Source organism: Mixophyes fleayi, chromosome 1, assembly GCF_038048845.1.
Source record: "Mixophyes fleayi isolate aMixFle1 chromosome 1, aMixFle1.hap1, whole genome shotgun sequence".
NCBI classification, from domain to species: domain Eukaryota; kingdom Metazoa; phylum Chordata; class Amphibia; order Anura; family Limnodynastidae; genus Mixophyes; species Mixophyes fleayi.
In genome coordinates this window covers 268,547,634-269,124,349 of record NC_134402.1, presented here as the reverse complement: position 1 = coordinate 269,124,349, position 576,716 = coordinate 268,547,634, and the positions used below count along the sequence as shown (strand labels likewise).

Here is a 576,716-nt window from a genome sequence, read left to right as displayed (position 1 = left end):
TAGTACTGAGAAAAAGTGAATATAATTGGTGCTTAAATATATGTGCGTAATAAAGTGGATGTAATGCAATTTGTACATCTGACTCTAAAAATATCCTGGCATCAAACATATAAAATGAAATTTAAAAAGTAATGCATTTACTAAATAGTCATATTAAAATCTATCCAATGGTCAAAACCAATAAGCCATAAATAATCATTTTTAAAGCATATTGCATAAATACAGTAGATGCCACTACTGGCTTTTAATATGGTGCCACAGATTATAGATAAAGGAATGAAAAAGTGCCTGGAATGATCTGCTGTTGCTGTTTCTGTATGCTGTTGTACTGAATGATATTACGCTGCTACCCCCCAGCCCCCCACCTCCACCCTTACCCACATACCTCTCTTCCCCATCCCCTTTTTCTATTTTGAATGCCCCTACTCTTCTACCCTTCATTGCAAAATCTTTCAATAATTTTTTTTTTTTTTTAAACTAAAAAAGTGCTGTAAGAATCCACGTGTAAAAAACAAACTGAGAAAGTGTAGATATGAATATAAAATCTGTGACATCCACACCAGAATAATGGGAGAATACATCAAGAGGCAGCACATAGTCTGCAAGTAAGAAACAGAACAATATATATTATAGCTATCTTAAAGTGGCGCTGTTCAATCAAACTGGTGTAAGTTAAACAAGCATAGCAAAATAGCAGAGCCTCATTCATTCCCTACTAAGAGGATATAGCTTAATCGTTATGAGGCTTTAATCAGTCAAGGGATATTTTTGGCTTATCATTAACAATTTATGACTGAAGGATATAAAACGATTGTTCTATTTGAATAATGCCGTAATTGTTTGTTCTTTTTCTAAATTTTTTTGTCTCTAATTTAAGAAGTTTCTAATTATTATTTACATAGCCCATAAAGAATGGCTTCTTGAGTCAAAGCTGTGGAACAGAGGAAGATAATAATTATTTTGCCTCTTTTCAACAAGAGATAGCGCTTCTGACTCTCATTTTTGCCTGAGAAGAGCTTTTTTTTCATTAATTGATCATTTTCACACGCCAATATCTAGGGTTAGGATCGCCTTTCTTGTAATGTCATATAGACTATAATTTGCTTATTGAGACCAGAGAAGGATCTGATGTCATGGTAGTGATGTCACTGAAATGGCAAGTTAAAATGTCAAATCTGCTACTTATAACTGAATTATCTAGACCAGCAGTACCCAAACTTTCTCAGTTCGAGGCACCCTTAGGGTCTCCATAATTTTTTCAAGGCACCCCTAAGCCAAAATAATTACCAAATACTCCCCCGCCTTGCTTACCACTAACCCTGGCCATGGCACCCCTGTGAGATCGCTGTGGCACCCCAAGGAGCCGAGGGGCACAGTTTGGGAGCCACTGATCTAGACTAATATGTAATCAAATAGGTGACTCAATGTTTAACTGATTAGAAATATAATAAATAAAATACAAGGAGTTGTTATTGAATATACTCTAAAATTGTAATTCTTCAACTTTAGAACCAATCCTGTCACAGTGCTGTACCATACTTCAATAACTGCTTAGGATTCATGAGGACATCTGGTGAAAGGAAGGTGTAATGACGTTATTACAGCTCAGTAATCATATACCAGTGCGGGTGTCAAACACAGCAAGTAGAACAGACGCTTCTAATATCAGATATTAATATAACAACAATGACCCAGATGGCTCTAGAACACTGATCACTGCCATTACTCTGGCAATTGAAAATATTAGATGCATTTATGTTTGCATACATTTAATGTATACCACAAAATGAGCTACAATATGTCATGTCCTGCTGAGATTTGCTTTTCTATCATTATGTATGTATTTTCATCACAATGACAGTACTTTTGCTATCATGGCAGGCGTTGTATAGAACACAGCAGTAAATACACTATGTAAATCATTGCCACAGATGTTTAAACATATGCTAATACCAGAGACGATTTTTCTGAATTTGCTCTAAGTATTTCTCAGCAATTATCAAAAAATAATTTGTATTTATTGAACTAGTATAGGTATAATAGCACTATTGACAATTAATATTATTATTTTTATTTGTAAAGCACCAACATATTTACTAGTAGAGGGTGGAGAGATAATACAAACATGCCTTGGTAGCAATACAGGAATTTGAGAAAGCTTTATAAAGGCTTGCAGGTAAGCAATGCTGGGTCTACCACCAGACAAACCTATTATAATTTTTTTTTTTATTATCATTATTATTACTTACATTTATTTATATAGCGCCAGCATATTCTGTAGCGCTTTACAATTGGAAACAAACACAGTAATAAATAAATACTAGGTATTAACAGAGGTAAGATGAACCTGGGCAGTTGCCTAGGTTACTGGATGCCTTAAACAGTGGATGAATGACATGATGCCACTCATTCAGTGTCTTGATTGTCATTGGGTTCTGTGTGAAGTGTGTATACCTCCTACTGTTAGATGTTTTGCCCTCTCATCAGTGTGGGTTGGGGCTTTCTTACACTTACTAGTCTAAGGGGTAAATGTATTAAGCTCCGGGTTCTTCAACAACCGCGAGTTCGGCGTCTTCGGCGTTTGAATTTAAAGCGGCGCTGCCTTGTAAAGGGAAGTTTCCCTTTACAAGGCAGCGCTGCTTTAAATTTAAACGCCGAAGACGCCGAACTCGCGGGTGTTGGAGAACCCGGAGCTTGATACATTTACCCGTAAGTCTTAAAGACTATTTGTATGCGGATTTTGACTCTGCACTGGCCAATGACACTAGGGTATTTTTCTGACATTTTCTAGAATTATACAAGCAGACTATACTATACACCTAGAAATGTTTACAATTACATTTAGAACATTTCTCCGATGCCTCAAGTTCAGCATGGTAAAGAATTTGTCAGCAAAAGTAAGCAAAACAGTATTAGTATTTTACAAAAATGAAGTCACTCCAGTAAGTTTGGACTATTAATCTAGTGAAGCTCATTTACCAAGAATACCCAAAGCACACTGCAAAACACATTGGTTTTATAACCGTGCTGCAGTCTCCATGTGCAAATGAGTCAAACATATCTTTAAGAGGTATACCCTGGAAAAGTGTACAATCCCATTCAATTTTTTTCATTTTTTCTCATATACTCCTCAGTTTAGTCTCAGCTATGGCTTAAATAAATTGAGAGAATGGGGGGACATCAGGATGATTTTTATTATTTTATAGTACGTTATAGTATGTGTTTTTTATTACATTGTTCATTGAAATGAAATTTCTCAGTGATGCCATGTCCCACCGCTGTTTGTCTCTGTAAAAGTAAGGATAAGACAAGACCTCTGATTAGCTATAAAATTCAAGGGCATTTGCAGAGGGGGAGTGGCCATGCATGGTAAGGAAAATGTGCCTTCTTCACCCCTTTTATCTCCAGAACTGCTCTATAAAATGAGGCGCACTGATGCACCTACTCTGCACTTTGCTAGGTATGCCTTTGCTCTTTCTAGCCCACCTATCTTATACTTACCAACTCTCCCGGAATGACCGGGGGACTCATGGATTCTGGGTGGGTCTCTTGGACTCCCGGGTGAGCATGGCAGCCTCCTGCATCTGCCCACTTCCAGAATTAGAGCCAAAACGCTGCAAATCCCTGAGAATCATGGTATTTGGCCCCTCGCTGTAAAATGACGCATTTGCATCATTACATCACGGGGCCGGGGCCAAAATGACACGATTTTCTGAGCCCCGCACACTTCTCCCCGGCAGCTCCCGGGCACCGACTGCCATAAGTTGGCAACTATGACCTATCTCCATCTGTGTGCAAGCTTCTACTCCTCCACAAATGCACCCATATTGCTCAACAAACCTATACCCCCCCAGCAGAAATATAGTTATACATGATACACAAATCAAGGCACACAGTAGGTCCAAAGTTGCATTTCCGCTTTGGATCTGCCATTTTGCACTTTGTAAATTAGTTTCAGTATATTTTTTAACTGTTAGTTAAAAAAAACTGCTCTCTCTCCTACAATTGCACATTTTCTGTAACTAACAGCAAGACTGAGTTTACCTGTCTAACTCCTCTCTTCTCAATAAATCCACTTAAAATGTCATTTTAATGGTAATGGACAACAATTGTGTGCTCTTATCCTGTTGATTTGATCTCTTGATGCTGGAGCCAATTATTTCAATAATTTCCTGACAGTTATATTTTAGTGAAAATAATATATACAGAACTCAACTTGTAGCCAATAGTGAAGCATTTAAAGCAAATACATCTCTTTTTTTGAGAGTTCCTCAATGGCTCTAATCTCTCGCTGGGATCTCTTTTGGGCACCCTTGCCATGGGACAACCGAACATAGTTACTATAGATAGCAGTTTTAACTGCAGCTGTGAAATATATATATGTCTGTAGACTGAAACAATCGTTGGGATTGGATGTTGTAACAAATTTACTATGTAACAAACACTGGCACCTCTTTTTACATTGAACCGCTGGTGCTGGCCTGTTCACTTCTACATGGACACTGGTATAGGCACACCCCTACCCACAGCTGGCATTTTCTGGCAAATGACGTTTCTGCAGCTTGAATGCCCTAAATGCGCTTATAGCTAGGAATTCTGATTGAAATGGGCACACAATTGTCTTCATGACTAAATCAGATATTCCGCGCTGATTTTGCCTTGCCAGAACACCAACTACCAGATGCTCCTGACTCTTTTCCACACTCTTTTGCTGCTACCTGTGTTAATGGAAACTTTTCCTCCTTCCCACTGTCCCTTTCCTCATCCCCTTGCCTACAACTAGCTATTGCCACAAACAAATGGGACACACAAAACACAGAGAGAAAAGAAGTTGGAGATTGACAAAACAAGCACTCACACCATACTCACACACAAATAACACAGACATCACACAAAAAATACAGAGAACAATAAAGATACTAACTTATATATAATTGACAAGACTGCAGAAATGCAGTAGACAACTTTCAGATAACAGGCTAAACTTACAGCACCAAAGCGCTCTCTTCTTCTCTAACCTCTCTGCTCCTATTCTTTTAGCTGCTCACACCTCTATCAACTTATATAAGGAAGTAGCCAGGCTTTTATAGTAATGGTCACTTCAAAATTATGCGTGTTGATGCCTTCCTTTTAAACTGCCCAATGGTTTTGGAGATTTGACATCAACATCAATTTGCACTTGGACCCTCCCTCCAAACTGCTGTATACATGAAAACTGGCAAAAAAAACTATATTATTGCAGGTTTAATCTCTTATTATACTTTTAGTATGTTGCAATACATATTTGCTCAATGCATCCATTCTTTATAGGGAAACCTTTTGGGTTTAGGACATTATCACCTTTTATGTTAAAAAACATTAAGGGCCAGAATCAGATCAGAATGCAACTTGAACACAAGTTGTTGTTTAAAAAAGAGTACTGAACTTGAGCATAGGTCTGACCATATTCAAATCTAAGCAGATCTCAAGAGACGTGTTGATTTGAATCTGGGTGCATGTGTGGTGGTCGAGTACGCTCTGCCTAAACTTAACTTGTCGTATAATAACAGACAGCAGTATACGTGTGCAATAAAAGGTCACATCAGAACACATACAAAAATAATTTAAATTATAAAATAAATGAACATCTCAGTATAATAATGATTGTTTTTTAAGAAAAAAGACATTTTTTAGAATTTTGCTTTTACAGTAAATACATAAATCAAGATGTTCCTAATTTGTACTGTACATACAATGCACTTTTCTGGCCTAGCTTAGTTGCATACCTATGTTAAATGCTAGATAGTGCCAGGCATACATGTACTTTCCCAAACAAAGCCTATTGGCACTTGTGCATGCCCTGTGGCTTGTGCAAATGTTAAGGCTGAAACAAGCATACTTAAGAGAAACCCAGTATTGAATGAGCAGACCCTCAGCACGCCCTTACTGTACATTGTCTATATCCGTCCGTCCCTTCCCATCCCTGTCTTTAAAGTCGTAGGCAGTTTTAAGTGTCATTTGTGTTCAAAATGCATCAATTGGCGTAAGTCTTTTTCTGGCGCAGAGCTATTTCACAATGGGTACAGCATGCAAACAGACTTATGTCCGAACATATATCAGCCCCTAAATGCCCATGGTTAGGGACCCACCTCTTATATAAAGGCATGGTATTATCAATGTGATATAGGTCTAGGACTAAGGTAGAGTCCCTACTGTATTCAGAAAGGCTAATTGTTTATGGAGGGAGTTGGAAATATTTGAGAGAAACTCATTGGATTTCCTAGTTACTTTAGATCAGTTTCAGGCTTCCGTAGTAAGCAACTTAGCTGGGTTTGTAGTACTCCTATACATGTATTATTATGGTTCTTTCTGTGGGTAACTAGATAATTGTATATCATGGGTTGTGCCCAGGTCTCTCAATAAGGATGTTCAGACCTAATTTGGACAATATGAAAATTGAAAAATTTAATTACATGTTGGGTTGCTTCCCAACATTTATGTCAACATGTGCACTATAGATTATATTGGATATAAAGGTGGTTATTTAAACTTGAAATAATATAGAGGAGCCACACATATTATTTTGACTTAATTTCGTCTTTCATGGCCTTCCTGCACAAACATTTCAATAAACATTTTGCTAATGTTATATCAGACTAAAATGTGCATGTGTGCAAAAGTAAAAAAAAACACTATGTAGGACTGCCTACTATGAAGAAAAGGTGCCCTATTGAATGTAATGACAGTCCATTTATAAACACCTCTTATATGACTTTTTTACACTCCTCCTTCAGACAGTCTTGCAGGCTTCATCTACAATGTGAACACAGGAGTATTTGCATTCAAATGCACAATTAGGAGCATTGTGTTCATCCATGTGTGTATCCGTTAAACAGGTAATAGAGATCAAAAACAAGGTCATGAAATCACAAAGCAACAAAAACATCTTTGCTTTACGTTGCCATATTTCATATATTCATGAGATCCCCACTGGAGGTCAATATGACATAAATATATCACTTGATCTATACCTTCCTCACTCTTTCTACTAAAGCTCTTACTTTATCTCCCTTTCCCAAACTTTTCTGTTCATCTTTCAGGAACAACTTTTTAAAAATGCAGAATTTTAAAAATTTAGTTTCTGTCCAAAAATATTAGAGAATTTGAATATAAAATATCTCATCCTTCTCAATTATGCGTTCATGGATAATGTAAAAGTTACCATTTACTGCATATTACAGTAAATACTATTTTAAAAGTCTTAGTGTTATAGTATAACATGTAGACTATTTGTCTTAACAAATATGTTTATTATAGATTATAGACACACGAGGTTTCCTGCATATATGCATTGCTACAGTGCTTTTCTTTTTAAGACAGAAATACATCTTTGCTCCATATCTGTAGATATAAAATAAAGATTGATCTGCTTCTTCTATCAGAGATGACCTAATGTACTCAAAGTAGCCAGCAAATTCTACTCTGGCCTATTCATCAGCTGCCATATGCAAATTTCCACATGGTGATGGCAAAGGCTTCTAGCAAGGTCATAGCAAAGACAAAACCCTATGGAGTTCTTACATATTTCTATAGGGAAAATCTGAAAGGCATTTAATACTTTGTGTTTTATAATCCCTGGAGAGAAATATGAAATTCGCAATGGCAGGGACAAATACCTGGGTACAGAGTATAAGGTACAGAGTAGAAGGCATCATTTAATGTTGAGGGCTAGCATTGTACAATGCTGCATTTTACAATTAACTAATTTCAGCTGCCAATGTTTTATCATGAAAAGGTTAGACAGCACGCTCTAAAAGGGACAGTCAGTTGTATTTACTATACTCTCCTTTCTTTCTAAAGATACCTGGCACTGCTGATATTAGAAGAGAAATGGGAACCAGGGCAGGTATCAAACTAGCACCTCCTAAGTGCAACACCATTGTACATGAAGATGAAAATAACTCAATAAGTTTATTGTTAAATGTATTGTCTCCCAGAGTATAGTATACACCAATCAGCCACAACAGTAAAACCACCTCCCTAATATTGTGTAGGCCCCCCTCGTGCTGCCAAAACAGTTCTGACCAGTCGAGACATCAACTCCGTAAGAGCTCCGAAGGTGTCCTGTGTGTGTCCTGTAACAGAAGGTCATTTAAGTCCTGTAATTTGTGAGGTGGGACCTCCATGGCTCTGACTTGTTTATCCAGCACATTCCACAGATGGTCGATCGGATTGAAATCTGGGAAATTTGGAGAATAAGTCAAGACCTTAAACACTTTGTCATGTTACTCAAACTATTCCTGAACAAGTTTTGCAATGTGGCAGAGTGCATTTTGTTGCTGAAAAATACCACTGCCATCAAGGAATACCATTGCCATAAAGTGGTGTACTTGTTTAGGTAAGTTGTACGTGTCAAAGTAACATGCATGTGAATGCCAGGACCCAAGGTTTCCCAGCAGAACATTGCCCAGAGCATCACAAAGCTTTCATGCCATAGTGCATCCTGGAGCCATCTCTTCTCCAGGTAAATGATGCACATGCACCCGGCCGTCTACATGAAGTAAAAGTAAACTTGATCAGACCAAGCCACCTTCCATTGCTCCATAGTTGCTCACATTCCCATTGTAGACATTTTCTCTCTAACCGGTCTGTGGCTACACAGCCCCCTGCGCAGCAAGCTGCAATGCACTGAGTGTTCTGACACCTTTCTATCGTATACAGAAGTGGAAGTTGCTCAATTTATTTATAGGCTCATAGCAGGTGTTTGAAAGGATGGGGTTATCCTAAAAAGAACAAACACACAGAAAATTGCCCCACCACACTGCTATAGCCAGCAAATGAGCTGCCATTTCTACTGTAGATAAAATGCAAAAGTCTTAATTGCGCACATTTGTAAATGTATGTTAAAGCCACCCGCCACTCCACGGCGCTTTTGCTAATAGGGTGGTCCTAACTCTAAACAGTGAGAGTCCCATATATTTGGGCCATACATATGTATTTTTAAATTGAGAGCTTACTTACCAAAGAGGTCCCCCAACAGCCTCCAAACAGCAATTCAGTGCCAGTACTCCCCCTTTCCATCATAGCCAGCATTAACTTTTCCAGCAATTTGTGCTGAAGTAGCTCTTCTGTGGGATTGGACAGATGGGCTAGTCTTCACTCTCCATGCTCATCAATGAGCTTTTGACACTCTTGACCCTGTTCACTGGTTGTCCTTCCTTGGACCCCTTTTAGCAGGTAATAACCACTGCATACCAGGAACACCCCATAAGACCTAACGCTTTGGCGAAGCTCTGACCCATTCGTCTAGCCATCACAATTTGGCCCTTGACAAAGTTGCTCAGATCTTTACGCTTGCCCATTTTTCCTGCTTCTAACACATCAACTTCAAGAACTGACTGTTCACTTGCTGCTTAATATATTCCACCCCTTGACAGGTGCCACTGTAACAAGATAATCAATGTTATTTACTTCACTTGTCAGTGGTTTTAATGTTGTGGCTGTTTGGTGTATATACCACTGATGCCCCCAGCACATTATACCAACATATCCCTTCTAGTTCCCCAGCATCAGTGCTAGTTCACAGAGCCCTAAACAGGAAACTACTCCATGGCATAATAGGTAGACTGTTGGACTATATTATGAATGTTTGCATAAAAACACGTACACGTTTTACAAGTGCTGTTTATGCACTTAGAACTGTGTACAGTTACCCAGTGAAAATCCAAGTTAATACCATCTTAAACCAACATAAAAATCCAGACTGTGATAAAGCTCTGCACCACTATTTAAATGAAGAAAACGCTTGTATGTGCCCAGTTAAATGTCTTCTTTTGCACTGAACAAGGAAAACTATTTACATTACATATAAGGACCACCCCGAGCCGTCCATTGTGCAGCCAAATACACAATTTTGAAGAGCAAAACCATGCAAATCTCAAAGCAAAGACAACATCACAAACAGGCTTTACACTGCACTGTGTTACATTCTGACATTGTAAATAACCCCTAATTTATTTTCTGCCCAGAATCCTCAAGGACTGGAGTTGTGAGTTGTTGCTCAATGGTTTATGATAACTGCTATTTTAATGGTAAAGTCTTTTCTATAAAATCTCTGTGAGACTTTGCAAATTCCCGTCTCCAGGGTCTGCTCAGCCTTGCATCCTTCCCAAGCAGACAAATCAATTATAATTTGTAATATCTTTTGTGATGTATCGATTATGTCTGTAAAGCAATGTGTGTGTGTTATCATTAACCTTTTCAGTGGCTTCTTTTTTTTTACTGAAACTTGTCACATAACTATGAATAAACTTGAGGGTACAGTATTTTTAGGCTTATTTTTATTCCATTTCAACAGGACCAGGCTGAGCCTGGGACTCAACAGTAACTTACAGATATTTTTCATAATAATAAGAATGCACATGCAAAAACACAAATATGCGCACACACACACACACACACACACACACACACTTACATACACACACACACACACACACACACACTATATACACACATACAGAGGCCCTGTCAGGAGCGGACTGGCCAGGGTGTCAGCTTGCCCGATGACAAATGGGCCCTGTGGGCCCCTGATGAAGTGGGCCCCCTTAAACATTAGACAATATGTTAAAAATGTTAATGGCCTTTTAGTTGCTTAAAAATATAAGTTCCAATATAGGATCCAGTGATCATCAAGCAGTATGGTTTAGAATAAAGACAGAAACCGACTCATACCACACAAAAACAAAGGTGTTAGATTTTAGGAAGGATGACTTTATGGACATGGGAAAATGTGTAAGTGACTCTTTGGCAGAGTGGAAGAATTTGAAAGGAGTGCAGGACAGGTGGGTAAAAATAAAAATTGCAATGCTTAAAATAACAGACCTTTGTATCAAAAGGGTTAAGAAAAGTACAAGAAAAAGGAAGCCAGTGTAGTTTGCAAAAGAAGTAGCAAGTATTGTGAGAGCAAAGAAGATGGCCTTTAGGAAATATAAGCAGACTCAGAATAATGAAAACAAAGAGGTGTATCTTGTTAGACGGACGGAGGCTAAGAAGGTAATCAGATGTGCAAAGGCACAAGCTGAATAAAAAATTGCCCGGTCAGTTGGTAAGGGGGCAAAACTTGTTTTATGTATCTAAGTGAAAGTAGAAAGACAAAAAGAGGAATAATAAGACTAGAGACAGGGGGGTAAATGTATCAAAGTGCGAGTTTGCCAGCGTGTTTAAATCGCGGCAAATCGCGGGTGTTTACCCGCGATTTTTTTTTAAAAAAATGGAAATGTATCAAGCTGCGATTTTGACACTCATGTTCAAAATCGCTGGTCATCTCTGGCGATTTTGAGCGATGTAAACACTCCCGAGTTTAGCTAACTCTCCTGTGTTTGGCAAACTCTCCTGTGTTGTAACAGTGAGATGTAAACACATCACTGTTACACTGACCTGTCATACAGCTGCCGGAGCTCCGGCAGCTGTTAAAATGTTAGAGAACAGATAAAAGTGGAAAAAAAAAAAGCGTGAGGTCCCCCCGCTATTTATGCTTAACCCTAGTGCTGCCTGACTAGTGCTGGTCCCGTGAAAATCGGGGAAAAATTTTGCGTGGGGTTCCCCCGATTTTCACTTTACCAGCACTAGGCAAACCAGCCAGGGTTGGCGGCACTATAGCAGGGAGACGCGCAGCAGGGGTCCCCCTGCCATAATGACTAACCAACCCTAGACTGTTCAGCGCTGGGCTGGATTCCCTAGGGAGTGGGGTCCGCTGAAAAAAACGAGCGGGCCCCCCCCTAGAAAGAACCAGCCCAGTGCTGATAGCACTAGGGCTCTTCCTACCACCCCTGGGCTGTGGGTAGTAGGGTAATACGGCGTAAAGTAGTTAAAAAAACAAACTGACACCAATTTTGTTTGTGGAACTACAAGTCCCAGCCAGCCAGGTTGCCAAAAACAGTGTGGCCATGCTGGTGCTTGTATAACTACAAGCACCAGCATACCCACGGCAGCCAGGGTATGTTGGCACTTGGAGAACCACAAGTGCCACAATGCCCTGACATCCCTGGCTTGCTGGGCCCTGTAGTTCCACAAAGAAAAAAGTTTACAAAGCCACAACACCCTCTTATAAACCACATACATTTAATAAAAATAATAAAACCCACAATAAAGACACTAACCACCCTCTTTTAAACCACAAGTATTTATTAAAATAATAAAACCCAAATACTTACCGATGATGCCTTCTTTCTTGCTCCAATGTCACTTATTATTTGTAAATCCATCTTGCCGGCTTGCCCCAGTCCCAGCCATTGATACCTCCATAAGGGAATCTGTGCCATCAGGAACTCTTCGCACAGAAGGGGCACATATTTGTACATCCCGAATCTTGAGTCTTGATTGGAGATAAAAATAAAAAAAAGCCAGGAGCCGCCGCAAACACCTCCTACCTAGTAGGAGGTCCGTCCCGCAATGCTCTTACGCTGTTTGCGTAAGAGCTAACTACTGTATTATGGTATTTTCCCACGCTAGTGGGGAAATCACATAATACTGTATCTAGCGCTTACGCAATTAACGTAGCGCATTGCGCATGCGCTACGCTACTTGCGTAACCTGTATTTACTGTATTACATGTTACGCAAGTAGCGTAGCGCATGCGCAATGCGCTACGTTAGTTGCGTAAGCGCTAGATACAGTATTATGTGATTTCCCCACTAGCGTGGGAAAATACCATAATACAGTAGTTAGCTCTTACGCAAACAGCGTAAGAGCATTGCGAAACGGACCTCCTACAAGGTAGGAGGTGTTTGCGGCGGCTCCTGGCTTTTTTTTATTTTTATCTTCAATCAAGACTCAAGATTCGGGATGTACAAATATGTGCCCCTTCTGGGCGAAGAGTTCCTGATGGCACAGATTCCCTTATGGAGGTATCAATGGCTGGGACTGGGGCAAGCCGGCAAGATGGATTTACAAATAATAAGTGACATTGGAGCAAGAAAGAAGGCATCATCGGTAAGTATTTGGGTTTTATTATTTTAATAAATACTTGTGGTTTAAAAGAGGGTGGTTAGTGTCTTTATTGTGGGTTTTATTATTTTTATTAAATGTATGTGATTTATAAGAGGGTGTTGTGGCTTTGTAAACTTTTTTCTTTGTGGAACTACAGGGCCCAGCAGGCCAGTGATGTCAGGGCATGTTGGCACTTGTGGTTCTCCAAGTGCCAACATGCCCTGGCTGCCGTGGGTATGCTGGTGCTTGTAGTTATACAAGCACCAGCATGGCCACACTGTTTTTGGCAACCTGGCTGGCTGGGACTTGTAGTTCCACAAACAAAATTGGTGTCAGTTTGTTTTTTTAACTACTTTACGCCGTATTACCCTACTACCCACAGCCCAGGGGTGGTAGGAAGAGCCCTAGTGCTATCAGCACTGGGCTGGTTCTTTCTAGGGGGGGGGCCCGCTCGTTTTTTTCAGCGGACCCCACTCCCTAGGGAATCCAGCCCAGCGCTGAACAGTCTAGGGTTGGTTAGTCATTATGGCAGGGGGACCCCTGCTGCGCGTCTCCCTGCTATAGTGCCGCCAACCCTGGCTGGTTTGCCTAGTGCTGGTAAAGTGAAAATCAGGGGAACCTCACGCAAAATTTTTCCCCGATTTTCACAGGACCAGCACTAGTCAGGCAGCACTAGGGTTAAGCATAAATAGCGGGGGGACCTCACGCTTTTTTTTTTTTCAACTTTTATCTGTTCTTTAACATTTTAACACTGCCAGGGCAGTGTAACAGTGATGTGTTTGTACAACACGCTGCTATCAAGCAGCGTGTTGTATCTGGCGTGTTTTGAAGCAAACTCTCCTGAGTTTGCTAACTTGCAGCTTCATACATTTAAGAGCTGTATAGCTGCAGTGGCAAACAGTCGGGAGTTTGATCACTGGCGATTTTGCAAACAGCGATTTTGACAGAAGCACAACTCTGGCGATTTTGCATGAAATCTCAGCTTCATACATCGGCTAGTTTCAACTCTCCTGAAAAAATCGCTGGAGTTGCAAACTCGCAGCTTGATACATTTACCCCAGAGAGTCTTGTTGAGAGAGATAAGGTAATAGCAGATCATCTTCATAATTTTTTTGCCCAGTGTTCACTACAGAAAGTGCAGGGAAGGGGCCACAGTTAAGATACAAGCATATTTATAAAATTAGGTAGACACAAGTACTTTTACAGAGGAGTTGGTCCTAACAGAACTCTCAAAACTGAAAGTGGATACATCAATGGGGCCAGATGGGATACATCCAAGGATACTAAAAGAGCTTAAAGGGATGCTGATAATGTGGAGGGCTTACCTGTCCGGGGCCGTCGTCGTTCCTCGGGCGGCGGTGGTTCCCTCGGTTCAGCCGGGACGGTGAGCCAATCAGGGGTCACCCCCCGGCCATTTGAAAAAGAAGAACGGCGGCGGGCCAATCCGGACCCGCCATGTCATCACGTGGCGTCGCGTCGACGCTACGTGACGACGTTAGCGCGGCGCCGACTATTTAAGTCGGCGCGCGCGCCGCCATGGGAGAGAGAGAGAAGAAGACATGTCGCGGAGAGCTGCGGGATCAAGACCAGAAGAGAAGAAGCCAGCGGAGACCAGCAGTGGCAGCAGAGAGATCCCTTGTTAGGGCTAAGAGCGCCTCTGCTGCCTGAAGACCGGCGTGATCAAGACAAGAAGCCGGCGGCAGAGCGTGGAAGCAGCGGCAGACGGGGAAGGAGTCCAGGAGAAGCTCCCCGAAGACAGCACCAGGTAAGGCCCTTGCCAGGCAACCCCTCTCCCGGGCCCACGCCCGCAGCACACCCCATAAAGTCGGGCACTAGGCCCGTGGCCACGGTCGGGCACAAGGCCCGTGGGGACAGTAAATTAGGGGCACAAGGCCCAGGGACGTGGGCACTAGGCCCTGATAAAGATAGTGGGCCAGTAGGCCACATTGTTGAAGGGTACAAGGCCCCATTAGTCAGTGAGGGGGACTCTGAGCCCCAAGTATAAAAGGGCACAAGGCCCTTAGTTAGTTAGTGGTCTAGAGGCCGCAGGAGAGGCCACAGGGCCTGATTAGGGGTGGATTGCCTATAGGCTTTTACGGGCACAAGGCCCTCAGTTAGTCAGGGAGGCCACAGGCCTCAGTAGGCAGCAGCTAGGACCCCTAAGTAGCAGGGCACAAGGCCCTAGTTAGTGGGCTCAGAGCCCTGAGGTAGAGAGGGGGCTGAGGCCCATTATTCAGAGCACAAGGCTCTGTGTGCAACTGGGCAAGAAGCCCATGGTGTGAAGGGCAGAAGGCCCTGGAGGTGGTGTGATAGAGGCGTGGGAGCCTCGTGAGTGTAGGCGCGGTCCTGTGTGAGGTGAACACACGTAGTTAGGAGGTACAGTAGAGCGGAGACTCCTGTGGTGCTGTAGCAACCGGCTGGTTGGCTAACAGCGGTGTGCTCTGGTAAGTAGCTTACAAAGTACTGTATATTGTATTCTGTCTGTGCGGCGGGTCTTGTTGAATTACAGTATTTTGGGTGTGCTACGTATTTGTGTCCAGGGGCAAGACGTCAGGCCCCCATTAAAGGTAGGCTCTTGTTCCTGTGTTGTTCTGTGCTAACCCGTGCTGTGGGGACAAGTGTAGTTACCAGCATACACATAGTCAGGGGAGAACACACGTAGTTTTCCTTTCCCTTAGGTCCCCGGGGTCACACTGGTTCCCAGAGGGGGTGGCTGAGTGAGTTGGTGGCAGTGCAGCACACCTTGAGGCAGTTCCAAGGGCGGCCGTGGTTCTGATTGAGGGTTCCCAAGGCTGGTTTCGTGCAGGTGGACCTGTGGTTCCGGACGTAGGGACACGTGTGAGATACCCGAGTACAGGCAGTCGGGCGGTTCAGTTTGATCGGCTGTTCCGTGCGGCAGTCGGCCCGCGGGTTAGTGTGCTGTTCCACTGAGCCTCAGCCGGGCTTGAAGCAGCCGGTCCTTAGAGTCCGTGGGTGACCCCATCGTAAGGAGACAGTCTCCTTGGTTAGACCTGGGTGAGGGGGTTAGGAACCGCCCTCTGGTGTTCCCCGTAGTGTGTAAGTGAGCAGTTCCGTTAGTGCACAACACCTAGTTAGTCATAGTGGTTTGACTTAGTTGCGTTGCCGACCATTAGAACGTTGTTAGGGTCGGGTCGCTGTTGTAGTCAGTCCAGTTTTGTGGGTGCCATCTTAGTCTCACTGAGAGCGTAGAGGGAGGCTGTGTGTTCTTGTCATCCGCAGGAGTCGGGAAGGTGCAGGGGAACCGGATCAGAAGTGGGAGTGTCCCGGTGAGTATCACGCTCGATTCCCCCTTCCGGTTAGGCCCTCACCGGCAGGTGAGTGAGGTACTTGAGGGATTAGTCCTCGGACTAATCTTGGTCTTAAGTGCCTGTAGTCCCCCGCGTCTTGGCAAGAGCAAAAGCGAGGAGGCGGCAAGTGGGCTTGGACTGAGAGTGTCCTTGTTCGTTGCCGTATTCTCGGACAGCCCTTACCTGGTAGGCTCGGTTTAACTGTGTTTTCCCTCTTAGGGGTTATCCGCGGGCGTCCGGAGAACTCCCCAATCTGGGACCGAGGTAGGATCCAGTCATCCACGCGGATCGTGGTAAATTCGGAGGTATTAGGAGTTAATCGCCCTGTGAGGCACATCTCCATTTAGGGACCTTACATTTTGGCGTAGTCGGCGGGATTCGCGTTTGCGATGACGGATTCACAACGAACCACGCCTCGCGCCGAGCGCAGCCAGCCTAATGTGATGGCTGTGGGTGCCGCGTTGTCCCACCTGCCGAAGTTCGATGGGAAGAATCTTGCTTTCGCTGACTGGCAGGAACGGTTACATGGCACTGCCCGGCTGTATCATATCACCGGTGCCATGAAGGTGGAGCTGGCTCTAAATGCCCTGAAAGGAGATGCCAGGAGGACGGTTCTTCTTCGACCCAAACCAAATAGGGACACCTTGGACGCCATCTTCAAAATCTTGGAAGAATTGTACGGCGACACCTCCTCTGTGGCAGTGCTGAGGAAGAGGTTCTTCGGGCGTATGCAGAGGGAGGACGAGAGTCTGACCCAGTTTGGCAACGCACTCCTAGAATTGGTGAGAGAACTCTGGAAGAGAGACCCACGGGGGTCGCGCACCATGGGAGACGCGGATGTGCTACTGCGAGACCAATTTGCCATGGGGCTCTGGAACGTGCCGCTCCAGCACATTCTACTGGACAAAGTGCGGGATAAACCTGGCCTGACGTTCCAGGAAATACAAGCGGAGGCTGTGTCCCGGAATAGAGATGATCACTACGGGCCTTATGCGGTAGCCCCACAGCAGGACTTTCTCACCAGTAGTCCGTCCAGAGCAGAGGCCCACCCGTTGGGGAGTTGTGTGAAAGATCGAAAGGAAGCTCTCTTAGCCATGAAGGAGGAAGTCGCACAATTGCGGCAGGAAGTCTGTCGGCCGCGGGATCGCCGAGGTGAAGGTGACCTACAGAAGAACGAAGAAGCGCCCCCAGGCCACAGCAAGGCCCAAGACCAGCCGTTCGCTGCTGGAGATGCCAACGCGTGGGACATTATGCCCGTAATTGTCCCGAACCTCCAAATCAGGAACCGTTAAACTAGAGTCCCTCGCGGTGAAGGGGCCACCCGCGGGGGAGATGGAGGCAAACCCTAGCTTCACCAACTCGGCTGACTTGGTGGGGGAGTGCCCTACAGTAGTAGCCACGTTAGGGGGTAAACCACAACAGTGCCTGCTAGACACGGGGTCTCAGGTGACCACTATGTCAGAGCGGTGTTTTCTGGAAAACTACGCTCACTTGCAGAAGAGCCGGGCCCAAACGTGGATTAAGCTGACCGCCGCCAACAATCTGCCCATCCCTTTGTGGGAGTAGTCTGGTTGGACATAGAAGTCTGCAGACAGACCTTGGGAAAAAAGGGCATTCTGGTGGTCGGTGGAAAGGAGCTCCGTCATGGCCCGGTGATTCTGGGAATGAACGCCCTACAGAATTTGGATCAGGCCTTATTCCACGCCAAAGGGCCTCGATACTGGAGGGAGTTGGACGTACCCCGGCCCGTGCAGCGGGTTTTCCAGAGGATGGTACGCCGGTGTGATGAAGAACCGACTGAGTCGGGACTGGAGCTCCTTGGCTACTTACGGACCAACTATCGACAGACGGTGGAAGTACCCCCTGGTCAGGAGGTGCTGCAATATATGGAGGTGAGGACAAACCGGAGATTGGAGGGAAGAGTGGTGCTGGTGGAACCGGTCAGTTCGGAAACTAATGGCGGAAGGACCACTTGTTGCCCGTGCGTTGGCCAGGGTACATCGAGGAAGGGTACCTGTGCAGTTATGCAATGTGCAGGACCATATCCAGACGATGGGTCCTGGTACGACTGTCGCTCGAGTTATCGTCGTTGAAGCAGAGCAGATTGGAGATGACCGGCAGATACTTCTCAAACCCGCGTCAGAACAACAAGGGGGCCCGGCGGTCCAGGTGGAATGTGACGATAGCCTGTCCCGCGAATGGAACGGCAGCACCTTTTTGGAACAAATGGATGTTTCCTTGGAAGGGATCGAGCCCCGGGATGTTACCCGGCTACAACAGATACTGTGGGCCAGACAGAAAGTTTTCTCCCGAAGTGTGGAGGATTTTGGGTACACGGAGGAACTGGAACATAATATCCATACCGGAGACAGTCTGCCCATATGGGAGAAATATCGGCCGATCCCGCCCAAGTTGTACCAAGAGGTCAAGCTAATGATTAGGCAGATGCTGGATAGCCACGTGATTACCGAAAGTAAGAGCCCGTGGACAGCTCCTATCGTCTTAGTACGGAAGAAAGATGGCGCCATCAGGTTCTGTGTGGACTATCGGTGGTTAAATAGCTGTACTGTCCGCGATGCGTATCCGTTGCCCAGGGTTGAGGAATCGCTAGCTGCTATAGGGAAGGCGAGATATTTCTCCACTCTGGATCTTGCCAGTGGATACTGGCAAGTACCAGTGGCTGCAGAGGACCGGCCGAAGACGGCCTTCATCACTCCAATGGGTCTGTTTGAGTTCTGTAGGATGCCTTTTGGTCTCGCTAATGCTCCCGCCACCTTCCAACGGTTAATGGAGAGATGTCTGGGAAACCTGAATTTCGGCGCTCTTCTGATCTACTTGGATGATATCATCATCTTCGCTCCCACGGTCAAAGAACATCTGGATCGACTCGACGTCGTCCTACAGCGCTTAGAGAAATTCGGCCTGAAGTTGAAGCCGCGAAAGTGTCATCTTCTGAAACCTCGGTTGGAATACCTGGGACATATCGTGTCCCGGGATGGAGTGAGCCCCACTCCGGATAAGGTGTCTGCAGTGTTGGACTGGAAGATCACTCGGACGGTGATGGAATTGAGAGCATTTCTGGGGTTAGTGGGCTACTATCGGAGATTCATCAAAGACTTTGCGAAGGTGGCTGGCCCGCTGAACGGCTTGTTGAGGGGAGTTGCCACTACGGCTAAGAATGAAGCCATAGCCTGGGGAAACGCTCAGGAAAAGGCGTTCACGCAGCTCAAAGAAGACCTGACGACGGCTCCGGTGTTGGCGTACGCTGACTTCGAAAAGCCCTTTGTTCTGTATACCGATGGAAGTCTCAAGGGCCTGGGGGCCGTGCTAGCACAAGTCCAAGACGGCAGAGAACGGGTCATTGCCTACGGAAGCCGGAGTCTGTGGGATTCAGAAAGAAACCCCGATAATTACAGTTCCTTTAAGCTGGAGTTGCTAGCAGTAGTTTGGGCAGTAACCGAGAAGTTCACGGAATACTTAACCAGCGCTGAGTTCGACATAGTGACCGACCACAATCCATTGGCTTATTTGGGCACGGCCAAGTTAGGGGCGCTGGAACAGCCCTGGATGGCTCGGTTGGCCAAGTTCGGATATAAGATCCTGTATCGACCGAAAGGCTAATGGAAATGCGGATGCGTTGTCCCGTTATCCCCTGCAAGGGCCAGAGGGGCCTAGTGATGAGGACAGAGAAGGGGAAGAGATCCCGGATCTGACCCAGTTGACATCTCCTGTCTGTGCTCTGAGTGTGCCCAAGACGACCGTAGATTGGGCCGAACGATAGGCTCAGGATGCTCCATTGCGGTGTGTCCGCCGATGGAAGCAACAGGGACATTGGCCCTCTAGTGACTATCTATAGCCGGACGAAGGCTATTGCACAGATGGGATCAACTGACGGTGAGGAAAGGGGTGCTAGTTTGTCGAACCTACCTGGAGCGGGAGCTCCGTCCTGTATGGCAGGTGGTGGTGCCTGAGTCCATGGCGCGGGATTTGGTACTGGAAGCTCATGAACAAGGCGCTCATCTCGGGGCGGCCAAGACCCATCAATGGCTACGCAGGCAGTACTGCGTACCTGGCGCCAAGGCGTTGGCGGAAGAGGTCTGCCAAGCCTGTCCACGATGTGGGGTAAGTAAGGCTGGTGAGCAGCATGCGCCCGTGCAAACCATCCAGATAGGGCGACCCTTGGAGCTGCTTATGATTGATTACGTCCTGGTTGGGGAATCAAGTAGTGGTCATAGCAACGCGTTGGTCATGACAGACCACTTTACTAAGTTCACCGTCGTCGTGCCCACACGAAACTAGACTGCGGAGGCGGCTACGCGCGCCATTGTGGAGCACTTCATTCGGAGATATGGGTGCCCGGAGCGGATTCACTCGGATCAGGGAGCCTGTTTCCAGGGACGCCTCATGGAAGGTCTGTGTGACACCTATGGGGTACAGAAGTCCCGGACCACTCCTTATCACCCTCAAGGTAATGGCGCCTGTGAAAGGTTCAATCGGACCTTGCTGCAAATGCTCAGGGCTCTGGAGGCTGGACAAAAAAAACGCTGGCCGGAGTTCGTGCAGGACTGGGTGTGGGTATACAATAACCGGGTACATAGTACCACCGGTTATACCCTATACTTTCTTCTGTTTGGGCGGCCTGGAAGAGAGTGGCGTGATTTGGAGTTGTCCGTCCTGGAGGAAGCGGACAGTTGGACTCCCAGCGGCTGGGTGACCGAGCAGAGGAGGAAGCTGAAGATTGCCGGGGATGTGGTTAGGGGGCAGCTACGGTCCAAAGTCCATCACGGACCAACCAACAGCACGGCTTCTTACTTCGTAGTGGGTCAGCGAGTACTGGTAAGAATAAAGAGGCCAGGAAATAAACTCAGCGATCGGTGGGAAGTGTTGCCACATGTAGTGCAACGGCGCATGGCTCCTGACCTTCCCTTGTATGAGGTGGTTCCTGCGGAAGGGACTGGAAGACCGCGGGTGCTGCATCGGAATATGTTACGTCCCTGTAGTTTTCTGGATTTGCCTTCCGACATCCCGGAGAGAAGTGAGCCAGATCTCATACCAGCCCCGACGGGGGTGGATTGGTGGGCACCAACGACCACAGAGGACGTTGATACTCCAGATTCCACTCCAGTGAACATGGACCTTCCAACACCGCCACTTCTACCTAGAAGATCGCAGCGACCGAACTTGGGCCAGCCTGGAGAACGTTATACTGACCCAAATTTCGTGTGGACCAGGGTTTTGTCGGCAGGGACTGCCGACATTAAAACGGGGGTAAATGTGGAGGGCTTACCTGTCCGGGGCCGTCGTCGTTTCTCGGGCGGCGGCGGTTCCCTCGGTTCAGCCGGGACGGTGAGCCAATCAGGGCTCACCCCCTGGCCATTTGAAAAAGAAGAACGGCGGCAGGCCAATCCGGACCCGCCATGTCATCACGTGGCGTCGCGCCGACGCTACGTGACGACGTTAGCGCGGCGCTGACTATTTAAGTCGGCGCGCGCGCAGCCATGGGAGAGAGAGAGAAGAAGATGTGTCGCGGAGAGCTGCGGGATCAAGACCAGAAGAGAAGAAGCCAGCGGAGACCAGCAGTGGCGGCAGAGAGCCCTTGTTAGGGCTAAGAGCGCCTCTGCTGCCTGAAGACCGGCGTGATCAAGACAAGAAGCCGGCGGCAGAGCGTGGAAGCAGCGGCAGACGGGGAAGGAGTCCAGGAGAAGCTCCCCGAAGACAGCACCAGGTAAGGCCCTTGCCAGGCAACCCCTCTCCCGGGCCCACGCCCGCAGCACACCCCATAAAGTCGGGCACAAGGCCCGTGGCCATGGTCGGGCACAAGGCCCATGGGGACAGTAAATTAGGTGCACAAGGCCCAGGGACGTGGGCACTAGGCCCTGATAAAGATAGTGGGCCAGTAGGCCACATTGTTGAAGGGCACAAGGCCCCGTTAGTCAGTGAGGGGGACTCTGAGCCCCAAGTATAAAAGGACACAAGGCCCTTAGTTAGTTAGTGGCCTATAGGCTGCAGGAGAGGCCACAGGGCCTGGTTAGGGGCGGATTGCCCATAGGCTTTTACGGGCACAAGGCCCTCAGTTAATCAGGGAGGCCACAGGCCTCAGTAGGCAGTGGCTAGGACCCCTAAGTAGCAGGGCACAAGGCCCTAGTTAGTGGGCTCAGAGCCCTGAGGTAGAGAGGGGGCTGAAGCCCATTAATCAGAGCACAAGGCTCTGTGTGCAACTGGGCAAGAAGCCCATGGTGTGAAGGGCAGAAGGCCCTGGAGGTGGTGTGATAGAGGCGTGGGAGCCTCGTGAGTGTAGGCGCGGTCCTGTGTGAGGTGAGCACACGTAGTTAGGAGGTACAGTAGAGCGGAGGCTCCTGTGGTGCTGTAGCAACCGGCTGGTTGGCTAGCAGCGGTGTGCTCTGGTAAGTTGCTTAGAAAGTACTGTATATTGTATTCTGTCTGTGCGGCGGGTATTGTTGAATTACAGTATTTTGGGTGTGCTACGTATTTGTGTCCAGGGGCAAGACGTCAGGCCCCCATTAAAGGTAGGCTCTTGTTCCTGTGTTCTGTGCTAACCCGTGCTGTGGGGACAAGTGTAGTTACCAGCATACACATAGTCAGGGGAGAACACACGTAGTTTTCCTTTCCCTTAGGTCCCCAGGGTCACACAGGTTCCCAGAGCGGGTGGCTGAGTGAGTTGGTGGCAGTGCAGCACACCTTGAGGCAGTTCCAGGGGCGGCCGTGGTTCCTATTGAGGGTTCCCAAGGCCGGTTCCGTGCAGGCGGACCTGTGGTTCCGGACGTAGGGACACGTGTGAGATACCCGAGTACAGGCAGTCGGGCGGTTCAGTTCGATCGGCTGTTCCGTGCGGCAGTCGGCCCACGGGTTAGTGTGCTGTTCCACTGAGCCTCAGCCGGGCTTGAAGCAGCCGGTCCTTAGGGTCCGTGGGTGACCCCATCGTAAGGAGACAGTCTCCTTGGTTAGACCTGGGTGAGGGGGTTAGGAACCGCCCTCCGGTTTAGTTCGTGAACACCGGCTGGTGTTCCCCGTAGTGTGTAAGTGAGCAGTTCCGTTAGTGCACCACACCTAGTTAGTCATAGTGGTTTGACTTAGTTGCGTTGCCGACCATTAGAATGTTGTTAGGGTCGGGTCGCTGTTGTAGTCAGTCCAGTTTTGTGGGTGCCATCTTAGTCTCACTGAGAGCGTAGAGGGAGGCTGTGTGTTCTTGTCATCCGCAGGAGTCGGGAAGGTGCAGGGGAACCGGATCGGAAGTGGGAGTGTCCCGGTGAGTATCACGCTCGATTCCCCCTTTCGGTTAGGCCCTCACCGGCAGGTATGTGAGGTACTTGAGGCGGGATTAGTCCTCGGACTAGTCTTGGTCTTAAGTGCCTGTAGTCCCCCGCGTCTTGGCAAGAGCAAAAGCGAGGAGGCTGCAAGTGGGCTTGGACTGAGAGTGTCCTTGTTCGTTGCCGTATTCTCGGACAGCCCTTACCTGGTAGGCTCGGTTTAACTGTGTTTTCCCTCTTAGGGGTTATCCGCGGGCGTCCGGAGAACTCCCCAATCTGGGACCGAGGTAGGATCCAGTCATCCACGCGGATCGTGGTAAATTCGGAGGTATTAGGAGTTAGTCGCCCTGTGAGGCACATCTCCATTTAGGGACCTTACAGTAACACCATTAACAGAATTATGTAATCAGTCACTAGCAGGAGTTATACCAGAGGATTGGAAAAGTGTGAATGTAGTCCCACTGCACAAAAGTGGAAGCAAGGAAGAGACAAGCAACTACAGACCAGTGAGCCTTACATCAGTAGTAGGGAAATTGATGGAAACACTTAAAAGTAAGAGTTGTAGAATATCTCAAATCCAGTAATTTACATAATCCCAAACATCATGGATTTACTGGGGGAGATCATGTCAAACAAATCTTACTGACTTTTTTGACTGGGTGACTAAAGTAATAGATCAAGGGGGATCATGAATGTAGCAGTCTGCGATGTGGGACTTGAAAGTTTGGGATTGGATTCTAAGATGGTTGAATGGATAAGATCTTGATTGCAGGATAGAAAACAGAGAGCTGTAGTAAATAGAGTGAATTCACAGAGGGAAAGGTTACCAGTGGAGTACCCCAAGGGTCTATACTTGGACCAGTGCTTTTTAATATCTTTATTGGTGACATTGCAAATGGCATTAAATGGAGAATATGCATTTTTGCGGATGACACAAAGATATGCAACAGGGTAGACATACCAGGAGGGGTAAAACAAATGATTGATGATCTAGGTAGACTAGAGAAATAGTCAAAAGAGTGGAAGCTACCGTTTCATACCAAAAGATGCAAAATCATTACCTTGAAGCTCAAAAACCTAAAGGCTAAATATAGTATTAATGGCACTATAATGGAAACCACTGAGGAGGAAAGGGATCTAAGAGTCACTATTTCAGGTGACTTAAAGGCAGGTAAGCAATGTAACAAAGCAATTGGGAAGGCAAGTCAGGTGCTTGGTTACATAGGGAGAGGAGTCAGTAGAAGAAAGATAAAAGTAATAATGCTACTGTATAGGTCATTGGTACAGCCTCATCTAGAATACTGTGCTCAGTTCTGGAAGCCATATCTCCAGAAGGATATAAATACATTAGAGACTGTGCAAAGATGGGTAACTAAAATGGTGCATGGCCTACAGCCCAAAACTTACCTGGAAAGACTAAAAGATTTTAATATGCATAGTTTGGAGCAGAGAAGGGAAAGGACGGGGGGACATGATAGAAACTTTCAAATATATCAAGGGTTTTAACAAGGTACAGGAGGGAAACATTCTTCAAAGGAAAATAAATATTAGAACACAAGACATGTACTGAGACTGGAGGGAAGTAGGTTCAAAGGAAATTTGAGAAAAAACTTCTTCACAGAAAGGGTAGTGGATAAGTGGAATAGCCTCCCATCAGAGGTGGTAGAGGCTAATACAGTAGAACAATTTAAACATGCTTGGAATTAGGGATGTGCACCGGCGACTTTTGAGGTCTCGTGTTTTGTGTTTTGGATCCGGATTTTCTCGATGTTTTGGGTTCGGATTTGTTTTGCAAAACGCCTGCCGAAACGTTTTGGTTCGGATTTAAGGTTTTGGATTCGGATTTTTTTTGGAAAAAAAACTAAGTGTAAAAATCAAATTTTTGGGCTTATTTTCACTCCTACGGTATTATTAACCTCAATAACATTTAATAACAATAATTTCCACTAATTTAAAGGCTATTCTGAACACCTAACACCTCACAATAATTTTTTTTTTAGTACAAAACGTTGCAACGAGGTACCTTTCTAGACTGCGTAGAGGAGTGTTCCCCACAATACAATTAAAAACCCATCAACTGGTCTGAATTACACTCAAAAATAGTATCTGGACTGCGTAGAGGACTGGCCACTGGCCATCACAATATAATATATAGAAAACCTTCAACAGGTCTGAATTACACCCAAAAATAATATCTGGACTGCGTAGAGTAGTGGGCACTGGGCACCACAATAAAAAATATATAGAAAACCTTCAACAGGTCTGAATTACACCCAAAAATAGTATCTGGACTGCGTAGAGGACTGGCCATTGGCCACCACAATATAATATATAGAAAACCTTCAACAGGTCAGAATTACACCCAAAAAAAGTATCTGGACTGCGTAGAGTAGTGGGCACTGGCCACCACAATATAATATATAGAAAACCTTCAACAGGTCAGAATTACACCCAAAAATAGTATCTGGACTGGGTAGAGGACTGGCCACTGGCCACCACAATATAATATATAGAAAACCTTCAACAGGTCAGAATTACAATCAAAAATAGTATCTGGACTGCGTAGAGTAGTGGGCACTGGGCACCATAATAAAATATATAGAAAACCTTCAACAGGTCTGAATTACACCCAAAAGTAGTATCTGGACTGCGTAGAGTAGTGGGCACTGCTATAAAAAATATATAGAAAAACTTCAACAGGTCTGAATTACACCCAAAAGTAGTATCTGGACTGCGTAGAGTAGTGGGCACTGGGCACCACAATAAAATATATAAAAAACCTTCAACAGGTCTGCATTACACTGCACATACGGCTGCTCCTCCATCCTCTCCATCATATACATGTTGGAGTTTCAGCGTGTGAAAACCTCTTGTTTTTGATAATGTCAGTGCATTTTGAATATTTTTCAATTTGCCCCACAACACTGAATGTACTTTATCTATGATACGCATCTATCTATCTTGACTGCGTAGTGTGGTGGCCCCGGTACACAATTTGGTACCGAGGCCACAATATAATTAAAAAACCCTCCACGGGTCAGAATTCCACCAAAAAAGGGTATGGACTGCGTAGTGTGGTGTGCCCGGAACACAATTTTTTACAGCGCCAACAATATAATTAAAAAATTGAGCATCAACTGTCACCGTTGTTTAATATCTGATACACCTAAATATGGACTGCACAGTGGAGTGGCCCCGGTAGTAAATTTGGTGCCGGGGCCACAATACCTCCTCCAACTTCCAAGTGTAGTGTTTATAAAGACAGACAGCGTCGCAGTGTTATTAGTTGACTTTCTTAACCCTAAAATTGTCCCTGTTGCAAATATTCGTGCAATGGACAGTTACTTTTTCATTGAAAGACTCAAGCTTTCAAGTGTAGTGTTTATAAAATATAAACAACAATACAAAAAAATTACTTTTGGTTTAATTTCTTGAATTTGTTTAAATTTGGTTTTACTTTTTGAACATGGCAAACGACTGTTGATTGGTCATATAATGCAAAAAAAAAAAGTTCCAAGATGGAATTGTCCTTGGGCCCTCACACCCACCCTTATGTTGTTGAAATAGGACATGCACACTTTAACAAACCAATCATTTCAGCGACAGGGCCTACCAAACAACTTTGGCTGAAATGATTGGTTTGTTTGGGCCCCCACACCAAAAAAGCTATTCATCTCTCCCTGTACAGACTAAACAGGCTCTACTGAGGCAAGATGTCGTCCTCATCCTCAACCTCTGATTCCTCTCCCCCTACAGTGTGTACTTCCTCCTCATCACACATTATCAATTCGTCCCCGCTGGACTCCACAACCACAGGTCCCTCTGTACTATCTGGAGGGCAGTGCTGTACTTCATTGAGGAATTGCTTATTCATTTTTATAAACATAATTTTTTCAACGTTATGAGGAAGCAACCTCCTTCGCTGCTCACTGACCAGGTTTCCCGCTGCACTAAAAACTCTTTCCGAGTACACACTGGAGGGGGGACAACTCAGGTAAAATAGAGCCAGTTTGTACAGGGGCTTCCAAACTGCCTTTTTTTTCCTGCCAGTAACAATATGGACTGTCTGACATGTCTACTTGGATGGTGTCAGCAAAGTAATCATCCACAATTTTTTGTATTGTGACAGCATCCAATGCAGCGAGAGTAGACATATCTGCAATGGTTGGCAGGTCCTTCAGTCCGGACCAGATGTTATCAGCATCCCCGCCAGCGCCTCTTTTGGGAAAACTGAGCTTTTTCCTCGCAACCATAGATGTGGAAGAAAATGAGGGTGGAGCTGTTGGCATGTCACAGTCCTCTTCAGAGGACAATCTCCTGACCAGCAGGTCTTTGCACCGCTGTAGACTTGTGTCCGCCGGAAACAGAGACACAACATACGCTTTAAACCGAGGATGGAGCACGGTGGCCAGAATGTATTCCTCTGACTTTAAAAGAGTGACCACCCTCGGATCCTGGCAAAGCGTACGAAGGGCTTCATCCACAAGAGCTACATGCTTGGTGGGATCGCAATGCTTTAGCAGCTCCTCCCTCACTTTCTCCAGCTGCTTCTACAACAGCCTGATCAGGGGAATCACCTGACTCAAGCTGGCAGTGTCGGAACTGACTTCTCGTGTGGCAAGTTCAAATGGCTGCAGAACCTTGCACAACACGGAAATCAGTCTCCACTGCGCTTGACTGAGGCGCATCCCCACTCCTTTGCCTATGTCGTAGGTGGCTGAGTAGGTCTGAATGGCCTTTTGCTGCTCCTCCATCCTCTGCAGCATATAGAGGATGGAGTTCCAGCGCGTCACAACCTCTTGTTTGAGGTGATGGCAGGGCAGGTTCATGCTTTTTTGATGTGCCTCTAGTCTGCGGTAGGCACTGGCTGAATGCCGAAAGTGTCCAGCAATTTTGCGCACCACCGCAAGCATCTCCTGCACACCCGTCACTCTTTGAGGTAATGCTGCACCACCAAATAAATGGTGTGGGCAAAACATGGGACGTGCTGGAAATTGCCCATATTTAATGCCCGCACAATGTTACTGGCATTGTCTGACACCACAAATCCCCATGAGAGTCTAAGTGGGGTAAGCCACTGGGAGATAATTTCCCTCAGTTTCTCTAATATGTTGTCAGCGTTGTGCCTCTTATTAAAGCCTGTAATACACAATGTTGCCTGCCTTTGCACAAGCAGCCATTTTGTAGATGCTGCTACTGATGCAGCTGTTGCTGTTGCTGCGGAAGGGGATGCATCTACCCAGTGGGCTGTCACAGTCATATAGTCCTTCGTTTGCCCAGAACCACTTGTCCACATGTCCATGGTTAAGTGGACAGTGGGTACAACCGCATTTTTTAGAGCACTAAGGACACTTGATCGTACTTCTCTGTACATTTTTGGTATCGTCTGCCTAATGAAGTGGAATCTCAACGGGATTTGGTACCGGGGACACAATACCTCCATCAACCCTCTAAATCCCACTCCACTGATGGCGGACACCGGGCGCACGTCTAACACCAACATTGCAGTTACAGCCGCAGTTATACGCTTTGCAATAGGGTGACTACTATCATATTTTGTGGTCATGGCAAACGACTGTTGGACGGTCAATTGTTTTCTGAAAGACTTAGCGATCTTACGACTTCCCCTCTGGGAAGATGACCGACTAACAGCAGCAACAGCAGCAGTGGCAGTAGTAGGCGTACCGCTGCAGGATTCCTCGGATGAATCCCGTATTGAGGAGGACTCAGTCTGGCTGCTGTCTTGGGCTGCAGGACTGAATCTGATGGAGATTGTGGAGGAAGTTGACGAGGAGGGTGTTGCTGGTGTGTATCCAACTGGACCACGGGATTTAGGTGTCCCTGTACCGATGAGGGTCCTAGCCCCAGTTCCTGAACTAACCACTGAACTATGAAGGTTATTCAGGTGACGTATAAGGGAGGATGTTCCTAGGTGGGCAAGATCCTTACCCCTGCTTATTTGAGCTTTACATAAGCTACATAGCTACATATGGCCATACATTGGTTGTCTGGATTTGGATAAGAATAACTCCAAACCGAAGAGGTGCATTTTTTGGTCTTCTGACCAGGCATGACAATGGGCTTTTTCATCCCATGGACATCAGCTGTTTCCCCCCCTGGTGCCTCATTTACAATAACCACATCACCATCCTCATCATCAAGTTCCTCCACAGCACCAGCTACATCATCAATAGGCTCCTCCCGAGCCACCTCTTCCCGTACAGTGATGGGAAGGTCAGGCTTGACAACCACCAACACCCTTGGACTCGCCTTGAGGATTTGTGATAATTTCTCTTTAGAAGGCAGAGTTGTTTGCTGTTTTGTTGCTGACAGCATAACTCTCTTCAATTTTTTGTAGGGGGGGAGAGGAGGAGGAGGGATAAGATCCTTGGGTGAAGCTCAACCACTAGTCATGAACACGGGCCAGGGCCTAAGCCGTTCCTTGCCACTCCGTGTCGTAAATGGCATATTGGCAACTTTACGTTTCTCCTCAGATGATTTTAAGTTTCTCTTTTTGCTACTTTTTCTTAACTTGGGCTTTTTGGATTTTACATGCCCGGTACTACGAGATTGGGCATCGGGCTTGGAAGACGACGTTGATCGCATTTCATCGTCTATGTCATGACTAGTGGCAGCAGCTTCAGCATTAGGAGGAAGTGGGTCTTGATCTTTCCCTACTTTATCCTCCAAATTTTTGGTCTCCATTATATGTAGCACAAGATACTGCAGAATGTGTGAACTTGGTAATATTGCAGTACCACTGGACTTTTACTGCTGAATGTGTGAACTTGGTAATATTGCAGTACCAATGGGCTTATACTGCTGGATTGGTTTTGCAAATTTGGTTATAATTATTTTTTTTAAAAAAAATTTATTTTTATTTTTTTTTATTTTTTAAAAACTTGGGAATAATGGGGAAATAACTATGCCTTTAGAAGCACAGAGCACAGGACACAGCACCACTGGACTGAACAGGACACAGCACAGGACCCAGCAGCACTACGGAACTCAGCAGGACAGAGCACAGGACACAGCACCACTGGACTGATACTGCAGAATGTGTGAACTTTGTAATATTGCAGTACCACTGGACTTTTACTGCTGAATGTGTGAACTTGGTAATATTGCAGTACCAATGGGCTTATACTGCAGGATTGGTTGTGCAAATTTTGTGGTAATTAAAAAAAAATTAAATTAGTTTTTGGTATTTTTTTAAATAACTTTTTTTTATTTTTTTAAACACAGGGGAATATTGGGGAAATAACTATGCCCTTAGAAGCACAGAGCACAGGACACAGCACCACTGGACTGAACAGGACACAGCACAGGACCCAGCAGCACCACTGACCTCAGAAGGACAGAGCACAGGACACAGCACCACTGGACTGAGCACAGCACAGCACAGCACTGAACTGAACAGCACGAGATATAGCAGGACAGAGGACCACCTAACACACCCTCCCTCTACCCTGATCAATGCCCGAGTGAAGATGGCGGCGACTAGCGGGGAATTTATAGGATCCGAGTATCGCAAGATCCGACAACGGGATTATGAGTCAGAGCCTCAGTTTCAGATTTGAATTTGGCGCCAATACCCGGATCTGTCTCGGATCCGACTCGGATCGGCAACGTTCGGGTGGGCTCGGATTTCATAAATCCGAGTGCGCTCATCTCTACTAACAACATGGAGACAAGTTTGCCTTTCACTGAGCTAGTTCTTGTTGGAGTTTAGAAGGGGATAAGGCATGGGAGAGCATGGCCCTAAAGTAGATCGCTCAGTCAGAAGAAGGGTTAGAGTGTCGGGGAGGTTAGTCCTGACCTGACAGACCCCAATAAATGTACCAAACTGGTTGATATTTAAGATTAAGTCAGTTCAGAGGTAGCAGTGCTGCAGCAGCATACTTCCACTACTTGCCACTAGAACTGTTTTATTCTTTAGTCCTGATTTTCTTTCAGTGGGCCGGAATATAATTTTCCAATTCTGGAAGCAAAATTGCAGCCTAAGAGTTTTACTTGTGCAGAGCTAGCACTGGCATTTCCAATGCCCCAACCCCCCCCCCCCCCCACCCGTCCCGTCCTCCCTGTTGACAATATGCATGTCACGTTAATTTAGGAAACTGGTTCTTGATTTTGGCTCTACTCAGCAGAGAGGTGCGGAGTCTAACGTGCCTCTAGTCTTCGAGTGAAGATGGCGGCGACTAGCGGGGAATTTATAGGATCCGAGTATCGCAAGATCCGACAACGGGATTATGAGTCAGAGCCTCAGTTTCAGATTTGAATTTGGCGCCAATACCCGGATCTGTCTCGGATCCGACTCGGATCGGCAACGTTCGGGTGGGCTCGGATTTCATAAATCCGAGTGCGCTCATCTCTACTTGGAATAGACATAAGGATATCCTTACAAAGAATAAAGGACCAAATAGAGTTTGAGGTTACAATAAGTAAATTGAAAAATGGGCAGACTAGATGGGCCAAGCGGTTCTTATCTTACCTACCTTTTTAGTCCAAAAGGTTGCACCGAGGTAGCTGGATGTCTAAGCAAAGCGACACAAGTGGGTGGCACAAACACGTAGCCCATCGTAGGTGGCTGTGTAGGCTTGAATGGCTTTTTTGCTGCTCCTCCATCCTCTGCAGCATATAGAGAGTGGAGTTCAAGCACGTCACTACCTCTTGTTTTAGTTGATGGCAGGGCAGGTTCATGCTTTTTTGATGTAGCAGGAACAGTGAACGTAGTTTAATATCTGATACTAATATTTCTGCACTGCAGGAACAGTGAACGTAGTTTAATATCTGATACTATTATGTCTGCACTGCAGGAACAGTGAACGTACTTTAATATCTGATACTAATATTTCTGCACTGCAGGAAAAGTGAACGTAGTTTAATATCTGATACTAATATTTCTGGACTGCCTATTGAAGTGTAATCTCGATGAGATTTGGTACCGGGGACACAATACCTCCATCAACCATCTAAATTCCACTGCACAGTAGGCGGACGCACGTCTAACACCAACATAGCTGTTACGGCCGCAGTTATCCGCATTGCAATAGGATGACTAAATAGGAGTGGCACTGCAGGGGCAGACAGGATGGCAGTTTGAAAAACTAGGCCCCAAAGAGCACATAATGCCAAAAAAAGAGTTGCAACATGGAATTGTCCTTGGGCCCTCCCACCCACCCTGATGTTGTTGAAATAGGACATGCGCACTTTAACAAACCAATCATTTCAGCGACAGGGCCTACAAAACTGTGTCTGAAATGATTGGTTTGTTTGGACCCCCACAAAACGAGCTGGCAAAGAAAAAAAAGAGGTGCAAGATGGAATTGTCCTTGGGCCTTCCCACCCACCCTTATGTTGTTGAAATAGGACATGCACACTTTAACAAACCAATCATTTCAGCGACAGGGCCTACTAAACTACTGTGGCTGAAATGATTGGTTTGTTTGGGCCGCCACACCAAAAAAGCTGTTCATCTTTCCCTGTACAAACTAAACTGGCTCTACTGAGGCAAGATGTCGTCCTCATCCTCATCCTCTGATTCCTCGGCCCCTTCAGTGTGTACTTCCTCATCCTCACACATTATCAATTCGTCCCTGCTGGACTCCACAACCACAGGCCCCTCTGTAGTCTCTGGAGGGCAGTGCTGTTCTTGATTAAGGAATTGATAATTCATTTTTATGAACATCATTTTTTCAACGTTTTGCGGAAGCAACCTCCTTCGCCGCTCACTGACCAGGTTCCCCGCTGCACTAAAAACTCTTTCCGAGTACACACTGGAGGGGGGACAACTCAGGTAAAATATAGCCAGTTTGTACAGGGGCTTCCAAACTGCCTTTTTATCCTGCCAGTAAGACTGTCTGACATGTCCACTTGGATGGTGTCAGCAAAGTAATCCTCCACCATTTTTTCAATTGTGACAGCATCCAAAGCAGCGACAGTAGACATGTCTGCAATGGTTGGCAGGTCCTTCAGTCCGGACAAGATGTTCTCAGCATCCCCGCCAGTGGGTCTTTTAGGAAAACTGAGCTTTTCCCTCGCAGCCACAGGTGTTGAAGAAAATGGAGGAGCTATTGGCATGTCACGGGCCTCTTCAGAGGAGAATCTCCTGACCAGCAGGTCTTTGCACCGCTGTAGACTTGTGTCCGCCGGAAACAGAGACACAACATACGCTTTAAACCGATGATCCAGCACGGTGGCCAGAATGTATTCCTCTGACTTTGAAAGAGTGACCACCCTCGGATCCTGGCAAAGCGTACGAAGGGCTTCATCCACAAGAGCTACATGCTTGGTGGGATCGCAATGCTTTAGCAGCTCCTCCCTCACTTTCTCCAGCTGCTTCTGCAACAGCCTGATCAGGGGAATCACCTGACTCAAGCTGGCAGTGTCGGAACTGACTTCTCGTGTGGCAAGTTCAAACGGCTGGAGAACCTTGCACAACACGGAAATCAGTCTCCAATGCACTTGACTAAGGCACATCCCCACTCCTTTTCCTATGTCGTACGTGGCTGTGTAGGCTTGAATGGCCTTTTGCTGCTCCTCCATCCTCTGCAGCATATAGAGGATGGAGTTCCAGCGCGTCACAACCTCTTGTTTGAGGTGATGGCAGGGCAGGTTCAGCCTTTTTTGATGTTGCTCGAGTCTGCAGTAGGCACTGGCAGAATGCCGAAAGTGTCCATCAATTTTGCGGGCCACCGCAAGCATCTCCTGCACACCCCTGTCACTCTTCAGGTAGTGCTGCACCACCAAATTAACGGTGTGGGCAAAACATGGGACGTGCTGGAAATTGCCCATATGTAATGCCCGCACAATGTTACTGGCGTTGTCTGACACCACAAATCCCCAGGAGAGTCTAAGTGGGGTAAGCCGCAGCGAGATTATTTCCCTCAGTTTCTCTAAGAGGTTGTCAGCGTTGTGCCTCTTATTAAAACCGGTGATACACAACGTTGCCTGCCTTGGAACGAGCAGCCGTTGTGGAGATGCTGCTACTGATGCAGCTGCTGCTGTTGCTGCGGAAGGCGATGCATCTACCCAGTGGGCTGTCACAGTCATGTAGTCCTTCGTTTGCCCTGAACCACTTCTCCACATGTCCGTGGTTAAGTGGACAGTGGGTACAACCGCATTTTTCAGAGCACTGAGGACACTTTTTCATACTTCTCTGTACATCCCGGGTATCGCCTGCCTAGTGAAGTGGAATCTCGACGGGATTTGGTACCAGGGACACAATACCTCCATCAACCGTCTAAATCCCCCTCCACTGATGGCGGACACCGGATGCACGTCTAACACTAACATAGCTGTTACAGCCCCAGTTATCCGCTTTGCAATAGGGTGACTACTGTCGTACTTTGTGCTCATGGCAAACGACTGTTGGACGGTCAACTGTTTGGTGAAAGACGTAGCATTCTTGCGACTTCCCCTCTTGGAAGATGACCGACTACCAGCAGCAACAGCAGCAGCGGCAGTAGTAGGCGTACCGCTGCAGGATTCCTCGGATGAATCCCGGATTGAAGAGGACTCAGTCTGGCTGGTGACATGGCCTGCAGGACTAAATCTGATGGAGATCGTGGAGGAAGTTGACGAGGAGGGTGTTGGTGGTGTGTATCCAACAGGACCAAGGGATTTAGGTGTCCCTGGACTGCTGACGGTCCTAGCCACAGTTCCTGAACTAAACACAGAATTATGAAGGTTCTTTAGGTGACGTATAAGGAAGGATGTCCCTAGGTGGCCAAGATCCTTACCACTGCTTATTTGAGCTTTACATAAGCTACATATGGCCATACATTTGTTGTCCGGATTGGGATAAAAATAACTCCAGACAGAAGAGGTGGATTTTTTGGTCTTCTGACCAGGCATGACGATGGGCTTTTTCATCCCATGGACAACAACTGTTTCCCCCCCTGGTGCCTCATTTAAGATAACCACATCAGCATCCTCCTCGTCAAGTTCCTCCTCAGCACCAGCAACATCAATATCCTCCACCCGGTGTACAACATTCACACCTTCATTAGCCAAATCTGTAACTGGACTGTGGGTGATCCTTCCAGCATATGCAGAGGGCGTGCTGCAAATGGTGGAAGGAGCCACCTCTTCCCGTACCACCAACACCCTTGGACTCGCCTTGAGGATTTGTGATGACATCTCTCTAGAAGGCAGAGTTGTTTGCTGTGTTGTTGATGACAGCGTAAGTGTCTTAAATTTTTTAGAGGGGTGGGGAGGAGGAGGGCTTAGATCCTTGGGTGAAGCTGAACCACTAGTCATGAACACGGGCCAGGGCCTAAGCCGTTCCTTGCCACTCCGTGTCGTAAATGGCATATTGGCAAGTTTACGTTTCTCCTCAGATGATTTGAATTTTCCATTTATACTAATTGTAGTGAACTTTGGCTTTTTGGATTTTACATGCCCTCTACTAGGAGATTGGGCATCGCCCTTGGCAGACGAAGTTGATGGCATTTTATCGTCTATGTCATGACTAGTGGCAGCAGCTTCAGCATTAGGAGGAAGTGGGTCTTGATCTTTCCCTACTTTATCCTCCAAATTTTTGTACTCCATTATATGCAGCACAAGAGAGCGTACCCCTAAACCACACACACTTTGGGACTGCAGAAACAGTGAACGTAGTAATATAGATTGCAGTTCCTATTTTTTGGACTGCTGAAACAGTGAACGTAGTAATATAGATTGCAGTTCCTATTTTTTGGACTGCTGAAACACTGAATGTAGTACGATAGATTGCAGTCCCTTTTTTTTGGACTGCTGAAACAGTGAACGTAGTAATATAGATTGCAGTTCCTATTTTTTGGACTGCAGAAACAGTGAACGTAGAAATATAGATTGCAGTTCCTATTTTTTTGGACTGCTGAAACAGTGAACATAGTAATATAGATTGCAGTCCCTATTTTTTGGACTGCAGAACCAGTGAACGTAGTAATATAGATTGCAGTTCCTATTTTTTTGGACTGCTGAAACAGTGAACGTAGTAATATAGATTGCAGTTCCTATTTTTTGGACTGCTTAAACAGTGAACGTAGTAATATAGATTGCAGTTCCTATTTTTTGGGACTGCAGAAACAGTGAACGTAGTAATATAGATTGCAGTTCCTATTTTTTTGGACTGCAGAAACAGTGAACGTAGTAATATTGATTGCAGTTCCTATTTTTTGGGACTGCAAGAATATATTGCTCTATAATATTTTTTATACTTTTTAAATTATTTTTTTATATTTTGTTAAAATTATTATTTTGGTATTTTTTGTTTATTTTTTTAAGATTTTTGGATAATTATCAAATTGGACTTAGCAGAAAAAAATACAGGACAAAAGCACCACTGGACTCAGCAGGACAGAGCACTGGACAAAGTACTACTGGACTCAGCAGGACAGAGCACCACTTGACTAAACTAATCAGCAGGACAGAGCACAGGATCTCAACAACCTCCCTCTTCTGTAACCACAGGGAGAATGAAGATGGCGGCCGCGAGTGGGGCATTTATGACATCCGAGTCTCGCGAGATCCGACGCGAGACTTGGATGTCATAGCCTCGTTTTGGATTCCTTTGGCGGCTGGAAGTACCCGAACAGTGCTCGGATCCCGTCGGATCCGCACTGTTCGGGTGGGCTCGGATTAGCGAAATCCGAGCCCGCTCATCTTTAGTTTGAAACAATATTGACAGCATTTAGTTACTTGTATATATTTGAAACTACAGCCCCGTGATCAAGTTATTTACAGACAAGTGGTTTAGATATGTTTATTGCATGGAGTTTAGTAGATTCAGCTACAACAAAGTTCAAGGAACAGACAAGAACATTTGATAACATACACAGCAAGACATTAGAATCTGTATATATATGTAATGACAAAACTTCACAGTTGAATATGGATGAAAATCAAACTATTGAAAATTGTCTCTTTGGAAACAACATTGCCAGTTAAGAGGGAGTGGAAAAAGAAAAGTATGGCAGATGAGCTTATAGATGAAGGAAACTCATTAGATTCTCTAGCTGATTTTTGAGTAAAGGGACCTGATTCATTAAGAAAAGTAAGGCAAAAAAATGAGTGTGTTTTCTCCTGGACAAAGCCATGTTGCAATGCTACAATGTTACAATGCAAGGGGTGCAAATAAGTGTATTATTTTGCACATCAGATAAACACTGGCTGTTTTTTCATGTAGCACACAAATACTTGATAGCTTTATTTGTACACTGAAATTTAAAGTTGATTTAGAACATGCCTTAGCCCAACTATAAATCTGCCATCACATTTAAAATTTGTCTATCCCTCCAAAACAACATGGTTTTGCCAAGATGCAAAGTTACTCCTTTTTTTGCTTTACTTTCCTTAATGAATCAGGGCCAATGTGTTAACCTTATAATGGACCGCATTGTCCAGTCATTAGATTCACGCTTTGTACAACACAAAGATTTATCCTGTTTGGACCCAGCACAGTTTAAAACTATTGCAGAGAAGGGCCTTGCAAATTAAGCATTGGAAGGTATTATTTAGCTGTCTCCACAAATCAGCAAAAATCAAGTCATATTGGAATTGTTCTCTTTTGCTTCACATTTAGATGTATTATAGTTATTGCTTTAATGATGGTGAATATATGGATTCCAGTTGCAACAAGTGTAAAATTTGTAGCACTCGCCCATTGTGTGTACTAAAAATTCTGGCATCCAACAGACTTCATGACAAGGCATATCATAACATCTGTAAGCTTTATAAAGTCATCTGAACACGATCAGTTACTAAAGTCCAATGTAATAAGACATTTTCAAAGCTATAGATCATAAAGACAAGGCTAAGAAATTCACTGTGAGGCGAACTTGGAATCATACAAGTTGCTATGTATTGAAAAGGAATCGCACAATCATATAGTTAATTCAAACTATTGCTCTTAATATAGTGGATTGCATGAAATATGCTTTTGAACTACCTGTGTAAAATGTTCAAGCAAACTATTTAAAAATATCCACCATTTATTTCAAATTAAATAAATTGGTTTAAAAATTAAATTATAACAATCTGTATTTATTTTTAGTATCTACTGTATACTGTCAGTAATATGTACAATATATGTACACTGTAATTACTAAAAAAATAAACAGTTATTGTGCAAAAATTTTAATTGTACCTTTTCTCCACTTATGTATTTTTTGGAAAATTGTATTTATTTTTTATAAAAATGTAATGATAAACTAATAGTTTTGTCTCCTGGCAACCAATATTTATAGACCCAATCCGCCATTGGGCCCTGTAACTATGCCCTCATGGTGTGGATGGTTCCTATTTGACCTACACATATTTTCAGATACATTACTCAGGCAGCATACTATTTTCCCGCCCATAAGCCAGATGCCTGTTTATGAGTTCATGATGATTTGCGTAGCTTTGCTCGAATGCATTTATGCTCAAGTTTACTGACATTCACATTTTTGTACATATGCAGAGGGGTTAGAACTTCAACTACAAATCATGCCTATAGTGTGTAGATGTATTTTTAAGTGCACATTTTTTAAAGTCCACAATACTAATATTTACATTATACAAGAGTTGAACAAAACAAGGAACATAAACTACAAAACAGATAAAGTTGAAGTTTTAAAGTACGGTACACTGCTAACACATCAATGGTTACAGACTAGGGGGTAGATTTACAAACAAATTGGTTTAGGCGGCAGTTTGAAATCACTGCATATTGCCACAAATTTCCAGTGGTTTAATGTTCTAAACTGAACTTGCACAATGACTGTCCTTAGCAATCCTCTGAAATATATGGTATTTGCATACACAAAAACAGAAAGAAATGATAGTGCAATCTGTCTGACACAGAACATCAAAAAAACATATAACTTAAATGTCCATATGTAATCCCATGTGCAATAATGTTACACAGCACCCTGCTTCTCACTCGTGACACCTCCCCTCGGGGTATGTGCTTACTCGAACACAGCTGTGATCTCGCTTTCAAACAATGAATTGATTTCCTCTCGTCATCAGATCCCACACTGGCGATCTTCCTCACTCAAAAATAAAAAAAGCAAATCTAGCATATTACCCTTTATTAAAACAATGAGGGTAAAACCATAGAAGTGAACCCGTACCAGAGAAAAGAGATAAGTTCGCGTACAATAAGGTAAGTATGTTACATCAGAATCCTCTCACCGCCGCGAATGCCGTCCGTCTCTCACGCTCTATCGGGTCCCGCTGTCATCCAATATTTAAAACCAACGCGTTTCGACTTGTAAGTAAAGTCTTTCTCAAGAGAAAGACTTTACTTACAAGTCGAAACGCGTTGGTTTTAAATATGACGAGAGGAAATTAATTCATTGTTTGAAAGCGAGATCACAGCTGTGTTCGAGTAAGCACATACCCCGAGGGGAGGTGTCACGAGTGAGAAGCAGGGTGCTGTGTAACATTATTGCACATGGGATTACATATGGACATTTAAGTTATATGTTTTTTTGATGTTCTGTGTCAGACAGATTGCACTATCATTTCTTTCTGTTTTTGTGTATGCAAATACCATATATTTCAGAGGATTGCTAAGGACAGTCATTCTGCAAGTTCGTTCATAACCATCTAGAAGTGTGCGTGAAGGTAGTGCTACACACAATCGTTTGAAAATTGTCGTTTCACATATCCATCCTCCAGCATAAACCTTTTTGTGCGTGAAGGCAGCGCCGTATGTAGGTATCCATCTGTTTATCATACGTTGAATTTTGAAGCACTAGTGGGTCTTCAGGGATACTTATTTGGGTGCACACCTAGTGAAGCGCCACATTGGCAGTTGTTTTTATTGATAATGTTCTAAACTGTTGCATTTACTGTAGGGCGGTTTGAGGTTTAAATGTCAAACTGCTGGTGATTTGGTAAAACCGCCAGATAAAAGATAACCTTTTTTTTAATACCTGCTTCTGATAGACTAGTTAGCTTTAACATATTGTTTGAGCTATCTTGTCATTCATAGCATAAGAGGAGGCACAATTGATGTATTTATTATTTTGGCAATCATTATTTAATGATTATGGGGACAAAATAAATTTTTGGCCAGCGCATGCTGGCAATTTTATTTTATTTTACTAAGGGAGCAATATTATTGAATTATATTAAGGGGGCAATAAATTATATTAAGGGCCAATCATATTTGAATGCTAATGGGAGCAATAACTATTTATGATGAAGACAACACTTATTATGGTGCACTTATATTCCACACATGTGGCACTAGAAGTGCCAGCACGCAAATGTGTTCAAGTAATAAGTGTTGTGCCATAATAAATAATTATATATATAACGTTGCAATCAATTTTTATTTTTCCCTTAATATAATTATATATTGATATTGTTCCCATAATAAAGTAACACAATAATATTGCCCCTTTAATATATTAAAATATAACAATTTCCCCCACAAGTTAATTATAAATTAATTTTGTCCCCATAATAATTATATAATGATTGCCACAATAATCCAAAAGTCAATGGTGTCTCCTGTTTTATGAGTGGCAAGATAGCTCAACCAGCATGCTGTTTGAACAAGCTTACCTATCACTACCAATCTCAGCGGTTTGTCAAACGGCTGCTTAGTAAATCTGATGGTTTGAATTTTTATTTTGTTAAAAATCGAGATGGCGATTTATAATGCCCTGCTTTGTTAAACTGTGGTTTTCAGTCAGTTTGGCTTTTATTAAATCCAGGGGTTTTAAAATCAATGAAAAAAAACTCTGAAAACCATCAGATTCATCAAACATCTGTTGCCCACAGATGGAATAAAGACTGCCAAAGAATTTAAAATATAATAAAAAGTTATATGTTATAGAGGGAGTGTGGGTAGTCACACTGTGTGACTAGTGAAATATAGTGAGTGATCATGTATGAGTTGAAAACATATAAAAGAAAAAACAGAAAAGAAAGATAAGGAAATGTGGAACAGATAAATACCAATATCTAGCTAAATATACATTATAAAATAGGCAGTGAATCAAATGATTAAGTAATGAATAAAATGGAAGAATGCAACTGCCAAGAAGTACAAGTTTATGAGTTGAATGAAACATTTTGTAGAAAGGAAGTCTATAAAATCATAAGGACATTAATTGGATATTTAAAACTTGTTAGTGGCATCTTGTCAATCAAATGTGTTTTTGCCACCAATTAGTTGGTATTGCATGCAGAGATTGATACAAAAAAATATAAGGAAAAAACAAGTTGTGTATAACCTTGGATACTTTTCTCACCAAAATCTCTTGTGCAGCCACTGGATTGTTAGGCGCATGTGGTGCAAGTAAATATAACCATATATATGGTATGTCCCAGGGTTGTTGGTGACGTTTTGACTGTGGCATTTCAGGGCAAATTTCACTGATATTCCTGTATTGGATGCATGTCCATCAGAACTTGATGTGCGCCCACATCCTGTGTATATTGGATGGATGTGCAGAAGGGATAGGTGTACATGTGTATTTTCTGCTATCGCATACATGCATAGCTGATGTCTGCATGCATCATAAGTAATGCTCCATTTACATAATGCATGGATGGTAAATGGTGGGGGGTATGGGAGGGAGGGTATAGGTGTGTGTTATATAAATAGTATTGGTTGTGGACCTACAGTGTACATGGATTAAATACGTTTTATTCACTCCGTATCTATTATGTTGTTTGATAATTGTGGGTATTTGATCCACTGCCTAGTATTTTTCACAAGTCTCTCCTCTTCCATCTATCTTGTAATGATCCACACGGACCACACCTCACACTATTCTATAACATACATTGTATTTTGTGATTCTACAGTTGCATTTACTTATCTATCTATATAAATGTATCCCCATTAATCTATACACCTCACTTCAACAACTGTGGGATGAGTTTTTTGACACACCACTCTGGACAACCAGATCAAGAAGATCCCAAACAATGTGAATCAGCAGACAGAATTCACTCGATGGAAACAGACAGTTAAGTATCACTTTTCCAAGCCAGCTAGGTGAAGGACTACGGTGTTTGTAGCACATACTGCACCTCACTCAGGGTTGGGTGTATGTCCATTTTTGTATTGTGAATATATGCATTTTCGTACTGTGTATGTATCCAAAAATGCTTCTGTATCTAGATTTATGCGTATATAAGACTTGGGGCCCCGTACGTCTGGAGAGGCGGAGCAGGGATGGTGAAATGTTAGGTGATTACAGTTAGGGCATGCTGACACAATTGTAGCACGTCCCCTGGCTAAGCAACATAATTAGACATTAACGCATCCCCGGATATATTGATCTTTTACAGATACTAGAAGGCTGGTGTAAAGATACACAATGATGATTATGACCATCAGCAGCCCTACTTTGCGGCTTCTGATTGGCTGCTTGCATATAGACAATGCTATTACTTAATTTATTTAGCATCGGATCTATATTATATCAAGCTGCTGCCGTATATACACATTGCTTATTTGTCATTTCCGTTTTGATTACTGCAGGGAAGAGGATTAACATTTAATTTTTAAAGTGGTTAACACCGTACATGGGTTGTTTGTATTTAATTGCTTTATTAATAACACTGTGAATACACTATCCTTCCAAGTGTGTATGATACTTCATTGCATTATTATATTGTGTGCAAATTGGTTAAGTCAACTTACTACTATGATTATCAAAATGCATCTTTAGGTTAGGAGCCTCCAACATGCCAATTGTTGCTATGAAGAAGGCTGTACTCCTCCTCTTGATATGCTCAGTTAATGTTACACTTAACCCTGGATATATAAAAGCAAGTCTTTCACAGTTTGAAGTCATGAAGTTTAAAGATATCAGGTTTTATGTAAAGGCTTTTAAAGAAACTCACTTGAATACAGATTTGGGCCACACTGAGCCTGATGTAAGTGTCATGTCTGAATTCTTGTTTTGGCCATTCATGCTAGTCAAATAGGTCAGTTTCCCCAACTATCTGTTATTTAAAGCTGATAGATCAAAGACATTCATAGGCATTGAACCAGAGGTTTAATGGCTATGAACGTCTATCCATAAAAATGTTAATATCTGCATCAATGGGCCTTCATGTCATAGAAAATCCAGCTCTTTACAACACAGCTTTTCTTATCTAGCACCTACTATTAGTATTGACAGAGTGAAAACTATAATATGGTAGGACTTTTATTACAGTAGCTCCTAAAGTACATCTCTTCCACTTAATTCCTTCTGTGACTCTCATGGGTTCACCCTACTTAAAGTTTTCTACATCTAAATAGTTTGAAACTGGTGATACGATGCACAGCTATACACCCAGAGCCTGATTAAGGCTAATACGGCTGCAGCGATTGGTTGCCTGTTGCTGACCACCAACGACTTTGATCGTCGCCACCTCCCCCCGCCGCCCGAACGACACCCCCACCCCTACCCCTACCCTGAAATAAAAAACAAAAAAGGTGAATGCAGAAAAAAATTAAATACTGGCAGCGCCGCGACATCCCCCCCCCCCCCTCCCCCTCCCGGGACCCAGTGCCCCAGGCTGCAGCCTGATCAGCCTAGTGGTTGATCAGGCCCTGTATACACCATATAATCTTTATGGTGCACCCAGTCAGGCAAACAATTGCAAATCTTGCTAATGCTTGTCATTGCCGATCTGCAATTTCTTCAGAGAATAGTAAAGATTCTTAAGGCCACAACTACAACACTTACCTGATCTGCAGAACTTGGATGATGTGGGACGTAGTCTTCTCTGTCTGCCTCTTGCATAGTCTAAGGGGGGGTTGGCTCACACAGATGGGCAGAAGGGGAGGAAAATTAAAGTGAGAAACAGGATGGGATGGAGCAGTAGGTGCTGGAAACAGTAGAGGGGAAAGTGAGAAGACAACCGGAGTAAAGCCAGCTGGAACAACAGGGAGGATGAGCGGGTCGGATTTGTACACAGGCCTCAGAGGGGCCGACAGGCAGTGATGTCCCTGGAGATTTCCCAGTACCTCGGTGGGCCCGGACAAGCCTATACTGGAATACTAATTTTGAGCTTGTTTTGATGTTTCTTCGCAATTCAAAGTCCTATATCATAATAATTAATGTACCCACACTAATTATATGAAGGAGTTTTGAGCCCTTTATAAATGTGTAATTTTGTTTACTTTTCAATGGTCAGTTAACTTCCTAGTTTCTAATGTCTTTATAATTCATAGTTGGACTCAGTTATTCCCATAGTAAACCTCTATTTGCAGTACATTGTATACAAACATTTATTCTAACACAGGGAAAAAGCACTTCCTAATAAAATAAAAAGTAATGAAGTGAAGTAAGTCGCTTATTGATGGTCAGCTATCCCTTAAGTGGAATGTAACTAGTGAATGATGTTTATACTGCAGTATTGTATAATGCAGTAGATATACTGCTATTACCAGGTGAATAGCACATTTATAAATCATTTCAAGTAAATCCTTTAATGCAGAGGTGTCTTCAGGTCAGAGTATGAAGATCTCAGTCATTGTGAGAGTATTGCTGACTTCCCATGAATAAGCCCTGAATTCATAACTATTTAATGAGCAAAGAGCTTCAAAAGCATCAGCCCATTCATATAATTTAACATATAGTTTTCATAAACGTTTCCCCTTCTGAAATGAGCCATTTTGGTCTGCATCCGCCCTTCTGATTCTTTCCAAAATGTTTCTGTGGTTCAGGGAGCCCTACAGACCCCAATGCTTCCCTATGTGACTGATGGCTCATCAATAACATTAAGCAGCATTATGGACCACATTGGTGTAGAACAGAATCAATACAACCAAGTAAAAAGTCTAATAGGTTGACATAGCCATACTCTAGAGAGCTCACATTACAAGAAATTAGGAATTTGTTTTTTTCTCTGAAGGAATGGGGACGTCAGGATTGCTTAGCTCCTCCATGCTGTGATTGCTTGACTAAGATTTATGGCCCTATGCTTTGTTGGCAGGGTCAGACCAACTTGTAAGATTAAAAAAAAAAGAAGATGTATATTTTAATTGTTAGCAAACTTCCAAAGACATTGCTGCAACACAGTAAGGATATACAGAAAAGCATTCATAAAACATTTTTTATTCCATATTACAGGTATGCATAATTCCAATGTATGATGTAACATTAGTAAAAGTGCAATACTGCAGGCCCACAGAGCATTTTCCATTTTGAGATATGCACAATGAATCTGAATGATTTTAGAGCCAAGATAAAGGCATATGCAGAGTTGCAAAATTTGCTATTTTCTAATGGGCGAAGCTGGGCACATCGGTGTATTTCTTAATGAGTGTAGGAATGTGCCCAGTTATGTACCCTCTTGGATCATTTACATTTTACTTTGCAGGAAAAGACTATTTAAATGGGATTCAAGAAGTGGAGAAGAGACATTGGGATCATTCTCTATTTAATGAAGTATCACATTTTATACACATCCTCAGAGGTAGTTTTTCACCGTGGTAAGTATTGCTGCCTCACAGCACTAGGATCATGGGTTCAATTTTGAACACTGTCCTATCGCTGTGGAGTTTGTATGTTCTCCCCATATTTGCGTGTATTTCATGCAAGTGCCCCGGCTTCTCCCCACACACTCAAGACACAGCACTAGGCTAATTAGCCTTAACAAAATGAATCCTATTGTGCCTATCTGTCCCACTATGGATCAGGGACGCACATGAATGATTAAATATATTTTGGAAAGCGCTGCATAATACGGAGGATATAGATGTTAATAAATAGGCTTATACTTTCAATGTGCACTTTATATGGGAAAATGCAGTTCAAGGTGCATGTCAATCAATGTTATCAAAACATTCTAAGTGAGTTATGTCATGAATGCAGTCCCAATGTTCCCTGCAGTGCCATAATTAAACATTTTAGTGCTTTGGGCAAAACAGAGCACTGGCACCCTCCCTTCCCCACACTTGCGGGAATGCACAGCCAGAGGGAACATTCCTAGCTGGTACTGCTGTCAATGACTTAAGCGCTGGTTCTGCTTGGACGGATCCTGGAATGTTGGGTTCCCTGTTTGGAAAAGAGATAGTTACTATGCACCTCCTGGAAAGTCAAGCATTCACTAAACACTAGGCCATCCAACCAGTCCGACATTAAATCATTAGCTTTTTTTTGTTCAATAAACAGGTCTCCTTGTATCCAATCAGCCCCAGAATTTAATTAATAGCATTCGCAATTAATGAATATTGCTTATTTTTCCCCCATATAGCCCCCACATTAAATGAAATAGCACCTGCATTTAATAATTAGTTCTCCTTCTCCCTAATCAGCCCTACATTAGTGTTTACGTTAAATAAATAAGATGCGTTTGGCATTTTTATGCAGGCAGTTCCAAAATCTGTAATTTAGGCATGCTCGTTGATATGCAGGAGGTGGACAATGAACACATTTATACAAATGGATTACAATCCCATATATTTTTCAGTTCGTAAATTATCTTTATTTTGTTGGAGCAGTAAGTGTATGATATACAGCCTTAAATCATAATAAGAATCTAAGAAATGGATCATAAACATCAGGGCCTGGTCAACCACTAGGGTGACCAGGCTGCAGCCTGGGGCGCTGGGTCCCGGGGGGCACGGAGCTGCGGATATTCATTATCTTTTCATTCATTTTTTTTTTTTTCTTTTATTTTTTTATTTTTCATGATTATTTTTTTCCGGGGTGGGGGAGGGTCGCCGCGGGTGGGGGTGGGGGTCGCTGTGGGGGGGGGGGGGTGTGGAGGTGGCGAAGATCAAAAGCATTGGTGGTCAGTGGTCAGCAACAGGCAGCCAGTCGCTAGGCTGCCTGTTGCTGTGCAGCAGACAGGAAGCAGTAAGTCTTCACTTCCTGTCTGCTGATCTGAGGAGCGAGGAGTGGCGCTGGCCAGCACAACTCAACTACAGGTAAGTGAAGGGGGTGGACTGCCATGCATATCTATAGGGAGGGAAAGGGGGGGACTGCCTTGCATATATATAGTGAGGGAGAGGGGGGGACTGCCATGCATATTTATAGGGTGGGAGAGGGGGGCTGCCATGAAAATCTATAGGGAGGGAGAGAGGTTTATATGTGTGAAGGAGGGCAGAGGAGGGGGACTGATATATGTGACTGGGGGAGTTTTGATGTGACAGGGGGGGATAGCTACAGGAAAATGGCTGCAGGGGTATTTAAAAAATAGAGAAGCTTTGGGGGGCATAATCTCATGATTGTGTGGCAGTTACATGGATGCTCTCTGTGGTCTCAGCAATCACTAGAATACTAAATATTAGTGAGATGGGGCTGGTAGAGTTTTGTATTTGATTGACCACAAATATTCAGATATTGCTTATATATGCCTGTACAATGGGGTACTTTTAGCTGGCCATAATGGAGTGGTTTTTTTTAACTAAAGGGCCAAATCATTCAGGGTTTGTTAACATTTTGCATTATAATAAATTTTTGCATTTTCAAAACAGGACACCAACTTTCCAGAAGCCAGTGAGAGGATAACAAAGTTGCAAGAGAGAAGAGCAAGGACAGGTAAGAGACAATGGCACAATCTGTCTAAATTTGAATGCTGGAGAATACACCTGAACATTCATATACAGGAGTGTTCCTATACACTTATATATTCAGGGAGGGGGGGGGGGGGCGCTGCGGCCGTATTAACCTAGGGTGGCCAGAACCCTTAATCAGGCCCTGATAAACATTGTTGGTAGATGAAATGCATGATTTACCCTTCCCAACCTACACAATCTACTACAAGTGGATGTGTCTTAAATGAAGCCTGGCAGCTTGACAACCACATTTGGCAATATATAGTGGTGGATCTATGGCCACTGCAAAGGATGCAGCCGCTAAGGTGCCAGAGGCAAGTAAGATCTGGTCCACCCTCCCCAAGCCCTTGCTCTGCTTTACTGAACATGCCTGTGGGCCAGCGCATTGACTAGGGTCCCCCATTTATTTAGAAGATCAGAGAGGGGCATCTTCTGAGTATTAATGGCGCAACGTAACAAACCGTGGACTGGCATGCTCTTTCCCCGCCAACATAAGTCCTGGCAAACTAGTGAACCATCACACCGATTGATTAGTTCTGTTCAAATGGAATTGGAATTGGAAGTTATTTATATTATATTGTTTAAGTGCATTTTCACATGAATTCATTTGAGTAAAGCACTGCACAACTCATCAAAAACTATTTTTTTTATTCATTTTTATTTTTTTTATTCATTTTTAGTGTAGTGAAAACACTAAATACATAGATTTGTACAAACCCTGCAGGACAAAGCACAGCTGGCTGCGTAAGAACTTGATATGTTTGTATAGAAAATAATTCTCTGTTTCTACACAAGTCACACATAGCAGGCTTGCAATGATAAAGCCAGGAACAGGAGTAAAAAGACAGAAAAGCAGGGGCAAACAACAAAACATAAAAGAGGCTGGGTATTTGTTCCATTTTGACTAGACAATAAAGTTAAAATTATAGAAATGAGTGAAAATTTCCCAAAATATTATCAACATAATCATCATTTATTTACATAGCGCCAGCAAATTCCGTAGTGCTTTACAATTACAATTTCTGCAAAAATATTAGCCTATTACTGCATTAGGCTGTTACATTTTGCACGTTTTGCCAGCAGAATTTGACTTAAGTGTTTCCAGTCCTACCCCAATTACCCTGCACAGATGAATGAACAGACCATCAGGGTCTCGGTACAGAGTGGAATACTGTGAAGTGGAATGGTGAAACTGGACGCTTTTGGTACTGGAACTTTATTCCTCACCAAAACAGCCGGTTCTGTTGCAAAACTCGATTTGTATAGGATTCAATTAGATCTTCGCTCATCTCTATTAAATGATTTCCTTTAAATACATTACCACATATTGAGGAATATAAAATAGCATGCTTATGTGCCCACTGAGGACAAACATAAGGTCATTAGCAAAGTCACCATAAAATCTGCATATTTACTTTAAGAAAAATCTTCATTTTTAAATACAGAATTCTTAAGAAAAGATAGGTGCATGGATTTTTCTTCATATAGAGATGTTTTTGACACTACAATCACTACAACAATTTGACATAAACTGCACATCACATCTGTGACATTACTATTTAGATATTCAGACAGACTGGATACATGTTGGCTTAGCCCCTCCCACTTTACATACCTGCAGAGTATATGCATGAGTAGGTTAAGCTAAAATACTCTGTGCTGTTGTTAACATTCTAGGGCCTGATTCATTAGTGATCTTATCTGCCGTTTTTTGCTTATCTTAAGCAAATCCACTCTGTGCATGCTCAGAAAAGGGAGATAAGAAGCCAAATCCACTGCGTAAGTGAAGAATTTCTTAAGTTAAGATGAAAATCCATGTTAACTTCACTCTTATCTCCCCGTTTCTTCTTAAAAATAAGCATCTTAACTTTTGCACAAGATAAGGGGCCTGATTCATTAAGGATCTTAAATGAGGAAGTATCTTATTTTAGTCTCCTGGACAAAACCATATTACAATGCAAACTAGTTTTTTGTTTTGCACATAAGTTAAATACTGGCTGTTTTTTCATGTAGCACACAAATACTTGATAGCTTATTTGTACACTGAAATTTAAAGTTGATATTTGTGTGCTACATGAAAAAACTGTCAGTATTTAACTTATGTGCAAAACAAAAAATCTAGTTTGCACCCCTTGCATTGTAACATGGTTTTGTCCAGGAGACTGAAATAAGATACCTCTTCATTTAAGATCCTTAATGAATCAGGCCCTAGTGTTTAGATTAGGTACAGGGCATTCTAGCCCCACCCATCTCATCCCCTGTTCCTTTGTGTTTCCTCAAAGAATAATTGCAAAAGCTGCTTTGACATTAGCCACATTCGCCTAAAAAGTATGTATTGTAACATAGATTGCAGTAGTCTGAGAAAGCATTATTTACTAAATACAAATGTAATATTTTATTATGTCATATATTTTAGTATAGATCTTTTGCTTCAAAAGACTTTATTCTTAATCGATAAGACTATGGCTTGAAAAATAAAATGACAATACTTAGGATTACTTGTTGCGGTAGAGCTGAATCATTGAGTAGTACTTTAAATAAATAACACAAGTAATTTTGGATCCTCGTTGCTGTTGCATTTTGTGCATTCCCTGCTTCTGAAACAACACACCATTGCACCCTCATTTTTATATAGCTGCTACAAACTCTATCCTCCTTCACTGCATCCTTATATGTGAGAAAGAGATTTCTTTGTGCACTAGACTGCTCACACACAAAGTTTCTCAAAGGGAGATATACCCAGCCCCAGTAGTGAATGTTACACTGGTACCTGTTAAACTTAGAGCATTATAAAAGCCATGTGGAGTGGAGATCAGGCTGCTTCAGTTCATCTCTATTTACAGCGTACCCTGACAAGAGCCTGGAGATAAAGCATTCTTCTTAATGATCTTGCTTCTGAGCTAGGAGAACTCAATGAAAATCCACAATAAAAATTGACAGATCTTAGTGCACAGCACTAGAAAGACATTACATTCCCCATCCAACTATAAATAAAACACTAAATTAAATAAATCCTGCACAATTATGGATTACAACATGTTTAGTTTCAACGATCTGGCACATGGGAGCTTCAGGTTAGGGAATTTCAAACCACTGTTACATTAGGTAGAGATACAAGATAAAGTGGCATTTTGGAGGTATATTTTCCTACACACATTTAAAGCAATTGAAAGTGCCCTATGTTCTATGTTTAGCTGAGTATATTCATTCATAATAAAAATATATTGGTGTTTGCAAAGTCTTTAGCCAGAAATGAGTCCCTAATGGTCATTTGCAAAAGAGTAAGTGACAACTTGTTACATGCTCCTAATTTTGCAGAATTGCATTGTACAGACACATGGTGGTGACTACGGGGATGTCAAATTTAGCCATTTCTGATTGGAGGACAGGGCCATCCTTGCTTAATGTGGGCTAGTGGCTGGTAAATTCCCTGCACCTACATACATAAATTTCATATTGTATTCAAGAATGGAAATTGTGCATGTAGGGAGGTATTGCTGCTTTAGTGGAAGGTAACAGACACGTTTTCTTTCTTTTATAAGTTTTTTCATATAAGCATTTCATTTTATTTTTGCGCATTATTTTTGTGCAGAAATACCAATGTCATAAAAATATTAAAATGTACATTTGAGACAAGCGTAATAAAGACAGTTATGATTTTCTCTTGCTCGCATGACTTACCTCAAGCTGCGTTACTAAGGAATAGCTACATTTTACTCATTTCCTTCCCCAGAGCACCTAGGCCAGCTTCATGCAGCCATTTTGCTTCATTTCTGTAATATAGAACTAGTAAAACTTTGAAGTTCACCACTTTTAAATGGTTACTAGAGGGAGGAAAGGTGAGAGAACCAGTTTACACTATTGCAGCTTCTAATTGGGCTTTCCAAATCACACACCCCCTCCACAACATCCTTCAGCCAGGCCAGTGAGATGAACTATGACGCCTCAGGTAAAACATCCCCATCCGGGGAGAGAGCAGGTGAGTAAAAATTAGCTATAAAACATAAACAAGGCTTCAATGGGAAAACAAATCTCTGCAGTTTTAACTCATGAAAAAACATCAAAATCTGGGTACTGGTACTGTGCTGCCACAGTCCCACATATCCTTATTGACTACACGTGTCCATATGTTCATACAATGCCACTCACTATCTAAGAACACTTACTATTATTTGCAGGCTGTTACACACACACACATTCATTCTGGATAGTCATTGCTCCAGTTTCTATCGATTCACTGAATTTCCCAGTGGACATTGACAGACATTGTGAGGTTTAAAATCTTAACTCACAGCTCTCCCTTGTGATCTTCATGCCCTCTCAGGCATGAAGTAAGATTACATGTCTCTCAGGTATCCTCAGGTCTCTAGTCACAAGGCAATCTTTCTAGAACAAAACATCCTTGTTTATGAAGTATTTGTATTCTCTTCATTCAGTCGCCGGCTGCAGGTTACTTTGCCAGAATAAGCCTGCAGTGCAGCAGCCATTTTGTTGAAGACAATACACATCTCTGGATAATACTACACACCAGGGAAAAGGAACATGCCACACAGAGAAATCCCACAATAGAATGGAACAGCAACTAATGCCTGCAATAGTTAGAGGTAATCATGGGCAGGGGGGCATCTGCCCCCAAGTCTGGTCCCATAGTGGGCGACCTTGGTCTGGGTCACTGGGCCACCTGCATTTATTTCCTTTAAAATGTTCCTAATAGGCTGCTGAGTCAAGTCCTGCCCCCCAGGCTAAAATTTGCCAGCCGACCCTGGAGATAATGATAGAGCAAGGTAACGTGTGTACTATAATAAACATGAAATCATTTTCTTATATTTTTTATATGTTCAATATAGCATTTTTTGCATCCGGCCTGGTTTAGACAAAATGGATCCTGAGCAGAAATCGTGGGGGGGTGAATGATACACCAGCAGCTACGTATAATTATGACAGCTATATCACAGCCACATTGAGCTCACCTCATTGTCAGAAACTATGCCACCTCCTCACTGTAGTTGAAATTAAGGTGAGTTCCTGCATTAAAAAAAGCATAGCTATCGCTGAAGATCATGTCCACATGCGTCTCTCAGTGTCCTAAAGCGCCTGCCTTGCTGTCTCTTTACTAAACCAGATCACACAATCAACAGAGCAGCTTCATGGTTCAGCAACAAATATGTCCAAAATCTAAGCACTCCAAATTTTAGGAGTCAACATATGCTGAGACATATATAATCCAGGGTATAATATGTGAAGTCATAGTTGAAGCTAAAACTATATTGTGTAGATGATACAAAGTGCTGAGCCATGCCTGGTGACAAGGATACAAAGCTGAGCCATGGCTGCAGACAAATATACCAAACTGAACCATACCTGCAGACATGTCTAATTTACCAATCCACACCAGATGCCAAGTCTAATATTCCATATTGACAGCCTAATATGCACAGCCATATCTGGTACCAAGTGTAATATGCAGCATTATATCTGGTGTGAAGTGTAATATGCAAAATAATCCCTAGTGTCATCTCTAATATGCCTAGTCATATAGATGCCAAGTCTAAAATCCATATCTGGTACTAAGTCTAAAATCTATATCTGGTGGCAAGTCTAAAATAGAGAGACATATCTGATACCCAGCCTAATATGCAGATCATTATCTGGTGGCAAGCATAATTAGCATACTTCAGTTTCCCTATGCATCTGAGGTGTGCTGCTTCCCCAGCATCCTGCCAAATCTGCTATTATTGGGGGGGTGCAAAGTTGGCTCAAACTGCACATGTACAGGGGGAAATATAGAGGAGGCAGTCAAACCCAAAAAAGCAATGAAGGAAATCTTGCTCTCTCCCCATCCTTGGCAGCACCTTCAAGTGAGTCAAGTGGTGGGGGGATGAAGCATACAGGGAGAATAACAAAACTGGAAAGTGGCTGGAGTGGAACATGTAGATTGGCTGCCTGGCATTTCCAAATGAGGAGGTTTTCTTGAAAATCACTTTCCTAAACTGTGGGACAATTGGTAATTTTTTTTTATTTACATTCAATTGTTAAAACAGTCCCCTAACTTCCTTGCTGATACAGTACTGTTTTTTTTAAATAAACAAAGTTGGATTAGAGACATTACGATTTACCATCTATGGTAATATTATTTTTCAAGGTCCACCTACTCAATTATATTTGCTATTGATAGATGTGATTTAAGCATAAACAATATTTTATTTTGGATCATACATTCTATATACAACATTGAGGGACAACAATGGGTTCTAGTGTGGCCACTGCACATGTTAACATTTACATGTACCATTAGGACCAAACTTACATTCTAACCAATCAAAATTTTCCCCAATTTACTTACTTTTATATAAAAATCATTATTGGCTAAGTACTGAATTTCTTACTATACCATTAGTGATGATTTGATATTGTTGTGAATAGGCTGAGCAGCATAACAAAGAAAATGCTATATTACTGTTGTGAGGAACTATCCGAAAGACTGGAGTTACTTTAAAATCGTTATCTTGATTATTTAATCAGAGCTGCCCTAGTGTTGCCGAACAGCAATAAACCATTATTATTGTGTATTGTGTATTATCATAAAAGCTTGATTAAAATTACTTTGGATAGAAACGACCATATTTGGATCACTGTAAGTTCTGTGTATATTGTTATGGGATACTTAATGGATTAAAGCAATACTTTCCATAATCCATGTTTAAGAAGACCTGTGTGACCAGGAAATTGTCAGATAACTTGTGTCAATGATATATACATGCCATCTAAGGAACTTATAGGGAAAATATATTCCTCTAAAGTACTCAATTTAATCTAATCATGTTAAAACAGATTAGCATACCAACACACCTTTTTCATTTTCAGTGATAACAAGAAGGGGGGTTTGAGCAAGAATGAAAATTTAAAAAACAATGCAATTATTTTAAAAATTGTTCATTTTTGGGGGGTTAACCTAGAATTTGTATAAATGTAAGCCTTCCTCCTAACAAGCAGATTACCTGAAACATATATGTATTTTTTCTGTTTCTATATTTTATTTATGTATGACAATTTGTTATCACAATAAACATTGTGACTTTTGCTTAATCTGTCTGTTATTTTGTTGCTTTTTGTCCATTATGCATTTTGTCCATCTGCTCGGACCCCCATTGTTCAGCACTGCAGACCTTGTGTGGCACCTTATAAATAATAATAATATTAATAATAATAATAATAATAATAATAATAATAATATTCTTAATAGTGGTGGCAATATTTAATGTTTAATAGTAATTTTGAGACATTTTATGGGGTGATTTTAGTCATTTTTTACAGACCAGGAGGTTTTGGTATGATTAATCTTTCCGCACCCATATGTAACACATACCCAGTTGGGTCTTGTTGTGACAGTCAGATTTTGAGGCAGTATGATAAGTAACATGTATACAGGACAAGGGAATCATTTGTTCAGTCAACTTCTTCAAAGAACATCTTGGGGTAAATGTATCAAGCTGAGAGTTTTTCGGCGGGTTTGAAAAACCAATCAGATTCTAGCTATCATTTATTTAATACATTCTACAAAATGATAGCTAGAATCTGATTGGTTGCTATAGGCAACATCTCCACTTTTCAAACTTGCAGGAAAACTCTCAGCTTGATACATTTACCCCCTAGTGTGCATTTGTGCCCCGATTGTGTGAAACAACTTCAGGCACTCTGACAAATTGTCTTATCAAAGAGTGCTTTAGTTCTTCCAAGGTAAAAGGACAGAGGAACTAGAGGGACTTTTGCAGACTATGTTTTAAATATTGTAAATGATATACTACATGACTGATATTGTATTCTGCTATCTACCTTCCTTCATTAACTACCATTAATCATCAAGAGAAGTACAGGAGAACGCTTTGTGAGAGGGCTGTGAATTCTGGAATGGGAAAGACCCCATCTAAAGAACCAGAGGAACAGATACTGTGCAGAAACCCTGGGGATTTTTTACCTTCATGCTCATATCTGTTTCTATCTGATCTTTTCTCATATTCATACTGAGAGATTACACCTGGGAGGAGTATTCAACATCATTAAAGAGGGAAGATAAAGATCCCAAGTATTCTGATACTACGCCTTTTGCAATTTTTCCTCTAGTAAGTGTTATCACTGAAGGGTCTTTGTGGTGAAGGACCAACCAACTTAACACACTGCAATTTATCTACTGAAGGCGATTTTAAATAGATTGTCTAGTAAGTGGAACCACATAGGAGTTATACTGTGTTGGAACATATTATATGGATTGAATCATATCAACAACTTTTATTGTTCTGGAATGTTTTCATATTTTTGCGGTATTATAGTTTAAACAATGTCACACTATGTTGTATTTTTAATTTTTTCACTTGCTATACATCACTTTGAACTAACACGGAGGGGAAGATCACCAAGCAGTGACACATGGATGTATTCCTCTGGGAGTAAAAGCCCTTTGTACCTAGGGTAATATATGGAAAAATCACAAGGAGGTTACTCCTGTAGAAAGTTCTGAGTTACTGTGTAGTATAAGGTAGAGTTGTCTACTGATTCAGGAAGGCCTTTTATTCTTATATTATTACAGAGTCCTCTATAATCCAGGTAATCTAGATTTGCCAGTGTGTGATGATTTGTGGTTGAGTAATAATAGTGTATGAGGCCTCAGTGTTGCCTACTTGTATCTCATCAACATCTGATGTTCTGTGGGCAAAATGTGAGGGATCTTCTTGAAAGCAGCTGTCTTGGATTTTATTGATTACTGAGCAATTTGATTTGCAAAGGTATTGAAATCTGCCTTTGAAAGCATGTGAGGATCATCCAGAGTGACACTGCAATCTAATTCTTCTTCATCAATCGACCACTATATCAACATTGCTGGCAGGCACTTCAGTTATTTTGGTTTTTCTCCTGGCCAGTAAACAACTGTGTTTATGAATCTTATCTATATTTTCACTGTTTATTTATTATAATGTAAATACATAAAACTCCATATAGGGCAGTATGGAAATGGACATTTCCAACAGTAAACAAATGAAGAAATCTCACTTCTCCTGGTGCCACCATTTGATTAAATAAATCATGCACGGTGGCTCAGTGGTTAGCACTTCTGCCTTACAACACTGGGGTCATGAGTTTGATTCTCGACCATATGTGTGGAGTTTGTATGTTCTCCCTGTGTTTGCGTGGGTTTCCTCTGGGTGCTCCAGTTTCCTCCCATACTCCAAACACATACTAGTAGGATAATTGGCTTCTATCAAATTGACCCTAGTCTCTCTGTCTGTGTGTGTATGTTATGGAATTTAGACTGTAAGCTCCAATGGGGCAGGGACTGATGGGAGTGAGTTCTATGTACAGCGCTGTGGAATTAGTGGTGCTATATAAATAGCTGGTGCTGATGATGATTAAACATTTAAAATCAAACATTTCCCTGATGAAGCTCCATGGAGCAAGACATGTTGTCACATTGGTGCTACAATACAGATCATATTTTTTGTCTCCATTGTCCTGCGTATTACACCTGGCACCATATATTACTCTGTATATTAGACTTGCTACTGGATATGTCTCTGTATGCCTCTCAGCAAATATGCTTCAATTTGCGTATTTAGCAACAGGAATGGCTCAGTGCAATACACTGGGAGCCAAATATGTTTTAACTTTCAATTTATTTTATACTGTACCTTGGCATGGGATATGGCTCAGCAGGCAACGGTTTCTAAATTTTGGAGTGACTGCTCATTATGTAAGTACATCTTCCCTGGTAGCTGTTTACTGAACCGGAGTTGAGACTAGGAAACTACTACACATGCAAGCATCCACAGTTAGCTCTGGTTAAAATGAGTGAAAATTGTATGCATGATTAGTTGTTGAAATAAAAATTAAATGTAGTAACACAAATCCAAAGGGGGATGCATAACAAAAAATCAATGGAAGTCTGTGCAATAAGGGGGTTTAAATAATAATGTAGCTGTGAATGTGTTATGTACTTTATGGCTGATAATAAGGCATGTGATAATGTATGTAGCCACTGGAGATTACACCATCATGGTTTCTGCCCAATCAATGTTTTTTCTAAAGCCAACCCTATTTATGGGTTTGTGTTGAGTTATAGGGGTTCAGTATGGCTGGAAGGACCAGGCTGCTTCCCAGTAGGAATGGGCAGTGCTCCCCTAGAGGTCCAATGGTAAACCTCTTAGCTGCCATCATATATTGAGGGATATAGTTAAATATCCATAATTATTCATGCATTTCCATATAGTTAAGCTAAATTAATAAATGTATCCACACATTTTCAGCCAGTAGAACACTAGCAAAGAAATAAGAAAATATAGGATTCAATCTCACACAAAGAAATATTCGAGCAAATTATTACATTTCACAGTTGTAAAAGCTTCATGTAGCCTAATGCAATTCATCACCACAGTCATTATACAATAAATATATTTAAGCATTTGGACTCCTAATCAGCTTATTTCACAGAAGTGTACAAAGTTGTCATTTGTGTTTCTATTTTAATAGAGGTCAATTTCTGTAAATAGTTACATACATTACACATTTCCAGACATTGTGTCAACAATAATTCAGTTACAGTGTGAATTTTTTTTCAGAAGCTGATCATGAACTCAGCGTATTTCCGTCCCCCTATTTGATTAGATTTCTAGACCCAGAAATCTCTGCACAATGGGATTTTGATCAGTTAGATGCTTGAAATCTAGTGGACTTTGATACATAGTTACCCTGAGGCTGATCATTCGTGTTCTCTAAATCTTTCACATACAGCTACACATTGATGAGATGAGTTTTATTAAATTAGTAGCACTTAATCCAGTGTCGTATTGTCAATTTAGAAGAGGGGAATAAGCAGGCGGCAAGCTTTTAAGTGTCTCAGTGGGTGTTTGGTTGGCCCTTGCCCAGGCAGTTTTCTCACTCTTTGCCAAAACTGTCTGTATGGGCGCCTGACTACATCCCTTTTCTGGTTCTGAAAATCTGTGTGTGAAAAAAATCTGTTTGAGGGAACTCATGCCAATTAGAGATGTGTTATGACACATGAAAAGATTATAATTATGCCTTGGCTTCCATGCAGAACGGCTCTGACACATCAATGATATAGAAGGGAAACTGCATAGAGAATGCTATTCTCAAAGTCACTTAAAGCTGTTCTTTTAACTTGTATTTCAGAATGCTTCTTTCCCAATTTTCATGTGTATCATCACTCTCTTATATTCATAAAAAGAACATATGTTTTAAAATACTGGACTGAACAGTTGATTTATTACAAATCAAATAACCAACAGCATTTTCTGAAAATTTATTTAGAAAGCATTATATATATTACTATATATGTATTATGGGGCAATTCTTGCATAATTGTTGCATAACACTTTTGCAGTTATGTTACACTAATTTAAATGCCCATGCTGAAAGCATGGGGGGGAGGGGGTAACTATTTATAAAGGCCAGCAGCTTTACATGTGACATTTCTTTCTTAAATTGCCTAGAAAAGATTTGCTTGCTGCGATAAGCAGTGATCGAAAATTTGCTTAACATAAGGGTCTTAATAAACAGACCCCAAAATACATTTATTAAAGACTCATGCAATGTTTCCATTATAGAAAATGCATTGATTCCGAATATGTTTAAATAATTATATAAATATATTATTGTTAAATCGTAATATCAATATAATGTTACTAGTGTTAGCATACTGTAGATTTATCATACCAAAACCTTTACAGTGTGAAATGTAACAAGGAACTGACCGCATTTACTAAAAACAAGGGAAGGCACTGTTATTTTTCTTAAGTTGAAGCAGTATCTTTATAAACATTGGTAGCCAAAAAGTATCAAGAATAAAATAGGTTAGCAGGTCTGCTGGAGTCCAAACCAGATTGTGACTGTTATAGTTCTTCCTCTGTTACCAATTCTAATAAAGATACTGTTTCAATTTAAGAAAACTAATAGTAGCCTACTTTGATCTCAGTGACTGTAGTTGCTTCCTTGTTCCATTTCACATAGTTTGTGGGTGGTGGAGAAGCCGCAGCAGCGTACTGCACCGCAAATCAGGGATTAGTGGCCAGGCGGAGCCGAGGATTAGCTCACCAGTACAGAGATAGAGAAATAGATATATCATTTACAGAGGACTAGTGCTTGCCTATATTCCAAAACCTTTACAGTGTCAAGATCCATGACAGTTAAATTAAGATGTTATTTATAGTCTAACGAACAAATCTTATTTTGTTTGTTTTCTAAGAAGTCAATGGTGGCCGCCCAGGGCTATATCATGCAGGTGGCGCTGACACTGTCACTGTGCCTAATTTTTTGCATGTTTAAAATAAATGAAAGCTAATTTACATAGATGCCAGTACTGCATTGTTAAGTTCTGCACTGGAGCCATATTTCCTGTCTGTGCCATTCTCTCTCCCCTCCCATTGTCTCCATCAGCTTCTTTCCCCTCCTCTTGACTGTGCCAGTCTCTCTCTCCTTCACCTGTTTGCACCAACCTCTATCCTTTTCACGTCTGTACCAGCCAGTTTATCCTTCCCTATCTGTGCCGACATCTGTGCTCATCCTGTTTTCACTAGCCTCACTTCCGTTTAACTGCCTATGTTAGTCTCTGAATCCATTTCATGCCTGTGCCAAGCTATCTGTCTTCCTCCTGTTTGTTCAAGCTTCTCTGTGCTACAAACAGTGGCTTCACTACAAGCCACTGCGGCTCACTTGTTGTTTGTGCCCCTCGTCTCGCCCATTGTCATGACGACCGGGATGTCACTTCCTCCTCAACCCGTTCCCAGTCTCCTCTGCGTCCCAGCATGTATACACAGCTGGGCGAGTGTATAATGAATGAAATAACGCCACGACCCAGCAAGGTGGTAGCTGGGCGCGTGCCCAGTTGGTTCTTTGTTTCAGCTGGGACACATTATCTTGTTTTTTGGAGCTTGCTCCTAATTGGCCACTGTCAGTATTTAGGGCAGGCAGCGCTTAGCCTCCCTACCATTAATAGTGTTCAGTTTCCTGACTGCTGACCTCTACTCTGTTCCTGTACTTCTGGATAGATCTTTCTGTGTATGACCTCTGGCTTATTTTTTGGACAGTGATTTATTGCTGGTGACCCTGACTTCTGCCTGTGACTCGGATATCCTGTCTTTCTGCCAAACCTGACCCTTTGCCTGGACCTTACCTCGCTGCCTGCTTTTGCCCTGTGACCTCTGCCTGTTCTTGGCTTCACGTATCTCCTGCCATCATCCCCTTGCCCGTGCTATGGTTATATCCATGAGCTTTTAATACGCTGATTTTAAGACCTGGGAGCATCTGAGTACCTGTGAGTACGACAAGCTCTATGGAAAAGGCGGCTGCTACAAGTTAAGACATCTACCACCTGTTCTACAAGCTTATGACAATAGCCGTTAGCCGTGACACTGTGCATGTCCTCTTTCTGTTTGCAGCCTCTCGGCATTTCTTCCATCTCTGCCAGCCTCTCTCCCCCTCCTCTCTCTGTGCCAGTCTCTCTTTCCATTTGTGCCAGTCTTTCTTCTCATCTTTGCCAGTCTCTCTCCCGTTCCGGTCTATGCCAGCGTCTCTTCACCTCATGTCTCTGTGCCAGTCTCTTCCCCTCTCCCATCTATGCCAATCTCTCTCCCTTCGCTCCCCCCTTTGTTTTTGTGTGCCTCTCGTTCTCCCCGCTGTGTGTGTCCATTCTCTTCTTTCGCCCTCTTTGTGTGTCTGATCTCTAATTCTGTATGTGCACCTTTGCCTCCTCATCTGTCTCTCTTTGCCACCCCCCATGTGTGTGGGGAGTGTCCTTCCTTTTTTCCCGTTTGAGTGTCTGTCTCTCTCTATCTACCCCCCATCAATTGCCCAAAACATGCACTTTCCCTTGTGACCTTTACAACTTTTTCCTCTTGTCCTGCACCTTCTCCCTCCTTCTTCCACTGCTCCTCTCTTCATCTCTTACCTTCGTCCTCCTCTTCTGCTCACATGTGTTAAATGGGTTTTGAGAATCTGCCGGTCAGAGATTGCTCATTCAACATTTCGCAGGGTCATCACTGGAGATGTGTTGCTTTCCCTGTAATACCTGTTCTGTTATCACCAGCTCACGACAGCAATAGCAGATTAAAATCATTAAAAAAAATGCTTTATTCTCTGGAGTGTTTAAACATGTTTACATGTCTTTTAAAAGATCTTATCTATTTTTAAGCTTTTTTTTTATGAACTGAAAGCCCAAATCTGGCAAACTGACTCATTACACAAAGGAGCTGTTTGTGATAAATAAGACCCTAAGGGATAGATTTATCAAATCTTCTAAGAAAGAAAAAAGGTAGTTTGTATGTTAGCAATGTAATCATTCCAAAATACTGTGCAAAGCATATATAAGAGTATTTGTTTAGATTAGAGTTCATTTAATTTTTTTCCCCTCAAGTTAACATTTTTTTATTTTTACTGTACTTCATGCAAAGTTCACTATGTTGCCATATTACATACCGTATATTTGTTTAACACAAAAAAATGACTGTTGTCAACTGTAAATTGCCTTGTGTGTGTTCTCTTTTTCCTTTATGTGAAGGGTGTTAGTTCAAACACAACCATTGAAAATACATTTTAGGTTATAAAAAGTTGTTTGTTGTTCAGCCACTCAGGTGTTAGCCCATGTTCCGTTATGTTCCTGTTCTCCTCTGTCATCAATAACTGCTACAGTAATGGCTAGTTGCCCTTTATCTTAAGGACATACTGATTGCACTGTGCTATCCCACACTTCTTCTTGTACGAGCAGCACTTCGGTTTATCATTTCATAATCACTGCTAATGGTGGTGGTATTATCAGATCACTAGGGGAATCCCAGGGAAATCCCAAGTACTTCCCCAAACTGAATGAGATTCTCTCTTACAAGCACCACTACCACAGCATTGATGATGAGACATTAAGCAGATGAGCTGCTCTTATAACTTGAATAATGTTTTTATGTCATTGTATGGATTAAGGACTACAATACATAATACATATCTGTCTCAGTTTTACACACCCAAAAAAGTTGTGCTCCACAAACGCCTTGCACCCTTGGCTGCAGCCTAGTCAGCCTTTTAGATAAGAAGGCCCTGATTGGATGTATTTTCTGGAGAGTGGTAGTAAATTAATAAAGCTACAGGGCATGTGCTTAGTCCTATTTGTGTGTCAACAATGGTATCAGCTCTGCAGCCTCTGACATTGTTTTTTATTATTTCCACTCCCCATGCTCAGAAGGGATTATAAACAGGCCCATATCTTATTAGTCAGACAGGACATTTCTTTCAAGAGTTAGACAAATGTTATTTTTACTTTCAACAGATTTTTTTTAAGCTCAGCATTTGTTTATTTATTTTATTTAACTTTTCTGTACTTTGCATTAAGCCTTTTCCATGCCATTTTGGTTACAAAACCCAGATAAAGTGAAATATATTTGAATATAACACTCAAATCATCATCATCATCATCATTTATTTATATAGCGCCAACATATTCCGTAGCGCTTTACAATTGGGGACAAACATAGTAAATTAATAAACAAACTGGGTAAAACAGACAAAGAGGTGAGAAGGCCCTGATCGCAAGCTTACAATCTATGGGACAATGGGAGTTTGATACATGAGGTTAAGTCTACATTTTGCATTTCGGCTCAGCCAGACTGCAAAGGTAAAAGTGACTCATAAGCTAAATGATCCTGTCACACAACAATGTTGATCAGGGGGTAGTTGTCTTGTGTGAAATTGTGTAACGGGTAATAGGGTAAGGTAGTGAGGTTAAGAGGGTGGTTGAGGAATATAATAATCTTGTCTGAAGAGGTTGGTTTTCAGAAAACGCTTGAAAGTTTGTAGACCAGAGGAGATTTTTATTGTGCGAGGGAGAGAATTCCATAGAGTGGGTGCAGCCCGAAAAAAGTCCTGTATCTGGGAATGGGAGGATGTAATGAGGGTGGATGAGAGATGCATATCTTGTGCAGAACGGATTTGCAGAGTTGGGAGATATTTTGAGACAAGAGAGGTAATGTATGTTGGTGCAGCTTTGTTGATGGCCTTGTAAGTTAGTAAAAGTATTTTATATTGGATTCGATAGAAAACAGGCAGCCAGTGTAGAGACATACAGAGTGATTCAACCGAGGAATAACGATTTGCAAGGAAAATCAATCTTGCAGAAGCGTGCAAAATAGATTATAGGGGTTTGAGTCTGTTTTGAGGAAGACGAGTAAGGAGGGAATTGCAATAGTCAATGCGGGAGATGATGGGTACATGAATTAAGGTTTTAGCAGTGTCTTGCGTGAGATATGTGTGAATTTTGGAAATGTTCTTTAGATGTATGTAACATGATTTGATATAGAGTAAATGTGGAGAACAAAGGATAGGTGAGAGTCAAGGATTACACTTAGCCAGCGAGCTTGTGGGGTGGAATTTATGGTCATGTTATCAACAGAGATAGAAATGTCAGGTATGCTCTTGTTGGCGGGTGGGAATATTATTAACTCTGTTTTAGAAAGATTAAGATTGAGTTGGCGAGAGGACATCCAGGATGATATGGCAGAAAGACAGTCAGTTACACGGGACAACACAGATATCGAGAGATCAGGAGAGGATAGATAAATTTGGATATCATCCGTATAGAGATGATACTAAAATCCAAAGGAACTTATTAGATTTCCAAGAGAAGCAGTATAGATAGAGAACAGCAGAGGACCTAGCACTGAGCCTTGCGGTACTCCAACTGAAAAAGGAAGCGGAGCAGAGGGGGCCCCAGAGAAATTAACAGTGAAAGAGCGATTAGAAAGGTAGGATGAGAACCAGGATAGAACAGTGTCTTGAAGACCTAGGGATTGCAGAGTTTGTATGAGAAGAGAGTGGTCAAGAGTGTCAAATGCAGCCGAGAGATCCAGGAGAATTAGGAGAGAGTAATAGCGTTTAGTTTTAGCAATGATCAGATCATTGACAACCTTAGTCAACGCAGTCTCTGTGGAGTGTTGAGAACGAAAGCCAGACTGAAGAGGATCCAACAGGTTGTTTGCGGAAAGGAAGCGTGTGAGGTGAGTGTAGGCAAGTCTCTCTAGAAGCTTGGAGGGGCATGGCAGCTGAGAGATGGGACTCAAATGAACACAGACCACCTGTAAGGGAATGGAATAGACTGTCATACTACTTTATCATGCCTTTATGGACAGGCATCTCCTTATTGGTCTTGTGTGCCTTACGCAATTCCCTTGCACTTATCATACCCTGTACTGTATTTAAATGAGAGTTCTGGCCTAATATATGCAGATTCAGCCGAACAGCAGGACACAAATCTGTGGCCAATTTAATATAATTGCGTAGATCACTTAGCAGTTGCATAAAATAACTGCATCTCCATAGGCCCAAAGCAACGTGGTAAGCCACATACATGCCAACTGGATTTGTCCGTGTGTGGGAGTATTTTTAATGTCAAGCAACTTTATACAATTTATATCAAGATGATTATTACACTGACTGTAACCAGGCCCCCCATCAGGGGGGTACAGGGAGTAAAACAATATGGGGCCCAAACAGATTTATTAGTGGAACTCACTGAATTAAGAGACATAGGTGGCTCCATTTCTAGTCAACAGTCGGGGATGTAAGGAGAAGGGCGGTGGGGAGGCCTCCGCACTGAATTACGGGATGCAGCAGTGGGTTCCCTTTTAGGCAACACATCCGCCTCCACTCACCACATGCTGCCATTGCCCCAGTCCCAGCCCCCCAGGTGCGCATCTCCTGACAGAGACGGGCGACAAGACAGAGAAGATCCCTGCAATGTCGCTGATGTCATCTGATTAATGACGTCACAACGCTGTCAATGGAGAGGAGACAGCAATAATAAGCAGATAAGCAGAGAGGTAAGTAAACTACTGCAGGGGTCAGAACCGGGAATGGAGGGTGTGTGGAGACAATGGGGGGAAAGCAAATGTTAGTTTAAGGATAAATTAAAACTGAGAATGGAGTGAGAGAAGGAAGGAGGGTTCCTGCCTGTTACATTTGTACTGGGCCCCACAGTTTCTGATGGCAGCCTTGACTGTAACTACATGGAGCACAAAGGTTTATTTCAACACAATTGTATTTGAGAAATGCTTAGGTATGTATATGGTGAATTTAACAGTATTATGACAGGTCCACTTTAAGTAATAGAATTAATGGGAAAAATAAATAACTATATTGTGGACTTGTTAATATGGTTAAACATATTGTATCTCGATATCGTTCCAACTATGCAACCAAGATCAGTTTTCCATATAATATACAGGCTAAATATTAGGTTAACAATGTGATGTCACTAATGGAAATAGCATGTCTAGTATTCATACAGTATTTATGTGTGCAGCTATGAATGCCATAATGGTTATATCAGTATGATGCTAAGCTTTCATTCCCCTGGAGCTGATATGTTTGTTTCACTGGTTCTGCGTACATCACAATGTATTCATGTTTCACATTTAAACAACATAAAACACACTATTACACAGGAAGTTTTAATTCAGCATGTTTTATGAGATACAACATTACCCTTTCACACAGAGTAAATCATACCAAATCTATATTATTACATATGGAATAAAGGACATTGTGAGCACTGTATTCCACCACTGTTGTGCATATAGAATATAGTAGATTTAAATGCAACCAACTACAAGATCACAATAATAATTATAGTCAAAATAAATGAATGCAGAAAAATATTCTGAGAAAGATGACATGGAAAACAAGTATGTGGTCTCCAATTTTCTATTATATTTTGGATATTAATAGCTGAGTTCCATTGGAGTCTATAGATTAGGCAGTTTTAGAAATAGGGGTCTCTGTTTTCAAAACCATACCTTGGTATAATTGCCAGCTTACCAGTGGTAGCAGCTTCCACATGGCCTGACAATAGAATGGGTCCACCAGGGTTAAATATGATCTTTAATCATTATTTTAATCTCACTTGCTCCCAGAAGCATAATGTAAATACTGTATTTTCAATATTTGTTTTGCTGCTGCTATCCCAGTTAGGCAGGATTTATTTTAATTTGTTGCCTACCCACTGATGATTTAATGACTGCTAGAAATGATTTAAATATGTAGACAAAACTACTATACTACTAAAGAAACATTCCAGAATTATTAACTTACTAATTATTGTTGCTCCAACAGTGGAGGTGCAGATGTAAGATATCTACTAACTAATATAAAAACACAAATTATTTTATAATGTTAAATACACTTAGAAAAATCACTTTTCTCTTACATTTATTGTTTTTATATTTGTTTTTCAAAAAATGTGTGCTTGGTAGTGCATTTTATACAGTGTACAAATGTGGTATGTAGCAGTCACAGTACTGCAGACAGACCTCAGTCTTGCCGATATATTTTCATTGGCACATTTGAGCAGGGGCGGATCTAGACAATAACTTTACCCCGGGCGATTTTAGGGGGGGTGCCCCCTTTCTGATGTCTAAGGCTGCCGTCTAAGTCTGCCGGCGGCTGTGTTTAAAACACAATCAGAGCAGCCGGGCAGCACACTGTCACTGCTGAACGGACCTGCACAGTGTGCAGCTGTCGGCAGCAAGCCCCGATCGCCCCCCCCCCTGGATCCGCCACTGCATTTGAGTGAACCAAAGACTGGTAAAGTTCAAAACACTTACTGTATTTCAGCTGGCGGTCTCTTTAGAATAGGATCCTCCACCATATGGGGACTACCTACCTATACATGAGAGATCCTCCCAAATTCACTCTAACAATGGAGGCAAGCTGGGATAAGAGTGTCAATGATCTTAATATAAAAAAAAATTAGTCGTCCCTACACAACATCCAGCAAAAACCTTCCTGCAATGAATACTCCTAGAGATCCAACCCCTTTTGATAAAATTTGTATTAAGACCCGACACCTAAAGGTATGATTTCTCCGATCTATAACCTACTTACTCACCTTGGATGATACTGCCCCTAGGGAGGCGGAGAAACGCGTCAGTGAATTGTGTGCAAGTTTGGCAAACATCTTCAGCTCATCATTTAACAGTGTTTACATCTGCTTGTGGAATTAACGTTTATGGATCCTTTAGCCTCATTGAGACCAAGTGAAACTTCTTTCTTGGAGTAAGGTACAGCAAATAATGAATTCTTTGACAGTAAAGAGACTTTGCTTATGGCTTCTATTTGTTACCTAAAACAGATTGAACCTGCTATTACCTGAGTGATCTGTCGGATTATTCCCCAAAGCTGTGAATGTTTAGAACTACCCATAGTAAAATACCAATTCATCTTCGTTGCATAAAGGAGGCTAACATTTGGATCGTGCAAAACACAAAAGTTTGGAATACTGAATTAATCTATTTGCAAGGATTGATATTCCCAAATGTGTGACCAATTACAATATGAACAAATTTTTAGCATGATTGCGCTAGATATCATCATCATCTATTTATTTATATAGCGCCACTAATTCCGCAGAGTTGTACAGAGAACTCATTCACATCAGTCCCTGCCCCATTGGAGCTTACAATCTAAATCCCCTAACATACACACACACAGGTCGGGAGACTAAGGGCTAAGGGCAGTTTAATAGCAGTCAATTAACCTACCAGTATGTTTTTTTTATGTGTTATATATATATATATATATATATATATATATATATATATATATGTATATATATATACACACACACACATACATATATATATATATATATATATATATATATATATATATATATATATATCTACGGTCTATATCATATCTATATCATCAGTGTGATGTGTGGTGCAAAGGTGCAAGTTAGCAAATGTTAATATTCAATATATAGATCACATTATGTCTGGTGGTACTGCAAGGAGTGTGAAGGGACACTGTTAATTAATGTCCCATCAAGCCCTGTAAAGTAATCAGACATGAGATGTGGGACGGGGGTGTTGTCGGTTGCTAGCATGTCAATCCTGTTGGCAGCTTTTGCATTACTAGGTAATAATAAAATGACATTAACGCATTAGAACGATCTGAGCTGAGAATGAACTCAAGGCGCTCACAGCTTGTCTAGTGCTATTATTTTCGTCATTCATAATTCAGTTGTCTATCTGGTGCGGGGAAAGACGCTTTACCATTTACAGAAGATAAAGTGTAATATCTGCAAATGGGTTAAATGGATACTGCTTCATACACAGTATCTTCATTTGTTAGGAAAAGCATTTAGCAATATAATGAGTCAGTGGATACGGAAAATGAAAGAGATTAAATTGTAGTTTTGTTCCATACACAGACTTGTATCGATTATTACACTGTGCCGTACACAAACATTGACATAATATATGGCTTTAAATGGTCATTTTTGAATTTTAGAATGGATGTTTTGGAATAGTGCCCTGATGACAGCCCTGCACATCTTCACTGAAAATCCCAACTTGAAAACGGATAGATATTAAGTGCCTTATTTAGAGCTGGATGTAAGTTCATTGTGGGGCATAGAAATATGCATTTCTGTACAGCTTATGCACTCCAAAATATGTTCATAACTCGATTTAAGTATATCTTAGACATGCATCCATTACAGCTGGAGAGAAGTTGAGTACAGTATGGGCATGTGCATATAAGTGTTGCAAATCTCTTAGAGATGCAACCTAATTACACTAGACACATCTCCCCATATGCTTCTTAGAAGGCGTATCTTTTGCAGGCCGTGGAGGCCTGCTGTAAATTTACATGAGGATGATGATGACAGCAGCAGCACTATCTAGATGCTTCTGATTGGCAGTTTAAGCATTGACCCCTCAAGTTGCTAGTACGTCTTTCAATAGCACTGCGGCTCCTATTATCTCAAGAAAAGAAGATTGCCATTGAATTGGAACAGTGGATAAAAAAAGATATGGGCCATGTTTGTATGTAATTACTGTCAGGATGAGAGTATAAATCTGATATGATAAAATAGAATATTAAATTTCAGGGCCCAAATAAAATCTTGCATTGATAAATAGAAGTAAACATGATTTTGCTCTCAGATAAATGTTTGTTTCCTTTTTAAAACATGTGGTCAATTAGCCCAGTAGGAGGTACATAGGTTGAGCAGACCCTTTGTGAGCAGACCAGCTTAAGATATGCAGATCCTAGACACCCATTGTTTTGATTATGTATTCCACTTTCTAATTGACTTCCTTTCAATAGGTATTGTAAACACAAAAGAACCACCAGTTGTAAATTAGAGAGAGCCATATGCCTAGGTGAGAATCTTGGAGACCGAGGTAAAACCTGAAGGCTCTTTATGCAGGTATATAGAAATATGAACTTTAAAGAAAATGCCTTCATATTTCATTTATTGGGAAATCCGTGTGCCACTCCATACTGCGTGGCAAAAACCAGACCCGAGTTGTGAATTATACTTACTAGTGGTACCAGGGAACAGCTATAATCACATGTCTTTGGAAAGGTATGTCAGATTGTTATAATTCCATCATGTTTGGTTTTTAAATGTGTGGGAGATTATGACTGGCCTATTGAAGGGGAAGTTATGTCTCCCGGATATATCTGTGAAGAGTTACCAAAGGTCAAAATGTTTGGAATATTTATGAGCAAATTAAAGTGACACCCAGGGGACATTCCTGCCCCACATTAGCATCAACAATGCCCCTGTGAAGGACAACCCATTTAATTTTGCTTAAAAAACCTGTGTTGTGAATGAGCAAATTGTCAGCTTCTTGGTGATCAATCTAATTGAAGGAATGTCTATATTTTCTGCCTACCCCCAGGCATACAGATTATTATATGTAAATTATGCTCTGTACTTTCATCCCATTTGTTTTTAGAACTGTTTGCGATTTTTTATTTGTATGTCAAATCTTTATCTAATTCTTTTTTATTATCTGTAAGCATTGTGCCATTTGTATATTAAATATAACAATTTAATAATTCTTTCTTTATTGCTCTAAACAAATTTGTGAAGATAGCAGGTTTTCTGGCCCAATTCTACCCACTTCATTCTGGCTGGCCATCCACGGGTACATTCCTAAGCCAGGGAAGCCTACCCAATACGCTCAGGCAAATTCAGTTAGAAAGTAAAGCAATAGATTTATTGTAATTAAAGCAATCACTAGATTATTATGTACACACAGTAAATAAATGCCAGGTAGGTTTGTCACATCTCTCCCTTACCCCACTAGCTTAAGGAGCTACAGTCACCTGGATATCCTGACTTAAAGATCCGTGGGGTTCTTCGCTTAGCCGCAGCTGTAGTCCATTGGTAGAGAATGAAAACTCAAAACAAGCTACACTGCACCTTCCATTAATCAAATCTCAGAATGAATATATCCCCTCCCCCCCTGGAGTGGCTCCTTATATCTAGGGTCAAATTTCCACAGTGCTTTCCCCTCCCTGGGCAAACCCCTGGCTCTCTATCTCTTTAAACATTGGTGGGTCCTGGATCAGGGGGTTGAAGGGGGGAGTGGAGATGAGCTGTGTTTCCACAGAAGTCCCCTGCTGGGATGCAGACAAAACTTCTGGACTAGTTCCATGAAGAACAATGGTTACTTATTGGCCTCCCCACCTCCAAAAATAGGATAGCAGTCAGCCCCTCCTAAAATTAACCCCTTATACTACTTTGTAAGTCACAGGGTCCCCAGCTGTTCCATGCTTCCTGTAGAAAAAAGAAGGTGGGGAATGAATGCAGCTCAAGCCCCCTCACCTGTATCCTGGACACCACCTGATCTTTACCCATAACCCACCTGGCTTCAATTTGAGAACATTGCATAACAGCATCGCTGAATTAACAGCCAACATGTTTTTACAATGGGTAACATGGAATGAATAAGTCTCTTATCTAGGCATGGCTACAATGTCCACTTATCCACATGTAATTAGACACTGCAGTTGTACTCTGTTCAGCTGGGGAACAAAAGCAAGGGCTTTAAAAAGTACATGCTATAATCCACATTTGGTGAGAAACGAGGGACAGGCTGGTTAGGGTGATAGTAATACCTCGCTTGACCACAGAATCCAATGCCTGTTTATAAGAGAGAGATTGCTTGGCTGGGGTTAACGCTTTAGAATCCAGAGTGTGAAGGGTTATCTGTTTAGCTACCAGAGCACTGAGTGTGCGTAACTGGATAATTGAGTCATAGGTTTGCTGCGGGCTTTAGACGTAGCTGGTGGCAGTTGGCACTGAGGTGTGGAAGCGGGTGTGTTGGGAAAGGGACCAGTAAATATGTAGCTTTATAGAAAGAGGTGAGTGTGAGATTTGGGCTGGAATCCTGTGTGTTCTCTTACAGTAGCTTCCAATTTACGAATGCGCAGAGGGCGGCTTGTGACAGATAAAGGGGTTCAAGAGTGGTTTCCTGACAAAATAGAGGTAATATATTGTATGACTGTTGGAATATATGATAAGTAGCCAGAGGGGGCTATCCCTGACAATTACATTTTACATTGAAAATGCGATTCTTGCATTTCTTATTAATACTACAGTATTAAGATTCTATTCTCTCATGTATATGACATTTTGTTACATTCTAAAATGTGCATTATAATATGTACATATTTACTTCCGTCTTGTTTGGAAGCAGACATGTCTCCCAGGAGCTCCGTGCTCTGGGTTCTGGTCCTCCATTGGTGGGGATTCGGTGTTTAGAGCCCGATCACAGTGTGGGACTGACTCCATCCTCCTCACAGGAAGCCTGATGCCTTTGCATGGCTTTTGAAATGGAGCCCAGTTCCTTTCTCCTCATGAGCAGGGGCAAATCTGTAAGCCTAATTGCAGCATCTGGTGGAACTTCACTAGCCTGAGGCTAGGTCGCAAAGCAGCACACATGACAATTCTACCATCCCCTCCCTGATAGTGAAAGGACAGTCTTGCCCCTGCCATGAGTCAGTCTGTGTGGTGAACCAGCTGTGGAATGAATAAGATCCTTATGTTCCAGGTGACCCTACTGCACCACACCAACAATGGCCTGCTGCAATCTTCATCTACATTTATCAAAGATCTAGGCAGCTAAAGCCATTGGCTGAGTGGATGGCTAAGATATAGATTTTTGCTCCATTCTGCACTTCTCAAGGTAGGAAGTATGTAAACCCCAGAATTCATTACTTAGGACCTGCAGCATCCAGGGTCCTGCAAAATTCAGACTCCTGCATAATCCAGGCTTTGTTACCATCCAGGCCTCACCATGATCCAGGCCTTGCCACTATCCAGATCTTATCACCATCCACAAATTGTCTCCATCCAGGCCTCTTCACCATTCAGGCCTTGCCACCATCCAGATTTCGTCACCATCCAGGAATTGCCTATATCCAGGCATCTCACCATCCAGGCCATAACCGCCATCCAGGTCTAGCCACCATCAAGGCCTTCCCACCATCCAGGCATCTCACCATCCACGCCTCCCCACCACGCAACCAAAATCATGTATCTTCGGAATGTAAAAATGCATTAAACTCTAAACCATGCCCTAAATGTATATACTGTATAAATAAACTTCAGCATTTCAGTTAAGTTCAATATTAAACTATCTTCATATAATTTTTTAAAATTATCTACACTATATGCATACATTACAGGAAGCAAATGTCTCCGGGAGAATAAGTAACCAGTAACACAACGTTTAAGAAGTTCTTCAGAAGAAAAAATGCTAAACCTGTTTTGACATGCTATACTATCAATGTTTGTATGCTGTCCAGTAATACTGTAATAACTTTTCATTTTATTTATTGATGTTCTGTAATATGAGCAGAAGTATTTTGGAATTTGGATGGACATTAGAGTATTATAAGTTAACAAAGAGGTATAGTACCTATAGAAAATCATCATACCCTGTCAAAACATCACCTTTTTGTCACATTACACCAGAGTTTCCCATGCCCTGTGCTCATGGCCTCCTAACAGTGCAGGTTTTCCAATTGACAAGTGAAATAATTAGAACCACCTGTGTATCTGTTACAATGTGTCAGTCAGTATTTAATACACTTGTGCACCAGTAAGGATATATGGAAAACCTGCACTGTTAGGGGGGGCATGAGTCTGGGTTTGGGAAACCCTGCATTGCACATTGGAGATTTAAATAAATTCATTCAAAATGTTTCCAGCTGTATATACACATTCTAACTCTCAACATCAAAGTAAAAATTACATTTACAAGAATTCTTAACAGTTAATATAAATGAATTACTAAAATACCTGGTTTGGATAGGTGATCATACCTTTAGAGAAACCATTATAAACTTGCTCAGGTACTACCAATAACCTTCCAGATCACACAATCGTCTAATTGGCCGCTACCTGACATCATTTCTAGTAGTTTTAATTAAAGATGAGCGGGGTCGGATTTCTCTAATCCGAGCCCACCCGAACTGTGCGGATCCGACGGGATCCGAGCACTGTTCGGGTACTTCCGGCCGCCAAAGCAATCCAAAACGAGGCTATGACATCCAAGTCTCGCGTCGGATCTTGCGAGACTCGGATGTCATAAATTCCCCGTTCGTGGCCGCCATCTTCATTCTCCCTGCGATCACTGAAGAGGGAGGTTGTTTGGGAGCCCCTGTCCTGGTTAGTTTTGTTCAGTTGTTATTTGAGTGATCCTGTGCTCTGTCCTGCTGATCAGTTTAGTCAAGTGGTGCTTTGTCCAGTGCTCTGTCCAGCTGAGTCCAGTGGTGCTGTGTCCTGTGCTCTGTCCTGCTGAGTCCAGTGGTGCTTTTGTCCTGTGCTTTGTTCTGCTAAGTCCATAGTAATTTTATAATTATTAAAAAATCATAAAAAAAAAAAAATATATACAAAAATATTTTTAAAAAATATAAAAAAATAATTTAAAAAGTATAAAAAAAATTCTAGTGCAATATATTCTTGCAGTCCAGAAATATTAGTACTGCAATACCTACGTTCACTGTTCTTGCAGTCCAGAAATATTAGTACTGCTATATTTACCTACATTCACTGTTCTTGCAGTCCAGAAATATTAGTACTGCAATATTTACCTACGTTCACTGTTCTTGCAGTCCAGAAATATTAGTACTGCAATATTTACCTACGTTCACTGTTCTTGCAGTCTAGAAATATTAGTACCAGAGATTAAACTATAATGGAGTACAAACATTTGGAGGATAAAGTAGGGAAAGATCAAGACCCACTTCCTCCTAATGCTGAAGCTGCTGTAACTAGTCAGGACATAGACGATGAAATGCCATCAACGTCGTCTGCCAAGGCCGATGCCCAATCTCCTAGTAGAGGGCATGTAAAATCCAAAAACCCAAAGTTCACTAAAATTAGCAAAAAAAGGAAATTAAAAACATCTGAGGAGAAACGTAAACTTGCCAATATGCCATTTACGACACGGAGTGGCAAGGAACGGCTTAGGCCCTGGCCCGTGTTCAGGACTAGTGGTTCAGCTTCACCCAAGGACAGTGCTGTAACTAGACATTTTAGTGCCCTGGGCGAGACAGGGCACCGGCGCCCCCCATCTAAGTGGGATTTCACAAGTGGGTGTGGCCAACCTAATGTGGGGGTGTGGCTAGCACTTTATTGAAAGAATTCTGTTACACATATTTGCAAATGCATGATGAGAGAGCGAGAGAGAACCTTCATTGTCTTTATTTTTTCACAGCCTCTATGGTGCTATAGATCCGGTCTCATTCTATATTCAAATGAGCTGTATTCTCTAACTTATAATAGTATAGAAAAAAAAGTTAGTTACTGATTAATTGAAGTGGTTCAGTGCCAAATTGCCATTACATGCACTGTTAGTAAATGAACCTTAATGACTCATTGTAGTACATTCACTACTTTTCCTCTTAAAGTGGTCACTCACTGTACCCGCTTACATTCTGCTGACACTCCCCATAGTGCACCCCCTCTACATAATGGAAGGGTAACTTGACACTGCTGTCCATTCCCCTTACCACCTGCAGCTTTCACTACCCAACCCTAACACCTCAATGCCTCCAGAGGAAGTCAGTCATGGAGATGTCACAAGAGTTCCCTCTCACCAGTGAGTCTCATGTAGGGGTTGCTCAGCCTGGAAGTCCTGCAGCCGGGCGCCGGTGCAATTCCTCTGCTCACAAGTGGCCACACCGATATACGGATTCCCGGTCCCCGTGGGAGGCAAGGGCCACCCAGGCCAGGAGCAATATTAGTAACGGGGCCATAACCGGAGAACCGGCACTTCCGCATTTAGTCCAGTTGTCAACATCGTCCCCTGGAAACAGAGCTTAGCTTAAAGGTGCCGGGCAACACTCAAATAATTATTTGCTGTGTTACAAATGCCGAACTTCCTGCGTTCCACTGACAGGAAGTTCGGCATTTGGAACGCAGATGCGTTCCAAATGCCGAACTTCCTGTCAGTGGAACGCACATGAGTTCCACTGCAGAACTTAAGGGATCAATGTACAGAGGGATGTAGCGGACGGCTGCTGCGCCCCCTTGGCCTTGCGCCCGGGGCGACGGCACCGCCCGCACCACCCTCGTTACGGCTCTGCCCAAGGATCTAAGATCTCCTCCTCCCCGCCCTCCAAAAAAATTAAGAGAGTTAAGCTGTCATCAACAACACAGCAAACAACTCTGCCTTCTAAAGAGATGACATCACAAATCCCCAAGGCGAGTCCAAGGGTGTTGGTGGTTGCGAAGCCTGACCTTCCCATCACTGTACGGGAAGAGGTGGCTCCTTCCACCATTTGCAGCACGCCCTCTGCATATGCTGGAAGGATCACCCACAGTCCAGTTACAGATTTGGCTAATGAAGGTGTGAATGTTGTACACCGGGAGGAGGATATTGATGTAGCTTGCGCTGAGGAGGAACTTGACGAGGAGGATGCTGATGTGGTTATCTTAAATGAGGCACCAGGGGGGGAAACAGTTGTTGTCCATGGGATGAAAAAGCCCATCGTCATGCCTGGGCAGAAGACCAAAAAATGCACCTCTTCGGTCTGGAGTTATTTCTATCCCAATCCAGACAACAAATGTATGGCCATATGTACCTTATGTAAAGCTCAAATAAGCAGGGGTAAGGATCTTGGCCACCTAGGGACAACCTCCCTTATACGTCACCTGAAGAACCTTCATAATTCAGTGTTTAGTTCAGGACCTGTGGCTAGGACCGTCAGCAGTCCAGGGACACCTAAATCCCTTGGTCCTGTTGTATCCACACCAGCAACACCCTCCTCGTCAATTTCCTCCACGATCTCGATCAGAGATAGTCCTGCAGTCCAGAAATATTAGTACCAGAGATTAAACTACGTTCACTGTTCCTGCAGTCCAGAAATATTAGTACCAGAGATTAAACTACGTTCACTGTTCCTGCAGTCCAGAAATATTAGTACCAGAGATTAAACTACGTTTACTGTTCCTGCAGTCCAGAAATATTAGTACCAGAGATTAAACTACGTTTACTGTTCCTGCAGTCCAGAAATATTAGTACCAGAGATTAAACTACGTTTACTGTTCCTGCAGTCCAGAAATATTAGTACCAGAGATTAAACTACATTCACTGTTCCTGATTGGTTTGTTAAAGTGCGAATGTCCTATTTCAACAACATCAGGGTGGGTGGGAGGGCCCAAGAACAATTCCATCTTGCACCTCTAGCAAACTCTTGCAAACTGCCATCCTGTCTGCCACTGCAGTGCCACTCCTAGATGGGCCACGTGTTTGTGCCGCCCACTTGTGTCGCTTAGCTTAGACATCCAGCTACCTCGGTGCAACCTTTTGGACTAAAAACAATATTGTGAGGTGTGAGGTGTTCAGAATAGACTGGAAATTAGTGAAAATGAATGTTATTGAGGTTAATAATAGTGTAGGAGTGAAAAAAAAAAAACCAAAAATATGGATTTTAGCACTTTTTATGCTTTTATAAAAAAAAAATCAGAACCCAAAACCCAAAATCAGAACCAAAACCTTTCGTGGGGTGTTTTGGCAAAACAAATCAGAACCCAAAACCTCAAGCTAATCAGAACCCAAAACCCAAAACCCCAAAAGTGGCCGGTGCACACCCCTAGTTTTAATTTCTTCAGAATAAAACCAGCTGTTCCTTGAGGATTCCATTACTAGTACTGCAGGGTAAGGCAAAGAATTCACCATGATTGGAAAGGTGCTTTCGAAAGGGCTCTGGGATAAAGTGGAAAGGCTACCAGGATTGGTCTATCTGTGCATGTGACAACTATTTCACAAGCTGACTTCTATGGCAGGTTGGCAAGAAAGCAGCCTCTTCTGAAAAAGTGCCACACTCTCATTTGCGCTTTGCAAAAAAAACACTTGGAAGATTCTGATGTCATATGGCAGATGAGACCAAGATAGAACTTTTTGGACTGAACTCCCAGTGCTGTTTGGCACAACCCAAACACTGCAAACCACACAAAACACACCATACCTACTGTGAAACATGGTGGTGGCAACAATATGTTGTGGGGGTGTTTCTCTTCAGCAGGGACAGAGCAATTGTTCAGGACTTTAGGGAAGATGGATGCTGCCATGTACACCCAAATTCTTGAGGAAAATCTGTGGACAGCTGATGATGGGCTGGTGGTTCACCTACCAGCATGAAAACGACACTAAATATACTGCCAAGTAAATAACACAGTGGCTTAAGTATAGGGAGTTTAATGTTCTTGACTGGTCAATCAGAGCCCTATCCTAAATCCAATAGAAAATATGTGGATGGACTTATAGAGAGCAGTCCATCACTTCTCATCGCAACATTGAACTGAGCTTGAACAATTCTGCAAGGAAGAATGCGCAAATGGCTGGTATTCCAAAGAGACTAATAGCTAAATTATAGCAAAAGTTGGCTCTACAAAGTATTAAATCAGGGCATTGATCACTTTTCCAACCGTTCTACTTTTTCATTTTTTATTAATTTTCAGTGTTGACTTTTTTTCATTAGGTGAATGCTGTAAGGCGAAATGCGTAAATAAAGCTGGAAAAAGTTTGATTTAATTTATTTGATTTTCCATGGTGTAATGTGACAAAAAGTAATGATTATGACAGAGTATAATGATTTTCTATGGGCACTCTATGCATTAGCAACAGTGGTATTATTGTGCCATTATTTGCGTGGGTTTATGCATTTTATGAACATCTAAACACCATGTGAAGTACTGTCAAATCAACATTTAGACTTGGCTAATAAGAGCATCATTGAAAAATAATTCTGTGGAAAATTCAGAAATTGTGGTATCATAATGTAGAGATGGTTGAGATTGGTCATGAAGCAGTTTTGAACTCATTACACCTACTAGAAAGAGGAAAAAATAGACAATAGACACTTAAATTGGGAGATGGGAAGACACACATGCTGCATAGTCACACAAAGCTAGAAGGTATTAGTACATTATTATTGCAATTAAACCAATCATCCACTGGAGCACTGGCCATAGGTCAGTTCAACCATCCTTTCCAGATGCACAACCCGTATTGAGATGTAACTGATGATTGTATTTTTTGCACACCAAACAGGAGTATGTGTGTACCCTCTCCCCTTTTAAAATTTAGTTTGTGAAGCAATCATTATTTTAAAGGTAGTATTAATTATACATCACATGGTTGTTAGTACAAACATATTGTACATACATATAATGTGAACTTAAATTTGGTAGATGGGTTTACCTTATGTATTTACAAGATGCTTATCCTGAGTTGTTCTAAACCCATGACCCTATTCGAAGTAGAGGTCAGTGAACTGTCTGGAAATCAGTCATGGCATGGGAAAATATACATTTGCCCATATGAGAAGGCATTGTCTGCCCACAGCTGGACAGGCTGTACCACATACTACATAGCAACAACATTCATTTTACGCTGCAGTTACCATAACAAAAAGTGCAATGACAAAACCCAGCTGTTCATTTCTTTTAATCACTCATGTGAACCTATTGACTTTTTATTGGCACTAAACATTAAAAAGCTTAAATGTTCTCACTACAAAAGGACATGCCCTCTCTATAAAATATCCCTTTCTCAAAGCATTCTGAGAAATGCCTTAAAGTTTGCAGCGGACAACTATCAGCTTTCCCAAGAAGAATATCTTTGCAGACAAACTCCCTCTCCTTAATTACTGGTAAGCAAACTAGAATTGTCAATGGTTAATTCACATACATTAACAATTTATTATTTATTAATATATTTATATGAGAACATATCAATATGACTAACATTGATTTAGACAAAACGAGCATAATCATAAAAGGTATCCATTTACATATCTCTTTTCCTCCTTTGGCGTTAGTACTTCATATAGAGCCTATTGACTACATCATACCACCTATAGGGAGAGTTCATATAAATAAGGTTGTTTGTCACCTTAACAGTCAATTTGGCTGGATTTTAGTAACAAAAAGAAATCTGGACAAAATTTCAATTACGCACGTAATTACCACCTTTGTTTAACGTATTATTGCTCCTCTTGCAATTCTGGAGCGCGGTCCTAAAAAAACTGTCTTAAATAAACAATACCAGATAGTATTTACATTTAAGGATTCTTTTTATATCATGTGTCTGTAAGTACATATTTCTGTCTGTTAATACAAAATACCAAATATTTTCTTCTGGATCTCTCCATTTTTCATTCAGCAAAATATATACCATAAATTACACATATCCTAACAATGCATGTAAATGGAAAAATACAAAAGAAATGCTCCTAATATTGCAAATGATATCTATATTTTTGCAAATTTGTGGAAATGAGAGAATAGCTTGCAAAATGTACAGGAAAACAATCATTTCAAATGAAAGAACTTTACCACTGCACTGACATTTGAAGGATTACTCCATAAAAATGCAAAATATAACTGTGTCTAGTGAGGCCAGAAGTCGAGGGCACTTAAAATCATGGGTTTATGACCGTCAGGCACTTACCCATTCAGTGTTAAAGTTTTCTGCAAAGCCAACCAATAGAATCCATGGGGTGGGTGATAGTTTATTCCATCCCAGGTAATGCTGGGCCTTTTCTTTCCTGCATTTTTGGATGAAGAAGGGTGGTCCAGGATTGCAGCTAAGATTTGTATCTGGTACTTGTCTGTTGTGTTATTTCCTTGCTTCTTTGTTGCATCTTTACTAACTTTCTCTTGCTTTGCCCTTTCTTTAAAATGCTTAACAGCTGATATCCCTTATGTCACTTAAGTTCTCAATACTTATTACTACTTTGAATGATTGACAAGAGACAAAAATGAGGCAAAATTAAAAGGAATTTATTTGCAAATATGGTGATGAAGAAAAAGAGCAGTACGACATCGAGCAGACAACCAGGATGTCCTAGCATTAACCATGAAACATGCACAAACAGGGGGACAACTAAATAAACATCTCCTGTAAACAAAGCCATGCCCATATTGCTGAAGTGAACTCCATCATGCCTATAAAAAAGGGGCTCTGGAATCTAATTTGTGAGTGCTCAATCTGCAAGCCACCTAAAGAGCGCGTGAACTGGGACACCACAGAAATAACTTTTTTCCAACCATGTCCACTATACACCCTTCAGGGAAGGAAAACCAGACCATCCTAGGCATCGGACCAGCAGGAGGAGAAGGGCCTGCCAGGAGGCATGGACCCAAGTTAGGTTGGATTGAATCAATAAAATCAGGTCCATGGATTTATGTGGCCCAAATCATTCCCTCCCAAATGTATCACCAATATATGGGGCACCCCACGTCTAGCTATCAGGAGCTCCCTATACCAGGCCCATGGTAAACCCCTACGACCTATCCAAGAGACCACTACTGACCCTGGGAAAGAAAAGGTGTACCCAGCTGCCCTATGCAACGCAGCCCTGTGGGCATATGACTGTCCCAGGACCCAAATCTGCAGCGGGGTCTGATGGTCTGTAAGGCAAGAAAGAAACCAACAAACATTAGCAGACATGAGCAGCGGCAAATTAAAAACTGGATAAAGAACCCCGAAAATAAAGTAGAAACAGAAAAAGAAAAGAATAGAGAGATGAGTAGAGAACCTCATACACCCAGCAGCTCACCATACCAGGTGTACACGCAGCTCCCCGTAAGCAACTGGTTCTGATAAAGGGGAAACAGCGCCCCCTAACTTGCCAATCCTGCTGTGCCCAGTCTGTTGGCGCCCCATTGCGCCCAGAGCAGCTGCCCAAACTTTCAACCATGTCTCCCCATCCCTATAACCAAGCATAAGGCTTATGTGGCCATCATATTTCATCTTGAACTCCTCATCATAAGCTAGCCACACCCCGGGGCGTAAGGGCATGTACATTTCATGCACCATGTTCTAGTATTTCAGTATGTCCATCCATTACTGGGGACAAGTCATCAGGTAGCAAATTGCAAGAAGGTACGCTGCTGTAAGCCAGTTTCTATAGGTTTTATAGTTAGTCTCACTGCCGGCCCCTAGTCCCAGCGCCCCAATCACTACCTTCTTGGACTTATCGGTAACAGCGAACATGTCTATATACATGCCTTTAGATATCCTATCATGAACTGAAACCCGAACCCCATGAAATATTGCTGTGTGTCAGGCGCCGTCTCCGCACTGACACTTCTCAGCAACCACGTCCTGTTGCCTAGCAGCGGGACGCTTTCTCTGCTCACCTGTCTGCAGCCAGCATGTCTTACCGCCAAAATCTCCCTAACCCAATCAGGAGGCACATTAGGGTATATAAAGCAGCCTCTGACACATGTCTAGTGCCAGAGTATTGGTTCACTCCAGCTCCAGCATTTCCTGAACTTCTGATCCAGTGTGTTATTCGGCTCTGATTTAGCTTCCTGTGACTACTCTCCTGTGTTTCGTTTTGGTACCTCGCTGCCCAGCTGGTTTGACTATTTGGCTTGACTTGACTTCTCTCTGGATCCTCCCTCTGTACTGCACCGCTCGGTTGGCTCTGACCTGGATTGCCTGACTACGCCTGTCTACTACTGTCGCTACACCAGTGACTGTCTTGGAGAACCGTGACCTGCGTACCCTCTGCAGCTAAGCCCAAACCTCCTTGCGGGGGTCCCTGGTGAATACCGGTGATACGTTAGACTCCGCGCCTCCCTGTTTAGTTGCGCTAATATCGGTTAGCGGCCATCTCTGCAATTCCGTGACACTGTGCTAGCACAGCACACCATTTCTGCCCCGATGAGATGGTAGCCCCTGTATTGCACTGCCCGACGCCTCCGCCTGCCAGCATCCTCACGTGTGGCATTTAAATTATCAGCACTAGGCCTACTGCCTTTAGAACTGCCAGTGGACATATGGCTGCGCTGGGGGTCATCCCAATTCCCCCACCTGAAATAGGGGACATCATCTCATAATGGCAATCACCTGTGGGGAGAGCCACCCCCACCACCTCATCAATCTCTATGGGGCACCCCTCTGTCCCTCAGCAAACCTGGCGTCACGGAACCTAGATCTTGACAAGTGCTGGGGGACACAACTACTCTCCCAGCGAAATATCGCTGCCTGAGCCTAAAAGTCCGAATCCTAGTAGGGGAGCCACCCGCACCAATTCATAACCATGCTAAGAGGCACTGCTAATCTACACAACATAACTGAGGCCGCATGACCTAGTGCCCCAAGGCCACCCCCACCCCCAGTCACCCTACTGTCCCCCATACTTGTGCGGCTCTGCTGTGGCCTAGCCGGCACACCGAGCCTGTGCACTGCTCAGGGATGCACCGACATAACGGCCGTCACTTACAGTCGGACGACCCGAGACCCAGGTCGGAAGAGTAATCTTCTGCCACAGGCTGCACTATGAGGTGGGACATTCGCCCGCTCTCGCTCCAGGAGTTTTAGCAGGGCACTCTCCAATAGAGCACAGGAGTACAGAACAGGGAGGGGTGGAGAGCACCGGTGTCAAACAAGACCGCGGAGGGAGACCCACAGGGGCTCTCCATCATCTGGCCATTTGTAGCTTAAAGCAGGGTGATGAAAGAGAGAACAAAAAGGGGAGAGGGAAAAGTATGCTGCTGGTGTGGAAAGAAGGGGGATGAGGGCTGGTGACAGGTCACAACTAAAGCTAAGGAGACACAGCTAAACCAAAGGACAGAGTAAAACACTGCAATTGAGGAGAAAACAAAACAGGGAGGAAAAGAGACAGAAATAAGAACACAAAGCAAAGGAACAGAAATTGAAAAATTTACAATTTATAGGAAAAAAACAAAAAAACAGGCAGGAGAGGCACCACTTCCTGAACTCAAGAAAATGATTTACTTCTCCGCCCTTCAATCTTATAGACTATCCTTAGTCCTCCCCTATGACAAAAGATGGGCGCACTCCTATTCAGTTAAACTTTTGACCTCAGAGGACTAGCTACAGTTTATAGATACAGCCTCTGCTTTCAATTTCTTTCATGCTTACTTCAACCCTCAGCGCCTGATTCATTAGGAAAAGTCAGATCAGATCTTATTCTTTTCTTTTCACTCCTTGTGGTATACTTACTATACTCTGTGTTTGAAAAAGTGGAGATGTTACCTATAGCAACCAATCAGATTGTAGCTGTCATTTTGTAGAGGGTACTAAATAAATGATCTTAGTAAATATTCCCCCTTGTCTCAGTTTCACTCACCTGCATTCCCCCACCACCACCTCTCTCCCCACGCTGTCCACATTGTAGCCTCTTCTCACTGTTCTCAGATTCCCCTCCCTCCCAAAGACACTATTTTTCTTTTGCAGGACTCCCCTTTAATTTTCTTTCACACCCCCTGCACTTGTTGCCTTTAAAATGTCACATCGCCACTGCACTGTTATTTCCCTAGGCCGCTTTAGAGACAGCTCCCATACAGTCCAAGTGAGCCCCCTGGCCTCTTCACCCTCGCAGCATAACGCTATGCCCAGCTCCTCTGCCTCCGTCACTTCAGCAGACGGCAGATGGAGAGTGGGTGAGAGTCTTCCGCAGGCACATTCTGTTGTCCTGGCGCCAGGCGCTGGGGGTTTGCCTATGACACGACCGCCGGTCAGACACGCAGATCCCAAGCTATGAGGCCCAATTCCGGAGTTGTTTTGCAATTGATAGGTGTCAGGATCTGCCTGCAAGCTTATGCATTACATGTTGCTTTGCCTGGCAGCTCCTGCCTTTGTCCTTATTATTGTATTGCAGCAGTACCTCTGATTACCAGAGGTGCTGCTATTGTCCTTTCTTGTTTGCTTTAGGGGTTAACTTGTTCACTAATTATTCCATGCACCTGGGTGTGTTCTCATTTCCCTTTATATACCTGTCACTCCCAGCACACATTGCTGGTTATTGATGTCATATCCTGTTGTTGCACCCTGTGGATTCTTCCTCCTGCCTTGCTCCTGTGATCATGCTGCATTGGGATCCCAACATACATTCTGCTGCTCTGTTTTCATCTATGAACCTGGTACTTTCCTGTGCATCTCCCTGTACTTGCTGCCTGAAATCTTTCCACACCTCCTGTTTACCTGCAACTGTGTATACCTGGTAATTTCTACAAGACCATTATTACATCATCTGTTCAGTCTCTCCAGCAATGAACATTGTTTGCTTTTTCAGCTATCTATGGTTCCTTAGCTGTATTTCTACATTGATCCGTGACAATAGGTAGGTCTGAGAGGCAGAGGAGTGGATCCCCTTCCCCTCCAGCTACCAGTAGTGCAAATACACAACTGGGGGTCGGCAGCTCATCAACCACACACAGCTCCCCCCCCCCCCCCCGCCTCACCTCGTATATATGAGTTCACAGGTGATAATAGCACACTAAATATTAATAAGCCCCTTACTGGGGATCAGTCCCTACTACATGTACTTATGACCAGAGCCACCGATGAATCTGAAGCAGGGGTGGCTGTTTCAACTCCTCCCAGTCCCAGGTGCCAACCCCCCTTCTCCCATCAGTGCCCTGACCGTTCGTCATACATTACCCCCCCCCCCCCCCCCTCCTCTCTCCCTCACATGGCTCAGTTTTTTCTTGGATGCTTCCCAGGCTGACTTCCTTGCACAAGGTTTTCATCATGGCTTCCGCCTTCTGGTAGTAGAAGAGGTTCGGTCGTCTGCAGGGTGGAACCTAAAGTCAGAATCCTTGCTTCCAGGACAAAGTTATGAAGGGAGTTAGCCTGGGATGCTTGGTTCCATTTTCTTTCCTCTAATTCCCGGTTTAGTCATCTCCCCGGGGCTGTCCCTAAAAAGATGGCAGAAAAGTATAATACAACATTTGTCACATCACCCTGGTTTCTCAGTTAATGAAGCTATAAACACGAGCCATAGCTCGTTGACTTACCAGTCCTTCGAGGAGATGCTGCAAGGGTCAAGACATTCAGTCAAGTGGCTCTGATGGCTAAGCTAGATGTAGATCCGCATTTAGGCTCCTTCCCCTACACTTGGAATCCTTCCAATTAATGGGTTTTAAACTAGAGGATGGTTTTTACATTGACTGCTGCCTTCCCATGTGCTGTTCAGTGTCATGTGTCTTTTTAGCTCCTTCCTCCATTGATACATACAAGCAGGAACGCTTCACACAGGACTCGCACACTATTTGTACAATTTCTTGTTTATAGGTCCACTCAATTTCCCGGTCTGCGCCGACACCCTCTTATCAGCGCAGGCATTTTTCGATTTAATGGGGGTGCTGATTGTGCCCGACAAAACTGAGGAGCCAACCACTTGTCTATCCTTCCTTTGTTAAACTTGAGGCAGCGGTGTCCGAAGCCCTTAGTTCCCCTACCAGCTCACTGCATCAGGTGGCAGTCCCTTCTTGGTTTATTTAACTTTGCATGCAGCGTGATACCCATGGACCGCATTTTCTGTAGAAATCTGCAACTAGCCACAGCTGACCTCCAGAAGCCACAGGCATGGCTGCGTTTAGTGGACAAGATCCATAGCGATTTGCAGTTCTGGGTACAAATCTTGTGGACTTTTAATGGGGTTACTATCTGATCCAAGACACAGGTCTCTAATTTAGCCGTAGAACTGCATACAGATGCTTCTGGGGCCATTGGTTTTGGGGCATTCTTTCAAGGCGGTAAGTGCGTGGCTTCTTGGCTGGCGGACTGGTGCCATAACAGGCTTGTGGCTATCTTACTAATCGTAGAGCTATTCCCAATAGTTTTTTCGCTGGAACTCTGGTCCCATCATTTATCAGGCCAGAATATAGTATTCTGGTGTGATAATCTAGGGGTGGTGCAAGTGTCCAATTGCCAGAGTGCAACATCATTACCCATGGTGAACCTTTTGCGCATGCTAATTTTGAGATGCTTGGAGAATTATATTGTTTTACAAGTTCAGCATGTGCCCTGCACGGAAAATTATGTGGCTGATACGCTCTTACGATTTCAGTGGCGCTGCTTCAGGACACTCGTTCCTTCAACTCAAATAGCCTGTATTCCCTGATCCTCTTCTGCTTGGCAGTTGGTCGAATCGGGATGATCCGGCTGGCAGAGGAATCCATTGCCCACTACACAAGACGGCATATCAGATGGCCTTGCGACAGTGAAGTTTTCTTAGGATCCAGGGCCACAAGTACTTCAGGTCAGGTGGACAAGATTTTATATTTTATGTGGATAGATACAGGAGCGGGATGACTAAGATGGACATGGCTGCACTATTAGTTGGCTCGCATACACAATAAAACAGATCCCACCAAAGGCTTCATGATCTCCAAGGCCATGAAAATCTGGGCTAAGCTGCGCCCCACTGGGGCTGATACTAGGAGACCCACTGCGGTTCTCATCTTGAAGCAGTTGGTCGGAAAGCTAGCAGCTATAACGTTTAACCTATATGAGATACTGTTGTTCAGCACAGCTTTTTTGTTTGCTTTTCACTGAGTTTTTAGGAAAAGCAAGCTGGTTGTAAAGTCCAGGGGCTCAGTAGGTTCAGTTTTGCTTGCTAAATATGCCATTGTGTCTGCCTTTTATGTTGCTTGTAAGCTATTGCACTCAAAGATCAAAAATCTCAACAAGGGGCTAACTTTGCCCACCCAGAGTGACATATCTATATGTCCAGTTGCCCTGTGTGGAGTTAATCCCCAAGAGGGAGATGCGTGGTTAGTGGACGCTGACAAATTTCTCTCCAAATTTCAGTTTAATTCACTCCTAAAGCGCGCGTTAGTCCAAATTGGTTTAGATCCTAAACTCTATGGGTCCCAGTCCTTTAGGATTGGAGCAGCTACTGCTGCGGCCGAAGGAGGCGCCTCTGCCTTGGCCATTCAATCCCTGCGCCATTGGAAATCAAATGCCTATAAGGCTTACATTCGGCCTCAACCATAGTTGTCAGGCCAATCTCCCCTCCCTCTCCAAATCAGTAACCCAGGGTTATATGCTTGTCACTTTTAGCGAGGGCATATTTTACTTATGGATACAGGCCTGATTAGTGGTGAGCCTCTGGGGCTTAATGGTTTTTTTTACCTTCATGGGTTATCGTTCCCCTCTCCCTGTTTCCCTATGGTAAACATTTTCAAGTTGGAGCCCCTCCTGTAAGGCAAACCCTGTGAGTGGGGGTTCGCTTGGTTCTCATCTCTGTCCGGCGGACGTCAGTTATTAAGGCGACCCTCTGTTTTTGCTGTGTGGAAGTTTGCAAAATGAGGTATTTGGTTAACTACAATTCATCAGTTTCTCAATCAGGTCTCTATCCATGACATGGTTTATTCTCTTCAAGCTGTTTGTGGAGGCATTGGTCCAACGAACTGTAGTTCTAACTATACCACACATTTCCACACAGCAAGTTGAAGGCATTTGTACTGGTGTTTGAAAGGATGCTAGAGGTGACCTATTATTTTACAATGTACTGTCCCCTTCATAGATAATTTGTATGTTTCTGTGGAAAAACCCTTTAACTGTCTTGCAGCAACAGTACCTGTAGTGTTGTGCATTACAAAACATTTTAGAAGTCAAAAGCTAATGGTGTTATGTTTTCTTATGCAGTGCATATCAATATTTTTAAGGAGTGCTTGGCTGGTAGTGTGTGAATCAACTTATCAGTTTTAGTCTTTTCCACCTGCTAGTTGGTGAGTATATTTATCTATTAGTCAGATTGGCTAATAAAACCTGACAAAATTTGTAAACATAGTTGCTAAAAAATTAGTTAATGAGACCTGTTAGTGCTTGCTGTCATCTTAGTCTGGACAAGATTGCACATAGAATAGCAGTGTCATAATGGAGGAGAATGAAGGGAAGCAGGAAGCCACAGGCTGAGAGTTAGATAGTGGAATAAGCAGGGTGCTCCTTTGCACAGTGTAGAGATATGAGTTTCCTGTCACACCAATAGACAATAATAGTGGTGTCAAACACATCTAAATGAAAGATTATTCATATAACCACATTTTGTTTTTCAAAATGCTTCAGCATTGAGAACATTGTAACATTCTTTGCAACTGCATTCTATATGCTTTATTAATAATTACAGTAAATTAGTCTATTACAGAGCAAGGTATTACTATTTTGAAAACTGAAGCAGAGAATTTATTACCTCAGTTGTTTCTTTGACAATAGAACAATTAGCAAAATGACTAGCCCCTGAATCTTACCTGTTTATAATGACTCAGGTGTTAAAACCTCATAATTTATAACTGGATCCAAAATATAGTTATAGTTATTATTATTATCCTTTATTTGTTAGGATATCCGCAGCGCTGTACATAGTACAAACAGTAGACCATACAGGGTGAAACAGTACAGAACAGTAAACATTAAGTACCAATGCTTCAGAAGCTCCGGGCAGACAAATGGAGTAAATATGGAGCAGAAGAATGGGTATGGAGACAGGAGAGGAGAGGGGCCCTGCTCATTCGAGCTTACATCCTAAGGGAGGGTGGACGAAACAGGCACTAAAGGGAGGCAGTGATGCAAGGGGTAGAGAAGAGGGGACCAGGGGAGAGAGGGGAGAACAAGCGGAGGAGATGAGGGGGTTAGGTGGATGGTTGGTAGGCTTTGAAGAACAGGTGAGTTTTGAGTGCTCGTTTGAAGGAGCACAGATTGGGAGCGAGACGGATGGAGTGAGGGAGGTCATTCCAGTGCAGGGGGGCAGCATGGGAGAAGTCTTGGATTCTGGAGTTGGAAGAAGTAATTAGAGTGGAGGAGAGGTGACGGTCATTTGCCGAGCGTAGGGAGCGGGCAGGAATGTGAATGGTGAGGAGGTTAGAGGTATAGGGGGAAGTAGACTGGGAGAGAGCTTTGTAGGTGGTGGTAAGGAGTTTAAAGTGGATTCTGTAGGGGAAAGGGAGCTAGTGTAAGGCATGGCAGAGAGGGGAGGCAGAGGAGGAGCGGCGTGAGAGAAATATGAGTCTAGCAGCCGCATTGAATACAGAGCGGAGGGTTGCAGTAGTCAAGGCGGGAGATGATGAGTGCATGGATGATGGTTTTGGTTACAAGCCTCAATCTTTCAAAAGGCAATGTAAGTAAATGGATATGTACAACATATTTCTGAAAATGTATCTGCAGATGTGAAGTATGGTTCAGAACTGCCGTCAGATGGTCAGTCCTGGCTTCTAAGAAGTATTTGTGCAGGAAATATTATACATTGTCCATGGTGTAGTTGTAGTCTAGTGTTCGCTAAATAATACATTATATCAGTAGTCTGAAACTATATTAATACAGTTATTTAGCAGCTGTGATTTTCTTCAGTAGATGAATGATGCGGTGGCAGTCATTGGTGCGACAACAGGAGTTCCGACAACAGATACATAGACAGTAAAATTTTGATTGCTGCAATTCCGACATCTACAAAATACAGACTTCAGGTAAAGTGACAGAGAAGAATTCCGGCAAGCCTGCTAAAAACCCCGACACAAGAACATGCCGGCACTGACATTCATGTCACTTAAAATGGTGACAGTTACATTGCTGCTATTAAGTGGGCAATGTGAAGACCCGACGGCTCTATAATGGTTTTACCAAGGGATGGACATTATACAGTCGCCGGGTCCGTGCATTGTCCCTTTAATAGCAGTAACGAACTATCGTCATTTTAAATTATGTGAATCTCAGTGTCAGCATGATTTCCTGTCGGTTTATAGCAGGCTTTATGGAATTCTTCTCTGTCACTTTTGCATAAAGTCTGCATTTCCTAGATGTTGAAATTACAGCAATTGACATTTAACTGTCGCTGTAACTGTTGTCGGAATTACCGTCCTCAGCAACTTGTACCCCATCAGAATGATTAGGTTCTATAAATGTTCATATGTAAGAAAATAATTAACTTTTTAATTTTATCCAGTATAATCAAAATGATGTTTGCCATATGATCTAGTATACCTGGGTCAGCGAAGGACTGCTCTTGTTCATTACTACAGTTAAGGCTAAAAGTTTTCAGAATGACACAAGTATTGGTTTTCACAAAGTTTGCTGCTACAGTGTTTTCATACCTTTTTGTCAAATGTTGCTATGGTATACTGAAGTAAAAGTACAAGCATTTCATAAGTTTATGCAAAGAGTCAATATTTGCAGTGTTGACCCTTCTTTTTGAAGACCTCTGCAATTCACTCTGACATGCTGTCCATCAACTTCTGGGCCACATACATACTGATGGGCATCCATTCTTACCTAATCGATGCTTGGAGAGAATCTGTAGGTTTTTGTTTGTCCACATGCATTTTGAGGATTGACCACAAGTTCTCAATGGGATTAAGGTCTGTGGAGTTTCCTGGCCATGGACCCAAAATTTCCATGTTTTGATCCCCAAGCCACTTAGTTATCACTTTTGCCTTATGGCAAGGTGCTCCACCATGCTGGAAAAGGCATTGCTCATCACCAAACTGATACACTCACACCTGCTTGCTGCCATTCCTGAGCAAACTCTGCACTGGTTGTGCCCCGATCCCGCAGCTGAATCAATTGTAGGAGACGGTCCTGGCGCTTGCTGGACATTCTTGGGCACCCTGAAGTCTTCTTCACAACTATTGAACCTCTCTCCTTGAAGTTCTTGATGATCTGATAAATGGTTGATTTAGGTGCAATCTTACTAGCAGCAATATCATTGCCTATGAAGCCCTTTATGTGCAAAGCAATGATGACTGCACGTGTTTCCTTGCTGGTAACCATGGTTAACAGAGGAAGAACAGTGATTTCAAGCACCACCCTCCTTTTAAATCTTCCAGTCTGTTATTCTAACTTAGTCAGCATGGTAGAGTGATCTTCAGCCTTGTTTTCGTGAACAATCTTACCTGTGTTAATGAGAGAATCACTGATCTGATGTCAGCTGGTCCTTTATGGTAGGGCTGAAATGGAGTGGAAATGAGGGACTTTGAAATTAATTGCAATTCATCTGATCACTCTTCATGCCATTCTGAAGTATATGCATTTGCCATCATAAGGCAGCAGACATTGTAAAAATAACTATTTGTGTCATTCTCAAAACTTTTGGCCATGACTGTACAGCTTTCATACACTAAGTGAAGTGAATACAGAAGCCAACTTGTCTGTGGGAATGGGAGAGTGTATTCTCCACATATGATATTGACTGAACTACTGCAATTATGCCCGCCTAGGCGGTGGAGTGGGCCTCCTCCTCTCCTCCACCTGTACTTTTCGTGTCATTCCCCCTGAACCCTCCCTCTCCTTCTCCTCCTTTGAAGCCCACTCCATCCGCCTCTTCTACCCCATCCACCTCCGCGTCACTGTCATCTACCGCCCCTCTGGCCCCACCTCCCTCTTCCTTGACAACTTTGCTAGCTGGCTTCCTCACCACCTCTCCTCCGATCTCGCCTCGATCATTCTCGGTGACTTTAACTTCCCCATCGACAACCCCACTGACCCTGCTTCCAGCAAACTGCTCACCCTCTCTTCCTCCCTTGGTCTCACCCAATGGACCTCCTCCTCTACCCACTGCCTTGGTCACTCCCTTGATCTTGTCTTTTCCTACCTATGTAGTCTCTCCGAATTCTCCATCTCTCAATTTCCTCTATCCGACCACCATCTCCTCTCCTTCTCTCTCTCCTCTTCTCCTGCTCCCCTCCCCCTGCCCAAACCTACTCTGTCCATACGCAACCTCGACGCTCTTGACCCTGCCTCTCTGTCCTCCTTTCTCGATACCCTCCTTTCTCCCCTTTCCTCCCAGGCCTGCCCCAACCAGGCGGTCTCCCTCTACAATCACACCTTCACCTCCGCTCTGGATGCGGTCGCCCCTGCCCACTCCGTCCACCCCCGCTGCTCCAAACCCCAACCCTGGCACTCCAAATTTACCCGCTTCCTCCAAAAATGCTCCCGTACCGCCGAACGTCACTGGAGAAAATCCCGCTCCCTGGCTGACTTCCTCCACTTTAAATTCATTCTTTCATCCTACAGCTCTGCCCTCTCACTCGCTAAACAATCTTTCTTTAAATCCCTCATCTCTTCCCAGTCCTCTAACCCCGCGCCGCCTCTTTGCCACCTTCAGCACTCTCCTGGCCCCCTCCCCCCCCCCTCCCTCACTGCTTCCAATTTCGCCTCCTTCTTCTCCTCTAAAATCGAGGCCATCCGACTTGAAATCTCCTCCTCCACTCTCTCTTCCACCCCTCCCACTCTTCCGTCCTCCCCCCCAACCACCTTCCCCTTCACTCCTTCCGCCCCACCACCGGCGAGGAAGTCCACTCTCTCATTTCATCCTCCCCCCCACTACCTGTCCCCTGGATCCCATCCCCTCCCACCTTCTTCGCTCCCTTTCCCCCACCACCTGCTCCCACCTCGCTCACCTCTTTAATCTCTCCCTCTCCACTGGCATCTTCCCCTCCTCCTTCAAACATGCTCTCATATCCCCCATTCTTAAGAAACCTAATCTCGACCCCACTTCTCTCTCGAACTATCGCCCCATATCTCTTCTCTCCTTTGCCTCCAAAATTCTCGAGAGGCTCGTCTGCAGCCGTCTCACCTCCTACCTTTCTGAACACTCCCTCCTTGATCCTCTCCAGTCTGGTTTCCGCCCCCTCCACTCCACTGAAACTGCCCTGGCTAAAGTCACCAATGACCTCCTCTCTGCTAAAGCCAGGGGCCATTTCTCCCTTCTCATCCTCCTTGACCTCTCTGCAGCCTTCAACACCGTTGACCACCCCCTCCTCCTTCACACCCTCCAGTCTTTCGGCCTCTCCGGCCCAGTCCTGTCCTGGTTCACCTCTTACCTTACTCACCGATCCTTCTCTGTCACCACCTCTGGGTCTCTCGCCCCCCGGCCACCCTTCCAGTCGGGGTCCCTCAGGGCTCTGTTCTGGGACCCTTACTCTTCTCTCTATACACCTCCTCCCTGGGTGAACTCATCAGCTCCTTCGGCTTCAGCTTCCTCTTTAAGCTCCTCACACTCACCTACAAGGCCCTCACCAACTCCACTGCGTCCTACATCTCCACCCTCCTCTCTATTCATGCTCCATCCCGCCCTCTCCGTTTTGCCTGACCGTCGCCTCTCTTCCCCCCTTATAACCTCCTCCCACGCGCGTATCCAAGACTTCGCCCACGCTGCCCCCCTCCACTGGAACAAGCTCCCTTCCTCCATCAGAACTTCCCCTAATCTGTCCAGTTTCAAACGGGCCCTTAAAACCCACCTTTTTCTTAAAGCCTTTCTGTCTCCCACTTAACTTCCTACCTTATCTTCTGCCTCTGTCCGCCTACTCTCCCTCTCTCCCCTGCGTCACTGTCTGTCCACCCCTCCCCTTAGATTGTACGCTCCTCTGAGCAGGGCCATCTCTCCTCCTGTTTCCACCACTTCTAACTCTGCTCTCCAGCTACTTAGCCCTCCTCCTCGAGGGTCCTCCACCCCACGTCCACTCTCACTCCCTCCTCCCCCCTGGGGGTCTCCATGTCTTCCGCGCCCTCCTTCTTGGGCCCCGTCGTTTGCGGATCCTCCCTCCCCCTTCCCCGCCATCTCTAGATCAAGCTTACTGAGTTACTGTGTTTACTGTACTGTGCTGTCTCCCATTGTATTGTAATTCGTTTGTCCCTGTACGGCTCTACGGATACCTTGTGGCGCCTTATAAATAAAAATTAATAATAATAATAATAATAATTATCAGCAAGGGCTGAAGTATATTTGTTGGCCTCCTACTTTCCATAAATTTGCTCAAATTAGTTTTTAGTTTCACTTACCGCTAGTGGTGGAAGTGGGCTAGTATACGGTAGTATGCCATACCGCCCCTTCTCCTATTGCTTTCATGATAAAATTAAATTCCATTAACTTACATTTTCCATACCACTTGAAAATTTCCACTTCGACCATTGTCTCTATTTCTGAGTTTGTCTGCCTTTCTGTGTCTATTTTTATTTGTCCTGTCTGTGAAAGTCACTTACATAGCACATTTGATGCACAATGTAAAATGCCTTGCTTTTGCAATGGTGTATCAGAATGGGCCGTCCAGCATGCTTCAAGGTGCATGCTGTAGCGAAAGCAGTATGGATGTATAGCCCATGGAAATAAAAGTTGTAACCTGCTGGACACACAGGAGCTAATGGGACATTGTAACCCAGTGTAAAAATGTGTATTGTGAACATTGTAATTGATTTCATTCTTAAATGGAGCCAGGTGGGTCAAGGGTAAACTAGGTAAACAAAAGGGGGGTGGGAGGTCTTTTTGAATTTTTTTGCTGAGGGAGTGCAATCCCATGCACCACCAGGGTACAGGATCTCCCAATCAGCTGGCAGCCTGTTTTCAAGGATAAATAATATAAGTGGTTAAACCAAAAGTATCCAGTCCTTATCCAGGTCCAGCCCACTAGTTAACTCAAGTAGGTTCCTATTGTATTAGACTGTGACCAGCTAAACAGCCTGGAGTCAAACGAGAAGGGTCCCAGGGGGTGTATTGGTATGAGAAAGAACAGTCCTTTCTGAAATATGACCACTCTGATTGTCCCAGTATCTTAGGCTAAACCTGTCCTATCCCCTGGGAAAACGACATGGTTTAAAGGAAGGGGCTCAGACCCAGGGCCGACAGGGTAGTGGTGTCGGGTGTTGGCATTTTTTTTCATCCACAGACCAGAAGTACTTGTGGGTCTTGTTACTTGATGGGCCTGTTGAAGCAGGAAGACCCACGCTTTGACCCCTACCACAGTGGTAGAAGAGAGATTATTAGGCCAAGTGGCAGGGATCAGCAAGTCAGGTGACTGTAACTGCTTAAGTTAGTGGGGTAAGGGACAGATAATGTGGTAAACCTGTCTGGCATTTATTTACTGTTAGGGTACAGTATTCTAGTGATTGTTTTTACTACAATAAATGTACTGTTGTATCTTTCTAACTGCATGTTCCTGAGTGACTGTAGAACCCCATAGAGGTACTGGATATCATTAGCCAGCACAATAACGTATCCTTGCAGTCCGGGTATCTAAGATGAGTATTGAAAAAGCTGCATAGAAGCCCAGTATCTTGACACACACACACACACACACACACACACATACCCTCCACTCTCAGAAGATGCTTCCACTACAAGTGTGCAGATAGAACACCAAGGGTGCACTATATAAAAGTGAAAACATCACATCAAAATCCAGATTCCTACCTCTATAGTGCCACCCGTTTCATTACATTAAACTTTCCCACCGTTACTGTTTGTTTTAACCTCAATTATGACTTAATGTAATTATGGGAGTAAAGGGACATCAGAACCATCTTATTACATGTGTTAATTTTGTGCCTAATAAGCTTTTTATTACATTGCTTGGATTGCACTCCACTGAAATACAAAATGAATGGTTTCTATAAGATGAGAGCTAATATCTGCCAGCACAGAGCTGAAACAAAATGAGACTGGTTGCACAATGCCCCTCTCTACCCATTTATCTAATTTCAGCAATCTCTCATAATTCCTCTCCAGAAAAGGGACTCTAATGTATGCACTACGCTGCAAAACAATGTGATCAATTTGCCTATTCCGAACATTGCTAGGAATGCCCTCACTCCTTCCCGCTTCTCCCACCCACCAGTGTAACTCATGCTGGATGCTTTCAACTTGGTAAATCATCTCCTGTGTGTCCTAGCTATTAGTTCTTGAGATGTTTATGTCATATCTGTTTCCAGACCACTTGAGTTTAAAAACTTACAGATTATCTAAGTGTAAAGGTTTTAGCTTCAGTACACATTTTGAAGAAATAGACATTCTGTAGTATGTAGAGTGTATTGCACTGCCTGGCACTATATAGTATATGCATTATGATTATGAATGCGGATTATATTTCACTGATGTGTATATAGACATATTGTAGATCTGTTTTTGGTTCACAGAGTATTTCTACATGAGATAGTGAGCCTCAGTTAGCTAGAGTATGGATCAAATCCAAGTAAAGGGTGCAAATTTACCCCTGGACAAATCATGTTGCAAATTCAATATTAATTTATTTTTATGAATACTAGGCCACAATTTTTCACTGTACTATGGATTATATTTCAAGTTGAACTAGACCCAAAAATCCAACTAAACTATGTTAGCTATCACTCACTGAAGTTTGAGAAGTTTAAGTTTGTTTGCCCTCCCATAAAATGATATCACTGTGCAGAGTGGATCTTTATAGGATGAAACTATTCTTTTTGGGCTTTTCTAAAACGATCTAAGTGCATGCTCTGACCAATCACATTATATCATCTTTGTTACTATAAGAAACTACTTAATTCCATTTTGAGAACATGCTGGTAAAACAAATTCAGAAACTGAAAATATTGTTGTTTAATTTAGGCTATCTTTTCAATTTCAGCTTTCAAGCATGTGCCGCGTCTACTTCCCAATTGTAAGATCTGCGGTGTTTACTAGCGCCATATTGGTGAAGGCTAATAATAATAGTAATAACATGCTACCACCACACAGCAGGCTATTCTATTGCTTTTTATGAAAAAGCTATTTCATCTTTACATCTAAACATATTAATTATGCATATGACATGAAATGTCATTGTGTTTTCTGGATTAGACTACATTTCCTTGTAGATCATTTTGGTTTCATATATTAATTATTGCTTTCTGACTGCACTCATATGCAAGTAAATACTGCATATGCGGGTTCATTTTTGTTTGATATGAGGTTATGACATCAGTTTTATACTAGGGTTTTAAATACCTGTCTGCAGCAGTTCGTTGTACTACCAAAAGCACCTGTCAGTTTAAAGGGAAAGAAATAAGAGCGATTTTATAATAAACTACTGCCTCATTCAACAATGCATAGGGTTAGGGAGAGTTTTCAGCTGTTTCCTAGTGATAATATACGAAAAAACAAATCTATGGCATGATATGTTACTTGTGAAAATTCCATTTACATGGATAGTGTTTGAGTCAAAACTTTATGTGCTGGGAAAATTGTCATTACCAGGATAAACTAGAGAAACATTCGACACATTTTCATAAAAATAAGACAAATATTTTTTTCAGTGTCATTTACCAGCCACATTCATTATCATTTTTTAAATGTTAATTGTGCTGAGGATTATTCATTAAGTAAATTAACTAACTTTTCTAAATGAAATCTAAAAATTAATAATTATTTTTTGTTCTCCATTTTTTTTACTTTTTTTTTGTGATGTCCTCCTCCTTTTCACTTTAGCCAGAGGTCTTAGTAGAGGCGAAGAGTTGGTGTGTTTAAATTCAGCATTTTTTGTTCTTTTATTATTAAATCATATTTTCATCACACAGTAAAAACTGTCTTAACTAAAATTGCTCACAAGCTCTTGAACCAGTGATGTTCCCCAGTTTTTGTAGATAAAAAGGCAGTACAAGAGCATTTTAGCATGGACACACATACAAACCGAGTAAGAAGAGTACACTTTACTTAATCCGGTTGCAATTTAACAAACACATACAGTATACATGAACGGTATAAAAACTAAGCTGAATACTATTCAGTTTAACCGAGAGTAGTACTTAAAACTCAGTGACATATTCCAAAAAATGGTCATCAAAAAATTCCTCAGCTTTTCTCAGTAAACATTAGTGTTGGACAAATGTAACTTTAAATTAAAAAAAAAAGTATTTTACTGGTTTCACAAGTATTTTCAGTCTTTAATCACCATGGACCCAGGAAGAAACATAATCGGTCATTCCTTTTGGGCATTTTCATACAGTTCTTTGATAACAAAATTTTCAGCAATCAGTGTAATTGTAAATACTGTCTTGTCTGCTAGAAATGTGTATGTTTGGAATCCATAACGAGTGCCATGTACAATAAGTCAACTTAAAAAAAAAAGACGCATATAACAAATTCCTTTGGCAAACATGAGACATTTGCTGCAAATATAAGAAACGAAGGCATGGATAATCATAGCTAACTGGTGCTGTAACTTAAAAACATGATACTCAGAGCATTAGAATACATACTTACAGAAAGAAACCGCAATGCACAAAAATCTCAGAGTTCATATTGTTAAAGGAGGTATTGATTGGAAAACAGAGAAAGGGAGTCTTTGATGCAGATAGAAATGTACAATTTTATGTAAATATACTTCTATTTGTACAGTCTCTAGCAAAGTAAGCTGCCTGTGTGGCACACTAGTTCAGGCAAGATGCGTAAACACTGGAAACACATAAAGGTTTCAAGAAAAAAGTGCCTTGCGCTTTTTTTTAATCATGTTTATAGGCGTTCTTCTCTGCAGAATTTACAGGAAAACAAGGAACATTTCTCTCTCTTTATCCTTTCTATTTTTTCATTGCAATATGAATGAGTTCTAGTTAAGGTTGAGCACGTGCTTCTTAGTTATTATACTGTAAGTGCTTCAACGTTTGGCCTAATGTGAGGAACTTGTTGTGATGGTGAAGTCACAAAGCCTTCCTGACCACCCAAATACTGAAAGAATTATTTGTTGGTTTCCAATGCATATATCTCAATTCCCAGGACAAAGCCAGGAGACGCAAGAACACTACTGCTCTTGCCTGTTTCGGGTTATATAACTATCAAGGGATTGACATTGGCTGGGTCTTATATCGAGGGAGGTTAGGGGAACCACCTGGATCTATTTATTATTTACAGGTCTAGGCTTGTAAATTTTGCTATTTAATATTAAAATCCTTTACTGCAGGGTGGCTTGTGACATTACCTCTGGAGAGATGAACATTTTAAATGTGCTAAATCACTTAAAGAGAACACCTTGATTTTTACAATAACTTTTGCTTACTGTGGTCATCTAAAACGGCCCATGACAATTTCTGGATAAAAGTTGAATGTCTTCCAAACATGAGTTTTAATAATGCCGCCTCCCCACAATTAGCACAATAGTGAGGATCTGACGTTTTGGGGACACTTACTGCTTGTGAGGTACAGCTCCTAATGTATGAGTTCTCCATGCCACATTGTAGATTTATAAATCAGGGTGAAAGCTGTTTTATTTAGACAGATTTCACGGTCACTAGGATTAACAAGATGTAATTCCCCAAACAATGTATCCTCGGAAAGGGAACCCACCGGTTTGATTATTTCTTGCAAATTAGGGGTTTAAGATTAAAAAGAAGAGAAGACTACCCCAACTTAGATGTGACTGCCCTATAACATTCAATAATAACAGACTAACAGATCATCATACTACAATACAAGCTGCTGCTAAGCCTCTTTTTATATTTTTAGAGTGAACACCACTGACTAATAATGATTTGCAGTATAAGATTTAACCATACAAAACGTACAGTATGTGTAAAAGCGCTGCTTTAAACAATATTAGGGTGTCTCCCCTCATTGTTTCAAAATTTGAAAGATGTGTAATTCCCTGTAATACTGCCACTTGTATACATCAAATTAAGACTTCATCGTTGAGTAGTGTGAAAACAAGCATATACAACACAGGGGTGTAACATATCTAGCACTATTAGAAATTGAAGATCCACTGTATATTATCAAATAATCTGAACAATATTGTGGTCCTTCCATATACATGTGCAACACTTATGCAGATGAACTCTGTGAGTCCAGGAACAAAAATATTGATTGTTCTATGTTATAATATATAGCCAAGCAACTTTTAATATTTCTTCTGAAATACATCACAACCATCATCCCCATCCAACATGAGGATGGGAATGGGAGGGTCAGGTTTCATTTATCGCTGGAGTGACAGCATATATGGCTTATGCCTTAGCTGAATGTTTTATGTATTTTAGTGATATGTGCAAAATTGGCATTTCTACTTGCAAAACTCCATTAATACTTTTTTTATTCGGCAACCATGCCATTTAACTGACCAGCCCTGTTAGGGCAAAACATCCCAATGTGATGAAGTTATTTTAGCCACTTCAGTAGACAGGGGGGGGGGGGTGGTTGTTGGTGGTATATTTTTGCCAGAATCTTATGTCTCTCAGCACAAAATAGGGATATCATTACACATATTGTAGTGTTTTAGTGGGGAAAGTGCATGACTGCTTTTATACAAATAGTACAAGACAAAAGGAAAAAAAACAATGAATAGATAGTGCTGTAAGCATGCAACACCAGGATAATACTACAACTAGCAGGTAGTTACAAAATGGTCATGTTTCGGTGTCTGTGTTGCAAAAATGTGCATTAAAGCTAAAATAAAGAAACAGAGCTAGACAGCAACCCATTTTCCTGCATACAGCTTGATGGAACTGCATCAAGGAACCAGGAGTACACAACCATCATTACAATATCGCCCACCCAAGGGGACTCCGTATTTACAGGTGAATCTGCCATGCTTAGTCTTCTCAAAAAATACCTAGGTGTGTTTTTGGAAATTAAAACAAAACAATTGTTCATAAGTTTTCAGTTGCAAGCAATAGTCACTGGAATATTAAGACACTATCTTTGGAGATAATCAAGTACTTCATTCCATAGAAAAAAAAACTGGTATAAGTGACTGTGTTTTTTGTTTGTTTGCTTCTTCTTAGTCTCTTGAGGGCAGCTTCACCTATAAGTGAAAATAAAAAAGCACCTAGTGTTTTGTAGTTTTCTTTTTCTCTTTTCGTTAAAAAAGAATATATATCTAGATTTATATATATATCTATATATATATAGATATATAACATACATATACATTTTTATATATGTACGTATATATAAATATTGAGCAGTTCAGTTGTGTCATCTGTGAAATCTGGAGTTTACAGTGTCCATTTGGAAGCTATTCCACAGAAGAGAAAGGAATGTTTTTATGGAGATTAGGATTTTGACTGTGCCGGTTTCGGCTGCGTACTGAGGAGAACATCATGTTACATCCAAGAACTTTGCATTTATGCATCTCCCGCAAGTGCACTGTCTTATAATGAACCCGCAGGGTCCCTTTGTTGCTGTACATTTTGTGACAAATGTTGCACATTATTCCACCATTGCTCATGGCAAAGCTGTTGTATATGGAAGATTCTGTCACATCATTGCCTGGTCCCATGAGAGGGGCAGAAGCCTCAGCTTTTTGAGAAGACTCCTCGCCGTCACTGGCAACATCAATGTCATCCAGCAGGATACCCTCATCACTGCCCACATCAGACTCCATAGAAGAGTGGACACTGCTGCTAGACTGTACGCTGGAGGTCGTGCTCAAATCTAAGACCATATAGTCTTCTGCCAGGCTTCGTCCATATCCATTAATGTGGGAATCTTCTGTACCAACTGGCGACATGGTGTCCTCTCTACCATCAAAGCCCAAGGAATGTTGACCACCATATATCTTTGCCAAGAACTCATCTCGGAGATTGGGCTGAGAGGAGTCCAGCCCCATCTCATCCAGCTCTTTGGTCAACAGTTTGCGGTGGAGGTTAATATTGGCACTGTGTCTGAAAATAAGGAGAATATTGAGAAATAAATAAGACAGAACAACATACATAACTCCATTTGTTTGCTTGAGAAACATAACATACTCCAGATTATACTCTGTTCAATATAATCAGGTTATAGTCCTTCATTTTAATTTTATTGTAATGTATTAAAAATAATAATTGTAAAACAACTGATTATATTATGCTTTCCACAATTTACGCAGTAACATGCAAAAACGCACGTGCAATAAAAACATGCAACAAATGAAAACAAAATAATGGATTTCCTACAATAGGTGTACTTAATAAGTATCATATATTGCTCTACACCTAACAAACAAAAGAATGTAAAGACTAGTCACTTTAATCATTTCTGTGTGTGCTAATATAGTCAGGGAGAAAAAATTGATGCAAAACAATTACAATATTAAATGTTATGCTCAGTTAGATACCCAGTCATGTTATAACTATACATTTTTCTAATGGAGTTAAAATTGGCTATTATGGCTTTTCTTGTAATCAACAGTTTTCAAGTGCCCCAATAATCCCCCACATTCCAGTTGTGGAATATATCAAATCTATCCCTGATATGCTTGCTCTCATTCCCTATAAAGAGGTTCAGTAAAATGGATAATTGCTGTATAAATGCATTTAATCTCTTCCTTGAATCTTAATCTTACAATATATCTATCAATATATGTTAAATGCTACAGGCTTTCTCACTTTGGCAATAATATATAAATACAATACTATTATTTATGGCAAAGGTAATAGCTGAAATAATAAAATGATATATATTTTTATTTAGACACATTAAAAAGCTAAAACATGGGTTTATATGAAAGATTAAATAGCATATGAATAGTGAAATAATAATATTAATAATAACACAGACAGGTATTCTCTCTCCTACTACTCCTTAACATCTGCTAATAAAAGTCCCTCAGCTGAGAAAGGAACTCTGTAAATCAGTGTAGAGACCCAGGAATATATCAACACTTGTGCAAAAGACAGCACAAAAATCCCAGATGGATTCCAAAGACCAGTGAGAATGCACAATGTTTGATTGCTGGAAAGGGATATCTAATTTTTATTCTTGCTTCCTAGCAGTGAGATAAAAAAAAAAACTAGACAAAACCTGTAATCTAACTATAATGCATAGACGCTTTAAATTCCTATCAGGTCAAACTGAATGCAGAAACACACAAGCAAGATCTGTACAGGAGTGTCCCTTTCCTACTGTCAGCACTAACACTGAGTCTGTTAATATAATTACATTGACTTTTATTCAATTAAGTGTCATCTCTTGCTTAAAGGGCAGGATAAGAAGAAGAAAAAAAAAAGACTGTGTCAATTGATTCAGGTGTAACACAATAATAAAGATGAACTCATGGCAGTGCATTAGCTGTGCACTTCATAACTTCGTAACAGGAGTTCATTCATAGAAGTCGATTTCCATTATGCCACCTCAGTTGAAAAAGAATTGATTCCAGCAGCTCTTGTCACTCTTTAATCTATTGTACTTTTGTTTAATAACCTACAGCAACAACATATTTGCAAGATGACGGGTAAAGCTTGCAACAAACTAGTTTTACATCCCTTATCTACCCATACAGAATGCAATTCATGTCCCGTAGAATATAGATTTAATTCTGTTCATACTGGACATGCTTATTGTTGTTATTGTATGTTATAACTGAGCCAGGCTATTACCTATGTCCTAGTTAGTACTAAGAACCCAAAAGTAGGAAGGGAGACGAGTACTAACAGCTTATAAAATAGTTGCCCAAAGACATTACAATCAAAATGGGAGTTGAACAAATATTATGATTCCCAAAAGATAATACTAAATATTACGTTTTTATAAACATATATAATAATCATTTTTAAAGGAAATATCCATAATGATTTCTAAACTGAAAACCTCCCACCCCTCAATTAGAAGCAATGTGAGGTTTCCATAATCAAAGTAATCAAGCACTAGCACCTGAAATCCATGTTTTATTCACTATAATCCAGGCATATTATCACAGAGATATATATTCACTAGTGAAATTGGAATGTTATGGGATAGAAAGATGAAACATATTTACATTGGTTAACAATGAGCATTGCCAGAATATTGGTGCTTAAGTGTAGAAACTCTGCGCCAGCCTTAAATCTGAATACATTGGATGGCATTGTGTGTCTCTCTACTCTTTGAGCATGCAGAGGTCTGAACCATTTGAGCATGTGCGGTCACTGCCTATCGATACAAATTACCAATCCCCCCAGCCCCCAGAAACTACCATTACCTTACTATGCTAATTATACTACTTTTTTCACTGTGAGCCTGCAATGAATAACTTGTGTAAGTAAAGAGATAAAGTCGCTTTGTTCAAGAGATATATGTATGTTTAGGCTGTTAAAATATTTTTCTATGTGCATAGGTTTTGGTAACTAGCAATGAGATAACATGGTGTAAAAGAAATTTCACAAAGAAAAACTGACTCCAAACCAAGCATTGCAAAAAGCTGGGCCAGTCAGAAAAAATGATCCCGTTTGGCTAGCTGTAAGCTCCGTGAATGTGTGCACCGCCAAATAACACATGATTCCCCAATCAATGAGCTCATGCTCACATCCAAGGGGCCATTGTAAACCACATTCACAAATGCAATGAAGACACAAATGGGTAAGCGCAGCATATGCAAATGAGGAAATCACCTTTCATGTCAATTAATGAAATCATTACAAGTTGCTATAGTTGAAAAAGGGTAGGAAAAAAGGAACAGAGCCTTGTACCACGTACCTGGTGAAAGCTAATGTTGGAGGGCATGTTATAATTGACATGAATCTGTTCCAGTAGTTAACATTTCATAAGGGGTCTGTTACAAACTATGATAAACTATGATAATAACTATTATAATAATACTAATAATAAATATAATTAATTTCCTAAACCACTGTAACAGTTAAAATTCCACTAGTGAATTAACATATTGGCAAAATAAAGTGTTTTAAGTCATGGAGTAAAAAAAACCAATGATTTCCTATGCATGGTATAAAGGCAAGTAATTAATAGCTAGCCTCAGCAATATATATATAGCTTTTATGTAATAACCCCACTGACTAGATCCTTCACTCTTGTCTTCTAATGACCATTAGCCAAGCATAATGACAACAGCAGTCCCATTGTTATATGCTCACCTAATGAAGCATTAACTGCTGATTAATACAATGCTTCTATTATTAATTTTGTTATTGTCACATAACCAATACCTATCAGTTAAAAACAATTTAAAACAGACTGTGAGTCAAACAAGCAATCTGGAACCAATTGTATGGCTATTTGCCTCAAAAATGATTCATAGTGTAAATATAAATCTGAGATTTACCTTTTCACTTCTTCTGCAGACTTGTAAAGTCAGTTTGTGATATTTCAATTGGTCATTGGAACCAGTCAATAATTATCACACAAATGAGTTTTATTAGAGATGTCATTGTATTGTAAGAAGCAAGGAGACTACCATCCCCAAAATGGATAAAATGTTAAGTAACATTTTGTCCATTTTTTCCACCTCTTGCATGTGCTTCCCGTGGGCAGTTAAGACTTTCCTGGCTGCTGTGGTTGCTTTTTAGCAAACTGCATACAATAAGAACATGGCTTGGACTTAGGGGTGTGCCTATAGTCTGGCAACCTGAGGAAGCTGTCTCAAGCAATAGGTTACGGGGGCAGCAAAATGAAAGAGATTCATGGTAAAAAAAATTGGAAATTTTCTTGATGAGATGATTTAGGAAATTGACATTGTTTGTAGATCTGATAATGTTTAAAAAGGACAATATTTGTGTATAAATTGCACACTATTCATAACAATGCTTATGGTCTATAAGGGATGAGAAGGGCACCTCAAGCAGCAGAAGGGCTAGGCATATGTATGTATGTTGATATATAGACAATTTCAATAATCTTACTTCTATTCACTATGGGGTCAATTCAATTAGTGGCGAGGTTCCATAGTAGCCATGTGGGCTGTGTTTATGCGCAGAAAACCAGCAATAATGGGATGCTCATTCTTGCTTGCACCTCTATGAGATGCAAGTACAACATGAGCAGAGATCATTTTACAAAACATCATGCAGAAGCACAACTCATGATGCTACTACGTCACCTCGCGACTAATTGAATCCTCTGAGGTTTCCCTATTAAGCAGCAGTATTGAGGGCAGACAAGACAGATGCCGACTCATATCAGTGATTTGTTCTTCATAATATCAGGAGTGTATTATTTGATATCATTGCTCTATAAAGGCAAGAGGGAAATACATTTATTGAATGCAGTTAATGTTCAATAGTTTAGGAACTACCAATAATATAGCCTGTGTTTATGACATGACCACTGAGTAGCAGCAATTATTTTTTCCTTTCTAGCTTTCAGCACTTTCTGGAGAATCAGGTTCTGGTAAATGATCCCATGCATTGTCTTCTTGCTCAAAAACATGTTTTAATTTTAACATAGTAACACGCTTGATGAGGTTGAAAAAAGACACCAGTGCATCAAGTTCAACCTATTTTGAACCTCCTCCTTCTCTTATATCTGAAATTGATCCAAATGAAGCAACCGCCAATCTGATTCAATCGGGAAAAAAATCACTCCTGACCCAATATTCCAGTCCTATTTCTCCCTGGACCCGCTACTGTCCTTCATTTTAATTAATGGTCGTAGTACCGGATACTCTTTCAGCTAAAATTTGTCTAACCCTTTCTTGAACATATCAATTAAATCTGCATTCACAACCTTCCTTGGCAGTGAATTCCATATCTTGACTGCCCTTACTGTAAAGAACCCCTTCCTTTGCTGGTTGAGAAACATCCTCTCCTCTAACCCTGGGGGGTGACCGCGTGTCCTGCGTACAGTCCTTTGGGTTAAAAGTTCCCATGAAAGTTCTCTGTATTGGCTCTTATTTTATTTGTACATAGTAATCATAGCCCCTCTTAGATGCATCTTTTCTAAAGTAAACATGCCTAAATTGGCTAACTTTTGCATCATTGTATTCAGTTCTCCTAGTAACAATGTTTTTTCTCCATTGTATAGGTATCCTATATGTCCTAATATTCCAACAACAAATGACCAAAATTTGCACTAAGATTAGTAAAGTAAGTGGGAATTGACATCTGAAAGCATTATGTGGATGTAATGAACGGAGCAAACTTATGGCTAAGAGTGCAGTGTAATGTTGCATAAGAAAAGAATGAGTCCTAATATGGTACAAATAGCAAAAACAAATAATATAATGTCACAAAAACAGAAAATAGAAGCATAATAAAAATAATGAAGAAATGCTTTGCACAATCAACTTAACAATTAGTCTTATAAAAAATAATATTTACCCAGTTACATTTCTAATTTTCCCATTGCCCCAATTGCTCCTTCATCCTCTGGGTGCAATCCGGATGGTCTGCATTAAAAACAAACAGAAACAAACCACACCCATAACTCTGGAAACATATCCTTAGCTTCTTAAAAGTACTGACAGTAGGGGCAGATTTAAGGCCTAATTGTATTGAAGGGTACAGAAGTTTGTATGCTTTCAACAGATAATTGTGGTTTAATCGGGAATAGAATGTTTTTGTTTGATAGAAACAAAGTAGTTACTGTACAGAGGAAGTGCACTAACAGTGCAAGTGATAGGGTGCTATGATTGCCAAACCTTACACACTTCGATACAAGTAGGCTGAAATTATACTGAATGACATAAAATAGCATGGCACAGTGACCTTGTACTTTATTTCTACATATCAATGCTGTGTGACTCGTATAAAATAAATAAATCTGCCCCATTATTATACATTTAAATTGATCATTATGTTCATTCTCTGTCAATAGACATATAGGGCGCAATTCATTAAGAATACTAATATAAAATCTGAATTATTCAAGAATATTTCTAAGGGCAGGGACACAGAGTGGTTAAGGGTTTGGCCCACCACCTACATTAAAAAGCCCTTAGCAGTATTTAACACAATCAGGCAGGAGCCATTTCTCAGATTTAAAACAGCAAGGCATTCCAGGCCCTAAGGGCAAGAAAGGAGCCAATGTGTGAAACATTTCTTGCTCACATCCAATCAGAAGCTGACTTGTTTAACGGATCACACTGCTGTTTAAGGTTGTTGTAAGTATTCTTTCAGCCGATTCTGTTAAGTACAACAATTGACTTCTAAGTGCATGGTGTGGTACCACCCCTTTTAGAAGGATGCATCTTAATATGAATACATGTACAAATGTAATATCAATAGTACAAAATTACCCCTTCTTTTGTCATCATGTTCCTTTTATATATAATATCAATTTTCCACAATAGGATGGAGAATGGAGTTGAGGAAAAGGTCCTAGTGCAATAGACTGTTTTCCTTTGTTCTATAATTGATAACTGGAAAATAACTTTTTGCAGGAACTGCACACAAAGGGGCTGATGCAGATTTGGCCGCAAACTGGGTGCAATTTACGTTTAAAAGATCTGTAATTTTATTCCCATATGCTGAGCCATACGCAACCCTAAGATCCATGGAGCTCGTCACCAGCAAAATATGCGTACGGTTTATACTAGGCCCACATCACAGACACTTACATCCCACTTGCACCAATGTTTTTATCCATCTGTTTTACGTGCAACAACTACACTTGCTATTAGGCATCATTAATACTTAAAAAACTCTATAATACAGCAGAAAACACTTTTCTTGTGTAAAACAAAAAACTAATTTGCTTACACAAGCACAAAAAGCATAATACATGCAAGAGCGGTGAAGACAGCACCAATCAGCTTCAGCGGTGCATTCGCAAGCAGCCAATTACAACTAGTTGCAGACTCCGTCCCGCCACTCTTGGCACAGGCTGGTGTAAGTGGCAGACTCACATAAATCAGAATAGGCCAATATATGTGCACCTATGAAGCTAAGTTACGCTACACAAACTGGTTTATACCCCACTCTGCATCAGCCCCCAAATGAATAGACTGCAAAGAAAAGACACATTTTACGATACATACCCTCAATTTTAATTTATAAAACTGAAATTGTTAGAGCTGAACATATAAGAATATTTGCTAAACATTTTGGATGCCTGAGGGGTCCCCAAAGCATTTCAATGCAATGAATTGGGAATAACAGCCATTAGACTGTAAGGGGCATATATTTAATTAGGTTTCCGGTCTGCAGTAATGCGTTGGAACGGGCCGTGAAGGCAATCCATGGTACCACAATAACGTGGATTTTTGTTCGCACCCCATAGGGTTGCAAAGGAAAATCCACGTTATTGCTGTACCCTATTACCGTCAATACTGCACATTTTTCACGGTAAAGCGCGTTACTGCGGACCAGAAACCTAATTGAATATGCCCCTAAGCTACAAACAGGGCTCTATCACCTTAAACAAATGCAGTTTGATTTGTGTTGTCATCTTAACAATATAAATGCTTTAAAGAACAATAACCATGTAGTAAAATCACACAAAAAAGGTTATGAGAATGCTTGAAGACAGTCACTTAAATGTCTTATAATATGAAACAAATCACTCAGTCTAGTCACGGAGGCAGCTCCCTCATCACTCAAATTATACACTTGAAGATAAGCTCCCACCAAACCCTATTGGGGTTTGACTAATTTACTGCACAGATAGGGCATGTCTGTTGTAATAACAGGTAGGATGCATTGGGGTCGGCCATTTATCTGGATTAGACTTCTTTGCTCAATTCACAATGAATTATGCTGCCTACTCTGCTAGTCTTTTTTTCATGAGCCCTTTTATCCCTCAAGGGAACCTCTAATGTGGCAGGCAAACAAAATTAACCGTCTTGTCTAGTCAACAAGGGGGGATTCTCAGAAGAAGGCATTTAACTTTGCAGAGGAAGGAATGTATTAATGTGTCTACCCCAGGAATGTTAATTTGAACCCCATGCTGTCAGCTGAGCAGAATAAGGCCCAAAATTTGATTTCCTACACTTATCTTTAAAGTGGTAACATATATGTACTTAGAGATGACTACCTTGTGGTTTACAGAAATCAAATGGGGGCATGAACAAGTACAACATACTACACAGCTTCTATACATAATGTAATGGGGTTTCACTGTCTCCCATTTAACTGGTAAAGGAGCATTTTCCCTGGAAAGCTATTCAAATGTAGATATTAAAAGTATAAATATTAAATGAGGAATATGGTAACTGATTGCACAAAATGTTATAACAACTAAAGTATTTTATATCACCTTTCAAAACAGAACACATTTGATAGACAGTATCCACTCACTGTCTCTTTACTGAATATTAAGGCCTCAACTGTGACTAATGGCTTATTTAAATCATACTTACCAACTTTCTGTTGGTGAAATCCGGGAGCCTGCAGAGGAGGTGGGCGTAACAGGGGGGCGGGGCTCCAAGTGGCGTCATTTTAGACCTGCCCCCATGACGTGATGACGCAAAATGCGTCATTTGACAGCGGGGGGCGGGGCCAAACGCCGCGATTCAACGGGAATCGCGGCGTTTGGGACTTAATTCTGCCCACTTCACTAGGAAGTGGGCAGAATTATCCAGATGCGGGGGATTGCCACACTCGCCCGGGAGCCCGGGAGACTCTCGCAAAATGCGGGAGTCTCCCGGATATTTCGGGAGAGTTGGCAAGTCTGATTTAAATAATGTTTGAAAAACAATATTTATGTAGGGTCTTGCAGTTTAATTATTACAATATATAAAAGGATACATATTAAAGCAAAAAAAAAGTATTATAAAAAAAATTCCTTCAAGAAAAAAGGTATTGAAATATATATATACAATTCCCCATGTTCAGCCTACTTTTACTGTACTGGCTCACAGAGCTTGGTGTCAAAAGTCTATTAGAGGACAGACCAAGTGAATAACTGCAGAAATCCCAAGATACCTGTAGGTAACAAAAACTCAGTTGTCCCTTCCCACACCAATAACCAGCTCAGAGAGGTAAACCAAGTGTTGACAATGGGAGCTGACTTTCCAAGAGTGTTTTTAAAATAAATGTAATAGTAAAAATGTTTTAAATTCTACAGATGATCTTCTATTTTATTTTAAGTTTCATGATAAGGTTTCCATTAAAGGAAAGCTATAATTGAAATAAAGTTTGATTTAGTATAGCATTTATATGTATGCAGAAGTTGCAAAATAATGTATTAACATTTTTAATATCTGGGACATATTCAATTAGGTCCCGGGATCGCAGGAAATGCGCTGTAACGGGGCACGAAAGTAATCCGTGGCATCGCAATAACGTATAATATACCATATTACCTTCGGCAATGAGGTCTCCGCACGTTACCGCGATCTGGGACCTAAATGAATATGCCCCCTGGTGTTTAATGCAGGTTGATGTGCAGAAGGTTTACTCTAACCCCAAACCACTGAACACAAAAACTGTGTGTTCCGTTCCTCTTAGAAAATGTAAGTGGCACCAACCTATTCAGATGCCACTGGCATGTCAACTCTGCCCTGTTCTACGGATACCAATGCCTGCAGAATCTGCTGTGGGCAGGTGGGAGAGAGGGATGTATATCAGTAATAATTGGTGCCCTTTGACAGGAACACCAACTGATAACTTACATTATTTAAAGGCAGAGGAGATTTCGTAAACCCATCAGAGCTGGACAATCTCATTAATAGGTTGATTTGTTAACAAAAAGCAATAGAGCAGTACGTAGTTGTGATTGCAAGGTGCAGACTGGACATACCTAGGTTGCAGCCCTAAGCCTTTCACTTCAACAACACCCCCAACCTTTTAAAACGTTCTATATCACCATTCCTAATGTTACAGCATTATACATTATTTAGCAGCTAGGATGCTAGTGCTTTCCAGTGGTTTCATTTAAAACTTCAAATGTATCATATTGTACTAATTTAAATTATTAATGTAATAACTGAAAATATACATGTGATGAAATAAAGAATAAACCAATGTATGATTTCTTCCTGTAAGGTGTGCCCTACCCACCATTAAAGGAGATGTCCACTCCAAATTTATATTCCCCGATTGATAATAAAATGATCTGCTACCATTTTTATGCATTCTTCTTCTGCTTAATTGTTAAAGGGCCCGTTCACACATATGAAAACTAATGTTTGCTATAGATGCTGTATATTGATGCTCTTTTATTGTGTTTTCTATGCATATCACATACGTTGCATTTTTACAACCTATTGTAGTGGCAGTGTGTGTTAGCACATGAGAAATACAGTGAATCCGGAAAGTATTCACAGCACTTCACTTTTTCCACATTTTGTTATGTTACAGCCTCATTCCAAAATGGAATAAATTCTTTTTTCCCCTCAAAATTCTACACACAATACCCCATAATGACAACATGAAAAAAGTTTTTGGGAGACTTTTGCAAATTTATTAAAAATAAAAAACTAAAAAATCATATGTTCATAAGTATTCACAGCCTTTGCTCAATACTTTGTTGATGCACCTTTGGCAGCAATTACAGCCTCAAGTCTTTTTGAATATGATGCCACAAGCTTGGCACACCTATCTTTTGGGCAGTTTCACCCATTCCTCTTTGCAGCACCTCTCAAGCTCCATCAGGTTGGATGGGAAGCATTGGTGCACATCCATTTTCAGATCTCTCCAGAGATGTTCAATCGGATACAAGTTTGGGCTCTGGCTGGGCCACTCATGGACATTCACAGAGTTGTCCAGAAGCTACTCCTTTGATATCTTGGCTGTGTGCTTAGGGTCGTTGTCCTGCTGAAAGATGAACCGTCGCCCCAGTCTGATGTCAAGAGCATTTTGGAGTAGGTTTTCCTCCAGGATGTCTCTGTACATTGCTGCATTCACCTTTCCCTCTATCCTGACTTGTCTCCCAGTTTCTGCCGCTGAAAAACATCCCCACAGCATGATGCTGACACCACCATGCTTCACTGTAGGGATGTTATTGGCCTGGTGATGAGCAGTGCCTGGTTTCCTCCAATCATGACGCCTGGCATTCACGCCAAAGAGTTCAATCTTTGTCTCATCAGACCAGAGAATTTTTTGTTTCTAATGGTCTGAGAGTTCTTCAGGTGCATTTTGGCAAACTTCAGGCGGCCTGCCATGTGCTTTTTACTAAGGAGTGGCTTCCGTCTGGCCACTCTACCATACAGGCCTGATTGGTGGATTGCTGCAGAGATGGTTGTCCTTCTGGAAGGCTCTCCTCTATCCACAGAGGAATGCTGTAGCTCTGACAGAGTGACTATCGGGTTCTTGGTCACCGACCTGACTAGGTCCCTTTTTCCCCGACCACCAGCTCTAGAAAGAGTCCTGGTGGTTCTGAACTTCTTCCATTCACGAATGATGGAGGCCACTGTGCTCACTGGGACCTTCAAAGAAGCAGATGTTTTTCTGTACCCTTCCCCAGATTTGTACCTCGAGACAATCCTGTCTTGGAGGTTTACAGACAATTCCTTTGACTTCATGCTTGGTTTGTGCTCTGACATGCACTGTCAAGTTTGTGACCTTATATAGACAGGCGTGTGCCTTTGCAAATCATGTCCAATCAACTGAATTTACCACAGGTGGACTCCAATTAAGCTGTAGGAACATCTTAAGGATGATCAGTGGAAACAGGATGCACCTGAGCTCAAGTTTAAGCTTCATGGCAAAGCCTGTGAATACTTATGTACATGTGATTTCTTAGTTATTTATTTTTAATCAATTTGCAAAAATCTCCCAAAAACTTTTTTCCTTTTGTCATTATGGGGTATTGTGTGTAGAATTTTGAGGGGAAAAAAAGAATTTATTCCATTGTGGAATAAGGCTGTAACATAACAAAATGTGGAAAAAGTGAAGCGCTGTGAATACTTTTCGGATGCACTGTAGGTCATCCTGTCTTCATAAAATTTTAAATACTGCAAATCTTAGAATGCAATGGTGGTATCAAGGCCAAAAGAAACCATCCCCATTTTTTGTAGCACTAAGGTGGGGACTTCAATTCCCTATGTTGTTCTAAAGAACAAGGCGGGGTGCGCACAATTACTGTTAGTACGTTATTACTGTTACTATGGTAATTTCAACACCGATTTTTGCTCGCAGCTCCCTGAGCAGAAATCCACGTAGAAATTACTGTACTAACAGTAATAATGCGTAACCACTTGTTTTTTAGAACAACGCGGGGAATTGAATTCCCCCTAAGGACTAATTGTTTTGCAGAGTGCAGCAACATTGTTGCAACATAGACAAAAACTAACACTAATGTGGCACCCTGCCAAGCTTGGTTGTATTGAACAGGGAATGGGGGAATATGTGAGAGCTAAATATACAATTCTTTCAAACGTAATACCTGTACGTTGAAATCGATAGCATAGCACAGGAAAAGTGAAATAATTTTATCATCAATTGGGCATATGACTTTTTATTAAGCATTTTGTGTGGAATTCCTTTCTAAGTTTTAAATGTCGGGTGCAGACTCTCAAGGAGAAAGGAATGTGCTGCCATGCATTGTTACTGATTAAAATACAAAGCATTGTTGGATTTAAAACAACCATAATAATAGCTCTACTTGAAAACTGGGCACAAATGTCCAATGCTCAAAGCTTTGAAGCCTCAATTTTCCATCCGCAATAGTTAAGCTGCTTCACTATAAAACCAATACGGAACAGTTAAAAAAAACAAGCATCAATATGTCAGAAGGTCTTGACAACCCAAAATGTATTTGGATATCGTTTGCTAGTTTGCATTTAGTTCTATACACTAGTTCCTCTATGACTCAATGGGGCAGGGACTGATGTGAGTGAGTTCTCTGTACAGCGCTGCGGAATTAGTGGCGCTATATAAATAGATGATGATGATTGTTCCTATACTGTAGAGCATGTACAAGACATGGCATTTTTTCTAAGGCAATGGTTGGCAACCTTTGGCTGGCAGGGCACAATGGGTTTCCAGACAAGCTGGAAAGTAACATGCTGCATTTACATTCTCTAATAAATGTTTTTCATCATTATATTCTAGTTTCCTGCCCACTACTTCCACCATATTTAGAGAAATCAATTGCATCGAACACAAAACTGATCATATTTCAATCAAGATAAATACTTTTTGCACATTAAAGGCCACATGTTTTAGGAAAAGTAGAGTATTAAACTTTTTCCATAGAGAGATTGAGCTAATTGCTCAAATTTAATTGGCCATCAGGTCTCCAACTCACTATCAATATGTGATCTGTGATTCATGGTGAGACAAGGGTACAATAGTCTACTAGGGAATTTATAATGGTCAAGAAGAGGCTGGCTAAGGGCAACTTTGGTCAAATATAGATGTAGTCGGACCTTAAATTTGCAGAATTATGATTAATGGCACTAATAATGTGGATGATTACTGATACGTGCATCTCCTGTAGTTTATCATATTGCACTGCCTGCCTACGTCCACAATAAACATGCTATCATTTACCTCTTTATTGAAGGCACTGTTCCTCCGAAAGGAACGCTTTCTAATTACTTGGTAATGTTTTATGTCTTAAACATTTTGCAGCTCTGGACCTTGCCAACTGCTCAGTGTCTTTCTGTTGATTAATGGCATTGTGTTTAATCAAAATTTAGAACCAAGCTCCAGCGTCTCTCGTGTGGAGACTGCAAACTGCCAAAGCACTTAGTGAAAGAAACGTGGTTGCAAACAATTGCAATTGCATATCTGATTCCAAAGCCACGGGGTGCTATTAACCCTTATTTTGGCTGCAGTACAGTGAAAATAAAAATAAGATTAATTATGTTTATACAGCTAGAGTAATACTTATTTATATCTACATTAGATGCATCAAAATTTTAACGGTTTTGCCCCTGAAATAAATTCTAAAGGTTTTTTTGTTTAAAGCTAAAATGTACATTGTTTAAAAATTTGTTTTATTGTCACATTATTTTCTTATATATGTTTATTAAAACAGAAATCTGGTATTATGTACATTATTCCTCTTTATGGTGGTCATGTAGAGTTGGACGCAAATTGTGTTTTCGGTGTAAAATATGCATTTTTGCTTCAGAGCTTATGCACAGAGCTAGTTTCGGCACAAGTGCAGAAGAACACGCACTGTACGCCAAAAACATGATTTGCGTCAAACGCTACATAATTCCCTACATCTGCATCTATCAGTACAAGTGGGAGCTGCCATGTTGTTGCTCTGACAATATAAAATTAAGTTCAGTTCCTCCAGTGGCCATATTATGATGCAGGTTAGTGAAGTATTTACAAGACTTTTATCAAATTGCAATCTTTCAACAAAGTGAATATAAGGCTTTGAAATACCCCATATTTTTAAAGAATAGATTTCTCAAATTGGTGCTTCATGCTTCACAAAGGAAAAAGTTTCAACTTGTTTAGCACATAAAGGTGTTTTCCACCTTCAAGTAACTTCAATTTACTGGTTTGAACATATGGTCCTTCAATGTTTACTAGCCACATTTAATTATCTTACTAGCCTCATTCATTGGTTTTCAGCCATTGTCTTTATATATTTAGCCACATTGTAATGTTTACTTGGCACATTATTTCAGATTTCTAGCTTCCTTCTGTGGTTGTACGCCATGTTTTTATATTTAGCCATTGGTAATGTTTACTAGCCACATTGGTTTATCTTTCTAGCTTCCTTCTGTGGTTTTCAGCCATGTTTTTCTATTTAGCCACATTATACACATTGTATCTTCTTTATAGCTTCCTTCTGTGGTTTTCAGCAATGTGTTTATATCTAGCCACAATGTAATGTTTATTAGCTGCATTGCTTTATGTTTCTAGCTTCCATCTGTGGTTTTCAGCCATGTGTTTAAATCTAGCCACATTGTATTGTTTACTAGCCACATTGTTTCATTTTTCTAGCTTCCTTCCTAGTATTCAGATATGTTTTATATCTAAACATTTTAATGTTTACCATCCACATTGTTTTATGTTTCTAGATTCCTTCCGTGGTTTTTAGCCATGATTTTATATTCTCTGACATATTTGTTTGTTTTCATTACCTCAGGATACAACAGACACCTGCTTTGTGGATTATACTGTATTCAATACAGAGAGTACAGCAAGGCTGAGTTGTATCCCAGGTGAATTTGGAGAAAAACAATGATGTTAAAAAGACATGGCTCAAAGGCACAGTAGTGAGAATGAAATATAGAGTAATGTAAAAGTTGCAGGATGGCATGAACCAGCTAACACATTAAAGATATCTGGGAGTAAATGTATCAAGCTGAGAGTTTTTCGGCAGGTTTGAAATCCAATCAGATTCTAGCTATCATTTATTTAGTACATTCTACAAAATGAGAGCTAGAATCTGATTGGTTGCTATAGGCAACATCTCCACTTTTCAAACCCGCTGGAAAACTCACAGCTTGATACAATTACCCCCTGAAGTCAATTAAATCCTATAATGTAGTGATGGGCTCTAAAGTGTTGTAATAGTTGATCTAAAATATGGTTTTTATTGCTGACATTTAAATAGGAGATTTCAGTGAAAAAATAGCTCGTTATTAAATGTCGCTTTTTTTTCATGTTTGTTGGCTTGGAAGTGTATTTAGTATGTGAAAATGTCTTTCTATTTGGGCATTTTATGTCCAATCACTCATCCCATTTAGTAGGTTTTTAAAAAGAAAAAAAATAAATAATTATTTGCCAGGACAAATACATACATTTTTTTAATGTAGATTTTTATGACCCTGTCATACAACCATTCACCGTTGAAGTTAAGTGTTTTTTTAATACCATTACTGAACTGCTGAAATGGATGCTAATATAGCTAATGTCAAGTCCTTGCAATAAAAAAGACAGATTGTGAAATGAAATAATACCAAGTAAAAAATTAGGAAAAGCAAGCAGGGTCCATGCTTCCTTTGCTGAGTTTTTTCTTCTCTGGACAACTTTGCAGGGGTTTTTGGGGACATACTATGCTACATAAAATGACTCAAATCGCTGTTATTGATAGACTGACAGGAGACTTGATAGGTATAATTCAAGCATACTTGATAAGTACTAAACAATATTGATTGCTATATCAGTAGCAAGTTTGTTGTATTCGGTGATGCTTTTTGACTGTGCAAACTAAGAGAATTGATAGATGAATAAATATTGTATATTACCTTTTAGATAATAAAGTACACCCCAAAGGATAACAGTGATATCTTATGGGACTTTGTAAGGTTTTAGTAAGTGGAGCAGAATGTATCTGGGATGTGGAACAGAATGTATCTGGGACGTGGAGCAGAATGTATCTGGGACGTGGAGCAGAATGTATCTGGGACGTGGAGCAGAATGTATCTGGAACGTAGAGCAGAATGTATCTGGGACGTGGAGCAGAATGTATCTGGGACGTGGAGCAGAATGTATCTGGGTCGTGGAGGAGAATGTATCTGGGATGTGGAGGAGAATGTATCTGGGACGTGGAGCAGAATGTATCTGGGACGTGGAGCAGAATGTATCTGGGACGTGGAGCAGAATGTATCTGGGACGTGGAACAGAATGTATCTGGGACGTGGAGCAGAATGTATCTGGGACGTGGAGCAGAATGTATCTGGGACGTGGAGCAAAATGTAGCTGGGACGTGGAGCAAAATGTAGCTGGGACATGGAACAAAATATATCTGGGACATTGAGGAGAATGTATCTGGGATGTGGAACAGAATGTATCCAGATGTGGAGCAGAATGTATCTGGGACGTGGAGCAAAATGTATCTGGGACGTGGAGTAGAATGTATCTGAGACGTGGAGGAGAATATTTCTGGGATGTGGAGCAGAATGTATCTGGGACATGGAGCAAAATGTATCTGGGACATGGAGGAGAATGTATCTGGGATGTGGGGCAGAATGTATTTGGGACATGAAGGAGAATGTCACATGGCTGTTTGGGGCAAAGGAGGGTGAATACACAACAGGGATGCATCTTATCTGTGTGGAGTTTTAATGTTCTCCCCATGTTTGCGTGGGTTTCCTCTCACACTCCAAAAACATACTGGAAGGTTAATTGGCTGCTATCAAATTGACCTTAGTGTCTCTCAATGTGTGTGTGTGTGTTAGGGAATTTACACCGTAAGCTCCAATGGGGCAGGGACTGATGTGAGTGAGTTCTCTCTACAGTGCTGCGGAATTAGTGGCGCTATATATATATAAATAAATAGATGACGATCTTGTGCAATTTCTCTATGTTCTGTCCTGCATTTTCCCTGTGAGTGGTGCTTATGTTCAACATTTGAGTTCTGCTCCCTTCAAAGTTAATTGAACAGAATGCAGCGCAGGCAGAGAGGCAACAAGGGCTGAACACCCATGTACATGCATGCAAAAGAATATATACTTGAGACACAAGGTTGAAGAGTTCTCCAAATTCAAAAATGGAATAACCCTTAAACCTATTTACTATGGCTTAGTGTCATAATCAAAATTATATTAAGTTTGCATGGCTAGGAAGTGATCGCTGGCAGGAGCAATAACAGACATTTGACTCATCATTAAACTGAACTTTATAGGATGAATCATTTCTACTTTGTATGACATACAACTTCACTTGGTTCTGAACTCCAAGGGGGACTGTTTAATCATTAAGTAACTTAAATAACCTCATGATAAATCACCTTTAATGCCATAAAACATGTGTAGCTAAGTTATCATAATTGGGAAAACAAAATGGTCAGAATCAGGCTTTTTTTGATTATAGTTGCTATAATAATTGAAAAGCCTATGTCACCAATATTTGTGACATTTATGAGTGGAGATAGATAAACTAGAACATTTTCTGAACCTATATGCAAATATTGAGTGCTTTGTTATAGCAGTATAATTCATGTGCGTTTTTTTTTGTCTGTATAGTATTATAGTAGAATACCTAGAGCCAAAAGTCTCCAGAATATTATTCTACACTTTACATTATTTGAAGCCAATGCCAAGCGGGATATTTGCAAATTTGAGTAATTCCTTAACAAAAGATAATGATGAAAAATTTACACAGAGAAGAAAAATCCTTATTCCTATCTAAGCGGTCAAATTATTGCTAGGGTTAATTCCCTGTGAAGTAGTTAAATTTGGGGTTATGGGTAACAATTATATTAATCACTGTTAAGCACTGTTTACCAGCATTTCGCAAATAACATTTTAAAACTACTGCCAGTGCAAGTTTGCTTTTATTTCCATATTCCCATATCTCTAACTTTCATTCTAAAGTCAGTTTGAAAACAAACCAATTAATTTTTAAACAAAATCTAAAAAATGTAGATAATTTCTACTAAATCATACAATAATATTTGATACATTTTAAAAGAATTGTGGAGAATGATGCACTTTATGAATACATTGTCTTTGATTACTAATTAAGAAAATGTTAACAAAGTTGTCTTACAAAGCAGGAGAGGCCAATAAGTGCTAACAAGAGGCAGGTAATGTTCTTTTCACACCATCACCTGTGCTGCTAATATTATGCAGTGGCTCATCCGAGATGTCATGCTAATTTATTCCAGCACACCTGTTGTATACAGCAGGCAGGTAGCCTGGCAGCAGAAGGGTGTTATGGATGCCACTAATGCACTCTAGAGACCCCAGGAGGTCTTCATAAAGCAGATGCAAATTTTAGGTGCAATCAAACTGTTTTCCTTCCCAGTCTATGTTGGTTGTGCTAACAATCTCAGGGCAGCAACTCACCTGGCATCCGCTATGGCCTCAAAATTAGTTATATGTCTTTCCAAGATAAATGTTTGTTTTGCTTGAGATGCCAAAACTAAGTCTACAACATAGCCATCAAACAATAGATGGACTTCATAAGGATGTATCGCTTGTAATAAATTAAGCCCATATGGATCTATCAATTACTTGTAATTGATTAACCCTATAAGGATCAATCTATGTAAAGTTATTTGGAGAGACCTAAACACTTGGCTAGTGTGGAAATGTGTGTACTATAACCTATATTATTAATCCTTCAGCAAATTAGTCTAGTAAAAAGGTATATGTAGCTGCTTGTTGCCATGGAGCGCTGGGTGGAGTTTATGTATGAAGCCATGTGACTTTGGATTTTCTCAGTTATTGATTCCAATTTGTTTGCAAGGTTTTTTGGGATGAAAGAGTGGGAAACAGTTTAATTAAAACTATTATACTGTTCCCATATCCACATACCTCCACAGAAAACAATGCGCTAAGTTTGTGCATCTATCTGTCTTCATATCTTCTGTATCAATATATTTATCAGAGCTACCTGACTCCTGATATTCATCCAGCCCTGTACTAATATTAACTATATACTCATTACATGCTGCCTATAGCACACAGTTTGTGGTCACTTTCTTTGAAACCAAAAACTCAGAAAAGTACAGTAAAGTTACTTTTAAAACTTCACTTGACAAAGTGTCAGCGTCTTTAATGCTAATAAAGATAATATAACAATAAAGATATACATGGCTACAAATGTAACAGACATTTTAAAAAATAATGTATGACAGAAATTAAAAGAAGACATTCAACCAACAGAAAAAAAAATCAATAAAAACACAAATTTAATGGAAGTTTAAATTATTATTAAACAAGTTTTATGTTGTATGCTTAGAACAGACATATATAAAACATTGCCTCAACTAGTGTAACACAGTCTGATTCAACCACTTATTCATATCAATATAGCTCTGAAATAGGCAATAATGATGTAGACCTTTTCAAAGATCTTTTACCCAGTGAGTGGTTTATGTTAGGCTTAGTTGATGGTAGTCAGTGCTGAGTTACCCTATTTGAGTAAGCTGTAATTAGTTCAAGTCTTTACATCAGTGGTAGCCCTACAGTATTGCCTGTATGGATGAATCTTTCTTATTGAAAAGCAGTGCTGTACTTAAGGGTCTGTCAAGTTACAAGTACAATTTTAGTTAAAACTCTTATTCCTCAACTAGCAGAATGGGGGGGATGGGGCAATGACTGAGTGTATTTCAGGAGAACTGATCCTCACGAGTCCTTTCCCTATGTCGATTTTAAATTAAAACTGCGTTGTGTTGCTTTCTAACACAGGTTCTGACTAGATGAAGCCATTACACTGTGCCATCAGCATACGTGTTACAAGATAAAAATCACATTATCACACAAAATGCATAACTTACTTTAAGCACATGCAACACAAAATGTTACTTTACTGAATGGCAGATTTATAAATATGTCCGTTTTAGGCGTATTTTAAGGCAATTTTAAAACCATCGGATTTATTAAAAGGCCAAACCACTTGAAACCCGCCTGAAATCTGCCATTTTACAAAGCGCCATATTACACATCGCCATCCATTACCATGATAAAATGCAAACCGTCACAATTAGTAAGCTGCAATTTCGCAAACCGTCTGAAAATTCAAGAAAAAGTAGTTGTAAGAGGCGAGACCGCTTAACCTCTAAACTGTTTGCGCTATCTTATTATTCAGAATATAAGCGGAGGCACCACTGTCTTATGATCTATTGGTGCAATCAGTATTTATTCATTAAGGGAGCAAAATAAACTAACTAATTTATGGGGGCATAATAAAAAATTTAATTTGTCCCCATATCTTAATTACAAATTTGATTAATTTAACAGCATGCATTCTAGTCTATCAGAGCAAGTCTAAAAAATGCCTTTTTTGATGGGTTTTTTTCTGGCAGCTTTGACTATGCCGCCGGCGGTTTAACATTTTAGCCTCAAACAATGCTATAGTAAATTCGGAAGATTGAAGCAATAAACACCTGGTGATATGCAGCATTTTAAAATACCTTTAGTAAATCTCAATATCACAAAATACATAAAATGTGGATGGGATTTTCTGCCATGTGAGATGGACTGTGGTCTCATTGCAAGTGTGCAACACATGGTCGAAGTCAAAACGCGCAAATTCATTTTGAACTAATGCTCTCCTGTCTTCCTACGGCCAAGTTCCTATTTTTGTAGCAATTTTAACTCTGTTGCCTTCACTTTGAAATTAAGTGCATTAGGGAGTAAAGTGATACCAGGGCTGAGTGTTATTAAATGATAACGCCTGTCAGCAATAATATCTAAGTTTCATTGCTTTCATATGTGCAAATCTGAGCGTTTATAGCTTCCCACTTAAAATATGCGTAAAACACCACCTTGATGGACTTTTAAAAAGATCATCGATTTAATAATTGGAGACTTCCAACTTTGCCACCAACACCTCCTCCAACTTCAGCATTTAAATATCCATCTGGTAAACCCACCATATAGTTTTTGTGATTTATTCTCAGAAAATACACCTACCTAATTATGCCTACAGACCATTCCTAGCTATCTACTGTGCTGATGAATTGTAAGTAGATAAAAAAGGCAAACATAATAATGATAATGAATGGTCATAAAGCACAAAAGCAGCTTCTGCACTCCTTGCTGAGTGTAAATGCCCGATTATGTATATTTCAATAAAAGCTGCATTGTAAGAGTCTGCATCAAATGTAAACTTACTTACTATACAAACTGAGCAAAAAACAGCTGGAGGCTTTACAACACAATGGCATTAAGTGAGGCTGAAAAGGAGAAAGAGCTATCAAAACACACACCAGTATTGGATTGTTAGTGAATTTCTATCTTTTCTCTTTAAACAGTGCTATCTCCAATATTATAAATGTATAGCCTTTCTCTGGATCAACACAGCAAGAACTTATAATAGGTTGAATATGACAGACATTTGTCTTTTTCCAACCTATCTATGTAAAATCTCTAACTATATGTCTGATTCAATGTATTTGGTCAAATTTGTAAAATTGCCATTACAGTAGGGCGTAGCTGATGCCGGGAACACATGTTAGTTACATGGGCCTTTAAATACAATTAATTGTTAATAATTCTTTGCACCAACAATTTTGTTAAGTTAAAGGGGACTAAGACTAAAAGAGCTTCCCTTAAAACTCACTCATTAATACATGATTTTATAGTATAAAAATAGATATTTATAACAGTTTGGTTATATGAACTGTTTCATACGTTGATGCATAATCTACCTACATCAATTAACAAGAATCTCACATTACTATTATGGAACTGTCAGTCTTTGGCTTACTACTTGCCTCTATTCCTGTCCTCACATGATGACACAACATACCTGAGTTCTCCAGGAGGCATCACTCTGCACATTATTGTATTTAGTGGGTGAAATATTTTTACACTTTGGGCTACTTAATTGGATGCAATTAATTGCCAGGATAACCTCACTTCCACAGTGACACGAATAGACAGGTCACTGCTTCCCACAGGATCAACATACTAATCTCCTGAAACTCTGTGTACCTGTGAACTTTCTGATAATCTGATTGGCTAATAAACTTTGACCATTCTGGACAAGCAGGGAATTAAATACAATAAAGTACTCAGACCATAGTCAAAGTCCACACCCAACCATTCCCCTGTTATCTAAAGCTAGAAGCCACGAGGAGCTGATCACACTGTGTGCTCGCAGTGCATGTTGAGGGAACTCTTTATTCTCCTCTCAAAGTGCTCAATACAATGCTTCAGACTCCCTCTCTCCACATTGCAGGCACAATTAGCTCAGGGCACCTTCTGGGTTAACACGAGTGGGATTCAAAGCGAGAAAGTTCTACAATAATGAACTTTTCCCATAAATTAGACATATTTTGCTAGTAAGCATTAATGTTGTATATGACAATAAAAACAGTTATCTTTGGGGAGAGGCAGTACTCAACGCCTAAGCCAGAATAGTTTTTCTTAGAATATTTATTAGGATACTTATCATTTGGAGCATTATTTCCACAGTAGAATGGGAGAAATCATGAGGGACTGGAAAAGCTTTGTTCATCGTTATAGGACACAGTCAAATACCATTGAAAGACATAGGACACTTGTGCAAATTGATTAACCAGGTTTGTTCTTTGGTTACTACATCATTAACATAGAGCTACAACAGAAAACAATGACAGGCAACCAGAGTTTTCAGTTACATGCTCTTGAATCTCCATGAATATACAGTATATTGAATTGGTTTCCAAGAACAAAAGTTATATAAAAGAGGAACAGTGTGAAATGTTTGCAAAAATATATCCAAAGCTATATAAACACAGTCTCAGCTATAGTCTTTGTTATTCTGAATAAAAGACTATTCTGTGGTTTGCATCACTGTATGCTGCTATATATTGCAAGAACTATTCTTTAAACTGCAAGACCTCATACACACTATACAAAATACTGTTAATTTTTTTTAGGCAGAACTATCCACATCTAAACTGAGAGTCCCTGTTCCATAGTGTGAACTTACATAACATGTAGTGTATGATTTAGGCTTTGCACTAGGATACAAAAAGAAAGCTATCAAACACAAGTTAAAGGTTGAAATATGGCTGTGCATATGCTAGCGGGGGGCTGTTGTATTAACATGGTACCATTGGCTAGGGGCACTCAGGTACATTGCTGTGCAGCTGTTATTTAATAAACATCAATTGCCCCCCCCCCACCACCACCAATCCCTCACTAAATACTTCCCAATAATAATTTTTCATTAAACTGCACAAATCTGTACTATATTATACTTATTTTTCATTGTGATTTCATTAGCAAATATACATGTTCACTACACTACTTTGTAAAGTTTTATTATTTCTTTTTGTGTTTTGATCTTAAAAGGCACATGGTGGAAGCCATTTTCAAGGTCTGTTTTGAGCAAAATATGGACTAGTGCAAGTGATTTAATCATATTATAGTTATGACATCATCATCTCTTAATAGTTTAGGAACTGCACTCATTAACATGCACTTTACTTTAGCTAGTAAATATAAATAGTAAGCCATCACAACAGCTGGCCAAATGACAGAAATTTCAGGTTTATTGTAAAAACTATGTAAACTAATATATGATACATTGTTCCATGTGTCAAATAAATGAATATAATTTGGCCTTTTATTATGTTTTGGAAACCAGTTCTTGATTAACTCATTCAATACAGTAGCTGACTTGAGCAAAGACAAGGGTATAGTGAATGTAGCACTGTACCTAAACAATAGATATAGGTTTATATTTAAATATATGTATATGTATACTAATGTGCTCAAACTGCCGATGTGGCTACCAGACTCAGACTTACTAAAAATGAGTTAGTTTACTCCAGTTAGTATGATATCCATTTTAGACACTATAATTTGTCAAAGTCAAATTTTCATAATTAAACTATATTTCTATATTAATACGTGATCATTGAAAGTGAGAACTGATGTGTGATGAGTGAGTATGAGAACTGACACATGATGAGAATGAGAAATTACATTTGATGATGTCATCATTTTGCTTTTAAAACAGTAATGCACAAACTAATAAAGGGTGGTCCTACAGTACAATACATTGATTTTAAAACTATGTTATAAGCGGCAGGTGTGCACTTTAGGGGATGTCGAGTTTCCCAGAAACTCCCCTTTGTGCATTACTCATCGACAAGCAGGTCCCACCCTTGGGATCAGCCACTTCACTGCCGCAGAAGCACAGCTCCATTTTGCACTCACTTCTCTACTATAAGTTGCATTCTCCTGGGGAGGGCAGCATGACAGCGTTCAGGACATAAAGAGAGGCAGACAGAAGAGTTTGCCTCTGAAATCTACACAGCCGGATGGTAGAAAGTAAGTGTAGGGGAGAAGGGCTCTTACTATACTATAATAGGGGTGGAGGTTGGGTATAAATTTAATGGTAAGGGTGGGTAATAATTATTTAATAGTGGGTGGGAGATATTAATTTATTTGTGATTGGGAATTTATTTGATGATGAGTACAGTTTCTTTCAATAGTGGGTTATAGAATGAGTATCAATTTAAGGTGGTGTAATGGCATTATTTAATTAATACTAGAGTGGTTTGTGGGGCTATTAATTTAATGTGAGGCTGAGTTTAGGGAGAAGTACAGCTATTTATTAATTGTGAATATCAATTATTTAATATTGGGGCAATTTTGGGGGAAATATGCTTAATTATTAAATGGGAATTACTAATTATTTAGTACTGGCTCTGTTTTGGGGGAAATAGGTGTATTTATTAAATGTGAGTACCATTCATTTAATGTCAGGACATGTTGGGGGTTTAGGTCTATCTATTAATTCTGAATGCTAATAATCTAATGTTGGGGATAATTGGAGGGAAGTAGGTCTATTTATTAAATGTGAATGCTTTAATTTAATGCTGGTTTTATGTAGTGAGGCCTAAATAATAAGCATAGGTGCTATTGATGTATTGTTGGGGCTGGTTGAGGGGAGTGAAGCCTAAATTGCTCACTCACTGCTAGACTTTCCATATCTTATGTACCCATCCTTTATTTCAAAACAGGGCCCCAACATTCCATGATCCAGACAAGCAGCAACTCAGCTGAAGACATGGTAGGTAGTGGAGGCCTCAAAAAGAGGTAGGAGAGATCAACACAGTCTGCCACCTGTCCTGATTCTAGTGGGGTAGTCCTAATTTTGTGTGACTCTCCCACTCAGTCAGGACTTTGTACCGACTGCAAGGATAGTTGGGAGGTATGTCTCACGTCACACTGTACTGCTCATTAGATGCAAGCGGCTCACTGTATTTGAAGGGGATGGGAAGAGTTGGAGAGCAGCCTAGCATATAGACACTTTGGTGGCATGGCATGGAAACTGCCCTATAGAAATCCTACGCTTGCACCTGATGTGGTGACATTTCTTAATTATATGACAAGTGAGATGAAGTTTCTTCACCATATCGTGTATCACTCATCATTTTGCTTTTTACAATGGTGCTGCTAAAGTGAAACAGACAATTTGCCACAAGATGGCACTGCTCTAATATAGCACATTGTACTGGGTGAAAGAGGAGTGTTCAAATAGCATTTTGCAAAATGATGACATTGTATTGTTCTGTGTTTGCATTGTATTGTAGTAGCACCCTCTACTAGCAGGTACATTGCTTTTTTTAAAAGCTAAATCATATGTTTTTCACATATAATGAATCCACTGTTTTGTGCATATACTCTGATGTTTCTTAAAAAATCTGGACGATTTAAAATGTTAAATACTGTTTTGCACGTTTTTGTATTTTGTATTTGTGTACATTTCAAAAGTTAAATCATGAGTAAAACATACTGTAATGAAATAGCTTAACACCATGTTTCACTCATCATTGTGCCTTTTCAGAACTAACCCATAAGCCAATAGATGACACATGATCACTGCTAATATATGCAGAATACTTTATCACTCTATGCAATGTAGTGTATTAAACCAACATTAATTATTGACATAAGATACAATCTGTTGAGTGAAACATGATAAGATGAATTAACAAAACATTATCAAAGTCAGATCACTAATACTCGCTTATCACACATAATTTCTCATACTAACTCATTACATGTCACTTGTCAGACTATCATCAGATGTCAATTCTTATGCTCAACCCTCGCGTATCATATTATCAAAATAATGTCTTATCCTGATGTTTGACTCTAATACAAGATGATGTTATAAAATAACAAGGTAGGTTAAGTAGTTAACAATGATTTGTATACTGTGGTGACTGGAACATCCATATATTGTCAGGACTGAGAAGTCTTGTGGTTCTTAATGGACATACCTACTATAAATTGTACTACAACACTAGGTAAAGTCTTTCTGAATAGAATATGTTGACAGAAAACTGTTGTTAGATTGGGAGCATACACAATTAAATGCAATTTACCTTCACCTTCTTCCCATATAATAATTATAAATTCTGTTGAACACTGTTGCTTTTAGGAAATGCTGAACAGTGGTATAGAAAACAAATTCAAAAACTGCCAATAGCCATGTCATAGGAAGTACTAACCTGTCTCTACTTCGTCGTGAAGGGAAAGCAGCATTACAACCGGCTACTGTGCAGACATGCATCTCTTTCAAATGAACGTTCCTGTAGTGCAGCTTCACGCTGTATGAGCTTTTGAAACTCTTTTTGCACACATAGCAAATTTTAGGATCTGGGCTTGAACATAAGTCACTCTCTGGAGAGAACTTTTGAGGGCTTCCATAGCTCAATGACGAAGCTAAGCTTTCATGAAGTGCTGCCATCCCGGCGCTACCCCCATTGTAAAGTCCATAGTGGCTCATGTAAAACATATCATATGTAGGGTCTGTAAACTCTTCCTTGACCTTTATGACAGCCTGTTGATGACAGTCAATATGATTTTCAAAGGATTTATTATTGTCTATCCTGACACTGCTTTCTTTGTGAAGTGAAAGATGGTCGTCTTCCATTGGTTCATCACAAAACTTTGGCTCAGAAGATTCTGATTCATTTTCAAAATCTCGCTCATGTTCCTGATCCTCAGAAGTTATACTATTTGCTCGGGTGTCTGTCCTCAGAATGCATCTGCTGCCACCTATTTTTGAATAACTATTTATGGACAACCCCGGGCTCACCTCACCTTGAGAATGACTATCATGGCCAACATCATTTGCCGAAAGGCCATGGTCAATGTTTTCTTCATCATCATCAAATTCATCAGCAGTATCTATGACTTCCTTCTCAATCTTAACAGGCATACTTGATTTACGTGGTTTTTTCTTAGGGGCAAGATCTGTATTAGAGTCTTGTGTAGTCATGTTAATCACAGATGCTGACATCTCTTGAGGCAGAGGAGGAAGAGGCTGTTCCACCCCTAGAGGTGCCGGCAATATTGGACTAGTAGGTAGTGATGTTGGAGGACTCACCATATCTCCTGAATGTAATAAACTTCTGTAGAAAGGAGGTACAGGCTGCACAGTTTTTAAAGCTGGAAATACTAGTTGGCTGGAAAGTGAATTTTGCAAAATAGGGTCCAACGGTGGTGTTGAAAAGCCCATTGGAGGACGGCCAGGGCTGGTTAATGAAAGGCTTGATTTTGTACTTGCTATGACAGGGGTAGCAGAACCAGATGTTGCACGGATCAGGTCTTTATCTCTATTGTTCCTTAACATAGGCATGTGAAGCCGGGGATTGGGATTTGCACTGTGCCGATTTCTACTTCTAAGAGAACTGAAAACCATGTTACAGCCTTCAATAGTACACCTGTGTTTTATTTTAAGATGTACAGCATTGTAGTGGATTTTTAGAGTTCCTTTATCATAAAAGGTTTTGCCACATGCATTGCAAAATACCCTCCCTTTCCGTGATGATGCTGCCATCCTCCTCATTCTGTGAATCTTAAAGGAACTTTTGATATGCTCAGATTTATTTATGTCACTGACAGGTGTAGTTGATTGAGTGGGTGAGGAATTGTTTGGCTCTGTTTTTGGCTCTACATTTGTGATGCTACTCAAGGCGTTTCTATTGGATGTTTGCTCATTCCTACTATAAGGCATAGGGGAGACCTCAGAATCACTGGTCTCTTCACATTCATTCTGATTAGAATTGCTAGGTTCATGCAACCTCAGTCCAGGGTGCTCTAACATTAGCCCATTAGGAGGTAATCCAAGCATAGGAGCAGAGACTGGGTTGATATACTGGAATGGAAGGAGGAATGCAAGGCTATTGGGCATGTTCTCAAAGTGGTGAATGCTGGAAGGGTTACTGTTTTCCAAGTGTGAGAGTACACTTGGGCTTCTGGTGCGGTTGTTGGTTTCAATAAAAGTCCTTATGTCTGAATCAGCCTTTGAGGAAGGCACAGCCACTGCCTGACCTTCTTTCTCTTGAATGGCCATGAGCTCCACAATGGATTTGGTCTCTCCAAACCTTAAAAACTGCTGTAGGGTGATGATTTCTTCTTCTCGAGACATAATGGCCCAACGGTCCAGGACTTTGCCAGCAGTATCCTAAAAATCACATGAAAACAAAAGAAACAAATACAAAAATCTTATTTTTATTGTGTACAAGAACAGAGTTTAGCTTTCCTTGTTTCAAGGATAGAAATTAGCAAGTTATGATGTTGTGTAGTCAGAGAAGAAACTTTTTCTGTCATGTAAATTTGGTAATTAGAGTCACAGGAAAACAGATTGAGTTAACTAATGTCAAAAACAAACAAAACAAACACAATGTAGACCACTGGAGATATGCAAACCAAACTGCTTCTAACCCTGCTATTTTAACAGTGTGATCTATCTACTGTGCAACTGTTTAGCATATATTAGTATAAGATGTGATCTCTTACTGTGCATGTAAGCAAAATTACTAAACAAAAAGGAACAATATAGCATGTGATGCTCAGGCTACGCAAATAAACATCTAGTAATACAAAGAGACAAGACCATGTAAACTATGTAAATGTAGCCTGTGAAGATACGTCAATCTATTTGCTTAAATGTATAAAGTTTTACAAATGTTAATAAAGCATTTTTAATAATAATAGAGTATTTTTATTAAGAAATTCAGGAGTGTATAAACAATTGTTTTGTGCATTTTTATAAAGATACATTTTTAAGTAAGATATGGATATGGATTTATAATTAAGAGACGATTCCAGGACAGTTGGAAGGTAATTTCCCTATCAGATGTACCTTCAATGCCAACTATGTGCGTGTGGCATTAGAGGGATGTTTTTAGGGAAGAGGAAGTGGATCATGGGCGGCTCAGCACTTTGGAAGTAGCTGGACACTCCCCCGAGTAATTGTGGCATGAACCAAAGTTTTCTGGACACAACCCTGTGTAGCTTGACCACGACTCTTCCCATGCATACATTGTCCAGATTTCCAAACTGAAAAAGTTGGTAATGATATAGTGACCTAGCAGCAATTGTGCTTCATACACAGGTTAAAAGATGTGGCGATTGGGCAAACTTGACGGTGTTTCTTACTTTGCACACTGGAGCACAAATGTGCATATTTATTATGTTACATTACCAAAACCAGCCAGTAAGCCACAGAGAGTGACATAATGAGAAAGGACACTCATAAGGTATGAAACGGGATAGTTTTCAAACAATACCAGTACACATTCACAATCAGCAATAAAAGGTTACTAAGCAACAACACAGTCTGGATAAGAAATTAAACATGAATAAAAAATGTAGTATTTTGGAAAGTAAGCCTGTGGTTATTGTAAAAATAAAGCATGTTTCCAGACAGGAATTCTGATTTAAAGTCTTCCAACATTTTGGTAGTCCTAAAAATATTTTTACAGCTTTTAATAATGCTTCTATGAGCATGTAAAGTATACGCCACACTTTATGAGATAGTAGCCTGCGCTCTTAACATTATAGTTAGGATTCAATCCTCCTCTATGTATACACAAATATTCTGTGCTAAAACTTGACTTAGTTTTTCAGTACTGATTTGGAAGGAAACAAAAATGGTGATGAGATAAAATATAAGACAATAAGCAAATATGCAGAGGGTATCTCACATCTTGTCTCAAGGTCCTCTTACATTTACAGCAATGCTTTGGTGGTTTATAAATAAGATGGTAATAATATTAATCAGAATTCTATCATTCTACACAATGAATTCTGATATTATATTTCCTACTTTCCATGAAGATAATTTTGTAATAATTGACATGGATCATATGGATCATAATAAGCCATTTGAGAACATGTACCATAATCAGTGCCGGATTAAGGGAATGGAGGCCCCTGGGCTAAGGGGGCCTCCATTCCCCCGTGAGGACCCCCCCCCGTGATCTGAGCTGCCCGCCCCCCCCCCCCCCCCCCCCCCTCGGCACTTACCTCCTTCTCCGGCGCGCTGTACGCTCTCTACTGAGGAGATCTCGTGAGAGTGAGACTCACAAGATCTCCTCAGTAAGGAGACCGCAGCTCGCCGGGGAAGGACCGCAGTGAAAGTGCTCAGCAGCACTGATCGCGCCAGGGGTGCCCCCGCCCCGACCGATCATTACTGCTGCTGAGCACTTTCAAGGGCCCCCTGGATGCCATAGGAGCCTGGGCTGTAGCCCAGTTAGCCCTATGGTTAATCCGGCCCTGACCATAATATGCATTAAGTATGAATAAAATAAAAATTAACAAAAAAAAGTGAAAACTCCAATACCCTCAGAATGAAAGGTAGCCATGTAAATGGTTGTGCTGCTTTCCTTCTGAAAAACTAGGAATGTACAAACATGTCTTAACATTTTATTCTGGAAAAGGAGAAATTCTACAGAGAATTCTCTTGAGTAATCACTAGATGGTCTGCTGTTAAATATACATTAAAAAGCATTTCACACTTTCATTTCTGTAAGTATAAAATTTGCCTCGAGGTAGGACTTAAGAATTCTGCACTGTAAGGTAAGGCAACAAAACCGCATCCCATATTGATAAATAAGAATTAGTGGATTATATAATGTCTGCATTTCTGAATAGGCAAGGATGTGGATCTCAACTCCAACCTAGGGGTAAATGTATGAACGTGCGGGTTCTTCAACACCCGCGTGTTCAGCGATTAAATTTCAAGTGGCGCTGCATTGTAAAGGGAAACTTCCCTTTACAATGCAGCACCACTTGAAATTTAATCGCCGAACACGCGGGTGTTGAAGAACCCGCACGTTCATACATTTAGCCCCTAGTGTGGCTTTCCAAAACCTGAAACGAACTGTACAGTACAGTATATTGCACATGACTACAGTCAGGGGCAAAAGTACACATTTGTGGGAATACAGCTGTATACTGCTTAATGGTGAAACATTTGGAAATATACACATGGGGCTTAGACAGGGAAAGTGCCTACCCCCTTCACCTTCAGCTGGTTCCTACAGGGGTGTAGGAACCAGGAGAGCAGAGGAGGCAGTTGCCCCCCCATGATTTCTGTTGGGTGGGTAAAGACTGTGCCCCCCCATGAAAGCACAAAAGCCTTCATGCTACTTTATGAAATCATGACATCTGTTCTAAACTTGTGAAACTTGTTTAAATTATGGATTGTCTTAGTATAACTACCAAATGTTCTTTAATATAGATTGCCTTTGTATAGATTTAATACAGATTGATTGATTTGTTTATTTAAAAAAAACTCTAAGGGCTAGATTTACTAAGCTGAGGGTTTGAAAAAGTGGGGATGTTGCCTATAGCAACCAATCAGATTATAGCTTTCATTTTGAAGAAGGTACTAAATAAATGAAAGCTAGAATCTGATTGGTTGCTATAGGCAACATCCCCACTTTTTCAAACCCGCAGCTTAGTAAATCTAGTCCTAAGAGTTCTGTTCATAAACATTTAATAAATAACCTGTATTGATGATGAACAACTATTCACTTTACTTTGACCCTGAATTTTGTGCGGTGAATCCAATAACAAACATGAGATATAGCAATTTAAATGTATAGCACATACCATAACCAATTAGGCAGTGAATATAGATTTGAAAATACTACCAATCAAATGAGATTAGGCTGTCAACGAAGTTTGAATAAAAACTAGATTAATGACTTTTAAAAATATACATTTTTAAGATGAATCATTTAATTTATCTATCTTTTTAACAGCTATTGTACTAATTGATAGTTAATATTAATAATAATTATTTAATAATGTATAAATAAATATTTAGCCAACCCCTGAAACACTAACAAAAATTAACATAGGACTGGAAGTCTTTATATAACTACAGTCACTGAGATACTAAATGCAAGACAAAAAGGGTCTCCAAACCCTATAGTATTCCTTGGCTTTTTGACCCCTAAATGAAAATTTTCGTTCCTACATCCCTGGCTGCACCCCCAGTTAAGCTGTTGACTACGGTGCTCTTCAATGTACACTTGAGTCATGCCAGCACATGCAATTAAATTGTCTTTTGTGGATTTATTATTCCTTTATTGCTGCACTCTCTTGTACATGGGGGTTCTCAGAGGGAAAAAAACTGTGTCCTAGTCTTTCCATTGTCTTACCATTTATGTTTTCATGATTCTGACACTTAATTGTCATTATGCATAAGCACCCCCTTAATCCACTTGTCACCCAGAGAAAAAAGATTGTTGTTTGCAAAAGATGTTATCAAGCCAGGAGCAACCACTGCACAAGCAGTCTCATTATGTCACAACAGAGTAAAAAGGGGTTTAGTGCTCATTAGTGTTGTGCCATCCAGTCATATATGAACCCCTGTAGACTGCAGCAAAAGGCAGTTAATTTAGTGTGTCAGTTGTTATGGTGGCAAATTAAGTCATAGGAATTCATTGATTACTATTATCTAAGACCTAAGGGACAGTTAGACTAGTCATAGCAGTCCAGAGGAGAGAATATGTTTATTAAACTTTTCTGCTCAAGTTACAGGAGGGCCTCAATCCAACACTAACTGTCTGGTGGTGAGTGAGGTGTGCCACTCTCCACAAATCAAATAGCACCCATTCAACATATCAGTAAACTACAAACAAAAAAGGCTAAAAGGTTTTTTATTAGCTTACATGATAACTGTCTACTAAAGCTGCACTACCACCTATTATATACATTTTACTAACTGTGATCCCCCTTGCAAGTGCCCCAGGGGCTGCTCTTTGCAGCCGTTCTTCCCCCACTACAGAACAGTTAAATCTATTTCATTCAACATTCGAAGATGTTGAATGAAACAGACAGATTGCAAAATGTATATAGTAGGTGCTAGTGCAGCTTTATGAAAACATTATGTACTATGAGTGGGCGCTGAGTTTATTAAGAGTTCTAGTCTACTTCACGGGACATACTTTGTATAGTTGTGAGTATTATGGATTTATATATATATATATATATATATATATATAAGCCTAGCGGCGTGTGTAAGTGTGTGTGTGGAAAAAACTATTTTCTCAGAAAGGGCTCATCCAATTGACCTGAAATTTGGTATACTGACATTATTTGACAAAAAAATTATAATAGTGAAGTCAGTTAACTTCCATCATCCCCCCTTCCCCCCGTGGGTGGGGTAGTAAAGGCTAAATTTACGAGTTGAGGGCTCAAACTCTTGACTCCTTCTGGGATGCCAAGGCACAGATTAAGATTGAAAGTTGGAAGCATTATTATGGTATTGAGAAATCTGAATGTTAAGAGAGGACTGTGCAATGGCACTCGATTAGTAGTGACAGCACTGAAAACGAATGTGATACAAGCAGAAGTTTTGACTGGCTCTGCTGAAGGAGAGAAGGTGATGATACCTCGGATTGACTTATGTCCATCCGAAACAGGACTGCCATTTAAGCTAAGACGGCGGCAGTTCCCTTTGAAGGCGGCATTTGCTATGACCATTAACAAGTCACAGGGTCAAACACTTGACCGTGTGGGTATTTATTTACCAGAGCCTGTCTTTGGTCATGGACAATTGTATGTCGCATTTTCACGAGTACGGAGAAGCAGTGATGTGAAAGTGCAGGTTATGAATACTGCCCTTCAAGGAAGACTGATTGAGCACAGCGATAAGGTGTTTAGCAGAAACATTGTGTATCGAGAGGTTTTAGAACAGTAAGACGATGGAGATTAAGGATGTGGCGATGAAGATGAAGGATGAGGTGATGGAGAAGAATGATGAGGTGGTGACATGTGGACAAAACCACGTTAAAAAAGGGCGCTTACATTGGGAAGTAACGCTCTTCCCCTGAGGAGGCCTGGGCTATGGCCCAAATGCATGACAAGAACCTTTTTAACACCTTAAGTAGCTTGATTTGACTAGAATGCATGAGTATCATGCACGGGTTAACTATATATATATATATATATATATATATATATATATATAACTAATAAAATATATCTGAGCAATAGTCAGCCGCCTCTGTGGGACTAAACTTACAGCTTCGCCAAGCCAGTACGGCTGCAATCCTTGTTTAATAGGCATTCTCATGAAACTATTGCTGAAGAAGGCGGACAAATCTTATAGATGGTGGAGGTTACCTGCGGCAGTAGAATTGCTATGCGTGTTAACCACTTGATAAGGGCTTTTAGCAGGGAGTGTAAGGACATTTAGCATGCAAACCATTAATCTATAAAAGTTTATTTTGGGGTTGTCTAACAGTTATGAAAATATCACATCATGTAAAATATAGTAATATCAGAACAAAAAACTACATTTGTGGATGTTGAGACACATCTTGGCATACCACCTTAATGTTTAGTAACCCTTTAATTATAAAGCAAGTTGGAAATATTATTTGGCATGGCTCACATTTCCCTTAATGAAAAAAAAAAGTTTGAGACATGTATTGTTATTAACTGGCTACATCATACCATTGTACCTTTTATTATTCATATACAGTATAGGTAAGTTTGGGCTTTGTCTAAGATGAAAATGTGCTTTGTAATGAAGTATAATTCAGTAGTTTTTCTAGTGGCATTTCAACCTCACCGTGTTACAAAATCTTAAAAGCATCTGTTAGATGACCTCTGGACCAGACCTACAATCTTGCACAGCACAAGAAAAACTTATTATGAAGACTATGCAGCATGCAGGCTTCTCCTCCCATGAACTGATGATATGATTGCAGCCGACCTGCAGGCTAGGATAAAATGTGTGAGGATGTGACCCAGACATAAGGACATATTTGTCCTGACATCTGACTCACGTCTAAAGCAAAAGATGAGTGCAAGATGATTAGCTTTGAAGATGCAAGCTGTCAGCTTAATATCTTGCACAAGGAGTCAAACACAGAGTTCACTGCAATAGTTATAAGGGTGAAAGGAAGTAGGACATATTAAAGGTACATTCTAGGTTATCCAGCACCTTGGAAAAAATGTCTGAATAAAAAAATATTAAACTGCCAAGTGGACAGGATGCATAAACTGCCTGTAACTTAGGAAGCTTGGACTTTACACACGGAATTTGTGATTGTTTGTTGGAGAGAAGAAGTTGAGATATGTGCTTTCACCATTCTCATCACAGTATTTATCATTGTTACAATGTCTTCTGTGGTACCTTTATAAGATAAATGAATAATTCCTACAGTCCATCACAAACATTAACTGTGTAATTTGTATATGTAGTGGAGTCTTTATATTTATAATACCCAAACTGTGCACATGCCTGTGATTTTCATTCAGTTTTACAAAAAAGATCTGCTCAAGAAATGATACCATCAAGATACAGTACATAGGTTTAATTGCTGGCACCCAAACTAACTGACACACTGGCATGATGGTGAATCTCTAATGGAACCTACACACACCCTAAAGGGAAGGAGCTTGGGCTTTCTTGTCCTTACACCATACCTCCCAATTCCGATTTAGGAGGAACATCTAAGACAGTGAAGGCACCAATTGCACAATATCACCAAACCCTCAGGCAACTACAGCCCTGTTTGCCTTCAGTGGCAGCACTAAAGTCATGTCAGTTGACATACTAGTGACATTTTTGAACCTATTCTGTGATGTTTTCTGCGTTGAAAGAATTCACTAAATTGATATATGATTTGATTTGAAATTTCTAGGCTGACAACATTTTATAATAATATCACTTTGTAGCTGAGACAAGCATAGTAATCCCTATCATGCTTTATTTACAAAACTAGATTCTAATATTTTTCCGCATGTTAAATATCCTCTTCATTAGATACTTGTAATGCCTAGAGAAAAATAAAAGATTGTAAGACTGACATCTAGCAAAGAGGAATTTTACTACGTAATTTATCATTGCTGAAAAATAGTGAAATTCCTAGACAGATATATAAAGCCTGGCACTATCACTGCAAATCAGGGACACTTGGTAACTATGAATACATTTGCACAAAATTATCAATGCGCACCGCAAAATGTCTTGGTCTTGCACCGATAAGCCTATATGGTGTTCTCAGCATATATCAAGTACTTAGCCTCACTCGACCTAACTGTGCATTTTAATCGAGGTGCACAGCTGGACCAAAGCTGATTTTGCGATGTGTCTCAGGTAATTTGCGCTTTATAAATGGCGTCCTCAGTCTAGAAAGATAAGGTGACCAGATCTGCCTTCTTAACTCAGGAGAATTTGAAAAAAGAACATAATTGATTCTTTGAGGAAAGCCATTTGTCTCACATAACCCTTATTTATGACTGATATTAAGACGAAAAGTGAAAAAAAGTTCTCTGCGTTTCTAATAGCTACGTTTTAAACTATCCTGCTATAGTAACCATGGCAATTTAGTATGATGTTATCAGTTATGGATCCTTACTTAAGCATGCATCATCATCACCATCATCACTAACTTTAAACACCTGAAGCAAATCCAGGGTGAATGCTCATCCATGATCAGGATATAGTACAAATGCTCAATAAATATAATAAAGTTAATATTGCAGTCCTGCAGTGAACAATGTACAGTACTAATAACTATGTCTGTACATATTAATACGCTTCTTGTCCCAGCAGTCCTGACTTTCCGAGCAGCCCACTTCTCCACATTAACAGCAGTCATTTGGAGAGAAGCAAACGTGCCATTAGAAGCACTTTTACAAGTGTATATTCATCCACCAATTAGCTTAATGTGGCCGCTTTCTGCATATTTTCAATACAGGCCTGCACAAATCTCATTAATATTTCCCCCTAGCGCTTTGACAGATTACCTTGTCATTATGCATCCTGGAGCCTTTGAAACAATATGGGTAAACTACTGTTTGTGAGGTTAATGACAATTATGCCATAATTACTGCATAAGTCACTCAGTCCACTTTATCTCATAGCAAGGTTCTGGTCTGGGTATCTGTGGCACTGTAAATGCATTTAAATTTATATCTGCTGCCTTGTCTTGTAAATTGCACTGACAGGAAAATGAGCAAATTAACATGTCATCACTTAAAACGGCTCCCAATATAACAGAACCATCACATATTATCATCTTAATAACATTATTGATAGATAAGATGAAAATGTAGTCAACAAGAAAGAAAAAACACAAAGGTTAACTAAGGGTATGTACTTATTGTTATACATCCACCCATGGTATGTTTCAATGGCCTATGAGTCAGCAGCCCTCAATATAATGATCTTGTTTCTTTGTTGAGGCACCAAACTCGAAGTGCAAGTGGGGCAATTCTTTTTTAATAATCTAAAGGGGCTCATCTTTGAGCCCCAACTGGATTAATTAATATGCAATGTGATGAATCATGAACACATGAAGCTTGTGTCACTGATCTCTACCACAGGCTTAGCGTTACAACAATGAGTCCTCATTAAACACTGAAATCACAAAACTTCAGAGCAGAATGGTAGGCAGAAGACGATGTCGTAGCTAAAGGCACCGAGCCCCAGTGCAAAATCTGAGCGAGGGCCCCTCAAGACACAAGAAAGCCCCAGCTAAATCTGTTTAGTAAATATTACTAACTTTTGTTTTCTTGATTCTGTGCCCTGACCACCCCAAGAGATAATGATCCTGTTGGGCACAAAAGTACAGAATAAAGTAAAGTATCTTGAAAAAAACTTAAAGGGCCAGAATTCTATCTTACTGTTTCTGACAAAATGACTTTCCCTGTGCACATGTAGAAGCTTATAAAACAACTTGCATAGGTAAATACACACCTGAAGCAGACCTATGCCAGGCAGCAGAAGATTATTGCAAGTCTGCAGCAAGAAAAAGTCACACAACAGGACACATATCACCTGTTGGCAGGAGCAAGTAAAGCAGCCCTAAAGGGGCATCCATGAAGAACAAGCAGATGGTTACAGAAACATATAAAGAAATCGGCAGAAAGGTGAAATCTGTCACAGGGATAGCCTAGTTCCTTACAAAGGAATGTGTAAGCTATGCCCCAAAAGATGGCTGCTGAGGATGATTTGGAGACATTCCTCACTATCTTTGAATGAGTCGCTGAACGTGAGAAATTCCAAGAAAACGAATGGACCAATGCTGTTGCTCCGTTCCTGACTGGAGAGCCACAGAAAGCTTACTTACAGGATGCTCAGTAATATCCAATTTGGGGGTGCAACAAATGCACACCCGGGGGTAAAGCTGAGAGTTTCCAGCAGGTCTGAAAAGTGGAGATGTTGCCTATAGCAAATAATCAAATTCTAGCTGTCATTTTGTAGAATGTACGTAATAAATAACTAGAATCTAATTGATTGCTTTAAGCAACATCTCCACTTTTCAAACCGGCCAGAAAGTCTCAGCTTGATAGATTTACTCCCTGGTGTGGGTTTTTTATACAGACAAGTCAGTAAGGTCATAGATGTATGACCTGATCAATTTTGCCAGGAAATAGCTAAAGCAAGAGGTCTCAATGCCAGCTCAGGTTTTGCAAAAAGGCAACAAATTTGTGGGAGTCCTGCCAATCCACATACAACAGGCCAATCAAATGTTAAACATGCAGATCAGCTGGTCTAACTAGTAAAGCAATACTTCACCATAAAGAACTTACTATGGGACTGGGCAAACCCAAGGAACCAGACAACATTAGTTGCTGGTAACAGTATTCCTACTTTTAAAGGAAATAAGTAAGCCCATACGAGGGACTGGAATTGAACTGTATGCAAGATCTATAAGGCCAACTAGCCATGAGGAGGTCTTTAGTATAAGGACTGATGACATATTGTGTGTTGATACGGCCACGGGCCTATAGGGCCACAACTAACTCCATTAATTCTAGGAACTCATTTAACCCTTGTGTATGCTAATCTGAATGATACTGGCAAACTACTAAATAACAGCGTGAGTTGGGTAAACACAGAGAAACCAAAGGCAACACCCTATTAAAATAATTTCTCCCCGATGGGCCAGAAACAGACCCCTATCAGAATACTTTGTCCTTCTCTGTGTTAAGACCAGAACATGAAGTGGAAGTTGTAAAGACTTTGATACACAATGTTATGGGGACTTTCCTCTGTCCTAAAATATGTGGGTAAAGGCACAAAAATCGTAAAAGTGTGTGATTTGCAGCAAATGTCTTCTCCAATTACACCAGAACCTCTTTGCTCCAATTGTAATATACAAACTGTAGGGCAGGACCACGGGGGACCTTTAAAAAATTAAACCCTTGAAATAGCTGTACTTATGATACTGAATAAAATGTTCCTTAAAGATGGCTCGTGATTTAGTTTAATGGAACAATTTTGGTACTGCACAACTGAGGGATACCACATTAACTAAGGCTGTGACAATGTCACTGTTTTAAATGAGGTGCAGCAAGAACCTAGAAGTGACAAAAATATTATTATATATAAAATTGCTGGCTCTTTGTCCCACTGCTTGAGACATATGTGCAGGGGCGGATTGGCCATAGGCCTTAGTGAGAAGTTTCCCGGTACGCCGGTGGTTTAATGAGGCTGTCCGTTGGCCTGCTGATGTAATGTTTTTTGTTTTGTTTGCACTACATTTTTTTTGTGTGTGTGTGTTTTTTTTTTTTTTAAATCTGCGGCACCGCTTTATCAGGGTCAGTCGTGACCAACTGTTACCTAATGTATTAAATATAATTAGTAGTAGTATATAACAGAAATGCCTTCTCCAATAACTACATAATTCGACCACAACAGTTCCTGTGAGAAGAATCATGTGATGTACAAGTTCCTCATTAATCTGCGGTGTGCCGAACTGCCAGCACTTATACGGATAACTGCATGTCAGCAGCGCCCTCCAGCACAGACGGAGAGGGGGGGTAGGGGGAACGTGCCCAGGGGTGTCTGCGAAAGATCAACTAGTGGCCGCAGATCTTCTCCTTCCCGCTATGCATGGCCTCATCCTATCCCAGATGTCACATGGGGCAGGTCCCGTCCCATGTGTGCACTGCAGGAAGCGTAGCTTCAATAAGGTAAGTGTGAAGGCGGGGGGGGGGGGGGGGTTAATTCAGTGTACAGTGTGTGTGTGAGTACAGGTGGCTTATATCAATGTAATGTATGTGTGTGTGTGTGTGTGTGTGAGGGCAGGGGGCTTATATCAATGTAATGAATGTGTGTGTGTGAGAGCAGGGGGCTTATATCCATGTAATGTATGTGTGTGTGTGTGAGGGCAGGGGGCTTATATCAATGTAATGTATGTGTGTGTGTGTGTGTGAGGGCAGGGGGCTTATATCAATGTAATGTATGTGTGTGTGTGTGTGTGTGTGTGAGGGCTGGGGGCTTATATCAATGTAATGTATGTGTGTATGTGAGGGCAGGGGGCTTATATCAATGTAATGTATGTGTGTGTGTGTGTGTGTGTGTGAGGGCTGGGGGCTTATATCAATGTAATGTATGTGTGTATGTGAGGGCAGGGGGCTTATATCAATGTAATGTATGTGTGTGTGTGTGTGTGAGGGCTGGGGGCTTATATCCATGTAATATATGTGTGTGTGTGTGTGAGGGCAGGGGGCTTATATCAATGTAATGTATGTGTGTGTGTGTGAGGGCAGGGGGCTTATATCAATGTAATGAATGTGTGTGTGTGTGTGTGTGTGAGGGCAGGGGGCTTATATCCATGTAATGTATGTGTGTGTGTGTGAGGGCAGGGGGCTTATACCAATGTAATGTATGTGTGTGTGTGTGAGGGCAGGGGGCTTATATCAATGTAATGTATGTGTGTGTGTGTGTGTGTGTGTGTGTGTGTGTGTGTGAGGGCTGGGGGCTTATATCAATGTAATGTATGTGTGTACGTGAGGGCAGGGGGCTTATATCAATGTAATGTATGTGTGTGTGTGTGTGAGGGCTGGGGGCTTATATCAATGTAATGTATGTGTGTATGTGAGGGCAGGGGGCTTATATCAATGTAATGTATGTGTGTGTGTGTGAGGGCTGGGGGCTTATATCAATGTAATGTATGTGTGTGTGTGTGTGTGTGTGTGTGTGTGTGAGGGCAGAGGGCTTATATCCATGTAATATATGTGTGTGTGTGTGTGTGTGAGGGCAGGGGGCTTATATCAATGTAATGTATGTGCGTATGTGAGGGCAGGGGGCTTATATCAATGTAATGTATGTGTGTGTGTGTGTGTGTGTGTGTGAGGGCTGGGGGCTTATATCAATGTAATGTATGTGTGTGTGTGTGTGTGTGTGTGTGTGTGAGGGCTGGGGGCTTATATCAATGTAATGTATGTGTGTATGTGAGGGCAGGGGGCTTATATCAATGTAATGTATGTGTGTGTGTGTGTGTGTGTGTGTGTGTGTGTGTGTGAGGGCTGGGGGCTTATATCAATGTAATGTATGTGTGTATGTGAGGGCAGGGGGCTTATATCAATGTAATGTATGTGTGTGTGTGTGAGGGCAGGGGGCTTATATCAATGTAATGAATGTGTGTGTGTGTGTGTGTGTGTGTGTGAGGGCAGGGGGCTTATATCAATGTAATGAATGTGTGTGTGTGTGTGTGTGTGTGTGTGAGAGCAGGGGGCTTATATCCATGTAATGTATGTGTGTGTGTGTGAGGGCAGGGGGCTTATACCAATGTAATGTATGTGTGTGTGTGTGAGGGCAGGGGGCTTATATCAATGTAATGTATGTGTGTGTGTGTGTGTGTGTGTGTGTGTGTGAGGGCTGGGGGCTTATATCAATGTAATGTATGTGTGTACGTGAGGGCAGGGGGCTTATATCAATGTAATGTATGTGTGTGGGTGTGAGGGCAGGGGGCTTATATCAATGTAATGAATGTGTGTGTGTGTGTGTGTGTGTGTGTGTGTGAGGGCAGGGGGCTTATATCCATGTAATGTATGTGTGTGTGTGTGAGGGCAGGGGGCTTATACCAATGTAATGTATGTGTGTGTGTGTGAGGGCAGGGGGCTTATATCAATGTAATGTATGTGTGTGTGTGTGTGTGTGTGTGTGTGTGTGTGTGTGTGAGGGCTGGGGGCTTATATCAATGTAATGTATGTGTGTACGTGAGGGCAGGGGGCTTATATCAATGTAATGTATGTGTGTGTGTGTGTGAGGGCTGGGGGCTTATATCAATGTAATGTATGTGTGTATGTGAGGGCAGGGGGCTTATATCAATGTAATGTATGTGTGTGTGTGTGAGGGCTGGGGGCTTATATCAATGTAATGTATGTGTGTGTGTGTGTGTGTGTGTGTGTGTGAGGGCAGAGGGCTTATATCCATGTAATATATGTGTGTGTGTGTGAGGGCAGGGGGCTTATATCAATGTAATGTATGTGCGTATGTGAGGGCAGGGGGCTTATATCAATGTAATGTATGTGTGTGTGTGTGTGTGTGTGTGAGGGCTGGGGGCTTATATCAATGTAATGTATGTGTGTGTGTGTGTGTGTGTGAGGGCTGGGGGCTTATATCAATGTAATGTATGTGTGTATGTGAGGGCAGGGGGCTTATATCAATGTAATGTATGTGTGTGTGTGTGTGTGTGTGTGTGTGTGTGTGTGTGTGTGTGTGAGGGCTGGGGGCTTATATCAATGTAATGTATGTGTGTATGTGAGGGCAGGGGGCTTATATCAATGTAATGTATGTGTGTGTGTGTGTGTGAGGGAAGGGGTCTTATATCAATGTATGTGTGTGAGGGCTGGGGGCTTATATCAATGTAATGAATGTGTGTGTGTGTGTGTGTGTGTGTGTGTGAGGGCAGGGGGCTTATATCCATGTAATGTATGTGTGTGTGTGTGAGGGCAGGGGGCTTATACCAATGTAATGTATGTGTGTGTGTGTGAGGGCAGGGGGCTTATATCAATGTAATGTATGTGTGTGTGTGTGTGTGTGTGTGTGTGTGTGTGAGGGCTGGGGGCTTATATCAATGTAATGTATGTGTGTACGTGAGGGCAGGGGGCTTATATCAATGTAATGTATGTGTGTGTGTGTGTGTGTGTGTGTGAGGGCTGGGGGCTTATATCAATGTAATGTATGTGTGTATGTGAGGGCAGGGGGCTTATATCAATGTAATGTATGTGTGTGTGTGTGTGTGTGTGTGTGTGTGTGAGGGCTGGGGGCTTATATCAATGTAATGTATGTGTGTATGTGAGGGCAGGGGGCTTATATCAATGTAATGTATGTGTGTGTGTGTGTGTGAGGGAAGGGGTCTTATATCAATGTATGTGTGTGAGGGCTGGGGGCTTATATCAATGTAATGAATGTGTGTGTGTGTGTGTGTGTGTGAGGGCAGGGGGCTTATATCCATGTAATGTATGTGTGTGTGTGTGAGGGCAGGGGGCTTATACCAATGTAATGTATGTGTGTGTGTGTGAGGGCAGGGGGCTTATATCAATGTAATGTATGTGTGTGTGTGTGTGTGTGTGTGTGTGTGTGTGAGGGCTGGGGGCTTATATCAATGTAATGTATGTGTGTACGTGAGGGCAGGGGGCTTATATCAATGTAATGTATGTGTGTGTGTGTGTGAGGGCTGGGGGCTTATATCAATGTAATGTATGTGTGTATGTGAGGGCAGGGGGCTTATATCAATGTAATGTATGTGTGTGTGTGTGAGGGCTGGGGGCTTATATCAATGTAATGTATGTGTGTGTGTGTGTGTGTGTGTGTGTGTGTGAGGGCAGAGGGCTTATATCCATGTAATATATGTGTGTGTGTGTGTGTGTGTGAGGGCAGGGGGCTTATATCAATGTAATGTATGTGCGTATGTGAGGGCAGGGGGCTTATATCAATGTAATGTATGTGTGTGTGTGTGTGTGAGGGCTGGGGGCTTATATCAATGTAATGTATGTGTGTATGTGAGGGCAGGGGGCTTATATCAATGTAATGTATGTGTGTGTGTGTGTGTGTGTGAGGGCTGGGGGCTTATATCAATGTAATGTATGTGTGTATGTGAGGGCAGGGGGCTTATATCAATGTAATGTATGTGTGTGTGTGTGTGTGAGGGAAGGGGTCTTATATCAATGTATGTGTGTGAGGGCTGGGGGCTTATATCAATGTAAGTCATGGAGTCATCGCAGGTGATAGCAAGCTACCACCGATGGTACTCTTCAGCAACAGCTTCTACGTACAAAGCATGGGGAAGCCTATTTAATAAGTATCGCTCAGCTGCCTCAACAACATTTTATTGATAAATTATGACAATAGATCATTTCCTGTTGCCGTGATAAGCAGCAATAGAAAATAAGCCCTATGGCAAGCTAGACCCATTAATGTTTTCAAATCTCTAAGACATATGCTTTGTGGCAGTACTGAAAGGATGTTTTCTTTATTGTGGCTACACTAAAGCTGGAAAAGAAGTCAAATGGCTGTATGTTGGGTGTGACAGAAACTAAGTAGGCTAGTCCATGATTTTGGCCTACCAAGACAATACATTGTCTGCGGCTATCACCCCTATAATGATTGAGGATGTCAGCAAACACTTTTCTCTCAGTCTGGGGAATAGAAGATATGCTGAACTAAGAGGGCAATAATGACAAAGCAACTGAGTATGTAAAAGGTGAGAAGTAGGTGGTTAAGTGGTTAGCACTTCTGCCTTACAGCACTGGGGTCATGATTTCAATTCCCGACCATGGCCTTATCTGTGAGGAGTTTTTATGTTCTCCCCGTGTTTGCGTGGGTTTCCTCCGGGTGCTCTGGTTTCCTTACACACTCCAAAAACATACTGGTAGGTTAATTGGCTGCTAACAAATTGACCCTAGTCTTTGTGTCTGTCTGTGTGTGTGTGTTAGGGAATTTAGACAGTAAGCCCCAATGGGGCAGGGACTGATGTGAGTGAGTTCTCTATACAGCGCTGCGGAATTAGTGGTGCTATATAAACAAATGGTAATAATAATAATAATAGGTGCATATGTTTGCAAATTTGGAGATGGACAGGAGACCCACTCAATCTTAGTAAAAGAGCCGTTTGCTTAGTAGGAGCCAGACAGACAAAAATGTTGTTCAATGCTTGGATTTGCTTAGCCCTTGTGTGGAATAATCTACATTAATTTATTTCCTACCATCGCCAATTGATAACATAAGCTGTTATCTAAACGTAACTGCTGTACTGTGCCTGCCTCCTGTGCCCCTTCAACCCCAGGTGTCTGCTATCTCATTGGATAAAAGTACATTATGCTGCTAGACCAGGCATGTCAAACTCAAAACCCCAAATGGGTCAAAGTCTAAAATTGTGTGGGCCACAAGAAAAAGAAAAAGGCTCATATGCAAATTTGTAAGGTATATTCTTAAGAAAACACAAAAATAAAGTGTAATGTTTTCTTGCTTGACACTGTGCTGCTTTTATTCCTCTTCACCTGTCTCCCGTTTCACACTGTGCCCTCCATGCTGCTTTGGTTCCCCTTCATCTGTCTCCCTGTTTCACACTGTGCCCTCCATGCTGCTTTGGTTCCCCTTCACCTGTCTCCCTGTTTCACACTGTGTCCTCCATGCTGCTTTGGTTCCCCTTCATCTGTCTCCCTGTTTCATACTGTGTCCTCCATGCTGCTTTTGCTCCTCTTCACCTGTCTCTCCCGTTTTACACTGTGCCATTCAAGCTGCTTTTGCTCTCCTTCATCTGTCTCCCCTATTTCACACTGTGCCCTCCATCATCCTGCTTTTGCTCCCTTTCATCTGTCTCCCGTTTCACACTGTGCCCTCCATCATACCTTTCTATTGTCTTATTGCTTTTCTCCCGTTTTCTTCTCTTCTTCTCGTGGCTCCTCTCTGTGCGCTCCTCACTGCAAATGTCTGGCATGATGACGTCACTCCCAGCATTCAGTGCGAAGGGAGGAGGAAGCGGTGGCCTCAGACATTTATTATTTTATTTTATTTTCATTTTTCTATCCTGGGCCCTGGCAGATCCGCAAAAACTATGCATTTGGGCCGCATGCGGCCAGCGAGTTTGACACCTCTGTGCTAGAGCATGTTTATAAAAGAGTCGGTAGAAGAGAAAACTATTCAGTGCATCTTTGCACTAAGTTCCTGCCTCTGTGTATAAATCGACTGACTTGCCATCTCTACAGAGCATATCTATTACTTACAAACCTGTTCCAAACCTGCAACTTCAAGAAACTGGGATTCACATTGAACAAATTTATTGAAGTAACCTCTACCGTTATTTAACATATATGATGGACTCAGTAATACACAAACATATAAATCCCCTACTGCTATAATTGCTTTTTTTAATACATTTTCAATTATTGTATCTATTGTTTCAAACATAACTGCCACTGTATTTAAAAAAAATATTTGCACTTAACTATGTTAGAGTGTTTATAATAAGTACTCCAGCATCAAAAAAAGAATAAAAAGAGATTTTTAAGTCTCTGATCCCCTCTCCATGTTTCTCTTACATCAGTAAGCGGCAGCAAGGAAGTTTGTCCCCAAAGCCACAGCAGGAGCAGCTTTGTCTGAAATGGAGATTCTAGTGACACTTTCCATTCACATGAGACTGCACGCTCTACTGAACCAACAAAGCTCCGAAAGTGCAACAGCCCTTGATGTCAGCTACATGCGTTTTGTGTACTGACTATGCCAGCGGCTCTGAGCCTCCCTGGGAATACACTGAGGTGCGAGACTGTAGGTGCTTTCAGGATATAACAATGTATTCATTCTGCAACACAGATACTGGAACACAACTGTCTCACATGAGAGATTATAAATATGTACACACACTGGTGTGCATAACTGTTCTGTTGCTTGAATAGACAAAAATTAGTTGCTTTGCAAGGCCTTTAAAGATCCTCTGTCAATCATGAGTTTAAGAAGAAAATGCACACACAATGTCACTTCACCTGACTATGAATACCATTGACATGATATCAGATTATAGGGGCATATTTAGCAAAAAGTGTTGCTAAAATAAATCTGTCATCATCGCAATTACTCAGCTGCCTTGGTGATACTGGCTCCGTGCGGTAAGGGTATACTTACCGCTTTGCCGGCCCAGCCTCTGCCGATATGTATATGTGTGAGCCATCTAGACTTTCAGTTCCACTTTGTAGAAAAAATTAATGGTAATAAAAAATATTTAAAAACAGATGACATATATTAAACTAAAAAAATGAAACAGAATGAAAAAACAAAAATGAAAAAGATAGAAAAAATGTTTTATTCAAATAATAAAGCATGTCTTCATTAATTTTATTCTGTTACCACTATACTGACAGATTGCTTATTTAACATCTAGAGGATTGAATACATAAATACATTACATATCAATGATATTATATATGAAATGTAGCTACATACGCAATTCTTTTTCAAAACATCCCATTCACACACGGAGAGTGCACGCTGGCTCTTGTAATGCCACAAATGTGCACTATAAATGGTGCTCCCATCATAAATAAAGTTGCATTGCCCCCATAGTCAAATAATATGTTTACATCAGCTTCTTATCAAAATATTAAATTAATATTGGCTGCTTTATAAATAACTGATGATTGCCCCCCCATAATTAATCAATGCTGACTCTCTGCTAAATACTTATTCTTTTTCTCTGTTCTAACAGACCAGATAGCTCAACCTCATGCTTTCTTGCCAGCCAGAACCATATCTAAAAAAAACAACCCAGTCTTTTTCTGGTGGTTTGGCCAAATATGTATGCGGTTTGCTCTAAACTGCAGGCGGTGTGCGACTTTGCAAACCACCACACATTGCATACGGTTTGAGTTGTCAGTCTCCAAACTGCAGGTTAGTAAATTCTCACGTTTTGTCTCTGAAAACTGCAAACGATGTGTGGTGCTTTGTAAAACCGCTGCTTAGTAAATCAGACGCAAAGAAAATATGATAAAAGTGTCTTTATTTTACTCAAATACCACCTTATAACCTGGCATTTGGTTTGCATTTAAAAAAGGAGGTTTAAATGCAAATGAAACCGCATGTCAAATGTGCATGGAATAAAGTAATAAGTATAAGATTTTCGATATTTATTATTTTATTTTTGGCTAAACAGTGGTCCTGTAGCTGGATACAGCAAATGAAAAAAAAAAAATAGTATTTTGCTACTTTTTTTATTGTTTTAGCATCTGGATGGTCATAGAATGAAAGAGCTCAGAATGTTGGTAATTGCATAAAATGACTATGAAATCTGTTCAAAGCAGTATTACAAGTAGATAATTGGTGTGATAGATGTTCACAATTGGCACTAGCTTAAATACATTGAATTAAAGTTATAAAATGAAGGACAAGTTAAAAGTGCCCATAGACAAGTACGCATGCTAGAAGAGTTCTCTTCCAGAACTGATTTGTTGGATAACAACTTTTTCCCCTTTCAAATCTTAGACATTTGTCGGCAAATTGTAGTAACATAACACAGTTGCATGACTGCAACATTTTCAGTATTAGGGCCACATAACACACACGTGTTTTATAGGTGTGAATTGCCAGACTAATAGAATCTTGCAGCATTTTTAGAAATGTGTCTCGTGGTGTGACATTTTTATTGTTATCACTGTATTGGGAAAAACTGCACCTTTGATTGTTTCTTTTATAAATGTCCATTTATGTTTTTTATTTTTTTATAGATACGTTGCTGCATTTGTGAGCAAAGAAAAACATAACATGTCATTAAATAAAAGTTGTTTTCAGGGTGTAGAATGTGTTGCTATGGTGCATGGTACTGAAGAGACTACACTAATGGACTCTACTTAATGTCATTAGAGCTATTATTGACATTATGCCAGGAAGACACAAAACCATTAGCATTACACTACAGCTCACTTTTGCATCTCCCCAGGATTACTATTTGACTCACAATTTTAATTTTATTCCCCTTCATTCGGGGCCACATTACACAAAATGTATAATTAAAAGCTTCTAAAGCTCTGTATACAGCTCAAATTAAAAAGAAAGGAAACATAGGCAGATCTAATCCACTGGAAAATAATAAATCAAAGGCAATTTTTTATTTGGTCTCTTTTATGTCTTTCATGATGAAGGTTTGGGAGTATTTGAATGGTAGAAATAAAGCAGGATATTTATGTAGTGTGGTTTTAGAGTATGAGGAATATTCGTTGCTCCTGGAATGATTGCCTTTGCCCTGAGATGAGGTCAAAACCATGTTTATTTTGTAATTACAATCTTAGTTTTAAGTGCCGGTAAAAAATTGTAAGTAATTCTAACAGTATTGCAATAAATGAATAGCCAATGGGATTTCTATACATAAAAAAGTATAAACAAAATATTTATCACTGAATTCACTGTAACAGATACACAGATATTGCAACTAATGAGCTTTCCACAAGTGGTACCATCTTGGTTAATCAATTTGTTCAATTTAACCAAACTTAATATATAGGTTCACCATGGCAGATCTAAACCTAATCCAGTGAGATCGGCTTTGAGCATGTATTGCGGAAAACAAAGCAAATCCTCGTAGTGTGAGAATGAAGTTTATAATTACAGACATTATACTGGAAAATCTGATATATTTGAATATATTTGACACACTGTTATGCAAATATTGGACAACTTAATGACTAAGGGCTTTATGTATTCAGCGCAATGAGGAGGGGAAGGAGCAGAGCAACAAGCTGCATGGTAATGATTGGTATCATTGCCATACGTGCGTGCCCTCCATCTGCCCCTACACCTCCTCCAGCTCCCGCCCCCAAGGGACAGACATGCAATATGTGGGAAAGTGCTGCCCTTTCCTCCATATAGTCCTTTATAGATGGACCCATATTTATAGCACATATATTTCAGGACAAACATTTTTAAATAATGGGATATTTTGTCTTTGTTTTTGTGCATTTGGTGCAAATGATTTGCCAAAGGTTTTCCACAGTATTGCCGTAACATATAATCTCCAGTGACAGTGATCTACTAAATTCTGCCAACCCAATTGTGAATAATTGGCAGCAGATATACATTTGCACCTCTCTTAGTACAAACACCTTAGCGCTTCATTTAGCTGAATAACCTAAATAACATAAACATTTACATGTTTATGTGCTTAAACATTTGAGACATTTTCAATTGTATTTCCTTAGAGCATGCGTGCCATGTTTCTCTATATGTAATATTCATACAAGTAAGTATGTTTTAAAATATCAACAATATGTTTACCGCTCTTTTACCACTCCCCTGTTATCTAGTTTGTGGTACAATTAAAGAAATGGAGAAAATTTACTGCATTAATTGGTTTGTCCTGGCACAAAATGTTTTTTTGCAAAAAAAAACCAAACAAACCCTAAAATATCCTAAACTATTTATAGCTAAACTAATCAGAGATCAATCACCAGTTAGCACAGATTCTCCACATAATCCTTAGCAATGGAGCACCATTCACTGCAATAAGCCCTGCAGGTGGCCCAGTGACCCAGCTCATGGTAACCCACTATGGGACCGGCCCAGTAGGCAGAAGCCCCCTACCCCCAGCCCAGCCTGCCCATGTTTAACAGTGTTTTTCCAGTGGTTCCACCAGGATAATAGATAGAGCAGTCACCCAGTAAAACAAATTGGCTAATAAAGAATGGATGAACATTATGATGCTGTTTGTATTTGGCTCTTCGCAGCATTTCATTTCGACTGTTCCATGTAACATTCTGCTGCTATTATAGGACAATTGACTGGAGACATTCACATAGCTTTATATTCAACAAAAGTTTAACATTTTCCAACATAGGGCAGTTTACTTACAAGACAGGTGGGAGCTGTGCCAAAGTAGGGTTCATCTCCCTGCTCACAAAAAAAAACTCTCAATTCTCAACAAGCTGTTATATGATGCAAGCCAGTAAAATATAACCATTGAACACAACGGGCCTGAGTCATTAAGGAGAACAAAGAATAAAAAAAGGAGTAACTTTGCACCTGGGCAAAACCATGTCGCATTGGAAGGGGAGGTAAATTTAAAATGTGGGGACAGATTTATAATTGGGACAGGTGATGTCCTAGATCAAGCAAATATTTGTGTGGTACATGAATAAACAGCCAGTATTTAACTTATGTGTAAAATAATAAATAAATTGCACTTTTTTTTGCTTTACATTCCTTAATGACTCAGGCCCAACATGTTATTGTGAAGGAGTGCAGTGAAGCGCTAGGCATACCCCTGTAAACAGGACATTGCAATGTGTCCACTCCCTTGCTTTGTGTGCACGCCTCTATTTTGCAGCGGTTCCCACTGGTATTCTGTTTTGCAGAAGGCATACGTTAAAAGGAATGTATACATTGACTGAAAAGAGATGTGTTCAAAACTGACAACACTTATAACTATTATTAGAGAAAAAATAGTATTTCCCAATTATTCATTGTTTAGCATCTGAAAGGAAAGCAGATATTAATCAAAGATTGGTTGAATAAAACACTCTACTTACAGCGTTTTTAAATGTGATTAAAATGAGTTTTTAACCTCTGTAAAACACATATAAACAGGTACAAATGGGTACACTAGAAACCTTTTTTTTATAGTGTATAGTAGTAATACCCATTGGCATTTTTACTTGTGTTGCATGCTGTTGCAGTAAAGTTTTTTTGAGCACTGCTTGTTCCATTTGCCATGTGTTTTTCCATCTTTGAACACAATTAAAGACTACAATGATTTTTAAAGAGCTCGAAAAAACACATATCAAAGTTTTTTGGTAGATATGAGATTTTACTAGTGTTTAAAAAAAAATGCAACTAAAACACCAGAGAGTACGTGGCCTTATTCTGTATTAGGATTAATATCTTCTGTCCTTCTGTGATAACAAACAATGACGACAATGCAACACATTTATTTCACAAAAATTGGGCTGTTATTCATTTATCTATTTTACGATAGCTGCTTAAATGTTAACTAAGCAGATTCTTATTGTCTATGCTTCTCCTGCAAGGGTGTTGAAAATATTTGTTCAGCTCACCCTAAAGTTGTTTCTGCTATTGTTGAGAAACAACAGATTATACATGTCACCAGAAACATGTACTTGTTTGTTTAATTTTTATAATAAAAAATACGTGTGACTAACTGCAAATAATTTTATGTCCTACATACCACCTGTCCAAAACTTCCCTTTATCGTTCTTTCCATTCACATGCTCTTCTACACACAAAAAGATTGACATGGGGCCTGGCAGCACCACATTAAAATTTTAGACCCGGCACTCTCAGGATAAGCTCGTATGCTCCTGTGAGCCAGGAAACACAAATAGAGTGATGGAGTCACTGAAGCACAGTGCTGGTTTCTAAGTGAAAAGTCATGCACAGGTACAGAGGCCCTCGGGTCTCTGGTGTAGCAGGTACATCTCTGCCTCGCCTATCAGCTCGTTCAAGTGGTATTAAAGTTCGTCTGAGTGGGCCACTTTGCTCCTTGCAGGTACAAATGGCCATTTGCTGTACATTATGCAATTACACTCTCGCTTCCTCTGCCCCCGTGCTAACAGCATGTAAAACAAAAAAGTGCCATTTTGTATACACAAAGGCACTTACTCTGGGCCCTAGGGCTCTGAATACAAAGCACTCTTAGCGGATTGATGGTGGTGTGGCTGGGACAGAGCAGGAAATGGACAATGCAGTGTTTCTTAGGTTAATGGCATAATGGTTCTGTTTTCCAAAGAAAAGTATTGCACAGCCTCCTTTTCAAAGAGCCACTCAGTGCAGAAGCAAGGTAATACCAAGTCAACATAAAAGTCTCTGTTTGCTTGTTTACCTTGCTTTTCTGCATATTACCGCAATTTTTTTTTTTACATATTTTATCTGTTTATTTGTGTCATAGTACAGTAACTTTTAAAGATTACTTAAAATATAAATTGATACATAAACACAACCTAAGCACAATAACAGTTATTTATATACGGTGCGGGCTTAAAGCTTGCTTGGATACGCAGAAAAGCATTAATTTGTGGGTCCAGTTCATACGAAGGGTCGCACCCACATTCCTCTTTTGGGAACTGCTCACAATGCTCTTACTTTTGCAAGATTGCAGGTGTATACAAGCACTTTCTGACCAGTCCCTTCATTCATTTTAAAAATGTATTTTTTTCTGCTATGATACTGCTTGCTCCAGCATCATTTATGCCTTAAATAAATCATTAAAATGAGGGGACATTGGTACTTTCTGTATTGCGTATGTCACATTTTTTTTTAAATGACTATTTGTGTGCATATTAATGCAAAAGCTGTCCCATTGAAAGAACTGAATAACGTCCAATTACTATCACTTCTTAAGCAGGGAAACAGAAGTTCTGTGGCCAGCTGCTAACCAAGGAACAATTCCATTAAATGCATCTGCTACAACAACTGAATGTCATTTCAGTATCTTGTCCAGCAAAATGAAACATTATTTTTGCATGTGGGAGAGTAAAAGGAAGATCGTCATCATCACCAGTTATTTATATAGCGCCACTAATTCCGCAGCGCTGTAAGATGAGTGTGCTTACCCCATATTCATCTAGAACAGGCCTGGCCAACCTGCGGCCCTCCAGATGTTGTGAAACTACAAGCCCCAGCATGCTTTGCCGGTACACAAGCATTTGATAGCTGGAAGGGCATGCTGGGACTTGTAGTTTCACAACATCTGGAGGGCCGCAGGTTGGACAGGCCTGTTCTAGAACATATCCGATCTGCCCACTTACTGCCATTAGCAGATGCAGTTTTCAGTTATTTGTTAATATCCTGTACACTGTATAAAGTAGGTTTTACTGAAGATGCTATAATGATTAAAGTAAGAGTATATGTCACTAATTTCTCAGTGTACTAATACAAATATTTATGTTATTTACTGTATCACCAGTCAGCAGAAGGGGTCCATCTATGACTGTTTGTGTTATTAAACAACAAAAAATATGTATGTGCTTGCACTTCACATAGATTGTTGCAGTTTAAAATAAAATAAAGGTGGACACATATGCCAAATTGGTTGATAATTTTCGACCAAACTGGTGACTCACTAACAATAATTTGTACAAAAAAATATACAATGAAATGAAATCTGACTGCACAGAACTGAAAAGCAGGTTGACAATGATCCCCTTTGGTGCAGGCATGGGAGATCTGGAAGTGCAGGTGTGCGTGAAAATCAGATCTGTGCAATGTGGTCCTCAAATTGCTCATTAGCCTACAGGGCTAATTAACATGATTGTTATGTGAGAGCCAGACCTACCCAAGTTAAGTGACAAACACCAGCCCTCCAGATGTCATTCCCACATTTTTTTTCATTTATCAATACACTTCAGTCTAAAAGGAAAACACTGGTACCCGGTGTAAACAATATAAAGTACAGTAGATGAAAATTGTTAAATAGAGATATATATATTGCCATATTTGGGACAAAAAAGTGGGACATGTAAACAACAGGTAACATGTTTTTATTATTTATATTTCTTAATTCATAACTACATTATTATATATTTGACAATGTAATAAATCAGGCAGGAAAATAATTCAAATGCCAAAGCAACAACATAGCAGAAAACTGCTCCATAGTGTAAAAGAAGAGAGATTTTGCCACTAAACAATATTACAGCTGGTGATTGACAGGGCCTTAGTACGCTCTTTTTGTTGAATATTTATTTTACTTTTCAGGCTTCATGGGCTATACAAATCTCCCTATATTACATGTTTTAGAAATAGTATGCTTTCCATACTTTTAAGAAACATAAAACTGTGATCAAAAATGTGTCTTGCCATTGGTAGAGGAAGAGGAAATAAAACATTCTGGTGTTTATTTTCACCTATTCGGTAGGCCTTGTGTTTTATACATGTATCTGAAGCTGTACAGGAATAATGTTTAAATATGCTCCTATTTAACTGGACATAGCAGGGGCAAGAGCAGGAGTTCAGGATGGGTGGTGGGGGTTACAAAAGTGAAAGATATATCAAGACCCCAACAAGAGTAACTCTAGTCCTTTTTAGAATATATATATATATATATATATATATATATATATATATATGTATAAAGTATATATATATATATATATATATATAAACAAAACTGTCACAAAAGCCCACTTAAGAGAGCAGATACATTTTACCACACTGCTGCTTTACCCCACATGTTGAAAAAAATATTGTTCTACATTTCCAAAGAGCCTAAATCAGGTCTCCTCTTATTTGGCATAATGAGCTATGTTAACGCATCATCCACCGCTGTGGTCTATGTGAAGCAAGGTCAAACCATTGGATGATATCAATTCATGGAATCGCAAAGGTGAGTTTTCTAAAGTTTTAAAGAACCACACGATGTGACGGGGGGACGGGACACAAAGAATCTTGTGAGTGTGTTAATAATGGAGTGGAGTGTGCTAATAATAGTATTAAGACTTACTTATGAGATAAAAAAAATGCAGGTTTACTAGAGGTGTGCCTGCGTCAGTGATTAGTCCCCAGAAACAATGTGTCACTTCGGGGCATGTAAAGCTTTACTTTATCTCTTGGCATCGCAGACATTGATTGGGCTACCAAGCTAGCGGCAGCATCACAGGTCATGTCATCCACGTGATTCTCCAGTGCTTCATAGACCAGTGACTACTGCAGGGTGAATAAATTAAAACCTCTGGTTACAATGGAGAGTTAAGTCTAGTATAATGATAGAACCCCAGGCAAATGAAAAATCTTATTAAACCGTCCTCCCACCACAAAGCATAACCATGGCTGTCTGATGTCTGGGAATGTCTTTTCTATCCATAAGAGAATTATGAGTTTTTCAGGTACTTCATCCTTGCGGTGAAGCAGGTAGACAATCGTGTATGGTCAATGACAATCAGTGAAAATGAGAAAATACTTCTTTCTTCCTAGGGTCTCAATGCTCACTGATATACACAAGGACATGTGTTACAAATCCAGAGGCTGTTCAGCTCTGCTACTGCTGTTTTTTTGGAAAAAATGTACTTGTCATTTTTCTACTGAAGCAACTAGTCCATTTCATCATCTGGCTGCAGTGATCAACCTGGGCACCGCTAGCGAGCTGCTGTAGAGGGGGTGCTTTATAATTTGGGGGTTTTATGTCCGATACATTGGTACCTTATATGGATGGAGTTAATTTGTTGGTCCCGTTTGGCGCTGTTAAATGCTTCTTTGCACTTCAGCTGGTACAATTCATTAGTGATTTTTCTTTCTGTAACAGGGTGAACCTCTTTTGAGACAATGCAGCACGGTGGCTTAGTGGTTAGCACTTCTACCTCACAGCACTGGGGTCATGAGTTCAATTCCCGACCATGGCCTTATCTGTGTGGAGTTTGTATGTTCTCCCCATGTTTGTGTGGGTTTCCTCTGGGTGCTCTGGCTTCCTCCCACACTCCAAAAACATACTGGTAGGTTAATTGGCTGCTATCAAATTGACCCTAGTCTCTCTCTGTCTGTCTGTGTTGGGAAAATTAGACTGTAAGCTCCAATGAGGCAGGGACTGATGTGAAGGACTTCTCTGTACAGCACTACAGGTAACTGGAGATATTACAATTCAGAGTGCTGGGGAACATTGTCCTGCCCTATTTATTAGTTTAGGATTTAAAAAAAGCTGTTTTTTATGGTTTGCTGTTTATTACATAAAATTTGGAATTTAATGTTTGAAGGATTGGTTTTATTGTTGTCTGAGGTATCACAACCAGCAAATGTACTAGGAAGCTATGACACCGTTTTGCATCTTTTATTTTAATTTAACCAGGTAAGGCAACATAACTATGTGGGAAATTGAAAGTGGAAACAAATGTGTAGACAATTTTAGTGATTGTCAATGTGGAACAAAAAAAAATAAGTTGATAAAATGACTTAGCTATTGGTTAAGTATTAAAAAGTGGCATCTTCTTTGGCTAGTCTCTATTACACTGCCAGGTAAATTGTATATTGTACTGGTGGTCAGCCTGGCTATTGAATGTTTCTCCAAACCGTTGTAATTACTGTTTAATTACCTTGTGAAGTATTGTTCTATTTTATGTGATTGGTGAAAATTTCTGGGGTATCACTATAAAGATCTGTTAAAAACCAGCACAAACACTGCAACAAGTTTAGTGTCTCAGGCTTGAAACTGCCCACTTAACTTTGCATACAACTACTAAAACCAACACATACTAGATGGGAAAATACTCAGATGTTTGAAATAAGGAATGTTACCATATATTAAAAACAACAACATATGCTTGCTTTTATGTAATTTCATATCGCATTGTAACTCTAACTAAATGCTTGATTCTCAGATTCTTTAAAAGATACGCTGATTACTTATTACTGGATGTGGGTTACACATATATACATTTACCATGCCTGTATAGTGAACATGATCCGTCTTGTCGCTGAGCTGTCAAAGCTGAATTTTTTACATTTCAGGGAAATTCACCATGATACAACTATTTAAGTGGCCCACAATGTGATTGGAACATCTCAGCCTCTTTGGGGCTGTCATCTGAGTTTTACTTTCAGGCAACAGGTGTCGGAAATTTAGCAACTTAAACTAGTTACTCTAAAAACTATACACGTTTCCAAATCTATTGTAAGATTGAGAACAAGTAGAAAACAACCACTGAGAATGGTATGCTGTTCTACGGTATTTACTATTCAACCTAAAAATACATGTCTTTCTTTTCTTGACCATTGTTAGAAGTGACCGGCGATAGCTACAAAACATTGTCTCTGTTCATATGAGAGGGTTGTCTAGCGTAGGTCTGTTGGCTCTTGCACTGAATACAGATTTCCAAAACATTGAGGAGCAAACGGCCTGATACCCAGTATTTCTTCTGGTAAGGATAAAATAATGTATGTGGCCATGTAGCTTTAGAAACATCACAATAGATATGGGGTAGGACTCTGTAAGGGAAAGTCACCATGCCCTGTGATGCATTGCTGCACTACAATATGGTTTCAAAGGGGTTAAGCTGCCAATGAGGATATAAACTGTAGGAATACACTAACGTGTTGCTTTTATGCTGTATTTCTCTGGAGTCATCTGATCATGCTGTGCTGGTACTTTGACTATTTCTCTGTGTTAAACATGAACAAGTCTCTGCTGCCTTTCGCCTTGGAGCAGAGAGGAGGCAAAGCAGCTTGTGCACAGATGTGACAGAATGTTTTTACTCTAACTGAAAAGCTCCCTGCTTTTGACACACTGGAAAATGTACAGCCTGAGAGTGCTCGAGGCAAAGATGCCACCCTAGCCTTACATCTGCCTTCTTTCATTTGTCTACAACTGTGCTTACAGATACAACAGGCCTCCAGATGTCACAGCAAGCAGTGTTCATATGCTGACTTCAGTCAGACACTATTGTTTGCTGCCAGCGTGACAGAGTTGTTATGAGTAAAATATTTAAACTCTGTGTTTCCCAACACAACTCTGGATGTCACATAGCATCTTATTTTTTCTCAGGATTACCTAACGTATGCTTCAGAGATATAATTTGTGTGATGAAAGAGCTGCTAAATCTATAAAAGCAGATCTTTAAATACACACAGCAAACTAAAGCCATACTCAGATCGGCACATTAATGCTTTAACACACTCTATTTATATAACTTTCACTTGTAAACACACTGGGCCTGATTCATTAAGGAAAGTAAAGCAAATAAAAAATGAGTAACTTTGAACCTTGGCAAAACCATGTTGTATTGGTGGGGGAGGTAAATTTAAAATGTGGGGACAGATTTATAATTGTGGTAGGACATGTCCTAGATCAGTGTTGGCTAACCTGTGACACTCCAGGGGCTAGATTTACTAAGCTGCGGGTTTGAAAAAGTGGGGATGTTACCTATAGCAACCAATCAGATTCTAGCTATCATTTTGTAGAAGGTACTAAATAAATGAAAGCTAGAATCTGATTGGTTGCTATAGGCAACATCCCCACTTTTTCAAACCCGCAGCTTAGTAAATCTGGACCCAGGTGTTGTGAAACTACAAGTCCCAGCATACCCTTCCAGCAATAAGCTGCTATATATTGGCAAAGGATGCTGGGACTTGTAGCTTCACAACACCTGGAGTGTCACAGGTTAGCCAACACTGTCCTAGATCAACTTTATATTTCATTGTAAAAAAAAAGCAATCAAGTATTTGTTTGCTACATAAAAAAGCAGCCAGTATTTAACTTAAGTGCAAAATAATAAACCGATTTGCACCCCTTGCATTGTAAACTGGTTTTGTCCTGGAGAAAAGGTACTCATTTTTTTGCCTTACTTCCCTTAATGAATCAGGCCCGTACATTTTTCATATGGTAAGTGATTATTTTATTGCTATTATTTTTGGGGTGTATTTATCCCCATAAATTCTGGGTGTCAAAAAGCCACATGTCAACAAGGCAAGCTATTGTTTACTGCATACTTGGTAACTTTTTAAATCTGTACTCCGGGAGATCGGAGTACAGATCATGTGACAGAGGGTAGGAGGGAACGTGGCAACATCATTATGTCACTATAGCCCCGCCCCTACCATAAAATACAAAAATTCACCGTATTGACTAGTGGGAGGAGGGACTTAATGACACAATTAAGCCCAGCACCCCACTATTCAATGCCGTGAATTTCGGCATTTTACAGGGTCCGGGAGGTTTGCCTATTCTTTCGGGAGACCAGGAAGGCTCCCCGAAATCCGGGAGCCTCCCGGAAAATCTGGTAGAGTAGGCAAGTATGGTTTACTGTTACCACAGGTACACCCTTACAGAACTGAGGTCTCAGTAGTGATGTGATAGTGTTAGGATTTTGATTTTATCTGTGTATTAATGTCTCTAACTGCAGTGGGACTTACTGAGTTGCCTCTCAGGGATTGAAGTCCTATGCCTGTGGTACAAGTTTATACCTAGTAGCTGAAGATGTGGAAGACCTCAAGTGTTAATCCCATGGAAGAATGTGTGACGTCACAGTAAACCCTCACACTGTAGGTCATTTTATGTCATGCCTGACTGTACCGAGACCAGTCAGATAATATTCAGAGGTACCATGGACTTCTGTGATCTGAATCCAGTCCATCACTAGGATTGAAGTAAAGACATTCAAAAAAACACTAAATCTACTGACACTAACTTGAAACCTAATCACCTAAATTGAGTCACCTACACTCAATCCATATGCCGAAATAAAATAACTCACAAACTCCTCCCCCTCTCTCCCACTGCCACAAGGTACATTTTGTCAACACCTGAGCAAAGTTAACAGGCTTTGAATATATTACATAAGTAGCTATAAATGTGCTGAAACAAATAAGTAACCCTAGTCATTGTGTTTGACACTCAGGGCCTATAAACACACTCTTTTGCAATATACTGCATTTGTAGGACAGGCAGGGGCAAGGTTTATCCTTGCTTATAGCTTCAGTTCAACACATGTAAATTGTGAAACATGATTATCCTAATGCAGTTAAGAAACAGGTCAATAATCAATGACATCAATTATCCTGAAAAGTTCTACTATGGGATATGTAAATGTGTCTATAAAGCACACCTAAATACATACTTACCTACTTTCTTCAGCTCCCTTCCGGGAGCCAGCCAGTGGAGGGGGGCGTGAAGGGGCGGGGTGGCCGAAATCGCGTCATTTCGGCCCCGCCCCCTGTGACGTCATGACGCAAATTGCGTCATTTGACAGCGGGGGCGGGGCCAAACGCCGCGATTCACCGGGAATCGCGGCGTTTGGGATCTAATTCTGCCCACTTCACTAGGAAGTGGGGCACTTCCTAGTGAAGTGGGCAGAATTCGGGAGATTGCCACACTCGCCCGGGAGTCCGGGAGACTCTCACAAAATGCGGGAGTCTCCCGGACATTCCGGGAGAGTTGGCAAGTATGCCTAAATATGAGAAGCATCCCATATAAAACAACCTGTTTTAAAAAGACTAGCTAGAAACTATTTTGCTTTCTCTTAATCTTACCCAAGAACAAATTTGCATTCACTCTTCAGACTCTTGAACTCTGGTACATCCACTTTAGGATTACATATGAAAATTCTTAAATAAATTCAACTGGAATTTCACTCTGAATAATCCAGTGCAAATCTAACAATGTAAAGTATGTGTACAATGTAGGGTTTTACTTTTGTCAGCTCCAACTTTGCTACCCTCACTCAACTGTCAATGGGTTTATATGTCGTTATACAGTAATGTTCTTTTATACATAAATATAGCTACCGTCTATCAGGTGCAAACACAGGTGTAGGCACCTCTGAATGATTCGATATACTCTATATTTTGCTTAATGTAGAGAATGCTGACAAAACAAAAAATGTTATCATAGTTTGTTGTTGCTATATATACTGAGGATCCTCTGTTCGCAAACCCATACTGTCCAACCATCAAAAAGGTAAAGAAGGGTACATGCAAAAACTAATGTGAAACGCTTTTTCTCTTGCTGCCTGAAGAATGCAGTCCTAGGTAATGCCTCCCTTATATTATAAGGACCACCCTGCTAATACTGCAGTGAATCAGAATAATTAAATTATAAATCGATTTTGCAGTAAATTCTTTTCAAATTGAATTGATCCGCTGAAAATCATAAATAAGCTTATTGGTGGTTTTATCATTTCTATCTGGGCTCACAACATAAAACAGTTTGTACAATACAGGTGCAGAGACAGTCCTCCGAATGAGAAGCAAGAAGAGGTATTTTAATTATTGCAAAGCTGCTTCAAGTGAATGCTTGTCAGAAAGTGTGTGCGTACTGGTCCATTTGCTTACATAATTGTTTGGACAATAAACGTTACAGTGTGTTTCCAGGCTTTAATAATGTGTGTTGAATGCCGGATTTTACTACCCGTGTGTACAAAGCCTAAGAGATACATTCATGTGAAGATATTTACAACAGATTTAGAAATTTGGCAACATCTCATTTTCTATAAACATCTTTACAACTCAGATCTTATCAAAACAACTTGGGAAGAGCCAATGCATTCTCTCTCTGCGGTCAAGAAAAGCTGTTGCGTTAGCAGTAAACGTCACATTGATTCACTTAGCAGTTGGAGATTAAATTTTGCCCCCCAATTTGGCATTATTACCCATTTTTTATAGCAGCTGACATAGAATTGGCATCCAGTATAATATAGGAGTTTTGTGACACAGCTACAAATCTGAAAGTATAAAACCCCCCACCATATCAATGTATATATTTGAATTCCACCTTTTGTACGCATTGGGGTATGGATAAATAAACCTTTTTTTGTTTAGCTAATAAATCACACAGACGAAACTTATTGTTTGTGCTGAAATGGGTCACATCACAAGAAAAAAACCAGCAGTGATGATGTATAAAAATAAACTGCTCACTTGTGTCATAGTGTACCACCCATGCTTGGACTTAGAATAACAATGTGCACAGCTGTATCTAAACACCTTTCCAAAAGTTTTTAAAACATTGCACTTAAAACCACTGCAGATTTAGAAACATAGAATTTGACAGCAGATAAGAACCGCTTGGCCCATCTAGTCTGCCCATTTTTTAACTTATGGTAACCTCAAACCCTGTTTGGTTTTTTATTCTTTGTAAGGATATCTTTATGCCTATCCCAAGCATGTTTAAATTGATCTGATATATTAGCCTCTACCACCTCTGATAGGAGGCTATTCCACTTATCCACTACCCTTTCTGTGAAGTAGTTTTTATTCTGCACCTACCTCCCTCCAGTCTCAGTGCATGTCCTTGTGTTCTAATATTTCTCTTCCTTTGAAGAATATTTCCCTCTTGTACCTTGTTAACACCCTTGATATATTTGAAAGTTTCTACCTCTTACCAAAAATCATTGTACACAAGTAATAATAAGAATAAGAAAAATACACTTTTAAGAGTAAAATCTTTGTTTTTACAAAATAGCAGCACAGGTAAGAGCCATGATAAATAAATGTATGGTGTATCTAAAGCACATTCCTCTTTCTATGATCACACTTTAAAAGTTTCATGGTCAGTCTCAGGCCTGATAGTCTAAATTGTTTCTTACAATGGCTAATCTTCTCAATTTGATAATGTTTGCAGATTTTGAGATTTTAAATATATTTACAGCATGTACAGTATATATAGATATGAAAACAAAAATGACCACTAAATTCCAACACTTACATTTTCAGACATGAACTATGAAGGTAAAATACATTGTTCAGTGGTAACCTAATATCTAAGTATTACCGCCCCCACTCCATTACAGACATATGAAGCCCCTCCCACATTTCTACGACTGTTCTGATGGAATCTGATTAATCTGTCAAAATGCTGAGACTGAGTTGCTATATGATCACTGGCCCTGCCCCTCTTTCTGAATCAACCAATCCACACAGGGTATTCCTGCAATGCAAGTCTGCCCAGCTGTCAGTCACTGTCTGCTTGTTTAGTTAGTGAAGCACCACGCTCCCAACATGGCCACGTGCTGTAGAGGACTGAAAGAGAACATGATATACTTATTTAGTTAACAATAAACAATCCAGTTTTTATAAAAATTGATATTTCTTTAAGTCAAATAGTGCCCTTACTTGCCCTGTAAAGAAAATGTCCGTCTATGCCTGAACGTGAATGCACTGTTACCACTTGCTTTATAAAAGTATCTGCAAGTCCAGCTAGTGCAGAAGTAAATCAAGATTCTCTTTTTGCCGTGATACTTCTCTACTGTCTCCAGGAATAATTGAATCTTTCCTGAAGCTAATCCAGCTACAAATAAATCATTCCCACAAGCACTCAGCATTTCCCCACAGACTTTGACAAGCTTCCTTCTCAGCGCATTTTCACTCTTACTGTAAAAGCTAACACGCTTTAGGGGCGCTTATTATATTTCCTGATGCAAATGAGAAGCTACATTAACTGCTGCACGGTTGGTACTATTAAGTGGTGGATAGCGTTACCAATGTCATCGTAGTCTCTCGTCTATTATTCTTCAGGCATGATCCTACTGTAATAGGAGAAGGTGGACTGCGAGCAAATGTGTTTTCTTTACTCTCCCTCATTAATAAAGGGTTATTAGTAAGTGCAGACCTGCATTGCTTCTTTATAAGCGCCTATCTTCGCCTATCTTTGCCAAACACTATCCAGGAGCATGCCCACTCTACAATCTTTGCAGCTGCCCCTGGAAAATCAATCGGCACCTAGCTTTGCAGGTTTGTGGATACACCTGACAATGCACATGGTGGAAGAGTGAAAAACTTTATATACTAAATATTATTACTTTAGGACTAGCCCGTTCAATCATTCAGCTGCTAAAATACTGCTTGGTTTTACTTTATGGCTTTAATGAATTATGAGAGTGAGGAGATATTGGGACTGTATGTTTGGAACTTTTCATTCCATTGGTCAAAGTGCAACTAGAAATGTTCTATTCAGCTGAAGTGCTACTGGAAAGGACAAGAGTGATGGAAAAATCAAGTCCCTTTTTGGAGAAAAAAAAAAGACTCCCACAAAGTAGGGGCCACCATTGTAACTGCCCTCTCCACTCCTTTTTTTATTTAAATAAACCAACCAAATAAACAAAATCTCATTAATGCATGATGGTATAAAAATAGGCACACTGACACTTGTTTTGATCCGCCCAAATCTTTTCATTGCCCATTGCAAACTATTACACCCTACAGATTCTGCCACCTTGGTATGCAAATCCATATGCTCACCCGATCTGGTGCAATCGCCCAAAAGTAGGCAGCTGGTGTCACAAAAGAGCATTTATGTTGCAGTTATTATTATTGCATTATTGTGGTGCATAAATGACCCCTTATAGTTTACATTTTATCATCCTGAAGTAAACAAAAACTGGCTGTTTACAACGAGAACAAAATAGTAATGGTACATACAATTTTGAATTAAAAGTTAACAAAAGTATTTAAACATGAAGTTGTTTATTTGTATGATTCAAGCTTCTCCTAATCATTTACTGTTTGCTAATTTCCTTGAGATCACCATGGCAACCACAGCCACGTGACATATACTGTCATGGGCATAAAGGCTTTAAAGTTTTCATAGAATAACCCCCCCCCCCCCCCCCCTTATCCCACTGGAATAATGTGATCACTTAAGAATTTGGTTCTAAATTGACTCAGACTAAGAAATCAGGCTGCACTCTCCTGGGAACGTGCAGAAACCAAATTTTTTCAGGAGACAGACATTTTCTCTTTTTTGCAATGACCACCATATGAATTTCTCTTTGCAAAGGCAACACTAAGAGAAATAATTTTCAGCTACAGTTTTATATTAAAAATTACGAAACTTTCTGTAAATAAAACGTCTGAAGGATTGCACCTTTAACAAATGAAATCACTAATGACATAAAACTTGTTTGTGCTTTACTGCAGGTGCAGAGAACCCGCAGCACTCAATGTAACTGATAGATCTTGCTGACAAATGTAAGTTAGCAGCTTACAATCCATTTACAATCCACATATTAGTAGGCAGTGACCGAAACTAATGTGAAGAGCCATAACTTGTCCATAACTTATTTTATGGTAACCAAAATAATGCATCTGGTAACACTGAGCTAGATCAACTCAATTTTGTCCTAGGCACCAGTGATGAACTTACAACAAAAGCTTGTCCAAGACATTTAATAAAATATAGATTATCTTCAATGGCCCATATAAATTTAGTTGGCTAAACTAGCCCAAAAGCCAACTGCATTTAAAATATGTACCAACCTTAAAGATCATTTCTAATGAAACTGACACGGGCAACACAATTAAATATGAATCAGCTGGGTACTGCTGGAAACTGTTAGTCCAATGAGCAAACACAAGTTAGAAGACTTTTGTATTACAACCAGTGGTTAAAGCGGGGGTGAATACCGTTGTATGCCAAACCGTCACTTCTCCTACTGCCTTCAATGTAAAACTATCACATTCCATTCACTTACATTCCCATTATATATTTCATACCACCACTTCTAAATTTCCATAGCGCCACTTTTATATTTCCACTTCGACCACTGACTACAACCCCATTTTTTTCAGGTAATAGCCCTTAGGAATAAATGAACTGGATTATCAACTTTATCATCCAGCAGGAAATTCATAGGTTATTACTATGTTCTTGATTAAAAGAATAGTAGTGAAATCTGCTATATGACTGTACTCCATAACTCGTTTTCAACATCTGTACTGTGGTAGGCAACTCAGAGGAGGGTGACAAAATGTCGTCCACACAGGGCCGGATTTACCACTAAGCAACCTAGGCAATTGCCTAGGGCCCAGCGGTCCCCAGAGGGCCCTCCCAGGGCCGGCGATGAGACCACCCTTTAAAAATGGGCCGCTACTTATGGGCCAGTGCTATATACTTGCCCCCCCCCCCATTCGCGATAAAGTCTGCCAGCCAGCCCCTGAATAGGGGTATATGTTATGCTAAAAAACTATGGTGCTATAGATTTTTTCAGGGAGGGGGGCCCAAACCAGTATCTTGCCTAGGGCCCCATGAGGTATAAATCCGTCTCTGTCCACACAAAACAATTTTCAGTCATGTAACATTCCTCTGCATCCCTCCCCTAGTGGGTTCATCCCTGGGGATTTCCCAAGGCTGACTGCAAGCATCGGCGAAACTACTTAATGTTGAGTTAATATAGAGGACACTCAGGAAATGATTACTGATGGATAGATTTTAAGCAAATAATATCATGGTTGTCATTGTTATTTAAGCATATTCTAGTTTGTATGGAGGCAGAGTTCCGACAAAATATTACCTCTATGATATATATATATATATATATATATATATATATATATATATATATATATATATATACATATACACATACACACACATATATACCTCTATATCATGCCTTGTACATATATTGCATGGGATAATGCCCACACCCCCCCCCCCCCCTCCAATAAATTGTATCCATAGTAATTTACAGCGGGTGTGTATGATTCCTTATAATACACAAATTATCATAGTGAACATAGTGAATGTATAAACAGGCGTTTATACATATATGAATTTCACTTGTGAATTAGAATAATAATTGTACTGCACAGTAGACTGCAGTATATGGAACCTGAAAAAGACAAACTGTTAGAAACGGTTGTCAATAAGTGTTTAGCTTCTGTGCAACATAAAGATGTGTTCTATCAGACTGTCCAATTGTTGATTTTGTAAGTACAGTATGTTCAGAGCCTCACGAAAAGAAACTGGAAGATATTTAAGATGACGGATACTTAACAAATGTAAGTGCTCTTAGGTAGACGACAAACATACACATTTCCTAGACCAATCTGACACTTTCATCTTGTACATGTGCACTGCTTACTGACATTGTTACAGGTAGCTTAGTTATGATGTCTCAGAGAACCCAATAAATGTGTGTGCTTTATCACAACCCAGCTTTTTAGCCTGTAAGAAAGATAATAATAGTAGTAGCTTTCTCATAATTTATGGCTCACGGAGCGCTAGTTGCTTATTGAATATATTAATTTACAATTCATGACATTAATTATGTGTAATATGTTAAACAAAACAATCTATGTTCTACCAATGAAATATACTCTATATATGAAAACCATGGTCTTTCTGGTATGTCTGAACAAAATATGCAAACCTTTTTTTTTTTTAATCAAGTTAGAGACTCTGACATATGTTTTATAAAAATGTATGAGGGACCTGAAAGCCAAAGAGAGCAGTAACTCAGGGCTGGCTCATTGGGTATCATTTTATGAGCAATTCACATGGAGCATCATTCTCTAAGCTGAAAGTGGGACATTAAATCTTTATTGTAATCCGCTTAAGCGGAATGGTATTAATAGTGTAATATTATTGTGTGTGACTGATAAAAAAATACCATTTTAAATAAGCACTAAATCTCAACCAAGTACAGCATGTGTTACAGAAATGAGAAATAACCCATGAAGTACAGAGTGAAAATGATAGCTTCTTTTTTGCACTGCTAATGAGAATGTGTATAATCTATATATATATAAATTGGACTTTCAATTACTGTATTTTTCACAATCCATTTAATGTAAAGATACTGTATGTCACTGACCAGCTTGATTTGCACTTTAACACAATGGTTAGCATTGCTGCCTCACAGTGTTGGGGTCATAGGTTCCATTCTAACCAGGGCCCTGTGTGATGTTAGTATGTTCTCCCCATGTAGGTTTCCTCTGGGTGCTCCGGTATCCTTCCGCAGTCTAAAACCATACTGGTAGGTTAGTGATTGTATGGTAGAGAATTTAGACTGTAAGCTCCGTTGGGATAGAGACAAATAGGAATGATTACACATTTTTCTGTAAAGTGCTGTGCAGTGTGTTAACACTATAGAACGTTAATAATAATTACTTGACCCTTGCTTTGTCAGAAATCTGTGGCTATGACTTATATCTTACATTTTACTTTTTTTTAAAACATGGTCCAATATTGCATGTGCTGTACCACCTTTCCATAATCAGAAGGTTTAATTGACTAATATTGCCTTTAGGTGCAAACATTTACTTAAACCATATCTACCAGTCAGACACTTGCTGTGGTTGTCTAACTTGCACTAGATAGATAAAAGCAAATAGGTTGCTGTGTTTCAGTGCAAATTTTGCTGATAAGAACATAAGAATGTTAGTAAATTACCATTTTTCTCCTATTACACAAATACCATGTACTTTACCAGAGCTGCCTGGGAGTATCATGGGGTGAGACATATTTAAATGTTTGATTGTGAAATACCATTATAGAGGTTATATTGGACAATAAAGACTATGGATTTTTTTTTTGAGAAACTAATTGTTACAGAACTGCATTGGGGAACCACATATACGTGGCAGGCTGATGGCTGACTGTCCTTTACCATATCATTCTTTATTTGCTTTTTAATACCATGATGTACCTTCATTAGTACCAGGTATACCAATATACATTGTCTTGTGCTCAATTTAATGGCGAGTGTTCCAGGGCTGTTACAACAATGGATTAAAAAACATCTTCTATTTAACTATGCGGTTATTATATGAATATACCGGTAAATATGGACACTGAAGTTGCATGCAACATTAGATTTACCATACATGCTGTTGTTAGGTTGTTATTGTGCTGTTCCCCTATAATTACTTTGATGCAGATAAATATCATTACAGCAATGCAAATACTATTGCAAATTGCTATTTAACATGTACAGTAATCCTAACTGTTAAAAAGGAAATATTTGTATGAGTTAAAAAAAATGACACACTGACTCTAGAAGTAGCAACATCATATTCGAGTTTAGGATTGCTATTTTTTAGATCAGTCTGAAATAATAAAGTACTTCTAATTATTTAAAATTTAGGGCATTTGATAACTGGCTGATTTTATAGTCTAGTTACTCTAGTATTTAGATGAATACAAACACACAATGGTTTTGTCCCTTTATAAAAAGATAACTTTTTCATATTTCATGAGTTTCCAGAGATATAAGTCACTGAAGTAGGATTTTTTTTCACGTAACAGTGCATTTAAGATAAATCGTAAATCTACATGACAATGCAAGTTCCAATACTCTGGTTCCTAAGAATGTTCTGCTTACACTGAATGTTTATGTTAATACAGAGTGTGTCAAAAAGAGGGACCCGATTTGAAATCGCTAGGTTCAATATTTTCTAAATGACAAACTGCCTCAACGTTGGAAAGGGCGCAAAGGACCCCAACACTTTGCGCTTCAGACATTACACCCTGCGATTTATTCTTGTAGGCATACGTCAAAAAACGTGTTTTTGTGCCACCAAAGGCGACTAGTCTGAATGACCTCAAGAACAAAATCACAGCAGCGGTGAATTCAGTGGAAGAAGACACTCTGAGAGCCGTTAGGGGTGAACTCAACTATCGTCTCTATCTTCTCAATGTTGTCCGTACAGCAGTTGGAGGGCACATAGTGCATTTATAAAATGGTTAGGAAAATTTGAGAACTCATTAAACCGCTTGTAACTTTTTGTGTCATTGTAACATGTTGCCATCGTGGAAAATATTGCTTGAAATTGGGTCCATCTTTTTGAAACACCTTGTATTTACATATTCTGTCAAACAGGCATAAACCTATACTTTATTTCTGTAGCTACATTAGTATTGGTATTATTGGGTTGAAAAATAAGATTCATAATCTTACAGTAAAGAATTATAATAACTAGAATATTAACATATGTTCATTTATTTCATAATACTTTTTCAATTTGTGCATTCTGCTGGAACTTTATATCCCACATATGTATAGGGCACGGTGGCGTAGTGGTTAGCACTTCTGCTTTACAGCACTGGGGTCATGAGTTTAATTCCCAACCATGGCCTTATCTGTGTGGAGTTTGTATGTTCTCCCCATTTTTGCGTAGGTTTCCTCCGGATGCTCCGGTTTTCTCCCACACTCCAAAAACATACTGGTAGGTTAATTGGCTGCTAACAAATTGACCCTAGTCTGTGTCTCTCTGTCTGAGTATGTATGTTATGGAATTGAAAGCTTTTTTTCTTTTTTTTTTTTTAAACGCACATTGCGTTGCTGAACGAATCAGGTCCAAAATGCTTAGAAACTACAAAGTAATGTGCACAGTTCAGAACAGCCTAGTTTGTGCAATTTTTACTTACTGAACAGAGGATTCATATTTATAGAAAGCTGATCCAAACATCTCCTTTTTACCACATTGGACCAGCTTACTGCTTTACAGGGCACCGTGTCTAAATTCAACATGTTTCTCTACTTATCTGAGTGCCACATGGACCACGTTGTTGAAATTTTCCCTCTAATCTTTTGTTTATTGCGAAAGTAAATTATCCAAACACAGCGTGTTCCAATAAGCAGTGCTGATGGCTACGTTATGAGTGAGAGCCTTGTACCAGCAGTAGAGCTGGCAGTCTATCAAGGAGAAACACATCACACGCAGAAACTGAGTTGCTCTCACTTTTGTGCAAATGGCTGCAAGCTGTAACCCTTTTTATGCTGCAAATCCACAAATGTGTTGTCTTTAATAACACTTAGCATACAAAGTACTTGTCTTATTTTGTACTCTGCTTCATTAAAGATGCTGAAGTCATAATCACCCCAGGAACACTGAGATGCTGTTTTCTCTCTACACAGTCTTGTATATCAATACTATGATTTTTTTGGAAGTCTGCTATATTCACATCTGGTAAAGTGACTTCTGTAGTATTTCAAAACTGTGCCTAGAAGTTGCTTCAGAAAACTCAGCCCTTAGTTTAATAAATGATTTCACAAACACAGGGAAGACGATGTGCATTGCTCCTGTCCATTGCATTATTGTTTACGGCCTCTGAAGTGCAGATTTTGAAACGTCTGGATTTTTATCTACAGTTTGCATGACCTAAAAAAATGGAAAACTAAACATTTACAAGAAGTAACTTACAAAAATGTTTCAGGGACAAAGTGGGAGATTGTGTACTTTTCCTAAATGTATGTAATTGAATATTTTAAACTTTAATAATCTGACAAAAACATGCACATTAATACAATGTTTGAACTCTATACAATAAGCTATTAAAAGTTATGGCTGAAGCAGTTTCCATGTTTCCATCTCCTCACCACATGCCACTAATAAACCAGGCTTTTTCATTTGAAACAGGTCCATACAAGGTGAATTTTTAATGGTCAAATAGGCACACTTACACCCAATTGGCCACAAATTGCATGTTCACATGTACGGGACAAAAAAGACTACCAATCCCAATCAACATCTTTTGGACAGCCGTCAAATGTCATTCTGGAAAATGTAAACTCAATCGACAAAGACTACATCTGAATGGTGCTTCATCAAATTGGGTCATTCGGCACTCGGACCACACATCATCATCATCATTTATTTATATAGCGCCACTAATTCCGCAGCGCTGTACAGACAACTCATTCACATCAGTCCCTGCCCCATTGGAGCTTACAGTCTAAATTTCCTAACACACACACACACACACACAGACAGAGAGACTAAGGTTAATTTAATAGCAGCCGATTAACCTACTAGTATGTTTTTGGAGTGTGGGAGGAAACCGGAGCACCCGGAGGAAACCCACGCAAACACGGGTAGAACATACAAACTCCACACAGATAAGGCTATGGTCGAGAATTGAACTCATGACCCCAGTGCTGTGAGGCAGAAGTGCTAACCACTTAGTCACCGTGCTGCCCCCACATACCGGAACACTGCCTGTGTTTCACAAGCCTTCAGGAACTTTTACATCATCGACATGTCGTCCACAACTGGATGCCACCAACAATTCCAGGAATAACCATGACTCTAACGTATTTTAGATGCTCCCACAATTGCTGACATCTTCATTATTGTTGTTGTTAACTTCAATGCTGGCAGATTGCAGCTATTTGCAGCACAGTAGCTGCTAGGGGTGAACAAAGAGATGACTTTCCATAGTAAATGAACCCCACGGCTCAGCACAGTTGTTGCAGTTTTATATTTGCATTGTCTATCTACCTAATAGAGCTATATATCAATGCCAGAGGTATCCAACTCTCCAGTGTCACTGAGCAGCATTAGCCATTACAAATTACAGAGCTTCTTGACTGTTTAGTGGCAGCCATTTATTGTGAAGGCAGAGGTCAATGTTTATAGTTAACTGTTGGATAGCAATTGGAAAATTGACCTCTCAGACTGGAGCTCACAGGAGGGATGTCATGGGATTGATGAGAAGTGACACCACTGTTTATGACTAATAACAGGAAGGAACAGGGTAAAAGATGGATGACCACCACTGTAATTAGTGAAGTTCCACATTTCACAGTCAAAAGAGAATTCTCTTTCCAGTCAATTGGACAAATAAATCAGAAACCTGTGCAATGCCGCAAAGCATCCATGTAATTCAATCAAGTCAAGTTAAGTAATTCCAGTCATTTCAGCAGGACAGATATATTTACATAGCTCTTCCATGCTAACAGGAGTTAGTCGCTATGTCTATAGACGCATTGATTTTGGAAATAAAATAATATGCTCAACCTGCATGGTTTACAGCTATCTAATGCTTGTATTAATGCCATGTTACACAATACTACAAACACATTAAGGCATGACACAAGATGACTGGGAATCACACAATACAAAGTGATAAAAGTACAGATTGTCACTCAATACACACAATGCTGAAACTAAAATTGCTGAATATCATTACCATAACATGATTGGTTCTGTATAGGAACCTACTTCAGTGTTGAAGTTATTTGATTTACTAACAAAAAACATGTTTTCATAACGCATGCATGTTGTAAATATTACAAATATTTCCTTGATACTTCACATATTAGGAAAAATTAGCTTAAACCCTTCACTCCTGCCCACTGCATACATACAGCAGGTAAGATAGAGCCTAAAGCCTTATGTAAATGGTTGTACAACATTGCAGCTGCAAGGTGCTGACAGGAATATAGTAAACATATAATATATATTATTTACTGAATTTAGGTAAGATCTATTGGAGTCTCCATTAACACTTTAAGGTTCATCATAAAAATAAAATAAACTATACCTATTTATAACTAAAAAAATACAGTGAATAAAGTATATACATTTAATATCTCTATACATGATAGAACGAGGGCACTAAATGTCAGAATAATTGTCAAGGGTTGAACTAAATGCTTAAAAAGTAACTACTGGCAGGCAAACTGTGTTTTTGCATGTTTTACCTTTTCTATTGCTCAAAAATATATTGTGATAGAGTAGCTCTAAACTGATGTGAAAGTCAGAAAGACGAAAAAAAGTAAATATTGATGCCTGGTTATAATGTCACGCACACAGACATAATCATGTATCATTTTCTCCTATCGTTACTATGAGGAGCACTGCCAAACAATTTAATGAGGAAAGGAATACCGGAGCAGTGTGGGGCAAGACAAAGGTATTGTTTTAACCTATTGTTATTTTATGCATGGTGCTTAATATTACATTAAAAAAAACCTTATTTGGAAACACCTGCATTCAGATAATAGATCTTGTACCTGTATTAAACCCAAGAAACAGAGGCAAATGGGCTGTGGAGTACAAAACCACAGCATAAAACAATGATGTCACAAAAGCACATCAGCACAAATGAACAAAAAAAATATGTCCAAGCTCACAAGGATAACCACTGAACTACTTTTGCTACATACCAACCAACAGTTCCACTTTTTGGGTACTCATTTGGCCTACAAGGAAAGAGCTGTGGTTAGGGAAATTGGGCTTGGCATGTGTTGTTCGGATGTGACATGAACAGATTGTGGGTATGGCCCAGTTTATGTATAAAATGAATTTCAGCTTCAGTGTTCTCTTTACTATTTACTTAATGGAAACTATCAACTGTAGAATCAACAACACAACTACAAAATGTTTGAGCATCCATCAGCAATAGCAATCTGTATTTCATATTTCTACTAGACCCAAAGCAATTGCCTTGGTTACTCGGTGTACAGTGCTTGCATAAAAACAATTTAGCATTCATTTTTAATACAACAGCAAAAAATAATAATAAAATTGTGCCTATGTTTACGCCGTGTAGTGTCCACCAGTGAAGCCGGTAGGTCAGCAAGACAAGCTAGTTATGGTCTTCACTTTAGCAGCCATATTTCCCTTAGAACTTAATGTGTTCACCGTTATCAGTTCACCTTAAGTCTTGTGTGTGCAACTATAATCAGTGACTAATATGGCTTCAGCCACTAGGCAACACAAAGGAAATAGTAAATAAACAAGCCAGATCAAATCCTGACAGTCAAAGCCATGCCAAATTAGGAGGCTGGGTTGGAGCTGGCATCTATAGTTAGGATCAGCAATGATATGTCTACACTAATAATAATTACAACATCAGAACAGAACCTAAATTGGGTGTCAAGCAATGGGCTTTTGTAGACTGTGTATGACAACTGAGGTGCACGTCAAGCCATGACGTGAAACCATGTATCTGGCCACCAGGCGTCAATGGTGCAGATGCCAGACATGCCGAAGATGATAAGCAGTTGTCAATTGTGCATGCATGTGCCTAAGAAAACACTGGCCATGTGTATGCATTACACACCCTTCTCTGTCTGGCCTGTTTATAAGCAGATATTGCTATTTTATCTTACAGTACAGTGGGTAGACATTTAAGTTAACGTTTCTCTAGACTAGTTATTGTATTTTTCTAAACAAATGCTATAAAGTCACGCTGTTTTTTCACCTTATTACATTATTAGACTAATCAATGCATTTTTGAAGAGTAAGTGACACTGATGCTAATTAAGGTAATTAAATTTTGTAATAGAAAGTAAACATCTGGACACCTGCTTTCTTTAGCTGGAAATTCAAAATGACAAGTGTGTGTTCGTTACATTTGTTTTTTTATTAGCATAATTATCTTCCCTTTACTGCCTACTGCTGTCTCTACATGACTGAAGAAGTCAAACGCAAAAACAGCTGAGGCAAAGAGTTTAAAGATGTTAATAAGGGTATCAATAATTACATGTCATTTATACATTAATACATGTAAACCGCTCCTTGTCTCATCGCTGTCATTTCCCTTGTATAATGTATGCATGTATATGTTTATTTACATAGCCCCAGCAGAGTATGCAGATGTTTACTGAACTGCAAGGATATACGCCTTGAGAGAAAAGTGTTCTAAGTGATTCAGAAAGGTATCTTCTGCAGAACAAGTTCCTTAGGCAAAGGTACGTTTGTTATTGGGATAATATACCCAAATAAATGTTTCCCTGAACAAAACAAGCAGGTAAATTCTAAAATAAATAATTCAATAAATAAACAAATATAGTGAAGTGCTAAATGAAAAATAAAGGAACTGAAAAAGACATCTACATTCTGGAACACTATCACATTTTACAGTTTTCTGAGAAATATTGAAGCTCCTGTTCATAGTACTCTAGAAAACACCACTCACCCAGTGTCACCAAGGTCTCCTTCTATGGCCATTTTATCCATTATTACAGTAAATATACCCTTTTTAGCAGCTCTCTTAACAATCCTAATTTACAGATCCTGAAACAAATTTCCACATACCCCAATCCTCCCATGCATGCTCTCATTTTGCCATGAGTATGCCACAAGTGCCAAAGGGCATGCCTCATTTGCCCATGTGAAACTAAGTCTGTGTTACAAAAACTGAGCACTGTGCTGCTATAATACAAATCACTTGCAATTCACTCACACTAGCCTTGGCAGCAAAACTATTAGAAATTAAATTTGCATATAACTACTTTTAATTTTGAGAGTTCAAGTGTCACATGTTCTGTGGTAAATATATCAGTGTCTACAGTACAGTAGGGTGCATACTTTCCCTCTAGTCTAGGTAGATGGCTCTTTGAAACGCACATAAGACTTTAAACTGGATATGGCTCTGCAAATAATGTTGGCACCAAATAGAACTCTGCATCTTAGACATATTTGATTACTTTCCTAAAATTTCCATGAGGCTCAAGAATTTCGGGAAGTCCCCCCAGACGAGTAGGCAATCTCCCAGGTACCAAAGGAGACAGGGTTTAATGATGCGATTTGTGTCATCTGGCCCCCCACACCTGCTATGTAATGCTGTCATCAGCATTTCATAGCATGAGCAGTGCCACGATGCCCCCTCCTGCCCTTGTCACCTGCTGGCAAGTATGATCTCAGACTTTGCAACAGCTACGATTATGTGTATTGAACTTGGCAACTTATATAGCGCTGTACATTGGACTTGTTACCAGATAAGACACATTTTTTGAGGCTTGCTCCTATTGTAAATGCCTCTGAAGCACCTGCCCTGCTTGCTTTTCACTGAATTTGTATTGAACCCAGAAAGTTGCTGTGCAGGCATGTGCTTTCAGCTCTGGTTCAGGGAATATATAACAATATACCGTAAATCAGACTTCAAGAGATACTTAAGAGAAACTTTTTATGACCTGCAGCCTTGGATTTTCATGAAGTAACACATCTCCTCTCCAACTGAATTGGAGGAGGGGGGCACAATTAAAAAAACAAGCAAAAACAATGCAGAGTTTGTCCACAGGTGTTTGCATAATATAGCTGCCAATGTAACTGCACAATATAAAATACAATATATGAAATTAATACCAGTGGATGTCTCAGTTTTATGTGTACTCAGTGACCCTCATTTATGCAGATAATTATATTATTAATCTACAAGTTATACTAGTAAAGTGTCACATGATTGCTATTTTAGTTATGATGTATGTTTCACAACAATTAACCAAACCAGAGGTAACAACAAAGCATTATATTAGAAGAAATATTAGGTGGTGACTCTTGGACACAACAACTGTGAAATCAAGGTGCATTTATTTATTTATTTATAATGTATTTATTGTAGGGCATGTTTTCGCCGGAGATAGGGATTTCCCCTAGACAACCGTTGGCAATAGCAGTACTATAGCTGACAGCAAGCGCTGCTGGTGATCAGATTCGCTAGGTCTCGCAGGCAATAACTGAAGCCTATTTTAAAAGTTTTGCGGTGGTACAAGTGCCGGCAAAATCCTTGTTTTTTTACCGCCATCGCCAGGATGGTGACAACAGAAGAAAATAAATAAAAAAAAAAAAATCTTGAATAAAGCATATTTTCCCATGAACAATATGTTTTACATATGCTTATCTATTTTTTGAACAATGTGTTTTATTTAATTATTTTTATTAGGAGAACTGAAGACCCAAGTCTGGGCTTTCAGTTCCACTGTACATGTGCAAATAAACTAGCTAGGTGACGACTGGGCTCAAGGATCTGTTTTAAGTTAACCATTACCAATTTGAGGTGAGAATTTATTCAGAAACTGCAGTGATAAAAAAAAAAATCATGGTGATCGCCACTTGTAAGTAAATAGGCCCCTCTGTTCTTGTTATATATCTAGGTTCAAGTGTTAAAAATTATATATTATCTGTTTGATTATCTGCTTGACACAGAAGCTAAAATGAAACAAAATATGGGATGTAAGGCACATCTTTCATTGGCATACTAAGCATAAGATGCAAAGGCTTCACAAAAATAATAATTATGAATGCTACTTTTACTATGTCAGACAGCACACATGCAAAAGTGTGTGTGGTCATGTCATGTGGGCTGCATGCCTAGCAGTTCTGAAGCCCTAGGTCATCCCCAAGCTTCCCCTGAAAAAACCTTTGAATTGCCACAAGCACCATGATGAATAGGGACATACCTCCCAACTTCCTGGCAGTCTGGACAAAGGTGGGCTATTGGGACTGTCTGGCCTAAATCAGGAAAGTATGAAGTGATAGATATATAGATAATATAGATACTAGATAATATAGATAGACAGAAAGATTCATTACATCATCATTATTAATGTACACCTTGTACTTATTTTGAATTTCTAGTTTTAAACGCCAGAACTGCACAAGCAACTATCAGATGTGGTATTGAAGGCAGCACTTACTGACATAGCAGTGGTAGGTTCTTGAACCACCCCAAGGTGCAGCTTCATAGCAATCTAACCTGTCACACAGCCTTACAGACTCAATTACTGGAAATTGTGGTTATAGATCAAAATGCAAGCTGTCGGATCAATGCCATCTGAGGCAAGTACTTCTATTACTGACTGGCATGCCTTGCTGCAGGAGCACAGTACATTAGAAATGGTGACTAATTACACGCAGCTTGAAAAGCACAGCAGCATTTTGTTTGTCAATAAATCACATTTTCGTTCAACAACCCGGTAAAGATAATATCGCCATGCTTGGGTGATAGCATTCTCCCAGACCTGTTATCTATTGAAAGAATTTCATGTCAACAAGACCTGAGAACAAGTGCTAATGTTTCCAGTCAAGCCACGTCCGAGGGGAATTCTATGTCGTTAGCAGGGAATCTGATAGCAAAGGGAATTTTTTTTTTTTTGCCCAGTTCTGTAGTATGGGGCTGTCAGCAGTGTCAAATGAAGCTGCTCAGGAGCTGAATGGCCTGTGACTAAAAAGCTGCACATCTTTGCACTTTGTGAGAGTGGATCAATGATAGCTTATGCTGGGCTCTCAGCTACTCCCTCCCCACTCTGCTAATGAAAGCTCTACTGAAACACATAAGACTACTAAGGCCTCTGGGCAGCCTGAAGCCCAGCATTAGGAGAGCTTGTGCTAAGCTTGTCTGGAGTGTTCCAACAGCTCCTTTCATTTCCAGTGACACTTTTAGAAGAGGTCAGAAAGAGCAACAGCCCTAGGCCTCATACACACAGGGTCTCGTTATGAATCATTATCTATTTTGTTACACAAACACTATTAACTAAGCATTTTGATGTCCAATACAAACTAAACAAGTTAATTACCAATAAAGCAAACTGTGAATATTTATAATGTGCACAGAAACCCATTCAATTTAATGAGTGATGGGCCATAAATCATAGCTCTGTGATTCTGAATCTGAAATTGTCCCTTCTGTCGTGCGAGAAAAATACGGTTATAAAACATTTTTAGAGTGATACTAACGTTGCATCATATAATCAGCGACAGAAGTAGGAGAAGAGTATAATTGTCACTGATAAGGAAATCTGAAGACAGTACAACACTAGCCAATAATTACATTTAAATATATATATATAAATTATTGTCAAATCCTCTACTGAACTATATAAATGTCACATAAATTATGTATATGTCCACACATGCAAATGTAATAGGATCCAGACCTCACTGAAGTCAATAAAATACATTGGTGTCACAGTTTACGTCACAGACACAAGTTATATACAAAAAACATTTTCAAATGTTAGTAACTTCCGAAACAATTTGGATTTGCAGTTTTGTCACAGTAGTGAACAGATTCAGTAAGAAGTAAACATGCCCATGTGTTATTTTATTTATGGATCACCAATCTAATATCTTACTAGAAGAGCGGCAATATACAGGGTGCTCCAAACTGGGCAATAAACTGCATTATATAATTGGTCCTATTGCTCCTCTCCTAGTTCTGTGTGTAAAGTAAGGATGCCATGGCTCTGAATAACGCACACCTCAGTGTTGCTCCGTATCACTTATAGCTCACTGGGGGGTTCAATCCCAAATACAAGTGTGCAATAATAGTTCAGTGACGTAATAGGCTAGAATAGACAACTGTAAACAATATTTTCCTGTGACAAGTAACTGAACAGTGGGAGACTATATTCCAACTTGACAATAATCATTTTGATCTTTTCATGCTTACGTTAATGAATCTTGCCCTGGAAATTTACCACACACAAATGGAGTCTACATCTAACTGCTTTATAATACACTCCCTAAGGGCATATTTGCCCTTAGGTAGTGTATTGAATGTCCGGGAGACTCCCGGGAGAGTATGACAGTCTCCCGCATCTGCACACTTCCAAGTGAAGCGGGCAGAATTAAATCCAAAATGCCGCGATTCACCGGGAAACACGGCAAATTAACGCGATTTTTGGAGCCCCGCCCCCTGCGCACCGACCTGCCCCCGGCAGCTCCCGGCTCATACTTGCCATCAGTTGGCAAGTATGCCTAAGGGGAGTGACATAACATACCTCCCAACATTTAGAATCCCGAAAAACCACCAGGTTTTCGGGACCAGTGTGCCCCTGCCCTAATGTGAAAGTTCTACAGTACATCTCAGGGAGTAACTATTAGATATACATCACTATTTTTAACGTGACAAAATATTAGGTGTGTTATATGTATGTTTGAACTTCCTCAAATAATAAATTATGATCTAGAGAGAAATTTCACGGGCAAGTCTATTTTTAAGCAACAAGTCTTGATCTGGCAAAAGTCATCAGCAAAAACTGTTTACAATAAGGAAACAAGTAAGGATTGTGTAAGTGGTGAGTATCTTTGTGGTATGTTAAACAAAGGATTGGGCTTTACAATACTTTTACTGCAAAAAATGTTGCAGTACCTAATAAACCCACTATGCAAGCTGACTTTGGGTCTTTCTTGTTGGAACCGTGCACCCCCTTAGGCTGTCTGCTTAGTGTCACTCCACAATGATGGATCCTGTTAAAGATCTGCATCTCTGAGAGGACTCTGAGGTGTCTGGAAAGCACTGACTCTAATCATAAACACCACAGCTGGCAGAGATGTGACCAGAAAAAAAATCACCTTGATCCAATGCACACACTCTTTGATGTGTCTGCAACAAACATCTTGGCCAAAGAAAAAGGTGCAGCTTTTTTTCCCAAAAAAAAAAAAATCAGTTCAGCCTGACAATTCCAAATTATAACCATATGGTTGAGCCCTTTCACATAAAAATAAAATAAAAAATAACACAACATTTTGTTCTGAGAAACTTGCAGAAGCATCTGACTATGATAACACAAAACAGGTTGACTGTTCATATAAGCGAAAACATATAAGTCGAATGCACGGAACAATAGGACAAAATGGCTCTTTGGGTATATTGCAGATTTACATCACACATATAAGGGGGAATTCAATTAATAATAAAATGCCATTGGGGCCCTGCGCGAAGAGGCTCTGCAATGCTGTCCGGCCTGCGATCTTCACAACATAGAGATGAGAGCAAAAATGAACAAAGACTTCAGTATCGTATTAACAGGTATTTAGCGCAGGAACACAACACGTACAGCTCCCGCGGGTCTTTATGATAAGTTGAATTCTTACCATAGAAGGGATCAACACAAATTATATGCAGGTGCTATATAATTATTTAGTATAACATATTTGCTTTTTTATGTCATATGCTTTCCTATTCACAATACCAAATACAACATATGGGGTTTATTTCTTTAAAAATTATCTGGTGGAAAGCAATTGTGCTTTTTACCAATTTTTATATTTCATTTTAGGGAATTTTTATGTAGCCTACTTGTTGGCTTAAATTGTACGATAACCATTGCATGTTAATTTAAAATTATTAACTAGTGGGCATTGTAAAGAGATTGATTACCTCTGGATGAAAAAATTAGAGCAACAGGGAAGAGTTTTAAGAGATTATGGCCATTTTAATTGTATTTTTTCTTTCCAGAAAAAGACGATTAAATGACTTATGAGCATAAAACAACACAATATGACTAGTATACAACACAGAGATCAAACTGATGATCAGTATACAAGACAAAGTCCCATTCTGGTGACAAGCAGATATTGTAGAGACCAATCTGTTGAAAGTATACAGTGCTCAGGCTGACGACCAGAATATAATACACATCCCTAGCTAATTACCAGTTTAAAATGCTTAACTGTATCTTGTGACCAGTATCCCATGCAATGCTCCGATTCTTATGATGGGTGTATAATGCAGAGTCCCATTTGATGGCCAGCATACAAAGCAGAGCTCTAATTTAATGTTCAGCATACAGAGCACTAATCTAATGATAAGCATGTAGGGCCTCATTTAGAGTCGGACGCAATGTGCGTCTAAGACGTGTAGGAGTGGGAGTGTGCCGCAGCTTGGCAGGGTATTATGAGTGGCATGCAACCCCAGTTGCATCCCACTTGTAATACCCTACTGAGCTGCGATCAGTTTGTGCAGCTAGCTAACTACTTGCGCCACCTAATTCCTGCCGCACATTTTTAGCCCTTTTTTGACATGTGTTGCGTCTGCGCCTTACTGCGTCCAGGATTTACTTACGGGGTCACACCTCCTGTGTCTATATTATACAAGTTCACGCCTTCACAATTACGCGTTCCGCCCTTTCCCTCATATTAAGCTGCAAGCTGTCGCAAGTGTATATGGCGTCTGAGATGCAGGCGGATATAGTGTTTGCTGCACATGCGTGATAGTGGTTTTGTGGTCGATGCGTCTAAAATGGACTTTGAGTCTGACTCTAAATGAGGCCCATAGTGTATAGTTCAATGTGACCTTTCAGTACTCACCACCAAACAGTTCTATTGCTGGTATCAACTTCTCACACACACATGCCACACATGCTAATTGCAAGCAGCTAGAACTGTCATTGGATGAACTGGTTACTTTTGCTGCTGTGCATTCCAGCAGTCAATTAGAGTTCACTGAAGTTCAGTAAACTGGCTGCTGGAGGTCACTGAAATGTAAACATTAATGAAAATGGGCAGGTTAAAGTAGACCCCATTTGTTTAAAAAAAAAAAAAAAATGTGGCTAGCTTATTATTCTTTTTACATAGGCATATTTATATTTAAATCATAAGAATCAAATGTAACTACAAACTAAAAAGTCTAGTTCAGTAGACATTCGCTTTACTATAGATCAAAATATATAAAATTCTCGCTTTCAAAATACAGCACAACCATCACCACTCATAAGCAAAATTATTTCCTACATATTAGGTTTTGAAATAAGTTGCTTGATTCATAGGAGATCATTTACCAACAAAGTTCAACTGTGCCAATAGCAATCTGCAAATGTTCTATAACCCACAACAACCAGAAATTTGCAATCTCTTAAACTAAGTTTCCAAAATTTCTATTCCCAAAATTTCCCAGTTATCAACCTACACTAGATGAGTCATGAAGACTACAAAAAGACATCAACAATGTTGAGGTTTCTAATTGATATCTAAAGCAAAGGATCACAAAGCATAAGATAACTATTGCCTGCGAAGCAGACGTCTGTGCTGTGCGCTGAATTCTATCTCCCTGTGAAGAACTCTTTACACAAGGTCAGGATAGGAATGCAGAGGCTGGGACCAGTCATTCTCCCTTGGTGCTGTTCTAGTCCTTGAATTAGGACACGCATTTCTAGATTAAGTCCAAGCATCATAATTATTCTCAGATTGTGCTAGACTGAAAGTTAAACAAAAAACAGGTTTGCAATTTTCAGGAAACCATGATTGTGTTCTAATAAAACAGAGTTTTTATATATATTCATAAAGATACGCTGACAATACTCTGCATTATGTTGCTGATAACTAATAATACACACAAACACGTGAAAGGTTTAATGCTACTAACTTATGGTTTAGCATATGTGGAATAAATTTATGGAGTTAGTTAGTAAACACTGATGGCATCTGATTTACTTGTTAATTTTAGAACTATATGCAGCCACACAAGCTGGCTAAATGAATGACACCAGCATTGTGCGCAGTACAAGCTACCTTATTCTGCAACAGTGGTGTATCCTCGAAGTACATTCAAGCTTCTCTCATACCCATAAGGCATCTATCTTTGTCTGCAGATGGCTCTATTGGTCAAATAGTTTGATCAACGTAGGAATAACTTTTCAAGAGTAGGAGGGTTCCAAGCTACAGATTCCCAGATATACAGCAGGCCGAATACTTTACACCCAAGGGAATGTAGCACATCGAGAACACAAACCTGCTGTTAAATTTAATAAACACTGCCTAATGTAAAACAAGTACAAACCAAATTAGTATTTAGTATGTCTCAAATGGTAACATACAAAATGACACTAATGTCTGATTTGAGTGATGTTGTCATATATTAATTTGCACGTACAAGCAAAGAAATCATATTGAGATTCATTCCTTGTTTAGCTAAATAAATCAGAGACACATTTGTGCAATAAAGACATGTTCACAGGCAACATATGTTTTAAAAATATAATGACTTTTAGGAATACTGGGGGACACATTTGGCCAGCTAGTGACCAGTGAGATTAAATTATAAATAACCTAAGATTGGTTATTGCCTTTACAGTAGCAAAGTTATTGGAAGTTCGGCTTATGAGTGGCTTGATATTGCTTAAGCTAGCTATAATAGTTAAGGGAAAATTTTTCTGAATCTCAGACAAAAATATGTTAAGAAAAATAAATGGTTGAAAGGGTGGAAGTGTGAAGGAGTTCAGTTTGCAATTTGAAACCAGAAAGAATATAATTGCAAAGGATTCTGGGTATAGTCAAGCTGCCAATATCTGCTTGAAGTGCTCAGTTAACCTTTATTATCTAAGTACAAAGGGAGAACAATGCAGAGCAGCATGATACGTTCAGACAGTGCTGACAGAGTTATAGTTCGTTTTATATTATTTGATACGTATACAGCACACCGGCTTAGATTTCACGTTCAAAGCATTGCTCCCTTGAACAAAACATGCTCAGGCACAGACATATGTTAGATATCTCATTTGGGAAAAAAAGGTACATCATATATTTTGAGTTAGTGTGGAACAATGCTCATCGCGCTCTGTTTCTCTCTTCCTTTCCTGATGTCTGGAAATCACAAGGGAAGAGAAAATACTTAATTTGTGTCTGAAGGACAATACCTCTTGGAAGATCGCTCTAGTCCAATAAAGTACTTAACGCACTCTTTTGCCAGGGGCCTACATAAATCAGGCAAGGAAGGAGAGTCAGACTTGAAGTGACTGGTAATGCCTAGCGAATTCCTCAGTGCAGCTCAGGATGATTTGGTGTGCATTGCACGCAGATGTCAGGTATTTTAATAAAGAGCTTCATTGTACAAGGGTCCATTCCTGCTCCGTAGGCCTTTTCAGAGAGGGTGGGAAGGGAAAGGAGGGGGGAGAGCACTGCTCCAGCTGGGCCTGGAAACTCTGTCTGAGTCAGGAAAACCGCAGCTCATAAGCAAAGAGGAAGCATAATGTTCTACAAGGACAAAACATTAGCAAAAATGTCACTCAGGCCTAGTTCCACATGTTGGCTGCTCTAGGCCTCTTCCTTCTAGCATGCCCGAGCGATATAAATTCCATCTGCTCGGCAGCCAAGTGACAGAGAAGAAATACCAGCATCTGGTCTCTATTGCTGTCGGCTTTTTTTTTCTTCTTCTTCTTTTCTATGTTCCATGTTAGTCCTTAGCTAGAAACATATGAGAAGATGAAGGTGCTGGCAAGCAAGCAAAAAAGCTACACTGGCACAAACAAGGCTTTCTGCTGCTTTTCACACTTCACTATAGTTTTTTTTTTACAGGGGGAGAGGCGGTGGGGAACTGATAAACTGGCGTTTCAGAGCCAATAGGCCTGAAGGTAATTTTTTGTTTCATACTTTCTCATCCGCAGACTACACAGTGAAGAAATATGTTTGTGTGAACACAAATGGAGAGCCAGATAAATAAAGAGAACAGACAACAGAAATGTATTGTTACATAAACACATATAATAAGATAAATAGACACATAGATCTTAACTCCCTGGACCTTCACTGGATGTCCAAAAGTTCTTGACACTAAAAGCATCTATGATCACTTCTACAGATACTATAGTATGAAATTTAACTATAATGTGGATGTAACCTACGATTGAATAGGCAGAAAAATTGCATCAAGTGGCACACACAGCTTTACTCATCATCGGAAAAACAAATAAATCATTGTAATGTACCACTAGCGGCTAGTTTGTCTTTGCTTATTTCCATTGAACATCCAAGTTTATAAAGTGTATAACGTAGCCTAGTTATTTGTTCTAAACGGGCAATATGAGTTAACGTTTAAAAATGTTTTGTATAATAATGTTTTGTATGATTTTGCATGTATGATTGTTCACTAGTAGTATTGTCTGCTTTAAGTTTCAAAGCTAAAGATAAATTCTTATTATTACATTTAATGGTCGTTTTGAGGTTTTTGCCTATTTATTAAAATGTATGTGCAGGTAGGCAGCAATCCATTGCTTACAAACATAGAGGAAGACACTGAAAGAAAACCAAGTCTGTCATTTTTTCCAGGTATCTCAGACAAAATGAAATTATTTCGCAGTTAATGCAGTGAGTGAATTGCTTAGGCTGTCTGCTTGAACTAGTTGCCCTGTGCACCAGTCGGCTGTGAATGACATGCGATGGGCCAGATCACTTGGGAGCACCGACTCTGAGTTATTAATGGTGACAGGTATACTACCTGGGAGACAGGTTGTGAGGGGAGGGGGGAGATTATTTATAAGCGAATGGTTAACAGCTGTACCTACTGCTAAGCATTACATGGATGCCACAAACTGTACAGCTCAGAGCGCAAGTTATTCAAGCACGAACGACCTGCCTGTCACTGGAACGAGCACTGCGCTTTGCAAATTGAAGTCAAGAGGGAGAGGGGATGAGGGGACTCTGGAACAATGCTTTGGTCTCAGGCAGCTCTGTCATCACAAAGTGAGGGACAGTGATGTGAAAGAGATAGCCCTGTCATGAAATATGATTCTCAAATTGCAGGAGCATCAATGATGAAGTTAAGAGATTTGTAGCATTTCCTTCAGCTTCTCCTCCCCCTTACACCCTACACTCTGTCTCCCCTCCCTGTCCTCCAGGCCTTTTAGCAGAACAGATGTAAAATGTGTCCAGCACAGATGCCAAGACACTGGGAAGAAAACACATTTTTATAAGGAATAGAATTTGTTATTTTATCTTGAAATGTAAGCTTTATTTTTGAGCACTGCTCTTTCCACAGTTATACAGACAACATGGAGCAATGTATTACTTCTATGCAAAAGGTCTAGTAAACGGGGCACCTTGTTTCATTGTACGTTACCATATTTGTTAGTCATTGTATGTTCAATGTTTTCTCCCTTCATTTTGAAGCACTAAATAAATATAGGAATAATAGTAATAATATAGAGAGAAACAATTAGTGGTTGTGTCCAGAGGTCTATGTGATTGCAAAGGACTACCAGGCAAGTCAATCCTTATATAGCTGAAATTATAACTGCTCTATGAATAAAGGGAAAACATTATAACTGCAGAGATAGTCTTAAAGATTGTTAGAGAGGGCGTTTTCCTTGTTTGGACACCTGAGGGTCTAGTTATTAACCTACGCATATTTTACAGAATATTTATAGAATATTATCGCAGCTCGTCACGTTTACTTTGCATAATTATATATCATTTTTTTCTAGACGGGACAAACTTATTTGCTAGATAGGTGGTGGATGAGGACAGCAATCAACCCTCCCCCCTTCCTCCTTTCTCAAGGCTGTAACTGTAAGTGTACTGGGCAAGTGTCTCCTTTGGTGCTTAGATGCTGTGTAGGAGGTCATAGCCTGGGAGAGGATTGTCAAGTGGTCGGGCACAGTCCGTAGGCTTAACACCCAGGGAAGTAGCAGATGAGTGAGAGGTTCCCTCTCCAGATTTAATGTAGGGTTCCTTGATTTATAGGTAAACTTTTTGCAGCTACATAAATTGTTTAATTTAGTCTTCCTCATAGAGATCAGGGGCAGGTGTATGTAGCGGATGATGTTGATGATGAAGAAACCCCAAACTAGCGAACTGCTTGTAATTAGAGGTTTGTGAATGATTCGCACATGCTTATTGAGACTTTAGTGGATTCAAAGAGCATTGTTGCTGTATTACCTAAGATATTCAAGTCTAAATGATGCGGACGTATCTGTTACTCCTTCAAACCCGAACGGATCTTCAACTCTGAATATGGCGTACATACTAATACACACTTGTGTTCCACTCTGAATCTAACCCAATAGCCATTAGGTAATCTTTATGAGAAAACTAAACCCAAAATATATATTTTTATTTATGAAGAAGATAAATTAAAGGTAAAATACTGCTGCTCTATAAAATAATTAATATATGACAACCAACTAAAATCACTTCACATAGGTATTAAGTAGTGAGCAAAAAGTTCATGATAGTGCAAAAAGCTCACATGATAAAGCAAAACACGCTGGTTAAGCTTATTCTGCAGATCAGGCAAAGCTACACATTACCTGTATAAACAATTCCGTTATTTCAAGTATATTACAGTTCTGAGTTTAATATAGATAGATAGATAGATAGATAGATAGATAGATAGATAGATAGATAGATAGACTGTGACAAAAGCCAGCTTCAGAAGTCAATTTGTGCCTGTTAAATATGGTCACACAGACTAGATAGGGACACTTGGCTTTGTTTAAACTCGTTTTACCCTAATATGGATACTAGAAAGTGCTGACTGCCTTTCGTTCTTGCGTAGACGTTGTTTCACAGAGCTGTCTGAGGGATTTGCAACATTACAGTAAACACAAGCCACAGGATAATTATAAAGCATATGGTGCATAACCACTAGTCTATTTATTTTATGGAAGTTAACATTATTTACAGTGTATTTGTGGTTAAAATTAATAGATGTGTGTTGTCCAAAAAAGAAACTTTCTTTCTGTTTTAAACTATTTACACAAATCCTTCCAGCCTGCATCTGCAGAGCAGCTCTCTCTGTAAAGACAAAGTTTTATGATTGTTTTTGCATGTTCTTAATGATGTCTGACAAAGATGTAATCCAAAAACAAAATGTTGCCAGCAACAATAATGAGTAATGTACAGTGTGAAAATAAGGCAGTTTTGCGCAGTGCCAAGCTCACAGCGTCATAGTAAAAAATCTACTTTTATTCTAGATCAAATATTTGTCAAGTTCCAGTCAATAAACTTGCATTCCTATTTGTCTAGGGATACAACATCCTTTCTGCATTAACTGCTCTACACAGTCTTTGTCATTATTAGTTCGATAGTCTCAGGCTTCTCAGATTGGCTGATCTACTTCAGCCAAAGGAGCCTTGAGACACCTACACAGGAACAATGGCGGCAAAAAACAAAGTGAGTGCATTGAATCCCCACTTCAAACACCAGAAACCTGGGTTTGCTGCAATAAGGGCGGTCTAACAAAAAATAATAAATTAAAGTTTAGTAAAGTGCAGAAAGTGAGCATCTAAATACTTAAAATATGTACTAGAAAATAAATATAATCCCGTGAGAACTTATCCACAATATACTTGCAGCAGTCACTACAACAAAAACATCTGAATTTTAATGTACCTTGCCATAATGGGTCCAAAAAGGACAGTCAAAAAGCCAGCAGATTGAAGTGAAGTAGTCAATATATGTATTAATGTATGCCTGTTTTTTCCTTATTTGATTTATTTAAATAGGTCATGTACAGGCAATGTATTTACATATATCCATAGATTTGTTGCGTTCTCAATGTGTTTGTAGTAATGACATTTGGACACAATGATCAATTAAAAACTTGGTAAGTGACCCATCTCTACTATACTAGAACCCATCCAATGAGGATAAACATTTGCCTCCACAATTGGTATTTGGCAATCAGAATTATAATGATCGTATATAACCTTTTACTTCTATTCTTACTTCAAGGTCAGTTCAAAAGTGATGACATTGCTCTCCTCTAGGCTAGGTTTAATGCGTATGAATCTATCACTGACAATCTATACTATAATGCAAGGCAAAACTCTCATTTGAACATTGCTGAGAAATAGTATCTTGGGTAACAAAGAGTTAATCTATATCCAATGTCCAATGTAAGCACTCTTCCTCTTTGTATGGATTAAACAATGCAGGTTGTGGTTTACCATACCTGGTGAGGTGGTCCTACCAGTTTATTAAAACATGACTATATTTAGAGTCAAGAAAAAGCACATAGGGACTACTAGATCTAGCTACATATCCAACAGCTGACTCAGAATTCATGTTTTGAATGCAGCAAATACATTGTAAAGATATACATAAAGACATATAATACTGGGGTGTCTATGCAACAATTTTAAGGGTTTAAAGTGAAACAATGTATTTGTGTGCTTTTGTACTGGGTTTACCAAATGCCTACTTAGGAATGTGGTCGGCCTTGAACCCCTGGCAACTTCTGAATATATTGCCTTTGTTTCCAATAAAAAAATGTTTCTCAGCTGAAAAGAGTATAGACATTTATATTACACATTCTTCGCATGAATCCCGAAAAGCATTTTCAGATGTTGGCTGTATGGCAGTGTGCTGTGTGAAATGTTGGCAAAAATACTCCTCTGTTTGACTGTAAAGTCCACAGCGAGAAAAAGTAACACACTTGTACGTAAAATGGGACACTTCTAACTCTATAACACCAGTTATTGATCCCCCAGAAAAAAAAACAGGTAGCGCATGTAACACCACGCTGACTCGGAAAATTAAAGTGTAAAAATGAAAGCATACTTTAATACTTTAGTAAAAGCTGATACAAACAAGCTAATGAACTGATGTAAGAATATGCATAGCTAAATATACTACAGTGGCGCACGCGCGGGGGGGGGGGGGGTTTCTGGGTTTCCAGAAACCCCTCCCCTCCACTAAAAAAGCGCCCTATATAGAGGCACTGTACTATACAGCAGCCGCGGCGCTGTCAAGGAAGCGTCCGCGGCGGTGCTGTATTGTATACAGCACCGCCACCGACGCTTCTTTGGCAGCACCGCGGCTGCTGTATAGTACAGTGCTGCCTAAACGCAGCTGCCGCGCATGCGCCTGCACAGCTCTCTCGTTTTTTTTTTGGTGGAGGGGAAACCGCCCCTTAAAAATGCTTTGTGCGCCCCTGTACTATTTAAAACAAAATGGCTATTTTCCCTTAAACATTGTATACGTATCTTTAGTATGTAATATATACACGTAAAATGGACTATATAATGAATGTGTCTTTATGGCTTACTTATATTTACAAATATACCCTTTTGTCTACCAAGCGATTTGAAATCTACTAGCAAAATAACATTAGCAGAAGTACTACCAAGTTCAGGAAGTGAGTTGTACAAGGAGAAACTGTTTCCCTGTCTTTGGAAATAGTACCGAAATAAAATGTTGCCATTAATGCAATTCTAGTTGGAAATTGGCTTCTGTTTTGGTGGATTTTATCTTGTATGTTTTTATTAGATTCTCTCACCTGAAGTATGTATCCACGTACATAATCCCGCAGTGTCCATCCCAGGCCGTGCAAGATGTGTAGTACCTCTTCTTGTTTGAGTACACTGAAGAGACGGTCTAGCAGGATCTTGAGCCGCACAGGCACTGCCTGCGTACCGTACAGCATGAGACTGCTGATGTCGAACACCACGTTGGACTGTACAATCTCCACTTGTGTCGGGTGGTACAGGTGCTGAGTGCTGAGCTTGTCCAAAGCTGCAGTGATAAAGAAGAACAAAAAGAAAACAGACATGTGCATTAAAAGATCAGTCGACAATGGTGAGGACTTGCAAGTGGATTTTTCAAGCAACAATGCATAAGTCACACTCAGCCTTGTTTTAACTCAATTAGAAATGTTCGGGCTGTAGGGATGGCGGCAGTGACGGCAAGAGGAATCTTATACCAAAGCTGCCAGAGCTTAGAGAATATGCCCCTTAAGGATAATGCATTGTCTAGCAAAGCACTGCATGCTTGCACATAATTAAGGGAACTGGTAAAATCTCCTAGCTTTATGGCCAGAATATGAAGTCATGAAAAACAGAAAGGTATAAACAGAGTTCACCGACAGTTGTTTGTTTTGAGAATTTTCTGTAATGAGAAAACTGAATACATGTGTATGGGATTGATTAGAACTTGAATAAAAAGCATATATAATTTATTATAATTAGAATGCCGTGTAATATTGCCAATTGGATCAATCTCTTTATCTCCACACATCCTAAAACAACAGCAACTGAATTAGCTCCCTTCATTTTCTATAAAGGTCTCCTAGACTAGTGAACTGTTACAAAAGTTTATTTTTACACAGTCCATAATGCATCACTGATGTCCCACAGAAGCGGTTGGTGTTTTCTGTAAATGGATCATCATCATCATTTATTTATATAGCGCCACTAACTCTGCAGCGCTGTACAGAGAACTCACATCAGTCCCTGCCTCATTGGAGCTTACAGTCTAAATTCCCTAATATAGACATACACACAGAGAGAGACTAGGGTCAATTTTGATAGCAGCCAATCAACCTACCAGTATGTTTTTGGAGTGTGGGAGGATACCGGAGCACCCGGAGGAAACCCACGCAAACACAGGGAGAACATACAAACTCCACACAGATAAGGCCATGGTCGGGAATCGAACTCATGACCCCAGTGCTGTGAGGCAGAAATGCTAACCACTAGACCACTGTGGATCAAGTGAAAGTGGGTCACTTATGGAAGACAATGATATTAAAGACACTTTAAAATTACAGTCGGATTCAATTTAGTATTCGGCAGAATCTTTCCTAAAATGATTCATTATATGGCCAGATACTAATATATTAATTCTGTGCACCCTTAGTTTAAGCTTTAGTTAGGTTTCCCTCTCACCTTGCAAAACCACAATTACCTGGATTCAGCAGCTGAATCAAAGAATTGGAAAGGAGAAAGCTCTCGGAAATAGCAAACAAATCCTGTTTTTGGGATTCACTCAATTAGGACAGGGGGTGTGAAATGAATGTGGGTTGTCTGCGGCACCTGTCATCAGGTGCAGTACTCGTTACATAGTACCAGTACCAGCAGCTTGAATCTCTAGCCCAGTCATTTAAAATGGAATGCTGGTGATTTTGCTTCAATGTTATTTCAACAGGCTTTTTGCTATGTTCTAATTTAAATATAATGACCAATCTGTACAACTCTGAAACCTAACTGTGTGGATGAATGCATTGTGAGATCCATGGTTGTGGTGAGATCCATGGTTGTGGTAAGGACCAGTATTTAAAGCTCAGCAAGGAAAATCAATTACTATGTTGCTGTAATAACACTTTGTATATATTGTAGTACACAGCATCATTAATGAGATCATTGTTTATGGTAGTATTTACTTAACCAATTAAGATCACATCCCAGATTTCTCCCTTCTTTCCACAAAACTAGGATGCTGGAAGCAAAATTTTGTTATGTTACCAGTGAAAGTGAATGTTTATCTGATAACAACTCCAACTGTGAGCATCACTTTTACTGGCCAAAGCTAAGTGAGTGCCCTGAGTTTGAATGTGTGCAGTCACTAAGAAAGGAGCAATTACATGTCGGGCGAGGGGGTTCTTAATGAATCCTAAAACCACATACTTTGCAGAGTAAAGAAGCTGACATTTTGGAGGAAATGGACTGAAAAGGGTCCTTGTGTTTCACAAGAATGACATACACAGCTGTGGCAAATTCTATATTTAAAGTGCTTATTTCGTAGTTTCTCAACTAGTGAGTTTGTAAGGTTTGTTTTGGTTGAACGTCAAGAACATATTGGCTTTCTAGTCAGGCTGTGAACCATTGGTATTTATGTACATGTCTGCTTCTGGTTATTCTCTACACAGACAGGTAGGGTTTCATTTATAAAAGAGTTGCTGGAGTTATAAAAGTATGTATAGGAAGGTGATAAGTAAATTTCTAATATAGTATTATGGTCTATCATATAATTTTTTTTGTCAAATAAGATAGTTATTTCTCTTTTACTATCACTCTAGCTGACGCTTGCTAGGAAAACAAGACAAAATGGCTGCTTCATAAAATTGTTTATTTGTTCACTGCTTAATATATATATATATAGATATATATATATATATATATATATATATATATATATCAAATGGGGAAAGACAATGTGGCCTTCCTCCCTTCTGTGAGAATAGTCCAGGACATGTACAGAAGGGTGAGGTGTGCTTAGTTCCGCTGCAGTAGGAGAATGAGAGAGGAAGTGAAGCAGTAGTACTACTACTACCACTATATCACTTAATACAGTCCATATCAGATCATGCATTACATACAGTAGTTTTAGTTGGAGAATCCTATTAATCAGAAAGTTCATTGGTGTCGGCTTACCCCAAATAATTTTTTACATGCAAAATGAATCATTTGTAATGTTTACAGAACAGCCATGATAATCCGCTGTTTTTACTTTTACCCCGTTTAAAGATATATTGCTTACTTGACCAGACTTGAGCAGACACCGCCCAGGATAAGCTAAAGCGTGACAGAAGTTTCAGCTGAAAAACACTTTGTAAGTGTTCAAAATACACTTTTTAATGTTTATTTTCTCTCAGACTGCCCAACTACAAAACGGAGTTTTCAAAGGACTTTATAGTTGGCCTGGTCTACAGAGCTGCCAATTTTTGTGGGAAAATAAACAGGTTAATTTTGCTAAAGTTATGTTTTTCATAGTTCAAGAACAAGCATACAAAATCAGTTAAAGAAAAAAAAAAGAGATTTAGAAAATGAAATTGAATATAAATGACTGGGTTTATATGAGCTAGTGCGCAGCTGAGCTGAGAACAGCAGGACTAAGTAAGGTTTGGTTAGAGGAGATGACAAGTGTTTCATTAGGGGCTCTTGTGATCTTGCTGCCTCAAGCATCGAGCAGAACTGAGGGGATTGTAGTTAACACAGCATTGCATTACTAGACATCTTTAAATCAAGCAAAAGTGTGTTGAACAGATGGTACAGAACACAGACATGTCACAGGTCTTGAGATCAGGTAGTATGAGAATGGAATATATTCGGAAAAAGCACTGCAGGGCTTTGTAGAGAAGAATTTAATGAAAACATCTATGCTTGGGCTCAGGACAAGATAACATTAACAGGGTTTCCATAGAGAATCAAGGCCGGATTTATAGGGCCGTTTGCCCTGGGCCTCAGCTTAATTCAGGTATGTCAAACACAAATGACAATGAGGGTTGCAGTGACCATGAAATTCAGTGAGGGCCACATTAGTTTTCTCTATTGAAAGAATGTTACAATAAAGTGTTTATAAGAGAATTCATTTCATAATTCAGAATAAAGCAACATTCTTCATGTATATTCGTCCAATATTACATGCACCAGCAGAAAACATCATACTAAGCTAAATGCTACGTAATATAATATTTCCCAAAAAACTTTGTTGTTGCTACTATAAGTATTCAGATTATTTAAAAAATATGAAACTATGTAGTTATAACAATCAAAACCTAAAGCAGATATCTGTGTTGTTTTATCAATTATTTATATTAATGTGCATTTTAATATGCAAATGACCCTTAATGTTAAGAAAACAACCTGACGCATTTTACAGACTAACAGCAAGCTATGTTTTCAGTACTGCTGACATGACCGTGATCAAATGTACATTGTATATAATATATTTTAATACTTAGCTAAGTTAACCAAAAGTTGTATTCATGTATATAAATCTTTGTGAACTACAGCCATCCCCCCTGTGCTACAAACAATACAAATTAAAAGTGAGATTTAAGAGGATTGACTTGTGGGTGCAAATAACAGAATGTTAGCAGCTGATTAGGTTACGTTGGTCCGTAGAATAGCTGAGGAGTCTCAATTCTTTACTCAACTGTAGGTATAGACGTTTGTGCAAAATTATCACGAAAAGCACGGTGTGAGTTTCCCAAAGATCTAATGGGCATATTTACTGTCATGCAAACTGTGGAATTTCTTTGTGGAATGAATGGGACACTAATTATTAAAACAGCCACAGGTCTGGTGGAAGCTTGTTGGAAGGATCTATGACAAGATGCACATTACTTGTATGTACCTTTATATGGAATGCTTTTCATATAAGATGCCATGAATGGACATTTCTGGCATCAAACAGGAGACTACTTGGGGGATCTAGCCATCACTAATATATGGGTTTGTCTCTATCTAGAACGGACCCTGCATTATCAAACGCAAAACACAACAGAATACGGTGCTGAATGTGCAAAATAGCACCTCAAACAACATTTTCATTTCCCTCTGCTCAAAAGCAACCAGTGACAAATAGATGGCAATGACGCTCATATAGTTCAGAGTACTGGAGTTTAATAGAAGTAACGTAATATAATAGAAGTCCACAAATACCTATAGGGCTTAGCGCTGTGATCACATTGACTAAAAAAAAAAAAAATCTATTTTGGGCCAAAAAAAAATTTCTACAGGTTTTCTAAAAGTCAGTAAAAAATCTTTTCAAAATGTATGTACATACAAATTAAATATAATTAAATTAAAGCGGAAAAAGTCTCAATGACATCTTTCATTATTATTTTTTAGCTCTGTGATCTGTTTCCAAGGAGTACATTTTAGACGACTACTCTGTTTATGTAGCCGACAGCAGAACCGCAGTTTGTTCACAGACGTGGCTGTCTGAATTTTTTTTTTTTCAAACAAAACTTTGAACCCTTTCCAGCTTTGACACACTGCCTCTTCAGTTAATAACGATCCCCCTTGTCTACTGTCTACTTTTCTTGAGGCAACTGCGCACTCAGCACCTCAAGATAGTAACGTAAAGCTGCAACATAAAAGCGACAGCATTAATATAATTGTCTGTTTTTCTCGCCTTCACCCTAATCTTTTTTTTTCCCTATCCAGTTTTGACGGCCTATGTGACACCTGTTTCTGTCTCCTGTGATCCTACGACAGCTTTTCGTGCTGTCAAGTTTTTTGTCTGACAAGGAATCTGCTGGAGACCAACACACTATACATAGAAACAAATGCTTGATTGACTTCCCTGCAGCGATCGCGCACCAAGTCTGAAGAATAAGGGTTAATCTCACCCAGCCTGGGGACTCCCTTCTCTTCTGAAGAAAAACTCCCTCTGTACGCATTAGGGATTTCTCACAACCTCAAGAGTCTCACAGGCGCTCAACTAATTAGTTTCTAGATTATTCAAAGCTGCTAAATGTTCAACATTGGGTTTTCTTCTAGAATGATGGGTCATTGATCTGTAGGTGAGGTGAAATGAGAAAGAAAGACATGGTCACGTGGAAATGTGAAAATAAACTAGTATGTGTTTATTCTCATACTCCTAACAGCAAGATTACTATTATTAATAAGTATGTACAGAGAGAGCACACTATATATCATAGTCACGGGCCGACAGTTGGACAGCCATGACTGGTACAGATTCACATTTTAAGAAAGGATATGATAGTATATGAAGCCTTCCTGGTAGCCTCTCACTTGACCATGACCTTCTTCTAATAAATATATACTATTTCCATGTATATATTTCATGGTGTCTGAAATCAGTTCTCTACGGTAGACTAAAAAAATAATTAATTCCCCATATTTGTTAACATACGGCAACCATGCACCCATTAGTATTAGCTGTTGCTGGCACAGAGAGACTTGGCACTTGTACGGTATATGCTTACCAAATGTATTTTAGAAAATGACAAGCACCGGGTATACTTTGAAAATGGGCGAACATTTGTTGGGATATGAGCAACTTTGTATGAATTGTCTATAAATATGCTCAAAAAGTGGTTGCATTTGAAAGGCAAAATGATGAGTTTGTGCTCAGGCTTATCAACATACTACAGTATTTGCAAGGATTTATTATACTTTAGCACCAAATATTAATGTGGTAGTGGTGTATCGTAAAAATATAGTATAATACAAATTTTAGAACTCCAGATTAACCTATTTTAGTTAATATGACAATTATATCATACCACAAACATTTCTACTAGGCCACCCCCAACCCCCCTGTTCTCTCCTGGAAGCACCCTTGAACTGCTGCGGAGTCTGTACATATCTCTTAGTTTAGCAGCAGTTGGGACAAATGTGCTGACTGTCAGGAAGGCGGGACAGTTCCCTTAAAGTGGGACTGTTCTAGCAAATTAAGTGCTTCCCCGGCATAGGGGCTTGCTACTAGTTAGTAGATATATACGAGGCCCCAGAAATTCTATTGATGCTAATTCACCCAAATTCAGACTCAAGTCTTGCCTAATGCACTTGATATCAACGTTAAATCAAGATTTGTATTTCTACCTAACTATAAACTTTGCTGTAGTATTGACTGATTTCTCATTTATACCCTAATTACCTAGTCCTATTGTCATAATCTGTTGGAGTGCAACAGATTTGTAGCTATGTTTTTATTATTTTATATAATGCTCCTATCTTCACATGCTTGATAAAACGTTGAATTATTTAAAAAATGGATTCTGACATTTTTATTTTTGTCATATTTCTGTTTCTTTTAGTTCAGTATATACTCTTGTATTGGTACTGGTGATTGATTGTCGTAGACTAAATAAATTATGACAGTGATTTGTGTCATTTTTTACATTGTGCTAAGTTTTCTAAACCACTTTTTTAAGTGTCAAAATAGACATACAAAGAACTGATTCATTAAAAAAAACCACGACAGGCCTCATTTATGAAGCCTCAAATACTCTTTGCTGGAGGATTTGCACAAGGGCATCTATGTGTCTAAAAAAGCACATAGGTCTACAGAGAAATATGGAAGAGTTTGTCAATCCCAGGAAAATGCAAGCCACATGTCATCTAAAAATGGGCATCATTGCAAAACAAAAATCATCAGTGTGGACTTGTAACATGGGTAAATTGCCAATGACCAAGTGCGTAATGTGTGCACTAAGGGTCAGCAGGGAGCAGAGCTTGGAATATCGGCCCTGATCTAACATAAGGAAAGACATCATAGTCCTCTTTAGAAGAAAATCGAGACTTCAGTTCTAACAATAAAAGTGTCCATGGTGCATCTAGCGTCTTCATACTTGTTGATGATGATGGGAATGGTGTAGATGTTGATCATTAAGGGAATGAATTTGTACCTGATGACAGTGCAACCTCCAAATCCTCAGTTAATTTTTGTAATAGTCTGCTTCAAAATTCAAAACTAGCTGCAAGATCAGGTCACAGGTTCCTCACCAACACTATACACTATAGTAGTCCCCATCCTCATCACCATTAGCCTCAACACTTTTGAATAAAGACAAAATGTTGCCATATCATCTTAAGTTTACTCAGTTTGGATCACACACACATTTACCAGGGCAAAACATCCTGGCTTGCATAAATCATGAAATTGAGTACCAAAAATTGGCAACATGACATCTGACAATGGCTCAGACATCACTGCTGATTTGCGGTCAGAGCAAATACGACACAGCCCCTGTTTTTCTCATATGCTTAACCAAATAGTATTAATAGAGATTCTTGCACATTTACCAAGAAAATTAAAGCATATCAGCAATGTCAAGGAAGATCAATACCCATTTTAACAGATCATATAGTGCAAGAAATGCTCATATAATGTTACAAAGACGTAACAATTTGCCACATTATCAGCTCATATGAGATCTTCCAACTTGATGGAATTCTTTGGTTATGATTGAGAAACTGAATTAGAAAAGAAAATCCATCAATGACTATGTCATGGTACATCCGAAATGTATGGGAAATGTCATTTTTCCTGCGAGGGTAATATTAACTAATGGAAAACGTTTGTAAAATGATGCACCCCTTTGATGAAGGAATCAACGAAGTTGTGACATTGGCAACATTTTACCTAATATTCTACTGTTGGAACAATTTTTAAGATAATGAGGGTGATTAGAGCAATGAGCTGCTGCCTTCTCCAACTCATATATGTTCAAACTCTACGTTTGTTATCAGATCATAGATAAGCAGTACACAGACAGAAGATTATGTTTTAGGTGATGCTGATTAGAATTAGTAGTCATAGCACGTAGTATACTGTTATGCATGCAAAATAAGACGCATAGTAAATATATCAAGAAAAGAGTAAACCTAATGAATGTCAACAAGAAAAAAATAAGAAAACAGTTATTTTAGGACAATACTGCTGGAACCATGATACAAGCGGAAAATAGGCAGATTTTTTTCATGTATCTGAAAGGGAGTCAATGCTTATGTTTTACTAAGAAACGCTGACACAAACTGTTCATACATTCATAAAGCAGTAAACGGAAATATATCAGAGGAAAAAATTGTGTTAATATGTTTTTGGCAAGGCCAATGCTACAATTAGGCAAAGATAGGTACCATGGATTAGAGGGCGTGTAAAACACTGAACACAGTCCCCATACCAAGTGTCGCATGCTGACATGGAGGAGCTGATGGTGTAGGCTGTGCGGAGCAGGGACTGAAGTGAATATTTAAAATTATCTGTAAAGCGCTGTGTAATATGTAGACACTTTATGAGTAACAGTTAATAACAATAATAATAATAATAATTTTGGTCATAGTCTCATTACATTATTGTATTCTAGTTCTATATAGTATTTGATGCCTCTCTGAGATAATACATTAATGTTAAGGGACAGTGCTTGTCTGCATCCACCACATACAGACACACAGAGTATAAAAGCTGCTGAATAACACAATAACAAAATGCTATATCGAGCCACATTAATTGTGATTTCAGTTCATATAAATAAATCAGTCTAGTATTCCATAGCACATACATTGTTCTTGTACATTTTTTTTAAACGTAACTTTTCATCTGTGAGGATACAGTGTAAATTAAATGATATAATGACAGCACTAGAAACAGTGTATTTATTGAAACAAGGAGTTGTCATTTGCATTCAAAAAACCATTTGAAATCTATCCTGTTGAATGAAAGGTGCAGAATAGTAATTTGATTCGATTGAGTGCATTTTAACATTCAGTTGCTATTGTTTTGTGATTTAATAAGCTGTGTGTGTTTTTTAACTTCTTTTTAAAAGTATTTAATAAAAAAGAAACGGAGGTCAGAGTCTCAGAGCAGGCATACGGAAGTCCTCAGGCACTCATTTAGAAGCCTATCAGTACTGCATGGCAGATGAAATGTTCCCTCGACCTGTCTCGCTGAGCCATCAAATGCAAGAATCTGACAGGTATCAGGATGCTGCTAGTGAGCTAGGTGTAGCAAGTCATTAGGAAAAGAGCATTTGTTTAGAAAATCTACATACAGGCGGTGTGCGTCCCATGTCTCTTTGAATGACTACTGGAATTTTTAAAATCTTTACATACTTCAGGCGTTTTAATTAGCAAGTGGCAGTAGCTATGTTTTCCAGAGCCATCTAACTGCATTGTTGCTATAAAAGGTGTTTTAAAGGGATCACATTTCTTTATCTACAGCTTGCTGTGGCATACTTTCTATTTTGCTTTAATTTTTTTCTTTCTATTTCTGCAAAACACAGGCTACATTTGGTATGAGTCTCTTGTTGTTTTTAATGCACATACTCATAAGCATCAGTGTAACAGTGTTGCCTGCTTTTGCCATTCATAAACTCTATGCACAAAACATTGCATTATTATACATTATCAGGGACACCTCCCTACAGTCACAAGTTTTGTGGTACAGTCTCTGTTTTCAAGGATGAAAATGGAATAGCCTCACCAGAAATAGGTAGATCTATAATAGGCTTTGTGTAACATTGCAAACGGCAGACTTGCCCCTGTCCTATTTAAATGAACCAAAAGGGTGGTGACAGGACAGTCTTATAGGCAAAAGTTTACTGTCCGCCACAAACTCCCATCTGAATGTCATCTCATTGATTGTAACATCTGATACAAATTATCATCTTAATACAGCTCATTATCCTGACTTTGAAGTTCACAAACTTATCATAACAAAGACAGTGGAATTTGGATCAATGTTTTTAATACAAAAACATGATTTAGTACATTCTAGTAGATTCTCTTTAGCAATTCATTTTAGGTGAAATTAATGCAAGTATGAAGATAGTTCTAAAAAGTTCATAATCTTTCTCCTGCCACTGTAAATTGATTCAAATATAACTACTTACAAACTATAGTTATGTTTATAAACATATGTTTAAAAACAAAGCCATGTCATGCAGTCACGTATTATGTTAATTTGTTTTTATGTATCATTTTTATGCTAGTATTATACATTTATGCTTTTCTTTTAATATTCTATTTTATTATACACTATGTTCTATTGTGCCTGTTTCTAAGAGAGGTGAATTATCATTTCTTACCATGTGCCACCCAGCCATGTTTACATTGGTCACAGGTTCTCAGGTTAATCTTTCCAGGCTGGAAACATTCGCATGTGCAATTTACAAGTGTACATCGGATGGCCTACAGGAGAAAGGAGAACAGAGAGATTAATCGATCAAGCTTTCCATTTCATAATTTATGTATCTACAATATGTATGAGTTTTTGTGGCTTATGGAAAACACAATGCAATCATCTATTAGTATTGTTTGTGGGGATGCAAAAAAGTGAAACATTTAATAAACAATTAGAAAAGACTGGGGTTACTTGAGAATATACTATTGCTCAGACTTGATCGTTTAACATTATTTACACAGAGTGTGTAATGAAAGTTTGAAAAATACCCATGTCTGTTTAAGCTTTTTATTTGTCAAAGTGCTGTGCAATAATTTTGAAGTGTGGCCAATTAGATGTGAATTAGATTAGATTTGTTAAAGAAGATTAATTTTGTAAAAAGCTTGACTTCAGAATACAGGTTATATAGAATTTCTGCACATCTTGGGAACGATTGGGATCCCACTCTTGGTAACACCACTGATCCTGAGATGTAGCCTACTATTTAGCGGTGAGAGGTAAGGACAATAATAGTTGAAAAATCCTTTTCATTTGCTTCTTGCAAGTTTTTATTGCAATCAGATATACAGCCTGGATTTAAGAAATGCATTTAAATGTACAAAAAGTAGGCCCAGTAACCAATCCTTTGTCCAAAGCTATCTTAGCAAGCTATATAATATGCTGATATCTGTATAATATAATAATGTCTATATCCCCAAAGGGATAAAGCACATAAGAGAGACTCAGTGGGACCTGTACATACCAGGACTAGACTATTAATAGAGTAGGTAACCAGATCACAATACTAATAAAGAGTAACAAACAAAATATGTTTTTTAGTTGGGCAACGGTGCAATAAAAGACAAAATGCAAAACTGACATGCCTACTTTCACAGAGCAAAACAAAGTGTCAAAATATGGTTGCATTTCCAAAGATAGAAACCGTAACGCACAATGTAATATCTTTAAAAAAAACATCCCACCAACAGCAAAAATGAGCAATCATCACTGAACCTAAATGGGACTGTAAACATATTATCGTAATACACATAATATACATTACGTTCCAAAGCAAAATGTGTAAAGAGAGAGATATTGACTGTGCATCATGAAAAACAAACAGTATATATTTGTCTCCTAATATGAAGCTTAGCGACAGCCATTCTTCTCAATTCACTTTTCACAAAAATTCTCAATTAGATTCTCAAAACTGGATGCTGCAAAACTGGATTAAAGCAAAAGTAAACAATTATTGTTGTAATACGCCAGACACCTTTATATTTTAAGGCTGTAGACATTGACATGGCTTTTTATGTGTCTGTGTTCAGCCCAAGCTGCTTCCAGCTGGATGGTTAACACAGCATTAATGTCATATGAACAGGGATCATTAATTCCTAAGGAGAAGTATAAACAGTGCTAACATGAAAGTGATGCCATCTGTTGTATTCTTTTGCATCATAGTCTGTTCCAGTGTTCAGTATGAATTCTATATGTATTTCTCCATAGGGATCAATGATCCCTATGATAAGGTGTGTTTCTATAAAAATGTAAAGTTGAAAGTAAAGGTAAATTATCTCCAAATTCTATAAAAACAAACTCTAGTCTTACCTCCAGTTTTTTTAAACTAAAATCTGTAGCAAACTGGCGGTATATACATGTGGAATTTATATAGAATAAGCTAATGTACCTCCATTTAAGAACTGTTTTCCTCACCTTCTTGTCTTTTAGAATTTTATACAATTATTCCTAAATAATGATGTTGATGCTACATTAACCATGTGACTCACTCTGCCCAGGTTAGAATGACAAGGGATTTATAAAAAGTAAGGGTGTATGACGTTTTAGATAACAATAGGGCTTGTTTATGTTCCATCAAAATAAACTTGTATGCTCTGTACCTAATTTGTTTTAGTATTTAGAATACTTCCTTATGCCAGGTGAATTTGCAAAAGTAATTTTAGTTACAGATGTAGAGAAGTTACTAACTAAGAGGTCTTCATTGCAATCAATAAAAGTGTGGCATGCTATCTTTGTCCCGTTCTGACAGTGAGTTACATCAGGGTATGGAGTTTGCTTAAAGAACATCAACAAAATACATGTCTGGTTATTGTTGACATTATCCAAGTCCAAAAGATACTGGGAATCAATTTAGATCATTTTAGGGCAATGCTTTTTAATACTTGATGGAGTGCATTAACTGGTTGGTAGCTAGACCTCATTTAACATTGTTTATTTACAGCATTTTGTAAAATATAGAACAGCAAAATAAAAAACAATACATAAGAAAACAAATCCATAACAAATTCATCTTACACAGATCTCAATAGGAAATTATTCTGAAAGTGCCTTCAGAATCATTATAGTAGAAGTTGCCAGACTAATCTAAGATTATTAAGGTAATATCAACATTATCCACATTTCAGGCTCAATCCATATGTATAGAAATTCCATCAAGCCTGCAGTACTGAATGTCTTTAGACTGAAAATAATAGTGGGATGGAGGTTGACAACGGCTGTGGCCCATCCCCTACATTTTGCAGGCACTGGTTTCATAGCAATGGTCTGCTATCCTTATCCAGTCACACACCGATTTCATGTTGATGCAGTAAGTCATTCTCATCCAGCACTGCTTAATAACTCATCTGCAACACCACTGTTTAATACCAGTCAGTTGCATGGAATAAATTACCCTGTCATACACAGTACTTACACCCCCCACCCCCTCCATCATGTAAACTGTTCGATCGCTCATTTTCCAAGCTATATAAGTATGTTTCCTGATTAACGGAAATAGTAATATGAAATATATTACCAACGACATCTGCTGATGAAGCAGGAATAATATATGTGTCTGTAGGTTAACAGTGAGAAAGAAAGGAGATCTTGCTGAAAGGTCCAGATTCATGTTCAATAGTTTATTGACTCAATGATATATCACGTCTGCACTTGTCAGTAATGGTGTCTTTCTTTAATATGTTCACTAATTAATGAACTCTGTAATTAATTGTGCTGCTGCGCCATCGAAAGTTACAAAGGGACAGTCTAATTTTAACCCTTTCTCAGACCATTCTATGCATTTTAAGGCAAACAGTTGTTTTGTGTGTTTAAACTGGTTATAATCAGCCACTGCACTTGCCTTCTCTGTCCCTGTTTTTAAGCCGCCCAACGACAGAACCAGACAGTTTGTATGACAGAACTTATTTTGGAAATGTAATTTGAGATTGAATATATAACAGTATCAGAAACATACCTCATATCATTGTCCTTCCATGACTTAATATGGCATACATTGTGATTAAAACACAAAGTCAATGTCTGAGAAAGTCTTGTTAAATGCATGTACTTTTCAAAGCAGTGATAATTTGAAAAACAGGTCCACAGTTTTGTCTGCTATGTTTAGGAAAGATCAGGACACCAAACACAATCTAGCACAAAATCCCCTGCTATGAAGACAGCCAGGCTGAAATCTGTCACAGTATAAAACAAACTATATTATTATTCTTATTATTATTTTTATTATAAGTAAATATATACTACATATACAAACTGTTATAAATTAAGAATATTTTTTCCATAGAAAGTGGTTGAATATATAGGTTGAATATAAGTACATTTGAAATTATAGACACAGTCTTCCTTTAAGGTCTGTTTACATGTCAGAGACGCAGGACGGTGTCCTAGGTAACAGCAGTGCTGGGTAAATACAGGCCTGTGCAGAGTCACTAAGCTAAGCACAGGATTCTGTAGATTCGAGAAAAGTAATTCAGTGTGTCTTCAAATGAAATATCCCATTGGGCAAAACTAAGTAAATATCCCCTTTATCCTTAAGCCTCGCCAAGTCATATTTTCTGCTAGTGAAAAGTCATGTGTATAAGGAGAAATATGTCAGATGGGGTCCTAGCAGGCTGGGATGCTCTCCAGTCCACACTTTTAAGGTTAATGATTTTGCTGTGCCTAGCTGTTATGAGAGTAGGGGGGGGGAGCATTAATTAAACTGGGTCTATAGAGACAATGCGAAAATGGTGTTGTAATCTACAGCGACCAATCAGGATTTATCTGTTTTGTTTTTTTACAAAATGTCTGGTTGCTGTAGGTTACAGCACATTTTCCTACACAACACTTTCAACAAATATTGCCTTTTATTGTCTACTTATATTCTGAATAAATAATTGCAACTCATTACGATTTTACCTGCTAGTCTGTCAATTCCATGTATTATTATTTATTGATTGTATAACAATTCAGACAAAGCAATTCACTGTATATTATTATTATTAATCATTTTAAAACACAAAAGTATGAGCTGAAAGAGCTAGCATGCAGCAAAATTGGTATACAATATGATAGTACTGCATGTAATGCCCTGCAGTCTATATAACATATGCATTGCAAAATAGCGCAGCTACATACATACACTATTAATTATTTACTTCACAAATACGTAGACTTCATACATATTCATTTGCAGAGGTTGAAGGCCCCGTACTGTGCACATAATAACATGTGAGGATGCAATGAGTCACAGAAGTTCAATATCACCAATATGTGAGCTACCACTAATAACAAGATCACACCTTCTGGATGGCTGGTGCTCCACTACAACAATGTCCCATTATATTGTATTAGCAGCGCATTTCAGGAATGCCATAGAGAAATATAAGTATATTAGCAGCCTTTCAAATTGTATTAGTGAAGATGAATCCAGATATGAGATACAGTGGTAATACAGTAGGGTATTTATAATGTATTGCAGTCAGTTCATTCAAGTGCACACACTTTTTGTTGGCATGTAAGGGATAGACTATAAAAGTCCTGTAAAACATTTACGGGAAATGGACTGTGAGTTTGGATTACTATATTGACTGATAACCCTTTTCCATATTTGCCCTGTCCATCATTTGTGCATCTTTAAAAAAATAAAATAAAAGATTCTAATTGGTCTCTACTTCTTAGAATTTATAAGCTCTAAGTCTAGCTATTGATAGTTAGCGCCATTCTCAAAATTACTGCATATATACATAGATAGATAGATAGATAAAGGGTGAAGCTGATTACAGCTGCAGTTCCTTGTTTTAGTCCTTCCCTCTAATGTTGCATACATGATTTATACACTATTTGAAGCAGAGACAATCTAAAAGGGAGGTGCAGAGAACAAACAGCAAACTGCAGAAGAGTATGATAACAGTATGAGAAGGATGATAAAGGCCTTTTCTGTGAGGCATGTACACTCTCTGGCTCTTTTGCTGGAGTAAAGACCAGCTGTTACTTTGCCTCTGTGAGGAACGTGTACAACAAAAAGCTAGTGACACATGGGGGCTGTTGAGTCTCACTGGAAGGACAAGGCTCTTATGAAGGTGAGCACATTCCAGCTCACAGGTAGAGTGACTGGTATCTATGGATAGATGGATGTAGCAGATCTACATTTAAAAACAGAAGAGACATGCTAGAAGAGGCCACAGACTACATTGTTCTATGTCTCTGAGATAATTCATGTAATCTTTCTCTCAAAGTAAATCCTATATCTGATGATATGTAACACTGTTTTACATTTGCATTGCTTCAAACAACTGCTACTGAAACGCATAACTGCTCTTTGCAGATAATAACTTCTCACATATTGTGATAAGAATATAAAAGAGATGAGATTTAAATTTTAGCACCAAGAGACATGAGTTTTGATTATTGAAGAGTTGAAAGATAGTTATAACATGTCCCTAAATAGTAAAAAAAAAAATATATTCATTATGTTCTCCAAAGAATTCTTCTTTTAAACATAGATTTATCCTATAATGCTGTCCCTGTTGGGCATACTGCCTAAGTTTAAACACAAACACTAGGGCAATGAAAAAACATTAACACATTTACTGTGAACAAAAACTCCCAGTTGTACAGTGAAATTTTAATACATTTCAAGTTATCTCTTTTACTAATGGGGAGAGTACAAACCCTGCAGGAATTCGTTCTGCAAACTGGTAATTACAGACGACTCACTTTTTTTTCTTTTTTTTTATACAATGCATATGTAAAGCCAGAGAGAAGAGCTGTTCCTCTGCCCTTTTGATGTTGGTTACAATATAAGTGTTAAGGAAAAATAAAGCTTCCTTTAATGCCAAAGCTTCCTTTAGCTATGTACACTGAGCGCCAACCATTTTTTTTTTCTGGACCATTCATAAGTCAAGTTTTATTAGAAGGTTCTTTCTTTTTCAAGTTCTTGGATCTGACCAGTTCTTGAACAAAACACATAAGCAATATTAAAACATAGCCATTTTGGTTAATGTTTTGTAAATCAACTAATTAATATTTTTTCAGATTTATTTTCCAAACTGAGCATGTGTTAGAAATCTTTATCAGTATCAGACAGTCTATTTAGTTTAGCATCTATCATCATCATTTATTTATTTATATAGCACCACTAATTCCGCAGCACTGTACAGAGAACTCACTAACATCAGTCAATGTCCCATTGGATCTTACAGTCTAAATTCCCTAACAAACCCAGACTAGGGTCAATTTGATCACAGCCAATTAACAGACTAGTATATTTTTGGAGTGTGGGAGGAAACCGGAGCACCCAGAGGAAACCCACGCAAACACGAGGACCACATACAAACTCCACACGGATAAGGCTATGGTCAGGAATTGAACTCATGACCCCAGTTCTGTGAGGCAGAAGTGCCAGCCACAAAGTCACTGTGCTGCTCAATCTATTTATTGATATAGGGAGAATCTCGCCCTATATATCAACGGGTCAGTGCTATCGCTGGTGGTAGCCCCCATTCGCAATAAGATTTGCCAGGACTTGCAGGCAATAGCTTCTCCAAAGCATGTGGAAGCCAGGAAGCCTATTTATCAAGAATCACAGTGGTATTAGTATAGATTTTATTTAAATTTACTTTACAAAGTAGAACTGAAAAACCAAGCCTGGCCAAGGAATATAAAGTTATTGGGTTCATCCTTAACAATACAGGTTTATGTAAATAAAAAATAGATATCACTAGAATAATGGGAAGTTAAAAGTGTCAAGGATATAAGTTACTACTTTAAAGCAATTTTTTGTTAGATGCCAAAAACCCAGCCTTTGGGAGTAATTCTTTATTTGTGTGCTGTTTGATCAGCGTGCTGTTTTAATTAATATCCACCAAGTGAAGTAGTAGAAATGTTCTCTGCAGGGCTCTGCTCCTTGTCGCTATCTGGAGGCTTATCATTTGCTAAACAGGTTGTAAAATATCCAAAAGAAAGAAGCTGTCAGGCTGATACTTCTATCTCACTTTACTTATTTTTAAACCCACACTTGTAATTATGGTATCCTGCTATTCATTCACCAAATGCTTGTAAGGAAAACACGTGTTGTTAACAGACTGAACTTTAGCAAGCTGTTAGCACACTCCACACGCTTGCAGAGAGATGATGAGAGCTAGTGTTTAATTATGAGGAAGGTTCGACTCATAGGACTGACGTATTACAATTAAAGGGAAATGATGGGAATAAAACACCCTTCTCTTACTTTCACTACCACAGTCATGAGGAAAATATCAGCTGTTATATGGCACCAATGTTATCCTGCCAGAGGGGTTGTACTTGGTTTGCAGCATGTATGTAAAATAGGAGGCTCTTAAAACGTGCACAGAGCACCCACTAATAAAGTTTCCCATGTTTTAAACAGGCTTCCATCTCTCCATCCTGCTGTCCTGACTGACCTGGTAAATGAGCAAAGACAAACATGAAGGAAATATGAGGCGATACCAAAATAAGGAAGGGGCGGAGGGTACAAACAAATGTGGTGAGTAGGGACTACTACAATGACCCACAATTTACCATTGTTTTTAATGTCACCTATTTTCCTGAAAATATTATAGCAATTTAACAATTATGCCTTAATGTTTAATTAGAAAATAATGACATATGACCAATTTCTAAATAAGTCAATGCATATTAGCTTTCCCTCATATGGTATAAAACATAAGGTAAGTCTGCTGTCCCGTTACACTACCTTAACATATTACAATATGTCCCAACATGAACAAAAGCGATTGCCATTTCACTTGCTAAGGAAACTAAGTTAGTAAAAAAATCATCTATTCTTGCTTTGAGCAGCTAAGATGAAAGGAGACACTTATTCATACTTAATTTAACATTCCCTTCTTGCAGAGAACTAAACAGTCAATGAATGAAACTATTTTGAATAATCACAGAACAGAGTCTCTTGTATTTACTATTTTACTCACAGATGGTATACTTTAGCACTGGATACAGATACAATGTTGTTCTTGGCTTCGCAGCACTCTGTGGCTGGTTTACTAACTTGTCTCTACTTTAGTTCTCATCTGCTGTGTTTAATACAGGGCTTCCATGAATGGTAGGCTGCAACTATTGTAAGAAGGTGCTACAGACCATTACCTGACCTTTTGACCCAGGTGAGTCTTTAGTGTTTCTCAAGGTACAACAGAACTGCTAATGAAAAACAGGCCCTGGTATCTTTCGTAGGACTGAAACACATTCCTCACTTCAGTAGAATTTTTGCATAATTCCTACAGCCGTCATTTAACTTTATTCTGTCTTTTATGGAAACATTTGCTTGCTACTATATTACCCCCCACACCCACCCATATTCCAAGATATAGGGATATAATAACCATTTCTAGAAAAATATAGAACACTGGTAGGATAAACTTCTGGTTTGGGGATTTTGTCGATGGTACTTACTCACAATGTTGTTGATTTCATAGTGATGACCAAACAATATAATGTATTTTAACATTTAATCCACAACCAGTGGATTAAATGCTATAGAGAACGGTAAGGTCTCTCATCCATAAATAGTAACCCACTAAATGAGCTCACCATGTTATAATAGTTGTGCAGTCGCAATTGATAACAATGGGCACTAAAAACCTATTATTTATTACAGATATCACATAAAGAGGAAGGCTGAAAAGTTTATTATATATACAGGTATGGGAATTCTAATCCAGAAACCAGTTTTCCAGAAGTTCTGAAAACCAGAAGGAGTAAATAATTGCTGTTTGGTGAGAATGTCATTCAAGCAGAAATGATCCCCAAGTGCATCCTTATGCAGTAACTGTGAAGAGATCTAGTAAACAACATAATGAGGAGGGGAATGTCAGGAGAAGTGCATGGAAAGACTTGGGATAATATATTTCAGGCACCGTGTTCCAAATTATGGAAAATCATTTGCCTGGGATTTCCCATACCCCAAGTATTCTCATCATATTTTCATATACTTGATTAATTAGGGTTGTATCAGTTTAACAAAGAAAACAGAAATACAGAATTAATTTCAGCTTCAAGAGCAAGAACTATTCTGTCCTACAAGACTGTCAAAATCGTTGCTCTTGTCTTTCAGGTATGTTTCTCAATCTCGAAACTCCTCAGGCACATTTAGATACATTACTGTGCATTATGTAGTTCAACAGAGGTGATCCATTAGAGAGCAGCACACCTTCCACACCAACACCAACTCCCAGCTGAAGACAATCATTTCTTATCTTCAACTTATTATAGACCGTACCAGGAAGTCATTCACTTTTGGACTATTGTGGACATTGTTTGGCTATACGTCACCCTCTCTCCACACTCCACATTTCCTTTGTCCTTTAGATTTTTAGCTGATATGGGAAGGGACCTGTATACCTCTTGAATCAGTGTTTATTTACTTTTTCTACTGTAATGTTAAAAATTTTGCAAAGCACCATGTTAATATAATTAATATATATATATATATATATATATATATATATATATATATATATATATATATATATATATATATCTGGCAAAATATGTAAGGCAGTAAAAAAGCAAAGTAAAGGATCCCTTTTAATGTATTAACCTGGCAATATTTTACTTTTTTTTTCTGAACCAATGTTCTAATGTAACACATAGGTAATGCTGCACTCTCACAGTTACTGTAATGCTGTAACCATACACTCATCTGTAAAGCTGGGTACACACTACAGGTGTTTCACCCGATTATTGTGCCAATCACACTATAAACGACTGTTTGGTCCAATATCGCATGTGTGTATGCTCCCACGAGCATGTTTTATCGTACCAAAGCACATTGTATTATTTAATTTGCTTTTATAACCAGTCTAAATATCTCTATAAACGATGGAACGATGTCAGGCAAATTCTGCAGTGTGTATGTACTCACAACCAGCAGCAGAGGCAGATCTCCATAGAGTTTACAGAGTCACAATTCTTTCAGCCGATGGTTATGACAGATGAAGACCACAGATCTGAAGGTAAATGTTGTAAAATCGTGTAAGTGTGTCTGCATGAATCAGCATGCTGATCGGGACTTTCAGTCGTATGTATGTCGATATTGGATCAGGAGAAATTTTCTGTATTGTGTACTTAAGTGTTGCTTAGAATTCCTCATCAAGCATAATATATCATGATTTAGCATTACATATCATCATTTATTCACAAATATTCTCAAATATTAAACTAACTTTATATGATGTATTAAACTAGCAATTGTCAAGAGCAACACAGCAGTAAGATCAACCAATTACCATTTCTGTCAGGTTTCTTTCCTTGAAGAAATAGTAATATGAAGTGATACTTACACCCAACCGTGTTTTGCCTTCACATTTTCAATTAATATCTCCATGATAAAACACATATTCAAATTAAGTGATGTCCTTAATGAGGCATATAATGCATACTTGCCAACTCTTCCAGAATGTCCGGGAGACTCCCGGTTTCCGGGTTCGTCTCCTGGACTCTCGGGAGAGTATGGCAGCCTCCTGCATCTGTTCGCTTCCTAGTGAAGTGGGCAAAATTTGATTCAAAATTACGCGATTTTTTGAGCCCCGCCCCCCGCACCTCCAGCTCCCCCCGGCAGCTCCCTGACGCCTGACTGCTATAAGTTAACAAGTATGATATAATGTTTATAACAAAAACAAAGGTGGAACAGGCAAGCACGACAGTTGGTTGCTGCCTATGGATAGACATACACAATAAAGACTCACTGTAGAAGCAAGCTGCAGGGTTTGACACCTGAACCATGTTGTGAGTCAGGCAACTTCGCCATCATTACACACACACGCGAACATTTAGTCCGATATAGAATGCCTGTAAAGCCTTGCCAGAGTATTAGAAGCATTGTATAGATAAAGTTTTGTGCCAAAGCTCTTTGGTTAGGCATGAGTTCATATCATCCCAAACTGAACTTTCCTGTCAGTTGCTGTACTGCTAAACATCAAATTAATCTCACACTCCTCCAGAGACCTCTGTGGCTGTTCCTGTACCAGTGTACGCCTGCCACAATTTTCTACTTCTGCTAAAAACATTTTCCATAACTTATTTCTCTTGATTAAACTGAGAGGTAACCACCTTGGGTAATCATGTTATTTATAAAATTGCCTCAGACTGTTGAGCAAGCAACAACAATTACCATTATGTTATTTAAAACAGAAATCACCTTTTTGACAAGATGTTTGATCAAACCATAAAAGCTAGCCCATGCTGCCTTCTAGATGTCAAATAGTGCCAAAATACTATATGAAAATTTTCACACTAATCGTGAAAAATATTATGAATCATGAGTTGAGTGAGAATTCCAGATAAAGCTTTCTAAAATGGGCATACAAATTGCTGGACTGAGGTGGAACATGGGAGTCCTATTCCAGTTGTAGTACAACATGTTGGGTTTGCTGTGTTACTATTAATGCAGTATATTTGTTAACGTACGCATTAATGTAAATAATAGGAAATTATAAGTCACCAATGAGTTCCATGACTATATAAAAGCATTAGGCCACAAGCAGAGTACTTTTATAGAGGTGACTTCTAAAACAAAGTTACCGCGACTTTGTGACTCTGTCCTCTGGGAGGACAGGTCACGTGATAGGGGTAGGAGGGGGCGTGGTGATGTCTTTGCATCACCATAGCCATGCCGTCTCTATAGAAGGACTAAATTCACGTCATTGAATAGCAGGGCTTAATGACGCGCTTAAGCCCCCGCAATATTCAGTGCTGTGAATTTCAGCATTTTTTGGGATCCGGGAAGGTTGCCTACTCTTCCGGATGTTCAGGAGCCTCCCGGAAATTCCGGGAGAGTAGGCAAGTATGTTGTAAAATCCATATTATTTTACAGTATGGGTGCGTTATTCCTTATGAAACCTGAAGTGATGATAACTCAACGCTTATTAGCAGTGATATCAAAGCTCATTATTTATATAGAAATTATCTACAGGAGTTTATACATACTGTAATATTAGTATCACTTTTATCTTATATGGCAAGTACTGTGCTGCCATTTACAACAAATAATCAGGCATTCACTGTAATCAATCCAGTGTAGATTAAACTAAGAAAGACAATATCTGATCACTATGGATTAAAGCACATCTGTGCTATACACAATCTGCTATAGTATAATAACAATATAAAAACAATAATTTATAAAGACACCATTCACTTTTAGATGCATTGATAACAATTAAACAGTTTTAATTGAAAGCATATACTGTATGATGTAAATAATGATGCACAGACACTTCTACAAATATACACAAGTCATATATCTAGAAATACTTTAGCAAAACAAACCCTAAGAATAATTGATTAATATCAGTTTCATCTCATTTGGGTTAGAGCAGCCAAATAAGTCTAAATGAAACACTTGTGGACGTGCTGTCTGCACTGCATCTGGAATCCCTGTGTACTATATCCTGCATAGCATTTATCAGAGTATCTTTAATTTAATACACATCATTCTGAGTTTAACACTAGTTTATAAGAGTGGTAGGCCACAGACGGCTGATTTTATCTTTATAGTCCACATGCTCATGCAGTCTGCCATACATATGTTACAGTGTATAATTCCACAAATGAGAATACATTTTAGATTTACAGTGACCTGGAAAAAAAAGAATTCCCCTGAGCCTAAGCCAAATCATAGGCAGACTTGAGGCAATTTAGTTAGCATTTTAAGATACTATTTTTATTGATGTTATCACAGAAAAACAACAACAAATGGAGCCATTATGTTGTAAAACAAAGAATCAAATATGTATAACAAATCAACAATAACATAAAAATAACAAACAGATAACAATGATATGTGTCAGTCTATAGCTTACAGATAAATTAAACAAACCCAAAAAAAAAATCAGATAAGAGGAGTCTGTGTTGTGCTTTAAGTTAAAAAAAAGAAAAAACTACTCCTAGGTAGGGAAACTACTTAAGTTCTTGGGCAGCACAGTGGCCTAGTGGTTAGCACATCTGCCTCACAGCACTGGGGTCATGAGTTCGATTCCCAACCATGGCCTTATCTGTGTGGAGTTTGTATGTTCTCCCTGTGTTTGCGTGGGTTTCCTCCGGGTGCTCCGGTTTCCTCCCACACTCCAAAAACATACTGGTACGTTAATTGGCTGCAATCAAAAATTGACCCTAGGCTCTCCCTCTTTGTCTGTCTGTCTCCCTCTCGGTCTGTCTGTGTGATTGTGTGTCTATAGTAGGGAATTTAGACTGTAAGCTCCAATGGGGCAGGGACTGATGTGAATGAGTTCTCTGTACAGCGCTGCGGAATTAGTGGCGCTATATAAATAGATGATGATGATGATGATGATGTATAAAGCAACGTAAGAATGTCTCCAGATCTCTCATTGGAGGAGTTTTGGCATGCAGAGCACAACATGATTGCTCAGATTGTGACATAAAGTACCAATCCTGTACCTTAGTGTCAAGAGAGGGCCTGGTCTAGCAGGCAGTGTGTCATTTCAGTGTGTAGGTTAGCTCAGGGAGCAATGTATATTTCATTCATTTCACCACTATAATAACTTCAGCAGGATTATTTCTATAGCATCACTATGTTATGCTGCACTTTACAGAAAATTATGAATCAGAGAATGAACAATCAGTCCCTGCCTATTGGAGCTCACAGTTTAAATTCTCTAATACACACAGGTAAAATAGGTTCCATGTTGTCATAAGCCAATTATTCTAGCAGTATGTATTTTGAATGTGAGAGTAAACTGGAGCTAACCCATACAACTCCCCTCAAATAGGGCCCTGGATGGAATCAAACCCATGTCCCCTGGGCTGTGAGGCAGCAATGCTAGCCCGTTTCAATGCAACTGAAAAGCCTTGAACACGAGCAGTGTACATTGCTAGAATTACCTGTCTTGCAGTTGTAGTGATTAAATGGCCCAGATGTGAAGGTGGCCTGGATGATGCCGGCCCATTCCCTCCTGAGGCTACTCTTCTCTATATTCCAACATAATCAGTCATATAGCCATATTACCAGTGTTGTGCTTTTGGTGGTACAAAACATTTCTGTCAGAGAAACTTCCTGCTAATCAAATGTTTGAAAATGTGGAGATGTTGCTATAACAACCAATCAGATTCTAGCTTTCATTTATTTGTGCATTCTACAAAATGACAGCAAGTCTGATTGGTTGCTATAGCAACATCTCCTCTTTTTCAAACCAACAGTTTAGTAAATATGACCCCAGATTTAAATCATAATTAATATGATGTTTTGAAGGCCTTTTACTAATATCTTAATATTGAATCACAGTTGTACTTTATAAAATTTTACTTGCATTGGTCTATATGTAAATATAAATGCGCTTCCATTTATAAAAAAGACAAGTAGGATTTAAAGAAGGATAAGAAAAAGGTGATTTATCTCAAATGTACCTTAAAAAGAAAAGGCATGTGCGTTGTGTCTCTAATTCTCTCTGAATTAGCAGTGATTGTAGCTTGCCCATCATGTAAACATTTCTGTGACATCTACATAAACAATGAAAAGTTAAGTTACTATATGGCCACATCTCCAAATACAGAATACAAATGACTATGCCTCTCTAATCACAAAATAATTAACTCCAAGATATAAGTGTTAACATTACTTTAATAGCAAATGGAAAAGAGAGGCAGTTTTCCATAAAACAAAAACAACACAACAGTCCACAAAATAATTACTAATTAAAGGTTTTGAGAATATAGGGTGTGCTTATTAAATACATATTGTGGCAGTGATGTAGAGAGAGAAGGGTTTTCTGTGTTAGACGACACTTTTGTCACTGCCTGCCCAGTCCCCTGTTACTGGTCTCGGATAGCCTCACAGAATGAATTCCTAATGATCTAATACGCCCATGACTCGGCCAGCAGATTAGCACATGATTCGCTCAAGTAAAAGGATTACTGCTGCCTGGGCTTGAAGATATTAACACTTTTTGTCATGTGGAACGTTCATGAAAAAAATGAAAGAAATCTTTGCATAAGAGGTCTAAGTAATGATGTACATACGATGGAGAGGTGATTGAGAGCCACACTCTGCCTTAGTACACATTTTAGTAAGTATATTTGTACTGTTTCCTACTTCTGCTGTACAATCTACAGTATATTTCTATTAACCTTGGTAAGAGCCAGTGGCAAACCAATGTGTACTTTTAGAAATTCACTATTTGCAGATTGAGTCAGTATAGAGTGCTCTCCTGCTTTCACTAGTGCTGTGACTGTTCAACAGGGGCCTGCCGAGCCTTCATCTGCTGGCCCCAGCTCTGACATATTGTATTATGAGATTTATGCACTACTGAGCTCCACCCACGGCCACTTCTGCATCATGTGACCTCCACACGATGCAGGGAGAACATCCAACACATTTGCACCACGTGGACTCTTTCCTTCCTCAGTGTGACTGTGATTAATACTTTAATCTTTAAAAGCAACCATGGTAAGTTAGGTGGTCAGTGGTACTCCCACTGAGGAGAGAATGAAGGGATGTGGGCAGGGCCGGTGCTAGCCTCCATGGCGCCCTAGGCATTTTTACAAAATCGGCGCCCCCGCCCCCCCCCGCAACAATCGGCGCCCTCCTCCCCCCTCACCCCGTCTTTCCTTACCTCACCATCGCCGCCTCTCTGCTCCGTCTCCTCCCCTCCACTCACTGACACTAGTGAGTGGAGGGGAGGAGACAGAGCAGAGAGGCGGCGGTGGTGAGCAATAGCCTCTTCCCCCCTCCCCCGTGCATCTGAATGCTGTGCGGCGGCCGTGACAGGTATGGTCAGCGGTCGCCGCACAGTTTTAAAGTAATTTTCATTCTGGAGGGCGCCCTCCAGAGCCCGGCACCCTAGGCAAGTGCCTAACCTTGCCTAATGGGAGCGCCGGGCCTGGATGTGGGGGGGTGGAGGTCTGAGGGCATGTGTATTGTCTGAGGGACATGTGAACCATCATGGGGCAAGTAGAGGCCATTTTGTGAGGAGTTACTGGCTGATGTGGTAGTGCTTATGTCATTTGGTGGCTGTTTGTTCATTTAGAAAATATAAGATTAGATTAGAGGGACACATATTCGGCCCTTGAAGTGTATCAGGTTGGCCATCACTACACCAGTGCCATTGTCAATCCTTGGCAAGCCTGAATTTTCCATATAGGCAAACTAGGCACTTGCTTGGGGCAGCATAGATCTTTTCTCTTGCTTGGTCTTTCCAACCACATATATATTTAAGTAAAAATCAGAATAAGGATGGAGAGTGGGAGAGAGAATCATGAGCATGATTACAATGTAGGGAATATTCACTCATAGTTGCCTACGGCAGAAACAAACTTAAATATGGTCCTGCCCCCTGGATATATTGTGTAAATAACCAGAGCCGCATAATCACATTAAAGATGCTGATTCTTCTTATTCGCCATTTCTGGAATAATCACATCTCTTGGCAATAACCGACTGTCATCAGCAGCAGCTATATATATAGCGCCACTAATTCTGCAGCCAGAGAACTCACTCACATCAGTCCCTGCCCCATTGGAGCTTACAGTCTAAATTCCCTAACACACACACACACACACACACACACACACACACAGACTAGGGTTAATTTAAGAGCTAGAGTTGCTGTATTAGTAAACACTGTAAAAAGAGCCTCGCTAATTAAGGAACATTGTCTCAAGCAAATGTCCAATACTGCATTAATAATGTATAAATGCTGCAACTATGTAATATCACAATACTTTAGAATCAATAAAGTTGTGTCACACTTTCCAGCCCACCTCCAGCATACGTTTGCTGCATTTTCTGAGTAATGTAATTCTTGCCAAGAATCCAGTTTTGTAAACTGCTCAGAAAACGTATATATGAACAGAATTGTAAGTGTTGTTTTATCCTGTTATAATGAAGACCACACCTGTTGTGAATGATTTACAGTATAAAGTACTTACAATGCCATCTATTGAATAACTCTGTAAGCCATAGCACATTCAGCCTAACAATGTGTATATCCATGTATATTTATACAGGTTTCACTGCTATACCTCTGTGACCTATTAAAAACCTTGAACAGTATGGCAACTTAAACATCTGATTTCTTCATCCAAGAAGTTTTCATTCCTCCAGGGTGTATGGATGTGAAAGCATACGGTGCTAACAAACAATGAAATCATTTGGGCAGCATAAAGCTGGTCACTGCACGGCACTCATTATACTAGCCAGGCTGTTTTAAATGTGAGAATTTAAATATAGCCCTTATATCATAACCACTAACATTGTAATAGCATATATAAAAGTAATGGATACCTGGTTCCAAATACAACAAACTCCAACTGCTTTTATCATTTTAGGCATTCGCTTCACTGTAAGGGGCCCATTTATTAATTAGGTTTTGCCCTGTTAATTATTATCTGTCATCGCAAAATCATCCCAGGACCGTGCGTCCGATAGGAGGCCTTCCAGGCGATGATTTCACTTACCTTAAAACTTCCTTTGTCTATCTCTCCTCCCCGGTCACTATCGCAAAGTGATAGTGTCCGGTCACTATCACTATCCTGAGGTCAAGCATGCGCAGAGACATTTTTGCCATAGTAATCGGGTGGGAAAGAAAATAAGCTGCAGTGAGGGATCCGAAGATTCTTTTACTGAAATGCTCTCCCCATAGGATTCAATGGCTAACGCCATCAAGCAGTTTCCACATGGTTTAGGGCTCCATAAATGGGCCCTTAGACCCTGGTGGAAGTTTGGAGATGATGTGTGCTCAACAATTGTGGTTGTAATAAGTGAAAGAGCCCCTCAGTATAAAGTATAAAAACACGAATTACTGTATTCATAACTAATATGAGAAATTCATGCAAGAAATATTTACTTTATAATTAAAAGATGCGATCCTTACATTTTGCATTGGATACGCTTTTAACCATGGCAATATATATAGTTTATACTAAGTGATAGTTTATACCAATAATAGATTCATTTTTACAGAAATGGAGAATATGTTAAGCAGTTACATATAAATGCTGTATACTAAAAATAAATGTTTTAACTTATGTTTGACTACAATGTCTGAAATTAATGAAGAGTACCCTTGTAGGCATGTCCATCATTTCATTTAATGAAAAATCAAACCTTCGATTTCTTTTGCCCTGCCCAGGTTGTTGGAAATGCCACATAGGCTCAGGAACAGTTTGGCAGAATTCCAAGGGCTGGAGCTGCTCCTGTTTTCATCATTGTACTGTGAGGACTGTCATGTGGCTCTTGTATATGTTCTTATTTTGAATTTGTAATTCAATATATTTTAAAAATCTTCATTACTGATTTTTATATGCTTAAAATCCATGACTATTTTTTAATTACAGGGTAAAATGATTTAGTATTTCTTTTATGGACAAGGTGAGCACATATGATATACCATAGTAAGTCGATATCTGCTCATATTCACTGTTTACATTAAACAGGTAGTGTAACGTACTGCACTGTGGGTTAAAAGGTTTTTTTTCTTCATTAACCACAGAAAACCTTTAAGCATTTAAACAGGGTGGTCCACGTTGAAATTTAAGTCCTGACATAGTTTGTTTGTCTGGATTATTCCAAACCTGTTTTTCTTTAGCTGATTTCCCCTTTTTATTTTGTGAAGCAGTCTAAAATAGCTCAATATAAAGGTATTTAGAAACTTAGGAGTCCGATTTTTTTTTCAAGGTCAGCAGGCACTTCCTCCACTAAATCCCTTACATCCTTTCCTAGTCTAGCTTATGATAACGGTTTATGTGTATTGTACAGTATGTCTTTTTCAAAGGTGGAGTACATGTAAGCAGAGATTTAGACACTGAAAGGAGAGTGCAGACAAAGAGTTTTGTTGTTTTTGCTTTTTTAGATGTTATCTAATATCAGCAAGGACTACCAACTGCTGATCATAGTATATCAACTGGAAGACTCACATGAGAACAAATCATATAATTAATTGTACACTTTTTATTATTATATAAAGGTTGACAATAATGTAAATTATATAGAGGCTACAGGCCGAGTACTTTTATACAGGTCACAGAAATCTCATTAGGGAGTGCATTACTCCTTACAATACACATGTTTACCTAAAGAACACTTAAGTGATGACATCAGAACACATATCTGGATCTCCTGAGATCCTAGAGCCAAGTGCAGGGGGCGTGGCATTACGAATTGCATCGTCCCGGTCCCTGCTACACAAAGCTGGGATTTGTGGGGGTAGGGCCAGAGTTACGCAATTTGCTGTGAATCGCGTCAGCAAACTTCACTAGGGAAGTGGGCAGGGTGCCGGAATCTGCACTGCTTCCGGGGAACTCCGAGAGAATGTCTAGTCTTGCGGACATTCCAGGAGAGTAGGTAACTATGTATTTGCAGGACTTTATACATATATTAACATCACTTATATATTATATACATATGCACTTCTATGAATAGTTACTGTATAATTGGTGCTTAGTGATGACATCTGCACTAATTTGAAACACTTACTAAAATTAACATATATCTACAATTTCTAAATGTATTTGATATCAATTTCTGATTTATTTTATGAAATTTCTTGGTTTCATGACCTGTTTGAAAGCACTTGGCCAGATCTTACCACCACAATGCTGAACAACATCTAATATCATTAGAATTTACGCCATGGGCAGATTAGACTCATAAAATATAACTTAATTCAGAATGCTATTGCTAATAATAATAATACAACAAGTAACTGTTGATATTATTACTACTACATAAATGTAAATAACACTGTTCCCTCTAAGCCAAAGGTGTCAAACTTCAGTCCTCAAGGGCTACCAACAGGCCATGTTTTCAGGATTTCTGTATATAGAAACGTGCAATAATTACTAACAAAGCCAAATAGATTAACTCACCTGTGCTCGATTAAAGAAATCATGAAAACATGAACTGTTGGTAGCCCTTGAGGACTGAACTTGGACATCTCTACTCTAAGCTAAGCTGATCGGGAAATGTTATTGTTAGTGCTATGAAAAATATATTTAGCAGAGTTGCACTGCACAGCAGCCCTTCAGGAATTTCCATCAATTCAATAATTTCTCAAATTCAATTCCAGATTCAACTTAGATGGAACATTCGTAAGTGACATATATTCTGTATCATTATCATATATTAAATGTGTCTATAAAATTAAAACGCATGTATAGGAGAACTGTAAATGTTTATAAAGAGAGCAGTGCTGACTAGTGTATTGAGTTAGAAGAAGGAAACAGAAGTCAGAGGATAAAAATAATGATATAAGCAAATGGGAAAAGTTTTAAACAAAATAGGTGACATTTAAAAAGGTTGTGGGTGTGGAAAAATAGTCATGGACCTTTAATTTTACAGGGAAAAACCACAATTGTTTTACATTTGTCAAATACTTTATTTCAAGGGAGGAATGAAAACGGATGGTTGCTGTTTTCTGTAAAAGCAGATTGTGCAAGTAACAGCGGATCAGTGAGACTCTGGAGAATACCAGTTAGAGGTTACGGTCTATCTTTGTTATAGTGGAGATTCCACAACTAATCATGAGGTGATGGTAGAGTTACTGCTTTCACTGTTCTGAATCACACCAACCTGGAAACAAAATATGTTCTATATACCAAGGACAACAGGGGTCCCACACTTAAAATATACATGAAATGTACAGAGAGAAGAAAACTTTACCAGGAAAAATAGCTCATACGTGGCAATCCCCATAAAAACTGGCCTAACAAGCCTGGTCATTGCTCAAGACACGAGTCTTGATCTAAATGATTAAACAAGTGTATTATTAAAATTGTTTTTTGTCCACTAAAAGTACCAAATATCCAATGTTGCCAAAGATTAAGACAGGAAGACACGTTAACTAACTTTTGGATAACACAAAGAAGAAAACAAATGTTTCACACTGTGGTTCTTGAACTTCAACATTTTACTTGGAAAGGGTTAATTAGCAAGTGGCTGGGTCCTTGTTTGAGCCCAGATACACAAGCTGTCAAACTGAATCAAAGGCCATTTGCATTCTAGGCCATCATTAGCAAGATTACACCAGAAATTAAATTTGAACAAGACTCTCTGCTCCTGCTCCTTGCAGTCGGTCTAATTATAAATACATATTGCAGCACTGCTTCAGAGTGGAATTAATGTCGGCTCTCAGTCCTCAGACTAGATGCCCATTGGGAGCTGAAATATGTTTAGTCCTTGCATAGCTGTGGTAATTCAATCGCTGTGCTCCCCTCCTTTTCATGATGACAAAAGGAGATCTCCCAGCGGGACGGGGCCACCTGCACTGATTAACTCCTCCATCCACACCCACACAATATGAAAATGAGCCGCCGATCATTAGCCTTAATTTTTCTCTAACAAACCTCAGCTTTTTCTTTGCCTTATTACCGTTCCCAGGCATCTCTCTAGAGGGAATGAGAGAGAGTACGGGGGAGGAGGAATTCTGATAAGAAGGAGAGGCCAAAATATAGAAAACAGACAAATAGCTCTTGGGTGGAAAAGTTCATAGCAGAAAATTAAAACACTGATCATAAAAGCACATATGTATGTCATGCACTGGCCTACAGCTGTTTAAATTACAGTATTAAGTATAATGAATGAAAATGTAAAATTTTTATGGGAATACCTATGCTAGACAGTGATTCTGATTAGTGACAAAATAAATCCAATAGCACCACATAAGGTACAGTGTCATGATCCGCTTTTGCTCACAGCCTAGAGTTTGCATCTGAACCACTACAGAAATAGTTTGTTAACGGTAGTTGTCTAACTAGCTTAATCAACAATCTCCATATGTAGCAATTTACATGGAAACTCCAGGCTGTATGTTCTGGCGAATAATGGGAGTCGCTCGGAGAGGTCTGTTTTTCCTGAATTGTTTCTACTTGGTTGGTTGGGGTTCATTCCTAAAACAAAATATCTTTTAATTTTTAAGCTTCTGGCATTAGTGAAGTTTTGTACCTCCTTAACTCATAGAGGCATATTCAATTTTCGACCCCCATAGAGGTGCGAGGAGAAATCAGCGATGTTGAGATACCATAGTCCCTGCAAATGTGCGCAGCCGCAATGTTTGGTGGAACATCGCGGCTAATTGAATATACCCATTGTAATTCGCACCAGTTGTGAAATAGTTTAGTAGTACAATGAGTGGCTTGAGGAAGGTCAAAATGCATTGTTAGGATGGGAGTTTAATACTGTTTGAGTTTAAGTTCTGCTGATTTGTGTTACGGCTGACGGTTCTGACAAGAATTCCTAGAAGAGATAGTAGAGGTCTCCACCTTTAGCAGCCACCTTTCCTGTAGAGTTTGTTACACTCACAGGTACTCGGATGCCCCCGGGACTTAAACTCAACGTAGTGGGAGCTTATGTACAGAAACCGGAGTGTCGGAGAAGGGAGACAGGACAAGAGATTAAACAGGAACAGTCCAAGGGTCGGGTCGTGGGTCCAAAGTAATCAGAATAACTAGGGACAGGCCAAGGGTCAGGGCAGGTTGCAAGCAAGGAGAATCTGGTAAACAGGCAGAGGTTTGGGGCAACCACCAAACAGCAAGGTCCAGATCAAGTCGAGGTCACAACAGGTATCAGTCAGATTACAAGCAAAGTATTCACAGGGATATGGAGCAGGTCAACAAGCGTGTAAACAGAAGCTATAACCGGCAGGGAATACCCACACTGACCAATGAGAGGCCAGAGCTCCAAATGGCCTAATTACCTCTTCAGAAAGCTACTAATTCATGTGTACAGAATGCGCATGCATCTGGCTGTCAGTTGCCGAGATGTGGTGCTGATTAGAGAAGCATCCCGGGCGTTGCCCAGGTGATGGCCGGGACGGAGAAGAGGGAAGTGACGACCCAGTCGCCATAGTGGCCCGAACTCAGTGATCCGGAGCGGATCAATACGCAATACGTTACAATTTGTAGCTACAGAAATAGAAGTTAGTGTTTAGTAGTTATATTAATAGGAAACTTAAAGCTGTACCATTACTAGTAAATGGTGGATGTGCAGGGTCTCCTTCCCCCAGGTGGAACATTGGGTGCTGCTCTGTGCAGTCATTTTACCTGGGGCAATCCCATTCCTCTTACCAGGAGGAGGGAGAGGGAAATGTGAGTGGAAGGACCAATCACAAGCCAGAGTCAAGAGACTGCAGCCAGTGATTGGTCCTCCCAATCACACACTCCCTCCCCTGCTATTTAAAGGTGGTTAACTGAATTAATTTGCTGGGCAAATTACATGAGCTTCATGTAGTATGAATAATTATTTTATTGCTCTGAGGTTTAAATGGCTATATCTGTTAGAGATGCTTTGAGTCTGTAATATGATATGTGCACCCAATGTGTAAAAAAAAAGTGGAAGATTCCTATCAGATCGCAAACACAATGTATATGTCATAATGTAAATGCATGAGATAAATGTGTCATCAATCTCAATCACTCTGACTGTACACCACTAAAGGCTCAAGCAGTAACAGCAGCAGGAAGGCAGCAGCATTCCACTCAGCTTGTGCACAAAAGTTAAATTAGCTAAAATTAGGCAGCTGGTTTTTATTAAGAATTGAGATATAAGGTACAGTGCAAGCTAAGTAAGAACCTTTAGTCCATATTAAACAGCAAAACGACCAAACACAGGTATCGTCAGCAGCTTGCACCAACCCAACCTCTTCACCTCAAGTTCCACACAGGCAGCATTTGTGGACCAAAAGAAAAATAGATGTATCTAGTCTTTATTTATTTATTCACTACAATTTGCAAACATATTTGAGTATGCTAAATACATTGAAATACATGAAATTCAACCGTCCTTTGATGATGGTAAACCCTTTTTTATCTGGTCTGGTATAAGTCTAAGGTCTTCTGACCTCTATAATTAAGTTTATGATGCTTGCTCTTAATAAACGTCTACTTTGGTGCAGAACCCCTCCAATACGTCTTGCTCTACCTGCCTGCATGAAATCATATGTCGATCGATCTTTGCACACATACAGCAGACATGTGAACTTAGTGGATGACAGTAGAGATGAGCGGGCTCGGATTGCGCTAATCCGAGCCCACCCGAACAGTGCGGATCCGACGGGATCCGAGCACTGTTCGGGTATTTCCGGCGCACAAAAAAAATGAAACCGAGGCTATGACGTCCAAGTCTCGCGTCGGATCGCGCTAGACTCGGATCGCATAAATTCCCCGCTCACGCCCGCCATCTTCAGTCGGGCTCAGATCAGGGAAGAGGGAGGTTAGCTTTTTTAGTGGAGCTGTGGAAGAAAGTTACCTGGGGGCGAGAATGAGTCAGTATTTACAGCCAAAAGAGAAGCAGCTGTCATGAGAGTTAGGTTTTAAGGCAACCCCAATCCTTTTCCACTTGGCCATTTCCATTTATGGTGCAGAAAACTGGGACTGTTTCATAGTATAAAATAATTAAAGAAAAACTTATCTTCTTTGTAAATATTCAAATTAGTGTTTATACCTCGATTTTCTATTTTTTGGTGCATGTCAAAACCCAAACCCAAAACAGTTTACAGTCTTTCTATTACTTTTTACTCAACTGTGACTCTATAAACATTCCTAAACAATTTGTAAAAATTTTGACAGCACAGTGGCACAGTAGTTAGCATTGCTTCCTCACAGTGCTGGGGTCATATGGGTTTGAGATTCCAACCCTGGCAATATCTATGTGGAGTTTGTATGTTCTCCTAATGAGTTGTGAGGGTTTTCTTTGGGTGCTCTGGTTTCCTCCCAATGTCCAAAAACATACTAATTGACTATTTGTGTGTTTGTTTTATAGCAAATGTCAAACTTAAATTTACCTGAACTGTGATGAGTCTATCCCGAACCTGACTTGTGTGATGACACACTTTATTATGGATCTGACTGCTGAGTTCATTTACGTGGTGATAAAAGCTAGGTACAGTGAATAGTTGGGAGTATCTTGTATGGAGAAAACTATTTGGTTAGCTTCTCGGCATTAAGTGTATTGACATTGTTTATCCATAAAGTATGTGTTCCATATTTTACTGGCCATGCCCCTGTGTGCATATTTGTAGAGATTATTTGCGTTACCTAGGAGACTGCAAGCAAGGCACTGATCCTGCCGTATAAGTCCAGTGGTACTGCTGTTTAAGTCCACTGATCCTGCCACGTGTTGGGCCACGTGTTTGTGCCTCCCACTTGTGTCGCTTAGCTTAGTCATCCAGCTACCTCGGTGCAACCTTTTAGCCTAAAAACAATATTGTGAGGTGTGAGGTGTTCAGAATAGACTGGAAATGTGTGGAAATGAATGTTATTGAGGTTAATAATAGTGTAGGAGTGAAAAAAACAAAAAAATGGATTTTAGCACTTTTTATGCTTTTTTTAAAAAAAAAAAAAATCAGAACCCAAAACCCAAAATCAGAACCAAAACCTTTCATGGGGTGTTTTGGCAAAACAAATCAGAACCCAAAACCTCAAGCTAATCAGAACCCAAAACCCAAAACACGAAAAGTGGCCGGTGCACACCCCTAGATGACAGTAGCTTTTTTTTGTGCCTTACTTAAGACATTGCATGTTAATGATGTCTCTATTGTATTGAAAAACATTGCAGATGCTAGTCTCCTACTACAAACTACTAACCACTAAGAGTGTAATGCATTGCTGGAAACTTTACAAACAAGCTGACTGACTTTATTATACAAAACTTACAATAGCAATGATATAAAATCAATATTTCCAAGAACGCTTCATATAAACATCTTTGGCATGAGTATAAAAAACCACCTATGTGGACAAATAATTGTATAATATAGACACTAACAGCAGACAGGCTTTAGAGATGCTAAAAGTTTTGTCAAAAGCACTGTAACCCTAAAATGTACTTAAAATCCTGAGTGTTAGTATCAGCCCCTAAGAGTTTCCAGGTAGGTCTCACTGTCTTATTTGAGTTACTGAAATAGCAATTGTTAGGAAAAGAAAGTCTATAATTCAGAATAGCACACTTTGGCAGGGAATAGAAAACTCGACCAGTCAAGGCTCTAGAATCCTAATTTAAGTGAGAACAGGTTTATGAATTCCCTTGCGCCCACAGCTTCATTGCCATTCAATACACTTAGAAAAAAACTAGAAAATATGACAAGCACACAAGAAGCCGCTTTGCTCCTTACCGCATTGACAAAGGTCAGCAGTACAAGCTGGATTCGAGCAGGTAAAAATTCAGTGCCACAGGTCATTCTAATAGATACGGGAGGGACTTGTTGCGACAGGAGTGAGAGTAGGAACGTCGCTATAATACCTTTAACGAACACACTTGCTGTATGGGCATAATCAGCCCTAGTGTATTAGGAGTAGCTCAATGTTTACCAAATTACAGGCCTCTGGTAGCTGTCAGTTAAGAAGCAGATTTCATGCATGTTTTAAGCAGTATCTTTTTTTTAAGCTATATTCCTGTGAGTGTTCATGATATATCACAAACATGTCTTATACTGCATAATGAACATCAGGTGGTCACACACACACACTTAAAAACAGTGATTAGGTAAATAGATTATATTATTATTTATAGAACACAAGGCATATTCCATGGTGCTTTAAAATAGGTAGGTGTACAGACAGTGATACACAGGCATCAACTGACCTACACTTACAGTCTAACACAAGTGTTCTGCCAGTCACTCACTGTATATTCCTGCTCAGTCTGTGTGCACAGCAGCAGGATCAGAGCCCAATTTGACCAAATGAGATCCAGCAGTCGGGTCTTTTCTGGCATCATAGAGTCCTGCTTGTGTGCTTGGAAGATGACCACAGGCACACACAGGCCAAGAGAGGTCATCTTCCAATTCAAGCATGTTTGATAATGATGCATGATAATGATTTCTGTCGGATTATTAGAAGGCATGGAGTGACATGCTATTATATCGGGCCAATTGCAAATACCAACATGTAGTCAGCATTAAAAAGGGTTCTGCTTGTGGAAGATTACAATTTAAAAGTGTGAGTAAATATATAATACATACAATCTCAAGTTAAGACGTGTGAGATACAAAACTGGTTACACCCAGTAAGCATGTTACACCCATAGCGCATAGGTATAACATGCAATCACAGGGCCCTATAACAAAGCTTAAAGGTATGCCCAGCGATACCTGCCCATTTACTCTGAAGGCCCCAGCTATGCTATTTTGAATAAGAGAGGGGGGACTTCAATACTAGATCTGAAAACCCAATTGAGGCTTCCCTGTGTATGCTCAGAAAAGCAAAGTGGGGCCCGTTGGGCCGTCCATTGTGGACTGGTCAGTATTGCTATTCCCTCCTCACTGCTGGACCGCATAGATGCTGTATGGGCTTCTCTTGTGATAGTTAAATCACTGTTGTAGAGATTATTTGAGATAGTTGGATGGATGGGGTTTAGAAAGGATCAAATTTGGGGGAGCATTAGAATATGCTCACATGTAGATGATTTCTGGAAATAGAGCTTAGCTACAACACCAACAGATTTTACATATTTTAATGAGATCCAGCTCACAAACATGTATAACAAATAAACAATTCTTCTCATTAAATAAAAAAGAAAAATCTTTGACAGCACTTATTTAGTAAATGAATGTATTACATTTATCACTTAGTCACCACAAAGCTACTGCTGTTTGTAATACTTATTCTTCTAAAGAGAAAGAAGAGAACAACATGATAGAAACCAGAATGTACAGTTTGTTCCACATGACTATGTAGCTTATGCTCTAAAGAACAGAATTAGGTGATTTGGTGTATGAGTTAACATAGACTTTTTTTTCTACTTTTTACAGTGTTCAGTGTAAGCTAATAAGTGTTTGAGGCCAATATTTAACAAGTCACATATTTCCATTGTCCCTTACCCCCTTGCTTATGCTTTTTACCACATCCTAACAAAAACATGACCAGAACTGGTGAAAAACATACGGCCCCAACTAATGAATCACATACTTTCCAGCAAATATCGTAAGTACTACCAGCTGTGACAGCCCTGCTTTGGCAAGGGAACCCAAGCAGAATCAGGCAGACGCATCTGAAACCAGCTGTGCTAAAAAGCCACAAGATACTTAAAGGGGCAGCCCACAACAGCATCATTTCATATCCCAAAAGAACTTCATTGCAAAATAATGATTCACTGAACTTTACTAGTGTCAAGGCTGTCTCACACACTGGACACCCATTGTCTCATACAGTTTTAACATTGACTCATGTGTTTGGTGTGTGTCCTTCATCATTGGTGTCATGCAAGATGATACATCTGTAAATCAGAATATGTCACCAAAAAGTAATTTCCTATTAAATATTACAATATGTGAAACAGTAGGTAAAACCTTCAATGACGCAATGCAGTATGTCCTGTTAACTTATTATCAAGAAAATCCTTTGCTTACCTTACCAGTATGACTTTATAAATGTACTTCACTAGTCTCCTACTTCAGGGTGGATCCAATTTGGTAGCCTGCCTTAATATGATCATTAGCTCTATATATAGTACCACTAATTCCGCAGCGCTCTACAGAGAACTCACTCACATCAGTCCCTGCCCCATTAAAGCTTACAGTCTAAATTCCTTAACATACACACACACACACACACACACACACACACACACACACACAAAGAGGCACAGACTAGGATCAATTTGCTAGCAGCCAATTAACCTACTAGTATGTTTTTGGAGAATGGGAGGGAACCAGAGCACATGGGGGATACCCACGCAAACACGGGAAAATAAGGCCATGGTATGATCTATTGTGGACAAATTAAATATATGTGTAATCATGATCATGATGATTTTGACCAAATTACATTGAGGTGTAATATAATTTGTATTCAGAATGATTAACATTTAAGCACCAGGACATTACCAGTCAAGTCAAGTCAGTAAAAGATGCTATTTGTCCTTCCTTTGCTGGTGGTTGAGAGTGGATGCTTCCACTGATATGCAAGCTACAAGGCACCAAAATGCACAAGCACAAGACGCTATAACCAATACAACTCTGTAAACATGCAGATCCACTACTCATACAAATAAATAGCATGCATTGGCAGGTCAATTAATGTCAAGTCAGAAAGCTATATCACCTTGTGAACCAAACCTTAAGCTGACAAACTGCTGGCTCAAGACACAGGTGCGGAAGTTATAAAAAAGCCGATACGAGCACGCCACTTGCCATCTGTGTCATAAGCTGCATATGAACGCCAAGACTTAGATAAAATTTTAATAGTGATGCAAGACCCGTACTCATGTGTCACAATTCACTTCAGGAACTTGCTGACTTTATGGTTGCTCCCTCTATCTATATCAATCTTGCAGATTTGTAGGATTAGACAAGAACTTTTAAAATACGTATTGCTCCTGTCTAAATATATTAATGGCCAAAACTCTGCCTTCATACTGAACAATGAATCACTGACACTGAAGCTGTCTACATTGGGGAAATATGCGAGAATCTATAAAGAATACAGTCACATTTACTGTCATGTTCAAATGCATTTATTGCAGCCCTGCTCCTACCCTTGTACACATGCAAATGCACAATCCACAATCCCATCACTCTATATCCCAATACCCCGTGACAGATGAGAGTAAATCTGCACTATCATCCAGATTCACTTTACATTTCTCATCCAGTCAGATAGTATTTTGCAGTGATTATTATGCCATCAGTCACTGGAAAAGATGCCTAGTCCATCCACACTTGAATAGTAAAGATACCAATTTAGCTTTTGGGCAAAGCTAGTTATTCTGTTACAAAGTAAAATTCCTTTGTATAGGACAGGGATGGGAATATAAAGAAACTAATAAATGGTTATCAATATAACATTCCAGTCTGAGGCATACTTCACAGACTACAGCCTAGTTTACTTATGCAGAATGTGAAAAAAATAATAATTTTGTTTTGCAGGACAAGATTATTTAAATGTGAACTTATGGAGAAGGTGCATTCAGAGGAGTTTCCTGTTTCCAAGGGGCACATAGTATTTTTCTTTCTGCAGAAGGAATTGATTTTTCAGCAGTTTTACACATTTTGCACCTTTCAGTTTCACTTTTTACAGAAAAGCGCGTTTTTGTAGGCAAACCTCAACCGCTGCGATAAAAACATTCACACATGTAATAAAGATGCCTCTTGACTTTCGGGCTTAATTAAAAACATGAATTTATATTAAAGGTTTCCACCATAAAGATTTTCAGGACTGGGTAGTGGGTATACACCTTGAAATGCACTTCTTGCAGTTTGTCATTGCACCCTTTTGGTTCACTAGGCATAAGGAACCCTGAAAAATATTGTATTGTATTCAGTACTGATCTCAATTTAACTCTGCTCAATATATGTGATTATATATATATATATATTTTTTTACACAAAGAAAGCTTCAAGGTTACATGTAAGTATAATTATAAGACTCAAAACTATAAGAACCCCCCACCCCTAGCTTTCAATGGGGAGTAAGGTAATAGGTAATACACATATGTATAATATTTGTTAAGGTCCGCAATCTAGCATCGCCTGGGAATTTATTATACAACATTTGCTTTGTGTACACAGAAGGAAAGCTCAAGGGCTATACCGCTCAGTGGGTCTATTTTTATGCTCCTAATACAGTGGTTTCCGAACTTTCTCAGTTTGAGGCACCCTTAGGGTCTCCATAATTTTTTTAATGCACCCCTACGTCCAAATAATTGCTGAGCAGTCCCATTTTTTAAGTAGTTGTTTTAAAATAATGTAATAAGTATTTAGGTCAGGACAGAAATAATTATTAAGTTGTTTGCAAAAATAATATACATGAAGGATGTGCTCCTTGTCACTTTTGTCCCTTCATCATCACACTGTGTCCCTTCACAATATCACATGTGCCCCTTCACAATATCATGTGCCCCTTCTTAATAACACTATGCCCTTTCACAGTATCACACTGTGCCCCTTCATAATAACACTGTGCCCCTTCACAATCACACTGTGCCTCTTCATATTAACACTGTGCCCCTTCTTTGTCACTTTTGTCCCTTCACATTAACACCGTGCCTCTTCATTGTCACTTTTGTCCTTTCATATTAACACTGTGCCCCTTCATTGTCACTTTTGTCCTTTCATATTAACACTGTGCCCCTTCATTGTCACTTTTGTCTTTTCATATTAACACTGTGCCCTTTCATCGTCACTTTTGCCCGTTCATATTAACACTGTGCCCCTTCACAATCACACTGTGCCTTTTCATATTACCATTGTGCCCCTTCACTGTCACTTTTGTCCCTCCATCATCACACTGTGCCTCTTCATCTTAACACTGTGCCCCTTCACAATCACACTGTGCCTCTTCATATTAACACTGTGCCCCTTCACTGTCACTTTTGTCCCTCCATCATCACACTGTGCCTCTTCATCTTAACACTGTGCCCCTTCACAATATCACATGCCCATTCATCAGTTACCCTTGTTTTACACTGCCCCTTTCATCCTCCATTCATTTTCTTACCTTTTACTTGCCCTCCTTTCTTCTCTTTTCTCCTGTCTTCTTTTCTGCTGGCTCCTCACTGCGCCGCTCCTCACTGATGTCAGGCATGATGTCAGTGCTAACGGGGCAGGGAGAAGGGGAGGAGGGTGCCATACAACTGGTAAGTATTTTACATATTTGCGACACCCCTGTGAGATCGCCACGGCACTCCAGGGAGCTCAGTGCACAGTTCGGGAACCGCTGTCCTAATCAGTGAGTGGTAAAGCCTTAATGAGTCCACACTATACACCGCCATATCATTCTAATTTCAATAAAGCTTTTTCTTCTTTGTTTTCTTTCAAATGTGTACCAGTATGAAAAACAACAGTAAAGTTCCTCAAATTTAATACTTTTTTTTTTTAGAATATTTTTACATTTTATGGCAACATTTTACAAATTCATCTGAATGACAACAAGTTATTTTCCAACAGCAGCTAATCATCTTATATATCAAACCCTAAAGCAATGTAATGTAATGCATTGCAATTGTGTAAGGCTTCTTACACAAGAGGTGCTGAAATCAGTCATTCACCACACGCTCTTAAAGCCTGCTAAATGCCCTTTAATGCTAATAGTCCAACAAATAATGTAAGCAAATGGAGCTGTATGCACACACTTTATGACAAGTGTTTGCTTTGCATCTTGTTCAACATTGCCTTCAGCACTCACTAGCATTAACGCTTGGTAATATAACAAAATAATGACGTTCTATAGGAGCCCTCATTAAGCATATAGGAGGTTCTGAGATCATACTTTGAATGCTCCAGGTATGAGCCTCTAAACCTTCTTTAAGCAGCCGGTATTTTACAAAACATTTTTTGTACATAGGATGTTCATGTATTCATTAAATACATATGGCCTATGCTATGAAAATGCTATGACAATTGCACGCACCTTTACCCACCCCAAATCTTATTACATAATAGATATTTAATGGGCCATATATTGATAACAACAAGGGCTGCAATAGCCCAAAATTGGAAAAATCTATCTCCCCCAACTAGTATGTAACTAAAATTTGTAACTAAAATACATCGCTTGTAAGCTTCTCAGGCATACCTTATACTGTGCAGTTCTTTCCCCCATTATTAAGAAGACTCCTCAATAATCTGCCAAATAACAACTCAGACCCCACACCTTTCAATTTAACCAAACCACGTGCGACTCAAATCTATAACTGTATATGCTTAATTATTAAGTACTTTAATGGTTTTGCTTTAACATAGCATAGTGTCCGTTACCCCCTTTTAACCCACCCATCTTTCCCTGTTGGTGAACAATCCCCCTCTCCTTTTTGCTTTCTGCATCCCCCCTACATTTAAAAGTTGCAATACAAAATTATTGATGATAAAAACAATCACATACATTTTTCAGCACATAAAAATGGTTAACAGATGTACAACAATTAAAAACTCGCTTAAGATTACTCATAAGTATGGTTTAAAAAGCATTTTCATTTCCACTATGCTTTAAAAGAAAATACAAATTGACAACATTCCCTCAGATACACTGTTTTTCCATAAAGAAAATGAGACAGTTAGGATAACATGGTGGAATGTTAATACTAGCATATCTACATTGTATACTTTGGTAGGTTGGTGCAGTTAGTTTGGATGGAATGTAAATTTGCAGCTTCAATTTGCTGTACACATAATACATGGTGGGTTGCTGTTCTGAGACACAATGTGTGCTTGCTAAATATGTACAGTATGATTCAACCCTCATCCATTAAAATATTTTGGTATAGCAGAGCATATCATCATGCAGGATCTGAATGGAGATCATAAGCATTAATCATTTATCAAATTCCTGCATGAAACCTTTATTGTTACTTGTTGAAGTACTGCCATTATAATTGGCTTGGAGGCAATGTGGCTCCATTCTGATCGCTTTAATTTCACTAGATTGTATTTGTTCTCTTATTTTAAAGCTCCTGGACATTGACAGCAACAAGCATATTACTCAAATGGTTAGGATTCATCTTTCCTTCTATAATGTCTATCTCTCTCCTCTTCTGGTGAATAGATATTTATGGCTAAACTGCCCCACTGTCTCCAAAAGTGCCTATATAAATAATTTTATATGAATCATCATCATCATCACCATATATTTATATAGCGCCACTGATTCCGCAGCGCTGTACAGAGAACTCATTCACATCAGTCCCTGCCCCACTGGAGCTTACAATCAAAATTCCCTAATACACACACACAGACAGAGGGAAAGACTAGAGTCAATTTTGATAGCAGTCAATTAACCTACCAGTATGTTTTTGGAGTGTGGGAGGAAACCGGAGTACCCGGAGGAAACCCACGCAAACATGGGGAGAACATACAAACTCCATACAGATAAGGCCATGGTCGGGAATTGAACTCATGACCCCAGCGCTGTGAGACAGAAGTGCTAACCACTACATTTATATTAGCTCTGAATTCATATACCGTATTTCCCCATGTATAAGACGCACCTTTTTCCCAAAAATTTTGGGTCCAAAACCTGGGTGCGTCTTATACAGGGGTAGCGTTACAGGGGCAACGGGGGGGGGGGTGATCCAGGAGGAGGGGGACAGGCAGCGTGTCAGCGGGGATGCAGCAGGCAGAGTGTCAGCGGGGATCGAGCAGGCAGGGACAGGCAGCGTGTCAGCGGGGATGCAATAGCCAGCAGGCAGAGTGTCAGCGGGGATCCAGCAGGCGGAAGACAGGCAGCGTGTCAGCGGGGATGCAGTAGCCAGCAGGCAGAGTGTCAGCGGGGATCGAGCAGGCAGGGACAGGCAGCGTGTCAGCGGGGATGCAATAGCCAGCAGGCAGAGTGTCAGCGGGGATCCAGCAGGCGGGGACAGGCAGCGTGTCAGCGGGGATGCAGTAGCCAGCAGGCAGAGTGTCAGCGGGGATCCAGCAGGCGGAGACAGGCAGCGTGTCAGCGGGGATGCAATAGCCAGCAGGCAGAGTGTCAGCGGGGATCCAGCAGGCGGAAGACAGGCAGCGTGTCAGCGGGGATGCAGTAGCCAGCAGGCAGAGTGTCAGCGGGGATCGAGCAGGCAGGGACAGGCAGCGTGTCAGCGGGGATGCAATAGCCAGCAGGCAGAGTGTCAGCGGGGATCCAGCAGGCGGAAGACAGGCAGCGTGTCAGCGGGGATGCAGTAGCCAGCAGGCAGAGTGTCAGCGGGGATCCAGCAGGCGGAGACAGGCAGCGTGTCAGCGGGGATGCAATAGCCAGCAGGCAGAGTGTCAGCGGGGATCCAGCAGGCGGAAGACAGGCAGCGTGTCAGCGGGGATGCAGTAGCCAGCAGGCAGAGTGTCAGCGGGGATCGAGCAGGCAGGGACAGGCAGCGTGTCAGCGGGGATGCAATAGCCAGCAGGCAGAGTGTCAGCGGGGATCCAGCAGGCGGAAGACAGGCAGCGTGTCAGCGGGGATGCAGTAGCCAGCAGGCAGAGTGTCAGCGGGGATCCAGCAGGCGGAGACAGGCAGCGTGTCAGCGGGGATGCAGTAGCCAGCAGGCAGAGTGTCAGCGGGGATCCAGCAGGCGGAAACAGGCAGCTTGTCAGCGGGGATGCAGTAGCCAGCAGGCAGAGTGTCAGCGGGGATCCAGCAGGCGGAGACAGGCAGCGTGTCAGCGGGGATGCAGTAGCCAGCAGGCAGAGTGTCAGCGGGGATCCAGCAGGCGGAAACAGGCAGCTTGTCAGCGGGGATGCAGTAGCCAGCAGGCAGAGTGTCAGCGGGGATCCAGCAGGCGAGGACAGGCAGAGATTGTCAGCGGGGATCCATGAGGAGGGGGACAGAGGCACAGTGGCAGCGATTGCAGGGAGAGTGTGCTGCCCGGCTGCTCTGATCACTATCAGAGCAGCCGGCCATTACACTCTCCCTGCCTTTTTTGACAGCTACCGTAATATTTTTTTTCCAAATTTCGGGGCCAAAAGTAAGGTGCGTCTTATACATGGGAGCGCCTTATGCATGGGGAAATACGGTAATACATGCTTAGTCTGGTGGTTTCTGTAGTTGTGTATAGTTAGTTAAGTATCTACAAGTGAGGGCTGTCTTCAAATTTATAAAACAAAAAGTTTTCATCAAATGTAAAGTGTCCCAATTTAACATATGAAATACTGAGAACTAACAAAAAAAAAGTACAGAGTTAACACACTAAAATAAGCTCAGGACAACACAAATGAGTGTGGCATCATGTTGGTTACTCTGGCTATTTTTCAGCAAGAAGCTGCAGTACTGTGATTCATACGCAGTAGTAACAAATGTGTCTGCCACTGATACATGAAAAGTAAACAAGAGATCTTTAAAATCACGCTGGTTGCTGATTATTCAACATTCTTCACTTTAAATAGAAATGAATGGAATAACATACACTAATTTATTTACATATACAGGTTCCTGCCACTTAAATTAGTCAGCAATTCACAGTAATATAAATTGTCTGCTTGAATATACCATACCAAAACTACTGGTATATACATTCACAGATAGCACATACATTAGGGTAGACTAAACATTCATAGATTTTTTAACAAAAAAATACTAGTAGTAAATTGTATGAATTCTCTGTATTTCTATAGTAATGAGTTTTAGATAGTTTTGTGGTTGATGATTGATGCCAATGTTTCTGGTATGTATGTATAACATGGGAAAAAATGCTACTTAGTATATGCAACAAAAAGGAGGAGAAAATGCATATTCTTGAAAAAAATAGCTCGGTAATTTTTTAACTACATAATTGATTTACACTGACAATAAAACCAAAGGTCAGAAATTGATGAAAGTCATGAAAAACAAGTGAAGTAGCCCCTCCAACTGGCTGCTGTGTCCACCTTCATTATCCAACCCTGCCTTCTCACTCCCACTATTACACCTATTATTGTTCTGCATTCCGTGTGTTCTCATGGTGCCCCTGTTGCCGGTAGTGCCATGTCACACGAGTCAAAGAGCCAACCCTACCCTGACAGCTCTGTGAGAGTCTAATTAAATCTGTCAGCTCACAGGTTTCGAAAGACACAACACAGAATAGACAAGCAAAGAGTTATTCACTTTAAGAGAAAACACACGCACACACATGTACACAAAGCCCATACATTCCAAATACACATTCATTCTGTGGATATAAATAAAAAAGAAAGCATTACTAAGAAGCCAGAAAGCAGTATGAGATATGTTCCTTTGTTTTTATTTTTTATGAACAACAGCCAGGTTCAGCCTTAGAAACAAAAATAAAAAATGGTTTCTTGTGACATTCCTGACATTCTCAACTATGTAGTTTGCATGGCCGCTAAGCTCAGCAGGATAGGGGTGATCCTCCCAGTATCCCTCTCATTCTGCAGCTCCCAACTTCTTCATAAAATAGTTGTCTTCTGCTAAGACACAGCATGTATTGTGTGGTGCTAACAAAGAACAAAATATACATCCATATAAATCAGGTTTTGATAATGTTCTTGGCTGCAGCCCCTGGCACAGAAGGTGATAAGCAGCGTGGTGTCAATAGCAGATCAACCCTATTATCACAGTGTGTGCACAACCTAAAACAAAATAAATCCGCCTATCTATTTCTTCTGCTGGCTCCCAGTCCACAAACTATCACAGCAAGCGGGACAACCGCTGCAAAGTTACCGAGAAACATTTATCATTCAGCTTAAACCTGCTCATCACTGCCTATACTTATCATAATGTTCCATTAGCCAAGATAAACAGAGGCTGGCCTCTCATTGCCGTGCGTTCACAGGTTCTTAGTTGGCGAGCATTGATTAGTGCTAAAGTATTGGAGTATTAGCTTCGTGTAATGCCTGCACTGAACCACGAATTACTGTGTAGCAGGAAGGAAATCGAGGCATGGATAATTGTAGGCATCGAGATCAGAACAAACACATAGAGCAAAGCAGCCAGCAGAACTGCAGACAGAAGGCATTTAGGCCGTTGATAATCCTTTCAGTGTGTGGAAGACACAGAAACGGGGTGAACGAGCGGCTCACTTTAATGCACAATACTCATGCTGAGTAACCTGTACATGTCGCTTATATTTGTGTCAAGCTAAGAACCTGGATTTTTTTTTAAAACTTATATACTTTTGATTTTCAACATCAAAATACCAGTTATATTAGAAACATTGTTATTGCAAGGTTTTAACATACATAAGGAAACAATTGTTGCAGTTCTATCACAGCTAATCAAATATAGGTAAATCTTTTTAATATTTCTATTATATGTTACCTAAATATTCAGAGAGTGATAATTATGAAACAGTATTTGAGATGTTCCTTTTTATTGCAATTGTATGTTGATGGGTTTTCATTGCCTGGATATATTTATTTCAGAAGTTATTACATTTGAAATATCATTAAGGATTGCAGTTAATATTCCCTGTAAACTGGACAATCTGAAAATAGAAAAAAGTTTATTGGCAGCTGCCAGAAAAAAACGCCAGAAAAAAATTTGATTATTTCTGATAGGTAAAATTGCTCAAACAGTATACTGTATGGGTTATCTTGCCATTCATTTTAAAATGGAATTATGGGGCAAGCATTGTTTATTGACTAAGGGAGCCCAATTTGTTTATAATTAAATTAAAATTATATCAAGGGGAAATATCATTGCATTATTATGCTATGGGGCAATATGAATATTTCATTATATTAAGGGCGCAATACTATTTGATTGCTAACAGGAGCAAAAACACTTGCTATTTTGACATTGGCACAATGCATGCTGGCACTTGAGGTGCCATAAATGTGCAGTATATTATTATTTCTGTATACAATAATATTACCTCCTTAAATTTAATTATAAAATAATATTGTCACCTTTATTTTTGCCTCATTATAAATTATTTCTGTCTTTAATAAACAATAAGCAATGCTTGTCCCTAATTCCTAAGATAATTGTGCATCCTCTTATGTTATGAATGGAATATCTCAAACAGCATGTAGATTGAGCAATCTAGCTTTTTAGAAATCTAAAAAAAACCTGACTTGTTTCTGGGGGTTTTTCGGGTGATTTTGACTAAACCACCAGCTGTTTAGATGTTTTGAAGTCGTCACACATCGCCAGCAATTTCAGTTTCGACCCTCTAAACTGGTGGTTTGGAGGTGAAAATTGACAGTGATGTGTCGCTTGATAATTCCACCCTCAATAAATGCATTAAGAGCGAACATTGAAAATCTGCTGTTCAGTGCACCCAGCCTAGGTCCTTTTCATAACGAGTTCAGATTTTAACACTTTTATTTCTAGATTGCTCAGCTCGGAGGAAACAGTGGTTGCAGTTTTTATGATTACATTATATTGGGCTGACCAGTTCGTCACTGCCAAAATAACAAAGCCATAACCGCTGCAATATGCAGATTGTTAGATATGTTTAAATTGGTGACTTTCAGACACACAACTCACCGCTTTTAGAGCAAATAAAGAACAATATAATCCTAAATTGAATACCTGGCACTTGAATAAAATACAAAAGTGTGGTATCCCTAGGCGCTCACATTATTGGAAAGCTGCCTTAGTAGAAATAGTTATTCCCTTTGTTATTCCCTACGTGATTAACAAAGTGAACAAGCAAATCTAGCAATGGCACTAAACACTACATCAAAAATACATATAAACAAATAAAAATGGACATTTTAAAACAACAATAAAAATTTGAAGTGTCCACAACAAAGTGCAAACTTGTGTCTAAGTGCAATTGGACATACGTTTGCACTTTGTTGTGGACACTTTACATTTTTATTGTTATTTTCAAATATCCATTTTTATTTGTTTATATGTATTTTTTATGTAGAGTTTAGCGACACTGCTACATTTGCTTGTTCACCTTGCACTTACTGCATAGTTACCATGAGTACAAGTTCAGTTTGTTAGCTATTGCAGTGAAAACAAGTTTGCTCTAATAATGAATTTCCATTTCTTATTTTTAGAATTTCTTTCCCTATTAGCCTAGAATCAAGAAGACCGGCTGTTTAACACAACTGTCATCAAGTGACAACTGCTCTGATATAGTGCCAGGAATTACATGAAATCCCACTGGCATCAAAGATTCTACACATTTTATTTAACATATGTGGATTTTTGTAACATCATTAAATCTATAATGCAGAATATAGTCAAGGCAAAGTATAGAAATAATAAGGTAAACACCTTTAGCATAACACAGGATTCGGCAATGAGATGTATGATGTTCATAAAAAGAAAATGTTCTATCCTGAAACATGGAGGTAAATTACATATATCACTGCACAATTCTTTAATATTTGGACCAATTTTCCCTCTCATCTCATCATTAAATTACCTAGGAGACTGCAAGCAAATCAATCATATTTATGATGCTTTTCTGCCTCAGCATTCCTGCCCCAATCCACTATGATTCAAGATATAGAAGATCTGCCAAAGTTACACAGCATTAAACATATCAATTTCAGCAAAGAATTAAGATACAGATTACTCTAAATATAACATAAATGTTTCATGTATTTCATGTATGTTATCTGACTAAACAATGCACAGAATTTGGTACATACAAATGTTTATTAGTGGGTTTACTTGGCCTTTAACTGCTTGAGACCAAATCTGTACCAGACATGGACATCGTATATCACATACTTTAATCTCTACAGGATGAGGATGACAGAGAGATATGTTTTCCACATTTTCATATGATTTAGGCAGTTATTATACTCCTTCATATATTTCTGAGTTTGGTGTTTGAAAATGGTAGTACCACTTAGTATTGGAGTTGCATTAGACACATATGCAGTCTTGTACCCTAATGTGGTATTTTTGAACCCTTAATCCTAGAGATATTTGTATTCATCCAACCATACAAATGTTAATTCCACATGGCCAAACACAGAAATTGTACTTTCAAACCTCCAGAACCTTTTTTGGCACTTGAAAGCAGTTTTGCTTTTCTTTGCGGAGTCTAGGCTCATAGATCACTGGAGTTTTATGCACCCTATAAGGGTTGGGTTAAAACTCTTATATGTTATTGAGACACAGAAGGCATAAGATAACTTTGTGGTCAGATTGCAATGTTCAGATTTCAGAATTTTTTTCATTTTCATTTCATGTTGTAGCTGTGTCCTTTAATCATGTTATTACTTGGCAAGCCTTTGGTCCTGGATTTCAGTACAAGCATAACAAATGTACTAGAGACACCCTTTTAATAATGTTATTTTATTAAGGGCACTTTGTATATGTAACTGTTTGGCAAAATACAATTTATATTGAAATTAGCAGTACTACACAAGTTACATATGATGTCTAAGAAAAGTATTTTTGCAATTCACAGTAACAATTATTATCTAGGTAAAAAAAAGAGAAAATGAAAGCATGGAGAATATGTAACAGTCAAAGGCTAACACAAATTTAATAATACAGTAAGAAATAAAAAGAGAGTTTTAAGGCACAACAACATACTAAAGAAAAGCATAGTATTTTGAACGATGTACAGGTAATCTTCCAGTCAGAACATTAAAATTACATCATCCAAATCTGTCACGTTTTATATTTGGAATGTTAGAGGAGGCTTAGATGCCAGGGCTGTCCTCATACAGTAGCTTTTGACATATATGCATTTTTATGCCCGTCAAAGCTAAATGTGCCTCACAAAGATATCACTTATAACCATGGACATTATAGAGCTGATGGTTGAGTACTATATGCTGTGTCAATGTTACCTCATCCACTTTCTATAACACCTGGATGTATGAAGTTAAGTTCCTCTGCAGCGTAATGATCAATAATGACCTTTATGAAGGTTGTTTAGTGGTCCATTGGTGTACATATCTGATGAAGCTGTAAATTCCTATACGAATGTTCCACCAAACCATCATATAAACCTGTGCTTTATAAATATCTATAATATAAAAGCCTAGTGGCGTTTGTTAGTCTGTGTGTGTGTGTGTAAAAAAAAACTAAGCTGCAGCGCCACCTGCTGGGCGGAGTTATACACTGACCTACTAAATTCTTAGTGTATGGGGGGAAAAAAACTCAGAAAGGGCTGGAATTTGGTATACTAAGATGTTTTTAATTTAATTTAATTTGTTAATTGTTAAAAGTGTTTATAAAGATTTTAAATATATATATATATATATATATATATATCTTGAAGGAGAAGTGACAGTTGGGAGTGGTTGGTGGTTGCCGGGGGTGACAGTGGGGAGTGGTTGGTGGTTGCCGGGGGTGACAGAGCGAGAGGAGTGTGATACTCAGGACTGCTGAGAGAGATCCCTGTGTCTGGATAGACATCTGGATAGATGTGGCGATAAAGATGAAGGATGAGGTGATGGAGAAAAATGATGAGGTGGTGACATGTGGACAAAACCACATTAAAAAAGAGCGCTTGCGTCGGTAAGTAACGCTCTTCCCCTGGGGAGGCCTAAGCTATGGCCCAAATACATGACAAGAACCTTTTTAACACCTTAAGTAGCTTGATTTGACTAGAATGCATGAGTATCATGCACGGGTTAACTTGTAATCACATAAAAACATAATGACCTATGGGATACAGTGAAGATACGTAATATGGATTATTTAAATTCTATTTTGCAGCACTGCGCATATCATGAAGGAATCGCTGGTTCTTTTATGTTTGAGGCTTTACACAAATCTGAGCAAATAGGTTGGAGGTACATGCAAAATACTGCTAAAATGTTAGAATGCCCCGTGACCTGTTTCGCAAGTGTTAATGTGAACTAGCACAGTAGACGGTACTGATAAAACACACCACATGGAAAATGCGTGCAACATGCATCACTAAAACGTGTCTACAGTATGTGCTGGTTTCACAAGTTGTACACTGCTGCAATATGCAGGAATATCTGTATCATTATTTGTATTAGTGTGAGATTAAAGAATATGCAAGTAAAGCAAATACATTTCTGTGACAGTACATTTTTCTTTGCTAATGATTTGTAAAGTGTCCTTCCCTGTCTTTAATTCCAAGTAACATTTGTTTTGAGGCAAATTAAGTTATCCTTCATTTGCCTGTCAGTGAATTAGGATGTAAGTGGATGTAGTGTGCAGGGCACGCACACAGTGTGAACCAAGGAATTATCATGTTCACTTAGACAGAGTTACCCGCCCCTGACTTGCCCAAGTGACCCAAACTTGTTGAAAAAAAATAAATCCTTGAAGTTTATAGAGAGCCCGAACTACAAAGGCCAATTATAATCTTTCTTTCTAGTTGTGTTGGACATGACTTCAGATTATTGCACACAAGTGGAAATAATGAAAAGAAGCTAATTCTGTTTATGAACTTAGCCCAGAGGCTAAACCAATATAGTTAGGGGGGCTGTGATGGGCTGGCATGTCCCTAGGAAGTAGTGGGATAAATAATGTATGCATCAAAGGCCTGAGCTTGTGGCAACTTATCCATGATTTTTAACTCCATGTTGCTACAGTGTTCTGCACATCCCTGCAATGTAAAAGATCAGGTACATAGTGGGATACTTATCATCAAAGGGAGACTAAGAAAAAAAGCATACCTTTGTTTTTCACTAACATACTATCTCCTGTACAGATCCATGTGTACTTTGTGAACAGCCTATTCTATACTGATAGAAATGTCAATGGAAGGCATATCCTACAATCAATCAACAGGGTCAACAGGTTCATAGGATACTGTACCAAGATGTACACTTAGCTGTCACCTATGTGCTTTGCTTCATAAGCCACTCTCTTGACAATGAAACAACAAGACAAATCACAGTGTGGGGATGCTGCTGTCTCAGCAGATAAATGACAGATAAAAGACGTTGTCCCTATCATAGTCAAGGGAGAGCTCTAATCCTATAAGGTGACCTAGGATGTCATGCATTCATCCTGGACATGCGTGAGGAAGGTTTGCTTGCGGCTGTGCAAAATTACCAGATCTAAATATTTTGTCATATTCAGTACATTATAATAGAGTACTAATATACATCATATGAAATCTTCTACAACTGAATCCTCTTTTGCTGGTACTCACTCAATAGTCGACACCCAATTTGTTAACAGGACTCATTTTGAAAACCTTTTACACCATGGACTCTAAAACACAGTCCATAAAAGCATAACTCAATATATTGCAACTAAATTTTAAAAAATTTTGTGTTTTCAAACATAAGAGACAAACACATATAATATGGTAAAGTAGTATAGGAATACTATATTATCATTCTGAAGCAAAACATTAACTCATGGGAACATAACTGTTTGTAAATGCCATATTTGTAGGTGACACATCGCAAACTGATATTTAGAAACATCATTTAATGATGACTGCACTGCTACCGCTTGATCGTAACGGTCAATTTCAGCCATTCTGGAATCCAAAATGGTACAAATGGGTTCTCTGTGTACAAATAGAAGTTATTATTTTTTTTAAGATTAATAAAAAGCAAACATCTATCACATGAGCTCATAAAGAGCTTTATCATTTTTTAAAAGTCTTATCTATTTTAACATCTGTAAGTCTGATATGGTATAAATATTTAATAAAAGTAACAGCTTATTGCGCAAACCCACAGTCACACAGTAATGCTCTGGAGCTGTATATCTCCAGGTTGTCCATAGTTGATGGGTGTCAACAAAGCAGTCAAAACATCCTCATACAATGGGCTTTTTGCTCACCAGAGGCGACTGTAGTTACATTCTAAGAACTGCTGGAAACACTGATTCCCTTTTTCAAAATAGCTGCTGCAGTGCGATTCATTTTAAAACAACAACCACGTGGATTCATGAGAGTTCAATATAGCAGTCCAACAGTTTGCCGCTTGTATGGGCCATAACATAATACAGCTGGTAGTTTGGGACTCAGTAGTCACTCATAATAGGCTTAAAGACTTCATTTCAGATATATGATTATTTGCACAGAAGAGGAGAAAATGGCATTTGGGTTCAAGAGTGCTACTTTCTTTCCTAAAGAGGAATTGTGAGACTGCATAGTATGAGCGTACAAAATATAAGGTCTCAGGCATAGTGACTGTCTAATTCCACCCTACTTCACATATAGTAACTTAATGCAGGGAAAGAATAAATTATCACATGGCACAGGAAATATTTGTTTACTTTTGCGGTCATATAAGCAAATATTGTGCAGCTACAGTTTATGGGGGATTTTTATATTTATTTACACATTGCTTAAAATGTAGATGCCAGGTAAGTATTGTAAGGTACCTGGTTGTCTATTGGACTATCTGTATTTTGCAGTGTTAATTTTACTGATATGCTCCACAAAATCATCTGTTTAGTATACAACCTATATGTTTTATTGTAAAGTGAATAACAGAAACAGCAAGTTTGTCTCATCTGAATTGCAATGTAAAATCTGCATTCCTCCAGAGTCTTTCCCTCTGATAAAGTACTGAATAATATTAAATATCATTCTCTTGTTCCTGGTGAAAGCACCAGGACTGCTCTGGCAGTCCGGAGTTTATCTCCTACTTGCACATGAGACGGACATTGGCATGTCTTGCTTGGATGTCTCCTATGGGGGCTCATCTGGTAGGCAGTGCAGGGAATAGATGTCTGAGCCTGACCGAGGCCGGCCTGCTGGAGCTTGACAGTTTCTGTCTCTGTACAATGAAAAAGAATCAATACTTGTGGACTGCGGCAGTGCCCTGTGTAGAACAACAAACATGCAGCGCCTGACATGTTTCTAGGTTCTCGGTGGCAGAGGCACTTGTCTGATCTGTATCCAGAAGCTGCTAGGCTGGCTGTTCTTTGCATTTATTGTCTTTTAAACCTCTCCCACCCCATCTCCCTTGGCCCTGTGATGTCTCTAATACTTTGCTCAGGTAGAGAGATGCATGTGCTGTTGCTTGCAGCAAAATGTCACTCAATAAATCACACCTATCTGAGCTAAAGGCACATGCATGCCTATGGCTTCTACAAGGATCAGAATGACAAGATGCTGGTAATTATATCCAAACTACTGCATTCAGGCAACAATCACCCAGCAAAAGAGGCTCCAAGCTATTCAAAGTATAAGAGCAATAGCAAGAAAATTATATTCTCTATTTCCATTTTAGACTTCATAAGCATACATACATAATATCAACGTCTGTAATAACACATTGCTTAGACACATGCACCTACCAGTTGCCACACAAAACGCTTTCAACCTCATATGCAGAGAACAGTACATACAAAAACAAATACAATCTAATGTATCCTGTCTTAGTGTATCTAGGTACTATACACAAGCACTGCTCTGTACAGGCAGCATCTTAATGTGTAAAGCACAGTATACAATGCAGCAGATCTTGAAGGAAATAAATATTCAATTGATAAGTAATTTAAAAAAAACATACATTTTTAGAACTTCTATCACTGAATAAAACAAGGATGCTTCCATGTGTGAGAGATGGAATTATTGCAAAGCAAACCGGTTTAGGTTGATACACTAAGCAGCAAAGTTTCATTTGCTTCCATAAGTGATATTTCACTTTGTGTAAGCTAAGAATACATGTGAAGAGGGGTTGACATGTCTGGCAATTGAAATGACACACCTCTCTAACTTACACAAATCGGTAAACATCTGTATCATGCACTATAAAACACATAGCATAGTGTCACCTTATTAAATCTACCAACAAGGTCTAAATCACCCATTCTGACAATACCATTTTTTTAACTCTCTATTTACAAAGGAAACAGATGGATACAGTTCCAATAAATGATAGTGAGCACACAATCTATTTGTTCCTTTTTTTTCAATAGAACTGGGAGGGGGGCAGGGGGAAAAGAGGGGGGGGCAGGTACATGGCATAAAATAAAGAACGAGTCACAAAGAATAACAAGGTAGCATTGGTAAAAAAAAATAAAAATGGAACCAATAATACAAGGAATACAAAAAAGAGCCGACATTAGCATCTTTTAATTAATTCAATACTTTTAAGCTCTCAATAAAATTATCTGTTGTGTGATATATACATATACTAAAAATGAATGTTTTTCTAAATGATAAAAAGGATATCTTCTATGCAAAATATCTTGTGTTTATCTACCCAGAATCCTGCTCATTTAGAATCTATTAGTGCGGTCTGTAACATGCAGTATACTCTGACTGTAAATGCTTCATCATAAATTTATTATCAGTCTACTATCGTTGTCATGTTTTATTCACATATATGGGGCTCTGACTGTTTTCCCTTCTCTATTCTCATAACTCTACATCTTGCTTGAATAAAATAAAGTTGTGACAATCATCCTTTAATTATGTCACTAGCGTAATTATTCCAACAGTTTTGAAGCAAACAATTTAGGCAGAATGTCTTTGTTTTGTCTGACAGCATAATTTTATAGAAACATCCCTTGCATAAAGCCCTTCAGAATATATCATGTGGCTTTATTTGCTTTGGAAATCATTTTGCAGTAGGTCTGTTGTTTTCACTAAATTATTTTCCAGAGTGTGTGCCATTAGCCAAGTTGGCTTGAAATAAAGCAGAGGACAGCTTTTGTCTGCCTCAAATACTTTTGATTCTTGTCTGCCTCCCATCACTCCCTCCACAGTTGTAGTTTTAGCCCAATCAAAGGAAATTTAATTAGGCACTGATTAGACACTTGTAAATGTTCTCAGCCAAAAGACAGAGCAAAGAGGTGTTATCCTCAACAAAGTAGCAGGTATTCTGTGTGGCCCTGCAGACTCCCACAGTATCATTGTTAAGTGATAAAAGACTAAAGTGCGTCATGTGTTGCAGTTAAGAGGAATTGTCAACATGGATCACATGTCAGAAACACTAATGATGTTTTAAGTAAATCCCATAATTTCAGATTACTGATCCCTCCAAGATGGTTGATCTGGAAATAATAGTGTTAAAAATTAACTAGTTATGAAAAATACGTAGGGCCTGATTTTAAGTTAGGAGCAAAGCAAAGAAATGGTAAAATCATGTTGCATTGGAGCGGGAGGTACATTTAAAATGTAGGGACAGATCTATAGTTGGGACACAGCATGTCATACATTAACTTTCATTTCAGTGTAAAAATAAAGCAATCAAGTATTTGTGTGCTACATGAAGAAATAGCCAGTAATTTCCTTGTGTGAAAAGAAATAAGTCAATTTGTACCTCTTGCATTGTAGCATGGTTTGTCCAGGTATAAAGTTACTACTTTTCTTTGCTTTGCTCCTTAACTCAAAATCAGGCCCATAGTGTTGCATTATACAGCAGATTATCAATGCAGCGCTACAATGTGGGGACAAAACTTTGTATGTAACCCATTTACTTACTGGAAGTCATGCTAGATTGTGTACTTTGTTTGCAATTAAGGGGTACAGATGTGAAGTGAATAATGATTTGTGGGAACAGAGTTCCATTTAGAAATGCAGATATTTCGGGGCCACAGGGTCAAATCAATTACGATTTTGGGCCTTTGCTAGAATGATATCATCTACATAATGTTTTAATACGTAACTCACTGAATAGCTGGAAGATCTCTGGAGAGACAAGTGAACTAACAATTAGAAAATTCTTTATATACAAATAAAGAGTGTTGCTCTCTAAAAGAAGGCCTGCAAGGTTCTAATGGCACAAAATTTGGAGATCAATACATTCAGTTAATTTAAAATAAAAAAAATGCTTCTGCCAATATATGATACATGTATCTGAATTCAATAGCTTAATGAAAATTAGAAGGAAAAGTAGCAACATAAAACATACTTGAGATTCACTGATATTTCACTTCTTTGTAGCAACCTTAAAACACTAATATATTTACATTAATATATTTGTTGAGCGTTAACAAGTAATTCCCTGAGCGAAGGGTTCAAGTAATTGACCGCTAGCCTGAATAGCAGCAACTATGTTTGCAGCAGCCTGATGTGCTTTTAGGGAGCCAAATCAGTATTTTCTATATTGATGCTTTGCATTTATACAATTCGGCGTACACAAGGCAAGACCCACGAGGACAAACATACAGTGACCTGATATCTTAACAAGAGAAGGTTTGTTTTGTGCAAGCAAGTGGAATGAAGAACGAGCGAGTCCTCGTCATCTGAAGTGACCCACTGGAAGGGGAGTCTCTGTTTGCAGAATGCTGAGAGCTCTCCTTGGAGAGACAATTATCACAGCAGGGCAAGACTAAACACATGCATATTTATGGTCTACACACATACGTGTTGTCTAGTATATTGTTTCAAGGTATTTAGCGGTAGTTGTCAATTGTCATTTGTTTATGTTAATTCTGCTTACCGAATAAAGAAAATGACATTAAGATATTTTACTGTATTTATAAACAAACCCTTGCTATTATAGGCATGTTGTATTGTAATAATGTATAAGATCTACACACATTCATTTGTGAGATACAAATTCCCATATAATTTAAAAAGTTTGCTATTGTATCAGTTGCATTCAACTATACACCGGCTGCTGATAGAGGAATGATGCCCATAAGAAAGAATTATACCAACCCCAGAGCAGACCTGCAAACTCACCCCATGTGACATCACTGAGTCCATAGCAAAAAGGATGTTTAGAAACACTCCAGTAAAAGAGGGATGTGCCAACCTTTGCAGATACTTTGGGAAATGTTCATGATGGAAACAATAAAGACGTCACTTTAAAGTCCAACATAAGTTTACTTTCGGACCAAAACCTTCATTAATTTCAACTTTTTATTTTTTCTCCTAAAATACTGCTCGTAATAACCTCATTATGTCTCAGATTAATCATGAGAGCGAGGCAACTGTATTTATTACATTTTTGTGGGTTTGAATGTTTTTTTATCACATTGATTGTAGTGTGTCTAAAAATTGCTTTCCGATAAACATGCAACTTGAAGTTACTATTAAAAGTATATGAGGTTGGCTTCTAGCACCTCTGACCACCTGGAGAATTAGAGCCTTTTTGCGGAGAGGGAAAGACTGTATCTTTCTGAAAAGCAAGGAACACTTTTCCACACCTACTTGCTCACTGAAATAATCTCATTCTGCAAAATAAGCTGTCAATTTTCCACTTTAAGTGCAAAAATAGGCACCACCTATCACCATGTATAGGGCAAAGCAATAGGGTTTTCCATGGCCATGAATGTTATGTTGGCCATGTCACTGTATATGGCAGGCAGTGGGACTGTATGTGGCAAGCATGGAGACGTACTGTATGTGTTGGACCACTTTGTAACATGTGATGGACAGCTGATGTGCACAGCAATTATTTTTTTTGCCATATGGCACATGCTAAGTATTAGTTGGCTGTCCAGTTGGCTAGGGGTGTGTCCAGGCTGTTGCCATACTATCCACATCTTCAATCCATACAGCTGAGCAAATGTAAAAAAGCCATCATGACATCATTCACTGCAGAGAATGTCCCATTCTTCTAAGGATGTGTATAAATATGTGTGTGTTATAAAGTCAGAGGCTTATCTCATCCTGTTGTATGAGAGGTGTGTGTCTGAGAGGTGATCACAGACAGCGCATGTGCTTATCAGCAAGCAGGACTTGGACAGAGGAAGGGTCAGCCAGGAGGGAGCTGGGAGGAGTTACTGTTATTGTGGGCAGGATGACGGATGTCAGAAAAGAGTGGTGTGGTGTTGTGGTTTGATATACTGATCGCCATTTGGAATTGTGTTTAATTCTGATTGTAACCGTTACTGTTGCCCCTGGAAATCTTGAATAAACCAGATTGATTTACGCAGGGAACCTGTGTTTGTGAGTGTGTGTGTAAAAACATGTAGGCATCTCGCACATTAAATGCAAATAAAACCAATTTCATGCACTAATTGGTATATCGACAGCGCAAAAAGAAACCTTTTTTTTTTTAGTGTTGAAACCATCAACAACTGTTTTTCACATGTGTAAATGTAAATTTGTGGAACAACTGAATAAGATTATACTGTACAATGGTGCTGCAATGTTAGCTAATACATAAAATATGAAAAATGTGATCCGCTTTCGTATTAAAGTATAAAAAACAGAGCTTGGAAAAATAACTGATTTTGGGTCAAGAAAAAATGTTTTACAGTATACCAAAACTGCAGCTTACAGACTTACAGGAAATTAACAGAAAAACTGCACAATGAATCTACAGAATGAGAACAACTTCTGACCAGAAATTGTTATGATTGAAAAAATCTAAACATTGTTTTATTACAATAAAACACACACAAAGCTTGCCTCGGAGGTTGAACACATAATATACCAAAGCCAACAGAACTGCATTTCCCAAAAAAAAGTAATGCATACATGGCAGTGTAACAGCCTGGATGATAATCCCTGCCAGATAGTGTAGCTGTTAAAACAAACAGTGAGTTAAAAGGAATGAAAGAAGCTGAATTGGAACCTCACCCAGCCAGGGAACTAAAGCTACAGCAGATGGGTGTCATAACAAGGTCTGGTATTCCGAGAAGGTTTTGGTTTGAAGATAACCAAGCTTACAACGTTTTTCAGAACCGCTGTCTAAGCTAAACAGCTGTAAATGAGATCTGCCCAATTGTACAAAGTAAAACAAAATGTAACATGCAAAATGTGTGATTTCGGTGTTCAAACATTTGTTTTTTCATGCACTACAACCAGCTTACCTGGCAACCCTTGTATGTCACAGCATCCTAATCAGGGGTACATATTAGTAACCCAATTCCTTCATTTTTATATTCATTGCATTGTCTGAACGATGCTACTCTACAAAAGTGAACTTGCTTAAAATAGTCTTAAATTGAACTCTAAATGAAGATTCCTTACCAGTTCACAAGCAAATAACAACCTGTGCTTGTAATTACTGTAAATATTTGAATAATTAAATAATATTAGAACCACAGGTGAACAGCTTTAATACATATGCAAAGAGGTACATTTTATAGTACTTTTACTGGTATTATGATCATTTTCATACAAATATCAGTTTTATCCTTTGAGCAAACAAGACAAAACCAAAATGAATTCAGACCCTGTATACCAAACGGACTATTGTAAATACTAAGCGGTTAGTTTCTTACTACCAACATTGTCTTTAGGTGCAAAAACGGCACTGAACCACATGAACCGGTCAGTAATTCGATTTTATCTTTCTAGTGCAAGTTAGACAATGATTTTGCACCTAGAACCTGCCATCTTAGTCTTACAATAGGAGCATAAAACAAGCAGATAGAGGAAACACACTTTTACAACAAACAAACTGTGATGAGTGTGAATAAGTAACTATCCTTTGTGAAGTGTTGTGTAATATGCAGTAACTAAATAAATGATAATAAAATATTGTCCATTACTGACCCACTACTTTCACATTTTAGACAAAGGAATGGGACATTACATGGGGAAGTGTATGTTCCTTCTTATATAACACAAGTTAACCCGTGCATGATACTCATGCATTTTTTTGTCAAATAATGTCAGTATACCAAATTTCAGGTCATTCGGATGAGCCCTTTTTGAGAAAATAGTTTTTTCCACAGACACACACACACTAACACACGCCGCTACACATGCAGGGGCGGATCTAGAAAATGTTTGTTCCCTGGGGGGATGTTAGGGCGGGGTGATTTAGGCCCCGCCCCCTTTCCGACTTCTGAGGCTGCCGGAGGCTGCACAGTATGTGCAGGTCCGCTTGGCAGTGACAGGCAGGGACAGTGTGTTTAAAACACAATCAGAGCAGCCGGGCAGCACACTGTCACTGCCAAACGGACCTGCACAGTGTGCAGCCGTCGGCAGCAAACCCCTGCTAGGGGGGGAGGGGCGATTGCCCCGATCGCATCCCCCTGGATCCGCCACTGTACACATGTGTGTTCATGAGGTAAAATTACCTCACGAAAATGAGTTTGACCCCTCAACTCGTCAATAATGTCAGTACACCAAATTTCAGCCCTTTTTGAGGTTTTTTTCCCACACACACTAAGAATTTAGTAGGTCAGTTAACCGGTGCATGATACTCATGCATTCTAGTCAAATCAAGCTACTTAAGGTGTTAAGAACTCCCCACTGTCAGCCCCGGCAACCACCAACCACTCCCAACTGTCACTTCTCCTTCAAGAAATATATAGGTCAGTGTATAACTCTGCCCAGCAGGTGGCGCTGCAGCTTGTTTTTTTTTTTTCACACACACACAGACAGACTAACACACGCCACTAGGCATTTATATTATAGATACTGGTAGGTTAATTGGCTGCTAACAAAATGACCCTAGGCTGTGTGTCTGTCTGTGTGTGTGTATGTTAGGGAATTTAGACTGTAAGCTCCAATGGGGCAGGGACTGATGTCAGTGATTTCTCTGTACAGCGCTGCGGAATTAGTGGTGCTATATAAATAAATGGTAGTAATAATAATAATAATAATAATAATAATAATAATAATAAATGTTATCGTTTTTCCTCCCACAAGTGTTTTTTTTAAGTAATCTGCAGTTCACCATTGTAATATAGTGTCACCAATTACAGCTACATGGCTAGCATCCAATTTGCTGGAAATCTATAGCAGACATACATTGGAACAGGTTATATACAGATATAACCCCATTGGCAGATGTGAGTGATTTCTATCACGCACAAAGGACACAGCAAACATCTAATGACAACCAGACTCAACTGATACAGAAAAAGGAAAGGATCATGAAATCTTATCTCCATAAAGGACATTCAGTGAGTGTGTAATAAATAATATACTCAACTTTCTTCAGAGAACTAAGGATATCTATTAGCCAAGTCTGTATGTCCAAACTTTTCTTATAAACTAGATACTAATTTTACTGTAGCCTTAGAGAAACTTATACATAGTACATTAATGAAAACAATGCATGATGAGCACAGATATATACAAACTCAATTTTCTCCCAGCTCTGTACAGAGAAATAACTACATCCAGGACATAGGGTTCTAGAGTTCTGAAAAGTGACTGTACAAAGTGGTGCTTACTGTAAAGTAGCGTGTAGCATGAAGTGAGAAAAGTGTAACATGTAATATAATAATTTCAAACTATATTTCCCTTATTCATACATAAAATTCAGATTTGACAAATTTACTAAGGCATTGAGTGTGTTGTATTGGTTGTAACACAGGATAGGGTTTAATTTAGCAATTTATATTAACGCATTAATTCTAACAATTGACATTAGCACATTAACTTTTCACCCCTCTGTGACTAGTTGTCACTTCTACAATGATTCTTTTATACATAAATCCCTTGGAAAGCAACTTCAATAAATTGTACAGTGTTTAAAAGCAATGTAATCTTTGTGTAAATGAATGCTGAAAGAAATGCTGAGGATATCCTATTTGTACAGTATTTAAAGCATAAATGCTGGCTTTTTGGAGGTCCAAATTGCAAATGTGGCTGCCATGATAATGCAAATCACATAATCAGGATCCTACTAACGAGGGCTGATGACGTGAAACGTATCAACAAGGCTCCAACGTGTTACAAGAAATCGAGGCAGGATCCAGGAGGGTGGCATACTCTCCCAGGAGTCCAAAAGAAGGCCCTGAAATTTGGGAGACTCCTGGACATTCTGGAACACTAGGCAAGTATGATTTAAATGATTTATAGCTGCAATCCCACATATTTGTTTCTTTTAAAAACCATCAAAATGAGTACTTGTTTAACATAAATCTATTTTTTAGGATGTCTTCTAGTAATTCAGTCTTCCTTTTGCCAACTCTCTCTGTGGGTGAGAGCTAAATAGGTGCACCATCTATAATCTGAAATACATTTGCTTTACAGCACTCAAGCTCATTGCTGAGTTGAGGGTCATCTGAATTCTAAGTGAAAGTCCTCCCTCTAAATTCATGATGGCAAAAAAGGGGGATTGTACTGTGAATGAGCATGCAGTGAAGAGATGCATTCCAAAGTTCTGCTCACTACATCATATGTCATGTGACAGTGATTGTCATGGAAATCACATGACACTTAGCAATCTGTAATCATTAATAACAGCTTGAAGAAACAAGGTAAGGAAAAAAGACAACCACCCTGAATCTATCGTTAGGATTGCAGCTTTAAGTAATACTGTTATGATATTATGTGCAAAACTAGCAGGAAATATTTTATACTTGGCAAGAATAAAACTGCGTTGTATCAGTTTATTATTATCTACTGTAAATTAGTGATGAGGACGTAAGCCACTGATACTGGATTCATTGTGTAGTTTTCAATGAATTTCAATGAATGCACCAGTGTTTTGTGAAAGTTAATTTAAAACATAAAAGCACATCTTTAATTGCAAATCATTAGGTACTAAAGCAGTGAATGACAGTCTAGTTCTTAAATTAATCTTAGAGCTGTCAGTCACAAATAACGTATTGCCTGGCTCTGTGAAAAAATGGAGTTAGTGGATACAGACAGCATCTTTACAACTGCAACTTCAAATCTTCATACATATATCTTAAAACAGTCCCCTAACAGTAATCTTCACCCATAAAGCTGTGTGTCAGGAACTGAACCCGCCAGGTCTCAAACCCTGGATCTAGTGGTGATAGGGGGAACATTGACTTGCTTGTCTGCCATCTGTGTCAGTTTATCTGTAAAATCAGATTCTCGACAGAGCAACTCCTAATTAATTAATGGGCTTCACCTGTTCCTAATCAGTGACCAATCAGAGGCAGCATCCAATTTTTACTCAAGTTTGTATTGCTGTTGTACTTGTGATCTCGCCTTGTTTCTATAAGACTGTTTGTTACCTGTGCACCCAACCGGCTTGTAGTACTTGACTTACAGTACATCTCTGCTTGATTACTTTCAGTTTCTGTAACTACCCTCCACTTCTGCCTGCTATGATCTTGGCTTGTTCATGAATTTTACATTATGTCCATTAATTATACTGTGATGTAGAGGTCGCATTCCTGGAGTTCCTGATATCACATTAATATCAGTGGCAGTGCCCCCTGAATTTTTCAGTCATGCTTTGATTAACCTTGAAGGCTGTAGCTGTGGCTAAGAAGACAAACTGTGTCAAATGAGAGATGTGTTGTGAAGTTGGTAACTGATGGGATGGCAATGACACATGTTTACCCATGACTCCAATCTTACAGCCTACTTGAAGATTATAAAAACCACAGTCAATGTTAAATATTATGATCATTGAGGGGTACCAGAAAAGTTATTGTGGAATGATTGCTGCATGGTAGGGTACTGTCCAGACCAGTGGTTCCCAAAATGTGTACCGTGGCTCCCTGGGTACCGTGGCTCCCTGGGGGCCCGCGGCGATCTCAAAGGGGTGCCGCGGCCAGGGCAGGTAATAAGCAAGGCAGGGGTCTACTTGGTAATTATTGTTGCCTAGGGGTGCCTTGAAAAAATTATGGAGAGCCTAAGGGTGCCTCAAACTGAGAAAGTTTGGGATCCACTGGTCCAGACGCATGGATGAAGTATGAGGGTTTTCATCAACTTTAAACGTTATATAAAATGAATATAACTTAAAGGAGATATATAATCAAATATGAGGTTTTAAATATTATACAAAATGAAATGTAATTGAGCATTGCAATACATATAATTATGAAAACTGTCAAACATTTGTTTTTTGTTCTGATGCTCATTATTTGTGGAGAGCTTTAGTCGTCACAGGTTACAAATTTTCATTGCTAGGAAGGAACAGTGACACCTGCAGGTTATAAAAGACTATAGAATACAAAAGTATTGCAAACCAATATTACAAAAACTGTAGTTTATTTTACAGTTAAATTACAAAATCCTGTTATAATCAATGTATAAAATAAAACTCATCTGATTTAGCAACAGTGACAATGTTGTTAGGAGAGGCAGCAAAAATAAAAGTACCAATTGCTGCTAGAAACTGATAACTAGTTCTAGTTTTGTCAGGTGACAATTGCGTACTGATTTATGATGTCTGCTTGTGAGACAAAAAGGGGAAATCTCTGGTTCAGTTCATCATATAAAATTCCTCCTATGTCGTATGTTTTTTTGAATGTCTTATGCTACAAATAAGAAACACCTATTGAGTTTGACCAATCCATTTGTCTCTCTATATGTGCACAAGTAACAGACCACAACCACTTGTGTGACATCATTCACTGTCAAAGTATTCACACTGACACATATAACAAGAGTGGTTATATTACAACCTACATAATAAGCATCACCTACAAACAACATATTCTTTCGTTTTTATTTCACCAATAAAGTGGCATCATCAAATGTGAACTGAGGCTTCAGATATTTCTGTAGTAAGTTTAAGAAGTAAGGCAAACTTCCTCTAGATCGTCCTTGTGATGTATGTATCTACACAAACAATTTCCCCCATTGCTAACAATCACATCACACTTCTGAGACCACTCTTGGAGTTCTGTAAAGTCCATCTTACAAAGGTCCCTTTCTGTACTACATAAACAAACATTACACCGCCCTGTAGCTGCAGGCAGAGAGGAAATAACATATTTAGAATGTTTTTCCATTTAGAGAGTTATCCCACTTTGACACTCTTGCTGATATTAAACTGCAGCTTCCTAAGCTAATTCGGGGACAATGTTTTAAAGAGAAAAATTCATTCCACCTTATGGCAAAGATAGTTGTCCAACTGTATCAACCCAAAAGTGCTTCATTTTACTGCACAGTGCAACTTCCCTTTATTCCCGTTTGTTTGATACACTTTGCTACATGTTTTATTTGTAGTCAAAGATTGCCAACTTTGCTAACTTTTAACAATATCTTTTCCAATAAAGAACAATACTGGCACAAATAAATTATTCTGATTAGAAATTAATTCATTAAGTAAATTGATTAAATATATATTTCAGAATTGTTAAGCTTACATATATATATATATATATACCCGATGTGCATATTTTTCATGAAATACAGATTACTTTATCACAAAAAATTTCAAACTAAAACCTGTTTAAGAAAAGGGCATCGTGTCTTTACCTATATTTCACAGCAATCTACTGAAAATATAAACAGTTGATAAACCAAATTCATGCCTTTCTACCAGAGGAGAGAAAATATCTTTTGATGTGTACAGATTTGTGGGCTGCACACAATGTCCATATGTTCCTTAATCCCTAAAATATCACGTATTTCCACTCCCAAAATGCACCAGAACAAAGGTTTCAATTAACTTTTGAAACTGCAAAGCAGTGTCCAAGCAACACAAGAAAAAAGAATTCCCACAAGAGGCTGGCGCTGTGATTTCATTGTTGCCAGGATCGGGGAAAAAAATACTAATAATGCAAATATTTTATGAGCATCATATAAATTGACTTCTTTACGGCACTAGTAAATCTAATTTTCTATAACAATAAACATGTGGGCCTTTTCAATGGAAATAAGGTCCCACTGCTGGCATGTTTTACTCACAAACCCATGTGAGAAGCTTGTGAAATGGCCATTCCTGCACTTGAGCCAAAAATAAAATTGCACTGCAAAAAGAGACAGATTTACTCATTTGGGCCCACATACAGTAACATTTTGGGGCCTCAGCATTTAATTTCACCGACCAATCTATTCATACTTTCAAGTCTCTGTTACCTTTCAGCTGTAGGCCTGCTCAGATTATATGGAGGATGGTGTAACATGGGTACTATAAATGCTAGTGCTTTTTCAACTAGAAAAAAGAAGTGCTCATAAGCGCTCATTTTCTCCAATTGTGACAGGCTGTAGTAAAGGGGGAACACGCATCCCTAGTCACACAACAGCAATTAAGCTCTGTATGTGACAGTTACTGAGCTTACATTCATAGCGCCTGTATATCACCATCCTTAATGTTGAACAGCACCAAAAATTAGAACATTTGTTTTAAAACTTTCATGTATCTGAAAGAGATAAACTAGTGTCTTATGCTGACTTTCAACTATTTTATGTTTTTGAAGTAGGAACAGGTTAATGAAGTAAACAAAATGTAGTCTTCTGACATAGGTAGTTTATTTCCTTGTCTAAGTCAGTGCCTTGTGATGTGGGCTGAACTTGGACAATAATGAATGATTAAAGTCATGTTAAATATTAATGTTGTAATCTGTACAAGTCTTGATTGTTTATTCATTCTATTTTTAACAATTCTATACTAAATTTGCAAATAAATAAAAACAAATAAGACTATTAAAGTAAAACTAGACAATGGATTGCAAAACTAATTCGTAGACATAAGTTAGGTACCAGACGACAACGGTCAGGAACATCTGCAGCATACTGTGTGCAATTTTAAGTAAAGTTTTGCAGTATACAAAAAAAAATGCACGATTATATCGGAGGCTCCAAAGATGTGCTTTGAAAGCCTAAACATATATACATTTGCAGTAGAGAGATCAGCATTGATAAGTGAAGTCATGTCAATAATTACTTAATTGTAATACTAATAATAACCTGTCTCTTTTAATGGTGACAGTAGCACGGTAACTTTTGCCTAGATGTGTAACATATTACTATTATTCTGTTTTCCACCACAAACAAACACACATGCCCTTCCTGAATAACAAAGTCTGAGCCTACAGCATAATCCGGTTGTCCTAGCTGTGAGAGGTTGTTAAAATACAGACACAATTACAGCAATCGGTGATTCCTCCTAAAGCCTTTCTCCCTTTTCAGTGGCTTAGCTGTTCCTTCCTTAGGGACAATGGCTTCTTCACTGCTGGTGGCTACACTGAGATTCTGCTTATATAATAGATATATTTAAGTACTTGGTGATATAATTAGTTAACAGCCTCTTCACCAATTCCATTTATATTCAAGCATCTGGGCAAATTCTCCAATATTTTTACAATTACTGCATTAAATAAAATATGTAATGTAAAACAACTTCCCTAAGGCTAATACTGTCAATTGTTTTCAGTTTATGAGAGGACAAACACAGATATATTGTATATATATTCATATATATATTGGGCTGTTTTACAAAGTAAACAATACATTTAATGTCAACAGGATTTTCATATTGCTACATATATTAAAGCCAAATACACTTAATACATTTTATGTTTCAAAGAACTGTAATAGAAATTATAATCGGGGATATTTATGAAAACTGGTGCAATAGAAAAAGATGCTGTTACCCATAGCAACCAGTCAGATGTTTGCTTTCAGTTTCTAAATTGCTGGTTTGCAATAGGAAATACCACCATTTTCCTTTACTATATTCCTAAATGTCTCCATTCTATATTGTTAATTAGGAGTTAATAGCCTCAAATATTTTGCATTCAGAGACCCATATGGTTATATGTGCTCAAAACCAACTGAACTGTGTTAAGTTCTAAAAGACATAATAAACCTTACTTACGAAAATTATACCTATCCTCTTATTTAACAAAACACACATTTTTGGAAAATGCAGTGAACTTTTCACCTGGCATGGAAGCTATTGGGATTCTCTGGGAGTAACATAATTTAGAACAAAAGTGAATTGCAATCAGCAGACTTCTCTACATAAAATAGTTTACTGTCTCTGAGACATCTCCTCCGTACATTGTTAAAGAGAACGCTGAAATGCTGCAATTTGTTTAGTTTACTATATGTTTTCAGTTACTCGTTAGCTCATTTTTTCTTTTAATGGCTGCTAGACACATGTGTGTGCAGCAAATGGAATCTGAACTTAGTTTAACAGCCTCATTTATTCCTGATGGTTTAAATTATTTCATCACAATTAATGACACCCCCTCAGCTTCCTGTGTAGTGCTGCCAGATGTTCGGAGACCACAAAGCCACTGTCTTTTCTGACGGCTTGTGACAAGTTGTCCTCTGAAGGACATTCCCGAGGTGAGCAGGGCCAGATGACACCTTGTGTGTGTAGCCCCCACTCTACCTCTTTTGGTTTCCATGACGAGGAAGCAAGAAAGGAAAAGTAGTACAGAGGACAGTACTAAGAAGACAAAATGAGCCTGAATATTCCAAGCTGGAGAGCCCACAATGGAGCTCGGAACGTGAGGCATGGCACATTATTAAGATTTGACCTTAAAGGACCAATAAACGTAAAAACATATTTTGTAACTTTTATAAATTTAAGTGTAAACAAAACTCCCTAGCTCAAGATGTTCGATTTAGCTGACTGCAAGGACTGTCCGAAAACATTTAAACACCAAAAGGTTCCCTGTATTCTCCTTCAGTTCTGAAACCTACTCTACACTTATGAAAAACATGACTCGCAATGCTAGCAACATACAGTATGTACAGATCAAACAGACTTTTTTTTACCAAATTTGCCCAACTTTCCCCAAGTCTCCACCATTCCCAAACAATTGTTAAAAAAACAGCAGGTATATAGTCAATCAAACTGGTGTGTGTGGGGTAGATGGCTGAGTAGGAAGTACCAAATGCCAAACAACTTAATCTGTGGACAATTTAGCCACATATCTAGTAGTATTAATTGGGCCAAATAACTGGGTCACCACATGTGGGCATACCATATGACTAGACTGTTAAAAACAGCTTGCTTTTAAGCAAATGTTTAGCATGCAGTTTATTCATCTCTACCCCTCTAACGTCATATAGGTATTCTTCTTCTTTATTTCAAAACCTGAATGGAATAGAGTACACTGAGATACAGTATTTTAATTATTTATGATGGAATATTTTGTTATAGAGTTTAGTTTTATTTTTTATTGCTTACCCAAACAGTAAACCAAATTGTTCAGAAGCAGGCAGTAAGGAAACATCAGCCTGCAAACGTTATTGTACATGCAAAAACATTTCATGACAATTTTGTTAGAAATTAGGAACTTTAAAAAAAGGTCCTGAAGAAAAAAAAAAATCCTCCTCAAAATACATTGTATTTGCATATGAAGACAAGTCATTTTGTATAAGCGCTAGGTAAGAAACGTGCAATGCCTTATGTGTGTGTTGCAGGTATGGGGCACGGTTGTATCGCTGTGATAAATGTAATATTTACACCATTCTTCACATAGATATCTCAAATTTGCACAATGTCACAACATGCTGTGCAGTCAACCACTTAGAATACATGTATATAAAACTGAGCCAGAGAGACATAACTCTGTCAGCTATCTGTAAATGAGATGCAAAATACAACTTGAAGCAGGAACGCAGTAAAATATAAACGCGATTCCAACATATGTGCCAGTTTCCTCACACAAAATGATGATTGTAACCAGACCAAGCTTTTATAAATGTGATCAGTGAAAAGGGTCTCTTTTGTTCTTTTATGGGTATTTGTAAAGATATGACATTAACTGTAACTTCTGACAAGGGAAATCATTTCCACAGTCATGAGTTAATCATTTATTTCATTTAGTCCATGGTGTTCCTTCAGATATTGCAGCTATCAGGTAAATCTAGCATGTAGCATTATTTATTTATGGGGAGGGCTACACAGGACTGCTTTGCACTCTTGCAAGCTTTATGAAACTCCAGTATTTATAAAACCAATGCAGTGGCATCACCCTTGATGGCTCTTTCAGGTTTCAGATAGGGCTGCTTGTATGGCTGTGTGCTTTTAGGAGAGTGATACTGGAAAACAAAGCAAGCCTGGCAGAAGGTTGCGCTGGCATAGCCTCATTATTTAGCATGTTTCATATTAGGATCCCACCCCACACCTCACCATAATGATGTGTGGGATTAATGGGGCTGTTAGCTTATTTATGTTGCATCAAACTAGAAACGGGAGGGAAGAACACATAAGACTAAGACTTTATAGTGGTTGGTTTACAGTTCTCTAGGTAATAGATATTAATTTTGTAGCTTCAAATATTTAAATACAAGGACATAATAGAGACTAAGGGGTATATTTACTAAACTGCGGGTTTGAAAAAGTGGAGATGCTGCCTATAGCAACCAATCAGATTCTAGCTATCATTTATTTAGTACATTCTACAAAAAGAAAAGCTAGAATCTGATTGGTTGCTATAGGCAACATCTCCACTTTTTGAAACCCGCAGTTTAGTAAACATACCTCTAAAACTTTGAAGAGGAGTAAGTGAAATTATGTCCTTTGCTATTTGAGTATTTTGGCCCCCTTTAACAGCCTTTTAGTCACTTTTTGCAACCCTATGGAATGTTTCTTTTGCTAATTGTAGAGAAGGGTAAGTCAATACTTAACAAACTTTATTTTTTCAAAATAGGTACAGTGAAAAGCCGAGATAAAATGCAATGCTGCATGTTACCTCCATGTTCATACATAGATATTTAGATTTGGATGTTTGTCCTTTAGTAATCACCATTTGTCATCTTTCTTGCTTACTGTTAATGAGCAAACTGGTATCAAAGACTGCCATGGTGTTATTTAGTGGCATATTTGTACTTCAAACAGTAATTAGAAGAGAACACAGCTACAAATGAAAAGAAGCAGGGAGTTGATTCTCTCTGTTACTAATTAGAGGACTGTATTGATGCACAGATAAGTGACTTGAATCTGCATGTTATTTTCACACTCATACTAATATTCATATATTATTTACTATTAGACATGGCTGACACTTTTAAAAATACATTGTACAAGGAGATATCCACCCAGTGAGTTTTTTAGGTGGGGGATTTTTAAATATTGTTCTTTGATCCATTGTGACTTGACAGCTTTCCTTTCTGGAGAGAGTACAGACCAATCAGTGCTCTGGGCACCTTGCAAGCCACAATGTGTCAAAAGACCAGAATTTTAAAATCCCCTTGTAAGGAGAATCGTCCATAAGATAGCCACCAGCAAGGTCCTGCACCGGCCCTCTGCCATTCAGACATCTGGGAGAGGTGGGTTTATAGTTCTTTGTTAAAATTTTTATTACTGTTACTTTTTTATTATTCTTTTAATAAAGGAATCAGTAGAAGTGTTCAGCCAAACAGTCATTTGTGTGGAAAACCTAGGCAGTACATAATGCAGTGATTTATACAGCCCCAAATCTTGGTAATATATAATAGGAGAAATTCCATGTTACCAAGCTGTTTCATGATGAAATGCATGGTAAGTAATACACGTTAAGATATAACATACCTTTTAATGCTGATTATCATTTATGCCACCCGCAGAAAATGTATTAAACAAGTGTAATGAAACTTCCTTTTTCAGACTGCATCAAGTAGTTCACGAATCTCAGAATGCTGTATCTATGAACAGCTACAAAACTGGTAAACATGCAGTTAATTATTTCAGCATATGGGAAGTTCCAAATTGGAAACTCATTCCACCATCTTTCTTGACGTCAGCAGCATATAACAGAATAATATTTGAGAAAGGCATAAAGTAATATGTCATTATATAAAGTGGACCTGTCCAGCAGTTTTGAAAATCTGACATCAATAGCACAGCATGAGTAAAAGGCTACTTCTGTGCACATTGCGAACGCACTTAGGGGCACATTTATCAATGTTCGCATAAAGTGAAAAATAGTTTTCAATCCTTATCGCATTGACAAGGATTGAACTATTTCTCAAATTTATGAAGAACCCAACACAGAAACAGCAGTTCTAATAAACTGCTGTTTCTGTGATTAAAAAAACATACTTACCCCGCCTCTTCGGAATGCGCTGTCTCCGGATCTCCTCCTTGTCCTCCTGTTTCTTTTCTTACTGCAATTGCGCATGTGCAGGTCGAAGAACCGGACAAGCGCACAAACATCTCCGCTCTGTCTCTGCAACTATGGCTGCAGAGAGATAGCGGTGAGTGACAGGGAGGGATCATGTGATCCCTCCACACATGCGCTGTCCAGCTCTGCTCTTTGCGCTGTCCAGCTCCAGCTCAGCTGGCGTACATTAACATGATAAGTTTCCGAAAAAAATATTTTTCGGAACATGTTAGATCGCGGAAGGGAGCAGTCACCATACTATTGAATGGTGTTTGCTCCCAAAAACGAAGCAGAATGCAAAGCAGCAGATATCCACGATATCTGCTGCGATGGACCTTTCATTAATATGCGGGACACTACAAGTGGCGTGGATTTTACGGTAAGTGTCCGAAATTGTAACTTCACTAGTTGTTAAATATGCCCCAAAGTAACATTTTTAAGAAAAAAGCTGTAACAATGCGCCCCTCCCTCTCTGTCTAGTACATTTAGCTATATGTGTGGCATGAAGGCATAATGGTTAGTAATCATCATCATCATCATTTATTTATATAGCACCACTAATTCCGCAGCGCTGTACAGAGAACTCATTCACATCAGTCCCTACCCCATTGGAGCTTACAGTCTAAATTCCCTAATATAGAGACACACACTCACACACAAACACAGACAGACAGAGAGGGAGAGACTATGGACAATTTTGATAGAATAGTAATGACGCTTTGCAGTGTTGGAGTGCTAGAATGGAGCTCAACCTAACTGGTTGTATGTGGAGATAGCTTGCCCCAGCCTCCACCGACTATCCAAACACATACTGTTAAATATAAAAGTTCATTGGCCTTTTGTTTGTGTGTTTATCTTGTAGTAAGTAAATTAAACTGTAAGCTCCATTGGTGCAGGAACTGATAAGTAAACATGCTGTAATTGTACAGTGCTACAGAATATGTTGTCACTGTACAAATAAAAGATAGTATTAATAATTATTATGTTCCGATTGAACCACATATAATGAGACACAATGGAGCAAAGTGATCAAAGCTGATAACTCAATAATGCGTACTGGAAATGACTAAGAACAAGACAGCGCTAATGCTGCCAGATTTAAGCTTGATCTATTGCTTGTTTTACATCAGTGAAAGTACATCAGTGGGTTTCTAGCTGTTGGTGAACTAGAAGACCTAGCAGGATCTTCTTCCCACTTAAGATCTAAGTCCTGTATACATCGATCAACACTAATATAGAATATTAATGTTAAATGTTACCTAACCAAATTAAATAGCCTGTATAGTATTAGAGAATATTAGTTCTTAAAAGGTAAAAAAAAATGTTAGAAGCCTGGTAATGTATTTTTTATTCTGCGCTGAAGCCAAAAACGCTCTATACCCTACGATGCATAGAAGATGTGGAGAACCAAAATAAACAGCCATATTCTTCAAACCACTGAACCGAGACAGAAGGGCCTCATTCTGCTGATTTGGAACTGCAGCCAGGAATTAAATAAAAAAATAATGTGAAAGAGTGAGAGAGAGACGGAAAGGAGAGCAGAATAAACTTTAAACTCTCATGTAGGGAAAGTGTTGCCTGTGTGTCCCTGGCAGATGTGGAAAGGAGATGAAATGGGCGAGGGAGAATCGAATATCCCCTCGCTGCAGTTTCGCTGAAGGGAGAGGGAGAGAGGTCTGAAAAGATCTCAACATCTGGCAATCATTTGTCAAGAGCTGGGAAGAGAAGCGGCAGGAAACTTTCTGGCTTGTGAGGAAGATGAAAAGACAAAAACCATGTGTCACACACACCAGCACAGCTCCGGTACAATGACTGCTACACCCACAACTCCACACCCCTCTCTCTGCTCTCTCTTTAACCTATCTTCATAAACTTCAACATACACTCCGCGGTCACACGCAAACAGATTGTGTCACATTTAAAGCAGCTGTGCTACCTACACTGTGCCGGGGTTTCTTTTTTTTTTTTTATTAAGAAAAGACTAAAGTGATTAACTCTTGCATGTCAGTGAAACCTGCATTAAATCGGGTAGCCCTCTTCTGGTAGACAAAGAATTACTGTAAGCCAAAGAAAGAAGACAAATGGTAAAACGTGGTATCAGCACCTCTGTCTCCTGAAACTTCTCATTGCCGTGCACTGTTATTAAATGACTAGAATTTATACACAACTTTCTTATTCATCTAAGCTAACAGTCTTCTGTACTACTTCCATGTAATCTCCGACGGGATTTTCTGCAGTTCCTTCCAGGTATACAACGCTTTGCTGCCAATGCTTGTTGTACTGCCAGTAGAGCAACTTTTTCTAGATGATTATGGCTCTCTCTGAGGGTTATAGTTGGAATCTCCAAGCCGTTAACCACATGGCAAATGCAGGTCATGGATTTGTTGGGGTTAAAAAAAAAAAAAAAAAAAAAAGAGATACAGCAGCACTTGCTATAAAAACTACTTCCACTATGAAACTTACAGTGAAATCTTTTTTAAGGCATTTGTAAACAACAAACTTATTTTGCTGAGAATAAGAACAATCTATGAAATATTGCTCATATCTAAGTTTGTCATTTTATAGAACAATTGGTGACACAGATTATTGTACATGGGGACACGCAGACAGGGGGAGATCTAGAATTTTATTTTACGGAGGCGATTTAGGGGGGGGGGGGGGGCGATTTAGTCCCTGCCCCCTTTTTGACAACTAAGGCTGCCTGCAGCTGCACACTATGTGCAGGTCCGTTCGGCAGAGACAGGCAGGGAGAGTGTGCTGCCGGGCTGCTCTGGTTGTGCCTATTGTCCAAGGCAAAACATAGCTAAAGGGAAAATCCTGCCCTCTCATATGTAAACTTCAATTTGCCAGAGATTACCCTCTACATTTAATATGATACAAAATAGAAAACATACTTGTTTTGAGGTACAAATACAAGACTAATCTAGATGATGGAATAATATATTATTTTCTTTAAACTACCAGAAATAAAATAAAAAAAAGTGGAGCTGCAGTCTGACTTTCTACAGCCCGATTATTTTTTGGCTCGGTAAAAATTGGTTTAATTGTGACTACACAATAGCTGGAAAGACATTTTTCTGCAGTGTGTGCACAGAAAGAAAAAAGACAAAGTTGCCCTGAGCACAGTGCTACTAGTCTATGGAGACTTCCATCCAGTGAGCAGCATCTGTGTCTGAGAGCAAGGTCGTTCCTTTGCTGTTCCAAGAAGACAGGGAGGGGAGAAAGAAAAGGGAGAGTTTTCCATCCAACTTAACAGAAACAAGGTCTGGGAGTGACACCGTCTTTAACAGTCTTTAACACTTAGTTATAGGCCACAAATGTAACGGTTCCTTCCATTCTCTTAACGCCATTCCATTTTAAATGCCTTTTTTGGCAAAGTACCCATTAGTGTGTGTGGCCTTTTCCAACAGCTTCTGGTCTCTTAAAATTATAGGTCCTTCTTCTTCCTGCCATAAGCGACAGTATAACTATTACAGGGAGGAGGGAACGTGGAAACCTGCATAGAGCATGAAGTGAACTTCTAACCTAAAACAGCACTCAATGGAATAATGGCTACCTAGCTGCCAGCACCGCAGGCAATAAGAGGGAAATCTAATTGTGTTTATGTGTATATATATATATATATATATATATATATATATATATATATATATATACATACACACACACATATATATATATATATATATATATATATATATATATACACACACACATATATAAATTATATACAGCATGTCTCTGTGTTCCGTCACAAGAAAGACTTTATGCCATATTCGTATGTTGGATTTGCTTTTGATTAGCACTATCAACTAACAAGCAATTAAATTGTGTGTCTACTAAGGCGGATTTTAGAGAAAGTGTACATGAGCAATAATGTAGTGATCACTTCCTAATGTGATAACTGCTAAATCAAAAGCTTTGATAACCCTTTGTATTACTGTGAGCAAAAATGTAACAACAGGAAACGTCTGTTAAGTTAGGTAAAAAAGGAAAGTCCTCTGTAAAAAGACAGCATGAGTAAGCAGCAAAACTCCAGCCAAAGGTCAGGTCCGTGCTGCTTTTCTGTACTATTTCTCAGGCAGTTGTTTGTAGTCCACTGTAACAGAAGATTTTCAGATCCTACTGACCAGAACAGTGACACCCTCCTATATCCCAGTGACTGCACGAATTAAAGGGGGAATCTTTCATTAATACATGTTTATAGTGAAAGAAGATCTTCAGTCTTTTCCTTATTTAAATGTTTGAATTTTATTTTAAACATCCAAAAGTTGTAGCTTCTTTGCTAGAGGTAGGGTTTTTAACCCAAATATAGCAAAGATATGTCATAACTTACTACATAATTTAAAGTAGAGATGCTCAGGCTCGTTTTTCTAAAAACCGAGCCCACCCGAACTTAGGGGATCCGAGTAGGCTCGCGAGCCGGCTCGTTACTTTCGTGCATCCTCGGATCTGAATCGAGGCAAAACGCCATTGTTGCGTTGTCGGATTTCGGGGGTTTTGGATTCCATAAGTACCTCCCTCCCCAGGAGACCCAGAACCATTGTTCACACAGAAACAGCGGTAGCAATGTTGTTGTCACTCTCCATTCTCCAGTGACATTGCTCAGTGTCATTGCTCACACAGAAACAGGGGTAGCAGTGTCCTTGTCACTTTACAAAAATTTAATGGAAATGATTGGAAATTAATGTTATTGAGGTTAATAATAATGTAGGGATACAAAAGAGCCAAATTATAAGATTTTAGAGAGAAAAAAATCGGGATCCAAAACCAAAACACGAAGTTAATCCAGATCCAAAACCAAAACACGGGGGTCAGTGAACATCTCTAATTTAAAGGAGTACACAATGGAGGTTGTTTTATAAAGAACAAAGCGGCAGCTTGCAGTGTAAATGTAGCTTTGGACCCACTGTGTGCCTCAATTTGTGCAAATGTGCCTAGGCTTACGGAGTGAGCACAGGTTTTCGTAGCACAATAGCTGCAGAGAAGAAGCGTGCAACACTGAAATAACACGCTCACGCTGAAGTGTGGAAGAAGCAGTGCAGAATTAAGATTTCATTTCAACATTTGGATATTTTTGGCTACCGCCCCCCCACCCCGAAAGGAATCTTGGGCTAGCTCAGAGCTAACAGTGCAGTATGTAATAAAATAAATATATATGCCCCCCCACAAAATCTTTAGCCAGCCTTAACACTAGACAGTCTGAGCTGGATCCCACTATAACAGGGAGATCACAAGCTTAGGGTTCCCTGCTATTGAGAAAACCAGAGCTGGGACTAGGACGATAAATTTAAACTGAAAGGACAGATTGTGAAAGTGAAACATGCAAATTTTCGCTGTCAAATGGAGAATGAAGCAAAAGTTTTATACAGTTTTACAAATTCGATATGAGAGAATTTGTTACTGCGCTAGATATAATCATATTTACACTATTCATTATAAGAAATGGAATTTTTTTACTTAATATGTTACTGGACCATGTAATTATTACTAAATGCCATAGTTGCCTACTCTCCCAGAATGTGCAGGAGATACATGAATTTCTGGGATTTATCCCAGACTCCCAGGAGAACAGGTCAACCTCCGGCATCCTTAGCAACACGATTCATCGCGAATTGTGCCATCTTGGCCCCACCCCCCTGCTGTAATAGGCAGAAAATGACAATATTTCACTGAGGGGCAGCGTCTAATGACACAATCTACGTGGCCTCACCCCCATGACACGGCAGCGAGATCTCCCCTCCTGGAGGGGAGATCTAAGAAGTTGGCAAGTATGCTTAATTCCCTTAAAAATATGGCACCTAGGAAACTGCATACTGCGGTGCAGTACCATTTATATATTCACTGTTCAGTTACATCTTACAGGTGTAGTCCATATTATTGTATTTAATTTAAAAAGCGAAATTATATTTAATTTTTGGAAAAGTCCATTGTGTGCAGTAATCACAGTCCAGATCCGTATTGCATGGCTCCAAGTGAAAACACTATATCCCAGTTTGTCACTGACAACTGTTCAAGTGATGATGGTGATAACTATAGCATGCGTTCACTAAACATATTTACTAAACGCAGACATGTAATACAATTAGTCCTAATTGACACAGCACACTTAACAGAGAGCACATACATGCATCTTTATTCCTGATTTCAGAATGACTCCCATCAAATCGCTCTGCACAACCTTTTCTAGTCTGTAATGATGCATGGTAGAAAACAATTAAATATCTATTCAAATGCTTTCCCCTTCAGGGCCACTGCCTTCATTCAATTTAACTTTTTAGTTTTATTCTCCATGATTACGGCTTTGTTTATACTTATTTAAGTGTTAACATAATCATGAGAGTAAGAGGACTTCTGGTCTGGCTTTATTACGTCACTTTTGTATGGCTGAATGTTTTTATTAAAGTGGTTGAAATGTTCCTTAGAAATGCGAATTAACATATAAACTGTGCCTGGAAGGTGTAAACAGCATTCCAATGAAACATATTGGCTAAGGCCTGGTATCCGCAACCTCCGAGGATGTGTAGAAAACAAGTTCATTTGGTGGGGAGAGAAATGCTCTGCACCTCCTTGCTAAATAAAGACCACCACCCAATATGCAACCCCCCCTTAACTCTCATTTAAATAATAACATCTGGCAACGATAAACTTTGTTTGTACATGTGAGCGCATAACTGGGTGCATTCAAGCGCCTAGCCAGCACTCAGCAAGAACCATTCTGATTCTTCCAGCTACTCCGATCATAAGATCCTATGTTGCCCCTTCCACAGACGTCACCGCCTGGGACCACACTCTTGCACTTTCTTACATGACCTTTAAAGTCTGTGTAGAGTGTGCCTATGTGGCACAGGTTCTCTGTGACCACAGGAGTCCTGCCACTGACTGAGGGATTCAGCCTTGGGTTAAACAAATGCATGTAAACATTTTACAATCTCACTATCTAGTCTAAACATGCAATATCTCTGTATACCGAATACACGAAACAAGTTACACACTAATAAGTGTGCCCAAACACATTGCAGCATTCATTTACACACTCTCACACAAGCTGCTATACAACTGCTTAAACTGCTGTCATGCAACTTGTTCTGTGCACATTGAAAAACAGACTGATGAATATTTAGCACCAATGGACTCACAGACCTCAGTGGAGTTTGTTGTTTGGAACATTTTCATTAAAAGTTATTTTTCTTGTCTCTTCCCAATTCAATCCTTTCCTCCAACCTTGACAGCCCTGCCCCCTTGGTCTCCTCTCCTACTCACTCCTGCATACCCAGACATACTCTCAAGGGCTTGTCACACACTGTCACATTCCAAAAAACCATGTGAGACACTGTGGTCACAAAGCAAAAAAATCTGCCTAGACAACAGAACTCTTTGTCAACAAAGGGGTTAATATTGTGAAAGAATGGAAGTCACAGCCTTATAAAGAGAGTGAAGCTGAATGTATCATTTTTCTCATTAAAAGCTGCCTGCTCCTCAGGCTTCAATATGTGCAAGGCCAGTTAACGAGCCTCATGTATTGGCTGGGTATTTTTAAAAGCAAACTGTTCTTGATTTAGCAAGCAGACACAATGCAAATGTCCGGCAATGGATTTTAGATATCTCTTATAACAAGAAAGACAGTCTCGCTAATAGGAAAAAAAAATGTACACATTGTTTGTGCACACAATGTAACTTGATATGCTCTCTTCAGTCGGATATTCATCAACCCCATCACTATGGTTTGTGTAGTTATTCATTTATACTACTAGTAAGTGCGATCCTTGTCATAAAAAGAAGCAATAATGCCTTTGTCCAAAATAGAACTGTACACGTATGCAGCCTACATGTTATATAAAGGAGTAGGGGAGACAACTTATTTATTATGCTAGACAGAGAGGATGTCTGAGGAGGCAAATGGGGAACTTGCCTGGGGCCCTAATCCTCAGGTGGTTCCCAAGGCTCAAATGAAAAACTGCAGTTTTATAAAAAAAAATATGTGTCAGAAGAAAAAGGATGATCAGCTCCTGTTACTGATCTAGAGAAACACTTTAGCAAGACCCCTTTAATTAAATAAACCGTTTTTATTTTTCTCCTAAAAAACTGCTAAGTTCATAATCATCTATGGCTTAAATGAATCATGATAGCAAGGGAACATTGGGTCTGGTTTTATTATATGTTCCACAAAACCAGGTGCACCAATGGGCCAACTCCATACTAATCAAGGACGCCCTCACATCCAATTTATCCTACAGTGCAAACTTCCGCCCCTCTGCAAATGCCCCCAATCTTGCTACGCACATCCATGTGCTTTGGTAGAAAACTAGACAAACCTACGCAATATCAAGGTGTACCTCTTTGGCCTTGGTCTTTTTGCGCTTCATAAATAACCTCCTTTGTTTTCATCTACAATTAAATATTTCTGGGGAAACACCACACTAGCAAGATGGCAATTTAATTAAAGGCATACTTGCCAACTCTCCCGGAATGTCCGGGAGACTCCCGCATTTTGCGAGAGTCTCCCGGACTCCCGGGCGAGTGTGGCAATCTCCCGAATTCTGCCCACTTCACTAGGAAGTGCCCCACTTCCTAGTGAAGAGGGCAGAATTAGATCCCAAACGCCGCGATTCCCGGTGAATCGCGGCGTTTGGCCGTGCCCCCCCCCCGCTGTCAAATGCCGCGATTTTGCCCGTCCCCGCCCCCCTCCACTGGCTGGCTCCCGGAAGGGAGCTGAACAAAGTCGGCAAGTATGATTAAAGGCAGATAATGTCTTTAATCAAATTACCTTTTAAAATCCAGCCGGCAACATTGTCGAATATCAGTGATTTGCCAGAATCACACTTTGATACATTTATGCTCTTGTTTTTGTTTTACCCCCTTCTATTTGATTGTCATTTGTATATACTCAGTAAACAGACAGCTTTACTTCTAAGTAATAATTGATATAATGTAATAGAAGATGACTTAAAGCAAAGTTTAGAAAATCTGCAGTTTTTGGAAAATGATAATGAAATCAATTGGATTACATTGGATTACATGAGAACCTGCCAAAAATGTGGGGAGCGTTGTATAGGTATCTAGAACAATATGGTGCATCCCCAGTTCACATCACTGTCCTCTGTAAGCTACACTCAGTAGCTTCCAAGCAGGGTCATCTCCTTTGATGCTGATTCTTGGAATTTATACACATACTCTAGTGACAATAAAAGCTTCATCACCTGGATAACATCAGTGTGATACAAGTAAAAAGAAAAATAATATCTTAAAAACTGCAAAATATGAACAAAAAGTGCCATTAAAGTATCTTCTTAAAATACTGCAAGGTTCAAAGAACATATATAAATCTCAGAGGAATCAAAGCAGTGTGAGAAAATGCTATTCACAACTTGTTTTGTGTAAGTTCAGCAGAAACAATTGATGTAACTGTCCTATTATTGAGCAGTAGCCTTACAATTGCAATTGCAATATCAGTTACTATAAATCAGAACAAGTATTATATTTAATATTATTTATTTATTACATGTTCTACTTCATATGTGTCTTATTTTACAATCACAGTATGTCTCCTTAAATCATATTAATATTATCCTTAGGATTGTCCTCTGCCTTGACTATATTTTGCTTATATAGTATTACTGTTGTAATCAAGTGCATTTTCTGATGTCAGACAATAAAATAGGTTCCCTCCCACAGCATTGGATGAATCTTTACATGTCTCTTTACATGATGTACTGAAGGTAAGGAACCTTAACTTGCCCATGTATTTTCTTAATGTAACCATAAATGCTTTTGAGAGTTACTTCAAACTATAAGATGTATCCTCTTTTCCTTCATTAAAGAAAGGGTACATTAGTTAGGTTAGAGATATATTGTCTCGACAGAATAAGTATTACACACTTCTGAGCAACAAAACAATTGTTACATGTGATGTCACATTTTCTTAAATTTTGAGTGGTAAATATATCAAGCCGCGAGTTTCCGGTGGGTTTGAAATTGTAATTGATGAACATTTTATCACTGTGGCAACTGAGCAATGTTCTGCTGCTATGGCGAAAGATACCCAGAATGATAAGTTACTTATTGCTATAGAGGCCCACTGGTCAGCCTTACAGAATATACGTGGTGTCCTGGCACATGCGTGGAATTGAAAGCAAAAGCAAGCCCTATCTTCTGAGAAAACTCCCCTAATTGCCATAGTTGGATTAAGACGCAATTAGATCTTTAAATCCATGCAACTCAGAATACTATGCATATTGCACAAACACACCTACTTATCTGCGTTATGGGCCGGTGTGCATGAAACACATAAGTGTATCAGTCACAGAGGCCCTTTAAAGCAGATTAATGAATAAAAAAATTATTGTAAATAAAAAATTCCCAAAAAATTGTGCTTCTTCCCCCCAAACAGCACTAGGTTTGGTTAAGCTGTTCATGAGGGGGGTGTAAACCTTTTTTTTCCAAATTCAATTATTTTTTAACATCCTTTTTTTTTTAATACTGCAAAGTATGTTGCACCAGCAGATAGCACCCGCAAAAGATCCCTCTCCTAGAGACCTATCAGCGGTTGCTTTCAACTCAGCATAGCATGTAAAGTGCGTGAACACACCTTTACATTGCTCGCCTAATAACTTCCCTGGTCCACCTCTCTAAGCGAGCATAGAGAGGTGCAAGAGGGAGATCCGTCTCAGTGCAAACTCCTTGGCTACAACTGCTATTTGCACTGATTAGTTAGTCTTGCGTTGCGTCCAACTCTAAATCAGGCCCATATACTATAACACTAATATGTATATATATATATATATATATATATATATATATAATTTATTTATATAGCGCCACTAATTTTGCAGCGCTAAACAGAGAAATCACTCACATCAGTCCCTGCCCCATTGGGGCTTACAGTCTCAATTCCCTAACACACATACACAGACAGACACAGAGACTTGGGTCAATTTGTTAGCATCCAATTACCCTACCAGTATGTTTTTGGAGTGTGGGAGGAAACCAGAGCACCCGGAGGAAACCAACACAAACACTGGGAGAGCATAAAAACTCATGACCCCAGTGCAGTAAGGCAGAAGTGCTAACCACTTAGCTACCGTGATATATATATATATATATATATATATATATATATTTACAGAAAAGCAACAAAACAGTTTCTCAGTTCCGCATTTTTAACACATAAACTGAACAACTTTTGAAAACACCCCACAACTGCCCAAACCTGTTAGAGGGATCACCTATCAAGATGCACACCCTGTTATCTGCCAACCCCTGCTGGCCCTTGTGTTTCAACTTGTCAAAGACCACACAGACTGCACTACCTGCCTGGATAGCGGTGGACTTACTTATATGGCCGTGTCAGTCACAATCACAATATTGGTACTACAGGACTCCTGTAGGACCAATGTTGTGTTCGTGAATAACTCAGCTGTACATCAAGTACCAGTAAGCAGCAGGAACCCCGATAATCCTCTTAGTGCAGATCATCTACTAGATGACCAAGGACCCGTCTCTCTATCCGGTGGACGAGCCCCCAGGCGCGTGCAAAGTCACCTAGCGGTAATCTAGCAGAGCATTCCATCAGCAAGCCCTTTGATAAATAGGTCTCCTTTATAAAACAATAAAAGGTGATTGATTATCTGCTATATGGTTAATTTTGCACTATAAATTACTTTACTGTAAGCATTTGGTTTTTACAGCATATGTCCCTTGCCGTGTCCGCTGGACATTGTTATCCATGGGCGTTGTTGTGTTTTACTGTTCTCGCTAACACAGTCTTTAGCAAACATTTGTGGTTGATATTGTACAAATCTTACTTTAAAGCCAGGCATGTATTATTTATGCCTGACAATTACATTCTTGTGAGTGCTGCATTGGAAGCCTAAACTTCTAAAAGTGCCAGAAGTATAGAGTAGAGTTTGCTGCAGCCAGTGACCATTTTACAGAGCCATCGGGTTTAGCAGATGACAGATTGCGTTTTTCCATGCCAAGTTTACACAAATAACAGTGTCACAGGTATGTTGATGCAAAAAAAGTAAAAAAAATAAAAATGTGTGGCCATGCATTCCAAAGGCACTTATCACACATTTCTGAATTTAACTAAATTAACTAAAGGCCACAGTGTAACATTTCAAGCATACGGGTTAATTGCCCTATTGCCGGATATGTCTATTATACAAGTGATCTGTGGCTGGTAAATTATACCACTCCTACTTTGCCCAATCTAACAGTTAAAAGAGATAAAACTATCTTGTCCTTTGAAAATCAGTGATGATGCTAATGAATGCCTCTGGATTGTGCGTAGCTAGAACTACCCATAAATCACCATTTTGCAGCTTGAGCTGATAGCTCATTCAGTTTACAGCTTCCATAAACCCTGTCAATATAACTGTGGGGAAAAGCAAACCGTCATAAACAGGGCACTAATCAGACTGTTATATTCATCCAACAAAACCATCTTCTTTTTATAGATATAAATAAATTAGTCATCATTTCACTGACAGTATTCTATTTAATTCTATGAAAAGTCACTGCCAGTCTCTCTGTAGTAAAGGGGGAGGGGGGGATAGCCTTATGAGAATATCAACATGTGCCACGTAAGATGCCCCACCATTCACTGGTTGAAATTTTCTTTAAGTGCCTCAAAAATCAGTGTTATTAGATTTTAGACCATTTCTATAATTCACCTTTGACTGCTATAACAAGGATAACATGTTGCAAAAAATTCAAATTTTTAAGTTAAATCACCCAAAATCAGACTAAATATATTCCTATAATTGATTTTGTGTAAACAGACCCATTCATATAATGTTCCAAAATATTTTTTTTAAGAAACGGATGAATTGAACATACAACAGTTATATTAGGGATATCATTTAATGGCAGCACAAAAACTTCATTACCTTCTTAGTGAAGGAAAAACAACTGCAGTGAGTCACATGCATTCTGATAACCATTAGCGGAAATATAGTGACACATTTCTTAGCAAGTAATGTTGAAACTGTAGAGTAGAGGTCAGCAACAAGTTGCGGCTCTCCAGCTGTTGTGGAACAACAAATCCCAGCAGTCCTCTTCCAAAGTTTGTCTAAGCCTCTAGAATCTATTATGGAGAAGCGGGTATAAATCTAATCTCATACTTAAATTATAATGTAATGGAGAAGCAAACAATATATACCATTGTCTTCTGATTGTGGAATTCTTGTGAATGACTTAAAAAGACTACAGAAACATGTGTAACACACTGGAGACTATGCCCTGCACACTTGATTTGCATCATCAAGTGGGGCAAGACATATGATTATGCTATTTGTGTCATCATGACCATGCCCACTTAGGGCCTGATGCTGAGTTAGCAGCAAAGCAAAGAAAAGGAGCAAATTTGCACATGGACAAACCATGTAACAATGCAAGGGGTACAAATTTAATTTTTTATGTAAGGAAAATACTGTCTGTTTTTTCATGTAGCACACAAATACTTGATAGCTTTATTTTTACACTGATATAAAATCTGTCCCTACATTTTAAATTTCCCTCTCCCTCTAATGTAATATGGTTTTGACAAGGTGCAAATTTCCTCCTTTTCTTTGCTTTGCTCCTAACTCAGCATCAGGCCCTTAGTGTTCACTGAGGTGGTCTGATGACTAGTTCTGCATCATCACGGCATGTTCTACCGACCTTATAAGCGCATATCTATGGACTCTATGGTATCTCCCTAATTCTGGAATCTCCTGGAAATTCCAGGACAGTAGGAAACTGTGCTGTAAATTGATATATGACTGTATTGGTTTTTCTTATTAATTCTGATGATTGTACTGTCTGAGAGATGGTTCCTACATCTGTAGGTGAAGACAATATGGCTGCAGCCTCTGAACAAAATTATGAAGACAAATATTGTTTTCTTTGAACACTATTGTTTTTTATACCTAATATTCATGGGAAAAATTGAAAAAAGTTCAAATAAACCCAATTTAGAAAACTTTCTTATGAAACCTATGGAGTTTTTCAGTATAGCCCCCTTCCATCCATACTTTTATAGGAACAGCAACCTTGGGCATGGTGGATGTTGAACATCTGTCTTTGTTTTTTACACAACCACCAGCATAACATATACTTAATAAAAATAGGACATTTCTCTAAACATGTAGTATTACTGTATGTGTACATTTTATGGACAAAGTTACAAAAAAATAAGAAAATAACTAATGTTGCCTATCTATCTATGACTCGTTATTCTTCAAGTCCATTTGAAGCATTACAAAGTAGAACAAGCTTGGCTTCTTCACTCCATGGCTATGAATATGATGGAGTATTCTCAGGCAATGCCCAACTTGAATCAGTACTAGTAGCATCCTCTTAAAATAAATGTATAGAGGTGTGCGCTACAGCATCAGATAATCCATACAAATATAGCTTTTAAACAACCCTATAGTATATTCACCGGACACCAGATGAGCACCCAGCAACTGCATTGTGACAGTTACAGCAAATAACTTCTATCATACAGTCTCTTTAATCACATGCAATTTGTTCTACAGCATTACACATATGAAATATAATGACTATTCATTGTCAAACAATGTGCTACCAAATAATATTCTTACCAAGAATTCCAGGGCTGGTTTGTGAGCTATTCTAACAAAGTCATGCAAGTTTAAATTTCACATACAACATCAGTAAACTGTAAATAATGTAATGACAGAAGGTTTGCAAACTTAGAACTTCTGTCAGTGGAAGCAACAAAACTTTGACTTGAAGTAATTGCTTAGAAATAAAAAGCAAAGAGAATTTGGTCAGTTCTGTAACACAGATAGTCCCTGTTTATGCTGAACTGAAAACATCTCTAATCGTACTAGTAATACATCATTTCATAAACATTAAAATAGAATTGCACTGTGTCTGTCAGGGAAGGACTTAAACAAATAAAAATAATGCCTACACATGTCATGTGGAGTTGTCAGACATTAGGTTAGTTTTAATTCTGCAAACAGCATCTGCAGCTGACAATATGAGAATTTAACACCTTCCATGCCAGGCCACTATGCCCATACAGGATACCGCCACTATTGAATTTAGAAAATTCCTCAAAGCTGTCTGAACATGTGGAAATGATGTGGTTAACCCTTTTCACCATCACAGAGGAAGGATATTGCTGATGCCAATGAAGTAGAAAGAAGGTTAAGGAAATCGCAAAAGACCATTCTGTGCCTTCCCCCTTCATGCCATAGCCCTCCCCCTCCCATAAAATTAATGGAATATGCAAGAAGGTATGAAGGGAGTATTAGTGGTAACATACAGTACCATGAGCTGCTCTGGCCTCTCAGTCAGGGTGGAAAAGTTAACAGATCTCACTTCTGGCCTTCGTACACAGTGCAAAAAAATAATAAATACATTAAGAAGGAGGGAGAAGGACACACACACAAAAAAAAAAATCTCTGGCAGTTTTAACAAGGAGGCAAACTCAGCTTTCTCCACTCTGGTGCATTCCTTTCCCTCTATCTCCCAACCTCTTTTGCGTGTGTCCTGTCATATTTTCTTCAGCTGTTAATTGTCTGGGCTTGCGAGAAAACTGCCAAAGTTTAAGGGAACAAAAAAAAACATAAAAGAAAAAATGCTTGTAAGTGACTGTCACAGCGGATCAGACTCACGTTGAATGGTCATTTTTTCCAAGGGAGGTGTTCTCTCATAGTTCCTGAGTGTCTCAGTCATCTCCCCTCCCTCCCTCCTCACTGCCCTTAAGCCCTCCCTTGCCTCAATGTGCTCACCCCTCCTCCAGCATGTGTATATACACATATACACAATGATACACACTCCTCACCTCCCTCTTCCCTTAAAGTCATGATCTACTAGTGGCAATAAAACATTCATGTGACTTGGAAACTTAACACAATACCATATCCCTAGTTTAACCTTAAAGGAATGTTTGCTTCATACATCGGTCTGCATCTCTCCAGCACCACAGAGTGTCCCTGCCATGCTGTGCAGAAACATATGGAAAAGATAGTTTTGCAGGAAAAACTAAACATTCCAAAGTTAAACCTTTGTCCAGAAACAGTGCTGCTCATTGCCTCAACCTGACCTGCCTTAGCGTTGTGACAGGCTTGTGACTGCATGTGTCACTTCATTGCTATCTCCGCAGGGCAGGCACTGAAAAATGAATAATCAGTCATTTTGTAATCAGCTGATGAGGAGTCTTAACCCCAAATTAGACCTTCCGTACATACATTTCAAGAAGATCGTGTAGCTGAACAAACACAGTCCTGACACATGACAACATCTCTTTTCTGTTTTAAATTATAATACAAGTCATTTTCCATAAGTAAATCATTGTTTTTTTGAATTTGAATTTAATGTTATCTGTTATTGCAAAATTAAAAAATAACAGAGAAACTAAATGTAGCTTCAGATGTGTTATCCACTCGAACATGTTTGATAATTAAAGGACCATGGCTGACTATCAAACACATACATTGCACCTCATATGTGACATGTGTTTATATGATTGCATTTAATAAATTATGAATTACTGCATTGCAGCACTACAGATGCCCTCAATAACCAAATGTGATTTGGTCAGTTCTCAGATGGGCACAAATAGTAACTTCTCATATCAAGTCATTTTGTGGGCTTAATAATACAACCTATTATGGGCAAATGATGACTATTAACTAACACGTGTATAGGGGGAGATTCAATTGTGCGCAAAGTGTACCGTGACCATTCCAGAGACACTTTGCGGGTATTTTTTCAGATAAATCTCCAATAATTTTTTTCTCTCGCCTCATAGAGGAAAAATGTGTGTAGAATTTTACGGTACTAGAGTAAAAATGCGCAGTCGCAATGCTAATTGAATCTTCCCCATAGTGCCATTATTGGTTCAGATAACAAAAGGCTTGTCTCCACTAGAACTCATTTACACAGTACAAACTGTCTGGAGAAGGCATATGTATATCTTGTTTTGCGGAGATTTCCTTTTGCGGGGTGAGATTATTTAAATGATATAAAAGGGTGCAGATGGTACATTCTTGCCATGTGGAGGGAGGGATGCACACCCATTTCTGAAAAAGGATTTTTTGCATCACATCAGAGCTGGTGGTTTTCAGGCTTTGTTCCATACTTATAATGGGATCTGTTTTGTACATTTATATTGCACTTCAGAGAAAAAGTGCATTTTCAGTAGCACTTGGAGCAATGTAATAAAAAGTTTCTCGTACCACTGCCACATGTAATAAAGACAGTCATAAACTGAACAGTAATTTTGGTGAAAAATGGAAAAGTTTATTTTATTGAAAGGGGTGGTTCTAAAATGGTAGAAAGTTGGACTAGTGTGACATTTACAGTTTTGCACAGTGCACAATTTTATGTTGTGGACGCATGTTAGAGAGCGATCGTTACACACCATGCTATCCACTGGGCGGACCATCCGTGCATTCTAGTATGCACATTAGCAGTGCTTTATAAGTTATAAGTTACCTGCACATACACGTTGTCTACATACAGTGCATGGTTCTTTAACAAGTCTTTGGTGCAGAATGACTGATTCTGCTTATTCTGCAAAAAGTACTCCAGTGGTCATCAATACCCAGTATGAAGTTTAATGCAATTTGTACATTAAAGTACATCTATGCAGATATCTCGCACTATCATTTCAGAGTTGTTCTTATGCTTTTGACTTATAATAAGCTCAACATCATAAGCAAATATCAATAAGCAGTCATGTTGCCAAGTTATCACTTTACAATGGCACTTCCAGAAATTATGCACTGTACCAATTAAAGAATAAGAATTATCATTTACATGGCTATTAAGTAATGGTCAAAAAAAATTTCTGTGAGAACAAGTACTGGATCTCAGGTTATGCATCTAACATGGAGGCTACATGGTTGGGTCACCATTGTGGTTATATCAACATACATAATAAGTACGTAAAAAAAAGTGTATATTTGACAAGAAACATCAAAGCATTTCTATTACACAAGGGGGTTCTGCTTGTGTATTAAAATAATCATTTACTATATCTTACAGGGAACACCACACATGAACAAAATGTATATGTACCATAACACTCAATAGTCCAAATTGAGGCAAAACAGTCCCTAATTGCAGACCTAGAAAGGAGTGTGGCTATTAGAATGTAGGCATGGCTTTGCGGGAATATGAGCATAGCTGGGCACATTAGGCAGGGTTTGAGTGGCGGTAGGTAAAATTATAATCCTTATATACACTAAATAATTGTCGGAATGAGCTTAATACAACAAGAAATATTTGTTTCATCCATGCATAATTGCTCCCTACTGTTGATTTTAAGTTGTTTTAAGTCAAGTAAAAGACTTGCTAGGAGTGTGAAAAGGAATAAATGTACACTATTTTGTAAAAATTACATATCCCAGATTTCACGACTGGTGCAGGAATTACAGCATATTTGCCAACTTTCCTCTGCTGGGATCCGGGAGATCATCCTGGGGAGGGGGTGTGGTGGGAGGGCAGAAGGAGGCGGGTGGGGCAATTTGCCACAACTCGTGTCATTTTGGTAGCTGATGTGCAGGATGCGGGAGACCTACCTGGAATTGGGGAGACTCCCAGACATTCCGGGAGCATGGGCAAGTATGAATTATCCAACATATAATCATCCAACAACATTAACCAAGCTGTGAACAGACTATGCCAGTCACAGTGACAAAGTAATGGGTGGTCCATCAACTTGTGATTGTAACAATTCAACAATAAATTGAGATAAGAAAATTAAACAAAAGATTAGAATTACATTCAGTACACTGAGCATGAGAAGTGGTATTGTGCAACTAGACATGGACAACATTTCTCCAGGATAATTTGGTCTTCGGTGTTCTATGCGGAATTCCCCCTATCATTTTTGTCCAGAATGTCTAGTTCTACCCCAACAAAACCACAGAGCAGAATGAATTTACTGCATACTTGCCTACCTTTGGCAAGTTGTATCTGGGAAAGAGGCGTGTCTATAGGATGGAGGGGGCGGGGCACTATGAATAGCGTCATTTTGGTCCCGCCGCAGTATCAAATATGCCGTTTGGTCGCAGGGGCGGGGCCAAAATGTCACGATTCACCGCGAATTGCGTAACTTTAGCCCCGCAATTGCGGGATGCGGTTGATTTGCCAGCTCTCCCAGGAGTCCGTGAGACGAACCCGAATTTCGGGAGTCTCCCGGACATTCCGGGAGAGTTGGCAAGTATGATTTACTGTTGCCATCCCAGCTCTAATAGACTATATATTCTGTGAAATGTGAATGTACAAATGGAATGCAAAACAATCATGGGGAAGTAAAAATTTGATTTGTATGAAATTTCGTAACAGCTTCACCCATCTCTATGTGCAACTAATCAAAACAAAGAACACTGACAAAGTCTTCTAAAAAAAAAAAAAAAAAAGGGTAAATTACCCTTGTTTAATCTAGTAAACTGTAGTCAGATTTAAATACCTCCATGATAATGTTTTGGACAGGAATGTGAGTATGAAATGCTGGATACTGTACATATTTTTCATACTGGGGCTTACCTGTGGTTAATATTTACAGAATATTAAATTTAGCAGTACAACACCAGATCTTATGCTCTTTTAAGATATTAGCAAGTCCATGTGACCATGGATAGTCACTTTATCTTGTATGAACAGCAGTCAATTGTGTATCTTGTTCTCTTACAGGCACTTTGTAGGCTGAGTAGCAGCATGCATATTGCTGAGGGCTAGTCAGAAGAAACATTTGTGTTACCCAGCCCACTAGCCATGCCAGTCTGCTTTAATAACAGACTGAGATGTCAAGTGGCTTCATGCAGTACCTGTAGTGACTGATAAATGGAGGTAACAATAGAAAACTACAGGTTATTATAATATATATGCCTCTCTAGAGACAAATAGAAAAGTACTGTATTGCTCAACAGATGATGCACTTAAATAAAGGAATTGACATTCAGATTTAACCGTACACATGTGTAGCCAAATATGAACAGCCAAATCAGAGAGAGCACAATTAACGCAGTGAGACAACCACCACATACATAGCCCAAATCGGTCATAGTCTGATAAGGTGGCCTTATTAGGTCTAAAATTATCTAATTGGCTGTCAAAATTGCAATGGGTATGGATACAATTAGGCTTAACCTAATCTTCAGATGTAGTTTCTATAATCTTCCATTATTTTCTAAATAATTAGGCATTACAGTAACAATATTTAGTCTACTGAAGCTATCACACTCATGTTTCAAATACTAGAAGAAGACTAGGATATATGGAAATATATGATACCATACCCCAAATTCCTGTTGCTTTTCACCCCTGCACATGCTGCTAAGTGCATCAATTTCTATTAAGCCACAAAACATTACATGCATACTTATACTTGTTATGTGTCCATAAAAACACACCAATTTCAACCTGTTCTTGAAATGTAAGAGCTATTAGCCTGCAGTAACATCTACAGTATCTGTGTTTCTTAGGGGAAAGCCACATTTCAAAAAAGTTGCCAAGGTTTACAGTTCTCTTTTATAGCTGAAGGTATTAATATGTGGATAAAAGAAAACACTTGATGCACATCGTATTGTGTGCTTGAAAGGGCTGTGAAAATATGTGTTCATAAAAATAGTAAACTGCCAAGCTGACACAATATATTATATTCTTTTTCAAATAATTCACATTTGATAGCACAAAAATAGATAATAAATTGTGCTTACAAACTGCGGCTTTAAGCAAATAGACAGGTTTATGGATCAGCCAGTGTATTCAGAGTAATGTTTTAGTTACTGTACATACTGAACTGCTACGTCAGTTATACTAACCTGTGTTAGCACTCGTATTACTGGAAACGTAGTCGTGTGAGATGCTCACCTACAATAACTGATTATGAAGCAGTTTTAAAGGCAAATCTTTAATGAATGAAATATAAGAAAATTAAAACATTACAGTACGTACACAATACACGTTGTCCAAAAGTGACTCAGTTTGTAACATGTGTGCTTGTATTATGTTGTATTTAATATTAAAAATAACTAAGACCTGTTTCTAAACTGAAAACAACTTAAGATGGCACCATACTATCTAGTATCACTGTCTTAGGGGCATTATCTGCATTGCGCTGTGCCCAATAAGTGACAATAAATGGGTCTTGAAAAAAAAAGTTTTTTCTTCATATAATTTCAGTGTCTTCTTAATACCTGTATCACATGCAAAAGATGGAAGAGAAGTAATGTATCTTGGTGAAAAGCTAGACTAAGCAAGATGCAGACCTGTGTGTGGCCAAGGCAGCAGGAAGTAAAGCTAGGGAAGAAAAAAAAAAAAAAAAAAGATAGGCCTCCATAACGCAGCCCTGGAACAGGCAGCTGGCCTGACATGCTAATTCAGCGCTTTAACAAATCAATGCCACTCGGAAAAAAAAAAGTACAATGCGAGCCCTCACTGGGGTGGATGTCAGGGGACTGAGAAAATGCATCTTCAAGTATTTCACATTAGGAGCGAATAATGTGTTAATTTATAACTCCTCGCCCTATACACTCAGATTATCCATCTGTGTCAGCTGTTTGACTTCTTAAATTTATCAACAAATAAATAAATAAGGTGAAAACGTGCGGGTGGCAAAGCCGGCTGGTAAAAATAAATAATGAATAGTGAAGTGGCTAAGCCTTGTTTCATTAACTTAATTCTGTTAGAAAGAGACTGGCATTACTTTTTAGTTTTAATCATAATCAACTTTTAGTTTTCACTATTTTACTCAACAGCTACTGAAATCAAGACTTGCTGAGGTTGGTGTGGCTGATTGCATTGGGAACCATCCGTCAAAGGTGACAGAGGAAAGGTTGAATCAGCAAGAGCTGCTGTCACTGAAATTTACATTGGGTGCCTTAAGAAAGTCCCAGTGAAAGCATACAAGACATGAATTGGCATTAACCCTTAGTCTGCTCTATTTGACCACAGACATTGATGATTTTTGTAATTTCCCTTGAGTGTATCAGTTTTGAAACCAGACTTAAGTAATTGGACTTTCACTGATAAAAATGAGCCTTTGCCAAGTATAACATCCGCCAGCCCCTTATCAACAGCTTCACAAGGTTATAAATTGTTGCAGAATTATGTTTAGATGTAGAATGTTATACAATTGCCCAGCATTCCTGAATCACTATTCTTTGTTGAAAGAATGTTAGGACTGACTATTTATTTAAAGAGAAGGTTGAACTCACACTTGAACTGTGAGATTGGGGCAATTGCTGGATACAGATGGTGCAGTGCTTTTTGTACTTCCATAGTCGAGCTGTTGGCTCTCACAGCACAATAAGCCCACTGAATTTTACATTAGTATTGCTTTGGTCTCAACTCGCACAGCATAGCCAGCACTGCCGCCAGACCCCAAAGAACAGTGCAATACTGCTCTGTCCACTGTTGTGTTACCCAAGCACTTATTGTATCCTTCATTTACAGATTTAGGGATATTGCCATGACTGTGCATGCATGCAATACACCAAAAGTCTCTGCCCAGAATTTTGAACAATACTTTATCAGTGGTGGTGGCTACTGACATAAGATCAGCTGAAAATGACACTGAACCAAGTAATCTTAAATAGGTGAGCAAAAAGCATGGAAGAAAAAATATAGGAACAAAAAATAAAAACCTAATTATTTTGTCAAATAAAGAGCCGCAGTAAACACTCTGACAGCAAAGGCTACATCCCTCTCCTTCTTATCTTATTGACTCTCTAATAACAGAACGCTCAATGGCCAGACATTGCTCAATAAAAGGCTGTTTATGCTTGTTCAGTTAGCATTTTATTCCCATGCACTTTAAACCTGATAACCTGGTGACATCTGAACCCAAGAAAAAATCAAACAAATAAATGTCTATGGGAACATTCCCAAAGTCACATCTTGTTCATAATTACTATTAAATGATTTATAATAAATTAATTTTTTTATTAGTACTGTAGCTAGATTTCCTCTCAGTTCATTAACACCCTAAAATGAGAGTGTTCAAATAGAACATATGTACTTGTATTTATATTTCTAGGTAAAAAAAAAAAAGAACATAGCTGGTGTCCTGAAATCAGACCTTCCATTAATCCAACAGTAACGTACTTCCCTTTCCCAGCTCTATATTACTGGATCTCTGTTCATCATTATGGTGCAGTTAATCCTTTCCCCTTCTCCTCCTGGGCTCACCTAAGGGGTTAAAAGGCTAGAGTACATTTGTGACTTGTCGATGACATATATTACTCAGGTCCTTCATGCAATCAACTTTTACTTGGCATGTATTTGCTCATCACAGGACCCACAATACCGCTGGGAAAATGAAGAAAAACCTAAATTAACACTTGACATTCAATATGGTCAAGTCCTTAATTGGCTGAGCTTCCTGAGAAAGCAATTTTCAATTCCCCAAACCGTTCGTGTGTCATGTGTAGAGCTGTGCTCTTGGACATTACCGCTGTCCCTAGCTCACTCTAATGAGAGCAGATGAATTAGAGCTACGTGACACGATTTTAGCAGGGCGCTCCCTCTGTCCCTACGTCTCCCCCAGCTCTATCTTTCATATTCTCACACTGCTAGTGACAGCTGTGTGGCAGAGGGTTAATGAGGGGGAAGACAATGTCTAGCAAACACTGGGGTAACAAATACCCCTCCTTATGACAAAATCATGACTTCAGGTACAGGATAACAATGTAATTGTTCTACACTTCTGTAGTATCGGACAGAAAAATGATCATGCTGAGCCTTATAAAAAACGTGCATCTATAGAGAATCTATACCAGGCATAGCAAATGCTTTATAATCACGTTAATGCAATCACTCATAGTTAGTTCTCTTTGTATGGAAATGTGTATATAATGCAATATGAATAGACAGATTTCAGGTCTTGTCCTATACTTTCAATGGGACCTGTTTTGCACCTCCATGTCGCACGTTACAGGAGAAGCACCTTTTCAGGAGCGCTGTCATAAAAATCTACCCTCACAAAATTGCCACATGAAACTCCAGATGTTTAATAACTTTCATGGTTAAATTTAAGCTATAAATGAGGATAGACCATGCAGTCATTTAGAATAAAAACATAAATGGTTATTTTATTCGAAAGGTGTGGTACTAATATGGTAGAAGGTTGGACTGTGATGTGATGTTTACACATATCCACAGTCTGCTTCAAGAAAATGTTCTGCCTCTCCACACACTAAGGCGCACTTCTATTTTCTGGAGGTATCTCCAGAGAGTGCACCTTGAAGTGCGCTCGGAAGAATATCCAGATGCACTAGTGAAAACTCAAACTTGGCAGTGTGCATTGGGCATGCTTCATAAGGGTCCTCTAGTGAGTAGTGATATGGGAAGGACTTTTACAAAAAATATGGCATTGTGTAGTGGGCAACTTCACTTTACTGCAGTAATTTTCAGAGTAAGCAAGCTGTTCTGACAAACAAGTAATGGTAAAACAGATTAGCTCACCTAGAACCCAACATATCATTTGTTTAGGTTCTGAACTTGGAATGCACAATTTGTATTTTTTTCTGAATGATGTGAATAAGTCTTCCTATGAACAAATGCACAGCACACTTTGTGTGTTAGATACGATTCTACAAACTATAATTTACATTATTAGTTTGATTGAATCTCAGGTTAAAATATTGGAATGGTATTATGAATCTGTACAGATTTCATGTTGTGTAATACCACTGTAACAATGTATTAACGTTTTAACAATGTAGAACTTCAAAGCTAAGCATGGAACATATTAGCTGACAATCAGTATACAATGTGTCAAAATTTATATCGTCTTATATCACTAAATTACACATTTCAGTAACCACACCAATGGTTTTGGGGACTTGAGAGTTAAGAGGTAAGAGTATAAAAAATATCAAGATCAGGCAGCCCTGATTTGGAAAGATAATGTCAAGGTGTCAGTAACTCATTTTGTGCTCTCAGAAGTTGAATAATAATGGTGTTTGATATTGGTACAGGTAGTCATTACTAAAATCAGTGCATGCCAGGAGCTGGTCTGTAGTAGTTGCAGATGATATGGGGCATTGCAGTTAGGTGCAATGACAGCAAAGCAGTTAGGTGTAATGCTGGACCATCTGCTACAGAGCCCCCTGCTCTTATAGCAAGGGAGCTGGTGCATGCTCAGATGAATTGAGAGAGGACCTGCGGATGGTCCTCTCTCTGTATTGTCACATCCCTGGTAGTGACATTTCTGTTGTTCTAGGGCAACATAACTGGACATGGACAATGGGGACATGGCCTATTGGATTGGTGACATGGACGCAGTACATCTGGTACATGCCCACGTGGTTTGGAGGAAGTACCTTGGAAAAATTGGGGCAATTCTGTACTCAATAAAACATATGGTTTTGCATGTAATAGTTTAATTTTCCTGTTATATATATATATATATATATATATATATATATATATATATATATATATATATATATATATGTATATATATATATATATATATATATCTATATATAATCTCTATGTACTATGATGGAGGGGGCTGACGATTTCATCAGCTGAATTAAGAGCCTTTACATGGAGCAAGAAAAAATATGTAGGAAAAATAAAATATAAACACAACACAATGTAATAAGTAAAAACATTTTGTGAAGGTTAAATAACCTATGATTACCATGACAACTGCTGTGTGTTGTGTCTGTTAAAGTACTGCATACTTTAGCCCTTACCCTTTCTATTGGGACTAAGTGCATAGGAATTACAGCAGTATTATTATTAGTTAGAAGTGCTGTGGTTACATTTTTGTCTGTCTGCCCATGTTTGAAAGTAAAAATGACATTTGGTACAACTACTGTATGAAAAGATTTTATTTTCTTGCTCGCAACGTAAGCGTGCTTCATATTTTCTCCCTGTGATGCACGTATGTGAATTTCACATATACGCGTAATAAGAATGTTACTGAAATGCTGGGATTCTTTTTTACAGCTTCAACATAGAAGTAATCCTATTTGCAGTTGTCTAGCTGCTAGACACATGCAAATGTCTAGCAGATATTTTCACCACCGAAAAAAACCCTGCAAACTGCTACTATGAAGGGTCCATAAATACTATATTTGCCTCCCAAAGGGACTGTGTAGCAAAAAGCTAGAAGAGAAGATGATATACAAAAGTAATGACTACAACTAACCAAAGCACCTAAACATTGACCTGGTGTTCCTATTCCTGCTAATTCCCTGCAGAATGGTTTGCCCTACTAAGACTGCGTTTCTACCATGACTGCTCACACCCTAGACAAACCTCGCACTTTACTGTTCCACATTTACTCCAGCACTGGAAATCACATAATCCCTGGAAATCATAGGTCTCCAAATCAGGTGTTTTCAATAATCCGCGAAAATTTACACCTACAGTGATTTGAATTGCTCTCTTTAACAATCTCAAATCAACTTTTCAGCAGGTGAGACAATTCCAGTTCAGGATTATACACATATGAGCAAATACATTATGTTCTAGAATCAGAATAGACCTCAACTTAATATGTGAATCTTATAAAATTGTATGTGAAGGAAACCTAGCATTCTCAGGTCACATACCTCCTAAAATGTATCCAGCAAAATCAGGACAAACTAAGTCCTGTCCTGACACAATGCACCCAAACCATTCCACTGATCTATATAAATCTTTGCCCACTTCCTTATGACACCCACCCATTTCTCGGCAAGCCCCACTGATTTCGGGGTGTGCAAATAATGCTTTTCTTTTTATTTACCAGCAGCTTCCCATATGTTTCTGCCCTTCTACACTATTCCACACCTTATTCTCTGACTTTCCTCACGTCCGTTGTTTCTCAGACTTTGGACTCCTTTTTGTAAAACAATGCCCTGCAATCTTAGGGTTCTGAGAAAAGTTTTTAAATACACTGCTGTATACATGAAATACATAGATATCACAGATCTCTGGAGAAACAGCACAACACTTTGGGATAAAGATTCAATTACAATGATACACACATGCATACTTTTATGAAGGAATAACACAATACTGTTGGCAGGAGCTCAAAGTAATAGAAAACAGTCATGTATAGACATAAAAAAAGATGGTGAAAAACAAAGTACAACCATTGAATCATTGCAATACCAGAAACATTTATTAAGAGCAGCACAATCGTGTATTTAATAGCCGATATTGACTTTATGAGGCAGATTCAATTGTAAAAAAAAAAAAAGGCAATTTTTTTTAGCAAAATATTCGCTCACTTTTGCTCATGCCCCAAAGAGGCACGAACAAAAGTGAGCGTTACTTTTTACTGTATAAACGGTAAAAATGAGCAGCCGCGATGTTCCGCGGCTAATTGAATATGATTCACTAATACACATGAAAGAGTCAGCCTTGGATGTGCAGAGATATTCCGGATCCAAAATACTAAAACACCTTCTCAGTACTGTCCTATATCCCACCCACCTTACAAGCATACATGGTTTTAAAGGTACTTTATTAAAGCCTCCACATCTTGATGTGTTTTGCACCTTAATGAGAAGACCAATTTTCACACCTTCTCAATGCATTGGTTTCAGTAGGAATGGCTACTTTATGTTGTGCAGAGGAAGCTTGGTTCTTTTAAGCAAACAGTGCAAACAGGCATCATTGCAGAGGGTGCTGGGTTTTGCTATCTGTTCCGCACTCACTTGAGTGCGAGTCAATGCGGCATGCTCAGACACATTTCTGTAAATTAAACAAGCATTGTAGTATGCCATTTGTCTAAAAAAGTGTGCTCTATATATTTTCATACATGCGGTGCTTACTATTCAGAGAATCTAGAAATATATATCCATTCATTAATGGGCATTACAAAAAAGGCAAAAAAAAAAAATCACAAGAAAATGCAATATTAGTGCTATAGTTCTTTTTAAGCAATTAGCACAAGTCCAAAAATATCCTTGCAATTTATTCTGTATGAGACTTTATTCAAGGCCTAATGTGATTATATGGTATGGGGTGACAGGTGACTCCAAAAGGTCTCCCTATTTCCAACATTACTAGATCCAATGTAGCTAATACAGCAGCCATTATTAGATCCATCTTAGTATGGATCTATACGTGCTGCCTCGTGTGAGAGCACTAATTCAGGTCTCCAATGTATCACCTAGGCTTGCTTTCAGAATGGGAATCCTTAGTGACCCAGGTGGTGCATTTGAACAGGTACGGGACACCTACAGTTTTATTAAATAAGTGTTTTTAGCTCAGAATCTGTGCACAAGTTAAGATCATCTCACCTAGTAATGTCCTAATATATCCTGTTTGTATGCCAGGCAGCAGAGACTAAGTTAAGAATAATTTAATTTTAAAATTAAAGTTAATACAAAGCTCATGCAAAGTAGTGTTATTCTGTAATCCTAGTCAGTCACACACTTTCTTGTGCTGATATTACCACTAACAGTCATTTAAATGTCATTTATAATATTGGGTCACAGACCATGATATGTTCCCACGAAATATCTTAAATAGGTAGGAGCCATTTGTGTATTATTTTCACATGGTTCCTCGCTTCATTTTAAAATGAAAAACATCCTCTGTCTTACTTTAAAACCAAGTTGCTGGTTTTATAAATTCCCAATTCAAAAGATAAACTGACATTAGATAAGGTAACAGTCTGGTGGACTTTCTAGCAGCTCCGAGCCAATAAAACAAATAGCAATGGTTCATGAATGCACTCATTGTACACTGTTTCTTCATATCCCGGCTTCCAAATGACAGTCATATGCCACCAGCTGCAGGAGGCATTTCAACTATGTCAATCGCTCTAATGTAGCATAGGAGGACAGGGGAGCATAGAATTAACCCACTGCCTGCTATAACATTCCAAAGCTATGGCTCCAAGCTTGAATTGTGCTCTTTTCAAATAAAGTTTTACGTACATTTGCCATCAAACTATACGATTTATGGGTTGTTTTTTTTTGCTCTTTGTTTTATGAGTACATTAATGTCGTCTCTATCACTATATGAAAGGGCTTTACGTGGACTTATCGGAAAATAAAAAAAAATCTTTTATCCACATCAGTCTATAGTATTAGTTAAAAAGAGACAAGAATCTGTCCTGTAACATTACATAAAAGCTGTGCATCTACTAATAAATTAATCCACATATAATTGACCTAGAAAAAATTACAGGCTTGTTGATTGGAGGTAAAAAAAAAAAAAAAGAGAGAGCCTCTCAAGCTTCGCTATATGCTTACTGAGCTTGCTGCATATGCTCTGGTTCTGGTTCAGTAAACAGCTATCAGGGAAGGCTTGGGCATTTTACTATGCAGAGCCATACCTGGTGCCAAGACAAATGTACAGAGCCATACCTGGTATCAGGACTAACCCGTATATGGTTTCAGAGAATGAAATTACCAACGGTGTGCTAACATTTGCATAGTAATGTAACATGATCTCTAATCTCGGCCTCTTCACCATCAGCTCACAGTGTTTGTCAATACAGGGTGCTTGGTTGCATATGTCAAGAAAAAACTTGCAAAGAAATATGCAGTACATGAGGAGCCACTTCCTGCAAAATGCAGTTGCACTCGCTGGGCGTCTAGAGTGAAGTTAAACGTAGCACTGCATGTGATCTAATCTGACAGTGAGGATATATCTTGCTAGGTGGGTCATTTAAGTAATAATAAATTATCAACTCAGTGATTTAAAGCAGGGTTAGTGAGGAAAGGCAGGCATATGAAGATGAAAATTCCTACAAATTAGTAAGGGTGTGCACCAGCCACTTTTAGTGTTTTGGGTTTTGGGTTCTGATTAGCTTGAGGTTTTGGGTTCTGATTTGTTTTGCCAAAACATCCGACGTAAGGTTTTGGTTCTGATTTATTTTTAAAATAGCATAAAAAGTGCTAAAAAAACTGTTTTGTTTTGTTGTTTTCACTCCTACGCTATTATTAACCTCAATAACATTCAATAACAATCATTTCCACTAATTTCCAGTCTATTCTGAACACCTCACAATATTGTTTTTAGGCCAAAAGGTTGCACTGAGGTAGCTTGAGCACATAATGCCAAAAAAAGAGGTACAAGATGGAATTGTTCTGGGACCTCCCTCCCACCCCTCGCGAGATTCGACGCGAGACTTGGACGACAGAGCCTCGTTTTCAATTTTTTGCCCGCCGGAAATATCCGAACAGTGCTCGGATCCGCACTGTTCGGGTGGGCTCGGATTAGCGGAATCCGAGCCCGCTCATCTCTACAAATTAGGGCATGCTCCCAATCGCCCAAACCATGCCCTGATCCAGCAAGACCACACCTATTTTAGGTGATGTTACATGTCATTTTGGTAAGTCATGCCGCTTTTTGTAAATCAGGAATGCTGACAGGTATGTATATGATAAATGCAATGCTATGTCAAATTGACTGACAACAAATACAAATATTTTTAATGAGTGTGGTGTCTGTTTGCTCCTGTTCTTTCAAAAATGCACATAACATTTATTTTGGAAAAATAAGAAAAATGTTTTCCAAATAAGGCTGGGCCTACATTAACTCTCTCACTGAATTAAACAGGTATGACTTCTGAGGTTTCAAAGAAGTAAAGATGTAAATAGCTCAAAAAATATATGCCACTGAGTAAGCTATTAATCCTTTTATGTTTTATGTCATACTAGAGAAATGTCAGACAAAAATACAGTAAAAGTGACAACAACATGACATCACTTGTATTGCTCTGAATGAGCATACCATTTCCATTAAACAACACGTTGCCATTGAAACTACAGGTGTGTTATATTTAATACATGTTTGTTCTCTTGACTTTCAACTTTTCTAAAACGTAAAGTATGCATCTTGTCCGAATCTTTCCATGTTTGCTGCAAATAAGTGCAGGTTTCGTAACACTATTTGCAACCAATTCTATATAGATTGCACACTACCCCAAGTTAATAGACATATATATAGGTGCCCCTTACACTCTTTTCTTATGCTTCCAGTTATAGTAAATAAGTCATAGTTGCCAACCTTTAAAGATTGTCCTCGGAGTAGAGGTGGGCGTGAGGGGACGGGGCTCTTAGAATCGCTTCATTATGGCCCTGCCGCCTGTGACGTAATGCCACAAACACGTCATTTTAACAAAGGGGGTGGGCCAAAATGATGCGATTCCCGGAGAATCGCATCATGGAGGTTTGAAATCTGCCCACTTCACTAGGAAGTAGGCAGATGCGGGGGAATTGCCGGCTCTCCTGGGAGTCCAGGAGACCTACCCAGAATTCGGGAGTCTCCCGGACAAGTATGAAATAAGTCAGTTACTTCTCAATTGTTAGACATAGGGGAGAATACACTGACTAAGACAGCGAGGGTATATTAATATTTTATATTGTAAGCTTTCACTATATCTTTGTTAAGGTTTGTAAATGTAAGCTTGTGTGTGTATATAATTATCTTCTCTCACCAACTGTAAACTGCTACAGAATATAAACAAATAATAATAATAATAAGAAGAAGGAAAATAACACTTATATGTTTGAAGCAGGTGAGAAACCAGCAAATTATATATTCAGATAAATTGCCATTTCTAAATTAGGTATACTATTGTTAAATCATATATGACTATGATATCATAATATAATATTAAAATATATGTAGTAATTAATGTAAGTCCATATAACCAGCAATAAAGTAATAGTTAAAATATAACTTATAGTATTATTATTAGAAATATACTAATGCTAAAGATTTACAAATAGATTAACTCACTTTTACATAATAACAAAGCATTAATTGAAATGAGAATATAGTGAACAGATTTAATCTGCACTTAATGATATTATTTGATACTATATACCTCACTATGATAATAAATAACATCGGCAGCGCAGCACGCTGATAATAAATTGCTCAAATACTCTAAGTTGTAAGCTCTCATGAGCAGTACGATCTATACCCTCTGTCCCATGTCTGCACCTTTTTCCTTAACCTCATATGTTTGTTTCTATGTATGATTTTTTTTAGTATGAGTTCTTATGCCGAAGGTGCAGCGCTGCACAGCTTTGTGGCACCTTATGAATAAACGATATTGAGGATGATATTACACAATTGGTTTCAAAGAGAGAATGATGTTGCACAGCTCAACAAAAATATGTTTTTGGAACCCATTCAAGTATGCGAACGCATGTACTAAGGCATTAAATAGTTTTAAGCGCAAATAAAACAGCTATTTGTACTTCACACAAAGGTCCCTGTTGTTAAAATGACCATTTAGGATGCAGGGGAAAAAAATCAAATGGTCACTCAGAACAATGTAAATAACAAGTTTCATAATTGTACACCAATAACATTATAATATAATAATTACTGTTCTAGTTTTACCGGATGGTCCCCAATCAATGTGATAGGCTATAATGGAGAAAAGAAGCAAGAATGATGGAAGAGGCGACTAATTGGAGACACCAACAAAGTGTATGTGTGCAGGGTTTCTGTTGATGCAAACCAAACCAAACCTTTTGACATTTGCTTATTTGTAGAAGTATGGGATGCTCAGTTTAGTCGTGCACCATATATTCAAATTAGTTACAGGATACAATTTCAGAACGTGTACATTGAATGCTCTGTATGCATATACCCAAGTGTATATGCATACGGAGCCACAATGTACCCAACCACAAATCAGTACATTCACACAACTGAGCTTACCACCATGCATAATTCTCCCATTAAGAAGGTGGATGAATGAACTTCATTTCATTCAAAACTGCATTTGACAACACAATTTTTCTCCATAGGGTCCTCACTTTACTATTCTGGTCTGTTAGGAAATGTGTTGCTCCTGCTATCTATTTCTCAGCCTGTGGCTCTCTGCTTGCTTCCATTTCAATCTTCACATCATAAGTCTGTTCCAATCACAAGCAGCTCTGTCCTCATTAATACATACACACAAGGGGACAGGTCACTGCCTCCCACAAGATCAGCACATTCATCTCTTGCTGCTGTGACCATTCTAATGATCTGATTGGTTACAGGATATTCTGTCCACACCCACTTATAATGCTCCGACACTAATCAAATAAATGTCAGTGAGTTGCTTCTCTAAACATTTTTACCATCAATGGTGATGGTGATTATTTAGTGACAAGTTTCTTAGGGTGCTGCAATTCATTTAAGTACTTTAAATAAAAGTTTATATTAAATATAAGCCAACTAAAATTTTCAGAAAACCATTTTTAACGTTTTTAAATGATATGTTATTTAGAAAATCATGGCTAAACTTTACAAAAAACTGTAGATCATTAGCATAAAATGTAAAGGATCTCTATATAAAAAGTAATTGACAATATTCAGACTATATAATCAGCTTTAGCGGCCAAAAGAAATGAGTTGTGTCATGAACGAACAGTGAGGAAGAACGTCCCTGTAGCATGCCTAGCATCTGGAGAAGCTTTCAACACATTGCTAACCGCACAATTTGTGATATTACGAAGGTGCAAAAGCAGCACAGATGCACTGTAGCTTCTGTGATCATTAAATAATCAACATCTACTGTAATTCTTCAATATCTCAAGATATATACATTATATATATATATATATATATATATATATACACATATATATATATATATATATATATATACACATATATATATATATATATATATATATATATATATATCAGTAATTTCCTTACACATAACAGCTCTCAATGAAATTATATTCTTTTTCAAAAAGCTACTGTGTACGATATCGTTTATTGCATTGAAACTCTCACAGCAACGAAAGAGTTAACACAATATCACATAAAATATCTAAGGCAACACAATAGTACAAAATCAAAAAATCAAGAAAAGAAACCATAAGGTAAATGTATAACGTGTAATACTATCATAACATGATGTATATTGCAATATGTTTTAAGACTGTTCATAGCTCATTAACACGACAAGAGTTGCTAAGGCATTGGAGTGTACGGAGGTGTCAGATGTGGAAGCACCGGGAAATATCAGCATGGGAAGGAATCAGTATTGCCAGCAAACTCTCATTCATTAGAGCACTTGGCAGTCGCTTCCTCACTGGTGCAGGCTGCCTCTTTGTGGCAGTCTGCTGTGTGATGTATTCCCTGGTTGCAGAGTTGTGAGCTGCTCCCTTATGTGACAGACAAACCCCGAAAAACAGCATGTTAGCAACTTAAATATATAACTGTTAAAAAGAGCAATTTGTGATGGAAAAAAACATGTGTTGGTGTCTTTTTTTTTTAAAATAAAAAGTCAGATAAGAAAACAGGAGAAAAGTAACTTTTGCAGAGATTAATATCAGTGCATGTATGTGGTTAATGAATGGGTGAAATACTACATTTTAGACTCTTCGAAGTCACTTTCATTGATGTTCACATTAATATCCCACTTAAGAAGAAAATATTGCACCTCTTTTTTTCTTCTTTCTGTGTTACATTAGAGGTGAGTATTAACAAAATGGTAGTGCAGTCCATTAATGAACTAATTAATTATAATTTGTTGCAGTCAACAAGTGCACCATGACAAAAGATTAATTGGAGAATCAGTGCTATCTTGTGATAAATGTATGATTAATTTAGAGGTGAATAGCTGAGGACATCAAGTTAATTGAACCCCTTCTAAAAAAAGCAAAAAATTGTATTTCATGGTTTGCTATTCACATCACCAAATTCTACTCCATCTGCACAAATGCTTGTTCGAGTCAGCAAAGCTCCATGTATAGTTGCCAAGTTATTGCCTCATTAAGACAGAGATCTACAGATATGAGACATGTAGCAGCGGTCAAGCCTTTTGTTTCATACTTATAGCTTTCGGATGAGGTGTGTAATAGAAATAATATCCAATTTTTTCATTAAGCTGTTAATCCTTGTCTAAATAGCGGATTGTCGTTATAATTCTGCTACAATGTTGTTTTTAAATAATGCAGATAACTGTAGTTTCCTTACAATACATTCTATTAGACATTGTTCCTGCTGTAAATTTACTAGAAAAACAACTTAACTGTTTGCAGATAGTGAGAACAATTAGAAAGTAACAGGGAACACACATGTGCCTGTTAGGTTAAATAAGATGAAGCAAGGCACAGGACATCCTTACGTGAAGCTTGCCATTGCTTGGACTACAGTTGACGCCAGGCTTATATCATGTCGGACAAGCTGTTCTCCTATAATCAGCCCCATGGTGTCACAGTGACCTGGCAAATTGAGAAAAGCTTTTGCTGGCGCTTGGGGTCTGGCAGTCCTTTCTCTGCTACAGTCCACGAAAGTTCACCCTATAAACAACTAAGAGATTTCCCTGCCGGCTTGTTATCAGTCATACTGGGTTCTCCTTGGCACATAAGCAGATAGACGAGAGAGGTGATAAAAGAAATGCTTTGCTGGACAAACAAACAGCAACCATGATTCATATCGGACATCCCTTTTAATCTGCTTAAAAATAAATGCAACATATTTGACAATATGTGTACACTCTAATGGGTCGAAAATGTCAGTCTTGCTCCTGACCTCAACGTTATATTGTCTCCTGCAGGAATGTCACTCTGCTGTCAAGTCTAACACAGCAGCCCTGGGTGGCTGCTTACTCCTTATAAAATTAATGATCAGAGGAAGTTTTGTCACCAATGCTAATCTATGCATTCGTCACTTGAATAAAGATGGACTCTGATACAGTGTCTCTAAAATAGAAACATAGAATTTGAAGTCAGAAAAGAACCTACAGGTCCATCTAGTCTTACACTTTTTGTGTGTGATTGTTTTTTGTTTTTTTGTGGAGTGGTTGGTTTTGTTTGTTTGTTTCAATATGTTTTTACCATACATCTTTGAAAATGTACCAATCATAACCTTCTGGTGCCAATTTTTCCTGTTGTTAATACAGGTCCATTGCTGAGAATCCAAGAAGTCTATTGAAAATAATTTGCATATATTACAGTATCACGTTCATATCAACAAGTCTTGTTTATTTGGCGTCTATAGTGCTCTATGTTTCTATAGAGTGCTCCGATCATTACTTGGATGAATGTTCTGGCCCAGCAGTTTCCATTCTCCTCGCTAATTGTTTTTACATGTTGGCAAGTATATGACTATTGCATTTTGTGAACAATGGGAGAAGGCATTTCAATAATACTCCAGGTTTAGTCTAAATATGTTTTACTCTATAAAATTACTTGTAATTTAGAGATTCCTAAACTTTTTCAATTATGATGTAAGTTTTGCTTCCCAGTACTTAATAGTTAAAATATCAGTGGGTTTTTGCCCTAGTGTTCAAGAATCTCAGAGGTAATACAGCACATAGGAAAAATATTTCCTTCATAAACGATAATCCTAAATTTGTAGACACACTAAATTGATTAAACTTCCTGTCAAAAAAATGAGAAAGTCATAAAAAGCCAAGAAGAAAACAAACAGCACGTGCAAACCGGTTTAATTGAGTGGTGGAGATAGTTTGTTTAGTTTGAAAGGAAGCTGAGGTAATATAATGCCTTTATGACAAGTTCTTGTAAAATCTGCAGTGGGGTATGATGTTGCACTTAACTCTTTTGTTGATAGAAATGGGCTGAATGAACAACCACAACGGCAGCAGCGCAGATTAGTATGTTTATGTCTTGCACATGTGAAGAAAAGAAAACGGTTTATTGCCTCATGCTAATATTGACTATAATGCCTGACAGATAGGACCAGGTTGTTTACTAAAATATTGGTCGCCTTAAACTCCAGTTTTAAACACAGAATGACACTCCAGGTAGGTAAGCTTGTTATGTAAATGCCAGGGATACAAGCGGTTAACATACAATGTAAAATAATGTACATAATAAAAAGAATGTTTCTTTTTGTCTGCATAAGTTTATATCACAGATGTTTTATTAGATATATTTATTCTGATTTGCATTTCTAAAAGGCACTTTCTTTCAACACCAGAACATACTCTATGGTTCACTGAGAACTCAGTATGTCTCTCTGCACCAACAAATATATGATGGCATAACACCATTTAGCAAAAAAAAACTACAATTTCTGTTAAGTCACAACAGTGTATAAATAGCAAGATAAAATACCATATTGAGTTATAGTGTGTCATTTCCATTTACTCCTAACATTTCTTTCTCTCTCTCCCCCCCCCCCCCCCCCAGCCTTCCATTACCATATGGTCATCCTGGCACTAATTCTTATTTGGCATCATTTCGTTATGGAACAGTACCCCGTTTCTGTTTTTCTGTATCTTAATTTCATTAATTAAGAAGCACAATGCAAATATGTTGATAATTACTTATTTTCTGACTGTCATAAGTAGTCACAGCTTTATAGGATCTGTTCTTGCTAAAGACTAGAGGCTTGAGAACTCTTGCGAAAAACGAACAATCCACTAGTGAGCGTCAACACAAGTAGTATCAATTGTTATTATCTGTTCTCATGTTTCTCCTAATGTCAAATGTTGAAGATAACAACAGAAATTCAACTGAACACCCCACAGATATTTAAATAGTTCAGAATAGTCTTGCTATTTTTAGGATGCATGCGCCTAGGCACTCTTTCATATATGTAGTGAATTTCTGCACTGGAGTAAGTTTAAATAATAATAAATGTTAATAATAATAATAAATAAATAATAAATTAATAATAAATGTGTATTAGACAATTACACAGCAGCCAGTCGATTATATTTTATCTTACGACAAACTATTCACAGCAACAAGTAGACCCCGGCACTGGTTCTTCTGCAAACATACATCTTCCATCTCCAATTTACTGATAAATGATACCATTACATGAGACATCTAATTCCACAGATAACATGGTACAGTGCATGGATAAACTTTAAATATTCACCATGAAATGACTGTGGGGGACAGATAGAAAATTCAGGCAAGAAAGTTAAGCTCATAAGTGTTGCTTTACAATTCTATTTGTGTGTAACTTGAAGCACTGGGTATCAGGAAGAAAATGTCATTGTTCCCCAAAATAGGTGGTATCTCAATTAATGAGCAGCGAATAAAGAGTAAATTGACCAGAAACCAAGTGTCCATTTTACTTTGGACAGAAAAGGCTAAAGTGCCAAATGATTAAAATTCAAATAATTTTGCACAATGATTACAATCTCTGCTATCCCCCTGAATTGTAGTCAAGGCTCTCTGACTGTTTCACTCTTGTATCTATAACGGGAAGAATATATGTCACATGCAAATTCTTTTATACGGGTCACAGATCTCCAAGGTAACTTCCAATATAATTTTTATTTTATAGTAGGGAGTAAATAATTCCTTATAATACAGACATTTCGATCTGGAACAAAACAAGGAGATACAGGTCGTGTCCAGCTGTGTTTACCCCTCGCTGACAGATGTGTATTCCATTAAGGAACACTTTCACAATAAGTTATGAGTCAAGTGACATCATTACTCTCCAAATATAAGCATATATTTTACAGGATATTTCACATATATTCATATCACATGTGTATTATAACCAGAGTTCAGCAAGTAGCAAACTGACTAAAAATAGATAAACATGTGGAGTTTTATATACCATTATTGTGTGCTGTCACAAATCTCCATTTTCAATTAACTAAGTACTTAAAAAACATCAACATAATGTCATTTTCTCCGCTACCTGTATCTGACCAGCGAATAAGCAAATAAATTATTCCTTCCTGACTTATTGGTGGTGGAGGTTACATCTCTACACAAATAAGTACGAACAACACAAAGAGTATCACCGGGTTGACCAACATCACCACAAAAATGTAATTGAGCAAATTATTGACATGCAGTTGTAGAGCGCCCCAGCTTATGTTGGCACTATATAAATAAATGTTAATAATAAAAATAATAATATCTATAGCATGATGGAAGAATGAGATAAGGAAAAGAAAGAGAAGAGAAGAAAAACTAAAGGAAAGCAATGGAAAAGGTAGATGAAGAAAAATAAGATAATAAAGTAAAACAAAGGCAGGAAAATGGAAAGGAAAATAATGGGAAGAAATAGTATTCAGAAGAAAGGCAGCGAGAGGGATAAGGGATGGTTAGAAATCCATACGTATAATACTGCAACACATTGTTCTAATGACAAACATGTTTTTGAATACACTATAACTCCTCTTAAGTGGCTTTAAAACAACTATCTCTTTAACCAAAGCAAAAGGTGGAAGACAGTCTATAAAACATGACAACTTTTTCATGCCAGTGACATTAATACATTATATAAATGTTATATATGTAGAAAACTAACAGAAAACAAAATCCAAACTACACAACAAAAAGACAAAACAAAGTTATAGATTCCACAAATTCCTAGCTACCTGTAATGCTTGTACATCATTTCAATGAGCAGATGCTTCTAGCAGCTATGTAGTGCAGGAATTAAGCTTCTGTACAGGAGCACATTTTGGCTAGACTCAAACGATACTTGTAGTGTACACAGAACATGAACTTATTCAATAGGCTTTGCAAGCTGCACCAGTCTTAACAGTCACTGTGAGAGACATTCCATGGATATAAGACATAGGTAAATGATGGCACTACTGTAATACACCCCATTCACCTAGCAGATCACCTATGTCTGACCTCTCTGAACAATTTTACATAGTAAAACAAATAAAAAACACTTATTAACAAAAGCTGTTTTAAATGCCTTTAACCCCTTTATGGTTCTTAGACCTCTTAATTGCTACAGAGTCGTTAAGTAAATGGTACAGAGGACATATTCAAAACCATCATACTTATAATTTTAATAGGGATTTTGCAAGTAACCAAAAAATGCCAGACACCATTGTTTGGTAAAGAAAGAAAAAACTGCAGTTTTCTAGATTAAATCAAAATGTAATTTATTATATAGTGAGAAATTTGCATATGGTTTTTATCAGCATAGTAACGATCTGTCAGTTAGCTGTCTCATGTCATTTCTTTTGTCAGCCAGTACAAGATAAAACGCCAGGACTAGTGGCAACTGAGTAATTTAACAGCAATGTACAGCGCTTAAAAAAAAAACAACAATCTACTAATATAATATTTGAAGCCTGCCATTGTAAGGCTTTATCTTGCCATTGAAGTATGATGGGACTAGGGAGATCACAAACATACCTCTAGTCCTCTCTTAGGGGATGTTAATTAAACAACATGCAACCTTCTGTTCGTTTATAATAAACAGTAGATGCTGCACAATCTCTTCTAATAGAGCTAAAGACAATGATTCCAAGTGTGTTTTGCTGATTGTGACATTAACTTTTGCATAGTTATAAAAAATAAATGTTTCACGGAACCCACAATTACCTTACACTATACAGTGCTTATAGAACTGTATACAGGGAGCAGTTGTTAGCAAACACAGGTATATCACGGACACTAAAAACACACAGATAAACATACAACGCCAAAATATTTTTACCTGCAGCCAATGTGACTGCAGAATATTTAAATGGAATCAAAAATTCAACGACAGTATTTTCCGTTATTTCTAGTTTGCAATAACACATGCAGTGAAAAAAAGTGTTATTTTGTTTAAGGCAAGTTTGCAATTTCTCTTGAATTCAAAAGGAAAACGCAATAGTATTATTACTGGAAAACATGCTGTGTGTGAAATCAGCCAACAGCAAAAACATAAAACATTAGGTGTGGTAAGTAAAAAAATACATCTTGTTAAGGAAATTTAAAATTCAGGTTTTTCTTTTAATTTCAATGTGCATGCAATAAAGATTTATGTAGTTGCATACATCATAATTAAGAATATATGAAACATTACACAGCCACTAGGAAAAATGGTGTCTGTATTCAGAACATTTTTATAGTAAGTTTCTCGGCACAAAAAAGTAAGAGAATTTTCATCACTGCTTGTGTAATGGTTAAAGGTTAGAATGAATCAAAAATGGACCTGTGTTGCAACGAAGATTGTGATAAAAAAAAAGAGAGCAGGAACAAATAAAACATTAAAAAAAAAAATCACTAAAACGTGTGCATGGAAGAACATAAACTAGAACAGTTACAGCCGTCATCCAGATGCAAAAACATGCTGGATTTGATTTTTATACTGTACAGGTTATGGTTAAATCCTGATACATATATCCACACAGAAACATCAGTCTTTTGTGATGTCTTTAGTGATAGCTAACACTTTGCTTAATGAGGAAATGTAATGCTTTAAAAAAATATATGTCAATTGTAATAATATTATCCTGATGTTACAAAGATGTTTCATATTAATGCTAATATTGTTAAAAAAATTCTTGTGGCAAAAAATGTGATTGCTAACTTTATTCAAATCATGTATGGCAGACTTTAATGTACACTATGCAGAGAAAGGAGTCTTCAATTTTAACCTTCTCTTGGCTGGATGCACCTGCACAATCAACAGAACGTCTTTGGCTATTGAAGGATTTATAAGCCCACTGCATATGTCACAAGTAGGCCACAGAACATATTACATTAGGTAGCATTCCAGTATGGTATATAATGGGTCACTGCAATATATAAAGCTTAATTAAATGTATTCAAACCTATAGGAATGGCCAATTTGGGTTACATCCCAGAGGTACACTGCATTAGTTTAACCACATTTCAGTAAGTTTAGATGTGTTACAGTTGTTACTTATAAGGTAGATTAAGTACATCCATTTCAATACAGTATTTTTAATTTGCCTTTTTCCTCTCTCATATAACATTTTATTATATATATTTTATTTATATATTTTTTTCAAAAATGTTCTCTCTCTTAGATGACAACTTTCCGGTCATTTATTTTCACTGCACAATGTGTAAAGCGTAAATGTATTTAAAAACCATTAAATCAATATAATTGAAAACAACTCCGGGTATTTTATATACTACTGTTTCTTATTAAATCCATAACCTTACAATTAACTCCAAATACATGATAAATGATTGATCAACGTGTTATTATTGAAATTACAGAAATTCACTTAGTAAAGTAAGACAGCTTAAAGAGCACTAGTTAGTCATTTTAGTATGCTTGTGAAATGTGACACATAAATCCATAGTAAACAGGTATTTAAAATAACATATAGCGGAACAATACAAATAAAATCAGCATATTTTATCACTCCAAACAAATACTTTTTTTTAAAAAAACTTATGAATTTGAAAAGTTTTCCAGTCTATATATTATTTTCTTCTCATCCATCACAATCCCAGGTCAGGTCCTGATTCTCTCAATCTTTCCTTTGCTATTTAGCCTTGCATATTTCTGCCAGATGAAGGCAAGAAAGGTTGGGGTGACCAGGCATAATTCAGGGAAGGACATGCAGGCAGTTTCTGGTCATTCTCTACCTGTCATCGATCAAAGTGACCCCAAACAATTGCCTTCAAACACAGTTCACGAGAATGCCCTTTCAGGTTATCAGTTATTTTGGTTCTGAAAAAATGTGACTGCACTGAGAAAGATTATGAATTTCAAAATGTTCTAGATCTTTTACTAATAAAAGAGAACTGAAAGGCCCAGCTAATTCTGATTTTGCTCTTTATATTTTACACCGAATTTTGACTCGTTGGGGAAGACTTTAGTTTTATTGATGAGTTATTAACTCTGAATGGTTCCATCTGGATTGTAAATCCACACTTACAGTAAAGGGTAAAAACAATTACTGAAGACGTGCAATACACTGAATGCTAGTGGTCATCCACATAAGAAGCTAAGCAGACAATTGTTTTTGGAGTTTTTTTTTGGGGGGGGGGGGATTGGTAACAAAAGCATTCTGTTCAATTTTGGTTCAAGATTATCTACTTTGCATCATATGATGTGACATTTACAACAAGTCTAAACATCATATGGTTACTTTTTTAAAAAGTTTAAAACTAATTTTCCCCACAAGCAGTGGAGTAAACTATCATTATAGAATAAAGCTGCGTCACACGACACCTGGATCTATGCTGCTATTTTGCACAATGCATTATTTCACTACATTTTAGGAATTAGCAGATGGAATCTTTGAATTATGCACTGTATTTATTTCCCCGACAAGTAATCAAACTAATCTGTTATAAATTCCTTTGTAACCAATTAATTTGGTAGAGTTGACATCTGAATTCTGGAGGATACACCTGATGGAATGCAGATAAGTATTTAAGGTTCCATCAGTCTGCTCCACTCAAACAGGTTCACGACTCAAACAAAAAACTAATAATGATGATTATATGTGTGAAAAAATACTGTTTTTTTTATCAACTTTTAAACATAATCAGTAAATAAATATATATACAATATATATATATATATATATATATATATATATATATATATATATTAGTATAGAGGCTTTAACAAAATATTATTTTGCCAGATTACAACTCCCCCCCCCCCAAATGCAAATGCTTATACATGTGTCTAGCATTAATTCACAGATCTGCCAAAAAACACGAGCAGCAAATTATTAAGCCCATAATAAAAGTTGTTCCAATTCTCTCATCTTTTTAGTCTGCAAAACTGGAACAAAAGTAGGAAGGCTTCCCTTCCCACCACAATCCTTAATTTATATCTTTGTTTACATTAGGTATTTTTTAGTATTGCTGAGATTGCTTGCTTTGAAATTTATTTCTCTCTTTTTAATGCCAAACAAGCAATCGTTCACGCTGTCCTTGTGGCTCAATAGCCATTTATCAATTGATCATTATTTGGATTCAATTCTATTAACTCTTCTTCAGGATTACAGTCTCCCTCTAGAATTAGAATGGGACCCTGATATAATCTATATAAGCATTTTACATACGGTCATACCCTAGTTAATAAAGTAGTTTGGAGTTTTTCTTTTATTTATATAAATTAGTTTGTTTAGGGAAATAGTGTAAACAATATAAATAAGCTGCTATAGCTAAATCACGAAAAAGGTTAGAAATGGATGATAGTTAGGATAGCTGGTTTCAGTACTGTACGTCAATGTTTATGCTATGGAATTTATGCAGATGTATGTATATTGCACTTTATATGTTTTTTTGTTGATTGTTTTTGTCTTGCAGTGTGAGAGTGTATTACCTTCAAGTTTTGTGGACATATTTAAGAATTGCTGTTTCTGTTCAGGTTCATGTTCGTTAGAGATTCATATCAGCTTACTGTATTATCAGCAGTAATCAGGGTCCCTCTACAGGAGATACCAAAATATGCCTTGTTAAAAAACATGCTTTAGTCAACTCTAGAGTATTTACGAGGTAAAGAGTTTGTGCATTTTGTAAGTTTTTTTTTTAAACAGTTTTCCCTGGTTAAATTCTTGTGTGACCCATTACCTCTACAAAGTCATAGATAAGTAATTTTAAATATTTTGAAGTGTAGGTATCTTGATAATTAAAAAATAAAAAGGAAAGTTTAATTGTGATCACCAAAATGAGTATTAGGATGACAATTCTGATGAAGTTATATAAACACGCTGTTTGATCCTACAACGATAGAGCAAGTTCATAAATAAAATACATTTGGAAGTGTTCAAGGTGTGTTTGGTTCTTGAGCATAGCATAAAGTTAGCTTCGTATTTTTAAGCCCAGATGAGGAAGAGATGATGCAGCCGGCTGCCTACGTATCACCATGTGCATGGTACAGAGACACTGGCTTGTGTGATTAATTATCAGTTGTTACTGGCCTCGCAATAACATTTCAGCTTTCCCGTCAATAGCAGCATACCAAGATGCCTTTAAGGCGGCCCCCAGTGCAGGAAAAGCTCTGGGGAGGACGCCAAGACACAGCCTTGCAGTGTGAGTGAGAAAAGAAGGGGGAGAAAAAGTGATTATGTATATGTGTTTAAGAATGTAAAAGACATTGAATCAAAAAAGGGTTAAAAAAAATAAAAATAAGTAAACACGAAAACTAACATAAACCTGAAAATAAAGCGAAAAAAGGACCGAAGATAAAAACAAACTAAAAAAGAAAAATAAGGAGAACAGCTTAACTGACTTAGTTATCAACCATCCGCTCTGTGCTGTGAGCAGTTTAAACAACACTGCAGTTCAGCTCATCTGAGTACTGGGGGAAGCTGTTTTCAACCACATGAAGTCAATTAAGATCCTAGGAGAGGGGCCCCTCAAATTTCTATCACTGCAAAATCAGGGAAAGGAAGAAGGAAAGAGTGGATGTGGTTTTAATTCCACTTTTGATTACTTTCGCAGAAAGGATGCTACGGGCTAATTGTTTTGCATTTCATCTAAATTTCACTTGGTCTTTCACTTCCCTTTTTTTGAACAACTCTAAAAAGATTTAGAGAGCAGGTAACTGGTTCTTAAGGTAGCATTTCATTCAGAAATAGGATTTTTTTTCTACCAAAATAAAAATATAAAAATGAAACATCGATTCCAGCTAACACAGTAACAGAACCACCCATGAGAGACACATTAAGGCTTAAGTGAAAAGTAACAGAAAATAACTAAAATAAAATTGAAAACATAAATAAATCACATGTACATTGTCATTTCTGCATCTTAAATTCCATTTTGTAAGTAAAAGGAAAGCACTCACCTGTTGGGACATTCTGAAGAGAAGATTGGCATCACAGTTCTGCCATGCCCCCATGTACCCAGGCTCGCTTGCCGGCGTCCTCGTTCCGAACTGCATGGAGTTGTCAGGGCAAGAGTCTTTGAATGCCCGGTCTCTCGCCCTCCTGTCTCGCTGTCTGTCTCTCTGTATGTCTCTTTCTCTCACATCCACTTCTGCCTCTTCTGACTGAAAAGTGAAGGTGGATTTTTGAGCCTCTTGGCATTCAGTAGCACAAGTGTGGAGTAGTTACAGAACTGCATGTAGGCTGCATTTCATTTAGGTAAAGAGAGTAAAAAAGGGTAGGAGAGGATGAGGAAGGGGGTGGGTGGGAGGTGAAGTAGCAAGGAGGGATGTGCTGCTGATGGTGTGGAGGGGGTGAGAGATGCAAAGCTTATTTTGCACCTTCCTCACAGATACCCCTATCATTTATGCATGGATTGTGACTCCCCAAGGCTCCTCTTTGCTCAGCCTAACAGCTGCCTGTCAGGTGTGCATGTAGCACTAAAGGAAGAAAAAATTGCCTGAGACCCAAGGAACAGCTTTAAGGATGTCACCGGTTAGGAGAGCACAGAGTCAACTGCACTGCTCCACTCTCAGGAACCAAATGACATCCTGCACTAACCTCTCTCAGCCTACAGATACCCATATACACACGCACACACATTCAGTGATCACAGGCAGTTGGGAGGGAAAGGACTCTGGCCCTTTCTTCTAGCCTTTCTCATTTTATCTCCTGCTTTTCTTCAATAATACGTCAAGTTAAGAATGCCACATTTGACACTTGTAAGTGCGACACATCTCTTTGTACTTCACTGTTTTTTAAAAAATTATTTTCCCCGTCTGTTATAAAAAAAAATTAAATCCATAATAAAATCTAGTACGTTGCCAGTAAGCAGTGAAGAACATATTTAACTGATTTACTATGTGACAAGCTGTCAATATACAATAATTAAACAAGGTCTAAATAATGAACGAAAAAAAAGTCAGACACCAAATATGTTTCATTTTGTTTTAGTACAGAATCTGACCTGTGCATTCAACTTGTTTTCACACTTGGTGTCAGATACTAAAAAGGATTCAGTCCTAAAAATAGCACTTATTAAATAAAAAAAATCACCTATGTTTCGCTTTAAAATAATATAACAAAATCCACTGAACAATCTACTGTAAGTAAAATAAACTGTATATTATCAGCCTTGCAGGAAAGAAAATAAATTGTTTCTACATGACTTCAAAGTCAGACCCAGCACTGAACATGTTAAACTTTTGACCCTTATTATACCTTTAGCCTCATAATGTCACAGACATCAGAGTGTTAAACAACAGCCAGAAAAAAGTAGGGGCATGTTCTAAAGGTTCTTTCAAAAAAGAGAGTCAAAGTAGATTTGTCTGGTAATAAAACAAGCAGACATGCAGTAGGACAAATGGACAAAAAACACCACTTTCTCCCTATCTTCACCATAACAATAAAGCTAGCATCCACAGTCTGTAAAACAAACAAAGACAGCAGCAAAGAGCTTGTGTGACTGCTCAGTGCCATTAGTTCACAATGAGGAGAGATGAGAAAACCTACACTGTGTTGACACAAATGTGCCTCGCTTTCTCCGTCCCACATCTCTTGAAAGCTTTTCTGTTAAACTTTCCTCCAGTTCACAACCATTAGGCACACTCGCACACACACTAAAACACACACGTTCAAAAAAAGATGACTTAGCAGGAAGGATTGTCTTAGAACAATCAACAAAACCTACGGTATGGGTGAATTCTAATAGTGAAAACAATAAATAACACTAAATAAAACTCATAAACATTATCATAATACAAAACATGCCTTAAGTATAGAGAGTCCACCTAAGTTGCATAGAGATATATATATATATATATATATATATATATATATATATATATATATATATATATATATATATCCTTGATAATGGAAAAGGAAAAGGGAGAAGACTGTAAGTTAATTGTTCCCCAACAGTGGCTGTGCTTTCACAGCCAGATATTAGCCATTTAAACTCCCTCTAAAATTTGCTAGCCTCTTGATTTCTGAAGTGGCACTCAATGCTTCAGTCAAGCTGCCTGCTCAGCTCCTGACCTTCCCACTAATGGCTGTTATTTGAGGGAGGCTTAAGGACACTGTCAATAGCAGGCTTCCTCCTTTCTCCTCTTCTCTGCATCACTCCCCCTCCTTCTCTCTGTCCCTGTCTCTTTCTCCATCTATCTCCTACACCTCCCCTCACTCGCCACTCCTCGTCTTTACTTTTCCGTATCATGCAGTACTAGTGTGTGCATGTATATATGAATGTAAGTATATATATATATATATATATATATATATATATATATATATATACGCACCGCAGTAAGGAGCACCTGCTGCAGTAATAGACTATTTTATTAAAACTGTTATTCTGCAGGGCTTGAGAATCCCAGAGGACTGGGCCATGTCAAAGCCGATATAATTAACTAGAGGCTCAGCAACGGATCAATTACCAGACAAGCTAGTGATAGTGAAATCAATGAAAGATCATCAGGCACATTATCAGTGTTGCAACTCATTAGGGTAAAACTGAGAAGTGTGCTCAAAGCCCAGGCAAGGTGGCATTACAAAACAAAGGGCTAATTTGGAGACCCTGCTGTGAACAATCTGTAACAGAATTAGCCTCTCCCCCCACACCTCCACAGCCGCCTAAACTGCACAGTACTGTAACTAAATGTGACAGACTGAGAGGAGCAGTTTATTAAGACACCAACTTCAAGTTTATTTAGTTCATAAACTCTCTCCCAGAAAATCAATATGGTCTCTGCAAGGGTTATTAGGCATGCTGGCTTAATACATCCAAATGTGATTTCCTAATGCAGGGGTCATTGGTAGGAAAGGGGCTGAACCCGTGTGTAATGTGTGTAAAACTAAAATATTTTACAGTTTTGTGTAATATGGAAGAGACGGAACCACGTGCCTGCTATCTATTATTATGAAAAGCACAGATTATAGTCTCGGAGATCAAAACATCTAGATGTCAATCATCATTAAGATTCTTCTATATTCTTCATTCAAAAATTAAGCAAACAAGAAAGATCAATGAGAATGGATCATTATACATTGTATGGCCTGACAGTGTGTCTTCAGTTGTGACGAGTTCGCTTAACAAGCACTGCGCTCACAATGCACAGTGTACAATAGCTGCATGAGAAAGTATGCAGTGACAGATGAAATGCTAAAGCTGAAATAAGAAACATGAAAAAAAAAATTATAGATCTAATACAACAAACAAAAAGGTGCAAGGAATATTTTTGTGAAAATGTTCTTGAGGCTGTGTACCCACTGGTGTTTGATTTACATTTAGAAATTAAATTGCAAAAGTTCAAACACCAATGAAACCACATGTCAAATGCAAACGTGTTTTGCATGCGATTGTTTTACTTGCATTTGAGAGGTCATTATAGGCCACTTCATAGACCTGCATTTAAGCATGCAGAACAAAACCTTATTTCTCCCGACTGAGAGTAACATTACAAATGTGTAGGAAGTCATTGGAAATAACCTTTTTCATTTGCAGGCACATTTGTGTAGTAAAACGCAGAAAAAATGATGTCAGTGGGCACGAGGGCTAAGCCCTACTTTGATTACATCCCACTGTAAGCAAAGCTAATATTGTTGAAGTTATACAATAGATATTGGCAATCATATTTTTACTTAAAGCTACTCTACCACCTAGGAAAATATTTTCCTAAGGTGAACCCTTCCTTTACTAAAGCCTGCTAAAGGCAGGCGATTTGGCCACGGCTCCGCTGGGTCGGTGATGTAGGACTGGCAAATCAATGAAATTTACCATATTTAAATGGCGGTGAAGTGGGGATATGAGCAGGAGGACCAATCTCAAAAAGTGAGATTGTAGCTAGCGATTGGTCATCCTGTTTAAGTACACCCTGCCCCCGGTTTTCAGCTGCGCCGTAGGAAGAACAGAGTAGCTGTGGGACAAATGGTTCCATGTAACAGTGCCCGGGCTTCAACTACGAGAAAGAGGCAACTTAAGAAAATATTCTCCTATATGGTTGTGTAGCTGTAATGTTGCATACATTTTTATAGATATCTCATTTGTGTAAAAACAGCATTGCTTGAGAAAAGAACAAGTTCATTGGAAGGAGGAGGATGTAATGGGCCCAATGGATTGTGTTTCTGTGCAGTTCACAGAGGTTCTAAGCAATTAAGATTAGAGAGCACCGATGTTCCTACACACAACAGTGTATTGAGAATGGATTATCATTCAAATAAAATCCAGCCAATGGCAGTGCTGTGATCAGATCACTGTTTGAAGGAGCCAATTAAAGCTGTCACAGCAAAGTTACATATGGGCTACAATAAGTAACTTAGTTGAGTACACCAATGGTGCCAAAAGAGGCTTATTGAAACAAGCAGCTTGTCGTACCTTGTCACAGGTTATTCCAGCTGATAGCCCAATTGAGTTTCATTCAAGAAGGTGAGCTAAGGACCATAAATAATGGTCCCTGGAGCATTAGAAGAATGGTTTTGGACTGATGAACACTGGTTCCGACTCTTTAGCACTGATGGAAGTATTGGTGACTATGGTGAAAATCTCATCAGTGAATTCGTCCTGCTTCTCTGTGGCTGTTTTGTAAGCCTGTCTTATTCTAATATGTAAGATCTAGGTGTACTAATAAAAACTTCAATCAGGATAGCTACAGCAAGTTAGTTAGACATGTAACCACATTATGAAAGTTACCTGCACATACTAAAATAGGATAAAATAAAGATGCAAAAATACTAAAATAAGATACAACTGTTCACCCATTAGCGTTCAATGTAGATAGTTGATTCGTATACACAGACATGAAAAGAAAAGGTGCGATAGAAGTTGAACACAGTGAAATAAATACTGCTAGGGTCAACAATAGCTTACAATCCTATTTTAACTAAGTCTTTAAGTGACAGTCACACTGTGACTGATCATAAGGGACTCAGGTTATCAATTTATTACCTGGGCTTAAAACCTTACAACAATCAGCCAGAACATTAAAACCACTGACAAGTGAAGTGAAAATCATTATCTTGTTACAAGGGCACCTGCCAAGGGGTGGGATATATTATACAACAAGTGAACAGACAGTTCTTGAATTTGATGTATTGGAAGCAAGGAAAATGAGCAAGTGTAAGTAAACGACTTTAACAAGGACCAAATTGTGATAGCTAGATGACTGGATCAGAGCATATCCAAATGGCAAGTCTTGTGGGGTGTTCCCAGTATGCAGTGGTTAGTATCTACCAAAAATGGCGGACAACCAGTGAACCGACAGGGTCATGGGCACCAATGGCTCATTGATGCAAATGGGAAGCGAAGGCTAACCCGTCTGGTCCAATCCCACAGAAGAGCTACTGTAGCACAAATTGCTGAAAAAGATTCTGCTGGCTATGATAGCAAGGTGTTAGACCAAAAAATGCATCCCGGTTTGTTGTGTATGGGGTGCCATAGCTGCAGTCAGAGTGCCCATGTGGACCCCTGTCCACCACTGAAAGCACCTACAATGGGCATGAGAGCACCAGAACTGGACCATGGGGCAATGGAAGAAGGTTGTCTAATCTGATGAATAATGTTTTCTTTTACATCATTTGGACAGCCGGGTGCGTGTGCATTGTTTACTTGGGGAAGAGATGGCACTAGAATGCACTATGAGAATAAGGCAAGCAGGCAGATGCAGTGTGATGCTCTGGGCAATGATCCTCTGGGAAACCTTGGATCCTGACATTCATGTGGATGTTATTTTGACATATACCACCTACCTAAACATTGATGCAGACCAAATACACCTCTTCCTGATGGTTGTGGCCTCTTTCAGAAGGATAATGTGCCCTGCCACACTGCAAACATTGTTCAGGAATGGTTTGAGCAACATGACAAAGAGTTTGTCTCCAAATTCCCTAAATCTCAATCCGATCGAGCATCTGTGGAATGTGCTGGAAAAGACCAAGCTATGGAGGTCCCACCTCGCAACTTAGAGGACTTAAAGGATCTGCTGCTAACATCTTGTACCAGATACAACAGGACACCTTCAGAGGTTTTGTGGAGTCTATGCTTCGACAGGTCAAAGCTGTTTTGGCGGCACGAGTGGGTCCTACACAATATTAAGCAGGTGGCTTTAATGCTGTGGCTGATCGGTGTTTATGATATTAATTGTACGCTGAACAGACAATGCCAATTCAAGTATCTATATGGATGTGACATCCCCGATGAGATCTGTACTATTCATCATTCCCCGTCTACGATTTGTTATCTGCCACTAGGGAGCAAACAAACATAATATTCATTGTATTTTGACATATTTATTACTCTGCTTTTTATAATTGTGGTTTTGTGAGCAAATATCGAGATGTATCCAATAGATATTAAATCATGAAGTAGTAAAATGAACAAAGCATGTGTCCAGTAAACCATAGTGACCACTATTGTTCCTGATATCCTACAAAACCCAAAACACATCTTCAGAACATTTCTTAGAGAAAAGCTGGATATACAAAAAAAATATTTCATAAATATTTAACATTATGCATCCTATCAAAGACTTTTATAATTTACTCATATTTAACCCAGACCTCTCCCTTCTGCTACTTTGAAATCCACTAGTGTGTCTGCTACTGTGAAATGCACTAGTGGGTCTGGTACTGTGAAATCCACTAGTGGGTCTGCTACTGTGAAATGCACTAGTGGGTCTGGTACTGTGAAATCCACTAGTGGGTCTGCTACTGTGAAATGTACTAGTGTGTCTGCTACTGTGAAATCCACTAGTGGGTCTGCTACTGTGAAATGTACTAGTGTTTCTGCTAATGTGAAATGCACTAGTGGGTCTGGTACTGTGAAATCCACAAGTGTGTCTGCTACTTGATCGGCAAACCAATTCTCAAATTTTGTATTCCTATTTTAAGCAGAAAAAGTAAGAAAAAAGGTGTTTATAATGTAAACTAGTAAGTTAATTGGCTGCTATCAAAATTGACCCTAGTCTGTCTTTGTGTGTGTGTGTATTAGGGAATTTAGACTGTAAGCTCCAATGAGGCAGGAACTGATGTGAGTGACAAATATCCTCTGTACAGCACTGAGGAATTAGTGGCACTATATAAATAAATAAATAAATAAATGATGATGATGATAAATATGTTCGATTTGTTTTTATTCTTGAATATTCCCTTTTGAGCAGCATGCACTTTAGTTCATAGTTGATTTGAGACTTTCGATCCAACCAAAAACAGTTGAATCTTGAACTTTTCCGAATTGTCTCTCATCTCCAATCACTGGTGAGCTACATGAGTGGGCATTGCAATATATAGGAAAGGTGCAGTTTATTAGAAAGATGAAATTAGTGGGTACCTTTCTTAGGGATCAAAGAAGAAAGGGGAGAATTAGCTGGGGGAAGAAGAGAAAGAGTACAATAGGGGGAAAAGAGGGAGAGCTGGGAGAGAATAAAGAGCTGGAGAAGGGGAACTACACAGAGAGAGAGAGAGAGAGAGAGATCTAAATGATGAATGTAAGAGCACAAGGGACAATGGATAGAGCTGGGGAGAAAAATGAGGACAGTAATTGGGGTTTGGTTGGGGGAGGGGGGCTGAAGTAGAGACCATTGATGGAGAAAAGTGTTTCCATTAGAGGTGACAGATCAGGTGTGCTGGTGGAGAGATTATGGTGGGAGCGGAGATGCAGACCAAGCGCAGCGCTGGAAGACGAGCAACCAACAGCCTTGAGCTCCGGTCCTGACGCCATCCCTGCCTCCAGTCCGCCTACGGCCACAGCTGCCTCCACGCTGCCATACCTCGCATCCCGTGCTTCGGTTCCAATGCTCCTTTGGCCCTCCTGATCTCCGTCCACCTGGACCCACATCATCTCTGGTCACCTGTACTTTGGTCCTACCTGACTCTCTGGATCATTCGTCTTGCCTTAACCCTGATCCCCTAGACCATTGTCCCTCCAGCAATCTACCCGTGACCTGGACTCGCCTGCCTGGACTATAGAGGCCTGGACTCGCTTGTTTCCTGTGATCTCCTTCCTCCTGGTACCTGGCTCTCTTTTGTCCTACTTTTACATTGTATTTTTCATTTCAATTTTACATTGTGTGTTTCAGTTCAATTTTACGTTGCATTCTTCATTTCAATTGTACTATTATGTCACCTTAACCTACTCTTATTTTAAGCCTATTTTACTGTGTTTTATTTTCCCGCATTTAATTTCATTTTATTTTTATTTCAACTTTAATTTTATGTTATTTTATGTCGACTGAACTCCATATTGTTTTCTGACATTGCCTTTCTATTCCACCCTGTCTATAGCCCTCTACTGTTCTACTCTCTGTTCTACTCTGCTCGTCAGCCCTTAGGGAACTAAAAGTCTAATTTGCTCTGTTCCACTACAATCTCCCTTTGCTGCCCTCTGTTACTCCCTCACCCCTCCCCTGCCAACTCTGGCCGTTCTCTTTTCCCTTGTCCCCCATCTCTCATCATGCCACCTCGCTCTTTTCCTATACCCATCCTCTTCCCTAGCCCCCTTCTATGGCCTAACTCTCACAGCCCCATCTCTCACCCTCCCCCTCACTCCATCAACCCTGACAAACTCATCCACATCTCCCCCGGTCCCTCCATCCCTTTTTCATGTGCTCTCTGGAACTCTAGGTCTGTCCGTAACAAACTGTCCTCCATCCACGACCTCTTCATCTCCAACTCTCTCAATCTTCTTGCCATTACCGAAACCTGGCTCACTCCCTCGGATACTGCCTCTCCTGCCGCTCTCTCCTATGGGGGCCTCTCTTTCACTCACTCCACCAGAACAGATGATCGTCCAGGAGGTGGAGTGGGCCTCCTCCTATCCCTAGCTGCACTTTTCGGGTCATTCCCACTTTACCTTCCCTCTCCTTCTCATCCTTTGAAGTTCACTCCATTCGGCTCTTCTCCCCCATCCACCTTCGTGTCTCCGCCATCTACCGTCCCCCTGGCCCCACCTCTCTTTTTCTTGACAACTTCGCCGCCTGGCTCCCCCATTATCTTTCCTCTGACCTTCCATCCATTATACTAGGAGACTTTAACATCCCTATTGACAACTGCTCTGACCCTGCCACCATCAAACTTCTCGCCCTTTCCTCCTCCCTTGGCCTCACTCAGTGGACCTCCTCCCCTACCCACTGTCTTGGTCACTCCCTCGACCTTGTCTTCTCTCATCTCTGCGATCTCTCTGACTTCTCCAACTCTCCCTTCCCACTCTCTGACCACCATCTCCTCTTCTTCACTCTTTCCTCCTCCCCCGCTCCCACCTCGCCTAAAGCCACCCTCACCAGGCGCAACCTTGATGCCATTGACCCCATCTCTTTCTCCTCCTCTCTTGAAACTCTTCTATCACCGCTGCTCTCTATGGCCTGCCCTGATCAGGCGTCCTCTGTCTACAACAAATCCCTCACTACTGCCTTAGACGCTGTCGCCCCGGCCACTTCTATCCGCCACCGACGCCTTATTCCCCAACCCTGGCACTCCAAACTTACCCGCTTCCTTCAAAAATGCTCTCGCACAGCTGAACGCCTCTGAAGGAAATCTCGTTCCCTGGCTGACTTCCTCTACTTTAAATTTATGCTCTCCTCTTTCTGCTCTGCCCTGTCCCTTGCTAAACAATCTTTCTTCAAGTCCCTCATTTCTTCTCAGTCCTCCAATCCCCGTCGCCTCTTTGCCACCTTCAACTCCATCCTCTCTCCCCCCTCCCCCTCTCCCACCATCCCTCTCTGCCTCTGACTTCTCCACCTTTTTCTCTTCCAAAATTGAGGCCATCAGACTGAACATTTCCTCCTCCAATCCCTCTCCCACCACCACCATCGCTTCACCGCCCTCTATTAATCAGCTCTGGTGCTCCTTCACCCCTACATCTGGTGATGAAGTTCGCTCCCTTATTCTTTCCTCTCCAGCCTCTACCTGTCCTCTTGATCCAATCCCCTCTCACCTCCTTCGCTCTCTTACTCCTACTGCTTGCTCTCACCTGGCTCACTTTTTCAACTTATCACTCTCCTCTGGCATAGTCCCCTCTTCATTCAAACATGCTCTCATCTGTCCTATCCTCAAGAAAGCCAATCTTGACCCCACCTCCCTTGCGAATTATCGCCTTATCTTTCTTCTCCCCTATGCCTCCAAATTACTCGAGCGGATTGTCTGCAGCCGCCTGACCAGACACCTCTCGGTCAACTCCCTCCTTGACCCCCTCCAATCTGGCTATCGCCCCCTCCACTCCACTGAAACTGCCTTGGCCAAAGTTACCAATGATCTCCTATCAGCCAAAGCCAAGGGTCACTTCTCCCTACAAATCCTCCTCGATCTCTCCGCGGCCTTTGACACTGTAGACCACCCCCTCCTGCTGCAAACTCTTCTCTCTCTCGGCCTTACCGGTTCTGTCCATGCCTGGTTCACCTCATACCTTGCTAACCGCTCTTTCTCTGTATCCACGTCTGGTTCTTCCTCCACCCCCTCCCCTCTCCCTATTGGAGTCCCTCAAGGCTCTGTTCTGGGCCCTCTACTCTTTTCGCTCTACACTTCCTCCCATGGCGCTCTCATCTCCTCTTTCGGTCTTCAGTATCACCTCTATGCTGATGACATTCAACTCTACATATCTTCTCCTGATCTTTCCTCCTCCCTCCTCTCTCGTGTATCTGACTGCCTCTCAGCCATCACCTCCTGGATGTCCTTGCGCTTTCTCAAAATTAACATCTCTAAAACTGAACTCATTGTCTTTCCCCTGCCTTGACTCCCTTCCCACCATGACCTCTCTATCGTTGTTAACAACTCCACCACCTCCTCTGTCAGCCAACTCCGCTGCCTTGGGGTCACTCTTGACTCCTCTCTCTCTTTTGCCCCCCACATTCAATCCCTCGCCCAAGCCTGTCGCTTCCAACTCCGCAACATTGCCCGCATCAGTCCCTTCCTCTCTCAGGAAGCCACCAAAACTATCATACACACACTCATCATCTCCCGCCTTGATTACTGCAACCTCCTCCTTACTGGCCTCCACCACTCCCACCTCGCACCCCTCCGCTCTATACTCATTGCGGCTGCAAGACTCATCTTCCTTTCACGCCGCTCCTCCTCTGCCTCCCCTCTCTGCCTTGCCTTACACTGGCTCCCTTTCCCCTACAGAATCCTTTTTAAACTCCTTACCACCATGTACAAGGCTCTCTCTCAGTCTACGGCCCCTTACATCTCTAACCTCATTTCCATTCACACTCCTGCCCGCTCCCTACGCTCAGCTAATGACCGCCGCCTCTCCTCCACTCTTATCACCACTTCCCACTCCAGAATCCAAGACTTCTCCCGTGCCGCCCCCCTCCACTGGAACGACCTTCCTCGCTCCATCCGTCTCTCTCCTAATCTGTGCTCCTTCAAACAAACACTCAAAACTCACCTGTTCCTCAAAGCCTACCAACCTTCTACCTAACCCCGCATCTCCTCCAAACGTTCTACCCTCTCTCCTCCCGGTCCCTCTCCCCACACTTCAACTTCCTCCAATTGTGTCTGTTTCGTTCACCCACCCTTAGGATGTTAGCTCGAATGAGCAGGGCCTTCTTCCCTCTTGTCTCCACACCTGTTCTTCTACTCCGCCTCTACTGCATTAACCTGCCTGGAGTTTCTGAAGCATTGGTATTTTGTATATTGGTCTGTACTGTCTCACCCTGTATAGTCTACTGTTTGCTTTGTGTACAGCGCTGCGGAAATCTTGTGGTGCCTAACAAATAAATGATAATAATAATAATAATAATAATAATAATAATAATAATAATACTTGAAGCAGAGATGAGTTGAACAAACCAGGTAAAACAATGATAAAGGCAGCAAAGGACCTTAGTGTACTTGAATATTTATTGGAGCGGAGAGTGGAGAAGTCAGGCTGGAAACACGTGGGCTCTGAGCTATGAAATACTGTGTCACAATAAATACATACAAATAGCTATTGGTTGCTATTTCCAACTATGGCACAAATAATAACTGAGTTGTGTTCTGAAAGTCTTTGAATGATGGCAATAAATAGCATATACTATTTGTGGTTCTGCTTCTCTTACTTGTACTGGATTTGGGGTAATCTAATGTATTTCTGATTTCATTTTTGGCGACAGTACACACAGAAACCAGTCAAATCATCCAATAGAATTTCCACAAACACAAGATTTTGAAAGCATACTCTCCTGGCCTTAAAAATTAACTATTAAATGAGCTTCCCTTTTTACAATGCTTGTTATCAAATATATTATCAAGCTTGCTGGAAAATTTCCAGTACTTATTTTGCTTTAGCATAAATCTGAATTAGGTGTAAAGAATTTGCAATTCTATACGCTGAAATTTAACAAGGCTGTTGTGTTAATTCTAGCAAAAAGGGCAGATATATTTTTTTCTTGCAAATTCTACCAGTTACATGCCACAGTACTGATCATCTAAAGGTGCTACTCGTCTTTACATCATTTTTCCATTTATTGCTATTTTGTTGTATCCTTGCCAAGATCTCCTCTGTTTACAAATGTTTATCTACATCTTCCTTTATGTTTTATGCATGAAGCCAGGAAATGACATTTGTATGTGCTCTGGGGACAGTACCGGGTAATGGACGCGCAAGTGTCTTGATGACATGATACACTGAGTGACATGACATTGCTGACTATCACATATTAAAATAATACAGAATTGTGTGTTTCTAAATCCCTTCTCAGCCAGCAGAATCCCAAAAGTAAATATGTTTTGTGGTGCTTGGTGTCTGATCTTGAAACAAACACACTTACACACAGTAGTTCTAATGGTAATATAGATGAGGTGAAGTATATTGCAGTGTACAGCGCACTATGACTAAGGTTGAAGTGGACAATATGTGCCCTCTTGTAACTCTAGTAACTGTACAAAACTGTGATAGAAATAATAGTTAAGAAACATGTTAACATAATAATTTTAAAGGTGATCACTATTACAGATGTGAATACCAACTTACATAAGGGTCAAAAGCATTGTCCTCCCTAAACAGAGCAATTCAGAAATAAAACTGTTTAAATACCTATTAATGAGGACGCCACTCTGAAGAGTTACATTCTGAATCTATTGTTCAGTAAAACAGTGCACAGTGGGTTGTTTAATAACAATTTAAATTTTAAACACTATAATTTCCAAAAGACTTGATTTAAATGGACAAATTGTAAAAAACCTTATCATTGTAAAACTTAATATGGCAGTGTATAAAATAAACCCAAAGTTAGTTAAGTGGGTCAGACTTTTTTCAGACACCTTGTAAAGGATGTAAAATGAATACATAACTTCATGAGTAAATAAAAGTCATTTGAGAATAAACAAAATATAATTCATGTTTTACTGAATTTGTATATCTATCCCTCCAACACTGTCCATTCCCTCATATCTTAGAGTTCTTTACATTTTTCTTTTTACTCTACACATTCAAAATACATTTGAGCAAATATTATCCACTAGCACTTTGTTTAATATTTTCATGTGTGTTTAGTACATGGTCAGTATACTAAAGCTTTCAAAGTTGGGCACATCAACAGAATGGTGTGTGTTAATCCAAGCCTGTGGGAGTTACTCTTCCCTTATGCTCCTGTATAGCAGAATCAGAGTAAACATACTAATTAACTAAACCATATCTTTGTTACTGCATTTTGCATATGTCCTATTTATGTTCACTGGTTTTGTAGGGGTCATTTATTACTGGATGGTACAGTTCAAATCTCATTATGCATTGGTTGCGAGTCGCCGCGCTAGCCGCGGCGGCTCGTCTCCTACCTGGGGCCGTCTCGCTTTGGTACAGGCTGCTGCCTAGGCAACCGGGAACCTTGCGCTATTTCTGCCCCAGCTGTTTAGCAGGCAGGCAGGACGCGCAATAGACACTGCAATTACATGATTGAAGTCTTCACTGGGGTGTGCTCCTTGCTCCCCCTTTTGATTGGCCCTTCTATATTTAAAAGGAAGGGAGAGCTTAGCCTCCCTGCCGGTTATAGCGACCTCTGCCCCGCAAATTTCTGTGCCAGCTCTGAATCTGTACTTTGCTGTTGGATCACTTGTCATCTGACCTTTTCATCATCATCATCATTTATTTATATAGCGCCACTAATTCCGCAGTGCTGTACAGAGAACTCACTCACATTAGTCCCTCCCCCATTGGAGCTTACAGTCTAAATTCCCTGACAAACACACACACACAGAGATTAGGGTCAATTTTGATAGCAGCCAATTAACCTACTAGTATGTTTTTGGAGTGTGGGAGGAAACTGGAGCACCCGGAGGAAACCCACACAAACACGGGGAGAACATACAAACTCCTCACAGATAAGGCCATGGTCGGGAATCAAACTCATGACCCCAGTGCTGTAAGGCAGAAGTGCTAACCACTACGCCACCGTGCTGCCTAGACCTTGGCGTGTTACTCAGACCATTCTCATTTGCTGCCTGTCCTTGACATTTTGGCTCTGTTATCTGGACTACCCTTGCTCGCTACCAACCCCTGATCATCCAGGGATCTACCAGGGGGAGATGAAAAATGTCATCAAGCAAGGGCAGGCTGGGCTGGGGGGAAGTCCCATAGTCGGCTACCTTGGGCTGGGTCACTGGGCAACCTGTTTTTTCTTCCTTTAAAATGTACCTAATAGGCTGCTGAGTTGTGTCTTGCCCCCAGGCTAAAATTTGCCAGTCTTCCCCTGTTGTCAAGTGTACTAATGTTAAAAAAGAGAAAAGGCAGATAGGGATTTGAGAATGCATCCCTAAAAGTCAAGGAGGGAAGGTAAAAAGACCATAAACGTTTTTTTACTCTATGTGGGCTATTTGCTTTATGAGTGCATTGCCAATTTTATGAATATATTTTACTAATATATAATTTCACACTATCATCATCATCATCATCATTTATTTATACAGTGCCAGCCAATTCCATAGTGCTTTAGCATTGAGAACAAACACAGTGATAAAACAATACTGGGTAATACAGACAGAGAGGTAAGAAGGCCCTGCTCGCAAGCTTACAATCTATGGGACAATCGGAGTTAGACACATGAAGTTAAGTGCTACATATTGAATATTGGTCCTAAATTAGGAAGGTTAAGCCAGTACTGGTTGAGGAATTTTATAAGCTTTCCTGAAGAGGTAGGTTTTCAGAGAATGCTTGAAGGTCTGAAGACCAGAGGACAGTCTTATTATTGCGAGGGAGGGAATTCCACAAAGTGGATACAGCCCAAAAAAAGTCCCGTTACTGAGAATGGGAGCATGTGATGATAGTGCATGAAAGATGCAAATCTTGTGCAGAATGGAGGTTTTTAGTTGGGAGATATTTTGAGACAAGTGAGGAAATGTATGTTGGTGCAGTTTTGTAGATGGCTTTGTATGTTAATAGCAGTATTTTGTATTGGATGAGTTGAAAAACAGGCTACTTGAATTGGGGACCCGAAGGTTCTCTGTCCCATATTGTGATTCAAAGAAGAGCATCTGAGACCCGGTACGATCCGCACTAAACTCTAAAAAACCTACCTATAGGTGTGTTACAGAATTACAATTGTCAATGTGTGAGATGATGAATGCATGATTTAAAGTTTTTCCAATGTCTTGTGTGAGATATGTACGTATTCTAGAAATGTTTTTAGGTGTACAGTATGCAACAAGATATAATTATTAAGTTAATGTGGGGAACAAAGGATAGTTCTGAGTCAAGGATTACACCTAGGCGACGAGCTTACGGTGTGGGATTTATGGTCATGTTGTCAACAGAAATAGAAATGTCAGGTAGGTAACTTCTGTTGGAGGGTTTCAATATTAGTAACTCTGTTTTAGAAAAATTGAATTTGAGTTAGAGAGAGGACATCCAAGATGAAATATCAGAACGACAGTCATTTACGCGACACTATGTACTATTGTCTGTATTATTACCTTAAACATATTCTTTCAATAAAGTATCACCCTTAATCTAAAACAACAGTGGTGTTGTCGCTTAGAGTTGCAATGCATACTCTTCTCTATAAATAATAAATACAAACATGTCCAAACCATGTGATCCAATCTAATTCCAGATCAGCATAGACAAATGAATACATTCTGTAAGCCACACAATGTTGGTTTAGAAAAAGCTAAAGTAACATCACTAAAGATTAACATGCTGAAATTAAAGCATTTATACAAATAACTTGTATCTATAGAGACATTTCCCATCGAATGAGAAGGCTTGGATCAGTTACTTTGATATTATTGCAATTGCTATCAATAAGAAGATAAATTGTCATTGGTCCTTGTAATCATATAAAAAGAACTATATAGGAGAGAGGAACCAAAGCGGCAATGGGATAAGATGTCTTTCTCTGCTTCTCCAGAATAGCTGATAAAAAGTCACCCAGCAAACTTACTAATTTGTAACTCACATTAAATAAAAAAAACTCCTTACAAGCTGGGAATACAGGCTAATATAATAACTACTTAAATTCTCATCTTTTTATGGCATGCAGAACCACCCAGAACATGTCAAGGGCATTCTCATTGCCTAGAAGTAAGCACTCTCATTCAGATCTCGATGTTAAGCCAGCAGGAGACTGACCTATTTTGTAAGCAAAGCTGGGAAAACGGCTAAAATTCTTGAAAGTCTCTTTAGCCGATTTAAGAGCACTTACTATATGTGCTCATAAACTCCCCAAATCAAGATGGCACCTGCCTCTGCACGGAGGGCTGTTATTACAAGGATTCCTTTTTTATTATGCCAGAGATTCTCAGATGAGAGAGATGGAATGCCTACAAGAGCTACGACACTCAGACAGGAGAATTGTGGTCTTCACAGAAATATTTCAGGCACTGTCTCTCACTGCAAAGAATTTGCCGGGATTACAGATATGTGACAAATTCATTCCTTATAGATGAGGAAACTCAGTAAAGCTAAACCTACTTGTTACCAATTAATATAGTACATAGATGAAGGAATAAAACAACAAGAAGATGGTACATTTTATTGACTCAGCGAAAGCAGGAGCCAGAGTTTTCTTTAAGGAATGGTCTGAAGTTACATACACCCAAAGAAGAACAGTACCCCATCTGACAACATAAACTCCAATTTGAACAAGATATACTCCCAGAGATTGACAAGATAAAGCAAGACTGATGACAGCAGAAGGCATCTTATGTTCTAGTGTGGATTGTATCTCTCACTCTCTTTTTTCCCAATCCTCGTTTAACCGCTGCACATCAAAGTAATCTAATATATCTCTGCATAAAACCCTCCACATAATTTCCCTGCGATAATGTATGTTTTTACCACATTGTATTCTTTTTTTTTTTTTTATTTTATTTTTGCAAAGTCACATTAACAGAAGAATATGACTGACATAGTGAATACACTTATTAAGAGCAATCAAGAATAACATAGAGTCAACGACCAGTGCAAAACATGTGAATGATCAAGTCAACCAAACATTTAGATATAGGGAAAATGAGTGACCCAGAGTTTTCATACAAAGAGGAGAGAAGAAGAAAGAGGAGAAGAGAGAGAGTACAGAAGAAGGAAAGAGCGAAAGAAGAAGGAGAAGGGGTGGGAGGATAAGAAGTGACTAGATCCAATGGAAGAGAAGAAAGAAGTCCTAGAAAGAAATTAAGTATTAGAACTGAGTTATGTAAAGGATGGACACGCCTGAAAAAAGGATAACCACTGGTCTCAGACCTTGGTGAAGGCTGTCGAGGAGTTCCGAATAATACTGGTCATATATTCCATCCGTTGAGTCTGCCAGACTCTATTAATTATGGACTGCATGGAGGGAGGATATTGCAGACGCAAGTCTGCCGCTATTTGGCAATTAGCTGCCGAGAGAAGAATGTGCCTTATTAATTTATTCTGATGACGGGATGCCGAGGGAGCTCCCACAGGTAGGAGAAATAATTTAGGCTCCAGGGGATTGTCCACCTGAAGGACTGAATTAATCAAGTCTTTGATCTCAAACCAGAAGCTTGACAGATTTGGGCACGTTCACCATATATGGAGGAATGTGCCCTCGTGGGAGCACCCCCGCCAACACCGATCAGACGAATCAGGGAGGATTCTACAAAGACGCAAAGGCACATAGTACCATCGGTATAGCACCTTATAGATGTTCTCTTTGATTCTAACACAGATAGAGATAGAGGTAGCATACTCATATATCTCAGACCATTCCTCATCTAACAGCTCTTCACAAAGGTCCCGCTCCCAGGCTAATTCATGGGGGTCTCTAAGAGTCGAGGTGGATGAAGCAAGCTCATAATAGAGCGTAGAGATTAGACCTTTTGTTGAGGATCGGCGTAAACAGAGGACTTCAAAGGTAGAGAGAGGGTGGTATGAGAGGCGGTCTTTGACAACACTATGAAAGTGACGTAGTTGCAGAAACTGATAAAAGTGCTTTGAGGGAATGTGAGTTCCTGGAAGAAAATCTGGGGAATTAAATATCGGTATGATCGGGGAGGGATGAGGCGACAGAGCTAAATTCTGAGATGATGAGTCCCAAATGGACAGAGAATGTGATACATTTGGATGAAGTAAAAAAGCGTTTGGGACAACGAGATCTTGGGAGCCATAGGAGAGAAGAAAAAGAAAGCCATCTCAGACCCTTGGCCTCTTTTTTAGACCAAACTCTGGCTTCTATCAGACCGGACCATAAGACACACTGAGCGAGTTGGGCAGAGAGACAGTATCTTCGGAAGTCAGGAATCCCTAAGCTACTACATCCTATTCTTTATAGCACAGCAATGACCATATTTCAATATACTAATTATAAATTCTAAATCAGTATGGTATTTGCAGGTTTATTACCAAATCTTTGAAAAGTTAAACTGTCCGTTAAAATTGAGTAACTTATTAGACTAGGCTAGGGAAGCTAAAGAACAAGTCATATGTACATAGGACACACTTTAGTAAAAACCAACAACTGACCTTAACTAAAAGAAATCCAAATTATTTACACAGCCTCCATTTATAAGCATAAAAGCTGGAATAGACACCGGGTGGCCTCTCAACATATAGATACACACATAGATAAAAATGGTAGATACATAATTTTAATTTGTTATTTGGACAATGTCAAGTGTAAAATTGTTACTGTATATGCTCCTAATATTAAGCAACTTTTGAGATCACTTTTCAAATTAATGGAAAAGAATAACAGGGTTATTCTGTTATAGTTGGAGGTTTCAATGCTATTGTTTATCAAATTATAGACCACCATCTCCCATATTGGTAAAAAGTAATTAGGGTGCAATTTTGCACCTTCCATTAAGGAATTGATCTCAAAATATAGCTGGTATGATGTTTGGGTATCACACACAAGCGAAAGAGATTGCACATCTCACACTCAAAATAAATACTCATTATTTATTCTGGTAGGTTCCTAACTGCTTTAGCTAACAAAAGGCATACATTGACTCGACCAACTGGTTGGATCCAGTATCTGTTCATATTACTGAATTATACAAAATGAATTAATGGAAACACTGGAAATATCTTTTGTCATCTAATGATATATGCACTAAGATTATATACTGTATATATACTGTCTGAATGTTTCACACTAAACAAAACTTCAGCTATAACAGCATTTACTTTATAGTGTGGCCACAAAGCAATTATTACGGTAGAGGACATTTTATTAGTAAAGCCTGTTTTAAACAAACAGAAAAAAAAAATATTTAGAATAAGAAAGAAGCCCCACTTAAAAAGAAATTAGAGAGAAATAACTGGATTTAATGAAATATTAAAAGCAGTAGCCTTTGGAAAACTGAGTATGCACTCAGAAATCTGAAATATACACAATAATGTAAGACTATAAGGCTGACTCTCTAATAGCAAATCGATTAAATAAAATATATATATAAAAAATAATAATAAAGGAGCAAAGGGCAACATTATGAATAATTCTCATACAATACAAGCATTTGCATCATATTATATCATTAGAGAGTGACTGATTGAATTCTCCCTTCTCAGTAAGAAATTAAGGGGCAGTTTCATCACAGGATGCAAAACCCTTTTTTATTTTGCTTCGCCCTATACAGCAAAGGGTTACTGCTGACAATAACTCTGCCAGCAGTGAAGATCAGCTAGCATCTACCTGCCTTTGCACTGGGAAGCATAATTAACAAGTATTGTGGTGGTACTTGTACACTAAGACAATGTCTACATACTCTTAGCTTGACAAACCTTGATAAGCCTATGAAGAATACTTGCTGACTTCACAATGTCTGATGCTTATACTTCATTATTACAAAGCCCTCACCTGCTCCACCCCTCCCTACATCTCCAATCTTCTCTCCCTATACTGTCACTCCCTTTACGGTCATCCACTAACTGCTGCCTCACCTTTCTTCTGGTAACCTCAACCCTCTCCCATCTCTAAGACTTCTCCTGGGGGAAAAAATGGGGGCCACATAGTTCCCCTAGCCAGGAGCCCCCAGTGTCTTAATCTGGCCCTGTCCACTCTACTGTGTTTATCTTACCCACATGTCTGCATTTAAATTGTCTTCCTTGTATGTCCCTGTTTTAGGTATGTCCTGTTACCCCCAAGCTGAGAAGCAAAGTAACGTATTACACATTCATAATAATAATAATAATAATAATAATAATATTAATAATAATATAGTGTACATACTAGGGTTAGCCCTATGCATGTGATTTGAGTTAAGTCAGTTGCCCATTGTATGGACACATAAGAGAAGGTGTCACAACATAATGACTGTTAAAAACACCTATAACATCAGCTCCATACAAATATTTGCTGATAACAAACAGAGATTCTAAAGGAGCAGTTCAATCGAACTGAGAAATCATATCATCAGATCAGATCATGTTTACAAACTCACACATGCAATCATCTTCATTAAACATATACGTTACGGTGAACATATTTGCTTTTCTTTCCAGTAGAGAAGCTTAGCCATACTGCCAGTGGGAATGTATTCACCACGTGCTAAGATCCCTTCTCATACTCTGTATGTCATTGGTTTTCTGTCTAGTGAATTTAAGTATGGAAAATTAATAAAAAGGATGTGTACAATAATTAGAATGCTTTATGAGTAATAATTGTTACTAAATTCATCACATATGCAAACTCGTATTACCCACTAAGCAATATAGGTAATCTCTAGAGTTTGGTGGGCCTGACAGGCTCATGCCAACCACCCAGGTCATACCAGATCTTCAATTTATGACATACAATAGGTCCAAGGACTTGGTGCAGAGCCAGAAGGAAAAGAGATGCAGAGTCCCAGGTGCAGAAACCCTCTCCTCCCTTCTGTCTTAGCTACATTTACATTTTAATTTTTTTTCTCATTTTTTATTGTGCTTATAATACCTGCCACAATGCTAAGACATGTCAGCAGCCATTTACTTCATTTGATTAACCATTAGCAGGTATGTCACTAGGTGTTTTTAGCAGTATCCTAAAACTACTCATTCATGTGAGCAGCCTCTCCCCCTGCATGGCAAAAAAGGGCCAGGCTTCATTAAATTGCCGTTTCCAAGTGTACTAAGTGTCAAAGTAGTGTAGCAGAATTAACGTAAACTTTTAACAATCAGTAAACAGTTTAACAAAAAAAATGGGTAATAGTTTAGCGATGTTATTCATGATGAGAAGTGAGAGATAAAACATTACCAAGCATTGAGAAGCTGTACCTCCCGCCCCCCCTGCTAAATAGGAGAGCACCATTAACGCTTTTACAAGCACATGTCACATCTCAGCACGGTAAAGCACCAATATCACAGATGGTTGCTAAAGGCTGCCAGAAAGCATGCCTGTGCACTAGAAAGCGTTACTGTTACCTTTGTGAGCAAAACACGAAAGCGTCCCAGATCATCCTGCACGGAATCACATTATAACATAATGTACACCAGTCACTGCTCAGGTGCTCATACACTCCAAGTGACCTGTTTTTCTCCCAGAGATCTACCTACTCTCTTTATCCTACAACATCTGTTACGCTGCATGTAACCCCAACAGATGTCCTTGCTGTCAAGACAAATTAAATACAGAAAAGGCAAGAATTGTCTGTTAACATTTGATTTGGTCAGATTATAGATTTAAGTTGCAGAAGAGAAGAATACACTATGTAGAAATAAACTTATTTTTCTACATTTGTCAGTGCCTTAATATTTTGGGTTGATATTCTTTGCTCATTCTCTTCTAAGATTTGACTAAGAAAAAAAAAGAAAGTAGCAATTAATAGTGATTTTAAGATGACAGTAGCTTTAGGAAAGGTAAGCGATATAAAGTACATTCTCTACTATTGTATATAGCACATGCTCAGAAATAGGAAAGCCTTTAAAATAAACTTTGTAAGTCTTTGTACCTATTGTATTAAGATATTAACTATTACATCTATAGTTTGTATAAATTAATAATATGCTCATTCAATCCTGCTATTTATGTGAATCTATGACCAGTATGCATATTTCTGTGGCTGAAGAAAAGATATTACAGATTGCAGTGGGTGGTCTGTAAAGAGCTATTGGTCTATAATTACTTTACTCTTCAATGCCCAGTGAAATTGAATGTTGCAGTTTGGAAACTTCCTCTGCCACTAATAACTGTAAATCTGGCTACACCTGAATTTGTTTGTAATAATATAAAGCAAAATCATGTCTTGAAATGGAGTTGCAAAAAAAGCATAAAAGACTAAATGAACTCATTTTTGTGCCTGACATCCATCTCTTTGGCTATATATTCTCTAAACTGTAACAGCCATTATCACTCAAGTGAATGGCCATTATCAAGCTACAATGGCTGTAACACTTAATATACAATGACTATATGGTTATAACACTTAATACACCTCTAAAGCCCCAAAGTACCCAAGCCACTGAGGCGCATCTAAAGCTCTTAGCATTTCTGGAAATCAGAATTCCTTTTACAGAAACAGATAGGAGCCTTGTCAGGATTAAAAAACCGTCACAATTATTACAATAAAGCAAATGACATCACTGCTGTTACTGTTAGTTAGAGATCCCGCACTGATTTCATCACTAGAGCACTACCAGTTGCTTGCTTTGCAGTTTGAGGAGTGACTGGGCAGCGTGTTTTGTTTACTAAAGCAATCATAAAGTATATATATGAAGAAGAACAGCCACCCTATTCTTAGAGGGGGTAAAGAACACAGGATGAAACAATGAAGGGAATGATAACACATGGGACAATGATATATTGGTTCCATGTCATCTATTCTCCATACGCTTTCCTTTATGACGCCAGGAGCATTCATGGGAAGTGTTTTAGAAATGTGACACTTGTCAAATGTATATGTTAGCAATGCAAATAACATAAAAGTTTGTTAAGTATCAAAACAATCCTCTTTACAGAATTCCATAGACATAATTCTAAGGGAGAAAACTTGGCCTTCAGAGCTACTAAACACACCATGTGAGCTGGTCTTTGTATCCCAATTGAAACGCACACATGTAGGATGAACAGAAGATGCAAAGGGGTATAGAGTAATTGAGCACAACACATGGCTGTCCACAAGGCCGTAACTAAGGCTGTGCGACAGGGGCGACCGCCCAGGGCGCAACGTTGAAGGGGGGCGCAATTTAGGAATATTTTAGGCTAATTTGGTTAAAATTGAGGGCTAGGGGGGCGGCACTTGTCTTTCTCGCTCCAGGCGCTAGAATTCTAAGTTACGGCTCTGGCTGCCCACGGGAAGCAGAAGAAACACAGGAAGCTGAGATAAAATACTACTGTAGTATTTCTGTTCCGGTGTGTCCCGTATTGTACAGAATTTAACTCTGGAAACAGGAGGGGGCCACCTCCACAGCTGCAGTGAGGAAGGTAAGAATTCTGCAGTGCAATGTATTGCTATGGGGAGGGGGTAATGTGTTGCTATAGGGGGAGATGTGTTGTTACAGGAGAGAATGTGATGCTACAGTGAGGGGGACATGATACTTCGGGGGTGGGGAAAAATGTGTTACTACAGAGGTGATGGTGGAATGTGTTATTACTGAAGTGATGAGGTGAATGTGCTACTACAGAGATGTCGGTGGATGTTACTACAAAGGTGATGGAGAAGACTGAGCTATTATAGTGGTTAGACGGAGGAAAGTGTTACATGGGAGGGGTGAGGGGGATATGTGTTATTCCAGAGGTGATGGAGGGAAAGGTGTTACTATAGTGGTTTTAGGGAGGAATATGTTACGGTCACCAAAACCACTTATTAATGTTACACAGTTAAATCACATACACATGTAGCATGAGCCTCCCTGGGCTTCGTAAATCACAAAGAATCACGGAGAATACACTAGATAAAATTAATTTAATCTGAAAAATGTTTTCAAGGCTTAATTACAAAAATTAATAACAAGACATACAATATATTGCACAAGTAAGTTTCAGAAAATAAAATAGGAAAAAAAAAAAACAGAATTACTACGTACTAGTTAAGACTGTGGATCCCAAACTTTTTCAGTTCAAGGCACCAAGGGTCCAAGGGTTTCCATAACTTTTTCAAGGCACCCCTAAGCCAAAATAATTACCAAGTAGTTCCCGCCTTGCTTACCACTAGCCCTGGCCGAGGCACCCCTGTGAGATCACTGAGGCACCCCAGGGAGCCTAGGCACACAGATTGGGAACCACTGAGTCAAGACCTGGGGGTAAATGTATCAAACTCCGGTTTCTTCAACTCGCGGGAGTTCGGCGAGATGATAGCTAAAATTTAAAGCGGCGCTGCCTTGTAAAGGGAAACTTGCCTTTACAAGGCAGCGCCGCTTTAAGTTTTAGCTGTCAACTCGCGGAACTCCTGCGAGTTGAAGAAACCGGAGTTTGATACATTTACCCCCCTGGTGTGTGAGGGAACACAATTGAGAAGTATGGGACATTTCAGTCTTGATAGACCCCTCATGAAAATGCACACATTATTGTCTAAGTCATAAGATTTTAAACCTTTTTGCTACATAGTTATCACCCCCCCACCTTTGGCGTTTAGCTGTCAATAAGGACAGATTCAACTACCAAATGTCACAGGGCTTTTAGATGGGAGTTAGGGATGTCCTGAGATCGGAATGTTCACAGGACCTGATTTCCAAGCTTTGTTCTGCTTGGATAGATGGTTTACAACTTTGGGACTTCAGACCAGGGAGAGATAGGATCTTGGCAGAGTTTGGCTATTTCAACAGACTAATGACACTAGCATAAATTCAAACTCATGGCATCTAACAAAAAGATTACATTACAAGATTACATACAATATACATTGTGATACATAAATTCAACAGAAAATAACAATCAGTCATTAGATATACTACATAATGATCACATGCGGGTATAAATAAGAACCAATAATACAAGGAGTACAAAAAGAGCCAATATTAGTAATATGTATGTCAAACCTCAGAAATTCAGATGGTACTGCCTCCTGGCAGATGCCGTAAGTGTGCACAACAAGATGAGTGAGTGGTTAAGATAGGGAGGGTGTTCCCAGGGAAGGCGGACTGTTGCGATTCTCCCTCATATACCTGGGAGTCCGTATGGTGTTGAATTTGTGCTGTCTTGTAGGTTATATGTGATATTTTTCATGCTTGCAACATAGTTTTTGAGAGCCCTGGTAGTAGGAAGGTCAGGGTTTTTCCAATTTTTGGTAATTAAGGATTAAGTGTCAGCAAAATTGTGAGATATAAATTTGTTTAAGTGCACGCTCTCATCTTGTAGGGGGCAGGAGAGAAAGAAGGTCCATGGGTCTTTGGAAATCGGTTGTTCGGACAGAGAGTTAAGACTGGACAAGACCTTGTTCCAGTAAGGGACAATGCGGGGGCAAGTCCTCCAAATGTGAAAAAGTGTGCCTTTTTGGCCACAATTACGCCAGCAGGTCGGTTCGGAGTTAGGGAAGTTTACACAGTTTACCTGGAGTATAATATCACCTATAGTAAAGCTTATATGCCGTCTTCTAAATGTGTATTGAAACAGAACTTGTAGCAATCCCTTCCCTCACCTACTCTCAACAAGATTTACCTGGATAGGTCCCTGGTCTCTCTCCCATTCCCTCTCATGGTGTTGCCCCCGACAACCTAGAGTAATGTCAATTAGCAAGTTGTAGAATGAATATATCATACCCTTGCAAAGCGAAGACTGTACACATATTGTTTCAAAAGGAATAAGGTCTATCAGGGTGTCTTCAGGAAGGAGAGACATGAGGAAGTGTCTCATTTGGAAGAATTCAAAGAACTGAAGACAGAATGAGAAATTTTCTTGTTGAATATCATGTAAGAAGGCCCAATTCTTTCTACTATTAAGGTCATGGACTATTCTTATTCCAGCTTGGATCCACATTTTGAAGTGAGGAGAGGAAACACTGTGCACGGAAGTCTGGGTTGTTCCATAATGAGACTAAGGGGGATAAGGAGGAGGACAATTTGAGTTGGGATTAATAACAATAATCCCATACAGGTAGGCTATTATCTATATTTAAAAATTGCACAACATATGGCTGCCAGTCACACACAGACTCACAGCAGCCTCATGTGAAGGGGGAGGGAGAGGAGTTTACAGTACACAAGAGCAGATGGACCTCAGAGGGGTATTCCAAAGTCTTTCTGCTCACTACAATCATGTGCCTGTGGTTGTCATGGTAGTCTATGACACTGTGCAGAATTACAAATCATTAATAGCAGCCTGAAGAAACAAAGCAAGGAAAAATAGTAAATACCAAGAATCGTCATATACCTTGCCAGAGTGAAATTTTTTAGAAAACACACTTTTTTTCCATTGGATTGCTGCTTTAACATAAAAGATACAACAGCCACAGATGCTGCAATATGATCACATTTAGTAATATATGTATGAATGGATGGACAGGGTCACACTATATTGAACTAAATCCTCTCTTATAAATAAGTGAAACATACATGTAATGTGTCACACAAAATATACACATTTTTTGTGAGATAGCATGGGTAATATGTTCATAAAATTATTTTGACTACACTCTGCTTTAAACATTATTTCTGTCTTATAAAGAAGATTCTTGTTTTTTTATTTATTTAATTCTTGCACATTGTCCTTCTCTTTAATTCACACATTTTGTTAACGAATCCCTTCACATGTTGTCATTGTTGAGTAGGGTGGCTGCTCAGGCTTTTGCACTTAATTAAATTACAATCATATCACTATTTGATGGATAGGAAGAACAAGGTTGGGGGGTGGAATCATATCAAAGGAACCAAGAGTTGTGATTTTTATATTAGGTGTGCTATATAAGAGCAGGTCTCTGTCTTCACACATTCCATTATGAAATACGCTGAGGTACTCGTTAATATCCTGCCATCCAATTAGTGCACTTGTAAGCAACCCAATCTTCAATCCCCACAGCAATTAAATAAGTCACAGTGCTTCTAAAATAATTATCTGATCATTGTTGGTGACATAGCTTGACTTCATAAGTTAATATATTCATTTAGGCTTTTGGTGATAAAAATTCACTGTCACTATCTTAAAGAAGATGTATATCTAAAAATGCATGTTTCATATTAGAGAAAAAGCCTATAGGAGAAATTAGAAAGCCGTTTTTACAGGACAAAAAAATATAAATGTAGTCAATCTCTCTATACAGGAAAGTGTAAGTGCCCCAAATAAATTTAGAAACATTTGTTTAAATAAAATGATCTCTCCTTTCATCCTCCTTTTCAATAAACTTACAAGGTGAGGTTTATTTACTTTGGAAAAATGGCACCTTAGAGTTGACCTGTTATGTATAAATAATTCATCATCAATACAAAGATTTATCTAAAAAGCTTCTCGCTGAGGACAAAACAGAAGACAAGGGACCACAAATATCAAATGGAATTTTTTTCTTACCATTAGCACAGGAAGGGGTTCTTAAGGGTGATTAAACATAACTATAGTAGATAGTGATGGCAAATTTACTAACGTATGGTAATTAAAAAATGTACTGGACAATGACATCTGTGATCTAGGAATTTCTCTAATTGTCATTTATCAGACCAGGAAGGAATTGTTTCCTTATGTGAGGCTGAAGCGGCAATCCTAGTGGTTTTGTTTTGCCTCTCTCTGGATCAAAACACTTAGTATTTATAAAAGGTTGAACTGGGTGGACCTGTGTCATTTTCATCATTACTAACTATGTAACCATGTAAATATAGAATTCATTTGATCCCACAAGTGAAGATGAAGTATCTACTCTCTTCTTTTCTTCCTACTCTATCTCCTGTCCTCTTGATCGTATTCCCTCACAAATTGGTAGATCCCTGCCGCCTGTGCTTATTCCCACTGTAACTAAAATCTGTAATCTCTCTCTCTCTACTGGTAACTTTCCATAATTATTCAAGCTCTTATTCTGAAAAAACTAAATTCTGACTAAAAATCTGTCAGCTCCCATGCCCCTCCAAGCTTCTAGAGAGAATTGCCTACACTCGACTCACACACTTTCCTTCTGCAAACCACCTATTGGATTCTCTTCAGTCAGGCTTTCAGGTCTCAACACTCCACAGAGACTGTGTTGACTAAGGTTGTCAACGATTTAATCACTGCTTAAACTAAAGACCATTACTCTCTTCTAATTCTCTTGGATCTCTCTGCTGCATTTGTCACAGTTGACACTCACTTCTCATACAAACGCTACGATCCCTAGGTCTTCAAGACACTGACTTATCCTGGTTCTCATCTAACCAATCTAATCGCTCTTTCAGTTTTAATTATTCTGGATCCACTTCTGCTCCTTTATCAGTTGGAGTACCACGAGGCTCAGTACTAGGTCCTTTGCTGTTCTCTATCTATACCACTTTTCTTGGAAAACCAATAAGCTCCTTTGGATTTCAGTATCATCTCTATGCGGATGATACACAAATTTATCTATCCTATCCGGATCTCTCGCCATCTGTGTTGTCCTGCGTTACTGACCGTTCTTCTGCCATTTCATCTCGGATGTCCTCTCGCCAACTCAAACTCAATGTTTCTGAAACAGAGTTACTAATATTCCCACCTGCCAACAAAACTTGCCCACCTGAAATTTCTATTTGACCATATATCCCACCCTGCAAGCTTGATACCTAGGTGTAATACATGAGCCTGAACTATCCTTTGTTCCCCACATCGACTCTATATTTAAATTATGTTGCATACATCTAAAAAACATTTCCAGAATACAAACATATCTTACACAAGACACTGCACAAACTTTACTTTATGCACTCACTGCATTGACTATTGCAATTCCCTCCTTACTGGTCTAACCTTAATCAGACTCTCACCCCTACAATCTATTTTGTATGCAGCAGCTAGATTGATTTTCTTTGCAAGTTGTTCTTCCTCCGCTGATCCTCTCTGGCAGATTCTATATTGCTTGTCTGTTTTTTACCAAATAAACATTTTTACCAATATAAAAAACTTCTACTAACAAAGCCATCAACAAAACTGCACCTACATACATCTCCTTACTTGTCTCAAAAATTCTCCCAATTTTAAACCTCCCTTCTGCACAATATTTGCATCTCTGATCCATTCTCATTACATGCTCCCTGTCCCGGTTACATGATTTTTTTTCGGGCTGCACCCACTTTGTGAATTCCTCCCTCGCACACTAAGACCTCTTCTCTCCTCTCCAAACCTTCAAGCGTTGTTCGAAAACTCACTTCTTCAGGCACGCTTATAATATTCCTCATCCACATCTTAACCTCACTAGATTACCCTATTACCACCCTTTACACAGTTCATACAAGACAACAACCCTCTGACCAACATTGTATCAAGCTCCCATTGTCCTATAGATTGTAAGCTTGTGTACAGAGCCCTCCTACCTCTCTGTCTGTATGACCCTGTATTATTTTATTACTGTGTTTGTTCCCAATTGTAAAGCGCTATGGAGTTGGTTGTGGCTATATAAATAAATGATGGTGATGATAATATATAATTCTACACAACATTTTAATATTCCTATCAATATAAGATTTAAGATATAAGTATATAGTACATAAAGTAGATATGTATTCTATTTCAAATCTCTTTATTATCAGTATAAATACCTAGTCATTACAAAGCAAGCTGTGGTTTATTAGAAAACACTATCCTTAATTTATTGTATGTTGCAGCATTTGGCAGTGTCTTATTTTCAAGGCTAAGTTGATGCAGGGAAGGCAGAAGTCCAGGAGAAAGATGTCTCCTCTATTTATAAGGGTACATCATTTAGGGGCATATTCAATTGTCGCGGGTTTCCACAGCGTTAAAACTACTACCGTAGCTGGATTTCAGCTTGCGGCTCAGGAAGCTGCGAGCTGAAATCCAGCGAGAAAACTACCGTAATAACGGTTTTTACTCGCACTATTACCGTAATAACGGTAATAATGCGTGTGCCACGAGATTTTCGGCGTTTCCGCCAACAGTTGAATATGCCCCTTAGCCTCAAATCCTTCCCTCACAGACTATCATCACTGCAGACTCCCACACAGTCTGCACTAGTGATCCAACTGGCCATCAGAGCTGCTCTAAGTCTCTGTGATTCTTGACTTACAGGAATTATATTTTCTAACCTGCACTGGACTAAAATTTACTGGCTGATTGAATAGAATAGAATATTGGGTTTGCTTTCAACTACTGGGGAGGTGCATTTTATGACCTGTTTTCTTGATACCAATACAACTGCTATGTTTTTCGACTTGCCAACAGTTTTAGCTACATCGATTGGTAAGTAGTTCAGTAAAGTTGTGTTTGTAAGTGGCATCTATAGATGAAGACCTGTGGTATGACTGTACTATAGATAACTGGGGGTTAGTGTTTAGAGACACTTTTCCCGTAAGTTTCAGAGTGTTGGGATGCATTGTGGAGAGCAGAAAAAAAGAGTGTCCAGCTTCTGTGGAAAAGCTATGCATGTCAGCCAGAGTGTGTGGTTGGCGATCAGATGTCCACCACACAGGAAAACCCAAATCCATGGACTTGAGGTTGGAGATGCCTACCAGTAGGTAGGGGGAAGTTGTGTCTGAGAATCAGGGGTTGTACAAACTTCTAACTTAACGGACATTTATTCTCTGAACCCTGCTTACTTGTAACATATTAAAAGTAAATAATAATATAAATATAATAAATATGGTATAGTCTAAAAGGTTAACACACAATTTTAGAAAAATGTGAGAAATTCAGTTTACCAGTGCTGCTATAACAAAATTTTAACACACTTTTGCTGCCATGCTTTGCTGTGCATGTTTCTAAACAACATGTTTGTGCTTTTTTACTTTAGTGAATGTATAGCATGCTTGATTTCCCTATGTTTCTGGTTGCTAGTGATAGGCTGCAATCTCATATACTGGATCAGCCCACAAAAAAGCTGCCTCCACTGAGTATAGTAAAGTCAGATCAGACTACGTGAGCTAGAAAACATACCCCTTTCACCTCTAGCGAGCAATGCTGTAAACTGTGCTTGATTCAATGGTTTTCAAGGACAGATCTTTATTTAAAACAATTTGTCATACTTGTCAGACAATTTATAACAGAAAATGTCCCTATTGCAGTGCACTGCACAACACTGTCTTGTGTGTGCAGTGCGCAACTCTCAGTATCTGAAAGAAAATTTATTGATATATGATAGAATTGCATTACAATCATTGCCAGGGGTTATGTATGTCGTCTTGTGCAATACTCTATATTCAGATCATGTTCTCATAATGTACTGAAAATTCACCTGCCCAGTAGAAATAAAAATTTGTATTTAAATATTGGCAGCTATGAGTAAGTTGAATTGAGTGATCAGGGATTGGAAGGAACGTTTTTTTATAGACTCTCTGGCCAATCATCAGTGAAAACAATAATGAATATGATGCAGCATTAGCTAGCTTAAAAGGGTCATTATAAAGGAATAGCGCAAATGTATGCCTACAGACCCTCCTACTTCACCTGGAACCTCCCTCTTACCTGAATCACAAAGTCATGAACAGCTTCTTTTTGTTGTTACAGAGGAAACAAGCACATTGCAGGCCTCCTATAGCTGTACAATACAGCACTCTGGAACAGCTCTCATAGAGCTCTATTGTAAACTATTGACGGACTTACTCCACTGATGCCGAGAACTGCCATGTCAGCTCTAGGCTTCATTTGGTATAAGAATGGGAAGGTTTAATTAGCAGGGGTGGTCCAGAAGTGGACCACCGCTAGGAATAACTAGTCTTACAACAAAATGTTCTAAGCTCTGATACAAAATCCCTCATGAAAGGGCTGCTCCTAATTGATATTTGTCACAGAGCTCTTAAAAATCTTCTTTAATACCATTGGCCAAAATGCGATTGATCTTTGAGCTCTGTGGTTTCCAGTTGTGAATAGTGCATCATAAAAACCAATACTAAATACTTTATATAGAAGCCTAGAAGATCGTAGCATATTTCATGCGTAGTTCTTAGGTTGCCACATATGCATCAGTTTGCTGAATAATTTATAAGCTATTCAGAAGTGCAATAAAAGAGTCATTGAAATAACTTTAAAATCTTCCTGCACTTAAATATTTACCTGTGTTTATACCAGGCAAAATAGTATTTTAATGAATGAATATCAGTATGGCTTTATCCTTAACCCAAGGCCTAACAAACCACCTGCCCAGCTAAAAAGGCAATAGAAAGCCTGTTTTAATTAAAAAAAAAAGGGTGAAAATGCAGCAGCAGTTATTCCTGGTGTTTCAGATTTTCCTCAGAGACAACATAATATCAGGATCTAGCACCCTTGATTGTTACAGGTGATCATTTGACTCCACATCACTGCTCTTATTCCTACGACTCAGGCATACTTGCCTACTTTTGGCAAGTTGTATACGGGAGAGGGGCGTGTCTAGAGGGTGGGGCGCAGTGAAACGCGTCATTTTGGCCCCGCCCCCACGACCAATATGCCATTTTGTAGCGGGGGCGGGGCCAAAATGACGCGATTCACCGCAAATCGCGCCATTTTAGCCCCGCAATTGCGGGAGACTTGCCAGCTCTCCCGGGAGTCCGTGAGACCGACCGAATTTCGGGAGTCTCCCGGACATTCCGGGAGAGTTGGCAAGTATGGACTCAGGGCCAGTACCACTCCTGGTTCTCAGTCTAGGCAGGCAGGAAAGGCAGCTGCTGTCTAGAAGGTGGAGTAAGTGGGAGACCAGATTTGTCTACACGTGTCAGAGACAGTCATTTTGTGCATTATTTGTTAGAATTTAGCCTATCAATTAATTTGAACATAGTGACAACATTCATGAGAAATCAGCTTATCAACGTCCTATAAACTAACTCCAAGGGAATTAAAAGGCTACAACCTCATGGATATTACTTCTGCCCACAAAATGGCTGTCTACATAGTGGGTAGTTGACATTACACTTGAACTGGAACTGGAAGACAATTAATCACATTAGTCTGAAAGGTTGCTGTTAGTTTATTTCTTCTTGTATGATAAAAAACCGTCACACTCAGTCTAAGCAGTTGTATATATTGATTTCAAAAGAACATAAACAAATATGTTTGTTTGTTTTCTTCCAGCATTTTAGATTCACATCTGTAGTAGGCGAGAGATGCATCACAAAACTCAGTAATGAGGGAACTTTGCAAAACGATGAGGAGAAGGGGACACTCAGAAATGTGCTTATTTACCACAGAAATCCCCAGTCTTATTCATTCAAGTACATGGGCCCTGAAGCTTGAGAATATTTACAAATCTCATTGCTGAGGGCAACACATTGATCCACTGGCCAAACTAGGAAACACAAGGCAGCTTCTATTGATCATTATTCTGAAAGGATTTTACATGTAAAAAGGCATCAAAATACATGTCTCTATTTTTTCCTCTGAAACATTTCCCTGCAAAAACAGTCATCAGAGAGACAAAGGGGATTGTTCAGCTTGATTATTTGTAAAATCAACAAATGCTAATAATGTGGTAGAAGTGTGCAATCAGTGCGGGATCTATGGCAAGTTAGAGCAGTGGTGTTCAAACATTGTTTAGCTGGGATGCCAAGTGTCAGTGTGCCATTTTTCTGGGACCCCAAAAGAGGAGGTTACCAGAAGAATGTACAGCATATCTGACAATCGAGACAAAAACAAAGAACAATATCTGGGACAACAACAGGGGCCCTGACTTGCAGACTGAACACACCTCTGGATTAAGGAACAGGTGATACTTTACAGAGTTAACAAATTATAAATGTGCGCCACTGGAAAGCCACTGTGCTCAGAGGAAACACCTAATAAACAACCTGGCATCTTTTGTTCTAGAACCCTAAAATGGGAATTACTGTAATAAAGAGTTAGCTGGCGGGCCAGTTGACAGTCCAAGGGACTTTTGTGGTATTATATTATCTATTTATGATCCACTGCCTCTCCTATTATATTATTATTCTTTTAGAATAATAACACCAAACTGCTCTATAAAATATTACTTTACAGAAATCATTATACTGAATGCAAACCACATAAACTACAGAGATATAAACAAAGCTTAATTACAAGCATTTGTGTTGGTACTTGGTTTACTTCAGTGGTGTTATTTTCAAGACAATATATTTCAATATATTTCTTAGCACCCACACAGCCACAGTCATAGTTACTGCGATCACAATGACATACAATAATAATAGTAATAGTAATCATTATTTCACCATTGCTTCAGCAATTGATTCCAATACTCAAACCAAGAGGGAGGAAGGAGACTGCAAAGAATCTTATATATAAAAATCGAGGTGGTATAGTTGGACCCTGGCCAGGTTTTAGGGGGGGTTAGGACCTTGACCAGATCTCCCTTTGGTGTACGTTGGACAGAACTTTGAACCGGGGAGCCTCTTCTGAGCCTTCCACTGGATAGATTTGGATGAAAACTTCACAGAGTGGTAACATTGGATCCCAAAAGACATACTAGGGCTTTGAGGTCCTGGTCGGGCCTCCCATTGGTGTACACTGGGCAGAGCTTTGACCCAGGGAGCCTGTTCTGGGCCTTCCACTGGATGGATTTGGATGAAAACTCCACAGAGGGGTGGCAATTGGTCTGGGATGCCTAATGGAATGGTTAGGGTTCCAGTCGGACCTCCCATTGGTGTACGCTGGGCAGAACTTTGATCCGGGAGCCTGCTCTGGTCCTTACACTGGATTGATTTTAATGACATATTAGCTACTAATTATTTTTAAAATGTTGACAGTTAAACCCAACTCATTGATAACTTAATAACTTCACGATTTAAACCCGGGCAACGCCAGGTATTTCAGCTTGTTTGACATAAAGTTGGGTCTGTCTCTTACTAAAGACACATTTACTTTGTTTTAGCGTGTAGGTTTGCTATTTACATAGGGACCAACCATCAACAATTTGAATTAAATTCATCAGTAAAAAAAAATATTATTCTAGTACTGCTAAACTTCATTTAACAAGATGTACCCCACCAGCGACTTTGGTCTGTGTAGGTTTGTGAGCGCCTTAATTATTTTTGATATAGATTTTATATATAAATAACATGTTGTAAAATGATGTTTGTGCAGCAGCTAAAGGAAGAGAATTCATTAAAAAATGCCAAGTTTCTTAATGAAAAAGTCTAATTTAGTGGCATTTACCTTGTTAGTAGATTTAATAACACTTTAAAGCTGCAATGTTTATATTTTAAACTCACATGCTCACTCAAACTCACAACTCACTCACAACATACAAATGTTCATAGGAAGGGGTCAAATAGTGGGAGGTTGCTCATCTCTAGTTGACGTCTAAAATTTGTCAGTGCTATAACAATATACTGTTCATAGATAGCACATTACAATTATTTTAGTTGAGTGGACTTTCTGCTGCCCTCTTTATACCATCACCCTATTGATAATGCCAGTCTCGGCCTGGTTCTTGCTTGCAGTAGAAAGAGTGACCACTTCATAATCCTCCCGATTACACATGTAATGTATATATCCTTAGCAAAGATTAGTCAAAGTGACCAACCAAATGGTCCTGTAACTGGATTGGTTTACAACTGGTAATGAAATCTTGATGACGAACATTCAGTGTAAAGAGGATATTGCTGCACTAGAATTGTTAACCTAACTGTGCTTTAATTGAGTGATTCAATATACAATTAAGTTTTTTTCATTTAGAGTAGTTGAATATGCATGTTCAAAATATGTAAATTTACATCATGAGATATATAAATATATTCATGTACAAAATATTTTGGGTCACAAAGAGGTTATATACTAACAGTAACACTAAAGTGTGAAAGTGCAAATGTGCAATAGTTCATACATAGCAAGCAATTATCAAGTAACTTTACCTGAAAAGTGCATATCTAGACCGTGCAAATTACTTTTTAAAACTGCTTGTGCAATTTAGCCATAGAACTTAATCAGTTCCCAGATATTTAAAATAAATATAAAAATTTACATTCAGGAGCATATATTTCATCATGAGCAAAAATAGCAGCTCCAATGTCACTGAACTAAAATGACAAGTACAGATGAACAAATTCTGTATTACACCTTAGTTCACACTACTCTAAGCAATAACAAATTCCATGTTTCACAGAAAAATCCTAATATTAACTAATTAAACATATTTCCTTTATTTTAATGTACCTTATTTAAAATGTACACATAAAGTAAGGTAGAATCCCTTGAGAGTGAAATGGAATGTGAAAGAACATAATTACTAATTCATCATCATTACCAATAATTTATATAGCGCCAGCAAATTCCGTAGCGCTTTACTAATTACTGAATCTGTCACAAGCTGGTATTGCCGTTTTTTTGAAAATGTATTATAATAAAAAGCTCCTCATAAATGTACCTCCTCCCCTTTGTTTACATGGGAGAACAAAGCCATGAAATCAATTTGCTAATATTGTTGCAGTTGAGAGCAGGGTTGTGCACCAAGGCTAGACTGCTCCACATACATCATAGCTCCTAGTTCTAAAATCCTACACATGCTCATTATACACTCATACAGCTGGCTGCAATACATATTGCCATAGTTGCCGACTTTGCGACTCTGTCCTTCTGGAAGGACAGGTCACGTGACAGGGATAGGAGGGGGTCCCCACTATAATATGCCTAAAATCACTGCATTGAATAGTGTGGGTTGGGGCTTAATGACGCCATTAAGCACGCCCCCGATATTCAATGCCATGAATTTCATCATATTTTAGGATCTGGGAGGATTGCCTACTCTTCCGGGAGAACTCCCCTAAATTCGGAAGCCTCCTGGAAATTCCGAGAGAGTAGGCAAGTATGCATATTGCTGATTTGCAAGCCATCTTTCAGGAAAATAAAGAGGTGGGGTAAACATATATATATATACATATATATATAGCCATATATCACAGTGAGGCACAACCTGATAGTGGCGGAGGGGCGCATGTGCAGCCCTCCAGCCTTCAAAGGGGTCACACAGATGAAAGAGGGAGAGCACAGTGCACTCCCACCTCCTCTGGGTTGTTGCGTGACCTCCCTGCACTGTACAGAATAGGTCACATGACGCGGAGCTCAGCTGACCTCGTTCTCATAATATCAGGAGCAGTCGGCTGAGCGCCCGTAGCAGAAGGCTCGGCAGGCCGTCTGTTGCCCACCACGAATAGATCACCAGCACATATAATCTGATGAAGATCATCAGCACATATCATATATGACAATGAGAGGTTGGGCTTGTGGCACACACGATGCAATAATTTTTCTTACTTTCATTTGTAAATGAGAGGTTATATCTACTGTATTATGTGAAGCCTAACTGCAAATGTGTTTTTTTCCCTATGAAAACAAATGTATACAAGGTGTTATTGAGCGTGTGACCTGGTTCTGTATATGTTAGTGTAAACACACCTGCCATAAACTTGGCGCATATGTTTCAGATGCAGAGCTGGACGCATCTTGAGATTCGCCGGCCTCAGCATATGGGCTGAAATACGCTAATTTTGCATGCGCATTTTTTGCACCGTAAATTACGGCCAAGTTGTGTTCAACTCTGCATCAGGCACATTGTGTGCATACACACTTATATCATATTGACCTCTACATTTCTGAGACATACATTGTTTAAGATCTAGGAGTTTAGTAATTAACCTTTCTGACCCAAATGGTGAGACATCATCTATTCCATGTCACGATCCACCTTGACTATTGCCATTAACAATTTCATTCTACCAATTATTCAAACTATTTTTTTTTGTGAACATGCTTATTTGAAATTTTCTGCAATACTTTTTAGATCCATCATATTTACAAGGAGTACACCCGCCTCTGTGGACCAATAGGACTATATAAGGGTGGGCTTTGGGGGTTGTTCCTCACTTGTATAAATACCCCCCAGTCTAGATGCATTTTCTACCTGCTTTCTATCCCCTTTGTGGCGTAAAATACGTTGAAAAGAAGGCAATTACACACCAACATTGCTGTTTTTATTGTTATTATAACTGAGGAAAAGAATCCCTTCAACTTTAACCATCTACTGTGGAACGCCAATGATGGCATGCGCTTCTCCCATTGGAGCAGAAAAACCGGAAGTTTGGTTTTTGGAACGCAAGTGTGCGTTCCAAAATACAGAAAGTTAGAAAGAGCCTATCAAGCGGTCACTAGCTGGTGAGGCACCAATACAGCCAGGAACTGGACTCAGTCCCGAGAGTGCCTGATGAACTGGGATGACCCTATACAGAATGGAGAGACCTCCACCAGAGACTATCATCACTGAAAATGTGAGTACAGTTTTGTGCATGCCCGTATTGAAAAACATTTTTATTTTTTATTCAATATAATTTTTTTGGGGGGACTACATTTTGTACATCGTTATTCCCACACATCACTGACGAGTGGTGATGTGGATTTAAGACTTTCTCCAAATTGGTATCCGATCCAATTATTGAATATAGACTATATGTGCAGAATTACCATTCATTTTAACCAAGATATCACTCTATGGAATCATTGTTTAAGATGACTGAATTTAATGCTTTATTAAAGGGGACTTGTTTTACCTGGATTCATTAGTGAGCTACACAGACCTATTTCGGCTGTTTCTACATTAAGTTTGATATATTTGTCACATGCAAGGCGCCGTGGGATAAGTTTCGTTTTGTTACACTTATAGTTTGCATAATACAGTATTGTTTTCTTAAAATGAAAGTTTATAAAAACCTATAACATACATTCCTTATATGATGCAAAGAATTGTGGGACTGGAGAAAGTGATTCAAAGAATCTTAAGTCCAAACAATTAACAGCCCAAACACCACACTCTGTACCGTTTACTGCTGGTTTGGAGGTAAAAAAAAATGAGTTCTAAGGCATAAATCCACAGCAGTAAATCCAAGCACCCTGATGAATAGTTCCAGTTATACAGGTGTCGTAACAAGAGAACTCCATAGGATTATGGTTTATATCACACTAACCTTGAAAAATTATAGTTTAGGGAGGGGAAAAAATCATAAATTCCAATCTTTTTTTTTTTCTGGATGAAATGCTTAGGCTAACAAGGTTTCAATGTCAGACTTTCATGTTCTTCACATGATCCCCTTCCAGAAAGATCAAAAAGTACCATTTCTTTCCTATAAGAAGGAGCAGTTTTCCAGCTCACTTTATTACTGCTGTTACTCCAACTAACAACAGCTCCCAGACCGCCGGAGGTGTGGACTGTTGTACAGGGAGCGGTGTGGGTGACTTTATGGTTTCCCATGCAGCCACATTAATCTCTGCCAGCTGCAATTCCACAGCTGTAGGTACGGCAGATCCTCAGCACCCACCATGTCTGCACCAATGCAAGTTGTTTTTTTAAAACCGCAATGCCTTGCCTTTACAGCTTGTGTTCATGACAAGCACAGCGTTTGTGTTTTTTCCATTCACTTGGGTGGGAGGAAGCTCGCAGAGAAGGTGCTTTCAGTGCAAAAGTTCAGCCTTAAAGAATAAGCTAAATGTTTTCCTACTCACAGAGATTAACATAAGGCTGGGGAAAATGAAATGATTTGACAAATGAGTATTTGAGGTTGTGAAAAACCTTACAAAAAATGGGGTGTGAGATCTAAACAGGAATTCATTTTAGAAGCTGCAAAAGAGTTAAATTTGTGAGAATAAACAGTGTTTTAGGTTTTAGGAGTTACTTAATAGCTGAGGTGCTATTCTTTAAAGGTGGGGGATTATTACCTTAACTATACATATTTGATTTTTTTGCCAAACTAAATCTTATAATTTGGTGTCTGGATTCTTTGGACCCTATTTGCTATGTATGTTACCATATGTAGTCAGGAAGAAATATCATTGTTCAGAATTGCTGCAATAAAACATATGGAATAAGCATATACATTTGAATTTCTATTTAACATACCCCATATTTCCAATTCTCAGAGATAGACATACTTGCCCACGCTCCCGGAATAGCCAGGAGACTCCTGAGTTCAGGATAGGTTCCCGGACTCTAGGGAGAGCAGGCCATTCTACCACTTCCTAGTGACCTGGGCAGTATTGGAGCCTACACAACGCGATTCTCTTTGAAAATGACGTTATTCCACGTGCCCCAACCCCACTATTTTCTCACACCTCACGGGTCTCCCACGGGGGAGGTGAAAAAAGTTGTCAAGTATGGAGATATAGGATTCAGGAGTTATTTATAGTATTCGGTTCAGCCAAACTGCTTGCCCCAAAGTTTTAGTGAAAGCCAGCAAATTCAAACATTTAGTTGCCATTTAGGATTAAACACTAAATATCACTAAGTACCAGCCCTCGTGTTTGGGTCCCGATGCAGCAACTTCTTCCTCCCTTTCCCAGCAAAAGCTGTTGCTGTACATGCAGGCTAGGGATGTGTGACCTTGCAGAGCAATGGGAAGCTACAATCTATCTGTTACAGATCTCTGCAGTTACCTGTTTTGCAGCCAAGTAACGGGCCAACTAGAACGTGGGGGCTATGGGGCTAGTGTCCCATGTTCCCCAACCCATAATCTGACAATGCTTGGCCTCCAAAGCAGGCCTGGGCTCAGATATTTTGTAGTCACCAACCTGCTCTTAGTGATACTGACCAATGGCGGATTATGAAATCGGCAGTTGTGGTGAGCGGGACATAGGGTAATATGGCTCTGGACCCATCAGCAACGGGGCTCACTCCCTGTCTTTTTTAAAAAAAAAAATTCACTTCTCCCTTTTTAAAATTACATATTGACTGTAAGGGAAGAATGGGGATCTGGGGCCCTTATAGGGATTGACCCAGGCATTGATGTACTTCCTGGTGGCTAGTCCAGCCAGTGGTGCCGGCGGAGGGGGGGGGGGGGGGGTGGCAGTACCAGTGAAAGTATCAGTGCCCTGGCCTTCATGGAGGTCAAAGGCCTGCACTGGAGGCCATCTTGTGTGCATTGTTTTTTCTATTCTTTTTTATTCAGTGGGGGTTGGGAGCAGCTCACTGCACCTGGTCACTGCATGCATAGTGGGCCAAGGGACTATTAGTCTTGCAATATGAGGTAATCCTTATAGCTTTCACTGTAATGGACTTCAGCAAAGCCAGCACAGCACAGCACAGGTAAGTACAGAAGTGAGTGGGGGTGACATGATTTGACTGGGGGGTGGCAATATGTGGCTGGAGTTGTCATGATGTGGCAGGATATCACTGGGAAGAGCATAATGTGGCTGGGGAGGGCATGATGTGGCTGGGAAGGGCATGATGTGGCTGGGGAGGGCATAATGTGACTGGGAAGAGCATAATGTGACTGGGAAGAGCATAATGTGACTGGGAAGAGCATAATGTGACTGGGAAGAGCTTGATGTGGCTGGGGAGGGCATGATGTGGCTGGGGAGGACATGATGTGGCTGGGGAGGGCATGATGTGGCTAGGGAGGGCATGATGTGGCTGGGGAGGGCATGATGTGGCTGGGAAGGGCATGATGTGGCTGGGGAGGGCATAATGTGACTGGGAAGAGCATAATGTGACTGGGAAGAGCATAATGTGACTGGGAAGAGCTTGATGTGGCTGGGGAGGGCATGATGTGGCTGGGGAGGGCATGATGTGGCTGGGGAAGGCATGATGTGGCTGGGGAGGGCATAATGTGGCTGGGAAGAGCATAATGTGACTGGGAAGAGCATAATGTGGCTGAGAAGAGCATAATGTGACTGGGGAGGGCATGATGTGGCTGGGGAGGGCATGATGTGGCTGGGGAGGGCATGATGTGGCTGGGGAGGGCATGATGTGGCTGGGGAGGGCATGATGTGGCTGGGAAGAGCATAATGTGGCTGGGAAGAGCATAATGTGACTGGGAAGAGCATAATGTGGCTGAGAAGAGCATAATGTGACTGGGGAGGGCATGATGTGGCTGGGGAGGGCATGATGTGGCTGGGGAGGGCATGATGTGGCTGGGGAGGGCATGATTTGGCTGGGGAGGGCATGATGTGGCTGGGGAGGGCATGGTGTGGCTGGGGAGGGTATGATGTGGCTGGGGAGAGCATGGTGTGGCTGGGGAGGGCATGATGTAGATGGGGAGGGCATGATGTGGCTGGGGAGGACATGATGTGGCTGGGGAGGACATGATGTGGCTGGGGAGGACATGATGTGGCTGGGGAGGACATGATATGGCTGGGCATGGTACAATGTGGCTGGGGATGGTACGATATGGCTGGGGTGGGCATGATATGGCTGGGGAGGGTATGATATGGCTGGGGAGGGCATGATGCTCAGTTTTTTGTATTTTTAATGTACCTATATATTTTCCAAACAGGCCCCAATACTCCAGGATCCAGACAAAAATCAACTAGCAGGGTGTGAAGCTGCAATAACAGGTAGGAGACAGCAACACAGTTTTAGTATATAACATGTCATGTCCAAATGGGCGCAGCCATGCCCCGTTTGTTGGCATTCCACCTATAAGCAGTGGCACACAACCTACTAATCATCTATGGAGGATAATTTGTTGTACCAGGACCTCAAATTCCTCTAGGCAGTACTAGGTTAAATCTCTTATTTCTGTCAGCAGGGAGCAGCCCCTAGCCAAGACTTTCTCAGCTCCCTGTCTGTCAGCCTAGGGTAGGAGTCTTAGGCTGAGACACAGGGTGCACAGCATGCTAAAGTAGAGGGCATGCTCTGCTTCTCCCGCCCTTCCCTCTCCTATTTTTCACCATGCTCCTGACACTTACCCTCAAGCCCCTCCCCTTTTCTCCCATCCTATTTCTCACTGTGCTCTTTTCTGACCCCTCTCCTCTTGCTCCCTCATTCTCTCCCTCCAGCTCTGTGGGTCTATTAATGTACTGTGGGGTGAGCCATGTGCTTTTAACAATGGTGCTCACACTGCTGCTTATTGATGTGGAAAATACATCATCAGTGGGGCCTTCTCACATGTAACAGCAGCGGCAGAAGACCAGTCCTCCTCCACTGTACACCTCAGCAGGTAGCAACCTGTGTGGGGAATGCTGGGGCCTGGGGCACACGTGACAAGGAAAGAATGGAAGGAGGCCAATGGCATATGTACAGCCCAGGGCCACAGAGTATCGTTATCCACCACTGCCCGTGACTAGTCAAGCCCACAGACAGAATTGATCACATTTAGGTTCTTGAAGTGCTTCAATGAAAAATGATTAAGGTTTTCTTTATACTTTTAATGAATGGTGAAGTTAAAACTGAAAAATAATCACTATGTAAATTAAATCAATTTAATTTTAATAAAATATCCGGTTGTTTGCTGTACAGTGAGTTACAGCACTATTTCTAGACAGTTACATCTACACCTGGAATTCTGAATGTTCTGAATTGGGAAGAATAAGGGAAAATGTGTCAGTCTGCAGTAAATGAGATTGCAGCTCCCACACCCTCCAGAGATAATTTTAGTGGTGTACACTACACAACAGAAAGATAGATGTCCCAGCAAAAACTTCTAGTATTTAGTTCGGGACTTCACTAAGGGGAAGCATGGAAATGGGAATGCTATGTTAACTGCAATTTTTAATCATTTGGACAATATGAATGCAACAAGTGCATTATACCAAGACCACTTAATGACTGCTGTGTTCTCATCTTATATTGAAAACCAATCACAGTGATAGACATCTGCAGGCTATAAGAAAAAGCTAAACTATAAACACTTTACAGCCTCATTCTTGTTTTTATCAGCAGCAAGTGCTTTACAATATAAGCAGTTTTCAAAATTCATTTAACATTGCCTTTTATGGGGTCTAGAATTTCCTACTTTGAAAATTTTATAGTATTATATTTAGAGATGAGTGAACTCACTGTCCATTTTTCTAATTATAGAGATTTTGAGAGATCCAGGGGTGTCAAATAAATCTGCAGAAGGAAAGCAGGAAGTTTACTCATCCAGATCATCAGTAAAAATATGACATCCTTCTTATACTTCTATTTTAAAGGGTCTGCAATCATGAACACTGCTACTTGTGTAGCTCTTCTCTTCTTCATGACATGAAGTTTCTGCTCCATGGGAAATGAGTTCCAAAACTTTGAGTGGGTCATAGGTTGAAAAAAGAAGTGACATAAAAAATCCAGGTAATGGTTTAAACTCATACTTACCTACTCTCCCGGCATTTTTGGGAGGCTTACGATTTTTGGGAAGTCCTTTCAGACTCTGGGAAGAGTAGGCACTCTACCAGATCCCGAGAGGACACACAATGCTGCAAAACGCGATTGGTGCTACAGTGGCGTCACCATGCCCCTCTCCACACTTGCCAGCTGACAGCAAAAGTTGACAAGCATTGTTAAACTTCATCTGAACTTTATGTGCCTGATTCAACTCAGAAAGCAAAATAGGTGTAATTTCTGTGTTGAAAAATATAATGCAACCTTTGTCTAGTTCTCCCTATATTCAAATCCAAACGTTTTATTAAGATATTTTACAATTTGAATAGGGGTATAAATACACTCTGTAAGGACAGTGCGTACTTTCCTTAAACATAGGCACGCAGGCTGACGTATCTTTTAGGACCAATTGCACTTTGTTTACTACATGCGTATTTACACCAGAACGCATAAAAATTGCATACAAATTTTATATGACTATGAACTAAAATAAAAACTGGTAACAATATAAAAACAAATTGACTAAAAAAAACAAAAACAGGAATAATCCATATATTTGGTTTTTTTTTATTTCATCTACTGTTTGTAAATAACTAAATAAATAAATCTTCATTGCATACAGTGCATAAAATGCGTATTGAAAATAAATCATTTGCATGTGTACAGTTGCGTGAAAGGTAGTAAACAAAGACAATGCTAAAAATGTCTCGGTTATTACTATCATCCAACATTTACAACTGCCCTGTAGCAGGTGTAAAAGATATGACTGAGAACACATGTACTTACGCTATACACAGGATTTGAATTAGTTGCATCTGCGTGAACACACTATACTGTACTTGGCATATGTTAGTTTGCCCCTTCCCTCCCTCGTTCCCCCTCACATGTCACAATTGGTTGTGTCACATGCATGCGAAAATGAATTCCTTGCAATACCATGCAGTTGCATAAGTTTGTTTTCTGAACATTGCACATGTACAAAATCACGCAAGATACAACACGGAAGCGGATGGACGTCTGTATTTTAATCAGGCCCTATATGTTTAATAATTTGAACAAGATAATAGATTAGTCCATTGCATATATCAAGCTCATATTGTTTTAGTTAATCTAGCAATTTATATATCATCTATCTTTCTCATATCTATCTCATATTCAAATTTCTAGTCCAAAGAACTGTGCCTCATCAATAGATTTCAGGCCCTTTAATTCCTGGAGCATGCTTGCAAAGCAAAAACGTCCGATAATCTGGAGTGTAGTGCTTCAGAATTATATGTTTTTGTCCATTAAAATAGCCACTACTAGTATATTTTCTGTATTGACTGGCAGTCACTGGGATGTGCCCTGCATTGTTTCAAGGTCACTAGGATGCTCTCTGTATTGTTTGGCAGATACTAGGATGCCATATATTGTATAGAGGTCACTTGGAGTGCTCTTTGTATTGTATAGTAGTTACCAATATGCTTTCCTTACAGTTTGGTGGACACTAGAAAGTTCTCTGTATTTTTGATGGACACTAGGATCCTCTCTGTATTTTATGGCAGTCTCTAAGATGCTCTTTGTATTGTATGGAGATCACTAGGATGCTCTTTATTGTATGGGGGTCACTAGAATGCTTTCTATATTTTATGGCTCTCCATATTGTATAGCGATCACTGTGATGATCTCTGTATTGTATGATCTATTATTGTATGTAATCTATTTAGATTAGCATATTCGCTGAACTGTATATAAATCAATACTTTTACTTATTTTCAAGATATATATATATATATCCATATATATCATCATCATCATCATCAATTTATATAGCACCAACATATTCCGTAGCGCCTTACAATTGGGGACAAACATAGTAAACTAATAAACAAACTGGGTAAAACAGACAAAGAGGTGAGAAGGCCCTGATCGCAAGCTTACAATCTATTGGACAATGGGAGTTTGACACATGAGGTTAAGTCTACATTTGCAGTCGGCCCAGTCAGACTGCAAAGGTAAAAGTGACTCATAAGCTAAATGATCCTGTCACACAACAATGTTGGCCACGCGGTAGTTGTATAACTGGTGGTAATAGGGTAATGTAGTGAGGTTAAGAGGGTGGTTGAGGAATATTATAAGCTTGTCTGAAGAGGTGGGGTTTCAGAGAACGCTTGAAAGCTTGTAGACTACAGGAGAGTCTTATTGTGCGAGGGAGAGAATTCCATAGAGTGGGTGCAGCCCGGAAAAAGCCCTGTAATCGGGAATGGGAGGATGTAATGAGTGTGGATGAGAGACGCAGATCTTGTGCAGAACGGAGTTGCCGAGTTGGGAGATATTTTGTGACAAGAGAGGAGATGTATGTTGGTGCAGCTTTGTTGATGGCCTTGTAGGTTAGTAAGAGTATTTTATATTGGATTCGGTAGAAAACAGGCAACCAGTGTAGAGACATACAGAGTGATTCAACAGAGGAATAATGATTTGCAAGGAAAATCAATCAGTCTGTTTTTGGGAAGGCCAGTAAGGAGGGAATTTCAATAGTCAATGAGGGAGATGATAAGTGCATGAATTAAGGTTTTTGCAGTGTCTTGTGTGAGATATGTGAGAATTCTGGAAATGATTTTTAGATGTATGTAACATGATTTAAATATAGAGTCAATATGGGAAACAGAGTATAGGTGTGAGTCAAGGATCACACCTAGGCAGCGAGCTTGTGGGGTGGGATTTATGGTCATGTTCTCAACAGAGATAGAAATGTCAGGTATGCTATTGTTGGTGGGTGGGAATATTATTAACTCTGTTTTAGAAAGATTAAGTTTGAGTTGGCGAGAGGACATCCAGGATGATATGGCAGAAAGACAGTCAGTTACACGGGACAATACAGATGTCGAGAGATCAGGAGAGGATAGATAAATTTGGGTATCATTCGCATAGAGATGATACTGAAATCCAAAGGAATTTATTAGATTTCCAAGAGAAGCGGTATAGATAGAGAACAGCAGAGGAACTACACTGAGCCTTGCGGTACTCCAACTGATAAAGGAAGCGGAGCAGAGGTGGCGCCAGAGAAATTAACAATGAAAGAGCGATTAGAAAGGTAGGATGAGAACCAGGATAGAACAGTGTCTTGAAGCCCTAGGGATTGCAGCGTTTGTATGAGAAGAGAGTGGTCAGCGGTGTCAAATGCAGCCGAGAGATCCAGGAGAATTAGGAGAGAGTAATGGCGTTTAGTTTTAGCAGTGATCAGATCATTGACAACCTTAGTCAACACAGTCTCTATGGAGTGTTGAGAACAAAAGCCAGACTGAAGAGGATCCAACAGGTTGTTTCCAGAAAGGAAGCGTGTGAGGCGAGTGTAGGCAAGTCTCTCTAGAAGCTTGGAGGGGCACGGCAGCTGAGAGATGGGATGGTAATTTGAGAGTTTGGGTCAGAATCTTGTTTTTTTAGAATAGGAGTAATCAATGCATGCTTGTATAGTGTCGAAAAGATACCAGTAGAGAGCGAGAGATTACAGATTTTAGTTAGAGGTGAGATGAGCACAGAAGACAGGGATCTACCAATTTGCGAGGGAATAGGATCAAGAGGACAGGAGGTAGAGTTGGAGGATAAGAAGAGAGTAGAAATTTCCTCTTAATTTGTGGGGTCAAATGAAGAGAGGGTGTCAGAGGTTGGTGGGAAGGAATTGAGCCAATTGCTTGTCGAGGAAGAGGATACCAATTCTAGTCTGATCTTATCAATCTTGTCCTTGAAATAGGAAGCAAGATCCTGGGCACTGATAGTGGATGGAGGGTTTGGGGTGGGAGGATTGAGAAGAGCTTTAAATGTCTTAAAAAGGCATTTGGGGTTGGAAGCCTGAGCATAGATAAGAGATTGGAAGTATGTTTGTTTTGCAGTGTCCAGGGCACTTCGATAAGAGCGGTAGATAGAAGTATATGTGAACAAGTCATTAGAGGTGCGAGTTTTACGCCAGTGACGTTCTGCTTTACGGGAAAGTTTTTGAAGATTTCGTGTTGCTGTAGTATGTAGTGTCGTTGGAGCCACTTGATCAATGGCTGTTGCTAAGGTTTGGTGAAAATGAGGTACTGCCATCTCAGGGGAGGAGAATGTAGAGATAGGGGAGAGAAGGTGTTGGAGAGAGGTGGAAAATTGTTGAGTATTAATAGAATTAAGATTTCTGCGGGTATGAGGAGGCTTGGTAGAGTTAGACAGTAGAGAGGCTAGAGCAGTGGGGGTGAGCGTGTAGCTGATAAGGTGATGATCCGAGAGGGGAGCGCTTGCTCCCCTCCTCCGACATCCTCTGTGCCTGTCGTCTGTCTACCCTCCCTATAGGATGTAAGCTCGTATGAGCAGGGACCTCCTCCCTCCTGTCTCGCTACCTTCTCTTCTGCTCCAACCTCCACTCACTTGCCTTGCCTGGAGCCTCTGAAGTGTTGGTACTACTCGTTTATTGTATTGTACTGTTATTCCCTGTACTGTCCATTGTTTGTATTGTGTACGGCGCTGCGGAAACCTTGTGGCGCCTTATAAATAAACGATAATAATAATAATAATAATAATAGAGAGGCTAGAGCAGTGGGGGTGAGCGTGTAGCTGATAAGGTGATGATCCGAGAGGGGGAAGGGTGTGTTAAGAAAGTTAGAAAGTGAGCATAGTCTAGAGAAAACTAGATCAAGGCAATGGCCATCCTGATGAGTAGATGATTCAATCCACTGCGAGAGGTCAAGTGAGGAGGTTAGAGAGAGTAGTTTGGAAGCAGCTTTGGAAGGTGGGTTATCAATGGGGATGTTGAAATCACCCAGGATAAGGGTGGTGATGTCTGAAGATAAGAAGTGAGAGAGCCATGGAGAGAAATCCTCAATAAATTGTTGTTGTGCAACACGTAGAGAGAATGGATTAAAAATGCGAATAGTATGTACTTCAAAAGATGTAAACGTGAGTGATGGGACATTTGGTAGAACTGTGAACGTGAACTGTGGGGAGAGAAGTAGTCCAACCCCACCTCCTTGTCTGCCTTCAGGTCTGGAGGTGTGGGTGAGTTGGAGGCCACCATGTGAAAGTGCTGCAAGTGAGGAAGTGTCTGATTGCATGAGCCATGTTTCAGTTATTGCCAGAAGGTTGAGGTTTTTTGAGAGGAAGAGATCATGAATGGAGGTAAGTTTGTTACAAACAGAGCGTGCAATCCAAAGGGCACATTTAAAGGACTTTGGAAGAGAGGGGAGGTAGGGAAGGTGTTTGAGGTTTGCTATAGAGCGGTAGTGTTCTGATGTATGTGTGTGTGGAGTGTGGGAGACCTGGATTAGGTGATATATCACCAGCTAATAGAAGCAGAGAGAGAGAAAGATAGGTAAGGGGATTGTAAGATGTGTATATATATATATATATATATATATATATATATATCCATATATATATATATATATATATATATATATATATATATATATATTTATATTTAAATCAGTGGGCGATTGACAGCAGATGAGACCCCAGTAAAAGATGATCTTACGATGGCTAGACTTCATTCGACAGCAGGGACTTGCCAGATTCAGCTACTATAGTGTCAATACATAACCACACACAGGGTTAAGGATTAAGCTGCACCACACACAGGGTCGCCATTAGGGGGTACAGGGTGTACAGCAATATGGGGCCTGACAGCATTATGGGGACCCAAGAGCCCTGGGACCAAACTGATTTATTAGTGGAGGAGCCTCTGCAGTGGATTAAGAGACATAGCTGACTCCAATTCTAGGCAGCTAGGCAGCAGCTGCTCCTGAGATGTGAGGAGAAGGGCGGTGGGGAGGCCTCTGCACTGAATTAAGTTACGCAGCAGTGGGTTCCTTTGTAGGCAACGCATTCACCTCCCTTCCCCACATGCTGGTATTAGCTCCAATCCCAGCCCCCCAGGTCCGCATCTCTCAGACAGAGACGGGAGGCAAGACAAAGAGAATCCCTGCAATGTCGCTGACGTCATGTGATTAATGATCACATCAACGCTGGCAATGGAGAGGAGTCAAAAGGAACCAGTAATAAGCAGATAAGCAGAGAGGTAAGAAAACTACTGCAGGAGTTAAAACCGGGGATGGAGGGTGATTGGAGAGATTGGGGGTAAAGCAAATGTTCGGTTAAGGATAACCTAAAACTGGGGATGGGGTGAGAGAAGGAAGGAGGGAGCCCTGCCTGTTACATTTGTACTGGGCCCTGCAATTTCTGATGGCAGCCTTGACCACACACATAACCAACTCCTTCTACTTGTGTTTGCTCCGCCTACCAGTGCAATACTTTGCCTACTTCTTAGGTCCGTACTGTGACAGACTCAGCTTGGCGTTGCTGTGACTCCGCCTATCAATCTACCTATTTATCTCATATCTATCTATGTATCTATCTATCTAATATATATCTATCTAACTCATATCAGTTTCTCTTATATTTAACTCATTTCTATTATATAAATATACCATATATAAGTAACACTATCTCTCATAACTCTATACCAAGCATCAGATGCACACTCACATACTTGTGACTGGCTGCCATAACTACTAAACATTACTTTGGAGAACTTTAAAAACTGGTAATGAAGTCTGACAAGCGACTAATCACTTTAAAGTACATAGTAAATCTTTTTCTTTTATTTAACCTTTTTATTCTTTTAATACTAAAAACTAGAAGCATTGATTTATAAGGTGCTGTCCATGCACTTTCCTACAGATAACAGCCAGCAGACACTGTTGTCTTCTGTTTCTAATTATGCAACTTGCCAGAGGTTAAATATTCACCTGGCATTAATGAGGTTATTATGTGAATTCATTTTCTGGAATATGCAAAATGGCTACACAAATGTAATTAAAGGTTATGTCGATTTTGGTGTAGCATGTTTTTCTAATGCAAGCACAATAGATACTGTCAGGCGCCGTCCGCACGGCCGCCTGACTGTGTGATCGCGCGTCTGGTTGCTAGGCAACCAGACGCGTCATTTCCGGATTCCCCCTGCCATCCATTTCCCCCGCAGTATGACGCGCCCCGTTGCTAGGCAACGGGACGCTATGTATTCCCGGCGGCAGGCATGACAGCGCTCAGCGCTGAAGCTGATTGGATCCTCACATTATTTAAACCCCTTCCTGTCCTCTAGTCAGTGCCAGAGTATCAGGTCTTCCTGCCTCCAGCGTTTCTGTGTACCAGTTGCTATATTGTTCCTGACCTTCCTCGTGCTGCCTGTGACCCTTTTGACCCGGACCGTTTGACCACCCCTATCTGGATTCTGCCTTTGTACTGCGCTCCCTGAAGATTACCGACTCGGCTTGCCTCACCATTCTTCTGGATTTCCCTTTTGTACCTCCTCTACCTGAACGTTGCTGAACCGGCCTGTCTGACACCCCCTTGTATCTCGCTGTGGACTCTAGGAAGGACCGCGACCTGCGTGTCCCTGCAGCGGAGTCCATACTTCCTTGCGGGGGTTCCTGGTGAATACCAGGGGCACGTTAGACTCCGCGCCTTCCTCTGAGTTGCGCCAACAACAGCAGGTACCTCCTACCAGTCATACACCCACTAACAGTCGTGACAGTATACTCTGGCCATGACAACGGAGGGGTCTGGTGAACCGTCTGCTCGTGACCTACTTCTGCATTTGGCCCAACGAGTGGAGCAACAAGAAGCAGCCCAAGCGCATCTTCTACAATGTGTCCAAGGGATTGCTACCCGCTTCGATACATTTCAGAATGCTGCACCCGCTACACCAGCCATAACCTCTGCGGCATCCACAGCATCCAGTGTGGTTACGGTCTCTACAGCGGCCTCCGGTGTACGCATCCCGACACCCGAAAAGTTTGACGGTGATCCCAAGAAGTGCAGGGGCTTTCTGAACCAATGTGCCATCCAATTTGAGTGCAACCCAGGGGCCTTTTCTTCAGAACGCACCAAAGTAGCTTTTCTCATCTCCCTCCTCAGTGGTCAAGCCCTTGCCTGGGCCTCACCTTTATGGGAACAAGGGGGTCCACTTCTTCATAACTCCAACTCTTTCATTGAAGCTTTCAGGAAAGTCTTCGATGATCCCGGAAGAGTTGCTTCTGCAGCTACCAGCTTGTTAAACCTCCGCCAAGGTGACCTGTCCGTGGGGCAATACGCAGTTCAATTCCGAACCCTGGCTTCCGAGTTAAAATGGAATAACGAAGCACTGGTGGCAACCTTTTGGCAAGGTCTGGTGGACCGGATTAAAGATGAGTTAATTTCCAGAGAACTCCCGGCTGAGTTAGATTCTCTCATCTCCATGTGCATCAAGGTGGATTTGCGTTACCAAGAGCGCACGCAGGAACGCTCTCCTGGCAAACGGTTCATACCACGGCTAGCACCCCAGTTCCAAAATCCCATCCTGCCAGTGGACGAACCAATGCAAGTAGGACGCTCTAAATTATCCCTTGAAGAGAGGGAGAGACGCTTCAAACAACGCCTGTGTCTGTATTGTGGAGATCCGGGACACCTGCTAAGAGTTTGTCCCAAGAAACCGGGAAACTCTTCCTCCTAAACGGTGGCGGGGAGGCCGTTTTAGGAGAATCCACAGTTGCTCCCTATGCTAAAGAAAATTCTCCAGAATTTCAGATGGCTGTCATCCTGAGCACCCCCAAGGGTACCTTTTCCACCACGGCCTTTGTGGACTCCGGCTCCTCCGGGAACTTCATTTCGGCGGATCTAGCTTCGCAGCTCCAAATACCTCTGAACCCATTGCCCCAACCGTTATCTCTGACGGCAGTCGACGGAAGTCGTGTCACTCACGGCTCCATCTCCTCCGTGACTTCTCCTGTTCGGTTGAGGGTAGGAGTACTTCACAGCGAAATGATCCAACTTTTGGTGTTGCCGAGGTCCATTAATCCCCTCATCTTGGGGCTACCATGGCTGAGAAGACATTCTCCTCAGATGGATTGGGACCACGCTCAAGTTATGTCATGGGGTGAAGGATGTCGCTTTGAATGTCTGTCTAGAGTCTTGCCTCCTAAATGTCAAGTAATGGCTCAGTCCGAGCTAACCCACCTTCCTGAGGCCTATATGGAATTCCAGGATGTATTCAGTAAAGTGGAAGCGGAGATCTTGCCTCCTCATCGTCCCTGGGATTGCGCTATTGTTTTATCTCCTGACCAACCCATCCCCAAAGGGCGGACCTACCCTTTATCTCGTCCAGAGACGTCAGCCATGTCTCAATATATTTCAGAAAACCTGAAACGGGGATTTATCCGCAAATCTACTTCCCCAGCGGGTGCAGGTTTTTTTTTTGTTAAGAAGAAGGATGGGTCTCTCCGGCCTTGTATTGATTATCGTCCTCTCAACCGCATCACTGTCAAAAATCGATATCCACTACCTCTCATCTCCGACCTCTTTGATAAACTCAGTGGATCTCAAATCTTTTCCAAATTAGATCTCCGTGGGGCCTATAATTTAATTCGCATCAAGGAAGGAGACGAATGGAAAACGGCCTTTAACACCAGAGATGGACATTTCGAGTACCTGGTGATGCCCTTCGGCCTCTGCAACGCCCCAGCCATCTTCCAAACCTTCGTTAACGATATCTTTCATGACCTGTTATACACTTCTGTGGTAGTATATCTAGACGATATATTAATATTTTCTAAAGATCTGAAGACTCATCGGGAACAAGTAAAGGAGGTCTTACGTAGACTTCGGAAACACCACCTCTATTGCAAGCTGGAGAAATGTGTGTTTGAGATTAGTCAGGTATCTTTTCTTGGTTTCATCGTGTCGAGTCAAGGTCTTTGTATGGATCCCACCAAGGTGTCAGCTATTCTGGACTGGCCTCAGCCACAAGGCCTTAAAGCCATTCAAAGGTTCATCGGCTTTGCAAACTATTATCGCCAATTTATTCAGGGATTCTCCACCATTATAGCCCCCATTACAGCGTTAACCAGGAAGACTGCCAACCCTAGGGTCTGGTCTTCGGAGGCCATGTCTGCCTTCATAACGTTAAAGAAAGCATTCTCTTCAGCCCCAGTTCTGTCCCAGCCAGATCAAGAACGACCTTTCTTCCTAGAGGTAGATGCATCCTCAGTAGGCATTGGGGCGGTGCTTTTTCAAGAGTCTCCGGCTGGCTCACACAACCCGTGTGGGTTTTTCTCCAGACGATTTCTTCCCAGCGAATGTAATTATGGAATAGGGGACAAGGAATTACTGGCCATCAAGGCGGCTCTGGAGGAGTGGCGACATCTGTTGGAGGGGGCTATATTTCCTGTTACTGTGTTTACCGACCATCGGAATCTAGTGTTCATTCAAGAGGCTCGTTGCCTTAATCCTCGGCAAGCCCGCTGGGCATCCTTCTTTGCTCGATTTGACATGAAACTCACATTCTGCCCGGGAGCCAAGAATGGACGTGCCGATGCATTATCTCGCTCATTTGACGATTCCGATCGTTTAAGACCATTGGTTCCGCAGCATATTATTGATCCTTCTAATATCGTAGCCCTTACTAGGACCAAAACGTCCTCTCCTCCTCCAGGCCGGTCATTTGTGGAACCCCATCTCCGGTTCAAGACCCTGCAGTGGGCTCATTCATCCCGCATTGCCGGCCATGCTGGAATAAAGAAGACAACATCGCTGCTTTGCCGACGCTTCTGGTGGCCTAATGTACGTGCCGATATTGAGAGATTTATTGCTTCCTGCACTACTTGTGCTCAACACAAAACTTGTAGAAGAGTCCCGGCAGGCCTTCTTCGTCCACTTCCTATCCCCGATGCTCCTTGGGAAAGTGTGGCCATGGATTTTATCACAGACCTACCCCTCAGTGCAGGGTTTACCACTATCTGGGTGGTTATTGATCGATTTTCGAAGATGGCACATTTTATTCCTCTAACTGGACTGCCCACGGCCAGTCGTCTGGCAGATATCTTTATCAAGGAGATATTCAGACTACATGGGTGCCCGAAGGAGATCATTTCGGACCGCGGAGTCCAATTTACATCCCAGTTTTGGAGAACCTTTTGTAAAAGAGTAAACATAGAATTGAAATTCTCTTCGGGATACCATCCGCAAACCAACGGACAGACGGAGCGAATCAATCAGGATCTCGAGACATTCCTCCGCTGTTTTACCTCCGACAACCAGAATAAATGGTCTCAATTCCTTCCTTGGGCGGAGTTCTCCCATAATCAACACATTCATGAGTCTACCGGATTCTCTCCGTTCTTTATTGTATACGGAAGTCACCCTGTGTTTCCGGATCCTTTTCCAGTATCCTCTTCACCGGTTCCAGCCGTAGATACTCTTTATCGGGAATTTTCTCTCATTTGGGCTAAGACTAAGACGGCTTTACTCAAGGCTACTCAGCATCACAAGATCTTTGCAGATCGTCATCGGAGGGCCACTCCTCTCTTAAAGGTGGGAGACCAGGTATGGCTATCCACCCGGGACCTAAGACTAAAGGTTCCTTCTATGAAGATGGCTCCTCGATTTATTGGCCCGTACACCATCATGCAAGTCATTAATCCTGTATGCTTCAAATTGAAACTTCCTCCTTCTCTGAGATGTCATAATACTTTTCATGTCTCATTACTACGACCACTGGTACTCAATAAATTCTATCGACCTCCCGGTCGTCCCCCACCAATACAAACCTCTTATGGAACTGAATTCGAAGTCAGTCGGATCTTGGCCTCTCGCATTCTTCGTGGCAAACAGCAATTTCTGGTCCATTGGAAAGGATTTGGCCCAGAGGAGAGATCATGGGTGGACAAGCAGGACTTTCACGCTCCTAGAATTCTTAAAAAGTTCCTTCAAACAGGAGGAGGAAGAGGAGGGTATACTTTCAGGCGCCGTCCGCACGGCCGCCTGACTGTGTGATCGCGCGTCTGGTTGCTAGGCAACCAGACGCGTCATTTCCGGATTCCCCCTGCCATCCATTTCCCCCGCAGTATGACGCGCCCCGTTGCTAGGCAACGGGACGCTATGTATTCCCGGCGGCAGGCATGACAGCGCTCAGCGCTGAAGCTGATTGGATCCTCACATTATTTAAACCCCTTCCTGTCCTCTAGTCAGTGCCAGAGTATCAGGTCTTCCTGCCTCCAGCGTTTCTGTGTACCAGTTGCTATATTGTTCCTGACCTTCCTCGTGCTGCCTGTGACCCTTTTGACCCGGACCGTTTGACCACCCCTATCTGGATTCTGCCTTTGTACTGCGCTCCCTGAAGATTACCGACTCGGCTTGCCTCACCATTCTTCTGGATTTCCCTTTTGTACCTCCTCTACCTGAACGTTGCTGAACCGGCCTGTCTGACACCCCCTTGTATCTCGCTGTGGACTCTAGGAAGGACCGCGACCTGCGTGTCCCTGCAGCGGAGTCCATACTTCCTTGCGGGGGTTCCTGGTGAATACCAGGGGCACGTTAGACTCCGCGCCTTCCTCTGAGTTGCGCCAACAACAGCAGGTACCTCCTACCAGTCATACACCCACTAACAGTCGTGACAGATACCATCTGTGAGAGCTATGGACATAAGAACCTTCTGCTTAAAAAAACATTCTGAAGTCCCTTGTGCCAATCCATTGGTCTGCTCTGGAATCTTATCACAAAGGGATTCGAGGGATCAGTGCTGTACATTAATAAGCAGAAAAGGCAATCATATGTAAGGTCAAAAACAAACTCTTTTGTTCTCCACAAACATCACAGAATCTCATTTATCACCAGGTCAAACAGCCCCTTAACAATTAATTACTTTAAAATGATAACAACCGATACTGAATTTCCAGGGTACGTAAACACTGTTACAAACTTCAAGCTTGCCACAAACAAAAGCCGTGAAATGCTGATCAGTGAATGGTTTTTAAAGCTCTTGACAATGAGAGTATTTGTATTTTGGCTGTCCGCCATGCCAGTGAATTTTGCCAAATTGCTAGCCTAAAAAATAACCCAACAAAAAAGCAGTTTCTCTATGTTCTGTAACCTGCCAGTTTGGACACAGAAATTCAAGTGCTCTCAATATCTGTGATGGCAATATACAGGTTTAGAAGTAGATATGTAAAAGTGCTTTCCTTTAGTGATAAATGTAATTATTAAAACTGCAAATGTTTCTTAGATATTTGAAATCCATAGCTCATTTTCACAAAAATTGCCCATAGCATTGTTTTCTCAGCATGTTAATTGAACTTAATGAATATAAACTTAATTTCTTAAATATTCTCAGTTTATTTTTATTTCTCAGTAAACAGCACATAAGTTTATCTGTTAGATTACATGGGATCACAGAACAGTGGAGCTCATGACATAACCGGGCATCATATGGTACCTCGGAGGAGTAATGATAAACATATATAAAATCCAACATAAAAAAAATATATACATGTATTATTACTGTTAATATTATGTGTACTAAAGAATAATATATCTCCAACATAACTTCGTAATTGGTAAGTTGTGATGTTAGAATTCACCAATTATAAATTTACTCTCTATCACAGATTCTGAGATGCTCTTCATTGTTCGGTGTGTTTTGTGTTCACTGGAAGTTTAACATTGTTCTGAATTGTACTTATTTAGAAGAAAGTAAGCAGATTATGCACTAAAGTACAAAATAACAGTAGAAATGTCCTTCCTTATTGCTGTGTTCCTTCATTTCCCACAGTACACTATAAAAGTATTGTCACACCCTGAATTTTGCTATGGGGCCTGATTGTAGCATGTTATGCTCTTGCCTTATACCAATATTTTATTGCTATTGCTAAATATTTTATTGAAATAATGTACTGTTTATATGCTAAGGAATTAGAAGTCACCTTAGAGTACCCAAGCACTTGTCCTGAGGATTCATGTCTTTATATAATTATAGAACTCCTTGGTGACGCTTAATATCCTTATAATTTACAGTAGAGGATACATTATCGCTTACATCCTTTATTTCTAATGCATGCTTTTAGCTATATTCATTCTATTTTCTTCTATGCTCAATTATAGAATCATGTTAAGTACATTATGAAAATTAATACGCTTAAATAATTAAAAGTGATCTGGAGCCCAGCTCAAATAAATTTATAATCTATAATATTAAAGACATTGCTGATTTGTATCCCAACAGCTAGTGGCTCATGACAGATGGCATAACAAAGTAGAATACCTATAGTGGCAGAAGGGAAAGACTAAGAGAATAGTGAATAATTGCTGTCATTCCCTCAGATAGTTATTACACTTTGTGCAAATTTCTGAAAGCTTGTAGCTTAAAACATGACTGTCACAATTATAGTATACATAGCTTATTATGTAATGTGCTGTAAGTTTTTCGATTACAAGACATCGTAATCGTACATTATTATTTGCCACTCACTTTCCCCTTTAAATTATTGTTTACTTTTCTATTCATATCCCCAATTGATAATAAGAACATTTAAAATGAGCGTTAGAATTTGCTGTTGGCTTTGAGTAGTTGCACAAGGCTGCTTTGTGCACATGCAAATGTTAGCTCTAAGAACATGGGGATTACAGATACTGATGTGAATGATGACATATTCTCCGTACAGCACACTGTGTAATATGGTTGGCGCTATATAAACAATAATAATATAAATTTACCTGAATAACACAAACATCACAGTGTTTAATGTATAATCTAAAATTGCCTATACAGGCAGAACTTTGGGATGGCAGTGCAGGTGGTAAATTTATCAAGCTGCGTGTTTGAAAAAGTGGAGATGTTGCCTATAGCAACCAATCAGATTCTAGTTATCATTTAGTGCATTCTACAAAATAATAGCTAAAATCTGATTGGTTGCTATAGGCAACATTTAAACTTTTTCAAAGCCGCAGCTTCATAAATTTACCCCCAGATATCATATTACATTATTAGACTATTTTTTTCTATTTACATCAGTAAAATGAATTCAACTCATTTTCTAACTTTTTGTTTAAAAGTGTAAACATATTTCAGTTGTTTTCTTTTTTTAAAAAGTAATGTGTGGGAAAATAACTGTACACTCACATTAATATATAATATGACTTTCACTATACACAGTAATTGTAATTTAGGTGGTTACCTAAAAGGAGATATTTTTATACAGACTAAGGGAATTCGCCTTGCATACAATTTAAACATATATAAATTCCATACAGTCATTCATTATATTTATTGTTATTTTCTCTAATTAACTACAGATGGCTTTTAAATAAATTGCTATAACGTTTAAATATAAATATAATCTTCTGAATCATGGCATGGATATAGGCAATATGCATTAGATATTACAGTTTACTCTGGGAAACATTCTACATAATTAAATAAAATATTAATGCAAAATGGCAATAATAGGCCTATAAATAGTTTTATGGAAACAATGAAAGTATATGTTAATGGAACACAGGCTTTTACTTGGCCCTAGAAAAGTTTTGTGATATGAACATCAGCTTACCTTTAGTAAAATTCTCATAGACCAGTAAGGTGAAGAACCAGCATGGAAAATGTCCTTTTATGTTTGGTAGGAGGGAAAAAAGCTAGGAGCCAGCAATTTTGTAAAGTAAAACGTTCGAACTGAGAACAGATTATTTAAGGAGGAGCTCTGTAACCTACATCCCTTACACAGCGTACTGATATACCAGATCAGACTTATTAATATATATATTTTACAGCCCAATTCACCAACACATTATACCCCACATGTTCTCACATATCCTATACAAGCCTTGTGCCACACAGAGCCGTGTACGACTCACACATAACAAGACTTACACCACCTATACATGATACATGCCACGTGCCCCCACATATTATTGTACTAGTATGTGACTGTTTAACGCATTGTGAACCAGGTCTTTACGCTAACTTGATCCCACCACACACTATTCTACCAGTCTATGCCCACCTATAGTTTCATATCAGCCATGCGGTGCCTACCACACTTTTGTACCAGCCTATGACTTGATTATACAATGCTTTTGGAGGTGACATAATCAACTAATATAAGACATCTGACTATGTTATGTAATTGATTTTACTTTTAGAACATTGAAAGTTCTTATATCAAAATTAATGAATGGCAAAAGAGATATACATTCGAACAGGATGTATTTCTCAACATATAATACACATCACAAAGTCACATATAAGGCTTTCAACAGATTTTGTTCAAATCCGTTAAGAACAAAATAAAGGTGATAAAAATATATATTCAGCCACCTGCATATTGTGAATGGTGGTAGAAAATAAAACAATATAAGAATTGAACTGAAATTACAACAGTGTAGATGTGAGCTACAGTACATGCAGGGTGCTACCTCGTGTTCATAGACTACTAAACTAAAACACAAGTTGTTCTATATAAAGAGGCTACACAGATTATGTGTAAAAGTCCAAAGCTGTAGCAGCATTGTTCTGTTATGAACCATTTGAAATTGAAAAGCAGCTGTCTCCAAAGTCATTCGATCGGATTATTGAGTTGATTATTGATTGAAAATCTGCTGTGTACAGGACATATCTCTCTCCATTACAACATTATCTGAAATAGCTTTAGTTTTGCTATCTTAAGCTGTGATATGTTCCTGATACTTTTTCAAATATGTTTGTGAGGAGTATTATTATTATTACTATTATTATTATTATTATTATTATTATTATAATACAGTATTAAATAAGCCAACTTGTATTTTAGGTTTAGTGATTTAAGTTGATGTATCTCCTTAAACAGCAGCATTAAAGTATTGATTTGTCCAGCTCTTATCTAAACGGCACACAGAAATGGTTGCAAAAATAAAAATATATAACATAGGATCATTGGACACAGTAGAGTAAAACTACTTTGACTGTCACTCCTGTCTTTAATTATTTATTAACTGGTATTACTGTAATAAACATCATTTATAAAATCAGGGAGTTTAAAAAAAAAAGAAATTACATTTTTTAAATATTTGAATTTATCTTAACAGCAGTCTCACAACCACGAGAGATGAGAGACCGCTCCTGATTGGCTGGCAGTCTATTAAGTAGGCGGGCTTACTGGACATCAACTCAATTAGTGTCGGGAGCTCCTTGGAAGTAGTCTGTGTCGTCTATGTGTTTTTTTTTTCATTTTCATTCCATATGAATTACGTCAGATCAACAACAGATGTGCTAAAGAGAAAATTATGATCACTATAATATTAAATCTACAAAAGGAAACATAATAATTTATATTGCCAAGGTGTCATATATCTTTATTTTTAATCATAACTGCCACAGAACAATATTATTATATCAATTCATAAGGTTGCACATTTCTATATCTATTAAACTAACGGCGCTGTTACGAGCCGCGGCGGTACTCACAGCCGCCGTGGCTCGCTTCTGATGCCCTGTGACGTCCCGGCCGTCACCTTGACGACCGGGACGTCATTTCCGGAGTCCATCCGACCGACGCCAGCAGTAGCAGCGCCGCGTCCCGGCGGTCGGGGACAGCCGGGCGCGTGCGCAGTAGTGGACACAAGCCTGTGGGCTAATTTGATGAAAGCATGGTTAATTAAGCAGGGGCTGTGTGTGTGGTTTCAGAGCTGGACTCTGGTTGGCTGATGCTGGTATTTAAAGCAGTGAGGTCTGCAGCCTCACTGCCGGTTATAGCTTTTCTGCCACAGTCCTGCTTGTTCCTAGTACCTGCCTTTGTTCATGTCTCTGTCCCGTGGACACTCTATTGGATTTCCCGTGTATGACCCCCTTGCTTGGATTTGGACCCTGCCTGTTTGCTCGTGACCCTGACCTTTCTTGCCTGTATCTTGACCTTACTACCGTGCCTGTGACCTCTGACCTTGGCTTGTCTATTGGATTCACTGTCTGCTGCCAGCCCTTGACCCTTGCCTGGACTTCACTCCGCTTTCCTGGGTTCTCCCCAGCCGGTACGCACTTCACGACCCTCTGCTAGTCTGCGGCCAAGTCTGTCCCCACCACTAGGGGCTCCAGTGAACACTTGACTGGCAGAGCAGACTCCGGGTTGTGCTGTACCGGCTAGAGGGGTTCCTAACAGGGGCACAGTTTTATTTGAATTACACTAAGTGAGTAAAATTACTTTATATCCTAAATGGGGCAGCATTTGCAGTGTCCACTATTGTGGTACCACAAGTGCAAGTATGCAATTGGTGCACCAGTGCATGCGGTCACTTGTAGTGCCACAAGATTGGACACTATAGTTCAACATTTAACCCAGTACCCAGAGGCCAGGGGTATCAGAATGGGCCTGGTATCTCTAGGTGTGGTGGCCAGATCGTTTGTTCAGGCCCTCTCTGTGTAGGCTAAGGCATTTACAGAAGAGGAGTTAGAGTTTTATTTAACATTCTTTATTTAATTATCCCCTCCCCATTCTGATAGGCAAAATAGTTCAGACAGCCTGGGATTTTCGGCAGGTTTCCTGTGGTTTGGTAAACCATAGTATGACAAATGTAACTTTTAAAAATGTTTACATTAAAAAAATGGTGATGGTTATATGTAAAGTGGAAATTTGAAACCTAGCAGTTTTTCAGCGGTTTATAAACCCCCCAAGAAAATCACTAAAAGCCAGTGGTTTCACTAAGCTGCACTAGTAAATGTCCCCTTAAGTGATTCATTTTTCTATTGACATATGTCTTCAATTCTTGCAGTCTTTACAGTATAACGGGGAAAGAAAAGCACTTTTTTTACCCGGTATTGTACAACACAAATGTTTTATTATACATTCACGCAGAATAAAAAGCAGCTTTTAAAATGGACCTGCTGTCCACACATGAGCCTTACCAAACAAGGAGTTGTCCAGGTGATTGTGTGTTGAAAACAGAAAGGCACTTTTAGAATTATTCTTTAATTCTAGTCACCATAGCATGTGCCATCTTTCTTTTTAAATGAATATAATTCTTACTGAATCTGTATCCTCAGCTCTATCTGTATGCAATGGCAAATGGGGACAGGGGCTAAGAAAAAGCTAAGTAATGAAGGCTAAGTATTTCTGAAACATATCTTCAATGATATGTACGTATATGTCTATGATATACTACAGAACTGGATACATGTAATTTTTAATAAAATGTTATAATAGATAAAAAAAAAAATCCGTTTCATACATATAGTATATCCTCTACTTTCTAAATCTTAGTAATTTTCAGATGACACAGACAGCTGTCATGACAAGTTGGACTTCAGTTCAACAGTCTTTGTGTTTTTTGGATGGATCAGCTAACCAGAGGCTTGAAAACATAGAGCAATTGCATGCAAAACATCAAAGGTTACCAGCTTATCACCCACGCTGTTTGAGAGAAAAGGGAATGATGCGTTCCATTTCAAGGATGACATGATTGGTAATTTACCTGGGGACCTAAGCACAAGAGATTTAAGGGAAGTCTCCCAATTTGTCTGCAACTGAATAATAATGCTTAACCCATTTGTGACCTTCTTGTAAAGTAATGCAGCCCTGACAGACAGTGCTCAGTTCTATCTGATGCTAAACAGGTTGATTGCATAGCTTGCTTGAAGTAATAGTGATAATAACAATAATTCTTTATTATATAGCAACGTTCTCACCATTAGAGCACTTTACAATACTGTTGGGCTGCTATTTTATGTATCACACAATAGGGGCCATTTTTGTCAGAAGTCAATTAACTTATCAGTATGTTTTTGCACTGTGTGGGATTAAACCCACGCAAACATGGGGAAAACATACAACATCCACACAGATAGGCAATGGTGGGAATCAAACTCATGACCCAACTCTGTAAAGGAGCAGTGCTAACCTCTGTGCCACTGTGCGTTCCCAGTTTCAGTTCAACAGTCCCACTTTTTGCCTAACTGTACCCTAAACAATCTTTAAAATAAATTAATCTGAAAATAAAACTTGACTAGAAAGGGTATCTGTTTTTAAAAAAAAGTGTGGTATTTTTACAAAATACACTATGTGCAATATGTATGACTATCACAAAAATGTACTGTATGGGTCTGAACAATCATTGGTATAACATTAATTGATTTGTCTGTGACCTGACTAATAAAATAGAGCAGAATTAAGTAGCATGGCAGAACAAGTGCTATGGTGTACAGACATACTGCTACGTTAAATGGCATCTAACGTGTATGGGTTTGTGTTCACATTACACAGGTATTATACTGTAATGTTCATCAGGGCAGGGATTGATGTGCCTGAGTAACATTCTACAATTGTACAGCACTGCTGAATATGCTGAGTAAGAAGAAAAACAACTGCAGCGAGTTACAAACTAGAACCCATTAGGGCGTTTGTCTCACTAAGAGGTGTTTCTGGAGTCATCATATCATGTATTTTGGGTCAGTTGATTTCCCAGACATCTCTGGCAATACAGTTCAGCTACATAGCACTTACAGGAAAGGGTGGGTGTCTTGAATAGGAGTATGAGAAGACATCCTTCATGCTCAATTCTTAACAACAGTCCTACTCTATATGGGGAGTACGTTCAGCTGCATATTTAGCTCAATTTTCTGCCATCTAATATGTAAAAATCAAAGAACAGGGATGGACCTACAAGCGGCAATCTCTGTACACCAGAAGGGCTAGTGCGCACCGGTGGCATGGCTGTAAATCTGGAAGGCTTTGCTTACTTCTCAAAGTTCAGCTTGCCAAGGGGAAGGAATAACTGCAGTCCTGACTCGTTGTGGGGGAGAAAATGATAAGTCTGATCACAGAGGATATCCTCATATACCCCATAAAGGCCATTGAGGTAATAGTGGCAATTCCTCACTAATAATGCTTACAAAAGCCACCTTTACTGGTGAGATTAGTTATCTAGCTCCAATTACACCTCTGGAACCCACAGTCTAAGTGGAAAATGACCCTGAGCCCACACTCAAGGATGCATTAATTGCAGTAAATCACTGAAGTGTGACACTTTTAGCTATCTCCTCACAGCTGAGAAGCATGAAGGAAGAAATTGGCACCATAAAGCATAACATGCAAAGGCCCAGGGATTGCACTAGTGAAATAGAAAGTAAAGTGAGTGATGGGGAAGATAGATTAACCCCTCTGATGACAGATGTTAAAAATATATCTCAGTCCCATAGCACCTGTAGTACACGAAACTAAGGATCTGGAACAGAGGCGCCCCAGTAGCAACAATAATACAGTTGGGGAACCTGAACAAGCAAGAGAAGGGATACCACAGACGGACTGGCTGGCAATTTTAGCCTGAGGGGTGATACAGCCTATTAGAAACATTTTAAATTAAAAAATGCCTCCCTACCCCCCAGCCTAACCAACCCCTGCCCACAGATTTTATTGAAGCCACAACTTGTGTCCTGACTAATACATATCTCCCCCATTCCTATTTTAGTAGTGTTTTTAAAGCATTTATAGGTTGCTGGCAAATAAGGTGCTCCAGTTTTAGCTGTAGGGAAATTCAATGCCATAATTAATTGCAGCCTGGACTAGGTGGTAAGTTAATGCCATTTGGTGCATTGCTACAATAATTATCTCTCATTGATATATGGAGAGATGGACATCCCTTCACTAAGCAGTACCCATGCTACTCTAGTTCTCATATGAGCCTATATATACATATATACATTGATCTTACTCTGATTAACTCATATATAGAACCTTTAGTACACTCTAATCAATATGAGAATAGGGCACCTCAGGCCACTCTCTTTCATTGGTGGAACTAGATGTGTCTGGCCAGGGGTTAAGGCATGTGTGGAGAGTAAAGCTTCACTGGTTCAACATTTTTGTATTTCCCCTTCTACCACTATAGTTCAAGATGTGAACACATTTCCCACAATAGTATTTGAGGGGAGTCAGTATCAAAGAAATTAAGTTAAAACGTTTTTCAGAAGAAAAGGGAAGTCACTGATAATGGAGGTAAATAGTGTTAAAGCCTGTTATTTTATTAAACCACCCTAGAAAAGCTGCACAAATGTAATATATATATATGTATATATATATATATATATATATATATATATATATATATATATATATATATATATATATATATACACATACATACATGTATATATAATATATATATATATATATTACATTTGTGCAGCTTTATATATATATATATATATATATATATATATATATATATATAAAATGTAAGATAGTTCTTAAAAATGTAAAACTCAAACTATTCTTTAAAACTCAAAATAATTTTGAGAAAAATGAGCAAGTAGAGTATTTACTGACTCTTATTTTAGGGCCCAAAGCACTTCCTGTTAATACCTATTTTGGTCCCATTTTGTTATTTGTCTCTACCCTCCTGCTCAATAGACATGGAAGAAAGACCATCAGTCAATATGCTGTTCAGTTCGCATGTTAGCTTGAAACCGACTGGAATAATGAGGCACTTGGGTAAACATTTTGCCAGGTTCTATCTGACCGATTATAGGGCAAACCTGCTGGGAGAGATCTTTAGATCTCTTATGATGACTTGATTTATTTACACAACCAAGTTGATATTCGCTTCAGTGAACATCTTTTAGAGAAGTTTCAAAAAGTTAATTCCCTTTTGCCAAGGTCCCAATTTTAAAGAATTACTATTACCACGGTTTCTTATGAAAAACCAATATGACATTCCCGCACAAGGCTTCTATTGATGCATCAAATGACAATATTATTAATTGCCCTCAGAAGTAAGGAAAACCACCGAGCCTAGAATTCATAAACAGATCTCACTAAGCAAAACTTATTACATGAACCCAGCCAAAGTTTTTGTCCAAGGCAATCGTTCCATTTTGGAAAAAGCTGAGTGATACTCAATTGATTGATTGCCGGTTAAACTGGCTGGCAGTAGAACTAATAAGAAAAGGGTTGGCTCGGAGCAGTATGAGTAGTCTTACCGCTTGACTGGGACAGTATTTTAGGATCTGCACATGCGTAACCCAGCTTGCAGGCTCACCTATGCACAGTGGAACTGGAAGCCCTGACTTGGGGCTTAATTAAGAAAAAGAAAAAAAAAATATTTTACTATTATGCCGAGTAGGCCATAGCAGAAGATGAATTGAGGAGGTACTTGTACCTCCACTATCCTTGTTAAATAGGCTTCCCCATGTTTTGCATCGGCAAGAATTCACCAGATAAACCCAGCGAATCTACATAATAGAGCCCCGAGAGCTGTTAGATAATGATAAAAATGGAATACTGTGTGATAAAGATTAATGTACAACCAAAATGGGTAAAACATGCTCAAACAACTCAGCATTTTTTCAATAAATTCTTCCATAATAAACACCATGTCACCGACACACTCTCTGCATGAGAATATTTACATGCACTTACTTGTAAGTCATCCAAATAAAAAGTCAATATAACAGAAAGCATGTATCAGTTTAAAACAAAAATTTAATACGTTTTAACAATGATGTATATTAAATAATATAATACTTTAACCATCTTAAATACAAAAACTAACTAAGGCATACATCTTCAAACCCATATACCTTTTTATTGTGGAGAGCTGAAGAGGAAATATGATGTTATTTATGAATAAATGGCGATAAAGAAACAATGCTGCTGATTTCTCTTGTCTATGTTTACCCAGATGCACAAACTTTGTTCATTCAAATAAATATAGCAGTAGGTGTGGTTCAAATAAGTAGAATATATCTTACACCAACAGTCCTGAAAACTGTCTTGTAAACATCTAATTTTAACTCCAATACATACTAAAGTAGGTATTGGTCAAAATGTTTTAATATACTTTATAGTGAATATTCTGCCTTACAAACACTTCTTTCTGAAAAAATGAATGCAGTACCAATGGTAAGAATTATTTTAAAATGTATTGTAATTTCACTAATTAAAACACAGCAGTAGTTGTATTTTATAATAATTTACTACGATTTATTCTAACTGTGGCATGTTGTTATAATAGATTTAGGTTCAAATGTATTTAATATATTATATTCTAATTGTATATCTTATAAATGTCTCTTATTCACCCTGATAAATATTGCAGCAACAGTAATTAATATTCTCTTAATATAATTCGTATATTCAATCTAATCAAATGTTATTTAGAAGCTGTGTATTTTACCAATAGAGATACACTGTAAAGTATAAAAAATAAAACAAGTGCAAATTTAAACAACAAAAGATGAAAAACATTCTGCTTAGCTCTCATTCACATAAATCAGACCAGACACCGGACTGAAAATAAGATGGATTTTGGGAACATGACAGGAACATCCTGTAGCGAATGCTATTTTAACTGACTGTTCAAGTAATTGATTTGCAATTTATGAATTTCATGGTCCAATCTGCAAATCAGTCACAAGTTGAATTTTGAAAGATTCTTTTCACTATTGAATATAAGTAGGCCAGACAGTACAACAAATATTTGGACTCGCAATCCCACTGTCACCACTACAGTACATACTGGGCCACTTAGGACATAATGAAGAGGACAATGGCAGCAGATCAGGAACTACTTGCCAATGCAAGAAAACAAACTTCACAATTTTGGCTGTCTAAAGCTGTTCCCATATTAAAACAAGTAATTCATAATATCAGCCTTTTTAATAAAATTGAAAAAGCTGATAGGGGTTTCTCCCAGAAATATTAAAAGGTCTGGGCTAGGTGGTTGGACACATTGGAGTAACCACCATCAAATTACTATGTGAGAGATTGTAGAAGAAATTCATTTCATAGTGATTGATGAAAAAATGCATGCAACTATACATGCAACAGGACTACAGTGTATGATCTTGTTTTTGTTACCAATTGCAGGCCACAGAAGTATAGAAAATTTTAGTCTTTTACAATGTGTCAAGAATTAACTGAATGCAAATGTATTGCATGTTTAGAAATATTCCCAATGGGAAAACAGGCAGAATTTACCCATTGAGCCCAGACTATTTCCAGGTCTACCTTGACAGCAACCTATTTTAAATAAAAGGAATAAATTGATAGATTAGATGTCCAGACAACCCTTGTTGGGTAAATGATAGAGACGCACAATAGCAAATCCAATTAGCCTGGTAATACAAGTACAAAAGCAAATTCATTTTAAGATTGAAGGAGAAAAGGAAAACAGGGATGGAAGGTTGTGGGTAATGGGTAAGAGATTACAGCAGGCATTTTGAATCACTGGAAATCTGCATATTTTTCGAAACTGACTAATTGCACAGAAAAAATCCTAAAATTAAGAATGCAAAAGAATTACATAATACCCAAATTCAGCTACATGTCATAATTAAGACTAAAATGCATCCCAGTCTACCCGATACATCATATACTGCATGCACCTGCTCCGCAGTGACATGTCTACTGAATTTAATGCATGACATCTGCATTGAATATAATCCTACATTTGGGTAGCATGCTATAATAAAAATAATGATTCTAATTTAAAGAACATGCCTACTTTCAGGCAAGGTGACCCTGGAAAAGAATCAAAGCCAGAAAATTGCTACGGTCAATCAAAGAAACCTCTGGGGTCAAAGTAATATACATATATATATATATATATATATATATATATATATATATATATATATATTTATATATATATAAAATCCAAACAAGTTTATTGGGAAAACAAACATATAGGGCCAGCTTAATCTTCAGACGCAACCGGCACGCAACTTGCACGGAGCTTGAGCGTAGTTCTGACCATATTCAAATACAAACAGTTCTCAATATACGTTTCCATTTGAATCTGGGTATAAGTACGCTCTGGCTGAATGGTACGTACTGTATGTAGACAGATAGAACATACTGCAGGATACGCGCGTGCAGAACAATACACAAAAAACTACTTTAGAAAATAAGTTAACTCTTAATACTAAAATCATTAATAAAAAATGATTGTTAAATAAAGGTTTCCTTTTTTTAAATAGTAAATACATAAAAATAGGATGTTCTTAATGCATACTGTACATAAAATTTATTTTTATTTTCCTTTCATATATGTTGGTTACTAATTATTGGCACGCATATGTGTCGTTTTTAATACAAACACTATACCTTAACAGTCATCATATCAGTTGGCACTTATACCTGCCCTGTAGCTGGTGCAAATGACATGGCTAAAAAACATGTACTTAAGAGAAAACCAGGACTTCAATTGACCGCAACAGCTTTGGCACGTCTTCAGCATGTCCTTACAGTAAATTGTCACGTTCATTGACCCCTTCCCTCCCCCGCTCTGTTCTACAAGTCATACGCAGTCAAAAGTGTCATTGTGTTTATTGGTGGAAGGTCAGTTTGGGAACATGCGCAGAGCTATTTCACGCAAGATATGGAACGCAAATGGATTAATGTCAGAAGATGAATCAGGACTATATAGTGGCTGAAAAAATTGTACCTGGAAAATGTTGTATTGCAGAGGGAAGAATGTAAAATGATAATTTTAAAGGTGTCGCAGTGTAGCCTAACTCTGACATGCAGTGTAAAAGTAGAGCTGCCAGCATGTGTTTACGGCATGTAGGAGAATGCAGTATATGCCCTCCATGAAAATAAAGGTTTGCTCTTATGCCCATGGCAGTGCAAAATTTACACCTAACTCTAAACTAGTCTTGTATAATTAAAAGAGTGGATTGCCCTTGAATTGCCAGAAGGCACAAATTAACAGGAAGGGGGGGAGATTATGGGGATGCCATGAACTGCGATGAGTATACCAATCATAAGGCTAGTACGAGGAATGTTGTTGAAAAGGTCCTGTGTAAAAAAGTGTGACCAGTAGACAAGTAAATGTGGCTTGACTTATAAGCACATATGCCTATAGGCTCCAATTATGTAAATCTGGCCCTGGTTGTACTGATGTCTTAACTAAGATTCTGCAAAACAAAAGGTAAAGATAATTCTACAAAATGTATTCATATTGCATGTAGTTGTGGAACAAAGGTTAAAGAGGCTATAGGTAACTAAGTAAATGGAAAAATGGATCATCACTCCAAAATGGCCGTTTTGCCCTATTCCAGGGCTATATACATTACTTTTTCCGTCACTAGAGCGCTAACTTGCTGAGTTCTTTGGGCACTGAATACGTATATAGTTTAAATTAAAGTGAGCTCTTTAGTAGTCTCATACTTGTGCAAAAGCACCTGGCTGGGTAAGCAGATCATGCTATCTTGCCTCAAAGTCTGTTACTTAGTCACATGTCTGTTCAAGAGCACTGCTAATATGTTCCAATCTAATTTATTTTCTTTTTTTTTTTTCTCCATGCTGCTCCAGAAGATATTTCTTTCATAAAAATAAATGGACCCGACTTAAATAGTCATAGAACAGACAACATTAAGGCACATGCACTAAAAGGCACTTTTTATAATGTTCTGCTTAAGCTATAAAACTTGAAATCGGCACTAAAAATATGACTCAAATCTGGTTGCCAATAAAAAAGAGAAAGTTAACCTTGCTTTTAACCCACCCACGCAAAAGTAATTTTGTATAAAACCTTCATTTCTTGGCTTAGACCCATTTTGAGGCGTGTAATACACACAGTGCCAGTAATTACTTCCATACAATGCAAATGTTTAAAAAAAACAAAAAAAGTTTCAAAACTTTTTGTAATTCTGCACAGCTTCTACTGTACATAGTAGTGTAACCAGCCACTGTATGCCGCACAGTTGATTGCTGCTAACAAAAGTATTTTAGCAAAAGATGAATAACACAAAATATGTCAATACGGCTCTATTTAGAACACATGATGCCCACAACAAATTTGAAAGAGATTATATATATATATATATATATATATATATATATATATATTATATATATCAATGATGACCAGCATTCTTTATCTGTATTCCAAATTTTAGGTCTCAGCTTTTAATTCCATTCTCTACCTCCTTGCACTTTAAATCCTTCTAATATTTTCCTTTTGTTATATCAATTTTTGCAATGACATAAAATGTATCAGTAAACATCAGATAATAGGTATTACATTTTCTTTGAAAAATATTTACCAAGGTTGGCGATCCTGAGGACTGTATGGATGGGAAAATTTTAAAAAGTACATTTAAAAGTATTCAAAGAAAAAAAGAGTGGTTGTTTTCATGGGAAAATTAATTAAGTGAAGATAAAAATGGGAAAAGCATCTATTAAAAAACACAGGTTTAGGATTATACCATGTGTGTCTCTATCAATGCAGAATATTAGCATAACGCCTCGGGCAGTGCTGTTTCTTGAATGTACAGCAAATGTGGTCAGCAAGGAATTGTTAATAAATCCCCACTCAGACTACTAAGAATCGAAATATATTTATAAATGTGTTTTTATAAATAACGCTATTGTGAACAGTCTTTTGTCCAAATAAAGCACATGTTTAATTAGGCACTATAAATTATTACAATCATTTATTACATGTCATTTTATAAATGAAACAGGTACTGCTTTTTTCCTTTCTTGTTTTTTTTTTTTTTTCTAAACTGTTCAGTTTTAAAACCAGTATCAAGATTAAATAATATATAATAAACTAAAAGGTATCTTGCTTGTCATGATGTAATAGTATTAATCACAATAAATTAAATTAAGGTTATCATATAGTAAAGCAAACAACCTTAGGGTATAGAAAGTGTCAACACCACATGGTAATTAAAACAAAAATATTTACCTTTTTCTTTAAAAAAAGAGAAAGCAATTATTATTATTAAATCTTATTATTATGATAGGAAAATATAAACCCCTTCGCTGTTGCGTCACAACCAGTAGCAAGTGTTCTATTTCAATATACAATATAGTAAAGATTGTAGCTTTGTGTAGTAATTGAACACAGACACACATATGATTGGCAATTATTCACAAAACGGTTAACACGCACTAAAAACCCAACACGAAAAACAAGACAAGAGAACACTGAACACTGTCTTTGTGTAGTTTTTGTTACCGTCATGCTGTATAATAATACGAACAGTTTGAATGTATTCCTGCACCTTTTCACAGCTGAGGGTTTAATTCAGTACATGTTCTAAGAGAGCTCGGATTAATTTCACAAGGGAGGATATTCCCAAAGACAGGACGATTCAAGATTATACTAACATATCTCTGGGAAGGGGTTAAATAGAAAAAATTGGGGAAAACACATAAAAATAAATGTCACTTCACTTGAAGATACTCTAGTGAAGCACTGATTAGTTCCTAACCATGTTATTTATATTTATTATTATTTTTAATTTGTTTTTTTTACTGTTTGTTCTTTGTGCTCAAATAAATAGACAATCTATTTGTTTTATACCCTCAAACATATCAAAACGATCAGCAAAGCAAAATGTGCTTATGCATGTGTACCTATTATCCATTATGTGTTGTAAGACAGCATTGGTGTTTCCTTTAAATAGCCTGGAATTTTGTTATTTAAAGTGCTCTAGGACTATGCAGGTAAATCTAATCAGGCTTTTTTTTAATTATATATTATGCCATAGTCCAGGGTTTAGTAATTTCACATATGGCAGAGGCAACCTTAGCTCCTCAATGGTCCAGCTCAACTGCACCAAAATACAATTTTACTTTGTTCAACAGACCAGGAAATAAATAGTTTAAAATCTGGGAAAGTATAAAAGCTGAGGAGAATCCTAAAGATACCCCATGCAAAATAAAGGGGAAGCACACAATGCAATTTCTATCCTACCATATTGCATTATTTTGTTAATCCATTTATCCTAGCATATAAAATGTGTACACATGGTGGGCTTCCCATGAAAAATCACACCTGAACAGTAATATAAAACTATTAAAAAAAAATCTAAATTAAATGAGCAAAAAGATTCTGAACTATATTGTATGTACAGTGTTTTGCAAAATTTCCCTGTTACTAAAACATGAATTACCGATGTGTACTGAACATTTAAAGTAATACACAACAAAAACTACTGTACAATATTGATCGTACAAAATGTTGTGCGTATGTAAAATGTAGGAAAAAGCAATGTAGAATAAGAGAAACTTAAATTCCAGAAAAGTGTTAAATCAGAAAATGTATAATGTAGTTTTGGCTGTATGACCTTATGTGTACAAACTTCAATTTACTCCCACCGCTTAAATAACAGATTAAAGGGATGCTATCATCAAAACTGTGTTTTAATAGGGCCAGCGTTTATAATGGGCAAGTAGAGCAATTTTCCATACCCATTAACGTCCTGGGGACCCAAAATCCCTGGGTCAATATATTTACTTACTGCTGATGCCAGCAGACAGTGCTCCAGGAGCTCTCTACCACTTGTTGTATTTTGGAAATGACTAGTGCAGAGTGTTTGTGTCATCAGAAAGTTGTATATTGATCAGAGCACTCTATAATACGTATTTACAGTTTTCCCGGAGGTCCAGTGTAGAACAGAACAGGCAAAAACCAATACTGCACGTGAAGTACATGGAGATGAGACCATGCAGACCAAAAGAAAGCAGCAATCATCATCATCACCATTTATTTATATAGCGCCGCTGATTCCGCAGCACTGTACAGAGAACCCATCCACATCAACAATCGGAGAGCTTGTAGCATCAAACTGGCCTGTGGGGTTAGACCCTACCTGGCAGACACATTTGGCTGTGTTAAATTGTTATTTAATAAGATGGGTTTTGTTTCCCGGAAATGGAGGAACCTGGGAAAAATTGCTTCACTATGTAGTTAACAGAGAGGGGAAGGAGCAGCTCAATCTTTAATGTAGGTCTGGCACTAAATATCATACAGGACCCCAAATGCAGGTCCAGAGTGCAATTAATATTCATTGAAAGAACCATTTCAAGCCTGCTTTTGCTTTTCTCACAATGAAATCTGCATTGTAATTAGCATTACCGGTATCTTCATTGTATGCTATTCTCTTCAGTTTAGGTCTGAATTTTGGCACTAGCCACCAGAATTGAGACCTTTATTCATTAACTAACCCCACAAATTTATGATTTACAATGTAGGCTAACCACCAAAATGCACGCCCGTCATCTGAATCTAGGTCTTCTGTGTATATTAGCCACCATAAATGCAGCCAGCTTTGTAAAAAAGTCATATATATATATATATATATATATATATATACATATATATATATATACATATATATATATATATATATACATATATATATATATATATATATATATATATATATACATATATATATATATATATATATATATATACACATATATATATATATATATATATATATATACATATATATATACATATATATATATATACATATATGTATATATATATATATGTATATATATATATATATATATATATATATATATATATATATATATATATATACATGTATATACATATATATATATATATATATATATACACATAAATATATATATACATATATATATATATATATATATATATATATATACATATATATATATATATATATATATATATATATATATACACATATATATATATATACATATATATATATATATACATATATATATATATATACATATATATATATATATATATACATATATATATATATATATATATATATATATATATACACATATATATATATATATATACACATATATATATATATATATATATATATATATGTATATATATATGTATATATCTGGTCATGTGGGTAATTCATATTTACACATGGCTCTAAGAAAGGGAAGGTTATTTTTTTTAAAATGTTTCACAAACATCTTTATTTTTACTGTCATTTTTGCATTATTCTGTTCATAAACATGGTACAGCTGCACCATGCTGATGTTTTGATGGTGAAAGTCGTTTGAAGGTGGAAAAATAAATTTAATAACAATGGCATCCAATGCGTCCAATCCCTTCTCCCACTCACTTAAAGAGTACAATGCAACATGATTGAAAGGACAAGGTTCTGGCAAAGCACTCCTCTTTCATAGTGCAAGGTGCTTCTGCAACAGTATGGTAAAACACACACGCAAAATAAAAACATACAAAAAACACATACATTTATCTCTCTCTGCACAACTTGCATTGAAAAAAAATCATACATTCTACAGAATATCTCTCCAATTGTTTGAAAGTAAATGTGAGAAGAGTCTTAAAGATTAGACACTTATTTTGTATATTGTCCATGTAATGTTCATGAAAGAAAATATATTTGTTTTAATATACTATTAAAAAGAAGCCCTATCTGTACCCAAAAAAATAATAATGTAAACCTATGGAAATCCACGTAAACAGTGTAAAGTAATAAAGTTACAGCAGCACGGTGGGCAGCACGGTGGCTAGCACTTCTGTCTCACAGCACTGGGGTCATGAGTTCGATTCCCGACCATGGCCTTATCTGTGTGGAGTTTGTATGTTCTCCCCGTGTTTGCGTGGGTTTCCTCCGGGTGCTCCGGTTTCCTCCCACACTCCAAAAACATACTGGTAGGTTAATTGGCTAATTATCAAAAATTTACCCTAGTTTGTGTGTGTGTGTGTGTGTGTGTTAGGGAATTTAGACTGTAAGCTCCAATGGGGCAGGGACTAATGTGAGTGAGTTCTCTGTACAGCGCTGCGGAATTAGTGGTGCTATATAAATAAATGGTAATAATAATAATAATAGGTGCATATGTTTGCAAATTTGGAGATGGACAGGAGACCCACTCAATCTTAGTAAAAGAGCCGTTTGCTTAGTAGGAGCCAGACAGACAAAAATGTTGTCCCTATCATACACATATGCTATGCCGCTAAACTCAGCATAGCACGCAACGGGAAAAAAAAACAACCCACTCTCACTGCAGGAGGTAATTAATCATGTATGGCTCATCTCCACTGTGCAGCATATTACTAGCCTTCAGAATAAAACTATTGTAAATTCCACAAAATGTGGGGTCCCTGGTACTCTTATTACAACAACACAATACCAGGCACCTTATGAATTGGTCCTGCATCCTTGATGTTAGTTCTTCTCCCAAATGGCTCCCTCTCCCGCTACCCCTCCCCATTTCTCCTTCTTCCCATCCCCTTTTCACCACTCTCACACCACCCAATTAGCACACCCTCCCCTTCTGTATTTTACAATGCCAATTTCAACAACCACACCTGACGCACTTGGATTACTACAAATTACTGATTTAGGGGCGGGCTCCTGTTAAATTGAATGGAAATTAATAGCTCCGAAACTAGTGGTTTGTGTGCAAGCTCAGATGTAAAAAAGTCTATTACACACCAAAAATGCAATTTGCGTTCAACTTAACAGGAGCCCATTATTGTAGCTACTTCTAAAATGTTACAACTGAGAGAAACTGATGTTAACTGTTTTCTGGATTGATACTGTATTTTCTTCTAAACTGTGTACATTGTATATAATGGCAATGTTCACTTTCCTACCCCTTGTTAAACATTAAATAGAGATTAAAAAAAAAGAAAGAAAGTTATCCCTGGTAAAAGTGATCTGGCTTTTAAGGCTATGCATATGTAGAATATGCATAGCCTTAAATAATCTTCAATCTTTAAGGGGGGTAAAAAATAGTAAAAAATAGTACTACAGATCTATTCCATTTAACATCAGGTTCATGTGACTTATTCCCTTTTAAAATATGTTCTAAGACAAAACTCGTTTACATGATATAAAATATCTTAAAATGAAAACATGTTTGGTTATAATTGTGTATAAAAACCCAAACATATAAGTAAAGTCAATTAAAAAAACAAACGAAGGAAAGGGGGACACGGATCCGAATTTAAGGCTCAGGAAAATAAAATAAGTCAGCATGGTTTTGTTTTTTTTAAATAATACATTATATTTTTTATTTAACTAGCATCTATTGTTTGAACTTAATGCTTATTTTAATATTCACAAAATATGTGTATACTTATTTCTCTTAACAGAGCAAAACAGTGTGTACCATGAACTACTATGAACTTCACATGAATAACACAGTTGTGCTACAGTAAATTGTAACATGTTGCCATAAGCAGCAGTTTCCTTTAATATAACCAAAGACTGCAGCCTAAATCCAATTTATATTATCCCTCGAGAATATATTTTACACTCCCTCATTTTTTTTTCATGAAATTCCAGCCTGCATAGGCCTAACTTGCTGTGAAAGTATTAAAAAGTTGTAAAAACAAATTAACTTTAATCATGGGTTTAGAGGGGACTCCGATGGGACCAAAGCGGGAAATTAAGCTTTTTCAAAAGTATAAAAGGTGTTTGCTCAGTAGGGAATACAGCAGGGAAACAAAGACCTGGAAGCATAGGGGAGAGTAAAACCCATGCTAAGATTTTCAAACAGGCATGTTCTCCTATACCAATTAGATCATATTAGTTATTTTTACATGGAACATTTTCATATATATATCAATATAAACAAAAACTTAACAGCAAACGTGACTATACATTTATATATAGATTTAACTATTGACAAAAAGCTGATAAGCTGTAAGGCTGATATAGAGCAACAATCAAGCACAATAAAATGCTTAAAATAAATGTCCAAAAAAAAAGTTTGTAGTGAGCAAATTCTGTTGGCTCAACATATTTATGGATCCTCATTCCATCATGCACAGAACTCAAGGGATAATTAGTAATACCTCTATGTGAGAAACAGTGATCGTTGTAGATATATAATACAGTAGAACATAGGACAGTAATAGGAAAGTATTAAACATGTATTCATCTATCTCAACATTTCATAGATCACTCTCTCCACTTTGTTAAGAGCAGAATTTGTTGGAGCTTATCAATTAAACTGTCAGCAGACACTTCATGGTACAAATTGGTGCCTGTTATTTATTACTACATGATCTTTGCTATTTATGCAAACATCTGCTACCTAGACAATATTTACTCTGCATACTGTGGTTTCAGCTACAATTGTCAGAATGCAGTGAAGTCAGTATTGGTGCTAACTAATAGGACTGTACAGTCCAGAATTAGCTTAAAAAATGAACATGCTGTGGTTTCATTAAAATCAGTGATAATGATACAAAAGTCAAACTGGGACAGTTGAAACGATACCTTTAAAATTGGTGGCTTATATATAATATAAATGGATATGACCTGCGTGGGTATTAACCACCAAACTATGTCATGTTAGCTGATTTGACATCAACTCCAAACTAAGCAAGTGTAAAGGATAAGGAGGCCTACTCTAACAGTCTGCATTCACTCACAAAATCGGAATCAAAGGAACACATGCCCTTGAGCTCCTAGGGAGGTTTTCATGGCAGTAAAATAGTTTTGAAGGAAGGTTAGTAAGGCTCATTAAAATGCCTCTACTTCACTTTCAACAGACACACTTTTGGCAGACCGTGAATCTGCAAATATTCCCTTCTGAACAATCACATACATTATTTTTGTCTCATTGCTATACAGAAATAAATGGATTAATATTTCTTTAAACTGTTTGAAACCTACTTTTCTTTACATAATGTAAATTAGATTTATTTTAAATGGTTGTACACCTTAGGAGGACTTCCATCTATTGGCTTCATGCTGACGTGATTTTTGACATATTGAGATCATCAGTCAGAATTGTTTATTTTCATTGCCTTGGTTATGGCACATTACACTGTGCTCCTTGCATTGGAGACAAATGTTTCTAAATAGCACCTTAGTGTCACATCATACAAAAAAGTTAGTCTGATTATATAAACATATCTCTGAAAAGCATGGAATGAACTAGAAATGTATTTAGTAAAAGGCATGACAGAATCTATGCAGCCACTGCCTACTCTGCTTTACATTTTAGGAGAAGTAAGAACCATGTGTGCTGTCATATCTTCTATTTTATCAACTGCACAAGTGTGATACATTTATTAAAAGGCTTTGATTTAAAATGTTTGCTTGAATGTGTTAATGCATATTATGCAGTAATAAGACAAGGAAAAAAAAACATGTCACACTCTCTGTAAGGGGCAGGCTGGCAAAGTTTAGCCCGGGCACCTTAAGGGGGCATGATCAGTGCCCACAACAAACTGTACCCCACCTAGGTAATAACGCAGGACCTCTACTGCCCACTTGACTGCGAGGCACTCCTTCTTTACCACTGAATACCGGTTTTCCAGAGGATAAAACTTCCGGCCGAGATATATATGTTGTACTCCCTCAAAAAATTTACACATCCTAGACCCACAACAGAGGCATCCTTCTGTGGTATAAATTGTTTCATAAAGTTCAGAGACCGTTAAACAGAATCCTCACAAAGGATCTGCTTGATAGTAACAAAATCAGCCTAACACTCAGAAGACCATGCTATAAAACCCTAATTTTTCAGCCAGTCCATTAAAGGGGACGTCAATGTAGAGAACTAGTGAAAAGTGGATCCCAAATATTTTCTCTCTCTTTTCCCTACGGCATATTTTTTTAGTCGCAGGGACTGAAGAATATGATTAAGATGTGTGTTTCAGTGTTCACTATAGATGGCAATATAATCAAGATAAGCAACAGCATAACTTTGGCGAGGCTGTAGGACTTGGTTTATAAGGAGCTGAGAAGACACAGGTGTGCCATGCAGTCCAAACTTGATGCAAACCTAGAGGGGTAGAAAACGCTGTTTTACGCTTGGACTCCTCAGTCAGCTCGATTTTCCAATAACCTTTTGTAAGATCAAGGATACAAATATACGTGGCTGACCCAAGCTGATTGAGAAGTCCATTCACCCATGGCATGGGGTTTGCATCAAATTTCAAAACCACATTCACCTTGTGGAAATCAACACAAAAGTGGGTACTTCTGTCAGATTTGGGGATATGTACAACATGGCTACACCATTCACTTGTGGACTCTTCTATGACACCTAAGCATAGTTATTCATGTACTTTCTTTATCATCTGTTCTCGTTTCCCCCTAGGAAGTCTGTATGGCCTCTGATGGAGCACAAAATCAGGTGGAGTCACAAGGTCATGCCAAACCAAATTAATCCTCCCCGGCATATCAGAAAACACATCTGGAAACTCAGCCACCAGGACCTTTAAGGAGCATTTTTGACCGGTTTTTAAAGATGTTTCACACGGATCCTCAGGCACCGACTAAGGGCTTAGAGGTACCCAAGGACCAAGATCAATGTCAGCTTCACAAGAGTGTATGAATAATGTGTCCTGCTCTTTCCAGTTTTTGAACAAATTTATGTGGTAAATCTGTTTCTCTTTCAGAGTCAGGTTGAGATATTAAGTAATTAACATCCCATACCTTGCGGATCACTTCAAAGGGCCCTTGCCATTTAGTCAACAATAAGCATTGCGATTATACATCTGCTCTTGTGCATGTTGCGTATTTAATATATTTTCTCTAACTAACTGATAAACTAAATCCAGGCAATTACGCATATGCACAACTTATTGTAAGACCTTCTACCTGCAGTTGCTCGCAAGACTCTTGAAGAAGATCGATGCTACCACAAGGGTCTCTCCCATAAAGGAGCACAAATGGCAACTGAGGCCTGAGTCATCTCACGTACAGCAAACAATAAGTGAGGGAGAAGTTCATCCCACTCCTTCTCAGCTTTAATAAACCATTTCAACATGGATTTTAAAGTGTGATTAAACCATTCAACTAGACCATCTGTCTGTGGAAGCTATACAGACGTTCTCACAAAAATTGCTTTTAAGAGCATCAAGATACCTTGTATCAACCGAAGCATGAAATTGGTACCTTAGTCAGAAAGGACCAATTTTGGCAAGCCCACCTGGGAAAATAATTCCTTACCTTATTGTCAATCTGTTTGACCATGACAACCTGCTAAGGGAACACCACCAGATACCAGGTGGCGTACTCTACAACAACCAGAAAAATAAAATATCTTCTCCAAGCACTCCTTTGGGTGCCGATCTAATTCTATACAACAGTTTCACTATACTAGAAACTATTCAGTTACATTAAAAATAAACTCAAACAAGCGCTTCCACCTTCTAGAGAGTATATACAAAGTACACCCCAAAAATCTTAGGGATTTAAGAAAAAAAAATTCTTTGTGGTGCAATCATCTTCATTAAACAATTGCGGGAATAGGTATATTTATTATACATAAATGCTATTAATTTATTGCTGGGGCTGTCTGGAGAGAAGGAAATAGGTTTATTTATTAAATGTGAATACTATTAATTTAATGTTGGGGCTTGAGGAAGGCCTAAGTATTAATTGTGAGTCCAATTGACTTAACACCAGGGCTGGTTGGAGTTTTCTAAATGTACCCATTTTTTTGTCCAAATAGGGCCCCCAACATTTCTTGATCCAGACAAGCCGCAACTAAAGAAACCAGCAGTCACAGGTGGTGAAAGTGACAAGAACAGGTAGGACAGTCTGTCAAATATTCTGAGTCCAGTGGGACAATCCCGATTTTTGGTGACTGTTCTGCCCAATCTAGGGGCAGGTCAAGACTGTGTATTGTTTATATACACACTGCATTCTTTATATACTACACTATGGTGTGGGCTGACCACTCCCCCTCTAGTGTCTGGTCTCCCCTTTTTGATGGCTGGCCACACTCCCTCTGGTGGGCCCCTTGCGTTCCTCAGTGGGCCCTTCATGCCCCAGTCCAACACTGTGTGTAAAGGGTGGTAATAGGGTAACCTAGTGAGGATAAGAGGGTGGTTGAGGAATATTATAAGCTTGCCTGAAGAGGTGGGTTTTCAGAGTATGCTTGAAGGTTTGTAGACCAGAGGAAAGTCTTATTGTGCGAGGAAGGGAATTCCACAAAGTAGGTGCAGTTCAAAAAATGTCCTGTAAATGAGAATGGGAGGATGTAATGAGATGAGAGATGCAGATCATGTGCAGAACGGAATTGTCGAGTTGGGAGATATCTTGAGACAAGTGACGAGATGTATGTTGGTGCAGTTTTGTTGATAGCCTTGTATGTTAGACGAAGAATTCTATATTGAATTCTGTAAAGGACAGGCAAACAATGTAGAGACGGAGGAAGAACGATTTGCAAAGCATATCAGTCTGGCCGCTGCGTGCAAAATAGATCGTAGAGGGTTAAGGGGAAGCTCAGTAAGGAGAGAATTGCAATTGTCAATGCGGGAGATAATGAGTGCATGAATTAAAATTTTTACAGTGTCTTCTGTAAAATATGTGCATATACTGGAAACGTTCTTTAGATGTATGAAACATGATTTAGCTATAGAGTCAATGTGGGGAACAAAGGATAGGTCTGAGTCAAGGATCACACCTAGGCAGCGAGCTTGCGGGGTGGGATTTATGGGCATGTTGTCAACGGAAATAAAAATATCAGGTAGGTAACTTCTGTTGGTGTGTGGAAATATTATTAACTCTGTTTTTGTGAGATTGAGTTGTGGAGAGGACATCCAAGATGAAATGGCAGACAGACAGTCAGTAACGCGGGACAATACAGATGGCGAGAGATCAGGAAAGGATAGATAAATTTGTGTATCATCCGCATAGAGATGATACTGAAATCCAAAGGAGCTTATTAGTTTTCCAAGAGAAGTGGTATAGATAGATAACAGCAGAGGACCTAGTACTGAGCCTTGTGGTACTCCTACTGATGAAGGAAGCGGAGCAGAGGTGGATCCAGAGAAATTAACACTGAAAGAGCAATTAGAAAAGTCAAATGAGAACCAGGATAGGACAGTGTCTTGAAGACCTAGGGACTGTATCATTTGTATGAGAAGAGAGTGGTCAACAGTGTCGATTGCAACAGAGAGATACAGAAGAATTAGAAGAGAGTAATGGCCTTTAGTTTTAGCAGTGATGAAATCATTGACAGCCTTAGTCAACGCAGTCTCTGTGGAGTGTTAAGAGCGAAAGCCTGACTGAAGAGGATCCAATAGGTGTTTTACAAAAAGGAAGTGTGTGAGGCAAGCGTAGACAAGCCTCTCTAGAAGTTTGGAGGGCCATGGCAGCTGAGAGATGGGACTGTAATTTGAGTGAGAGTTGGGGTCAGAATTTTGTCTTTTCAGAATACGAGTAATTACTGCGTGCTTGTATAATGACGGGAAGTTACCAGTAGAGAGAGAGATTACAGATTTTAGTTAGAGGTGGAATGGGCACAGGAGACCAGGGGATCTACCAATTTGTGAGGGTATAGGATCAAGAACACAAGAGTTATAGTAGGAAAATAAGAACAGAGTAGATACTCCTCTTCATTTGTGGGATCAAATGAAGAGAGGATGTCAGAGGGTGCTACGAAAGAATCAAGCCAATTGCTTGTCGAGGAAGATGATACCATTTCTAGTCTGATCTTATCAATCTTGTCCTTGAAGTAGGAAACAAAATCCTGGGCACTGGTAGTAGTCGGAGGTTTTGGGGTAGGAGGGTTGAGATGTGATTTAAATGTGTTAAACAGGTGTTTGGGGGTTAGAAGCCTGAGCATAGATGGCAGATTTGTAGTATGTTTATTTTGCAGTCCCCAGAGTGTTTTGATAGGAGTGGTAGATAGAAGTATATGTGAAGAAATCATTATAGCCCACAGTGATACTACACTGATGCCCCCCTTGGTTACGCAAGTACTAAATATGAAATAAGAAAAGGACCTATTTAATAGGAAAGCACAAAACTATAATTCCATCAGCACCTTTTTCTTGGTTTGTTTTTGCTATACAGAAGTGTTTCATCAGTTAAATAGTTGGAATTTGTTAGCATAGTAGGCAGATGCATTTTATAGTGCTGCTAATTATATATGCAAATATCTGAAGGACACCTAACCACTGTGATGCTGCCCTACACAGGTTCAAGCTTCAGATCTTGAGATTATGGGTTTAGCACTGCAGGATTATACCAGAAAACACCTGCAGTATTGCAATCAGGCACCGAGCAGCCTTTGTACTTGTTTAGAAACTGTAAATCAGACAAACACTGCACACTGTAGGGAAGGAAGATCGACAAAAGGAAAAAGTGCTTCCCCAACAGAGATTTAAACAAAGCACCACATGAGGAACAGGGCCAGGAGGTAACTATTTTGTAAAATGGTAATTGATATGAAAGTAAACATCATTAGGGATTAGTGGCACCATAAATTATTTGCCTACTTAAACGCAATTCAGAATTACAGCTACTGAAATCAAGAAACACAACATAAGCCTTCTCAGGGAAAAAAACTGTTCTTTTTCCTCCACCTTCAATACCGTTTATTGAAAATGTTTTAAATGTCATGATACCAAGCATGCAGTATTTAATGAAAGGTTTCAAGAGCTGATTTCCCTTCAGGTTACTTACTATATCTTTCCTCTCGTACCCTGCACATACAAGTCACAATTGGGAATTGTGCTATACATAAAGAAAATCTGATAATCGTCTGCAAGGAATCACAGCTAAAAGACTGGTCCTGCAGGGGAAGCAGGATTATTAGATTTGTGTCACATGGGTTTCTTATATTTTTATTTTTAATATGCCATTTTTTCCCATCTTCCTTAAAATTGCTTTTCCATACTTGTTCTATTATATATTTCCACACAGTTGTAGCTTTGTTTTCACTAAAACATTTATCAGATTCTAACCTATGTCATCATCACCTCACAGAGCCAGTGAAGGCCTTTTACTTTTTACGTCTGTGTCTTTAAACTGTGATGTCATATGAGAACAAATATTATATTAGCATTGTTTTACACGCAAATACATACATATACATACAGTCGTGGACCAAAAATATTGGACCTTTGCAATTATTTCTAATAATGCACAATTTCTTTCAGAAAATTGTTGAATTTAAAAATATTTTGGTATCCACACATGTATTACTTTGGTTTGCAGTGGAATAAAACAACAAAAACAAAAAAAGTTGTATCTTATTCCAAACAGAAATCCTTAAATATGTGGGTCAAAATTATTGGCACCTTTTAGAAGTAGTTATAAATAATTAGATTTCATGCCGCTGATACTTCTTCACTTTGGAAATGTACTCACCAGTGGCTAGTAGCAGATACCTGGGATATAAAAATCACTCATAATACGAGCTTGTGTACAGCAATGAGCATGGAGAAAAGAAAGAAAGCCAGAGAAATGTCTGAGGAGGACAGACAGAAGATTATAGTCAAGCAAGGACAATATCAGGCTACAAATCAATATCCAGAGATTTTGATATCCTCGTCTCCATCTTACATAATAGTATTAGTAAGTTTAAGGGTCATAGCACTGTAGCCAACCTTCATGGAAAGAGAAAACTTGATTGAAGATTGCAACGCTGGATTATTGTAATGGTGGAGAAAGCACCTCGATCAACTGTCAAACAGATTCAAGCTGACATTCAGACACAGGATACAACAGTTTCAACATACACAATCCATAGCCAACTCCATGAAAGGGGGTTATATGGTAGGATGGTTAGGAGAGCCCCATTGCTGGGAGACATAAGAGCACTTAACTGGAGTTTGCCAAAACACACTTGAACAAGCCAAATTCCTTTTGGGAGACTGTCCTATTGACAGATGAGCACAAATTAGAGTTTTTCAAAGAAAAGACCATTTCCCCTATACTCTAACATGGAGGAGGTTCAGTGATGTTTTGGGGTTGCTGTGCTGTATTTGGCACTGGTGTCTTGAATGTGTCATGAAATGTGCAAATTACCAGGTCATTTTGGAGCATAATGTTGAACCCAATGTCAGAAAGCAGGTTCTCCGCCATGGGTCTTCCAATAGGACAGTGACCCCCCCCCCCAAAAAAAACTTCAAAGAGTATACAGAAAACATATGCGGGACTGTTCTGAAATGGCCATAAATCAACCCAGATCTAAATCCCATAGAACACCTGTGGAGAGATCTGAAAACAGCTGGGAGAATTTACCTTTCAAATCTGGAAGGACTGGGACAGTTTGCACAAGAAGAGAGGATCAAACTGCCAGAAGAGAGGTGCAGGAAGCTCACCCATGGCTATAGGAAGTGGTTATTGTGCCCAAAAAGTAGCAGTCCGTAAAATTAGTACCAATGATGTCAGATGGGGTCAGAGCTCTGTGCAGGCCAGTCAATTTCTTCAATGCCAAACTCGCAAAACAGGAAAGGGCCTTTCCCAAACTCTTGCCATAAAGTTGGAAGAGCACAATTCTCAAGAAAGTCATTAAATGTTGTAGCATTAAGACTTCTCTTCACTGTAACTAAGTGACCCAAGACAAATCATGAAAAATAGCCCCATTATTCTTCCACCACTTTACAGTTGGCAGTAGGCATTTGGGTAGGAAGTGTTCTCCTGTCATCCACCAAACCCACATTCATCCGTCAGACTGCCAGATGATGAAGATTGATATGTTATGCTTTTCCACTGCTCCAGAGTCCAATGATGGTGTTCTTTACGCCACTCCAGGCAACATTTGGCATTGTGAATTGTGATCTGAGGCTTGTGTGTGGCTGCTCGGCGATGGAAACCTAATCCAAGAAGCTTCCGGGGAACAGTTCTTTTACTGACATTGCTTCAGAGGCAGTTTGGAACTTGGTAGCGAGTGTTGCAACCGAGGACAAACGAATTTTATGTGTGTCACACGGCGCTTATTCGGCTTCCATAAACAAAGACTAAGACACTCACCTGTGCCTCATTAGCAGCCCTCAAACCCTTAGTCTGATCTGCACATGTGCAGACTGAACACCTGTCTGTTGCTGGCAAGATTCCTATTGGTCTCAGGTTCTGGCTCTAAACTTGAAAAGGCACCTCCTCCCATTCCTCTGGGCCTGTTCATCAAGTTACCTGGCTGTTTAGGTTCCTACCTATTCTGTGTGCTCTCACCTGGATCGTCAGTGCCTCTGCTGTGTTGCTGTTCAAAGGCTATACTGCTTACCTGGATCGTCAGTACCTCTGCTGTGTTGCTGTTCAAAGGCTATACTGCTCACCTGGATCGTCAGTACCTCTGCTGTGTTGCTGTTCAAAGGCTATACTGCTCACCTGGATCGTCAGTACCTCTGCTGTGTTGCTGTTCAAAGGCTATACTGCTCAGACTGCACTTACCTCTGCTGTGTGCTGTTCAAAGGCTATACTGCTCAAACTACATCTCCATGGACTGCACCACTCAAGATCATCTGCTCCACATTTGTCTCGGTGGCTCAGTGGTTATTACAGGTCGTATCATCTGAGCTGCTTGCTCTTACCCACTCCACTTTGTTGCTGGACTGTTAATTGTACCTCCTGTATCGTGCTGCCTCATTGTGGTCTCATATACCTGCTGCATTACCATCTCCACTTTGTTGCTGGACTGTTACTTGTACCTCCTGTATCGTGCTGCCTCATTGTGGTCTCATATACCTGCTGCATTACCATCTCCACTTTGTTGCTGGACTGTTCCTGCTATCGCTATATTTGAATACACTGATTATACTGCTATATTGTATGCACTCATACTGCATTGCTAGTGGTACTGCTCACCCTGTTCCTATGTTCCTTGTGCTTAATTACCAAGACTTTCTGTGATCATTCAAGCATAATTAAATCGGTAATTGTACCTTATCCTGCATCTGTTGTCTATTCGCTGTCTGGGTATAGAACTGACATTACCAGTGTGCCTACTTCACACCAGTTACTATCACTCCCCCAAGAGTCCAGAATACCAAACTGTGACAATGTGTTACACGTTTCAGCTCTTGTCAATCCCAATCAGTTTTGCCGCTAAGCTGTTGATGCTCTTAGACATTTCCACTTCACTATAATAGCACTTACAGATGACCGGGGCAGCTCTAGCAGGGCAGAAATTTGAAAAAACTGAATTGTTGGAAAGGTGGCATCCTATAAGACTTAACTCTTCAATTCGACCCATTCTACTGCCAATGCTTGACTGCGTAGATTTGGCTTTTTGTGCATCTGTTAGAATCAAAATAACTGAATTTTTCCCAATAAAAATATAATTACATGAAAGACCTTCCAACTTCATATTGGTCTGTGCGTCCACACCCCCTTTCATGCGCCATTTTAAAATGGTGTACAAACATCTCTTCCAGATAGCTGAAAGTTCAACTAGCAACAGTAAATAGCAAAGCCTTGAAATGTAGGCACAAGTGCTTATGGCCATCAATTTATTAAGATTGCAATAGTAACATATTCAAGCATTGTGTCAGTGTATTTTCTCACATAATCTAGACAGCCGCTTCTAACATTCTCAGAAAATAGGTAGACTCACTGCTCCCCAATGACAGGTCTCAAATAAATTATATAACAACATTTACATATGTAGGTAATCCATTGTATTAATCACCACTCAGTTATTTTCACACTGTTCCTAGAGACAAACATATGGTATTGTATGAAATAACTTTATAATCTATAAATCCAATTTTTATCTCCAAAAAAATAAAACTGCAAACACTAACACAAGGGAAATCTTGTACGGACAACAAGAGAAGTGTCAAGCAATAATATAGAGAAAAGGGGGAAGACAAAAGCTACTTTCATTACAGTGATGTTGTGTGCCTGAGTGTCTTTTTTTTAATGAACCCGTCTCAATAAGACTCAAGGTGCAAAGAGGCTATTTAGAGAGTCTATTGTGTGTCCATAGTGAGCCCTCTGACTATCTTCCCACCATTAGACATGCTGCATTGACCATTTCCATCCTGATTGCTGCTTTCTTTGGTGTCTGGGGACACCGGTCAGACATACGGATGGATCAGGCAGGGCAGCTCATGAAATGTTTACAGTGTACACATAAGACTCGTAGTGGAGTAAGACAATGCAGTCCTGTGCCAGATCACAAGCAGCAAAAGGTTGTATGTGGCAGTATCATCTGGAGTCTTATGACTTTCCAAAAATCAATGAGGGGATTTAGGTTAAACTTCTGCTAGCTCTGCCCAGTATGCCATTCTCTGACAAAAGCCTTTTTCTCTTCCAGCACATATGCTGAGAGTGCTGCTTGCACGAGGAAAATGGGATGTTTCAGGCAAATGATCTCTGTGACAAGGCTTCTCTTGGTCATCTGAGCGCTCCTAATTATAAGGCTGGAAGCGGCAGTGACAGAGAGACTATGAGCTAATCATGTGATACAGAAAAAGATATAAGACACGCTTAGGATCATGCAATACTACATAAAGAAATGTTCTATATTACAACAACTACATTACAATTTTTTTACGTCTAGACTAATTATGCTGTTTCTTTATCTTACCATGATCTTCATAAAGGAGGATTACCTGTACCAAATCACAATAGTGTAGCTAGTGGTTCAGCATTTGTGCTACATTATTGATGAACTTTTTTTTAGAGAGTTTTATGTGACAGACCGAAACATTTTCAGCACAATGCATCAAAAATAACCTTCTTGGCACAGACATGAAATGAAAAAATGTTGTATAAAGTTGTACACATGCAACTAAAATCAATTTGCAACAGTACATTTTTCCACATAATACAGTGACATGCTAACACAAAGATTAATGGTGGCAAAATGTAAAATGATGGCTAATCAATATACCACCAGTGACAACTATATACCAAGAACCTGCATTGTTGAACGCAGCTGGTTACATGGCCTTTGCAGAATAAGGAACATTGAGAAGGGACCATTTAATTAGCACACAGTTATGCTATATTTTTTGCATTCCTTGGTTTCAGCAAATTGAAGTCAGATGTTTCCCACATCTCAAATCTCCGGCACAGTGTAAATAAAATGTTGTGTGTATGGTTCTCCATAAAACCTAACCATAAATTAACATACACATTTAATCCAAACACAAAACATATCCCCAAAACCTCATCATTTCCCACTAAGTAGTCAACCAACCAAACCAATCAAAGTGCTTACGGCACAACTTGTACAATAACAGTTTACTGTTACCAGAGATTTCTTCTGCATTTATCGAGAGAAAATAAACAAGGGGGAAATCTCATTGTTACATTTTATTGCTGGTGGTGTTTAATCCCTCACAGCACGATAACTTGGAGTTGCACGGTATAGTGGAAGCGCTCAGCTTTCTTGTGAAATATGTTTTAGAATAAGAGGCATGATTAAAAGCTTTTTAATCGTGGTCCTGAAAACAAAGCTATGAATAGCACCACCACAAATATCCTGGAATTTACAACAAACTGTTTTTCCAGTGAGGGAAAAATAAAATCTTGCAGTACTTCCAAAAAAGTAGTAACTGTGTTTGGGTTCTACAAAATCTCCCAAAAATTATTTTCATGAAATTAGAGTCCGACAGACAAATTACTTCAATTAACAATGTATACAGTACCTCACAGTAACTCAAGCGATAATGATCATTTGTAGTTTCAAAAGATAATGTTATATGTATGAACGAGTAAGTAGCCCCTTAGACGTTGAAGATACATGATCATGTACATGTTTGTTTTTTTAAATAAGTTCAGCACTTTACAGTAACAGACAAAAATGCTTTACTGGGGCTGTGTCGTTACCCTGAAAAAAATATTATTTTGCCATCTGATGGCACTCCAAATACTGCAAGCACCATTGCTGTGAATCAAAAGCAGGGAGTATATTAATGTTTAGCATAACTTGAGATAATGCAACTGTGTGGCTATGAATATTTAAAAGACAAATTAAAAATAGATTAAGTGAAAAATATATATTTTGATAGTTCATTTCTTGTATTGGAGATGTACTGGCATTTTATTTTCAAGCATTTTATAGCGTACAACCACATTTTTTGTTTAATACCTACCGATGGTTTTGAATTCTGGTGGCTAAAATGGGCGTGGCTTCCAGGCAAAAGTGGGTGTAATCACTGGAAATGGTCACAGTCAGGGTATGTCAGAGGCTTGGGAGAACTGGTGTTCATTTATTTTAAAATGTTGGGAGACATTGAAAAGATTTATAGAACCATGAGAATCATCATAGGCGAGTAAACAATGTATTTACACCAGATTGATATGTGTGTCATGACCAGGAGACTGCAGTCTATGGACAAGTAAGAAGGGAAAGGTAAGTAACATAACCATATTCTCTCACAGAGGGAATGAAGCAGAGTAAGTACTGTGCCAGTATTTGTAGCAAAACGCCACGTGGTGGGACAGAGTGTTCTAATACAAGTGGAGGACAGTAGGGGCGCGTTTGCTCATTTGGGAATATAAGCGGACCAAGAAAAAGGCATATAGTCATGAGAATGCTGTATTATTTGTAGGTTGTCAGGGGCAGGTGGACATAAGTGGAGGATGAAGATAGCCTCTGGCAACTAGTGAACTGCTTGTGATTGGCAGTTTGCAATTGCAACGCTGACACCGATTGCTTTGTTCTCTATTGGTCTTGCATATATTATGCTTTTGTGTGCATGTCTAAGCAAAATATTTTTTCTTAGCATGAGACGGAGTTGATTCTCATAGTGATCTCATTAGTGATGTTTTACTTTTAAGTTTTATTGATGTCTAATAGGGAATTTGTTTATTGCAAATTAAAAAAATGGATAAAAACATGGGCGCAAGCAGGGGGTAAGAGTCAGACATTTGCCTGGCATAAACAGAGCGGACATGCTACTGGTGCCAACTTAGATGGATCTTAAGATGGTTATTGCTCAGCATATGAGCACAAATAAGCTATTTTTTACTTCCGGCTTTTGTCAGTGTAAATTACACACTATTTTCAACCAATTCTACATCAGGTCCAGCCTGTCCAATACTATATTCATACTCGCCAACTCTCCCGGAATGTCCGGAGACTCCAGAGTGTGGCAGTCTCCCGGATCTGCCCACTTCCTATTGAAGTGGGCAGAATTAGGTCCAAAACGTTGCGATTCACCGGGAATTGCGACGTTTTGCCCCGTCCCTTCTGTAAAATGACGCGTTTGCGTCATTACGTCACGGTGGCGGGTCCAAAATGTCGCAAATTTTGGAGGCCCGCCAGCCATCACGCCCACCTCCCCTGGCATGCTCCCGGAAGCCAACTTTAGAAAGTTGGCAAGTATGACTATGTATATTACACAAGTGTTGTTAGTAGAGATGAGTAACATTGCAAACTGTCCTGCCTGATTCCGCACATTTCACTGGTAAAATTTCACCTTGTGTGTTCCTACCCTGACCACAACATAGCACAAGAAGTTAAACATTGTTGTGCCAGATCTATTCAGAAAATATAAATTCTGTCAAATGTGCATTTACGAAGTGCCGGAATCTGTGCAATGGCGAAGCAAAAGCAGAACTCAGTTATTGTATCGGCAAAACTTTGCTCATCTGCAAAATTACCTGTTTCATGGTGAAATTAAATTCACACAAAGTTTTGTCCATCTCCAGGTGTTAATATATCTGTAAGACATTAGTTCAAGTGCCATCAATTCAGTATTCAAAAGGACCACTTACTGTGTGGATTAGGAGGAATAAATAATATATAATAATAATAATAATAATGTATAAATATTTAAGCCTGCTTGTTGACATTCAGTATCCTTATAATGTACAAAAGGGAGACTTTATCCAACATACAGTGCTGTAGTTGATGCTTAGTTCTGCAAAACCAGGAGATTTTAAAAAAAGTGTCACATTTTATATGCCAAGATACTATTTGAATAAAAAGTTTTTGCAAAACGACAAAACAGCTAGATGTTTTAATTTAATGGTTGTCGTGTGACTATTTGTGAAATAAAAGAATACAGTGTTCATGGTATAGAAATGTACTCTTTATGCTTTGCAGTGTATAGAGGAAACACTAAGAAGGATAGCAAGATGCACAGCAATTCAAAGTATATGGTTTCTTACTAAATAAAGAAAATTATAATCAAGAAAAACAATAACCTCTGGTATTGGCACTGTTGAGATTATGTCATAACTGGTCCCCACAAAGATCATGTAAACAGATGAGAGTTTACATAAATGAGTTGCAGTTGGTCAATAGGGAAATCATTAAAATTAAGATTGCTCTAGTATGTTTCCCTAAATTATATATTACATGTAACAGTTAAAAAAAAAACTTCAGAAGAAAAATAAAATCAACTAAAGAAAGTAAAATACATTATCTAATCATCATTATCTAATCATACTGTGATAAAGTGTGAGTACAGAATACACCTTCCCATTTTTTCTACAACGCTTGCTGATGCGCAACTAGAAATGACTGGTACCTATAAAAGTTTTTTTTAAGGCCCCTCTACCTCCAAATCATAAGCTAGCTATGCTCCATTGATAAAGTTACATCAACTTGCCAAACTACTGTCCACCGCATACCAAAACCAGCAATGATATATAGCAACTTATTTGATAAAAATAAACTGATGACTAAATAAAAAAAAGCAGTATAATAAACAGATATGCTAATTTTTATCTGTGTCACTTTCAACTTTATATTGTGCATATGACTGTTAGTAATGACTGTTAACGTGACACACATAGGTATGGGCCCTGCCCAGGGTGCAACGCTCAAGGGGCGGGCAGTTTATGAACATTTTAGTTTCATTTGGCTAAAATTGAGGTCTAGGGAGGGCGGCAGTTTTGCTTCTCGCTCCAAGCTCTATCTCGCCCAAGGCTCGAGTTACGGCTCTGCATGCTACCCTTCATCCAAAGCTGATTGTGACCAGTACATCTATTTGCAGTAAATCATAGGCAACAAAGCTGTGGGGGAATGTGAGCTGACAGCCACTGGCTGACAACGGAAGGCAACCTTAGTGCTGCGGGAGTGGGTTGGCCAGAACAAAGAGAGAACAAGGTTACGAGAGATTACAAGGGAGTGAATAACAGTTTTGGTGGCTTTCATGATGAGATAGGGCTGCATCTTGGATATTTTCTGGAGGTGGAAGTAGCAGGATTTGGAGAGGGACTGAATGTGAAATTTAAAGGAGAGGGAAAATCTAGGATAACCTTTAGACTTGAAGGACAGAGGTGAGGGTAGAGTTATCAACAGAAAGTGAGAGGGTAGGAGGAAAGGAGGTGGGGAAGACAATTAGAAATATTGAGTTTAAGAAAGTGCTGGGACATCTAAGATGAGATGGCCGAGAGACAGCAGGAGACAAGAGACATAAGGGAAGTAGAGAGGTCAGGTGAGGAAAGACAGATTTGGGTATTATCAGCATACAGGTGGTACTCAAGGCCAAATGAGCTGATGAGGCCACCAAGAGAATAAGTGTAGAGGAAGGAGAGCAGGGGGCTAATAATGGATCCTTGGGGAACTCCTAATATGTAAAGAAAGAGAGGAGGGGTGGAGTCGGGTGTAGAGACTGAAAAGGAGCGGTTGGTAAGGTAAGAGGAAAGGACTGGACAGAGGCCTACAGTTTTAAGTGATTTGTGCTGTAAATAATAACAAAAAACAAATACCTTCTGGCGCTTAATAGGCTGTGGTACAAATAACACACTGATCGCAAAGGGGTCTGCAATCCCCCAAAAAGGGTAATATCTATATAAAAATTAAAATTGTAACAGTATGTTAAGTGCCAAACTAACAAGTCAGTGAACTGTGGATAATTTTTAATGTTTATTTTTATTTATCAAAAGAGCATATAAAATATCATGAAAACAAATTATACTCAGCAAATAATATATCCCTAGGCAAACATATCAATAAGATATATATCTCTATAGGGACTCATTGAATACGTAAAATTAGTTTGTCACAAATTTACCAGCCATAATCATGTGATAACACAGCGGTTGATAATCAGTCTCCATTGAAGTGCCCAAGAGATCAATAGTTTATACTTATTATTTGTCCCTTGTACTCAAAATTAGAGCTAAAAGCAATCACATGATATAGAGAGCACAGTAATCCTCCTGAGGCCAAACCATGGATTGGAGCGTATATAAAAATGCTTGTATATCCAAGTGGACAATCCAAACGCCACAAAAAAACCCTGATCATGCAACAATGTAACAGCCGCATACGTAGTATTAGCGTGGAGATAGTTCTTACCAGAAATCGTAACCACACAAACGCTGATTATCTTAGCAGTAAACCTGGATAGGGGCAGTCCAAAGTATAGCACAGCTACGTGTGCACTGCAGTTTTAATCACCGTTGAAAACTGTTAGAAGTATCCAGCAGTGTTTCAGTGCCTCCTCCCCTTCACACAGGGGGTTCCTGTTAATATTCCTTACAGCTAGAAAATTGTGATGTCGAAGAATTGAATAGTGGCAATCTACGGGTGTCACACACCAAGCTCTCAGGTCCTGTCACTTACCTCTTCGCTGCCTTTCCAAGTTGTCTCTGTGGTCCTCAGGCTCTGCTGGCTTCAGACCTCTCTGTAAGATGCTGTCCAGTCTGTCTCCACTCCAGAGATCTCTCCAGAATCAGAGTATGGGCGTGGGCATCTTGGATTCTTTTACTTGATTCCGCCTATCAGGTGATAACAGCCTCCATTTCAGGTTTCCCTCCAAAACCAGTTCATGGGAGCTGCCATCTTGGCCTTAGTCAAATGATAATTCCCAGCAACTCAGAGTCCTACTTTAGGCCAGCTGACCGCAATCTCCAATCAGGAAACAAATATCAGTATAAAAGGACTTCCTGGAGCCCTCACCAGTTGCCAGAGCAGCAATGTATTTCAGACACCAACTTGGTTGTCGGCAGTTTTGCTATCTATCTTGCTAACCGACTTGCTATTAATCCAGCTCAGACAGTGCAGTCTGCATTCCGGCTCCAGTCCGGTTACAGCGATCCACTTGCAGCATTCCAGTTATAGCAATCCTTTTCCAGCATTCCGGTTCCAGTCCGGTCCAGCAATCCAGTTCCTGTTTGCTCTCCTCTGCTAGTGTAATCAACATCTGCACTAGTCCTTTCACTACTTGTAGAGGATCATTATTAGGCCACCGAGCTTTGTCCACGTAGCCACCAATCCAGCTCCAGAGACACAACCCAGTCTGGGTACAGACAGATCCTCAGGTTGTCAATTGGCAGTCACAGTATATATCAAGTGCTCCAAATCAATAAATAAAAAGTATTAGTCTAACACGTTTCATCACCTTCAGGGCGATTTCAGAGACATGTTGAAATCGCCATGAAAGTGCTGAAACGCGTTAGCAATTTATATATTTTATTTTAATGCTACTGTTGCAATTTTACTATATGTGCTGTAAATGCATGCAATATAGGGCACTGTGGTTCAATGGGAAGATTACATCCACATCCATTGCTTTTGGTTGTAACACTTATCTTCCCTTGAAATGTTGTACAAAATCAATCAAGCTCAGCTTAACACCTAGAGCCAGTTTTAGAATAGGAGGGTCTCACGTTCAAAGATGAGGTCCCTAAATAGCACATTAGACAACATACAGCTGGTAGTGTGTTGCTGTTAAGCCCCCTGATACAAGAAAAATAATGTTTTTAGTTTTAATGTTAGTAAAAGCATGCAAATGGATGTAGGGATGAAACCTATTAGTTCCAATAAATACATACCCATTTGCACTTGCGTCTGCAGTTGGGAGTGGTGGTGGGTCGACAGCATGTTTATTGCATGCTCCATTTACTCACGTTCACTCCCCAATCGCAACTGCAATCACTGGTTACTACTGCATTTGTCAAACACAATTGTACTTAACGTGCAATGTTACTGGCGTGTTCCTAACACCAACGTGTGATATTTTAGCCTAATATTCTAACTTTGATCTAGTTGTAAATACACACAGACAGGCAGCAACATCAGAGATAGCAGAGACATAGGGGGAACAAAATGACATACAGACAAAATGGGAGAGACAAATGGGACAAGTCTGTTACAGAGAGAGAGATACAATCAGAAACAAATAGTATAATCACACATATAGGGTCAATCGGACAAACAGACAAAATATTAATAAGAAAGACAGATCAGATGCACAAATGGCAAACAGATAGACAATGGAACAGACAGAAACATATAGGAAAGACACATTCAGGCATTACAGACAGGCCCACATATGAACAGGCAGTCAGAAAGACAGACAGAATAACAAGAAATGTGCGGAAACCTACAACTTTGCTGTTCTCCTTATGTGAACTGTGCTTTATGCTCCTCTTCTCTGCTCCACTTTCACAAGGAATCTGCAGCCCTGCAGTTGTAGACATTAGTAAATAGACTCCTACAGTAAAATATATGTGTCCTATGGAAGGAACTCCAAAAAATGACATATTCCTCACAATGTAATTGTACCATGCCACACCTCTTCTAGGTACAGTTCTCACCTACAGGAACCTATAAGTGTATGCAATTTACTGTCTTTTTCCGAAAAGCAGACTACATTTATTGGACAGTAGGTAAGCGATAGACATAATATTAATAACAAAAATCAAGTGAAAAAACTCAAGAGAGGCCATAGAGAACTCAAGAAAGCCTGTGGTAATTGCCTTGTCCGGATACACTTCTAGTACCACTATGGAACAGATCCATCCCACATGCTTCATATCCCTGCCAAACACTACCATAGTTAGGACTCATGATATCGATACAGACACCCAAATGAGCCTTTGGCATGTACCTCTCCCTTGTTTTTGTTTTTCTCACAAGTAAAATAGGCTTAATACCAAAAAACAAAATATAGTAGCAGATGACATAACAGAGCTGTATATTTTGTCACAGGACAGTATAAAGTGACTGAAGGTATAAGGATGAGGCACATGTCCATAGGGCTAATAATGGATGTGCACCACAGATATGTATGCCCCTAGTCATCTAATTAATCTGTTCTTTACAAAGAAATGATAAATGACTACAATATTGTCACTGAGGAATATAGTCCCTAAACAAGGTCATACATTTTTATGTAACAATGTCTGTAGACATCATACTATATATTACTACACATTTAAGTACACAGTTTAATCAGTATTATTTTTAGCATTGTGATGTCACAACTGATTTACCTGGATAAGATAATAAGCTTCAGCAGAGTGTACAAAACACTTGCTAATTGGAAGTTGACTGACAGGAAAATACTGTATTCTTTTTTACCAAATTTGTTTTTCAGTTTTATATGAGAATTTTCAAATATATGTTAGAATTACATGTCTACAAGCTGGGGCCATTTAAAAAACAAATTCTCAGTCGCTCAGAGATAGGATGGTCTCTAAGTTGGCCAGGGCTACAAAAACACCTTTCAGGGATTCAGGCTGTCCATGGTTATCTTTACGTTAAGCCCCGACATAGACATTGGTTATAACGGGAGTCAGGGCTGCCACCAGAAATTGCGGGATTTGGTACAAACGTAACAGGCAGGGCCCCCCCCCCCTTCTGACTCTCACCCAACCCCCATTTTTAAATTATCATCTCCCCCCCCCCCCCTTCAGTTCTTCCTGTACCAGGTACTATCTAATCACTGCAGCAATTTTCATACCGCTGTGCTGCTTCTTCCTGCTGTCTCCTTTTGGCTCCTCTTCAATGACAGCATTGTGACTTTATTAATTACATGTCAGTGATGTGGAGTCGGACATCGGCCTACAAATGAGCCTGCTGCCTTATCCCTTAATTCAGTGCGAGAGCCTCTCTCCACCACTCACATTGCAGGGTTGGCAGCTGCCTAGAAATGGAGCCCGCTACATCACTTAGTTCACTGCAGAGGAGCCTCTCCCCTAATAAATCTGTTTGGGCCCATGGCTGATGGGGCCCCATACTGCTGTTGGCCCCTATACTGCTGTAGTCACCCTAAGGAGGAAATTGCCCTAGACAAGCAAGCTGTAGAAAAAAAATCCAATAAGACTTATCAAGACTACATATGGTTTCAGGTAACAAAACACCAAAGCCTTATTTTCAGAGGAGTTTAAAAAATAAAATTCAGTGCTGGATTGGGGACTTAACAGGTTACAAAGACCTTCTGTACTTACTTAATGCAAACGTTCCTCTTTGGAATTTGATCCCAAAGGAGGCTAGAGCAAAATTACTTCTGTAACTGGTATTTCTAACTCATTCACTTCCAGGTGGATGCTGTGTGCTGCACAGTAACATCTTGCAGTCACTTTTGGCATAACATTGTTATTTGTACGATACCAGAATAAGTATTTGTACTACAGTTATGCAAATAATGAATTTATATTTTCTTAATACTTTTGTCTAACCATCTCTGATTTTTTTTAAAAAGTAGCAAAATGTATGCTACATTTTCTAACAAGATTTTTAATAATAATAATAATAATAATAATAATAATAATAGCAACACCACTAATGCTACTAATAATGTATTGTATATAAAAATGAAACATGCAATGTAATTAAATCAGACATGCCACCTATACAGTCTTTGCTACTAATGTGTTATGCTTTGTGTAAACAGTCATTCGGACAACAATGAGGATCTTAGGTCTAATCTGCAATTTTAGTAAGTTCTGAGTAAAAATATATGGATTTCTTTATAAGGGATTGGTGTTTTTGAATAAAATCAGGCTAATTTCCTTGCTTATGACAAGCTAAGAAATAAAAGGAAAAAAAAAACATAACTCCCAAAGACCTGGAATTCCAGTCCCCACAGCCCTGAGCTTCTCAATGCCCTGTGTGACCCCACACTAGTACAGCCAATATCAACATCTGGCAATACCTGGCAGTCAAGAAAATGCATTCTTAAATGTTAACGCCCCTCCCCACCCTGAGTTCATTATAATCATGTGCTTTAAATATGTTTCTAGTACAAGATGCTTTTCTTTCCACCACATCCAGTGAATTGAGGGACCTGGGCAAACAAAAGTTAAAGAATGCAGCTGTGTTACATTTGCAAATATTTAAGAAAAATATACTGAAATTTTTCACTGACGCTAAACATTCCTGTTTCATTGCCTTATTTTTCATAGGAGTCTCCCCAACCCCCCAAAAACTTGTTTTTTTTGTTTTACAGGGATCATTAATCACACTTGTAAAAATGATTTTTGAAAACATCTTTTTATGGTACCCCCACATATACAACATATAAACTGTACTTTTTTCTCAAGCCATGTTCTTCCAACAAATATTTATTCTGACAATATAATGCATAGCTATTCATTTTAAAGTCATGAGTCAATGAGGATAATTTATGAAGTGCAGCACAGGAGCAGATTTGCAGCCCCACATACTGTGATGCACACAGGAGAGCCTCTCTATAACAGACTTAAAACATTTAATTCCAGTATGTTTGCTATAACGCTGGCCTCCAGGCTTTATATGGTAGCAGCTACTTACATTTAAATAAATAAAAGCAAAGTCATGTCCAACTATTTCTTCATAGTCTCCAATTGTCCTTTTCCCCTGTAGGGGAACATTAACACTTAGTATCAGTGTGACTTATTTTATTAAACAACTTTAGGAGACTAAAGGAGTACTACAGACTCTCCTCCCCAAAGCACCCCTTCCACTTAGTGCACTCTCCCTGCCCTAAGCATGGAGATTATGCAAAATGAGTGGAGCTGTCTGTGTATTGGACCTTAGCTGACTGAGACTTGCCCAATCAGTTGAGACTCATTAAATAGAGCTATGTTCAGACAAGCTCGAACACACACTTTGAATTCAGGCTGTGAGCACACGGCGGCACTGGGGATGAGTATCTGCCAAATGGTGGGGTGCCGGCCGAGGAGGGACCTAAGCATGATAAATGCCATGCCGGACTACAAAGGCTGGTGAAAAGTGTTAACAAATTAAGTTTACACACACCATAAAGCAAATACAAAATGGTTACGATTAAGGTTTTGGGATTGGAAAACAAAAGATATGACATAAATGTGTCTTTAGTAGCCCTGTTAAAAAGTGCAATTTTCCATATTTTAACTTGCAAATGATTGCAAGCTCTAAGTTTTTTTCATCACTGTAAACATCACAAATCACAATATTACAAATATTGCCATTTTTATACCTGCAATGGTGAAGTATAACACTATTTATCATTTTTCAATTTGCAAATAATGGCCAATGCATTCATTGCAAAGATGAAATTAAAAAAAAGGCTAATATATACTCTAGATGCCAAACTCAAAAATCTACTAATGTATGTACTTGCTGTATATATCAGAACAGTGATTAAACTCCATAGAAACTAACATAAAGGGTAAGATTCAATTGCTGGCGATGTGGCATGCAGAAATATGACGTTGCGCACATTGGCGGTAATCACAGTAGGCATCAACTCTATGGGGTGCGAGGAAAAGTGAGCGAAAATTTCTGTCAACTCTCTACCTCGAGGTGTCTCGTGGACTTTCTAGAGACACCTCACGTGTAATTGAACCTACCCTAAAGAGTCCACACAAAATGGAATGCAATACACCCAGTCTACTGACGATTCTTTATGTTAATAAACCATCTTTTATTTAAGAGGCGAATATTATCCCATTTAATTCTAATATCAGGGCTAAATAATAATTCATAAGGAACGTCCCCATCCACGGCCGCTAACCCATCATCCAAATTAAAAAATGACCCCTTGACAACATTCTGTACAAATTTATGCATAGCTGTATAAAACCAGTTATATAGGCAGATTCAACAAGTAAAACGGCCTTTTGCTCTGCACAACAAAATACTCAGATATAAACTCTTTATTAATCTAACATCAGTTGAAAACCAGCCAAATGTAGTTTCAAGGAAGTCCTAAAACAGCTACTGTTTAAATGTATATTGTTTCCTCTTCAAACTGCCCCCCCTCCCAACACCTTTTATACTGCAACTCATGTTCACCATCATGTACATTTGGTCAGTAAATAATAATTCCATTACATAAACCTCCAGCCTTGCAATAATGTTATATCTGCAATACTACACATAGCCCTAGATATCATAAGCACATACTTGCCAACTCTTCTGGAATGTCCGGGAGACTCCCGAATTCTGGGTAAATCTCCAGAACTCCCGGGAGAGCAGGCAATTCTCTCACATCTGCCCACTTCCTAGTGAAGTGGGCAGATTTTGAGATTCCATGATGTGATTCTCCAGGAATCGCTTAATTTTGGCCCGCCCCATTTTAAAATGATGCGCTTGCATGATTGCGTCATGGGACGGGGCTAAAATTATGCAATTTACCGACCCCCCCCCCCCCTCATGCACCCCTCGCCTCCACCGAGAACACTGGAGGCGAACCTGGAAAGGTTGGCAACTATGCACAATCACTAACAAATAAAAGACACACATGCTAAAAAAAAGAAGAAAAAAATTAGTCTACATGCCACTATGCCTTTTTTCCAATGCAAAGGTCCCCAGTTATTTGCTACATTGGGGACAGGCCATAAAAAGTGGGTGTTGTTCAAATGTGCAAGCACAAAACCTTGTCCCATCCAGGCCTCCGTCTCAGAAGCATCATGTGATTCTGCCTTCCACCTGACATGTTATTTTCATGTAATTTTGCAGCCTCCCTCCATATGGATCCAAACTAATGGGCATCACTACTCAAAGTTGAACAGCACTGTTCCAAAACATAATATCAGCTTATAATAGCCAAGCTTAAAATACAAACATGGCCATATCAAGGACTATTTAATATATTTTTCATGTGATGTATAATTGTAATGGTTATAATGTACAACATTTTTATATCAATAAAACCCATTCCATCCAATATTGGAACAATAAAGGTAAAAAAACAAAATAGCATCTAACCGGGTCCTTTTAGCACATTACTTTATGCTGGAAAGTAAACAAAGCACATCAAGTACATTAGAGAAGACACAAATATATTGCTGTGATTTCTTGGCCATACATCCTTAAGGAAATAAAAAAGCCCTAAACCCTGGAGCTGTTAGAGTGCAAATATATTAGCTACGACTTTAGCAAGTGCCTGTCATGTTGAATAGCATGTGAAAGAGAGATAGTAATTATTGCTGAGAACCCATTAGAGGGCTCCTTAGTAAAACAAGCTGCCGGAGCAAACTAATGGACTAACAGGCTACGGACGCCGCTCTCCCTGTTCCATTTAGCTGCATGTCACTCCTATCAAGGCATCTGACACTTGCAAGGCAGGCATGCTGTCTACAATTAGCAGTGTCTGTGCATCCCTGCACTTACTTCTGCTGGGACTCTGCACAGAGCTCTGTTTCTATACCTTTCTGTATATAACTAAAAGAAGATATTTGTAAATAAAAAATCAACAAAAAACATTTTCTTGTACAATGCAGTGATTTTGCAGATTTGTACTGTACTTGGGAAAAACTTTACCAGCACTTTTTATGTATCAAAAATGACCCTCATTCTACAACAAATAAAGGGCTTACTGATGCTAGTGATTAGCGATACATTTAAAATTGAAAGAAATTAAAGGGTGGCAATTGGAATACAACATTGCTAACATATCAAGGCAAACATGAGAGATTATTGGACGCTGAAAAACTTCAGTAATATTAAAGGCTCACCAAACACCCAAACAGAAGTTGCCAGATAAAATCCATGAAGGTAAATTACGTTGCTCTCTGTTAACTGACTTCTCCCAGCATCTCCATTAAAATGCAAAGTATTACCTCCGCAATACATTAGCTCCTCCCACATCTGTACATACCTCCCAACTGGCACCTGTTGCTGAAGAAATGTATAGTTGGTAATCAATCCAAAAATAGATTTCAAATTTTATTTTATTGAAACAAAGTTAAGACATTGAAGAGCTAAAATTGGCCACTTACAGCTGTCGCCATTTTTAAGCCTAAAAACACATAATTCAAGCATCTTTTGTTTCTAGGCACAGTTAATGACAGACAGATGATACAAATTGGTCATTACAACTGGTTCTGAAATAAATATGTAAACTAAAATAAACACAAGACATAGACTTTGTGTGTGATTGGGGACGGTGAGTCAGCACAGTGGCTGTAAAGAATATGTGAGAAAACATACTGAGATAAACCTTGATCATGATACTGTTGGCAGGAAAGTAATGCCACCTATTACAATGTAATTAGTTATGTATGGTGACAAGCACTTGTGCCCTTTGTTTCACTTCCTAATATTCTTTAGATTACTAGCTATAATAAGCAGGGTGTTCTTGCCTCTTGTCCAGTTGTATGCTCCTGCATATTTAGTTCATTCCTTATAATATATGCTGGCACAGTAGAAAATTAATACATTTGTTTTTTTTGTCTTCTTTGCTATCAATTGCCAAAGAAAGTATTCACATAGAAAAGACAATATGTTGTAACACATTACCCATTCCTCCTCTGGGAGATTGTATACCTTCGCAAACAGCCTCCTGATTGATATGTGTCGTTTAACTACATTGTTTCACTAGATTGTGTATCCCAGTCAATTTCCCATTGCATTTCTATACGGATAGATAGGGATTTGCTTTGAAATAAGCATTTGGTATTGCTCTACTGCAATATTACTTGGTGTTGTATTTGGTTTAATTTACAGTTCCAATTCAGAATATATTTTAATTACCAATTTGTATCATCTGTCTGTCATTAGCTGTACCCATAAATAGTTTCAGTCATGTATTTTTAGGCTTCATTGAAAATGTCAAAAGCCAAACACTGGCAACATTCACTTTTTTCAAATAAAATTTAATTTAGAATATATTTTTTGAATGGTTACCATCTACAATATTGCGCCATCTATACATCTCACCAGTGACACCTGCATACCATTAATAGTACCACCTATTTAGAATACACATTGGAAAAGATAGCAGATCACTGCGAGGCTTACTATGCAAACATTACTATGATCGCTTTTGTGTGCCCTTATTATAAGTCACATAATAGCTTTCTGTATTAGTTTTCTACCTGTTTAAAAAATATACCCAGTTTTATTTAACTCTGAGTATTCAACACCTCTGCAATCAATTTTTGGGTGCTTTTTTGGATATTGTTAGCCTCAATCTCAATAATAGTGGTAATTAAGATATATGAGCAGAATATAATTTTCCATTGTTTTGTAAAAATAAGATTTAAAAAATTACACTGAACCCAAAAATAAGAACTTATAACACATGTACACATACAGTAATCGTGATACATAAAGTACTTATTGTAACATAATATTATCAAATCAAAATGATAGTTTGTAGGTAACATTATTGGGAAACATAAAATACATACATTTATAATGAAACAACATGTATAGAATTTTTTTTAAATTATATTACTTTAAATCAATGTTCTACAAATTGAGACAGTAGCTTTGTCTAAAGCGTAAAAAGTAAACAAAATAAATAAAATACATATTAAAGATATTGCTAGTTTTTAGTAAAACATGGAGATGGTACTATTACACTGTATTACTCCATTGCTAATCATTCACTTGAGGATATAGTTAAGCGTTCCATACTTGAGGTCCAGGGATGGGAAATTATACCATAGGCTGAACTTGATGGACATGTCATTTTTCAACCTCATCTACTCTGCAAGTATATAACCCTAACAGTAATGGATACAGTTCCCTACTGACTAGCAACACTTTTTAGCATAATGCACAACTGAGATCTGTACGTGATGCACAGATAATAAACCTGTCTGGGAGGCAAACACTTATTGGCTTGGTCCCAGTGCCAGAAGCACACGTTACAGCTTGTTAGAGGGAGATGTTATAATGGGAAGAAGAAAACACAACAATATGCCAGAATTCGGACATTTCTCTATGCTGCAAGCTCTTTTTGGATTTTTCTAAAGGCCCATTAATGTATTATCCCATACATTCAGAGAACAAAAGAACATGTCTACTCTAACGATGTTCGTAAAAATAAATAAAAAAATATATATTTTTAGGATAGTTTATTTTACAATTTTTATATAATTATTTTGCCTGTAATCAGTCATTACATGTTTTATCTATTGTTATTTTTAGAGTAACCTATTTTTATAACCCTCTTGTACCATTGAGCCATTAATAAATGACTATTCTAGCAATTCCATCTGGACAAATTGCCATTTCCATATAACACTTAGGGATGTTAACCTGAGGATTTACTCTTGGGGACAAGAACCATTTCTCACCCTATAACTGCATCAAATTTTCCATAAAGGTACACATACAGTATGGGGATACCATTATACTTGGAAAAACTGGCAAATTAAAGTTTCAAGTAAATGCAGTAAATATTTGGCAAGTCTTTGAAAAACTGTTGTCCCATTTTTCCCCCCACTTTTGCCTGTTTCCCTATGTATGGATCTTAAAAAAAAGAAAGATAAATGTAAGCATGTGCTTTAGTCAATTTAACTTTACTCTCCACCAGGGCCGTATTAAGGGAAGGTAGGCCCCCGGATAGCCCCCCACCCCCCCCCCCCCGTGAACTTACCTCCCTTCTGTTATTCCACTCCCTGTAGCACTTACGCACCGCACAGTAATCTCCTTACTGAGAAGACCTCGTGAGAGTGAGACTATGAGCCATAGTCTCACTCTCACGAGATCTCCTCAGTAAGGAGATTACTGCATGCCGCGTAAGTCCTACAGTGACAGCAGACAGCTACCAGCATAACATTTGTTGTTAGCTGCCTGCCATTCTCCTTGAAGAGGTGACAGTCGGACCTGATGAATGCCGGCAGGCCCCCCAGCTGCCCGAGGACACTGGGCTGTAGCCCCTTTAGCCCTATTGTTAATCCGGCTCTGCTCTCCACTATGTATTTCTCTCCCCTCCTCTTCCCCTTATGCCCTCTTTTTTGCTTTCTGTACCCCTTAAGTTTGTTGAAAATGTAATAAATGTAATAAAAATATATTGCTGTTAAAAAACACCATATCCAAATATTTCATGAAAGAAAGCCCTCTTTGTCACACCTTCTCCCCTAAAAAAACATTATAAAATGTGCTTTGACGGATTAAAAAATAAATTCCAGAGGAACCCGACATATTGCAAAACGTTAAAAATGTACCTCTTACAAAATACCTCTCGTCATTAAAGTATAACTCCGGCGAATAGACAATAAAATACATTTTATTTTATTGTGTTAAAATATACCCAAAACAAAATGATAACATTTGCCGCATATGCCAGCATCCCTAATGGGTCTTACACTACATCTCAGGCTCCTCTTCGCCAGTTTGATACAAGCTGAGCGGGTATCAATGCCCCTTCCTGTAAACTGCTAACTTCTAATCAGTGGCATAATTATCACCGTACCACATACCTTCAGCCAACAAAAGTGGTAGCTGTCGTTGCCATCACTGCATACCATGGCTGTGGTTCCTGGCCCTCAATCACATGCACACAGCATTCAGAATAAAGCAATGATCAGCCCTGTGATGTCACATGCAATGGCACAAGGACATCCTTTAAGAGAAGGAAAGAGCAGGCAAAAGCAAGGGCTAGCTGAATCAGCTCTTGCCGGGCAAATTGGATCAATTAGTATCTGCCTTGTCATTTACTACTAGGTCCAGTTTACACTAACTGCTGACAAAAGAGAAGCCCTATATCAGTCTACTGTCCAGATATTAGATATTCTTAAAAAAAAAGAACATTGTGGATGAAGGGGGAGGGAAAACATTTGCATGCTAAATGGGAACAGCAGAAGTGCATGAGGAGAGGAAGGGGTACAGGACCAAGATTTAAACAGGGGCCTTTAGGCCTCTAACTAAGCCACTGTCTCTAATCAAACAAAAGTTAAATCCATTGTCCTCTATACAAAAAATGGTTGCTTACATGCTGGAACACAATGTGTTAACACAAAAATGTGCATTTTTTTGAAGACAACTTTCCTTTAAATGATGAGACACTGCTGGTAACGGTAATAGGGAATTTGCAATGAAGGCAAGGACAAGCAATTATATTCTGGCTGGGCCCCACTGGACAAAAAGTGATTTACTAGAAAGCTGTCTTTGCACTGGGTAAATGCTCCTGTTATAGGCTGCTCAATCTGTGACAGCTTTCCAGATGTCAATCAAATTATCATCTATTTACAGTTGATTTGGTGGTGTCATTTGCAATATTCCCTCCGTTTCTGATGAAATTGGAAGGGTGGATTTTGCTGCAGTTTGCCCTGGCACTCCAGTGGGCAAACTGCTCTTTGCAAATGTCATGTGTCCGCTTATCAGCAATCCAAAGGGAGTGCTCTTCCATCCGGCTGACTGAATCGCTACCAGATGTAAATCTCTCAATCGTCAGGGGAGGAGTATGGCAAATTTTAATGTAGTTCAAGAAACTCAGTTTACATCAGTGCTCAAGGTGCGACTTTACCCAGGCTAACAGTTTTTTTGTATAGCAATAAGTGCTTATTAAACACTGAGAGAAGAGAAATGCCAGTTAAATGTTCTTTAAAACTGTTTTATTTTACCACTAGCAGAGAAAAAGAAATGGATTATATTTTAGTTAACTTAATATTATGTTAATTTTGAATAATGGATGTTGCTTGTTTAATTGTGAATTACAAAGAAATGCCACGGCATACATGCTATTCATACGGAATAGCTTTATAGAACAGTACAAATAGTAATTATATGCAATTCATCTAGGTAGTAATAATTTCAGTACAAGAAAGATTCATGCTGCATTAAGGTACTATGAAACAAAAGTAATGCTCTTGGTGGAAATCAAGAAACAGGCATATGTCTTCAACATACTAAATAACATTTTACTCTTAATTATAAATTTTATCATTCACCTGCCTCCAAAATATTTTCTCATTCCTGTTGTTTGTTTGTTTAACTAATGTTTTGTTTTACATAACAAGTTCTCTATTTTTGTAATCATGCAATTCAAGTGCTGATTTAAGATGCTAGACGCAATTACCAATGTTGTACGCCTAGATGCTTCTCCGCACAAATGCAACATGGAGGCACAAAAAGTGTAGGACAAGATCCGAAGCTTACCAGTGCAAAATTCAATTTCTTTTGCGGAGGAAATGGCCATGCGCAACTCTACAAAGTAAGAAATGCCCCTAAAAATACGCCTTTCCGCTTCTTCACCTCTTTCCAATAATTTCATACGAAAAATTAAATTTTGCTTCTCCACTGAAAATAAATTTGCTAGGAATGCCCTCACTTCACTCAATTCCTCCCCACAGTCTCTGCATACACTGTAAACTCACTCCGCAAATCCATGAGCCTTGGAGGAAATCTAGGTACACTTGCACAAAGCAAGGTGCACAGTGGGTTTTGCAATGCACTGTAGATGTTTTATTGCACAGATATCAAAAAGGGATAATAAAATTAGTCCAGAAAAGAATCTATCTGGCTGGACAAGGATTTAATCCTTTTTGTTTTTTCAATGAATTCTAAGTTCTTTTGATCGTCAGCAACTGCAATAGAATGAAATTCTCCCTCTAGCCATGCCTCCATACCTTGGTATTGATTAGGGGAAACTGGCTAACAGTTCTCTGTTGACTCCTATTTGGATTTGGCAATGGGTGGTACCTTTGGATGAAATATGGGCGAAGATATATTTTATTTGTGATGGAGGATGGATGTGAGAGTACTGCTCCCACTACCACCTCTGCAGCAAAGGTGATTTGGAGATCTGGGTATATAAAAATGGAGGCCTAGTTAAAACCCTCTTTCAGTGTTGGAAAAACAGTAAGTGACTTAGGAGACTAGTCTCAAACATTTGCTCCCCTCCTAGCAAGGACTGTGATGGGAGCTACTATGGAGGAAAAGATTTTCAATAAACTGATAATAGTAATTGGGGGAACCACAAAACTAGAACTTCTCCCTCAAAATAATGTACCCAAGAAAAGGAATATTGCAACCCCCTTCAAAAATGCACTTCTCTATGTTGGGCTATAAAGAATTATCTCTAAGCCTCTGTAAGACCAAACAGACATGTTATCTCTGCTCAAATTTAGAAGAAGAAAAGATTAAAATGTCATATAAATAATTACCAGAAATATGCCTAAATAATCTCTGAATATATAAGTGACAACATAGGCAATGCACCAGTTGCCTTTACCTTATTTTTTACTTTTAGATTCCATTGTGCAGTTGATCACCAATTTTTATAGCTTAATATCTGTGCTTGTGTTTAAGAACAGCAAATGTGAAAAAAGGTCCAGTGTTCTCGTTTCACTGGGCTTCCCTGACACACCTGGTATATTATAATACATATTTGCCTTCTTTCCCGGTATGCCTGGGAGATACATGAAATATTGTGAAACCTGACAAATTAACTAACCTCCTGCACCCTGTCTGTATATTGCGAACTGAACCACAAAAAAATGGTCACCTCTCTTCTCCTATTTGCTTCTGTGGAGAAATTAAGGGACAAAAATCTTCATGCACTTCATGTAGAAGATATTTACCCCAAGAAAATGACTGTCACCCTATCAATAAGAGCCAGGGGCGGAGTTTAACTTGTTGCTCATTGGTTATTTATCTGATAGAATGTAGTAGCCAACCTGGAAGTATTTTGCAAGGCACAATCAGTGGGTTTTGTATAACTTCTGGGTGAGTGGAGGTTGTGACTGGATGAGGGTAAAGATACTTTCAAAAATTGTCAAGTGTGATCTAAGCTTATGAACCAACAGCAAGGCACCTTTTTATGCATGAATGCTACACTTTTATGTATTAACAGTGGTGCAATTATATTCATGTCCAGCATAGTTGTCAACTATGTACACATATCACATACATACAGACCACATAACCATAATTGCCAACTCTGGGAGATTCCTAGAGTTTGCAATCCATTTTTTGTGTGGTAATATTTGTTGTTTTTTTTTTAATTTTAGTGCTCCTTCTTTGTAACTTCACCATCACTTACTATGAGGCATAAACTGTCTTAAATGTATTAATTTCATTATATAGTACGTCACCCTCTTTATAACGCTAACTCTCTACATTTTAGCTCATAAAGTGTGAGACTGTATGCCCATTTTAAAGCATGATTATATTGAGGCATATATTTGAACCTAGGTTTAGAAAAATGTTAAAAGCAATTAAAAATAACAGCAATACATATGAACTATCTTGGTCATAGCTTTGGCAAGCAAGACCCCTAAGCAACCACTAATTGTAACGAGGGACCAAGTTCCGACTCTTTCTCGCTGACTGCTTTTCCTACCAGTTCCAGAAAATGACTTTGTAAACCCCTATGGGATATTTGTATGCGGTTTGGAAGTGGTATATATTCTGTTTGGTGCACAGCTATGCAGGATCAATACTATAGCAGTCTCAGACCTTTAAGATTACATTACTAAATAATCTATGGACTCATCCAGGCTTGGCAGCGTTTACAAATACCACCTATTCCATATTAGAAGGACAGCTTCATTCAGACCCACAATTAACCCCTATATAACAAATGAACTGACCAACTTAATACTCTAAAGCAGTGGTGCCCAAGTGGTTTTCGCAGTCTATCAGTTTATAGCATGGCCGTGCCTGGTAGGTGGCAACTGTGAGGCCACCCCAGCTTAAAGCAAGCACATCGCCATGCACTGCACGTGATGCAAGAGTGGACTACAGCTACAGAGAGACCAGGCGTGTGAGAAACAGTACAAGACCAGGATGTGAGAAAGAAGCAGTGGAATACTTCAAATGAAAAAAAAAATTAAAAAGATGTTTTATCTTAAGCATTGTGGATGTATTTTTCATATGAAATTACACTTAATAAGTTCAAGTCTCTGTGTTCTTACGAAATCACGCGACAGTTTAGTCAAAACGCTACATAGCTGAAAACCAGGGAGAACATTGTGGTCTATTTTAACTTTGTTTAAAGTGAATTGTGCTAGATTAGTTCTAAGGGAAAACCTAAGGCTTCCTAAACAAGAGTGTCAGCTCTTCAAAAAGAAATCTCGGTGGTGGCATAGTTGGTATGGCAAAGCTAGTGTGTGGCATACATAGGGAAGGATTTAATCACTTCAGACAGACCAGGTGGTTGTTTTTGATAAACTCTTTGTCACACACATACACGCATCACGCCGGCTCAGGTGAGTGCTGTTCGGTTTTTCTTGCAGTCATCAAGAATTTTATTGGGGAAAACATAGAAGGAAATTTCAGAATTAAGTATAAATCCACATATATAATATTATTACACTGGTATATTATGTGTAGGCTGCAGTGTTCTCCCCGTCATCTATTTCCTGTGTGCTCCACCCGGCTGTTTTTACTTGCCACCCAGCACTTGGAGCCCAACAGAGTCCTATTATAATAGAATAAACCATTTTGCACTATGTGAGCACTACAGCCAGCAGCGTGTTGTGTTAGATCACTGACCACCAGCCTGACCAGTTCTGGCAGGTGTGGGCAATAACCTCCAAAAGTTTTCAATAGTATTGCAAAGTAGTACTACTGTCGACACTGGTATAATATATATATATATATATATATATATATATATATATCTCTATCTATCTATATATATATAGAGCCTATCTATCCCGATAAATGAAAACTATATAAATGTATTTGGCTTCAGTAAAGGAAAGTTAAATCCCATCTGCAGTTAAAAAGCTATTCACAGTGATCACTGTGCATCTCAAATACATTAAAGTCACCAATCATTAGGGCGGTAAGCAATTTATTTGAATATATAATATCAAAATGGATTTTTTACTTAGTTTGCAAAAAGTATTTCTAGAGTTAAACCTTTGTGATTACAAAGATAACACATTTCTTTGTTCGCCATTTTTTGTCAATGTGTACTGGAGTGGAAAAACTTAACAATGGATTCAAAAGTAAGTAAACCAAGTACTGGATATTACCAAAGGAGGCCATTGTTGAGCTAAATAATATACCTGAAATAACTAAAATATACTTTCTTAAAGAAGTCTTCCCAGTATGAGCTGTCCCATCCCCTTGCTGAATGTTGACATTCATAAAATTTATTTATTTATCATTTATAATTTGGTAATTCCCTGTAATATGTAAAATATGTGTTTTGCTATTTGTGATGGATGGGGAAGAGTATAAGAATATTATATTAAAATCTGAAGAAACACTGATATTGTGGTGCTTGCAGGCTAAGTGGTGCTAGTTTGCAACCTGACCATGCCCTGTAGTATGGAACCCTTCCCAACAGAACTGAAAAGGTGTGTGACCACCCATTTGCAGCTCAGTATAGAGCTCAGGAAACTTCTCTGTGGCGAAGATGTGGTGCAAGAAGCATCAGAGGATCAGTTGGATACGGACAAGAGGTCTGTTAAAGAGAACTGGATTTTACTAAAGAGATTCTGTGCGATAGAGAGAAGTTACAGATCTGTGAAAGTGGACCATTTGGAGACGGACAAGAGGTTTGTCCCAAGAGCAGTGGATTCCACCAGAAAGGATCTAAGGAGACTCCTGAGTTTGTCAGAGAAAGAAACACAATTCTACTACAGTGGAGATAAGAGAGAGTCCTGTCCCTGAAGAACTGCAACCACGTAACATGACCACAATGACTGCTGAGAGAGGGGGTGGGGGGCTTTATTGCTATTGTGTAATGTTGTGCATTAAGCCACTACAGCAAAAGTAATAAGCGACCTAGCTGACAACTGACAACTTGATGAATGGGGGGCAAAGAAGTGAGTTAGCACGCCCTAACCAAAAGATACCTTTGAGACTAATCCTGTTACAGTGTGCAAATTTATTTTTTGGGGTTTATCCACCCTTTCACATATTCTCAGACTGCACAATATATCTGGGTTAACTTCAGGACTACAACAATATAGATTGACAGGTGTCCTGCTTTCATTAGGATAGAGGATAAATAAGTAATATATGAACATTTAATTTAGAGGAATACATAGCTATTTTTGAATTAATCCTTGTAGTATATATTGTTTGGGACTTCACCTAAAACTAAATTGGCACTAAAAAGGCAGAAGCTATGTAACTTTTATTAAATTTATCCTAATGTATTGGAGGGCTGTAATAGTTTACTTAATAAGTCCCACAAAAAGAAATTACACTTCCTACAGCATCCAGGATTATGTAGCTGGCTGCCTAGTCACTCTGCATCAAAGAAGTAATGAGGATTTTGATGGTTTCCGCCCCCTTTGAACATGAGTGTGTATGACATATTGAGAAAGTCAAAGTATTTGGAAACTGTTGCAATTAATGGAAAACATAACCTTCTGGTCAAACACAATGAATTCCTTAAGCAAGCAGCGTTAGACCTGGCAGCTGTATAAAACATTCCCTTAACTTTGTCAGTGCTGGAATTCCATCTACATGCATTATAAATCAGAGTTTGCTGTTCTGCATTGGCTCAGGGATACTCATATTTTGCCCTTGTAGGAGCCTCATGCCCAACATTCATCTACAGAACACGTGATTGGTCAAGACAGTTGTCATGGATGCAGTTTTTCATTTATCAAAACATCTTTGTAGAATGGTACTGTCATCAATAATATAAATATACATTTCAAAGACACAGATTTTAATCTTCAAAGACATATGTGTTACTGCCTACTTCCATAACGTCCTATAACTTTTTCATAACAAGTTTCATTTTTTAGAGGGACTTGAGGAGAGAAAAGTGACACAAAAGAATTCTCCTGATCTTTTCATAATAACTAAGAAATTGAATCATCTGCTAAGGATCTTTTAATGGAAAAAATATATTTCTAAAAAGGACAAATGCATGGTATAACATTTAAAACATGAGAAACAAAACTGTTAGTTAGTCAACCAATTTATTCATCAATGGATGGTTGAAAACTTCCTAGCAATCATTCAGGCACTAGTAAGCATGAATGACAATTTTTAAGACATTTTAAGCATTTCTGTCTCTTTAATGAATAGAACGAATGTCCTTATATGCATGTGTGTCAGGCATAAGCCCCTCTAGCTACTCCATGATTAGATATCTTATCATATATTCCAACAGTCATACAATATATCACTTCTATTTTGTCAGGAAACCGCTCCTGAACCCCTTTATCGGTCACAAATCGCCCTCTGTGCAATTGTGACTTGGAAGCTTACTGTAAGGGAACACACAGGATTCCAGCCTAAATCTCACACTCACCTCTTCCTCTAAGTCTACAGATTTCGCTGTTCCCTTCCGAACACATACCACGCTTCACACCTCTCAGCAACAGTCACCAGCTATGAATAAGGCCCGTAACATTCCTATGACTTAATAACCCAATTGCACACACTCTGTGCTCGGGTAGCTAAACAGTTAACCATTCACACACTGGTTTCTAAAGAGTTAATCCAGCCAAGCAATCTGTCTCTTCTAAACAGACAATGAATTTGTTTTAGAGCAATAAGGACAGAACTATTAAATTGTTAGAGTTAATATACAAAAAGTACAATGCAGAGAATAAAAAAAAAGTAAAGTTTTGACATACAAGTAAAAAATTACAAACAGTAATAAAAACAAATGGGATGAAAGTACAGAGCATAACTTACTTATCATAATCTGTATGCATGGGGGTAGGCAGAAAAGAAGGGCAATCCTTCAATTAGATTGATCCCCAAGAAACTGACAACTTGCCCCTTCCCAACACAGTTTTTTTAAGCAAAATGAAATGGGACGTTCTTCACAGGGGCAGTGTTAATGCTAATAGGGGGGCACGGATGTCCCCTGGGTGTCACTATAGTTTGCTCACAAACATTCCCAAAGTTTTGACCTTCAGGTAATTGTTCACAGATATATCTCAGAGACATAACTCCCCTTTCAATAAACCGGTCATAATCTCATCTAATCACATTTAAATACCAAACATGATGGAATTATGAAAATGTGACATACCTTTTCCAAAGATATGTGATTATAGCTGTTCCTGGATACCGTCAGTACCTGTCATTCACAACCCTGGTGAGATTTCTGCTCCTCAGTATAGAGTGCCAGAAATATGAACTATGAAGACATTTTCCTTTGAAGCCCATATTTCTATATACCTGTATAGGCATTCAAATGTGGTCTTTGTTTCCAAGATTCAAACCTAGGCATATGGCTCTCTCATTTACATCTAGTGGTTCTTTATGTTTACACTACCTATTGAAAGGAAGTCAATTAGGAAGTGGAATACATGATCAAAAACAATGGATGTCTGTGATCTGCATCTCTTAAGCAGGTCTCCTCACAAAAAGGTTTGCTCAACCTAATTACCTCCTACTGGGCTAATTGACCAAATGTTTTAAAACATTTGGTCAAATATTTATCTGAGTTGAAAATCAGGTTCAATTTTATGTATTAATGCAATATTTTATTTGGGGCCCTGACATTTAATATTCTATTTCATCATATCAGATTTATTCTCTCATCATGACAATGTGTTTATATCGGTGGTTTGCCTTGAACTCTCTTAACCCCAATCAAGTCTTTGCTATGGGACTTATGTCAACTCATGTGAGACACCTGCTATAGTATAATGTTACTCCTACCTGATATGTGTTCACTGTGACATCAGACAAAACTCAGGCAAACAGTCTTAGTCCTCGTGCAGGCCTGGCCAACCTGAGACTCTCCAGGTGTTATGAAACTACAAATCCCAGCATGCTTTGCCAGTAGAGACAGTCAAAAACTGGCAAGGCAGGCTGGGCCTTGTAGTTTCATAACTTCTGGAGAGCCACAAGTTGGCCAGGCCTGCTCTAGTGTATAGTACCACAGAGGCAGACTTAATCTCCATCACCAACTGTACTGATAACATAAGCTCATTAGAGGGTTGACTACACACAGAGTGTAAAAGATTCAAACATGTGAAATGTCCAGAATCCAAAAATACACTAGTAGGTTAATTGGCTGCTATCAAAATTGACCCCAGTCTGTCTGGGTGTGTGTGTGTGTGTGTGTGTGTGTGTGTGTATGTATGTTAGGGAATTTAGACTGTATGTGGCATATTCAATTAGCAACGTTACTTGCAAAAGTAACGCAGCGTTAAAAGTATTACCGTTATTACGGTAATTCTAACCCGGATTTTAGCTTGCAGCTCCCTAAGCTGCGAGCAGACAGCCGGCATTAAAGGTACCGTAATAATGGTAATTACAAACACTATTACCGTAATAACGGTAATAGTGTGCAAGCCGCATTACTTTTGACAGTAATGCGGCCAATAAAATATGCCCCTACGCCCCAATGGGGCAGGGACTGATGTGAGTGAGTTTTCTGTAAAGTACTGCGGAATTAGTGGTGCTATATAAATAAATATTGATGATGATGATGTACACTACAGAGATCAACTTAGTCCCATATTTGGTTACTTAAAAGTGAGTGTTAAAAATCATGTCACTGCCCTAGAATGTTGTGCCTTTTATAACAGTAATTATGTGGACTGGCTACCTGCACTATTACTACTCAGCCTAATGGGGAAAATGTTAATTAAAAAAAAGAGAAGCTTCTTTATATAAGAACAGGAAATGTGGTTTGAAGTGAAAATTAGTGAGTGGGTTCCTACAGTGGTTCACAATGAGTAGGAAAGATAGAAACAGACTTTCTGCAGGTGGGATTCTGTCTTAGCCTGTGTCATGCTCGGAACGGCCAGTGAGTCAACCATCAATTCAAAAGCCTGCTATGTAGATGGTATGTCTCAGAAGTTACATGGTCATTTTATATCTCATTTTTTCCTATCAGAAACATACAGCATTCCAAAGCTAAATCAGCAGCGACAGGGAACTTGTGACATGAGAAGTGTATCTACAAATCCCTCAACAACACTACCCCTGCATACATCTCAAATCTCATATCAAAATACTCTCCCTCCCACCCATTTAGATCTACCTCTGACCTGTTCCTTGTCTGGTCTCTGGTAACCACCTCTCACTCCCGCACAAGACTTCTCCTGTGCTGCTCCCCACTTATGGAATTCCCTACCACGCTCAATCAGACTTTCCCACAGCCTTCAACACTTTATACACTTTTTGAAAACCCATCTCTTTTTTAGAGGTGACCTTATCCTCGATAACATTATTCACACTCATGCACCCTCACAACTGTTCCACTCTGAGCCACATTTCTTCAATCTACACTCTGAACCACATTTGCTCCTTTTGTCTCAGCTGTGCCCTCTTCCACTTAGAATGTAAGCTCTATAATAAGCAGGATCCTTCATACCCATTGTTGTAATAGCTGCGCTTATTTTGTCTACCTTGTATGTCCCTGTTTTATGTACTGTTTTCCCTACTGTATGGCGCTGCAGAGTACTGTGGCGCCTTACCAGTCTAAGATAATAATAATAATAACAGTGCTTTTTCTAATCCTATTGTTGTTTCAATGTTCAGACGGTACAAGAAAAGTGTACAAACATACAAGTTATATGAAAATAATCCCCAATATTCTTGCATAGTTGTTTCGTCTCCTACACGTGCAATTCCTAACACTTGCTTCTCTGGTAACTGAGGACCCCACATATATGAAAATGACACGAGCACACCAGGTTTACCTGCACCTTAGTTGAGTGACTCACTGCATACTTACAGTTTTTCCAGATTTTCCTTTCTGCTCGGCCTGCCAGGCCCCAGGCCAGTATGAAGCTGTGATGTCGTCAGTCATCTTATTGGATGGCCATGTTAAATCCCAGGAAGGAACAGCAGCTGATACACCGTGAGTGCTGTGTGAACTGGGTTGGTCACCACTGTTGCGTTTCATTGTTGGGGCACTCTCCCCATTGCAATCCTGCAGATAAAAAAAAAACAATATCCTATTATGTAGCAAAACAACTGTTTTAAAGGCATCCCCGGATTCTTGTCCTGTATAACTAATGAAGCCTATTATTGGGTTTACTGGCCAAATATGGTGTTGTAAATCAGTGAAAAATATAGAAAAACTTGCAAGGATCTAACCGAGTACATTTGGGGGATGATAGCCTACAAGGATTACATTATTGTATTTGGGCACTGAAGTTCCTGAACATAAAAGGACAATATCTATTTGTCCTTGGTAGTGAAACAGCAGGAATAATATGAAAGAGTTAAAACTAATGTTGTACTTCAATTTTGGCAGAGGATAAAAGTATGTGTGCTCTACTACACCACATTAACAATAGAAACATAAGGACAATATAAAAAGGTATCAAAAAGGATGTATTATTGCTTAAAGTAAGGTATTCCTGCACATGAAATGTGACTGCAAATAAAAAGATAGGTAGCGTGCAGGAATATTTAAGCCTAAACAAATATATTGAGTGCAATGCTCCATTACTATTCCATTGCCATTATATCTAAATGCCTTCTGCTTATGGATTGACCCACTGAGAAAAAGTATATAGAACTGCAGTGAACAAGAATTACATTAACTCTTATCAAATAATTTACATGTTATTTTCTTATCTTACATAAGGATCACACGCTAAGGAGAAAAAAAAACAGATAATGTCATATTATTACCATGAAAGTGAGCTAAGGACTTTATGACTGAGATGTATCAAAATATGTTTTTTCCAAACAACAAATGTAAAAGCTTCTTTTTGTGCAGTTTTCAAACCAAGTAATTTATCAAAGTAAAAAACACATGACACGTTTTTAAAGCAGTACATCGGAAACCGCAATGCCGTTTTTCAACCTGGGATCCAAACACTGCAATGTATCGAACGCCGGTTTGTAAACCACATAGGAAACCATAAGAAAAGACTCAGGGGTATAGTTACTGTGCGGCGGTTCTGTAGAACCGCCGATTCCTGACGCTTTTAAGTCATTTTCTTTAAACATCAATTTTATTTAATAAAAGTGCAGTTTTAAAAAACAACTTTAAAGCACCAGGAATCGGCGGTTCATTGGAACCACCACATAGTAAATATACCCCTCAGTTGTTTTTATCGCCTAGAGTTCTGAAATCGAACGCATTTTGAGTAAGGTGCCTATAACAAGGTACATGATGTAAAGTTGACTTTACATCATGTAAAAATGAGTAAAAATATAGCCAGATTCATATCTCAAGATATGTGTACAACAAAATGGGGCCCAAAGAGCCATGGATAACCTGCATATGCATGTCCTTACTATGCTACACTTACATGTGAGCACTCTTTATCCACTCCTCTTAGTGAAAGGCCACAGTTGGAAGAGACACTCAACTTTAGTGTGACAAAACAGATGAGAGATGCATTTTGTGCGGAGCAAATGGACTTATATCCAACTCCTACATCAGGAGCTAAAGTATTTGCATAAGGTTTGGTTGCAAACAGTTTACTTTGATTTACCTGCAGTCTTTAAATGCCCCAAAAATAAATTATTAATAGGGTTGTTTTAAACTTACATACAAAATCATATTTTGATACAATCCAGTCTACAGGTCCAGTTTGATTTGATGTCACTACTAGTCCTTCAGAACTACAATGAGTGTGCCTAGACATTCATCATATGTATTATGCCACTAGCAAATGGCTTCAGTCAGTGAGCTTTATCTCTCTCTCTCTCTCTCATCTTTTCTATGAGTTTGACTATTTATTTAGCGAGTGGTTCTCTATCAAATCAATTTTCTATATAATTTAGCAGCTCTACTATAAGGATCACTATTGGTTCTCTGTGAGAGAAGTGGCTTGTCTATATTGTTGATGTATTAAATCATTTACACTAGTTAGAATTAAATAAAAAATACTACACTATTATGCCTAATCTCCATGCCTCATTTGACCATTAAAAAGCTGAGCCCATGGATAGTGTCGAAGTCAGATAATTGGATATAGTCACTTCAATTAATATCTGAAATCTTGATTGTCTTTGTCCGAAATTGTGCGTATAGCACGCTACGGCGTAGAGGAGGGTATTCAGCTACAACACGTGGCAATCATTGTTGGTTTTTTCATTTACACACATATGCACGAACATGCACATTTGTAATTAGTACACATTAATAGTAGTTGCAACACATAGTTATTTTTTTTATACATTCTTTATTTTCATGCGATTACTCATGTAAAATTACATGGATGCTGTGATGGCAAAATGGTAAGGCACAATGTGACAATTGAACAGACTGATCAACCATTTGTTACAAAATCCATCAAGACTCATTTCGCATTATTTTAAAATGTCAAGAAAGGCATAACATCAATTGCACTCCCAAAAGAGAAGGGAGACACTTAGAGTGAGGGAAAGAAAACAGAAAAGTAAAGAAAGGACACATTAGGAAGAAGAGGAGGGAAAAGGAAGGGGGACTGAGACTTTATACCAATGTTGAACACACATATTTAAAGTCACCTGAATCTTTGAAATTTATCCAGGAACACCAAGTGGCCAAATATTCAGAATATTTATCATTAGCAGAGAAAATAATATCGTCCATGGACATGTAGTAATCAATTCTATTGAACCACTCCATAATTGAAGGAGGGATTCGAGATCTCCAACGTGTGGGTATGACTGCTCTAGCTGCATTATTAAGGTGTTTTAATAAGGATTTTTGGTATTTAGAGGATTGGATTGAGGAAAAGGATAATAGCCAAAAGCCCGGGTCAGTTGGCACATCCTGTCCTATGATGATACTAGAGATTCTAATAACTTCACTCCGGAAGGAAGAAATAGTTGAGCATTCCCACCATATGTGTATTAATGAACCGACAGCATTGAAACATCTCCAGCAGGAGGCAGACATTTTAGGATTAAATCTGTGTAGAACTGTAGGGCATCTGTACCACCTTGTCAAAAGTTTATAGTGAGTCTCAATTACAGAAATACTTAATGAACAAGTGTGAGTGTTAGTGTATATCTTCTGCCAAGATGCTGAAGTTATGTGTGGAGCTAAAAACCGTTCCCACAAACTTACAAAGGGAGGCGGGGATCTGAACTGGTCCTCCATCAAAAGTTTATAAATCACAGATATAGCATGGCTCGGTGCGGTTTTAGATAAACAGAGATTTTCAAGAGGGGAAGGAGGTCTATTAAGAGATCTGGGTCCTCCGATTGAACGGATATAATGTACCACCTGAACATATCTCCAGTACTCAGTTGAGGGCAAGGAGAACAGGGGCTGAAGATCTATAGCACAGAGATAAGAGTATACCTGGGCGCTCCACTAAGATATGCAGCCTAAATATGTGACTGTGAACCCCACTAAAAATTCACAATATGGCAATATTTAACAAAACAATAGTCACATACATTGGGCGCTTTCTTTAACACTCAATCCGTTATATAAATTTTCACCTTGTATGGGGAAACGTATAAATCCATACGATGTATATTCTTTCTTCAGTATATCTCAAACATGTAAAGAAAACATACAGACAAACATCGTGCGGATGGTAGACACAAAATGTACAATTTTCAACCGTCACCCACGATAAATAAAATGCACACGGTGGTAAGTATTTATAATAAAAATCCAATAGGTGTCATAACATAACTCTTCAGAGAAACAAATTTTAAATTGTATCACACGAGATGTCCTTTTTGGTTTCAACTCTTCATTACATGTGCTGAGGGAACGTAAAAGGTGGTTATCGTGTCTGGAAAGTGATCAATTGGATTTAAGACAGCTGTTTGAAGTGCATGTTCGAGTTTTGTCTCGTAAGCATATACCCCTAAGGGGTGTTTCTCTGAAGAGTTATGTTATGACACCTATTGGATTTTTATTATAAATACTTACCACCGTGTGCATTTTATTTATCGTGGGTGACGGTTGAAAATTGTACATTTTGTGTCTACCATCCGCACGATGTTTGTCTGTATGTTTTCTTTACATGTTTGAGATATACTGAAGAAAGAATATACATCGTATGGATTTATACATTTCCCCATACAAGGTGAAAATTTATATAACGGATTGAGTGTTAAAGAAAGCGCCCAATGTATGTGACTATTGTTTTGTTAAAGGGGCTGAAGATCTGCAAAGGGACGAAATTTACCATTCACCACCACCTGGCCAAGGCCTATAATCCCTGCCCGAGACCACAATCTAAATCCCACCCCCGATAGACCAGGAGGGAAGTCCGGATTGAAAACAAAGGGAGTGACAGGTGAGGGGAATGCCGAGATATTTTCCCTGAATCGAGTCCTCTTCCACATTTGTAGTGTAGGACCTACGGTGGGATGCTGGATTCTGGGAATCTTGGACAGCCAAGGCATGACCCTCAGCGGAGTTGGATTAAAATCATTCTCAATCACCACCCACCGTTTTTTGTCACGTCCTCTGGTCCAGTCCAAAATCTTGCTCAAACAAACTGCCTGTAGATAACCCTGGAACATTGGTAACTGAGCTCCACCCTGATGTTTTCGTCTAAATAAAATAGAGTGCTTAAAGCGTGGTCTCCCCCCCCCAAACAAAGTCTCGAATCCAGTGTTGGAGACTATCGAGAAACCTCTGGGGAAACAAGATCGGAAGAGTTTGCATAATATATAAAACCTTGGGCAGGATATTCATTTTTATGATATTCATTTTACCTAGCCAAGAGAATTTGGAGGAAGACCAGATAGACAAATTTCTTTTAAGTTTAGAGAGAAGGGGGGAATCGTTTAAGTGAAATAATTGGTCATTAGATCTCGCAACGGAAACCCCTAGATATCTAATGTGTGACTCCTGCCATTTAAATGGGAACGCAGCTTTGAGACCATCTATCATTTGATCTGGAGCCGAGATATTAAGGGCATTTGATTTAGAAAAATTTATTTTAAAGTTGGAAAGCGAACCAAAGTTAGTGAACTCTGACATCAAATTAGGTAGTGAGCGAATTTTGGTTGGTGATGATGGCCAATAGGTCGTCAGCAAATTGGGCAAGACGGTAATCTCCCTTACATATCTGGAGACCTGTAATGTTAGGGTTAGCCCAAATAGCCCTAGCCAGAGCCTTCATACATAGGACAAATATTAAGGGAGAGAATGGGCAACCTTGTCGTGTGCCATTAAAAATGGTAAAGGAGTCCGAAAGGGTGCAGTTTGCTCTTACCTTGGTGGTTGGAGATCTATATAGGGCCAGAATTTTCTGAAGACATAACGGACCAAGACCCATGTGAGAAAGTACACCTCTCATAAAACCCCAATCCACCCTGTCAAAAGCTTTCTCAGCATTGGTAGACAGGAGGACCGTGGGCATATCTAGAGAGGAGACATGATGTATTAAATTTATGAACTTGGTAGCATTGTCTTTAGCTTCTCTGCCAGGAATAAACCCCACTTGGTCGTTTGAGAAAAGTTCAGGGAGAAGATATTTTAGTCTATTAGATATCAATTTTGCAAATAACTTAACATCAATGTTCAGAAGAGATATTGGGTAACTAGGGCATAATGCTGGGTCCTTTCCTTCCTTAGGGATGACTGTTATGTGCGCCTCCAGTGATTGGGGTGAGAACCCAGTTGTATCAGATATGTCATTAAAGGCATCTAGTAGAATGGGGGATAGTTTCTCTATAAATGTTTTATAATATGAGATGGAGAACCCATCTTGACCCGGGCTCTTTCCCAGAGGGGAGGACTTGATAGCCTCATTAAGTTCGGTGAGAGAAAAGGGAGAATCTAAAAGCTCTCTTGCCTGCCTCTTGTGATATTTTTGGAAAATCAATGTCTCGCAAGTATTTTCCTATTTCTTTATCCGAGAGAGATAAATCTTCTTCTGATATATGAGGGCGAATATGATAAAGATTTGCATAGTAAGAACGAAAGGCCTCAGCAATAGACGTGTCTGTGTGCTTAACAGTACCACTAGAATCCTGGATACCAACACATAGTTGTTTATGTCAAAATGTTGCAATGTTTACGGTTAATATTATAAGTTATATACATGTTAGTGAAATCAAAGGTTTAGGTTACAGGAAATATGTCATGTTTGGTATCATTTTAATCCTATATTTATTTGCAGTTGTCCGGTCCATTCGCCAAAGTGATCGCACATTGCATACTCTAGTTATTGATGATAGGGAATAAATGTTTAAAATGATATTGTTTATGTAGTATAAATAGACTAGTTTACAGCAGACCCCCACCTTTGGACATTTTCATTTGAACTGGCCTATGACCTGCATTACACTGGACCCTCCTGAAGCCTGGACCTATGGAAGCAAGCCACATCACCTGCATTGTTATACTGTATTCACTGACTGTATATAAGCAGGGGCTCTGGACCCAGTGATCAGTCTACTTGACCACAGCCTTCAGACCTGAATGACTGTACACTGGATCCAGGGCGCCTGCGATAAGTAATGCCTGTAATTATTTTATTCTGATTGTTATTCTGCTACTTTTGGCTATTAAATCACATTGTGCTTTTTAACCACATTATGGCAATCGACAATCGTTATTGGATAGCAACTAAACGTGCATAACAACAGCATACAAAAAACAGTGCAAAAAGCAGAGGAAGCAAAGCGTAAACTAGTAAACATTAATTGCCAGATTTCATATTGCCTTGTGAATGTGGTGCCAATTAGACAAAATCCTGTATCTGGTGCAAAATAGAAAATGCCAAAAAGCTTGAGCCAAAAATAGAAAAGCTGAGACATATCTTATTCTAGTAATAGTTTACTGAACCATATTTGGTGGCAACTAGAAAAAAATATACATATCTGGTGCTAAGTATGTTATGCTGAGCCATAACTGGTGCCAACAATAATATACTGAGCCAAATATATATATATATAATCACTATATAATCCCTAGTTGGCAGTAGGCAGACAAACAAACATTCCCTGGTTGGCAGTAGGCAAACTGCTCTCATATGAGCAACAGTTGCACTCTGCAGCTGTCAGCCACAGCTGGCAGAGCACTTAGCGTGGGCCAGCGATTAATATGGCGGACCAAACTATAAGTATTCTTTGTTTGGATGGAGAGCCAACAACTTTGTTAGGGGGTACATCCCTTCCCTAGTCTGACCATAACCCCAAGCCCACATCAAAGCCTGATGTGGATTTACTTGAACATGACAGGCAGTTATGCTTCGGAGCATGGTACATGTCTCCTGAGTGTGCCAGGGGGTGATGCAGTGGATGCAAATTATCAGCTATTGAATATGTCTATTTCACACTGCCTAAAAATTCACATAATAGTGGAATCTCACGACAAATTGATATATGGGGAGTACAGCTATCAAAAGATAAAGGGCATTTCCTTTAAAATTCGTATTACACATCTGTTATATTTTTAATATTAATGCTTATTAGCCATGTTAATTAACTGAAAACTAACAGAAAACAGACATTGGCATAAACCAAATATAAAGGTTTGTAACTTTCAAAATCCCATATACTAAGTTAGACATGTCTAGGTCAGAATGACACTTGGAGGATATACGGTATGTGGAGTTTTTAGAATTCACTAATTGAAAATATATATTATTTTTTTTAGAAAGAAATTAATTAGATTTTAACAGGGTAGGACAAATAACTATTGCAATGCTTTCCCAGTAACAGATAGGATTTGGAGTTTTAAAGTTGCTATATGAAACCTTCTGTTTCATGTCATTGTATGTAATTTGTTTGTGTCATGTCATGATGTTCTCTGTGTACAGAGCTGCATAATATGTCTCTGCTTTATAGATGATAATAATAATAATAATCACCATTTAATTATTTTTCCCTTAGTATTTTTCTTAAAAACTGCTAAGTGGCATGTGATTACTATAGCAGCCATGACATATGATATAATAAACAGAGAGGTTTTGAATGCCCCTCTGCTCAGTGTGCTTGTATGTAGGAATACAAAAATCTTCCTGACTGACTGATAGACAACTGGTTCTGACTCAGGGATCAGGTTACACTCTCCTCATGAACAAGCTTGAGAGCTGAAACACAAACGTATTGCAGCTGGGAGACTGTTTCTTGTATTAGTGCAATGTCAAATTCCACCACAGAGCGATTTTGTGAATGGAAAACTGAGTGATCTTGTAAAGGTGACTATCAGCATGTTTCAAAAGGTACAAAATCTGCTGTTAAAAAAAAATGATAAAAAAAAGGCATTTTTGAGATTACGGTTTTAATAAGGCTACATTATTCTTCACGTCTAATCTTTACGTGTTCTAAATGCAGGGCTGCCAACCCAATTACTATTTCACTGACAGACAATATTTTAGCTGACACATTATTTAAGCTATTTTAAATGTTGAAAGGTATCAGAGTGAAAGTAGTCCTTTCTATCAGATAAAGGTAGTCAGAGATATAATGTAAAGGCTCATAACCCAATTCTGCTCCAAAGCATTGTGTGGTGAATGATATGTGTAGTTTACTACTTCCAACATGGTATCATTTTTTTTATTTATTACTAACAGTCAGTAAATCTATGGTTGAACTTTGTTTAAATGTCTTTTGGCAGACAATATTTTTGCAGGCTACACATTTATCTCTCCATGTGTCAAATATGCAAAATATGTATATTATTTGCAGTAAGCAGACATTTCTTTATATGCAGAAACGTATAATTGCACACTATATTAAATCAGATAACAGGATTAATGACTAGTTCTCACACCTATCCCACTTAAATGCTTTTCTACACAAACACTTCTCCATTACACTCCTCCAACATCAAATGGGAGAACTTAGTATCCCTGCATATGCATGATTTTTTTTACACCCATTTGTAATATGTACTGTACTTTCCCCCACATCTCCTTAGGTTTATTGTCATGGAGTTTTGCAAAAGCTAACATTAATAATTAATCCTTAGTAAAAACCTAATTGCAGTATACAGCTATTAACAGTCACACATACCATTCTTGAGGATAATCAGCCATCACATTGTGCCCCTCCCTCTTAGTGTCATGCATGAGGCATTACTTAAGTTAGCTCTTGGTGTAGGGCAGAAAGAATTCCTGTGACCCTGTTCTCATGTGATCATTCAGAGCCAATGTACTGAATACTGGTAACTTGCTGATGTCACAAGGTGCTTCTCAGGAGCACATTGAGCATGCTCCTGCCAATACATGGGCTGCTCAGCCTCACACTCTCATTCATACTTATTAAGGTAATACATGCATGTGAAGAGAGGTGAATACTGAATTTAACACACAGTAAATGTAATATATGTTTAGATATCTGTTGTCAGTTCAGATATTTGTTTAATGTGTACTCTGTGTAAAAGACGTGTAACAGCACAATCATTATCCTGTCATAAAAAGCATGAAAGTCATAATCCCACATTAAGGGAGCAAATGAATCAACAAACATGAAATACATATATAACATTTTCCCTTACATTGTGAAAATCTGGTGAATACAAACAAAGTTATTATTAGTTTATATACAGATTATTAGAATGCATTGTTTACATTTATTTTCAAAAACTTTATAGAGCACTTAGCTGGGATGTCTTGATGCTTCCCTTTGTTCTTTGCATACTTTTAACTATGTCTGCATTTACAGTTTGGTGGTTCACTGTTATGTAACCTTAATGCTGTAAAGCACTAGAGGAATAAGACCATGGAACTACTGCAGGTTATAACCAGACTATTTTGCATATGTAAAACAAGAGGTATCATTAGCTAAGAGAAAAGTGGTAGATATCTATGATTGATTTATGATTAATTTTGTTATAACCTAATAAAATGTTCTGCAGAACTGTCCATAAAGATACAAGGCATTAAAGAGAGTGTATGTAAAAAGTCTGCATTCAATTCATTGAAACAAAATGATTTATTGGTTATCATTCATTTTCAAAATCATGTGAAACACAAACCAGGTTTTCTATTTGTGACGGTTTTATTCAAATTTATTACAATATGGATAATAATTGAAGGAATTCTCCAGTAATAAAATATTATATTTTATTAGTATAGCGCCACCATACAATACATGTAAGTCTAAAGGTGTATATTTATCAAGCTTCAAGTTTCTGGCGAGTTTGAAAAATGGAGATGTTGCTTATAACAACCAATCATCCTAGTTATTTATTTAGTGCATTGTACAAAATGACAGATAGAATCTGATTTGTCGCTATAGTCAACATCTCCAATTTTTAAACCTGCCAGAAACTCGCAGCTTCATACATTTACCACTAAATCCTCTATTCATTTTGTCAGAAGTCACTGCTGTTTTTGGACGGGGTGAGGAAACTGGAGCACCAGAGGAAATCCATGCAAACTATCCACACAGATAATGCCCTAGTTCGAATCGAACCCGTTTCTGCAAGACAGCGATGCTAACCACTGCGCCACCCATAAAAATAATTATTTCTCATATGAGGCTTTGCAATAATAAATTTTGTTTTATTATGTTTTATTTCTACATACCTAGTTAACTGTCAAGTGGACTACAGGTATTGGGTAAATCATCTCCCAGTGTGACACCTGTAGTTCTAAAAATGCCTGCATAACCAAGCAGATTATGGCTACCAGGACTTGCTGGGACTAGTAGTGCCACAGAAAAATATGCTGTATTCTTACATTTAACTGATGCTGAGTGAATGCTTACTTGAGGTGCCATGATGTTTCTGTAGTACCCCAATTGCTGTTGCTCTCCTTTTCAGCTCCAGCTATGGGTGCCGCATCTGCGACCAGAGGTTCACCTGAATACTCAAGCGTTTAACTCAAATAGAGTGGGGTGGACACTAGTGGTGTTGCAGTGCATAATAAAATAAATCTTGGGCAACAGACCATCTCATGATACATAAATAAACAATTATTTACACTTCTCCATCTGCACATACACTGAACAGTTGCACCATATACAAACACCAACTTCTACAGCAGATATCTTAACAGTTACAAAGATAGCTTCTCCAAATGCCTCCAGCACATGATTTCAGTAGTTGTTAACGTTCTTAAATTTAATCTTTTCTCCACCTGCACATTTGTTACTTAAGTCCATTATTAGTAATAACACCATTGAATACCGGGTGCTGCTTGGTGCAGTCATTCCACACATGCTCAAATACACTTAGCATACACTCGAAGGGAGCAGCAAACAAATTACATAATTCAGAGATACTTCCACTCCAACCAGGATTATCAATATCTCACTATCCAGGGATTCTCATTGTCATGGTGCACACCATCCTATTGCAGGGACCCACCTACTCACAGTTCCATTGCTGCTGGCCACACTGTTACATTCACAAATGATATCCCAATATCCAGTATCCTTGATTACTGGGGAACAACATGGCTGCTTTGCAATTAAATGGATTGTAATATATTACTCAGAGAGTTTTACAATGTCCCAATAGCCAGAAACTGCCTATCCTGCTGTCACAGTTTGATCACTACAGGGCTCTTACTGTTGCATGGGATTCTCCATTCATCCAGAGCAGCCATGATGCATAGTTGCAGCAACGCCTCCCCACTCACATTATGGGACACTTTCCAAAGGACCTCAATACAGGGTCGTCTCTTGCTCCCTGTGGCTTCTAGCTTTACATACACCCCCTCCTAGGACCTCTGTGTCAGGCCAATCCATGTCTCTTATCTAGGTAATTTTCTCCAGGCACTCTCATCCAAAGGCTTGCCTCTGTTTTCTGACCCTTGCTTGTGGGGACTCTCTCCTTCTTGTCCACACTTGTCACTGTGTTAGTCCTCATGCACCCATTCACTCTGCTGTCTCTTCCTGGGGTAAGACTGGGAGTGGGAATTACCCTGCTGCAACTACCTCTCACAGGGGCTACTTCATAATGGTGACCTCTACTCCGCTTAATGGGGACAGGAAATTTGTACCTCATCTTTATAAACTCTGGCTCCCATCCAACCACCTATTTCTGGCACTGTCCCTTCCGCGTTGTGAAGCTCCGCCCTTTTGTAATGATGTCTGCGTCATCACGTCTATTTCTGCGCCACATCTGCTGTAGTTGTTGGAAAGAGCTGTTTTTTCACCTAGGTAAGGGCCCCCATTTTTATTTTGCTGCCCAGTTCTCTTAGGGTATCTAGACCTGTGCTGTACAGGCTGGGGCTGTGTAACATTAAGACGGGTATCCCACTCTGTGGGTTTCCTTGTTATGTTGTCATTAGCCCAGCCTGTCATAGCCTGGTGAGCAAGTATGTGAACACATCTTTACTTGGCCTACGTTTACATGGCCCTTGCTCCAGTCCGCCTCTCCAAACACAAATCAGAGAAATGCAAAAAGCGTAATATTGATGCAAGAATGTGACATTTTCGTAAAAATGCTTATTTTACCCTTAAATTGGGCCTTGCCTCCAACTGTAAATTAATTATATTATTATAATATGTTTTTAAAGCTCTTTAAATATCAACTTATACAGTGTATATGATAGGAATATGCATTGGAATCTAAATATAGCAAGCAAAACAAGGGAAGCAGAGCTAAGCAATATTAAAAAAAACAGGGACATTGCCAGGGTTATGCTATTAGGGACTGATCTTCCAAAGCTTGGTCTGTCCTTAGAAAATTAGGACTAGTAGTACAATATACTATAGACTGCATAATTGCCTATCAATTTATACCGTACGATACCTTTAAAGAGTTAAATAAATATCGTAGGACTAATTAACCTTAGAAAGAGTAGCATGGTTAAGTTAGTCTAGCTTGTGTTTAAAATTGGACTCTGGCCTGATAATTAATTTAAGGCATTGTACTGGCTAACTTAAGCAGAACACATTTATAAAGCTGAACAATGGCAATACACTAACTTTAACTATTATTTTACAAGTTGCTGATTTTAATGAACTCTTTTGGTAATTATTGTCCGTGGCTTGGTTGCTTGGTTTATAATTCTTCATGTGTAATTTTCTCCCACACATGTGGCATAATTGCACAATGGCAACTGCAGTATTCCCAATTGTGACACATAGGACTTACCACTTCACTCTTATCTCCTCCTGCAAAAACAATTCAAAACAAAGAATTCCAGCCTTAATATACCCACTATGACCCATTTTAGCTAAACATTTGGATTAAAAATACCAAAATAATCAAAATGTGCGCAATTTAAGCGAACCAGCAAAAACTAGTTACTTTTAGACATCTTCTATGTATAGCTATATTTTGTTTTAGGCAAATTCTTCTGAACAATATTATTTGTGTTTTTTGTTTATGAATGGTAGAGGCCCATTGATAAGCAATGTACTCTCCCCTCTCACTCTCATTCCTACAAAAACCCACAGCTGCCATTTTAGGACTCCATACTGACGGCAATCAGAATCTTGACACAGTTAATGTCTATAGTCACAATGTCGACAGAAAACATTCAATTTACAGCAGATGGTTTGCCTATGTGTTTTGGGTTTGATTTTTTTTGTTTGTTTTTCTATTTTGTTTCATTTCTTATTTACATACACATCTAGGGAAATTCTCCACCACAATCCAAGACACATCTTCAAGCAAGTTTTATGGATTGAATGTACAAAGACACTAGGATTAAAGGCCTTTTTTTATTTTATTTATTTGTTATGTACTGGTGGTGGCTGCCTTTTTTTTTAATTTACTGCAATTTTAGATTTTTATTTTTTAATGTAGTGCAGGCGGTCGTGCCAGCATTGCCACCTGCGCTACATTGTTTGTTATGCAGTGCCGGTGGCGGGCCACTAGTTTATTTATTTGTTATGTAGTGCCAACGGTAGTGCCGGCGGTGGGCTGCTACTTTATATATTTATTTGTTACGTATTGCTGGTGTTAGTGTAGGCAGCAAGCTGCTTGTTTATTCATTTATTTGCTATGTGGTGCCGGTGTTACAGTTCCCAGTTTGGACGAGAAACTCCTGGAAACTTTTGTATATATGCGCATTGAGCAAGTTCACAGTCCATCTGTATAACTGATGCGCACAATTGCTGCGATTTTCAATGTTGAACTCGATGCATTGTTTTGTACAAAACCTAATATAAATCTAAGCCTACTATCATATTTGGTGCGCCCACCTCAGTTATTTAATTTTTTCTCCCACTGCTTAGTTGACCCTCATATTTGCTCTCTGAAATATAGGGACACTGGGATTGCCTTACATAAAGTGTCATTTCATTTTTTCAAAACCATTCCTTTACATTAACATATTTGTGAGGATTGTGTATTCCCCTAGTATGTTGCAGATCCATTTGGACAACAAAAATTCCCTATGGTATTTGAATGATACCTTGAAGTATATACTACCTCCATCCTTATAATCTATATATCTCATCCAGCAAAATAAGCTTCATCACATGGCCAGTTCTATTCTTAATGCCAGGCAAGAGATCATCAATGGATACCATTTTACCACCGAGTTTAACTGGGAACCTATAAAAACAAGCTAACAATCCGTAAATAATTTTTATGACATCACAAAGACACTTTCAGGTCTCTTGTGCTGTATTGGCGATGCGTAAATATTCCCCACTGTTATGCTCAGATCTAGCCATTCATTCAAACATTAACCAAACAGGTTTAATGGAAAGGACAATCCCAGGTCTTAAAGATTTGTTTCTATATTTCAAAAATGCAATTCTCATATGTATGTTAGTGATAACTTAGCAGTCTATGGTGTCAAAGATAAACATGATACCCTCTATATAACTAAAGTCCTGCATTGCTTTGTAGTATAATTGCTAGATCAGGAGAGCAGATACTTAATCGCAAGTATTCCTTTTTACTGTTATGCTCATATTTACTCTTTCAGAATTCACTGATAAAGTACCTGGGCATATGTATAATTTATAAACAGCCTTAAAATCAATAAGAAGCTGTCAGGTGTAAAGGAGTATTGACAGCTTAATCTATATCAGGTTGACTAAAGTAGAAGGCCACATCATTACAGCATACAGGTACAATTATAATCCATCTGTTACCAACCCTCCCCCCCATCTGAGGGGTGGGGGAGGGTTGGTAACAGAGAATCGGGTAGTCGAGGACGAGGACTGCTGGTGACTGGCCCCTCTCTTGGGACCATCCACCTTGTATGCATAGTTGGCTAAGTGGTTAGCACTTCTGCCTCACATCACAGTCATGAGTTCAATTCCCGATCATGGAATTATCTGTGTGGAGTTTGTATGTTCTCCCCGTGTTTGCGTGGGTTTCCTCCCACACTCCAAAAAACATACTAGTAGGTTAATTGGCTGCTATCAAATTGACTCTAGTCTCTTTGTCTCTGTCTGTCTGATTGTGTATGTTAGGAAATTTAGGGCTAGATTTACTAAGCTGCGGGTTTGAAAAAGTGGGGATGTTGCCTATAGCAACCAATCAGATTCTAGCTTTCATTTATTTAGTACCTTCTACAAAATGATAGCTAGAATCTGATAGGTTGCTATAGGCAACATCCCCACTTTTTCAAACCCGCAGCTTAGTAAATCTAGCCCCTAGACTGTAAGCTACAATGGGGCAGGGGCTGATGTGAGCGAGTTCTCTGTACAGAGCTGCGGAATTAGTGGCGTTCTATAAATAAATGGTGATGATGATGTGGCCACTGATCATGCTGATCCATTCCTCCCCGTTGAGTGTTCCGGCTTTTCTTTGCTCTGCTTACACATGTCACACAGCCAGCGCTCCCCACCACTGCAGTGAATTATTGGGGCAGTCCTGATTTTGGGTGACTGCCCTGTTCACATGAAAGGGTTGGAGAGCAACCTAAATGTCTAAAATGATAGCCATGGCCCTTGCATCCTGGTCATATTCACTCTGGCGGAGGTGGCGTGTTAGAAATGGGATGAAGTGGGAGTTTGTTTTCTACCCATCAGGATGCATCCTCGGGGGATTAGAAGAAATGGAAGAGATCCCCTTCTATTATTTTGAAATTAGAGGGGAAGCGCATAGAATATAGGGGTTGAAGCTCCCATCGCAGCTCTTCATCTGTGAAAGGGAGCAGTTTGCATAAATGAAACTAGTTGTATTCTTAAATTTTATACGGAATTTGTACCTTATCAGTTAGATAATGACATCAATATGATGGTATTTCAGTATCTTATTAATATTTGTTTACAAAGAGCCCCATGAGGGGAGGGGGGTTCTATCAACTCTCTCCACTGTGAATGTAGAACACATCTCTTCTAAACTTTTACACCACCAATCTTTCTAGGAAAGACACAGGCTTTGGGCCCTCTGCTCTATCTGGCATGCCCACTCTGTTATCAGCATGTCTCTGTAACTTAACCTGCTTTAGTTTTGTTGTGTAACTGATGAAAGACGGGTCATCGTTTCTCTCAGTGTGCTAGCATACATTTCTGCATCAGCTTCTTTGTGGATAAACTACTGGTCCAGGTGCAGTAAGGAAACATCAACCTCTACGATGTCTATTTAAGAGGTGAAGCTTGATTGACATGTCACAATAGCATGTAGCATACAGTCTATTTCACCTGATCACTTTGGTGTTCTCGGCCTGAGGAATTGTTCGCACTAGGTGTCAAAACTTTTCTAGTTTTCTCAAGGTATCCGTTTGCATCCTCAATGGTGCAGTGGGCTTTTGAAGTCAAACACCATTAATAAATAGTAGTGTGCCAACTTTTAGTACAACGCTCACAAGATATACTGCCAAGATGATGCTGGAGAACAGCTCTTATATCGCACGGCTGCCTAAATGTACATCCAGGCCATACTGATTTAAGAATGAATATTAATTCAGTGTAATATCCCTTTAAATAAGTACCCACTAAGTGCCAACTGACAGTTTGTCATCATTTTTTTGCAATGCATTATGCAGCTGTATATGACAGAATTATGAGTAGACTAGCGGCTAAGGTACCTGATTATATGACAATGACAACAAGAGATTTCCTGGTGACTTATCAGCCACTTGTTACCTTGGATAAGTCACTTTGTCGCTTTGTCCTATGCATCAGTAAATAAACTTTAAAGTTGGCTCAGCAGGGAAACTGTGTCTGAACAGTTCTGGGTACCATGCAGCGTAAATCTATGTGCTCTATATGAAATTTAAAAAAAAAAAAAAAAAAGACATTTTTGGCAGTCTTTTATGATTTATGGTCTGACTCCAGCCTACTGTAAAATGCAACAGCATTTAATATTGTATTCATCCAGATGACATCATGTAACTTTAGATTTAGGATTATGGACATGCCCCTACAGATACTGCAGAGAATTGTGGCTGCAAATACATAGTTATACACTACAAATTACTTATTACTACAGGACATTTCTTACAGAAGAAACAGTAAGAACATTCTGTATCTACATGAATATGAAATTTGTTTGTGGACAATTTATTAGCCTACCTTCTGAAATGCTCGGTTGGAAAATTATTGAATGAAAATACAGCAGCAGCTTGCGGCCGTAAATACCATATGAGTGGCTGCACCAGAACAGACACAGATCAATTTCTCTATATATACGGGACAGATTCCATATCCTTTGAAGCCACAAAACATCCCAGTTGCTGTCAATAACAGTTTTTGCTGCTGGCTTCAGATCATATAGAATATGCCCCTTAGCATAAATTGATTCCTTAGAAAGATTCAAGTCATTTTTAATTTAACAATTTACCCTTGCGTGTGTCCTGTGGATAATACAAATCTGTGTATTTTATTTTGGTCTCTTAAATTCATCTCTGGAATTGTGCTTTATTTATCTACAGTTTTTTTGTGCTAGAATTAATGAAGGCATCATATTTGCATTACCATTTTTTTTAACCTAGAAATAATAATAAACTTGTAGTTCTTGTGTGATAGTATTAAACAGCTTTTGGTGTTGTTGAATTAGCCAACTATAGTGCAATTAATTAAATGTTCAAATTTTAAATGCAAAGCAATACGGTTTCTTATTTAAAACTTGCATGTACACAATGCTAACTATAGGCATTTTCACATCTTTACTGCCTTTTAAAATATGAATTAGTGTATTTATCTTGTCTAATGTTGCTACTGGGCTGGTATCTGTTCTGCTTCATCCAATAACCACCCAGCTAAGGAATCAGTGCGCAACCTGGGCCTGATTCGTTAAGGAAAGAAAAGCAAAAAAATCAGTAACTTTGCATCCTTGGCAAAACCATGTTGCGTTGGAGGGGGAAGTAAATTTAAAATGTGGGGACAGATTCATAGTTGGGGTAGGACATGTCCTAGATCAATTTTAAATTTCACTGTAAAAATAAAGCTAACAAGTATTTGTGCGCTACATGAAAAAGCAGCCAGTATTTTTATTATGTGCAAAATAATAAACTCTTGCTGTGTGACATGGTTTTGTCCAGGCGAAAACTTACTCAAATTTTTTTACTTACTTTCCTTAATGAACCAGGCCCAGTTTGTTCATTCCAATCCTTCTTCTGAATGCATCTCCTAGTAAATTGCATCTTTTATGTTACTATGCAAATGACAGCTCTTCTACTGTGTTGTAGTTGTCAATTCAACCTCTTAAGCAAAGGAGCTAGGGCATTCTTTAGTTAAGCAGGGTAAGAGTACATCATGTGTGAGGAGGAGGACCCTAAAATTTTAAAATACAGTGTGGAAGCAAAATAAAATAAAAAATAGTGAAGAGACAGCCTTATGATTAATTATTGGACCACCAAACCACAAATATACCGTGACATTTTGGACAATGTGAGTTAGGTGCATATGATTTTACCTTGATACATAGAAAACGAGGAAGTCTTCCAAATACTATCATTATTAAAAACTTTAAAGAATTCCATTTAATTTAATACTGCACAAACAATGTTGAATCATCTTATTTATTTAACATTCTCTTGATGCACATGTGACATGTGTTTTGGTGTTAAATTGTCAAGAAATTACAAATGGGTCAAAAAAAATCATCATATGATAAATTAAAACCCTCCATCTACCCCTAACTTTTCTATGGTATAGAGATTACAGATTGCAATGTCGTTGCTTGGCGTTATGTGTCCTCAGACGTTGCTACTTTTACATGTGTTATAATAGGCGTACTTGCCAACTCTCCCTGAATGTCAGGGAGACTCCCTAAAATAGGGGTGATTTCCCTCACTCCCTGAAGAGTCTGGCATTCTCCCTGATGCTGAGCCAGTACAAGACGTGGTTGGCTTCGCCATCTGTGGCATGATAACACAGTTCAGAAATTGTGTCCTATGTCCATGTATTGATGCCTATGGAGGTGGCCATTTTCATGGAGACCAAGATTTAAACAAAGACTGACAGGTAAGGCAACATGACTTCAGTAATAGATACAGAAATGTAAAAGAAACTTCAGTCTCTAGAGATTCATTACCTGCATTTCTTAAACGCATAGTTGCCTACTCTCCTGGAATGTCCGCAAGATTACCGCATTTCTGGGAGACCTCCCGGGAGAGCAGGGCAACCTCCCGGTTCTCGCCCATGCAATGGTTAAGTGGCGGGGGTGGGGGGCTTAATGAGGCAAATATTGCATTATTCGTTAAGCCCCGCCCCGCATGCCCAACTCCCCCGGGATCTCCCTGAAGCCAATGAGGAAAAGTTGGCATGTATATATAATAGTCAACATGAGTATTTTTCACATTACATCATGCTATATGTTTATATATCATAGGTATAGATCAGCAATTATACTACTCGGCATATGGCAGCTACAATCTCAAAATGGGGAAAAAAACACTTCTGCATAATCCATGCCTTTCTATGCCTCTGATAAACAGGACCACCACATTGTTAATAAATTATCTTGATAAAGGAAAACACTGCTAATGGGTGTCGTAAATGAGAGGGGTAAATTTGAAGTGTAAGATTGCAACTAGTTTAAAAAAACTCCTACATCCGTATGTTCTTCGAAGTCATAGTAAGGAAACAAACACAAGTAAAGTAAAATGTACATCTTTTACAAGTAATTAATTTCCTCACTGCTGATGATTACATGATTGTGTTTAGAGGTATGTAAGTAGTTGAATAATTTTATTAATATTATTTACTTTTTAAAAAAAAACAAAAAAATGTGGCAAATATACAGGTAATAACCTACTGTATAGGAGTGCAGGGAAGGGAAGACTTACAAATCTTACATGTTTCAGACTTTGAGTATAATGCTTCATACAAACAAATTAATAAAGACAAAATTATTGCAATCCAAAACATTCTGGTCCCTAAGCCCTGGCTCGCAAAGTGCAGCCCTCTATAGATTACTAAAAGGCAATGTGAACATTTTCTTCAATGAGTTCCAAAGTCCCAAATTGCTCTGTACTTTGGCAGGGTATCCTCAATAATAATAATGCGCTTTTCATTATTCAGTTATTTTGTTGATCTTCCTCAGAGATTTAGCAATTGAAAGATTTGTCAAGCATCAGCTGACTGAGATCCATTAGACTGCTGATAGTACATAAACTGTTTAATTCTAGTTTACTTATTTAAGCCTTTATTTTGTTCATTAAAAAAGTGAACCAGGGGGTCAGGTCCCTATATTTAAAGCAACATTCAGGATTGGCCTAAAAATCTTTCACATTGTGTTATTCCTGTCCAGTTTGGGACGTAGTCAAGTGTCCATGAACTTTTTAAAGTAAATTGCAGAGAAATCGTCCAAACCTGGGCCTTTATGTTAGGGCTACAGCTACTAGATATTGTAAGTCTTTAGGTCCAGGCTAATAGAGATCTTCGCCTTTAGCAGCCGCCTTTCCCATAGAGCTCATGTTGTTCGGAGGTACTCGAACGCCCCCAGGATTTAAGCTCTAGGGTAGTAAAGGCTGTACAGTATAACCGTAGCTCAGGGTGAAGGAAGCCGGAATACTGGAGGCAGGTATCAGGGACAGGTCAGAGTTCGTGGGTCAGTAGCAAGCAGGATAGCCAGGAAACAGGCCAGAGGTCAGGGCAGGTAGCCAACTAGGGTAATCCAGAAAACAGGTAGAGGTCGGGGCAATCAGCGTTCAAGCAGGGTCAAAATCAAAGCCAAAGGTCACAACAGGAATCATATCAAATGCATCACTGATTCTGGTATATTCCACAGGATAGAACAGAACAGAGCGAATCGGCAATTGTGCAGCAGACAGATGCTATAACTAGCTAAGACCTCCCTGCCTTAAATACATGAAGTGGTCAATCAGAGGTTAGGTACTAATTGCTCCTCCAGAATATGCTTAATTAACTATACTGGTTTGCGCACGCGCCCGGCTGCCACAGATCCTGAGAATCTGCGCTGATTGCAAAGGCGTCTCAGCTGTCGCCTTGGTGATGGCCAGGACAGTGATACCAAAAGTGATGTCCCGGCTGTTGTCATGACAGCCAGGACACAGATGAGAGCGGGCGGACGCGAGCTGTAGCTCGCAACACCTTGTGGGACTTCAATGACTTAATAACTAATTCAACTAATTCAATTTCATCCCTAGAAAATGAAGCATTTAGAGGCACTGGAAACAGAGATAAGCGGGAGAGTGGACCAACCATTCTAAATGTGCTTTCAACAAGTAAGGGACTCTGTCTGCCCTGTATCCTTTGTGATGCTGTCCTGATGGGATCCCCTTTATGTTCACTTTATGAACAGCCCATAAGGTAGCCCTACAGATTGCAGATTGTTAGCCAAAAGTACTCCTCTAGTTTATTAGACATTTCAGTTGGGATTTCTTAGAAGAAAAGCAAAGTCTCATGTAATTACCAGCTAGTAGATAAATCCCTGGAGTCCACAGTGCTGTAGCATTGCCTGTATAACAGTAAACATTCAAGGAACACTTACGACTTATCTGTCTTTATAAAGTCATATGTAAAAGGGCTATAAAATAGTTATTGGGTTGCAAAAGAACCAACCTCATTCATCTGTGATTCAAAAGTCTATGTAGAGTTAGATGCTGGTTCCCAGATGGGTTTCGGCAATATGCTTGTGAAGTCGGTTGCTGTGGTCGTGAACAATCTCAGCAGCTTAGTTGTTTCAGGTCTTCTTGCCTGTCATCAGGTGTAGCAACATTATACAGAAAGGATCTATAATGTACCTGAAGTTTAAATGGGTGGCCCATCAGTAGCAGACAGACATACCCCTGAGGGCATCTGTTATGTGCCTAAAGTTCCTTTTCTCTCTCTCTGATGACTGGTTCAGTATCTGCAAACACCTAGACTAGGCAGTTGTCCAGGGTACTGCTGTCCTTCTCATGTGCTACTTCCAGGACAACATCCTTGTTTGTAAAGTACTGTAAGCAAAGCACTCACAGGGCTGCTCTCCCTTAGTTTAGCTGTCAACACCTTGTGTATTTAGATCAGTCAAAATAATGCTCTGCGGTTATTATGCAATAGACGGGCAAAAAGGCACTGAGCAAAATGTTCAATATCCATCACTGATTCTGGTATATTCCACAGGCAGAGATTTCTACTAGACCTGTTGTCCAGATCTTCCACAGCAAGAACATAGCTGTATAATTGGAATTAAGAGTGATTACAATGGATATGAGGTCATTGTGAGCTCTTACCATATTCTGTTTCCAGCCTATTTGTTCAGCCTACTTGTGAGGAAAGATCCATATGTTTAGGAATCACACAGGAACCTCTGGATTCAAAGCGCCAGACCGATTTGATGCTGCCTGTAGTGGAGGCAGCTACTATCAATCCGTAGATCATGGCCCTCCAAACAGGTATTAGATGTGACTGGCAGGTGGAAGAAGTCAGACGTGAATGATATGGAATACACAATGTAGCGAATAAGTCTGGAATTCACCGACATGAACAACCAGAAACGCACTGGCATGGTTGGCATAGCTAGGAACACACTGGCATGGATGAAGTAACCAGGAACACTCTGGTGCAAATGTCAGAACCAGGAACCCAGTAGTGTGGATGGAATAGCCAGGAACACACTGGCATGAATGGAATAACCAGGAACACACTGAGAGAATGCAGAAAAACACTGAAATGGAGTATCCAAGAATACACTGAGGGAGCCAGAAACCAAACAGTCAGGAACATAGACTAAATCTACTGGCACTATTTTGCGGAAAATTGTGCCTTATATACTATGGTGACAGTAGGGGTCGGTTGCACATAAGTTAAATGCTGATTTTTCATGTAATACACAAATACTTGATAGCTTATTTGTACATAGAAAGTTGATATTTGTGTGCTACATGAAAAAACAGCCAGTTTTTAATTTTGTGCAAAATAATAAACTAATTTATACCCCTTGCATTGCAGCGTGGTTTTGTCCAGAAAACTAAAGTAAGTAAACTTCAAATTCTTGCCGAAGTTCCTTATTGAATCAGGCCCATAGTGATCGCATGGGCATGCAATGAGAGAAAGGCCAGGACTCTCATTCACTATGCAGCCAATCACAAGTGGTCAGTTTGGAAATATACTGGTGATTGGATGGGTAATGATGGAAGATTCCAGTTACTCTCAGCAACAGTCATTTCATGTTGATTCATGTTGATGTGTACAGGTGGGTCATTTATGGGATTTTTTCAGGAGGGAGGTTCAATTAAGCTTTACTTTAATATTGTGTATGTCTTTCTTTTATTATTTTAGTATAGTGCACAGTGGTCCTAGTCTTGTTAATTACCCTGACCACCCCAGCTTAGGAGGGTCAGTAGGAGCCTCAAGACTTTTCTTTGTGGAGAAGGTAGCCTATGATAGAGGATAATGCTGTTTTGTTTACCAGCCCTGTGCTGACCAGACTGGGGCTGGGTTTCACTCTTGGAGGGGGCAGTCCAAGCTCCTTTTTTATTGTATAATTCTGGGCACTGGAACTTTTTTATACAATGAAATGTATGGTACAAAACACAATCTCTGACAGATGTGAGCTGGATTCAAGTACTTTGGTGTAATAGTAGTGGCTGTGCACAGCAAAGAATGTCCCTGAAAATATTACATCTCCCTAACTAATAACTGAAATGATCTCAATCATCAAAATACATTTTTATTTCTGCACTGCTCTACAAAACTAGGTGCCGCGGTGATGCTACTGAGAACGTGACTAAACAAGTCTTCACTTCCCCAACTCCTCTTACCTGCCTATGCAAACCTCTGCACCTCAGCCATCTTGCTCCACAAACTTATACACCCTATCAAGATAAACTTGGAGAAAATTGAGGCACAGAGTGGGTCCAAAGCCGCAGTTGTGCCATGGAGCTGCTGTTTTGCACCTCATTAATGACATCCACTGTATTCTCAACAAAATGCTGCTACTCAGAAAGAATAGTACGTTGTCTGGCAAAATTGCAAAAAACAGACTTTTAATTAAATTATAAAGATGTTACACGCGTAAAATGTGAGTATAATTCCAGTATCCGTGAGCTAATGGTCCCTCTCTAATGTCTTATTATACATCAATAATACATGATCTTAGTGATTTACATAGCATAGTTAATAAAAGTAGGCAGCCAGAAACCCTGACAGAAATCCAAAAATCCCCAGTTAGGGTTTTCCTTTTTATTTATATTTAAATGTCTTGTATGTGTGTAATGTAATAGAAGCAAGAAACAAATTTCCCAGAGCATTGCATAATTGTGTTTGTTGTTTAACTTTATATCCTATCAAGTTCAAATAAAATCCTTAAAATCTTCGGGGAAAAAATGTTATTCCAGGTTTGAATAATTTTTTAGAAATGCAGAACCAAACCTGTTCATTTAGGGATTTTCATATTCTACCCATATTTGTTGTCTACATACTGAACAATCTTACGCTAATACTGAGATACTAAGCAAAGGTATAAAAGCTGTCACAGAGTGTGGGTGATGTTGCCAGCTATTGATGTGAACCCATTGTGCTGCTAACAGTTGACACTGACTCATCTTGGGCGCAGAGTCTAATGGTTGATTGGCCTTCACCATGGGCCCCAAAAAGAAGTTATGGGCTTTCCAAAAAACATACAGATGTTAGCCCCCAAGTTCCCCTACTGGGCAACAGCGGATGGACCTAAAGACTGAGACAGGCCAGAGGTCAGGACAGGCAGCACAAGTGTAAGGTCAGAAAACTAGTCATAGGTCAGGGTCCCTGGCAGACTGCATCAGTAAGGGAAAATAAGAGTGACAGTCAGAAAACATTTACAACAAAAGGAGCAAGCCAAGTCAGTAACTGGAAACAGAAACAGGTAGTCAATATATAAGTAGTTAGCTGGCCAGAAATATTGTCACCCTTGCACTTTTTACAATTAACTCAGACTTTCCTCTAAACAAAGTGAAATTAACAACAGTATTTGGTCTGCACAATTTTTTGTCTGTTAATATACAGAACCTTTGTTTTTGATTCTGAAAGTAGTACCTTTTATATCATAAAATGAAAAAAAAAATGGCATTAGCAAAATTGCCACCTGATTCTTTCAGGTAATGTAACTGCCAATATGTGCCGTATTTTGTGTTAAATTGCTCTGCGTATGTCCAGAAATGGACTACACACCAGTGAATGCAAGCAATTCATCTTCAAGCACAAACGACACTTCCACCAGCCTATGATTTCATGGGCGGAATGTAGAGGGGAAGGGGCGTATGCACAGTAAAGGTTTTTTTTTTGTGCATTCTGTTGGTACTTTTTAGGTATTTGGTATCACAGCCTTTGCTCAAAATAACTGCAATCAACAGCTTCCTATAGACATGGATGAACTTCCTGCACCTCTCTACTAGCAGTCTAGTCCTCTCTTCTTGTGTAAACTGCTGCTGTTCTCCCAGATTTGAAGGGTGACCTCTCCCAGCTGTTCTTTTCCAATCTCTACACATGTGTTCTATGGGATTTAGATCAGGACCAATTGCTGGCTACTTCACTAGCGTCTTGTCTTGAACCATTCCTGTGTGCTTTTTGAAGTGTATTTTGGCGTCATTCTGCTACTAGAAGAAACTTAGCCTTCAACGTAGACCCTGCTTCCTGACACCAGGATCAACACTACACTCCAAAACGTCCTGTAATCTTCAGATTTCATAATGCTATGCCCATGATCAAGGCACCCAGTGCCAGATGCAGCACAGCAACCCCAATATATCCTTAAACCTCCTTCATGTTTAGCTGAAGAGAAAGTGTTCTTTTCATTTTGCTTTCTGTACACATAATCCCTTTCATTGAGATGGCAAATGATGGTATGCACTGTCATACCTTGTGTCTGAAATTCAGGTTGGTCCAGGTGCTTTCTCCACCATTCCAACAAGCCTGCCCTGTAGCCTTTGATCAAATTTTCTCTTTTCAGGGAGGCTACAGTGCCATGGGCCTTAAACTTCCTGATAAAATTACGCATGGCGGAAACAGGAACATAAAGGTCTCTGGAGATTTATTTGTAGCGTTGAGATTGTCCATACTTGGCTACAATTTTCTGTCTGACCTCCTCAGACGATTCTGCAGTTTTCTTTTCTCCATGCTCATTGCTTTGCGCACAGTGACACAAAACAGTAGAATGATTCCTCAGCACAGGTGAGTTCAGTTCTAAAGCGAAGGAGAATCACCTGCTTGAAATCGAATTATTTCTAACTACCTCTTAAAGGTACCGATAATTTTGTCTGCCCCATTTGAGTATTTCTGTATGGAATAAACTACTTAGTTTTGTATTGCCCTGGATGAAATGGTGCATTATTTGAAAAACTGCAAGGGTGCCTATATTTTTGGTCACAACTGTACCATAGTGTGAACTCAGCTGCCCTTTTTAATTCGAAGACATCTGCAGGAGCAACAATGATGTGGAGCTGCTTGTTCAAAGACAGAAGAGGGGTGCTGACGAGTGCTTGGGCATACTCCTATGCAGCAGCTGGGGCCAGGAGAAAGGACACCATGTAGTAACTCAGCTGAGCATGTCACAGATGCAAAATTCTTTACTTCAATATAAAACTGTAAGGGATAAATAAATACCATTTCCATAACTGACAGCTGTCACTTATTTCTAGTAGTGAAGAGCGGGCTCGGATTACGCTAATCAGAGCCCACCCGAACAGTGCGGATCCGACGGGATCCGAGCACTGTTCGGGTATTTCCGGTGGCTAAATGAAACCAAAACGAGGCTATGACATCCAAGTCTCGCGTCGGGTCTCGCGAGACTCGGATGTCATAAATTCCCCGCTTGTGGCCGCCATCTTCATTTGGGATGAGATCAGGGAAGAGGGTGGTTCTCTGCTCCTGTGATCAGTCCAGTGGTGCTTTATGCTGCTGAGTCCAGTGGTGCTTTGGCCAGTGCTCTGTCCTGCTGAGTCCAGTGGTGCTTTTGTCCTGTGCTCTGTCCTGCTGAGTCCAGTGGTGCTTTTGTCCTGTGCTCTGTCCTGCTGAGTCCAGTGGTGCTTTGGCCAGTGCTCTGTCCTGCTGAGTCCAGTGGTGCTTTTGTCCTGTGCTTTGTTCTGCTAAGTCCATAGTTATTTTATAATTATTAAAAAATCATAAAAAAAAATTATACAAAAATAACTTTATAAAAAGATAAAAAAAATTCTAGTGCAATATATTCTTGCAGTCCAGAAATATTAGTACTGCAATATTTACCTACGTTCACTGTTCTTGCAGTCCAGAAATATTAGTACTGCAATATTTACCTACGTTCACTGTTCTTGCAGTCCAGAAATATTAGTACTGCAATATTTACCTACGTTCACTGTTCTTGCAGTCCAGAATATTAGTACTGCTAAATTAAAATACGTTCACTGTTCTTGCAGTCCAGAAATATTAGTACTGCAATATTTACCTACGTTCACAATTCTTGCAGTCAAGAAATATTAGTACTGCAATATTTACCTACGTTCACTGTTCTTGCAGTACAGAAATATTAGTACTGCTAAATTAAAATACGTTCACTGTTCTTGCAGTCCAGAAATATTAGTACTGCTATGTTTACCTACGTTCACTGTTCTTGCAGTCCAGAAATATTAGTACTGCAAAATTAAAATACGTTCACTGTTCTTGCAGTCCAGAAATATTAATACCAGAGATTTAACTATAATGGAGTGCAAAAATTTGGAGGATAAAGTAGGGAAAGATCAAGACCCACTTCCTCCTAATGCTGAAGCTGCTGCCACTAGTCATGACATAGATGATGAAATGCCATCAACGTCGTCTGCCAAGGGCGATGCCCAATCTCCTAGTAGAAGGCATGTAAAATCCAAAAAGCCAAAGTTCACTAAAATTAGCAAAAAAAAGAAAATTGAAATCATCTGAGGAGAAACGTAAACTTGCCAATATGCCATTTACGACACGGAGTGGCAAGGAACGGCTTAGGCCCTGGCCCGTGTTCATGACTAGTGGTTCAGCTTCACCCAAGGATCTAAGCCCTCCTCCTCCCCCCCTCTAAAAAATTTAGAACACAGCAAACAACTCTGCCTTCTAAAGAGATGGCATCACAAATCCCCAAGGCGAGTCCAAGGGTCTTGGTGGTTGCGAAGCCTGACCTTCCCATCACTGTACGGGAAGAGGTGGCTCCTTCCACCATTTGCAGCACGCCCTCTGCATATGCTGGAAGGATCACCCACATTCCAGTTACAGATTTGGCTAATGAAGGTGTCAATGTTGTACACGGGAGGAGGATATTGATGTAGCTGGCGCTGAGGAGGAACTTGACAAGGAGGATGCTGATGTGGTTTTCATAAATGAGGCACCAGGGGGGGAAACAGTTGTTGTCCATGGGATGAAAAAGCCCATCGTCATGCCTGGTCAGAACACCAAAAAATCCACCTCTTCGGTCTGGAGTTATTTTTATCCCAATCCGGACAACAAATGTATGGCCATATGTACCTTATGTAAAGCTCAAATAAACAGGAGTAAGGATCTTGGCCACCTAGGGACATCCTCCCTTATACGTCACCTGAAGAACCTTCATAATTCAGTGTTTAGTTCAGGACCTGTGGCTAGGACTGTCAGCAGTCCAGGGACACCTAAATCCCTTGGTCCTGTTGTATACACACCACCAACACCCTCCTCGTCAACTTCCTCCACGATCTCCATCAGATATAGTCCTGCAGGCCATGTCACCAGCATGACTGAGTCCTCTTCAATCCGGGATTCATCCGAGGAATCCTGCAGCGGTACGCCTACTACTGCCGCTGCTGCTGTTGCTGCTGGTAGTCGATCATCTTCCCAGAGGGGAAGTCGAAAGAACGCTACGTCTTTCACCAAACAGTTGACTGTCCAACAGTCGTTTGCCATGAGCACAAAGTACGACAGTAGTCACCCTATTGCAAAGCGGATAACTGCGGCCGTAACAGCTATGTTGGTGTTAGACGTGCGTCCGGTGTCCGCCATCAGTGGAGTGGGATTTAGACGGTTGATAGGGGTATTGTGTCCCCGGTACCAAATCATGTCTGGATTCCACTTCACTAGGCAGGCGATACCCGGGATGTACAGAGAAGTACGAACAAGTGTCCTCAGTGCTCTGAAAAATGCGGTTGTACCCACTGTCCACTTAACCACGGACATGTGGACAAGTGGTTCAGGGCAAACGAAGGACTATATGACTGTGACAGTAGATGGGTAGATGCATCGCCTTCCGCAGCAACAGCAGCACTGCATCAGTAGCAGCATCTCCACAACGGCTGCTCGTTCCAAGGCAGGCAACGTTGTGTATCACAACGCTGACAACCTCTTAGAGAAACTGAGGGAAATAATCTCGCAGTGGCTTACCCCACTTAGACTCTCCTGGGGATTTGTGGTGTCAGACAATGCCAGTAACATTGTGCTGGCATTACATATGGGCAATTTCCAGGACGTCCCATGTTTTGCCCACACCATAAATTTGGTGGTGCAGCATTACCTGAAGAGTGACAGGGGTGTGCAGGAGATGCTTGCGGTGGCCCGCAAAATTGCTGGACACTTTCGGTATTCTGCCAGTGCCTACCGCAGACTCGAGCAACATCAAAAAAGACTGAACCTGCCCTGCCATCACCTCAAACAAGAGGTTGTGACGCGCTGGAACTCCACCCTCTATATGCTGCAGAGGATAGAGGAGCAGCAAAAGGCCATTTAAGCCTACACAGCCACCTACCACATAGGAAAAGGAGTGGGGATGCGCCTGAGTCAAGCGCAGTGGAGACTGATTTCCGTGTTGTGCAAGGTTCTCCAGCCGTTTGAACTTGCCACACGAGAAGTCAGTTCCGACTCTGCCAGCTTGAGTCGGGTCATTCCCCTGATCAGGCTGTTGCAGAAGCAGCTGGAGAAAGTGAGGGAGAAGCTGTTAAAACATTGCGATTCCACCAAGCATGTAGCTCTTGTGGATGAAGCCCTTCGTATGCTTTGCCAGGATCCGAGGGTGGTCACTCTTTTAAAGTCAGAGGAATACATTCTGGCCACCGTGCTGGATCCTCGGTTTAAAGCGTATGTTGTGTCTCTGTTTCCGGCGGACACAAGTCTACAGCGGTGCAAAGACCTGCTTGGTCAGGAGATTGTCCTCTGAAGAGGACCGTGACATGCCAACAGCTCCTCCTTCATTTTCTTCAACACCTGTGGCTGCGAGGAAAAAGCTCAGTTTTCCTAAAAGACCCGCTGGCGGGGATACTGAGAACATCTGGTCCGGACTGAAGGACCTGCCAACCATTGCAGACATGTCTACTATCGCTGCATTGGATGCTGTCACAATTGAAAACATGGTGGAGGATTACTTTGCTGACACCATCCAAGTAGACATGTCAGACAGTCCTTACTTTTACTGACAGGAAAAAAAGGCAGTTTGGAAGCCCCTGTACAAACTGGCTCTATTTTACCTGAGTTGTCCCCCCTCCAGTGTGTACTCAGAAAGAGTTTTAAGTGCAGCGGGGAACCTGGTCAGTGAGCGGCGAAGGAGGTTGCTTCCGCAAAACGTTGAAAAAATGATGTTCATAAAAATGAATTATCAATTCTTCAATCAAGAACAGCACTGGCCTCCAGAGACTACAGAGGGACCTGTGGTTGTGGAGTCCAGCAGGGACGAATTGATAATGTGTGAGGATGAGGAAGTACACACTGAAGGGGGCGAGGAATCAGAGGATGAGGATGAAGACGACATCTTGCCTCAGTAGAGCCACTTTGTACAGGGAGAGATGAATAGCTTTTTTTTGTGTGGGGGCCCAAACAAACCAATCATTTCAGCCACAGTTTTGTTAAAGTGTGCATGTTATATTTCAACAACATAAGGGTGGGTGGTAGAGCCCAAGGACAATTACATCTTGCACCTCTTTTTTTTCTTTGCCAGCTCGTTTTGGGGGAATCCAAACAAACCAATCATTTCAGCCAGTTTGGTAGGCTCTGTCGCTGAAATGATTGGTTTGTTAAAGTGTGCATGTCCTATTTCAACAACAAAGGGGGGGTGGGAGGGCCCAAGGACAATTTCATCTTGCAACTCTTTTTTTGGCATTATGTGCTCTTTGGGGCCTAGTTTATCAAACTGCCATCCTGTCTGCCACTGCAGTGCCACTCATAGATGGGACACCTAAATCCCTTGGTCCTGTTGTATCCACATCAGCAACACCCTCCTCGTGAATTTTCTCCACGATCTCCATCAGAGATAGTCCTGCAGGCCATGTCACCGGCATGACTGAGTCCTCTTCAATCCGGGATTCTTCCGGAGGATCCTGCAGCGGTACGCCTACTACTGCCGCTGCTGCTGGTAGTCGGTCATCTTCCCAGAGGGGAAGTCGTAAGAACGCTACGTCTTTCACAAAACAGTTGACCGTACAACAGTCGTTTGCCATGAGCACAAAGTACGACAGTAGTCATCCTATGGCAAAGCTGATAACTGTGGCCGTAACAGCTATGTTGGTGTTAGACGTGCGTCCGGTGTCCGCCATCAGTGCAGTGGAATTTAGACGTTTGATGGAGGTATTGTGTCCCCGGTACCAAATCTCATCGAGATTACACTTCAATAGGCAGTCCAGAAATATTAGTATCAGATATTAAACCACGTTCACTGTTCCTGCAGTGCAGAAATATTAGTATCAGATATTAAACTATGTTCACTGTTCCTGCAGTGCAGAAATATTAGTATCAGATATTAAAGTACGTTTACTGTTCCTGCAGTGCAGAAATATTAGTATCAGATATTAAAGTACGTTTACTGTTCCTGCAGTGCAGAAATATTAGTATCAGATATTAAACTATGTTCACTGTTCCTGCAGTGCAGAAATATTAGTATCAGATATTAAACTACGTTCACTGTTCCTGCTACATCAAAAAAGCATGAACCTGCCCTGCCATCAACTAAAACAAGAGGTAGTGACGCGCTTGAACTCCACCCTCTATATGCTGCAGAGGATGGAGGAGCAGAAAAAAGGCCATTCAAGCCTACACAGCCACCTACGATGGGCCACGTGTTTGTGCCGCCGACTTGTGTCGCTTTGCTTAGACATCCAGCTACCTCGGTACAACCTTTTGGACTAAAAACAATATTGTGAGGTGTGAGGTGTTCACAATAGACTGGAAATTAGTGGAAATGAATATTATTGAGGTTAATAATAGTGTAGGAGTGAAAAAAAAACCCGAAATATGGATTTTAGCACTTTTTATGCTTTTTTAAAAAAGAATCAGAACCCAAAATCAGAACCAAAACCTTTCGTGGGGTGTTTTGGCAAAACAAATCAGAACCCAAAACCTCAAGCTAATTAGAACCCAAAACCCCAAAAGTGGCCGGTGCACACCCCTAATTTCTAAGGACAGTTCCAGTTCTTAGACATTTGTCCTTGGAAAATATTGTACCTGCTATTGTCCTTATTTTTCAACTGAACAACTACACGGTATAATTCCTATTAATCTGCAAATTGGATGCATTTCTTACTATCCTTATTCTGTAGACTTTTTGTGTTAGTACTTATTGAAGAAGAGTATTTAAAATGTAAAACATCTTCATGATAAAGAAGTCCAGTAAACATGTCATGATAGGGATTGTAGTGCATCAAGGTCTGCGTATACTGAGCTGCCTCTGACACATATAGATGCACCTATTCAGCAGCAAAATATCTAGAGATTTTTTTAAAATGCTGACAACTATGTATTTGTTCTTTGGAAGAATTGCCTGGAGGGGGGTGGCCTATGAGAATATCTCTGCTATAAAGTGAAAGTGAATTTTAAAGCAGAGAACATCAGGGATAGGAGTATGTTGGTACAAATGTTGAAGTCACAGTATGCTGGTTCCTAAGATAGCTGGAAACCGATGGCCTTGAGTTGTAGTAAATAACATAGAGGCATGGCCTGAGGCCACGGACTCAATTCCTGTCATTCTGACATCTGAATAATTGTGTTAATAATCCTTAAATATTTGTTGTTAAATCACCAAATACTCAACAGAAACAGACAAGATGAATAAGTGGTTCTTACTGTTGGTAAAGAAAATGTAAAAACAAAAATCAAAAGAGTGAAAAGAGGGAGAGAGGGATTTATCTACTAGTTTATAATCTAATTTATTCATTTTGAAAAAAAATAAAAAAGACATGAAATGGACAGTTGTATAAAAATATATGATGCTTAATTTATTGTGGAAAAAACAAAAGCATTATATAGTAAAGAAAACAAATATAGTAATGATGATAAGAAAAATTATTAAAATAAGAGAAAAGTGTTTAGCCAATATTTTATTTATGTATTGTAATGTGTGATGACTAGGGTGTCCTCAAACAAAATGTATGGCTATACCCTCGTTTTTAAGTCATATGTTTTTAAGACTGAAAAGTTGAAGGCCAAGGTGGAATATGGTTCATGTGTCTTGTAAATGTCATGGAATATCTGTTTTCTATATGTGCCCAGGGTACACTGGTCCATTTGCCTTGATATCTCTTCTCCATCACCAAGAGGTCCTGAGGGAATCTCTCAACATCCTCATCACTTACTGTGTTGTCCAGGAAGATGTGCAGATGCAAGAGAAGAATTGTATTTTTCAGGACATATTACAGCCTAATTTCTGATTAGATAGCAGTAAGTTAGATTTTGCGTATCTCTAGCTGTGCGCCTACCTGTAAAACAGGGAGCACTTGTCCAACCTTGCAAGCTCATTTAAATAATTTTATCCTGCAAAATGAAGTTTTGTTTCTCCAGTATAGCGCAAAACTACATCCCAATACACCCAGTTTCTCCCATTATATGGTGAAATTCTTTTGCAACTCTGTTGCCATTGTGGGCTGCAAATGCATGTGCTTAGCCATAGAATTGGGGGCATATGCTCAAAATTAGACATGTGAAGTCATAAAAGAGCTGCTGTGTTCAGCTACATGTAAAGGAGGGTGAATTTAATATTGAGGAACATACAGTGAAGTCATGATGAAGTTTTAGCTGAATCTCTGAGCTTAAGGCTGACCAATAACATAGCCACTGTTATTATAATGTATTGGCTTACTGTGAGTGAACAAATAAAAAATGAAATGATAATGTACAATAAATTGTGTGTACCAGAAACATTGTTAAAATATGTCTCATATTTTCAATTTCTTTAAATAAGAAAGGCAAATTAAAGAGAGTGTAGAGGGTATGTAGTAGCAGGTCCTAGCAACATGCCCAGTTGATAGATGTCTACACCAATTATATCAGTAGTATAGTGTGTGCAAGAAGTACATCAATACATTTGTATTTATAGGGGTGGTTGCAGTAAGACAATGGTCTGCAGATCTCTAGAAAAGTAACTGGATATATTTAACAAGCAATATAAAGAGAACACTTTGTAGGAATATAAAAACAATACTCTGGACTGTAAATGTATAGGTCAATATGTTCAGTTTTTGTTAAAAAAAATATCTACTTGCAACTTACTTTAAAATATAATTATGTTTAATTTAAAAAAAAGACTTAGGGACATTGACCTTAAAAAAAAGTACCTGTAGGAAAAGAAAGTGGTTACAGTGCCTGGCAGGGGGACAGTTGTCGGGTATAAAAAGCTACTTTTATTCTGGATATTACCATTAATACCACACTAAGCAGATGCGATGATAGAAAAGATGTCTGCAGGCACATTAAATCCGAATGTCATGTTGAGTCACTAAAGAATACTGTTATGACAAGACTGAGCAGCTGCAGAGGCACCACACCTCTGTTGGGCATGTCATACCTTAGCCTTGGAAATGTAGCTCTTGACAATATGAAATTGTAACGTGTAAGCACACAAACACTGTATAGAGTCAGAAGCAGTTTAAGCATTACAAGACGCTAAAGTATTTTCCCAATCACTACATATATTACTGTAACAGACTGAAGCTCAGTGGTCAAAGGGCTTTTCCACCTTTATACAAGTTTAATGCTTCCTTCTGCGCTGCTCACTAAGGGCTTTTATATTATCCAGGCTGAATTTTTTTTGTTGCCCATGAATATGAAAATGAGCAGTTTGCTGCACATTTACAAAATGACAGTTTCTCAGGCAGCAACAGCAATTTTATAATTACCAGTCCAACATTTTGGTTGGTATTGTATTAAACGTCATCACAAATACTTCGAGTACAAACAAAAATTTACAATGTCTACCAGTGGAACAATACCCTTGAAAAAATTTCTATATGTTATAGACTGATATGAATTGTGTATCCTGATTTTCCTTGAATGTTAGAACAGTTCTGTATAATCAGAAAACAGAATTTGTTCACTGCATGCTACCATATTTATGTTAGTAGTCTGTCCCATATCCCTAGTCACTGGCTTGGATGAAAGCATTATCTCTGTCAGCAGCAATGTATGCTGCATCTTGTTTCTGAAGGCAATCATTTTTAGGTTCAGGTTTCACTGAGTAGTCATTTATTAAGGTTTGTTTCCTTAACATCCACGTATGTTACTAATTTGTACTGTATCACTGGGGTTAGTTGTTGTTAAATAGGATCAATGCTGTAATTTAGTTGACTAGATAAGTACACTTTTAAATCACTCTTCATAGAAGTTCCGCTACCATTTAAAACACAGCATATTCAAGGATATGCCCAGGGTTTGCACATGGGAGAGAAAGGAGATCAATGTAAAATATACATTTCATGTGAGAAAAGTCTAGTAGTTTGTACCGTTTTACTAAATTATAGAAAGCATACATTACTCCTCTGTTTTTTAGAATGTAAAGGGTGTCATTTTAGTAGCTATTCCAGGCAGCATCAGTAGGTTAGAGAAGGTTAGGCTGGTGCACAATGATGTAGGGTATTAATTTAAAAAATGTTGAATTTTTGTGATTTCAGCTATTAAAATTTGAGGCGCCTATTTATAATTGTTTGACTCTTCAAGGTGAAATAATTACTTTTCCTTTTGTTGTCTTACGCTATTGATATCTATAATGAATTTCTTTTTTAACAGCAAACAGGTAAGCAATTTTGCACCTGCTACTAATAAAGGTGGTTTCCCTAAAAGCTACATACATCCCAACTGTCCTAATTTCGGCTGGATAGCAACTTTATAAAGGTGACTGTCCCATGTCCCTCGGTCAGCAAGTTTATCCTGATTTGGAAGGTATGTCCCTGCCCATGTGCCTCTGGTGTGCATGGCAATTCAGGGTGTTTTTAGGGGAAGGGGGTTGTGGACAGCGTAACTCTACAGAAGCACTAAACATGTCTCTGGTAGGGGGGCCACACCCATTGTGATGCAGTCACACACTCTTTTGGAGGAGGTGTGGCCATGTCCTGCTTTAGAAATGTTAAAAATGTTAGCTGGTATGAAACTATGGGAGTGGTTTACTCTAATCCTAGCTACTTGAGGGAAAACTTCTTTACAGAAAAGGATAGTGGATAAGTGGAATAGCCTCCATTCAGGGGGGGTAGGGGCTATACAGTGGAGCAATTTAAACATGTTTGGGATAGACATAAGCAGGGCCAGATTAAGGGCCACATGGGCCTGGGGCTGAAAATTATAAAGGGCCTATTGTGAGAAGTGCCATCTCACTGGAGGTATGACCAGTGATGTGTGGGTGTAGGCAGATGTGTGTGGGGGTGTGGCCAGCACCATAGAGGGCATAGCTTGCACTTCCCTCCAGCCACCTACATCTCCCTCCCCAGGGCCGGACTGGGACTAAAAATCAGCCCTGGCATTTAAAGCACACAGGTCCACGTGTTGTGGGCCCCATGCACTATATTGTTGCACACTGATGCTGGCGCAGTGCACGTTGCTGGTGCAGTACAATATGATGTAGTATGAGTGTGTGTGTGTGTGTGGGGGGAGAATTATTTCTCCTAATGACCCTCAACATTGCATTGTTAGCACCCATATTACATCAATAAATACCATGACAATACATTATTAGTACCCAAATTGCAGCAATAAATAACCCCCCATATACACTCACACTACATCAATACCCACCCACATTACAGCTACCAGCATGACCCCCCACATTACAGCATCCGGCATCACCCCCCCCCCATTACAGCAACCAGCATCACCCCCCACATTACAGCAACCGGCATCACCCCCCACATTATAGAAACCAGCATCAACCCCACATTACAGCAATACCCTCTCCTACTTATTAACAATACTAAGCCCCAAACACACTACAACATTGCCGCCACCATGCCACCCCATACTACAGCAATACCACCAGTTATACAGGCGACACTGTAGGAAACCAATGTTTTGCATTTTTCAAATCTCCCACAAAATAGCAACAACAGAATACTTGCACACATATAGGTAACAGGTACCCTTTCCCCTCAATTAAATAGTAATGGCAGAATTTTCATGAATCATTCCACATGAAATAAAACATATATCTAAAAAAAACCATAACTATTGAATGATCATTCGAACCCACACGGCCGCATTAAAAGTATTTCCATCTACAGCAAAATGTCAGAGAAAAATATTTTTTTACTACAGTAACTGGATATGCGTTTTTTCCATCCATTTTAAATAACACAGTATATAAATTAAGGGGTATAAAGGAGGTGGGTGAGAGATAATTGGATGTGATCCATCAGTTTGATTAGATAGGAAATATTTAGATTATTTACCTCGAGACGTCTACCCCCTTGACTCACAGGCAGGACCGACAAGAGGAATTTTGAGCCCCAGTACAGCAACTTCTTTGGGCTCCCATCATATTCAACAATGAAAGACTTGCCTTTGGCAGAAGTTCATATTATTCCACAACATAGTGCCCCCAGTTCATATTATACCACAACGTAATGCGCTGAGTTTATATTATGCCACATCATAGTGCCCCAAGGTCATATTATGCCACATAGTAGTGCCACAAATCATATTTTTGCATAGTAGTGCCCTCAAATCATATACCATAAAGTAGTGCCCCCAAATCATATTATGCCACAATAGTGCCCCCAAATCATATTTATGCCATAGTAGTGCCCCCAAATCATTAGTAGTGCCCAGACAAAAACTCCTTTACAATTAAAAATTGGTACAGCATATCAGATACTGAGAGTGTGAGTCCCAGGAGCAGCTTAATACACCATTTACAATGCAAACAAAAATAGATATATTGACACAATCACAGAAAAAAATTATGACAAGCAGCGTTTTTTCCTCTTAATTAAAAATCTTTGTACACATAAATATGCAAGAAACATTACAGCGCAATAATAAGCAATACATAATGTTTTAAACATCATTGGATACACAATAGTGCCCCCAGTTCAAGAAAGGATGGTTAAAAACACATTGCACGCAAGAAAATATATTAATTTACCTGATCATAACATCCTGTGTTCTGTTCTCCTACTGGGCGCGCTGGGCGAGGAGGAATCAGCAGCTGTCAGCTCACACGGGCAGTTGGGAGCAGGAACAGAGCGTAGTGGAATTTTTTTTAACACTTGTCCCCATTCTTCATTACTACCTGTGTTTCATGATAGTTGCATCCCTGACATTCCCATTCTTAAGACGTATCTCCCTTTACACTTTCTTTTACCTATGCCCCTGCACCATCTTCTCCTTTGTCACTTTCACCTAACCCATCTTCTCCACTGGCACTCTCACTCCTCTCCCAGCACCCCCTACTCCGCTGGCTCTCTCACCCCTCTCTCTGCACCACCTTCCCCCCTGGCTCTCTCACCCCTCTCCCAGCACCCCCTTCCCCACTGGCTCTCTCACCCCTCTCCCAGCATCCCCTTCCCCACTGGCTCTCTCACCCCTCTCCCAGCATCCCCTTCTCCGCTGGCTCTCTCACCCCTTTCTCTGCACCCCCTGACTCTCTCACCCCTCTCCTAGCACCCCCTACTCCACTGGCTCTCTCACCTCTCTCTCTGTACCATCTACTCTGCTGGCTCTCACCCCTCTCTCAGCACCCCCTTCCCCCTGGATCTCTCACCCCTCTCCCAGCACCCCTTTCCCCCTGGATCTCTCACCCCTCTCCCAGCACCCCCTTCCCCCTGGATCTCTCACCCCTCTCCCAGCGCCCCTTTCCCCTGGACCCTGCTGGCACTCTCATCCCTCTCTCTGCATCCCCTACCTCCTGGCTCTCTCACACTGGTGACCCCCAGCGAGAATAGTGGCACCCCACGACCCCCCCTGCGTGAAAATCACGGCACCCCACGAACCCCCCCCCTGCAAAAATCGTGGCACCCCCACGATCCCCTCCCCCATTCAGAATTTTTTTGGGATAAAAGTCCAGCTGGAATGCAAGCTAAGTCACCATTGCAAGGGTATAATGCTGCTCAGGTGCAGGGGAACTTGAATCGAACCCTCCTGGTGAATAATAATAATGTTAAATAAATAAAACAACAAGTTTCTGGTCTCCTTCCAGACCCACATCCAACTCATCAAGGCCCATTCCGCTTAACACTGGTGCATTTAGCCCGGAAGTTACTTAGTGATTCAAAAATGTCTCATTGTCAGACAGACTGAACGGGGCACCAAAAGCACTAAAAATATCCATGGCATAGACTTACTAAACCTTCTGAAAAGGAAAAGTGAAGGGTGTTGCCCATATCAACCAATCAGATTCTAGCGAATATTTTCTAGAATGTACTAGATAAATTTTAAGTAAAATCTGATTGATACTTATTGCAGCGTATCATCATGCTTTACTCATACACATGCATTTACGCCTATATGCTGATTCGCATGGTTCTCAAGAGCCGCGTGGCTCAGTGTATAGGCGGATGTATACAATTCTTCTGTGTTACTTTCCTGGTGTAAATTACGCCCATTTTCGGACAAGACTGCATCAGGCACATTGTATTTTTTTTCCCCCAGTGACATCAATACTCTACTGTATTTAATGTTATGATTTCATATTCACATGTACATGAAATAATAATAGTCGATAATGTTTCCTTTAAATACTTTAATAAATTACATAGCAGATAATTGCGTTGCGGTCAGAAACCAGTCTTTTTTTCCCCATGAATTCCAAACTATTTGATTCTCCTAATGATCATCATGAGCTTGAACATATTCACATGGACAACATGATTATGACTAAGTTCAATTTTTACAAGTGTTCTACAGGCGCTGGAGAGATTTCTCCGTCTGCCTTTTAATAGGTAGTGAATGGAGGAACGGATTTCAAAGGTTTTCCATGTTCTGCACGATATTAACAGTACTTTCTATGTTAATGTTTTTTTAGTGGGATGCAATATCTCACACCACAGGAGGGGCGGGTGCTAGTTGTGCAGCGCTATCATTTGCACCTCATTACTCTGGGGCCGCAGCTTTCAGAAAGCTGATATCCTCTTTACATTTTTACAGATGCTTCTAGTTTACCAGTTCATGACTGCTCTACGAAGAAGGACTTCCTGCCACTAAACTGCTTGCTGGCATGAGTGCAGAATTTCAAAAGCCCAGCAGAAAGCAAACCTTTGTGGCATACGTTTGCCTTCTTTCTGAGGTTTAAAAAAAATTCTATATATAAACACCTTGAACTAACAGTCAGCATATTGAAGTTTGACTAGTGTGGCCAAGAGTAAATGACTTAGTAACATTTCCTAGGATGTATGATGCATGTGCCTTCATTATGCAAATTTACAGCTTTGCCCTGAAAAAGTAAGTGCTGAAAAACTTCTTCATACTGTTTGAAGTCTGTATGTAGTATACAGTTTACCTGCAATTATAAATAGCTTCATTAAGAAATTAATAACCAAGGCTATTTTTATATATTAAGTTATTTTACACTACCTATAAAAGCCTTTTTTAATGTTTCTGGACATTTTGTTGTCACCTTAATTAGATTCAATAGTCCAATTGGATCTATTTTGCCAATACTCTCTGGCAGAGTGTATCTGACAGTACTGGAATCTACAGAGATGGGAGAGCGTTATTTGTTTAGGAATGGTATACAATTAAAGCTCCACCAACTGCCCAATGAGAGCAATTTTGAAAACCCCCTACTTGAATAGCTTTCTATGCTGGTAAATACCAAATCACTCATGTCAGAAGATGACATGGTGAACACCAGCATGTATACAGTATAGCATACTATGGAAACTCCCTAAAGAGAATGGGTTCTTTAATTTCTACCAATTCATGTATTATTAGATATGCTCAACTCTATTTATCCAACCAAAAATACAATGGGGCTTATTCATCTTTTCGGACCTATGTTCAGTTGCTTGCCGTATTGTGCATGAAATTGCTCTCTGCATGCTCACAAACTGACTTTATGCCAGTGAACGCAAGTGCATCCAATTCAATCCATGTCCAAATGCAAATGACACTTCTGACTGCCTATGCAGAAGGGGGTGGTGGGTGTGAAGGGGCGTATGCATGTAGCCAATGTATAGTCGGAACATGCTGAGGTTGAGTACGTGCACATTCATCTGATTTAAACTCTCGGCATCTCTGATGTACGTGACTTTTAGCACCAGCGAGAGGGCAGACGTAAGTGCCGAGTGATAGTGATGATGAACGCACGTGCATGCTAGAACATGTGTTTGCAATTAAGACAAACTGTAAAAATGCATTTTATGTACAGTAAGCATGAAGAACATGGTGATAGTTGCTTGTCAGTCTCTTTTGCATATTCTTCTCTTCTCTTCTTTATGAGGTTACTGTTACAATTAATATGTCTTCGCCTCCCACCAGCCCCACCATCCACCGTCCCTTGTTTAGTCATTCCCTTTCCCTTTTTGATGGTAACCCTTTATATTTGTTGTTTTTTTTCTTGGTTTTTTTAAATGCTTTGCACAAAACTTGAAGAAAATGTATCAGGTTAAAAAAAGAACATCATGATATATGTATTTCATGTACACAAATTGATAAAAAAATATTTTTTTTAAATGTATTTTTATGCATGATTATAGTATTAAGAGGTATTTATGTATTTAATTTGTTTTTTTTCCTCATGTAATCTGTTGGCTGGATCATCTGCTAGGCAATCTAGGATCATGCCTAGGACCCAGTTTTTTTGGGGGGTGAGCTTCCTAATTGCTGCTCGTTTATTTTAACTATTACATTGAGGCCTTTACTCAGTCTGAGTGAAGCACCATTTTCAGGAGTATGGGGGGAGTCCGTGGGGGACCAGTGGCACCGTTTTGGATAGCCCTGGTCTGAGTGACCACCATTTGGGAGACCAGTGGCCCATGGTGTCTGTAGTTCCGGCCTCACCTATGATGTGCTTCCCAGGGACTGACTCCTCTCCTTGGACCAGCTGTCAATGATCTGTGTCACAGACTAGTGATCCGCCCATCCCCACATCTCCAGTTCTCTCCTCTCCATCCTTCTCCTAGTACTTCCCTTCCTCTCTCCTGCTCTCTCCACTCTTCCCCTCTGCTGGTCCAGAGAATATGCAACTTCCAGGACTGGCAAGTGTCTTGGAAGCGATTAATGTTATATGGTGACAAGTAGTATTAATATTTTGTGGGAGGAGGTATCAATGTTATGTGGGGGCTAGTGTGTGTGGGTAACTGGTGTGGGGAAACTGGTGTGAGGATGCTATTATTGTTATGTGGAGTATTAATGTTATGTTGGCATGGGGTGTTAATGTTATGTGGATTGCGGTGGGGGGTATTGGTGGTATGTGGTGGCTTGTTTTTTAATGTGAGCTCTGAACCATTTTCTAGCCTAGGGCCCCATGTGGTCTTAATCTGGCTCCATCTGGAGCAAGTGAAGTATATCTAGTGCAATTTAAAATAATGAAAGTTACCATGCTGTTGCATGAAACTTGTTGAGGAACATTTATAAAAACAGATGCACAGGTATATGTGTAATGACCATCATCATATATTTGATTTAGTTTTCCCAACTGATCTAGAAAAATGAGTCTTGCTATGAGGTTGCTATGAGTTATAGCCCCTAACTTACAGTTACCATTGGAATAATTTTTATTAATATTCTGCAATTGTGTCTTACACATACTTGCCTACTTTTGAAGGCAGCTGTCTGGGAGGGGGTCCGTCGAGGGGGCGTGTCCACGCATGTTGCGCCATTAGGCCCCGCCCATGTCAATCTTAGACAATTTCGGCCAATCGCACCACAATGCCGCATTTAGCCCCGCCTCCACCCTCTTCAACAACGGAGCTGGCTGCATCCAGGATGTTTGATTGTTATCTCGGGAGTCTGGGAGAACTCCCAAAAATTCTGGAGTCTCCCAGACATGACATTCCGGGAGAGTAGGCAACTATGGTCTTACACATCTTCTATAAAACAACTCAGCTCAATAATTTGTCCATTAACTATTTTGAGATGTGTAAAGGTAGGAATTGCATTGTGCACACACCTGAATTTTTTTCTATTTGTCCTCTGTTGAGCCCCCCTGCTCACTCATCACTCATACTGAGAATGTTTCATGATATCAATAAAGGCACACCAAGTAATTTGTTATATCATGAATTATTAGCAAAAGTTATAATGAATTGCTAAAAGAATGCTTTGTATTGTGCAGGTAAATCAAACATAGAGTTACATTTACTAAGCAGCTCTCTTTTGACATTTTGCAAATTGTCACACATTGCCAGCTGTTTTCAGCCCCAAACCACAGGATTTGCTATCTTGAGATTTGGAGGATATACCTCCAAACTGCTGGTGATGAGTGGCATTTTTAAAACCCCTAAATCGCATGCTGCTTGGCCAAACAATCAGATCCAAATAAGTAATTGGGCCCCCGCTCCTAGCGATGCCTGGTTCCTCATGGCACCCCTGGGTGGTAGGTACCAGGGAAATAGTGTAAGAAAAGAGTGCAGGCACACGTGACACTATAAGTTACAGCCTGCACTCACAGCCCATGATTGCTTGTGCATGCTGCCACTTGTGAAACTGCAGGCTCCAGCATACACATGGGTAGCAGTGAATATAGACACTTGTAGTGGCACAATTGTGGTCCCCTAATATAATAAATACTTTATTGTGCACCCTTCGTATAAAAAAGAATTAATAGTGCCCCCTACGTATAAAAACATATAGTGTCCTCTTTATATAATAAATTATTTGTTGTACCCTTCTTGGGTACAACAAATAACCAACCAACCAATTACTAAATAATTAATGATGCTACTTTATGTGCAGTTTGGCTTTTAGTAAATTTGCCAATTTCCAAGCTGCATATAAAATCGCCAAAATATACTGTTTTGCAAAATCGCAGTTCAGTAAATATACCCCATGGTACCGTAGGCTTAAGCATATTTGCTAACCTGAGCATAAATAATTAAGGAAAGTAAGGCAAAAAAAAGGAGTAAATGTTCTCCGGGACAAACCATGTTACAATGCAAGGGGTAAAAATGAGTTTATTATTTTGCACATAAGTTAAATACTGGCTGTTTTTTCATCTAGCACACAAATGACATGATAGCTTTATTTTTACACTGAAATTTAAAGTTGATCTAAGACATATCCTACCCCAACTATAAATTTGTCCCCACATTGTAAATTTACCTCTACCTGCAATGCAACATGATTTTGCCCAGGTGCACAGTTACTCCTTTTTTATGCTTTGCACTCCTTAATGACTCAGGCCCAATGACTAATTACCAGTAAAATCACAAAGCATTAAAGACTCGTTCCAATCTTTTAGAAATTAACAATTTTACAGTACATTTTTTTTCTTCTTCTGTGTACATCATGTAATTCTCACTGTGCACTATCATGATTACCTAGGCTTTTTTAAATTAACATTTAATAAATATATGCATTCAGAATTTGAATATATAATAATATAACAATCTGACCATGTTTATTGAACATGCTACAATGAGGGCTGCACAGCACTAAGGTGAACAAAGACCGCACCACGCATGATATCCTCATCAGCAACAACAGCTATTTATATAGCGACACTGATTCCACAGTGCTGTACAGAGAACTCACATCATGATATGATATATGCACCAACCCAGCAGCTACGCTATCAGGAAATTATATTCACATTTTGACAAGTATGGTTTAACAAGTGTGCCTATATGTCCGTAAGTCAGTATTACCTGCATTGACAAAACATTGGTCTCTTTAGACAGAATGGTAATTCTAACATGCTTATTGTACAATCTGTTACACACTAGCAATTATCTATCTATCTATATTGTTTTCAATTAGTTGAGCAGTGATGGTGGAAGCTATTGCTTGGTTTCCTGTCAGAGTACCAATAAAGATTAATTTTGATTTGCTACCAGACAATTTATTGTCAGATGTTATGAAGGGTTAATGGGAGTAGGGAAGGGGACACAAATCCTCTGCTAAAAGAGAATACATTCCAAACTTCCTCGACCCACTCAAAGCCATAATCCCCTACAGCTGGAGCAAGCTCACCACCAGCACACAGCTAATACATTTTTTAAGAGCTAGTCACTGGTCACAAATGTAAAGTGGACCCGTTAATTCCCCCTTCACAAGTAACCATCAGTGCTTTGAACCCTTGGTGGACAGTGTCTGTCTTTCCAGAACCACTAAAACAAACTTTCACACTAAATAAGCATTTAAAAAAAAACTCAAGTAAACTTTTCAAAAGTTTCCACAAATAATCCGCACTAGATAAAAAAATAAAATAAATAAGAGCATTCATCAGCTGACTAACCACTGCCATTTTGAAACACTGTTTATTTAGACAAAACACATGGACATCTGCACAACAGGGTCTAATACTTGATGGTGTTAAGATGGCTCTGTCTACTTACTCTCATAATAAATAAGGCACTAGCAGAGGCAAGAAATGTGTAAAGTATGTCTCTTCATGGCTTGAAAAACATCTTGGAGAGAGCTATAAAGTCCCGAGCGCTAATTCAAACTAAGCAAACAAGTGCATATTTTGCTGTACTTCTTTCCAGCTTGTTTTATTTCAAATTCACCCAGCTAAAAGGTTTGATTATCAAAAAATAAATACACAAAAAGAAAAGCGTGATCCAACTGGCAGGCAGCAAGCTGTTTCAAACTGCAATTCAACCTAGTCACATATTCATTTACTTTTCCAGTACTGATGTAAAATGAATGTGGGGTCAGATGGCCATTGTTTTGGGAAATGCAGCAAAAAGAAAAGAAAGTCACATTATGCTTCTGAAAAAGAAGTTGAATACAAATTAGTTCTAATTGCCTAATTATTCTATATCAGTACAGTACTTCTAAATATTATTGTATCTAGCTAGTAAATATTACACAGTAAAATCTATGAGTAACAAGACGCAGGTATTTAATTGAAACAATGCAACAAATATGGAATGTAGCGTAATATTGTGCTGTGGAAGTCAGTAGTATTTCCTTGTCCAAATGGCGAGAAATAGTGGAACAACAGACAGGTGACTAGAGGAGCTCATTCATAGTTCATCATCATCAGCTATTTATATAGCGCCACTAATTCCGCAGCGCTGTACAGAGAACACACTCACATCAGTCCCTGCCCCATTGGAGCTTACAGTCTAAATTCCCTAACACACACACAGATGGAGAGTAAGAGACTAGGATCAATTTGATAGCATCCAATTAACCTACCAGTATATTTATGGAGTGTGGGGAAAACCCACGCAAACACAGGAAGAACATACAAACTCCACACAGATAAAGCCATGGTCGGGAATCGAACTCATGACCTCAGTGCTGTGAGACAGAAGTGCTAACCACTAAGCCACCGTGCAATTGGATGTATTTGTGCTTTCAGGAAAAGATGTACGTAAAATAAAAGTATATTTACGTGACTTTTTTAGTTAGACTCATCACTAGAGTAGAAATATCATGAAGATGCAAGTTGATAGTGTTATTAGTAAATGCTGCATTACCCTATTGATACAAAAGGCATATGGAGACGCAAGTCAATGATACGCGCAAAAATATATATGAATGAATGCGTATGCATTTTTGTTGTGTGTGCATATTAGGAAAAGGCTGTCATATGCAAAAATGGGCCAATAGAGATAATATGGGCCACTGCAAAGGGAACTAGCGAGCTGTGGGCCTTGGTTCCCTCCTCCCCGCTTCTCTGCACCGAGACCTACACCTCCCTAGTTCCACCTCTGCGTATGACCATCCTAGAGAAATGTGTAACATGTGACTGAGATTATTGACTATGACACCTCTTACACTGGACTTGACTGTAGTGAGAATGTAGTTGGTTCCAGAAGTTCATTTCTTTTATAGTTGTGCTTTCTAAAAATGTTGTATATATTCAATTTTTAATTTTCTTTATTTTCATATACACACACATAGGAACACTAGGGACACATTGAACGCATATTTGTCAAAAAAGTAAGCTCTAAATAATCAGACTTACACCATAGTAAATATATAGATGCAGTGAATCAGAACGAACAATACTTTTTTTCTCCTAGCCCAAGTAAAATAGGCTGATCTTGTAGCTGCTGGAGACTTTAATGTGGGTCATTGGACAGATCTTCCATTGTGGCTTCTACACTAAACAAAACTGACCACCAAAACTCCAGATTTTTGGCAAATATCCTTAAATCCCTCTATTATTCTTGGAGGGTCAGAGGACCAATTACCTGCGAATATACCTATTTTATTTAATGCATAACTCATACCAGAGTAGATATGATCCTGCTCAGCCACAGCGTTGACCTAAATGTACAAGATGCCCACATTCACTCGTTCCTCAATCTTAGTTGATCATTTTAGCCTAACTTCTCCCCCCATTGTATGACAAGGGGCTTAAACAACTTCCTAATACTTAATAACGAAATAATTACACAGCTAAAAGATTTACTGACATAATATTTTAATGTTATAGACCAAACTGAAATATTATATATTACCAGCTACTCTCTGAACGGCACATCAGGTGATCCGAGTGGAAACTTGATTACCTGGCCACTAAATCTAAAAAATGAAAAGAAAGTGAACTACAATCATTATAACTGAAACACAAACCAATTCCTGACCCAAAGACTCTGTCAGATCTCAACAAGGAAAAGGATAGTTGAACCTGCCCGTCTCCAAAAATACAGTTGAAAATCTAAAATGGTTGAGATAAACGTTTTATGCGAAGGGTGAAAAAGCAGACAAGATTCTGGCTTTTAGGTTGAGATCTGAGAGATCATACAATAACTTTATAGCCATCAAAACTTCCCAAAAAATCAATTGATATATGACCCTAAGGGCATGCGCTCAGAAATTCAAAATTTTTATACTAATCTCTATAACCTCTCCAAACATTCTTACCTCACCTCCCGCTCTACAGAAACCCTTCTTACAAGACACTCAATTAACCAAACTCTTTCACCACTCTGTAGATCAAATGCATGGGGAGATTATTCTGATGGAATTGACCCTTAGTATAAAACAGCAGAAAACAGGCACATCATCAGACCCGGGTGGGTTTTCTGCAGTGTAAAAAATTCTTTGATTTGTTGCCCACTCATCTGCACTCTCTTTTTAACAAGATACTTCAGGGCAGATTCCTTTCCCCAGGGAAATGTTGAGAGCAGCATAGTGGTGATCCACAAAGAGAATAAGGACCCATATAATTATGCTAGCTATAGGCCAGTGATGGTCAACAGGCGTCCCTAGGGCGAGTCTTCACCTGAGGCCCCCAGCTCCTTCCATACTGTATGCTTGAAAGACCAATCTTGAAAAATACTGTAGGTACAAGCTTCCATCTTTTTTTATTAATGAAATTAGCAAAATATTAATTTTAAAATATGTCCGCACAATCACATAATACAGGCACGATCGATGAAGAAAGGATCTATAGGCTTTAGAGCTAAATCCACAATAAACCAGTCAGAAGAGACTAGCTAGTGCTGGTGACTGTCATAATCATCAGTGTGAGTTTACACCAGCCATCAGGCACCTGTAAGGAACTGACAGGCATATCTGTGTCTCCATGCAGGTCTGCCAATTACGCAAACACACACTTACTGTACTTGGTCTGTGTTTGCTTACTCCTTTCCTCCCCCGTTTCACCTCCCCAAGCGTCAAGAAGTGCAAGTGTCAAATCTGCATAGGGCTGTAGGCTTATGCTTTTTTGTGGGCATGTGCAGAACAAATTTGAATATTTTATGTTAAGCAAATGTTGTATGCCCAAATCAACATTAGTCCTATTGTGGCCACTTGATTTGGTACATCTACTTTACTGATATGCTTTTCAAAACTACTTGAATTCACTTAGGTACGGGCATAGCAATGTACCAAAGTGTGGCACAGGGATGCTGGCCATGTTGACAGGGCTGATGCAATCCCTGTGGGGGGCCACAGGGACGCACCTCCCCCTCCTCCGAAGTAACCCCTCCATGTCATTAAACCTGCATGAGTGTCAAACTCAGCGTTTTAGGTTCTCCCAAACTACAGAGGTTCCACTAATGGTGGTGCTGGCCTTGCTTGTGTCCTATAGTTGGTGCAAATGAGCTCATCCCACAGATGCACATTTGATCTGGTGACTGGAGAGGCCACTGCATTAAACTGAATTCATTAGGATGATGCTGGAACCATTAGAGTTCTTTATTAGCCTTCTAGCATGGAGCATTATCTTGCTGAAAAAGTCCAATTCTAGATGAATACACTGCTGCAATAAAGGGATGCATTTAATCAATTCAATATCCTGAACAATATCATGTGGCAATGAAACATGTTTACTTGACTAGATGCCCAGACACTGGCATTGTTGACATCTCATAAGGTGGATGCTTTGACTCATGTAATTTCTCCTATTTCTGTTTGTTCCATCAAACCAAGGAATACATCTCTAACAATGTTTTTATTATTGACAAAAGTAGAATTATCTACGGCTGTTTGCTACCCTACCTGCTCCACCATGGAAGACAAATCGTGCATTCTGAAAGGCCTCTATTAGCATCACAGTTGTAGTCACTCGGCTGTTAATTGAATGACTGTCGACTGGTCACTGAGTGTAAATAATAAATATGTCCATATTATCAAAACCTGAAGTGTAAACCATGATTTTTTTCATGTAACCAAACAAGCAAATTTCAAGCTCAAATCAGGGACAATGTAACTAGGTAGTTTTTCTTATTTGCTTTTGTTTTACAGAGCTTCTACAGCATAAAAGTGGTTTGTATATGTATGAGCGTTTATTAGCGTTCAACCAAGACATTCAATAATTACTTACATTTTTACTAATATTAGCATGACCCAGTGCACAAAATGAAACCACAGACCAATTGCTAAGTTGAAATGGCATTACGCTTGAAAGAGACACATTTTTTGTAAAACATTTATATTTATGCTGAGTCACTACATACCCAAAACAGACTTATATTACATGAAATGATGTAGACATCTGCAGTATCTTAATATTAGCACTTGGGTTACTACTTATGAAAAGAGAGTTTTATTACCTTTTTATCATTTGGACTATATTGACACTCTTAAATGAATGTTATGGGACACCATGTGCAAACCATTATAGCTATTTTGCAAATGGTATTTTATTGAAGCATGAAGCATACAGTACCAACGCCAGCAACTTTGCCAGGCTCCTTCCATATACAACAATTACAATGTGTAGACGCATTGCAAAAATGCATGCCTGTGTATGCATATAAAGGGCATAAATGTGACATTTTTCATTTGTATGCCAACACAACTGCACATTGCTGTAGTGTATACAGCACCGCCGCGGATGCTTCTTAGACAGCGCCGCGGCTGCTGTATAGGACAGAGCTGACGAAACGGAGCTGCTGCGCAGCTCTCTCTCGTGTTGTTTTTTTTTTGGGGGGGTCGGGGGGGAACCCCCCCCCCCCCCAACAATCCTCCGTGCGCCCCTGGACACTATGTGTTCTACCGGTAAAAGAGATTTCATTTTGTAGGACAAAAGGGGTAGAGACGCCATCAGGGGGATACGGACCGTAAAGATGTAAGGGGCCCGGACAGACCTCCCCATCTGTCCAGCTCCTCTGGACTTTCTGGGCCCCTTAGTCTGACTGCCGCGGCTTCCAGACACTGATAGGTCTATCAGTGAACAGAAGCTGGTGCATCGCTTGAAGAAAAAGGTACATTCATTTATTTATGAAAGGGGAGGAGGAGAGGAGAGGGGATAATTTACTATGAAGGGGGGGAACATTTCCTATGATGGGGGACATCTACTGTGACTGGGGGAGGAGGGAAACATTTGCTGTGATTGAAGGGGAAGAGGGGAACATTTACTATGATTGGGGAGGAGGGGAACTTTACTGTGATTGGAAGGAGGGAGGAGTGAGAAGGGAAAATTTACTGGGATGGGATGGTGGGAGAGGGGAACATTTACTGGGATGGGATAGTGTGAAGGGGGAAAATTTACTGGGATGGGGGAGAGAGGAACATACTGGGATGGGATGGGATGGGGAGAGGGGGACATTTACTTGGATGGGATGGTGGGAGAGTGAGGTAGAGTGAAGTGCCATGGGACCGTCATGGCATCCATGTACCCCGCTCGAGGATCTCTGGATTACGAGCAGTAACAGGAACCTGAAAATTTAGTGGGGACGCAATAAGGTCGATCTCTGGAGTGCCCCAAGGCTGTATCAGAAGGGCATAGACCTCCTTGCGGAGAGACCATTCCCCAGGGTGGACCTAGTAACGACTGAGGAAGTTGGCTTCCCAATTTTACACATCGGGGATGAAGATGGCAGAGATTATCAGAACATGATGTTCCGCCCAGGACATGATCCTGGTCATCTCTCGCATTGCCATGGAGCTGCATATCCGCCCCCTGGTGGTTCAGCTAAGCCATCACCATGGCATTATCTGACTGAATTTTCAAGGGTTTCCCGGTCATAAACCGCAGCCCCTGAAGTAACACTCTGTGAACCACCTTGAGTTCCACGACATTGATGAGTAGTGTGGTCTGCTGAGGGGACCAGAGACTCTGAAAATAGAGAGGCCCTTTGAACGTGCCCCTGGCAGACAGACTGGCCTCTGTCGTCTCCAGGATCCAGGTCCATGCGCAGAATGACTGGCCTTTTATAGATTTAATCTGCTCAACCACCATGAGCCTGTGGCTATAGACAGTCTGTGACACCTTTTTAATATAGCACCATGTCTGAAAAAGGGACTTCCAAGGGTAAGGGACCTGCTGTAATGTCTGTGCAGCATTTTACATGTGCAAATGGAGTCAGAGAAACAGCGTTTACAGTGAGAAAAAATCCTCTTATTTCACACATTTAAGCTCAGATTTATTGCAGCCCCTCCAAATAAGTAATATCTCTCAATGCACCTCTCAGATTAGAAAAGTTGTGCACCCCTGCTTAAGGTATTGAGAGTGCTGTAGTTAAGAGCTGTAGCCGGCAGAACTATAGCCGGACAATGAGAAATGATAGAGGCTGGGACTTGGCCAGAAATTATTACTTGTGTAATGAATTTAGGTCTCATTATGTGACCTTTCAGTGTCCCTAGGAGCCCTCCTGTGGGTAGATAGTCCAGGCTGCCTTGGTGACGGTTCACAACGGTATCCACTCAAATGGTATTTGTGTAAGTACGAGAGAGAGAGTGGACAGTTATACAGAGAGAATGCAATTAAATTATTTTAGTGGCTTTAGCGCTGATGCAGACCAAGGAGTTCACAGAACACATAAAATATTGGATATCAACTTCTCCTTTGCATTTAAAAGAATAAACACTGCTGTCTGAACACCACTAAATTATTGTGGGTTTCCTAACTTGTGGGTGTTTCAGAGCATGTACTGCCTCAAAACATATATCATTAAATTATGTAAACTTTAACAGCTATTACTCTAAATAAGATGCAGCAGTAAATGTTGCCACCACGGAAGCAACTTTGTAAATAGGGACTGTTTCTATAAGAATATCTTACTTATGGCGCTATAACAAAGAGCAGGAATTATAAAGCACACCACGTCTATATACATAAACTTCCTCCTACGTTCACATGTCAGCATGTATAGTTATATATGCCCACATTAAGCATTGTCATAATACACCTGCGTATCTAATGTGTGTAGTCATATTGGCTTAGAAGTAGGCATGAGCGGGCTCGGATTCCGCTAATCCGAGCCCATCCGAACAGTGCGGATCCGACGGGATCCGAGCACTGTTCGGGTATTTCCGGCGGCAAAAAAAACGAAACGGAGGCTCTGACGTCCAAGTCTCGCGTCGGATCCCGCGAGACTCGAATTGCATAAATTCGCCGCTTGCGCCCGCCATCTTCATTCGGGCTCAGATCAGGGAAGAGGGAGGTTGGAGTTTCTAGTGGTGCTCTGTCCTGCTGATCAGTCCAGTGGTGCTTTTGTCCTGTGCTCTGTCCTGCTGAGTCCATTGGTGCTTTGGCCAGTGCTCTGTCCTGCTGAGTCCAGTGGTGCTTTTGTCCTGTGCTCTGTCCTGCTGAGTACAGTGGTGCTTTGGCCAGTGCTCTGTCCTGCTGAGTCCAGTGGTGCTTTTGTCCAGTGCTCTGTCCTGCTGAGTCCAGTGGTGCTGTGTCCTGTGCTTTGTTCTGCTAAGTCCATAGTTATTTTAAAATTTTTAAACAATCATAAAAAATTTGTAAAAAAATAACCAAAAAATTATACAAAAATAATTTTTAAAAAATATAAAAAAATTATTTAAAAAGTATAAAAAAAATTCTAGTGCAATATATTCTTGCAGTCCAGAAATATTAGTACTGCAATATTAAAATACGTTCACTGTTCTTGCAGTCCAGAAATATTAGTATTGCAATATTTATCTACGTTCACTGTTCTTGCAGTCCAGAAATATTAGTACTGCTAAATTAAAATACGTTCACTGTTCTTGCAGTCCAGAAATATTAGTACTGCTAAATTAAAATACGTTCACTGTTCTTGCAGTCCAGAAATATTAGTACTGCAATATTTACCTATGTTCACTGTTCTTGCAGCCCAGAAATATTAGTACCAGAGATTTAACTATAATGGAGTACAAAAATTTGGAGGATAAAGTAGGGAAAGATCAAGACCCTCTACCTCCTAATGCTGAAGCTGCTGCCACTAGTCATGACATAGACGATGAAATGCCATCAACGCCGTCTCCCAAGGCCGATGCCCAATCTCCTAGTAGAGGGCATGTAAAATCCAAAAAGCCAAAGTTCACTAAAATTAGCAAAAAAAGAAAATTAAAATCATCTGAGGAGAAACGTAAACTTGCCAATATGCCATTTACGACACGGAGTGGCAAGGAACGGCTTAGGCCCTGGCCCGTGTTCATGACTAGTGGTTCAGCTTCACCCAAGGATCTAAGCCCTCCTCCTCTTCCCCTCTAAAAAATTAAAAGAGTTATGCTGTCAGCAACAACACAGCAAACAACTCTGCCTTCTAAAGAGATGTCATCACAAATCCCCAAGGCGAGTCCAAGGGTGTTGGTGGTTGCGAAGCCTGACCTTCCCATCACTGTACGGGAAGAGTTGGCTCCTTCCACCATTTGCAGTACGCCCTCTGCATATGCTGGAAGGATCACCCACAGTCCAGTTACAGATTTGGCTAATGAAGGTGTCAATGTTGTACACCGGGAGGAGGATATTGATGTAGCTGGCGCTGAGGAGGAACTTGACGAGGAGGATGCTGATGTGGTTATCTTAAATGAGGCACCAGGGGGGGAAACAGTTGTTGTCCATGGGATGAAAAAGCCCATCGTCATGCCTGGGCAGAAGACCAAAAAATCCACCTCTTCGGTCTGGAGTTATTTCTATCCCAATCCGGACAAAAAATGTATGGCCATATGTACCTTATATAAAGCTCAAATAAGCAGGGGTAAGGATCTTGGCCACCTAGGGACATCCTCCCTTATACGTCACCTGAAGAACCTTCATAATTCAGTGTTTAGTTCAGGACCTGTGGCTAGGACCGTCAGCAGTCCAGGGACACCTAAATCCCTTGGTCCTGTTGTATACACACCAGCAACAGCCTCCTCGTCAACTTCCTCCACGATCTCCATCAGAGATAGTCCTGCAGGCCATGTCACCGGCATGGCTGAGTCCTCTTCAATCCGGGATTCTTCCGGAGGATCCTGCAGCGGTACGCCTACTACTGCCGCTGCTGCTGTTGCTGCTGGTAGTCGGTCATCTTCCCAGAGGGGAAGTCGTAAGAACGCTACGTCTTTCACCAAACAGTTGACCGTACCGTCGTTTGCCATGAGCACGAAGTACGACAGTAGTCATCCTATGGCAAAGCGGATAACTGCGGCCGTAACAGCTATGTTGGTGCGTCCGGTGCCACCATCAGTGGAGTGGGATTTAGACGATTGATGGAGGTATTGTGTCCCCGGTACCAAATCCCGTCGAGATTCCACTTCACTAGGCAGTCCAGAAATATTAGTACCAGAGATTAAACTATGTTCACTGTTCCTGCGGTCCAGAAATATTAGTACCAGAGATTAAACTACGTTCACTGTTCCTGCAGTCCAGAAATATTAGTACCAGAGATTAAACTACGTTCACTGTTCCTGCAGTACAGAAATATTAGTACCAGAGATTAAACTACGTTCACTGTTCCTGATTGGTTTGTTAAAGTGCGAATGTCCTATTTCAACTACATTTCCCATGGACAATTCCATCTTGCACCTCTAGCAAACTCTTGCAAAGTGCCATCCTGTCTGCCACTGCAGTGCCACTCCTAGATGGGCCACGTGTTTGTGCCGCCCACTTGTGTCGCTTTGCTTAAACATCCAGCTACCTCGGTGCAACCTTTTGGACTAAAAACAATATTGTGAGGTGTGAGGTGTTCAGAATAGACTGGAAATTAGTGGCAATGAATGTTATTGAGGTTAATAATAGTGTAGGAGTGAAAAAAAAATAAAAAATATGGATTTTAGCGCTTTTTATGCTTTTTTTAAAAAAAAATCAGAACCCAAAACCAGAACCAAAACCTTTCGTGGGGTGTTTTGGCAAAACAAATCAGAACCCAAAACCTCAAGCTAATCAGAACCCAAAACCCAAAACCTCAAAAGTGGCAAGTGCACACCCCTACTTAGAAGGTTGGGCATCAATTACTCAACAGAAAAGATCACCACAAATCAAAGCCACATTCGGCTTGCCCGCTTTATTAATGTTCCAGGTCGTAAAAGGTCATTAGGGAATTTTACATTTAATAACACTGTTTACAAAAATAAAAAACTCCCCTAGACTACCTTTGTGGACCCTCTTAATTTCTCACCTAGATCCTTGTGGGCATCCGTGGCATTTGCAGCAGAAGAGGATGCCAGGGATACTCACATGGATCAAGGTGAGTAGTCAAAGTGGTCTAGGGGTGTGTTTATTTCAAATAAATGTTTTTTTTAAATGGTGTGTTGGTGTTGTATTTTCATTTTTGTATGTACTGGCAGCCACGGGTACTGACACTTAATTGTGACCTGGGCATGCTGGGACCTGTAGTGCAAAATGGATGCTTACATCTATTTTTTGCTACAACTACCCCACACCAACTGCACCAGGGGTGTGGGAAGAGTCCTAGGGCTAGATATACTAAGCTGCAGGTTTGAAAAAGTGGGGATGTTGCCTATAGCAACCAATCAGATTCTAGCTTTCATTTATTTAGTACCTTCTACAAAATGACAGCTAGAATCTGATTGGTTGCTATAGGCAACATCCCCACTTATTCAAACCCACAGCTTAGTAAATCTAGCCCCTAGTGTTATACCTGGGGGAGGGGCCCACATTTTTAAAGGAATCGTGCCGAGTGCGGACCAGCCTGAGGCTGGTTTGGCACTATGGCAGGGGGACGTCATACTGCAGGTTTCCCTGCTGCCGTGTCACGTGCACAGGCTGGCAGAAACTAGTGCTAGCACTGGAAAATTTGAAATGCTTTTTAAAACTTATTTATTTTAGGCACAAGAAGACCTGTGTTGATTAGCATTGTACATAAGCAGTGTTAAAATGCCCTTTCTGTACTATGCCTGCACCTGTTTGCCCTACACCTCCAACGTTCTGCTTCTCTAAGTTTAGAGAGTCGCAAAGGAGAGATACATCTCAATCTGAGATCAAGTTTTTCTACTACACATTCATAGTTGTTAAAAGCGCTTTTGCACTTAACTCCCATTCTATATGTCCCTCTCATTGCACAATAGTATCAACTTAAACGTGTTTACTTGCATGCCTTGTGATGAAATTGGGAGGTTTTGCTTTGTGCGCCTGTATAGATTACAGACACATTAAGGGTACTGAAGGGGATAAAAATTACACTTAGAGACTTGGGAAACATTGGTCTCAGTCTCAGAAGTTGGACTATTGGGCAAATTAATTTCTTTTCCTTTATCTCAGGCACTAAACTGATTGTAAACTCAATAGAGAAATGAGAATATGCAGAAATAATCAATGTGCAGAGTAAGATTTTGTGTGTAAAAGTAAATAGAAAATAAATAAACCACAAAATAGCAATATACAACTCTTGGTTCTATGCAACTGATAAATCTTTCACACAGCTCTAAGCAAACTGATCAGTATTGCGCAATGACCTACTGAAATAACACATACACACATTCAGGGGAATCCTCTGTGACATCATCACTGGTGTTCCCCATTCAAAAGAGGGAACCATCCCTCCCAGATAAATTCTAGTTGCTACTTAAGTTAAATCTAGACTAACAGTGACTAACCAATATGCAAACATGCATGCATGCACAATAAAGTAAAAGGTTTAACAAAATTTATTTTGAGGTCATATCCGGAATTTCTAATTTCATGTAATTTTAAGTTACACTGTGAATTATTGAACACAGAGCATGAAGGGTGTTTAATTGATACATGATGCATACATTTTCATCATTATACACATAATGTATATATCCTTACCCTATTTTGACATTAGTAAGGGCACACATTCTAGAAGGATTTGTGTATACAGACCAGTATCATAGCAGCATGTATATACACTGTACTAATCAGCAGATCATCCTTAGCTATGTACCTATGCACACAGTACCAGTTCCTGATTCTCGTCTCAGAGATCAGAATATACTCATCCCTTATTAGCTAGTATTATTTCAGTCCCCATCCCTATTTGTACCCCTTTCCCAACTGAGATCCAAGTTATTTTTTGTCATGCAACTTGAAAACCACTGGAGGGAATAGGATCGCCATAACAACTGCTGGAATGATCTTGTGGAATGTGTCTAGTGGCACCAGAATAACCTGAATATGCGCTCCAGATGTGTCTGCTGTCACGGAATAAGTAAACACGTCTGATAGACAACGTATGACTGGATGGCCTCATGGGTGACTCTAGAGATTTGGGATAGTGGAAACAAGAAGGCTTTTGGGGAGGGGAGATGGAGTTGAGATGGGAGGGTGGATGAGGGTCTGAAGAAAGAGAAACATAAGAGGATGGAAAGTAGGCAGGAATGTCATGGTCCATGCATGAGTCACCCTGTGGACCTGTGCAGCCTGGCAGACTAAAGAGTGAGTCAGAGGTGATAACTGGGCTTGATTGTTCCCTCTGTGTCCCTCCTACATGTGGCCTCTCAGGGACTTCTACAAACCTCCGTGAAATTTCATCTGGCACTGTCCTGAGAGCTCTTGGGAGCAGATTGAAATATGAACTTGTAGAGTAGAGGAAAAGAGAGAGTGGGAGAGGGACGAGGAAGAGAATGTGGTGCTGCTGCTGCTGATAGGACATACGTAACCTTATTATGTGAGTCTTTTAACTTGCAGGCAGCTGTACTCGTTTGGTTAATAACAAGTTCACAGGAGAGTATGCTAGCTTAGCAGACATAACTGGTGATACAGCAAGTCCTTAAATTAGAATCCAAACAATTTGCAATAAAAACATGTCATAGGAGGAGGGTGATCAGTAAAACTATAAGTCTTCTCTAACTATACTAGTAAAATAACTTATAGATTTACAAAACAAAATGTAATAAGAAAGAAAATATGAACTATAGAAATGAAGATGGGAAGCAAAATAAGCTTGAAATCTAATGAATGCTTTTGGCACCCTAACAAGCAATTGCGAACATTTTAGACAGATTACCCACTGGCATCATGTTTGCATAAAAAAATGCAAGTGAAAATGCATATAAATGCTATGCATATGTGCCTATGCTTGATATGCAGTTAAGATATATCAGTTGGTAATATGCAGTGAATGCTGAAGTTTTCACCAATACATTTCAATGGGTTTCTCCAACATGTGGCCCACCCCTAAAATCCATTACTAGCACTAGTGCTATATAGCCTTTGCTGGTTCTCACTAAAACAGGGGAACAAACAAAGTGGGCCTCCCTGATACAGTGAGAACAAGCACCAGGCTAGATGTTGTAATGTAAACCAGCACCGTTATGGTCAGTCCAGGACAGGGGCCTCTAAGCATGGTGCAAAAAAAAGAACAATACCCTCTCAAAGACTACGCTAAAAAACACTCCCGCTACCCCTGCACTTTAGTTATAATGGTAATGGGAAAAATCAGGACCCCAGGAATGGTACTTTGTCATCCAGTAGCCCCAGTATAATGTTAAGGGGTCCCTAAGATCTTCGGCCTATTATACAAATAAGGTGTTAAAAAATATAAAAAAAATATATAAACACAGACACATTTTTAAAAATAAAGTTGCATTAAATAAAAACTCTCTCCGTTACTCTTGTTTATTATACAACCACAATATAATGGGAATTCTTGCAGCTTTTGAACCAACAGCAATCTTGCATTATTTTTAATCCAAAGGAAAATACTCCTAATTTGCAATACAAAATGAAAAGCCATACCAGATATTCCTCATTTAATTGAAAGTATAACCCACAAAAAAAACTTCTTTAATTCACAGGAAAAAACAAACAAAAAACAAACATACCAAAAACTGTGAACCGGTCCTCTCAGAGCCCCCTGCAGAATCAGAGTGAACTCAATTGACCAGAGCTCAGCTTAGCTGCTCAGCCAATCACAAGCTGTTTCCAACAACAACCATTTTTGTTTGGCTGGAGTAGTGGAATCCCAGGGACTCCCTGCTTCCATCACACATGAGTTATTATGGCTGTGCTGCTCAATTGATGTTTATTACACATTCATTTCAAAAGAGTTTCTATTAGTAGCAAACAACCACATTAAAATGAATGGGCTATAGGAATGAGTGAGCCATAGATATCAATGGGAAAAATGCAACATAGCACTTGTTAAACCTCCTGTGTTAACCACTAGTCGGTATGAGCACAATATCTTTCCACAGACATGACGGAATTCTTGAAGTGCATTGACTTGTTTTTAATGCACTTAAAAAGAACAAGCAACCTCCAAAAAGTGCTATGACACACTTATATGCAGAAGGAAGTTCAAATGCAAATAAATATGGTTATATTGAATAGAATGGTTTTCATTTGTACATGTGGCCACATGCTTGGCATTTGCATAAAAAAACTAAATCAGACGTAGTAATTAAACGTCAGTGAGTGAACTGTGTTATGTAATTGCAGTATGCATTGATTTATTTCATAAAGACAGAATCTAAAAGTAATACTAATACTTGGTTAAATAAAACAATTATGTACATCTTAGCTTCATTTTTCATGCCAAAATAAATGTCTACCGTCTGAAAAAACAAAACAAAATATATGCACAGCGTGCAAATAAATAGCAAACTAATTCTGCTGAACAGTAATTTTCAATGACAAGGCTGATGCTGTTTAGATTGAATAAAGAGTAGAATATTGAAAGGTCTTTGATATTGGAAAGCTCGAGTTATCTTAGATATTCAGTCGATTTCAACTGTACAATTAAATAGTAAAAAGTTAATTCACATAAAATAATAAATATAAGTAATCTAACAATATATAATAATATAAAATTCACAGTAACCTGTTGGATGACTATAATCATAATCATCATCACCATTTATTTATATAGCGCCACTGACTCCGCAGCGCTGTACTGAGAACTCATTCACATCAGTCCCTGTCCCATTGGAGCTTACAGTCTAAATTCCCTAATACACACACACAGACAGAGAGAGAGAGAGACTAGGGTAAATTTTTGCTAGCAGCCAATTAACCTACCAGTGTGTTTTTGGAGTATGGGAGGAAACCTGAGCACATGGAGAAAACCCTGGCAAACACAGGGACAGGGGCGGATCTAGAACAATTTTCTACCCCGGGCGATTTTGGGGGGGAGGGGTAGGTTGGGCGATTTAGGCCCCGCACCCTTTCTGACTTTTAAGGCTGCCGGCGGCTGCACAGTATGTGCAGGTCCGCTCGGCAGTGACAATGTGCTGCCTGGATGCTCTGATTGTGTTTAAAACACCGGCAGCAAGCCCCTGCTGGGGGGGGGGGGGGGGCGATTGCCCCGATCGCCCCCCCCTGGATCCGCCACTGCACAGGGAGAACATACAAACATCTCACAGATAAGGCCACGGTCAGGAATTGAACTCATGATCCCAGCGCTGTGAGGCAGAAGTGCTAACCACTTCGCTGTGCAGGTTAGTCTAGACATTATTTTGTGGCAAAATTTACAGTTATTTATGAAATCTGTCGTTCTGTAGCAGCAATAAATATATTTTTTGCACCCAGTTAATTTGATGTTATACATCATGCATTGGAACTAATCCAAATGTAGCTGCTATAGTTAATAAATGTCCTGTTTTACATGCAACCATGTTTGTAGTTGTACTAGTCTAAGGAAAAGGGCTATATTATCATACTTCACAAAACTTGTGATTTAAACATAAAGACACCTTAGAGCATGCCTCCAAATTCACCTAGAAATAACTCCATTTTGACATATTTTGGGAAGTGTCTTAAGTCTACAAAGAATAAAGCTTAATAATGTTGCTTATTATTATTATTATTATTATTATTAGAATGTGGTAGTGATTATGAATAAAAGTGACACCATAAAAGTAAAGGACTCACACACGTTTGGAAGGCATTGTGAAGATTTATATGGGTTAAGCTGCAACCCTATGTCTATTGTTCACTTACTAATCTGGATCGTAATTACAACTCATGACAATTATGGGCCGCACAGCTTCACAGACCCTATTACTTGTAACATCTAGGAATGTGTTAGCAAAAGCATGCTGGGAAAAGAGAGAGTAGCATAATATAACAATGTTATGCTTTTCTTTAAAATAATCATTAATTTCACATTTAATTAGAGCTAATTATACTTCAAAATGGGCTTAATTGCATGCCATTAAGGATGATTGTCATCTTAACAAGTAAATTATGCAACAAAACAGCCTAAACTGTCATTAATATTGGAGAAACTTATTAATATATGCTCCTATGAGAAGCGTGGATGATTGTAAAGATAACAAGACATTTGCACAGGGCACTGTATAAATTGAGTTCATGCATATGAGCAAAGCAGCTTCATAGAGGCACTGTTATACAATATTTCTACAACATCCAATCAATAATGTGTTTTATGGTTTACTCTCCTTTAATATGTTAAAGCCCTTTCACATGTGCATAAACATGTTTTTTTTTTAATAAATATGCACATTTTAAAAAAAATACACCTACGTTATTATGGATACCCACGTTATTTCCACATTATTGGGCAGCACACTGTCTTAGTGGTTAGCAATTCTGCCTCACAGCGCTGGGGTCTTGAGTTCAATTCCCAAACATGGCCTTATCTGTGAGGAGTTTGTATGTTCTCCCTGTGTTTGCATGGGTTTCCTTCAGGTGCTCCGGTTTCCTCCCACACTCCAAAAACATACTGGTAGGTTAACTGGCTGCTTTCAAATTGACCCTAGTCTCTCTGTGTATGTGTGGGAATTTAGATTGTAAGCTCCAATGGGGCAGGAACTGATGTGAATGAGTTCTCTGTAAAGCGTTGCGGAATCGGTGGCGCTATATAAATAGATGATGATGATGATGGCTAATGCGCATCTGACAATGAAAGGTAAAACATGCTTTTTTAACTTGCAGGTTTGCAGCCATGCAGAAACAGAACACATGCAATAGCTTTGCGCAAGCAAGATATTGCTACTTTCCATTCTGGTATTTAAAAATGCACAAATCACTTTAAATATGTACAATAACCAAATCACATGTACAGTACTACACACATACTTTTAAACCCCAATTTTTTTCTACATTCTCATTTTTGCTGCCAGTGTGAAAGTCTTTTAGAGTTAAGCAGTGTTGCTGAAGATCAGTAACATAACAACAGATGGACTACATTATTTCTTCATCATCATCAGCTATTTATATAGCGCTACTAATTCCGCAGCGCTGTACAAAGAACTCACACATCAGTCCCTGCCCCGTTGGAGCTTACAGTCTAAATTCCCGAACACACACACACACAGACTAGGATCAATTTGATAGCAGCCAATTAACCTACTAACCTATTAACCTACTAGTATGTTTTTTGGAATGTGGGAGGAAACCGGAGCACCTGGAGGAAACCCACGCAAATACGGGGAGAACATGCACACTCCACACTCCATTTCCTGTGAAATCCCCAACACAAATCTTGACAGCGGAGTAACCTAAATTTATCAAATAAATAAAAGATAAATAAAAAAATATAATAAAACTTTTATACAATGATAGAGGGATATTATTGCTCTGTGTGTGCTGGTTGTGAGTGATACTGGAGTAAATATACATATCTTAGTTCTTCATGAGTTTTCTCTATTTAGTAATTGCAAACAATAGGAAACCTATGAAATAATGCATTGGCATTTCTCTGTCCTGTGCCAGTGCCTCCAGATCGCTAACACACCCAGCACAAACAGCACACCCGTCCAGCTCTATATTCCCGATCTGAACTTTAATTGGACTACTCTAACAACTAGTGACCACTTTCTACAAGAAGGTTATTAAAAATGATTGGCCAATGGTAACATGTTTTTTTTATATACTAGAAATGAAAAAGTAAAAACGATAAACAGAGAAAACGAATACAGTAAACAGGTGAATAATGGTAATTAGCTTTTTGCAGCAGAAACTATGACAAAACACAGCTTTGGACACCCTTATTAGGTACACAGTACATTTTGGTGTGTACACACCAGGTAAGTAGGCTTGTCATTGTAATACTAAATAGTATAACTTTCAGACTCTCTAACATAACAAAAAACACAAAAAAGTGTTGAGTGAACACGTAACTTTTGCTGGTTTATAAGAGCTCAATGGGAATGGGTTAGAAATGGATAATTTATGATGGATATATTGGAGAGTTTCAAATCAGTATGAAGTGTTCTATCAATACCAAGGCTCACGGGGAAGAATCATAGTCTGTAGTAAGGACCTGGGCTTACAGAACTATTACTTTCCATACTGCAGGTGTTTTCTTTTTTAGAATTGTTTTAGAACATTTTACGGGTAATTTTATCATATATACAAAATATATATATATATATATATATATATATATATATATATATTTATTCTTCAAATGCTTTGACATGTTTTGAGTGCACTTGGAACAAGCAGCCTCAAAAAAATGTGTTGCATGCATATTTATTACATGGATATTGAGGAAGGGGTGATTTATTTTGGGAAACTTTAGGTATTTCACAGTCAGGAGAATATGTGTTGAGATACAGCTAAATACAATAGCCAGTGGCATTTAGGAAAAAACACTACAACACTACTTTATCTTATCAACTTATTTCTCTTCACAGTCAGAAAAGCTACAACGCCCTGTTGGGAGCACATATGCTCAGTCACTGGTCAGAAAGCTACAAGGTACTGAATATTAGTAAATAAACACCCAGATGGTGACAGGTGCTTACACTCTGTCACATTATAAATATGACTGCTGCATATCCCACAGAGGGGGAAATGGCCTTGTGAATTAGAAGGCTATGCCCTGCTTATGTTTGCCTAAGCTTACCCAGCAGTTTTTCTAGCCTGCGTTGACAGCACTATGAAAAGCAGAGCACAATTTAATGCAGGAGAATAGGTGTTTTGAGGAAATGTCTATTTTAAAGTCAGTAGGGTTAAATTATTCTTTTTCTTTTCGTAACAAAAAAAAGGAAAGTCAGTTACACTCAGTACCACCTTCACACGTTTAAAGAGCAAGTAAAACCACTATTTAACATTAATAAATGTCGAAGGCTGAGTAGATGCATAATATGCATGAGATAACTGGAGCATTTATGCCTTAGACTTACTTTGCAAAAATGCACTGTCTGGACTGGTTGATTCATAGACAGGGACAACGACGTCACATATGACTGTATTGTAAGATTTTTGATCTGTATTATATCCTACTAGGACACTGTCCTATATATATGTGGGAAGAACTGTAACTGTCTGTAATAGAGAGGGTATAAGACTTAACTTTTAAGAATGTTGCAGTGGAAAGTCAGCTTAATCCTGAAACATGTAGATTAACTTTATACTTTACATCTGAGAATTTCAGTTTGGGGGGAATTTAACTTTTGGTATCTTAACTAAGACAAAGGTTACGGTTACAATTTACAGGCATTTAACATTCAGATATCTGATTGTTAATAACAATTTCTCAGATGGCATTTATGGGGTATTTCAGTCCTTCTTCAGTTCAAATTCCAACTTTCTTCATCTGCAGATACCGGAATAAAGGAGGAGAAGGTGGGTGGGTTAGCGAGGAGGAGTGGTATTGGGGACAGAAGATAGTGTCCCCAGATGAAGTGGGTAGGGTGGGGGAGAGTGTGGGGTAAAAAGGTAGTGATTGTCACACACCAGGCTCTCAGGTTCTGTCACTTACCTCTTCACTTCCATTCCAAGTTGTCTATGCTGTCCTCAGGCTCTGCTGGTTTCAGACCTCTCTGTAAGATACTGTCCAATCTGTCTTCACTCTAGAGATCCCTCCAGAATCAGAGTATGGGTGTGGCCATCTTGGATTCAGTCACATGATACCTCTCAGCCAATCAGGTGATAACAGCCTCGCTTTCAGATTCCCTCCAAAACCAGTTCATAAGAGCTGCCCTCTTGGATATAGTCACCTGATCCATTTCAGCAACTCAGAGTGCTGCTTTTGCCCAGCTGACTGCAGTCTCCAATCAGGAATCAACAACAACTATAAAAGGACTTCCTGGAGCCCTTACCTGTTGCCAGTGCAATGTTGTATTTCAGATGGAAACCTGGTTCCCAGCAGTTTGCAGTCTTGCTATTAATCAATATCCGAAAGTGCAGTCTGCATTCTGGTTCCATTCCGGTCCCAGTCCAGCAATCCAGATCCTTTTTGCTCCAACTTGGTAGTGTAATCACCGCCTGTACCAGTCCATTCACTACATGCAGAGGAACATTATCGGGCTACCCAGCTTTGTCCACGTAATCACCAGTCCAGCTCCAGAGACACAACCCAGTCTGGGTAATACAGATCCTCAGGCGTGACAGTGATGAGAGGTGATGCCATGACATATGGACTTAATTTTGGAGGTGAATTGGTAGCAAAGTTGAGATCAGACAGGAAGGAAGGGAGGGAGGCAGGTGAGAGGAGGAAATTGAAAGTGGGCAAAGAGGTGACAGGGTTGGTAGATTGTGAGGAAGTGAGGGCATTGAAGTAGGACTGTTTAGCGAGTGATAGGGCAGAACTGTAAGAGGAGAGAATGAACTTGAAAATAAGGTAATCAGAGTGAGAGCATGACTTCCTCCAGAGCCATTCCACGGTACAGGAGCATTTTTGAAAATAGTAGAAAAGTTTGGAGTGCCAAAGTTGAAGCGAAGGCTGATAGTGACAGATATGTATTTGTCCAGAACATAGCATAAATAATGAGGATTTTCATTAAAGAAGAGGTTGTATTGAGCAGTTGATCATAACTTAAAGACAGGAATATTTCCAGGGACACAATTTTCTTGGGATAAATCCTTAAGACCTGGGACTGTCACTGCTGGTGCAAATGATATGGCTTAAAGAACATGTACGTACAAGATGTCCATAGCTTGAATCGGCCGCATCTTCTGTCCAGGGCCATCTTAACAACATTATGGGCCCCCGGGCAAAGCAGTGCACCGGGGCCCCTAGATATATATATAGATATAGATATATAGATGTATACAGTTACAGATATAGATATATAGAGATAGAGATAGATAGATGTACTTGCTCAGTGACCCTTGTAGGTTTTTTTGCAGGTTTTTTTCTTTTGCAGGATTATTTATTCTCATTAAGAGCCGTGCCTATGGGGCCCCATTGCCCGTGGGCCCCCCGGGCAGCTGCCCATCGTGCCCAATGGAAAAGATGGCCCTGCTTCTGTCCCTTCCTTCCCCTGAATTACATGTAATTGCGGTCATTGCTATTTCTGAGTATACGCAAAGCAATTTCCCACAAGATACGTCACTCAAAAGAATTTTCATCCGTAGATCAATCAGGCCCAGAATGTATTATGGCTATAAAACAACATTACCATTGATTTCTACTTTTTCCTACCTGGGCTTCAGAGGTCCATGTATAAAGTGGTTAGAGGCTGTTGGGAGATATGCTAGCATCTTTGATTAAGAATATCTCATTATAGGGCTATTTGTAAAACAGAGAAAAGCCCTAGCAACTAAATCACCCACTGGCCACAAGATCGGTTAACGCCCACTAGCCATAAGACTGTATTATTTAATAAAGCATTTTTTTCTAAATTTTCAATTGTCTGACATGTGCTGTATATAAACAACATCAATTCTCCTTAAGAAGTATATATTTTTAAGGATCGAAAAGTACAAGTATTTGAGCAGTAGTACTTAGTATTTAAGCTAAAGCTTCTCAGCACATTCTCTATTTGCTGGAAAAGGTTATTCACATGTGATGTTTTTAGGCTGGGGCACTTTAACAGTCCTGGTTGTAAATTTGTCTGGAACCAGGATTTTGGTTTCAGCCGTGACATTAATATTGTCATGTTTAGAGTGAGTCTTTGTAAATGTCATTTACTGTGTCACACTTATTACACAACTGGAAACTGAGTGTTCATAGAACTTAATGCTAAGTGACAAAAATGTCACAAAATTTCTACCTAACACTGATTTTCAGGCACAATTCATTTTTAGTGGTGTCACTGAAAGGTTTGTCCCTAAAAGCATGCCTTCAGTTGCTTGTTTTTTTTAGAAACCTATTGCACATTACAATTTACCTTTTTACTTGTTCTTTATCTTTTTGTTACTCTAATAGAAACATTAAAATATATTGCAGATGAATATTATAAGTGAAATTACATTTATTACATATCCTCTAATAGTCCCTTTAACTGGCTTATTTCCTATGTAGAAAGTGGATTGAAGCCTATGATATTAGTAATGCGGTCTTGAGCATGGTCTGCATAGATCATAGTGGGGGTCAATTTAGTTACACATTTTTTATTCAGCAGTATTGGAGGTATCAAGTCCTGTAGCCATGTAATCTCAAACAATGGAGTACCATTTGGCCACCTACAGTCTGGATAAGTTTCTTAATGTATATGGTTTAATTGAGAAATATGCAGTAGACTTCAGTGTATGTTTTGTTAACCAACACAGTGCACATGTCACAGCTTGTCACTTCATTGTAAAATGTGTGGCAACAACTTTGCACAACGGGATAATTGTTGGTAATTGTTGAGTTAAGTGAGCTAAATGCTGCATAAAGACGGGATAATCTGCACATTTTAAAACATGGCCTTTGTATAGCAATTGGCAACGCGGTATTTTTCAAAGGGGGGCACATTCAAGGGCATTTCATTACCTTTGTTGAGAAGTATCAGATCCCTTTATGAGATGGCAGTATATTCTCCCCATGATTGCATGGGTTTCCTCTGGGTGACCAACTTTCTTCCAATGTCCAATAGCATACTGATAGGTTCATTGGCTTCTGACAAAGTGGAACCTAGAGCGTCTGTGTTCTAGGGATTTAAATGTAAGCTCCAATGAGACAGGAACTGATGTGAATGATCACTTCTTCTCGGTACATTGCTGTGTAATATGCGATAACACTATTTAGCTGTAACCCTCAATATGAAAAAAGTCCTAAAATATGTGTGACACATACCTGATGCATTTACCTGCCAGTTGAACTGTGACTGTCTATGTATACTTTTTTTCCTTGGAGACTTTAATAAAAATAAAAAAAATATATGTGTGCCACAAAGTGCCCGTTCTACTAGCTAAGCATTAGTATAGGTGTACTAGTACCGCACTGTGACTACTTCAACTCATACTTGTCCTTTGTTACATGCTATGTACATGTGACATGTTTCTAAATTATACAAAGCTCTGTACTATCTATTTCCATTTTTAAATGGCTGAAGCAATAAACTCTATAGACAAAGTTAACTAGAGTTCCTTGGGCAATACAGTCATAATACAATGAGAATCAAGTTACCTACATTTCAAGCTTGACTGATATCTATAGAGCGATATAGTCCCTGCTGTAAAGTTACACAACGTGACAGGTTTCCATATTTTCCTATTTCCCCATATAATTACCTCCTCAATTACTTGGATGTCAGACATCCTGGTGAAAGTAACTTGCTTACAGCGACATTTGTTCACAGTGATTTATTTAGTCACTATATATCCGATTAGGGTTAAAATAACATTGCTTTCAGTGTAGCTTGTGCTTACATAAATAATGTTGTACCAGAAAACTTTCTTAAAGAGCCTTTTATAAATCAAAGAATTAAAGCAAAGTTCCATTTACCTATAAAACGTTCAGTACATTCCCCAAATTATGCAGGCCCTAAAGTAATTACTCATTGTACAGGAAGGTGAATTCCACCCCCTCCCCCATTGCATATGGGACCAATAACGTTCTGCCATTAGGAAGGAGTAGAGACTAAGGGCCTTATTTAGAGTTGGACGCAAGTTACACTTACGTCGAAAGTGTAAATTGCATCTCGTAATTTACATAGGATTTCTATGGGCAGCACGGTGGCTAAGTGGTTAACACTTCTGCCTCACAGCGCTGGGGTCATGAGTTCAATTCCCAACCATGGCCTTATCTGTGTGGAGTTTGTATGTTCTCCTTGTGTTTGTGTGGGTTTCCTCCGGGTGCTCCGGTTTCCTCCCACACTCCAAAAACATACTAGTAGGTTAATTGGCTGCTATCAAAAGTGACCCTAGTCTGTCTGTATATGTGTATGTTAGGGAATTTAGACTGTAAGCTCCAATGGGGCAGGAACTGATGTGAGTGAGTTCTCTGTACATCGCTGCGGAATTAGTGGCGCTATATAAATAAATGGTGATGATGATGATGATTTACATAGGTCCATGCGACTCGGAATACTATGCAAAGCTTTGTCTGCCTTAAGGACCGGTGTGAATGATACAATGTATCAATCGCAGGGGCTCCATAAGACAGATAAATCAATAAATATATAAATGTCCATAAATTGAAAGCTTGCGAGTAGGGCCTTCTTACCTATTTTTCTGTATTACTGAGTATTATTTAATTACTTTGTTTGTTTGTTCCCAATTGTAAAGTGCTACTTTACTATTGCTGCTATATAAATAAATGATGATGATGATGCTGGTGATGAAATGTAAAAAAAACCCAGCGTGCCCTGAGTTCAGGCCGTGAGAAATCCCCATGCTATATATATGACTCTACTGATGCTAAGAGATCATTTTCGACGGGAGCACTTAGAAGCTAGTGTTGCGTCGTATATGAGGATTTTTTTACTTTGCCAAGCACAGGATCCCTGAATTTAATACGGGAAAAGGCCCTGGATCTAGGTGAGCAACCAAGAGGGTGCATGAGGGATATTTTGGACGTTTTTATTTAAAATTAAATAATTTTTAAACTTGTATCTGTGTTTTATTTACGTGCATCCCTGGTGCACTACAGGTCCAATCCAGCCCTGGGTGCCAGGACATGCCGGCACTTGTGTTTCCCCAAGTGGTAGCATGCCCTTACAGCCATTGGCATGCTGGTGCTTGTAGTACTTGTATTGCCTAAACACTCAATGGCAGCCTGGGCATGCTGGGGCCTGTAGTGCACCAGGGACAAAATGGATTTATACGTTTAATAATTTAATATTACCCCACACCCACCTACCCCAGGGATGTGGAAAGAGCCCTAGTGCTATCAGCATGGGCTGTTTAAATCTAGGGTGAGGAGCCTTCATTTTATTTGAGGGCCCGTTCTCCCAAGGGAATTTAGCCTGTGCTGACTAACCTAGGGTTGGTTTGGCATTATAGCAGAGAGACCCCACACTGCAGGTTTCCCTGCTATAGTGCCACCAGCCCATGCTTGAAAAGCCTAGTGTGCGTAAATTCAGGGGATTCCACGCGTTTTGCTAACCAGCCTCGGCTACCAGAACTATGGTTGGTTAAGCTGTTTGAGACGGAAAGCACGCCGTATTTTTAAATGTATTTTTTTTTCATATTTTTTACTACAGCAAGGTCTGTGCTAATGGTCATCATCATCAGCACAGATCTTGCACCAGGAGAAAACATCCGCAACAGATACGTCTCCTAGACTATCTGCGGCTACTTCCCTAGTCAGCATAGCGCGTAAAGTGTGTAAACACACCTTTACATTGCTAGGCTGCCCACTCCCTCTCCCATTCCGCCTCTCTAGGTGTGTAGCCAAAGGCACTTTTTTCATTTAAGAGTCGGTGCTTGAGCCTAACTCTACATGTAGCCCTTAATCCCTAAAATAAAATATAACTGGAGTTATTCAGACCTACTAAATCAGAACTAATATACTGAAGTACTCTGGTCAGAAAATAAAATCAATTGCCCAGTATTTCCATTTCCCACTATTACTTGCAGGTATGAATAATCATAATAACTTTAAAAAAGTAAAATATTTACATAAAAAATCGGAAGGCCTGCCTAGTGCCTGCAAACATGATTGAATTGCCACATTCGATTGATCAACCTGTGCCTTTTTATACTTTGTCGAATTACAACGCTACAATGTGATACAAAGCTCATATTGTAATAATAAGATTAAAATAGGTGTAGAGAATTGAAATAATTTTCAGAATTTCACACAGTTCTGATTGTATTCTAATCTCTGCCATGAATTGGTCAGATGTAAAATCATAATCTTGAAGACATTAAAACTGAGCTCTCATTAAGCAGGCACAGACAAGGATCACATACTTATGTACATGCTTATGCATAGATGTCATCTTTGCTGCTCTCATCACTTCAAGTAAAGGGACATGCCAAGATACGTAGACAAATATGTGTCTGTAAACCCTGCAGTGCCACAGGCTATAAAATATGCACTGTACAGCAACGTACTACAGTCTACTCTAACAACTTTATTTTTGTGAATCATCTTTCCTTTGCAGTCTTATCATTGTTACAGTACATAGTTTGGGTTACCCATTAGAATTTTGTAAAGGAGCACTGTCTTGTATTATAAAGTAAAATGATCTGCCCCACCTTTCATTGCTTGCCAAGACACATCTGTCTGTATCCATTCCATAACTTACCTCTAACAACTGGATGCTGCCAGGTCTGTGAAAATTGTCGGCCCACTTTTAAACTTTCTAGGACAGAACGCTGTCTGACTTAAAGGTTCGGCCAGGTTGGACAACTAGTTTATAACTCCCTTTTTTTAAAAAAATATCTAACGAGAGCAAAATGTCTTTTGTTATAGAAGTAGCTTTTCTCCCACTGTACTGACAGCCTAGGAAGAGGTTTTAGCAACAAGTACAGGGTATCTGTTTCAAATGAAGGCTGAGATGACACCTCAGCATCTGCTTTGTGGTCAATGGGACGCTGTGCTCCTTGTAATTTTGGTAAACACAAGCAGCCTGCAATGGCCAAATAAAACAGTATTTATTGTACAACATGTCACAGGGTGCTGAGAATGAGACTCTTCCACACTTACTCACATTGAAGCTTGTTCTTACGTTTGTGGTAAGTTGCCTTGTTCAGGAACAACATAGCAAACATATAAATAGGCATGTGTTTACATGCAAGATAAGCATGTTCGGTGTCACAGGCTGTACTCATTAAATTAAACAACACTGCATTATGACATTTGTTTTGTTTAACGAATACTGCAGACGTCAAAAACGGAGTGACTAATAAATTGCTGTATACTTGCTGCTAATTTGGCCAAATAGTGTACAGCATATTTCATCCTCTAAGGCGCTTCATGGCTAAATATTTATGAGAGACTGGTTCCTAGTGAATTCATAGGCTGCATTCCATAGTTGCCTACTCTCCCGGAATGTCCGGGATACTCCCGAATTTTTGGGAGTTCTCCAGGACTCCCGAGAGAGCAGGCAAAAATCCCGGATCCAGCTGTCCCGTTGTTCAAGATGGTGGGGGCGGGGCTAAATGCGCCATTGTGGTCCCGCCCCCTGCTGCGATTGGCTAGTATTGCCTAAGATTGACAGGAGCGGAGCCTAACGGCGCACCACGCGTGGCCACGCCCCCCTCGACTGACTCCCTCCCGGACAGCTGCCTTCAAATGTAGGCAAGTATGCTGCATTTTCATGATTGTGGCCTACAAAATGGCTGTTAAACCTGTATCTTACTAGGAAACATCCTGCAGATTGTGAATGCAAACCTTTTAGGGTGGAGCCCTCATTAGAGTGACTTTTTAACTCTTTCCTTTCCAGATTGCTCAGCTTAGAGGGAACACTGTATGGGACAATTGCAATTTACTGTTACAACAATCTTTAAAATCTCATCTTGTTTTGAAAAATGTCACGAACACGCTATTGTGCATAAACGAAGAGATACGTGGAAATGAAACGTACATTTTCTATACACTCTAACATACATAGAGTTACATACAGATTTGGCTAAGTACTAAAATACAAAATACTGTGCCAACATGCACCTTTTATCATATAAACACCAACAGCCCCGATTTAGAGGAGACGGTTCCCATTTACGATGTCAATAAGAGGTAGGGGCTATCTGTTTAAAGCGGAGTTCACTATTTAGGTTATGATGTGGATGGATCTGGTGGAGTTCAGGAAGATGTGAATGTTGGGAGGTATGCAATCTGTTTATCTTAATGTACCCAAAATAATGGTTTTGTTCCATCACAGATTTAGCCAATACAAAAAATGGAAGTATCCCTAATATAGACCAGTCCCTGAAAAAGTCTAACTGGTAAATTTACTAAACTGCGGGTGTGAAAAAGTAGAGATGTTGCCTATAGCAACCAATCATGTTCTAGCTGTCATTTTGTAGAGCGTACCAAATAAATAATAGCTAGAATCTGATTGGTTGCTATAGGGAACATCTTCACTTTTTCACACCCGCAGTTTAGTAAATCTAGCCCCAGGACTTGATCAGCAGGAAGCTGAATAATGGAATTTCTGGCATCATGTCACGAGTATGCAATTGCACAACAATGGACTAATAATAAATATAGCCTTGCAAAACACATCTAGATTGAAGATCATCAGTTGCAACCAACATATTTCTAATCTGTCTAATATTTTGATTTTAAGTTTATCACTATTTGAATGTTTTAAAGTGCAGGGACAAATGCAGGCTTCATAGAGGGGAGTTTCCTGTTATGTTAGATTAGTATTAATAAAAAAAATGTTTCTATTTTGAATAAAGCATTTCCTAATGAATGGAGTTTTAAAACATAAATAAATGTAACTTAATTTTGTAAATAAAATATTTTATTCCAAAAACAATATGGGCAGAAAGAAACATACATGACAGAAGGAGTAAGGGGTATATTTAAGAAGTCACGGTAGGGCACTATCGTGCACTTACCGTGTAAATTAGGCCACGATGTCTCCTACGCAAATTTATTAAAGGTGCATCGCAGCAGATATCATGGATATCTGCTGCTTGGCACTCCTCATCGTTTTTGCGAGCAGTCACCATACAACAGTATGGTGACTGCTCTGGCCGCAATCTAACAAGTCCCGAAAAAATGTTTTTTTCGGGAACTTGTCTTGAAGCTGGCGTACATTATCATAAATGAGAAATCTCAGTGCTGTCAGCTCTGCTCCGAAGAGCAGAGCTGGACAGCGCATGTGTGGAGGGATCATGTGATCCCTCCCTGTCAATCACCGCTCGCTCTCTGCAACTATAGTTGCAGAGATCGAGCGAGATGTTTGTGCGCATGCGCAGTTCTTAGAACTGCTGAAAGAAGAATAGTGAAGAGAACGAGGAGGAGATCCAGGGACTTTGCGTTCCGAAGAGGCGGGTAAGAATGATTTTTTTTATCACAGAAACAGCAGTTTTTCGGAACTGCTGTTTCTGTGCTGGGTTGTACATAAATGTGAGAAAACAGTTCAATCCTTATCATTGCGATAAGGATTGAAAACTATTTTTCACTTTATGTTAATATTGATAAATGTGCCCCATAGAGAGAAGTACATACAAAAAATTGGAGAAAGAAATACTAAGAGAAAAGAAGAGTTGATAGAGACATAAAAACGAGGGCAAAAGATATAGCTGAGACACACAAATATGGGGGATGAAGGAGTCAGCGGTGGGCTGGGATAAAGTGAAAGTGAAAGACTGATCTGAGTAGATGTGGGGGTGGGATCCAAGTTGTGTAAACTAACTGGCTGCGTGGTACCTTCTTTGTTGCAGTGCTTGGTGCTGAAGAAGAGATGTCCCTTTTAGAAGGCGGATGTACCAGAGCAGCAGTACTAGGCTGCACGGCTCCTCTGCCTCTGGCAGTCCCATGATGTCCAGGGGCGTATTGGTCATAGACATCTCCGGGAGTTTACCCGGTAGGTTGGTGGCCCCTAACATGGGGCATACTTAACTTTGTCTTCCTCTCCCCCAGGACCAGCCACCTCATTAATTTGCTGCGCAGATCAATCCTTTGCTCTCCTCTTCCTCCCCCCTCCATATATGTGGGCTCCTTATCTCCTTGTGCCTCAGCTTCGCGCCCCATACATTACCAATAGAAAAATAATCTGTCACATCTCACAGACTTGTGCAGCATGAAAAGCGAAGCATCTCCACACTACATGTGAGCACAGTTACGCTCTGTGATATCATTTGGCACCTATAGAAATGGATCACCTTGGTTTGTTTTGGCTGCTTGTGAGGAAATTTCATACACGTTCTAGCTCACACCAGCCTCCTTTTTATTTTGGAGAATAACCAATCCAAAAAAATATTGCTTTTGTATACATAGAGCAGTTCCTACAAAAGTAATTGTTTGTGACCTCACTGTTTTCAACTAAAATACTCCAAGCACAGATTATTGCATGTGTACAGAATAACATTTCAGAATTGTTCTGTCACGACTTGCACTCTGCAGCTGCTGTCTGCAGTGACTCTATTGGATTTGTTATGCTTTCCACTTGTAGTAACACTGCCCACCAAAGGGGCCACTGTGCTACTTGATTATTCTCCTTGACCACTGGGAGTGGTTTCAGCTGCATGAGGCCTATTTATACCTGCCTGCTTCAAACAGTCTGGGCCAGATCATCAGGTCACTCCTGTGAGCATTTCCATGTGCTTTGTTCCAGTCTGCATTACCAAGTTGTCAGTTCCAGTCTGCATTACCAAGTTGTCATCTCCAGTCTGCATTATCAAGTTGTCAGTTCCAGTCTGCATTACCAAGTTGTCAGTTCCAGTCTGCATTACTAAGTTGTTTGTTCCAGTCTGCATTACCAAGTTGTCATCTCCAGTCTGCATTACCAAGTTCTGTTAAATTGTTGATCCCATTGAACTGTTGCTCTGTCTTCCCATTTCGGTATATGTGTGCCACAATCCGTGGTGGTTTGTTATTTGTGTTCTTAATAAAGCCACTTTAACCACTTACGCTCTCTCCGTGGTCATACCTGGGAAATCCTGACATGTTCCCATTGTGGCACAATGTGAAGATCATTGATGCCCATCACCATTAAAGGGACACTCCACTCATAAATATATTTCCATAATTAAAACCACTATGTGGGACACTGCAACATATTGGACTAATTATACTTAAAATGAAATTGCATGGTGAAAATTAAGAAACACACTTAGGCGTATACTTAGTAAACTGCGGGTTTGAAAAAGTGGAGATGCTGCCTATAGCAACCAATCAGATTCTAGTTATCATTTAATTCGTACATTTTACAAAATGACAGCTAGAATCTGATTAGTTGCTATAGGCAACATCTCCACTTTTTCAAACCTGTAGTTTAGTAAATATACCCCTTAATGCAATTTGGCAGCTAAGTTGTGAATGACTGACTCTTTGGCCACATCTGTAACCATGGATATAATCAGCGCAGTCCACAGTGTGTTTTCTATGGTTACATGATTCTTAGGAAGGGCAGTTGTTCCCAACCTAACTTTAAAATAAAAGCAGTAGTTTGTTTTTCAGTTTACAATAGGGAATTTCAGACATCCGGTATCACGAGGTAAGCAAAGCAGTTTTAGTACCCAGGATAATTATATTAATTAGACAAAAACAGTTTTCAGTTGAGACGCCCATTAAGATGAAAACAAGTATTAGCAAAGATTTTTGATAAATTAGTCAACAATAAATTAGTCATGACCTAATATTGGTGGAGGCACAGTAGAGATTTGTTGTGTTGTGTTTATGAAATACTGAGGGATAAGATTTTCTAGAGAAGTGACAGCAGAATGTGGGCAATCTATGAAATGAATTAGACTATCTGGAGGTAAAATTAAAATGATAATGATAATATGTAAAGGGTCATATTAGCTATCAAAGAGCTGTAGTAGCCGACTCTTGAAATAATGTGAGTATAAGAACCAATAGGTTCCATCCCCATACCTATTTACATGATTTTACTAGCATTAGAGCTATCTACAATGACAATGGGTAAGGTGCTCGAGCATTAGAGTTTTCAAAACTACTTGATAAGTTGATAAGTACACTTTAATTAGCAGCTCCTTAAATCACCAAATTGCTAATTATCCTAGCTTCACTCAATCCATGATATTTTAAGAATCTGCACAGACAGCCAACTGAGGTGAGGTATACTGGTACTTGCGTAATGAAATTGTTTAAGTGTTTTTCTCTCCTTCTTAAAAAAATATTGCTTAAATTGTGTGTCCCAAAGTAAAGATTTAACATGTCCCAAAGTAATAATAAAGTCACACATTTTGTATTATTACACGCAGCTGCATTGCCATAAAAATATAACTGTTTTTCTAGAAATTGCAATTCTAAATGTTTGTATTTAACCCTATCCGGCAAGGAATGCACTCACAGTTTCATTATATTTCTCATTAATGGTAAAGTACATGCAAAAAAACGCTAATGTGTACCAAAAACTTTTAGAAATTTCAGTGCTATATGTTATTGCTTATAATACTAGGCAAATAGGAAGTACATCATGCACCTTGACAATTAAATTGTTTATCTAGTAGATAATTAAATCACAAACTGTACTTATTTCAGATTGATAAACATAAACATATAAAACATGATAACTGCACTTAAGTGCTTCAGGAAGATGTAACACTTGGAAACAACGCTGTGAAAATAGTTTCAGGCTTTTTAGTTGTCTAAAACCGCATTCATGTGTTTTGTTTCAAAATAATATGGCACAACCAACTATAAAAACATAATAAGGCAGTAAACACAATTTACATGAAGCAAAGTGACTATAAGTGGCCATCATAACCTCAAAAAAGTTGATAATAATAGCATAAAAATATTCAAAGATTACTATGAATTTTAATATATATTGAGTTATACTATATTGACTATATTGGTATAGGGGAGTTTCATAAATCGATTTTAATTGATTACATTAAAACAGAACATAGAAAGTTTTTTTTTTAAATGACAAGTTAAGTATCTTTAAAGCACGCATCTGAGCATTTTTAATAGCTATCCTACTACAAATCATCATGTCCTCATTATGTCCTTTTCAAAATCTTTCTGGAGGGAAACAAGTATAGCTGACAGACACAGATATTGTGTGTAAAATTAGAAAAAGATGTGCAGACACATTGTGGGCAGATGAGTATAAATCGCAGTGTGTAGACAAGCTGTATGCACTGTAATAGCACTGTACGGAGCTCACTATGGAGATGATCAACCTAGATCCACACTATGTGAGCTTTTGAGACACTAACACCCACTATTTTCAAATGTTTCTTCAACTAAAAGCACCATGATATAGGAAGTATATGTAACTTTATATCCCAAGGTGGTCTAAACAGTGGAGCCACAATGAAACCTGAAGAAAGCTACACTCAGACATAGGGTAGTATTGTGAAGAAAACGTATTTTGGTTTAAAAGGTAAAATGGGGATAAATAAAATTACATGGATGCAACTCTGCACCATTATTAATTTGTTCTAGTGCAGTGTGGTTGAGAAAATTAAGTCCTTCTTCTTAGTGGTTGCAAAGAAAAGGCAATATGCACAGTACACCTACACATCCTGAGCCAGCAGCAATACATGACCTAGGGCTCTATTTAATATAATTATCCTTATAGAAAAAAACCTTATGAAGAATACCACAGGGTCACCATTGTTGAATGACCATGTTGCCATGTTAATTTATGCGCTTTCTCTTGTAATAGATTTTAGGTGTTTAAGCTACCTGGTTGTTCTGTACAGGTAAGGTGTCATTTTGTTACTGAAAACCTTCAACCCAGAATCTTTATTTACATACTGTTCAGTCGAATGATTTTGAATGAATGTAAAGCGCTACGGAATATGTTGGCGCTATATAAATATATGATGATAGTGATGGTGATGATGATGATGATGAATGGATTTGTGGAAATAAGCAACACAACCCTGGCTGCTTTATTGTATTTGGCACCCAGAAATGGCAGTTTCAGTTTTTGGCTGTGGTTGTCTTCTACTGGTTCCAATCATTAAATGGAAAATTCTCAAGACTGGGACTAAAATTAGAAGAGCCACAGAGACTTGAAGGTGCTGGTCTAGCTCTGCATGTATTTCTCCTTTTGCACAGGAGTAATGTCTCCTCAGTGCCAGTTGTGCATTGGCTCAGCTCAGTGTAACTTACATGTAGTGAGTAAATGCAGCCTCTGAATTGTGTAAAGAGAGGATGCATCAAAGCTGAAATGTTCTTTGAATTTTTGGAATAACAATTAAAATGCTAATAGTAAATAAATCCATAGAAGTCAGTTATAAAATAAAAGCTGGTTAGAAAACTGAATAGCTGGTTAGAAAAATGAGTTACTGCAAATATGAATTTTGTTTTAATATCATATGCAATGTTTGGCATTCCCAAATAAGAGCCAGGCTCATAAACCACCAGCTGCCTATGAACATGGGGAACAACTGTGCTGACTCCTTTTCCAGGAGTGAGCACAATGCTACAGAAAAACACCAGATATCCAAACTGACAGACAACCACTACAGTGCCTGCTTAACACAAAAGCAAAAGCCTCCTTTACAACACAAAAGAGTGCTCAGTTGTGATGGATGGCTGCGATTGTTGCCAGCAGTGTTTTGTATTTGGATTTCTGCAGTGACTGGTTCATGTTTCATGTGTCTGCTGTGTCTCATCGTTCCATCGGTAGCTGCACAGATATGCCATTTGCCAACTGACTGTTAACAATAGCCACTCGCAATTTCCACTTTCCCCACCAGTTGTTGTTCCGCTACCTTCTGTATCATGTGTTCCCCACACCTCTTAGATTGTAAGCTCATTTTGGCGGGGCCATCTTCACCTTCTGTTTATTATTATTGTAATTAATTTGTGTCAGGCAATGATCATGAATCATCATCGATGTACTGTGCTGGGTAATGTTGTTGGCGCTTTATATAAAAAAAGATAGTAAAAACGGGCGGGCAAGTGTAGGCAAAATACAGTAACTGCAATTGAGGAGGACCTGGACCCATATGCATATACACCTGTTAGGAGGCGTATGTCTTGTGTCTTTCCTTTTTTTGTATGTTTTACCTTTCGTGCTATGCATCCATGAGAATGTATTCAAGGAGAATTTATGAGACATACTACAAGCTACGCTACATGACAAATTAAAGACATACGTCCAGAGCCGGATTAACAATAGGGCTAAAGGGGCTACAGCCCAGGGGCCTAGGGCAGCTGGGGGGCTCACGGGCATTTACCAGGTCATGGGTGTCCCTGCCCCCGGCTCCGGCTGTCACTGTTCAAGGAGAATGGCAGGCAGCTAACAGCAAATGTTATGCTGTTAGCTGCCTGATGTCACTGTAGGACTTACGCGGCGCACAGTAATCTCCTTATCGAGGAGATCGAGTGACAGTGAGACTATGAGTTATAGTCTCACACTCACGAGATCTCCACAGTAAGGAGATTACTGCGCCATGTAATTGCTACAGGGAGTGGAACAACAGAAGGAGGTAAACTCACAGGGGTTCCTCATTGGGGGGGTCCTCACAGTACCCTTAGCCCAGGGGCCTCCCTTCCCTTGATCCAGCCCTGCATACGTCTAGTAAGTACTAGCACAAGAGGGGATTATCCAGCATTAACATTGGAGGTGTGGAGGATAACATCTTTCTAACTGGAATTTTCACCTTTTTCTTCACAATAATTGCACATTTGTTGGTGGACCTTTTTAATGCGTTGCAATTTACTGCACTAAATTTCAGAGTCTATGTTTGTTTTCTCCACATATCCATTGGAGGAGCTATCCATGGACATCGTGGACGAATCCATGAGAAGATTTATATTAGTTGAACGATGACGTCTTCAGTAATTTATCTGCTTTTGTGCACACTACAGGTTTTTCAGACGATTATGGGGCCAATCACACGATAAATGACTGGTCGACCTAATATCGCATTAGTGTGTACGCTCCAACAATGAATGATTATCGTTCCAAAGCTCATCGTATCATTTGATTCGATTTTTAAACCAAACTAAAATTCTCGTTCAGTGACGGAACGATGTTGTTTCCATCCTGTAGTGTGTATGCACTCATGACCAACAGTGTCCATAGAGCAGAGTCACAACCTTTTCAGCAGATGGTTATGACAGATGAAGAGCGCAGATCAGAAATTAAATCATGTAAAATGTGTTTAGTGTGTTCAAAAGAATCGACATGCTCATCGGGACTTTTATTCAGTCATAGGTAAAATCGTTAACTATATCGCATTGGGAGAAATTTTCTGTAGTGTGTACTCAGCCTTACTTGTATTTTGCACCATGAGCATATGTACTTAATTGTGCTTTTTCATGGATGCGTCTTATCTTGTGAACGCTTGGACGTAATGGGTCCAACGCTATGTGAGCCCCACAGTGTTTAATCGATGTCCGACCTTTGTCTCCTGGTTCACTGTAATGCCGCCTGTTAGTCTCTTAGCAAAAGAATTTGCATATCCTCCTTTATGTTTGAAAAACAATGATACATATATATATATAAATATATACATACATACATACACAGAATCAATGTGTGATGCACCTTGGTGGAACAAAGTTTGTTGAGTGAAATTTTAAATTGATACTGAAATCTATTGCTCACATTGCATAAATATTATAGTAAAATAGCTGCAAAATTGAAGCTAACTATAACCACGTAGAGAGCAGTGGGGTCAACCACCTCCTCTGGATGTACAGAGGTTTATATTTGAGACAATCAATATGTCAAACATGCTGAAATTAATTGAGCAGGTGAGGTTCAGCCAGTGTATAAAATCTCTATTTCTAATTTAATGCTGAGATCTCCTTAGAGATTAGTTACAACCCAGAAGCTTTGCATGTTGAACTAGGAGTTGATAAGAGAGGAAGACCAATGTACACTGGGGATTCCCAGAATTGCTTTTGATGATGTAATTGAAGGCTCCTATCAATTTGAATCACTTTGAAACCGAAAAGAGTGGCATGTCTGTCACAGGAACTTTGTTTACTACAGAAATACAGTAAAACACAGCAACACAAATATGGTAATCTATTCCCAATAACTTAAGCACCAAATGTGTGAATTCAAGGAAAATCAATAAATTATTAATCCACTGAGGGCTTGTTCACATATTGTACTACTAACACTGTCTTATTTTAAGTCGGTACAACATGCACACACTGCAAAGGTTATGTCTAAATCGGGACAGTTGGGAGGAAAGCATAGTGCACTTAGGATAGAGCAGGAATCAGGATAATTAATTGCAATGCAGTGTATGACCACCATTCACTTACTACCATGCTATAATATCCACAGCCAGGAAGTAGTTCCGTAGTTGCGTAGTTCCCAGCACAGTGGAAATTTGAGCACTTTTATGTGAATGTAGGGGTGAGCTGGTATCAGGATCAAATTTTGAAAACTATTCTTTGTGTGCTATGCATGTGGTCAGCCTAGTGTGACCACAATCCACATCGCATACACAGCGCACTTAAGTGCTGATATCTGAATTGCAAAACACTGGACTGAGAAACCAATGCAGTTCTCAGTAGTTGTATTGAATGGCATATGTTCTGAAATGCCACATTTGTATATAATATTACAAAATTATGATATAATAAAAAAAACAGCACAATTTATGCATATAAAACAATGCGACAGGAGACTTAATAGTATAGACCATAAAGAGTAACTCCACACCCAAATAATTAAAAACCTAAAAAAAAGTGTGGCGTTCAATAAGTTAAAGGCACATTTTACAGTTTTCCTTTATGAACTATCCAATAGTCATAAAATAATATATTTATGTAAAAAATGTATACAGAAAGGCTTCCGTACATTCTGTGACAGTGCCTTCTGCAATCAGCAGTTAAACAACCTATTGGAAGCACCACCATTGTTCTTTCTTTGTATTTTCTGATAGGATCTGCCTTTCCATAGTGCAAATAGAATGACTTTACTTTCTTATCAGACGTGTTTACATGGGAGGAAAGTGGGACAGAGTAGAAGTGCCCTCCGAGGACCACTAAAGGCTGCCAGCTGTGTATAAGCAACTGATACTCCCATAAGCTGGGTACACACTACATGGTTTTTGTCCAATAATCGGCTGAATCAGCCGACATACGACCGCTCGTTCAAAAGTCGGGTCAGTGTGTGTAGTGACACGGTGGTCGAAGTCTGCCCAAATGGACGATTCTCGCCTCATTTGGTTGGTCGTACCGTTTAATATTTTCATTCCAATTTCCTTTCTGCTGTGTAGTGTGTATAAACTTCCGACCGATCCACGACAACCCTCCCGATACTTCCTTGACCTGGGGGGCATGTATGTAAATTTGTGATTCCTGTACCAGTCCCACGTGGTGCAGTATCCGCATATCACTGACTTGTGTTTTGTATAGATGTGTATTGCACCTGTCTGGTTGCAGACTAATACACTTGTGTAAAGCACGTGTGTTATTACCCTTTGCATCTATGTTGTGAATCTATTCATATTTACCCTTTATAAACTTTAACCTTTATAAACTATTCAACTTATAAAGTCATATTAACCTTTATTAACTAACAGTTGCAAAATGCCCAGAATAAATCACACAGTGTTGATGCAACAGTTTTATTGCAGGTAAAAAAAAGTGAAAAAAATTGTATTGTCCTCTTGAACCAATCTTTGCTCCAAAAAAATCTTCTCTTTCTCCTTTTTTCTCTTTGGTTCCGTACCTGCAGTCTTCTTGCCACAGCAAGCAGGAAAAGTGCAGTTGATTGTTCTTCTTCTACTCTATCCATTGTAGGTTTACAAATAGGAATGAATGAAGAGATAGTGTAGCCTTCTCTTTTTATGCTGCTTTGGGTGTTAACTATAGTGAAAGCTCTGCCCCTTTATGCTAAGGTCTTTGGTATAATGTTACATGCCCCGCAAATGTTGCTTCAGTGTGTACAAAATTGCAATCATTGCTCACGACAACATGGCTATAAAAAGTCACTAAAAGGACGTCCGATCTTCCCTTATCATCTAAAACAGGATAGTGTGTATGCAATCCATGGACTGAGCGATCGGACCGATCACATGTAAAATTGATCGGCATAAAATCTTGGTGGAAAATTCTGTAGTGTGTACCCAGCTTTAAAAAATGTATTTGCCGAAAGATAGAACCTAAAACCAGACAGTATATTCACATTTATTTTCCTGTGCACAACAGAAGGAGGGTATAATTTGGAATACCTCTATGAAATAAGAATGTCCCTCTGAAATAAAAACAAAACTATACTTATGTTAGATATGCCGTTTGCATGATCCGCTGAAGTCCCAAATGTCTATAGCTGCTCCATACCACTGTGATCTCCATTCTTGCCGCTTGGCCTGTTTGAATCAGGAAGTAAGAGAGCAGAATGTTGTGGAACCATTATAACGATTGGGGATCTCTCTGGATCTGGAAAATGCCTATGTGGTAAGTAAATACATTTGTTTTTTATTTTAATTCAATTCACGGCACCTATTAAGTTTTTAATTTCAACATGCGTAAGTAATTAGGCATGTTTGGAATTAGGAATGAGGGCCCAGTAATAAAACCATATAATTGTTGAAAACAAATCCCAACAATAAAAGGATACCTACAAATAAAATTATGAATGAAACTACCACATGCAAAGTGTTTGAATAAATACACATTTGTCTAATGAAAATTACTTCCAATTAATAACATGAATTTTTCTTAATTTCCTAATAATTATTGAAAAAAAATACGTTGACATGAATACATCTACTCTCTCTGAACAAGTGAACATGCAGACAATAAAAAAGACCATTTCTACTGACACTATATTAAGTATTGTACATTGTTGACGTTAGGGTAGAGACAACAATAGACAATTTTATTTTGTTTTAAAGAAATATAGGGTGAGAAATAAACCAGACCATGTAAAGATGTTTCTGGGAATTGTATCCTTCCAAACATTTTAGTTTTACACACATAAAATTCAATAGTTGACTACTTGACAATTCTGCCTCCAGAATCAACACTGTAAAATATATTTGTTTTAAGCTGACTTCAGCGAGACTAAGAAATCTGAAGAGAAGTTTACGGAAAACTGTTCCTCTTTTAACTGTGACATATTTCTTGTTTGCTTTTGTATGCTCAATATTTAATGCCACCCACCTTTCACTACCAGTACAGAATCTGGATTCTGATGTTACTGACATTAAACCTACTTTTTACAAAACTGCTGATGTGGTTGCCATTTTGATCAATAAATAAGCCGTTTCTGGAGACTTAAAGTATCAAGACAAGTATCATATCAAGCAATAAGAGTGAGCAAAGCTTAAGGTATGGTGGCTGCAAATACAAAATATATTATTTTAGTGCTTTAGCTCTGCCTATATACATTATGCATAAAGGACTACTCAAGAGGCAGGATCAAAATCATATTTAACATATGTATCATTTTATACTTTTTTTTATTGGCTAGAATAGCAATGTATTGTAACAATAAATAGGATTACAGCAAAAATATACACAATCATTCATTTGTCCATTGCTGTTCTGTTCATTAGTATAAGTTAGGCATAGGACCCATGAAGATGGATAAATTAAGGCTCCCAGTAATTTATTGTCATAAATAAAGCTAAAACCACCAATCTATCTCAAAATCGTTATTATACTACGTTCACTAATATATTATTTCCTTAATTAAATCTGTAGGACGTCTGTTACATCACTGTACTCACACGCTACATAGGAGGTTGAAGATCCTTTATATTACATGGCCCTGTGCAGTGTAGAGGATAATTAAAAGGTTCACAATATCTTAATTAATATAAATGTTTTGTACAAATCTGTGCATTCCAGTAATGTAATTTCTACGTAAAGAAATAACAACATGCTATCCTTTGTTTCAGCTTTTAGTCCTACATCAGGAGTCTTTTAGTCATTGTTAGAGCTGTGAATGGTGCTTTAGATGCGTGTAGCGGAAGCAGCAGGGACTGCTCCATTACATTTTATTTTTTGAAAAGTTTTTACAAAATTAACAGATTCATTTTTGGCAGAGCTACAGTAGAAAGATTGAAGAGTAGAATACATTTTTGTATGAATTTATTTTTCAGTTTAGTTGTTCGATGTCAAACGCAACAGAACAGTCCTAAACTCATAGTTCAACACTATATAGCAGAAAAAGAGCCTTATTGGCACTAATTTAACTAGATCTCTGTTGAATACTGTAGTAGCAGAGAAACGCATCAGGTTAAGGCTACTTTCAGTTGGGACACAAACCATTGCAGTTTATGGATCCCTTGGATTTATACACAGTTATTTAATATCCAGTATACAGACATACATAACAAGAGACTCGACCCACGCGTTCAGATGCTTGGTGAGCCGCCTATATTAATGAATGTATCCTGCTGATAACTATATCTTTTGTCAGAGCGATAGGACACATCTGTTCCTAAAGTGACGTTTAATAATTAGTGGCCGATGATTATTACTCCATCTCTGGAACTGCAATATCTCTAAAGTGGTGATAGTCACATTAGCGATAGTCACATCACCAACAGAGTAAATTCGTGCAAAGTAATGCAGATTGTAATAAACACGATAAAAAGGAGATGCAGACTTAACTTAAAAAAGACACAGTAGATCCCCAACATGACCGATACACGACTGATATATTTAGCAATTGGAGGAAATGACGGCACTTGCTATTTACGTCACTGATCTGCACGACAGTCACATTTCCCAATTTAAAGCGCCAATACCATCACTCGCCGCATTTACAATCTAATATTAAAGGTTAGAGTTAGGGTTAGGGGTTAGGGTTAGGTAGAGGGTTATTGGATTGTAAATGGATTGTAATTAGATTCTTATTAGATTGTAAATGTGACAAGTCCCATGGCATTGCGGCTTTAAGTTCGGAAATTTTACTGTCGCTCTCATGAGTGACGTCAATACCAAGTCCCGTCATTTCTTTCAATCGCAAAATATACCAGTCGTATACCCGACATGTCGGGGATCTACTGTGTCTTTTATAAGTTAAGTCTGCATTTCCTTTTTATCGTGTTTATTATGATCAGCATTATTTTGTAGGAATTTACTCTGTCAGTGATGTGACTATCGCTTATACGTACCCAACCCCTCTGAAGTGCTCTGTAAATTACATTTTGGTCTTCCTAGGATGGTATGTTCCTAAGGAGAATGGTGTCATTGCTATAAAATGATGCCTTATAGTCTATATAAGGATCTATATTATTTGTCCTGATACTTGAATGACTGATTTTTATGTTTGTTTTTATCTGGCATATTAATATCCATTTTTTGTATAAAAGTTTATGGTATTACTTAATAAATCAATAGATTGTAACATCTGGGTTACCTCTGTGATGTGACTGTATACTGTATTATATTACTTACACTTTTTATTATTGGCCTGTTTGACAGACAACTAGCCCTCCCCACCTTCTTTTTGTTTTTGTCTAAACTCATAGTTGCCTACTATGAGAAGATGTTGAGTAAGTCCTCCTGGACTCATGAAAGAGCAGGCAGTTCTCCTGCAAGGGCACTTAATTGCCTGCAAGGTGGGGCAGAACGGGCTGCGATAACACAAATCGCGTCTTGCTTTCATCCAATGAAATTCTCAGTATTCAGGGGCATGATGACAAAATTAGTGTCATTGACCTGTCCATTTGTTGATATGAATAGTGTCATCAAACTGCGCCCACCTCTTTGTTTCAAATCTCTGAGAAAGGAGATTGAAATTAGGCAAATATGCCTAAACTAATAGTAGAGCAAGATGAAAGATCAGTATCATAAACCTGGCCCCTTTCTTGGTTGCCTGGGTGCTGGGGATTCATCTGAGGAATCTAGTAAGTGGGACTTTTTTTTTTTAACTGAAGAAGTTTTGAAAAGGCTCGTTGAGTCTTAGTTCATGCATTCTGTATTTTCTTTTTCTTTTATTAACTTTATTTATTGCAAGCCTGTACAATCTTACAAAAACAATTGAACAGAAGTAAAATATATCAAGAGATCCATAATAACAGAGATAAACATAGCAAAATAATTCAGAGATCATGAAATAGACATGTGAATTGTCTGAAACATGAACATTTATCTCAAAAGAATAACAAACCGATTTTGTTAAAATATTCACTAACAAATAGTAGACGTATTAAGATTATCAGCCAGGGTTTATATTATTTTAGGGGGAGAGGGAAAGGTAGTTGTAAATAACAGGAAGAAGCTCAAGGGGGAGGGAAAGGTAAAGAGCAAAATACAAACAAAATACAGTATGAAGGATAAAAGTTTAAGACATGGAAGGTAGGTGGATATTGTTATGCGACGCCAAAGGTTCCCAGGTTTTTGTAAAAGATTTTGCCGAATTATTAATAATAGTGGTCATGTATTCCATAAGGTAAGTATATCATATTCAATTTAAAACGGCAGAAAAGAATGGGGAATTTGTGATTTCCCAGTATCTTTTATTTTCTTATGGGAGGACACAGTAACATAATTTTCTGCAGATCTATACTTAATAGAGAACATTACAAAAATACACCATAGATGGCAACATTTAAACACAATTTCCAACTTTTAAACACAATGTACAGCAAACTGCAGAAAAATACATTGGCACAATATTTACAATGTATCTCAATTTGTGCAGCATTAAGCATGGTTGCCCAACTGGTAGTCTGTTTGTCTGACTGAGCCTCTCAAGGGTTGTATTCTGTTTTCTGTTTCACTTAGATTTTCCATATGTTTTGCCTGACCACATTCTTCATAGAGTAACTTTCAACATTATTGTTTTAAATATCCTTCCACCTCACCCAACTTGCAGAACAGTGAAACAAAAGTTGCTACCAGTCTATTAACATTACCGCAGTACCCATCTTATTACGTAAAGCTTTCCAGCTTTTATCTGAGTGAATATTGACTGAGGCCTGGATAAATAAAAGCATTGGTTTTCATCTTGCATGTAGATGTGCAGTACAGAATTTCTGGCAATAAATATATGTCAATGAAGATGAGAGCATTTGGGTATATATTTTATATACCGGTAGCTTATTATTATGAGAATTGCATTTAGATACAGAACACGATAATTGGTGCTATGCAATAGAAATGAGTGAATCTGTCCAAATTTGATTTGTCAAAATCACAATTTTCATAAATCTAAAAATGTATTTGTAAAATAAAACTGCTTTTCCAATGGGACGTTCTTGTCTAGCTCTTTTTCTGTGGCCTGACTAATTGGAGCTAGGGAGGGTTTTAGCAATGTTTTTCAAGCTTTCCTTTTTAAACTTGCATGACTTCTGTTTTTAAAATTTCACAAATGTGCTTTTGTATACATTTGCAATATTTATTTGACGGAAAAAAGAATTTTTAAGATTTAATTTTTAGGTGCAGTTGTTATAAAGTATATTAAAATAATATCAACCGCACCTAGTAGGATATGTATTTCAATACAAAACAAGTATTTATTAGACATAAGATTTTCTGTCATAATAAGGATAAAACATATTACAATAATCTGTAACCACAACTACTGTCCTATTTATTTCAGTGAAAAACAGTTGTTATTTTTTTTATAAGACAGACAATTTTCTGACGCTGTAAGAATAGAGTATATTCCAATATACTGTAACTCACCTACTGCAGTATTTATTTCAGGGAAAAAAAAGCTGTTTCAAAGTAAGGGTGACTTTAATGTACAGGGTATGGAATACATGTAAAGCTGGGTACACACTACAGAATTTTCCACCAACTTTTTATGCCGATCGATTTTACATGCGATTGATGGTCCGATCGCTCGGTCCATGGACTGCATACACACTAGCCTTGTTTTAGACGATAAAGGGAAGAGCAGCCGTCCCGTTAGCGACTTTTTACAGCTATGTTGTCGTGAGCAATGACTGTAATTTCGTACTAACTGTTGTGGATCGGTCGGAAGTTTATACACACTACACAACAGAAACGAGATTGGAACGAAAATATTTAATGGTACGACTAACCAAATGAGACGACAATCGTCCATTTGGGCAGACTTTCGACCATCGTGTCACTACATAGACTGACCCGACTTTTGAACGAGCGGTCGTATGTCGGCTGATTGAGCCGATTATAGGACAAAAACAGTGTAGTGTGTACCTAGCTTAAGACAAGCTATTGAACTGAAGTTGACTCCTTATTGTTTGCTTAAAAGTGATTGGTTTTAACTAATGGGAGGTATTATTTATCTGCTTGCATTTTATCCAAATCAGGGTCAAGTCGCAAATTTATTTTTTATTCCTGAACTTCTGACACATCGATTTGATCAATCAACTATGCAATTACCCATATACAATACACAAGTGATGTCATTATATGAATATATTCCTGTTAATAATATATGCATAATCAATGTGGTATGATGCCATCACTTCAGTGTTCATCAGGAAAACTTGTGTGTTATAAAGAATAAGGCACCATCTTGCTGTAAATCATTACGGATATTAGAATTCACCTTAGATTTCTGTGACCTGTATGAAAGCACTCAACCTACAGCCGTGTATCTTTATAAGGTCACTCTTAACTGTGACTTCTTTTATCTATATAACTTACAGTAGAGAGTCCATTATCCCATATATACAGTACAAGAAGGGACACAGAGAAAAACATCCAAAATACAAAACAAAAAAATTAAACATTATCAGGGATAAAGTGAATAAGTTCTGCAAATCTAATGAAACATTTTATACTACTATTTTAAAGCACCAAAAAATCTAAAATACAGGTTGCATATAATACCTAAAGATATAACAAAGAAAGAAAAGATCAGGCGCTAAGTGCTAGAGCTAAAACTATATAAGATAAAGCCAGGCTCTAAAAGAACAATTTTACAATTAGGCATAATTGCCCTTAGGCTAGATGCACACTACAGGTTTTTCAACCAATTATCGGGCCAATCACCCGATAAATGACCGTTTGGCCAGATCATTAGTGTGTATACTTACACCGTGAATGAGAGTTGTCCCAAATTACCGATTGTCGTTTCATTTGATTGCTTGTCCTGTTTTAGAAACTCATTCTAACCGCCCTCCGATCCTACATGATTCAACTGATTCCACGACCAACTGCTGATAGTTTCATAAACAGCGACTCCTTTCTGGGCGTGTGTATGTAAATTTAAGATGCTTCTTCCTCTCCCATGTTGTGCGGTATCCGAACGTCATATGGGAATAATATGCTTTTATTGGAGAAGCAATAGTAAACCCGTTTTACATGCTCCATACAACATGTTTGTGTTGCTGTATGCAAGTGTATACAACAGTATCTATTATATTAAAATAAATTGTTAATGTACAGTTGCAAACAAACGTACACTGTACACAAAGATGTGTTATAGAATGAATGGCAATGACCTATTTCCTTTTCCTGAATCTGAGTTTGTGGGAGTTTTTTGCTGGTGATGTTCAGCCCTTTATTTAAATTTCTTCAGGAGCCCATATATCATTTCAGTGTGTACGGAATCACAGTCTTTTTAGCCGACATTATGCCTGTCAAAAATCGCTGGCCGGACGCTTGGTCTTGCAAAATTCGTTATGTATAGTGTGTGCGCATGAATCAACCGACTGATCGGATCTTCAGTCGTAGGTACAATCGGTGTAGACAAAACATTGGTCAGAAAATTCTGCAGTGTGTACATAGCCTTACCCTCAACACATGACAGTGCCTCTACAGATTGCCTAATAAATCTAAAAAAAAACCCAGAAAAAATAGCGAAATGTTCTTACTCATAGAATTTAATTCATTTTAATTAAAAAAAGTCGAAGTACATTAATAGACAACAATAAAATCCAAACAGTTATTCGTAACAATAAAAACCCTTCAGATTTTATTGTTGTTGTCTTTTAATGTATTTAGATTTTTTGTTATTAAAAGTTATGAATTTAGCCAATCCTAAAGTACATTCTGCCATTTATTAAGTTCTTTAAATATGTATTAAGCTCTAGATAGCTGGTATATTTATACAGCCCTTTCCTTTTGCCTGTTTTGTATATTATAACTAGCAATCAGATCTGCTGACGCACACGTTTAAATTTGTAAATAAGTATTATGATTTTATAGATTTTTTTAGATTTTTTATTTTAAAATAAGTTTGTTAGAATCAGCTCATGATGATAAACATACTCATACTTACTGACAACATGAGAAATCAATTTTGTGAAATCACTACATAGCTAGCTTTGCCAATTATTTGAATGACCACTTTGAGACTGCAGGGTTTTTGCCCCTTCGTTACCAGACCAAATTTAAAATTTTACGATGTGTTGATTTAAATAGAAATAACGTTCAGATTTTTTTGCATTCCGCACAAATGAATTTTCTGTTATTTTTTTTTTCTTTACACAGGATAGATAGGGCTTTCTTTGGGTAAAACAATAGATTAAATTGTTTTATACGCACATTATATAGGGATTAGAATGACAAATACTGAGGGTCTGTTGTGATTTGAAGGAAAAAACTTCCATGGGTGGAGTTCTCCTTCAATTTCTGCCATTGTATGAGTTTTGTTAAGTATATATTTGTTAATGTTTCAAGAAATCTTTTAAAATTGGATCACCAATGTTGGTGATATTGTTATCATTATCAGTAGAGGCAGCTATACATAGAATTTAGCTTTTATCAAATCACTGACAAAGATGTACTTAGGTCGTTTTGGAATGCAGTTTTCTCACTTCTCAACAGTATGTAATTCTTCACTGATTTTTTTGTTAATGGGTTAGTAAATAAAGAAATGGTCACATTCATTGTTGTACATGTATTTAATTACTCAAGTGTAAGCTAAGGATGATGGGATTTGTAGTCAAACAACTGCAATGCTGTGTTTCCAGATCTTTATACAGCTGCTGTGTGTTATTTTTGCTCACTAAAACAATATTCTGCCCTGCTGTAGAAACCTTCCACTGCAAAATGTTAAAAGCAAATAAACATACCTTATTTCATCACATAAATGGTTAAGAGGGCAAACAAGGAGCTATAGTGGTGAGTGCTTTCATTTTATTGCAAGCCCTCTACAACTTGTTAAGAGGCACTGATGCTTTATGATCATAATAAAGGAAACATTTAGGTGGTAATGTTAGCAGCGCATTGTAGATAAAAAACACAATGGCGAAATGACAAGCAAGACAATAATGGTTTTGGGACAGCTGTATAAATGATAAATGCTACATATATTTGGTGTGATGATATTTAAGGAAGAAAATGCTTTTGATTTTATCTCCACAGCTTTGCTTCCTAATGGCTCAGTGGAGGTTAAGGCTCTTATTTTTCCACCCTTATCTATAAAGTTACAGAACAGTATGCAATGCAGACTAAAAATCTTCTTATCAATTAAAATAAGAAATGTAGATTGAGGTAAATAACTGTAACTATGTGTTTCTGAAACAAACAGTAAGGGAAAAAGTGGAGAAATAGTGATCAGTGGAAAGAAGGAGGGCAGCTAAAGGAGAAGTGTGTCTTAAATGTCTTAAATGTGCAAAAATACAACAGAGGGATTGAATGAGACCGAGGTGATATAAACGCTGAGGAGGCAGGCAGAGGAAAAAGTACAGGCATACCAGGAGTTAACTTATCTGGGTGGTGGTAGAAACCTGAGTTATCCAATCAGTAGAGCCGGAAGGGGAGGGGTTAGTTTTTCTAGAAGAGGCTTATAACATATAGGAAAAGGATGTGACTTCCTCTTGCCGGATAGATTTGTTAGAGTGAGTATCTGCTCTGCTGTCCTGGTGAGTATTGCTATAAAGGACCTGTTTTTACACTGCATCATACTGTGCCTTACTGTTTAGACTGTTTTGATACTGTTATATGCTGTGTTTTGCTGTATTTTATAGCTGTTTATTCTAGTGTGCCTTGTCATTCTGTGCCTGTGTTTTCTTTCCCTTATTTTAATCTAGTTTGCTCTGGTTTTGTCCCTGGCCCCTTACCTATTCCTTCCTTGTCCTTAGTTTCTTTCCCTGGGTCCCCTTAGTGCCATTTTACCTTTCTTCCCTACCTCCCTCCCTGTTCCTGTGCTCCACCATGCTCCGGGCCAAGCGTGTCCGAGTCCCCCCCCACCGCCTGGTCGAGGCTGCCATTCCCTCTGCCCCCCTTTCTAAGCGGTGAGCCCAGCTTCGGGACTCGCCGCAAGAGGTTTCCAATCCCTCCCCCTCCTTGGTACCTGGTAGGCAGGGTCCTTCTGCCGCGGCGGCGGCGGCGAAAAAAGCATCTGCGCATGCGCAGCAGCGAGCGCGCGGACACGGACGCGTGCGCCCGGCCGTGCATGCGCAGTCCGGTGCGGAGGTTTCGGTGGCCATCTTAGTAGCGGGCGCTCCCGGAGCGCCCGCCGGTCCTCCCACTGTCACCAATGCATTGGAGGTCTCTGTTGATCCTCCCCCCGCCAGGGACCCGGTGGTCCATTGGGTGGAGGGGGAAATGCTGCAGGCTCTGCCGTTTCACAAGAGGGGTCTATTGAGGTGTCAGAACCCCCTCCTTCCCACAAATCTTCTGACTGTCAGCTATCTCCGGCTGCAGCTTTTCCCCAGGCAATCACAGCAAGTTCCCTGGTCTGTCCCCCCTCTCCAGCAGCGAGTGTCCCTACCCGCCTTCCCCCCCCTCCTCTCACAGCCAGCCCCGTTCATGTTTCCCTTTCTCCTCCATCCCAGTCACGGCAGTTTCACCTCCCTACTTTCCCTCCCTCTGCTCCCCCTGGGGCATCGTTTCCTCCTGGGATTTCTTTCCCTGCATTCCCCCCCCTTTTCCTCGGTACCCTAGTCCCATTTCTTTTCCCTTACATGTTCCTCATACAGGTGCGGCAGTTTCTGCTACACAGAGTTTCACTACAGTTTGTTCATCGGGGTCGGGCATTTCATATCCGGGGGGTCACACGTCTTTTCCCCCTAGGTGCAACCCCGAGGCCGCTGTAGGGCCCACAGCGATGTCTGCCCCCCCTGGGGCTGGGTTTTATCCTCCATGGGCAATGAGATATGGGCCAGGTCAGGTGCCGGATACAGGGTTCCATCAGTCCCCCTTACAGTGGCAAGGGGTTAGTTCGGACAGGGGGCCACAAGGCCAAGGGTTTCCGGTTTTTCCTTTTCCTTTCTCATACCCACCTTGGGGATTCTCCCCGACTTATTTTCCCCCTCCATCGGCTTATGGGCCGTATTTCTCTGGTCCCGGCTTTCCGGGAAATGTTGTAACCTCAAGTGCTTCTTCCACAGGGGCCGTCACCCTCGGGGCAGCAGGGTCGGAGGGTCCTCGGGTTCCCGTTTTCTCACCGTCAGTGCTGTTAGGGCATATCGACGTGCGGTTGATGACTGGGGGGCCGGTTTCGGGGCAGGGTCCAGCGTCCTCCCCGGCGGGCCCTCGGGTTGTTCCCTGCACGGCGACGCCAAGTACATGGAGTCGGCAGACAGGTGCTGTAATGGCATCTAGCCAGAGTTTTAGACATCAGAGTATGGCACTGCCGATGAGCATGGGAACCGGGGAACCGGGGGTCCCAGGCCGGAGGGTTCTTCTTCTGTTCCCCCGTCTGCAGGTTTGCCGGGGCGTGTGAGATCGGGTTGGAGATCTGGACGTGCTTCTTCTGCGGAAGCCGCATCATTGGCCACGGTGGGCCCGTCATGTAGTGTGGAAGGAGGTGGCCGTGTAATCGGTGAGCATGCCAGCGGGGGGTCTGGTTCTAGCTCCGATTTCAGTTCTTCAGCCTCGGAGAGTGAGGTTTCCGGCCAGGTCTGAGAGTGCAGACGCAAAGTTGGTGAGGCTCCTGAAGAGGAAATTGCATAGTTCCCGCCGTAGGGCGGAGGTTGGAGGCGGAGAGCCTCGGGAGGACAGTGGTACCTCGGGAGGCGATGTTGTGCGATGTGCTAATACAGCGGTCCTCCGTGATATCAGGAGCAGTATGCGCAGTAAGATACGCGCTGGTCGGTTTGTGGACATGTTTGCCATCACAAAGAGGGCTAAGGATGGCTTAAGTTCACGTTCTGGCGTGGGAGAGGAAGCATACAGGAACTTTCAGAGTTGGTTGGAGGGCTTCCTAGTTTTTGCTGCATGTTATTTTGAAACCAGGCCAGCTAAGCACATGAACGTGATTAAGTACATTTACTTAATACAAGGAATGTTTACCCGATCCAGGGGTATTATGTGGAGGCGGTACGATGAGGCCTTCCGAAGGAAGCAGGATGGAATGTCATTGATGGATTTCGGGTGTAAGGATGTGGAGGTGTGGTTGGATGTGACACAGCCGAGGATGGCTGGTAATGACGTGGGTGTGGCAAGAAAGAGGCAGCCCCCGGTGTGGTTTGGTCAGCCCTTTCGAGGGAAGTGTTTCGCTTTCAATGGGGGCCAATGTGAGAGAGGTGCGGCCTGCAGATTCAGGCATGTATGTTCGGCATGCAGTGGGGGTCACCCAAGGAGAGAGTGCCCCAGGAGGAGCGGTCCTGCCGCTACCGATAGACCCGCCACTGAAGGTGCGGCTTGGTAAGGCGACGTCGCCCATTGTTTTGGTTGAGCTTGGGAAATGGCTGGGTTGGTACCCTGATAAGGGGGCTGCTGAGTTTTTATGGAATGGTTTCAATGTTGGGTTCATATTGCCAGTGACAGGTGTGGTGCAGACTGGGACGCCCCGGAATTTGAAATCGGCTACGGAATTGCCGATGGTAGTGCACGAGAAAGTGTGTAAGGAGGTGTCCTTGGGAAGAATGTGTGGCCCCTTTTCAGTTCCCCCATTGCAGGATTTAGTTCTTTCCCCGGTGGGGGTGGTGCCAAAGAAGGAGGTGGGGAAGTTTCGGCTAATCCAACATTTATCTCGCCCACAGGGTACATCTGTGAATGATGCGATTGCGGAGTCTGAATGTTCGGTTGGTTACCAGTCGTTTGAGGATGCATTGGCATTGGTTCAGGGATGTGGCGCGGGGGCGCTGTTAGCAAAATTGGACATTGAATTTGCGTTTAGGTTGTTGCCCCTGCATCCTTCTTCATTTCGGTACATGGGCTTTCGGTTGTCAGATGGGTATTACGTGGATAAATGTCTACCTATGGGATGTTCAGTGTCATATGCGTTTTTTGAATGTTTTAGCACTTTTCTCCACTGGTCTGTGGTGGCCGGTTCGGGGCATCAGAGTGTGGCCCACTACCTTGATAACTTTCTGTTTATTAGTCCAGTGGGTACAACAGTATGTCAGTACTTGTTGTTTTCTGCTCAGGCGTTGTTTAGGGTGATGGGAGTTCCGGTGGCAGCGGACAAGTCAGAAGGCCCGACTGTGAGGTTGTCATACCTAGGTATTGAGATTGACACGGTGGCGGGTTGTTGTAGGCTTCCAGCAGAGAAGGTGGCTAAGCTGAGGGGAGTAAATGATACAGTTCAGAGTGAGTGTAAAGTGCAGTTGAGACAGGTGCAGTCACTGCTTGGTCTTTTTAATTTCGCCTGTAGAGTCATTCCCATGGGGAGGGTGTTTTGTCGGAAGCTGGAGATGGCTACGGTTGGGGTTACAAAGGCAAAGCATTTTGTGAGAATGTCCAAAGAGATTAGGGATGATTTGGCTATGTGGCGTTTGTTCTTAGAGAGTTTTAATGGAGTTTGTTTGTGGTCCCTGCCTGGCGCCAATAGCGTGGAGTTGTAATTGTTTACAGATGCTGCTGGGTCTTCCGGGTTTGGGGCTTACCTGGACGGGAAGTGGTGTGCAGCAGCTTGACCAGATACTTGGCGTCAGGAGGGTCTCACGAGGAATCTCTTGCTGTTGGAGTTGTTCCCCATCATTGTAGCTATCGAGTTGTGGGGAGTTTGTCTGCATAATAGGAGTATATCTTTCTGGTGCGACAATTTGGGGGTAGTCCATGCTATTAATAATCAGAGGGCCACCTCCCTGCCAGCTCTAAGGCTATTGAGACATTTGGTTTTTAGGTGTCTGACTCTCAACATCACTTTCAGGGCAAGGCATGTGCCTGGGGTAGATAACGGGATTGCGGATGCTTTGTCTAGGTTTGACTGGAATAAGTTTCGTTTGTTAGCTCCGCATGCGAATGTGTCTGGTGTTTCATGGCCCGATTTTGTCTGGCAGATTATAAGGCCGGCGTAGAGGATCTTGCTAGGCGTTCGGTTGCACCTGGGACGTTAAAGAAATATTGGGAAGCTTGGTCGTCCTGGGAGGGTTTTTGTGGATCTGATGAGGCTCGAGGTAAGACGGGGCGACAGCGCATGCTCGCGTTTGTGTGGCATTGTTTTCAGGCGGGTAGATCCAAAACATATAGTGTCCGCTTTGGCTGGTATTTCGTTTTTTTCTGCAGATTACAGGTAGTCGGGATGTTACCAAGCAGGAATTGGTGCGTAAGGTTTTAAGAGGTTGGGCTAGAATTTCCCCCCCCATTAGTAGATAAAAGTAGACCTATTGATAAGAGAATGTTAGTGAACTTGGTGAATGTTATCACGGTGGTGGCGACGGATGAGTTTGAGGTAGCCTTGTTTTGGCTGGCGTATGTTATGGCTTTTTTCGGGGCTTTTAGAATAGGGGAGTTGGTTGCCTCATCTAGGACGGCTGTTGATTCGGGCTTGCTTTCCAGAAATGTTGTGGTTCAGGATGAGAGTATTGCTTGTAAAATTCATAGATCAAAGACTGACTCGTTGGGTAGAGGGAAGTGGATCACTTTGCAGCGGAACCAGGATATAGCGGTTTGTCCAGTAGAATTGACAAGATTGTACAGGGATATGTCTCCTGCTCTTGGTGGTAATTGGCTTAGACATAGTGATGGTTCTCCCCTTACGAAGTTTCAATTTTCAGCAGTATTCAAAAGTTACGTGGTTAAGCTTGGTTTGAGTGCAGCGGACTATGGGACGCATTCCTTTAGGATAGGGGCAGCTACGATAGCGGCAGAAGAAGGTGTTTCTAGGCAGAGCATTATGGCTTTGGGTAGATGGAGGTCTAAGTGTTTTAAGCGGTATGTTAGGCCAGCTGTGGCGCTCTAGGCTTAGACGGTGCGATGTAGTAAGGCTGACCCATGACGTTGCGTTGCTTACCATGTTGAAAGGGAGCGCGGAGGGTTTTGCCATTTCTTTTCTCCGGGGGCCTGATTGGCGGTGGCACCCCGGGGTTTCCGGTTTTACCTCCGCATGGGTCACCCTGCGTCATGCACGAATGTGGCAATTTTTTGTTTTCCGTATTAATTATGTTACTTTTTGCCATTGAATTTACATGCATTGTTACTCCATGTTGCAGGTGTATGTCAGGATGGGAGGAGTATTTGGCTGGTCGGCCATTCATTTGTTTTTTGGGCCGGTAAGAGCGGCCCTGCTCATGATTTGAGCAAATTTCCCCGGGCAGAGTCAATAAGATGGATAGGTGTTAGGGGTATGCGTTGGGCAGCTTTGTTGAATATACTAAAAGACACAGAGACCCTTCAGAACTTATTATTCACCTTGGGGGAATGACCTGGGTAAGTGGTCCAGTTTAGAGCTCATCGAACAGATTAGATCTGATGTCGAGGCCTTTAAGTTACATTGGCCAACAGTTCACCTTATATGGTCCGATATTATCCCTAGGCGCAATTGGAGAGGGGCGGATAAACCAGCTCAGATTGAGAAAGCTCGTGGGAACGTAAATAGGGCGGTTCGGAAGATCTTTCAGGAAGTAGGTGGTGGCTGCATTAGTTATCCTTCCATAAGAGCGGTGTTGACGCAGTACTATAAGCCCGATGGTGTACATTTGTCTGATTTGGGTATGGCATACTTTATAGAGCAGATATTTGGTTTTCTTGTTTGGCTATGAGAGGTCAGTTGGTGGCGGGGTGCGGTTCCTGGTGGGGAACCTTAGCTGTGGCGGTAAGCAGCCCAATCAGTGGCCATTTTGTTACATTGAAGGCGTAGTAGGCACTCTCCTCTTAAAGGGATTGGGCAATTAGTCAGAATAGCCCTTTGGGGTTAAGGGGCTCTACTTAGGCGGGCGGGCCTCAGCTAATATGTCAAATGAGGGAGTTTGGCATTTTACGCCTAGTCGGGTCCAAATTAGTTTGGACGGAATTTACAACTGGTAGGTGTGGCCTGGATGCCGATTGGTCTGTTTAGGTTGGCCACCAATTTTTCCCCAGCAGGTTCGTTTCTAATAAATTCCTGACCTTTCAAACGCCAATTCAAGTCTCTGTGTTGTTATTTTAGTTTGTTAAGTTAACTCTGGTAAAGGTTAAAAATGGTATAGTATGTGGTCCACCATAAGCGGTTTAATACAACAGAGGGATTGAATGAGACCGAGGTGATATAAACGCTGAGGAGGCAGGCAGAGGAAAAAGTACAGGCATACCAGGAGTTAACTTATCTGGGTGGTGGTAGAAACCTGAGTTATCCAATCAGTAGAGCCGGAAGGGGAGGGGTTAGTTTTTCCAGAAGAGGCTTATAACATATAGGAAAAGGATGTGACTTTGTCTTGCCGGATAGATTTGTTACCCACCCACCCATCCCCTATTTGTGGTATTGGTACTGGTTCTTGTGTTTATAAGTGGCGGTAAGCAGCCCAATCAGCGGCCATTTTGTTACATTGAAGGCGTAGTAGGCACTCTCCTCTTAAAGGGATTGGGCAATTAGTCAGAATAGTCCTTCGGGGTTAAGGGGCTCCTCTTATGCGGGCGGGCCTCAGCTAATATGTCAAATGGGGAAGTTTTACGCCTAGTCGGGTCCAAATTAGTTTGGACGGAATTTACAACTGGTAGGTGTGGCCTGGATGCTGATTGGTCTGTTTAGGTTGGCCACCAATTTTTTCCCCAGCAAGTTCGCTTCTAATAAATTCCTGACCTTTCAAACGCCAATTCAAGTCTCTGTGTCGTTATTTTAGTTTATTAAGTTAACTCTGGTAAAGGTTAAAAATGGTATAGTATGTGGTCCACCATAAGCAGTTTATAGACCCTATATAGGCCATACTTGCCTACTCTCCCGGAAGATTAGGCAAAGCTCCCACATTTGCCGAAATTCACGGCAGTGAATGAAGTGGGTGGGGCTTAATCGTGTCAATAATTTCCGCCCCTCCATTCAATGCTGTGAATTTCAGCATTTTATAGTGGGGGCGGGGCTATGGTGATGTGGCAATGTCACCACGCCCTCCTCTTACCCCATGTCACATGACTTCTCCCCCGGATCTCCCATATATCTAAGTTTGTTAGATATATTCTCTACAGACTTTCCATCTTCAAGTGGGCCAGAGGAGAATGCCTTACCAGCATGTGAAAAACCTGGCGAAACTGGTTGAGATGAGTAGCGCAAATAGGTTTTAGTGCTGCTTGGTCTAAACCACTAATTTCGTCCAGATATCACGGTGGTTCTAGGCCAGCGTAGATAGAGGACTGCGGAAACCCAGCCCACACAAAGGTGAAGCATCTGCAGGAAAAGCGCTAGGAAATTATTAGATTATAGGATAGGGTTTAGCATAGTGGTTACATTTGCATACTAAACCTTTAGCGGGAATCTAGTAAAGGGAAATTTTGTTTTTCTGTTTCAAAATTGCCGTAATGAAATAATGAATTAACTGTAGAAACTCTTAAATCTACTCAATGGGGATTTATTTCCAAATCAGGCAATCGTGGTTGATTTGAAACTGGAGGAATACTGTCGTCTTTTTCATTCATTTGAATGGGCTATGCTTTCTGTGGGCACAGTAATCTGATTGAAATAAATGAGTGAAGCTCAGCAAATCTCAAGCGATGTTCTCATGCTAGTCAATTGTATTTGGCTGAGTGGATACTGACTCCAGCCCCATTAAATATAATGTTATTAGCTTTAGGGCTCTGTAAAAAGTAGTACTTATTACATGTTAGGGTTTTTCCTTTTTTTTTCTTGCTCCTTTTAAGAAATAGATACTAATGTGGAGCTAAAAGTTTCAGCTGGTCCTGGCTGACAGGGCATGCTGGCGCCTGTAGTGCCACAAGACCTAACGTATCCTGACAGCCGCTGTCATGTTGACAATTTTAGTTTCATAAGTACTGGCATATCCAAGTGGCCAATGGCTGTCATTGCTTGCTGGAACTTGTAGTATTTATTTCTTTAATGGAACCTTTCTCAATGCATTTCAATGGGCTTTCTGCATCCATTGAAATAAATGTCAAATGGCAAATTGTATTCACCTCAATTATTCTCAGGCAATCTTGAGTGCCTGAAACCAGTGGAATTATTTTCATTGCAATTTTTGTGATTTTGAGGTTTATGGCGATTTTTGGTTTGAGGTTTGAAAAAGTAATAATTTTCATAGCAATTTGAGTATCTTATATATGGCTAATTGCAAGTTGCCATGTAAATCACAAAAATAAGAGGCTTATACAAATAAACCTTTAGTAGATATCACCCTAGTGTCTATTGTGAATGTTTAACTGATAAAAACCCCCCAGAGATGTGGACTTATCCGTTAGTGTTCGAAATACACCAAGCTAGTTTTATGTCACGGGCACCTAGTAATTAATGGGAAGCTGTAGATCCAACTTACAACAATATTGGTTATTTTGAGAAATTCTCCATAATGAGGTGCCTGCAGTAGAGAGAGTGCGGAGGGGGGGGGGGGGGGGTGTGAGTATCTGATAAATTATGGGATATCTGTGGTTGAGACTGATGGGGTGTGGCTTTCGCTTTTGAACTAGACTATAGAATCTGTGCTACCTTGTCACAAGCAGCTAAGTTTACGCTTGGTCACATGTTAAAACCAGTGGTGGTTGTGGTCAAAATGTGGAAGCATATGGTTTGTACATTTAAACATGAATTTACTTGTATTATTTATTATTATTAAGTGTGCCTGACATGCGCTTTATAAAAATTACAAATTAATGGTACAGCCTGAAAAAAATCTTAAATGCAATATATAGTTAGTAAGTAATACAGAAAGGCTTTCTTCCCTCTCCGGCTTGTACAGTGATTCCTGCATGGCATTATAACCTAAGCATTCAAATTAGCTATTGGAGTGGCCAGAAGATCACATGTCAGTAATCTCATGTGGCCATTCAGAATCAATGGGTTATATTTTCTATGCAGTGGTTCCGATTCCCAGCGCTTTAAAGTAATTTTTTAAAACTGCACTTTTATTAAAGACAGAGCCCATCGGGTTTTGTCTTTAATATAATTGCCATTTGAAGAAAATGACTACAATGGGACAAGAATTGGCCGTTCTACAGAACTGACGCATAGTAAATTTACCCCAATGAGTGGCCTCTGCTGCCGGAGTAATGATGTCACTGGGAGCTCGTCAGGAACAAAGTAAACATGTTCCAGCCAGTGGATTGGATGTTCATGATCTCTTTAATATCCATGAATTATTATTTTATTACTATTTATTTATTTATAAGGCACCACAGATTACGCAGCCCCAGATACAGAAGTGAGTAACAAATAGATCAGGTAATACACATAAGTATCATAGATGAGTGTGAGTAATGCTGTGGGGACTCACACAGAGTGCAGCAAAATACGTAACAGGACGTACAAAGGAGTCAGACAGTAGACAGACATAGGACAATAGGTAGAGAGGGCCCAGCCCACGAGAGCTTACATTCTAGAGGGAAGGATGGTGAGAGACAGTAGGACAAAATGGGTGGAAATACCCAGCTATAAGCTGACTTTAATATAAGAGAATCTATTTAAAAAAAACTCATAGTAACTGTAACATATCTATATGCTGTTTGCTCAGTTTTATAGTTAGGACCTGATATAGGGCAGCACAGTGGCCTAGTGGTTAGCACTCCTGCCTTACAGCACTAGGGTCATGAGTTTGAATCCCAACCATGGCCTTATCTGTGTGGAGTTTGTATGTTCTCCCTGTGTTTGCATGGGTTTCCTCTGGGTGCTCCGGTTTCCTTCCACACTCCAAAAACATACTAGTAGGTTAATTGGCTGCTATCAAAAATTGACCCTAGTCTCTGTCTATCTCCCTCTTTGCCTGTCTGTGTCTGTGCGAGTGTGTGTCTTTATTAGGGAATTTAGACTGTAAGCTCCAATGGGGCAGGGACTGATGTGAATGAGTTCTCTGTACAGTGCTGCGGAATTAGTGGCGCTATATAAATAAATGATGATGATGATGATGATGATATAGAGTTAAAAGTTAAATACCGACTATGGCTGTCATCATCATCAGCATGAAAACTGTTTTCTCTTTTTTAACAAGCTTTTCACCCCTCTCGGCATACGTTTGATGATTGACTTTACAGTGTGGGCTGTGGGGATCACTGTATTTAATCTCTACACAATCAGCACATTTTTTGGGTTTAGTTGCCGTGTAAAAAAAGGATGCAAATGTACTAATAAAGTTGCAGATAGCTAATTATACATTGGAATATATTTACAGGCTATCCATTAGGGTCTCTTTCTACAGGAATGTACATTAATGGGTACTCCATTATGTGGCTGGATATATTATAGAGCATAATTATCTATATGTAGACAGATACGTATTAATTATTATGCATGTTATCTAGACACTACTGATATTAATCCTATAACATTACTTGATACAACCAACTGTTGATTTGTTCTACAAATTTGTCCAAGAAATGTAGGTAAATTTAGTTAGGTAAAGATCAATAACTTTTTGCTAACGAGGCACTCAATTCAATATATACTTTAGCGCAATATTTAATTTATTTTTATGTAAATTTTAGGTACTGTAAATCAGAGATACACTCTGCAGCTTCTGTGGAAATACAAGTCCCATCATGGCCAGCTAAGGTCGCTAGAACTCGTAGTCCCACAACAAATGGGGAGTAATGGTTAGTTTATATTAACGTTGCTCTCAACTGCGGCCCACCTGCCGCCTTGGGCCTCATGGGCCGTCCCTGGCATCCAAAGTAAACACACCAAGCTTCATTTGATGTTATCTTATTTTTCATTGCCTAATGAAACCCAATAAATCTAAAGTTATGTACTAAGATAGGTCGCAAAATATTTTCTACCTTTTAGAGAAGATCATAGAGTCCAAAAGTCTGGCAACCAATGCTTTTTGCTATCTAACAGAAAATAACTGGCATAATATGGCCCCTTTGTCAGGTAGATATCTTACAAATAATGCTGTATATACAAGGCATATAAAGATAGAGCAGAGTGATGGGCAACATGATACACTACAGGCCAGCATGGTGTGACCCTCTAACTTCCAAAGGGCAGCACATTACCTTACATCTCTTTAATAAGTTAATATAATACATTTGATGATAGAGACCGCTATCTGTAATAACATATCAACAAGCATTTTAAACAAGTGTTACAAGCTATAACAAACAAATCTGACAATAAAGTAGTTGGGGGCACATGTGATGGCTCGGTGTGCCACTTCTTGCCCACCACTCTATCTATTTATCTATCTATCTATCTATCTATCTATCTATCTATCTATCTATCTAATCTATCCACAGAAATTAGACATAAACACAGTTCACTGAAACATATAATTAAAATTAATATCTTCTAACTGATAATACAACGATTTGCAAACATTTTTATACACCTCCTTATTATACAAAACTGTAAATTGGTATCTTCAATGCAGCATCAAGGAGCCCATTTATTTAACAACTATTTCCAGTGAAAGGGTGTTTTCAACAGAGAGCTTCTCCCTATCTATGAAAGGCGATTGCTCCATCCGTTGAAGAGATTTGCCTGCTTCCTCCAGTGAGTTTCCCCATGCAAAGCATGAGGAACCCTATTTATACAAGGACTGTCGGTACATGTACCACTGCAATTTTCCTTCCACTACTGCAATCTCAGGATGGCAATGGCAGAAGATAATAAAAGGAAACAATACGGTTGTAAATAAAGCATTTTTTTATTTTTAAAAAGTTAATTTTTTTTAAAATATTTTAAATCATTAATTTTATGTTTTTTCCCCCCACTAAAATCGCCAGGGAACTCTTCAAAAGTAACATCACTGGTTTTAGACAGTCGAAAGTGGCTGAAAAACAGTTAGATGATTGAGATTTAATATTCATTTCTATGCTGGAACAGATCCACAATAGCGTAGTGTTGCTTTGCCACCACTCCTATTATTTTCTTTGGGGTTGGAGTTCAGTTCCTGTTCAGCCAACCAAAAGCAGACAGAATGTAAGCATTATCTGTGACTGGCAGACTGTATACCTCCCAACTTTTGAAGTGCCGAAAGAGGGACATATTAAGCCATGCCCCCTGTCGAGCCTAATCACCACCTACAAACTTCCTGTTTGCACAGTTTGCGCATGTGCAGTTGCGGGTTCGAACACGTTCGCGCATGTGCAGTAGCGTTTTCAGACACGTACTGCCCCACTTCCTCCTAGACCACCGGGGAAACTGACTGCTCTGCTCTTTAAAGTGTAACACTGGACAGTAATCAAGTCTATGGGAATACAGTGGTGTAATCCTAAGAAAAAAAAGGCCAGCACCAGTTACTTATGTCTTTCTGTTTCTGTAATCTTTCTAAAAACTAGGAGCGGATGGGAGCTAGAGGTTCAATGAGGAACAGCACTCATGGACAATGCTCATTGGTCATCTGTTCACAACCCTGTTCTGCAGCCAAATGCCTGTTTAATTAAGATAGAGTGGGCAACTATTTAATAATGGTTAGTAAAATGCCAACACGTTTTCACGATTTAGCAATTAACCATTTTTTACAAATAGGCATGTTATCATATATAACTACTTTCCCAAACAATGTGCAACTCTGAAAAGCAGTTGGTTTCTATGTAATATTAAAACAAAATATGGTTAAGGAATTAGTTACGTGTAATTCAGTTTGTAAGTCTCTAAGCAACTGGAGAAACAACATCAAACTCCCTCAATTCTGGAGCTTTGTAATGTAACCAGATTCGAAGATTGATATTTACAAGTGCCCACAGACAAGAACCTTGCTTTGAAAGTACTAAATTCAATTAGAGCTGACTTTAACATAGGTTCCAATATCTTACAAGTGGAGCCTGTTACTAGCTAGGTACATAATAACTGCTATTGTACAGTGGGGAAAGGGAGAAATCCGGTAAGTTATTTAGTTCAATTTTGTGACTTCCCCACAGGCGGGTTTATTTTTATTAAAAACGTAATGAGCCTTTTTTTTTTGCATGTGGCAGTACGGCATTGTTTAAAACCTCTCTGTGCAGATATTGTGCAGATTTTGTTTGGTCAGTTTGGTTTTGCTTTAATATCATCAGCTTTTTGGCTAGTGGAAAAGTCCACCAGATACTTTTCTGCCATCTTTTTCAGAAAACATTTTCGGGCAAACATTCTATGCAGAACTAAAATATATTTAATATAAACTAAAATGAAAACATACATAGTTTACTTATGAAAATTCATGTCATTTTCACAAATATGCAGATATTTGAAAATACTGTATGTACTGTAGTTAGCTTGGAGTCTGAAAGCAATTTGTCATGTACAGGCAACCTTATCAGCTCCTGAAGGGCCTGATTCATTAAGGAAAGTTAAGTAAAAAAATTGAGTAAGTAGTCTCTTGTACAAAACTATGTTACAATGCAAGGGGTGCAAATAGTTTTCTATTTTGCACATAAGTTAAATACTGTCTGTTTTATCATGTAGCACACAAATACTTGATAGCTTATTTGTACACTGAAATTTAAAGTTGATATTTGTGTGCTACATGAAAAGCAGACAGTATTTAACCAATGTGCAAAATAGAAAACTATTTGCACATCTTGCATTGCAACATGGTTTTGTCCAGGAGACTACTTACTCAATTTTTTACTTACCTTTCCTTAATGAATCAGCCCCGAAGTGTCTTCAAAAAATATGTATGGTAACAGGAACCAGAGCCACTCCAGAGAATGCCCCACCACCCCTTATAAAAATGTCAAGTTAATATATGATAAGATAACATATATTAGGAAGTTGATTGTAGTTATGTAGTTATTGTGTCAATTATTGACAGCAACACTATTTTGCCAGGGAAAGCTCACCAAATGTGGGACCTTCGATCAAAAGAACATGTGGACCTCTACGATTACACCACTACCTCTCACCACTTCTCCAAACCACTTACTCCACTCCATAGTTGCCCCCACATGCCAACTTCCCCCCAATCTTCCGCATTTCATCTTGCCAAAGTTGGCAAGTATGACTTACTCCAACTGTTACCAACGGTCTATCTATTAGCAACAGTAGGGATTGGCACGAGCCTAAAATAGCTTCAGCATAAAAATATACTTTAATAAATTGGAAAATTATATAAAAATGACTCCCTTTTAAAAGTTTATTTTTTTCTAATATAAAAACACACACAAGGAAATATTTCATCATCAGAAAGCAAAATATTAGAGGACAACAGTTGTGTATTTGGCTAAATTAATTTACATATATGTGAAGAATAAAATATGATATTCATTGAGATTATGTTGTTTTAATGTTTTAATAACAGAATTATTTTTTTTTTCTCAGCAATGGAAATGAGTCATTTACATTAAAAGTGAAAAAAACCCTAATGATAAACCTTATGATTATTTTAGCTATGCATTTAAGAAAAAAAACTTTCTTCGGATCCTGTTTGCTTCATATCTCCTACTTAATGTAATTCTCATAGCTATTTTACAATTTGGAGCATATTGTAACTAAGTATATCTACTCCAAACATTTAACCAGAGAACTGAGAACTGAATCGCAAAGGAGATTTATTTTCTTTTAAAGAAATGTTTGTCAGAGTTACTTGTTTTAAAAAAAGGGCTGGTAACATATTTTACAATGTTCAGTGCAACCTTTGCGGGAAAGAGGAAAAAAGGACATTTTTATAAAGAAATATTGGCAACGAATAAGTGGAAACCTAGTAAAAAAGACATGAAAATCAGTTAACAGGAAACATATATTGAGTAGAGGAATGATTTGAGGTTCCTTCACAAAAAACGCTGGGAAAATGGGTAAAAACACAGGAACACTAATGTCTACTTTAATTTTGCGCTTTAATGTGTCTTCAATGCGCTTTTGAAGCATTGTGCTTTTACTAATGTAATCTATTGTACTAGTAGTGTCTGCTAACACATGAGAAATAATCTGCATTCTAAAATTTTAAAAACAACATTAGAATGTTAGAATGTAGTAGTGGGAACGAGCTCATAAGAAAGTATTCATCCTATTTTTAATGCGTTTTACAGGCATTACCAGACGAAAAATATGGGGATAAATGTGAACGAGTCCTCAATGTAACTGTTTCCATGTTTTCCTTATGTAAACCATGAAAGGTTAATTTAAGTGTCATTTGCACAATGTTTGTAAAGAACGTACATAAGCACAAGATACAGAAAGAAAAAAAGGACAAAAAGAAAAAAAAGGACTGAGCTCTAAGCATCTAATGAATTCTTAGAGATCCTTAAATCACTTGACTCCCTCATGACGTGTATAGAGCCACATCCTTCCTGTGGGCCAAAAATGCTTCTTCAGAATCTTAAATGTGTTGTGATCATGTGATCATACAGGAGTGGTCACATGATTCCACAATCCTTCATAACCTTTGGTAATATAGTACAATATACAGGTCCACAATTATATCTAATATATAGCTTACAGAAGGGGCATCACTAATCAGAGGACAACATGGAAATTAAGCATGTTGCTATAAATAAATGGAGTTTTGAGTATTATGGTTGTCAATGTACTTATGTGAACACAATGCATTTGCCCTGCAGTTTTCCATTGAACTTTTAAGAATTCTGTCTGTGATTTTTACCATTATTTTTATTCTCAGAGGAGCTGCAAAATAACAGCAGTCTTTCTCTTACAAAGGAACAGGATGATAGCTTACCAGATAGCCTTAGCGACCGCATGAGATACTAAGCAACTAATTATGATTAGCATTATTTTATTTTTTATTTATATTTTGCCAACCATACGCTCATAAATACATGGGCTGTAGAAATGCGCGGAAGGGTAAAAATCCCTGACTCTAGTTTTTGCCCAGGCCAAATACATGCAAAATGTCACCGGATGTCTTCCTGACAATTTAATTTATACTTCTAATTATTTCAATCCTGTGCTTCCTATATGGGTGTAACTGGCGTTTTCCTAACACTGGTGGGTAACCAGTCACTCCCAACTCAAGCCTCCCTAAGAGACCAAGTTTTAACAATAACCATGCTTGAATATCTTGACTGTTAGGGGGTGTAAGGGCTGGAGTTGGGAAACGCTGTCCTAAGGATAACCAAATAATGTATGTGCACAAAGTAAATAAAAATTGTATTAAAAACATGTGGAGGTGAAAACAGGATAATAGTCCAGAAGTAACTGGGAATGTGTAAGCGCAGTCCGGGGGCACTTTCCACACATCATCATCATCACCATTTATTTATATAGTGCCACTAATTCCGCAGCGCTGTACAGAGAACTCATTCACATCAGTCCCTGCCCCATTGGAGCTTACAGTCTAAATTCCCTAACACACACACACACACTCAGGCAGACAGACAGACACAGAGACTTGGGTCAATTTTATAGCAGCCAATTAACCTACTAGTATGTTTTTGGAGTGTGGAAGGAAACCAGAGCACCTGGAGGAAACCCACACAAACACTGGGCGAACATACGAACTCCACACAGATAAGGCCATGGTCGGGAATTGAACTCATGACTCCAGTGCTGTGAGGCAGAAGTGCTAACCACTAAGTCAACCATGCCAGTTGGTTAATTGGTTAGGCATCACTCCTTTGGGAAAAACCAGATGCAGGCATCTAGTGTACATTGCTTAACATCTATATTCTAGTTAGAAATGCTTCTAATGACTATTGATTAGAAACACACAGACATGCATTTTCTTTACTACATATGTTTAATAACAATATGGTCCGCTATTAATTAGGAGGCTCACTTACATGTGTATATCTATAAGAAAAAAATCTGCAAATGAAGTATAATTATTGCTATATTTCCACCATGTTTGCAATGTGCTGTTTTTCTTTGGTATCTAGGTTATCGTCATCATCATCATCATCATCATCTTCTTAATTTATTTATATGGCTCCACAGAATTTGCAGAGCCGATTGCCATTAAAATATAATTTCACATGAAGAATTATCAAGTGTAAATTCTACAGTTTCATTCATTTTTAAACATACATGCAGTCATGTTATCTTATCAGTTATTTAGTTACAGTGTTCTTATTCTTATACAGGTTGACCACTGTCATGAACTAACCTATGCCATCAGTAGACTGTATTAGATTACTACACTCCATTAAAGAAAACTTTGTAGATTTATTCAGAACTTTTGAATAAGTTGCTTCTAAATTAAATATGATGATAATAATAAAAGTATTGGACTCCCAAGTATAAAAAGTACAGTTGCAATTTGACTTTTTTTTCACCGAAATCAAGAAGAATAGAACGGGAAGACATCAAATTGCAGTTTTTATCTACACATGAAGAATTATTGTCTACAATGTTTCTGCAATGTTATGCTGGAACAGCTGTGATCAGTGCATCAAGGCCAGACAGAATCCTTGCCTTTAGTTTCACTTTCATCATTGTCGGTCCCCTCTTAACTCTCTTGCAGGTGCAAAAAACATATGAATCAATTAAGACAGAATGGTAACCCAATTATTAAACTTTGTAATGTAATGATTATCATTTGATTAAACCAAACCAGGGATTGTGCAGGATGGCACAGCCATCTCCTCCTATTTATTGGGGAGGAAGAATTTTTTAATATAAATCACTTGCACTGTGCAGTGAGGAATAATCCTTGAGGTTTCATTTTCATTAAAAAAAAAAAAAAAAAAAAAAAGATACTGAGAGGAGAATGCAATTTATCATTCACAAGCCGTTCTTCCTTCCAGTTCTTAAAACTCTTGAGGACCTGTGAGTGATAAACAAAAAGCCTCATATTTGGGCTCCTGGAAATACGACAGTGGAATTATTTGCTGTCTCTGCATCTGGTTGAAAGAATTTGTACAATTCATTCAAAATTTGTATCACAAAAACATTCTCTGGTTGCCAGCCTGACCTTGACTCTGGAAAAGCAATCTGTTTTCATTATGAATAGCAAATCATTTGCTATCATGCACATATTAAACCTTTTGCTAAACAGATTATATTAAAATGCAAAGAACAATACAATAAGATGATGATGTAAATAAAATGCATGTACATATAATGAAAAAGGAACAAAAGAACAATGGCTATGTACAATCTATTCCAGCGCCAAAGTTGGTTAGCAATTTTCTATAGGGCAGTCCTGTTTTCAGCATTATTTTAATAAATATAGACATTACGAGACATTACGAGAAAAATAAATCTATTAGGAAATTACCTTAAGTACTACAAGTCACATTATTCTGCAGAAAATGTATGATATATTTTTAAAGACGTCCAAAGAGAGCGCTTCTCTGCATATATTAATGACGAATACCATAAAGTTGCAACAGGGAAGCAGAAGCCTTGTATACCAGAAAAGAGAGTTTCTCAGCATTCCATCGTCTGCTATTCTGAGGGGATGAGAGTGAAAAAGGGGGAACAAAGACCTATTTTATTTGTTTATGTTTTCTCGAGTTACAAGATGCTCTTCTCTTTGCACCTTTTATTAAATATGAGAACCTGGTAAAAAAAAAAGGAATATCAGAATAGCACTGTATTAATGAAATTTGTTTGGATTAAACTTTTTTAATCCCCTACACACCCAACAACACCCAAGGGAAAGGATTAAGATTTGTGTTTGGTTTAAAGACAGTGATGGAAATGTATGGCATCTAGGAATCTCAGGCATTGGCAGGGTAGCTTCACATTAGGAAATACAAGTACTGATACAAACGGTTAAACACCATCAGTAAAGTGCTGTGTTGGTGCTATATACATAAGGTATGGTAATAACAATTATTATATGTAGAAATTAGTTAGATAGCATGTTGATCTACCGGCGTTGTCCCAGCAATGGTGTTGCTATGGAAATTTACAAACATATATTAACACCATAAATTTATGAGAAAATGACAATGAAAGGACAGGCAAGATGGCGGACCAGATATAATATATGTGGGGGGAGGACCGGCTGCATTTTTTTTTAAGACAATGTCGAGAAATACACACCTATAATATAAAGAAACAAATGAATTCCAATATAACCTAAATGCATAAGCATATGCAGAAAATGATTTGTGACAGCATACATTAGATGAACTGCTATTTTTGTGTTTACTGTCACGGCACTGATTTCTGTTTATATCCAAAAATAAATAAATTACATAACAATGGGCAGTGCTAGCTCCTCGCTCATGCATATTAGTTAATGGAGAAGTATTTCTGAAATGCATGTTAGCAAAGAAAGTTACTTTATAACACAGTATAAATAACTCTTATTTTAGTAATGACTGAATTATGAACTGTAATACAAGACCTAAAAGTGTCAAAACATAAATAAGTCTCATTTAAATGTACTTAGCCATCACCACCTGGTATCACTAACAATCTATAAAACATACGCTTTATTAAACATACAATCTATGAAACAATATCTATGAATCTTTGAAATGCCTCTAGCTAATAATGTATATACATGCATTAATAAATAACAATAATAAAAAAAATTTGTGGGTATGTGTGTCTAAAATATATACTATAGATCATTATATGTAAGGGTAGCTTGACTCGGTACATTTAAAATCATATAATGTAAAGTAATTATATTATAATCAGGCAGTTCTCGTCATTTCTCTATTCTATATTATTTGGAAACGTAATACACCTTGTAACACATTGTGGACAAAGACACAAATGATGTCTGTTTTACTATGAGAAATAGATTTTTAGCATCTTCCAAAATTGTATGCATGTATTGTTTAATCCTTTCTTGGTAACTTTAAGATAAGTTTCCAAATATGTTATCCATAATACAGTACAAGATACAACATGCAGCTGGTACTTAGCACGTCACCTCATCTCTACAAAAGCTTCATTGTTGACAAAACAGTGACTGTACAAGTGTGCACACCTCCGCTTCACTGACATATAATAGGTGTTTAACCCTTACTTTAATGTTCTGCCATACCGTTTGCTAAATTATACTTCAAACTAGAATGCTCCAGGTAAAACAAGCATATGTATGGCTTTCGTAGTTTATGTCAACATTCTTTACTTTCTAATGCATACCAGGTTGCTCTGGTCATTTCTGTCTCTTGAGGACTAACTTGGAAGTTTAAAAAAAAATCAAGGGGAAGAAAAAAAAAAAAAGATCATTCACTAGGAAAGATCAAATGAGAAAACTGTAGGGACATCACCAGGTCACAGAGCAGGGAACTCTGCAGACCTGTTCTTCATTAAATAGTCTGTCTGGGGATGTTATATTGTACCTATCCATAGGCTTATTGAACTGCATAACTCTCCTCTGTTCCAGTGTTCTAGGCCCTAGTGCATCGTACCCTGCTGCTGACAAGTTACAGAGGGACTAAGGCAGAAACATGAAAGTACTTTTTCTTTCTTGTTTTAACCTGTTTTTTTTTTCTTCTCAAAAAGAGGACACAACATCTACTAGTGACATGGTAAGATGAAATGAGAGGTCCAGATAGACTTGGAGCAGAGCAGATAAAAGTAATCAAATGACACTCCTGGAATGCAAATTGGCATTCTTCACTACAGCAATTGCACAACCATGAAACATCTCTGACAGAGAGAAGGATTAAGACAAAATGTTATGTAAAGCACAGAGAAAATAATCTAACACACTAAAACAGGCTTTCAAAGTTACAATTCAGCTCTATACTTTTCAAACAGGCGTATACTACAGCAGATGCTGTTGTTTCTATCTTATGAAATGTTTATCTACAAGCGCTAAAACTATGGGAATTAAAAAAGTCAAATATTTACTTTATTCATTTCTACAGCTTTTTTTTTTATGATTGTGTTTTAATCCCAAATCATCTGACTAGAGGACATTTAAAAAAATGGCAACAGCTCTTGAATATATAACAAAAAATATTTACACCATGATGAACCAGTTCAATTTGAAGAATGTTTTTCTTTTGGGGCAGACATGTTTGAAAATAGTTTAAAAGAAAGTGAGCTCATAACGGTAACGGGCAGTGTAATAGCCATTGAAATAAACTATATCCTTTTCCTAGCAACCGTTAACCTTCCATTGTGCTATATCCCCTATAAAGATCTGCAAAATTATTTTAAAGGTTTTTAAAACTTTTTTTTTTTAACTGTCTCTTTTGCTGTTTAAAAGTTATTGTGTGAACATTTAAACTAGCTAATTAAAACCAAATTAAAAAATAAATCAATTTCACGTTTAATCTTAATGCACATTCACATATAAAATACATTTGCATTCATGCATGCCATATACACGCACTCAGGCACACACGCATGTTTTCTGTCTACAACACTGCTTCATTATACTGTAGCTTTTTTTCCTCGCAGTGGACATAACTGCTACCATGGCTAATGTTTTCTAGTTAAATTAAACATCCACCTCTGATATAACATTCCTTAACTAAATAAAGATTGGGCCCTGGCATAGCAGACTTATTGAGCTATGTAAACTCTGAAAACACTAGCAAGCGCTGTAACTACAAATGCTGTGTGACAGAGTTTGTGTTCTTAGTGACACGGATATGTGTAAAATCTATAGCCTTTTTACAGGCAATTATTTAGGCATGCTGGAGGTCTCACGTTGGAGCTCTACTGAGCAGAGCACGGGGGTGTGCTTTAGTTTCATATAGTTACAGTATATAGATTAAGTATCCCGACCATTCTGAAGCTGATTGTTTTTTAGTTACTGCAAAGACAATGTGAACTCATTGGTAAACTGGAAATGTGAGAATGCGTGTTACATTTTACATGCTAAAAATCAAACACAATCTAAATAACCTTGAAGTAAAAATACACATAAAATAATTTCCCCCCATATATTACTAATGTATAATGAACAAATAAAATGGGAATATTTCAGTGACTTTCTCTCAAATTCACATACTGCACAGAATACCTAGGTAGCACACACTCTTTCTACAAACAAGATGACCGGGTTTACAGTAAATATTCTTAAGTGACCTGTAGACTTAACTCCCTTGTCCTTTCAGTAGAATATATTTGTAAACATCTTCCCTACATGTCTGTGTATTTTTCTGTCACCTTATCCCAGTGGAGCAGCCAATTATTTTATGATGCCTATTGTCCATCAAGTTTTACAACAGCTTAACTCTGGGGTTAAATGGAAACTATCATAAATCTCATGCTGCTTTCAAAACCACTTTAATTTCTGTCAGCATTGCTGCCACCACTGTGTTTGGGTTGTTTCTTTCTCTCTCTCTCTATGTTTTGTTGCTTGCATTTTTGACAGGCCTATCTCCCACACTCCACCCGAGCCTTTGATCATTGGAACAAGACATGTCACATTAAGGAGAGCAGGGAGGCACACACACACAAAAAAATCCAAGCCTTTATATCTGGCCTTTGCCACTTAGACGAGGTGAGAGGAGAACCCATCCTCCATCTCAGCCCCATGCTGCATTCTACACGAAGAAGCAAGGAATATTGTAAACAGGGCACTGAGCACTGGCTGTGATAATCACTGGGGCAGTAGGGCAGCGCTTTCTGCAAAAGTAAGTGATAAATAAACAAATAAGCCAGCACTGCCAGAGACAGTTAACTTCACTTCCTAAAATGTGCTGCCACTTGCCGGCTTGTGTATGAAACTCTAGGAGCAAGAAAGCAAAACCTGGAGCACATCATTGCAAATGACCAACAAATGTATGGAAAATATTAAGCCATATGTTCACTATTATTTCTCAGACATAAGCGGAAAAAATGTGGAAGTTTATATTTTCATATAAATACATAGTTTGTTGTTCTAAAAAGTATAGACTGTGATATCTGCCTATTTCACATCCTGTAATCTATACCTGAAGTAGCAGAACAAGTTAGGGACAATTCTGGAACAAGTTTCGCAGCTGCCACGACTTATCGGTATAGTGCAATAGGCAGCATCATTATTAATAGCCAGCACGTATATAATAGAAACGCTACAATCAGTCTACATATGATCTATATATTTCTACTGCATTCAGAAATAATTGCCCCCTCCCCCTGTGATATATTTTGATTTGCCCATGTCATTGTTCCCTGCAGCCAATACAGAGAGATTTATTAATATTAAAAAAAAGCAATTGCACACATTCAATATATTAATAGTCACATAAAATGCATATGCTGGAATTGTCTGCACAATATATGTGTATAAAGCGCAGTCAGTGAGATAAATCAATAATGCATTCCCCATGTTATCGTGAGGGAGTTGCTTACCATGACTGCATGTTCCTTCTGACTTTCACAAAACTCCTGTGTTTGATTTCTTCACGGTAGCTGAGGCAGGAAGAGTTTGTCAGTATCTGTCCCAACTTTTCTCCTGTCAGTAAACTCTCAGATCCTCTTTTTCTTCTTGGGCAAAATTGTCACTTATCTTCAGGTATTTTGTTCATTCAGCAACTATGTTAAAGCCAAATATATCGGTGAGGAAGGCAGGGTTTAATTCTGCCCAAAAAAAAAAAGTTGAGGAAAAGTTGAAGACATCCAACTGCATCAGGGCAGAGAGAAAGAGAGAGAGAGAGGGGAGTATGAAGCAAAGGATGGGAGGGAAGCACAGTAATCCCCTCTGCTTGTATATTTACTCTACCTAATGTGACTTAAAAAGGATCTGAAGCAGCACAGCTCTAGACAAATTTTTGTCCCTCCTTTTCACTGGAAGAACAGTTTATGCTGTGTAAAAGGCACAAAGACACTCGTTATCTTTTTTTATGATTCAACATTGGAGTCCCTAAATGTGATTTACCCCTCTAAATAAGAGATACAGTGATCCTGCTTAGTTTATGAATTGGGGAGGGGGGCTGACACATTGGGACAGTAGTGAGAATTTGAAGTCTTTGCTAAGATTGCCCTCTCTGCTGTGTCTTCCTTATCAGCACAGCTAGTCCAGACACTGCTCCATGCACAAGGCGGTGGGAGGGAAATAAGCCCTGGAATACTGACAGTACAAAGAAAGAAATGTTAAGCGTTCAAAACTTGGCTACTCTGGATAAAGTTTTGCCCTAAGATGCTGTCTGTGGCTTCTCAGCTCCTGTGTCTGTGTGTGAATGTGGGTTTGGAAGAATGTGTGTTTCTAATTTTTTTTCCCCCCTTTTTTATGCTTTTCCTTTCCTCCTCCTCAGCCGTCACGGTGTAAGTTTGCAGGGTAAAGAGTCACATCTGTGTGTGACACTGAGCCAACCCAACTAACCCTGCCCTGGAGACACAAGAAAAATACAGAGCAGCCCGCATCACAATCTCGTATGACATATACACCCTAATCAAATGTATTTGCAATGTACATGTAAACATTAAAACACACCCTGACACCACAATGAGATAAAGGTAATTATATCTAATGAAATAATGAGCTAATCGGAGAGCTTAACATGTGCAAACAACAGCACTGGGCTGATTTATCACGGCAGATACCCAACATACCACTGTCCTAGCCTGAGCTGGTGTACATTACCGTATGTGTAAATGCATTTTCATTCCTTATTAAATAGCGGTAAATAGCAGTCCTCATAGATATTTATTTAAAAAAAATGTAAAGCAACAGATATCTATGATATCTGCTGTGATGCACTGTTGATACATTTGCACGGTACTTTGATTTGTGTCTGTTCCCCCGAAAACTGCAGAATTTCATTTAGGTTGTTTTGCAACGGTGCAAGAGCTCCACTTTTGCATTGCCATTCTGCACTGTATTTGTAAATTTGCATTTCACATATTTATAATTTATAGGGCGGATCCAATACAGTGCAATAAATTGCTGCACAGACTGCGGATATCCTGCTTCATGTTTCCCGTATCCCACATCATTGTGCGAGCCTCAGATAGGACTACTCTATTAATTGAATACCTGTTACAATCTGTCTCCGGCTGCACTACAGCATCTTCACTGTGAATGCTCCTTTGCCTTCTCCAGATCATTCTTGCAAAGAGTTAACTTCTCTTCATTGGAATAGGATCCTGTTCACCTGTGTCTGGCCTTCATAAGACTGCCAGTTCCAGCAAATGTGGCCAGTTTCTCATTTGTCTCTGATGCTGGTTTCTGTGAAACTACTGTGTTATGGTCCTGTTTGTTCCCTGGCATCTGACTTCTGCTTGTTCCATCAGCCCGCATTGGTTCTTGTGACCCAGACCCAGGCTAAGTTTGACCTTGCTCCTGACTACTCCCTGGCTTTGTTGGGAATCTTCCGGCTTCTGACCCTGGCCTGTCTGACCTTCCTCCTGTCCAATTCTCCTGTGGATAAACCAGTGGATAACCCTGGTAATCTAGAGTACTTGTACCTGCACCTCTTCTACTATACCTGGATAGAGGTATTTCCTGCTCCAGTGGCTAACCCTGGTAATCCAGTCTCCTTGTACTTACACTTAATCTGTTATACTTGGACACCAGTATCTCCTGCTCCAGTAGCTAAATGTGGAAATCCTGATATCCCATGCGTGCAGTCCTCCTGTTTGTGCCTTGTCTCCAGCTTCCCAGCTAACCCGGTAATACTGCTGACCTGTACCTGCTACTCCTATGGACTTGTGTTTGCTATTTAACTATTGACTGCACCTAGTTTTACCTGTGTAATCTCTGTTTATAATAAAGACACTTTTGTTTCAAGTATAACTACTCTCTGCAGAATTCATAATGGGAATCCTGACAATACCTACCCACCTCTTCAGACAAGCTTATAATATTCCTCAACCACCCTCTTAACCTCACTACATTACCCTATTACCTACCACCTGTTATACATGTAACCCCCTGTCACTGTGTGTAGTATGAGGTGCAAAGGGTACACAGTGCACCTCCTTCTCAAGCCCTGGCTAGCTGATGGGCATGGGTGTAAATAATCAGGGGGTCCCTGCACATGCAGATGTTTCTTTGTAGTTAGTAGGACACAGGTAATGTCACTTTGTGGTGCAGTGTAATAAAAGTCACAATAATTTGGGCGCCAGACCATCTCTACAACAAACTCAACTCTTTATTTACACTCCTCTTCCTCCAGCACAATAATCATAATGGTTGCAGCAATAAAGAAAAATATATACAGCTCCTCACTCTCTCCAGCACAGTTCTTAATGAGCAATACGAATATGTTTGCAAATATCTTATTACTCCTCCTGCACAGTTCTTAATGTTATCCAGATGTTAAATAACATAAATCATAGGTCTCTTACACTCCATACTCACTGCAGATCACCCTCCTCTGCAGGGGCACTCACATGGATGCTAACAGGCAGGCAGCTTCTTCTCCATGCAGCTCTGACACACGCTGTGTGCCACTCAAATGCAGCTCATTCCTCTTCTGCGGGGATAATGTCTCCTGTGCTCTGACACTTCACCCTGTATACTCTCAGCCTCAGGATCTGACAATACAGCTACCATGTCTCTTGTAGCTACCCTCCTCCAAAGTCTCTTCCATGCGAAGTGTCCCCCTCTATCTTGGGTTCTCTATAGTGACATGGAGTTCTCCCCCTCATCCAGGGCACACATTCCTTGCCCTGGTGCAGTCACCATGCTCAGACTTCCAGGGAATGCTGGGGGAGCCTGAGCGGAAGCTCACACTCCCAGTCCCCAGCTACATCTCTCCTCTCCTGTGTCTCCTCTCTCTCTCTCCCCCCTTAATGACAGCCCCTCCTTCCTTTCACTCAGTCTCACAGGCTGGGCTGGGTTATCACCATGGTAACCAGTTTATGTAACTTTTTATAAACTTCTAGCTTACCCTCTAGGTGACCCCTCCTGTATTCACTGAAGTGCAGGGTTTTATTAGAACACCACTAGGGGGGTGTTACATTCTCCCCTGATTAGCTGGGCACCCTAAACTACACCTAGTGGGGCTGCCTAGTTAATCTCACTCACACCTAACTCACATATGCACACACACATGTAACATTTTCTACATCACTTTTGCATGAAAAAATCACAAAGTAAAGTAAATACATCATAGCAATACAATGGCAGTATGAATATAAAACACATTTCACATTGCATACCCCACAACACCCCCAATGGATGTAAACATGTGAGTCACAGGTGTCCTGTTTTCTTTCAATGTACATTCAAATGTGGCTTTATGCCAAAGCAATGTAGCACCTGCCCGTGCCTGCCCATGTCCCCCCCCTTCCTGGGTCAAAAAGAGACAGGTGGCTCTCGTGGGCCCCTCCCAACAAATACATCTCAGCAATATATGCAGGGGTGGCATTTGACCAGCAGGGTTGCCTTCCCCCCTTTCTCTCCAACGTGGACCATCTGCCTTCTTTGCTCCCCCAAATCCTCTGGAAAGGCAATATACAGACTGCATTGTAATTACACCTCACACGTTGAACTTCTTCTTCTTTTGCTTCCCACTCAGCTGGGTTAAGTGGCACTACAAGTCCCAGCAACAGGCACACTGCTGCTCCATATACTGTCCCAGATAGAACTACTCAGCAAACAACTTGCTTTACCTCCTCATTACCCTTGGTCTCTGTTGGGCACCTAGAGACGGTCAGACATGGTGCCCAAAGGGTGTTACTCTGGCTGGGTACACTGCACTCAGTTCCTGTTTCCTGCAAGCACTTGTTCCATCTGTTGTGCTTGAGCCCCACGTTGGGCGCCATTATGTAACCCCCTGTCACTGTGTGTAGTATGAGGTGCAAAGGGTACACAGTGCACCTCCTTCTCAAGCCCTGTCTAGCTGATGGGCATGGGTGTTTCTTTGTAGTTAGTAGGACACAGGTAATGTCACTTTGTGGTGCAGTGTAATAAAAGTCACAATAATCACCCCCAGTCTCCAGCTACATCTCTCCTCTCCTGTGTCTCCTCTCTCTCTCTCCCCCCTTAATGACAGCCCCTCCTTCCTTTCACTCAGTCTCACAGGCTGGGCTGGGTTATCACCATGGTAACCAGTTTATGTAACTTTTTATAAACTTCTAGCTTACCCTCTAGGTGACCCCTCCTGTATTCACTGAAGTGCAGGGTTTTACTAGAATACCACTAGGGGGGTGTTACATACAACTACCCCTTGACCAACATTGTTGTGTGACAGGATCATTTAGCTTATGAGTCACTTTTACCCTTGCAGTCTGGCTGGGCCGACTGCAAATGTAGACTTAACCTCATGTGTCAAACTCCCATTGTCCCATAGATTGTAAGCTTGCGAGCAGGGCCTTCTCACCTCTTTGTCTGTTTAACCCAGTTTGTTTAGTAGTTTACTATGTTTGTCCCCAATTGTAAAGTGCTACGGAATATGTTGGCTCTATATAAATAAATGATGATGATGATGAGTAGACCTGGAACAACAATGGGAAATGTATTCTGTTGTGTCACTTATGGACAAATTTCACCCGTGAAACATGCAAAGTTTTGCCGTCACATGGGGAATGAGGCAAATATTTTAGAGAGCAGTTTTGAAGCTTTCACTCACGTCTACTCTGTACTGTACCAATAAATGGCAGATATCTTTAGTGATGCTTCTTGGAATTTACCTTTATACATAACCAATAAGTGGATACATTTTATAATATCTAACTATACAAAACACAAGATTTTACTGAATTTCAACCGTTCTGTGAACAAGTTCTGACATAACATTGCAAAATAATGAAATGTTGGCAACTGTATAAACTATTAGAGTGTAGAATTACAGTTATAAAATAGATGGAGGGAAACAGTGGGCTATAACTTTCTATTTGTTGATGGGTTCATGTTTTCTGACTTCTTATTTACAGATTCTTAGAGAAATGATGCCTTCCTACTCTTTTATCTAAGGTAAAATTAGAGACGGATAAAGCAAGTCAGTTTTATATTCAGGTACAATAAAGATTACAAAAATATACCAGTTTTACTTCCTATACTACTGACTCCGTTACTCCATGAAGGGTGACTTATCTTGTTGAATATCTTATTTAGCATATTGTTAAACTGTACTTGCATGTGGGTCACAGAATAAGACCACTCAGAGAACACATTTATGAACATCAGCATCATATAAAAATTAAAAACACCTCACATGTTACATATTGGCATTTCTTAGAGGTTCATAATACATACAGTATTTTAAGCTTATCGGATTTATTCCCCAAATATGTTTGTAGCTAGTGGGTTTAATGTCTTTTTATGTTAATTTATTGTATATAAGAACACTAAATCACAATAACTTAACAGTCCATGTATGTTTTATATGTTTGTTTACACTTTTTTATATCACTATCATTTATTACTCAACCAACTTTTTATAACGTCCTTTGTAATACTGGTGTTAAATATTTATCTTTTTTTTGTATTTACTTTCTTATGTTAACTGCTTAATTGTATCTTCTAGATAAAAAATCATTTTGCTAATTGCTTAATTGTATTTCCTGGGTAAGCTGAATATATACATTTGTAGCGTGATGCTCTCACCATGCCTTGTAGAAAGAACTTTTGAGAAACACATAACAGAGAGGACACGGCCAGGGGGCTAACTCAATCTTTGCAGTATATGTTTCCTATCCATCAGCGCTTGTGACAATTTTTATTTATTATAATAAAGTACAAACACTCTCCATTTTGAAACCAGCCATGTATTTAAATAAGCAGGCAGAGTTGCCTGTTTCCATTGCGCTGGCATTCAGGACAGAAACGCCATGCTCTTTGCAATAGATTATTTCTAAGGGCAACAAAAATAAACAAGTATTTGGTGATGTGAATACATAGCTGTAAAGCAGAAAACTGTAAGGATAAAACAATGTATTTAATAAAAGTTACAGGACAGCATGTAGAAGCCCACTAATGCAATAATGTATTTAGCAAAAGTTGCAGGAGAGCTTGCATATGTCCACAACGTAATCAGGCAATCCTTTTCTCCTGGTGCTTTCCTGTTCCTTCTGGAAACTGCAAACAACAAACAGTTAACGGTCGGGTCAGAGTTGTGGTGCCATACTGAAGCACTAATTGAGACACATTTGTGAAACAGGGTGGGTTGTCCAAGAGTGGGCTACTCCTTCAAGATCAAAATATGTCAGGTTGTCCTTACCTTCTATATCTCCTTACGGAAATAAAATCAACTTTTATTCTTTTATATCTTGTGGAAGCAGTTGCTATAGTTGTAATTTTATCTCACTTCCAATTGAGTAGGGTCACTTGAGGCTGGAGAGCTTCATTATTATACCTCCACACAGTCCCTTCAGTATAAAATAAATCTATTCTACTAGAAATAAAAAATGAAAGTTGATTTTTAAGCTGGCAGGATCGTGTACACCCAAGATACCTACCTAAAAATAAGAAAGAAAATGAAAAATATATTAAATAGCAAATGAGAGTTTAAATGATAGCTAGGCACTCCTGCAGTCTTGCTACCTTAGGCACCTGCAGTCCTGCTACCGTAGGCCCAGGTCTACATGACCTTTTACAAATTTTAGCCCAGTAGTGGTGCTGTGGGGTCTGTGTAGAATTATATATGATGTTTGAAATATGGGTGTATAAGGATGGCCAACAACGGACTTTAGAGGCGTAGTAGACTTTTTACTGTTATTTAACTATTTGCACACTTAAAAAATCCCTTTGCAGGAAGTGACCCACTATTTCACATTGAGCTACAGAGACTGAAGATCGTAAGTTCCTTGCCAATGTTGTATTGGTTTACTTATTTCTTTCATAGGTTTGCAACTAGTGTTTCTGGTAGTTGTTACTAAATTGGTGCATGACGTGGTTGGTTGTCAAGCATAAAAAAATCTAAAAGCATAAACTATTTGTGATTATTATTAAATTATTTAAGGTGCCGCAGGCTCCCTAATGCAAATACAGGACATAACTACTACAGTAAGCAAAATCACAAATACATGAGGCAGTTACATAGAAATAGCACTGTAAGGAATTACTTTGACATTTACACCTCCGACCACTAGAGTTCTCTGTATTTGCAAACTTGCCCTTAGATTTGCCCTTATCCAAGATGGCCAGTTTGGAATCAAAGAGAAACCATCTTATATCCTGTTTCCTGTTTGGGCCTATAAATGGCACTTCCTGGTTCAGACATATGCTTGAGTATTCTGCTTGCTCAGCTCCTGCTACCTGCTCCTCTACCTTGCATCTGTGACTACCTGCTTGTGTACCGACCCGGCAAACATCTGACTACCCTCTTGTGTACCGACCCGGCAAACGTCTGACTACCCGCTTGTGTACCAACCCGGCAAACATCTGACTACCCTCTTGTGTACCGACCCGGCAAACATCTGACTACCCTCTTGTGTACCGACCCGGCAATACGTCTGACTACTCTCTGGATATCTACTCGGCTATTGGGCTCCAGGTAATACCACCAGTATCGTTACAAGCACAGATATATGTGAGTAAAACTGTGGAGACTCACACAGAATATAGAAAAACACATGAAAGGATATACGAGGGAGACGGACAGTAGACAGACCTGAGACAATAGAGGACCCTGCCCTTGAGAGCTTACATTATAGAGGGATGGATTTCAAGAGATGGCAGGCGCAACTGGGATAAAATGGAGATGAGAAAAAGAACAGATCTGTACTAGGTATATCCAAAACCATATAGCCTATAGTGAGTTTCTAAATATGTAGCTCATTCCCAGGGTACCTAAATATAGAAGGATCCCTGAGTGGTGCACTCTTGCACCTGAAATATAGTCAATACTGGAGAGAGAAAAAAAAAGAGTGACTAAAAGGGACACTCAAGGATGTATGAAATGATATATATTGACTGAATAAAACTATTATATTTTATTGATTTGCATTAAAAATAAGCAGTCATCCTAATAAATATTTTCTATTTAATAGTCAGCCTATTAGGATGACTGTTTAATGGAAATCAATAAAATATAATAGTTTTATTCAGTCAATATATATCATACCATACATCCTTGATTGCCCCTTTTAATCACTCTCCTTTTTTCTCTCTGCAGTATAAAGTAGAGATGGTGGGCAAAAGAAGAGGAGCTGATGGATAAGATGGTCAAGTGGTGGTAGAATAGGCGAGTATGAAAAAGTGAGTTTTAAGTGAGCATTTGAAGGATTGTAGATCGGGGGAGAGTCTGGTGAGGTGGGGTAGGACGTTCCAAAGGTGGGAGGCAGCATGAAAGAAGTCTTGGAGGTGAGATTGGGAGGAGGTAATGAAAGGCAAAGAGACATGTAGTTCAGAGGCAGAGTGGAGGGCCATGTGGGGGTGTACCGCATCGAGGTCAGAGATTTATGGAGGAAATGTGTTGGTGAGGGCTTTGTAAGTGTTAGTAAGAGCTTGAGTTCAATTATGAAATGGATAGAGATCCAATGGAGGGATTGTTGGAGAGAAGCAGGGGAAGAGGAGCAACAGGAGAGAAAGCTGAGACTAGCCTCAGCATTCTGGATGGATTGAAGGTGGGAAAGTTGAGTGTCAGAGTTCCAAAGATAAGGAGGTTGCAGTAGTTCAGACGAGAAATTATGAGCGAATGGACCAGGATCTTGGTTGCTTCCTTAGGATGGACCGGTGGATTTTAGTAATGTCAAGGAGGAGGAAGAAGCAGCACGACTTGGCGAGGGACTGTATATGAGGAGTAAAGCTGAGGACAAATTTAAGTGTGACTCCAAGGCAGCGGGATTGGGTAACAGGAAAGAAAGTGATGTTATCAAACATGAGGCAAATATTGGGAGGGATTGGAACATTGGCAGGAATAAAGATAATGAACTCGGATTTGGAGAGGTTGAGTTTGAGGAGGTACTGTGACATCCAGGTGGTGACAGCAGAGAGACAGCTAGATACTCGGGATAGGAAGTTGGCAGAGGCGGAAAAATGGATTTGCATAGAGGTGGTTTTGGAGGCCAAAAAGATTGAATAAGTTCGCTGAGAGGTTGTGTAGAGAGAGCAGTGTAGAGGGCCAATGACAAAGTCTAGAGGGAATCCGACAGAGAGAGGAAGAGGGGGGAGAAAAAGTCAGAAGCAGAAACACTAAAGGAGCTCACAGAGAGGTAGAAGAGGGCATTTTCACAAAGACCTCGGGATTAAAGGGTGTTGAGGAGAAGAAAATGGTCTATGGTGTCAAAAGCAGCAGAGAGGTTGAGGAGGATGAGAAAGGAGAAGTGGCCTTAAGACTTAACTGTGAGTAAAACGTGTGTCACGTTAGTGAAGGCCATTTCAGTTGAGAAGCCAGACTAGAGAGGGTCAAGAATAGAGTGGGAGAGAAAAAGTAGGTCAGATGATTGAAGACAAGTTGTTCAAAAATTTTAAAAGCAAAGGGGAGCAGAGATATGGGGCAGTAGTTGGAAAAAAAAATGGTCAAGGAAGGGTTTCTTCAGAATAGGGAGATGTGAGCATGTTTGAAGGCAGAGAAGACCCCAATGGAGAGAGAGAGGTTAAAGAAGTCGGCAAGGTGTTGACATGCATTGGTAGAGAGGGAGCGGAGAAGCTTGGAGGGAACAGGGTCAAGGAGCAGGTTGTAGAAGAAGAGTAAGAGAGAAGAGTGAGGATTTCAGACACAGTGATTGTATATAGTTGTATTACTAGTTGTACTGTACACTGTTCTGTGATACGATACTTTGTGTGCAGATTTTACAGCCATGTCACTGTGTTCATTTGTGCTCACAGAACTGCTAAAGTACCCAATCATATATTGTGCAAGTTTGCATGACACCTTGACATATGTTGCACTGCTCAAAGCGCCTTCATATCTGGACCACATCCAAGTAAGTTTAACATTAGAGCTTTGAAAATAGAACATTTTTGTCATGATACAACTTCTTACTTATTTTTATAAGTAAAAACAAATTTTCCTGGCTAGGTTACACATACGTATGAGCTTGCACAAGCAAAAAACCTAAGTAATGAGACCCAGGTGCACAGAGAAAAAAATTACAATGGTTTTAATAAAACAAAAAGCATATTTTTTTTATCCTGCTCAATGCTGTCCAACATCCAGCAAATTTGCAAAGTAGTGAATCAGATGAAAAAAACAAAAAACAGTAATAAAGTAATTTACGACGAGCATGTACAATTATATCTATCAGAATGGGTCAGCGCACACTCATGGCCCTCAGTGTATGCAATCATTTTGGTTCGGAAGTTAGGTCTCCACAGTGCAAGTCTTACACAACTGAAAATGTAACAACAGAGTGCAGCATACTCACATTTGTCCCATCCCCATTATTAATTTAACCTATTGTATTTCTCTCCTAAAATATTGCTCTTTGACTCTAATTCATGTTTCATTTAACTCAGGATAAAACGAGGACATCAGTGCTAACTTTACTTTAAGTGGAAAATATTTTGATTTCCTTTTGTAAATTATATTGGTATCTCTTTACATCTCTATCTATGCACATTGGGCATCAAGTAGAGTCGGACGCAATTTACAATTACAGCCTAAACTGGTGCTAATCAATTTGAGAGAAAAAAAGTGTGGGGTCCCCCTGAATTTACTATTACCAGCACTAGACTTTACTAGTCTGGGCTGCTGGCATTATAGCAGGGAAATCTGCAGCCTGGTGTCTCCATGTCATAATGCCAAACCAGTCGTAGGCTGGTCAGAATGGGGATGGATTCCCTAGAGAGTTTGGGCCTGCAAAATAAAATGAGCCCCCCCCCCACAGGTTTAAACAGCCCTGTGCTGAAAGCACTAGGGCTCTTACCACACACCTGGGGAAGTAGGTGTGGGGTATAATTAATTATTAAATAAATATATGAATCTATTTTGTCCATGGTGCAGCATTCCCAGGATTCCATTAAGTGTTTGAACATGCTGGCACTTCTAGCACCACAAGCACCTACTACTACAATACCCATGGCTGCCAGGGCATGCTGGCATTTGGGGAACTACAAAAAAAAACCTCATACGCGATGCAATACTAGTTGCTAAGCGCTCCTGTCAAAAATGAGCTCTTAGTGTTAGTACAGTCATATATATAGCATGGGGTACGCTTTCGTTCCCCCCGAATTTGCTGGCACTAGCCTATACTGGCAACAACAGATAAGTCTCCTAGAGACCAATCTGCAGTTACTTCTCCATCAGCATAGCTTGTAAGAGCATGAGCATACTGTTACTTTGCTAGGCTCGCCCACTACTTTCCCTGTTCCACCTCTCTAAGCCTGGAGAGACGGAAGTGGGAGATACGGAGATACGTCTCAGTATGAGAAGCTCTTTGGTCTTACGAGTCCGACTTATGTCATAAGGCCCATTGTGTTTAGTTTCTTGTTTTATTGCACAAGAAACATATAGTAGCTAAAACCTAATGAAAAATAACTTCAGAGCGGTGGTAGTCATATTTCCGATGGTAGAACTACAGACGGAAATATGGCTGACACGAAAATGTCCACAAGCTAAATGCAGACATGTATAAAATCCCGAAACGGATAAAATACCGACATTGTGATTGCCGACAGTGAAAATGCAGACAGTCACTGATGTTAGCGTTCCCAAGCTGTCAGAGACACAAGCCCCAGGTTATAAATAGAACTTTGTTATGCTGCGAGCTGCTTCTGTCTTCAGCCTAGGAAGACTTTTTTTTTTTTGCAAAGCATGTTCCCCAGGATTATTTTGGGTCCCACGCTGCCGGACAACATTTTTTTTTGCAAAGACACTTAAAATATATATATTTTTTTAAACACATAATTTTGATTAAAAGCTCACAAGACTGCATCATACAGAAGAAAGAAGAACAGAGTTGGTAAGTATGAATGTTTTTTAAAATAAAATTTGGTGGTTTGAATGAGGGGTATCTTTTATTTACACTTTGCATTGGTGCACTACAGGACCCAGCAGGCCCTGGGTGTCAGGGCATGCTGGCACTTGTGGTTCCCCAAGTGCCAGCATGCCCTGGCAGCCATATGTATGTTGGTGCTTATAGTACTACAAGTATGCCTAGACTCTTCATGGCAGCCCGGGCTTGCTGGGACCTGTAGTTCACCAAAGTAAAATAGTGTTTCTTCTTTTTTTAACACTTTCAGGGGTGTGGGAAGAGCCCTAGTGCATTTTTTTTGGTGGACTCCAACTCCCTAAGGAATCTAGCCCGGTGCTGACCAGCCTGGGACTCTTTGGAATCATTGCTTTGGAATCATTGCTGTTGGTTCCTCCTCCTAGAGTGCCACCAGCCCTAGCTGGCTAAGATTTGGGAAGGTTGGAAGAAAATCGGGGAGACCCTACTGGGAGTGATGTTTTTTGCTTTTTTTTTTACATTTATTTAATTATTTTCACTGTTTACATTTATTTATTTATATATTATGCATGTATATTTCACTCTATAAAAATCCTGCATCTGGTAAATTACCTTTAATATTTGGCAAACAGTTATTCTATATATAGAAACATATCTAGCTGTCTGGCAAAATTTTATTTTTCCCTTACAAACTTCACACTATTCAACCCACTAAATATACAGTAACTCATATTGTATTCTGTTACTTCTAACATTTATATGGATACCAAATATGTATGTATTTTTCTTTTACTTGTATTATTTTAATTTTTTACCTTTATGTTTTGTACTCTGTGGGGCAGTGGTGCACAACACACAGCTAAAGGGCTGCAGCATTTCTATCCCAGAGTCCCATGTCCCAGGGACGTAACTAGACATTTGGGCCTCATAAGAAAAATTTGGTTAGGGCCCCTATGTGCCGCTCAATAATGAAAAACTTACTGCATAGCATAGCATACCACATAGCAACTTCACCCATGTAGTGTACCTATGGTAGTTACAGCCTTGCAATGTCTCTCTGTATCTCTTTTGCATTGTACCAGGTCTCATACTTTAATGGTAGCCTGTCAGAGGTATTGAGACATGGCCATTTGTGAGCAGTGGTAGTCATTCCAGCGATGGCCATCATGCCGACAACATTTTGTGCGATAAGAACATTACCGAATTGTGTATTGTCGATGGTATTGGCAGTTTAAATCTATTGCTTTATGTCAACATTGTGACCGTCGACTTTACATACTGGCGACATTCACAATGTTGACGTTTTAACTCTGCTGACCTGTCGACATTCCGATTGTCGACTTTATGGTGTCAACATTCTTAATGTCGATATGTTCATTGTCGGCATTTCATACCCAACCCGTTGCTACAGGGGGAGAGCGGAGAATGTATTGCAACAGGAGGGGGGAAATGTGTTGGAGAAATGCTTTGCAAGGGAGGGATGGGGAATAAATGTGTTATAGCAATATGTCACTGAGGAGATAAGGGGGATGTGATACTGCAGATGTGATGGTAGAGATGTGTTACTACAGAGCCGATAGTGTGAAACATGTTAATACTGAGATGGGGGATGGGAGGTATATTACTATTGAAGAAATGCTTTAGCCGGGAATGCTTACAACTGTCAACTGATATTTTAGAGATCTCTTTGTCTTTGCATTTAGGAAAAGATTGGCTTTATAGAAGGACAATCACTAAACATTTACTGTGAATTGGATTGATGACTAGTCATCATTTAAACTCTGTGAAGATACCAGACGTGACCAGCAGGGAGGTATAACCAAAGAGTAGATATAAGTGAAAACATTTTCTGGAAATGCTGCGGATGAGGCAAATGGTGATGCCAGGAATATATTCCGAAGCAGGTGCCATATCAGTACCAGGAATGCACAGGATAGATGGAAATACTGAGTATGCTGGATAGATGATGATACAAAGAATACACCAAGGCAGCACAGTGGCCTAGTGGTTAGCACGTCTGCCTCACAGCATTGGGGTCATGAGTTCGATTCCCGACCATGGCCTTATCATATCTGTGTGGAGTTTGTATGTTCTCCCTGTGTTTGCGTGGGTTTCCTCCGGGTGCTCCGGTTTCCTCCCACACTCCAAAAACATACTGGTAGGTTAATTGGCTGCAATCAAAAATTGACCCTAGTCTCTGTCTGTCTCCCTCTCTGTCTGTCTTTGTGTGAGTGTGTGTCTATATTAAGGAATTTAGACTGTAAGCTCCATTGGGGCAGGGACTGATGTGAATGAGTTCTCTGTACAGCGCTGCGGAATTAGTGGCGCTATACAAATAAATGATGATGATGATGATGATGATGAAGAGATGACACCTGTGATATACTGGATAAATGGCGATACAAGGAATACATTGGAAAAGATGATAAAACCAGGAATACGTTGGATAGGTGATTATACCAGGATTACACTGAAACAGATGGTGATACCAGGAATACACTGAAATAGATTATTATCAGGAATACACTGAAACAGAAGCAAAACAATCAGGATAGCACAACTAGCATAGAAATAAAGATTTGACACCATATTGCAGCATCAGCTGCTTTAAATAGACTAGGAGAAATGAGGGGGCAGAGAATTAGCAGTCACTGAGAGAGTGGGGGAGTTTATACATAATAGGCATATGCGCACATGCCCATGAATCAAGATGGTGGACACCACCATTAGAGGACATCTGTAGCACCTGGAAAGGACTTGGCTAGCAGTGCTACTGTCTACTAGACTGAGAACTAAATTATTGCAGAGTAATGTCCTGGTGATTAAAATTGCTACTGGCTACTCAATTAGAGACCTCAAACAAACCACTGCCAAGCTCCACAATATTGCTCTCATTGCAAATGTGCCATCGACTTAACACAGGACTTTGTGGCCCAATGTCATCTAACTATGCTCACTGCAGAATCACTTGAGATGCTGGGTACCAAACTTATGGAGACAGAGGTATCAGAGATCTCTTCTCAAAAACATTGAAAACAAAAAAAGCCCTAGGCCCAGAGGGCTTTACAGTCTCTATTACAAAACCTTTAACACTGCCCTCACCTGACTTCCCTGTACAACAGTATCTTGAAGGGTAACCCCTTTTCAAAAGAGGCACTTGAGGCTCAAGTAATTGTTATTTTTAAAGAGGGCAAAGACCCACTACCGATCCATCCCAATGTTGAATGCGGAATCTCAGAATCTTTACAAAAATCTTTGTGGAATGTCTAAATTTGGTGCTACCTCATTTAGTGCAATGTGACTAAGAAGGATTTTTCCTGGCAGGTAGGCCCGTGAGAACACCAGGAAGGTTGTCAGTCTCATTCATACAATCAACTCTCAGAAATTTCTCCAACACTATTGCTTTCTCTTGATGCAGAGAAAGCATTTGATGGAATCAGCTGGCCCTTTTTGCTGGATACTCTGCAACAGTTTGGGTTCAGCGATCGCATTGTGTGTCATGTGATGCATCCACATGGGGATGGCCGGCCCAAACAGCGGTCAGACTGAGCGGCCCGGGGGGGGGGCGATGCTCCTCTGGCCCCCGGCCCAGCCCGCCCCTGCTCCTTGGCCACGGTCTTGGTGAATGGTGTTCTTTCAGAAAACATTTATATTACCTATGGCACAGGAGTGCTCCCTTTCACCCTGATTTTCATGCTTATTATAGAGCCCCTGGCCACTAGAACCTCCCGGTCTCCTGATATTTAGGATATCTCTGCGGGCTTGGAAGAATACAAAATCTCTTTGTTCGCCGATGTTGTCCTGCTCACCTTGTCATCCCCACACATCTCAATCCTGAATCTTTTTAAGGTTTTATCTTCATACGGCGACCTGTCGGGTTATTAAAGAAATTCTAAAACAGAGGCTCTCCCCTACATTTCACCCTCCTACCCTTTAGCTTTTTAAGAGCAACTACAATTTTTCGGAAAATATCATGGGGTTTACATCCCCCTTCTTATGATACCATTTAGAGGGAAAATTTCCCTCCAATCATAACATCTATTAAATTGGACCTGCTGAAATGGCAGAAGCTGTGGATCTCCTGGCTTGGTAGAATTGTGGCCCTTAAAATGAATATCCTGCCTAGGTATTCTATCTTTTTCAGACCCTGTCCACCCAAGTGCCCAGATCTACATTAACATAACTATAGAAACACTATAGAACCAGCTTTATAAACTTGAGATATGCCACCTTTGGTGGTGGAAGAGGATTCCCAGACATACTACTTGGTGTTCCACTGAAGCCAGAGAGTAACCTGGTTTGCAACTGTCATGGTGTTGGCAACTCCAGAGAAAGAACCGCTTGACTGGGGCAGCAATCTAATACACACCATGTCTGGTCAAATTGATTAATCCTGAGTGGACTGGTAGTGAGGTACAAGTTAAAGTCAAAGGTTTATAGAAGGTAGAATCGTGATGGACAAAGTCAGAGATTCAGTAGGTATCAAGCCATGCTTGAATGATTAGAGAAGGTAGGATCATGATGTACAGTCAAACAAAATAATTCTTCTTCAAAGTGCAGACAGAGAGCTCCAAAACAAACCTTTGGTCCTGCAAAGGTTCCAAAACTAATGGACTTTACAAAGGCTACAAACAGGTAAGATAATTGTTCTGATTAAGGAAATCTGTGCAGTAGTCCAGGTGAGGAGACAAGCTAGATTACTATTCTTGGCAGAGTACTGATGACAGGAATTGAGAGAAGGTGTTTGTAGATGTCATTACGAATAGTTTTGTGACAAATGTCATCTGGAGTTAGTGTTGAATCCTCACAGTAAATCTTGCTCCTAGATGGATACTGTTGGTCTTCCAACTAGAGAAAGACCCTTACTAATGCAATAACACCCATCTCTTGTTAAATTTGTAACCCTTGTAAACCCCACTTTAACATCTATTCATTCTCCTTTTACCCCACTCTGGGACAATTTTGAATTCTATCCAGGCTAATCTTCCTATTTCTGTCAGTGGTCCTCCAAAGGTGTCAGAATGGTAGTCGATGCAATGGACAAGGGTAGTTGTACTCAACTGTAGTTGTTTCGACAAAGGTTTGGGCTCCAGATGACAAGACTTTCAGAATACCTACAAAAAGGCATTACATCTCATCCATCCCCAAGGCACACGCTGCCAAACTCTTCATGCAACTTGAGACCTATTATTAACGTGGCTCCCTCTCTTAAGGTATGATCTCATCCATTTACAATTTGCTAGTGAATACTACACAGACTCCTACCCCTAAGCATGAAATTGGCTGGAATGATGGATGATTATGGATTTGGGCAGACCTCCAGATGAAGACAGGCCAGCATGGTGGCTTAGTGGTTAGCACTTCTGCCTCTCAGCACTGAGGTCATGAGTTCAATTCCTGACCATGGCCTTATCTTTGTGGAGTTTGTATGTTCTCGTGTTTGTGTGGGTTTCCTCCCACACTCCAAAAACATACTAGTAGGTTAATTGGCTGTTAACAAATTGACCCTAGTCTATCTGTCTGTCTGTGTGTGTGTGTGTTAGGGAATTTAGACTGTAAGCTCCAATGGGGCAGGGACTGATATGAGTGAGTTCTCTGTGCAGGGCTGCAGAATTAGTGGCGCTATATAAATAAATGGTGATGATGATGATGATGATGATCCATGTTAAGGGAAAGTCCTCCATCTCAACCCATTTCAAAGAAAGCTTATAAAATTTATAGGTTGTTCTTAAATCCCAGAGAATGCTTGGCACCCGTTCTCCTCCATGTTAGAGAGGATATGATTGTCATGCTTTAATACTGAAAGCTGGAAATGAAAGCTATGGAACCTGGAATATGATGAAAGCATATGATATTTATTGAACATATATAATCCAGATAATGCTGAGAATTGTACAAATCTAATTTTTGCAGATACTGAACAAGGATTTCTGAGAGAGGCTGAAAGCAGGTAATATCAGATTGAATGGAGAGAAACCAGGTACAGAGATGTTGGCAAGCAGATTGTAGTAGTCTCAGGGAACAGGAGAAACAAGTGAGCACAACAATGTCAGGCACAACAACATAGACAACAATGACCAGCAAACAAAACAGGAAGAGGCAGGTATAAACAAGGAGACAACAGGTGCAGATGTTTAGCTAGTACAGCAGGTTAACCCCTGGTAGTGAGAAGAGACAAGGCAAGGCACAATAGCAGCACATCTGGTAGATTAAATTTACTACAGGAGACATTCACAGTAACAAGTCCAAAATTAGTCCAAGACAGGAGCTGCCAAGAGAAGCAGCATGCCAAGGCAGCTGCAGTAGAAGCGTAGGCAGATCCTGACAATGATGAATGGGCTTCTTCCTCCATGTTTGGTGGACTTGCTCTAAAATTGTCACATTCTGATAGAATATAGCTATTCTCATATCTGGTTTTAATTTAACATCTATCTCTAAAGATCCATGGTCCTTTCTTTTGGGTCTTCCTATAAACATGTCCCCAGATCCTCAATAGGACTAGATTTTACTAGAAAAAGCTGGACCCCCCTCCATGCAGCAGGTGAGTAACAAAATATGGTACCTCACGGCCATGGAAAAAATGTCTGCTGATTTGAACAACAAAGCCCACAAATTTACACAGATTTGTAATTTATGGTATCACTATAATCCTCTAACCCACCAAAAGCTTTCCTCTGGTGGACACTCAAACCTACTTTGGTAGTTAACATACAACCTACAAAATGTCGATGACTCTTTTTAGTGCTTTGGTATTCTTCCTGGGCATTCCTGGCCATCGGGTTGGCCTCAGTTCCCTTTCCCACACCTTCCCTCCCTCCCTTCCTACCTTCCTCATTATTTTCCTTTAATTCTTAGCTTCACTGCACACAGGCATATTTCCAAACCTTACTTGCACTCAGGTACATGTTTAGCCAGTGTCGGATGGGCCTACCAGAGTATAGGCGAAATCCCCAGTACGCCTTCCACCTGAGTGCTCTGCATGCTACCAGAGGGGGCACACTGTTCACTATGATGAAGAGAGAAGCAGGGTTTCCAGCAACTTTAAGTGTTGCGGGCAGTGCAATATCTATACTAAGAAGAAAATGAAGCCAGGTCATGAGGTAATTAAATTAAACTAAGTACTGCACAGAAAAGTGACACACTGCTCTCATGCCTGCCAATATTAGCAAGGTAATCATTCAGGAGATTAGCTACAAACTGGATATCCCCTTTAACTTTTGTATCTAAGATATACAATATTTCATTGACAGTCAAAGTTATTTTTATTTCTTTCTCAGTTACTCAAAGAAATAGCTTTAAATATTAGGTATTTAAATGATTACTCCACCAAATCTCTTTTCCACAATTCCTCTATAAGTGGATTTGCGTAGCTTTGTAGCCCTGCTGATGAATAACAACTCATGCTGCAATATGCAACAGGGAGCATACTAAAATATCCTGATACACATATTGAGTGGTTGTTGTCAAAAACAGTGGAATGCACAGTCCAGAGCAAAGGTGCCCGAATGTTTTTAGCTAGGACCCCATGTTTATCAGGGGTAGTTTGTATTGTTTTAGGGTCCCTGAGTGTCAGTGTTCATTGTTTCCTGGCTCAGGCTGGTCTACTGGAGTATGCATGAAATTTTCAGAGGGTCCCATAGTCCCCTCCTGGCTTTCTTTCTACAGTGAGGGGGGCGTGGGGCCCTGATCTGGATAACCCTGGCATTTTAGTCCTTTTAGGGACCGGTTGCTCAGGTCCGATCTTGGATTAGCAATGCTCGGATTATAGCCAAGCCCTGGCTGATGCTTCACTCCACCTGCAACCCCATTTCCAAATTCAGGAAATCAGTCATCTTACATTCTAATATTTTGCTACATTTTTCCTATTCTTTTCTCCTTCGCACATTTCATATTACTTATAATATGCCTTTTCAATTTTATTATAAACCAACATATTAATACATAAAATGTTACTGCATAAAGCATTACACAATGCATAATACCATTCATTAACCCTCCATTCTTTACTAATGAGAGTAAAAGTTGGCAGACACAGAGATCATTGTGACTTGATATAAGGTAACAACGTATTTCTTTTTAGTACAATCATACCATTTCATAATTGTACCTCGTGCAATCCCCACCATTCATTATTTTACCTAGACTTCCATTCAGCATGGTGAGCACCTCTTTACTTTTACTCTTGCTCTACCTATTTTCAGCTATCTCAACACTATGCACAGATTCAAACATCCTGGTTTATGGTGACACCATCACTTACTTGAACCAGCAAAGTCAATGTATAAAATATAATATGGAAGCCACTCAGATTTATATGTCAAACAAAGTGCTCTGGCTATACGGAAACCATTCAATTTCTATGCCCCTCTAGACATTATGGGAACCACAATTTTTTTTGGTGTCTGTAACCTGAAACTTAATCCAATTGTTTTATACACTGCATTTGCCATATAGAATGATAAAACATGATACCCATGGATGAGTATTGTCCATCCATGATTCCAGTTGGAGACCACAGATCTAAACTTCTGTGACTGTGAAACTTGCACAGATATACAAAAAAAATCCTTACCTATGGCACTTTGTAGTAAAATGTAGGGTTTAGTTTGCTAAATGTCCTGTTATGCCCTGTGCAGCATCCCTGGCAAGCCACCAAGAATTGTAGAAGATATCCAGAAGATGATGAGACTAGTAGAGAGAGTTTAGGATGGGTTTAGGATTGGAAGACAATGCAAATTTTATGCTTTTTTTGTAGATTAATGAGCATGTGTAACGATACTGGTGGTATTACCTGAAGCCCAATAGCCGAGTAGATATAGATATCCAGAGAGTAGTCAGACGTTTGCCGGGTCGGTACACAAGCGGGTAGTCAGACGTTTGCCGGGTCAGTACACAAGCGGGTAGTCAGACGTTTTGCTGGGTCAGTATACAAGCGGGTAGTCAGACATTAGCCGGGTCGGTACACAAGCAGGTAGTCACAGATGAACCAGGAAGTGCCATTTATAGGCCCAAACAGGAAACAGGATCCAAGATGGTTTCTCTTTGATTCCAAACTGGCCAACTTGGATAAGGGCAAATCTAAGTGCAAGTTTGCAAATACAGAGACCTCTAGTGGTCGGAGGTGCAAATGTCAAGGTAATTCCTTACAGTATTCCCCCCTTTCAATAACGTCCTCTGGACGGTGCTTTGCAGGGTTTCTCCGGGTATCTTTGATGAAATTCACGTAGTCATCGAGGTGCATGGACATTCTCTTCTGGTTCCCATGAATTGTCTTCTGATCCATATCCCTGCCATTGTATCAAATACTGAAGTCTATTTCTAAATATTCGAGAATCTAGTATTTTCTCTACCAGAAACTCTTAATGTTCATCAATTTGAACAGGATCTGGAGGAGGCAAGGTACGACCAGGAAATGGATTTGAAACTACTGGCTTCAGTAAGGAAACATGAAAGACAGGATGAACCTTCATAGATCCTGGGAGTTCAAGTCCAAAGTCAAATGAACTGACTTGGGCCAAAATTTTAATAGGACCTATATATTTCGGTCCTAGTTTAGGAGTAGGCACGCTTACTTTTAGGTTTCTTGTAGAAAGCCAAACATCGTCGCCAACATTTAAAACTAGTGCAGCTTTACGATGTCTGTCTGCAATTCTCTTATAACTGTCCTGTGCATGTTGCAATGTCTCTCTTAGTACTTCGAGATTTTTCTGTAGCGACTCTAACCTGGATGTAACAGCAGGTATGGAAGAATCATGTGGAAAATTGGGGAGTAGGTTTGGATGATACCCCAAATTGTCATAAAAAGGACTTTGTCTTGTGGATGAGTGTTGTGAGTTGTATGAAAACTCTGCCATTGGCAGAACGTTAGTCCAGTCATCTTGCAGATGGCAAATGTAGCACCGTAGGTATTGTTCTAAAGTCTGATTGGTGCGTTCTGTCTGTCCATTGGATTGAGGATGGAAAGCAGTTGATAATTTGATATTAATATTAAGAGCACTACAAAACTGCTTCCAAAAACGTGAAGTAAATTGTACTCCTCGGTCAGAGACTACATCATCAGGGACTCCATGTAGACGAAACACTTCCTTGATTAGTAATTCTGCTGTTTCTTTTGCAGAAGGAAGTCCACGACAGGGCACAAAATGAGCCATTTTTGTGAGTCGATCTACAACCACCAGAATTGTAGTCATACCCTTGCATGATGGTAAATCCACAATAAAATCCATGGAAATTGAACCTCATGGACAAGAAGGAACTGGCAAAGGCTGTAAGAGTCCAAGTGGAGCAGTGCGGGGAGTTTTAAACCGGGCACAAGTACTGCAGGATGATACAAATCTTTTGAGATCCCCCTTGTATTTCGGCCACCAGAAGTAACGGGATAATAATTCATGCGTCTTCCAAACACCTTTATGTCCTGCCAGTCTAGAGTCATGGACAAATTGCAGTACTCTTGATCGTGCTGCTGCTGGTACATACAAGCGATGTCCATACTTTCAAATGTTATCTTGATAGGTCAAGTGTAAATCTGTAGGGGGTTCTAAAAGGATTGGATCAGTTCTATAACCCTCCTTGATGTCAGACAGCAGATCACCAGTACCAATAGCTCCCAGGAAATTTGACTTAGAGAGGATAGTCTTTTCCGGATCAAGCTGTGGTGAGTCTTCCATGTATGCTCTGGATAGAGCATCAGGTTTCCCATTTCGGGATCCAGGTCTATAAGAGATAACAAAGTCAAAACGATTTAGGAATAAACTCCATCTGGCTTGTCGCGGAGAAAGTCTTTTTGCAGACCGAACAAACTCTAGATTCTGGTGGTCAGTAAGCACGGTAATTTGATGTGCAGCACCTTCAAGCAAATGTCTCCATCCAGTAAATGCAGCCACAATGGCTAATAGTTCTTTAATTCCCACATCATAATTTATTTCTGCAGCAGTCATTTGACGAGAGAAAAAAGCGCATTGGATGTAATAACATCTTCCCTCCTATTCTCGGTGATAATATTGTCCTTAATGCTGAATCTGAAGCATCTGCCTCAAGGATAAAAGGAAGTTCTGGGTTGGGATATATTAATATGGGATCTATAGTAAACTTTGTCTTAAACAGAGAAAAAGCCCCTTCTTGGTTAGTTGAGTAATTGGTGTCACAATCTTGGAAAAGTCTTTAATGAAACGTCTGTAGAAGTTGGCAAACCCTACAAACCTTTGTACCTCTTTTACATTTCTTGGAGCTGGCCAATCTACTATAGCCTGGACCTTGCTAGGGTCCATTCTTAAACCTTGAGGTGAGATGATATAGTCCAAGTACTGAATCTGTGTTTGGTGGAATTCACACTTCTCCAACTTAATGTACAAACAGTGTCTGCGAAGACATTCCAGTACGGTTCGAACTTGTTGTTGATGCTCCTCTTGGGAATTTGAGAAAATTAGTATGTCATCGAGATAAATGACAACAAATTGGTCAATTAGATCTTTTAAAACATCATTCATGAAATGTTGGAATGTAGCCACAGTCCAAAGGGCATCACCAGATGCTCAAAATGTCCATATTTACATCGAAAGGCAGTCTTCCATTCATCGCCAGATCGTATGTGAACTAAATTGTATGCCCCTCGTAGATCTAATTTAGTGAAAATTCTTGCTGAGCGAAGCCTCTCCAGTAATTATGAAATAAGTGGGAGTGGATAGCGGTTCTTGATTGTCACTTTATTCAACACTCTATAGTCAATACATGGTCGTAATGAACCATCCTTCTTTTTCACAAAGGAAATAGGTGCACCTTCTGGAGACGTAGAAGGACGAATAAAACCTTTTTCCAAACTTTCATCCACATAATTCTTGAGGACCTTTAACTCTGGCTCGGCTAATGGATAAATACGTCCAAAGGGTATAGCAAGCCCAGGTAACAAATCCACAGGACAATCATAGGGTCTGTGAGGTGGTAATTTGTCAGCATTTCTCTTACTACAGACATCAGAAAAGTCCTTATATTGTGGAGGTAGCTGGTCCAAAACATGAGGAGGAGAATTATATGACTTGCTCACCTCTTCAACAGAGGATCCAGGTTTAGTCTCCGGAGCATATGTTTCTTGTGAAAAATAAATAGTCTTTGATTCCCAGTTAATGGATGGATTATTTGCAGCCAACCAAGGAATTCCCAGAATAATAGGAAACTAGGGAGAAGAGATCAGTAAGAAAGTCAGAGTCTCATGATGGTTTGGCTCAATTACGAGGTCCAGGGGTTCGGTTTCATGAGTAACTGGACCAGAGTTCAAAGGAGAACCATTCACAGTTTCCATTAATACTGGTATCTGTTTCTCTCTAAATTCAATCTTATTTCTCTTAGCAAACATAATGTCCATAAAATTGCCATTTGCACCAGGGTCCACCATTGCTGTACTGTAAATGCAGTGTGCACCGATCTGGAATCGAATTGGAATTGAGAAATGTGAGTTATTATTTCCCTTATTCTTCTCAGTTGATGCTAAAGAGGAGAGACAAGGAATAATTGCATTTACATGCTGAGGAATGTCGGAAATCACAGACTCCTGATCTGAAAAGTCTGCATCTGCTAAACTAGCCGCTGTCTTCAGAGGTCTTCTAAGACAATTTGAGACATAATGTCCTGATTTGCCACAATAAAGGCACAAATTCTCTTGACGTCGTTGCTCCCTTCTCTCATTGGAAGTAACTTT

General features: G+C 39.5%; 2 protein-coding genes and 1 non-coding gene across 5 annotated transcripts; 2 read left to right on the top strand and 1 right to left on the bottom strand.

Moving 5' to 3' along the window:
- Nucleotides 1-98,399: 98,399 nt before the first annotated feature.
- Nucleotides 98,400-552,162, bottom strand: BNC2 (basonuclin zinc finger protein 2). 3 transcript variants are annotated; one of them, XM_075210873.1, is made up of 8 exons: nt 551,657-552,162; nt 433,650-433,847; nt 314,504-314,707; nt 205,023-205,125; nt 194,241-194,476; nt 129,270-131,230; nt 107,885-107,952; nt 102,452-102,535 (listed from the first exon to the last, which is right to left on the bottom strand). In XM_075210873.1, the coding sequence occupies exons 1-7, from the start codon at nt 551,657-551,659 to the stop codon at nt 107,889-107,891; spliced, it is 2,769 nt and encodes a 922-aa protein (XP_075066974.1). In that variant the 5' UTR covers nt 551,660-552,162; the 3' UTR covers nt 102,452-102,535; nt 107,885-107,888. The 3 variants fall into 3 exon arrangements, with proteins under 3 accessions (XP_075066972.1, XP_075066973.1, XP_075066974.1); XM_075210871.1 differs by lacking the exon at nt 107,885-107,952 and having other exon boundaries at nt 98,400-102,535; XM_075210872.1 differs by lacking the exons at nt 107,885-107,952; nt 314,504-314,707; nt 433,650-433,847; nt 551,657-552,162 and adding an exon at nt 284,426-284,776 and having other exon boundaries at nt 98,400-102,535.
- Nucleotides 230,139-230,210, top strand: LOC142137223 (small nucleolar RNA SNORD50). Its single transcript, XR_012687867.1, has one exon. It is a non-coding gene; the product is annotated as a small nucleolar RNA SNORD50 (small nucleolar RNA).
- Nucleotides 530,123-532,677, top strand: LOC142107921 (uncharacterized). Its single transcript, XM_075191588.1, has 2 exons — nt 530,123-530,192; nt 530,225-532,677. The coding sequence occupies exon 2, from the start codon at nt 530,712-530,714 to the stop codon at nt 532,071-532,073; it is 1,362 nt and encodes a 453-aa protein (XP_075047689.1). The 5' UTR covers nt 530,123-530,192; nt 530,225-530,711; the 3' UTR covers nt 532,074-532,677.
- Nucleotides 552,163-576,716: the final 24,554 nt, after the last annotated feature.

Coding starts and splice junctions, on each gene's coding strand:
- BNC2 (XM_075210871.1), bottom strand. Junction 205,126..314,503: donor TCTTCAGAATGTCCCAACAG/GTGAGTGCTTTC, acceptor TTTCTCCTGTAG/GCCATCCGATGTACACTTGT. Junction 194,477..205,022: donor ACATGGCTGGGTGGCACATG/GTAAGAAATGAT, acceptor TTATCACTGCAG/CTTTGGACAAGCTCAGCACT.
- LOC142107921 (XM_075191588.1), top strand. CDS start 530,712: ATGACGTGGGTGTGGCAAGAAAGAGGCAGCCCCCGGTGTGGTTTGGTC.